This window comes from Falco peregrinus, chromosome 1 (assembly GCF_023634155.1).
Source record: "Falco peregrinus isolate bFalPer1 chromosome 1, bFalPer1.pri, whole genome shotgun sequence".
NCBI lineage: Eukaryota > Metazoa > Chordata > Aves > Falconiformes > Falconidae > Falco > Falco peregrinus.
The window spans coordinates 116,912,431-117,489,146 of NC_073721.1; the positions used below are offsets into that span (position 1 = coordinate 116,912,431).

Consider the following 576,716-nt stretch of genomic DNA (forward strand, 5'->3'; position numbering starts at 1 on the left):
TGGTAAAATAGAGAATATAGAGAAATGTAAATCAGCATGTACACCACTGGCCCATGCTTCCCAAAACGACCTGACCTCTCCCTCCACCTCTTTTTAAGAATTAATCTACTTCCTGTGAAAAAAAGACTTGTTATATAAGATGAAAACTTTGGCAAAGTATTTAAGCACATTTTTCACTTTTAGCATATGAAACATCCTTCTTGTTTCAGCAGGGTGATTGTCATCCTTTGCATTAGGCATTTGCTTACCTACCTTACCAAAGTAAAGTTTCATAGTTTGTAGACTAAGCTAAAGGGGTTGGTTATGATGACGGATGGCAGCTTTACTACAGCATCATTAAGCAGCATGATGACCAGGAAATTACCAAAGAGTTACAAAGAAATAAGAAGATCCCCATTGATGTGATAGGAACTTTAGAGAGGGTTGGAAGGGCTTTTAGAGCAAACATATGCGGGGTCAGGATTTTCCACAAAATGGTTCACCCATCTCTAGAGTTACTGTTAAATATCTGTGACATACGTGAGTTGATTCAATGGTGAAAGGCTTAAAGATCAGGCTGGGTTGACATTTTTCTTGTAAGGCTCAATATCATGAAAACATTTGAAGTGTAAAGAGCTGTAGAACTGGCTAGTTTCACATGTCATACTGATGCTGTGTGGCTTTGTAAAAGAACTGATACACTTTGACGCTCTAGGCCTGAAGCAAATACAAAGCATAGGACTTCTGAGCATGGTAAGAGACCGTGAAGCAGCAGCATAGAGCACCAGGTAAGATCAAATTCCTGGCTGTCTTCCATTTCCCTGTCACACTGCGTATGCTTAATAAACTGTCTTTACAATAGTGATAGGATATGACTGCCACCTGCATGCTATGTAATGTGTATACTCTACAGTAAGAACATTTAGCAGCTGCAAGATATAACTAGTTTAAGCCTAGAATGCCTGGATGTTCTTAGGTGAGCTCACTACTTTCTAAGCTGTAAAAATGCTTAATCCCTGTGTCACTTGATATTATTTTGTAGTTAATATTGTCAGTGGGTTGACAAAGGCACATAACCAGTGGCAGAATCTGGCCTATCATATTTAGTAGGATATGATTCCTCAACTAGAGACACTACAACCTCATAAGGGCATATTCTGCTTTGTTTTCACATCTGAAATGTGAGACAGTAGATCTTGTCTTGCAAACCTTTAACTGCCAGCTCTGCAACAAACGTATGTGAGCTCAGTGTTGATACATGATAACTCACAGATGCTAAGATCACGTTTTGGTTTAAGAACTTTAAACAAATAACTGACTGACAGCTTAGCAATATATTCTTGTCTGACGCTTTTGACTGTCATTTAGATGGAAAGTTCTTTGGAGCAGGTAATCATCTTTTTATTTGATAATTATACAAGGCCCTGTTCCTAACTAAAGTTCTACTGAAAAATTATTATTATATTGTTTAATGATTTTTTTAAACTTAGAATAGTGCAAACACCATAAGTAGCATATAGTAAGTTCTGAGACTTACTAACACTTGTGTTAAAGTAGCTTTCTCCTGTTTACTTCTCGTCTGCTTTCACATTTTGGATTTGCAGTCACTTTTCTTTAAGTTTCAGTTCTATTACCTCACTAACTTTGTCTTGTTCTGCAGAAGCAGTATATTCTGCTCTGCTCAAAGGAAAATCTTTATGCTGTAGTTAGCAGGGGACTGTTTGTATGTAGGTCTTCACTTCCTGCTCATTGTGTCTTTTGGTACTTCTCACAATAAACTTGGCAAAGCTGAGGCTTTTTATATATCTACTATATTTTTATCTTTTGCACTTCTCCATTGCTCAATAAGAAAGCCAAGCTTCTTTCACAAATAGAGGAAGCATCTTGCTGCTTTCCAATAGGTAACTACAGATATTTCATACGTAACCATTGATTTTCTATCCAGGGATATGTAGGAAATCTTACAAAGAGCATGAGTAAGGACGCATCTAATAACATGTCAGACTTTTCCTGTTTCCACACTTGAATGCTCAGTCCAGAATACTGATCCCCGCACCAGAGAACAACCACAGTTTACAAAGTCAATATATACTGCATGAAGTAGCTGTATAGTTATGATAGTTACCACAGGGAATGAAACCTAAAATTTTTAGATGCAAGCAGAGGGCATAGGCAGGATCTGACTTTTCTCTGAAGTAGGCTCAGCTAGAGGAAAAATATTGATTTTCACCACAGCCATCCTTCCTTCAAAAGTTATTTCATGTTTGAAAGGAATGCATGAAGCTATAGAGAAAAAGAAAAAGGGTGATATTTTATCTTAATTTATAATTTTATTTTATTTACAGGATTCAGTTATTTTATGTTTGTTCTTCCATAAAAAAAAGAAAACAAAACAGAAGGTTTTCTTTAACTGCAATGTCTGACGCATACTGCATTGGAAGTTTTTAATTAGCATCTGTCAAATTAGTGGTCATTCATAGCAGTCATGCTTTCTTCCAAATAGGTGTTGCAAACTTTAACAAAAAAGAAATGAAAAGAAATTAAACTTGAAAGGTTCGGTTTGTTTGCGTAAAGGACCCAAATGGTAACAAATTATCTGAACCAACTGCTAAGTTCTAAATCAACAAAGTCTGAAACCAAGTTTTTTAAGACTATGTGCAAACTGCCAGCTTTAGTTCATGAGGTCTTCACAGATTGAAATCAATTGCTTGGTTTCAAATCCCTTTAGTCAATACTAGCTTTTACTAGGAGAAAGGCTGCTGGGCTTGGTGGAACACTGATCAGATGCAGAGCGAGGTTGCTATTGGCTTGGGTGGTTTTTGACAGAACACATTTATGCAGAAATGCAGATGCTGTCCTTTTAGATGGGGCAAATGAAAAGTGGAGGAGGATGTTGGGGAAGGAGTTATGCACATTACATTCTCTAAGCCCCCTGGAAAATCTAGTTTAGCCTGTGTTCCTACACTCATTTTTTTCAATGTGAACAACTGAAAGCTCGATATTCATGAGCATTATGAAAAAATGAAATAAAATCAGTTCAAAAAGAGTATGACATATAATTCTCATGTTTTGACATTTACTTGAGATAGTTACCTGTTTCAGAAATGTCGCTAGAGTCATTGTGTAATAAAAGCAGAATTGGACACCGTACCCAAATTAAAATATACCTGCATTGTAATATATTTTGTTCATAGGAATTCTAGTATTATTCCTGTACTTTTTTTTTTTAATTTAAACAGTTCCACTTGGTGTTCTTTTTGCTCATGCTTTTGAAGAATTTCTGCCTGAAGCACAGCTACAGTACACTCAAAAAACACATCAAGGTATCAGCATTCTCCAGTACTCCAACCACTCCAATCATTCCTGTGTGAACAGCTGAGAGTGCATTTTTTTAATATTTGCAACTAAAAATACTTCAGCACTTAAAAGTGCCCAGTTCTGCAAGCCTTCCTTGGCCTTCTCAAAAGTTCAGTGAAATTCTAAACTTAGTAAGATTGCAGATTCAAAATTCTAAGACTAGTAAGATTGCAAATTCAAACTCAAAATCCTGGGGATGTATCTCAGGGGGTAAAAAACCAAAGCAATACATGAACAGTGGGGAAAATATCCTTTTCTATTTAGAAAGCAAAAAACCCCATTCTTAAAAATATTGACTATCAAAACACATCTCTGTATTTCTAAAAGAGTAATTCCTTATGCAGGAAATACCTGTGTAATTAATGTTTACTAAAGCAAAAGCCTAAACCTGCATTCTTTGGCCATTCCAAACTTCTGCTGACTTCATGGAAACGTAAGTGCTCTAAGAATGTCCTACTTTCTTATAAAAATAAATGTAGATTTTATGATAGTGTAAGGAAGCATGAATCTTACTAAATATAGCACCTATATAAAATTACTGACAATCAGGTAAGCATGGATAGTATGAAATATGCAACAAAAGGTCATGGTTGTTAACAGAAATTAAAATGTGATTTCAGTGATGGACTTTGGCAGGTTCTGCCAAAGAAGGCGGGCTGCATCCCAGTGAGTCCAGCAGAGGGTATTAGATGAACTAAATGCAATGCTACTCATTCCTCGGGAAGCAAAACAGTTCTACATGAACTAATATACCAATGTTTTCAGCCACTGATACTTGAAAAACTTAATTCTTAATATTTAGAATATTAAATATTTGAATATTATTAAGTGGGTGAATAGTTTTCTGCTTGTTCAGCTGTTAATAGCAACTACTGATCCTTAGAAACAAACATGCCAAACATAAAAAAGTACAGGAATATGTAAGCTGAGCATATATATGAACATACATATACGACAGAGCACTGTCACAGCAGGAGGTACACAAGTACTGATTCAGTACCTCAAGAGTAATTTTAAGCATGGCAGTTTGTTAATCCTAAAATAAAGTAAAACAGAATGGAACAGTAAAGAGAAAACCCTGACATTTAATTATTTCAATATTTGAAATGCTTGATATTATTATTTGTTCAATATATAAACCCACCACATTTAAATTATCTGGATTTATGTGTAGTTCATCTATACTTACTATAACTACTTACCAATGCAAGAGTTTTTTTAAAAGACAATGAGAAAAAAGTCTTTCTCTTTGTTCTTAGCTAATTTTGTTTTGTGCTTACCACTAGAGTCTTGTTTGAACTGAAGGCCCTAAGTTGTAATGTATGAGATATAGAATAATATATTTTCTACATCACCCAACAGCCAATTAATGCATTAAATCAGAAAGATTTCTATTATTCTTCTCACTGTACACAGGATGAAAAATGGGTTCCAAAGGTTTAGATATTTTTTTTTTCAACTCTTGAAGCCAATTAATTTAGGCAGATGAAAAAATGACAGGGGAATGAGCCTTCAAACTGAACTCTTAATTCTTAAGAGAAATTCATCACTGGTACTATGCTGCTACATACAGTGATACAGCCTGAGTGTGTATGAGTTCTTATCTGCTTAGTTGTTTCTTACTTCCACAAATCCATCTCATGTCTCTCGCTTCAGTAGCTCCTATATTTAAGACAAGCCAAAACATGTAGATGGTCAGGGGTCTACAGTTCCCTTTTAAAACTGGTTCACAAAACACCTATGACAGCATCTCATCCATCAAATAACGAACAATGAAAATCCATGGCATGAAATTGGAATTTGTGGAGCTTCTTAATGGAGGCAAAGAACTGAAATAGGAGAGGAAAACAACAGTTTCATTATTAAAACAATAAGAGTAACTAGTCTAGTCTTAAGATACTGTTTATATTCCAAAATAAAATGTAAAAACCCCACGGTTCTAGGAGTAAATCTGTTCCAGATTCACACGGCAAGCAGCACTGTTCAGCTGTCGGGTAGGTTTCTGAGCCACAGTAATTTCAATGCCACAAGGAACATAGACTATTAAGTAAGTAGTAGAACCTGGATAATTCACATCAGTGGTTCAAAGCACCGATGTCTATTACTAAAATTTGTAAATTAGTAAGTTATCAAGGAGCATGGCCCATTTTTACTATTTTCCCATGAGCACTAATGATATTTGATGTTTTCTTAAAGTCTGCTCCTGTAGGCTAGTGAGTAGATGCAAACTTCAGCTTCCATCAAAAAACAGTTCTAGCCTTTATGTTTACAGATAAAACATGAAAACATGAGCCAACTGAACCCTAGAGTATCAAAAACCAGAAGGCAAATAAGCAGAGCCCCAAATATATTTATTTATTTTTTAAAGATCTGGCAGGCATCAAGCAAATCTTTTGATATTTGATGGACCATTTTATGCTTTTTAAACACCTGTAGTTAGCAATATTGAACTGGCACAGTATGAAACAGAAGAGCACTCCAAATATCATTGTACCAGGTCCTGATTTTGCAAGTCGATAAACACCATCCAGTGGGAGCTTACGGCACTGTGCAAGTTTGAACCTTTATTTAATAGATGCAGTTTAATATTAATTATTTATTAAAATATAGTGTAAAATATTCCTTTTTTCCTGTACAGAATTAAAGTATACCTTGTAATATGAAACCTAAGCACAGCTCTCTAATTTAGCACAGCACACAATTATAGAGTTAAGCACGTGTGAAAATGCTGATTCAGCTTTTTTTCTCTGTGTGTGCTGAGAAATGGGGAGGAATCTCCAGGTTACTTAAAGTTTTATTTCATTATTCATTTAAGAACAACACATGACAAAAATGAAAAGGACAGCGAGGTCTGGAAGTGTTGGAGGCAGAAATCTTCAAAGCCTGTGACTCATTTTATAGCATGTGAGAGACTGTCAAGCTCCTCGGAACACATCCATGAACAAATTTATGAAGTAAGTTACTGTATGTAGATTCCAATTTGTGCAAATAACAAAGTAACATTTGTAACAGATTTGGCTCTCTGAGCCTTGTAGACCTAGCAGAATATGGCTCATTTTCCTTCAGGATCATTGCAGGAATCTCAGCTAAAACCTTACGTCTGCCAGAATACAGGATTAGACAAATTGGCAGGTGGTAATAGATTCAGAAGTTAAAAGGAAACAAACTGAGCAGCAGGATAAAATCAGGGCAAGGTAATTAACATTCTGTTTATATTTTCAAAGAAGAAACAACAGGAAAAGAACAGATGCCGGTTCAGATTTGTGGACACTCCCAGGAATTTTTTGCTTTAGGTAAAACAGTAAGAACTGCCTAGAAGCTGTGGGACTCAACTGGCCACTCTGGTGAAAGAGGTCAGATTGCACTGAGAAGCAAGAGGCATAGAAGGGTGTCATTTAATTCACATGGTTGCTTCCTGCAAAAAGCTGTTTCTCAGCTCCAGATGCGCTTGTGGAAAAAAAAAAATAATCAGGGAGCAACTAGAATTTAGAAATTATAATATAAATTAAAAGTGATATCAGAGCTATTGGGAGTTTGTTTAAGGCAGATTTTAGTCTGGCATCATACCTTAACCCGAAGATATATAGTCAGTCAAGAGCTACAGGGAAAAGCAGAACAATCATGCAGCAATCAGTCATTTTTTAAAATATCACATGGGGCATATGGCAGAGAACTGAAATTATTCTGCCTATGGTGCATACTGCCAATACAGTGTTCTTTTAGGGGCTGATTAAGAAGTGAGCTTGATGGAGAGGGGATTGGGTTGATACCAAAATATGTAAGATTTTGGGGACCTTACCATAGGAAAAAGACACCAGGTATGAAATGCTGGCCCCAGTAAAGGCTATTTATTGCAGAATTCCCAACTGTCCATGATGGACCGGATCATTAGTGATTAAGTTCCCCTGCAGCTTTGCAGAAGTCAAATAAGCTTCAGTTTCACCCTGTTGACCACAGCCTTGATCTAGTGACTGCTGAAATCTTTGTAAGTTTTTTGTCAGTAATCTCTGTGAGCTTTAAAACATACCCCCATTCAGGATCTGTAGCCTTTCACCTGTAGTGAGCACAAGAACTACCTGTACATCTGATTTTTACTTCTATACAATTCATATTTAAAAAAATTTACTGGTTAGTTTAAATTTTATCAGTGGTTTTATTTAGGCCTGTAAATATATAGCAATCATATCTGAATAACTAAGTAGAGGCGATTTCATGCAGAGAGAAAGAGAAATTCTCATTGCTTTTCTCTGATTTATACTAAAGTAGGATTGTCTTCAGTTCTAGGGAAAAGTAAAAAACAAAGTTTAGATGTCAGTGAAAGGAAATGTTGAGACAAAATGCCTTCCAGAATTCTCCCCAAAGGTGAGAATTTAACCTGTAATTTCACATGTATTTAGAGTAAAGATCTGGACAAGAAAGCACAGCAACACACACTTTTCAGTGAGTGAGGTGTGGTCTGAATACCAGGTAGGGGGTAAGGTGTTTATCTGGCTAAGGCATAACTATGGAACCTGAGAGAAGATGTTCAGTACCCATTTTTGATATCACTTTCTATGCCAAACCCCTCAACCAATCTGTATGTTAGTTCTTCCACTGGTAAATAAAGATCATATTCCCCAATTGCATGATGAGTTAAATATCACATCATTCTTAACATTTATAAATGCTTTGCAGTCATTCACTGTGAGATTATATAGAATTGCAAGGTAAAGCATGATCCAAGTACAAGGTAATAAAAGTCGAAGCCTTTCATGCTGTGCTAGGAATACCCAATGCAACTCATTTGGAATAAAATTTTCATTCCAGCCCGTTTCAATCACACATGCAATGCTACTGTTGTGCCATCTTGAGTTTCTTATGACAGTATTAATCTCCTTGCAATGGATTGTAGCATGGTGCTGCAAGGTCTTCTTGTCTGAAAAGGGAACCTGTTGATTTTTGTGTAGATTAATCTGGTGTAGCATTCATGGCAAGGGTTTATTTTACATGAACAGATTTGGTTATTAAGGCAGCAGCATTTGTTTGCTGTTGTCTTTCTATGCTGTTGTCTTATGTTAGGTGGTAAAATATGTAAAATAATTCTCAACTTTTAGCTATGTATTTTGAAGTTTTACTGAGAAACTTTCATAGTAAGCATTTATATGATTTTTCTCTGAGATGTGATGTTTACATTTCAACTTTGCATTTTGATTTTTTAAAAAATAAGGAATATAAAGGGAGATTAAAGGCAAATTTAGTTTGTACAGTTGATTTATAATTTATTGTTTCTGTGTGGTGCCCTTGCAGACAGCCTTGATATATACATTTTGCATATTATGTCTTTCCAGAATTACCAGTGTGTGGGCACATAGGGAGAAGAAGTGGTGCATAGAGGGTGGATTTACATTCCCCCCCCTCTTTATTTTGTTAAGAATTTTATCAACTTGTTTTTAGCTGAAGTGTGCATAAGTCTATGTTGCATAACATCAGAAACATTTTGTTGAAATCAAGTTTTGCTATTTGTCTACTATACTAAATTAAAAAGGCAGTAATCTTTCTTTTACTAACTCAGTTCTTTCTAACCCAGTGATCCAGATCCCAGTGAGTTTCCCTAAGCTCAGAAATACTATTTCACAGAACCATTTGTACATTTGTGGTAGTTCTACCTTTTATTTATTTTTTTCCTTATGGAAGGTGTTTTCATCTGGTCACTTACATATACTTTCTGTTTGTTTGCTTCTATCTTAAAGAAAAGCTAAGATAATAATAATAATTCCTGGTTCATCAACATGCCTTAGTTGGCTTGTCATCCTCCTTTTACTAAATTTTTCAAAGGAATTTAAAAATAAAATGTTATTGAAAAATGAAATTTCAGGGCATCATCCTACAGCATAAGAAGCAGAATTAAAGGACATTTACCCAACTTAAATAAGCAGTGTAATGACAGACAGAAGATATTCAATTTTGTAAATTGGAAGGAAATCAGTGGAAGCTAATTGATTTATAAAATAATCTATTACAATTATTATAAATAAATTATGAGCAGGTATACTGGAGCTTATAAATAAACCCCATATCCCTCTAGATAATTCCAACAGACTAATCTTGGGAATATATGTATCAGTCAACAGGACCAAGGATGCTGCAACATATGGATAGAGATCACCTGATATTCTTGGCATTTACCAAATGTTATTTAATTTATGGAAACTAAATTTCAGCACAGACAGGACTGCACTTCGTGTAGTGACAAAATGCCCAATGTGCCATTCCAAAAAAGATGCATTTTTAGACATCCAGAAAAACTGCAGTTAGCCTCCATCTCGCTGGAGGTCAGGAAATCTAAAGCTCAGGAAGTAGTTTTTTATTGAATCAACCTTTCAAGAAAAGTTGAAACAGTAGGTGGTATCAGGGAGGTTTGAATAGCCCCCTTTAAATCAGACCCTACTGTATTCTTTTGCTGAACAAATTTTACCAGTTTATCTGGAATTCTATGTATTGATTTAAGTCATGCTTCAGTAAATATTCAACATGACTTCAATGGATGAGTGAGTTTACATTTATGGTTGCTCAGTTTAGTAGCAGGCAGTACTTCTAATCCCTGTGGAGCTGCTATTAGCCATTGGTTGACCTGAAATTCACATGAGTTGGCTTTAATTCAGAGCTTGGTCTGCTCTGCATGGTTTGCTGGTTTGGGGTGATTTTTGTTTAAGTTTTGTCCAGTGGCTTAAGCCAGTTTTTCTTGAGGTTTTCTTCTTATTCTTGAGAATATATTATTTTAAAAACAGAACAGATTATAATGACTGACAGATTGTAGACATAATATTAAAAGAAGCTTTCTGAAGTACATAGAACGCACACTTAGGCCTTCAGACTTACATGGTCTTATTAGAACTAACCTTGTGTGACTTCTGTTTTGAAAATGCTAACAATTGTCAAGAAAAAAAGCTGAGAAGAAAGGAACAGGCAAACAAGAATGATCATATATTTGAATAAAAATAACAGGAGCTACTCATATATCAGATGGAGACCATGATGTTCAACGCCAGTGCTAGCTTTCTTATTTATGTTTTTGTCATTGGACTCTAGGAGAAAAGGCCAACACAGCCCTTTAGAAAAACACCTTTCTACACCCCTGAGCTATATTGACTGTATCTCACCTTTGAATTTTCTCCTCTGTGAAGACATATATCATTTCTCCTTAAGTGATCAACATAGCTAAAAGTTTGCTAAACAGGAATCCGGGGTAATCCAAAAGTAACAATGATTTAAAAAAAAAATAAATCAAAATGAAAAGAATTATTTTCTTAACTTATATAGAATTCACTTCTTGTGAGGCCTTCTTAGCTTAATTACAGGCATATCTTACATCTTTTGAAATCCTCTTTTTTTCCTAACCCTTGTAGTCAGCCTATCTCTATTGCAGGGATATCTGGATAGCAACCCTTTTTCTGGCCTGCAGGCATCTTACTACCCCTTGTGGCTTGGTGGGGCCACATGTACAGGTTCATCTCCTCCAGTGGTTTTCAGTAGCTTTACGCAAATTATCAAACCCTTTGTAATAAGGGAATGTTATGATTTGCCATTCTGTCTGCAGGACTGATCACCAATGATCTACAAAGCCTTGAAAAATGATTAATAAGTGTCTTTTAAAAAACATAACTATATAGCTGAGATATAACTTGTTGCAGACCATGACTTGTCATCTTTGTCTCAGGCCTCTTCAAGCCATGTTTACTTACTAACCATTTTTCCATTTCAAAAGAAAATTGAATTATGCACCAGCTCTAGAGCCTGTGTTCACAATCAAGTAACAAACCCGTAATGACTGACAAATATGCTGCTGCACTGTTAACCTTACACGAAGCTCTCTCCAGCCAAATGAGAACAACAGCAGAGATGGGAGCTCACTGCAGTGGCGTGACCTTTGAAATTCAATTGAGACCATTTGAATGAGTGGTGTGGAACCTGTGGCCTAGCTTGCAGAACATCTTAGTTCTTGCATACACCAAGCTGGTGTGTGCAGGAGCTAAGAAAGGCCATTCTTTGTTCTTCCCTGCCTCCTGCCTGCCAGACTTCCCTCCCTGTCTTTACCATATCCCCAGGGCCCAGCTTGCAGTTCTCTTTTTTCTGCTTGTTGCTAGCTATGACACGTTTGATATTGCTTACCCGTTTATAACAGTCTTTTCCAGCACTCCTTGGATGATCATGCTATTTCTTGTGCTTATTGTCTTTAGGGTTTGGCCAGAGTGGTAGGGAGGGCCAGGGACAAGAGGATGGGCAGAGACAGAAGCAAGAGAGTGCTTTCTGTATGGCCTCTAACATCAACATGTTTTTTTCCTTGCCTATGAGGAATACTCTGAGTGTCCAGACAGCATAATTAACTTCCAAAGTTATTGAAAGGAACATTCCACGTGTTTTTAATAATGACCCTTAGAAACTTAATGTGACCTTTTTTGATATCATTTGGGGCCTGGAAGTCTAACTTTTGATTATGCTGCAGAAGGGTTGCATTTTATGTTAGAAAAAATGATGTCCGTATATGGCTTGCAGAAAAGTACCTGAAAGCTGTGTACAATCTTCAGTAAAGAAAAGGTTTCTTTTTAAAATGCTGTGTTGAACAAGAAAATAAATTTCCTTCACTTATCTAACAAGGGGAATATTACTGTTGAGTTAAAAGTCTGAGATATTTTCTGGAATAATGAGTATTTCGCTATGCTTTTATTGCAGATTTCTTTGTATTTATCTTATTGGAAACCACTAGGTGAGGGACAAAACTGCAATTTGCAAGATCTTTTTGCTCTAGAAGATCCTAGTCTGTATTCCCCATGTGTGAAAATCTCACTAGCTGGCACTACAAGGGCAGAATCTTAATGCACTTCTTCAGGTTTCTTCTGTAGAGCATTGGTTTGATGTGGCCTCTGCCTTTTTACTAGCTAATCAAGGTCCACAGGGACTGAAGATGGGTAAGTAGCTATTCCACTTATCTTGTGCATGTCCATATACAAAGACACATGGTTACTTACCACGGAGATGGGCAGGAAATAACAGTGAAGGGGAAGATCTTTACCTCATTAGTAACATCACATTTCCTATAGTGCATATTTTTCATATATTAAAAGTTAATAAGACGGTGTTAGCTTACAAGATTTAAAAAGAGATGGGACCATAGTAAATGTGTCTAGAGGTTCAGAAAATATTACCAAGATATTTTAAAGCATATCCAGAACTCTTTCCTTCATACTCTTTATATGTCAAACAACAGTATTTTTTTGTTCCTTGTTTAAAGTCTTGAGGGCTACAGCTACTATATGAAAATTAATGTTTCATATTATACTGGATATTACCAATATAATTTTTATATTTATTATTGGTTAATATACACTTTGAGGCCTCAGTCTTGATTGTGGCTTTGGGATAGTAGGTGTGGTGCAACACACTTAGCAGGATAGCTCCTCTCAAAAGATAGTGAAATGTGTCTGGACAAGACTCACAGAAGGCCTAATGCATCCCTTTTATAGATAGGGAATTGATAGATTAAGTCATGTGCTAAGTTAGTAACTAAGATATAACAGAAATGAATAAAATCTTCATTGGGGAAGGCTTTGTTTATCATTCCTATAGGTATTGTGTATGTTTTGCAGTGGGCACACCGTCAACCAAAGCTAAGTTTAACATGCACATAAAAGGTACTTTGTTGGCATCTTTTCCTTGCCATTATATCAAAATTACTGTAGCTCAGCTGCTATGGCTTCAGATTGCTTCTTCCATATATGAACAAAGTGTTGTTTGTAAGAACAGATAAGAACCAAGAATATATTTGGCACTATATAAATAATACTTAATATTTTCATCCTTTTATAAATACCTCTTTTGCATTCTTCTCTCAAGTTTACACACATACCTGGATGGGGCTCTGTTTAACATATATATTTTCTCCATTGTTTAGAGAAAATACCTAAAGAGGAGAACTTTTCAATTAATTGCACATACTCCAAGAGTTGTAAAAGTTAGTCACTTCTCAGGAAACTTTAGAACTCCTGTAAAATGCTTCAGATATACATAAAAGCTATTTATGTATATCTGAAAATAAGAAGCAAAAAATAGAATAACAATGGTGTTGAGAAAGAGGATCCCTCAGAGGGTAAAAATGTAAGGAAAAACCCAAGAATGAAAGTAACAGGCATTGTCTGAAGTCTAGCCCTGTGTGGTAGACTCACAGCCTTAAGTAAGACATCAATTGCACTGCAGACTTCCTCTGTGGCAAAGGTATTTTTTTGGGAAGTTTTTGACGAAAATCCAGCAAGGTGCAATGGCCTTTGTATTATAGTCAGAGTCTGGTCAGCAGATGCTGTTTATTTTTGTTAGCTCTTAGTGTTAAACACACTTCTTGAAACTAGCTGGACTATGCTCCTTGCATGGCATCTAACTGTCCAGGTAAGTAGCAGTAAGTGATGTGAGGGTGGAGAAGATGACAATAGTCTCCTAACTGTCTCTCTTGTGTAAAACATTGAGTAGAGACTAGATTATATTTCTAGTTACCTGGGTGATTCTAGGTAGTTGGGCATAGAGGCAAAAAAAGCCAATTTCTGCAGAACTTCAGCAGACAGATTAAGTCCTCTGATCAGATTTCTGGTGAGATTTAAGATACTTATTGTAGCCTGTAGAGATGCTACCTTCACTGTTTTGCGATAGATCTAGAACCTTTTGATTTTACTGCAACGTTTTTAATATTGAACAGGCAATATCACAAAACCGATTTACTGAAAAAGGCTTTGTAATGCAGTAGCCATCAAGTATACAAGGACTGTAATTTAATCTTTTCTTCTTAGTGTTGACATTGTATCTTTCCTTATTTTTACACAGTTCAGTGGAAGTTATGCTTACAGCAGAATGCAGACTCTTTCTGTGTGTCAGTTTTGAAACATTTTCACTCGGCTAAGTAGTATGAGTCCTGAGAATAGGAGATACAGGCTCACTACCAGAGTAGTTTTACACAAACACTTCATTCAGTTACTTTCCTTTTTTTAAAAAAACTTTATTTATGGTGACTCGATTTGGTCTGCATAAAAGTGCAGAGGTAGTTGGAATGTTTACTTTATCACCAAGTTTGTATGATAACATTTGCTATAAACCACTTTTTTTCTAAGGTTCCAAGAGAGTACAGTTGATTAGATGCATATTTTCTGCCTTATACAACAGAACACGCCCAGCTGCACAGCTTTTCTCAGGTAAGCAAACTATTATATATTCCTCTTTCTCTTCCCTTCCCTATCTCCCTTAATTAATAAGGAAAACCAGACATCTATCTGTATGAGGTTGTTTTAAAGTCAGTGCATAGGCCCATGGAAAATACATATCTAGTTACTAGGATTTATCCATGGGACCAGACAGCATAGATAGCTCTGATAATTAATTTGAAATAGGATTTTCTTACTACACTGAAAAAAAAATAGATTCCTCAAACTCAAAGATAAAGGAAAGTGGCACCCTGGTGGACCAGACAGCCTGTTTGTTGGCAGCCCAGTCACATGAGAGCCTCAGAGGTTACTACCCCCAGTATCAGCGGAGATATTTGTGGAGCTCACTGTGGAGTTTCACATCATGGCTAAATCAGAATACTTAATGATCTGGCACCCAAATTTCACATGTTTCCAGTCTCAGTCCTTACGTAAGCCTTCCTTTCACTGCTTTGGAAGCTACCCCTTTGAGTCGTAAAACATGGAGACACATTCTTATGTTTTGACAACTCAAAAAAAATTAATTTAGAACCAACATTAAGGGACTGTTCTAACTGTGTTGATGTACAGGTAGGTGAATTTTATTGCAAAAAAAGTATGCTTTCCTCACAGCAGATACTCTGAAATGAGGAGGAAAGATTAACCACAGTGAAATCTTTATTAGTTATGTGTTCTTTCTTCCATCTTTGCTACAACTAGAGCCATTACAGGATTTTCCTCAAAAGCAAAATTTTTAGATCATTAACTGTTTTTGTGTAAAGTATCTGCTTTGCATGAATTAGATTCTTTTTTTAGGCTGCTTTGATTTCTTGTGGGGGAATGGAAATGTAGGTCAGACATTTGAACCCATTCCCATACACATTCCCTTTTCTACGCATCCATATATTTGGATTTTGAAAAGTCACAAGAAATCTGAAATTTCTGCATTTGTGTCTCACATCCCTGTTCTAACGTAAAAAGAGTCTCCCCAGCAGTTCATATCTCCTAGAAGTCTCTGAAGCCAAAAAGGCCAGAGTGATGGCCTGTCCTCACTGCTAAAGTAGACTGCAGTGCATTGCAGGAGGTGTAGTTCGACAAGAATTTTCAATCTATGCAGGAGATCAGGAGCCAAGAAATACCTGAATACAGCTCCCATGGCTAAGTAGGGCTCTAAGCACCTCACTTAATCTACAGTGTGACCACTCCCCACCTGTAAATTGCCATATACTTCCTTGTTTCACAAAGGCTTCAAGAGGATAAAAATCTGTGAAAGTTATGAGATTCTCAGATACTGTGATAAGTCCCAGGATAAACAAATATTGAATGCAAAACAGCAGCTTACATGGTACATATGCAAGGGCATGTGGAATGAATTAGAAAGATGAAGAGAGGGAGCAGAAGAATGAGAATGGGAAGAAGCAGAAGGGAAGAAGGATAGACAGTAACAGTGCAAGTCAGGCAGCATGACTGGAAGGTATGGGAGAGTTATGCAGACTCCTAGGACGCTTTTGAGTTAATGTTGCAAACAATCTTCTAAGTTTATCTAAAGCAAACTGAGCTGATGGCTTACTAAACTGAGTTTTTTGCAAAACTATAATGTTGACATTTTTGTGAAGTGGCCAAGAGTAACTTCCAAAGAAGGGACCTTACTGTGTGCATTTAGAGCATGAATGAATATATTAATCCTAGCTTTTATTTAATATCTCACAATCATCTTTTTTTGGAGGGAGAGCAATGTAAGCAGGTTTTTTTGGTTGTTTTTTTTTTTTTTTTTTTCTATACTGTGCCTTATTTTCTCTGCCAGTAGTGTGAGGGAAAAGAGTAAGTCTAGATATATACACATGCATATGTGTAAATAAACAGGGAATAAGGCCATACATCCTTGCTTAGCTGCCCTTTCCCATCCTTTATTTGTGTGAGAGTACATATTATGAATCTGTGTACTGCATACTGGGGACAGATTAATGAATTATTTTTCTGACAATGGAATACAAAAGATTAAACACGTATTAAAAAACGAATCCCTTTTTAGAACTGCAAGTTAAGCAATGTGGATAGATTAGATTAGATTAGATTAGATTAGATTAGATTAGATTAGATTAGATTAGATTAGATTAGATTAGATTAGATAGAGAAACTGCTGCTGTTTTTCAAAGAACTAGAAAGCTTGGTCAGTAAGGAAAAGGAAAAGCTATATGGCATTGAAAGAAAGAGGTGACAAAATTCAGAGGAGAAAATGTAGGATGCATGCATAGAAAGCTCTTAAGACAGTGATGTCAGGTAGATGGTTTTATCTTCCTACTGGAATGGAAAGCCCGCTATTGGAATGAACAGTATATGTCCTTTTTGTTCCAGAACATACTGGGTATGACCCATTCCTGTGCAAAAGGACATAACTCCCAGCTAAACTTTCTGAAAAGGCTTAAGTGATGCACAGTAATTTACATGGGCTTTCTGCACTAGAAGTTGTCAAAATTGCTCCTGGTCATGCCAATGACAAGCCTCCACTCAACTGCAGTGAAACAACAGTGACTGCAAATTAGGTACACTGATGTTGCAAAACATCTTTCAGCAGCAAGGAATGAAATGGCTTAATGTTAAATGGAAGAACCTGACACAAATAATTTCTCATGATTTGCTGAGGAATGTCTCAGTTTAGAGTCACTCTAAGGTATCTAGTGCTCATCCCGTTTAAAGTGGGGTGCCTTAGAAGCAGGTGAATAGTTTCGTATTTTTTGCTCTTTGCAGTGATATACTTCCTACTGAAAACAATGCATATTAAGAAATTAACTGGCTTAGGTACTTCTCTGTGTCCACTTTGCATATACATGTACTGTAGGCATCTTCCCACAAAATCCCACTTCTCATTGATATTTATAATCTTCAGAAGCAAATTTTAAAATGATATTTAGATGCTTTTGATATTCTATTAGGCATCTTATCTGCATTTGTGTGCCCAGATGCCATTTAAAATCTGACACTAGAAACCTATGTGACAGTTAAATAGAACTCAAATAATGTTGTCAGTTTTATAGTCTGATCTTCATGAAAAGTATCATATTTTAAAGTTCCATAGGAAGAATCATTAAGAAAAAACCCAAACCACAATTGAAAATAGTGACAAAAGGGAAATGTTAGACTTTATGTTATACTTTGGAAATTCTCTCTGCCAGTCAGTCAGCAAGCAAGGTAGATTTTGGGAGCCAAGGTTCTAAGTCCACTAGAATTAATAGAGGTACTGTCTTTGATTTCAGTGGGCTTCACACCACACCCTTCACTAAAGTATACTCTGTCAGCCTTAAACACTCTGTTTACTGCATTTTATTTGAATGAACGTGAACTAATGCAGATGTCAAGAGAAAAACAGCTAAAAATTAAACACATGATACAGATCTGCTGAATAACTGATGAAGGAGGTAGCTAAGTACCTGAAGGGATTTGGGAGGGTAAATGCAGATATCATTTGAATAATCATGTTTAAAATAATGAAATGTATTAAAGGTACACACAAGATGTCCTGAATGCCAGTGCAGGGTTTTGATCATAGATAATCTGGAATTTGTCATCAAAATCCTTCGATACAGAAATGTATAGGTTCTAAATGGCATGATGTATTTTCTCATTACGTGAAGGGTTATACCTTCCTATATTCTTTAAGTAGGTTTTATTTTAAAAAGAAGATTGGTATATAGAATTACATTAACCTCATGACTTATTTTCCCCACATATGTTTTACATAGTGGGTTTAATTTTAGGATTTCCCCCACCACCCCCACTCCCCCCTTTCTCCTGAAGCAGGCAGTGGAAGATCACTGCCATCTACAGATTGGAGATAGTATCACTAATATTAGAGTAAATTGTTGGAACAGTTTCATGTTCGAGCATTTTTTCCCTCTTTGCCTTGAGCACTTGTCTTTGCAATCCCTCCTCCCCCTTAAAAAAACCCACAAAGTCACCCAACACACACTATTGTCTCTGTGGCACCCTGATCGTAATCACCTTCATTAAAGGGAAGAATAGTACTTTAAACATCTTAGAAGCCCTGTAACTTTTAAGTCAAAGTTGAAGGTGGGGGAAAAAAAAACAGGTGGGATTCACCCACCAATGTGCTTTCCATTACCTAGAATATATGTCAAAATTTAGTATACATGTCAAAGTTATAAATGGCTTCTTACAGATTTCTTAGAGAACAGCTGAGAAAAATAACAAACTCTGGACATTTATATAGATGGATTGAGTAAGTGGGTACCCGCTTTCCCTGTATCAGTGCCTGGGTTGTATTTGCAAGATGACCTATCAGGAAAAACAAGCAAATATGGTGCTGTGGGAAGAGCAGAGCTATAGTTTAAGCTCAATTTACTCCCCATATTTTGTTTTCTTTCTCCAAAAAAGGGAGTAAAAAAATATCTGATAATGTTTCAGGCAATTTTTATTTATTGCAGAAGAACCACACATTTGCAGCTTATCAAGCCCTGTTACATTTAACATAGCTTTTAACATACACAGGAAAAATAATAAAATTAATCATTTCCCTTCTGTATCTTCCATATTCAGATAGAAAGTTTTTAATTGTAAGGAAAACTTTCACCAAACAAGTATACGATGGCTGTCACTATTTTTTAATCTCTTCCAATGTACACTGTTTCACTGAATCTTTGAAATTAGTGCATAGCTGACAACATAAAAAATATTAGAATCACAGATTAGGCAAATTAAAAATGGTCCAGTGTCTACACTGGGGTTAAGTGATTTGTCAGCTTGCATACAATTTGTACCATGTTATATCTGACACAATAAATAAATTGATAGGCCGAATCAAAAAGAACCTACAAAGAGATGACTGATTTCCCACTGATATATCTAAATGTAGGATTGGACTCACTGAAATTATTTTTAACTATGGCTTGAGAATTTAAGTCTGTGAGAGATCATGCAGCTGGAATAGCTAGGCAAAAAAAAAAAATTTTAAAAAAATGGATAAGTGAAATTCAGTAGTAGAGATAAAGCAATCTGTAACTGCAGGGGATTTCAGCTACTGTCTGCCCAAATATTCTTCATGCACTGGAGAAATGCTTATTTGCTTCCCCAGGTGAGAGAAATTCTCTGGCTTGTTTCCCCTGCTGTCTGTATATCATCCTAGCAGCCAGACTAGAATTTTGCTTTGATTTGGGAGTCCATTACACCATGATAATATGATTGCTTTAAGGAACATGTTCTGGTACATATGACATGCTTTTACCTGTGCTAGCAACACCAAACAACTGTAAGTCTCTGTTGCTGGAGAAGTTCAAGCAATAAAAGCAACAGATAATCTGGTCTGATCATAGGGAAGGAGAGGTCTCCGACTCCAAAAACCTTTACCATCATTGTTTTGCAGAACGAATTTCCTCTTTAAAATCCTGTGCCCACTGAAACGCAGAATATATGCTTGGCTTCCTTAAAAACTTTTGAGAATTCACCCCCCAAAAAAAATTCACAAGAGCAGCTTTCAAACAATACAGTCTGAAAGTCTGGGCCCCACTGAAGTAAGTGGCAAAAGTCCTGTCAGCTTCAGTAAGGTCAGAATTTCATTCATGATATTTATTCAGCTGCCACCTTTAAATACAACAAGTTTTCAGGTTGTTTCTTCAGAAAGTCAATGTCAGGTATGTTTATTATTTCACACTACACAATTTCTTTAGGAAAATAAGTAGCTGAGTACCTTTACATTTCAACAAGGAAGCTAGGAAGTCTGACAGGAGGCATGTCTGTATTTCACGCATTTTTAACATGAATTTAATTGAAATGGTTATCTGTTAACTGTGGAATGAAAGCTGTGCTTTTTCCCGTCGCTCTCAAAGGGCGTTTCTGTACACAGCCAGAAGGTGGCATTCATGGTTAACAGTTAAAGGAATCAATCTATGCTATTTCTTCTCGGCATATGATGGAGGGGAGAAAAAGGTTTCTTAGTATAGCGGCAGTTACTTAATTAGCCATGATGCTTAAACTAATGCAATAAATTTGATTTACGCATTCTTTGTTTTACAAGGAGTGGCAGAGTTATCCAGTAGTAGACATCAATCTTCATGACGAGACAGCAGGGACCTGGCAAGCTGTATTCATCTTCCTGTAAGGTATTTGATAGTAAAAGTCCTTGTCTTCAGCTACGTCGTTTTGTTCCTCCAAATAATCCAGTTTCCAATAATTCTTTGACCAATATAATACCCACTGTTATCAGAACAGTTAGGAAGTTCAAGACCAACAACAACAAAAAATACTGAATTTTATCCAGTCAATGAATCTTAATCAGATTTTTCAAAGTCTGATCATTCCCATTTGTGATCCAGTTGGTCTATGGAGTATTGCCATATTTAACATCTGTGTCACATCATGCCTTTCCTGTTGCCTCATTGATCAACAGACAACATGTGATGATTCCCAGATGTTCAAACATGGCAGTTCCCAAAAGACCTATTAAATTACACTGAAAGCAAAACAACATCCATGCTGTAAAGGTTTTGTTAAAGTCAGGTATGTCTGAATATTCACAAACGTGCTACAAGATATGTTCTGATATTCAAATTGCTTTTAAACATCAGTCAAATTCTTTGAAACGTCCACATTGTGTATTATATAAGGACAGTGTGTCACAGAGTTTATATGACTTTCTGTCCTGTAATATGAAGCAAGTTAAAATAGAATTAGGTGTATATTTATATATGAAGAAGATAAACCACTGGATTTTTTGCTTTATTTTTTACCATTTGTCTCCTTTTGTTACATACAGTCTGTGGTCTTTCAGATTTTTACTCAGATTTCTTGCTGATTATGTTTTTTCCCTGATAAAGCTGAATAAATTACCATAAAAGAAGCTTGTGCATTGCATTATCTAAGCAACAAAACTGCACATGTTGTTCTTCTGCATGTCCTTTTTCCACTGAAAAGGATCATTATAAAGACCAAGACTTATTAAGATTATACTTAAAGCTTTCATCTGTAACTGAAGAGCAGTAACATGATATTCTAGATTGGATTTCAAACAATAAATGTGATCCATTTTATGCCAGAGTGCTACAACATTCTGCTTTGAAACAGTCCTCACCATGTATGATACAGTAGTTTAATGTGAAGATGAATATCCTTTACACCTTCCTGCAGCTAGTGTTACTCTTCCAGCAACATTTGACTTTCAAGTTTTGTGCTGGCATTGTCAACAATGAGAATGTCATCATTTTCTGATGAACACAGGCAGCTGCGTGCATAAAATTAGTAGCTCTATTTTGTCACCTGTGAAATAGCAGGACAAAACTCAGGTGCAACTTTTTGAAATCAGAGCAACATTTCTGCACATTGCTACATTGACTCATTTCACGTTACAGTTTATTTTGCATTCAGGGAGATGTAGTCCCTTGAGGGAATACAGCCCAGAAGAGAGGCTTAAGTGGGCAAACAAGGTCTTTGGCTTGTGTGAAGTAATGCTGTATTGAAAGTGATGAGGTTTGAAGTTTAAATGAAGTCTGTTATGATTTGGTCAGAAAACTGAAATATTTCCATTTAGGACAAATAGACCTACCCAAAGGAAAACATCCTACAGTTTTTTTTCCATGGTTTATCAAGTTAGAAATCTCAACCATGGAGGAAATAAAAATGCTGTGGGTATCCAAGAACAGCACTAACTAATACTCTGTTACTTCTAGATTTTTCTCCATTGTAGAGTGATTTTGGATATTCACATCTTTGTTCTGATTTACACGTGTAGCTCATTTTTGTTGAACAGCCTAGAGTTGTCTGCGAGCAGTAAGTGCCTAGGTATATGTCAAGAATAAAACCTAATTTTTTTTACTGCTACCAGAAAAAACATAGGCACGTAAAAGTTACAAGATCCCCAAGTAGGAGCTGTTCAGTAGTCCATCCACATAGTATAATTTGCAAAAATTTTTACAAGCTGCAGTGTGACAGAGCTGCATACACAAAAAAGTAAGTTGTTGAATTTTCAAAATTAAGCTACCTACTTATAGTATACACATATGCAACTTCAAAAAAAATCTATATCTAGATTTTGAGTTAATCTAAAATGTTTGTATGTCTTTTAAAAAGAAACAGGTAATTAGAACCGTATTTATTAATTAATGGTGTAAGACCTAACAAACTTTTGTTTTGTTTTTGACACTTGCAGAACAACAGCGAGAGATTTAGGAAAGTGAGGACAGAAGGTATCTGCAGGATCATGGAGAAGCATGTGGAATACAAACACAGGAGACAAGAAGCAAAGATCTGGATAACGGTAAAGCAACACATATGGAAAGTCAGCTTGAGAAGAACAATCATGTATGCCAAAAATAATTCGCTGTCTACATTTAATTAGGAGATCTGGGGAGCAAACATAAGCATCCTAAACAAATGAAGTAGGTTAGCCAGAGTGTCTACCGGCCCCAGGGTCACATATTCCCGCTCTAACTGCCAGCAGCAGCCGTGTGGAACAGGGAGCTTTCCAAGTTCTGGCCACTGCTGGCTGCGTAGAGAAGACTGACTGTTCTCTTCCCTTTCTTATGAAATGCATACTGCTATGCAAAGCCATGGCAGAAATGCCTGAGCTAGTTTATCTTCACGGAAAGTGCTGTGATATGCAGAATTGCTTGCTTACGTTATAGAAGCAAAACCATAGCGTTAGCCTGCTCCTGTATACATGAACATATTTTCATATCACCAACTTTTTTTTGTGTTGTAAAAAAAAAATTAAACTACTTAAAATTAAACAAAAAACCCCCTTTTTTGTTTAATTTTAAGTAATTGTTTCATTTAAGTATATAGAAAGGGTGCTAAAACAGGTTCATGAGATGTCCTTACTGTTTTGGGCATTTTTTGCAGAAGGATTAACTTCTGACTTTGTTAATGGGGTAGTTTGCTGTTGGCATTGTTTTCCTAGTGTCAGCTCCCAGGCTGTCCTGCAACATCAAACCTGGGAGCTGAAACCAGGAAAATAATTAAATGGATGATATTTAGGAGCAATTTTATCCAGTGTTGTAGTCCTCTGGATTTCACTCTGGAACACTGTTATACATTACTTCATTTACTTGGGTCAATACTTAAGCATCAGTGTCAATTCAGTTTATTATTCCCCACTTTTTTCTAGAATTGTCAAACCAAATGAACTCCCACCTTTTTAGAAGAGCACACAAACTTATATGTGAGCCTGCTTTATTCTTAAACCTTTCTACAAGTTTGCTCTGGTAGAGCAGAGTATTGGCCAACTGTTCTTTCAAACTGTATAATTTTCTGAGAGGATCACCTTTTCAGAATGCTTATTTTCTAAGCACTAGTTTTTAAATTTATTCTTTTCCTATGACCAAGAAAGCTACAGCTTATGACCAGAGTTTTGACAACTAACATATGAAAAAATAACCAGGTAATCTGCACTGTCATTGAATACATACAGTCCTTATGGACCAATAGCGGCTATCACATCTGTGCCTGAGAGTATTGCTCACTTTTATTTGTCTAACTCTTCACCCCTTCCATCCTATTCAACAATCCTGTGGATGTACCATTTCTGATGTAGCAATTATTTTTTTTCAAGCTGAAAGCCAGAAAAACCTGTAGAAATGTAAGCATTTGGTTTTGTGGTTTTTGGTTTTGGTTGGTTGGTTGGTTTGGGTTTTTTTTTGCTCTTGCTCTTCTGCATAGCCAGTATTCTGAAGGTGAAGTCTGGGAAATCAGACTTCCCCAATATGCAGAGAATTCATGTGTAGTTCTCATTTATTTTTCTATTATGAATCCAGAATTTGGGGTTGCTAATCTCTAATTCAACTACAGATGAAAACCTCCTTTATGTGTCTCTCATAGATTTCTCTCAATGCCCTTTGGCCTTAGTAAGCAATAACTTGATTACTCAGTAGGCTGGTTTCCCCTGTAGTTATTCATGTCCTGGATCATGTGGATACATCCAAAGTCTCCTTCTGATGCCACGTATAGAATTAGCCTGGTTTCCCATGTAGTTATTCTTGTCCTGAATCAGGTGAGTACATCAAGTCTCCTTCTAATGCCACGTACAGAATTTTATTGCAAGGTAAGCTGATGCACAGTAACTTGTTCTGAATATTTAAGCCTTAAGGAATAAATAAATGCTTTATTTAGGTAGTCAGCATGGCCCAGAATCAACTTAATAGAATTTCATCACAAACTCATCTTTCCTCCCCGTTTCTGATGTTTTCTTTTGTGGCAATAACTACCAAAGATCAAGATCACATTTTGCCAACAGATTTCTCATTATTTTGAAGAGACATTCATGCAAACATGGATGTAGTTGTCTTAAAATTCCAAGTAATTTCAACTGCTAAGAAGCCTCTTGATCATTTTTGAAATATTTCTAGTTTTCTTTCTGCTGAAAACCTAATACTTCATATGGCTATTATTGCAATTTCAGCTCTTCTTAAATGTAAGGTAATTTGTTCATTGAAAACCAAATGCCTGTAAGGTTGTTTGCCACATCTTCAGACTGAGTTTCTGCTTGTGTTTTTTACATAGTATTAGCCACACTGAAATCCAAGTGAATTATGGATTTATCTATTTATCCAAGTATCTATCTTGTTTGAATTTCACAGGACCAATTTTAAAGCCCAGTTCTCCCATACAAGTAGCCAGTGAGTATTTTCTAGTCACTGCCTTGATTTGAGCCCAGTTAGTTCTCAGTTTGTACAAATTTCACTGTCCTTTTTAGCACATCTGACTCAGTAACAGTAACATGTTGGAGCCATCATCTGTTGTTCTCATCCACTTTGAGATTTTTTGAGTAGTGGGACTGTGATTGGTTAAATATGCAGCTATCTAGAACTTTGGCCCTGAAACCCCCATCTTCCCCAGACTCTGTGAAGCTTTTCTCACTATGCCCATGTAGTAGTATGCCCTGGCCTGTCTTCTGCTTATAACAGTTCTTTTTAATAGAACCTTTTTTTTTCCATCATGTCAGCATTTATCTTAACTACTTCCCATAATCTTTGTACTATTTCTGATTTTCCTTATTTTACAGACTGAATTAGTAGCTTTTCATAAAAACTTAAGAAATATCATCCAGCAAATCACAATCCCTTTTTTCCACGAGATACAACTATGTCTGTGATTATAAAGCTCTTAGATATTGCTTAGCCGGCATATATTACTGACTACAAGTTAAAACTTTTGCTTATATCTGAACTGAATATGAGTCTCTTTTTTCAGGGTGTCTCTACCATATCGTTAACACCTGGACTGTTCAAGTTGACTCACTAACCAGGTTTTCACCTTGTCTGTATCATTAAGCAATTAGGCTATGAAGTTGAATTTCCACAGGGCATTTCTCACTTGCAAATTCTTGTATCACTTCAGCAGAGGCAACATAGCTGCTACCCTTGGGTTACAAGCAGGATAAAAAAATAAAAGGAAGTTGTAGACATCTAGCCTTACTCTAGTTCTTTATCTAATCAAATTTTACAGCTAACAGCTACAGTGACTCCATTATCCGTTGATTCCCCTCTGCAGTGACTTATTTCAAACTCCTTCCTTCTTTGCTTCTGGTCCTCCTTTTCTTAAAGCCAAAGATTAGACAAAGCCACCTTCTCTCCTTAAGTCCATGGTACACTAAAAGGTTGCTTTAACACCTTTTATGGAACTCTGTTTTCTTGGTTTAGGCCTTATTTTCTCAGCTGAGATCTCTACAAATGCATCACTAAATGAAGCCATACTGTTTGGCCTGGACAGGTAACGTCTTGCTGCCTGTTTTTAGTTAGGAGGAGAAATTGGTGCTGAAATCAGCACCAGGCACCATGCCTGGGGTGTAATCATGTACTTGTAAAGAGGCTGCCTCAGCACAGGTGGCACCAGGTAGCACGGTGATTGCAGACCTCTTTCAAACATTATTCTGTGCAAAAACCTGGCAGGACTTCACCTTACAGTTTGTCTTCCAGAGCAAATGTTCACTGGTGATATCCTCTTTGCTTTCTCTTGTCTCTTCTGCATCTCCTGTACAGGCAGTCCTTTGTCAAGTAAATAGCCAGTAAAAGTTCCAGAACTTCTGAATACGTCTGTCTTTACACTTCATTTCATAGTGGTATGTAATTGTTTCTAACAGGTGGGACAGTGATTCATTTCTCCCATATTATATCATGACAATTAGTCTGAAACTTCTTTTGTTTTTTGCCATTGTCCTCTTTGTGATTTTAAAGAAGTAACTCAACATAGTCTGGAAATGCCATTCTCTCCCACCCTCCCAAAAATGCAGTAAGCACGACAGTGAGTAACACTGAGAGCCCTGCTGCAGCCAGCAAAGGTTCTCTCTAAGCTGCTTCCCAGGTCCATGCGTGAGCTCCAACTGAATCATAACTCCCAAGTGACCTTAACAGCCAGGATGGAACAGCCTGTCACAGCACGCCTTCCCCAGAATCTCGGTGTAGCCTGCAAGGGCTTTACCAGCAGGGGCATAACCACATCCCATACCTGCATCGCACACTGCTGACGTTTAAGCATAACGACGAATCCATCCTGTAACAACCGAGCAGTGTAGCTCTCCCCAGTATGTTTACTCCTCCAAGAGGGAGGTGTCTGGTGGGAGACTGTGCCTTTCTGAACCTTGAGGAGCATAAATGCAGCATTGGAGTCAAACTACCGAGTGGATTTTGTTCTGATGCACAGCACCAACGAGACACGCTCTGGACCACTGCAAGAGCATTCATGTCTTAAAAGCTACAGTTGAATTACGATGTATTATAATAGATCCGAGATCAATGATCTCCACTAGAGGTGCTACATGGAAACACAAGAAACGAGATCAGAAAAGGAGAAATTTGAGCCTTATTAGAAATAATGCCAGCCAGCCGAAAGGGGAGAGCTAGCAGGCCTCGCGGAGCCTCGCGGCGGGCAGGACGCCCACGCTGCAGCGGCGGGTCCCCGCGGCGCGGCACGACCCTCCCCGCCGGGCGCAGCGCCCCCCGCGCAGGCCGCCCGCCCGCCTTCCGCTGCGCCGCGGTCTCCATGTAACAGCGCAGCGTGGGCGCCTGCCAGCTCTCTCATTTGCATAGCCCCCGCGAGTGGCCAATGGGCAGGCGATTCCAGTGCTGTCATTTGCATGGGCCCCGGCGGCGGCCAATGGGGCGGCAGCCGCTGAGCCCGCTTGGAAGGTGATGTTTCCATCTGCGCGGGGCGCCGGGGCTGTGGGCGCGGGTGACACAGCGAGAGGCCCGGCCGGCCGCGGGAGCCGCGGGAACCTGCCGGCCGCTCGGCCCGGCCAGCGCCGCCGCCTCGGGGGGCCGCGGCGGAAAGATGTCGGTGGCGGGGCTCAAGAAGCAGTTTCACAAAGCCAGCCAGGTAAGGGGAGCGGGTCCCGGGGCCGGAGCGGAGGCAGAGCCCTAGAGGGGGCTTCGCTGTTGATGGGCGGCTCGCCCGGGCCCGGCTGCGCGCCCGCCGCAAGGCGCAGCGGGTGCCCCGACCTGCTGCTGGGGGCGGCATCGCTGTCCGCACCCCGGGGCGGTACCGCCGGGCCCGCCCGCGCGTCGGTGCCTCCGGTGTTGCTCCTTACCGGGGAGGTTGCCTGTTCCCTTCTTCCCTTGGGGGCTTTCAGGTCTTTCTTTTAGTTATTAGTGTTTGTTATTTGATGGTGTGTGTGTGTTTGTACTCCGATGCCTTAGTCAAACGTACAGGCTGTAGGGTACTAGCTTTCCCCTAAAGAGCTCTTGGTGGGGTTCTCCTACAAACTGCTGGTTTGTTATCCTACATGGTATACCATGTATTTATCCTACAGAGGGTATCATGTGTTTCTAGAGTTTTCCCTCCTTTTCTAGATGCTGTACTCTTGCCTTTTCCTGGGTGAACCTTCATCTCCTGCCCTCTTCCTCTCCTCCCCTCTTCCTCTCCTCCTTTCTCTTTTATAACATGCTTCTCTTTAATACTTTTGCTGATTTCTTTTAAGAGAGAAACCTCTTTCTGTCAGGCAGGTGGACTGATGGCACTACGTAGCGTGGTAGTGCTGCCCCAGAGCCCCACACTGGTGCAGCAGCCTCAGGAAGCGGCAGCAGTGGGGTTCTCACTGAAGGTGTTTGGAACTCTCAGCTGCTTTGCTTGCTTGTTCCAAGCCTCAAAGAGCTGTATTTCTCTTGGCTCTCGGTAATGGTAGTGCTGAAGCTACTGTCTCTAACCTATTCAGCCAGGTTGGACAACTGCTCTTGTCTTGGGGAGGGTGGAGAAAATAAAGGTTTGTGAAGTGCTCAGCTGTCATCTTTCTAGGTCCTCCCTCAGATTTGGCTCGTCAGCAGCCCAAATGCAGAGTGCAGACTTTGGGCACAGAGATGCTAAATATCTGTATCTAATGTTTATTTTCAGTAGTGTTCTTTCTTTCTTGTTATGTACTGATCTTGAAAAATGGCATGAATTTGTATCTTTTAGTTAACTTTCCCTGTTTCTTTGCGAAAATGTGGGACATCTACGGTAAACAAATCCAAGGAGAATTTATAAAAGGTTTTGGCTTGTTTTGCACCTAGCGTATGCTGGTAAGTGATGCAGCCTTTGCTATGGTGAGTTTGTAACTCAAGAAGCAGAAGATATTTAACTGAGGAAGTTAGAGAGGTAACCACAACAAGTGCTGTTTCGTCTAGCAACTGGTTGCAGTGCAAGTTGCTTAATCCTGCGCAGATGTAAGGTAAAGATTAAAAATAAAAAGGGGGGCGGGTGGGGATGGGATCTCATAAAGGCAGTAATAATGGCAAAAAAGAACAACAGAATATATTGAAGTTGGCTGTACATCTATTGAAATATTGTGGTATGACCTCCAGTATTCATTACCATATGGAACTGCAGTGCATAAATCAGATAATATTCTTCTCAGGGTAGGTCAAAGGTGATGTTTCCACTTATTTTCAAATGCAGGACTGAGTGAGGAATTTAAAGTAAGTTGATTGAAAAAGTCTTCAGGAAAAGAAATTCTGTTTAGTAGGAAATTAACGTGCAGGAAAAGGTACTGGAATTGGATATTTTTTTCGTTGCCTGAGGAAACACAAGACACTTCTTAAGAACTCATTCTGGAAGAATTCAGATAAGATGTTGGGCAAAGTAGTAGTGGAAAAATAACAGAAGAAATAGCATATAGATCATCGATCAAAACATCCAGATCCGAATAGCTGATCTGTTTCTCTGACACACAGAGGCACAGTATGCCCATAAGTATAAACGTACACACTAAACCGTTGTTGAAACTAACAAAAGTGAAGTGGAATGTGGAAAATGGAAATATTGTCACTCCATCTTTCAGCTAAATTATTTTACAAAATGCTAAAACAAGCAAATGCAAAGCACGAAAGAGGTATTTCGCAACAGAATGTTTATTAAATCTCTGATACTGTAGGATCACTTAAGGAGACATGTGCCTTTGTGTATTGAATGGATGAGAGATGCCAAGGGTAACTGTTAACGGCAGAGACAGGCATTGCTTGGGGAAAGAATGAAATTAATTCCTTTAGTGTTCCCAAAGGAGAATGGGGGCAGATGACAAAAACTGGCAAATTTCCCAGAGGACATTGAGGAATACTGAAGGGAAGGAGACTTGTGCCAGGACATGTGATTAAGGAATAAGAATAATATTTGAAGGCTGACAGAACCTAAAGACAAAAAATCTGAAAGGTGAAGCCAGTGGATTAAGACAGTCTGTATTTAACAGTTCATTCAGAAATGTGAATAAATATGGAAGAAGTGACAAGATCCATATATTTTCAAAAGATACTATTTCCATGCTAAAATGGACTTCTGTTCAACTGAAATAAACCACAGTTCCAACTGAAGTATAGAATAATATAGATACATAGTTACAGAAAGATTAAGTGAAATACAATAAATTGAGGTATTCTATAACTCTGTGTACTCTTAGGCAGTACTTACAACTGCCTAACTGTTGCAGAACTGTTTTTTGCAAAAGAAATGCATTTCAGTTTGTAAAAAGCCTGCCTCTTCTGTGTGTCTTTACCTGCAGCTCTTGTGTTAACTAGCAGTGATCGGCTTTGTGTGTAGGCTTAAATTCCAAGGTTAGAGAGCCCCAGAAAAAAACCAAACAATACTTACAATTTTATACATGCAGTTGTGGTTTCTGGCATGTTTGTCTGGTGCGTATCAGCTTTGTTTATCTAAAATTACAGTTAAGTAAATAAGTGTTTGCTTTATAAAAGGTCAGCAGCTAACTTTGTAATCACTGAAGCCCTCACCAAAATCAGGCATGACATGCTGTTGCAGACTTGGTGGGTGTAGTAAAAAGTCACCATGTTTCTGTTTGTAATAGATTAATTCACAGTAAGTGTTCCTGATGGTTTTCTCCTAGAATTTTTTACCCAATTGTATTTTCTTTTCCCCACTGAAAATAGCATGCGAGTATAGGTTTTCACCTAAGTAGTGAGATTCAGAAGACAGCTTTTGAGTTATGAGCATCTGTTGGAATCACTGCAGTAAAGTCTGCACCCGGGAGTTAGTAACGTTTTAACTATTTTTCTATGCATTCCAATATATAAAGCTGCAATTCTGCTCCATTATCTGTACCCTAATAATTGCTTCCCCTGGTGTCATGGAACTGATAGACCCAAAGCTTACATATAACCCAAAGGTTATATATCTGTTATGTAATTGATAACAGCTTTTAGGTACACTAGAATTTTCTTTACTATGCTTCTTATTTAGGTTATAAGTTTACATTGAAACACTCAAGTGGACTGGGATGAGGATTGCTTCCATTCTGTCCATTTCATATCAGCGATGATCCCTTGAGTGTAACTCATTTGACTAATGAAATACCAAGCAGAACCCATGTGGCATCTTACCACCTCTCACTGGCTGGTGAGGGCAGGCTGTATCTCAGAGCTGATTAACTCATGTGCAAGCCTCATGGAATTCAGCTTTTTTTTTTTTTTAATGTATTTTCAACTAGAATTTTTAAAATTAATCCTCAGGGAGTTCTGTTCGTGATGAAAGTTTGTCTCCTGTCACTTTCAGCCTGTGACACATCTGTTTTCCTGTTTTCAGTTTGAAACCTTTGATGTAGGTGGGTGTACCTCTGCCTACTGTTTTTGTAGGCCTTGTTCTCATGGTGGTTGTGCATGTGGGATAACCCAGATGGTGGGAGGACTGCGTCTTCTGATGTATACTGAGAGTATTTTTAGAGTAGTGTTTCTGTTTAGAAAAGCAGTAAGCACAGAGAGTAAGAAAGCCGTAATAGGTGGCAGATGCTATTACAATTTCTGCTGTGCTCTTAAACTGCAGCCTGCCTAGTCTCTTGGTGTAAAGATAAATGATTTTTTTTTCAAAGTAGTTGGATGCTTGTGAGCTGAGAACCACCCTCCCTCAGGGTGTTTTGAAAGCTCAGCCATGATGCTGGCCTAGGAAATCTGCTGTTGACTTTGAATTAATGTTTTGTGTTTTTCTGCTTGTTTGGTATTTTTAAATTAATTGTGGGTGAAGTTTCATTATCAACTTATTCATAGTATATTTCTTAGGCTTAGCTTCTCAGTGGTAGTAGAAATTAATACTTTTTTGAGGAAATATATGGCTGCCAATTACTGTGAATATCTTACTTGTAATGAAGGCATCAACAGTTATTGTTAGCCTATGTAGACTGGTTTCTTAAATGTTCTCCTATTGTCAGTGAAGAAAGAGAGGCTCCAAGAGAGAGTGAAGCAGGAGCTGGCTCTATTGTCTATAGATAGAGCCTAAGGATAAGCAGATTTTCGGACCAAAACAACCAAAATCTGTTCCAAATTTTTTTGCCTTCTGAAAGTGATTTAACCTAGTGTAATAAAGTAGATGCCCAGTGCTTTCGTCTCTTGCATATCTTGAATGACATTTGTCTTTAAAGTACCACATCTTTTTTTAGCCATGTTTTTAAAGGCTTTTTTCTATTTTTCTATTTTTTTTTTAATATTTTTGGCTATCATCAGCAATTGCAGGGATGCTTGTTATTCTCTTCCATATTTCTGCTTTTACTCCGTTGATTTGTGTGGCATTTTGATCCAATCTGTTGGAACAAGGACCAGATCAGAATCAAGACCTCCTTGTTCCCCAGACAGAATAAGCATTCTGATCGGGTTTTGGTGTGGATTTTTTTTTGTTCTCTTGACTATTATTTTTTTTCTGTTATGTTGTAGATGAATGATACTAGCGTGGACATAATACTTAAGCCTTCTTTGAAGTCCATGTTGGCATTGAGTTAATATGCAAAAACTTTATTTACACGAGTGCGTGCTAGCAAAGGAAGTACTTTGGTAAACTGAGGAAGAGACAAACTTAATACAAAGAGAACCTAAATTTGCCAGTGAGACATGAAAAGAAACTATCGACTATGTGCAGATATATTTCTTTCCTGGGACTATAAGCTGTTACCATACAATCTGTTAGAGATAGTGCCCTTTCACATCCCACCTGAATGGGGCATGATTCAGAGCTTAGTAGAGAGTGCACTTCTGTCCTGTTTCTAGTTTTGATTAGATAATGGAGTGTACTCTTTTGCAAATTTTACAGAATTGTGGAGGTAGGACAGTGGTGAAAAGGACACCAGAATTTAATTTATTCTCTGAGATTTTTTGAAATGGGTAATTATACTTCTTATGTATGTTAGAGAAAGGAGAGTAAACCTTCAGCCATTGGTAAGGACAAAAAATAACATTCACCTATGTATATGTAGTTATCTAATTAGACAGTATTGTTTGCCTTTACTTGTGTCATGGTTGGAGACTGTTGTTATGCAATGTAGTAATTATAAAACTATAACGTTTATATACTGTTCATCTGAAATTCCTATGATGTGAGGAGAAGCTGAGGGTTTGTGTAAGTCTTTGAAGACTTGTTAGTTCATGGAGTATTTATTGGGGTTTTTTTTGGTGGAAATCTTAGTGCTTGCAAAAGGAGAAGTCCTCATTTTGCACTTTCTTTCAAAGCAAAACTATTAATAAAAGGGAGGGAAACATGGTCCTGTAGCAAAGATCAGCATGGATTGGGGTGGGGGGTAGAGGCAGAGTGCAGTGAGGGGACCATAATCTGTGCTTCACCCCTCTTCCTTTGGCATTAGTGAAGCTGACTCACTTTTGCATTACATGCGTGACTTCTGGTTGTGCAGCCCATCCTGCTTACACTGAAGCTTGCTTCCTGGGATCAAAGTTTTGGGCTAATAAGTAGGAAATAGGAAGACAGTTCTTTGTGGCATGATGGTGATTTTCAATATTAAAAACACATGGGATTGAGCTGGGAGGAGGGGGAAACTAGCTCTCAAGATTTGGGTTCACAGTTATATTTGCGATTGTTATTTATCACCTGCTCAGAACCTTGCCAATAAGGCATTACTGCAGGAAAAAGAAACTTTGAGTGCTTCAGTCGGCATACAAAGTAGCAGAAGATAGCAATCATATGCCTCTGCAACCTCCAACAGTGCAGCTCTTGAAGCTTGCAATAGGTGGATTGTAATGCTGTAAATTGGGAATGTAGCAGAGATGCAGCTACAATTTGGAAGGAGGTTAGTTATATTTTACACATAAAATATTTTTTATATAAAAGTTTGAATGGCATCGCAATATGAAACAGTGCAGTGGAATGGAAAGGAAGCTGAACTTTCTCCTTGAACGCGTCTCCTTTTATAGATTCTTGGCTTTGCTGAATAGTTTTGCACAGGCACACTGAAAGTTCGAGTGAGAGCTGGCACTCCATCCTTAACTCATGCTGTTGCCTGAGTCATTGCGGCACATGCTGGGTAATATATTGCAGTGCAGTCTCTTGAGAATCCTGCAATGCTGAAAAACAAATAGGCAAGTGAAGCACAGCAACAGCATTGCATTAAGATTTTTTTTTTTTTTTTCAACACGGGTAGCAAGGGGAATAAACAAGAGGAGTCAGAGATGTGCATGCGTACGGTCGATCTTAATGGCATCGCTGAGAAGTGGTGGGATAGCTCCTATGACTGGAGTGCTGGAGTGGAAGGTTACTGGCTCTTTAGGAATGACAGGCAGGGGAGACAAGGAAGGAGTGTCACCATCTGTCAGCGACCAGCTGGAGTGCAGGGAGCTCTGGGGTGGATGAGGAGCCGACCCAGAGTTTATATGTCAGGATTAAAGGGAGGGCAGGGACAGGTGACATTGCAGTGGGGGTCTGCTACAGGCTACCTGACTAGGAAGACTGAGCAGAGGAGGCCTTTTATAGACAGATAGGAGCAGACTCACATTCAAAAGTCTTGGTCTTGTGAGGGACTTCAGTCACCCCAATATGCCCTGCTGTGCTGTCACTCCAACAGATAAGCAGTCCAGGAGGTTCCTGGGGTGTGTTGATGATAACTTCCTTCTCCAGGTGATAGAGGAGCCAACAAGGAGAGGTGCTATGCTGGACTTTGTTCTCACCAACAGGGAGGGGCTGGTGGGGAACGTGAAGCTCAAGGGCAGTCTTGGCTGCAGTGACCATGAAATAGTGAAGTTCAAGATCCTTAGGGCAACAAGGAGGGCATGCAGCAAGCTCACTGCCCTGGACTTCAGGAGAGCTGACTTTGGCCTCTTCAGGGATCTGCTTGGTAGAATACCGTGGGACAAAGCCCTGGAGGGAAGAGGGCCCCAAGAAAGCTGGTTAATATTCAAGGATCACCTCCAAGCTCAGGAGCGATGCATCCTAACAAAGAGGAAGTTGAGCAAGAATGCCAGGAGGCCTGCAGGGTTGAACAAGAAACTCGTGGACAAACTTGAATGGAAGCCTACAGAGGGTGCAAGCAAGGACAGGTAGCCTGGGAGGAATACAGAGAAATTGTCCGAGCAGCCAGGGATCAGGTCAGAAAAGCTAAAGCCCTGATGGAACTAAATCTGGCCAGGGTTATCAAGGGCAACAAGAAAAGCTTCTGTAGGTATGCAGGTGATGAAGGAAAGACTAGGGAAAGTGTAGGCCCTCTCCAGAAGGAAACAGGAGACCTGGTTACCCAGGACATGGAGAAAAAAGGGAAAAAAGGAACACCCAGGGAACTATAGGCCAGTCAGTCTCACCTCTGTGCCCAGCAAGATCGTGGAGCAGATCCTCCTTGAAACTATACTAAGGTACATGGAAAATCAGGAGGTGATTAGTGACAACCAACATGGCTTCACTGAAGGCAAGTCATGCCTGACAAATCTGGTGGCCTTCCATGACAGGGTTACAGTGCTGGTGGATGAGGGAAGAGCAACTGATGTCATCTACCTGGACCTGTGCAAAGCATTGCCCTGTCCTGCACAACATCCTTCTCTCTAAACTAGAGAGCCATGGATTTGACAGATGGACCATTAGTGGATAAGGAATTGCCTGGGTGGTTGCACTCACAGAGCTGCGGTCAAGGGCTCTATGTCCAAGTGGAGACAAGTGATGAGTGGCTCCTCAGGGGTTGGCATTGGGACTGGCGCTGTTTAGCATCTTCATTGGTGACATGGGCAGTGGGATCGAGTGCACCCTCGGCAAGTTTGCCAGTGACACCAAGCTGTGTGGTGCAGTCGACACGCTGGAGGGCAGGGATGCCGTCCAGAGAGACCCTGGCAGGCTGGAGAGGTGGGCCTGTGCCAACCTCATGAAGTTCAGCAAGGCCAAGCGCGAGGTCCTGCATGTGGGTCAGGGCAATCCCAAGCACGAATACAGGCTGGGCAGAGGATGGACTGAGGAGAAGGACTTGAGGGTGTTGCTTCCTATTAAGATAAGAACGTTGTGTATATTCAGTGGCGCCATATAGCTGCAGTCCGTTCCAGCACAAACTGTTCCTGAGGAACAGAAGCATTTTTAATATAATGTTTTATCTGTTGTGCTATCCAGGCACCAATGCTTTCTGTATGCACACATGTAATTCAAGTTACAAAATAACTTCATACTTTCTGTAAGAACCCTATAAACCCCAGACTTTGTCTTAGAACAGTATTGTTAACAGCAAACTGCTTCTGTTTATATTAATGCCACTTTCACCCCAGTATATTGCGATAGTCTAATTCTGTACTGAGCTGTGTTCTCACTGTTAGTCGCTTTCCTGTCCATGGAAAGGAAGCCACTGCTGGAGTTCATGACTAGTTGAGAGTTGAAGATGCAGGCTTTAACAATGCTTTTAATAAGTCCAAGGGCTAATCACATGTCACATTACACCTTCAATTCTATTTTCTTGAGCACTAGTGTCCTATCACTGTGTACAGATCTCTGTTATTAAAGTTACTGAGTTAAAAACATTGATCGGAGAATATACCAGTTAATTTTCTGCAACATCTCAAATATCAGCAGCTGTCTATGTGAAACACAAAAATAACTTGGCCTTACATGCTTTCTCTTCAAAGGACAATGCTAAGCCTCTGATGAGAATTAATTCTGTTTCTGTACTACCCTAATTAAAGTACATTATTGATACTCTACCTGTGTTTAATGAACTGCAACGACTACAGTGAAATTAGCCTGGCTAGGAACTGAATGTGATTTTAAGAACCCAGGACTCAAAGGAGATTAATGGGTTCTAAAATTCTGTTTTCTATGATTGGCAGTGTTTCTGTTCTTGTGCAGTCAGGTTATAGATCTAAGGTGAAAAAGCGGGGGAAGTAGGTTATGTGTTTCCAGACTATACGTCCAATGTCCAGTCATCAGAAATTCTGCTTTCAAACTCTGTTGGTGTTTGGAAAGGTGTGTAGAAGAACAGTGTCACGTTTTGTATTGGTTTTGTTTGTGTTTTTTTTTTTTTTTAATTCTCTTTTATTTTGCATAAGGTGTATGGATAAGCATGAAACGTAGAGATGAGTTTGGATGAAACCTTCTATATAAATGTGCTGTAATTCCACTGACTCCAGGTTCAGCAGGGCTGAACATGGTATTTTCACTTAACTTTACTATTTTTGATACCCCTCTGGAACAGACAAGCAATGTTTTAGAAACTAGGATTTTCACATAATGATACCTCTCCAGCAGAGAGAGAATAAGCATGTGTGTGGGCAAATTTACTTAGTGCCATAAATATGGTGGGATTGGAGGTCAGAAGGTCACTGTTTTGATTCAAAAATTATGAAATTTTTCTTTCATTGTCCTGTTGAGAGAGCTAGAAAGTGAAATGTTGTGCCTGTGCCATCTGCATGGTCAGATAATGCCACAAACATGGGAGTGCTTTTCCCTTTCCTACAGAGAATGTAGCACCTGCCAGCTTGGCATCTGGGTCACTCTGGATGTGTGCATGGTGGGAGGGGAAGAAACCCTGTTAAAGTAAATTATTAATCAAAGACTATAACTTTTCGTCAATTCAGAACCAGCAGTTCCAGTCTGCTGTCTAGAAATCCCTTCCAAAGAAAACAGTAAGATTTTTAAAGATGTGAGGATGAATTCAGCTGTTGATGTAGGCTGCTTGGAGGTACTGGGGCATAGCAACTGTTAACTTACCTTTAAGAACAGCTGTTTATAGTTTTATGGCTTTAGCATCTCAATATTCCCTACCTGTTTTTTTTTCTCTGTAAGTTGTAGTAACCACTGAAAATGACTTTATTGGTGTAAGAGGTGGAGCTTTTTTGTTGTTGTTGTTGTTGGTTGGTTGGTTGCTTTTGCTGGGGGTGGCTAGAGAAAGCAAAACAACTTCACTTCTCTGGTCTGTCCTACAGCTCTCCATGTGCTCAAAGACCACTGACATGGTTCCTCAGTGGGACTTTCCCTTCCTTGTACTGTGTGATGTAAGTTTGTGCTGGTGTCTCTCACAGTATTTTAGTTCAATGGGAAGAAAGTCTTCTGTGGTAAATAGTAGGAAAGGGACATGCATGAGCACAAGTGTATGGTAAGCTCAGGCAGGAAGATAATTGGTTACAGAAATACCTTTGGTGAGGAAATATGTTGCAAAAGAGACTCCAAGATAAATACATCTTTAGTGGATACATATTATCGGTAGTTATGCTCTACAGGTTTTTCTCAAACTGTATGTTTGGTTACTGCTTTCACTTATTCTGAGTCGGCCAGGTGCAGGAGCGCTACTCACAAAGGTGCTGAAGGCATGGATAAACCCAAAAGTGGATCAATGCCAGACTTGTAAATGGTTGATGCTGGAACATGGTGGGTGGTTGCCCCTGTGGGTACATGTAGTACTGGCAGTTAAGGTGAAGGAGGTACTCATCCTTTGGACACCTGTAAGAAGCAAGAGAAAACTCACTTTGGCCGCTCGTGTTTGCGTCAGGAGCTTCTTTCTGTACCTCATTCTTCAAGAAATCAGGTGTGCAGTTCGCAAACCTGTTCTGTGACACAGATTGGGGAGAATGTTTACTTGTGTGAGGAAAACTGTCAGAAAATAGTGACAGATTGGCTTTGGCTACCTGTATGAATATGCTGTGAAGAAAGTTGACTCTTACTTTTCATTGATTTGTGTGAGCTTTGTTTTGTTTTGTTCCAGTCTCTGACCGTTTGTTTTCTCTGTTCCATTTGCTATTGCACACATAACTTCTAAAGAGAAGTTAGTTGTCCCAACTTCATGCTGCCATTCAATATGCTGTCTTGGAAAGATTCCTTTGTTTCCCTTCCATTATGTAAAACTGTTTTAATTACACGAGAGCTCAGACTGTATTTTCAATTGAATGTCTTTTTCTGTGATTCTCTCATACACTTAGAGGGAGTGTAGCCTTTTATATCAGCAAAGTGGATCTTGCGTAATTTCTGCAATTTATTTTCTTTTTTCTTTTTTTTTCTTTTCCTTTTAATACATTAGTAAATTGAGTGTTTAGTCACTGGGATATTTTATATGGTGATAAACTTCAGATTTTCTCCATTTAGATATTCTTGGTTTATTACGATGCACTTTCATTGAGATAATAAAAACCTATATTCTGGATCTATTTAGGTGGTGAGGAAAAAAACCCAGACAGTTTCCATTTGAAGTCTTATGATTCCTGTGATTCACCAAAAATGTATTTGGGACATGAGAAAGCTTTTGACTAAAGGCTTAGTTCAGTCCTGTCACTGAAATCAGTTGAAGGAGGCAGTGAACACTAGATTTTGAGGTGAGTTGAGAACATTATAGTCTGCTCTTGTCAGGTTGCTTTGATGTCTTCACTGAGCCCCCCAAATAATCTGTAAAACAAGGATGTAAATAAGGTAGCACAAATAGAAAGGGAAACAGAAGCATCTCCAATTGAAAACTTGGCCCAGCCTAAAATGTCTGTGTTAGCGCAAAGCAATCTTAATTTCCCAAAGACAATGTGTTCTCATTTATTAGTGTGATGAAACATATAATCTGTGTTCAGAAGTCAGGATCTCATGGATTTATCTGCTGTAGAGTCATGAAATTACCCATGGAAATGTCTGCCAGAGAGTTGGGAAGTCACAGCTGTGTCCGTCTGGGCTAGGAGCTGTGGTCTGCACAGGTCACATGAAGCAGGTGTTTGCAATGTGCTGCTGTCATTTGTGGTTGAGTGCAAGGTTGTTAGGCTTCAGCAGGTTCTTTGGATGTAACTAGTTTGTGGTAGAAGAATGTTTTTCTTATTTCTAGCTTCTTTCTAAAGGTGAAAAAAAGGACTTTTTTCAAAGCGGTTTTAGTTTTATGCAAAATCTGCACAACAGTTTGAAGTATGTATATATTTTTTCCAGTTATTATAATACCAGTAAAATCTTGAAATGAATTGAAATTTAAAAATCCCGAAAACGTATAGTTGTGAACTCTCTTACCTTTCTCTGCCTCTGAAAGTTTTGGGCCCCAGTTTTACTGTGGGTAAATTGAAATTGATAATAGTACTTACATTATTATGTATAAATATAGTGAACAGATATATAACCTGTGTTTCCTCCCCCACCATCTTTAAGTCTTTGGACAGGAAAAACTCCTCATAGATGGCCTCTGCCCAAAATATATTTGCAAGACATTCTTAGAAAGCAAAACCTCCCCTTCAGTTTCCAGACTTAACATGTTTGAGCAAACGCTGCTATTAGAACTAAGAATTCGCTGTGTGGAATGACACTTGCCCTGGGCAGCGCTGCCCTGGCTTGCTGACTCTGTCAGAGGTCTAGGCTGAATTACACAGTTTCTTTATCAGATTTATTTGTTGCTTCTTCGGTTGCTTTTTTGACATTATCTTTATGGAAACACTCTTCAGAGCTTTGTCATTAGTTTTTGTCATACTCCTGAGTTCTTTGCAGTTTAGTGTGGGATTGCAGAAATTAGGCTTTTCTGTGTGGGGTTGCACCCTGCTGCAAAGAAGAATGAACAAGTTCAGACCAAGAAGTCTTGTGCTATTGATAGCTTGCAGAACAGATCTGTAACGTTGCACTTAGCACCTCTTTGTCTATCAGCACATTTGGGAAGCAGCCAGAACACTTGTATAGTTCACTCTTATCTGTTGAACAAAAAGTTCATTTATACAAGGGGAAAAGATGCAGTAAATATAGCTACTCTTGCACAAAAGTAGTAATGCTTCTGGGAATTGCCTTTTTTTTTTTTTTTTGATTGTATCAAAATTATATTTGTTAAGAAAATGAAAATATTTTGTAAAAAAAAAAAAAAAAAAAAGTGAAACTTTATGAACTCATGTTGTCACTTTCTGTGATACTTTAGTCAAAATTGTCCAAATGTGAAAAATTATAGTTTTTGAAAAGCCTAGTTTCATGTGGAAGAAGTTTGCTTATGAAGATTGTATGTATTCTTTTAGGACATTACTTATTTTGTGATCTAAAATAGTAACTGCTTGCCTTTTTGATTACTTCTCATGGTGTATCATCTAAGTGGTCCCTACAGCAGATGTTTAGTTGTTGCCAATATATGTAAGACTGAGTAAATTTTATGTTTTGTTCATCACTTGGAACATGTAAAATACACCAAATGAACTGTCTTTGCTTCAGTGCTCCGGCATATATGAAGTTTGACACTAATTCTAGTAATGCATATTATTATTCAGGTGCAGGTGACTGAAATAAATACATGGTCTGGCCAAAATTACTGTTCTAGATTGGTGCAAAAGAAAAGTCAGGTTTTTGTTAGTTTGCTGGTTATTTTCTAAATTCAAGTGACTTGCATATACAAAAATTGCTTTCACAAGAATTGTTCAAAAGTTATAAAAAAATATATTTAGTTCCTTTATTTCCATAATTCAAAAAATAACTGTATAATGAATTAGGTACTGCAGACATTGTTGGAACTCCTGTCAGTTAGGGCTTTAATTTAGGCATATCATTCTGCATGGCACATCTTAAAGGGGTACCAATCTTACATTTTTTGCACTTTTTCAAGCAGCAATTCCAAATTTTGGAAAATTCTGTGATTCTGTATACTATGCAGTTTAGAGTTGTTTATAATGAAGAATACATTTCTATATGCATACTCTTTAATTACCATATACGTTTGATCAAGATTTAAAGAACCATATCTACTGCTTTGTTTTGTATGAAGAATGCAAGAATCATGACATTTTCATTGCAAGTGAGTTTTCTGGTGGTTGAAATTTGCCCTTCAGTGATCTCTTCAGCTGTAGTTAAAGGATCCTGTTTCATGGGACTTGACTTGTTTTGCTGCTGATGGATTTACTGCCTTTTTTTAGGAGTTTCTTGCTACAAAGCCGTGCGCCTGTACAGAGGAGGACAGTGCCTTTTGACCTCATTTGCACTAGTGTTTCAGAGCTCATTGGGAATTTCTGCAGAGGTCTGTGTTCTGCATGTAAATTATGCTTGGAAATTTTTTGCAGTTTTCTCTGTCATTTGTTTAGAGATGGAATTTGATAAAGTTTGGTAACAATGAAATACAGATGATTCTGTGTGCATGTCAAGGGAGGTTCTTTTCTGTCCCTATGGATGAAGTCAGCAGTGCATTTCTGCAGTGCTGTTATTACCCCTAGAAAGAATTGTGCCTCGTGGAGATTCAGGACACTGTGTGTGTCTGTCTTAAAAAGTGTGGCTGGGAAGCCCTATTATGCCCAACTGCATTTTAGTTTGTGGTATTGCATGAAACGTGTTGCTGCCTAAAACCACCGCTATGTTTTGGAGTTATGAAATAAGGCAAAATTGTACAGTGACTTCCTCTCCAGACTAGTCACAGTGAACACAGTGATGAAAATAATCCTATTTTTTTCTTTTCCACTTTTCACTGTGATACTTGGAGTTTTTAATTTTCTATTAAGTGAATGAAAGGAGCATGGATTATTTAAAACTTTCAGATACACAAGAGCATTTGAGACTTGTTTGTTCCATTTAGGTTTTGTAACTCAGGATGAGCACAGGTTGTATTAGCAAAGGGGGTAAGATATCTTAAGTCCTTTTGTTTTTCATGTGTGTATTGTTGCTTTGGCCCTCACATGGATCCCAGTGAAGTCACCAGTGCTGCAGAGCTGCTGGGGGCACATTGTTGGATTTTTCAAAATGTTTGAGTAGTGACAGTGTAACACCATTAAAAGCTCAGTTGCATGCATAGCGGATGCAGGAACAGGAAGCACATTACTTCACAGTGCTCTAATGCTGCATGTGAACTTAAAAGCTTATGAAAACTGTCAACTAAAATGGCTTTTAAAAAAAAACCAAAGAAACAAACAAGAAACCTCTAAAGCAGAGGAGACAAAAAAATCTTGCTGATTTGGAGGGAAAGTGTAATGCATGTACAGCAGGAACAGGTGGATTGCCTTGAGTAGCAAGTAAAAGGGACTGACTGTGTGGCAGAATAACGTGGGTGTTTAACAATATAGTAAAAACAGTGGAAAGTACAGGACTGACAGCTCAAAAAAGTAGGAGTGATGCCACATATCAAAATAATGTGCAGTAAAAAGTAAGGGTAAGAGGAGGAGTTGTCAATCCATTTTATAGTGACTGAAAATCCACAAGAGTAGTGTAAGTGCTAAAATATGTAAGCGGTAGTTAAATAACATTGAAGGACAAATCTCTAACTTGATTATGTGGGAATGGAATTCCATAAGAATTACTGCCTGATGGAAAGTAGTTTCTGAAAGAGCAATAAACATACATTATTTGTCCCTTTGTGCAGACAAGGTAGACTTGCTGCTAAACTTTATGCTGAATTGGCAATGAGCAATAGAATGTTCATGTCGGGAGAAGATAATTCTAAACCAAATCAATCAAAAGTTATGATTTTGACCGTCAGTTTATCTGGCTATATACAACTTGCTGTTCTGCTTCCTCTGTACAGCTCACTTGGGGCTCTGTAGTGGATGATCTTGACCTCATTTTTTACTGATAATGGATTCACTAAAACTGTCTCTTCAAACTGTGGCACTGTCAAGGAAGTTTTCACTTTAGGTGAATACATAGTTGTATAGTAACTTAAAAACTAAAAATGGTACTCCTAACTCTTAGCACCATATCTTTTAGTGTTACCAACTCTTGAGTTTAGACAGATTTAAGAATATACAACCCAAATACTTAAGCTTTGAGCTTAAAGCTGTAAATCACTATTCAAAGTGCCCACATCTTGTCTAGTTGTTTTTCCTGTGGTTGGTCTGTATTGGTGCTTAAAAGTATTTGCCCAATAATTTCTAAGACTCAGATTTGCTGCTTGTGGTGTTGAATATATAGTGAGCTGGGTCTGACTTCAGTGAAGATGATGTAAGTACATTCTGACTTTATAGAAATCAGAATTAGGTTAGCCCTAAAACTGCGTAAACAAAACCTGATCTTTTTCCTAGCCCTTACTTTGACAGGGCTCTCGAGGTCTATCAGTTGTGAATAAGTGATCTTTTCAGTCTTGCCTGTGGGCATCGAGGACGTACTTAAGGCATAAAGTCAGGAGGAGGTGGTAGGTGCTTGGTGTCCTGATGAGGAGGCCCAATGTACTCAGCCTTTCAAAACCAAAAACCCAAAAAACAACTTACAGTTTTAGACCACAGCTGGTTTTTATTTCATTGGGTTTTCAATAAAGCCTGTAATCAGCAGAAATCTCTGGTCATGCAAAATGCAGGAGGACAACTGGATAGTCATGAACCATGCAGTAGTTAAATGTTTTCAAGAAGAAAAAAATACTTAAGTGTTTCAAGGATTTTAGTTGCTTACTCTGCACATGCAGCTATGATTTACGTGTTGCTCGGTCTCTCTTACTAGAAGAGCTAGGATTTATTTTTTTCGTTCAAATGATGTAAGAGAAATAACAAAACTAGCGTATGTTACTTTAACTGAAAAAATGTAGTGATTGGCTGTGCTATAACAAGTCTAACCAAGTCAGACTTCATATGGGACCCAGCTACAGGGTGATACACTGGGCTTTGGTTCCATGAAGCCTTGAAGTATTTGCACGGCTTTACATCCATAGATAGCTCTGTGACTGTTCAGCTGCTGAAAGCTGGCTAGACCCTCCTGAGTTCAGGCCTGTGCTATCATCAGTGATGTATTCAATGTTCGCTTTTGCAGGCACCAGTGGAAGCAGTCTTTCCTGAATAACCCAGGGTAGTTTGACCTGAGAAAAGAGTGAAGGGATCCGTTTTCTGGGGCTGATTCCAGGGTGTTGTGCTGAAACTGGTCAGATAATGTTCTGGGAAAGTGAAGTGCAATAGATTCCTCTTAGAAGCTATGAATCAGAGGAGTGTACTCTTCTAGAATATGACTGACAATATGCCAACGTTTTCTAGAATAAGGCAAAGCATAGATTTTCACTAGACCGAGTGAGAATTCCTAGGTGCCATGTGAAGAGGACAGAAACGAAGAGGTATTGAACGGACAAGGTAATGTAAAGCTTTCTTAATTTAGGACAGAGAGGTTAGTAAAGAAGTCAGACTATCTTGGTGGATGGTTAGATTGTTTTTTTGTATGCATAACTTTCCACTGCCTATGCAATTAAAATGTTTACAGAATTGGCTTTAACAGCTGGATGCCATCAGACTGAGGATGCAGTTGCATGGCAACTTGCATCACCCTAAATCTAGGCCATCATAGCCTTGTTCTACCCACAGAGCAGTACCTTCCTGCCCACTCCCTTGAGGCAGGTCTGAGCGCTTGTGTGATCACACACTAAGCTGATAGAGGCAGCTTACCCATCTGAAAATTAACCCAGCTCAAATGTGTGATTAGCTTTCAGGTGGATTAATTCACTTAAGCAGCTCACAGCATAGTCCCACAAGAGCTAGTACCAGTGCAATGGAAGTATTGAGAATGTCTCGACAGGGATGAAAAGGATTTAGAGAAGGCTAAGCAGCTGTGGAAAAAAACCTTAATGAATATTAGAATGTTTTGTTCACATTCGGAGTAGAATAAACTATGCTTTGTAAGAGGTTTGTATCTCATTGACATTCTGCATTATTAGCCAACAAGAGAACTCTGCCACCAGTTCCCCCTGGGTTTAGTGGTGACTATCGTGATTATGATAATAGTCATGTGAGGGCAAACAAATAAGACAAAAAGGTCTATCCATATTCCAGCAAGCCTGTGGTGCATACAGGGAAAATGGGTGGTTTGTGTAAAATGGTGGTCAACCTGCATGTAAGTAAAAGGAGCGCTCCTGGTGAAAGCACCACCTCAGACCACGTAACCTACAAATCCTTTGAGTGATAGGGCTTAAACAGTAAGATCTGAGAGCCTTCAGTCCGACTTCAGCGGAAGACTGAGAATGCTGTTGAAGGAGGTGGGGAAAACACATTTTCTGAGTGCAGGAAGGAGCTGTGAGGAATATCGGGAGAAGGAAGTTCTGCTGTATTAGAGTAAGGACTAGTGTGACAAATGGTGTAGAACAGGGATACAAGGATGTTTGAGGTAGCAAGAGGCAAGCTAACCAGTAAAAAATAAATGTGGTATAACTTTTCATGTTCTCCCCATACTCTTCAGGTAAAACAGAATATTGTAAGGGACCACTTTGACAATTATTTGTTAGCATCCGTAAAAGCAATCTTTAAATTCAGTCATGAGATGTCTAATGTAGAAATATCTTAAATCACACGGGAGTTGGAGTATGAAAGAAGATAATATAAAAAGCCTTCATATTACTTGGAAAGAAAGTGTGTAAAGGGCATTATTTAAATTGCTAATATTAAGGGTTTTGTTTTATAGCATAATCACGGTGCTCATCTTTGCAGTGGGCATATATGAGTATGTCAAGAGGAAGCCATGCCTTCCTTACAAGCACAGAGAGGAACTTTAGAAAGAGGGATTATTTTAAGGCCAAATCAGGATTGTATTGCTGCCAGTGAATTTTTGCACTGGGAGCTTGTGAAGGGAGGAAGAAGTGTTAATGTGATAACAGCCAGCGGAACTCACTCTGTGTGGAACTTGTCATTCACAGCTTTAGCTCCTCTCCATGCAGAGGAAAGGGGACAAAATATTTGCTGGTTGCTACACCTAAAACAAGATGCTGAAACAGAGGCAGGAAATGGTTGGGGCAGGGTACGTACCCAGCACTGAGTCTTGCTGCTCATCCTTTGTCACCCTGCAGAAGGGCTGCCTCTGTGTGCGTGCCTGCTGCAACCGCTTGTCTGCAGTGCTCATGCACCTGCTTTCTCGGTGGACTCTGGCTGGATAAGCAAGTGGCAAACAGATTATAGTTTGGAATAAAAATCCCCGCATTTTTGAAGACATTTAGAATGTTTTCTTTAACAAAAGTTTGGAACTGAGTGAGGTGAGGAGTTGGTGAAATTGGAAAAGGGAGGAAAGCTATTAAGATTTTTTTTTTTAATAGCCTTTTGATGGCTTTACAGTTCTGGTTTTAGGATATGCTCACTTCCACAAACAACAAGGTTTTAAACAGATTAGGGAACAGTATTTTAGATCTGCAAAATCAAATACTGAAGTAAAAGAGTGATTCTGTCTGTGGAGCTTTATGGTTTCAGGTATATCATTGTTCTTGGCTACATGAAATCTCACTTCAATTAATTTGATTTTTTTTTTTTTTTATCTTGGTCTTCATCGTAATCAGGTTTTCTCATTAAAAGCACTTGTATCTTCTGAAAAGTGGACAGTTGTGTCTCATGCTTATTACATAGTCTTAAGTAAGCTTGCAAAGAATGTGTCTGTATCTAAAAATTTAGGTAGGTTAGTTTTTATTACATTTGAATTCTTATGAAGATGTTTGCCCTTTGGGATGTGTACAGTAATGATTACTTTCAATTTACTAATTCATAAATCCATGTGTAGGCATCAGTGTTGAGTTCTTTGGGAAACAGTGGAGGTTTGTCAGGAAAGTGTTCAAGGTTTTGCAATACAAAGTAGTTTTTGTTGTACAATGCATGTGCTAAAGAATAGCTTTAGCAGACAAGTTTGACTAAAATGCTCAGTAATACTGTGACGTGTCACTGCCTGGTGCGAAATGAGTCACACTCTATAGAAATGCAAAATCACATTATAGAATCCAGAGTCTTGTACCTTATTCATACATGGACAAGAATGTCCTTTGTCCATGATACTCTTTTTATTCAATATCTGTATGCATTTAATTTAAATTCATGTTGGTGTATAAACCATCTCATGCTAATGTTCTGTTTGATTTGTATAACTTGCCTGCATTTTCTATGGCTTCAGTATCTTATTGTCCTTTTTCACTGCTCTGTTAGATGTGATTGAAGACGAGGCATGGTTGTCAAACTGGAATGACTGTTTTGTAATATGTAGAAACACTGGCCTCAGAGCTCTATTTATTTGGGCTTGTCTGGAATGATTTCTTATGTTCTGTCTGAACAGTTGCAATGAGTAGGAAAGGTAATTTAGTGCTATTTGGAAGATAGGTAGAAGTCACAAAGGGCACTCTGAAACCTTTCTGTGCAGAGGTCTGAACAAGTTTGGAGAAAGTGTGAGTGATAGTTACTGGAGCTCTGTGATTTATACATGACATGGAGCTAAAGCACTGTGGTTTAGAAATGCCTATGTGAAACCTGCATTGTGTGCTTTTGTTATCTCACTGGCATGGGCAAACAGTTAAAGTAAAAATCGCAGTGTTAGTAGGGTGCACTGGGAAAGCCTGTCTAGGTACCTGGGAAGGATGTTGTCTGATAAGGATTTTAAGTTTAAAGTATTTGAGATGGTGGATCGCCATGTCCAAAGGAAAGACTTCAAATCTCAACGTGTCTCAGAATTGTAGTGCTAGAAGCAGAGACTATGTCCAAGTTCAGCTGGTTTAAGAGCCTATAGGACCCAAAGGTAAAAGTCCATCTTCAGGATAATAGTATTATTACAGCAGATTGTCTGGGTAAGTTACTAACAAGCTCTATTGATTGTTGGGTGGTCCAGCTTATTTGTGAGAGACTGTGGGGGAGCAGTGGTGGAAGAATTGTGTTTGAATTGTTCTTTATTGGAGTTCAACTTCTTCGGCCAGGATGGCTTTGAATAGCAAATGCCAGGCCTCTCTGCAGTTCACCTCTCTGTCGCTGGCATCAAGCTTCTGCTTTGTGACAGCTGCTCTTTTTTCCTTTAAATGTACAACACACATTTTTCATGTTACTTAGTAGCTAGCATTTATGCTCTGTGCTAGTGGTTAAAAAGAATGAAGAACGTGTGTAAATAGGAAGCTGAGAAAGCTGCTATATGTTAAGGGAAAGAAATGAAAGACTGCACTTTTACAACTACAGTTGAGGGTCTTGCCAGAATTATCTGCATATGGTGACCCATTGCTTGATATTTTCTGTCAAAGAAGCTTAGTAAAGAAAATTATCTCAAACAAGCATTGTCTGCGTTATAAGAGAACGGACTTAGCCTTTTAGGTTTAGAAGTGGTGCAATACATTCCTTTAAACATTTCCCGCTAGAATAACATTAAATATTCTGTGTGCTTCTAGCTCATGTATTTGTCTAGTAATCTTACCTCATAGAGCTGTAGGTTCTCACCTGGAACTTCAATAAAAAAGTGTTTTGCAGCTGACAGATCTGAAGGCAGGAGGGGAGTCAAGTCCCATTTAAAAATTAAAAAGTTTGATACATGCTGATGACATTTTGTCTAAGTGACAGACTTCTAACCAGAGACCTTTACTCTTGCAGATGATTTAGAACTCACAGTGTATTGCATTTTCTGAACACGGCGTTGCAGTACTTTATAAGCCTTTCGGCAAGTAGCTGTTCACAGTTAATATAACTGGTGACGCTTACCTGTTGTGTTCTTAAGTTCAAGTGTCCATGAGTCTGTGGGAAAGTGCCTTTGCAATTTAAAGGCAGGTCAAATTCAATGAAACAGAGAGTCAAAACCAGTGCATATCATTGTGATAGAAGGCAAGGCTGATAGAAAGTTGCTTTTCAAGCAAAGGTTTATTGTAACTCTCCTTGAAGGTAAAGGCAGTTGCATCTCTTTCTAGCTCGTTCTCCCCCCCTGCTTTCATTATTATCTGTTTCTCAAAATAATAGCAAGTACATGATCATCCCTAGGATGTTTGCTGCAGTATTTCTGTCCTAGAACTCTTCATTCTTTCAACCTTGAGTTAGAGAATATATAAATTAACAGGATAAACCCATCTTGTACTTTGAAAGAACATGAGAGTGTTCCTGAGCAGAGTACTGAAAAGAACAAAAGTAATTGCAGCTCTTGCTGGGAACAGAAAACAGAGACTATAGGGGGGAAAAAAAGGGGGGTGGGGAGTGGCTGGTGAGAGACAACGTTTAGGACAGACGGCTGGATGAATTATGATGATGCACAAAGTAACTGGTCATTCTAAAATATTTCAATTCCTGCATAAGTATAAATTCTCTGAGCAATTTAACAAGCCACTGCTTGTAGCTGTGGGAATATATGTGGTTTTTTTCTTGACAATTATGCAGCAAAATGGAACCATAGTTGGACAGCCCTTTGATCCTCCAAGTTGGGCTTAACCTTGGAACTAACATCATGATTACACCTTTTTCTGGTAAATTTTATCTTTAAGTGATTTAGTTATGAATTGTTTCATAGGACCAATATATACTGATGATGGGGCCAGCGGAGACACAAATGCATCTGGAGCAACTCCATGAGGCCCCCATTCGTCAAAGTATCTAGAAATGGCAATGGTCCTGTCAGTAGGCTTTCCTTTTGTGAGCAATCAGTTGGTCTTTAAATGGTAAAGGAACTGTGTTCCGCAGTGCAAAGCACAAGCTCTCACTGTATTCACTGTAAGTGTTAAGATATGAAACTAGTGACTTAAGTAAATACACAATTTATAAACTGTCAAATGGATCTCTAAAGCTGACCTGTCTAATGGACATGGCATTACGTCAATGGGTGCCCTTATTTCAGTCTGATGTAGATTTATATAGCCTAGTCAAATTCCAAGGTGGGAGAGAGCTTAGAGATAAAAGCAAAATTACATTGTCTTCTCTGCTATTTGAACTTGACTTGCCCAACTCAAACAGGCTGAACTCACGTTAAAAACAGACTTAAATGGAATAGAGTATGAAATATACTGTAAATGAGTTCAAATGTCAGTATAAATACAAAAAAAGCTATTGAAATATCTATATATTTAGAGATCCCATGGGTTCTTTTGATTTATGTACATTCTTTGTAATTTTAAAAAGAAAACAAACCATAAACTCTCTGTTTGTATTTGGGTTAGCAATGGAACATTTGTGTCATGCTAGTGGGAAAACAATTGGACTACTTGAAGGTACTGTCAAATGCAGAAAACAAACACACTGAAGAAGAAAAGACTTATTTTCCTGTCTACTCCCTATTGGACTTTTAAATCTTTTCAGGGGATCATTCGCTAATCATAGGAAAAAAACGTAAAATCATTTAAACAATGACATTTCTTTTAGCTGTTACTTTTCTTTTAAATAGAATCAACCCCTCCCCTCCAGGCTGGTCGAGATAGCAGTTAAATTACTGTTTTCACCAGCTGGTAAACAAATAGCCTATCCAGGACTTCTCTTTCATTCCCATGTGTATGCATGTGCAGATGCAAACTGATATCCATATGGCCTGTAGTAATAGGTTCATCTCTAGTTACAGTATGTTAAGGAAATTTTACTAAGAGCAATATTTTCTGTGGCAAAGATGCTGCTGTAGAATGTGCAGAATTTCAATTTACAAAGGCATTTGTCTGACTGAACTTGAACATATCTCTGAGGAGGGAATGACAACAGGTAATCTGCTGTCCCAAACAAGATACAATAGGAAATATGAGGAACTATATAATAGCAACAGTATAGTAATAACAAGGCACATCCTTACCTTCCTGCGTTTCCTGTATTGCCTTCATTAGTGTTTCTGACTGTGGCCCCTGTGCAGCCACACGAAATGGTATTGCTGGATTTGCAGTGGCAATACACTGTGTAGGAAGAAGATAGGAAAAAGGGAACTTTAGAAGTAGTTTAGAAATAGTAATTGACCTGTTTTGCTTATAGACTCCCATAGCTAGCTGAGCAATACCTGGTTTGGTTTTGGTTCATGGTAAATGCATGTGCATCCCAAAACAAAATGGAACCAGTTAGAAAAAAACAAGCATATCTCACTGCACTGGCTTAATCTCTAGTTGGTTTTGGGTGGTTAATGTAAAATACAGACCATACAAAACCATAAGCCCTATGCAGAGGCAGCGAGTAGGCTTTCCTCATTCGTCTATGAGGGGAAAATTTATTCATTTAGGCTTGGTTTGAGTTTTGGTCTGAAGCTGCAGTGAAGTACTTTACCTCACATCCAGACTTGCACACTGGAGAACTGCTTTTATGTGACATCTGAAGCCTCAAGTCTTGTAGCAGGGCGTATAGCTTGAGTGCCATGATGGGTAGTTGGGCCTTAGCTATGCTAAGTGTAAGATGGAGATTATAAATGTATGGTAATAAGACCAAATGCCTTGCTGTGATCAAAGCCAGCATTTGTATTTTACACCACTGCCTCTTTATTCCATCTCTGTCCTACTGACTTTAGTAGAAAAGCCTTTTTTCTTTTGAAATTTCCGTGGTTCAGCAGTGTCAATATTTTGCATGTGAGGGGTGCTTTAGCATCAATGGAAAATAGACTCTAGATGGTTTTAAATCTAAAACCACAATATCCTGGAATCTGTTTCATGAAACCACCTATTGGAAGAGGTATTCGCTGAAGAAAATTAATAGGGAAGTTTGGTGGAAGAAATTGCCCCTCTTTTCCCCTGAGGAGCTCTCAACTACTTGCTGGCAGCTGCTGGAGACTGGCAGCTGCTGGAGACTGCCAGCTCAAACGCTGCTGCTCTTCCCCCCCCCCCTTCTCTTTTTTCTTTTTTCCCTTCCCCTTCCCCCCTCCCCCCCCCCCCCCCCCCGCCGGGTGTGATTTGCACAGGTTTTGAGCAGGGTTTTACATACAGCATAGATGGAGAGACATGTGTGTCAGAAGAAAATAAAGGAAATAAAAAGAAACATAAGGCAAAGAGAGAAGAACGATAAGGAGGCATGAGGCAACTGAGGGAAAAAACAACTAAATGGAAGCGGTGGTAGTGAAAAGAGACTAAATTGAACTGACTGAATGGAAAAGAAGTGCAGAGGTACCAGTGATTAGTCATGAGGATAAAATGTGTCTCAGGATGCATGGCTGTCGTCTTAATGTTTCTGTGAGAGAGAAAATCTACAAAGCTTTCTAGAAATACTTGAGGTGGGAGAAAGTGACAGCTCTGCACTTCTCTACTGTAATGTGAGGTAAGTATGCAAACCGGACTGCCAGGAAAACCTGACGCAGGAGTTTAGTGCCTTAATAGAGCTGACTGCCCCTGGCACAGAACTGCATGCAATGCAATAGCTGTCAGTGGTAAACTGATTTTCTTGCTCTCCCCATTCCCTGCTTCTTGTTTCAGATTTTGAGCTTTAAGCCAAACTCTTACGTTTCTCAATTTCTTGAAGGTGGCCATACTCAAAGGCGAGGCTTTGTCCCTGATATTTGAACTTGTGGCATTGATTTAACCTTGATGGTACAGAGGAGCGTTAATTTTGCTGTCCTTCCCAGGGAGGCAAGTAGTGTTTATGCTTCAGCCTTGCACTGACAGCTTCAGCAAGCTTTTAATTGTCACTAGGGCTCTGGGAACTCAGCTCGCAGTGGCTGGCTAGGGAATACACTGAACTGCCACATCCCTTCTTAACAGGGACACATTTCATCCCTGCGCCTCTCTGCCAGTATCAGAGCTGCGCTGGCTGTCAGAGGATGATTGGTACAGCTATGGACCACCTCTCGCCAAAGGCTGTGATACTGGGATCCTCAGGCTGAAAGGAGAAATTGCAGGAAACCTCTGGTGAAAGTAGAGCTAAATTCTCACATGTTCACAAATGAAATACATAAATTTAATGTGCTTATGTTTTAAACAGGATTTCAAATTATTATGAAGCATTAGATGTGCTACCCTTTCAGAAGTAATAATTTCTGTCATGGTTTCCTTTAAAACTTTATTTTTGCGAACTCTAACACTAGTGATATAGGTGAGGGAATTGCCAACTTGAGCTAATTTTACTAGCACAAAGGACTGGGATTTGAGATGTTACAAAAGGAAGGGGGGTAAGGGACTCCCGGAAGAAATTACTGAATCCATTGCAGAAGAAGAATGCTGTAGAACACAGGATTTCTGTTTATAAATTAATATTATTGCATGTGCTGTTTGGGTTGGTAGGATTGCGATTAGTTTACAAATAATTGTAACGGTGTTTCTTTGCCTAAGTGTGTCTGTTTATTTGCAGTGGCAAAGTGCTTCCAAGCCAGGAGCCATTGATCGGAGCTTTGTTGTGCAAGTCTGTCTTCTTTCTAGAGCATTCAATTTCTTGTGTAATTTTTAAACATCTAGCTTATTTTTGTGGAAAAGTATTTGCTGATTGTCAGAATTCTTAATGCCATTTGAAATGTTTTAGGCCACAGTGCTATGCATCTTTATATATACATGGTAGTTTGCAAGGAAGTGGGGGGTCCAGGCAGGCACAGGTAACTCTGTAGTCAAGCAATGGTTTAAATGCTGTTAATTTCTGAAGTGTTTCCTTTGTGATAATTGTAGACCATCCGCAGAAGATGTCCTAAACTGTATGTATGCCCTAAGGCATACTAATGGTTCTACATGGTGGATGCATAGATTATTTAAGAAAATACCCACAACATATCCAGCCATTATTTATGAATGTAAATAAGAGAAACCGTCACTATGCTGTGCTAGAAGAAATGCAAGGACAAACTATTTCCTGAAAAGAAGGCATCAAGTAATAATAATGTAGTAATAGTTAGTTTAGCTGCTGTCAGCTGTTTATGACTAGAATGTGAAATTAAACAGAGCTCATATTTTTGCAGTGTTGAGTTCTGTGTGCTTCTCAGGCTAGACTCTTAAGAAGTATTTACATGCTTAGAGATTTAGATAAGCACTTGGCAGGTTTTCAAAACCATCCAGATCTCTAATACCTCTTGGGTTTCTTGAGGGGTATGGGGGGGCAGGGTATGTGCGTGCATGTGCATGTGTGTGCATATAAAAGCTGTTGGTTAATCCTGTTCTTTTGAAGCAAAAGCTTATTCAATTTAGTAGGAAATAAAATTCCATCCCAGTCTGCTGAGCCACTGAGTTATTTCACAAATACTGTTTTTCTTGTATCTTCCTTTCCTGTCATTTTTTGTTTTATTCTTGTTTTCCTTCAATTGCTTTTATTTGTGAGGCAAAGAGGAAACTTGTTATTCCCTGCACCTTCTGACTTGCATGGAAATGGACAAGGACACGTATCAGCAGATTTAATGGCATGATGCTGTTATGTGTCGTATTTATTCCCAGGATCAATTTTGCAGATTCCAGTTTAGCATGGTTTTGGTGCCGAGCTGTGGTAGATTTATGTTTAGGAAAGGTGGGGAGGGGGGAAGCTAGAAGTGACTAGGGAAAAAAGTGTAGGAGTGACTGAACTAGGGAATACTTTCTAAAATATTGTTCTTATGTTTCTACTAATTGCTCTCTCGAGCAGATTAGGAGATTAATGGATGAGTCTTTTATATTTACTTGCATAATCACTATTTAACATGTTGGTTACTGGTGTATTTTGAAATGTTGCCTCGCTGTAACTGCATGGGATGTGATTTATGATCCTTACAAAGGTTCTCAACTTTGTTGGTAATACTTCCATGGAAAGTACTGCTGCTGCATTGGGACTGCAACTGGATGTTGTAGTACCTTGTTGTTTTCTTTAAATTTAGTTTTAGCAGGATTTATGCAGTTAGCCCAGGATCTATCATTTTAAAACCCCCGATAATTGAATCCTGTAACTGCAGAGTCAGTTAAGCTTATGTTAGTGTAAGACCAGAAATGAACTGTTCCTTGCTTTGTGTGCAATTTCAGGTAGCTTTGATACAATGTTTTCTGAAGTTTGGCTTTGAGACAAAGGTGCTCAGCTGGACAGCACAGTTTATTCGATTTCTAATTGGGGTCAGAAGTGACTCATTTTGAGCAAACTGTTGAACTTTCTGCTAAGCAAATGATTGCATATTTAGACCATGTGCGTATTTTTTGTTAGTATTTTCTCTTTTGTAAAGTTGCAGTTATTTAGGAACTAGAACAGTGCATGATTGCATAATCAGCAGGAAACCAGCATCAATTTGCATATTTTAAAAGTACTATCACTCAAAATTTGAAAATGTGAAACATATATCAGTTTGAACATGGAAAACTGATATAAATACTTTTCATTTCACTTTTCTAAAAAACTGTCTACAATAAAAATATTTCTTGCACAATTGTACACTCATTTTTTATTTTGCTTGCTGACAAAATCTGGAATTGTGTTCCTACAATAAAGTTTAATGATTGTGCAGTAGTTGACAACTCACAATTTGGATCTCATAAACATAACTTTCACTCACTTTGCCTGTTCAGAAGTACATACAGAATATTTTATGTAAGACAGCATTCTTCATGGCAAAGAGTGGAGATCTCGGACTCTTGTCATTCTATTTTCAGAGTTAACACTTGTTTACTGTGTGGCCAAGGACAAGTCAGTTTAACGCAAATTCACCCAAGTATTAGGCTTCCAGTTCCACCTTCTAAATTACTGGCATATTAGGAGCTTGGATATGTGGTTCATTCTGTACTGATTTGTTCCTCTTTTTTTTTTTTTTTTTCCCTATAGCATCAAAACCTATCGCAGAGGCTAATAAGCAGCTCTTGCTGAGAGCAGAAGGTCTGGAATCCAGACCTGTGAACAAGCAATATCAGCAGTACAAGTAGCATGTAGGTTTTGTTTTTATGAGAGACTCGAGACCTTTGGAGCGTCACAGAAGGAATCAAACTGTCCATTACAAAGTGAAGATAAAATATTCTGAAGTATGTTAAGAACTTTAAAAGAGTGTGCTTTCTTAGAGGAAAGGACAGCACCCTTCTCAATGTGCAGACTTCTTTATAAGTCTAGATTACACAGTCTATATTTACACATACTTTGGCAGGATTTTGTTAATAAGGTTAATTTGAAAGGCTGCATGATTGTGTGCTGTCTGGATCAGCTGGGTACAGGATTTTGAGTGTTGACCAAGTAACAGTGAGTGCCCAGCATTCCTGACCCCACTTTGGATTTGTTTTCTGGCACAAACTTCTTGCAGAACAACTTTAAGGAGTATCAGAGCTATAATGTAATGTCTGATGTTACCATTAATAAAAAACATAACCAAACTCTAAATTCTGGCAAAAAATACGTATAAGAAATATATTAGAAAGAGCATAGGAATCATATGGGGTAAGTTCAGAGTATTGCTGCCAAAGAACAGAGATATTTTTTTTCCCCTGCAGGTATAGCGAATAACAAATTGAGTCATAAATAATATTTCATTAGATGTTATTGTTAAATTTCATAAACTGCAGGACCATGACTGGTACATTGTCCTGTTCTTATGGATGACTTAAGTGTTTAATGCCAGACTCTTCATCTTACTTTATCAGTTGTAGATCTTTTCTTAGAGCATGAGGCATTAACCGAATCATTTGCTGCCTGCTTTAGAGATGGTGAGTTTCTAGAGCACATACACAGAATCTTACAGGTCTGTCAAGACCTTGGATAATCTTGTGTCTGTTTTTGCCCCTTTTTCTTGAAAGAACAGGAATCAAAAGATATTTCATGCATCTCAGAATTACGTCAGCAGAAAGAATTGCAAGGATGCTAGGAACTTACAGAAACGGACAAACACCCACATCATATACATCTTTATGTAAATCACTCATTAGCTTTGTCAAAATGGCATGCCTTTCTCTTTTGAAAAAATTCTGTTGTGATAATACTCCTAAGTGGCAGAATCTTTTGTTAAGACTACACAAAATCATACAGGTTATCCAGTTAATCACACTCTTAACGTTTTTGGTTTTTTTTTTAAATCTTCCATTGTTTTTTGATTGTGTAAGTCCTTTCTGAAGGAAAGGCAGCACTCATCAACCAGTAACCTCGTTTGTCATGTTCTTGGGTTCTATGCCTTTTCTGTTTTTCTTCGATGTGATGTCCCAAGCAAAGGCTGTTAGATTGATTAAATACATTTTGACATACACCTAGGTGTCTTCAGCCCTTATTCATATAAATTGATTTGTTAGAAGAGGTCACACAAAGTGGTACAGAAGAGCTGTACTTAAAAGAATTTAAATCAAGGAAATTCTTGTCTGAATAGTTGTGAGTTTCTAGCGCCATTAGTTTGAAAGCAGAACCTTTGGTTGATCAGTTGGTGAGGTTTTTTGCTGAAAGATAGATGTCTTGGATTGTCTCTGTGAGGTGTGTCTCGATTGCCTGCTGAAATGACTACATCAGCAGGGAATTCTGTCACTGCTGAAATGTGCCTGTGTGTACCAGTGCTTGTAAGGGCTTCCTTGATCCCAGAATACATGGCTTGCACTATTTGAGCTTCCTTTCTAAATAAAACTAAGCTGCCAATTCTGAATCTTTGCCAGAACTGTGCTGTTGCCGCTCAACAGCTGCAGCTGTTCATTGATTCAGTGTGGTAGCTGTGGACCTTACGTTCCGTGATGCGAATGGGTATTTTTTTTCTTTATGAGCATATGGGGAGTTTTGATGGACTGGGTCCATTCTTGTTGATACTGACAGCTGTAGAATTGACTGTAGTGGTCTCGGCTGGTTGCCTGGCTGAACTTCTCTACATTTTGGGTCATGCTCCGCTATGAAATGTTTGCTCTATGTTAGAAGGTGGGCTTAATAACAATGCTTTATGTAGATCTGCATGTGACCCACTAACAGTGACATGCTTGAAGCTGAGTTAATGTTACACCAGCAGCTTACAGAACATCACCTTGTCGGAAGTACACATACGGAGACACCCTCAGATCCCTTACTTCCCAGGCAAGTCACATTGCAAAAGTATTTCTCTTCTATTCATCTTTATCTGGTGTATCCTTTTATAACTCAGGTCATCTGTCTTCCTAAAAATAATCTACTGTGATCTTGTTGCTCCTGTTTGCCTGAGAAGTTACAAGTAATGAAATAAAGGGTTCATAAATATTAGTGTGATAGGAATGTTCTTCGTGAGTATAAACACTGTGTTATTCAGAGATCTCTTGGTAGAAAAAGTATGTTTTGCTTCTTGGGAAATAGGCCCTTGAGATTCCTGGTGTCCCTTAGATAGCCTGGGATTTTTTTTATTATGCGAATAGAATTTCCTACCTAAATCTGTGCTCTGAAAATAAAATGGAGCCCAGTTTTTATTTTGTGTGTTTATAAATTGTATGAATTTTTTAAAATGAGGAAATATTTAAGAAATATTTTAATGATATTTATCTTAGTGTGTCCTTAAATGTAACACATTTCTACATATATTTAAAATCCTTCATATTTTTAAACAATACACGTTTCTCTAGTATTTTGATTTTGTTGGCTGCATGGACAAGACTTACTGTTGGGCACATGAAAAATCTCTTGAAGGAAGTTCCAATGTAGGGCATGCCCTTTCTTTACGCCAGACAGTGTGAGCATAGTCGTGAGCTGTCCTTGAAGTATAGGCACATCCTACAGTTCACACTTTATTTTTCTACTTTAAATATCTGGGAATAGAGAACTTCAGTGAAACACTAGCATGTGAATTTGTGCGGCGGTGGCTGTGGTGTTCTGGAGTCCTGGTTCAGCTGTTTGGGATGGGTAATGAATTACAAGAGAATCATCCAATTGGATGCAATCCTTCTGTGTCTCTCTCCATTTATATAAAAATGTAATCTGCCATCGGTACTGCTAGAATGCTGTTTTAATTTTTGTATCCGCAATAGGATTACAATTTTTAATCAGTCTTAATGACTTATATAAATTCCAAAGTATTGTATTACATTTTACAATTATGCATAAACTGTTAGCAAAAGAGAAAGCTTCACTTTCTTAAATACACATGTACCAGTGTTGTTGAACTCAAAGATATTTTATACCACTCAGGTAGCCATGAGAGCAATAATGAGTATTTGATATTTAGGGCACAGCTTCTTGCACTCCATAATTTTGATTAAATAGCAGTAGGACCCAGTTCAGCTGCTTGATGAATTTTTTCAAAAAAAAGAAGGAGTTCTCTCTGTTGCTGTCAGATATCTTTTTTTTACTGTTTCCCCAAATTTCTCTTTGGAGAAATCTGTGTTACTGCTAGCTGGAAGTTTAGTAGAAGAAGTTATAAAATGCTCCACGTAAAGGTGATGACCCTTTGAGCTTGATACTGTGAGGTGCTGAGCAGTCCAGTCTTGATCCAGCAAAGCACTTAAGCACCTACTGAAGTATGAACTTAAATGATTTGCTGGAGGTCAGCCAGGGTGTTCCGTATTTGCATGACTGAAAACACAGGCACTTTGTAGTAGACCCCTTATTTATTCTGGGGGGCAGAGTAAATCTTTTTTCTTTCAAGTACATCAGAGCAAGAATATTTTTATTTTCTTTGAAAACACAATGTACTGAGGTAATCAAAGAGCTCTTGCCATTGTTCAGTGCTTAATCTCTAAAATAAGAGGTTTGGACTTTCTCCAAAGCATTAGGATAGTATGAGCTGTGTCAATATAATTAAAAGAACAGCTTCAAGTACTGGTACGCTTTTATAACTTGGAGGTTTTTTTCTGTCCTTGTTGCATTGTTTTAAGGAGCCTGAGAAAAATCACTTTTTAGGTATGTATTACCCATTTTCACTTGCTGATGATTTTCTGCTTTAGTGGCTCTGACATCCTTGTCTTTGCATGGCTCCAGGTCCTTAGGACATTCTGGGTGCAGCAGGAGAGACCTGAAGAGGCTTCCATTCTCATACCTGCTTGGTTTCAGCATCCTCTGCAGCTCTGCCACAGGCCAAGTGCTGAGTTTCTTTAGTCTTTTGTTTAGATCTGTGTTTGAAAATGTGCATCTTAGTTTAGTTTCTTAGTGTTGGATACTTTCTTCTGGGCACTCAGACCTTCAGTAGATCTCTAGAAGTCAATCACAGGGGTGTCTATAAGCTGCCCCTTCATTCTGGATACTCACCTAGTCAATAAAGCAGAATATTTTATTCTTTATCTTGAAGGTTATTTTTCTATCACAGTGGCAAACTTCGTACAGATGGCTCTGCCAGTGTGTACTCCTTTATTTTAGATGTGGTAAGATGCAAGACATTAAGTAAGCTGTGCTGTAGATTCAAGTTCTTAGTCGTGTGCGCTGCATGAACTGGTAGTAACCTTCTTTTTGAGTATGGGAATTAGCAAGCTACATATAATATAGCAATCAGGGAAGAGGAAAACCAAGTTATACATATAGCGTTCTAGTAGAACTTAGAAGCACAAAACAGGGACTTACAGATATTTGAAGTTAAACTACTTTTTGATCTAAAAGACAGGCAAGCACCTTGGTTCTCTAATCTGATGGACCATTCTGGAAAAGGACAGAAAAAGAAAATCTCTCCCCTTAGGATGCTGAGCACTGCAAGGACATTCTATTTCAGCCAGAAGACATCTTGCCAGCCACCTTATTCTTCCCATTGTTTATGACAGACTTTAATGAGATTCTTCAGAAAGCTGTTAGTATTGTCGCATTGCATTAAATCCTCTATACATGATAATCTTAACGCCAAATGAAACAGTTACATGGCTGCAGGGCCACAACCGGAAGTTTTAATGATTTAGCATAACAATTATGCATTAAACATACTGGAATGTAGTATTTTGTATGAAGTACTGTGTTTAAAGATATATTGTAATGTATTTCTGCAGTTTGGCCCAGTTACATGCTTCTGCGGGAAATGTAGCCATATAGTTACATTATTTCCTGACTCCCCATGTCTTAACTTGGGATGAATCTCTAAGTTTTCCCAGTTGATTGCTGGCTTCCTTTTTAGAGAGAGGGAAATAAATTTAAAGTATTTTCATAGCTTTGGCTTTTTTGTTAAAAGATTTTTCCTAAAATCTAGGTTTTGCCTCATGGGTTTGACAGTGCATATTTATGACAACTGTAGGAATTTTCCATCCCGTTAAAGTTTCAACAGATAATTTCAGCAGATATTGCTTTAGAGCAAAATAAGCACTGTTACTTGGTGAAGAGTCATTAAAAGCTCTTAAAGTCTTTAATAGACTATAGAATCATAGAATGATTTAGGTTGGAGAAGACCTTTGATGTCATAAAGTCAAACTGTTAACTCAGGACTACCAAGCCCACCACTAAACCATGTCCTTGAGCACCACATCTACACATTTTTTAAGCACTTCAAGGGATGGTGACTCCACCACCGCCCTGGGCAGCCTGTGCCAGTGCCTGACCACCCTTCCAGCGAAGACATTTTTCCTAATCTCCAATCTAAGCCTCCCCTGGTGCAACTTGAGGCCGGTTCCTCTTGTCCTGTCACTTGTGACCTGGGGGAAGAGACCGACCCCCCTCACTGCAGCCCCTTGCAGCAGCTGTGGGGAGCGATGAGGTCCCCCCTGAGCCCCCTCCTCTCCAGGCTGAACCCCCCCAGCCCCCCCAGCCGCTCCCCATGGTTCTTGTGCCCCAGCCCCTTCCCCAGCCCCTGCCCAGCTCTGGACACGCTGCAGCCCCTCAGTGTCCCCCCTGCAGTGAGGGCCCAGCGCTGACCCCAGGATTCGAGGGGCGGCCGCACCAGTGCCCAGCGCAGGGGGACGGTCACTGCCCCGGCCCCGCTGGCCACGCTGTGTCTGACACAAGCCGGGCGCTGCTGGCCTCCTTGGCCACCCGGGCACACGGGGGGCTCATGCCCAGCCGGCCCAGGCAGCCCCCCAGGCCCTTTTGTACCCTGGATGTGACCCCCCCGCCGCTCCCTGGGCCCGGCGGCGTTTTACCCCGGGCAGAGCCCCCGGCCCGGCCAGGAGCAGCCGGGCTCTCCGGGAGAGGCTGTGGGAGACGCTGCCGGAGGCTTTGCCGAGGCCCAGGCAGACGCCACTCACAGCCTTTCCCTCAGCCCCCAGCGGGTCACCCTGTCACAGAGGAGATCAGGACCTGGGCCCGATCCCCAGCTGTCCCGCACGTGCTGGGTGATGGCGCTCGGGGTGACCTGCTCCACGGCCTCCCCCAGCACCAGGTCAGGCTGGCAGTTCCCTGGATCTTCCTTCTGTCCCTCCTTATGGATGGGCGTCACATCTGGTAACTCTGCTGAGACCTCCCCAGGCGGCCAGGGCTGCTGGTCAGTGATGGAGAGTGGCTCGGGGAGCGCTTCGCCCAGATCCCTCAGCACCCTGGGGTGGATCCCGTCTGGCCCCATAGACCTGTGTGTGTCTGAGCGGAGCAGCAGGCACTGGCTGTTTCCTCCTCGGCTGTGGGGGGCTTCATTCTGCTCCTTGCCCCTGTCTTCCAGCTCACAGGGCTGCGTACCCTGAGGGTAACTGGTCTTTGCTCCTAAAGACTGAGGCACAGAAGCATTAAGTCGCTCAGCCTTTTCCTTCCTTTCATTCAGTCATTAGACAGTGTCTGATGATTTTTTGGCCCATTATGTACAAGAGAGTGTTGCTGGCCAATTAAGGACGACTTCAGCTCCACTTGTTTCAACAGTAGCTGAATAACCACAGAAAACCGTGGTGGTTCATTCCCAGTTAATGACTGTTGCAAGAGAAAGGCAAAGCAAGTGAAACAGAAGGTCAGAGCGTGTGTGCAAGTATTGGCTGGCAAGAATCCTATTGACTTGTATTACAAAATACCCAGTGGATATATAAAAAAAATAGGGTAATTGTTTTGAGAGTTTTATCAGCTCTCTGTTGATCTGGGATATTTTTGGCAGTTTCTCGTGTTCAGTAACCTTCCTTAGTGAAATATGAAAAAGTACTGCAATTTAGTGGATATGATGTATGAAACATTAGTAAAAGACAGCGTTTTTCTGAAGCTTATTTTTATAATCCATATGAGAATGGAGAAATGTACTGTTCCTGTGCAATAAGAAGGATAAATCTTGACATAGTTAAAATAAAAGTACTAAAAATTACATGAAAGCTTAAGGCTTTTTTTACTTTAGGGTTTTGGTGGGCCATAGATTTCAGTGTAAACTGTAGACAGTTTGTGTGCTGTGTTCATGCTTTATTACAACAGAACAAATCAAAATAAAATTACATTATCTCAAAGAAATTAGAGTAACCAAGAAGCAGTGTGAGAACAAAATCTCAAAATGAGGTTTATAGAAAAAAACATTTTCTCAGAGAATTTCTTGGAATATAAATTCCCTAGCAGATAAATATTTAGTCTTAAAAGACTGTGTAACAAAATTGCAATTTTCATTTTGAACAATAGCTGGATATACAGAACTTAAATAGCAATCACGATATCTGGAGGGGTTTCTTTCAAAACCTGTCTGTTTTTTTTCCAGATTTGTCGTCCTAGAAGATTCCACATAAGCCCACCAGAGACTTTTAGATTGTTTATAAGACATCATGATACTTAACTTTTCCATATTAAATAGAACAGTAGCATCTAGAAAGAAGTTACAAGTAAGTTTGTCTACAAACTGCAGTATTTCTTTAGGCAAAAAGGCTATCTCCTGTTAGAGCATGCAAGTTTTACAGTAAAAGGTAGTTTGGTATAGCACGTAACTACAAATGAGAGGTGGTAACACAGTGGCTGAGTTTTTTCTCCCCACGAACTCTAATACATCAAGTGTGATGGAGGGGGTTGCACAGACACATGAGAGGAAGAAATTGTTCTCATTTTACAGGTTTTCTGGGTGTAAATTTTGATCCAGATGAAATCTAATCAGCTCCACCAGAAATATGACTAGTGGATGTCTTTAGCGTCTGACCTGGCAGTGGAATAGTAAGGTAGTGGTGGCCCCCATGGTGGGAACTGGTTTTTTTCACAGCTCCAAATTCTAGCTCTGGCCCTGTCTAGCAAAAAGGTGCTGAATCCGTGGCACCCAGCTTCCAAATTTGGAGATGAAAGATTCTTCCTGTACAAGTAATTCCAAGCTCCCTCAGAGTTACACGCCTTGTTTGATGGTAGCAGTTTTGCCTTTGATTAGCTGACTCGTAAAAAACTGATAGATACTGCCACATAATTACACAGCCCCACAGTTGGGCATGCTTCTATTTAAGTTCAAAGCATTTTGCAGCTTGATATAATGCATGTAAATGATGCTCAGCAAATAGTCAGAGAACTAAAACTCAGCAGCTGTCTCCTTTGTGCATCCGTTTTCAATAATTAATTGGATATCCTGTGACTTTTAATTGGGAGAGTGGTGATGCTAGTTTTACAACTCCTAAATTCAGTATGATCAGAACAAAAGCTTTTGTGTTCCTAAATGCAAGAACAGTAAAGCCAATCCTGATTATATAAAGATGAATGAAATAAGCTGTAGTGGTGTAAAATTTAATGATAACCATCAGAACTTGATACCAATTTTTACTGTCAGGAGTGCAGACAGCTTATAGACTTTAAGGAATCATTCTTTGTGGCATCTCTCTGAGCACTGAGGTAGTCTCCTTTTTCAAAGGAAATTAAAGCTCAGAGTAAATATCATTGAAGAAGTGTTTTCTTGCGTTAAAAATAGAAGTATTATAAGTGTAGAACCAGGAAAGTGTTCTTTTTCATACGGTCATTGCTTTTGCTCCGAGACGTAGGTGTGTGTTAGGTTATTCTTAGTGTCTGCATGAAACAGTGTCAGCAGATCCCGTGGCTGGCTCTGTGGAGTTGCGTTCACATGTTGCTGTAAATACCTGACTCCCATTCTAATTCCGTAGGTCAGAAGGGCCCTCCAGCGAGCATCTACTTCAGCCTCTCCCTTGAAGCAGGGCCTTGTCTAGGCAAGGCTTGAATGTCGTCGTGTGTGGGAGGTCCACAACTTCTGACAACTCTAGTGTTTAACCATCCTCTTGGTGTTTTTTCTTCTTTTTTCTTTCCTTTTTAACAGGTCTGAATTTCTTGTTTTCCAGCTTGTGACCGTTGCTTACTGTCTTTGTGCATGATTCAGGCTCCAAGTTTTCATACTCCCCCTATATAGATACCCACTTAACCTCTTCAAAATGCTGAACAAACAAACTCAGTGCTCTGTTTGTATGCCATGTGCTCCAGTCCCCAGCTCATATCAGTGGTCCGCCACCAGACTCACCCAGGACGTCGGTGTCTTGTACTGGGGAGGCCAAACTGGATGCGTACTGCAGATCTGGTCTCACAGGTGCTAAATAGAGGGAAATTACCACTTCCCTGGACCTGCTGTCTGTGATGTTGCTAATAAAGCCCAGTGTGGGGTTGGCTTTCTTTACCTCAAGGGCATGCTTCTGACTTAAGTTCCAGATAAGCTGGGGTTTTTTTCCAACCACCTTACAACAGGTGCTACTCTGCAGAGCTGTTTCACAGCCTGTTGTCCTCCAGCCTGTACTGTTGCATGGGGACATTCCATTGCAAGCGTAGGGCAGCTGCATTTGAGCTTCATGAAGTTCTGGTCAGCCCATTTTTTTCCAGCCTGTGAAGGCTTTTATGAGAGCAGCCTCACCATCCTGTGTATCAATTACTCCCTCCCACGCTGGTCTCTTCTAGACTCTGAGAGGTATTCTATCCCATCATCCAAGTCGTTAATTAAATTACTCCATTCTCCTCTGCAAATTGTAGATGCAGAATATCTCTATCTTTCTGAAAGCTGGTGCAGTCTCAGTCGTTCTGTGACTTTTGGGATCTAACTTAGCAGGGAGTAAGGAAAGCATGTACTTCAGCAAGTCCAGTGATCCCCATGCAAGGAGTGACTCGGTGTTGCCACAGATATTTTCTCCTTCTGTGAGTGGCATCAGATTTTATCCATTCAAAACACAGTGATGAGTTTTGCAACGTTTCAGAAGAGAAACCAAAACTAAACATGGGTGGCAGCATTTGAGCAGATGTGCAAAGAGGGCGAGCAGGCTGCAGCCCGGCGCTGCGGCGCGTGCCTGTCTGCACTGGGAGCACAGATGCACCAGCCAAGCACAAACCCTTGGATCGGCAGCTGCAATCCTGGCAAACACAGCCACGACACAGGAAGCCAAAGTTTGAGACTATTATTCAAGGAAAGTGTGTGTGACCATGTACGGTCATCAGTAAGCCAGGGATAAATAGCATATGCCCAAAGACATTTACTGAAAACATACCAACTTCCAGTGCAGCTGATGAGAAATCGCATTTTTTCAGACTATCTTTGTTGGCTTTCCAGTGAGCCAGTGGACTTGTTTGTTTGGGGTTTCTTTCTGTCTGGCATTACTGTTAGTGTCCGTAGTTTCTGCTCATCCACTTTTGCTTCTTGTTATAACATTCAGATCTGTTCTCTCCAAGTGCAGGGCGTTTCATTATTTTAGTCATTTGGTGCAGTAATTATTAATTATGCTTTCACAGTTGAGCAGTCATGTTATTTCAGTGCATTTATTCTTTGCCAACATACAAATGGATTATTTGTAATGAGACAGCTATGGATTGCTACTGAATGTGGTTTTTGCAGCTTCAGCCTGGGAAGGATAATTCCCCCACTGCACTCAGCCTTTGAAAAGGGATCACCATGAGAGGTTTCAGGAAACCACAGATCTGTTCATTGCCTGCTGGAGAAAGAAAACATGTGTAAGGCACTGGAAAATGGCACTGATTATTTTAGGAATTAACATTGCACAGAAAGGAGATAGAAACAGCCAGCACAAAGAAGCTGCACAATTTCTGACAGGCTGCTTTTCGTGCAGCCTTTTCATGCACCTTTCTCCCTGCAGAGACCTGGGCACTGTCCCGCTTCGTGTGTGGCCTCAGGTTGCTTCTCTGCTGTGATGTCTTACAGCAGCAAGATGATGACCTGCAGGAACTCACTGGTACTTGGGCTTCTTCATCTCTGTTTTATCTGCTTTTGTGCTTGTTCTGCCAGTGCTTTGGAAGAGAGAGAATCTTGACAAGTTTGTGGTCTGCTTGGCATATATTAAGCATAAAGAATGTAAATCCTACTGTAGAGCCAATAGAAATAATAAGCAGTACAGCTCTCTTTGAACTCACATTTTCCCCTAAGCAGGTCTGTTCTTTTGGCTGTGTGGTAGTAGTGATATTGATGCAAGGTCAGCTGCCACTGAGCTCCCAGCTCTGCTTCATCAGCTCATCGCTGGTTTTTGGCAAGGCAGCGTGCCCCCTCCACACCTGTGCAGGGCAGGCTGTGACGGGGAAGAGGGAGCCATTGCACTACAAAGAGACGTGACCCGTTTTCAGATTATGCAGGTCCCCAAGGCTTTTTTAATTCAGTGAGATGAATTCCCTTTTGAAGGTACTGAGGACGAACAACACGCTTTATTGGGGGCAGGTTTGGGGAACGCCAGCAGTGAGTGAGCTAGGCCTGGATTTTACATTACACTGTTACAGATTCATTGGTAAAAGTCAATTAAAACAGAGAAATGTGTAGTTATTTTTACAGGAGTTATCCTAGGAATTAATGTTTGTTGAATATGTGTTAAACCACATCTGTCATAGTGGAGTGATGCTTTCAAGGCTGTTTCACACCAGGTGAGGATCTGGCTTGCTTTTCACACACTGCAAGAAGCAGATAGCTGAGTTCTGCTTGAGTGCTTATCCCTAGCCAAGTTTACTCAGTGAGGACCAAACTCCTGTCTGACATCCTGGAGTTTTTACACAGGAGTTGGATAATATTTCAGCCGTCTTAAAAAGGTTCACTAAAATTCTCTATTTAAAACGGGTGCTTTGAGTTTTTGAAGAATGCATGGCATTTTTGTTTTCAGCATCATAAAGATGCTCAGTCACACAGGTGGGTCACAGTGCAGCATTTTTCATGAGTCTGTTCCTTCCATAGAACTGCACACAACCCCCAGCAGCAGGAATGGGAGCTGTGTCCCTGAACCTAATGGTACACACGACCAGAACGTACGCAGAAGTACAGAGCTGGAGAGAGATACTTGAAAATGTTACTCTAGGCTTACCTGCAGTCAGATTCTTGTCCCTATGCCTGAAATCTGCAGCGTAGGTGATTTTTTTGTTTGCCTGTTATAAATTCATATCGGGTATCTTTGTCTCTTGAAATCAGTGCTTCATTTCCAAGACTAAGGTCACTCTTCTCTTGTACAGTTGCCTCAAACAGTCGCTGCATATTTTCTAATCTGGACTGAATCTGCGTAACTCTGAGATATATATTTTGTAATTGAATATTTTTTTTTTTGTTTATCTTTTTACAGTTGTTCAGTGAAAAAATAAGTGGAGCAGAAGGAACAAAGTTAGATGAAGAATTTCAAGAGATGGAAAGGGTAAGGAAAGTTAACGCGTTTTTCAATATTAAGCTATTGCAGAATCAAAAATGTTTCATATTCCAAGTGTTAGGATGGTATTGTAGATTTACCTGGGGGGAAACCCCACCATGTGCTTCCAAACAGAAATGTGTAAGTGCAGATTTGTCCTTGAGCCTTGTCAGCTCAGCCAGGGGGGGAGGGACATCTGCAGAGGCTGTGTAAGCAGAGGAAGCAGGTTCGACTGACACCTTTTGAGAGTGAAGAGAATCTCCTCCAAGAATGGTGCAGAGCACCAGGAGGGACCTTTCTTCTCTGTCTGTGTGGGAGATTAAAGAGGGAAGTCTCCAGTGTTTAGTGAGCCTTTGTAAATATCACGAAGCCTTCACATCCGATATTATTCATGATAAAAATCTTAATTACTAGGGTCAAATTTTCTCTTGATAGAGGATTATATTTCTTGGTTTAAATCCATGCTCAGAAATGTACGTGAATTGTTGGGGAAATTGAGATGTTTGCCATCCACTTGTTAGTTGTGTTACAAATTAAGCAACGTTACTGTCAGTTTCTCTTTTTCAGCTTTTATGTGCTTTTTTTTTATTGCCCATGTCTCTGTGTGTTTTTTAATGTTCATAGTAGACCTAGGTCACAGCTTTTATTGTTGGCAGACAGAGGAAAAAATTCTTGTAGGAGTTGTTTTTTTCCAACACGTACTTCTGAATTTATGCTCTAAACAGGTTTCTACGTTTCAGTTTCTTTGGCTACAGATAATTATTTCCTTTCTCTGCATTATAAGGGGGAAAATAATGTGCAGACCCTAAGGGAGGAGAGGGGAAACAAATCAGAAATGTGACTTTTATAGCATTTTGGAAACTATTAAATGGGAAGACAGTGCAAACTGCTATTCTAAATGGCCCTGACCCCAAGATTGTGCGGCATATGTTCAGTCTTTTTCACCTGTGGAGAAAAGCAGTCTTGGTGACAACAGTTGGGCTGGCAAGAAGATTGTAGTCTAGAGTGTATTAGTTGTAGTCAGAGAGTGATAGGCTGGAAAGGCAAGCCCACATTTTGATACATACCTTCACTCCTTCCCAGTACTACCTGCCAATTAATATGCTTTTGGTAAAATCCTGTCATGACTATGACATGGGTATTTATTTTAAGCTACAATATTTGCTTTATTTTAAATAAAATTTCATCATCATCTAGAATAGTATGTTCTGTCTATAATTAAATTATAAACTTTCTAGTAATAGATTTGCTTTTTGGTAACTGTGTTGCCTTTCTTTTTCAGAAAATTGATGTTACTAATAAAGCTGTAACGGAGCTTCTGTCCAAATCCACAGAGTATCTTCAGCCAAATCCAGGTAGGATAGGAGCAATAGGTGTTGGATTTTGCTGAACATTGTTTTTTTACTTGGAAATTCATCTTGGGTAAAGAAAAGCTAATTAGGTCATCATTGTGAGGCTTCCGGGTGTTCTAGAGAACTTTACCTTTATGTGCAACGAACAGCTGTGAAGTTTATGTGCAGTGTGATCTGAGATGCATTCAACTTGCAGCGGAGTGCACCTGGGCGTGTGTAGATTGTGCATGCATGTCTTGGACAGCTTGGGCCTGTGGTGCTGGATTTCCTGAAATGGGATGTGAAGTGAAGAGAATGCCAACATGTATTGGTTTTTTAGCAGAGATATAAAAAGCCACTGAATTTAACTCACAGGCTGCTGCCGTCGGAGGTACTGGTGGTTGTATACCCCATGGGTACACTTGTGTTGTTGTGTACCCCATGGCTGTTACTTGCTTACCCGGTATTTGAATGAAGTTTCGTATATTCTGGACAGCGCTAGGTCTCAGTGGATTTTTGGATCATCCGTTAATAGAGGTTTTTCAAATGTTGTTTTAAGAAACAGGAAAGGAGACACGTTTACATTTGTAGTCAATCACAAAATGTATCTGTTACGACCTTGCTTCACTGTCCAACCAGCTGTTGGAAGAACCTTCATTTTTTGAGAACTGTCTGACTGAATTCCTGTTTAGTCGGCTACACCAGTGACTTCAGTTAGCAGTCTCTTGTGAGTACCGTATGAGATGCACGTCCCTGAAGAAGTTTAATGGGTTATATCTACATAAGGATAGTAGGATTCGGTGCTTTGCCAAGGCCCAGCCAGCATGTTCAAGATGAATCTAGTAACCATGGTCCACATTCCTCAGGAATGCCCTGCCCACGGCTGCTACTGTGTTGAAGAAGCTGTTGAGTGATAATAGTAAGGAGTAGATCGGAAAAACGCTGAGAAAAAATGCATGTTTTTGTTATGATACATGCAAGATAACAGTAGGTTAATTTGTATGTACCAGGCCGTTCTGCAGAATACATGTCTACTGTCTTGATACTGGAATGAAAAGAAAAAGAGGGGAGCAGGGATAGGTTATGCAAAGTTCTCAAAAGCATGAGAGGGAGGGAGAGCATGAAACTGGCTTTGGCTGTGCTTGTATCTATTCCACGTTTGCTTTCTGCTAGTACTTCTAATCAAGGAGTTCACACGCAGAAATAGGAAAAGGAATGTGAGCGTCGGTGAATATACACAGAAGATGACAAGCCCTCCCATGGCCGCTATGTATCTGTCTGGAGAAGTGATGCTTATTCAGTTGGGAATAAAAACCAGTTTCATATGACCCATATTGTTGAATGGAATCTTACTTCAGCTTCTGACTAGGAAGTACTGACAAAAAACTTACGGATCTAACAGACCAGCTTAGTGACTTACTTTGTGACATTCCTTGTTAAATGATTTATTGCTTTAAATATATTAGTTTTAAAAGTGCTTTTACAACTTTTTTTCTTCTTTTTTTTATGTCTTCCTTAGCATACAGAGCCAAACTGGGAATGCTGAACACTATGTCAAAGATCAGAGGACAAGTTAAAACCACAGGCTATCCCCAGACAGAGGGACTTCTAGGAGACTGCATGATACGGTATGGCAGAGAGCTTGGCGATGATTCTATGTTTGGTGAGTTTGTGTATCTCTTCTGTGAATATTTCAGCATAGTTCTTTGCAGAATATTACTCAGTGAGGTAACTGATGTAAATAGCTACTGCAGGTAAGATGGGAAGTTAGGTACAGTGATCAGGGGTGATTGAGATAATTAATGAAACATGATACTTCTGCATATTTGTCCACCTCTATTGCAGGTGGATTTGATAACACTGTTACTGGTGCTGTCTGATGATTCATATTTAGTTTCTAAGTTGCCAAACCTAAATAATTTAGGGTTATTCTTAGATGCAATGTATTTCTTTTAACCTTTACATAAAAATGTTTACCCTATATTTGAGAAGTAAACCAAGAGAAAATTTTCTCATAGAAAAAAATAAACAGTAACTTTCTTTGGGTGATTTTTTTTTTTTTTTTTAAATAACATTCTGGTATTTCTGTGCTTTAGAGCAGTGCATGTTAAATATGCATTTTCTTGTTTTCATGAAAATTAACGTTAGCTCGGCCATGCTACAATTCTTTGGTAAATAAAATCTTACCTATTTCCTCTCAATATATGCTGGTACTTCACAGCCAAAATCTTGATAGAGTCCTTGCTTTCTAAGGATGCATACTCTGTGGGCTTGACTGGAATGAATCTGAAGTGTTGTCACAGAGCTACTCAGTGGGTGCTTTTTGAGATGGCTGGGGTTAAAAGAGAACCTGGGACAAATACATAAGAAAAGGAGAATCCTGGACTGGGGAAAGAGAGGCAAATAGGGCTAGGAGAGAGTTGTGTGGGCTGGGACTGTGCAGAAGCCAATACAGACTTGGCTGGCTTTGTTATGTACTGTTTGTAGTATCTGCGTTTTTACACAGTGGTTGTCTTGAAATAGTAACAGCTGTGTAGGTGTAGGGACCTCACACTCAAGTCCATGTAGGTGCTGCATAGGAAGGATGCTGCTGATAACCAGAGACTCTTGTATTTTCCTCACAAAAGGTGAAGTGGCACAACTTTTCTGTGAGCTGCATGTTTTTGTGTTTTTGCAAAAGCAACAGGGATGCTAAATAAAACTAGGAAAGGGGAAAGAATATTTCAAACACTGTGCTGCCTGCTGATACTTACATGCTTAATAAAATATAGAACTATGTTAAATAGGTGGTTTTAAAAAGGTAGCAAAAATTTTCACCAAAATGAGGTCTGGGGAAAAAAGCATGTAGTATATGAGAAAGCTGTAAAACACAATTTTGTGATTAAAAAGTTACTCACTTTTTGTGTATTTCCTAATATCACTAACGTACAAATTAACCAGCTTGGTTTGCAGTTCTCAAAATGGAGGAGGTTTGTAACCTAGGCAAATTAAGTAGGGAAAAGAGTATTATTTTTTTTCCCTGATGCCCTTCAGGAAAAAAAAAGTATACTTTGGAACAAGAATTTTCCATTTCTAATTTTCTGTAGGGACAAGCAAGTACATAGGTTGCATTATTTTTTTTTACTCTTTGAGGGCCTGCAACAGATAAATAGATACCTATTTGAAATAGCTGTCTCATAGGACAATTTTTCTGGTTTTACATGTATTGAGATATAAGTAGCCTGTTCTTTACCATAGGCCTTGCACTACTGGATGCTGGTGAGAGCATGAAGCAAATGGCAGAGGTGAAGGACTCTCTTGATATTAATGTCAAACAAAATTTTATTGATCCTCTACAGTTATTGCAGGACAAAGATTTAAAAGAGATTGGGGTAAGTTTTCCAGGGTAAAGCTTCACTTATCAATAATCTGAGTCAGTCAAACTCTACTTCCCTGAGTTATTTTTCTTGAAAATAATAAAGTAAATACATTCCACTGCGTTTAAGTTTGTGTCTCTAGCAAAACGGTGATGAAATCTGCTTAAACTCAATACCTGGCTATTTCTCACTTGTACAAATTACTAAGCTTGCTGTATTGCTTGTACATTCAGTACAAGAAGGATAGTGAAAAAAATTATATTCTTTATTTTTCTGCTATTATATTTTAACTGACATTTTTATTAATTCTTGTGAACATGCGAGTGGGCTGTGAGTTACTGCAACTGATTATCCTATCTTGCCCTTTCTGTCAGCCTAAAGCTGTTTGTACTGGAGGATGAATATAACTGTTGAAAAAAGCTATTCAGGGCAATCACAGAATGATTTGAAAAGTGCCATAAAATGTTGAAGTGCCATATACTGCTGTAGGAAAAATACAGGAAGTGGAGGAACACGTTTTTAACCTTTTAGAATTGAGTTTTTCAGTGCTTTTGTTTACAATGTGACAGCTCAAAGAAAGCCAGGCAGTCTTTGTTTGAGTCTGTTAATTCCAATAGACGTGGGTAATAAGCAAGTTAAAACCCCGATGAAATGCAGAAATGAAAGTTATTTTATTTGTTTACACATAAATGGATGTGGAAAGCATAGAAAAAGATGGTAATAATGTCTTGATGTCTGTAGCTGTCTCCTATATAGATAACTGGGTTTTGTTATAGTTCTTCTGAACTGATGAAAAGAAAGTGTTTGACGTTAGCTTTAGTGAGCATTTTGTATTGTCACTTTGAGTCCATTCTTTAAGTCTGTCAGTCCCGTGATTTTTGGCAACAGAAAAGCTTGTGTAGTTGTATCAGATAGAAGTGTCAAGTTGACAACTAAGAAAGCAAGCAAGAATACAAGATTTGTTAGACCACTGCTTATGTAATCAGAAGGGAAAATAACTCTTTGACTTTTAGCTGTCATGCTGCGAATAATTCAAGAGGTAAATCTGAATTAAACATTGAATAAGGAGACTCACATATACTTATATCGGATCTTTCTCCTCATATAGGGAATCACAGGTATCATACATTTAGTGAAGTCCATGAGTGAGATGCCCAAGTTTAGCAAATCAAGATAACGGATTGCCCAAGTGTTAGCAAATGGCTGCTTATTTAAAATTTCATTCATGTATACAGTTCTAGCCTGACCTAATGCTGACCTAGATCAAAGGGATGACCTGGATAATTTCTCAGCCTTGTATTTCTTTGATGCTGCATATGTTTGCATCCATAACTGAAATTTCCTTAAATCACACTGTGTGCGTTTGGGCATGTCCCATTTGGACCTTCTCATAAATGTTCTGTCTTGTTTAGCATCATCTGAAGAAACTAGAAGGACGCCGTTTGGATTATGATTATAAAAAGAAACGTTTTGGAAAGATACCAGATGAAGAAGTTAAACAAGCAGTAGAAAAATTTGAAGAGTCAAAGGAACTGGCTGAAAGAAGCATGTTCAATTTCTTAGAAAATGATGTAAGTCTGTCCTGCGTTTTTGTTTGCTGCAGTACACCCAGGAGGGCAGTGTTTGTGGGACTGGATAAAGCTTGTCCCATCCTTCATAGGAGGTAAGGTCTGAAAGCCCAAAGTGTGCCTCTTCCCTCTTTTCATCTCCTGTCAGAGAAGGACGTAATGCACAGCAGTAAGTGGGAGAACTCAAGAATCCAGGAATTTCTTCTGCAGATACGGTGGCTCAGATGAGATTGTCACAGAGGTCTTAAGTAGTTTTTTTGATCTATGAGCAATGAACTATCTGAGAGTAGAATGCAGCCTGATCCGTGGGAGGTGAAGGTTGGGAGACTGACATAGTCATAGACCTGCTGCTGAAGCTATGAGCAAGGGTATGTACCCTGCGCTTTCTGAATTGTAGTTCGCTTATCGCCAAAACTTTGCTGCTGATTTGAAATCTCTGAATGATTTTACCTCTGAAAATCATTATTATTAGTATTTGACTTTGAAAATTATTCCGTAGAGTTTATTTGTGGCTTGGGCTCAGGTACCTGGACTTTGGCTCAGAGTCCAAGTCCATTGTGAAATTACATTTAAATAAGGAGCAGCTGTGGTCATTCAGGATAATAGTCTCTTCTGCCTCCGCACAGAGGAACAGCAGGGCGTGCTTTCTGCCATGTAAACATGGAGCTGTAGACAAGGGAACTGGACCTGTTTGGCCTATTCCAAAGCCTTCTCTTATGTAGATACAGCATCACAGAAAACACTCGGAAAGTAAGAAGTCTGCTGTCTTCTGTGAGCAAACTGCAACAAAGAGGAGCTGTTAAGTGGGAATATTCAATTGCGAACAACTTCTTCCTCTATGCACACCCACGCAATGGCCAGTTATAAACTAGCCTGTAGCTCCTAAACTGTTTGTGAGTGGAACACATTTGTTACAGCAGTGTGTAAGTCAGTAAGCCTCTTGCTGTTTTACCAGTGCAAGTTATTTGAGGGCAACCAAAAATGTAAAATACCCCATCAACAATTTCAGCACACTGTTCCATTGTAGGCTCTGCCAGTTGTCTGGTTGTAGTGCGTGGTTTATAATGTGGCCTTGCCTAAGCAGCTGAGAAATGTTTCAAATGGTGTTTATTGTTAGTCAGAGCATCAAACTGAGGATAAAACAGTTCATGCGTTAAAATGGTTTAGCTGAGCCGCTAGGGAACTGATGAGTTATACTGTCTAACGTAACTAATTCTTCTTTGGGAAGGGAAGGATGTCCCTTTGAGGTTTTTTCCCTACCCACTTTCTGTTCTTTCTGTGTAAAGAAAACTGTGTGCTTCTTCCCTCCCATTTTCCATGCTGACCTAGTCTGTCCTCCCCAACCTTCTCATTACAGCCTTGTTGTCTAACCCCAGGCTGTCTCACTGGGCTTGCAGAGATCTTAACTGCAATCGCTTCCTTCCGATCCTCTCCAGTTCCCCATACGGCTCCCTTTCTTGGTCTCCTTGCCCTTCAGTCTCTGTTCTCTGAGCCATCTTGCCAGGTGCCTTTCCCAGGCTCAGTCCCGATCCACATTTCTTTCTCAGGATTTTGCGTAGCTAGTTCCAGACCTCCCACATAGACACGGCTGCATGCGCTACTTATCAGATCCATCTTCCTGCCTTTCCCACTCAGCCAGGCTCAGGCTCCTCTTGCTCAGTGGCTTTTAGTCCCTCAGGTTTCCCAGTCTCTGTCGCTCTTCTCCAAATCCACAACTCTGTATCTGTCCTGGCTTTCAGTCATCTTGTTTGGATAGTCCTTGTCTATCCGCTTTCTCTGACCACCCCATCCAAACCCCAGGCACTTTGTGTGTTGCCCTCAGCTGGTTTACGTTACTCTCTTCTGACTGTGATGGAATTGTATCAGCTGTTGATTTGGTTCTGTGCATTTCATTTCTGAATGCTGTGTGACAATGCTGGGCTCTCTTGGAGTCCCAGCAGAATTTCCAATAATCTTTTTAACCGAGTAAAAGCAGACAAAGTATAGCACAACGTTACCATGGGTCCATAAAACATTTGCAGAAAGTTCACTCCGATATCTTCTTGTGATCCAATGTCTGAAGACATTGTGATGGAATGGAAACATGTCGGACTTCTTGCAGTCTGTCTTCTTAATGTTGTCTTAAAGGACAAGGACAAATAAATATCTGTTACTGCTCCATCCCCAGTACAGCTTGAACTTTTCAGTTTGTGTTTGGGGAATGAGATTATTTGTTACCTCATGAATAAAAGTATTTTTGTTTTCCTTTCTCCTTCACATTCTCCCTTTCCTCAGCGTTCGTATTTTTGAATGATTGGCTGATACTTTTTAAATTCAAGCAGATAAATCATGTTTCATTTCTTGGTTTATAAATGCTGCCATCTACTGAGGTAAGTCCAGATAATTTCAGAACTGTAGTTTGTAAACATTGCTAATAAACACCAATGGGTCTGAGTCATAAGAGCTGTCACAGTGTAATTTCTTCCAACACTGCTGATCAGAAAAGCCCCACTTTCACCTGCTAATGGGTCATGTCCTTTTAAATGTTTTGGGCTGGGGTGTTGACAGACAGCTGGCTTGGAAGTTGAAAGCAGAAGGGATTTGCACATTGTGAAAGGAAATGACTCAAGGACCCAGCCCTGAGTTAGTGAACTAGAAGTTACACCTCAGTTTTGTTCAGTTTCCAACTGGCAATTTCTTCGATAGGATCACGTAATGCTCTTTTTCAATAGCCTCCATGAGGTATCGTGGTCTTTTGAGATACCATGATTTAAATGATCTGTTTGTTCATCCTTCAGCTGAATGTACTGCAGGTTCCTTACAGCTATTTTCCTCTTCTGTATTTCAGGTAGAACAAGTTAGCCAGTTGGCTGTGTTTGTAGAAGCAGCACTAGATTACCATAAACAATCCACAGAAATCTTGGAGGATCTGCAGAGCAAGCTGCAAAACCGGTAAGACTGAACCTGTCAGAAAATTTTGAACCTCTTTTGCAGCTAAGGTTCATGGATGTGAAAAGTCATGGAGGCAACAGATCTTGTAGCACCATCTCACGGATGCACATTTGCTGCGCTCCGTGCCTTACTGGACTTCATGGATTTAAACCGTTGCCACCTGGCAACTTCTTGCTGTGCTTTGAGCCTTTTAATGTCATGCAGGACATGCCCAGAAAGCTTGTGAGTGTGTGCAGAATCTCTCATTCACATCTGTGGAGGTTCATCAGGATAGCCTCCATTTGTTTGCAGGTTTATTTAAACGTGCATACTTTGAGTTGTGTTTGGAGGCTTTGCTGAGAAGGTGGCTTTTTTTTTTTTTTTTTTTTGAGGTTAAGGGGTATAACAAAATTCTGCGGCAGAGCAGGGAAATGGCTAGCTGCTTAGGGACACAGCTGTGGTGTAATGCACTTATGAAAGGCCCAGGTACTTTGTGCTATCCTAATAGAAGAAAAAAAATGCTGCCGTGATTAATTTGTTATACGTCACTCAGAGAACCAGCAGAGAACAGGAGACTTAAATAAATGACTTGAGTGTCACCGTAGCATAGTCTAACATGACAGTCATGGAGTCGAGAGAACTGTTTGAGGCTTTCCTGAGGTCAGGGTGGACGTGGTGGCTGTATTAGCACAGGGGTAGCTGTGTCTGTAGGCACCCTGCACCATCCCAGCTGGAGGGACCAGTGAGACAAGGAGGTCTCAGCTGGGCCACATGCACATACAGGAAGAGGTACTGAGACAGTTGTGCTGACCAAACGGTTGTTTCCCATTTTCTCTAGTAAAAAGGCAACGTGTGAGTTGCAGTCCCTGGACCTCTGTCCTGGCTGGGTTTCTGCATATGTCATTTGCAGTTGAGCTTTCCAGAGAGCTCGTTACTGGAACTTGTGCTGAACTCAGTGGCAGCTGTGGATGCTCAGCACTTCTCAAACTCAGGCTGTTAAGCTTTATGCCTCTGTCAGCGGGACCAAAGCATTAAATAAAATAGGGACTTGCTGAAATTCAAGTACCGCACAGGAATTGAGCAGCATTTAGTGAATAAACCTGCCCTGCCTGCCTCCCCCCAAAAGCCTAAAAACAAAACCAGCAGAAGGTGGGGATTTTTTCCCTCCACCTTTCAAACACCAAAGCACTGAACCTGAGTGTAAGCTCTGTAAGTATTTCTTCCTTCAAGGTCAACTTTTTGCCACTCTTCTGTGTGTTCCAGAATAAATGTAGCATCTAGTCGGCCTAAACGTGAATTTAAGCCAAAGCCTGTAATAACTACAACTCTGGAAACTGGTGATAATCAGCAGCACAATGGGATTGCCTATAGTTCTTCCATAAAATCATCAGGTAAGTCTACGGCCACAGAATTAAGGCATCTATGGATGTTTTGCCGGATTGTTCCTTGATGTCTTCCTTGTACCGTGAGAACAATGGATCCATGAGGCATCAGTATCTGTGCATCTGACTCCAGTTTGTTTCCTAGATTTGGGAATGGAATGTGAAGCAGGGTTCCTCTCAACAGTCTCTCGCCCATCTGAAATTTAGGTGTGGCATTCTGCTTGGCCTTTTAGGTTCTCTGTGCTGCCACTGAGGGTGGGAGGAGAGAGAGGGAGAGGCATTTGCAGAAAACAGTTGATTTCTTGCAAAGACAGATGCCTAAGGTGGGTGTGTTTGATCACTGTCTGGAATATCTCCAGATGGTGATTTCTCTTCACAGTCTGAGACCATAAATGACAAGCAGAGGATCTGAAGTATTAGCCATGTAAAGTTTCTGCGTTTAACATATTTTACTTTACTGTCCCCTAAAGTATGCACCAAAGTGGGTGCATTTATGAACTGAAGTACTTAAGTACCTATTGGTGTGGGAGTAGGATCCCTTCCTTTGATTTGGCCCTGATTCCACAAAAAAAGTCAACCGTTGAAAGCCCTTGAAAGTTATGTGAATGGTAATAATTAGTCAGGTTACAATGTTAATTGAAATGGCTTTTCCTCATCTCGATAAAATTATTTTGCCCTGTTTCCTTAATGGCTACAGTGCACGATGAGAGGAGACCAATAAAAAAATCCCCAAAACACCAGCCTATGCAAAGAAAAGAGAATGAAAAAGCCAAATTTTTCCATAAACATTATTTGTAAGGAAAATACAGGGGAAGAATTGAGCCAAAGGTTCCCTTCTGTACTTGGCATGGTGTCTAGGATCTTTTTCTGAAGCTGCTTCCCCCTGTCCCCCTCTCCAATTTCCTCTTCCCTCCAGTCTCATTCCTATTTAAAGATTGCTGGGAGAGAAATGAGAGAACTAAAGGTGAAAGAAGAAAGCCTGGAGCTGTAACTTCACGCTCCTTCTAACGTCTCTTTAATTTTCTTGCACTCTGCTACAAGATGAATCTATTATACAATCCATACTGAAAGGGATTTGCAGCAGTTTGGCAGCAAAAAATCCACCCGGCAAGATCCTGTTCCTTGATTTGTTTCTTTTGTGCTTCAAGATACTTGGGGGTGTGTTAGGGAAGCTCCCCGTGCTGCCCGAATGCTGAGAGCAGTTTTTGTGTTGCTGTCAAATGTGGGATTGAGGGAGACAATCCCCTCTTTGCACACTCTCAGTTCAGACCACTGGTTCCTAAGACACGTGATACAAGGACACATTTCATTCAAAGCACTGGGGATGTTTGCAGTAATCAGTAGCTTCCTAGTTATTTTCACAGCACATCTGGATGAAAGTAGCAAAACCGTAGCAACCTTTATTAAAGATTTAGCGTCAGATTTCTAGGCCCCTGTCAATTACCTGTCAAGTTATACAGGCTTTCATTTTTCTGCTTTGTATGTGCAGTGGAGAAAGGAGATTCAGGTTGAGTATTTGTGTATAAACTAGTGTGTCAATCCAGAGTTTCAAACCATGTTACAGTGGTTCACCATTGCCATGAATGATCCAAGATGTCCTTTAAGGGTAATCAGTCCTGTCTTTGGGACAAAGACAGGCTACTAGATGACTTCTCAAGGTTACCTCCAGCCCACTTATTTAAAGAAAAATCCCAGTTTGAATGAGCTGAAATTCAATGAATGAACAGAAATATAAACGACCAGTGGTCACCAAGATGAACAGAAGTGGCTCATTCCTTCCTTATTGATTCCATTCATGGACTGTTGCATCAACTGTTTGCCTATCGCTAAATCATGGGGTTTCACTTACTGTTTCGCTTGCTCAGTGCTGTCAGAATGGAAAAGAAATAAAACAACCTGAAAGAGAAGAAAAAGAAAAATGGGATATATGTAATAATCTTTGCTATGCTTAGTGTTGCTAGTGATATCAAAAAGACCACGTATTACGTTGTTTTCCTCCTGGAGAAGCTGTGGATGCTGTGCTTACCTCCCCAGCAGGTACAATCATCAGTGAAGTCATTGTTCCTTCTCTCTTCTCTCTTCATACTCAAAAGTTATCCACGTGGATTTCTGTGGAGCTGCAGTGGGGTCAATATGCCCTGGTTGTATGTTGGGAAACCTTTCTGTTCCTGTTTAAATCAGGATCATGAAACAGGTTGGGTTTATGGTCTGTGATTTAGAAATGTGAACCAGGTGGCTCTAAGCAGAACTGCTAAATGTTTTGAGGTCTCCGTGTGATAGGGGGCATAGTACGTGATCACTCTTTTTTCAGTTTAGAAAACTGACCTCTTCATTCTGCACAAACAAGCACTTTCATGCCTAAATTCTCCTGTTTACACATTGACCCTATCAAAACGTAAACCTCTGATTTCTCACATACTGTCACTCAAGGTAAGTGGTATCTCAGTATTCAGCGAACCCATGGAAATCAACAGGACAGTTCAAAGCAAGCTGTGGTACATCCAGCACAACTACCACAGCTCGGTTCTGAGTGTTGGAATGGCTTTTCCTGTGTTTCAGCATAGCTTTTCAAGCTAAGTATCAGCTTCTTGGAGCAGAAATAGTCTTTTCCTTTGTACAGTCCCTAACACGTGGGGATTATTTACTACTAATGACTTGCACACGTTTGCAGGGTTAGATTCACAGAAACCTAATTTTAATATTGTGAAAGATTTAGCTGCTTTGATTAAGCACCGATAAAAATCTGTACTTTTGTTCTAATTCATTGTTATCCTCATTTATCAGCTGTGGCTACGAGCATCATCTGCCTCATTTCAGAACTATTTAAAAGCTGTATTACATCATGCCTTTCATTCTTTTTGTCAGCTTTGACTATGACACGGAATAAATGGATCTGGTTGCCATGTGCTGGAATTGAACATAAGCATCTAAGTGTTTACTCACCTCAGCTGTGAGGGAGATTTGGGTTAATTATCTTAGCAAGCTTCCAGTGTGTGATTATGAAAGTATAATGTTGCTACCATACGTATACAACATGTATAGAAGGCAGAGTAGATGCAGGTACATCTGTTGGGGGAAACAGACAAAAACCAAACCAACACTGAATGGCATTCTGGTTTCTTCCTGTAACACTCCAGAAAGCACAGCCAGCTTCCTGCTTCACCTGGTTCTGTGCTGTCCAGGTTGGAGTGGTCCAGAGATTAATGACAAATCATCTTTGAATGTGACAGTGAAGTGTGGCAGTTTAACTCCGCAACTGGCGAAATTCAGAGGGTGTGCATGGTGTTGCAAATTAACATAAGCCCTGTTTGCAGAAAGAGTGCAATTTCTTTAGCTTGAATACCTGCAACGGGACAAGATGTGGAAGTATTGAATAGAGAGGGAAAGGCTGGAATCATGTCACCGATTCGTGACGTTAGGCAGTGTGTGTTGCAGCCTGTCAGGCGGCCCTGCCCCATTGCCTTTGTCAGGGAAGCTTTGTCTCATTGGATTACACAGTAGCAGCAGCTGCCTGACTCTAATGAAGACTTTGACTGATCCTACAGCCTGGAGTGAAACCGGTTGTACTGGCAGGGATCATTATTTAAAAATCTTTCTAGGCTGCCAGACATGTCTTTTCAGTTCTTCGGAGCTTGAAACGAACCAAATGTGATCCATCTCATATCAGGTACCTTACTGTCAGAGGCGAGCTGCCTTGCAATAATAAATTAGCCCCACTGGAGCAGCTGGTGACAGCAAGGAACTTTGTCAGTTATTCAGAGCGCCGCCTTCTGCTGTTGACAGTTCCAGTGAGCTGGTACCAGTTCTACCTTGGCAAAGACTGAAAATAACTCGGCTATTCTTGAACACAATCAGTCCATTTTTGCTGGGAAACTGTGGCTTGCCATCTTTTTTTTTTTTTTTTTTTTTTTCTGCTTGGACTGTTTCAGCAAAAATATGTCCAGAACCAAGCTTTCACCTGTACCATTGTATGAGACTAGCTGTAATTTAGCTTGTAAAACTTGTGCCACTACCCTGCACCTTCCAGAGGCTGAGGACTAGTGCAGCACTGTTAGAGCAGTGCGGGAAGGTTTGCTGAGGGGGATCTCTCTGCTGACAGCTCTCTTCTCTCGTTATAAACAAAAGCTCCCTTCCATCCTTATGAAAGGATAAAACATACAAAATAGAAAAGTAATTCCTGCTTCCCAGTTTTAACACCAGATATTTCCCCCGCTTGCGTTATTGGCAATTAAAAAGATGCTTTCACCTGTGCTCGTTTACCGGTCGCCAGAACAGTTGTCAGCTGGTTTCCTTAGAGACTCCTTGGAGTTACTTTTACTAGACGGTGCCTAACAGTTACTTTCCAATCATTTCCTGCACATTACCATGATTAGCAGATTCAAATGCATTTTCGCATGTGTTTTTAACATCTTAGCCACTGTATCTGTATTGCGTTATGAATTGTGTGCAGATTTACCCAGACAAAAACTATTCTTCAAGGCGATTGCATGTGACAGCTGCGAGAGAGGGTCAAGAATAGAATATTTCAGAATTGTTGCAATGTTCTAGATAAGACAACCTGAATAACTTGGTATTTAAGAGGTTTAACTGCTTTAAATACTAGGGTGGTTTAGAGTTGTCATGCTATAATGCGGTTTACTACTGTTTACGTGGCAGCAGCATGAAATCTTTTCTCCTATTCTTCCTTTATAAATAAATATATTTCAAATTACCAGACTTTTACTTGGATATGCTGTATATGTTTTTAAAAATCTGTTATGGCTGAACTTCAGTTGAACTTCTGGCTAGTCCTTGGCCACAGAGCTAAGCTTTACAATTTGAACATTAGATTTAATTTATTAGAGCAAGTTATTATTCATAAATATGAATGTTACGTATGTATCGGTCCCACAAATCCAAGTCAATTAACACCCCTTCATGAGAATACCTTTAAAAAAGGTGACTGCATTTACATGGTTAACTTCTATTGCTCATGGTGATTTTGCACTTCAGTTTATATTTACTTGTTTTCCTGTAAATATATCTACTTACTATTACATTTGCATATGGTGCCATTAATATTTTAAGAGAGTAATTTGGCTTGAAGATCTTTATAGCAGGGCAAACGGCGTAAGTCACAAGAACAGCCAGATACTGTATTGGAAGACTGGTTGAATGTGGAAAATAATTTGACAGGTGGCATCATTCCTTGCATAACCTTCGCTTTAGTTCAGATGAAGGATGTGTACAACAAAGGATTTGTGCACGTGAACGTGGGGAGCTCTAACCCAGCAATGCCTGTCACTGCTCAAGTGAGGCGAGGGTGGAGGCCTTGCTCCTGCAAACACACCCGTAGCCTGAGAACCCCGGCGTGAGTCCTGCAGGCTGCGAGCGGGGGGGCTGCCCGGGAGCCCTGCCCCGGGTAGGTATTCACGCAGGAGCAGCGTGCTGCAGCACGATTACTTGTGGCTTGTATTGACTCTTCCACTGCCTCAGGTCCTACCCTTCCAGTTCCTCTAGCTGCCGCTCTGGTTTTGGCAACTGGGATTACTCAAACTGTTGGTTTGAGACAGACATCCTTTTGAAGGGAAGGCAGCTAGGAAGGAAAACGGAGCAGCTCCTGAACCTAAGGCAGAAACAGAATTACGCCTTAAAGTAATTATCACTCAAATTACTTTTTTATATGTAGAAGGACCGGGTGTTAGTGGGTGAAAGCCACGGAGAGACTGCTGGGGAGCTCGTGGTGGCAGGGCTGCAGCGTGTGACCCGTGTGATGCTTAGTGGCCGGGGGGGCGCTGTGAAGCTCTATTAATACGGGTTTTTTCTGTCGCTGGGGGCAGGTTCTTCAGTGCACATGGACCAGCCTTGCTGCCAAGCTCTCTATGACTTTGAGCCAGAAAATGAAGGCGAGCTTGGGTTTAAGGAAGGGGACATCATAACTTTGACCAATCAGATTGACGAGAATTGGTATGAGGGGATGTTAAATGGAGAGTCTGGCTTCTTCCCCATTAATTATGTTGAAGTGATGGTTCCCTTGCCTCAGTGATTTGTGTCATTCAAGCTGTGAACGTGATTTCATGACTGAAATGGATTCACAAATGTTCTGTCAGTGTGGCATTCTGTGAAAGCCTTGCTATTTGACTGACTTACTGACTTTTGTATGCGTCTTTTTAAAATGTATTTATTTTATATTCAGAAAAATTTCACCTTCCCTGACTCGTCAACCTGCAAAAAAACCCATCCCCAGTTTTTTTGCTTTGTGCCTTGAAGATCACTGTATGAAGTGTTTACTGGTAGCTCACTGTTGCTCAAAAAATGGATTTCCTTGCTATTATTGTATGTGGATTTTTTTTTTTTTTAATCTTTGGCTGCAATGATTTTACTATTGAAAACCATTTTTAAAAATAGTGTAAGTGAAGCTAACTGTAACCAGTTCCTTAAGTTACTGATGCCATTGAGCCCTTTTCATCTACCACGCTGTAATTTATTGTGAGCAAGTTAATCCGTTTCACATTGTACGTTGACAAAAGGCAAAGTGGTTGTTGTCAATCTTCTGATGTTGTTGTACTAAGTACAAGTTCTCAGCATTGAAAATTCCTATAATTTACTGACCAAACTGAATAAATATTTCTGTGGGATAAGAACAGTGGTTGCTGCTTCTATTCCTATAGTTCTGGCATTTGTTTTTGAGCTGGAGGTCACTTCTGCTAAGTAGACCAGCTTGCAGTGAAGAAAACAATGCTACGTTAAAAATGCAGGAGTAAAGCCCAAGTATTTGTTTTATGACACCTCAGCCCCTGGAATTTTAATAATCTTACTTTCTCCCTACTGATTGTGTGGATTTGTAACAGCTGTTAAAATTTTCATCTAGCAGGAGGGTAGAAGAAAAATTCCTTCGAACCAAGTACAGACTGCTCCCAGCTCCACAGGGTTCATGTAGAACTCTCTGGAAATAGGTGTGTATCGCTGGTGACTACTCCATACACTTCTAGTTTTTAGGCTTATTTGGAAAGGATGGAGAAGGGAGAGAAAGAAAAGACTAGGGACAGAGGGAAAGGCATGCTATAACTAAAATATATATATAAAAAAATATAAAAAAGCTTCATAATGAAGGACAGTACTTTAAATCCTGAACCTGTCTTATCAAAATGAAGACAGAATTAATTTGTTTTGCTGTTAGCCTTCTCATGCTTTGCTTAGTAAATGCAGATGTAGCGATGACCAAAACATTCAGCAGCCTCAGAAGAACATGTAAACTTTTACCAGTTGCTCTCTGTACAAGAGCGACGAGGAAGGAGCTGAACTCTTCTAGGTGAACTGGCTTGAATCCAGCTTGGAGTTCCACGCTCTGCTTGGTGCCGTAGTCCATTTGAAACAGCGTTCCCCAGAGAGGAAGGAATTTCACGTGTATCGCAGGTGCAGGAACTTTTCCATCTAAGATGCAGAAACAGCCCTTACCAGGCTGTTAAACCCGGGGCTTGCCGGCTTCTCTCGTCAGGTTCTGGCCTGGGCTCGTACAATGCTCACAAGAGTAGAGGGTCGTTACTTGCAGCGTTGGCTGCAGCCAGCTCGTTAGGGCACATCAGCTCAGCATTTGGCCTTGCTCGTGTTAAGAGGAAATTTCAGATGGAAAGTAACTTGTCCTGACCTGGTTCTTGCATGAAGGCTATGACGTTCTCAACACAGAACGTATAGGACAGCTTTCAAAAGTTTAAGTATTCAGGATCCACAGCTGCTTTTTGCTTTTCCCCACCTTTATCAGAGAGGCCTCACCAGCCATACCTTTCCATAGCAGCCAGGAAATGTCTCTTTTTTTTTCCCCTCACCAGGATTCCCCAGAGGAATTAATTACATATGCACGCATATGTATAAAGGTTTGAGTTCTTAATACATGTTGCAGTAGGCAGCTTGCCTCTTAGTACAGAGCTTTTGTCAGCTGCAACAGATGTCTCATCTAAGAGAAGTAGCTACTGCGTAAGTAGTAAGCTAGAAGCAAGTCAAGAGAGCTGTACCTTACTGACTAGGATTGAAGTCTAGAGAGAGGTCACAGGAAACCAACCGACCATCTTTCAGGTTTGCTACCAGGAGGACAACTTGCACACCAGAGAATTGATTCTTTAATACGTGCCTTTTTGAGATTACATGCTAAAGAACAAGTTTCAAAAACTCTACGATGTAGCTTGTGTAGTCAAGTAAATTAAGTAGTCCTTGTTTCCTGAACCACTGCTGGCATTACCAAACAACATCCTGTACCACTGCCGTTTCCTATCAAAACTTGCACCCTAGGTCAGATCTTTCACGGTTATTGCTTAGCACTGTCCTTCCCTTGTGCTATGAAAAGGTGCGATTCGAAATGCTGAAGATTCATCTCAGATAGAGTTCATAGCAGTTCAGCTTTACGTGAAGAACCGCGTGACAAATATGAACAGGGCAGCACAGTGTATTTCTGCAGGTTTCTTCAGTGTGCAGGGAATCGTCCCTAAACTCACCAATTTTATGGCATTGAAGTCTTTTGAGCCACTCCAATAAGATTAATGAATAAACAGAGCTATTATTTAATCTGCAAATATAAAAGTCCAAGACTTCTTTTATATACATAAAAAATATCTTTATTGGTTAAAAAAGTTTTAAGTAATCAAGATAAACATAGCAAGGTTAGAGCAGCAGCTATTGCTATGTGGACCATAAGGTACAGCTCAAATGCAAGTATTAACCAGCATCTACTCTTGATGTCTCAAAACTAGACGTTTAAAATAACTCAACAGTTCAAGTTAGGATAAGGAAAGCCTCAGCTTAGCAACTGCATCCTAGCACAGAACAGGTCTTCCACTCAGAACCAAACGCTTTGACAAAGTAAAAGGCAGTCAAGAAAACTATTCCAGCATTTGGTGAAACGTGCAATCTCAGCTGCTCCCCTCCCCTCATGCTCCTAGAGATGTACTTTATGTGGCTCAGCAAGGCCTTGCTCCACTGCGGAGCCAGCAGGTAAGCGTTTCGGTAATAAGAGGCTAAAGAGAACTGAACGCAGTGGCCCCAGAAGCTGACTGCCTGGTTCCGGAGGGCGATGGGTCAGGCTTACTACACTGCTATTAAAGTTACAGCACATCGCACGCTGGCCAACAGCCAGGATTCTCCCCACTGCCCTGGTAGGCATTCCCAAAGCAGTGCTGCAGGCTGCACGGACTTAGTACACAAGGACTCTAAGAACAGGTATTTTTGATACACCTTTTACTACAGCTAGTGCTCTCCAGTTTTCTTTCTTTGTTTCAGCAAGTGGGTTTTTTTTCCTAGCCCCTTAGAAAGCTGCCTTGTTGGGACCAAACAGTGCTAGTATTGCTAGTTACAGTACCTTCTCTGTTGGAATGAGATGCTTTTTCACATTTACAGGATACATCTGTCCAAGTTGACGCAGCTATGCTGTGATATACTTTATCTAGGAATATACAATATTGAAACTGGTAAACTTCCAGGTGCTAGAATACAGAAACAGTACATGTAATAACAGACAAGAATATTTTTACAACTTGCTTTTAATTGTAAAGTGTTTCACTCTAGAAGTTCTTTATTAAGGGATCTAGAGCAGTTTCATCTATTTCAGCATCAGGATCTGAGCAGGAAACATTCCAGACACTCAGCACTCTTCAGGGTAGCATTTTACTTCAGGCAAGTTCAGTCTTACTCAAGGTGCAAGCTAGGGTGTGATCTGGCCCCTGTAGTTCCCTACTCAGGCTTGAAACAGAAGTTCCCTTTGGAGAAACACCATAGCACAATGTTGTCAGGGAGCACGAGGCTGCCGCCACTTTCTCAAGTATTTAGCATCCTTGTGGTGCATCTGTTTAGCAGCTTTGTAAACTGTGTGCCCTCATCTGTTTCAGCAGGGCATGGAAACCAGATCCTTGTGTTAAAGTAACTTCACATAGAGCTTGTATTCTACTGCTCTTTATATCAGTGAATCCAAGGACAGGGTCCGGTATCAGAAGGTAGGAAATTTCATCACGTTATGACAAGGTTTCTTATCAAGAGGTCAGATGGGAGATGTGAAGTCAAAGTTTCAGATATTGCAGAAGATACCAAAACACATAGTCTATGTCACCTGGGATCGAGATGCATTTTCAGATGATCATCTCTTTGTCCACATTACATGACAGAACAGCTAGGATCTTCTTTTTGCTGCAGAAATAAAACATGTTAATTAGCCTGATGTCTTAATGCAAAACCTTAGTATTTATTCCTGGCTACCTGCCTGATCCTTATATAGGCACATGGGCGTTTTAGTGTTTCGTAGATTTACTTAGTAAAGCAAAGCAGGTTTTCAAGAGAGGTAGTACCTTAACTATACGGGATAGTTTGGGGGTAGGGGAAAAAGAATACCACATTTTAAGAATTTGAGTCCATGCAATACATGAGCCTGTGCCTTCCTTAATGAAAGGCTATCAAGCTCTCAGTACCTCAGTTCTGGCGCGTCAGAACTTAACCGGCATGCAGATTTGTGCTACCCTAGCTAGGATAGTGAAAGCAGAAGCAAAAGCCAGGGAAACCCTGTCTTCCTTTAAAGCACAGCATGCTTCCTTTGCATTGTGTTACTGCATGCAAGAAGTTAACTGCTTCTCACTAAGCTGCCATTATTTCAGTGCTATCAAAGCAGCAGAAGCATATAGGTACTAACGACACAAGTTTGACAGGAGCCCAACAGGACAGCAGGCAGGAATGACGTTAACATTTGAGTGGGAGTATGAGAATTGATTCTTACCATAAATGGCATAGAACAGTATTGTAAAGTTGCTGATAAAACAGATTAGAGGTAGAAGGAAAAAAAAAAGTTACTTTTGCTTTCCATCGTTGACGGCCAAATAAGCCATATTATTACTCAATTCAAATGAAGAACCTTTAAAATAACAAGTTGAGGAGAGGCCCTGCTCTGAACATGAAAAGCAGCTTGTATCAGTAAGTCCTGCATAAGCCTAAAGCTTCCACGGGTGTTACTTCAGCTGTTTTTGTGTATGCTGCGCATTAAGAGCCCACCGGCCAGAACAGCCTTACAGCCAGCACCTTTCTCAATAGCCTGTTTAACGGGGTCTCACCCTCCTTCAGCAGAAGACTGAAAATATTACAAGAATGTGCATGTCTGTCAGGAGACTTTGATAAACATCCTTTAAGCCAGCTGGCATTACAGTCATAGATATTTACCCAGATGTTCTGTTTGAAAGGACAAGGAAAAGAACCAAGCAGTAGGCAGTAACTGCCTGCTCTTAGGTACATTTTCTTCAGTAGGACATTACTAAGGTATTTTAAATTTAGCTTTCAGACAGGTATATTATGAAAATATGCAGGAAATGGTGGTGCCTTTAAGCCCTGGTGCAGTAAGATGCAAGTCCTCCTTGTAACAGATTGGTTTTAGGAAGAGCTGCGTCAGCAGTGGGGAGAGAGTGAAGCACAAGGCAATGCTTAGGGCCTTGGAGTTGGTACTATAGCGCAGCAGGGACTCGGTGCTATTTCAAGTCAAGAACAGTCCGGAGGGTTGAGCACAGCCCACAGCTGTTCAGTTATGACCAATTCAAAGCCTTTGTTTAGACTACTTCAGCACCTGAGGAAACGCAATTAACTAGTGTATCAAAGTATACCAAGAGCATCCAATATGCAAAAGCTCAGACTTGCAATATGGTCAGTCAAAAACCATTTGGAGGGGCTAGAGAGTCTTTCACAGGGCCTCAGAACATGCAAGTTGTAGCCAAAGGGTTATAAGTATATTGAATGCAAAACATGCTCATTCTGTTTAACGTTAATTCCATTAGCATGACCTGCGTCTGTGCTGAAATTCCACTTGGAAAGTATTGATTGGAGTATTTATGACTGAAGCAAGGCCGAGATACTTCTTTTGCACAGAAGAAAAAGAAAAACTAGTTCCTGGAATTAAGCTGTAACAGAAGGCTTCAAACTCATGCTTGAATTCAGGGGGGACTTAAGCAGTCAGTACACTGAAAACTTTGATTTCAGCTTTTTAATACTTTTGAATGGAAACTAACTTAAATTTGCACTGAAGAAAGCTATCTTAAGAGCAAGTCAGGGACACCGGAGTGACAGGTAAGTCACTTCATCCCACAGAAACAATTTATTTCTTGTTAGTGTTTGCATTCTGTTCGTGGAGTAACAGCTTTTAAGGTTATTCATAGTCAGATGTTTAAATGGAACTGACATTAAAGCTAGCATTTTTCAGTGTGTCAGTAGTAAGAGACCAAACAGTAATGCTACTGTTTGATCATATTCAACCAGAGAATAAGCAAAACATCAATTCCACTTCTGATGCAAAGCCATGCAAGCTACATCTTACATGGGACAAGACTGCAGCACTATTAATGAAGCAAGTTTTCTATGAGATAGAAGCATGATTCTCATCATCTCACCTGCTTAAGGATGCTCACAGGAACCACTATCATGAAACCAAACAACATTTCTTTTTTCTTCTTCTTTTGGTCTGACATCAAGAAAAACGTTAGAGTTGTAGAATATGGATAGTACTTTGAGAAGATTTTTGTACCATAATGAAAAGAAACAACCATTGAATGGCTCTGTTGATAGCATGTAACTTCAGGCAGCTTACCCGAGATGGAGACTCCATTTCACTTCCAGTTATTTCTTCATAATCATCATCTTGCTCACTGCTTTCTTCTTTGGGTACATACATGATTGTCCTCTCTGCAAGTTCCTAAAATATAATTGAATTGCCACAAGCACCCTCAAGAATTAAGTACATCAAAGAAGTTTAGTATTAGGACAGTAGACGCTATTTACTCTCACTTACCTCACCATCATCTGTGATGAGTGTGACACTAATACTGTCCCCAGTTCCCCAAGACTTCTGGGAATTCCAGACCAGATCACTAGAATCTGGGCTCACACCAGCAGCTGCACCCCAGATCTGCAACAGATTTAGAATGAGCTTCTGAAGAATCTTATTTGTAGTTAGCTTAGGATTCAGTCTAACCTATATAACTATTAAGTCCTCCAGTACCAGAGATGTGCAGTAACAAACTGAACTACTGTGATCCCTGGCAGGTTAGTTCTTTTCAAGACTACAAGAATGGTGGTAATGTTGGAGTTTTTTCTTTTGTAACTGAGGACTGTAAAACAGTTAGTGCAGAAAATGCGGTTAACGGCTTCTACCTGATGCAGAGGTAGCCTTGCTTGGACATGCATAACCATTTGAGTCACAGAGCCAAACCGTAGTTACAGACATACTCAGGGCAGCAATTTGTGTATACAAGATAGCCTCTGGCCTGGGTCACTCGCAGATCTCTTGAGCAAGCTCATACAGAGTGTAGCGTTACACTCTTCTCTTTGGTTGCTATCTAAGTGTACTTAAGAGTATGATTTTTAGAGCCAACATTTAGCTTAATATTATAAACTGTGAGCTCAGCATTGCTGAACTGTAGTTGACTAAAGCTTTTAGCAACAGCGTAAGTCTCTGCAAAACATTCATGAAATCACAGGAGTATGTGGAGCCCTAAGAATAATCTAGGGTATATTGATTCTGTTCACAATAACAGCACATCCCCATTTGGAACGATCCAAGTTCAATCCAAGACCTAGCTTCACAGAAAATTTAATTGGCATTTCAGATCAAATTGCTGCAAGGAGTTTCCCCCCCCCCCCAGCCCCACCCCCCCGCCCCCCATCTCCCTCTCCATGTAAAATAAGGATTTTTGTTCTTCAGGCACTTGCAGTATTAATTTGTCATTCCTTATTACCTGAATCTCTATTGCCATCTAACATAACAAGAACAGAGCTTCAAGTAAGTTTTACAAAACCACTACCTACTGTAACTACTTGGCCCGCCTGAAGAGTGAACCGTGAGGGAAAACTGTATGCAACATCTGACACACTTCCAAGATGTCGTCTTAACAGCCATCCATGCAGTGGCTGATCCTGTAGGACGAGAAATTCCTCTCAGCATTACAGACCAACGCCGAATCACTGAAGTGCAAGGTTATTTCCAGCCTAAAGGGTCAGTTTTAATCCTACTCCTGTAGCACACAGGAATCTGATCAATTTCAGGGAAGCCTTCAAGATTCCATTCAAGCCTCCCTATACTCCTTAGGATTAATCTTACTCCCACAGTTTCAGGCACACCTCTTCCTGCCTTCTGTTGAAGGGGGATCATGATGGTCTCTACAGGGGGAATTCTAATAAATGAAGCTTGCCACACCCATCTACCAACTTGGGCCATATATATAACACAAACGTAGCAGCCTGTGAAGGCTTAAGGCATCTCAGGCTGAAACAGCTAAGCTACCAGCCACAAGTTTTGAAGCTCCGAAGATTATTTCAAATAATTCTGGATTTTCAGACTAAATGACTCAAAGAATTATTTAATTGGTCAGATAAACCCTCTGCACAGATTAGATTCTGTCAACTCTACTCAACCTTTTAGCTGTTTTAAGCGTTTTTTAGTAATAAGAAGCTGTCATTATCCAATTTACTAAGTACCTTATTTAGTTCATCAAAGATAAATAGTACTTCTGATAGTGCCAGCCTGAATCTGGTGAGAAACAACTGTGATTTTAAGGTGTTAAGATTTCTGCATCATAGAACCCAGTGCACCTCTCCCCAAAAGCACCTCCCAGCCCACCGTGTGGACAAGACACCTGGCACTACCAGTAATAGAATAGTCTTCTATTGTATTCTATGTTGTATTCTATAGCATTCTATTCTCTAGTCTTCTCTTGACAGCAGCCAGGTTAGCTGGGAAGTCCCTGCTTTGTATTCTTTTGGCAGTACTCTTCCTTCATCTCAATCCTTCCCTACTGTCATCTCTCACTAAGCTACAGGTTGGTTGACAAGCAGTCATACTTGGCAGTGAAGGCCATGCAGACTTGAATGAACACAGGTACCTTGTCAGAGTTGTTTTTAAGCCTGACAAATTTCCCATCTGCATCGATTTCTTCAATAGATATGTTTCCGGAAGATGAAGCATGCTGAACAGTCTTAAATCCAGCACTATGCCCTCTCTTTTTGGCTTCTTTCATTTTCCTTTTCTTCCCATGCAGGAACCGTCGCCCTTGACTTGTTGCTTGAGCTGCAGCGCTGTGTGAAGATGGACTGGGCGACAGCTTGAGCCTAGAAGGGGGGCAGATAACATTCACTTGAATATCTGATGTGCTTGTTTCTTCTCACTTATATCCTCCCTCTACAGCCAAGCCTAACAGCTTCTTATATCCAAGCTTTCCACAAAGTCTTGAATATAAATTTTATTTTTACTGGCGAGAGTAGCCAAGTAGCTTGTTAAGTTTGGAAGACAGCCCCAGCCCTAGAGCTCAGTGCAAGCTTATGTCGATAAGACAAGATCCCCAACTGCAGTAAGCATTCCTTTAAAGTCTCAACAGACACTTTAGTGGAAGAAGTTTTAAGTTTTTGATGCTTCTTAGCATGTATTGAGAGTTCATGTTGTTCTCACCAGGCAGTGTCTAGACAGGAGCTGATAACTGCTCAGTTTCCTTCACGAATGTTAAGCACTGTCTTTGATATCTCTCTAGAATGTAGCACAAAGCTTTGAGAAAGTTGGAGGATGTTTAATGGACCTCTGAACTTTCATCAGCTGGGTTTATCAAGTTACTTCTCTCACTACACCATGTGGTGGATGTGAGATATAAATACCATCTACAGAAGACTATAGTTCAAGAACTAAATTATGGCAGCAACGACATACTAAGTATTTAACTCTTGCCTCCTCCACATTCTGAAGAATATACAGTTAGTCAGCGTAGAGATCTTGGATGAGGCAAGCTCTCATATGAAGATCTTGTCATAGCCTACCTCTGTTCCTCTCCTTCCAGCATTTTTCTGTAAGCATTTATTTCCAGATCTAGAGCCAGTTTCACATCCAGGAGATGCTCATATTCTTCCAGCTGTGCTCGTGCCTTCTGCTGGGCTTCTGTCATTTCTTTCTCCTTTTCAGCCATACACCTTCGATGGAAATCACGGTCATAATCCAGCTTCTCCTGTAGGTCCCTTATTTTGCTCTCCAAAGCAGCATTCTAAAATTAAGGGAATGGAAAAATCAATTAAACCTTAACTGAAGATTAGAGAGGAGAGGCCAATATTTTGAACTGGGTATCTAAAATAATTCTAAGGTTATACAAATAAGGATAGTACCTGGCTTTGATATTGATTAACTTGAGATGTCAGAGTGTCAGCTCTCAGCTTTGTTTCCATCAGCTCCTCCTGAAGAACTTTGGCAAGCTCATTCTTTTTTGATACAGATAGCTCAATATTCCCCATCTATGGATAAAGTCACTGTTAGTAATGAATTGCTTATGACTATGTATTTTAAATAAGGAAGGAAAACCAAGTGATTTCCAGCTCTTACATCTGGAAATATTTATGTTTTACTGAAGTGTGCAGATACCAATAAAGTCCAGATCAGAAAGTTTTTCATTGCTTTTCAGGGAGGTTTACACAAGTTTGACATTCATATCCAAGAGTCAGCAATAATCAGGTAGTGAAAATTGCTGGATTAGGATATTTCAGTTACAGATGCATGAAGACTTTGTATAGGTATTAAGTGAATTGATTCTCCAGAACAACAATGGAGAATATGTTTAGAAGCTGCTTGTCACAGCGTGGGGCTACAGGATATTGGGCGTGCTTACCAAACTATTGCTCTTCCCCCAAAGTTCTATTACTAAATAGTTCCTTCATCACTATAAACAGCACTGAACTATTTCTAGAGCAACTCAATCGTGAGATGTTCCAAGAAAGGGTAGAACAGAGCCATGCTCCTACAACAGGCACTCACAGAATTTCCAGTGGAAATATGGACAGAAGCGTCCAAAGGAATTCACTGACTTGGCATATAAGCTGAAGTATAGAGAAAGCCAAAAGAACCAGGAAGAAATGAACACAAGTACTTGTTGAGCGAAGTAGCAGATCATGTGATCAGCTATGTGTATGGAAGAAGGTTTAAGTTACCAATACTGCATGCTGTAGCCAACCCAGAAACCCCTGGGATCTTACCTATCGAGAGTATAAGCCTGAAGTATTACTTTTTCTGTGCCTGTGGCTAATGCTGGGGGAAAAAGGTTACAGACCAGTTCTGGAAGACAAATGATCAAGCTGCTTCCACAGCTACCCTCTTCCCCCTTATCCAGTACTAGCAACTGGGAAGGGGGATTTGCACTCATGCATTTAAAAGTGCTCTTGTGGAACTGTAAGAATACCTTATTTCATGCATTTTGATCTACTTATTATAGTTTTATTCAAGAATCCTGAAATTGCTTAATATAAACTTAGCACACCTTTATCCTGAATTTGTCAGACAAGCTCTCAGATTTGTTAGAAGTCTGAATTACAATCAACTTTATTACATTAGCCATGCCAAAGGGATAGTACTTATGCTTGTACCAGTTTTGTTTGGGACTGAGTGTTCATAGAAGTTCTGTTGTCAAATCTGACATGGCTTCGAACTTCTGTAATAGACCTGCGCCAAGAAGCTCTGCACCAAATGCAAGGGCTCCATCCGTCAGCTGTCTATGCTAGCGTGACTTTAATCATATTGAGGTACAGAAGACTTAAGCTTTGTTTTATTGGCATCTTTTACAGACTCACTTTTGCACTGAATATTTGTGCCAGCTCCTCTTTGTATAGTTTCATTTCTTCTTCCTGTTGTTTTCTGAGCTGCTGCAGAACATCCAAGAGCTTACTCTCAAATTCTCTCCGATGGCAAGATTCTATTTCTGCTATCCTGCTCTCATGGGCTCTTTTGGTCTCCTTGAGCTCCTAGGAGAAGAAATTTCTCAGAGAATAAGCAAACAATACAGTTTGATTTGAGACTGGACTTACTGTACCAGCTTAACAAGTCATTCAATATTGAAGCAGATTTATCATTGAGCACGCGACAATTCATCTATTAGGTCAGGTAATTCCACTTTGCTAGCTGTGCCGGGTTGTTTTGCTACCTCACTGCCAACATTGCTTAAACTAAATATTTAAATACTAACTACTGCATTTATTAATACTAACTCTTTGCACTAGATTGATTTCTCTGCTTTTCTTTACTTACAGCACACGCATATACACTTCAGTTTCTTTAAGCACTGTTACTTCACCTGTTCTTGGTTTATTCAAAAAGTAAAGACAGTTGGTTAGAGAAACTGGAATTCTCTATCGCTTAAACCACACATTTGAGATTCCTTCCAGTCAGAAGGAAATTGGTTTACATTCACATGTTTTTTAGGTGTGTGTACTGACTTCTCACACAAAGGTTACCAGACACCTTTGATAAGTGTTAAGGAAGTAGGGAACATAAGTTGCTTATTAAAGGAGATTAACTTCTTCAATTATTTTAGGCTTCTAGCAAACATCTGGAATCATTTAACTTTAACTGTTATATATGCATTTTCAGTTACACAAAGTAGTACGTTGGGATTGTAGTTACCTTCAGAAGTGCAGCCTGAAAAAACTCTCATATTCCTGATAGCTATCGATACTATGCCAGTTAACATGAGGTTGTGTACTTTCTTGAAGTCTTCCTAGTTAGGTGGATTTTATTGGCTGGTGGACTGTCATAGGCTGACTCAGCTAGTTACCTTTCTAAGGATAAAGCACATCTTATCATTGCTTTTAAGTGCATCCAGGGATCATGGACACCTGGAAAAAACCAACACCCTAGTAATAGGCTAAAACATACATCTTCATGAAGGTTCTTCTGGAACATCATTTCTTCTTGCAAAGTTTTTGTATGATTTTCCACATCCACCCTTCTCAATATTTCACTGTGGAGATGCTTTTTGGTATCTTCCAGCGACACTGTCAGCTAGAAAAGACAGACATCAGGGTAATAAAAATTAAGAGGACATTTTTCCCAAACTAAAACAGTCAATTTACTAAAGGTCACTCAACTTCACTCCCACAGCAATCAAAACACACTGCTTAAGTGAAGTTGGTTACTCTGTGTAAGTTCTTATTTCAGTGGGATACAGCATATTAGTAACAGAAAGACTCCTATTTTTAGGTAGACCAGATTTCCCACAAGGCAAATATAAACCAGCCCTTAACTGCACAACTTAAGTTTGACTCCTCAAAGGAGACTTCTGACGAATCATCAGATGTACCATCTATATATATTCTTCCCCTTCACAAACATAAGTATTCCAAACTTCTCCCTAACTTCCAGTATCATTTGTTTGACAAGTGAAATCCTCCAGATATAACTTATGCTGACAAACTATTATACACTTCCAGTGTTAGAATATGCTGCCTTAATGATACAAGGCTGTTGGGTTTAAGTTTTCTTTCTAAAAATTTGAAATTAGTTTATTCAATGATCACATTAAAGCATGAACATGCAAAAACTATGCTCTTAGAAATGCACTGAGAGAGTAGCAACTCAAGCAGAGTTCATTTTAGTAGTACAAGAACCTACAAAAAAAAAAGTAGTCCAAGCTTATTCTACCCAGATTTAAGCATAGTGAAGCAGTCCGGCAAATGCTCCCTTTGCTGACACGTCAGAGTGCTACAGGAGTTACAGTGGTACCACACATTTCTTGTTCCAAGGATAAAGCAAGTTGAAACACTACCTACTGCAGTCATAGAATAAAATTAAAGGTACCTACAACAGGTGGAAGTTTTAACAGCCCAACTATCAGTCACATTTGCTTTCGGCAAGGTCACAGAAATCTGCTTGTCCACCTGTCATCGCCACAGATAAGAGTCTTTCCCTGCTTTTAGATCTCAATAACTAGTTGGGTAAAAACAAGCAAAAACTTCAGGAAGAAAAGCCACGTTGAAATACCAGGAACAAGCCTTACAGTGACTACTTCATCTTTTAATTCACGAAGGTCCTTCTCCAGAGTTCGGCTGTTACTCAAAGCCGTTGCTAATTCAGCTTCCTTCGCGTTCAGCTGAGCATCGAGGTCCCTCAGACGAGACTGTGCCAGGTCTAAGTCAGCTTCTTTTTTTGAATTCCTACAAGTGAAAGTTTCACACTGGTAAGTTGCAGTTGATGAGGGAGAAAGTTTGGTTTGAAGGTGTTTCCCCTCAGAGGGTCCTGCAGCAGCGCTGAGGCAAAGAGGTGCAGTAGCGCTCGCGGTGCGAGCACAGGGTGGGCTGTAAAACAAACCCTCAGACAAGCATCATTTGTTTAACCAGAAAGATTTCTGACCCAGTTTCCAGCTGGTTTTGTGCTAATCCTACACGGAAGCCAGCTATTTTCCACAGCGTTCCCAACCGCTGAGGGAAGGGGCGGCGCGGGGCCACAGGCAAGCACTAGTCGCGCTCCAAGCCAAAGTTCACCGGACCACAGCGACCTGCCACCACCGCACACGCTGCTCACACAGACATCGCCTTGCAGCCGCAAAGGCCACCGCCACCGCCGCCCCCCCCCCCCCCCCCCTCCCCGGCACAGCGCCTGCGGCCGCGCAATGGCGGCGCGGCCCCGGCCCCGCACGGCTCCCGGTGGGCGGCGGCAGCAGCAGCAGGGGCACCCGCCAAGCCCGCGCCCGCCAGGCCCCGCAGCGCCCCCAGGCGGGCGGGCGGCGCGCAGCGCGAGCCCGGCCTCTCTCCCGCGCTGAGGCGGGGCAGGCGGCACAGCACCCCCCTGCCCGCGGCGCGGCTCTGGCTGCCGGCGTGCCAACCCTCCGCCCCGGCAACGTGCCTGCCCACAGCACAGGAGTTTTGTCCCTAGGAGATCGCCGGCCCAGCCCCGGGATCTGGCCTTGTCCAACCCACAGCCCCGGCTGGGGCTTTGCCCCCTACAGCCCCTCAGCTCCTGCCGCTGGGCAGGAACTGCCCACAGCAGCCACCCTTCCCTCACAGCACCCTGCGCGGGACTCTTCTCCCTCGGGAAGGGTCACTCCTCCCTCCCTCACACCATGGCAGTTACAGGGTAAGCAGCTTCTCCCTCAGAAGAGGGCTCCTTGCACAGGTACCCGGGTACAGAGCCCTCGGCTACCACCTGGATGGCCAAAGCAGTTTAAACTGCCTGTTTTACTTGGCACCACAGCAGCGAAGTGCTAGGCCCACAGTGCATTCCTGTCAGAGAAAGGGGTGATCATTTCCCAGACTGCTCTAACTTCTAAAGTCAGTTGCCTGACCACTACCCAGACTTTCTGCTCAGAACTCAGATTTGAGATTGCAAAGAGTGAAGGGTTCACTCCATTTTAGCAAAATCCCTTCTGCCAAGTTACTAAGTTGTGATAGTTCATACAATGAGTTTTCCAGTTGATAACTGAGCAGACCAGTTGGAGAGAGTCCAAAGTCATTCTTGCAGGAGCAATCAGCTCTAGAAAGCTTGGACTGCAAGGAAAGATTGGAAAAACTAAGGGTTGTTTAGTCTAGAAGAGAAAAGCGACAGGAGATGTAACAGTCTTTACATACATGAAACAGCATAGAGGAAGGGAATCTGTTTTCCATGTCTGCTGTGGACAGGAAGTTGCAGGCTTAAACTGCAGGGAGAAATATTTGGGTTAGATGTTAAGGAAACTAACAGTAGTTCAACACTGAAGCACATTGCCTGGGGGGGATATTCTGGAACCTCCATCATCTGGAACTTAAAAAAGGGTTACACAAACATCTGTTGGAAGGGATACAGGTATGGTTGGTTCCAACACAGGCCTGGGGCATGGCTACATCAGCTTCTTGCTCAAGGCCTTTTCTAGCCCTGCTGTTCAGAGGCATTTGTAGATTGTGGCCTCAAACTTCATGCCCATGACAAAAATAAATGTTTTACTAGCAGAGGTCAATTATTCTTTACTCAGACACTAGGAACAAGTAACTACTGGGTAACAATGAAAACCAAGGTAATGCACTGTAGGGTATTTTTTTAGTATTTATAGGTTTCTTTCTTTTCTAGGTATTGATTGGTCACCTTCCTTTTGGTATCTCTGCTACTACTACCACTTCTCGTGAGTATTAGTTACAATATTAACAAGTACATCAATAACACTACTTAATGATAATGTTAACTGTTCCATCCTACAATAATGTAAATTCCATTCTGCAGTCAAAGGGTGTGCAAGACTGAAATTCTATTAGTGTCTGTGTTTTAACTCCATGGTTTGACCATCCACTTTCCTGATGCAGGGCTCTGACAGTCAGGTCCCGATTTCCTGTTTTCTTTCCTGACAAAGATTTTCAGAGAACCCTGAAGTAAATAATTTAATCTTTAACAGCAATTTAACAAGTCTGGCTTTGACAAGAGCATTTACTACCCTTTTAAACCAAATTTGGAGTGCAGAACACCACTCTACATTATTATGCAGCAAGCAGTGACAGTTACAATACTCAAGCACATTCCATATACAAACCATTCCAGAACTAAACATGGGTTATTGACAAAGCAATAGCTTTGACGCACCCCCAGGCACATTCCTTGTAAATCAGGGTGTCACATATGCTTGACCTGAAGAATTTAAATAGTTTTACCAAAAGAGCTCCTGTACATTTGAGACACTCCTGTTTGTCAAGACTACACAACATAACAGCACTTGCAGAATTCATTCTTACAGCTTCAGCTTGCTACCACATATGTCAGGTTCAATAGCAAAATGCACATCTATACTCACTGGTGCAAAAAGAAACGCGTCTTGTCTTTCTCTGCTGTGCTACTGTAGTTGCTTTGACCTTCCTCAGGCTCTGAATGCAACCAACCAGCATGCTTATCTACAACTCCTCCTCCCCAAACATCTTTGGCCTACTTCCAATTACCACTGCTTACATAGTAAGAATGCTGAAATGCAAGCACACTTCATTGTTGCAGAAGCTTTAAGTCTCTTTACCAGTGATTACCAAGAGCTAATGGTTAATGCTGCTGGGAAATTATCTGGTGACATTCCATCCTATGAGTTCCAGGTTATTTAAAGGGTGTATATATAAATATAAAGGGCACGATACCCTCAAAGCAGTTTGTTCCAAGTCAGAGATACTTGCAGTCAGGCAGCCCAGATACAACACTTATTAATATTAGGACTTTGGTCTAGTGCTTTCAGAAAGCAGTATGTACTATGTTAACCACTTCTAAGACCTAGTTAAAGAAAAAAATAAAAAAGAGTAAGTCCAGAGGATTGCATACCTGCCAAACCTAAAGCTTTATAAACAAAGCCACAGTTATACAAACACAAAGAGCAGCTGAGAAGTTTTACAACTGGCATTACCCCTCCTCACTGTCCACTCAAGTGGCTGGTTAGATTTATGAAATAGACCTACGAGCCAAAACCCAGCGTGAATGAGACAAGCCCAAGAACTTCTAAGCAGCTGAAAACAGAAGCTTAAAGAAAAAAATCTTTTATTCCCAAGTAGAACAGCTACTTAAGTCCTGCTGAGCCTATGAGACAGTAGTATTTGCTCCACACAAGTGTTAAAAGAAAGAGTTGGTACCTAAAGTTGCTATGATACAAGTTCATAACAAGGTTTAAGGGGCCTGTGGACACCCAAATTATTGGAAGTCTGTAATTGATTTGGCAGAACAATGGGGCATTAAAGCAACTAGCAATGCTAGCACTCTATATATCCATAAAGGAAGCTTGTTTGGGATTGGACACTTGTTCCCTCCCCTTTGCTACCCACCTTCTTCCCCCCTTCAAGAAGGGATTTGGTCACACCTACATCTGGCCACCCCTTTGAGCCAGGCTTAGCAAGACTAGGCAAGCTAGTTCCAGGCTCAGGATACACAGCTTGCAAGAAAGTCAAGCCTGAAGGAGCAGGCAGCTCATCCCATTGGTATGTAAATCAAGACCTAAAAAGCCACTAGGACAATTTCTGTGCAGTACCAGGTTGGGCCGGTCGAGCTATACCGCTTACAGGACTACTTTCTCTGTTTACTCCCCTCTAGGCAATGCCTGAGCTAAGAAGCCCCCAAAAGATGTGAGCTGCCTCCCCACAGAAATTGAGTCCCCTGCCCCTATAACTTTCTAGATGCTTTCCAGCACAGCAGCTTCCTGGGTATGTGTGAGTACAGGTGTGGTGCCAAACCGGGTCAGCCATGCATTCATGCAAGACTGTCCCCAGAGGGCCACCAAGCACCCCAAGTTCGGGGCAGCTCCATGCCCACCCCAGGGAGGTGCTGAGGCGGCCCAGCAGCACCACAGCAGGAGGCACACACAGCAGCGTCTGCACTGTACGGCTTCAGAGCAGGCACTGGGGTTTCTCCTAAGGCAAGACACTCCAGCCCCACAGGGCCGCACCTTTGGGGCATCACCACTGCCATGGCCCCGGCAGCCCGCAGCACCGAGCGCTCCCCTCACCCAGCACACAGCTGCTGGCAAGCACCACCACCACCCCTCACGGCCCCCCGAGGCGGCGGCCCCGGCAGGGCGGCCTGCTCGGCCCGGCAGGTGCGGCGGGAGGGCCGGGGCACCGACCTGCTGTGCAGCTGCCGGTGCTCCTCGCCGAGCTTGCCCACCTCTATCTGCAGCGTGGCCCGCTCCATGGCGACTTCATCCAGCGCCCGGCGGGCGTCGGCCAGCTCCGTCTCGTAGCGCAGCCGCAGGCTGCTGTGCTCCCGGTCGCTCCTCGCCTGCAGCTCGGCCAGCCGCTGCTCCAGCGCCGACTTGTCGGCCTCCAGCGCCCGTACCCGCTCGATATAGGCAACCAGGCGGTCGTTGAGCTGCTGCAGCTCCTCCTTCTCCTGCAGCCGGCTCAGCCGCGTCGGGCTCGGCGAGACGGCGGCGGGGACCAAGCGGCTACCGCTCACCGGCGTGGAGGTGAAAGCCATGGCAGCCGCCAGCCCGGGCCCAGGCGCCGCCGCCGCCGCCACCGGGACCGCCCCGCGCAAGACAGACACCGGGTGCCTGCCGCCGCCCGCGTATAAATAGCCGCCAGCTGCCACCGCGGCCTGCCGGCGAGGGTGGGCAGCTTAAAGAGCTAGGGCTGTTCCCCCACTGCCGCTCTAGCAGAGTAGAAAAGATACTTTTTTCTTTTTCTTTTTTTTTCCCTTGGTTTTTCACATGCGCCTTGCCGCATCTCATCAGTACAATGGTGCTGGGCGGAGAGGGCGGGGAGGGAGCTGTCGGTAAAAGCTGACAGCAGCCCAGCGGTTATACAAACCGGGGCGAGCGGTTGGGGTGAAAAAATAATCCCAGATTTAGGAAGACACATGACAGCTGCAGTGATGTTCACAGTCCAGCACGCTACCTTGTCAGTGCTCTGCCTGTTCTGTTTTTTTGCAATTTGTTCAGCTGAGGAAAATAAGCTAGTCCCTGCTGGTTTTTGTTTTGCTGTTTGTGGGCGGTTTTAGCTTTTAGGTTAGGCTGTGGTGGCTGTCAGCCATCCCAGTGTTTTGGTTGAAAGGTGATGTTGTGCGAGCAGAAGGAGAGGAAAAGGGAGCCTGCATCAAAACAAACCTGTGCAGCAGTCTGCAAAGCCTTACACTAATTACATTTTATAAAAAACATTGTTCAATGAGAAGGCTGCTTCAGCACTTTTGTAGTGACGTATACTGTGACAGTTGTCAGTTTTCTCCAGTAGTTAATTAATTTACCCTTTTCTTTTTCATTTATATGTCGGAAAGCAGATGCTGTACAGATCTTTTTCAGTATGAGCATAGAAATCTCTGAACATTAATGTAACTGTTAATTATGGTGTTTGTTGCAGTATTTACAAGAAAGTTCACTTTAGAGCTTAACTTAGGTCAACATTATTTCCTACATGGAAAAACAGCCTTAACATTCTTTTAGAGTTCTTTAAAGATAGGTTTTATGAAGGTTGTAGGTGCTAATTCAATTTTCACTTCACAAGTCGGCAGGCAGGTAACATAGGAGAACATAGTTGACCACAACATTGTAGCTGAGGATTTTAGAATTAAGTTATATATACCCCTGAATACAAAGTTACAAAGTAGTAACTTTGGACCTAGAAGGAGGTATGAAAGGAGGGGTTTGGGGTTTTTTTGGAACTTCTTGACACACTTGTATAAAAAACAACACCACAGTTTCAAAACCCTAAGACTACATGCAGCATGGTAATAATATATAGCCAGACTGAGCTCCTCCGATGCTAGTCCTAGCAAAAGCACCAGGAAATACTTTTCTGCAGAGAAGTTCCAGGTTTTTATTTTGGTATAATGAGTACTTGTTTGTTCTTCATTGCCAATAGAAAGCTCAATTCAAGAAAAATAAAAAATATGATTTAAATCTGAAATATGTACCTCTAAGACCAAGATGTGTATATCTGAGGCTTTGTTTCAGCTTTGAAACCTCAGTCCTCTACAAAGAACACTGTGATCGTATGTCATTGCCATGTTTGATGGCTGCATGTTACTGGCCAGCTGTTCAAATACAATTGTATGGCTTTGGAACAGATGCAGAACAAAACAAGAAATCTGCTATTCTAAGAATATTTTCCTTGTCTGCCAAGGCTTTGTAATAGTGCAAACAAAAACAGCTGAAAGAAATAGTTCAAAAATAGCCTGAGCTAGTTTTGTCTCTTGTATTCTTTACCTACTCTCACTACGTGACAACAGAAGCTAGCAACTTAAGAAGAGCTTAATGGAAGTCTGTTACTGATTCTTTTCTTTCTGACATTTTTTCTGGCTTTTCCTTTGATTAAGACTGCAGTCCATACTGCTTAGACCACAAGCATAGCTGAGGAATTTCTGCAGAGATAAGCCTGGACCATCTTTTCCTACTGTTTCAATTATGAAGATATGAGGAATGCTTCAGGGTTAAGAGATACAGAGGGTATGGGGGAAAATTGTGGCAAAAGGTACATATTCCAGGCTAAAAAATAGTAAAACTTTTTCTACAAATAGTCCTTTGGCAGGAAAATGTAGATATGGGAGATTTAGACAGTATTAGCAGATTCCACAACATTAGGGGAAAAAAAAAAAAAAGTAAAATAACTGTGATTTTTTTTTCAGGTGTGTTAATCATACCTTGATCTTGAGCTGGTGAGATTAAATAAAAAAAGCAGAACAATGTAGCAGTGCAATGAAAATCAGGAAAAAATCAACTGAATTTTTCACTATCTCTTTCCTTAGGTATCTGCTGATTCTAGCCATGTGCAAGCCATCTGTTAGTATTGGTTTCCAAACATCGTCAGGGCTCTGAGTGCACCAATATGCCTTGACAACCTTGACCAGCCTCAGCTAGGGCTTCCATCCACGCCTCTGCCCACAGGTGCAGGAACACCATTTAAGCTCTTTTGTCTCTGAGTTGTGGTTGTGCTTGGTTCTAAGTGCTGTTAGTCTATGGACTGATTTTTTTTTTTATTTTTTTTTTATTTTTTTTTATTTTTTTTAATTTTTTTTTTCCCCCTCTCTCTCCTCTAGCTTGACTTTATGTTTGTATGGTTACTGTAATTTTGCCTGGGCTCTGTGCACCCTGGCTGTTCTCTTCAGCCTCTTGCACGTTTCATCTAGAAGTAGTGGGACAGGTGGCTCCTGCCTTGCTAGCCTGGCTACCTGACTTGGCTCTCTGTCCGTTAGGAAACAGTGGGACCTTACCACTCCTTGGCTGACAGGTTGTTAGAGAAATGATGACTAAATAATTACGTAAGGCCAAATTTGTTGATATTTTAAACTTTTTTTTTGTGTGTCCTCATTCAAGAAGTTTGAATTCATAGCTATTTTTCAAGTCTAAAATACATTTGAGGCTATACATAGTAAGTGGACAGGCTTGACCAGTGTGAAAATATTGTGCTGGCAAATGTAAGCACAGATAACAGAAACATTAATGGTCTTTTAGTGGTTTTCTTTAATAGTTATTCTGCCCTTTAACTCATAAGGGTCTCTTCCTAAATATTAATTGGAAACAAAATAAGGTAACACGGGACAGCCTTTATTTATATAGTTAAAGAAATCTGTACATGTAGTAATAATTTGTTTCAAATGGTATTATTCTAATGTATTAGAATATATTAATAAATACTTTGCTAAGCAGTCTATTTACAGGCAGCCGTGAGTGCTCACACATGTCTAGAGCTATCGAAGACTGATTGAGTTCTACTGGTCTGATAATGGTTGCCATAGTACAGGAGTAGGTATGGAGGCTCCATGGGAAAATGAGAGACTACCCACCAGAAAGATTAAAAGGCAGTTTCTGTGTCATCGGTGGTAGTGTACATAAATGGGAAAGTCCTTTCCAGAACCCATAACTGTACAAGTTGCTCCCCTGTGTAGTACTTCAGTATATGCCTCTACTTGTCTACTTAAGCAGGACAAGTCAGTTGGCTTGCAGTGGTTTTTGCCTGTGTTGGAACAACAGCCTTCTGTAACTTGGCGGTTAGTAAAGAAATGAAATTATCTGTGGCATTACAAGATGGAAGCGTAAACAATAGATTTTGTTTAGTAAAACATGAAATAGAGAAAGTATACAGCATAACAACATTTTGTAGGTGACACCTGACAAGATTCTGTCTCAGGCTGTCCTAGTTTCCAGTTCCCATTGATCAAATGCTACTGTCATGTACTCGTACTGTTTACGCTGGTAGTGCTATGACTAGAATCTGGCTCACTGTCTGAAGATGTATTCTCTCTTCCAGTTTCACATAGAATACACCTTAGTTTCTGAAAGAAATCTGTATGGAATGAGGAGGAAAAGAATTCTCAGGTACTGCATGGATCTGCAAAACCATAATTTTGTTCTATAGACTTTATTCATACCAGTATCAGGCTTTGAAGAAACATCACAGATTATGAGGGGTTCTCATAGCATACGACAACAGAGTGTGCAAAGAAGAAAATATAAAGGAAAGTAGAAAATAAGTTGGGTTTTTCTTTTTTTTAGTGGTAGCTCCCAACTCTGAATCTGGAGCTTTACAAATGTTCTTTCCCTCCATCCACCAAATCTTGCTAACCGTTTATCCTCATTCATTGTTAAATAGATTGTATTTGATTACGTCATCACTGCTTGTTAATAAGAATAACAAATGCATTTGCTGGCTCCCACAGGAGCCAGAAACAACCTCTGATTGACCAGAGAGAAGTCAAATCTGAGTCCCTTGTGAAAATGAAGTCACTTCCATCTCTTTTAGTAGAACATAATAACAAAAATGTCTTCATTTACATCCAGGCAACATTGCTGAACTGAGTTGAATCCATTTCATAAAGACCAAATAGTTTATCCCACTATTATTGTATTTGACTTAATACCTCACTCAACTCAATATGGAGCACTTGAGCTGCAGCCAGGCTGTGGTGAGAAGAATGGATGCTTTTCCTTGATAATGATTCACAATATACTCTTAATGAAGACTGTAAAACTGCAACTCAAGAAACAGGAGTATTTGCCAACACAGCAAAAGAAGTTGGCAAATGGAAGTAGAACAGAAGAATCAAAAATTAATTCCAAACTTGCTCTCTGTCCTCACATTTACTTTCAAAAAGTATAGATGGAGCTGAGGGTTCTACTTTCTGTAAGTACACGGTTCAGTTCTTGGTTTTGGGCTTCACATTTTATCTGCTGCTTTGTTCCCACCACACAAGCTTATATAACATTTCATGTTATGAGTTTTGTTGTAGGTTTTTCTGTAATGGTACTGAAATGCAGACTGTATGTGAGAAGTAGAAATTTTTTTCCTCTTAGTTCCAAAATTTGATGCACAATGTCACTTTTCTGGGGCTGTTTTCTGGTGACCTAATTTTTTTGGGGGGGAATTTGATTTTTTTTTAATCTAATTCAACTGTTACCCACGTTTATTCTTTCCACTGGTTTTGCTGTATTTCCCTGCATTAATCACTCATCTTCTGCTTTCATAACCGCATTGCCTTTGTCACTAGTATTCCTCCCAATGATGTATTATGTTTCTTCCAACCTTGTCCTTTGTTGTAAAAGGACAACCTTGTCCTTTTTATTCTTTCTCACTGCTTCTTGCATATGTTCTCTTCTGTTTCCATGTTAGTAAGCATCTTTAGATACTCATGCAGTGCCATGCACAAGTCATCTTGTGAGACACAGGTCACCTACTTTACTACTCTTGCTTTTCTGCAGTGAACCATTATGATGAGGGCAGTAATTGTCTAGACAAAGCAAGCTTTGTCTGTTCCTCATGACTTGCAATGCAACTGATTTCCTCAGAGCTCCTGTTTATTCACCAAATGTTGTCTTTTTCACATAGCACTCAATAACATTTTAACAAACACAGAGGTAAGGGCCATCACAGACTGAGGAAAACAGATTGTTGTCACTGTTGCATGAGAAGAAAATGGCAGACAAGTTCAGGAATTTAAAGCTGGCATATCCACAGTCCTCAGTGGGGTTGCATATTTTTTTTTGCGAACTAAGAAAAAACTCTGTTAAAGAACAGAGTTATGTGTAAATAAACTAAAGCCATTTTACTTCTGCAATGATTTTTTTCATTTTGCCTTATCTGCATTCAATCTTAACCTATACCAGTTCATATTGTATAATTATGCCCACAATAAGCACTTCTGAAAAAATATCCTATAAAACCACAAAATGATCTCGTAAGTGCATTATAAATTTATCTCAAAACGTGAGTTCTTACATTTTAGTTAGGGCTATGGACACTGAACTACAACAAAAAGTAAGTATGTGCCATCTGAATAAAGACATGTTTGTTCTGGAGAGTCATGAAATTTGATGCAACTGCTACTACTGTACAGGATCATAAATATGCAAATGAGCCAAAAGTTGTTTTGCTTGAGGATAAAAAGGATTTTGAGAGACAAGAAAGGACAAATATTTATTCAAATACTTGAAATAGTGACCATTTGTGTATACTGTATTGGTTAATATTAGATTCATTTAAACACAAACTGAGAGGAAGACACTAGTTTTCTTCTATAATGTTTAGGTCTATACATAAGTAGTTTTTCTTTCTCTAAGCCAGAATTTTTTTTTCTATTTACTATACTGATGGATGCTTTTCCAAAGCCCATGGTGAGGATCAATGTGGAATGCAATGGGTTCCATAACACCAAGAAATCCAAGACAGTGCTGTAGCTGAACTTTGTACCTTTATACTAACAGAGGCTTTACTCTTTATAACATCTTTGTGAAGTGTGACGGCGCACTATTGCTTTCTACCCTAGAGAGCTTGCTATTTCAGGGTAAACAAGCACCCTGTACAAAACCAATGCAGGGCCAAAGAACTGATTATACCATGTCAGGGTTCTCATGGCTCTAGTTACAGGAAACTGAACATTTTCCTTATATTAGTCAATCAGGTGCAGCTCAATCACTGATAACTTTGAGGCCTCATTCCAAAATTCAGTTTCTGCATGGAGTCTCTGCATGATACTTCCAGGTTTGGTGTTCAGTAGACATAATCCTGATTTATGAACTAAATGTTGTTCTGCACTGTTTCAATGGATTGAAGATTTGTAGTTTAGCCAAACATATTTTTTCCTAAGTAGTACGGACTTCTATTAAGATGAAAGAATGGCCTTCATTATCATCAGATTTGCTTAGCTGAACTGAAATTGAGAGAATATTTATATAAAAGTGGAGTCTGCTGAATAAGTTTGTATACCTGCATTTCAGGACAAAGTTAAATAGAAAAACATGGTTTTTCTTGTTTAGATGTGAAGATTTTCCATTAATGTTCACCAAGAGAGTGAAATCTGGTGGTTATCATGTGATTGAACAGAGGTTTTTGTTTACCAGACCAGAGATGTAATTTTCTTCAGTTTTGCCTTTAGATATACCTTGCAGGATCCATCTTCTACACCTTATCTGCGGGCACTGTTAAGTGTAAGCTGAAATTTTGTGTTACAATTGAATGTAAATCAACAAATGACAAAATATGTCATGGTTGTGTTCAATAGTGAAGACACATGGTCTTAAGTCAGTATAAAGCAAAGGATAAGACCATCATATTTTGAACCAAGTTCCTCATGAGAGACCATGCCAGCTGTACAGGTGGACAAGATTATGATTGTGTTCAATGAAAGAAGTACAAGTGCCCATATTTCACAATTTTATGAACAGTAAGGGCTTTACAGCTGTCATATTTAACATCATCTAAATGATGCATAGTTTAGAGAGCAGCAAAAGAAAAGCATATATGTAATAAAAAAGCACTGCTAGTAACAAGAGACAAATACAGGAATTATGCAAGAGAACTCTGAGTGTTAAGAGCATTGCTATAGCTTCCTATTCAAAAAAACCTTGTACCAACTCTGCCAAGCTCATGTGGCACGAGTGGGAATTAGAAGACTCTGTGGTAAAAATTGCTAATAAGGTAATACCTAAAGGATTTGACACTGAACCAGGGGTTGTACAAACATAATGTAATAGACAACAACAGCTCCTGCCTTGAAGTGTTCATAATCCATACAGGCAAGACAAAGTGAACAGAAGAGCAGGTAAATGTTTACTTAGGAAAAAGTGATTTCTTTTAAACTTGGATGGCCAATTAGTTTTTGCAGAATTGCTGACAGATTTCTCCAGGGATGAAAACTGCATCCAGAAACTGGAAGTTTGTGGCCTTTAATTTTAGGGTGTGTATTGAAGGAGTCTGCCATGGAGCTGCAGGTGTTGTGAATTTTGAAGTGGTTGTTAATAAACAGGTCTTGCCTGGACAGCTGAGTTTCATTCAGTGTTTGCTTGGCTCAGCAGAAGGGGTTATGGAGATCTCCAACAGGAGTCAAAATCTCAAAGCTTCCAGGCTCACTGGAAGTCTAGAGAGAAAACAGTGAAGTGACAGGAGTGTGGAGAAATAAACTGAATAAAGGAGACAACAAACCAGCATTCAATGAGAATGAGCTTCACAGAGGAAAACGCCCTGTTAAAAACTGCCCAGACCCATGTATAGTTTCCAGTAGTAGGGTATGCTCCAAATACTGTTATTTCCTGGGTGCTCATCTTCCTCATAAAAAGGTACTTCAAAGTAATAAAAAAACCCCAGACCATGGGTGATGGGAGGGAATGGGATTAACGCTGTCATTTCAGTAGCTGGGGCAAGACATATTGCCAGTTGCTATTTTACTAGGTAGGAACCAGAAGGTACTTGCATTATTTATTACAATACTGTTTTCTGATGTCTCCCTGGGGGTAATGCTTGCAGGTGCTTGCCTCCATTTTCTTACATGCTGTATAAATTCAGATATAGAACTGACAGCCTGGGACTGAGTTCACACAAGGAATTAAGTTGTATGTAAGCAGCAGCCTAACTTAAGTCGATGAACCTGACACGAGCTAACCTTGGCAACTTCCTATTGCACAACTACTTTTCTACTCTCCAATTTATTGCAGGAGATGAGGAAATGTTTCTCAGGCTTGTGTACATGATGTTTAATTATCCTTTATGGTTAGGGATGCACAGGGCCAACTGATCTGAAGCAAATGACCTGGATAACATTGAAGGAAGGTAATAGAGTAAGCTGGAAGGAGAAAGTAAAGCGCACAGATAAGTAGCACTGAAAAAAGGAAAAAAAAAAAACCCCACAGAAATGCTGAGCAGCATTCAAATTTGGAAAATGCTGTTAGAATCCCAGTGTTGTCTGACAAGTGGAGTTTGCTACCCAGTGTGCAAAGAGCCAATTTCACACACAGAGCTGAGGTATCATTTATTGCACATCTGCACAGAGATGGGTGCCAGGTAGAATCCACAAAGCTAGCACACCTCTTAACACACAGTGAAACGTTGTATACGCTTTGAACAATTATTTACAATTATGTTTAGCCACACTTAATTCTCATTGGTTCTTACCGGTTGCCTCAAGTGCAGTGTTCTTTTCACTGGGCCTGTTCTGCGGGGAGGGGGGTTTGTTAGCAGGAGGCTCTCTTTCCTCCAGGAAGGATCTTGTAGTATGTTAATTAGGATAATTCAAGTAATTTTCTGTTTGGTTTCATTAACCATTGGTTCTCCTTGAGCTTATCTTGTTATGCCCTAGCTTGGCGTATTTAAAGTGTCTATTCCTTTTCCCAAGGCCATGTTTTGCCACTTGTAAGGTCCTCCGTTTTTCAAACTTTGTTTGTCATGATAGATATTTACATATTTTGTCTAAATTTCAAATTAAATTACGGAATGACCTTGTTTTAATCACATATATGCAAGCTGGTCGACTACACCAGGGCCAAACCTTTCAATGTAATCTATAGGTAACACCAGTGCTAGGAACATAGAGCTGTTTTGTCCGGCAAACAAACACATAGCCCACTGCAGCTTTTACTTCAGGGCCCTAGGGGGGACTGCTTCACTACTGAGGGGTAAACAATTGTAAGAGAGGTGATAATCTGAGCAGGGATGGTGCAAACTGTACATTCCTAACTAGTCTTGAGGGTCAGCTTCATCCTCTATTTATGAATATCTCTTGTTGTTGTAGTACTACCAGCCATAGTTCTGGGACAGGAAAATTAATTTTCTGCATCCATTGATCTAATGGCTAAATTCTGACATTAAAATTGCTTGTGATAGTTTGATGTATATGCTGACTGCACTGGCATGTCTTTTTTGAAGATAAGTTGCAGGGGTGTAGCTGAAGTTATCATTCAAGGACTAAGTGGCTGTTGAAGTACTGTATCAACTGAAACGGGTGAAAAGCGAAGCTGCCCAGAAGGCCGATATACTTTCAGCTGACCAGTATTAGAAAAAGCCAAGGTCGGGTCCTTAGCAGTATCCTGGGCTGTGACAGGGCCTGTCACGATGCTGATGTGCGGACTGTGAAGCGCAGCTTGCCCCCGCGGGCAGGGTGAGCCTGCGGGAGCAGCCCGCGGGGCAGGGGCAGGGGGCGGCGGCCCGGCCGGCGCAGGTGTGCGTGCGGCGGCGCTGCTGTCCCGCAGAGCCCGCGGGCTGCGGCCGGGCGGCTGCGCGGCTCCCCGGGCCGGTGCCGTCCCGCTGCCGGGCTGCCCGGGGCCGCGGCTCCTCTGCCGGGCTAGTTTCGGCAGAGGGCACTCTGCTCCTAACCATGGCGGAGGCGCTTTCCCGTGCTGGTGAGAAACCTACACGGATTGGAAAAGCTTCCAGCGCAACATATTTGAACAAACTCTTCATCGGTTATGTTTAGTCCACTGGATCGTATTTTTAACTTCGGTGGCAGGGATAATAGGCCTTTTTCTACGTGCTGCTTTTAGAGGAAAGCTTGGGACGTCGGTGGAAGCCGTAGCACGAAGGTAGAGGATTTTGGTGTTCCTGTTTAGCAGCCCAAACCTCAGAGGCAAAGCGAGAGCAAAGCTGTCGTAGGAGACGTACTCGCCAGATTTACAGTAGGAAACCTAAAAATATCGTAGAGGGCAGCATGATTAAAGACCTCCTCGGTGCGTGAGCAGATTTGCAGCTGTATTGTGAGAGTTACTTGGGGATGAGACACAGGATGGTTGTGGTTTTAGAAGCTGCTTTGCATCAGATGTGGGGGCTGACTTCACGGTAGCTTTTGCCCCTCGAGGGAAGACGAACTGCTTGGTCCCGGCCTGCGGGGGTCTCGGCCGCCGACACCGGAGCGCCGCCAGCGCCTCCGCAGCCGGGGGGGGCCCTTGGCCGGCCGCCCGCCCGGGCTGGCCGCGGTGGCAGGGGCTGCGCGGCGGGTGCGGAGCCGCGGCGGCGGAGCGGGCGCCGGGCCGGGCCGCGGCCCCGCGCCGCAGGTGGAGGCGCCTCTCGCTGGGGCCGGGCTGCGGCGGGCGGGCGGGGGCGGCCCGCTGCCAGCAGCCTGTAGGACCTTGGCTAACGTGCGGCGGTGGGCTGGAGCCTGGCGTGAGGGAGGGGCCGCCGCTCGTGATGCAGGATGCTGTATCCCCGGTGCCGTGACAGGCAAGGCGCTACCCTGCCCTGCGAGCGGGAAGGAGGCGCCGGCGGAGCCGGACCCGGACCCGCTCCCCGCCTCTCTCCCGGCCCCAGCCCCGCTGCGCGCTCCCCGCCGAGCCGGGCCCCGCACCAGGTGGGTGAGCTCGGTGGCCGCGCCGGGGTCGGGGGAGAGCTGCGGCAGCCCGGGTTGGCCCTCGGGCAGTGGCAGCCTCCCGACCCGCTTCCCCGAGCGGCTTCCCGGGAGGCGGGCGGGCGGGTGGCTCCCCCGGGCGGGCCAGCCGGGGCCAGCGGCCGCGGTGCCGGGCGAGGGTCGTCCTAGAGGAGCCTTCGAGAAGGCAGCGGGGTGCTTGGGGAGCCCCGGGGGGGGGGGGGGGCGGGCGGGCACCCGGCAGTTGTGAAGTGCTGGAGTCGTGGGTGTTTTGCCAGTTGTGGCTCTCGGCAGTGCCTGGTGAGGGGAAGAAAATAAAGATAATCTGCCTTCTCTTACTGCTATAGCTGATGGAAACTTCCGAATCACAAAAGCGTCCAGGAGTGCTAAAGGTTTTGGGAGGGAGGGAGGGGAACTCTAATTTTTTTTTGGGGGGGAGGGAGGGAATAAACACTTATTTCTGTAAGGATTCTTAATTGTGTTTAGTTGACAGGTGCAAGAACGGTTTGGATAGACGGTTTTCCTTTGGGATAGCTGACCTTTTAGAAAGGAATACTGTTTTTGGAGGAGAGATTTGCGTTCACTGTGGGGCTTTGCAAAATCGTGGGGTGGTGGCTGGGTGGAGAGGAGGGAGGGCTGTTTGTGTGGCTGCGTGTGTATGAGGGGTGAGCGGAATCTGTGCTATTTTGAGATCACTGTGGTAATGAATTGTCTGAGGCAAAAAGATGCATTGACACTAGGAATTATCAGAATTAGCAGCATTATTACACATTTTTCTTGTTGGCAATTTTAAATCGACGTTTTTAGTAAAAGTGACTGAAGGTTTTGTGCTGGCCTTGTAATAGCAGTGATCACTAAATTGATGGATTTTTTTTTTCTCCTCTGTGTTGATCACTTATTATCTGAGCTGTTATGATCAGAGCTTTCAAAGGCAGTGCAAATGACTGCTGAAGTCCCAGGGCTGGGCTTTCAGCTTTGAGTGGGTGAAAGTGCTGGTGCAGTACATCAGAAATCCTGTGCTCCTCGGATTTTACCTTCGGAAGACCAAGATAGGAGGGGTTCCCAATGTGATAAATTCTCCCACATTCAGGAGATCCTCAAACTTGCCCAGTATTGCCAGTTTTCGCAAACCTTTAATTTCCCTCCCTTTATGTTCCATAACTGGAACTACCTCACCCTGCAGGCTGTGCTCATGGCATGCACTGTGCGGCTGCTCCTCTGGCCAGCACAAAACTCCCGTGTTTGCATTGCATTTCTTCCAAAGGCCGGTTCCATGCCTTTGCCCAGTTTGCTTTAGTCATTGAAATTCTGGCGGAGCCCTCTTGATTTTGTTTGTAACCTGAAACAATTTCTCTCAGCAGAGCCCTAAGGCATGAGGATGGCCAGCCCTAAAGCCACAGGGCTCTCCTGGGAGATCATTTGGCTGGCTATTGCTGTCTGTGCTCACCTACAGGTAGGTAATGAATTTACTGCTGTTGTCATGCCTGGTCCTTTATCAGGTGATCTTGCTACACGCTTTGAATTATTGTTTTTTAAACAGAAAACTGCTGTAAATAAAAGGCTCCCGATGAGCTTTTCCTTTCACTGAATTGTTCAAAGACATCCATGTGGGAAATTAATATTCTCTTCCTAGTAATATTGTACCTGACTTTACCAAATGGGAGCCAAAGGGAGATCTTGCCAGATGTGTAATGCCATGGGTCTTTCTAGGCAACACAGCTGCTTTTTTGCCCCCAGAAGGTTTAGCACCTGATAAATGTTAAGATACTCTAAATGTCAAGGGTTATATAAATACATGGGTACAAACTTCTAAAGCACTTGAGGGCAGTGTCAGGGGTATCTTTGTTTAAATTGTCCAAAGTGTCCAAAAAGGTCTTTGCTTCAAGTGTTCAATGAATACAGGAACCATGGAGGAAAACCATAGCTGCCAACTGATCTATTGCCTGACACATGAGCCTAATCAGTTCCAAGAAATGAGTATTTCAAGAAATATGGTGTGCTGGCATGTAGCAAAGATGTTGTTATAGTATGTCATTCTCTATACTGATAGTTCCCACAGCACAGAACATTTCAAGGATTCTGTAGTCTTAAATATACCCAAATCCAGAAATCCTTTGAAAAGGATAGCTAAACAAACCAAAGAATTTTTTTTAAATAAATAACATCATTTTTTGAAGTACGTAGTAGTTTTTGACAACAAACTAAAATCTTGGTTTTAAATGAAATCAGTGATGCTATTTACTGTAATATTTTTGTGTACTGTTTGTACTATTGCAATGCTGAGAAGTGGTGGTTTCACCATGGAGCCTGGTGTGCTGGGCATCCTTAAGAATTTTGAATTGAAGGATAACAGAGCAGGCAAGGGTAAATTCAAAGAGTATGAAGAACTGAGGAGGCTGTACGAGACAGCTGAGTAAGCAATGATTGATTTATGGTGGACTTTGAGATGTAATGTAGTGAGAATGGGTCTCCAACCCATCCTCAGTAGCACTGCTGATGGCACTGTGTGCCGTGAGTCATTTGGCAGCTACCCGTTGGTGAACACCTCCTGTATCTGTATTATGATTGCAGTTAGTCATGAAAGTACATGGGTTAGCAAAGGACTCACCATTAAAGTAAAAATTAGTAGATTTGTATTAATTGTGTAGTAAACTGTAGTGCATTCAGTGCATGTCCAAGCAGCGAGGCAACAGTGGGATGATCTACTTTTTGCTTGTGTATTTCTTGTGCAGTAACAAAAATGTTACTGAGTTGCTGTGCTTGTTCAGCTTGTATTTTTGTGTGCAAGCAGTTGAGTGATGCTGTCAGAAGTGGCCCTGTAAAACACTCAGAAAGTAGTTTATAGTTCACTTAATAGTCCTGTTCAAGGTGAAAATAGAACTTCAGAGAAGAGAAATGTCAACTTTGTGTCTGGGCCTTTTGGTTATGAAGAGACTGTTGGCGGGTTTTTTTCTTTTACAATATTTTTCTTGTATTTTTTTCTTTCATATTTTTCTTATTGTAGAACTGGAACCGGCAGTGGCATAGTTTCCTCTTTTCCACGAATGGTTTGGCATAGCTTCACTTGTCTCTTTATAATAAAAACAACCCAAACACATTGTAGTAATCAATAGGCTATTGTGAGTAGCTTTATGAACATTTCAAGCCAGGTCAAATTTTTTGATCTTGATTGTCCTTTAAAATATTCTTATCTATTTGGCATATTTGAGTCATTAGCACTTAACCCCAGTCTTGTAGGAGGCCCTTCTCCTCCCAAGTTTTAGGTGTTTTATCACAATTTTAGGCACATTAAAGATATTTTATATTATTTAACATAACGTTTTTGGTATCCAATAACCATTAATTCTTTGATTGGTTGCTTGGGGCCATACTATATGGACCACACACAGTCATTCTACCCTAATACTGTACCGTAGCTTTCACTTGTGTTGTTTTTGGCTATTAAAGTGTTTATGTCTGGAGCTAATCAATTAGAAACAATTGGATGCTGGGCAAGGTCACAAGTCTATGTCATGTCACTTATGTGCAATTGATTAATTTCATCCTGCTTGAGGGCAGGTACAGAATAAAATAATGACCATTTAAAAAGCATGTGGTATGAATGTAATGCAAAGAAAACTTTAACATGAGAAGTTGTGAAAAAGAGGTAGCTGTTACTGAGAAGAAATGAGTTAACTTTGGTTATAGCAGCCCCTTCTGATTCTTCATAATAGAGTAACAAGCACAGCATGGTGTTTAGCTGTGCTCCAGACTGAACTCTGCCCTTATGCAGTGTCTCAAGTTTGAGAAAATTTTGTCAAGGGCAGATTTGTTGCTATACTGGTAGATAAGTAAGATTTCATAGGATAACCCAGTGAATAGTTTACCATTGAGCATTGCTGAGCTGCTTGTTCATTAAATCTGCTCTATGACAGAAAGCGGCTTACAGGCTAGCCTTGGCTGTGTACTTTTGCAGGTCTAGAGCCTCCTTTTTCTGATATGAGACAATAAAAATGAAATTAATGGAACTGCATTAGTCTGAAGCCAATGGTAATCAGAACAAATGTACGTTTTTCTTAAAAACCAAAGAACACTCCCCCCCCCCCCCCGCCAATGGTAGCAGCAACATAGAATAATTTGTTGTCTCTAAAGGTTTAAATGATATATCTGTCCAAAGTAGTTACTGTATTCCATAGACTATATGTATTTGTGAACATTAACTATTCATGTGTATTTATTGCTAAACGCTCTGTAAAAGGCTCTGCATTTTTTTTCTCACACAGTAGCAACTGAGGTATCAATAGTACAGATTGTAGGAGATCAGCTAGCAAATAAAATTGAAGCATGCAAGCCCAGTTTTGCTGGTTTTAAGTGATCTCTTGAGTACATATTGGTAATTGAAAAGGCAGGATGCTCAGCCTGGTAACCAACTTTTTCTTAACCTTGTGATAACATTTTATTATACCATTCAGCTAGATGATGTTATATTATGAAATATATGTAAGACTGTATATTTGTATATTCTTACTAATGGATTAATGGCAGCAAGAAATGATGGCTAGCAGATCTATGTAGACATATATCATCAAGAATTTTACACATGGATTCATTTTAGATTTATTCTCTGGTATGCTGGTTTCAAATTGGGAACATGTAGATATCTTCCTGGAGACCTGCAGTCCAAATTAAACCCTCCTCAAGTCAGTCTGTTTCACCTCCAAAGACCATAGGGTTCCTAATGGCCAAGGAGGGAATAACAGCAAAGATACAATGTCTGGTTATTTAAGAAGCATTAGCTCTGGGATTCTATGGAAGGGAAAGTTTCATAGGTCACATATTCATTGAATAAACTGTTGGTTGCTCCCATGATGTATGTTTCTGCAATCCCTGCCTGCATTATGGTTGTTTCTAACTATCTGTGAAATTTTGGATATAAAGGATATACATGCTGAAAACATTATCTTATTCAAAATGATTCTGCCATAACTAATCTGCCAAAAGCTACCAACATAGTAAATGTCTTTAAGGTTGAGCTTTGCAAGGCCAAAAATCTGATGTCCATTATATGACATAGTGGACTTGGAGACCATCTTTGTGGAAAACCTTTGGAATATCGTTTTACAGTCACTGAATGTATTGCACACTGATGTTCAGAAAGCAGATTATGATCTACATGCCGTACAACAGTAAGGATTCTTAAATCTCCAGTAACTTTAATCAAAAATATCAGGATGAGATTCGCAAGTCCAGACTTAAATCTGAAGCAGCTTCCCTTTTTTGTAGACAGGTTGCAATTCTGCACCCATCTGGACTTTTGCCATCAGCCTCTATAGCCCTGTGGTTTTAATCTCGGTTTGAAGATTGAAATGCCTCCACTATAGACGAATAACACTTTTGAGACTCTAGAAATGCTCTGACTTAAAATATTCATTGTTATTGACAAAGTTGTAACTCAGTGACAGCATTACCAGAAAACTTATGTAAGTTTCTGAACTTGCTTTGAATTTATGACTAATAATGATTGCTCAGCGATTGCTCATAGGATCTGAACTGCTGTTACCCTCAATTTACAATCCAAAAGAGTTGAATTGCCAGAAAAATCGTGATGAATCTGCCTTGTGACTTGAGACACAAACTATGTATGAATACTTATTTTTTAAAATGTACTCAAAAAATTTAAGTCAGCTAGGGGAGATTATCAAAAGTACAGATGATATCAGTGAAGGCATCCCTTTACTATCTTATTTATTTATTTTTATTTTCTCAGTAAATGTTTTTATCATAGTGATTAGGAATATGTTTGTGGTGATACAACTCAGAAAATCAGCCTTTGGTTATTCAGCTAAACCATGGTCCAAACCCATTCGTTCCAATGCAGCAAAGGTGGTTCAGTCTCAATATCCAGCTAGACTTTGAATTCTGTATCTATGTTTTCAAACATGGGTATCAGTGCTCACTGTGACGATAATTTCTGATAAGGTTACACTAAAAATTGGGGAATGATTCTCAAATAACTTGTGTGTAGAGCTGCAAACTTCTGGTTCCAAAACTACATATCCAAGAGTTGAACGCTTTTAGAGAAGCCTCCAGTGTACGAATGATCTCTCATAACAGCCAGTGGCTTCTAATTTCTCTTGAGAAAGTAGTGGAGAAGTGAAGGAATAGCTCTAGGATAATCTTTGGTTTTAGCAGATACTTGAACACTTAGTCATTGATAATTACTCATTCGGGTCTGCTTGGTGCAGCTGGATCCTTCATATTCCTTACCAAATTGGGGCATAAGCAGCACTGAGGTGGCAGTTTTGCATGATGCACCAAAATCCTGCCTTTGTACACTTTCTGTGATGCATGATTGATTGTGCTGATATTAAAACCCTTTTACTGTTTGTTCAGAAATCGTGATCTGGTCATCCAAAATAATGAGTTTCACTTCAAAAAAACATGTATTTTAAAAAATCTGAGTCCTTTTAATTTGCTTTTACTTTTAGAACCCGTAGCATTCACATATATGTCTCTATCTGCAATTTTGGGGCTTGAAGCTTTTCTTAACACAGTTCTCCATGCTCGCCTGAGCTGGGGTTTAAGTAAATACCAAATATAATGTGGCTTGCAATGAAGTAGTAAAATATATTAATTTCAGTGATAGTAGGAGCAGATTTACTATTGTGCCTCTGTACTTGGTTGTGTTGTAAGGCTATGCAAGAAATCTTCAGGCACAAGTTATATCATACTGTCCAAATGTTGTACTTTACAGTTAAGTCAGTGTGTTGTTAACATTTTATATTGTTGATAATATTGATGATAAGGTCTTGTGGCTGCATGCAGTCCAAGATAATCTTACTTGAACAACTCCAGCGCAATTCTTATTATGCAAGATCTCTGTAAAACAGAGAGTTTGTGCATGGTGAAAGAACGTGTTTGGTTTTGAAGTACACTTTGCTAATGAGCACAACATTCCAGAAAGGACATTGGGTATAGCCATGGTAACTCTGGAGAGACAACTAAGACCCACATAGGAACTGTATAGCCTGGCAGTTCTGATTTGCCCTCTGCATTCACTTTGTTGTCACTGATAGGTAAATAATTCCTTTAGGTTATGAAAGCATGCATATAACTTTCCCATAAGTGGAGAGCTTTTCTTGATGTTAGCTTAAGTCTGTAGACTGTGTCAAACACCCTTGAATTTAATGGTCAAATTTTCAACATGGCCTCACTCCAGCTTCTAGGAGGAAGTACGGATCTACGAACTCACCTTTTGATGACTGTCAGCTTCACAAGGATGCTAAACTTAATGCAGATACAGCGGAATTTTCAGAAGGGTGTGTGTCATGTGAAGCCTTTGTTTTGATGATTTTTGGTAAGACTTGAGATAGGTTAAACACGAATACTGTTAAGTACTTAACTGTATTGGTAGGTCTTTAGCTGGATTTTTTGAAACAAGTAACAAAGTAAATTTCAATTAATCCAATGGAAACCAGGCATTAGGTGTCTTAGGCACTTCCTGAAGTCTGGCTAAGCATTTGTCATCATATTTAGCTGATTAAAACAAAACTTTCACCCTTAAAACTCTTTTGAGAGAATAGGTTTCTGTCATGTAAATTCTAGTACCTGGGTGTGTAGATATTTGATAATACTTGAGAAGTGCAAGTACAAGCATCACATGTTTTTAAAGGGAGGGCAGTTTTTGAAAACTTGGCCTAATATATCCCTTCCAGACAGCATATTACATAAATTGTTTAGGAACAATGTTATTTCTGTTTCTAATTTTATATTTATTAGATTTTATATCATTATATAGAGAAAATGAAAACAGCATTCTCAATCTGTTTTGAGAAATGTGGTTTCCAAGAATTGTCAAGTTTGTCATGCTTCTGGATGCACTAGAAACACAGTGAATACAAGTCAGCTAGACTAAATTGCGAAACAATATTAAAAATGCATTTATGATTGCAATTACTAAATTGTTGCTGTATGCTAACTGTTGCAGTTTGTGTCATGGTGGGAGGTCCCGACTGGTTAATGATGCTGTTTTGTAGCATTAAATAAGTGGAGCATTTGCTTATATGTGGAAACATGTATTTCTGTATTTATGTAATGTTTTTTCTGTCATCAGGTGCTTTGCCAAAAATCGAAGCTGCTTAAAATTTATAGGATACAGTCTCTTGTCAATGCATGCAAACAGAATAGGGTATTGTTTATAGTGTGTATATGTGAAAGGACCAATAGAGGCTTACTTTGTAGTAAAGGCAGACATAAAGAAGAATTTTAGCTGCCTGATATTGCCTTTCAGTATCGTAGACATAAGATGACATGGGCACAGCAGCACTGGCACAGAATGCAAAGAGTAGGGGATTGTGTTCTGTCAAGCTCTGTTTGGCATTAAGTGTTTCCTGGCCTGCACCTTGCAGAAGCTCCAAGAAGACTGCAGAAACTGGCTTTATTCCAGCTGGCTGATTCAGCAAGAAATTAACTAGCTCCAAAAAAATCTCCCCCCCCCCCCCCCCCCCCCCATTTTGTTTCAATTTCCTTCCTTGTATATGTGGCTGCTCCAGGCCATGTAGTGGGATGAAGAAATGTGAAAGGACAATGCAAGTACTGGTGCTGATACATTCAGATTTGCCTCTTCTGATGGGAGTTTTCCTTGCTTTCCCAGCTACTGCAGCCTCTTGCTGGTGTAGCAGTGGTGCGGAAGCAGGCAGCTAAGCAAGATCAGTGCTCTCTGTGGAAGTGTAACAAATGAAATATGCTGAAACATGATTTAGCTTCCTCTCTTGAGTCTCCTCTTATTAGATGTTTTCAAGGTCTCATTACTCATTTGATGTTTTGTTTTCTTGAATCTCCAAATAGTTTTAAACTGTTCCCTGGTTGACTAACATGGATGTTGGCTGCAAAAACCAATAGCATAGTAGTGTCTTGAGTATTGCCTGCTTGGTACATAATATTCTGGTTGGAAACTGCCAGGTTCATCCAACATATTACTGATTCTTTCAGCTGATATTATCAACACTTTTGTTAGAAAGCAGAAGAGGGAATTAATCTATCACTGGAGAGATGTTGTGTATGCTCTGTACTGTGTAAGGATTTTACTAATTCCACTAACTGATAAGGCTGCTTGAACAGGTTCATTTTTTTAGTCTGATTTTATACCTTTATTTATATGAATATAAGGTGCTTTATGTGACTAACCATTATGCTTTTCCTCTAGATCAGTGATTCTTGGGAAAGTCTTTTTGTGGTACAGCCACCTCAGAGCTTGGCAGCAGTTAACAGTGCAAACTAAATGGTAGGAAATACTGTGAGGGGAAGGTGTAAAAAAAGTGAAGACCATCATCCTTTCACTGTATGAATTCCTGGTTTGCCCATACTTGAGTACTGCAGACAGTCCTGATTCCTTTATGAATGAGGTGGAAAGACTCGATAGGAATCAGCTGGTAACTTGTTTCTTCCAACATAAGGACAGAGTGCCATTAAAGAAAACTACCCAGGGGACAGATTCAAAACAATGAAAGGTGGTGGTTCTCCATGTATGACCTTTGGCACCATAGGGTTTGGTGGTTTTTTTGAGTAGTTACATGGGTTTCAGGGGAGACAGGATGAGTACTGGGAAGATCCATTAAGTACTACTATATAGGCAAACCACAGCAGGCTAAGAAAAGTAGGTGAGATCAGGAAAGTATTCCAGGGAAGTATTGCGCATACGTTCTCTGGACGTGCTCTTTGAGTGTCCAGTTATGGCTACTGTTGGAAGCTGATGGGCTAGTTGGATCCTTGGTCTGAACCAGTTCAGCTGTTCTTATGCCATTTTGATGTTCCTTGGGGCTACACTTGAGGATCGCTGAACTAGAAGTTAGAACCGATCCTAGACCTGCAGTCGCTTATGACCAATTTATAAACTAACAAAGAAATACATTCTGCAGACTCCAGGTGTATCTGGAGGTATGTCCTGGATGCATAAGAATTTGCTCAAAACCAATGTAGGGGCCTACATTTTGGACTTCTTTGTGTCTGCTGGGAATATTTTGCATTTTTACATTGTTTTTATTTTTTTCTTTACAAACATTTTTATTATGTTTCTGGTGCATTTTCAAATTTTAAAGTTTTGGAATGATTTTTTAATTATGCAAGGAAATTGGGGTAATCTTAATTGCTGGAGTAGTTTTCTTGTTTTTAAATGAACACTAGTATTTCCTTAAGCAAGGTAAATAGAGAAATGGCTTCTGATATTTTACTAAATAAGGCTTGGCTTAAATTCCACTTTCATTATGTGATCAGTCCTTCTGTAAGACACAAGTATTCCATACATGTACCCTGCATGAGTGAGAACTTGCCTTCACCCCAGTGTGAAACTGCATACTCAGATGCTTTTCCCATTTCCTCTTCCTACCTCTTTCAGTTAAATTTAGAACACAATAGGTTGGTCAAAACTGTAAGAAAACCTCTAGAATGCCATCTTAATGTATGAGTTTTTACTATGCAGCTGTTTATCTTCTGCTAAGAGGAAGCTATAAATGTATTTTTAATGCCAGGAGCTGGGCTTAAAATGCCATCGCTTTTCCAGTGGGAATAGATTTGAAAATTAGTAAGCAATTAGAGCAGTAGGCAAATACATTTTACTTAATGTTGCGAGTCTCATGGGCCTTTCAAATATCCTCTTAGCATCACCTGTTCCTAACTTGCAACCTTTTAAATCTTTACCTAGTCTTAAACAGCAGTGTTACTTGGAAAGGGAAATTTTTTTGGATATTTTTGATTTTTATTTATGAGCTGAATTTTAATTTATTTTTTAAAAAATGCATGGTTTCTCCAAGAGCAACAGAGATGTACTGGGAACACTAAGCTTTTCTTGGAGAAAATTTCTTCCTGTAGATAACCATCTTGAGAAGGGCCTAAGCTGGGATAACAGAACATGTGGGTCTTGTTCTGATCTTTTGAACTTGCTTGAATTATGTCCTTAGCAAACATCAATGATGTATTTGTTTATAATTGCTTATTTTTCTTGCTGAATTTAGACCTCTGTGAGCCATCTGTCATATGTCACATAGAAGCCACTATTTAGAAACGGGGAGATACAGGAATTGTAGACTTTCTTTTTATTATTTAAGGACAGTCCTTGAGAACGCTGAAGAAAATAACTGGTCCTGTTCACCTGGTGCTATAGGAGTGTCCCATCATCCCTTGGCTGCCAAAAGATCACACTGAATCAGTGGTAGTATGACGACTCAGCCTAGGCAGTATAAAACCTCAGTCCTGAAAAAGATCCAGGCTGGGGAGCCCTGTGGACTTCCTTAGGTTACTGTGCCACAAGTGAGACCTTATTTTGTAAAATTCAAGCTTTCTACTTAACAGTACAACATTCTGCACTCGAGTAACAGTGCCAGTGAAGTCTGCAGGCACTTTGCCTGAGACATCAGTGGGAGTTTTTCTTGAGCAGGACCTGCCCATAGGAAGCAAGCTGAGGCTGAATTTCATTAGTGCTAACTAGCTGGTTGTCGTATTTCCTGGTGTGTGGTGTGAATCATTTCATCTCTTCTTCATGTAACTGCTAAGGACAGATGGCATTTAAAGCTGTGTCTGCAGCTGTTAGTTTTCTTAAAAATTGCCTGCATTTATCCCTCTGGAAAAAAAAAAAAAAAAAACCAAAAACGGCAATAATAAAGATAATTTGTCTGTTGCTTATAAACCTTGAAAAATTTGAAGTGATTTCCATTTTTTTTACATGTCACTTTTTTATTGTGTGTCATTGAAGACCATTTTATCAGGTGTTTCAGACCATCCCTGTTGGCAGGAATTTCTCTGAACTTCTGCAGAGGGAAACATCAAAACCAGTCCTTAGAGCATGTATGCTATTTTTCAGGAGAACTGAAGCAGAACATGGAAATTCACTTTTTAAGAAGATGTGACTTTTTGCCAGATTTACTATATTCAGAAGATTCCTTTGAACCTTTTAAGGGGTTGCACTCTCCACTGCATGGTGCAGTTCTGCTAATGAAAATAGAGGGAAATACAAGCACACCATAAATAAGGAAGATACAGAGAGTTGATTTCTACGTGTAGCATTTTGTCTGTGCATATGAAAATTGACATCATGGTGTTGGAATGTTGACAGTGTTTTGCATTTTGCTAGCTGTTCTTACTGGAAAGCATGTGTTTCAAAGGGAGTTTTCAATTTTTATAAGTCTTTGCTTCCATAATAGCCCAGTATTATTTTGAATGTAGACTTCAGCTATGAATAAAATTTAACTCATGAAGTAAGAGATTCCTCTGGCACAAAATGTGAATGAATTATGCAGCCAACAACCAGTAATGTGCATGCCTGGATCATAATAGTCAAAGCCCACCTTAAGATTCCACTGTTACCTCTCAACACTGTCTTACTCTGTTCAAGAATGCCTTACTCTGAGAGTAAGGATACTGAGTTCAGAGGAACTCTTTCAAGAAAAGCTGCAGTAAGTGTGGGGAAAGCATAGCTGGCTGCACAAAACCAACCCTTTGTGGGAATTTTTTGCTAATGTGCTTTCTTAGCTCCAGATGGGTCTGGGTCTGTGAAAAGAGGGAGCTGAGAAGTGAAGAAAACAGACTAACAGCAATGAAAAAGTGGCACTAGCCCTTCATCTTCAGAGGGTAGCCATCCAGATAAAACTGGCAAAATTCAATTATATTCTCTTTCAGTAATGGGCTGGCCTTTCTCTTCGACCTTCATAATCCACCTCATTTTCCCAGAGTTTCAGGGTTATATACTCTGCAGAAAGTTGGCAACCCGAGTTTCCCATGTCATCAACTCTGTCTGGTCTCCTGAGAGAACAGTTTTCTGGTACAACATCCTTGCACCTGCTAGTTCTTCCCCAGCTCTTCTGAAAATCAGACCACTCTGAACCCCTTCATGAAATTATTCCATACTACTTAGGCAGTTTCTTAATTTTTATAATAATCTGATTCCTGAAGTGATACAAGGCAAGTCCAGTTCCATTAACCTGTCCTTTTGATGAAGAACCCAAATTCTTGGTGACGTTTTCAGTGTCTAAGATTGATGAGTTTGAAAAAGTTAGATATCTATATTATTCTAAGAAATTACACCTGTATCTTTAAGTTAAAGCAAAAGTATGTAATGTACCTGTTAAAGTGTATATGCCTTTGCAGAGAAGTTCTTTTTAAAGGAGCGTTTAACATCCCTAAATATATATATATGTATCATTGCCCATTTTAGGTGGCAGTGTGCAATGCTGAAAGCCTCAATTCACCGCTAAAACTTTAGAACTTCAATTCCCATATGTATCCTATATGGTTACATGGGCATGTATAGTGTATGTAATTGCACTAACAAAGTCTCAGGAGATTGTCTTTAGTTGAGTTTTAGATAACTGCAGGTTCCTGATGGGCTCTTCTTTGCATATAAGTTACAGGGCTGCTGTATAAACCAATATACACTGATTTAGCCTGGTGTTATATTTAGTTGAGAAAATAGGCACAATGAGATGTTTTTGCATATCTAAATGAGAACATGAGTCAAGAAAAATGAGGACTGATGTTTCATGTTGAAGGATGCTGCAGCTTGCTAGGCTGAATATCTGCTTGAGCTGGGGCTTGCAGTGGCATGATTGGTCTCATAAAATGGGGGCCTGCTTGCCTGATCTATCTTTTGTGTTAGAAGTGGCTCTTTAATAAGGTAGCTTAGAAGAAAATCCTGTTCAGAGCTGCATAATTCACATCAGATAGGTCAGATGTAATATATGGAATGCTTGAATTGACATAAAATTTAGATTGGGACATGCTTGATTCCAATGGATTTTGCTTTCGGAAACTGTTACTGCTCTTTGCGGAGGCATTGCGCTGATGCCTGTTAAATTCTGTTCATTGACAGTTGTTAAGTTCTGTTCAGCTTTGCAAATGCTGGTGTAGCTCATCTACATCCGTTCCTCTTTCTGGAGGGCTGCTGTAGCAGCCTATGCTTTTTTTTTTTTTTTTTTTTTTTAATGGGCTGTTAGTACCAGAGGCTCTCTACTGCAGTAGCAATTTTTCTCCTGCTGTGGATTTGCATGAGGGTTGGTGCTGTACTCGGCTGTTCTGTAAGGTGTTGGAGTTGCAAAGGCCTCTCAGTGGGATCAGTCAATTCACAGCTGCCATGGAGTGCACGTAAGAGCTCACATTTTTGAGAGACATGTAAACTGACTCACAGGGCTCTCACCTACGTGTTATTTTCCTGTATCTTGTTAATGTTTACATTATTTTTATTTACCAATTGAAAAGATATTCAGAATTGTTCTTAATATTTCATCAGAACTTTTTAATGTAAACAGCTAACTTTACATCTCAAATGTTCAGTTATTAATTGTCATGATAGTTACCTATGACTTTTATTGGTTATTTCTAGAATCCTATTTCAAGTATAGCAGGATTTGTGCAAGCTTTATTGTTAGGACTGAAATTTAAACTTTATTAGGATTAAGTGTTTAATAGTATAATTTGCTGCATATGTTGCAAATACAAGCTGCTATGAATAGATCCTCTGTAAAAAAAAAAAAGCATTTGATATGTTATGTATGGACTTAAATCCAATATGTTGTTATCTTTAACTAAAGGAAATTATAAGAAGTGATTTACAGAGAAGGGTTTATTCTATTAACTTTAATTTATTTAAAACATTTCTCAACTGAAGCTGAATTTGGTTTTTGTATTTTGACTTTGTTTCAAATGTGCTGTACATTAACTTCCTTTGTTCCTGGAATAGTATTCTGAAAATAGTACAAATTGGCTGTTTTTCATATATATGAGAGGAGAAAAAAAATGAGTAGTAGTAGGTGGAATATTGAAGTGGGGTGCCCTGTTTTTGCATTTGCCCACTCACAGTAGACTTGAGAGTTTAAGTGCAACGTTTCCTGTTATATTACTGGCATTTTAAAATATGATTTTTATAGCTTGTAAAGACCTGGGAGAATGGTGCTCTTTTTCCTACATGTTTTCACCCCCCAGTCTCCCAGGAAGCAGTAGTATGGAACACATTGATTTAGAATAGGTATTGGGTTTTTGCTCGATGCTGAAGGAGCAAAACCAGGAGGGCAGCGTAGCCCTGTGTTTTCCTGGTCTGCATGAGACATTTGATTAATCTGTGAAATGCTTGTGACTGATTTGGATTCTTATGGTTTTTATGCAATTTGGAATGATTCTGTGTTTGTAAATGGCAGGAATAGATAGTTTTGGCTTATTTTGAGATACAGAGACCATACTAAATCTTGTTGGTATAGGCATTTTGACTTGGAAGTTTTATTATTGTTCCATATTTCCTTTTAAAGTGCGTAGTTGCTTCTTTGAAGATTTTAAGTAGGCAATCAGGCTTTTTTGAGAAATTTGTTGCATTTTTTTACAGAAAAAATTGCAGTCAGACTCCTCCTCTGTTACTAAAGCTGGAGTAATGCAAAATGAGCAAAATCACTGCATGCATCATCCTAACCCTAAGAAAGGAAAAGCACATAGAGAAGGGACAAATCTCATTCAGTCATTTTTCGATGGTTTTCTGCAAGAGGGCAACAACTTTCAGACCTTGTGTGGATGTGTAGGATTCACTTCAGCCTTTTACCAGGAACTATAAAAAGCTTGTATAAAGGCACAGAATAATTACAGCCTGAGTCAGACCAGCAAGTTGGCTTTTTTTCCCACTATAATGAGGATAAAAGAACCATATCTCTTGGCAAAAAGGACTGGGCTCTGAAATGGAGATGTTCTGGACTTGTAATTCCAAGTACGGCCAAGCTTGCAGAGAAATACACAGGCTAAGATTTATATTCGAGTCTTGATATTTAAAATGGATGCTGTTTAGGCTTCATATAATAACATTTTACTCTGTATGAAGCGCAGAGGAGCCAGGCCTGTAAAAAGTGCAAATGAAAATAGGATTACTGCCACAGTCAGCACAGCTTGATTGTGAGAGTGAGACCGTCAATTTGTGCGGTTTGTTTACAATTTGTAAAGCAGTGGAGAATGTGAAGAGATGTGTAATTATGCAGGATAAGAATAGATTGACTGAATCAGGAAGAGCGCAGTATTTTACACCACTGCAAATTTAATAGATTGTGTAGGTTCTACCTGTAGCAGTTTCTAGTGTCAGGGTTGCTTTAGTCTGAGAAGTTATAGATACCTAGGGCAAAAGGAATTCTCTGCAATTAAATAAAAGGGCGGATGAATTTATTTCCCTGCCTTTGCACAGTCCATTGTTCTTGGATTCTGTCTGTATTTTGAATAGTCTTAGAATGCTAAAGACAAACATATGAGAATCTGGAACCATGCTAAACCTTTAGCTATTGAACTGTTAGGGTTGGCCTGCTATCTCACATTAGCTTGTACTGGCAAACTAAGAGCTGACTGCGGATAAGAAAATTCAGGGGAGGTTATTGCACAGATCCATCCAAAAGTGCTCAGGAATAGTTGAAAAATATTCTGTAGGAATAGTGCCCTTCTGTAAATCTTTAAAATTAAACTATGCTGTCAAGAATCCTGTTTAACCTTATGTGCAAATGGCAGCGGTAAAAGAGAAGCTGCTAGATATGCAAGAATAGGTGATTTTGCACTGCTGGTTAGAAATCAGGCAAGTATTGGAAATGCTGTGTTTTCCCTTGCCCTTGCTGTTTTTGAAAGTAGTGAGCGGAGTATCCCTTGTCCTACAAGAGACATGACAGCTTTTCAAAAGACAAGGTCAAGTGGACAAACCAAGATTATGTGTACTCTTTTAGAATCCAGTATATAAAAGCTGCTTTTGAAAGGATTCCTTAGTAGTTGTCCTACTTCTGTGAAAAATAGTGGTGTTTTCCACTTTGTTGAAGGAGGGGAGGCTGAATGACTTGCCTTCTGAAAGATGTCTATGTCACATTTTGCATGCAAGACAAATGCGTTAAAAGATTTGATTGTACCAGAAGCAACAATAAGAGTCAGTCCCTCCACGGCCTTTCCTGTATTGGTCAAGGTAGGAGGGCTTTTCAGGAGCTTAGCTACAGCCTCTATTTGCTGTACAGTTGTGTGTCTAATTTTTAGTTGCCAGAAGATTCAGTGAAGTTCCAGTAACTAGGTACGTGCTGAAACAGTTATCACCCCCTACAATTAGGTTCTTCAAACAGCTAGAAAAGAGAAGGAAACAAGATAATTCATCTTACTAGCCATCTGCTATGCCATCATAAACTCCAATCCAGTATTCTGAAGGAGTAAAATTATTTTGTTAAATTTCCTGTAGAAAGATAATCATTATTGGAAAGCCATGCATGACTTATGACATGTCTCAATTCATCTGTCCTGGGAGCTATCCACTGTACGTACACATCTGCTTCTGTACACCCACACAGGATGGGAAGATATTCCTCCACAGGAAGGTCTTCCGTTCCCTCAGTATGCAGGTGGTATGTATTGGCAAATCACATATTGTGGATATGGTAGCCAAGTTCCCAGAGCTGTGCACACATAGCGAAGCAATTCACTCCACTTCAGCTGTTTGAGTGTGAATACAAGATGAGTGACTAGGAATGTAATCACATGGCCTCTCTTTTAATGTTCCTTCTGTGATACCTGTGTTAATCACTTATACTCGCTACTGGTTGCATTTGGAATATAGACCATTAGAGGGTTAAAAATGTTATGTTGATGAGATCAGTCACAGTGAAGACACTTGCTGCTTAAAATATTTAAAAAAGAAAATGCAGAGCATTTAAGAAAGCATCATACTTTTTTAAATTCCAAAACGTTAGACAATGTTGTGCCTTTGAATTACAAATGTAATGTCAATTTTTCATCCTTTTTCTGTTGTCATGTTCATTGAATGTCATTCTGTAATCACCTGGAACATTTTAAAACTGCTTAATGAAATTTTTTGCTGGTCATGGAAGATGGGTAATAAAATTTTAGCGTTGAAACTATCTTGATTAGAGCAGGCATCCTGTTCTGAATTAGCAGTTTCTATTTTCATTCTATGTCTGACTTGCTTGGCTGTGTCTTTTAACATTTCAGCAATTCTGGTTTGTTCAGAGGATTTATTTCATTCTTTCCAGCAGCAGATCCTGTGTTTATCTTTTCTCACCTCAGTAAGAGCCCTTTCCCCTTCAGCATATCAGTCCTGCAGTGTTGCTGTACACATTATGTAGACGAACAAAACCGAGAGTCATTAAACTAATGACCATTAGTCTTAACAGTTGTCAGTGAAGAGATGCCTGCAGGGCCTGTCATGTGACCTTTTAATTGCTGTATTTTTTACTGCTAAAGCATAGTTATCTAGGTAGTGGCTTATTGTAAGTGTACATGTGAAATACTGTCAGTTAATGCTAGTAGGTAAATTGTGACCAGGAAGGGGACAATCTTCAGATTAACAGTAGGTCCTCTTTAATACTTGGTCTTTTCCGATTTGAAGACTTTGCCTTTTTTTGGGGTGCTTCGCTTCTTTTGTTATATTTGGGTTTTGTCCACTTATTGACCTTTTTCTAGTCAGCCTTTGCTTTGTTAGTGCTGGACAGTGTGTTCAGCTCAATACAACACACAGTTAAAACCTTGCCCTGCTTGAGATGCTTTTACTGGTAAGAGACAAAGGCAAAGTACCCTTGGAGAAAAACCATCCTCTCTCTCCCCAAAAGTTTTAACAGGGAGTTAGCAAATGGGTGGATCAAAGATACCAGAGCTGGCATCACTGGACTGAGGGAATAGTTTGGCTGACATTTAAATGAGGCTAAGTTAAATACATATGGATGGATGCATGCTGGAGAGGTGAGTTGAGATGTTTGAACAGTGGGCCTGGGTCAGGGAAAGCATTTTGGCAGCAGAAGATCAGGTGGGAATGATCACGACACTGGAAGTCAGTGACAATCTCAAAGTGGTAGATGAGATGTGCTAATAAGACCAAAATAATTTCTTAGGGAAAAACGGTTTACTAGGAAGTAGGATGCTTTACCTGGTGGTTGGTGTAATGGTATTCCTGACATCAGTAAAGCACAAAAAGGTTAAAAGCTCTAAAGTATTTGCAGAAACTTATTTGAGACTTAGAGACTGCGTGCTGTGAACAGTTTCTTTTGGGAATTTTTTTAAAATCATGCTGAAACAGGTGTGCACACGTGGAGGGCGCTTGGCTGAAAGGCATTCACCTCATGTGCCTTATTAATAGCCTTAAATCAACATTCCTGCAGCAGAGCCATGACCATTTAACTGCTTCCTTATTGTGAAAATGTGCCTGACCGAGTCAATGTGCTAGGCTGATCAGTCCATAAACCCTGCAGAGGGACTTACTGCAATGGAGAAAGAAGAGTAGGTGAAGAACTGGGTTAACATCACTAAAATTATCAGAAGTGGTGGAAAACTAACAGTGGAAAAAATCACGTTTCCCTCGCCATGTGTTAGACACATTCATGTGGTGAGCTGTTGTAAATCATAAGTTAGCCTGAGAGTGAACATCTGGCTGTGGCATTCTCTACAGTCTAATTTCTTTCAGGTGAGAAAGGATTCATCAGCTAGAGGTAACAGGGAGGAGAACCATTTCGATTACTTACACTTTTACTCAGGGTGGTCTGTCTTTGTAACTAGAATTTTGGGATACCTCTTCACCCCAGGCCCCTTTTTGAAGTTGTGTTGACAAGATGGTAGCAGGTGCTCTCAGTGCTCTGCTGAGAAAGGTGGATGAAGAACAGCGTTAGCCCAAACTCTCCTGTTCCATGGGATAGCAGTACTAGGAGTATGTTTCTAAGTATTTTGGTCATGTGGGTGCTGTTAGGCTACCACACATCACCTTTCCAAACTTTTTTAAGGAAAAGGAAGAAAATTACTTCTGATAATACAGGAAGTGTAATATAGCGCACACTACCCCCACCTCCCAGGCCCATCCAAAGGCCAAAATCAGAAGCTAGGCAAGTTCAGAGCAAAAATACGCAGAATTTTTGTGATGGAGGTAATTAAGTGAGGAAATAATGTATATCCCCTTTTCCTTGGTGCACTCTAAACTGACTGAACCTTTTAGAAAATGTTTCCTATGTTAAAAAGAAGTGATGAACTTGCAGAAATTTCCTCACCTAGTTCTGTGGCCTGTTTCGTGCAGGTCATGTTAGTACCTTTGGAACAAGAGAAGTTCTGGCACCACTGAGTTCAGTTCTCCACTTACCTGAGCAATTTTGCTCTGTTGATCTGTGGATGTGCAAGCCTTTACACAACCTTATATATGTATTTATTCATTGCGGAAGTCACTGAAGTAGGTCAGCAAACACCACTGATTGATAAAGGTTGTTCTTGTGTTAATTCGGTATTAGTTATTTAAGTATAGCTGGGTGACCTTTGTGTGTATGACATAAGTATATTCTTTTTTAGGGGGATATTTATGTATCCTACAGTAATTCGATTTGACTCTTCTCTGAAGAGGAATCTTGCCACCTTATTCTCCGTATTACTGGATTATACCTGTTTATATGGTGTTTACAGGACTCTTTGAGGGTGTCTTTCATTGAGGAGCTTTGTGATGGTAATGTTTGTCAAACTTTCTGTCTTCCTGATCTGTCAGAGTTGCATAGTTGCATGGTCTTTCTGTTCTCCACCTTGAGTTTTGGGCTATTTGATCTTCAAAATAGTTGCACCAAAGATGTATTTTCTTATTGAGAAATTATTCCAGTTCTTGGTGGCTGAGAGTTTGCTTGTTTCCAGGTCTGTTTCTGTTACGAGAATGTGTAGCAATTTACAGTAGCAGAGCAATTTCGTACATTTCATCTACCTGTTCAGTTCATGATAAACACCATGCTGTTGCTGATGACAACACTGCATAAACAGTATGCAATGATGAAAAATTGTTTGTGCTAGGCCAGGCTTTTTGGGGGCTGAATACTTGCCAGTTTTCCTTTGCCACCTGAATCGCAAGCAGATGTACTGAGATTGAGGAACAGGGAGAAGACTCTATAATTAGCAGTGAAAGGCATGGTAGTGCCCTGCAATATATGATAGAGTCACTGTTCAGCCTTACCCACATTGCAGAAGTCTCTGCTTATAATTACAATTGTGAACATCTTTAATGTTAAGATCTTCAGTATTTAGCTCTGAAGTATACAGTGGTTTAGGATTCTTCGCCCCTCCACCCCCAGGTTCAGTGGTTTTAATATCATTCCATTGCCCCACACGTTTCCCTTCTTTGTGTTTTCATTATGCCACAGGAATTCTCTTAAAAATCTGGATCCGCCACTAGTTCTAGCAGGTGTTTGGCTTCTGAGTGCCAGTTTTTTTTCCTTACACAGCTTATGGATGAGAATTTCACTGCCCTTAGGCACAATTTCAACTGAAGTATATGAAAAGCATGTTACTATGTCAGTTCAAATTATATCACTATTAAAGAAAAAACTCAAAAGGAAATTAAATATAAATAATCACGCTAACATAACATAACATTCATAACATTAAGGTTATAATTTAAATTAAAAAGAATTGGGAAAATCTGAGTCAGGAGTCCCGATGTCATTCTTAGCCAGACTCTCCTGAGAGCAGCCATTGTAAAATGAGGATAATGACAACTTTGAGTCATGAGATCTCTTGATGAATAGTACTATAATACTATAGTATATAAGAGCTAAGTGTGTTTTCTAACTCTGTAATGTACTTTATAGGAACTAAGTATTGCGTAAAGTCTTGTCTCCTACATTCTCTCATTATTAGCCTATTTATCTGATGGTGGCTAATAAATTTTTTTTTGCAGTACCCAGCAATGTGCTAGATCCCATTTTGCTCACATATTTATATGCAGATTTCCAGCCACCTGTATCATCTTCCTCGGTGTGTTTAAACTTCTGTGTGGAAAGGTTGGTCATATCTATGCATAATCCTGCAGTCACATCAGTGTGGGCATGTCACTGTGTCCAAATGAAAACAAAGGAGCATTTTGCAAGTGCTGTGCAGGATTACTTACAAAATGGTGCTGTGAAGTTTCACCTGCCCAAAATTCTTGCTTGATGTTAGCTTGTAGGAGGCTTCCTGTTTAGATGCAATTGCTGGTTATCTGTGATCATACATACCTTTCTTGTACAATTTCTTTAGCATTAGAGCAATTGTCCAGCCTGAATATTGGGGAAGAGGGTGAGAAGGAAGTGATTTATTAGAAAACGGTGATGTTGCCCTTGCAAGCCTATTGGGAGCTATTTATCTCATTAGTAAAGAATTAGGCATCTGCAGCCCATAGCCTGCTACAGCCTCTCTTTTGTATCGTGTGGCCCACAATTGTAATTTTTTTTTTTTGCTGTTATTGAATAATCCTGAGGTCTATGTTAATGTATGGCCTGCCAAAGGTACTAAAGCGTCTTGCCCCTCCATGATAAAGGCTCCTATTGATCAATGAAGGAATCACACTGTATGTTTGCTCATTTTATTTAGTTTGTTCTTCTACTCCTTCAGCAATGTGAATCTTCATTCAGTGCATGTGCTGATTTTTCTTTTTACTTTATAATTCCACTGCCTCTGACAGTGATCCTATGTAGCCTTAAACTATGCTCCTTTTTTGCCTTTTGTAAATAAATCTGCTGCTCCTCAAAGATTATGCTTCCAGTCTCCTCTAGTGTGTTAACTGGAGCTGCAATCATGTCCATAGGTAGACAAGCAAGTTTGTTTCCTGCAAATGAGTCTATTTGTTAGAAGTTTGTCAGTTTAGCAAAATAATTCTTTCACCACATGGCGTTCATGGTAAAGGTCACTTCAACAAAATGGTCCTGGTTTTGTCTGGGACAGAGTTAATTTTCTTACTAATAGCTGGTACAGTGCTATGTTTTGAATTTAGGATGAGAATAATGTTAACACACTGATGTTTTCTTTGTTGCTGAGCAGTGCTTATATTCAGTCAAGGACTCTTCAGCTTCTCGCATGCCCTGCTAGTGAGGAGGCTGGGGTGCAAGAAACTGAGAGGCAACACAGCCGGGACAGCTGACCCCAGCTGACCAACGGGATATTCCAGACCATACGAGGTCATGCTGAACAATAAAACTGGGGGGAGCTGGCTGGGAGCTGCTGATTGCTGCTTGGGGACTGGCTGGACTCAGTCAGTAGGTGGTGAGCAATTATATTGGACATCACTTGTTTTATATATTCTTTTGTAATTATTATTAATTTCCCTTCCTTTTCTATCCTATTAAACTGTCTTTATTTGAACCCACGAGTTTTACCTTTTTTTCTGATTCTCTCCACCATCCCGCAGAGAGGGGGGAGAGGGTGAATGGCTGTGTGGTGTTTAGCTACCTGCTGGGTTAAATCACAACACAACTTAAAAACAACAACCCAAAAAACTACAGATTATCCTGGTTTCTTTACTAAGGATGCTGGAAGCACTTTTGTAGCATATTTTTTGCTATGGAGATCATAAGAACCCTTAGAAACCTTCAATGAATAAGAGATAAATAGAGTTCCATGAGAACATGCTCCAATAATGCTGAAAGGTCTTGATTTATGATAAGAATTTTACCACTTATTAGGTTACTAAATAAAGAACAAAAGGAGGGTTTTGTTTGGAAGAGTGGAACATATGCTGAAAGAAGAGATAAACCCCCCCAACTTTTTAAAGACTTCAGTCATCTACGTCTGTCTTGCTTGCAAGACTTTAGAAAGAGGTTTTAGTGAAATGGTATTTTGTCTCATTTTCAGTTGTGTGTGTTTTTTTTTTAACAAGGTATTCCTTCCCTTTCACTGTCTAGGCACAGAGGAGTGTTCATCTTAGTAAAACTTTCATCTTAAAAAAAAAAAGTGAAAACATCCCTCAACCAATCCCCCTGCCCCCAAAGCATCAAGCCTCTGAGAAGGTGCAGGTATAATCTTCCTTCATTATTCAGAGCAGTTAGAATTTCACATTATCATAAGGCAGTGTTTTATATAAGAAATTGTTGAACAAGACCTTTATATAAAACACATAAACAAGAAGTAGAAAAATGCAAATAATCAAGCAGTGTATACAGGAGATATGAGTTCAAGAATGAATTTCTTTCCCTCCATACAGCAGGTACAGTCCCTTCTCACCATACTGCCAGCTCCTCTCAGCCTTTCAACACTGATGCCATTGGTATACTTAATGCAGCTTCTCAGCATCTGTAAGGAGACCAAGTAGACATCCCACTATGCTGGCAATATAAGTAGTATCACTGCTGTGAAACAAAATCAGAGGGCAGGGATTAAAATTACTGGGGTTTTTTGTTATCTAATTTCTTCTTTTCCTACTGGTAAATCCATATCTTTGCAACCCTTTTTTCTTGTTCTTGAGAACGGGCTTGTACACTTTGTATGTGAAACTTTACTCTCCGTGGTAATAGTAATACCCAGATTTTATAGTATATGTTTTGTCTATATGCTATAAAATTGCTTTTAATATTGGCTTTAAATATTGTTGTGCCCATTCCCCCAAGGCTAGACTAAAGACTTAAAGAAATAATTGGGCATTGCATATTTTGACAACAGAATCTGAGCCACAGTCTCTAACATTCTGATAATAATTGGAAATTAACTGCTCTAGGGTCATCTCTTCTGCGTGCTGTATTTTTCACCTTGGCTCTTATTTATGTAAAGCTAAAAATCATTGAATATATCTAGAGTAATTCACAGCCCTAATAGTAAGTGTTATACTGCAAGGGATGTTGTCTTGCTGCAGAGGTATTTGGGCCCTGACTCTGTAAGGATGGGGGTGGGAACTTTGCCACTGATAGCACTGGGCGCAACCTCAGTCTGCTAGTGCAGCTCATTTAAAAGCAAGTATTAGGCACATCAAATCAATCCTTTGGAAAGAAGGCAGAGTCTGCCTGACACAGAGTTTAGAAGCAGCTTCATTGGAAGAAGGAAAACTCCAGGCTTCATATTTCTTTTGGAAATATGAAACATTTGATATTTACGCTGGGTTTTGAAACTAAATGAGATTTTGGCTAAATACTACTGTAGCCTTTCAGTGAAAAGTTTAAGCTTTTAGCCAGACCATAGCAAGAGAAAACATAAGTAGATGTTGATAAATATCCAAAAGCTTAATCACTAGTATAAATTTTAGAAGGTACAGAAAAAGATTTTCCAAATATGTTGATTGCGGGCTGCTGCCCAAGCTATGCCAAAGAAAATGTATTTACATTTAATCTAGAAAAAAATTAGTAGAAATATCCTTTTGAAAAGATGGAAAGATAGTATCTTAATTTAAAACCAAAATTATTTCCATTATCCTTGTCGTGTTCAGTGTTGGCTTTAAGTTGTACGAACCTACAGCATGAAAAAAGGTTTGGACTGAGCACTGTTGTTTTCATGATGTCATCTTAAGCACGTTCAACTCAGTGGAATAACTCCTCATACTTGAATAGGTGCAGAATGGGCTTGGTTTAAGCAGCTGAGATGATGCAGGCAGTGGCTTTCTTGGTTATGAATGTGACTGTAGTTATAGCTTAAGTTCAGTTTTCAATAGTAGATGCTATTCAAATAATAGCTGGATTTTCAGTTTCTAAGTTGCTTGCTGAAAGCATTTTACTATATCATAAATAGGTGGCTTATGCAAAATACTTATGAATTGCTTTTGCTTATCTTTGTATGTATCTCCAACTTACAGGCACATTTTCCCAAGCTTGCTTTATTTCTACAGGTTCTAAATAGGTCTAGAATGAGAGATGAGAGAATGAGAGATGAGAGGAAAAATCATTAGATTTGGGCTTAAATCAGGTCAGAACTTTGCCTTTAATACAGAGCACACACCACGGAAAAACAATCACGCACTTGAGGTCTGTCCCTGGAAGGACTTTTGCTTCAGTCTTTCAGGCTGTCTCATAATTTCACTTGTGACTTCCCTGATGAAATTTGACAGTCATGCTGAGTGTTTCAGGGTTCTTTTATGAAGAAGTGCTTGGCTTTCATCTGTTCAGCTGAGTCCTTTTTCTTTTTTTAGAAGAAATGATGTTTATAGTTTAATTATGGTTTAAAATGCTGGCCTCTTAGTTTAATAATTAAATAATTGACTTGGTCTCCAGAAATGCTGAGCTGCTGGCAGCTTCTCTGGAAACTCAGTTGAAGTGAACTGAGGGTCTTTAAATGTTTCAGAGTGTCTAGCATTAGGAAGTTGTTTTTGTGAATCTTTGCCATAACAAAAGCTAATCTGAGTCTTACTAGATATTTATTCATCAGGATTGCTTGCTCTGGAGATATCTGAAGTTTTGAACTGCTAATGTGGCTTTGTTTATCTACTAACACACTTCATGTTGTGGTGAAGCTGGAGTGCTATGCTCAATCTAACATTTTTGTACTGGAGTCCTTGAAAATCCATTAAAACGAACTGCTACTTAGCTGGTATATTACTTCCCTGGGGTGTAAATCATATGCTACAGCAGCTTCCTAGACAGGTATTTAACTTGAATTAAATCAAAAGGCACACATTTTGGTATATGATTGGACTTGCCATGCATATTAATCTGACAAACGTGTATTTACGAGTCATTAAGAATGGAGATAGTTTTCTCGCTTTATCTGCTTTTCCCATCTTTCCCCCTAAAACAGTGATTCTGGAAACTGACACTCTCAAGACCCTGTCCAATTCCCCCCTTCCAACAAGAACTAATAAAAGACCCACAAAACTATGGGAAGCAAACTGCCTTCACTGTGCTGGTCTCTTTTTTTAAATTTATTTTATTTTATTTTATTTTAAATAGAATTTACTTTGGGCAAGATAGTGCAGTTGCGCATAACTATAAAGCTCTAAGTGACTGGACCTTTATCTTTTATCTGTTCCTCTTTTTAAAAACAAGTTGTTGAGGCAGTTTCAGGAGGAGTATGGTATTTTGTCATCTTTGGCATTTAAAATAGATAATTTTGAAGTTTTAACCTTCTTTACACAAACCCGTTTGTTGTCATTATACTCCCAATTTCAGCAAGCATGCAGGGTTAGTTAGGGGATGATTGATTTAAACTGAGGTAATGCTGATTTGCATTAAGAAGTGTACATAAGAGCACAGTTTTTCCTTTTTTTTTTTTGAAATGTGCTTCTTGGTGCCAAGAAATGCTAAAATTTAAAATTCCTCTGTACCTGAAACAATAGTATTTTATTTCTAATTATGTTCAAGCAATTCCTTTGAGGCGTTCTGTCTCTGCTTTCTCATCTTTTGACCTTCACAACACAGACTTTGCAGAAAGCTCACTTCTGCTGTTTATATATAAATACGGAACATATTTATATATACTTTCTGATCTCCTTGTGGCTATGATTAAGTAGTATAGTGGCATATTATCATGACGTTCAGATGAACTTTGTCATAACCTTTGTATGAAATGATCCCTGAGAACTGTAGACTAAAGTACATTTTTTTAATTTATCTGAAATTACAGTAACGGTTTAAATCCTTGGATGACATTAATCTGTACCTTGGAAGGGATGACCGATGATTAATATTTGTAATTCTTATTCATAGGAAACTCTACATTTCAGTGATTACTCTGATAATTACAAGTGAGTTGGATGGCAATAGTTAATATGAATCCTGGGTGTCAAGGAAAAAGACCAGTTAAAGTAGTTTGTGTTGTATAGTGGTTTCGGAGAGTGCTAATGGGATTCCTTTTGGGTCAAACTGAACTAGAAGATGTGTCCCAGCAGCCCACCTCCTGTGCTTCTGTCACTAAGAGATACTCAGTCCATTAGATTGACTACAGCTGCTTAAAAATAAGCCCCTCTCCTTCAAATACTGTTCATGTGGGTGTTCAGTAATGCACGCTATTTATCAGCAGATTCAGTCCTTCTCAGCCATGCTGCTTGCTAATGTCAGCATTGGCTGGGAAGTACTCAATAATAATCCCTCTTTCTTTCACTAATAACATAAAATATAAAATCCCTGAAATCGGCAACTTCAACTCAAGCAGATGCTTCCAGTCAGAGTAGTATACAAAGCAATGAAATTGGGCAGCAGTAAAAATGGTAACATGCAAATCTCTGTGGAGGGAGATATAAAAACTGCCAGCTTGGATATAAGCTGTTCATTTTTTCTTCTGCAATTGAAAGTGGAAGAGTAATTTAGTCTTTAAGCACTCAGGTGGGGGCTGATGAGTGAGGAAGCAATCACAGCCTGAGATCAAAGCTGTGCTCAGTGCATAAGACGTCGATTAAGAACAGTGCCATTTTATGCTTCTTAGAACTTACATACATCATCTATTTATCAGGATAGTTCTCCTTGATAACATAGATAGAATGATGTAGAATGGAAGACCTTATTTTTTTCAGTTTCTGACTAATAAGTTACATGTCCCGATTAACTGATACCCAGAAAGATTTTGAAATGCCAATCTGTTTCAGACTTTTAAATTTTCTTCTTTGTCAGTAGAGTAGTACACGCTTCCTAGCTACCTGATGTATTAAATTCAATGAATTTTATGTAGTGATTATTATTATATCTGGTTTGGCTACATTATCACCTTCTACTGTCTTCATGTGCTTAATAAAATCATAAAAGCTGCTTTAAAATGCCTGTTCTAAATCTTAAGTGTACTTGTAATTTGACACATTTAACTTAAAGCTAATAACATTAAACTGGCTGTCAAATAAGACTTAAAACGCTAGCGTGAAATGTAATTGTTTTCTGAAAATTGCACTTGCAGTCTCTAGTTTAAAACATGTACTTATACTGGATTAGCCAAGTCATTCAGAGATGATCCCAAATATACTATAAGCCCACAGACTCAAATTTTGTTTAAGCAGCAGTGCCCATAGAAATATAAAAGCTTCACAAGGAATATTGGTAGATTCCTTAGTGGGGAATAAAATGTACTAAGTGGAAACAGTATATTTTGTGCTCAGAACAATGTATGAATGAAAGTGTATTGAACACATGCAGATTATTTGAAGGTACCTATATCTAGAAGGGAAAAACTTTCTGCAACTTTGAGTTGATACAAGAGTTATTTGAGCATTTGAAGCTTTGATTTATTTTTTTTTTAAATGAACTTCTTGATTTGTATTGTTTATCAGCTGTAATTACTTGGCTTCAACATTGGTTTGCATGACAACTCATAGTGTGTTCCTAGATTTTTATTTTCAATTAAATGCTTTGCTGCACTCCTCCTTTGGTTATAGTAGGTAGGTAGCAGATCAGTTTCCATTGTAACCTCCTGTGTAACCTAATAAAACATTCATCTTTTACACTGAATTTTTCCATGCTTGGAAGCCAGATTTTGCTTGCCTTATTAATCTATCAAGCATTCTTCTGCTTCTCTAGTGGCTAGCTGCTCATTTTTTAATACAAAAACTGAATGTGTTTGAGAAGCCCTTAGTTTCTCATGTCATATTTATTAAATTTTTATTTTAGCTTCAAATGTTGGCATCTTTTATATTCAAAGCATAATACTGATGAATGTTGAAAGACATTTCTATTTTAATTTTTAGCTTATAAAGATGAGAAACACAAGCAAGTTAATTGCTAAATATCCTACTGACAATTTTTTTTATAGGAAACTAGGGAAAAAGTGTGATACATACATTTATCGAAGAAGTGTGGTGGGGTAATTTGGATTATCTTCTGCCCATAAATTAGGCAGATCTTTCAAAAATACTGTTATAAATTGCTAGTACTTAACACTATTCTTTTCCAAAGTATTTTACAAATATAAACTGAATTTTACAATATATCATTAATATAGGTCAGTTGGTGTTGTAATTGTATTTTACATCTGGGGAAACTGAGGTAGAAATGTTAAGTACTTTAAGCCAGGCCACTTGAGACTTAGAATGCATATCTCTTATCCATTAGTCCTGTGCTGAAATCATAGGATTACATCACTGCCATATTCCCTCACACAGGATCTATCGATAGCCCATTGAAACCAGTGGGGAAAAATGCCAGATTATGTCAGCCAGTTTCACGTCTGGGTTATACTCAACATGACAAGGTCTGTGTCAGCTACAGCCAGCTTGGATTCAGCATGGAGCATAACTGTGCATATCTCTTCGTTGCTTTATGGAGAAACTATTGTTATCAAATGTAGATTTATTCTCCGTATTTTACGATTGAATTCTGCATAAATAAAGTCAGATGGCTAAAGCGTACAAGGTAGACTACTGTTATAACAGGCTTTATAGAAATGGCATGATAACATGATGTGAACATGAATTACTCTTATGCAGGCCTGATGAAAAAATCCTCTTTAAAATCTTGTTCAGTCTTGCGTGCTAAAATATGACCTTTACCCTAGTCTAGACATGTCCTTTGCAAACTATTTCTAGTTTATATGACGATTGCTTGATTTAAAACAAGTATGTTAATCTAATGCTGTCATGAATGATGGGGTTTACAGTCTGAGAAGCTGACAGCTTCTTCTTTGCAGAAGAGTAAGCAAAAGCAATGTAAGCTTCTCCAGACCCATACTGCAAATGACATCTCATCTGCTTTTTATGATATGTCGTGAGCTTGGTGCAGGAGAGAAACTGCAGAAGGTCTTGCAAAGCCTGCCTTTTCCACCACAAACTGGTTAAATTACGTGGATTACTTTTGAAATCTCTAGTTATCTGGCACTGAAATTACACACCTATATTTGATACAGTTCTAGCCAACAGTCTGGAAACTGGTCAATGGCAAGTGCTAGCTTTCATGTAAAATTACTATGTATATGTCAAAATATAACAAACAGTTTAATTAAACCCCATTTATTAAGTTGACTCGTTGGGAAATGTCCAGCAGTAACTCGTACGTTTCAGGGCTTGTTTTCTTCCCTGAAAGGTTTCAACCTTTTGGAAGGTGATTTTCAACTCCTTGCCCCTTTCCACTCTCTCCCTACCACAGCTGGACTCAATATTCTGCATTCAAAAGATGATTGCTTATTTTCTCTAGTATGCAAGCCAATTAGCTTCTCAGGATAAAGTTACAATGTAGTAGGAATAAGGATTTAGAAGTCTGTGCAGTACATTTGCTACATATCTGGGAAGCTTTAGACCTACTATGTAACGACAGCGTATGTGCGTTCAGCATGTCTAGCACGTTTCAGGTGTGTTCCAATTACTGAACATGCACAGATCAGTTAAGCAAAAGCCATTTGTCTAATAGGGGCCCAGGTGGCAGACAGCCCAGCTGGAGGTACTGACTGATTCTGACAGAATTAGCTCCTCTGTAGCTTGAAACAGGCCTTTCTTCCTCTCCCAGTCTGTTCTTAAATGCTGTTCACAAATTGTGAATAGCGTACAGAACTAATATGTACCGCCTGGTGTTCACTCCAGTCATTCCCCGCTCCCTTCAGATTTCTTCTTTGCAGTAATAGCTTCCTGCAGGATGGGAAAGTAATTCACCACGTCATGGTTTCATAGGTTACCCTACTTTGAGAAGGCTGGACTAGATGAGCTCTCAAGATATTTTCCAAGCTGAGTTATTCTATGATTCTATGTATTTGTATCTTCCTGTAAGAATTGATATACTGCGTTTAACCAAAAGCCCATGACCTGCAGCAGCCAGTAACAGTCTAGTGAAGTGTATAAGGGAAAAGAATGTGTAGCCAAATGTTGCTTTTCTAGCGGGTTTTCACAGTGTCTTTCAGCAGTGATGGTTGATAAGCCAGAGATGGTATCTTTTTGTTTATTAGATGATCCTGCTATTTGAGGCATTGTGTTGGGTTTTGGACCTCTGTAAGCATTTGGCATATCCTTGTCACAGAGCTCTGCAGCAAAGTATCCACCCAGAAATCCTTGTCTGAAAACACATAACTTCTTTTTTTCCCCCAGAAGTTCATATCTAGTCTTTGTAATTATACACATAGAGTTTTTTAAAATTTGTGTTTTTAGTAGCTGTAATGTGACCTTTCTGAATCTCTTACAGACAAGAGCAGAGCAATCCCAAGGTGCATACTTCTTGCCTGAGTTTGCACTTTCTCCACAGGGGAGTTTTCTTGAGGATACCACGGGGGAACAATTCCTCACTTACCGTTATGATGACCAGGTCAGTATGCCACATGTGAAAATGACAGAGATTGTCACGTTCTTGTAACTCTGAGATACAAAGTGTGTGTTACCTTTTGAAGGCACATCAAATTTATAGCAAATTGATAACACACTATATGAAATGAACATTAAGGCATTTAATTGTAGAAATAATGAACCAAAACCACGTAAGGGTTTAATAGAATGTAGTAGAGGCAAAAGCAACTGATTTAGATGTGTTAAAAGATGTTTATAGTTAGTTATGTAATATGTGCAGAATTAGAGGTGGTTGTCCTTTCTGTGCATTGTTTAAGCTACCCTAAATTGTTTTATTTCATGGATAAATCAGTATAAGGCAGATCTTGCATTTCCAAGCTTGTGAAAAGTCAGCACATTTTATTGGTTCATGAAGTTTTCAGAAGGGAAGGTTGAGTGAATTATAAAGAAACAAATGCAAAGTGTAATAATGGATGAAGCAGAGTGTTTAGAAAGCAACAAATTATGAATTTTAAAGTTAAAGATCTTTAATGCTTTCTCCAGACCCACAGAAACATTATGTTAAACATGGAATATAGATATAAATGTAAAGAAAGCAACATGAAAGAAATGCTGTTAATCTTGGCAAAAGATCTAAAGTAAACCTAGGAAATGTGTGGCATGCTGTGGAAATTTACTCATAACACAATATGTTCCAGAAATCAGTCGAGCTTCACATCAAAACTGTCTGAATTACATTCATAGACACTTACAGTACATTTCTTAATGTAAGAGGAGGGAATTTGTTAGGAAACACTCCCTCTGAAAGTCAGAGAACAGCCAAACTTGCCTGGTAGTCACAAGGTATGGTTCTGTCAAGTGATTGGCAGCTCTATTTTGAAAAAATAGTCTCCTTGCAGGAGCTACTTTGAGAAAAATAGCTTGCTCATCACTACTCTAAACAGAACTGAGATGAGTCTGTTAAAGCTTTAGACTGAGTATCTTTTTAGGAAGACAAAAGGAAGCAGAAAAGATGGAATAGAAAGCATGCTGAGCTACTGTAAATATTTTGAATTTAGTTTAAATATGTTTACAATAATTCATACTTTTGCTGTACTAGAGGGTCTTGATTATCAACAGAAAAGGTGCTTAAATGAGATGTCCCCTGGACCAAACACCTGGGAAAGCAAAAACTTACAGGTTGGTAAAATGCAGCTGCAAATCAGGCTGCATTTAATGACAGTAGTTGAAAATCACTGTAAAGGTTATATGCTTTGATCAAAATAGCTTCTGTTAAATGGAGGACATTTTAGAGAAGATGATAAATCAGATATAACTGAGAGATAGTCTGAGTCTTTGAACAGACTGTTTGGACTATGTGAATAACATAGCCAATTAAAAAAACAAGCAAAATGAATTCCCCCTGCAAAAAACCTCAGATACCAGCATAGCTCTATACAGGAGTGAGTTCCAAGCTCAGTTCCATCTGGTGATGGAAAGTTTTCCATTAATTCCATTGGGATCTGAATTGGACCTGGGATATGGTTAGCTTTTGTCCTTCCATGAATGTGATTGGGCTTTGAAGCCTGCTCTTTGTGGCCACTTAGTATGAAATTAAGTTTTAATTCTTGGAACTGAAAATGGTGCTAAAACATCAGAATGTTGAAAATAAAAGCAACTGTATTAGTTGTAATTTCTTCTGAAAGGGAATTCAGTCATAAAGAATTATTTATTAACAAAAATAAATATATTGAATGCAGATGGGAACTGATCTATATCTCTAGTTTACCTTCCTGAATTACAAGAATTCTTCAATAAATAGAAAAATTATTCTCCTTAACTTTCTAGGATGTTAATAACAGGTTTGTCATAATGTAGAGTTATAACTTACTTATGCTTTTGCTGAAATGTTCATACAAAACTCAATTTTATCATGTGGTCAAACTGAGCCAGAAAACTTAATTTTTTTTCTTGTTTTCTATGCTTCGTTCTACTCTTTCATTTAAACTACGAATGGAAGGAAGTCTTAAACCAGAGGGTGAAAATCATTCAGTCTTCATCAAGATAGTTGATTTTTTTGTAAGCTGTTAGGCATAGGCTTGGTATGTAGTAGTTGTGGTACAGATATGCAGGTGAATAGAGAGAGGAATGTATGTACATTGAAAGGCCATTTTTAGTTGCCTAATGTATCCAACATGGAAGTGGAATTGGTACAGGAAGGTTGACATGTAATTTAAAAAAAATTCAGTAGCATCTTCTCCCATTCCTTAATTCAATTTTAGCAATTCACTTTGTATCTTGCCCCACTGTGAAGGCATGCTGGCCTGTGGGAAATGCATTCCTTCTTTTTGCCTGAACACCAGAATTGTCCTATGGGCATCCCTACAGAGTCCTGGTGTTCTTGTACATACTAAGCTAACATCATTTTAGTTGAAAATTGGAAAAGTGCAAACCTTGTGCACTTGACCCTAGCAAAACAAGAGATCAATCTTATCCAATCTACTGTGAAGATCGTACCTCCATCTGTGTTCATGGAAGGGAGTAGAATAGATAAGAGGGATGAGAGGATCCTGAGACTGTGGCATGAGGATCGGAGAAGAAGGTGGGCCAAAACTGCTGTTCTTTGGCTAGCCAACGAGACCCTTGCAGGAAAAGTCATCCTTCCATATCTTCCCAAGTTGCCCTTCCCCCACCTTGCACTGCTCCTCATATCCAGGCCAATAAAATTTCCAGTTTGTTGGGATAGATGGATATTATTTTTATATAGCATCATCATCGTCATGATACAAGATTAGTTTCCTTACATCCTCCAAACACAGGAATGTTTCAAAGGGGTTTTCTTTGGCTGTTGTGTGTGATATTTTTCAAGCAGGGAGCCAGTTTAATCAGGATCATTCATTCCTTTGTTAGTAAGTAATCTTAGTAAAATAGAACTAGCTGTTACTTAAATATTCAAAAGTATTTGCTATCTGAAAGGACGAGCCTACAGTTTGAAATGGAAGATGAGTAAATATTAACAGGAACACACTGTACTCTGTTCTAGCCCAGCAAAATTACGCATGGATTCATGTTGTACATGCAAGACAGTACATTTTGTTCTGGTTTAATCTGGCAGGACTGTGCTCTCATTTTTGTACAGGATTGCACTAACCCCTTTGCATATTCAGTTGCTATGTGTGTACTTAAGAATTACATGCAGATGAAATTCTTTGGCCACATATTTTCAAAATTCAGTTGTTATATCTTTTTTACCACCTATATGAATGTAGAAGAAAATATCTTATATGACCCGATGAGATACTGCCACCTTTATTCACTGAGGTGACATCTGGACAGAATGGTACATTATACTTTTGACACATTTACTGCTTTATCTTCAGGGAAAAAGGAGAAACGGTGATTCAAAGCAAATACTTTTGAGTGCTCCTGAAGAAGTGTAGAAATGTTTACATTGAGCATTTTCTTACAGCTCCTGCATTGTTCAGCAAGCTATGTCTTGCATCAGTGCATTGCGTACTACATTTCTAAAATTCTACTGAGTCAATGTAATTTAAGTCTTAGTACCAAATAGATTGATGCATAGCCAAAGACTTCATTTGCCATTAGAAATCTGAGACAGAAAAAAATGTCCCCCCCATCATTCTTGAATGAGTTTTAAAATAAATATATAATAGCCCTTCCCCCAACGTTGAGATATAAGTTGAACTGTGCCATGAGGAATAGTTTCCTACTTTTCTTTGATTTCTTTTGGCTTTTCACCTTTTAATCTACTACAAGGAATTTTTTTCTTTTCCAGAATACTAGTAGTACTGGAAAGCTTTCTTGCAGAAATAAAATGTTCTTGTTTTCTGACACTTAAGGTATTGCTTCCAAGTATTAAAACCATTCCATATGACGGACCACCAACAAGGACAGCAGTGAAAACTTGGTTGGGCTGAATATGTTTGAAGTACCTTTCTACTTTGATAGGCTGGCTGAAAGAGACAGCTCTTGGGGGGGAAGGTGTGTGGGGAAAAGAAAAAGGCGTTATCTTTTTTTCAGTGAGAAAATGTTTGCTTGACCAGTTAGCTTTCTAGTTGACCTTGCTCCTTCTAAATTTTATGATGTTTACTGGTATAAACTCATAACAAGGACACCCTGAATCTGGAATTAGACATATGGTACTAAGTAGTTCAATCCTGGCAAAGGAATAGAGTGTTTCTAAACACATCTTTTTTAAAATAAATGCAGTCAAGAAGAGTGGTGAATATGGGCATCTTGAAACCACCCAGCAAGCAATTAAAATAATGAAAATCTTTAGACTTGTGAGTGTTTAGCTGTGAGAGGTAAGGTAGAAACCAGTGAATTTGTTTTCAACTAGGTGTGCAAGCTGTAATACACAGGGTGAGGCTGTTACAGTTCTTTTAATAACTACCCTTTCTTTGAATTTGCTAGAAAAGTCTGCTATAAATTGAATGCCAAAATTGGGAGGGTAAATATTCTGATATATGCCTTGTCCTCCAGAAAGAGAAATATCTGGCTTGGTTTCTGCTTTTTCAGGGATGAAAGAAGCATGGTATTTAAAGTGTTAATAAAAAAAAAGGCAGTGGAAACCAGGATCTCAAAGACTTGAAAAATTAATGTAGAAATAAACTGATGGAACCTATTATCCCACCCTTTTATAATAGCAATAAATGTTCATGTTTGTTGTGTGTTTCATATCATATAAAGTAAACTATTAAGTGGACAGAAGTTGTCTTATGGATCCAGCTGGGCTGACAGCCATTTTCCCCACATTTCTCTCACCTGCTTCCCCCGGTGATGATTGCCATCCTCCTTGGTCTGTCTCTGGAACTGTATGTGAGTCACAGCCTGGTTTTGAGTATCAGCTGCTTGCTCTCGGTTTGAGCCTTTTTATTCCATTGCCAGCTAGTTTGCATGTAAATCACCAGGGAAATGAAGCCAGAAATTTTTGGGCTTGGAGATGAGTCATGCAAGGGACAAACTTATTTCAAATTAACACATCAGTGAAGACAAGCTTTAATCCCGAGGAGTAAGTTTTGTAGTTAGTGACGCACTTTCTATCCAAGTGCATAAAGCCCCAGCACTGTCCGTTTGAGAAGGAGCCAGAAACTTGTGTTATACTGTGACATGACATTTTTGTTGATGCTGAAGAAGCATTCAGAACTATTAAAAAGACTTAAATTCGTGAAGTTCAACGTCTAGCTCTTCATCTAAAGATTCTTCACCAGCAAACACTCCTGATGGTTTAATTTGTGTTTTCTGAGAGTGAGCTGACAAATTTAATTTTATCTAAGCATCAGAGGTGCAACTGCTAATACTTGGCTACCTGAATTTCAGCATTATGTTAGAAATATTCCTGTTCAGTTGGGTAAAGGAACAGTCGTGCAGTCCTTACTCAGCCAGTGTACCGATACTAGAATAAGGCAAATTCCACTGACTTGAGTACTGCAAGCAGTTCCATTCTCTTAGCTGGGACATCTTGTGTAAGTAACAAATTACGAGGTCAGGTTTGTCTTACTCCATACTAATCCTACAGATGTTAATAAGGGTTTTTAAGTCATGTTCAAGGAGTTTAGAGCAGTGTGTTTGTAAGGCTGTGTGAAGATAAAATGCATCATTTGGTGTTTTTGTGGAAATTTGACTGAAGGTGATGTTAGGTGCTCTCTAATATTTTCAATTCTTTTGGTTGTTTTTTTTAGTACCTTTCTTTTTTGTTTGCAGGTTTAATTTGGACCTCTGTTTTTAAGTGGATTTGTGTGTGTGTGGTTTTTTGTTTTGGGTTGGTGTGTTTTGTTTTTTTTTTTTTTTTTTTTTCTCTTTTTTAATATTACTTGGATAAGGAAATTAGCTCCATAATCAAGTGAAATGTGTTTCTGATTTGGAGTGGGGGGCGCAGGGAAAGGAGGCAGGGATTAAGAGCAAATGAAAACCACTTACAATTTCAGGCAAAACTAGCCTTACAGAGACTGGTACTGCCTAAGTCAGGCATGATCCTATTCAAACAATACTTTTGTTTAGGCTGTTTGTTTGCTGGAAAAGTGTGACTAGCATATGCATGAGTAATTATATCATTAGTGATATATTCTTGTGCATGATAGATTGCTTAGTGAACTGAAAACTTTTAACATGCTTTTGTTTATTGCCAAATTGAATGGGGGAACTGGCACTTTTCAAAGCACCAGCTAACATTTTAAGCTTGGGGTTTTGTTGTTGAGAGAAAATAGTGGAAGTGCTGTGTGCAGTACATTTTTCTGCACGCTAAGAATTACAGTCTTTCTTGTTTTGCATTACTGCATTAGTCCCAACCCTGCCAAAGGTCTCTGCATATAAATCATACTTACAGAAGCCAGCAGGTCTTCACTTTGTGCAGGATAAGTGCCTTCACATGGAATCTGTAATAATACAATTTCTGCAGAAAACACATTCTATATCATTTCAATTTGAATAAAATACCTACTATAAGGCTGTAATCCTATTCCACTGAACTCTATGGTAGAACTCATTGGCCTGGATCCTTAGTCCTTCTGGGGCTGTGATAGTACTAGCCTCAGCAGCTGGCAGAGTATTCTCAGGTAGCAGAAACAGCCCCTCATTTGCTAGCTGCTCTATCAAAATGAATTCTCAAGCTAAAAAGGAGAATGGACAAAAACTTTCACGTGTTTCTGTTATTTCTGCTCCCCTGGGTGATGGACAGATATCGAGGCTGCTCTAACAGGTGATAAAAGGCTATACAGGGGTGCAGAAAGCTTTGCTACACCCCCCTGCTTTGAGCGGTGTTGAGAGCAGCTTGGACACAGTACGTGACTGAGACCACCGACCTGGGTAGAAAGAAGGTTCAGGTTAGAGGAAATAGCTGTTTGTAGGGACTGATAATGATCAGGAGTATCTTTTCTACTAATGCAAAATCGAACTTAATTGTAAAAACATTACTTTCTGATATACTTATTTTCTTCCTTTTTCTTGGACATATCTTTGGGGCCACAATTGCGTGCTTCTTCAGTGTGAGGTTGGTCTATATCAAAAGAAAATCTTGGTCTGTACCAAAGTGCCTTGTTTGTATAGTGTCTCTGCCATGCACATTTTTCATAAAGGACTAAATTTTTTAAATTCATGTTCAGTGTTTCATGTTCTGAGGTTTTCAGTTTAGAGTTTTCCCAGCTACAGTTCTTGGTTCCTAGCAATAGATTTAAGGTCTTCCTCCTCCCCTGGAGCTGACAGAAGCATGAGTACTTAGGCAAATATTCTACTGTAAAATCTTTAACTCAATTCTGCTACATTGAACTAGTAACAAGACACCTGATGAAATGAATTAACAATATACAGACTAGACATTCATTTGACATTCTTTACTGGAGACCAATGATTAAATCCTGAGAGGCTGATACAGTGTAATGTGAATTTACCACTGACCTTCTCATGCCCCCAGTGCACCCCCAGCAGTTGGCACATGTACTTATCCAAGAATTTTGACATTGATAAAGGCTTAGCTTCAGACTTCTAAATTAAGACTGAAAGGTCTGGAGGTAGCAGAAATGACCCCATGCTTACAGAGCTCTGACGCACCACTGCTATCATCTATCAATAAGAGTTCATTGAGATATAGCAGAGAAGTGCTTCTAAATCAAAAAGATGTGTTTCAAGTACTATAAGAAACACAACGCTTGGAACTGGAAAGCCATTCTTCAGATGTACATGGAAGAGAGGATGTTTTAGGCTGATAAAACTCAATGGTGAATTAATCAATTTGTTCACACAACGCAAATATATTTTTAAATAGAAAAGACATTTTATGTCTCTTCACTGGTCTCAGTCAAGACCAGAACACATTGTATTTTGTTTTTCAATAATACAGGTAAATTTGTTGAACTTGACAAAATATCTAAACAGCTTGAGAAGTTTCGCACAAATGAGAAGATAAAATTGCTATATTGCAAAATTTTTCATGAGGGATGAATGTGATTAATTGGATTTTTTTTTTCTTCTGTGCTGTGTCTGCCACAGATAACATTAAAACACCCATGAGAGTTTATAGCAGCTTCTCTCTCCTAGCATGGAAAGCCCTCATGCAAAAATAAAAGAAACTTCAGTTTATACTGGCTCTGAAATAATGCTGAGTAAAATGCTTGCTTGATAAAATTAATCATTCTAGGTGAGGTGTTCCTGATAGCATTCTATTGTTTTGCAAGGCAGTGGGTAATTTAAATGGAATTTACATTGTAGAGCATGTGAGTAACATCCCTCACATCCTTGACAGTCATTCTTTCAGGTCTGTCCAGCATGGAAAACAGATTTATAGTACGGGTTGGATGTCACAATGACCTTTTTTAGTGGAGGTAGGCTTGACCATGAATTGCTTTCAGTTTGTATGCCACTAATGTGGAAGATGCAGTGAAAAGCTTTCTTTTGAAAATCTGCATATCTTGGCCTTGTTTCTAGAAACAGTTAAAATGGTGCCTGATATCATTAGCACTTGCGTAATCAACCAGCCTTGGGACAGCTAAAGAGCAATCTCTTTACCACTTCAAACAGTTATTTCACTTTGCACTATTTCAAAATAACTGTCAGCATTGCCAGTAAACCTGATTTATTTCTACTGACTATTAGACTTCAAAAGCTATTTGCTCACAAGGAAGAAAATGACATACGTTAATTACCAACTTTGGCAGTAACAGTAAAAATGGTAAATGTAGGTTCTTGAGAGGATCACCGCTGACAACTATATTTATTATTTTCAGAGCTTAGAAAGTGTTACAGGTTGTGATACTGTAAGATCTGAAGCATTTTAATGCTCCTAATGTGAAACAAACTGTACCAGGCTTCACAACACACATTAATAATGTGCTGCTGATATAATGACAAAATAAGGAGATTGTCTCTTCTATTTCCCAGCTTTCAGCAACTCTTTTCTGGTATCTAATTCAATAAAAGTGTGTTTATGTGATGTAGACAAGTGATCTGGCTGCAGCATGGCCAGAAAGGGCAGGAGCCCTTCTCCTTTAGAGATTGGATGCTAAATCTTTATGCTACTTTATAAACAACTGTCTCAGTTTGCAAAGGGGAGTTATGCCCTTGTTATTTGGTTGTTTATGTAATGATTGATGAGAAGGAAGAAGGTCAAACATTTCTGAACAGAAAAAAATGCTATTATTCACTTTTTTTTGTTACAGAAAGCAGAACTGATTTGCGGGGCAGGTTATACGATGGGCAAGAATGATTGAGATTCAGGATCAGAACAAATAATATAGAAGAAATAATGTAAGAAATTATATCTTCAGAATCAGTTTGGCTTTAAAAGAAAAAGAGTACATGCAGATTGCAGAGAGATGGAAGTAGCTGTAATCCCTGATTAAGCATCCTTGTGTGTTTCAAAGGTCAGGTTGCTGTGTAACTTCAGCACTGTTGCTGAGCCTAGGCTTGGAGGCTTATCAGCATTGGTTTAAGGGTACAGAGGATGACCATGGTTTTTAGTAACAGAACTGGGAGTTTGTTTTGTACCATATAAAAAAAATAAATATATATGGAATTTGTTAGTCATTCTTTCATGTTGTGAAAGTTCAGTGACTTTTTTTCTCCCTGTGTTTTATGTGTGGAAGTTACTTGCTTTTCTTTTGGCCCATTGCTTAAAAGGTATTGTTTATTTTCTAATCCCTTTAAACCATTACCCCCAGGAAACAACTGAAGCTTTGGGTGGATCTTCCAGCACACAGGATGTCCCATGAATGTCAACAGATCTTTTTGCATGTCTGAAACTATTTACAGAATTAAATGCTTGCATGTGATTTGAGGCCATGGTTGAAGGTGCTCAATGCTTTGGTTGAGTGTTTAGCATGGTCTTTGGTAAAGAGTAATGCTATACTTGAACGTCATCCCTCGGTACTTTAATGTACTTGACAGAAATTGTAGGTCCCACGTTTTGTGGATGATTGGCAAATCAAACATTGCTTTTTGCTGTTGTTGTGGCCCGTGTCGTCCCCCCGCCTTCCTATAGACTGGCAACTGCTAAGATGATTCTTGGTTTAGGAGTGGTAGTCACACCTCAGAGAACTGGAAAGAACCTGGACATTTTTTAATACTCTGACACTATAAAATGAGCTCTTGCCACTTGAGGCTGTGTAATCTAGCTCTATAAAAACACCTTATTCCTAGTAAAATTATTTTTTTTGTTTGTGTTATCATGCTATAAGATAAAGCATTTTAGTGCTGTGATGGTATAAGCCTTTCTTCAGTTAGAATTTTATGTTGTATAAGAGAAGGACTTTAAAAAAGGCACCAAACCTTTAGCTGATTTGCAGGTTCATGAAGCAAACTATAGTATCTGCATATGGGTGCGACAAATTTGTAGTAATATGCTTCTGTATGATAGAGGATGTTGTAGCTTTTAAAATAACTCTTAGGAGATGGTTGCAATTGTAAATACAAGATGATACGTTCTCCTTTACCTGATCATTTAGGCTTTGGTCCAAAAATCATAGTAATTTCAGTAGACTTTGGATCAGGCCTTAATTTTTAATGCAAAAAGACATTTGCCATTGGTTTCAGGCAGATTTGGTTCAGATACCCCAGAAGAAATACTGTAGAGAATGCTGTAGAGTGTTAGACTATGGCAATACTGGAAAATGGGATAGACGCTACAAAGCATGAACATCATTGTATTCAGCAGAGAGAAGTTTGAAATTTTTTTTTGCCAAATTTGGTGTCAAAAAGATGTGTGAAAACTTGCTGTGTAGTAAACTTTGATAATTTGAACCAACTGCTAGCAGATTTGGTGAGGATCACAGAATTATCTGTGATTTATACAAACGAACCTATTCACACAACATAAATGCTGGTATGAATTCTGTTTTTAAAGTATTTGATCTGTTTCATTAATTGTTGTACTCATGTCACAAAATACTGAGCAAATGTGGTTTACTACTCCACTCTTATGCCACATCTTTCCTAAAAATATGCACGTTTCCTTAAAAATGTAGCATATAGGTCAATGATCTTTTGTGGAAATGTTATGGTTTTATATGTTATAAATCTGAAGAAATAAGCTGTGCTTTTTCAGACAGCTCATATAATGCCCCATAACATCAATACAACATATGGCAAAATACCACTTTTTGTTATACCATTAAAAAAAAAAAGACTTACAATGCATCAGTTTTACTTACATGAAATGCAGTACATTGGCTTGAATGTTTTTTTGATGTTACTAATAGCTGATATAAAGTATGTTCAAATATCAGGCTATAAACCATTACATTTTACCACCTTTGAATGTTGGCTTCAGTGGTAACTACTTGCATTAGGGTAATATTGCATTCTAATGTATGAATCAGAATTATGTCCTAAATATCATATTTAAGTACTGGGGCTAAGTTTTAAACTTGCCCTGCTCTTTTTATTCCATTTGAAAAAGATTTTGTCTTTTTGCAGATATTTTTATACTTCACAATGAACTTGCCAGTTAATGTTCATTCTTCTCCTGCTCCTTCAATATTGAGGCTATAAGATAGTCTGTTTTTCTCATATTTTCAGCTCTGCATTCTAATGAATGTGAGGCAAAGAAAAGGAGGGTGAAAATATTTCTTTTGAATAGTCCATTTTCTGTGCAGTTAAGTGACTTCCTTTTAATGAAGACTATTGCCTATTTTAAAAAGGTTGTCTTTAGTATGTCAAAAGATTATCATACTTCTAAGATAAAGTTGTGATTGAAATGATCTCCTGTACTTTGCTGTGTGAGTGACCAAGGTGCTGCATACTGCAGGCGGTTTTGCTGGCAGCCCTGTGAAGTCTTTCTGAGAATTGGTTCTACGTATGTTTGCTAATATTTTGGTCAGTACAGGCAGAGGATTTGGAACACTGTCTAGAGCAGATAGGATAGATGACCTCTCTTGCACAGACCTTACAGTCTAGGATCCAAACACTTAAGCACATGCATAACTTAATTCTTGCGAGGACTCCCATCTACGTCAGTGAACTACCCACATAAGTAAAGATGCACATGTGCAAATGTGTTGGCAGGATCAGGACCTCGTTTCCAGCCCTGTTCTTTGAAATTCCATGCTTAAACTTCTATAAGACCCCAAAGAAAGAGCACCTCTTGGGAAGATCTGAACATCTCCTGTTCATATTGCAGTGAGTGGAAGTTGAAATAATTTGTGTAATATGATGGGGCTAACAGGTCTTTCTCTTTCATAGCTCAGATGTGTACCGACTTAATAACTCCCATTACTCCGACGTTGTCATAAAGCTTACCATGAATTGCAATCAGTCTAGTTTACATTTTAAACATTACTTTTTCTTAAATGAGGGACTTGAAACCATTTTTGCAGATTGATGACATCAGACGATTTTCCAACTTAATGAAAAAATCCAAATGACCGTGTAGTATTTTCAAAGAACAGACTGATGGGGGCTGGCCTGTTGTCAGAAAAAGAGTGTATGAATTAACTTTGCTACGTTATGATTTAATTTAAAATTAACTTACGGTTTGTTGACAACGTTCATATTTCATAGAATAGGTGTAGGGTGCAAGTTTTCTGTATTTCCTACCATGAAGAAAAAACCCCATTAACTCTGACATCTGTTTTTAGCACTTTCCTTCATATTTTTGGATGAATGCCTGGCAAAAGCTGGAAAGCGACTAAGAGATCAACCAAAGATGGCCTAAGGGCCTGTTCCCAGCTGGTACGACATCTGGAATGTTATATATAGTGGATAAATTCAGAGTTGTAGTTTAATAAGATTGGTATTCAAGCATTCGGCCTACAGCAAAGGAAAGGACAGTGAAGCTGACAGCATGCGTGGTGCATAATATGTCAAGGTGTCTGAAATACAATTTGCTGGGTTTTCACTTTCATTTTGGCAGATCCCTTATGCTTATATATAAACTTTCATCTAGTATTGTTTTGAAGCCTTACAAAATAAAGAGTGAAGTCATATTGGTATTACATCCAGGATCTTATCTTTTCACAAAGCTTAGAGTATGTCTGGGTTTCTTTCTTTTTTCTTAGGGAAAAAAAAGTGCTAAAGACAGATTTTTATGAGCTGACTAGAAATAACTTAAGCTGCTACCTTTGCAAATTTTAAGTATATGCAGTCTTTTACAGTGAAGATTTAAAAGAATCATAAACTATTCAGGAATCTGGACTTGTGCTGTATGGAACCATACTTGCAAGATTTATGTCTCATAAAGCCTGTTTTTTTCTGTTTAGGGTTTAGTTAATCTTCTGAGTGTCTAATCCCCAAACTGTGATTAAATGTGTTGCTAGACAAGCCCAGGAAAATTGCAGGCAGGGATCGGTGGAGAGCCACCTGCTCCCAACAGCTCCTAACATGGTAATGTAAGGTCAAAAAAATGAACTGAAGCGGTTTTCTTTTTGCAATTTTGCAGCTACACCAGTCAAACAGTATGCTTGCAAGTCCGTCTACCTTTGCATTGCCTTTTTGTATCCCAATATAAGGTGACTATTGCGTATGATTTGCATTGCAGCTCAGAAAAGGATCTAGGCTGTGTGTCTCATCCTGCAATGGCAAATCAGTTCATGGCACTGGGGCCAGATGGTGGCACAAGGCTGCAGCTGGGAGAGAGTTTGCTGAAGCACCTCTGGGAAGGGGCTGTGCTGTTCTGCACATGATCCCTTAATGTTTCCCAGCACTATGATCTTTTCTCTCTGATCTGCGTCTTTCCTGTAGGTTGCTGGAGCAGGGGGGAGTCTGTCAAACTGCACTTCTTACATGCAAATCACAGGGTTGTGGCAAGGGAGTGTGAAGTGGAGGAGGGTGTGAAATGTGACAGGGCTGTAAGTTATGGAGCGGGGTGTAATGTAAGGTCTTATTCCTCTGTTTTTTTAGAAAAGACTTGCTTGATAATTCCTCAGCACGTTGTGGTTATTTCTATATTATTTATTACTATGCAAGATCTTGTAGGTGAAGACAAGGTACCTGAATATGATTTGGCAGGAGACCAGCAGAATCTAGGAGGAGATGGGCCTAGAGTGGGAGGCTAGATGACTTTTGCAGCTGCTCTTTGGTAGCGGTTTAGATTTGGAGGTGGGAAAGCCAGATTTGAAATGAGTGCAGCTGACAATGAAGAAGCTGGTTTGTCTGCAGGGTGGTGTCACTAGTTGCTGTTTAGCTGGTGGGGATGTCAACAAAATCTTACAACTTCTGTGTGTGGTGTAGTTATGTGTGCATGTAGCGCAACTGAAACTTAAGAGGCTGAGATCATGCAGAACAAAACCAGTATAGGCTGTTCATTCCATGACAATACTAACAAGATAGAAATGTTTAGTTGTTATATGTAGGAAAACAGAAAAAAGGAGTGATTACCATTGCAAATCTTGTGACTGTCTCCTCCTTACCCTTTCTTGTGCTCAGCCAAACTTGCTCTGTCTTTGGGATTTTGGGGATAGCCAGTGAAATCCCTATTAATATCTACTGCTTTATTCTGGTATGCAAAATAATGGTATCACAGTCTAATTCTAGGTGGTGCTTACAAAGTAACATACTTTGAAAGTACAGATATTCTTGTGAGAGGAATTCAGCGCTTTCTATCACAGAATGTGAAATGATTGCTTTGGCTTTTTTCTTTTCCTTTTGGTATGATCCCACTTCTGTATTATCTGTCATTACAATATTTTCTATCTAGTAGTGCTTTGCAGAGATCCAGACTCCCTATGGAATGTTAGCCAACATGCTCACTTTTCACTTCTCTGTGTATAGATTTGTTATAGAATATTTACAGTTGTCTGAAAATTACTCGGACTGAGTATCTTGAATGTTACTTTGCCTTTGGAGTTGCCACCATCGTCTGTTTTGGTCTTAGCCCTTCCCTGATTCTTCTGCTCTTCTATCCACGCTTTCACAGGCAAGTCTCCAAGCACTCAAGCAGCCTAATAGGTCTCCCCAATCTCAGACAGCTGTTTTTCTATTAAGATAACTTTCACTTTTCCCAAACTATAAATAATGCATATTTGGAACAACAAAACAGCCACCTAAACCAAACATTACGTTAAGACATTACATGATGTTAACACCACAGTCTTGTGTGACTTTACAGTAACATATTGCCCAGTCTCACATAGTTATCTGTTAATTTAAAACTGATATAATCTGATGGAAACAAACAAAAAAATAGTGGGATAGGAAATGGGAGGGGAGGCTCTGACAACAATTCTAAGACTGCTAGCTGTTTTCATAAGCGTTTATATGTTTGGGGTCTGATCCTGTGCTTGTAATGGAGACCAAACCTACTATGTCCCTGTTATCTGTGCAGCAAGATATTATGTGAATTAAGTTAAACCATATGGAGGAGATATTACTTTACATAAATAGAGTACGTTTAGTTGGAGGAGTACTTCCAGACTGAAAAAGAAGGATGTGCTTGGTTCTTGGTTGGAATTTAATAATGTTAAAACAGCTGTACACTTTCTAGAAGAAACCTGTGGTTGTTGTCAACTTTATCTATTAAAGACCATTTTGTATAAGATTTTATAACATATTATACTTCGGGTATGAAATATTAGTGCCAGGAACAGAAGGGTTTACTCTTCCATACAACAACTCCCTATGTAGCTTGTATAGTAAATGCAATATGAATATAATGGTTTTATAGATCTACGTGGTTTGTCCCTACAATGACAGAAAGTGTTTATGTATGCCCCTTTGTATTCATCGCACACTCATGTAGATGGTATTATTTTGAAATGAAAACACTATCTTGTTTATTAAGGAATATGTGTTTATTTTTAAATTAAACAATGCTGCTAGCAATCATGTAAACTACTCTGTAAAGGGAATGTTACCTGTTTATGATATATACTCTTCAGGAGCTGATAATTATTTATTATAATTCAAGAAGGCGGTGAAACTTAGAGCCTCAATACAGTTACGTCAGGAGGGATCTGATAAAAATTTCGTATAGGACTTCGAAAGAACTGCACGTGAAATCATGCTCTGATAGCAGAAATTCTTAGCAAGTCTGTCAAAACAAGGGTGGTACCAAGTGGCTAGGGAATAGCTAATGTAGTACTGAAATATATAGTAGGGAAGGAGCCAGGAAACTGTGAGCGTGTCTGTCTGATCTTAAGTGTATAAGGCTTTGGAATACATTTTGAGGAAGGAATAATTAATAACATAAAGGTAAATGGAAAACTGAAGAAAACGGATTTATCTGGGAGATCAAACCTATCCTAACTCGTTTTATACATTTCTTTGATCATTTTTTTTTCCTTAAATGAGGGGAATACAGAGACCTCATTTATCTGGACTTTGGTAAAGCTATTTGATGTAATGCCATACTGGAAATTAACTTAGAGGAGATGTAGTCTGGTGTGTGAAGTGGGAAATGAATAAGGAATGGGAGAGGAAGATAACTGATGGTGCCGAAAGAGGAATGCTGGTCTGGAGAAAGGTTACACAAAGAGTAGTCACTCCTGGGACTAGAGCTGCTTAATGTTTCATTAATTACCAGGACAAAAAAAAGATTAAGATTTGGATCATTACACTTTATGATAAGATAAAATTGGGAGGAACTGTCAACACAGAGGAGTATGAGAACAATACAGTAATAAATGGATGACCTTGAAGATGGGAGTAAGAAAATAAAGTGCATTGTCATGCACGTAGGGGCGACCAGCAAAAACTTCTTGGAGCTCATAGATGGAAACAAGGCAATGTAAAACTTGTTTCTAACTTACTAGTACTGCTGAGGTCTAATACAGAAAATAACATTCAGAAAAACCCAGAAAGTTTTATCAGTGTGGTTAGGGAATAGACAGTTTATTTTATAACAAGTTTCTTTTATACTGGCTGAAGAAAGATGATGATGACGACATGGAAAAGGCGAAGTAGTAGTATTCTAGGATGTGAGCACACCAGTAAGTGTATTGGCCTGCAGTTAATCTTACTATGGAAGTTAGAGGGAGGGTTCTAGCCATCTTGTGAGTAAGGTCCTGAAGTAGCTGCCCAACAGGAGTATTGAGTGGGGGAACAAACCGATGTGATTCATTACGATACACAGTCATGTATAGAAATGTGATGCTGCTGCAAGTCTGTATTTGGAGCCTCGGGAGCTTCATTTCAGAACTGCATTTTATGGAGTGCCAGTTGTGGGAAAATACATGCCATGCTGGTCGTATATGCATTTTGAGTTGTTCAACATATTGGCAGTCAGAAGTGGTATCTCTTCAATGTTAAACTAGTTTATGCATATGATATTTTATGTGCTTTGATAAATATTTAGTAACTAGTATATGAAATTAACAGTAGATTCAGGGACATTTTCTAGCCTGTATTACTTGAACTATTTGTGCATTGGTCGTTCAGATTTTTTTCCTTGTTACAATACTTCTTCATAGCAACATTTATAGTTATTAACCTTTGTTTAAAATAAAATTCCTTCCATTAACCCAATGTTTCATAGATGACGTGCAGAGATGAAGAAAATTTCCAGCCGGTTTTTGTCAATGAGCAGTAATGTATATGCATCCATGTACTATTCAAGTTGGTTTGGCAATAGCCCTGTAACTTTATAGGTTTATATGCTTACACCAGGATGGTTCCTGCTGTTTTAAGTATTGTCCAGAGGATATATTTTCTTAAATGAAAATATCTTGAAACCATTCATTTTTTGTGTGACAAGTGAAGGTATCAATTACTTTCTCTTATAGCCTGGATGGAATAGGAAATATTAATGAAACTCAACTTCTGAACCTCCTGATTGGTAAATTCTTGGCCACCATGTTGAAAGATCATTGTTGCAGATCAAGCAAATGTTCTGTTTTACTCTTTAAAGGTCACACACGAGATGCAAAAATAGGTGAGCAATAAAAAGGGGAAGGTTTTTGAGAATGTGTATAATGTATTAAAATTTAATCCCAGTTGTCAGCAAGCATGGTATTATGGCAGATCTACCCGCTTCGTCCTTTTGTCCACCTCTGTTCTTTTGTCTGGCGTTCTGTTTTCTGCTTAAAGATCTGGTCCAAAACTATTGGAAGCAAAAACATTGGGATTTCACTGTGGGAATTCTTCTACTGAGTTCAATGAGTCTCATTTGAAATCATGAAATAGTTCTCTTTTTCTTTACGTAAAGATGTGATATTTTATAGCTCATGTTGCAGGCTGTTGCACTGGGACTTTAATGTGCATAGTGATTACAGGATTGTGCCCTTAGGATTCTAGAAAAGCAGGAGATTGTAGATCCATTTTAACTCTGTTCTGCCTCTGAGACTGGATTCATGTTGAAGAACTGTGGGGCACTGCTGATTTCCAGTGCAATTAAACTCCTTATTTTACATGTTATACTTTTTGAAGGATCTGGGTGTGGTAGCATGAAAGGTCTATATCAGTTATAAGCTGTGTACTTTTAAATCTTCTGCCCTCATGTATTGTATGTTTGAATTTCATATTTCCCTTAAGCCTAGGGTTTTTATCCAGAGAGTGTGCAGACCTGGTTTTGTCTCTCTAATGTGCAGTTAAGCAGCAGGCTTCAGGTGGGAGGGTGACACTAACAGCTGGGAGGCATTAAAGCTTAACTGTTTGTCAGCTGGACCTGAAATTTTGTGGAAAGTGATAGTAACTGCTCAAATGCTTTTACTGAGACAAACTCACTGGAGCATGGACAATGGCTTTGTCTCATAGCAAAAGGCTGTCTGTTCTTTCTTTGGTGACAAATATTGAACTGGTTTTCTGAGGTGGAAGGGGTCCTTCATAACACTGCGCAGGACAATAGTGATAGGCATTCATACAGAATTACCAGACAGGTACGTCCTGTGCCTGAGTCATTATTTCTACTTTACCCAGCGGTATTTTGGCCTAAAATCGTAGATAAGATAAAAGGTGAAACAAAAGCATGGAAGCAAAAAGCCCTCTGTTTATTTTAGAGATATTGCCAGTCAGTTGCCCTCATACAACTCTAACTAGTTATGGGAAGTGATTTTTAGTATTCCAATTTTCTGCCAAGCAGAGAATCCTATGAAAATAAACAATATTTATGACTCTTAATGCCTTAATATATCCTTATAGTTGTTAAAATAACATTTGTAATTTTTTGTTGGAAATACTTATTTGTTATTGTTTTTTAACTGATTCAGAAACTTACTGGCATGCAGAACTTTCACCTTTCCAGATGAAAAAGGGATGATCCACTTTACACAAGTAGCAGAGCTCCTCTGCACAGCCTTAGAAATCTTCACTTTGTAGATAAGGTCATTTAAGGACATTCTGTGATTGCTCACATTTGAGCAGAAATCAGTATTAAGACTGAATTGAGATAAGAGTTTGCCAGTCATAAAATGGACGGCTTAAAAACTGGCCAGCTATTATGACTACTTTTTATCTGCGGCCTGAACAAGGAGTGTGTTTAACATGCCCTGTGTGTGCATTTTCAGATAATGCCCAGGACTCCCAGAGATGGTGGCTCTGAATGGACAGGGTAATTACTGGGTTACCTCTTGCTATTTGCGTTTGGGTGACTTCTCTGACTTTTTGGGTCTAACTGCTTAGCTCCTTTTTTCAGTCTGGTCTCTTAGTAAGACTTAGTGAAGAAGGTATGTACGTGCTTGTGTCTCAGTTGTCACCTAATAATTTATTTTTTTGCTGATTTCATCCGTATTTGACAGAGGTGTGACAGACCTCACAATGCTAAGATACTTTATGGTTTGTACAAATAGGCGTTTATATGGAATGGAGAAGTGCTACAAATGGCCTTGTGTGAAAGGCTGCAGCATGAGTTGAGCCTGTATTAGGCATCAGAGAAACCATGTGGGATCTCAGCCTTACTATACAAATCCATAGGGAACCTGACTTACTTGGTTCGGAGACCTGTGTAAAGTATTTGTGAATGTGTACTGGCTTATATGAGGCAGTATAATGGATGAAATGCAAATGCTTCCCCTGAAACTGGTTATGAATGCAGTGCCATGCAGACTGTGAATCACAGTATTTCTCATTTCTCTTGTTACTTTTAGTGTGAAAATATATGTTGCTGGGGTCAATGCAAAGCTCGATAGCAAAGTTAGATCTGCACAGGTGTGAGTAATTTGCCAGTAAACTGCATGAGAAGAAAGCACAAGTGCAGTATCTCACCTGTACGCCTTACCTCACAGCATCAAAAGCCAAGATTTTGATAAATTATTAAAGCCAAATATATATAGTATCTATCTATAGCTCTTATATATTGGGGTGTGTGTGTATATATTCACTGTGCATTCATTATACTTCTTTCAGGAAAGTATTCTTGTGGCTAAAGCACAGAAGTAGCCATCAGTTTTGGATACATTTTCATGCCTCTGATTTTGTCCAAGGTTTCCTGCAGACCTGTCAGGCTCAGGTGTTGAATTTGCAACTGGCTGTTCCTTGTGCTCCCGTGCAGCTGGAGCTTGTTCACTGCTACTGCAGGGCTGTGGCCTTCTGTCAGAGACTCCAGACACAGCTGCTCTGGCAGCTCCTTTCGTTTGCATTTGGCACTGGGACACCTGAGCAGGGGAAGGGCCACAGCAATGTATTCTGCTGCTTTTGGTTTGTTTCTGAGTGAGGAGTTGCTAAAAGACGTTTCCGTCTATAGCCTGGTGCTGTGGCCTTGGCATACCTGGTGGGCCAAGACAGCTTTCCTCATGTCATGTTGCCTGATGTGCCCAAAGTTTCTCCTCATGTGTTCAGTGTGACCCATCTCGTGCATTGATGCAGAAGAACTAATTGGATCCTATGTCACGTGCGAAGTGCTAAGCTTTCCAAATGTAAACCCAGGCAACTGTGAACTCTACTTGGCATGCTTTGGCCTTGCGGGAGTTTGGGGTAGGGGAGGATCTGTTAATCTGTATCTCCTCTGTGGCATTAGACAGTGCTTTTGTGAAGTGCTGTGAGATCCTGGGTAGGGTGGTGCTACACAAAGTTAATAGACCTCTTACGTTATTACCAAACGTTTAAACCTTTCTCGGAACACCACCCAGTGAAGAGTTCTAGAGATGTATGCCCCACTAAACAAAAAATGTAGTCACTGGAAGTGGTTTCAGTGTATTTTCTATTTTTGCATTATTTTAAGTTTTTCTATGGGCTATATCATGAGAGCTTGAACTTCAAGGTGTATTGCTGCTTATAAAACTGGAAATGCTGTGGTTTCTAAATGGCAGAGTACTGAACTTGGGAGGTCTTTAACTTTTCTGATACTGATATTTTAAAACTTCATATGTATTTTGGTTGGAATTTCTAATGAAACTATATCAGATTGGTACTAGGCGTCAGTTAGAAACAGATGTGGCATTTAACACACTCCCTCCAGCCAAGGTATGGTCTGATAACTGAAGAGTACAGGTATCCTTGAAAGGAGTTGATATCAATCTCCTTGGATATCAAGTTAATTTCAGGCTTGTGTTAGAAGTCCTTGATGGAAGACCGGAGGCAGTATGTATGTGTGTGCATGTGAATGTAGTTTTAGGGATTTGCAGTGGTTTCAATGCCAAATGTTTTTGTACTTCTTTTTTGAAAGAACTTTTTTCAAGGCACATCCAGAATGCAATCTGTGCAACCCACTGACTAATCTATAGGTAGCTTTTTAGAGGGTCCTTCCTTTCTTGCAAGGTTACCAGCTCATGATAAACCTAAATGGGGCTGTCTTTTCTTGCTACTGTATTTTCACAGTAGCAAGCCTGTAATGTGTACATGGGATTATTAGGCAAGCCTTTGGGCTTGTTTTTAATCCAATGTTACAAGAGGAGTGTATATAATTGCTTTTTTCATTTTAAAATGAAATATTTCTCTTATCTCTGTAATATTTTTGGGGAAAAAAACCCCAAACAAAACAAAACCAAAAAAATACCAACCCAAACCACCTTATCAGTTGGATATATTCTGGCTTCATTTGAAAATGAGAATTAATAGACTTCAAAGCAATAGTTGTTAGTGTATTTGTTCAAATCCACCCACTAATGGGCTTCAGTTTGATTTATAAAACAGTTCTCTCTTATCATACAAACGTGAATAGTTAACTTTTGTTCATGGAGAGCTGAGGGAGTAAAGTCAGTTTTCACTGAGACAACACTACTAAAATAACAGAATGAACAAGCTATGGCTTTAAAGAGCATTAAACATAAATGTTGTGGTTGTGCCAGGGCTAATGTTTAAATTTATGAAAGAATTTAGATAAGCAATATGATGCAATGCTTTCAGAATTTAGAAGAAAATAATTTTCTTCTTTGAAGCAAAGGAATCAGAATCATGGGTTTGAATATGTGAACAGGAACATACCAAGTTTACGGATGAAAGATCAGTAGAACCCAATGTGGCCATTTAAAATGTACAGGTGGGGAAACATTCCGTCTGCATAGGCTCAGTATAGTTTTCATTTGTAGACCTGTCCTCTAAAAGCTGCTCAGCTTGACTTTTGTTCAGTAGAATGGATCCTGAAGACTAAATGGAAACACTAGTTAATGCAGAGTGCATCTACCAGGTCACCCATGTTGCAGTGTCCTGTGCATGAAAGGTTGCACAGGCTGACATTTTGCTTCCTGGCATTTGATTCTTTTCTCAAGTACACGTTCACAGTACAGGTTTGTAGAGGGTGGTTGCGGTAGCCATCAACTCTAATCCAGCAGTTGAGATCACCTGCAGCACTGCTGTGGGCCATAGTTCATTTTGTATGTTGAAAGACCTGGAGGTTTCAGTGGAGGGTTCACAACTGCTTTTTTTGCTTTTAAAGGTGGCTTGAAATTTATGCGTAATCTTTATGTTAAGTGGCTTGAGTAGTTTTCACTGGGTGATGCTATCGGTTTGAGTAGATGCATATAATTTGCATATGTACATGGAGTATGTAGGAGGCATAGCACTGGTAAAGGTATCAAAACCACACAAGTAACTTGGAAGCTGCTGTTTTTCTGACTTCATAGGGAAGAACTTAATGCTGAAGTCCATGGTAAATAATCTTTGGAAAACATGCCTATGATTGATTGTAAAATTACTTTAAATAGTTAAATTATATAGACAAAAAAATAGACACACTAATAATATTGTTGTGGTCATAAAATTGGTCCTTGTGTTTCCAGAGATGGCAACATATGACTGCAAATATGTAATTCAATCTTAATTCCTCCGTGTAGCACAGGATGTTACCGAAGAGTTTGGAGTGAAAGGAAGGAGGCATGGATCGTTCAGTGCAGACTGGGGACTCTCCAAATAATTCAGATTGTATGCAGTTACCCCCCTTGGTCTGAGAAGAGGTCGAGTTCTTGCTCCTTGAAAATGGAATGCTTTTATCTACATTTCTGTTTAAGTAGGTGCTGAAATAAAGATTAACACAAGAAGAGTGGAAATGTACTGTATATGGTACCTCTTCCCCTAGGTCAGAAATAGTGCTATGGCAATATAGGTAGGTAGCTAATACTGGAGTTCTCAGAATATAGGCCGGATGTTGCTGCTCTTGAGAGAGTGAAAAAGCCCATTGAAATCAGTGGGAGCTCGTATTAAAGATCGAAGGATACAAACCCGTGTTTTCTGAGTCAGCAGGGTGGACAGGGTTTCCTGCAATACAGTATGAGAAGAAAGGCAAAACTGTTTCTCTTCTGAAGTCCATTGACTACAGAGTTTGGAGAACTGTGATGCTAGTACCCCTATAAAAGTACATTGCAGAGAAAGTAATTAAGATGTATTCTTTAAAAAATGAGTAGGATTTGTGGTACCTTTCAAAGGGACAATAGAACACAATGACAGGAGAAAAATCCAAACCATGTATTGCACCTAATTGCTGAAAAATGTTGTGGGTTTTTGTTGGTGGGTTGTTGTTTTTTTGTTTTGCTTTGTTTTTATAGTGTATGAGATGACTCATACAGTGATACAGTGATAGGGATTAGAGGCTTTTATTCCAGTCATTGGTTCAATGTTAATAGAGGTTATTGTAATTTTCTGAAAGAACTGGAAGAGAATGAGATAGTGATTTCTATCACCTTAGATGCTAAAACGAAGAATCAAGACTACATGCTTTATGTCATCTGACAGTTTGTAGAGTCCCAAGTTAAAAGAAATACACATATAAAAATATTCTACTTGAAATTTGAATTTTGCCAAGACTCTTTAGGACCCTTTGCTCTTTTTATGTTTGCCTTGTTTATGGTGGAGGGTGGGGTAACATAATTGACTTCAGTTTATGGCATTAAAATTTTCTCGTATCTTTCCCTTTGGAGAAGAGTTTATAGTTAGTCTGTGTCTTAGACTCACAGATGTGTAAAAATGTAGTAACACTTTCGGTTCACTTCACAGAGCATGTACACTAATAGGCACACCCTCACTCTGACAGATACCTGTAACAGATTCCCACTCTGGCTGCTGATTCCCACTAGACACGGGTATAATAGACCAGTACACCCATAATATGTATGAGTAACAACAGAACAGAAAGAAGGCAAAAGATCTTCTCTCATCAGGTGATTTCATGCATAGTGTGGAAAATTCTTGTGTATCTTTACTGCATGGAGAAAGGGAAGTTCACCGGTTTTCTGTCGTGGCTAATTGTAGTATCTCTGTTAGAAGCCTGGCACTAGGCAGGGCTAGACAAAATGCACCCATGTTTCACTCCTCCTTTATTTTTATATATAACACGTGGCCTCATAGGAGAAAACAAAGCAGGAACCATCAATGAAAATGAAATTTTTTTTATACTTCATCCATGATGTAATTACTTATTGAAGAAAAAATATTAAAAATTAAAAATAAAACTACCCTAACATGCCTTTTCTGATGTGTGAGCAGTGATGTCATGAGAGTATAGGGTTTTCTAAGTAATTTATCTTGTAGCAATTGTCATCATTCCCATGCTACATTTTTCTCTATAAGATTAGGAAGCAATGGCATTCTTTATGCTTAATGGCACAAACAATTATAGCACTGACTTGGCACTGTTTTGCTGCATTGGCTGGCTCTGATGCTGCTGGCTTTTAAATTGGCTGCAAAACAGCCTGTGGGACCGATGTGTAATCGGTTGTCTGTTGGCGCGTGGTTCTGGATAACGTTTTTCCTTTGACTCATCTCTGATTGCAGGGAATTTGCTATTGGCTGTAGCATATCTGAGAATATGGCTGTATGCAAGTTTCTTACGAGCTATACGCAAAGTCCCTTTTATGGTAAAAACAAATTCTTTCACATATAACATAAAACTATGCACCATCCCTATTTATTGTTTCATTGCTCCTGGGGCTTTCTTTCTGAATTTAATATTAGAAACTTTTCCTAAAATGTTCCAAGTCCAAAACCTGTGTGACTGAGTTTTGCCAAATAGTGCTTGTACTATGTTTAGATATTATGCTGCAGAAATTAAGGTTGAACCAAACTGAACATCCTTGTAGTACTCTTTTTGTGGCTGAAATGACATCAGCCTCTGTGTTTCCTGAGGAACCTAGTAAGAGTTGAAGCAAGGAAATAGGAGGAGACAGGCCAGATCATTAATATTGTAGTGCCTTTCTTTGTAGTGTATTTATAGTTCCCTTTAGGCAGAGACCTTTGGGGGACGGACAGTCAGTCAGTTCTGGTGATCACATGTTGACTTGACAATGGAGATAGTTGCTGATGAAGTTATAGAGCAGCTCAGTGTGCCTTTTCGACTGTCTTAGAATGTAAGAGCTGCTCCTGATGCAGTGATGGCTTTGTAAACTTCTGCTAGACCAACATTCATAACCTTGAACTATCTTGTGTGCGATTACGAGCCACATCATGTTCATTCTTACTTGTCAGACCATGCAAAGCGTAGTGTAAATATTAGTAAGTGTAGTACCACTTAAAGCATAGTGAAAATACTGCTTATTTCTGTGCAGGGCTTACCTCCAAGATACAGGGCTGCAGTCTGGGGATGTGCACCCTCAAGGTCAGCATTGATGTTATGTATTTTCTGAGGGAAAACTCCAGAATTTTACCCAGACTTGGAAAAAAATCAAAGGCCAGATGCTAGTAGAGACATAACATTAGCCTGTGTACAGTCAGTAGTTGTATTATCTTTTTGGTTGTAATTTTGTTACTGTGCACTTTGACTTCTCTGCTTTGATACCTTCTGTCGGTGAACATTGGTAAAACTGTCTGGCTGACATCAGCTGAGAAGCATAGCCTGTGCACACCTATTGATGTACAAGGGAAAAAAACCCCTCTTGTTTCTGTGAGGGTCAACTTCACAGAATTTTTAAAACCTTTTAAGAGCTGTTAATATGGTGGAAAAGATGGCTTTTTAGTTCTAGTCACTACCTTATCAGCTTCTCCAAATATATGCCTGTTTTTCCCTTCCTGAATTTTTGTTTGACTTTGATAATGGTGTTCTGGATTGAAGCTGAGCTTACCAAGGAGACTGGTCCAGGGGCTTGTGTTCTTCCTCTGTTGGTTGTTGTCTGTCTTCCACTGTATTTAAAAATAATTTTCACCAGTTTTAGGCGTGGATTTCTGACAGTTTAATTTCCAACATATTGTGTAATTTCTTTGAAACTTGTACAGCTTTTTTTAGTGAATGCTTACTTTGGATACAATTAAAACCTAACAAACTAAACCCTTTCAAACTTGAAGGATTATATACTATTCATTGTATTTTGAGTTAATAACACTAATGTATTATTTTATGTTATTTGGAAAAGCCTGGTTGGTATTAAAGAGTGAAAGTGGTTGAATTAATGATATATTGCAGTGTGTTTAGGCAACCACATAATGGCTGAAGAAGAACTGAGAGATCTGCTGTATCTCAAACTGTTCAGGCTCTTTGCACAGAGGTGGCTATATTGAGCCATAATGATTCCAAAGAAGCACTTACTGCAAAATGGAAAGATAGCCTTTTAAGATTATTTCAGTATGGGCCTGGCATTGATGCAGACTGCAGTGTTACTACAGCCTGAAAATGTTAACACCCACCAGCGTTTAAACCATCCTGTATATTAGCCACATGATTGTATCCGTTTTCTCCCAGGTGCAGGAGGAGCAAAGTAAACTTTCATTACAGAAGTGATCCAACTAACTGAAGCTGGTGGAGGAAGGAACTACTGTGAAGTAATACTTTGGCTTTGGTCTGCTTTACAAGTAGTACCTCCTAGAATGACTGACTGTCAGGTTGTGCAGGAGCTAGAGCTGCTAATGGGCACATGATAAGTACTTCATTATAACTGAGTGGCTATGACAAAAGAATCAGTGTTTCTAAGGCACACTTATTATTTTAACTCTCAAAGTGCCTTCCAGCATATGTACTGTTTCTGGCGCTGTCACGCTTCCCATTAAAGCATTGCCTGTTGAATGATCTGAACAGAAATCATTCTGCCACCTTGGTGCCAGAGGAGACCCTGTTCGACATGGCTGTCTTCACCTCTCTCTGATGTGGTGGGACAATACTTAATCTCAATCAGGGATGTTTAAGATTTGAATAAGAGCAGGAAATTCTTAAAAAGGAAATACAGGAACTCTTATTTTTGCTTTTGAGTCCAGAGATCAGATTTCAGGTTTCTCTTCTAAAATTAACATGTCTGAAAACATGTTGTAGTAGTTACTTTCATGTTAGTAAATGATGGTATTTTCAGAAGACCACAAAATACTGAGTATACTGGAGGGGGGGAAGCCCTAGCTCACATAAGATTTATTCCCAGTTAGAGTGCCTCTTCCGGCTCAGCTGCCTCTAGCTTTGTCCCTGGGCCAGGCTGCAAGCTGCACCTTTAGCAGGAGAGCTGTGCATCTCATCTTTGGTGCAAACACCTCCCATAAGCTGCTGGTAGCTGCTGAAATAGCTGGAGTAAAAGCTGCATTATTGCTGTGCTTAGGAAACCCTTGTTCCATTAGTGACTCCCGTATTGCTCTTACTGTAGAATTGAGCCTGTATTTCTGGTTGTCCTTTCATCTGCATTGTTTTCATCTTCTGTTGATGAAATGGTCTATAGTTGAAACTGTATTTCTGTCTGGAATGCTGTTTAATTAGAATGAATGATCTTGTGTGTATGTAAGATTATTTTTCTTTAATAAATCTTTTCTCCATGTGTATATTCTATGACAAAACCAATTAGGAATGACAAACATGTAATTCAATAGCTTCGAGAGAAACATTTTGTAGTACTTCTTGTACTGCTTTTCGTACCCAGATTGTGGACACTGTGGATTCTTTGTTTGCTCTGTCACCTTGAAGTTGAGCTTACCAAATTTAGCTCAGCATTCTTATGTTTTTGTAATTTGTGCTATTGGCCATCCTAGGGTTCTTATTTCAATTACATTTTTATCACACCGATTCTTTTTTTATTAAGTTACCCTCCTTATAAAAGTTCATTTTAATTAACTCTAGTAATAAAGAAGTTATGAAAACTGTAACTGAGAAATGGTAATGTAAATTTTCACCAAAAGGAGCATTTAAAAGAAGAATGGAAAGTTTATTTCTCTGGCTATTTAATTAAAAGTTAAGAATCAGATATGCAAGCTGAGGAAAAAAAAATAACATGCTTAATAGTGTTGAAATGAAACTGTTCATCCTTCCCCCCACAAGTTAGGTAACTTTCCCCATCAGGTTTCTCATTCTTGTCTGTCTGAAGTGATGCAGCACACCTGCTTCTGAAATCCAGGGTCAGCTGTTTCTACTTTTTTTCCTTTTAAGAAACAAATTTTGCTGTCATTGGAGTCAGTCACAAAACTTTTAGGGACTTTCTGTTATAGGTTCAGGCTTTTGGTAGTCTTAAACCAGTGACACCATCATATTCCAGGGCCCTTTGTTATTTCTGCAAGCTTTATCACTCATGCCTTGCTGTGATGTACTTTGACCCACTTCTGTAGACACTAAAGTGCTGTTCTTGTTTAATTTTTTTCAACATCTATGTTCTTCTCCATCTCCTCACCACTCACATTGGAAGATAGTTCAGCTTTTTATATAATACTACTGATTTTCTTCTCTGTTCCTACATATAGTTAATGATGAGAATGACATTGGAGTTGTTCCTGCTGACCCATTTTTTCTAGCAGAATGATCCTGTGTAGTGGTGGATGAGCGGGAAGAGCCCAGTGCTGTAAAAGTGTTCTCTTTTGACCTAATGCTAGTTTCAGAGCAGAGTTCCTGTGTCCTTCTGCCAGGACTGTTATTTTTTCCTCCCCTTGAGTTTCTTCAAACCTTTCTTGTCTCTGCCAAGAGCACCTTTCTACATTCATCTCAAAGTACAGTTCATATGATGTGACCAAGATACCTTTCGTGTTTGTTTCTAAGTTGGGTCTACCTTAAGATTTCATGCAGGTAGTAAATCAATTCAGCCACTCCAGTAAAAGTCTCTGGGGAGAAGACAAGGGAAGGAATCAACATGGTTTATAAACTTTCAAAATAGGTAGTAAGAACTTTTTCCCTTTACTTGGTGATTTACTTCTATTCGTTGTTAGTAAGTTAATATAGAGAAACATTGGTTTTGGTGCCAAAAATCATCAGGAACATAACCCAGAGCAATTTTTAAGGGCACAGCCTTTAAACAAGCTTCTGGAAGAAGCATTATTTGACAGCACACAAGTGAAATAACCCAGTTTGTTATTTTAATCTCATATCTCCACTTCTGGTGTTCTGTCTTGTGGATGATTTGCATTCATCTGAGGCTTTGGCTGATGGGTTACCATAAATGGCTCAAAACCAGATTGGGCCCACTTACATGCAGCAATTTTTGTACATAATTAGAATAAAGCTAGGCAACTTTCTGAAATATACCTTTTCAGCTGATTAAACTTGGAGCCATTGTTCTTGATACAAAGCAGTTGGCTTTTTAGAAGTCCATGATTCTTTCTCCCTGCCCCCCACCCCCCCAGGAAAGATAGGAGGCACTGTTCTTAGAAATAAAATATTCTTACTCAAGAAATGCCTATTTAGAATTCAAGGAAACTCTAATACGTGAAAATGTGAATTTAAGTATTTTTTGTATGTATGTTTTAAAAATATGCAGTCCCAAAATATGCTTTGAAGAGTAGTGATATTCTCTGTAAAACAAAAAAAAGATTGGGTTTTGCTCCGTGCTTATTTTAATTATGGAGAGACTTCACAGGCAGTTGTACAACTGATTTTTCGTTGGAAATTGTATATTGTAGTTGTCCAATTTATCCTGTGAATGAAGAAAGCTTAGTAGCAACTTTGGAAATTGTCTCAGAAGCTCAAATGAAGTTTGGGAAAAAGGGGAAATTGTTAGAAGGGGAAATAATTGACATTTAAAATATAAACTCAGAAAAGTTTATTTTCAAATTTGTGGGGGTATGCTGCTTATAAAACAGCAATAGGTTGTTTCCTGGCCTTTGCAAGATAGCATTTGGTTTGCCTTTTTTCTGATTGTGTGCAAATATGTAGAACATTGGAGAATACGTGAGGTGACTTTAAAGACTTGTCTACAGTTAAGAGGCATGTTGAATTTTAATTGTAACTTGTACCAGAGAAAGAAGAACAAATATTTGTAACCGTACCTAACCCTGAGATCCCAAAGATGTATCCATCTTGATATCAAACATGTCTAGAAATACACATTTGTTTCTTCCAAACTTTTTACTTGTTTTGCAAGAGTAGTGTAGCTACAGTGTGTGTGCCTTTGGTATTTTCTGGACAATGAGATGCTAAAATTCTGAATTAAAGAAAACAAGAAACGAAGCTGAATGTTTTCTGCATTAGTTTGAAATACAACCATGTGTACAACCATTTTTTGTGTGCTACAGTTTACAGCCAAGCTTAATGAAGTCTGGTCTGACATTGACCTTCCTTGGTATTTCCCCATGTAAGTCTTCCAGTTTTTATCTGTGTAAGTGGAATCAGACTGGTTTTACTGTATCTCAGTGTCTTGAATTTCTGATTTTTTTTCCCATTGTACCAAATATGAATTCTTCCACTGAATTCAGAGAGCAAGAATGGGCACTAAAATGTTGTTCTGGACTAAATCTACCTTCCATTATGTAAAAGGAAAGATGGTAATATTTTTATTGAATCAGGAAAGAGTCTGTCTGTGCTGGTATGTGACATTTCCCAATAGTCCAGCCTCTTGAGGGTCTACACAGTCTTCCCAATCAATGTCTGTGCGGCAGCCTTCTGTTTCTGTCAAGAATTCTAGAATAATTCAGATACAGGAAAGTAAGGAAACAAAGGCAAGACCTTTGGTGCCAGCAAAGAATATCTGAGAGGAAAAATCATCAAGTAATAGTTAATTCTGGAGTGCTGCTTTAACTTACCCACTAATACGCCTGTTTTGAACTGCATTCGTGCTGCTCTTGACATTGTCTTTATTTCTTGATTAGAGACTAAGATAATATATTCCAGACATATGCAGAGTAAGGAAGCAAATACCTTTTTGGACTGGTTTACCCTTGTCAAATGAAAGGAATACGCGGTAGCAGTACCTATCTGTATACTACATATACATATTGTATTCTACATATATATTGTCACTATATATTGTCACATATATATTGTATACTACAATGTAGTACCTATCTGTAGCTCACAGCACAAACACAGGAAGGATTGGTAAAGGCTTTTTTTACTGAGCCTTTCCCAGGCAAAGCATCACTAGTGTATTACAGCCCCTACCTCACACATAGAGAACACAGTTGTTTTCTCCATCTTGCAAGACCGTCAGGGTACTTTATTCCTTACCAGTTTGCCCAAAAATGTGTTGTTTGCCAAAGACCTACAAATGGTTTAAGTGGTATGGTCTAAGAGGCTGCAAATCTCTCTCACCTCATTATTATTGCAGAGTAAGATGTGGATGACAGAGAGCAGACATAGCTATCCTTTGAGTATGTTGTTTGAGAAATCTCCTTTTTTGGGCTAGGATTGGGTCTTCCCCTGACCCAGCAGCATGAGTAAAGTGAAAACTGAAAAATAGAGCAGCCAGGACTTTTCTGTGTAAAAGCTTTTCTCCTATCTGCTTGTTTTCCTACTATTCTGGTGAGGCCTCATAACAGAGTTGGTGACAACTGCTTGTGTACCTACCCTCATTTAAGGATAAACTGGTTTTGTTCCACTATATAAAATCTGAGCAGTGTGTCTTCACAGCCCAGCAGCTCTGCTCCAGGGTTGCTCATGGTGAACACAGGGTAGCAGTCCATGATTGGAGTGCTGAAAAATGAATGTCAGAATAATTCATTTTATGAAAATGCAGATTAATCCAAAGTGAATCAGGTTCATGGAACCAAAATCTAGGTAGCAGATAAACTGGTAGAAATTTCCAGTGGGGTTCCAGTCTCTGTGGGAGGTTGCTCTACATTATAGGAATATACATGCTTTTTTTTTCTCCACAAAAGCACATTAAAAAAGGTTGAAAACAGTTTAAAGAAAATAAGAAACATCTGTCTTCCTCCTCAGCTTTTTTTGTGTAGGCTATTAGGCACTTCCCTTCTTAAACATATTGCCATATTTAAACCAGGACACTGTTTGTGTAGGGTTAATATGGAAAAGCACTGCCCAACTGCAAGCTGTTCTTGCATTTTGATTATTTTTTTGGGAGGTGTGTGGCAGCAGCTTTTGGAGATAGATAATGAAGACAGGAAGATTGCTTTTTAAAGTTTATAACCAAGCTCTTGATCTCCAACTAGGTTACTTATCTCATAAAACTTTCTTCAGATTTCTTCTCCAGCTATATGGTTATTGACCATTTGACCTGGAGTTACATTTTTCCCTTTAGTTGATGGTCAGCTTGGAACAGGCAGAGGATGTTACTGTGATGTGTCTGAAGGCAAAAGAGAAAAGCCCAATCTACCCTGGGCAGCTCTCCAAAGGAAGCATTACATGCTTCGCTTTCGTGCCCTGATGTGCAAGACCTTGTGATTTGACTATTGGAAATGGTAAAACTCAAAGTATAATATAAAATAGAATAGGGTTTGCATTCTGTAGTGTGGACTATCCATGTTAGCAGTGAAAAGTATATTGTAGTGATGTTATTTGGTGTCTAAATAGCATCTTGCTCTCAAATGTAATTAGCCTATCTCCAGCTGTCCTGTTTACTTAAGCAAATGTTACATTCACTCATAACTTTTGAAAAACAAGCCTGCTTTATGTGTTGTCAAGATTAGTTGTGCATAATGCCACTTGTTGGTTGGGAAACTGAGTCAGAAAGTTATTTATCCAAATGCTTGTAGTTGTTCCTCATCAGACATGGACTAGGTGTCTGGATCCCAGGTCTTGTGTTCTAGCCAGTAGCCCATGGTGTATGTATGTTAACACCTATAGGCAGCTTCTATTCACCAGAATATTTGAGCTTTACTATGCTTCGGTGCCCTCTACTGCTCCGTTAAAATAATGCTGTCTCCTCGCTGTTGCAGAAGCACGGTTAATTTTGTTCTGTTTTCTTCTATGGGCTAATTGGCCCAATAATTCCCCTGGTGAGCTGTAGCTAGTAATGGTGATTAGAGTAATGGACATACACTATACTGAGAATTAATTTTTTCTCTTCTAAAAGTCTGAGATGAATTCAGACTTAGATCATGGCGTTTTCTTGTTTTATGGCAAGGGCAGACTTTATATGTATGCGTGTATACGTGCACAAGCAGTTTTCATTACTATGTGCTTGAGTTTCTGAACATACAACATGTAGGATCCAATATTTGGAAGTACAGAGCCATTTCAGCTTCCACTGAAATAGTTACAAATTTTGATTTGGGAGCTTCTCTGTGTCAGAGCTTCTCTGTGTCAGCTAGAATTAAGTTGTAGATTATCATTACTTTCCTGTGGTTTTGTAGGGTTTGGTTTTGGGTTTTTTTTTGTTTGGTTTTTTTTTTTTTTTTTTTCTGTGTCCTGTTTTCCTCTAAAATGTTTTGCTCTTTACCACGTACATTGGTACATTCATCCTCTGATTACTTCTGTTCTCTAGAAACAAGCCTGGGGGTCTGTAAATCATTGACCAACACTTTTACTGTACTGGAGGCTTGTTATTACCATATGGTTCAAACTGCACTGGTCCTTGTGGAATGGAGCGTAGGCAGCATTGCATGTTCTCACCCTTGGGAAGTAATTCAGGCAGCTATGTCATCTCCTTTCAGAGTTTTAGTCTGAAAATTTAGTTGAATTTAGTCTGAATTTAGTTGAAAATTTAATCTGTTATCGAAACTGTTGTCCCATAATGACAGAAATGTTAGTCCTGTGTGCCACCTCTTCTGTATAATTAGATGCAAACCAGACAAGGTATTTAACTTCATTCAGTTTTATAAATGTATAATTCACTATTAGATCCCCTGACATTAGACCACATAGGTTGTCACTTGATTTTTTTCATTATTCACTAATGCAATGGTAACTTGAATTTTCAGCCCATTTCCAGCTTGCAATGCTATGTTTTCTTACCAGTGTTAATGACTGATAATGCATTTGAGGAGTGGTTGCCCATTCATGGTGCAGTGCAGTGTGGGACCTTTTTTGCATGTTTTGGGAATGTGTACAGTGTGTTTTAATATAATCCATAAACAGATTTTTAGATCATTCATAACCCATATTTGTGTTGCAGGCCTCCCTATGGAATGAGATTCCTAGCTGCAGTTTTTATTTCTTCAGTGGTTCTTTCTAGCTCTCAGGAATACCCATAGTATGATGCTCCAGTGGACTTGGTTTTCCCTGTTCTTAAGATGTTAACAGAAGTTGAAAGACAGAGGATTAAAAATAATGTTTGTGACCCTATGTATATCCAATTCATCAAGTTTACTTTCTATCAAGCCAAGCCAAGCTTTGCATGAAAAATATGTGCCTAGTGTCTCATTTGAATTTGTCCAATTTCAGCTTCCAAGGATTGATTCCAGGTATACCCTTCTAAAATTAATAGATATAAATGGGCTTCCAGTAGGTGCTTTTTACTCTTGGGGGAAGTTATTCAGAATGCTATAATCTGATGTTTTCTCTGTTTGTGAAGCTCCATAGGTAAGACATTGTCTCAGCCCTTAGGCCATTTTTATTACTACTTTTCAGCTTTTCAACAAATTTTTAAAAAAATTGGCCACTAGAGTTGCGGAGGGTATTTTAAAATCAGTTTCATCATCGGTAAGTGCAGTTGTAATTATTTTCTTAGTCTTACTGGCTACTTAGTGCTCGCCTTACCAGTTTTCATTTATTAATTAGTAATTACACCTACTTCCTAATTCCCTTTGATTCCTTGGCAAGGGTTACTAGAAATGTGCCAGTAATTTATATTCATTTAGCATACATTTTATTGATTTTATAAATCTTGATTTCAAAATTGTTGTACCAAAATGCCTTGCAAATGCTGAAATGTTCTATAACTATGATTAACCCTCCCAGCCACACCTGTTATCAAAGTGTGGCAGGCATTAGGTTTATTTGACAGACTCTTTCTGTTGGTGTGCATAGCAAAGTTTTCCTTGGTTTTCTGCTTATGCTTTTCTGTTTGTGGGAAACGCATGATTTCCCTTATCTGTATGGAACCATTACCTTGGCACAGAAAGCGAATGCAATTTATAATTCAGTTTTTAAGATAGGCTGTCAGCAAATCCTGTCCTGACCACTCTTGAGAGTATCGTATACAAAAAATAGTTGTTACTAGATTTGTGATTGATGTAGCAGAACTGATAAAAGTTACATTGTTTAGAAGTGTTTATAAATCACCCTGTCCATACGTTCATTTCCTGTAATCTGTCATTATGATTTCAAATGTAATTGTGAGAGACACAAAACTGGCTTCGTAACACTCTGGAATGAGTTTTGCTTCCATTTGGTATACGTTGAAAGGTGGCTCAAAGCAAAAATTATAATCCTGGAATACCATGTACATTACAACAGGATATCTTTGCTTTGTGGTTTTGAATTACTGGAGGGCGTAGTCTGTCTTCTGCATTTTTCCCCTAGCATTGCTGGGATTTATGCAGAGTAACTGGGTCACTTATAGGGATTGCTTGGCACAGAGGATCGAGTGGTGGTTGTTTGGGGTTGTTGTTGTTGTTGTTTTTTTTAAATACATATCTTGCTCTCACTTGGGAGATTAATGTTATGATAGACCTGGTTTACAGTCAGTATTGAGCTGGGGTTTTGGCTCTGTCCAACACAGATGGGCTACTAGAGTGCTGTGTGGTATGGTTGCAGATGTAGAGCGCTCTGCTCCATTCCTGAAGATACTTCCCAGTTTCTCAGCTAGGCCTAGAAGTTGGGTGAGGGAGCAGTTATTGTAGCAAGAGTGAAATCCAAAACACTGTCTTCATGCACAGTTTTCCGCATTGCAAGGGATGGAAAAATAGTTTTGGAGAAGCAACTTAAGTTTTATTACCTTTTAGTTCTTTGTCAAAATCAGCCAGGAGCATGATGGAGGCAGAGGTTTACTTTCTGTTGCAAAGCGCCTGTACTCTAGCAGCTTGCTCAAAGAGGAGAATCAGTATAGCACGAACATATTCTTCCAAACTCATGGTACCCAACCATGGCTGTCAGTGAGGTCACTAGCCTTCAAACAGTACAAGTTCTCTTCCAATCTTAAAGATTATTCCTTTAAAGAAGAAAGATAAAGCACACAATATTGTCCTCTGAAGGGGCCACACTTTCTTCCAGCAGAAAGCACGAACTGCCTACGCATTCTATTCAATTTTCCTTACTCAGGAGTCTTGTTAAGGCAACCGTCCTTTGCCCAGCTCTATCAAACCATATGAGCCTCCTGTTCTGCAGAGTGGGCAAGGACATTTGAATTAAGTACTGCAAAAACAGGGAAGTAATTTTTGTTCTTTCTGCCTTTTTTATTTGGTACTTCTCTTCTCTGGGTTAACTGCCAGCGCTTTCACTTTGTGTAAAGGGTTTGCAATGACAGACCAAAATCTTTCACTGACATCTGCGTCAGTTAAGTAAAATGCTTCATTATTGCAAACTTGTTTTAAGGAGCAGATTTGAATGAGCTCACAACTGTAAACGCAAAAATTGTGGCATTTAAGAGGCAGATGTAAAGTATCTGTACTGGGAGATTTGATTTTAGTCAAGAAGTACTGAACAGCTTTGTTTTTGAATTAGGGTTTTGGGGTATAATAAAAAATGTTAGCTGTGCAATTTAAAAGTATCCCTTATGTCCAACTCAGGCTGCGGTTATTTTTCTCCATCTGAAAAATTGGGAAGAACTAACATATTTGAATTCTGTTGCTCAGTAGAGCAGTAAGAGTAAATTCTATTGCTGTTTTTATAAGAGGTCAAAGCAGATGATCAGGCTAGATGCCCATCCTCCTTTTCAAATCAGCAAATCAATGCTTTATTCCTGTTTCCCAGGAGAGAATTTATTAGCTGCTTCAGGTGCTATGTTCATGCATTGTATCAAACTGTGGTTGGTGTGGTTGTACATTTCAATGCTCTTTTATTTGTCAATCCCTTTATTAGACTTTCATAGTTAAAAATTTAGAAGAGATTTCTTTTAACAACATGGTCAGTTGTACTATTAATTTAGGAATGTTCTCTTACTTGAGGAAACTGTTCGTAGTGTCTAAACAGTTATCTACCAACAAAGCTGTGTTTTCCTTTAATGGACCTTTGGCTTAGATTTGTATTCATTTTGCGTTTGTGCAGACACACCTGATATTTGCTTAGAATTTACAAATCAGAAGTGCAAACACGAACACACAGCCTTTTTTAGCATATCTGTCACCTTTCAAAAACTGTCAAAGAATCATATTTTTAGAAGCTGTACTTGTGTAGACACAAGTAATGCAATAGCTGTGTCAGTCTTTGAGATTATGAACACGCTTACGATGAGAATATTCTTGGCGTAAGTTAGGAGTATTATATAATAAGGAAACAATGTCTTTTTATACTTTTCTTACAAAACATTCCCTAGTGAGAACTAGACTAAAAAAACCCCATAGGATTGCCTATGAATAGATCTTCGTGCAGCATGATAACTTTAGCCAAATTACACAAAGTGGATTTAAAATCCTTGTCATGTTTTCATAGTTATATTTTTAAAACCCTTTACTGGCATCTAATATGAAATCTGATTGTACAACTGTAAGTCCCAGCCCAGCAACGTATAGATGTACAAAACTGTCCCTCTAGCAGTAAGGATGTCTAAAAGGCAGGAGTCTCGGTGATCAAAAGCAATAAACCACTTGAATGAAATAAATAAAAGCAGTGGGACTAATCCTGCTTTGCCTGGTGCCCCAGAACATACAAAGAGCAGCGTGGAAGGGTGAGGAAAATGTCTTTGGCTCAGTAGTGGTATAGGTCTATGACTTTACAACACAAATATAAAGCCTAGCATATGGTCAGGAGATCCTCCGCTGCAGTGCAACCTCCAGACCTGCTGTAATAAGACGTGTCAAAGAGGAAGGGGATTGGCCCCTACAGTTCAAATTTAGAAAATATACAAGTGGTAGGTGTTTACCCCCTTTACTCCTTTTTCTTCCCCTGTGACTCATGTAGCTTTCAAGTGCAACACAGAATACAGCCCAACGCATTCTATGTGGCCATGTACCAATGCTGAAAACTGAAGTGGAGCAAAAGGAAGATGAATTCAGATATAGCAGCTGTCTTCTGTGTTAATGATGTTTCCTAGTGTTTTATGAGTAGTTTCTACAGAAAGCTGTTAATCCATGGTGACCAAGAGTATGAGAAAATACATGCATACGATAGGTGGTATTTGTGGTGTGAATAAAAATTTGGGAGTGTAAGTTAATGATCCATGATAGGTAATATTTGTAGTGTGAATAAGGATTTGGGAGCGTAGGTTAACCTTCCAAACTGGGCGGGAACAGTTCATCAGCAAGCTTAAAAGCCCCAAAGGATAAGTAGTTTCTGTGTGTGCAATGTATGTTTCCAGAGAAACCACCTGGGAGTAGGTGTATGTATAGCTAGGCTCCAGAAGGCGATGGAATTGTCTTGAGTTATCCAAGCTACTTTTACATTAAACAAGAAACAAAGCGGGTTTGAGATAAAAGGCTAGAGCAAAACAGTAGTTAGATGATTTGAAGGATGCTGCCTAAAGTAGGAAATATGTTGTGAAATAGTGTTGTGGAAGAGAGTTCCCTCTGGCAGGCATAAACCAGGACACACATCTGGGAAAGAACAGATAGCTGAGAGAGACACCTTTTCTCCAAGCAAAATATGAGGCATTGCAAGGCATTGCATGACATTGATTGAAACAGTGATCGACCTTTTCTTCCTTACTTTTGTTTTTAGAATCCTGATTGCTTCTTCAGCATAGCTAAATCATAGCCCTTCTCCCCTCCCTTAATGTCTGCTATAGATCAAACAGAAAATGGCTCTGGAAGAAACCCTGGTCTGTTCCTTTGCTCCAAGGCAGGATCAACTCCAAGTAAACTTTTCCTGATAGACATTTGTCTGGCTTGTTCTTAAATGTATTTGGTGATCAGGATTGCACAACCTTCCAAAAACCAGCATTTGCTTATCATTGTAGTTAATTTCCTTTATTTTTCCTTTATTCTTATCTAGCTGCTGCTGTGGCTTTGAGCACACAAAAGGGAAAGGAGAATGAGATCACAAGCCAAATTTATACTTTTACCATTAGCTATTTTTCATCTCTACAAAGACTGAGGAACTTGTTCTTTATTTTTGTACCAGTGAGATGCTACACAGACCATTTTTAGAGTTGAATGATATGCATAGAAAACCCATGGAAGTTAGATGCAGTGCATCAGTGAGGGAAAAAAATTGGGTGCTGATCTCCCTTTGTGCTCAGCAACATAAATGTGGTAAACTGATTATATTGTGTTCTTGGAATTGACTGATAAATGGTGAGGAAGGCGCTTTTTTTTTTTTTTTTTTTAGGGGAAAACAAGCCTCCCTTTATTGTGAGGATATATTTTTGGAAGAGAAATAAGTAATGCCTTACAATGTGGAACATTCAAAAGTGTTTGGAATCTGACAGTGGGTGAGCTACTATAAAATCTGTTAGCTGTGTATGATGGGCTGCATAGCTCATTGGTCCCCTAGCTCTCTGGAAAGCTTCACTTAAATAATTTAGCTTTATGTATTTCAGAGGAAAAAAGTGTGCAAAGAAGAAGGAGGTTGTTTCAGGCTTTCAAAATAAATTTGTATAAGAATATGTGAAAAGTCATAAAAGATACGTATTCTTTTCATGTCAAAAAAGAGCTTCTCTTTACTAAAGATGTTGAAATAATACCATTTGGTTAAAATGTAGGTGTGGGGAATTGTTTGAAGTTTCTTATTGTTCTCAAGACTCTCATTTAGTATTAGTGCAAATATTTTCATAATCAACCTGGAGAGTGAGATGAGATGATGATAAAAGGGAGACTTTTGACAACTAAAATGTGACTAAAAACTCTTTGCAACAAGGGTAAAAACCATCATAATTTGTCTAACAAATGCAACTTTTTTCTGAGGGTTCGGAGGAAGCCATGACATCTGAGGCACAACTTGGCTTCAATAGATAAAAAAGAGCCGATGTCTTTTTTTTGTGGTCAAAAAAAAGATGGTGTTCTTAAGTGTATCTTTTTTGTGGGTATTTGAAGAAGAATAATTTCTACCAAATACCTACTTTATAGCTGTAACACTGATAAATGGAGGCTGGTAGAAGAAATAAATTTGAGAAAAGTATGTAGGAGTTTTCCCCCCTCTTCTTTGATCTTTATCTGCCCATATGTGTAAGAAATCACATGCACGTCTCTGGTTTGGCTGTATCTGACATGGAATTCAGGTGGTTCTTGTAGGTCCTATACAAAGTCCAATAAAGCCAGTGAGATACTTTCCATTGATTTCAGTGTCTTTTAGCTTAGTCACTAATTGCCTGACAGTAATATTTTGGTTATATTTAATTTACAGAGTATAAGGCAGAATTAAAAGAAAACATAATAAAGTAGCTTTGCTGGTTAATTTATTTACAAAAAAATCTTCCTTAAGTCCAAATGCTAATGTCCTTTTTAATGAAAAAATCCAAAAACCTCCTCCCTTCTCTAAACCCTTCAAATACAAGCAACCAGGGAATTATATAAATAGATATTCTTACCTTTACTACAAAAAATTCATGCGGAAGTCCTATCTTGGAATAAGCTATTCATTAGTTGGCTTGGCAGAAGGAACACAATCCAAATGAATGAGCTGCCAAGAGTATTTTTAGTGGTTTTATATGTTGCCCATTCAAATCTTGGAAAATTTCTTTAGAAAATTGGACAAACTGACCACTCATTTTACAGGCTTTCACAAGATCTAAAAGTGAAAAACAACGATTGTATTTAGCATCTGTTAATGGAGGTTTCAGGCTACAGAACTTGAGAAAGTACTGCTGGGAAGCTAATACAATAACCATAAAATATTGGACTGATAATAGGAAACACTGGCACTGAACAGATATGGAAAGAGTCATTCCACATCCAGGCCTCTTGCCCTGTGCTGAATGCTAAAGATACTGTAGCTAAAGATACGCAGTAGTAGAGATCTGGAATGAAGTCAGTCAAACTCAAGATAGATGAAATTGTCTTTTTCTCCTATGAGTACTCTTGGTTGGATAATTCTATCTTTGGAGAATTAAAACTCAGGAACTTGGACATAGAACAGAAAGCAAGTTGTGCTAACATTTTTCCAAATGGGGAAATGCATGCTATTACCCCACATATGTAATTAAGCCCTCCTCTTCCTTTATTTGAAGTCAGTGGCTTTTTTTTTTTTCTTTTTTTTCTTTTGTTTCTTTGGGAATTGGATCTAGACTTGTGCTGCCATTGTAACTGTTCCCTTGACAGTTTTTTTTTCTCCCTGGGCTGGAAGCTAGAAAATCAATAAAAGGGAAACTATTCACCAGATATCAAATGTATTTCAGTGAATTATATTTTATTTGACTCAAAGTGGAAAGGAATGACAAGAGAATATTACATTTTTAATCCCACATAAAAACCTTTCTGGGAAACTATTCTCTGCACATGGAGCTGAAAATTTTTTTCTCAGCAATGCAGGTTTTTTTAACATGTACAAAGGTGATACCCAAAGTCGGCCCTCAAAAGATGTTTTGGCTTGCAACATCTCCATATTGGGATCCTCTGCAAGATGAGATATATGGAGGATATTTTAATATTTTTTTCAGTTATCTGAAAAAAACTTCTAGAAGAACTTAAGTGTATTTCCCTGTATGTGAAAGAACACAGCTGGAGGAAGCTTAAGATGACAGAATTGGTACAAGCTTTTGGCTGTAAATAACCATGATCAAACAAAAGTTGAATTTATGACAGAACAGCAGCAGAAGCAGCTTAAGGATACATTTTACCAGTGCAGGTGCCCACCATAGAAGGCTCACAACATCTCAGAGTAAGGCTAGCCTTGCGTAAAACGAGTTGTTCACAATGGTGAATGAAACTGTTCTCCAAGTGCAGGAAATCAGCTGGAGCCAGAGAAGCAGAGCAAACTTATATGTTAAATTTGTCACAAGGTTAAGCATGAGTAATAAAAAGAAACACTACAATTATATTTTGATTTTGGATCAGTTATGCCATTGCTTAATACCACTCAGAGATCAGCTCGTTGTTAAAAGGGGCAAGAATTGTTTTCTCTGAGAAGAAAACTCATCTTGTTAAATTTGATTTATACCACAGTAAAAAGGCACCATGATCAGCCTGACAAGTTTTAGATTTACTTTGGGCAGAATCAGCTTCAGTCAGACTGCCTCTTAGTTATGGGCTTAATAAGTCTTCTCCTTCAATACGTTAATTTCAAATGGCTCTACACAAAGTGGTATATACTTTAAAAATCGGGGGTTAGAAATAAATCAATAATGCATTTAAAGTTCCAAATTGATAAACTTAATTGTTCTTTACTTAGAGAAAGGAAAATTAGGATTCTTATAATTGCTGTCAGCTAACAATGTGGCTTTAATATTTTTCCATTTGACATTTGTTCTGTTGCCAGGTGTATCTGCTTATGTTCTGTGATCTGCTTTGCATTACTTTTATAGAAACATTACCCTTAAAAGTGCTACATGTAGTATTAAATAGCAGGGTGAGTCGGGAGATATGGGCCGAATCTCTAGCTCACAAATGAGAAGTTTGGATGCCTCATCTGACTGATAAGGTATAAATACCTATAACCAAATCATCAGTCTGGCGCTACTGATAATCTTGTCATGCAATTGACGCAGGCAGGAGTGCAATATCCCAATATCCAGGGTTCTGAATGTTGCAAATCATGGATAAACAGAACACACAGGAAAGACTTTTCTATACAGGCTGCTCTTGCTACAGTTTATTCTTCTGTCAGTATTTCCCCTATAAACTCCTTTTATTCACAGGTTTGGAAGTCAGCCATAAAATTTTGCTTCTAGCAGGAACTTGGCAGACAGTGTCTCAAGTCAGGAAAATTATTTTAAACAAATTTTTTAAATATATGGTATGCATTGGGGCTCTTTTAGAAGTTAGAGGTGCAGTCATTTCTTTCTGAGAAAAAAGATTGGTTTCAGTGGATGATTTCATTGCGAGTCCTTTAAACAAATTTTTTAAAAAGGAAAAAAAGGCGGTTGTAACTAATTAAAGAGAAAATGTGAATTTTCTTTCAAAAGCATGTGTATAGAGATACTGTATGTAAATGTCAAGCACTTGTGTGTTTTGAAGTGATTGCTTTTAGGGTATTGATTTAAATTAAATACATAATTTATCATTGTGATGGGATAAAGTTTGTTTATGATGGTGTAAACTGTAAGGTAAATAGTATGTAACATAAGTAATTCTTAAATGCCCGTATTCCCTCTTTATTTACTTTTCTATAACCTGTCTGTAAGTCTTGTGCATGAGAGTCTTGGCAAGTCAACCCTTTAACAGGGTAATACAGTAATTGATAAGGTTGTGGGAAGAAGTAGATACCATTATGTGAATCTGTTGTACGTCTGGGATCCAGTCATACTCGGATTGCATGTGCATGTCACGTAAGCAGAACAGCCTTTCTTATACTTCAGGGTTTGCAGCGTTAATTTGGGCAAATACCACCAGGAGCACCACAAACCAGCAAGAGTGAAATTTGATGGTGATGGTGGTAACAGCTCCTGGCTTTGTGTTAGGGTCTGTTCTTCTCCATGTTCTCACAGCTTACCTGTGGGCTGGAAAACAAGAAGTTCCACCCTGTGTTCTCCCCTGTTGCTTTTCTCCTGCTTGTAACCTGTAAGTTTAGTACTTTGTTTAATTTTAATCTAGAGCTTCAGTAATTCGTAGCACTCCTGCCATAGTTCCCCTTACCCTGGAATGGTTTCCTCAACTACTGTCAAGTTGGTCTCCATGAAATGAACAGATCAGGAAGGAAATGAGGAGGTCCTAAGCTGGCACAGGTATCCACCAAGAGGAGATGAACCTGGGATAGGTACCTGACCATTAAGAGAAATATTTAGGAGTGTTTTGTTTTGTACTGTTTTTTTTTACATGGAAAGCATGATTTAAAAGCATTCAAAAATATGTAATCACTGAGGTATGATTGCAATTTTATATGGAATCGGAATATAGAAAAAAATGCTGAAAAATAAGCCTCGACAGGGAAGATTTTGCAAATTTGATCTTTGGAAGCTAATGGAAATCCTCTGCTTTGTCACAGGCATAACGCTCATCTTTTTATCAGTGTTAATCTTTCCACTGTATGTGCTGAAGTGATGCAGTTTTTAACTTTGGAGACCAGTTTTAAAAATTGCGTGGAAGAGTATTTAAAAGCACCTTTATTTGGGTGTTTGCAAATATATTTAATAAGGTAATTAAAAAAGAATAATGCCAGATATATTTCCCAGAAATTGGAGTCTCTCTTTCTATTATGCACCTGAGGAATTCTGCACATTAGACTCTGGCTGACCCATCACACTGTTTATGCTGGATGAGGAACATGTGGTGTGCAGTGTGAAGGTGGAAAAATCCAGTGTATCCAGGTGCAAATTTTGAATCAGCATTCTAGTAAAGCTTGCATGAATTCTTACTACATGGAACTTACTACGTGGACTCCAGGAAATATATGGAATGTTGTTAATGCAGATTTAAAGTAGGCCCATACAAGATGTCCTGAAGATCATGTTTTCCCTTTCATACTTTGTACGAACTGTAGACATGCATAGTAGAAAGGACAATGTTTATGGTTGCAAAATAGGAGGTGGAAGAGCTCTATAAGGGGCACTAAAATCCAACTTTGGACACAGAGATGTAATTCTCAGCTGTGCTACTCACATAATGCACCTTCTCCTCCTCCTTCCTGAGGTCAGGTTCTTCTCCACGAAATCGACATAACAATACATAGCCTTAAAAGCTGTATTCAAAAAGTATTTAAGACTGTGTATTGTATTTGTCATGTGAAAATGAGAATGTTTTCATTACATCTGTGATGACTTCTTTGCACAACAAAATGCAAGGACTGTGTATTTAATAATACCATAGTGTGGAGAATATTGTGTAATTAATTATAATTTAAAAATATTTTTATACTTATTAGGACAATTTTAAGTTCTTCATTGGGAATGTTAATATAATTGATGATATTTTCAAAAGGAATATCACGTTTCTTATAAACTATAAAACACCCCATTCCTTCTTTTTTGCTTTTTTTTTAAAAAATCTGTCTTTACATCTCTTCCCAGCCCTGGCAAGTGTTTGCCTCAGGCTGGCTACTGAGAAAGTGGGCAGAGTCCTAAAATTTATATTGCTTTCTTGGTTATATTCCCTTTCAGAACCTCTGTGCGTTTCCCAAGGTCTGTGGCTTTTGGGTTGTTTGCCAGCTACACGTGCAAATCTTTGTTATAATTTTCCAGACCACTTAGAAATGGAGGGAATTGGAGTGATGCTAAACATTTCTCTGTATAGTTTCCATTTTGGATGGGGCAGATTCAGAGGAATGGATGTGTTTTGAAAGTTCAAATTTATATATTTCCAGCTATGTATTCACATGTGCTTTTAAATCTTGGAAGACAACGAAATACTGGAAGCTTGGGAAGCATTTTTTCATATTCTTGATCCTGATCAGCTGTCCTGGATGACTGGACCTAAAAGCATTAGAGCAGCATGGACTTCTTGTCTGACTGTTTTGTGTCACCAAAGCTGGTTATTAGCCTTCCTCCCTGTTCTCAGGACCTAAGATCTTCTCCATGCTCTCCATGCTCTAATAGGGGTGAAATGTGAAATAATATTTACCATTGTAGATAAGGCAGATAAAGGGCTCATGCCTCTAGTTGGGCAAGCGTGAACGAAAACCTGGGCAAATAAGTTTGGATTTTTAGGCGTGTTGCCAGTGATGTGTATTTGTGGGACATGCTTATCAGGGTTTGAAAAAGGATTTTTCTCTTTGCTAGACATTTATCTGTCAAAATAGCAATTTATGGAATATCACCCAAGAAGATGAAACAGATTGTCCAGAGGAGAGGACAGAGGCAAGTGCCTCTGTAATAAAAATGTACCCTGGGACTTCCGTGTAGGTCATCAAGAAGTGTCAGTAGTGAGTAAAACTAGAATTTCATATGGGTTTTTCTGAACTCATCTGAACAATATAGTTAACTCAGAAATTGAAAAATAGCAACTTAATTATGCTTTAATTACATCAGTGTTGATTCTTTTCAGCAGGAACATGTAGGTGCTGTCTTTAGCTGTTGTTAGATGCAGAACTAACTGCAGGAGTTGGGTGTACTAATGCAGTTGCTTTCTGCTTGGAGTTGTCAGGGTGGGAACCACGATTTCTTCTCCATGCCCACAAATTCCATGTTCCCTCTGTTACTGCTCACAAAGAAGGAAGGAGGTGATACAGACTCTTTTCAATGCCAAAAGCCTTAGCTAGCTCATAGGTGCCAAACAGCCAAGCAACATTTCATCCCTTCCTGGATGCCAAAAGCCTCAAATATCCCTGCTCCACCTGCCAAAACCTCCAACTTTGTCCTGACAACTCCTGCAGTGCAGGCCTGTGTTGTCAATATGAAATTTTGCAACGCACTGACAATAGAAAATCTGGATGCCGTATAATACTGGAAAACATGCTGGGATTCGCCTTCAGTTCAGTATCAAAATGAATTACACTGTAAATATTTCCTGTGTGTGACTCTTTTGCATGTTTTATTTTCCAAAACTTGAATTTGAATTTATTCAAAACTGCTGTAGAATAAAAATATATTGTAGAATTCTACTCTGAGAGCTCTAAAGTATATCTGAGCCCCCAGATGTATTCTTTCATGTAGCTGAATAAGTCCATCATTTGCCTTTTGGCTCATTTCTTGCTGTTGATTCTTCTGTCAGTGAGCTTTACCAGCTTGTGTTTCTGAAATGGTCTTTTGTTACCAGGCACAGATTCCGTTTTGCAGTCAGTTCGTAGTGCATGGATACCCTTACACGGTGGCGCAAGGGATAGTTAATGTAACTGAAATAATGTTAACAGTATTAAAACTAATTGTTTCTTAACCACTGCTTAAAATAGCTGCATTTACTCACAAGTGTTTTTATCAGTCTAAAATAATGAATCACTGTTTTTTCTCCAGGATTTTATAATTCCAGATATGTCTTTTTTAACATACAGAATAATATATAATTTATTTAGGTACATAATAAGTAAAAGATTTATTTAACTTAATGACATATACAGTGCACAATTAGGTAATATATAATGCACCCAGCAATAGCAGAAATATATCAGGAAATGTCTTGAAATCTGTCATAATGAAACAAGTCAAAGTTTTTCTGCTAAAATCAGGTAATGCAAGATCTTATTAATAATCCTTATTTGTCTGGAAATAAGGTTTGACTGTTCTTCTATTTAGTTGCCCCCACAACTGAAATCGTTTTTCCTAAATCTTTAATCTAATCTGCATTCTACACCTTACTTAAATTGTACCAAATAGAGGTGTAAATCATTTTTGTATGTGACCTTAGCAAGGAAGGAGACTTCTAGTCTATTTTGTCGCAACGCCATAGACATAACAGCCAGAGTTAAAAGTGAGGGGATACAGTTTGGGGCTGTATAGCATATCCAGTGATTATCTGCAGGTAAATACTTGTTCCTTCAGTTATGCGCTCTGCTCAGGGACACAGTCAGCAGTGCAATTTGATACCTTTTCCACCAAGTGTAGTGTCTGGAAAGAAGAATCTGGGAAATGCATCACAAAGCTACTCAGGCAGGATAATTTCCCTTCAGTGCCATAATTCCTTGTGTTACCTCTGTTTGGAGCACTTGTAGGTATGAGGAGAAGAAAACTGCATAGTGCAGTGCTGTGCATGGAGATTAGTGAACACCGACATAACCTTGTGCTTTGGAAGACTGTGAAAGTCAGGATAGTGTTAATAGTATTTATGGGTTGTGAGAGTGGGAAGAAGCAATAAAAAGGAAATGCTTCATCTCTCTTCAAAATACCATCAAGGATGAAATTCACTCCTGGGAGAAGGGCCAGTACTGAGCTTTGGGTATTGCTTAATTTAGGCCTTCAGTGGGACTGAAGTGGTGTTTATACCCTTCAATAGGTTCTTTCACTTGGATGAATTTAATCTGAAGAATCTAAATTCTGTATGGAGAAATTTAGTTATAAGCAATGTGTTATTAAATAGCAATATGGTAGAGCTGTGCCAATGTAATTCCTTACGGGGATTCTCTTTTGGAGTTTGGCATGTCTTTTCAAATTAATAACAAACTATTTTGATAAGAAGCCATGAGAAAAACCAATGAGCACTCACCCAGAGAGCTGCATTAATGCTAGCATCGTAGCAGTTACATTGGTAAATATTCCTGCATAACCCAAGTCCTTACTTGGGTTATGACAATGTCTTATTTTGAGAGCCACATCACTGAGTAGAGCATTTTAAATACCTGTCCAGCCCTGCACATGGTCTGTGTCGGTAGATGCTGCCCAGAGGTTGCACTGAATCTCTTCTAGAACCTGGCAGAGCTGGGCACCCTGCTCTGGGGAAGTGCTCAGGGGCACATCTCAGGGCAGAGTCCGGGGCAGTTTGTGTTGTGATACGTACATGGCAGGACTACCACCTGGGGACTCGTGCAGATGGATGGAGTGTTGCATCTCTACATTTCTTTCTTTACACTTCTGTTACAATGTGGTTTGTGTTTGTATTTAAAGCGAGAATGTGTGCTAAAAACTCTGGAAAACAAACATTCAAGGTATCAGAGCATTTCTGTTGAGAAGCTGAATCTGTTACGCTGAATGCTAAACATTTACATATCCAAGCCTTATGTAATGGATGTCTGAATAATAATAAAATTGCATAAACTGACCTTCATTCTCTGGCACTGCATCTCCTTTGAAGTCTGCATGACCAAATTCAAGACAATTATGTCATCCTTCATAACAGCCAAACAAAAGTTTGGCCAAATAATCATTTTTCTCTGTATAACAGCACTGTGTTTGATTTTTGTAACGTGTGTCAATGTAGCTGTTGTTATTTACTGGGTGTTACGAGTGACAGTAAAAATCCCCTTCTTTTAGATTAATGATCAGCCCTGGTAACATCTGGATTTCATTTATTTTACCTCAGTGCCCACTTCTACTATACTTGGAGTAGTACATGGCAAGGCAAGTATGGCCTGAAACACACACACACACACACAAATAATTTGCAGAACGTGGTGTTACAGTATGTGCCCATATGTGACAGAAGCGAAACAGAACCCTGGACAGAAGGGAAACTGGCACTAACATTTCCTCCCCTGTCCAAATCTACCAATGCCACACTTTCAGTAAAATTCTCCATGTAAAAGGCTGTCTCTGTCAGTTAGGGGTTGTCAGCAGAGACTCAGGTTGCACGTTACTGGGCCTCAGACCTTGAGGAAACCTTGGCATACTGTCATCTCACTCTTTGAGACTCTGCCTATATCACCAAGTGCTTCAAAACTTGTAATTTATTTTCCTCCATCCCCTGATTCAAGTGATCCTTGCCCAGGCCCATGTACTGTGTCACGACTGACTTTTTTTTTTTTATTTTTTTTACTTTCAAAATACATCCAATAGATCGGGATGAAATAATTTGGAACTACCTTTATCATATAAACAGGATTAATTTCTGCAGAGAACATTGTATATGTTCTCAGATATTGCTTGCATCTAACCCTGCATTCATATGGGATGCTTTTAGAATGTATACAACTCCTGCTAGCGTTGCTGGATCCAGTGGAAATGTGACGCCTTTTGCCATCTAGTTCTACGTAAGGAGCAGCAAATCATCTAGGTTTATAGCTGGTTTAAGTTATTTTATCTGGATTCACTACAGCACTTGTGGCTTTACTTGATCACGTTACATCATGGGTGTGCATGCACACATTTATGTATGTGTAGGCACATACGTACTTTCACAGTGAATATGCTTAATGTATGTGTTGCACTTCACATGTTGCAAAATTAAACCACTAAAGGAAAACCACTTCCATTCTAATATGGTTCAGCAAAACTTCATTGCTGAACCTTGTTAGAATTATGACTGAAGACAATAAAATCATGAAAAATTGAAGTCAAGAAGCAAACCACGAATGCAATCCTGAGGTACAATAATACCCTTTTGTGCCCAATTGCAATTAGCTCTTGATTTAATTCTTAAATGAGCTTCCAAGGTTTTGTTGGTTTAAATTATAATGTTGATAATCTTTTCTTTATTTTACTTCAATTTGGTACCATGGTGTAGACAAATGAAATATGTAGAGTTTATGAAACCAGACAGCTAGTAAATCAATATTATTTTACTAGTAAATTGCTAAGCCAGTGCAAGCTGCTTTTAATTCTTTCCCATGGGACAAATAGTTTGAACTAGCTAGAGTTTAAATCAACACTGTGGGCACTGAATTAGTCAATGATTCTGAAGAAGGCTTTGTTGGCATAAACTTCTGCTTTGATCACCCTAGTATTTACAGCTTTTTAATTAGATACAGTTCAGAACAATGGCTTTTATCAAAGCAGTTTGGTAAGTGAACAACTGGACATTGTTTAGGGCTTTAGAGGACATTCTGTCTGTTAATATCATGTGGCTGGTTTTAATACAATAATGAAGTTAGGATTATTTTAGGCATTGTCACTGCTTTGTCAAAAGAAACTAGCTATTCTGGAAAAAGAGAGTGGCATGTATTGCTTTTTTTAATATCATAAGTTTAATCATTTCTCAACGTATTAAAAAACAATCATTTGCCTTGGGATTACAGAGGACAAACTTTAATTTTGCACTCATAAATTTGAAATAAGTGACTTTTGTTCATCTTGACTCATTTTCATGTGCTGAGTGATTTGTTGGGAAGTGCTGAGCTCTTTTTATTCAAGATTAAAGGCAGTTGGTTCCATTTTCAGTGTCAGGCTTTTCAGAATTGGCTTCTGATATAAAGTATACCCAACGCCAGTGTGAAAATTCCTCGGGGATCTTGGCAGAGCTGGGCTCCATCGTTTCTGGAACGGTAGATTGGCCTAAGTATGCTTTTAAAGCTTTATAGTAAGTGTTTGTAAAATTTGTAAAGTTGTGGGAGCAAGAAAGTTAAGGAGCCACTGATGTGTTTAGACCAACTTCTGTAGTCTAGCGTTCAAACGGAGATAGCATATTCTCTAATTCACAAGTAGTTTTTTTTATAAGCTCAAGTTTTTTTTGAGGAAGGGGATGGAAAAATTTGGAAATTGCCAACGTTTCTGTTAGCTGTTTAACTATGGGGAGTAGTGCTATTATACTAAATCTGCCTACTCTTAATGCCTTTAAAATGTGTTTGAGTAGTCCTTAGTTCTGCTTAAGTGTAGCTAAGATTAACTGTTTGCCCTTTGGGTTCCTAAAATGATGCTTGTTCAATAGTTATACTTAAAACCGCGGTGTGAATGCATCCTAAGTGTAACAGCTCATTCACAGAAATGGGCCAGTTTGCTCAAGTTCTGGGTCATTTTAATTAATAAATTAATTTTTTACTATGATATTTAGGAGGAAATTCCTTGGCCTACACAGCCCAATATTGAGGTGTATTCCTTGTATGGTGCTGTTTTGAAAATAGCTTTGGTTTTATTGTTTGCCATTTTTACTTCAAGCTTGGTAGGTTTTTATCTGAGTCAACTTTCTTCATGGCTGAAGATTTGCTGACTTTATCTGTAGCACTGAATTTAAGGGGAGTTATGTATGTATTCCCCCCTTTGTACCATAAGATTTGAATTAGACATCCCTCACTTTCAAATCACTTTTGTAAGGCATTTTGGAAGAAAATGGGATTGAGTCTTGTTCTCATGAGTTTACTTACTTACAGAAAATATGGATTAAAGTGTTTTCATCTGGTTTAGTATTGGGACATAGTCTAATCTCTTGCACTTCTCTGGATCTAGTCGGTCAGGAAAATCTTTTTAGCGTTTTAAGCACTTATGAAGACTTGAATGTTTACTTGGGTGCAGTTTATTTATTCATGTTTTTATCTCTTTGCCTTATGTTTGCTGACAGATAGCCCTTTGGTTGGTGTTTCTGTGCACTTGTTTTCTGGGAGGGGGAGTAAAGATTCTGAAACACGATTTGATTAAATTGTGTCTTCCTACGCTGTCAAAAAATATAGTGATGTGAGTATAACGCCTTTGCTTGGAAGCCCACTGAAGTTCATGGGAATAGAACTCTGGCTGTATAAATAGTTGTTTCATTAAAGCTTGGGTGAGCTCTTCATGTTCTCCCATTTGTGATTGTGTTGGGGCAGAGTAAGTATCAGTCAGTGTTCTCTGTCACCTGAGATAAATGACTTGCCGCCTCATTTTTATCTACAATATGAATTTCATAATGATGTTATTAGCTGTTACGTTATGTTTGCAGTAGTCTTATGTGCAAACTATCGCCACGGTGATTAGAGAAATGGTGTTTACATCTCAGTCTGGGTGTAATTTAAGATTCTAAAAATCTTAATTTTTTAATGATAACAGGCCCATCATAAGTCTGACAACTCTTAGGGGATCACTGTTTTGTTATAAAAATCTGTGCATGATTTTTCAAAAGAGAAATTTTAAAGTTTGGAGGGACAGACGAATGAAAGTAGGATGTAAATGAAACAGCTGCTCAAGAATTGCAGCAAAGTGAGAGAAATGCTTGGGGTAATTCTGAATCTGATTTTTCCTATGCTTTCTTCATGAAGATCATAAACCAAGAAGTACTCTCTTAAAGCAGGACATTATTGAATAATTTGATTCATATTACATTCTAATATTGAACTATTGTGTTAAGATACCATGTTCTAAAATGTCCTGAGAATTTTCACTGGGAAATGTCAGTTGTCTTAAACAGGATATAACGCAAGTGAAAAATGACATTTTAAAGACATCAAGCAGAATTTTGGGTTTTGTCACAAATCATTCATTTTTATGTTTGTGATGTCTGGTAATGTTTTTGAAGCCTGTGTGAGTGAGTTTAAGCTTAAATCAGTGTTTGATTGCTGTACCCTAAAAATCACTCTTTTAGCCTTTTCCCCCAGTCTCTTTCAAATTAATAGCACTTTTTGTAATTAAGTTGTATTCTTGTTTTGCTTCCCTGATTGCAGTTCCGTGTGTGCACTTTATGAAAGATTTGAGGTGCTTAATTTCTGTACTAAACTTGAGGAGGTAAAAAGAGACTTCAGTCCTCTTGTTAGTCCTGGATATGAAACTCCTTTGATCAGGATTTCAGAAAGCCCAGCAGCCCGCTCAGAACACGATGCCTTGTCTGGCTGCTTGAGATCAGTTGTGTAGTTCCTACGCAGTGTGTCGGACGTAACGTATGTTGGGAATGACAGCGTATTTGGACATAGCGGTCCTTTGGCAGAAGGCAACGCATCAAACATACTGTATCTTCAAAGACTCTGCTTCCTTTCCCATGTTACTATTCTATATTAAAATAGTACATGAATTTGAGATACTGTAAATAAGCAGCAAAGTAACGTACTTGAGCCTATTAATGCCAAGCAGTTAAACATGTACCAAACACATCCATTTTTTTTCTCCCCCATGCGCCCCCCTCCTTTTCTGTTTTTGTAGACCTCCAGAATTACCCGCTCTGATGAAGATAAGGAAGGCTCCTGGGATGCCTGGGGGGCCTGGAGTGATTGCTCACGGACCTGTGGCGGGGGAGCCTCCTACTCGCTGAGGAGATGTTTAAATGGCAGGTAAGCAATGAGCTCGTGTATTTATTCTTCTGCAGCTCTTCCATAATTCCCTGTCCTCTTCTGGTGTCTACAGAGATGCGTTGCTGCTTCTTTATCTGGAACCAAGCGCTGTGGACAGATCAAGTTTTATGAAATCCGGCTTTTAATATATTTCTGTTATGTTAGATAAATATCTTAGCCTTCAATTCTGACAGAACTTCAGCATGCTATTAAATATGTTTGTGAAATAACAACAATGATTTATCTGGTACAGTCAAGTATTGAGAGGAGTCCCTGTCACTGGAATATAAAGTGAACGGTGAGTTAACCTGCATACAAATTAGCCTTCCGTGTGGCTCTTCCATGTCTTCCCTGTAGTAAAAAACAAGTGACTTACTCCACACATAAGTGTATCAAATTCTGCTTTCTGTTAGGAAGCTTTTTCTCTGCCAGTTCTCTCAGTGCACTAGTCCTGGTGGCCATATGTTTTTGTGGATAAGCCTTAGTGTAGCTTAAAGAGAACAGTGTATGTGGTGAAAACAATTTACCTCAGCACAAAGCTGGACTAATGTAGGACTTGTTGCTACAATCCTAAAAGTAGGAGTAATGCAATAGGCCTGTAGTCAGGCGAGAAGAGATCCCAACCAGCTTTGAAGCATCTGTGCTGGCATCCATACTTGCTGGCTTTACTTGAATTATTCTTGAACATTTTAAAAATTGCTGATTATACTTAAATTTCTGGTTTGTTGAGATTTTTTAAGTTAAATGTGTTGTCACCCAGGAAGTAATTTTTTCTTAAAAATGGCTTGTAGAGTGATACGCTAGGTAAGTGCAAACTGTATGAAATACATGGCTAAAGATGATTGTTTAAAACATTTCCTGTTTCTTTTAGTGCAAAATGCACAAAGATCTTTAAGAAAAGTAATAGTTCCAGAAAGAAGCCGTGATATTCTACCAGTGTGTTAGGGACTGTGAAATGAGCTCAATAAATTGTAGCAATATAAATTCCACTGTGGTTTTATTAATATTTTTAATGTGTTCCCCTTCTGAAAAACATGTGTTTTCCATACCTTGACAAATATGTAGCTTAAAAGTTTTTTTTTCTGTGTTTTATTGTTGTTGTAATGTCCAGGAAATGCGCAATTGTGAAACAAAGTTTTCACATTTGTATGTATCATAAACATTTTTAACTTGCACATTGTGATGCAATCGTTTGTAGCAAAAGATTGGAAATTTGAGACATGTAATACCTTGAGCTTGGAGAGTTGTACCTTCTGCTGAGCTGCTTGAACTCTTGCTCCAGGCATCTTGCTTTTTCCTTTTCAAATGGTATTTTTCAATCCCTCACATATATTAAAGAATTTTTTAATATTTGCAATCAATTTTCTTGCAAAAAGTGGGAAATTTAGTCCAAGAGCTGTAAATTACCAGCTATACATTTGTGCATTCTTTAATGTAAGGCAGGTCTTTTTGGTATGAAAGGATTATTCGAAAACACTATTTCTGATTTTAGAGACACCACTAATTGTAATTTCCTGTCAACTTGTTTGAAATATGTTTTCAGTTCCTTCAAGGGCTTGATTTAGCCATTCTTACAGAGAGTATCTTACACGGTGCAGAAGTGCTGGCCAGTTATTGAGAAGTTTGGCAAACTGGGTCCCTGAGAAAAAAAAAAAAAAAAATCCACACACACCCATATTTATGAGACCATAGTAAATAATCATGACTTTACATGCCCGTTATTTTAGCTACTAACAACAGACTTTGCTGAGGATCTGAATTGCCTGGATTTCAGCATTCATATGCATTGCGCACCTTAGAAATGCATGCAGTCATGAGAAATAGATTTCATATAAAGTTATGAATTCTGCTCATGTGGTGGTGGGTCAGTAAAATTACATGCTGTTTTTCAAAAGGGTTACATTGTTTTTGGGGGAGAAAGGAAAGATTTGAGGCTGTGTTTTCTTTCCTAGGAGAAAGGGAAATCAATACTCATTAGCCCTGTGCTTGATTAAAGGATTGCTTAGGTATTCCAATCCTCTTTTCCTCTGGGTTACATCTCCCAGATTAGAAATAGCTTTGCTGCAGTCAGAATAGATCAAGTTTAGGGATGCCTTGTGAAATCTTTTTCACAAAATAAATGTGTTTTTCGTAAGGTTTGCAGTAAATTGGGCTTACAGGGAAAGCCACACGTTCTTTGCTGAAGAGAGACAGCAGTGTAACCTGTCGAGTCCCCAAATCCCCTTTGTATTTAAACCTTGTGTTTTGAGTCCAAATTATGGTAGAGCAGTAGCAATAAAAGTCTAATTTCCAAGAGAGTAACTAGCTGTAAAACAGGCAGGGTTGTGTTTTGCTGTTATGCAGTGTAACCGTTTTTACCCTGTTTTTCAGGAACTGTGAAGGTCGGAATATTCGATACAAAACCTGCAGTAGTAATGTGAGTCTGGCCTTTAATCCCATTTTGCTTATTCAAACAATGTGTTAAAGTTTAAGAAATGCTGCTTCTTGTTTAAAACCTTATGGTGCATAATTTTCTTTCCATCATTATTACAGTTTTTAAAGATTTCAGTCTGCATGACACCATGAGGTCTCAAATTTAGGCTTCCCAAATGGACTTTTCTTTTGAAATTATAGTGCCAATTGTGATTCAGAATGTTTTATATCATTTATTAGGAAAGTTACACATTTTGGAGGATTAACGAATCAGTTCTCATCTTAAACTAGCAAGTGCTTTTCCTGGGGGTGCTGCCTTTCAGACATTAAAAGTGAGCTCCTGATCCTTTGTGATCATTAATGATACAGTGGCACTCTTCACATGAGCAAAGAGGTTAACCGCCTGTGTCCCTTTCAGATCTTAAATGGGATAATTACTCCTTATATTCCCTGTTTGCCTAAGCCCAGATTTTTATATGTCCATATGCAAAAGCATGTGTATTTAGGTACACTGGCATAGATGATTTCCATGACTGAATGTAAAGCTGGAGTTTTGACTATACAGTTGCTGTTACTGTGATGCAATCACATTTTATTTTTACAGACACGTTTTATGAAAACCAGTCACATACAACATACTTCATGACTTGTGCTCAACTGATTTGTAGCGATGCTTTGTGCTGTTTAAACAGCTGCTGCCTTTCACCCCAGATGTTGTAGTCCCTTCAAGGTGTGCAGCTCCTGCAGGACTTTGCGATACCAGTGATCAACAGAGCATGTGTACAAGCACAATAATTCAGGATGGTTTATGGTCAGCAGTCACCGCCTTGCACAGGTTCCCTTTCTGTACGATGTAACATTCGTATAATCCTATTCCAGAAGAGAGAGATGGTAGATAAATAATTAAAGCAAAAAATTTTTTTTTTTTTTTAACTGTAGTGCATTTGATTAATCTGCTTCTGGCTCTGGGAGAAAGGCAGCAATTTTCACACAAATAACCCTTAAAAGGTGAGGCCCGCAGTTCCCTTGGGTTGAATTATACCCAGGCAACAGCAGGTGATACTCATGTCATTGCCAACCCTGTGATTTCTGCCAGCAGCAGGCAGCTGTGAAGTATGACAAGTTCTCCTTAGGAGGCCTGACACTGGAAGTTGCCCAGTAAATATGTTGAATCAGTGGATCTCCTGGGAGAACTGGCCATTCCCACTCTCCAGTTTGCCACACCTACAATTTCATGTGTGCCAGTTGGCTTCTGCTCTCCTCAAGAACAAGGCTTGCTAGCACCTTGAATTGCTCTAACACTCCACTCCTCAGTGTTGGATGGATTTTCCACCACAGCGGCTCACAGCCGAAGTTTCTTCTGGCAGAGCTAGTGGAAGTGATTAATGAATCAGGCCCAGTGCATGCAAAACTCAGATTCTGGAGACAAGCCCTGTCACTTGCCCTTTCAGAAGAAAAGGCCTAGCAGCTCTGACCACAATGTCCTTAGCTCATAAATAAAAATGCCACATGCAAAAAATACCTTAATCTTGTAAAGCTGTCTGATAAGCTAAACTGCAGCCAGCCAGTATATAAGCAATAAATAAACTGCCACTGTAAAATCTATTTGTGACATTCCTTATCTAGTTATCTAGCTGTATGCGCTGTATACAGCCATATCTCTGACTGCTTGATCCCATGCACTACAGCTTCCTGTGCGATGGCAGAGACAAGCCGAGGTAGTGTACCGTGTTATCCCAGCCAAAGGACTAGAAAACTACCCAGTGGGCAGAAAAAGGAGAAAGATGAGATCGGTTTGGACATATTTTCTGTAAGCAGAGGTCTACGTGCTTTTAGGATATGTAAGAGCAACTGTGGATACTGTTCATTGTAAGGGCTATTCAGTAAAAATCTGATGGCAATGAAGGCACTTTCTGCTTCAGCATAGAGAAAATTATTAAAGATGATTACCATATCCTTTCTCAACTCCCAGAGAGTTTTTCTGAAGTCACTGGGGCCTGTTTTTTAACTTTAGGACTTATTTTAAAGCGATAAGTGGCAAGCATCTTGTATGTGAATCTGTTTGAATTTATGATGATTCAAATGTTAATTTCCAGACAGGAAGCTGCCTTTACAGTTCTGCTTTTGGGGCATGTCTGAAAGGGATCAGGTTTCCATTTCAGTTTAGATACAGCCAGAATCTCTCAGGAATGGTTTTTCCTAGATTATGGATCAGATAATAGAGAACTCCTGAGAGAAATGTATTTCATGAGAATTCCACCATTAATAAAGTTGATCTTTGAATTTGGTGTCATTGAATTCAAACCCAGTATTAGACCTGACTTAACCTTGAAATGGGAGCTTGCACCTAATGTAAACCTGGGGCTACTAGGCCAGTTTTGTTTCAAATGATATTATTTTCCCCAAAGCATTATTTCTAATGAAAGCTTCTTGCTTTAGGAGTAAAATTTTAGTTTGAAAATTAAGAGTTTATACTAGTTTCTTTCCATATTAGTAGGTATTATTGTTAACCACATGAGACATTCATTATATATATACTGTGTAAAGCTGTCTGCAAATGTAATTTTGCTACATGATACATTACACCACTAACATCTATATTGGGGAGTACAAATGAAGCACAACTTAATATGTGTGTCATTCTAATGAAAAGAACAAGAATCATTTTACCAGAAAATTGGTTTCATCTGGATTTGTAATAGAATAGTAGTAAGTTCATTGAACTCAAGCATAGTTCCAGAATAATATTAGTGATATTTCAATCAAAAAATTAATTCAAAGTCTTAGCAACAATATAATTGCTGCGATTAAGGCATATGTATAGCGTGCTTATCTTTCTGTCATAAGTGAGATGCCAGGTGCATGATTTCCTAAAACTGTGTGTATGCTTTCAGCTTTCCTTACAGAAACTTTAGAGAAATAAACTATATAAACTATTCATTATACGCTGTTCAATGAGATTTTCAGTCTTTCTTAACCCCCCTTTTTTATATTTCCATTTTTGTATATACTGTTACATTCTAATGCTATGATGTGCACTATATGGAAGTGTTTAAGATAATCCTTTAGGGTCCTATTCATAGAACAAGTTATTTGGGCCATTTCCCCATAAATTTCACATTCTTACGTGCCAAAACATCCCATTTGCCAGCGTGACTCTTCTACAGTAAGAAAAAACACTATATTGTAACAGATTTCCCTATGTTTAATTAAATTATGAACTTCTGTTATATGCAGATAATGCTCACACTTGTTCAACGTATTCATCAGATTATTGTCCCAACATGCTCATTTAGCCTATTCAGAAAATCTTGGCTGAACTGTGTCTGCTTTACTTCTGTAATATTTCACCCTGAATTGCATAGTTTCTCTCTAATCTGTTCATTTATTTATTTATTATATATTTATAATATCGATGCACCACATGGCTCTCGTGGGTAGGGTGGTTTCTAGCTCAGGTATCTTGATTTTTACTAAGAAATGGCCTAAAAATTGCATAGGAAAAACATAGAACCTGAAGCTAATTCTAAAAAGAAAACAAAACAATGACTTCATCGGTTTTGGCTAGGTTTCAACAAAATGAGATTCAAAGAATAAAACTAGACAAAGGGCTAGACTTTCTTTGGTGTCATCATTTTTACTGGGAATTTTCTTGCCTTCTCTTTTGTGCTTTTTTCAGTGGAGTAATTGTTGGCAGAACTCACAGGGTCTGATGCAACCTTCATATTTTGTACATGAATGTTGCCTACAAAGACACAGATTTCCCAGGTTAGCTTTGTTTTCAAGGCCTGAGTGCTCACTGCCAAAATTCAAATAATACATTTCATAAGAAGCTAGCCCTTGAATGCAGTAGTTTTTAATCATCTGTCACAAAAAGAATTGGAATATATGTATCTCCGTGTGTGTATTTTTAACCTGCATGGTAGTTGTGTTTGAAGCATCTTTTTCAGATCTGTCTGTCTAATAATAAGTTCATAAGTCACGTCATAAATACACTTCATTCCACTACAAGATCTGGATGTGGTTATTTTGCCAACATTTCCATGTATTAGACCTCATAGATAAGTTTTCAGCTCCCTGTGTAGTGTATGAACCTACAAACAGCCTTGCTTCAGTTCAGTGGATTTGAGTGTTAAGACAAAAGCTATTGCTGAAATTAGGAAATATGAAAAATCCTGAAATTAGTAGCAAAAATATTTAACAAACAAGAAAACGTGGACTATTGAGAGGGAAGAGGGAATGATGGGATGAATTGATATCTGAAACAGGTTAAAACCAAAAAGATGTACAAGCAGGATGAGGATTGGGGCCCACGTATCGTTGTCTGACAGCATGGCCTTGCCCACTTCCCATATGTGTTTCACCCTTGCTTACTTCTCTCGCATCTTGCCCTCCTTTTTCCTTTCTGTTTTTTAAACTCTCTCTCACTTTTCTGATGCACTCTAATGGAATTAACCTGAAGTTTAGAAGTCCCCGTGTTGTCTTGATTATATTCCTTTCTGTGCTCAGCTGTCTTTCTGCTTAGATTATAAACTCCTTTCTTTAAACAAATATTTATTGTTCCCAGGAAAACAGGGATCTGAACTTGGTTGCCATCCAGATTCTGATATCATACAAATGTTAATAATTTCAGCCCTTTGATATCCCTTTGTGATGCTCTTTTTTGGCTCCTGCTTTTGAACACAACTCGAACGTATAGCAGGTGGAGCTGGCATATGAATTGAGCTGCCAGGATCGCTTTGTGTTCTTTGAAGATGCCAAAACAGAGTAGGGAGATGAGAATTCACTTGCTTTCAAGCAGCCAGGAAGCAAGTGGAAGGAAGGGGCTGAATTGTGTTGAATCAATGAGAAACATACAGTAACCATGGATTGACATCTTGACATTGTGGTGTTTGTGTCTTGGCATTGAATCAACACCGAGTGATAATGAATTGTAACAACAGCCTGTCAAAACTCAGCCTAAGGCCGCCACTCCGCCTCTTTTACAGATAGCTCTTTTATTCTTTGTGATGAAAATGTAGCTGTGCATGGCTGAATAACACTACTCCGAAATATTGCTTCTAACTTTACCTGAATCTAACTTCCACTTATTATTTTTATCCTTAGCTACTCCTCTATTTGCAACGGTGGAAGGGAACCATATGGTATCCATATGAACTCTGAAGTCCTCTCTGCTTTTTAGACTTGCTATTGTGGAAAATGAGAGGTGACAGATAAGTCAGAGCCAAATTCTGCTCTCATTTACACCAGTGCAAGCTTGGTGAATTTCTTGGGAGTGACACTGCAGTAAATAAGGGTGGTTTCTAACAGTATTTGTTTAATATTTTTAGCTCTCACCTGTGGGATTTTGCAGAGGTAAAACTCTCAAAGAATTACAGTATCTGTAACTTCTTGTCTTATTCCAACATTTTATAGTTTAAAAAAATATGGCGCAAAGTAGAATTATCCCAGAATAAAGACAACACAAAATATGTTAGCATCATTCTGACTTACTCTCACTGTAAGGTGTGGCACTGGACAGAGTTGCAAAGTGTTGCTGTGAATGCTCAGTGAATTGCTCAGTGCTCAGCTGTGAACCCCCCCCCCACCCCCCATGCTGACCTGTAGAGACAACTTTGATTTTAGATTGTTTTATGCAGGCTGCAAATAAAATGGAGGCATTTCTAGATTACTGTTACCTCTGATGAAAAAATCTAAGGCATTGGCAAAGTATTATGCTAGTGCAGTGCCAACTCATCCAGATTCATATGAGCAAGGTGGTGTCAGGACAACATCGTTGAGGGCATGAGACTGGAATTCGAACCTTTCTCATGTACGTTTTAATCCCCAGTACTGTGTAGTGCACTTAATTTTTCATTACCTTTTTTCAGGAAGGGTTCAGTTCACTGATAAGGTTGAAGATGTGTTCAGGATTAGTATTGCTAACTACTACTTAGTAATAAGTTCCATGAGTTCAACTGACACATCACAATCTTTCGGTCTTATATCCAATGAAAACAAAACTTTGTTAAAATCAGCCTCACAATCTGGCTTATATGTGCGGTTGGAATTCTTGGAAGAATATCATTTCAGTCTGGCGTATGGACTGTTTGACACTGGACATAGTTTCAAATGAAGTCTTTAGTGAGAATTTGACACACGAAGTCCTTTGCCAGTGCTTTACCAAAGTTATTTTCAAATAAATCAGTATTCATCTCCATTCCTGTCACCGTAGTTTATATTAACATCGTTTGGGTGCACTGCTTTATGTAGAAAAGTATTTTAGAATATTTTATTTCAAACAGTTCTCATATTTGGTCTTTCAGCTGTATATGCTGAGGTTCTGTATAAGAGGAGGTACGGAACTGTCTCATTAGAACTGGAACTATCTAATCAATAGTTACCAATTTTAAGTACATTTTATTTCAATAAAGTAAGCCTTACTGATTCCATGAAGTAAAGGTCTTTTGTAATTAGACTAAAGAGCTAAGCACTGAAAGTTCTGGTTTCTCCTCCTAATGATTTTGTCCCTGTTCTGAGCAATACTGAACAATTAATTAGACAATTTCGTATTTCCTTATATAGAAGTAGAAATAATGCCTCTTTCATTACTCTGACAATATGTATGAATTGATGTATGAGCGTAGAGCACTCAGAAATCCTTTAAGTGGAAAAAGCTATTGAAAAGAGAAATATTAAATGTCAGACGTCTCATTATAGTCACTTAAAATATATAGATTCCTTTAGAAGCTAAGTCTTATTACAGACTTTAAACATATTACATAGTGTCATAAAAAGTAGCATTTTTAATTATCCTCTCATATCACTTATGTTGTTATTACTGGAATATATGTGCTATTCTGTTACTTGCATTGCAAGCAATAGCTTAAACAACATAAATTGTTTTAATACCGACAGTAAAACTTTGCAATAGGGTATATTTGTCATAGCAGATCAGTTCTTGAACCATGCCTCCCTGAATAGATCCTGTGTAATTCATCAGATAACTTTATTGCAATTGCAAAATATTCCCTTCTTAAAAAAAACACTTCCTTTGGTTTGTTTTTAGGACTGCCCTTCAGATGTTGGTGACTTCAGAGCACAACAGTGTTCAGCCTACAATGACGTCAAATACCAGGGACATTTTTATGAGTGGATCCCTGTGTATAATGATCCTACTGCACCATGTGCCTTGAAATGTCAAGCTCTGGGAAAGAACTTGATTGTGGAGCTTGCCCCAAAAGTACTAGATGGTACTCGTTGCAATATTGAATCCTTGGATATGTGTATCAGTGGAATATGCCAGGTATGTTCATGGTGTAGATCTAAATATGACCTTTGTTGTGAGGCACTTTGCTCGTAAGTGGCCGCTTGTTTACAATTTTTTTTACAGGTACTGCCAAATGGATTGTAGGAAACTTACCTTTTCTTGCACACAGAAGTTCCTGACTGCCTTAGCCATTGATACTTTTATATATAAATAAAAGATCAATAACATTCACTCTATTGTTCACTCATTCTTCTATTTATAAATGTAAAAATTAATGCAAATAATTATAGCTTTCCAACCTTTAGTATGTCTGTCAGGGTGTGATGAAATTACATAGCTTTCCATTTAATTTTACTCCCCTGAGTCTTCTATCTCATGAACTCTATTAAGGAGAAAATTTGACATTTTATGGGATCCAGCCCAGAATTGCAGGTGTGAGTGTATGTGTCTTTCGTCTTGCATGGGTGAATGAGTATATGTTGTGATTGGATGAATTGATTGTTAGTATCTTTTTAACTGAGAGTCTGCATTTCTAGACATATTTATTACAATTATTTTTGTTTGAGTTATACTATCAACTTTATATGGTGTAAAAACAGTTACAATATTTGAGGCTTGCCAGTTTTGCCCATGTCTCATTAGCAAAGCAATATTGCCATCTTAAGTTTTATGAACAGAACAATTTTATGTAAAATGGGTATGTTATTGCAATTAGTTTTCTTTCTCTGCAAGTGGTTGTTGCTCAGTTAAATGCCTAAAATGTGTGTGACTCAAAAATGCAGGATATGGCCCAGTGAGCAAAATAGCTCTATTATAGGGGAAAATTTGACATATTTGGCAGAAGACTGGTGCACGGATTACAGCAACATTAATATATAGTCTGGACCTTGCTGTGGGTTTTATGCAACTTCTATGTATACTGCAGTTCCAAAACCAGTCATGCCAACACACAATGCATCTGCTGCCCCTGAAACAGAAGAATCCTTTACGTTTTCCCCTTTCAAGAGACTGCATTTGTCAATAGTACTTCACAGTGGTTTCCAATGGTGTTCACTGCCCTGTTCATTTAAAATAGGATATACCTCTATAAACTCTGGAAGCACTTGCCAAATATGTTTCTTTTGCAATATTCTTAGCGCTGTCTCCTCTTCTCATACAAGCTTTCACCTGGGAAGATGTCAAAGCATTTTTTAGATGGTACACCTGCAACAGCCTTTGCTGTTTGTGTCCGTTGCAGCACATAAGTGTCATGCTGAATCTAATGGAACTCCGGGTTTTTCAAAGGCTTGTGAGACTCTTGCTCAGAGTGCTGTGAGGTTTCTAGTGTCTTTCACAGTGGCCTCAAACATCTACCATCTTTCTTACATAGCATAAAATCCACTTTGTCTAGAGTGGATCCAATTTTGTGAAGAACAGTTGAAAGGTATATTTAAAAGGGCTGCCTTCAATGTCTCTTGTTATTATTTTGTGGTATTCATGTGTGTATCTGATATCAAACGCTTGGAATTTTAAATTAACTGGTTTTAGAATAAGCCAAGTAGTGGTGGAAGAAATTAATCATTCCAGAAGCAGGCACTGGAACTCTTTTACACTGCTGATGAGAATCAGTTTCTTTTCTCAGTCTCTCCTATTTTTTCTTTTTTTCATTGTTTCTTCTAATTCCACAAAAATATTTTTCAGTATGAGAGAACATCTTCGGGGGAAAAAAACAAACAAGCAAACCATGTTTAGGATGTGTCCTGTGCTGTGACTTATGCAATTCAATTAATTTATAACTTAACCTCATAATCAGTTAGGTGTTTTCACTTTATTACCTTTACATCACTGGCTCCTGTTGAGTTATTTTTTGCACAAGTAGGAAATATCACATTTTTAAAGTATACATTTGATAATTTAGCATTGGATTATTTTACTGAGGTAAAAATCTGAATTTAAATTCAATGAATTTAAATTAAAGGTCATTTAAATAACATTTTTCTCTTTGCAGACCGTTTTGAGGGCAGAGTCGAAAGGTTGGTTGCTTGCGAAAGGGACTGTGGGAGGTGGGAGACTTCCTCGGAAACCAACACCGAGCTTTGTTGCTTCTCCTGTCTAAGCAGGAAAAGAAAACAAATTGACATCTAATCTTTCCTGGAAAAATATGGTTATTTAGTCAACTGCTGTTAAAAGAGAGACAGCAAAATTGTGATTCTCTATGATTGTTGCTATAAGATCAGTCTGTTGGGTCCTGACATATACTTGGCACAGCCTGCAAATAACTTGGCAAGTGTTTTTACAGTTAACTCATCTAAATAAACATGTCATACTGCTGATGTGGATATCTTCGCTTTTATGCCTGGGAGCACCAAAGAGTTAGTATAACGAGACTGGCTTGCCTGAGTCCCCTTCCAACTGTTGCTGGTTTAGCTCATTTGTATTCTCAGAGTTGGCAGGTTTTAGAAGATCTTAGCTTCCTCTCCTGCCTCCAACATGATTTTACTTTCATCTGTTTTCTTATTCTTGGTAAGGTAGGGCTGCATCACTACTTCTGCCTCTTAGATTCTTGTTCAAACTCTCTCCTTGGCAGCCCATGAATTTACAAGGATGGTGAGTTCCTGTTGTCCAGCTTCAGCTGATATTTTGCTCTTCCCTTAACAAGCAGAATCAAACTAAACAATGCTCTGTCAAAGCAAAGCCTGAGATGACGAAACCGCTCTCTGGATAGGAGGATGGAGGCTTCAGGGGAAGCAAAATCTAAAGGCAGTAGAGCAGGCAAAAGTTTATTGGGAAAGTTAATGAAGTATTTTGGGGTTGCTTGAGGCTTACCTCAGCCAAACCATTTAATCATGTTTTAGTCTGCTACTGCCATGCTTCTGTTACCAAAGCAAATATCTGGGGCTGTTGTGTTAAATGGGGACAGGTCAAAACTTCATTACCGGGAGGATTTTCACACTTTGGATATTTTTTCTAGTCTCTGCACAACTCCCAACACATTTTTTCATATAATATATTCCTGCTGTGCCCATCTGGATGTGGGTGGAGACATTTAAAAACATCTGCACATCAGACACGTGTGGGCAACATTTACCCGGTTACTCCGCCTGCTTTGGGGCCCTGCCTCTCCTAGATTTTTGTCTTTGAATCATGCAGACCTGCTTTTTTTTTCTACCAGAATGCAGAATGGGTAATACTTGTGTCAGTACCTGAAACGTTTCCAGTGATAATTTTCCTAATATGGAGTAATGTGTTTGGACAATAAATACACACATCACCCAAAAAATCTGCAGTCCTAAGGAGCAGCCTGAGTAGTTCTGTTCTAGGTTGTCACAATTGGGTCAAAGATGATGTAAATCCTGTGGTGAACTTTCCATTTAGTGTCAGCAAGTTGTTTGTGTTCCAAAAAAGGCAGACTCTACGCTATGCTTTGTAGCATATGGCATAAATTTAGCTGACTTCGGAACACATCCCATATGTCAAGTGGAGTGCCATCAACTTCTGCCATGCTAGCTGTCTTCTGTCACATGTCATGTTATAGCAAGTAGGTATCTCTGTCACTTGCTACCAAAGCAGTCAGGCTTGATGTAAATATCTGTTGGAGTTTTCATTGAAAACAGTTTCTGTAAGCTTTTGGAAGATTATTATACTATTTTTTTAATGAGCTTTGCTCATGCTTAAAATTTAAAATCATAGCAGATTATTAATCTTTTCTGAATCTGACTCCTTTTATTCTGAGAGTTGCTTCCTCAAAGCACTTGTTTAATGTGTTTTGTGTACTTTCCCTTTCAGTTCCTGTAGATACATCTTTTTGCCTGTAAATGCATTAAAGGACTGCCCGAGATGCACAGGTTTGGTGTTCAGATACTTGGAAAAGAATGTTTCCTTTCCATCCAGTGTTACTGCAGATACAAAGCTGTGTTTCTTACATGTTAGAGTAGTTAACTCTTGAATAGCAGTTAAAAAAGCACCTTTTCCCCCCCCCCAAATGAACATTTACAATCATTTTTAAATATTAAAAATAAGAAAAAAAGTCCACATTACCTTTTCTTCTTTTTTAGCCTTCAAATCTCAAGTAATTTATTCATAGAAATAATTGATATTGAAGTAGCTCTGTGAAGTCAGCCTTTATACTGAACCTGTTGTTCTTCTCTGGGCAGTGTTAATGAGTGAATGCATGGAGTAAAGTAGATTTTGGAGCATGGAAGAATCCTTGTGTAGAGACCTGTACTCTGTCTATGTATTACCTACTGCAGGCACCAGAGCTGGCAGGCTGGACCTTATCCAGGCAGACTGTGGGAGTCACTCATGTAGAACCAACAAAACTTTCTGGGTCTCAAAGCTACATATCAAAATCTTCATGTGACTGCATACATGTGATTTATGTCATAAAACTGAGCAGAGCAGGGAGCTCCAGCTGCAATTCAGCTGGGAAATGTTGGGGGCTCTCCAGATGTCCCACTGAAGGATGGGGCCATGCTGAGCATGGGCTACCACATCCTACGTACCTGTCAGCATCACCCTCTGTAGCCTCAGTGGGTTGGCTTCCTCGCCTGACAGAGGCTCTCAGCACTGCCCGAACCAGCAGGTCGTGTAGCCACTTTTCAAGGGCTGCACTTGCACCAGTTTTAATGTCACAGTCCACCCCAGTATAGTGGTTCCCTTGTGATGACATTGTTGGCAGCTCAGAGGCATGCTTTTACTGCAAGTAATAATAGGATACCCTCAGATACTGAAAAGGTCTTTTGGAATCACTTGTTCTTATTTTGCAGCTGCTGCTAGACGCTGATGTTTCTCTTCAGATCTTGTCTTACTCTCCCTCCTACTGTTTCTTATGGAGAAATATTCCCTAGAGAGATTTCTTACAGTCTAAGTTTATACTTTCTTGTCAGATAAGTAGTGGATTTTTGTCTGATCTCCAGTTTCTTATCTATATTGCTTTTTTCCTAAGTGATTGTCTCTGCCAAGTTTTGTTTTGTTTTAGTGAGCTTTATACAAATGTGATTTTACTTCCCAGCCTAGCAAGGTCCTGAAGCGCGTGAGCAGTGATAGAAAAATTCACCATTTGAGTGTCTCCTTGAACTAGAGCTTTAGTAACCTTCAAATCCTCCAGTGCTATAACTTCACCTTCTTATAGCAGGACAGACGCGGCTGGACCCAACCAGAAAAGCAGCAAAGTAATCTGATTCCATATATTGATTTCTTTTTTGAAGGCATTCTCACAAACAAGAACCCTGATGGGAGTGTTTGTCCCATCCTCTGAGTATGTATATTTTTTTAAAGTGGAGACAATGTGAGAAAGGGTACTTGCTCCCCTACTAGGTGGTCCTATAATCTCTTAGCTGCTCTAGCATGTGATAGATCATGCAGTAAGAGTTACATGTTTTGGAAACACGTTGTTTTATTTGATGGAAGTGGATTTACAGAATTGTGAACACGCTTTAGCCTCTTGCCTTCAGATATAAAATGTTTGCAGAAATATGTGGAAAGTCTTTTTAGGAGCCCTTTATTATGCAATGAATGTTATGCACTGTATTTTTTATCTTCTGGTTCTTTTATTGCTTTACATTCTTTCCTCTGTATAGATGGCTGGGGAATTTTGAATATTGTGGTGTGTCTCCTCATGCCCATCATTCTGACTTTATGTCTCTGTTCTGAGGTCTGCATTTTGACACACTTTGCCTTTACTCCCTGCTTTCTCATCTAAGAACAACTGAAAATCCTTGACCAGAGGAAAATTTCTTACTCCCATTGCCACTAATACCCATTCAGCTTGGCAGCTGGGATCACTGCTTCATTTGCTGTGAAATGATCGGCTGGGACATTTGCTGTTAATCAGAGAACATACTCAAGGTCCCTGAAGGGGCTGTATTCTGTTTATTAACATATGCTGAAGCCCATGTCAGCTTGTCTGGGCTGCTACTGACCTGCACTGGCTCAGTTGCGGAGACGTGAGAACGTGTGCCACAATCAGGCCTTTGTTAGGCTGAGCTTAGACATCACCGAAGAGTTATGAGACAGGACAATGTGAGGACAAAATCACGTCTCAGACCAAGTTAAACCTTTGATGAGTATTAACCAAAGTGGGAATGTGGTGCTAATATTCCATACTACTTTTAAAAGAAGTAATTAAAAAAAAACAACGTTACTTTCTTAATTGGAGGGATATTCTGGTATCATTCCCTCCGCTTGTCAGAATCAATTACTTGTAGATGATGAGCATGGGAAAGAGGCAGTGGGAGGGTTTTTTTATACTCTCTCCAGGGACATATTGTATCTGTGTAGAAATGAAATGCAAGCTGAAGTTATCACAAAGCAAAGGATGTGAGCAGAGATTGCAAAGTAAATGAATAGATTGGCTTTGAATGACAGCAGGGTTTTACAGCAGGGTTTTACAGCAGGGCAAAGATACATGGAAAATATTGACTAAGAGCAGGATTTTCACATGACAGGTTTTATGGTCATGTTTTTATTACCATAAATTCCCATAGCCATATTTAAAATTAATTATTTGTTGTGTGGATGCAGACATTCCTAACATCTGCCTGTACTGTGGTTCTGTGCTAAGTAGAGCAGGAGAAAACGCAGCAAATAGCTGACACTGATGCAGTAAGATCCGTGTACTGTGACAGCACATGTGACTGTGCAGTATAATTTCTCTGAGTTTTGGATTTTGTGGTGTGTCTGTGTTTGTAGAAATAGAAATCCTTTTTCTCTGACCTAGACCCTGAGGATTTTAATTTTCCCTGTTGAGAGTGATTCTAATAAACTACAGTAGAGACTGGTCTTTCTGAGCATGTAAGAATTTTTTACTGTTTTCTTCTTTTACTAGTAAATGTTGAAAAAATACATGTGTCCTTTCCTACTCAAGTCACAAGACTTGGAGAAGATACCTTGCCAGAAATAATTCAGAGGTTATCTTGTACTTTGTGCAATGCTGAATAACCCTTAAAACTGTGTAGATGTTTTTGTTCTGTTTTTAGCTTAGTTCTGATGTCTTGTAAGGATGAAATAAATAATTTGGTTATAATAACCCAAGTACTACTACCCTAGTGGCAAGACAGTCACACCACTTCTTTGGATCTCTTTGCTGTAGTAGTCTACTTCCATTCTGTATTTTCTCACATCCTGACAAATGGTATAGGTGGTGAAAGCCCAGTTGCCCCTAGTTTGCAAATTCTTTGCCCCTCAGCAGCAGATCAGTGGTCCAACTGATACAGGATTCACTTACTGAAATACTGCTATAACAGATCTGTTGCCAGCCCATTTTAAAACAAAAACTGCTGGGCAACATTTACTGGGATAATTACAGACTGTTCAGCCCTCGAGGAAAAGGATCTCCTGTATAATAATTCTATCACATTCTTGTGAAGAAAGTATAATTATCAACTCCATGTGTGCATTCTGCAGTGCAGTTTCTTGCTCAGAAAACGTGTAGTAATTCTTTTATATTTTAAGCACATTGGGCACTTCCCCATGAATTATTTTCTGGTTTTCTGCTTTGGCTGGAATTCACTAAATGCCATCTGTATATTTGTGTTAAATTCCCATTAACAGTCTATTTCATGAGTACATATTGTTGTGCATCCTTTGAAATAGCCAGGTCAACGAAAGCACACAAATGTGAATGTACTCGGAGTAGCCTTCATCTGGATTGCCCCAAACATTTTGGGGTTTTCCCAGCAACTCTGGAAGGATGGTAATTATGTCATATTGAGAAGTTGTTGCACCGATTTTCTATTTTTATTTTATTAAAGCAATTCACATTAATAAAGGGTATCACTCCCTGACACTGAGCTGCCAGTCCTTTGAGCAAACATAGAACACTGGTAACATAAGTTATCTTTTTAATGGAATTACTGATACATGGGAGTCTATATCAATCAAAAATTTATTAGTCAAAGTAGAAAACAATATAGTATTTAACATACACATTGCTGAATGTGTCTGTCTGCCAAATAGCTGAGTTTAAGACACAGTAGGTAGAGAAAGAATGGCACTAGTGCAACTTCAGTCTTAATATTTCATAGAATTTATGTATCTGTCACAGATAAAACCAGCAGTGATTTATTCTTTTATGGCCACTTCTATTAGGAGAACTCAGTCTGTTTGTTTTTTCTGGCTGTATCTGGATCTCTGGCTCCAGAGGAACATGGCAGGGGGTGGGGGTGCGGGGGAGGCCCTTTCTAAAGATAAATATTGTATATAATTATATATATTGCTGTATATAATGCCATGGTTTTGATTGTAACAATGACAACGCTTAAATGGGGCTTGTTATGCACAGATTTCTGGGTTTACTAATGTTTCAGGTAGGTATTCCTCTTTTGTAGAGCATAGGTATATCTTCAGGTCCTTTACATGAAATATATCATCTTGAGTCGTTAGCATCCCAGAAACATTTTTTTATAATTTACATATGACATTTTTATAATTGACCACACATCTCTGTGGCGTGTGTTCTACAAAAAATGGTGGTGTGCCTATGGTGAAAGAGAGTGCCTGCAGCTGGAGGTGAGTGATCAGCTGAGGGAATAATTGCAGTTAAGGAGGTCTAAAGCAATGGTCTAACCAGCAAGAGCTGAAATTTCAAAACCTGATCCTGCATTGGGCTTTGCATTGGCAATTCTAGTCCTTGTTTATATTTATGTTTATTAAAAGAAGACTCTGAAGAGGGTTTGAGATTTGCCAGGTTTTTTACTCCAGTGGTCTTTGCTGTGTTGGAACCTTAGTTGAAAATCTGTCACATTGCAGTCCTGTCTGTTTTCTCATCATAGTTAGTTGTAAATGTCTCCTTAAGAAAGGAATATCCTTGAATGTAACAGATTATACTTTGACCTTCACAAATCGAGATGAACATGCTGTATTAATTTCTTTGTTTAAATCTAATTCCTCAGCTGAAACCCTACTAAGTGAGTAAGAGCTAAAGAAACAGCTGTGGGAGCTTCTGACTGATTTTTGGATTCATATTTGCAAAAATACTTGTAACGTTCCAGTCACCTCTAACATATCAGCAGCAATTTCATTTTTCTCTTTCATCTCTATTACTATATTTTATACCCTGGCCTTTTGCTCTTCCTTTGCCTTTCTGAACTTACATGAACTATTCTAAGCACGCTACAAAATATTTAACACCCTGCAGTATTGTCTTTCACAATAGCACTGGTATACCAACATCTAGTTTAGAAGTTTGTTGAGGCAAATGAGCATTTCTGTTCACTGCTTAATCAGATGGTTTCTGTTGTAGCTGCTTGTAACAAAACAGTAGTATTCTTTTTCATATTTCTGTTATTTTCTGTGAAAGAACACAGACAAATAGTGTATTCAGGTTCTGTCCAGAAATAGTTATGGATCAGATGCCTGTTTGTGAAAATAATACTGCCATATCTGAATTCATTTGAACAATTAAACATCGTGGACAAAGTACCCGTTTCCTCAATACCTTTTTTTTTATATTACATTTCTAGTCATTGTTCATGATGGCAACATATTGGCCAATATTCTCCCTGAGGAACAAACTTATACCTAGTCATTTCGATACTTGTATCATTTTTCTGAATGACTGTATTTATGATTGCAGATTTCTTACATTGAAGGAGTCCCAATCCTTCCATTACACAGTTTGCATTATCATTTGTTTCATTTATGCAGTCTGTGTTAAAATCACCTAATACAATTATTTCTGATATTCCGTAAAAGCCTGCAGATGTTTTCCCAATCTGCCTGTAATATTTATAGCCGATCTCTTTGCTCTGTAAACAGCAAGTAATGTGGGGTAAATTAACCCTAACAAACACCTGAATTGTGAAAATCATCAGACCTCTTTGGCTTGCTGAGGTGGTGTGGGAGCTGAGGAAGGCTGTCATATATAAGTTTCTTGTCCTTGTTACAGCTTTGCTTGCAAATACACATGGGCTCTTTTCAACATATTTCATCAAAAACGAAGTATTTTTGTAATACTTATTGGCTAGAATATGAATACCTTAATTGCATTATGTTTGGTGCCAAAATATGGTATGTGTTCGATCCTGATTTCCAAAGCTATACCTTGCAGCTTCCTGTTGTTTTGGTGAGATCCATGGCTGTCCAGCTTCTCTGAGAAATACTGCTTCTGAGCAGGGTTTTACAAACAGATTAAAAAGGCAAACTCCAGACACTCAGGTTTGAAAGACACCTCACCCTACTGTTAACTCACAAAGATCCCAGGGTAGCAACATTTGCTGAAATAACTCTAGATTTGAGGCCTGTCACATTAAAATCTGCAAGATTTTTTGGTGGTTCACATTAAACAAAATTTGAAATTCTGTACTCGTTTTAGGCCTCATTTGTGATACTAATGTGAGTTATTTTCTGAATTGTTTTGGGGGATATCATTGCTTGATATTTAAAACAGTTCATAACAGTTGAGATAAACATAATCTTGGAAAGAAGTCCACAGAGGGTGAATGATCTAGCTGAACACAGCACCTTCACTGGCAGGGGAGCCATAAAGTGTTTCCCACATCCAAGTCCCTTGCAGCTAACACTCCTGTTTTATTTCTCTGGCATTTGTATATTAATAAAAAATAAGCAATAATACTATATGAAACAGTCCTCTAAAGTATGCTGCTGTGCTGATTATCTTTTTTCTTACATTCCATGCTGGACACAATAGTGCCTTGTGTTTGCACAGTTGTATAATTTTTGTTATATGCAATGAGAGTTTGTTTTCATAGTGGCTGTGTGTAATAGCTCAGTATGTGTGTTTATTATTATCATGTTGGGCTTTAATGGGCTGGTCTTGCAAGTACTGTGCTTGCTCGATACCCTCCTCCCAGCAAAAGCTTGCAGGATCCGTAGCTTGCAAATGTACAACAGCTTAAACTAATAAAAATAGCAATTTCTCACACAGAGTATCACAATACGCAGCTTAATTTTTCCTTTGAGAATTAATTGATGAGTGAATAAACAGATTCTTAACATTTAGAAAATGAGATTACGCTATGAAATGGCAATGTGTTTGTGAGATCTGGGGAGAGATTACATTCATAGTAGTTCTAACAATTTACCTCCGTGTGCTAGTGGTATCTTTATGTGAATAAGAGCAGGAGAAGCAGTGGAGACCAATAAATACTTTAAAAGTCTACCCGAGAAAAATATAGACTCTCAACTACTGGTATGGTCACCACCGTTGCACCATCTGAATGTTTCAGAATCTTTAGGAGATTTATTCTTGTAACTTCCCCGTGAGGTGGGGAATTGCAGTTATATCCCTTTCACAGGCTGGAATCAAAAAGCGCAGGAAGTTTTCAAAGGTCAAAAAGAAAGCCTGTTGTGGAGATGGGAACTGAGAATGAGTTGTCAAGTCTAAGGCCGATGTATCAAGCACTGTATTATCATATACCTTGAAATTCTATCTGCTTTCTGATTCACACAGTGGCCCAGTCAGTTTTTGTTTCTGAGATGGTGGTGTCTTCATTCATTTCTCACTGCTAATTGGTGATAAAATCAGAAGATAAGCTTGTTTAGAGTAATTTTTTTTACAATCTTTTTTTAATTTGGATGTCAGCGATGAACCCAGAGTTAATGTTAAAAAAAAACCTTAAGTGAAAACGTCTTAGTATTTAATGCAATCCTAAGTTATAGTATAGTGTTCCTGCATGGCGCTTATAAAGTAAATAAGCACCTGTTCTGAGATGGTCTGATTTCACACATGTGTTGTTTCATTTTTACAACTAAGTTTTTGTTAAGATTTAACATTAACATTAAATCATTTCAGTTAAGCAGCTTATTTATTTTTTAAATGATTTCTGTGCTGGGCTACATAGGATGATGATCTTCAGTTGCAGGAATAAAGTAATTTCCTGTTGCTACTGTAGAATTCTATGGTAAATCTGAACCCTTTAGTAGGGAGATGCCATTCAGTGCAGCACGTCTCTCAGCTGAAGTATCATAAACTGTCCTCCTCTTAAGAGAATACAGGATGTAGGGAAGTGGGAAAATAAGGGAAAGGGGCAGGAATGAAAGGTGGGGCTGCTTTGTTGTCTTTTTTTATAGACAGATGAAATTTTGAGATTACATTTCTCCACGTTTGGCAGTGGATGTGCATGATTTGTGCAGGGCGTGTGTGTCTCTGTGTGTGTGTGTTAACTCAGATTGGAAGACCCAACCCTGCCTCTTACGTGCGGGCTCGATCCTCACCTCTCCAAGGGGATCATGTGTCAATTTTGGCCTAGCACAGATGCAGTGGATCTTGGCAGCTAAGACTACCCCTTCCAAGCATTTTTATATAGGAAGAGGAGTGTGCTGGCCAATTTCAGAATTCTAGCACTGTTTTTAACTGTGAATTTTCAGAGTCCTTTCTACCTGTTTGTTAGTTTGGAGTTTGGTTAAATACATATGTCCGTGACGAATTAGCTGTGCTTCTCAGGTATGTGTGGCTATGAGGGGTATATAGGCTGACTTGAGAAAACTTGAAGCTGCAGACTAGCTTTTTACCATATTGCTCAGCATTTGGTGCTCCCTGCAAATTTCTTCTATGTAATAGTGAAGGTTAAGATAAGTGAGACCAAATGTTTGTCTCCCTTTCAGCAGGAAGGTGCTTTTCAGTCAATGTGTATTCTTCTTTATCTTCCCATTCTCACTCCCATGCTTCTTGTAGGATGACTGATATGAAGAAAAAGGAAAACCTGGAAAAAGTTTTCATTATGTTTTGGAGAGTTTTCAGTTGACAGTTTTTCAAAAACTTTGCTTTTGGAATGTTTGGCAGTGTTTAAGTTTGTGTGTTTCTATAATAATTGTTGGAAAGTTTTATAGATTTGGTCTCATATTCAGAAACAAAAAAAATCAAAGGGTAAGAACTGAAACATCCAAGTTTTTAAAAACCTTGTTAGTAAATGTATGTGATTGACATTAATGTAAATGGCAAATAGATCTTCACGAATGCCAGTTAAATTTTGAATGACAAAGATACTGGATTATGAGCACTGCCCACAGCTGCTTGTCTGTGAAGCTGAAGGCAGAGTGCCCTTTAAATATTTAATTTGGGTTATTTCATTGCATTAATCCTTTCTCTGACATAATTAAACAGGTGATGAAAACCAAATTTTAAATAGCATAGTTGTCCCTTGTGTTGGGAAGAATAATGCTCAATGGTATTCATTCACATAAGTAGTGGGAAACAGATTCATGTATTTCCTATGCTTGAATAGCATAATATATCAGTTGTTGTGGTTCATCATTAAAATTATGGAAATGACAGTGTGCTTTTTAAATCCTAAATAGCAAGATATGCTTTGAGAGAATGAAGCCAGCTCATAAAATCAAAAGGATAACATAATAAATAAAATTCCAGAAACTTGAGCATGTCTACTACAGCTTTGCCCTCCTTCTGACTGTGATGTTGATGTTGGCAGGCAGTAGGCTGTGATCGACAACTTGGGAGCAATGCCAAGGAAGACAACTGTGGAATCTGTGCAGGAGATGGTTCAACATGCAGGCTTGTGAGGGGACAAGCTAAGGCACATGTCTCACCAGAAAAAAGTAAGTTGCTAATTGATTCTACGATGATTTATCCTTGACAATGTTTTCTGCTTGTGTATTAACACACATATTGCAGAGTGACCTTTTAACTATATACTTGTTTGCAGTTTTCCAAAGCTACTTATTATAAAGTCTGTGCTAGATTAGTCTATTGAAATTCCATGAGGGATACCACACATTAGGGTATAGCTAGGAAAAAATTTGAGATATGCAATTTTTTTTATAGAGCTATTCAATTCATTCTATCAGGAATAACCATCAAGATACACATCTTATTTTAGAGGGTATCCTCATGTTGCAATATACGTGATGCTGCAGCAGTGTTTTTCAATCATGGAAACATCTTACAGATAGTTTTATGGAAATTGTGGCCCCTGATTGAAAGTGCCTGATTTTCAATATAACTTTGCCTTTTTATTATTTTTTTTATAGTGTCTAAAGACAGTTGAACTTGAGGCAAGTTAAGTACTTCTGTGATACAAAAAGCAAAACTGATTGGCTCAAATTTTGCCATTCTTTGTCAAAATAATTAGCATCTTATTCTGAGTAAGTCTTTAGGTCTTAGCGGTATTAAAAATCTAAGAGAGGAGGGAGATCAGAATTAGACACTTTACTGGAGTCTTAAGAGTCTGGCTATTTTGATATCCAGGCAAGGTTTGTCACAGAGGCTCACCTCTGACACTTGTGCTTTCCGTCCTCACAGAGGATGCTCCCTGTAATCTCACAGCATATATCCCATGTATTTATAATGTGTGTTAGTTGCCTTTCATCTATTTTTTCTGTTTCTGAACTCACAGTGCACATTTGTCACATGGAGATGGAGCCTCTGAGGTTTGTTACCTGCTTGCAGAGCCACAAGATCCAAGGGTGATGATCTGGTGCTCTTAAAGTCTAAATGCAAGCAGTTGTGTTGTGGGTTTTTTTGTTGTTGGGTTTTTTTTTTAATTTTATTTTTAATGGATGAAGCACCTGCCTTTGACAGCTGCTGTTTATTTCAGTGCTGTTCTAGTTCAGCCTGCAAAGATTTCACTTACGTCCTCATTTTGAAAGAGCTGTTATATATTGAATCGTGCTTAATTCTTACTGCAGTACATGTAAATATTTCCATGGGTTTTTTTAGTGCCATTGCTTGCAGTATGCTTGCTTCAATGTGGATGTAACTTGAAGTGCAGTGTATGTTACCTTAATGCTTCTTACCTTGCAGTGTGATTACTTGTGTTGATCTACAAGGTGTAATGTTAGGTTATCTTAGGCTGGGCAGGTGCATGATTTCTGTAATTCAATATAGATGTATAACAAAGGTAATCCAAATTAAAAAATGAATATTTTAGTGGCAGCATCTTTTAAAGTCACAGAATAATTTTGCACAATTCAAAGCTTTTTTTTTTTTATGCACCGGGTGGGCTATCAGTGTCAGCCTTTGCCTTGCCTTTACTAGAGGCCTTTTTTCTGGATGGGAGAATTTAGTTCAGTGATTTATAAAGTTTTTCATCCTGCAACACTGAGCAAATGTCTTGAATGTTTACAATGAGCTGAAAAAGAGTTTTCATAGAGGACCACTTTTTATTCACTTTGTCGTATCAAACACTCAGAGCTTCTGGTCAGCACAGAGCAAGCACTTGTGAAGCAGTAAAGGTTGGAAAATATTTCTGTAGTATTACCAAGCTATATTTATTTTCTCTCTCTCTCCCCTGCCTCCCCCCCACAAGATATATCTTCCCCTTTTGGGTATGGAACAGATATGGTTTGGCAAGCCTGGTTAGATAGTATGATCAGTGAAATAAAAAGATTCACATTTTTAATTACTGCTTAGTATGTAAGTACAGTAAAGACAAAGTGATAAAAGGGATCTAGGTTTGAAACTTTAATTTTGTGAGAAGAAACACTAGTTTCACTTGGGGGTATTTTGGCACAGGTAAGACCTGATGACAACTGACATCACTTGGTGGAGGGTCTCCCATTGTCTTGACCATGTTATGAAGAATGCCCACGGGTCATTGTTTGCCATAATTCAGTGGCTTTTGAAGAGTTATTTAAAATTAAAGATGAAGAAGGACTGTTGTGGGGAAAGATGTCAGTTATGTCAAGTTTTGGTCTTCTCTTGCACTGCTGTAGGCTAGATTACATGAATGAACTACCGTTCACATAAGCAAAACAGTATGCATCTACTAAAATCAGAATTTTAATGATTTTCTTGGTGTTGTAATACTGCCAAATTTTTTTTTTAGGGTCAAGCTGTTCAACACTATGGAAGCAGTTCTGTAAAATCATTCTCTGTGTGAAGAAAATATGGAAATAAAGCCATGCTTTCTTTGTGCTAATGTATTGGTGAAGGGAGACACAATATCTTCCAAACAGTAATTTGGAAGCTTTCAGAACTAGTATTGAGAAGTAAAATATCAACACATTACAGACACGTATTTGAGAGGGAGCTTGTAAGGTTGTAAGCAGGATGTAAATTTTATTGTGCAATGAGGCAAATTAAAGAAATGAAAGGAAAGCAAGAGCCAAAGATTTTATTAAAAAAAAAAAGGAGACAAAGGAAAATTAAAATGCCTAGTTATCTTGGTCCTTATTTTTAAAAAAGAAATTCAGAAATTGATAGCAAACGATTTCTCATAAAGGACTCCCTTTGCTTTATTGTCTTTTTTATATCTTTTTACATAAAATGAATGCCTGCCTTTGATTGGAAAGCTAAACAGCACTGAAAGAAAGCTTACTGTTTTGCAAATATGAAATGAACTGTCATTTCAAAAGTTCTTTATTTTTTCCACTAGCACTTAATTGCCTTTGAAAGACAAAGTACGTTAGACTTATGCCAGCAAGCCAGATTCTAACATTCTGGTAAAATGATTAAAGGTTTGACTAATGATATTCAAACAAAAAGTGTAATAGGTTGTAAAATGTACCGTCCCATTGGGAAATGAGAGATCATGGGCCTGATGTTTCTACTACTATATGCATGGAACTCCCATTAACTCCACTGAACTTTGTGCACATGGAAAAATTGTGGGATTGGGCCCTGATGTCTGCTTTCTGCACCATTATTGGCAAGAAATGGTAGGAAAGTGTTCTGGTTCCGATACTAAGGAGGGAGAAAAGATGCTGGTTCTGAAATTAACAGAGTGAAGTTGAAGGCACAGACTTGTCCTAATCTGTTTTTACTTGATTCTCTAATTGTTTGATAATTGCAATGTTTACATTTCTTAACATTTTGCTAAAAGCTTCGTACAAAGTGTTTTAATGTCAACAGCTTTGTAACTGTTTGAATTACTTCTTGCCGTATGTTTTATTTCCTATGGCACTTGTGTAATTTACCATTGGTCACTTATTGTCATATGTTTCTGTATCATCATCCCCAAGCACACAACCAAGAAACTAATTTCACTTTCATCGTTTATCTAAACAGAGGCCTTCTTCAAGGCTCCCTGTTCAGTATCATCAGTTGTCTCAGTTTTGTGACAGCTTGCTACCTTGCATCTTTTTCCCTCTTTGAAGGCAATATACGTGGAGCTAGTAACCCCCATTGTCAAGATTGCCTGATACTTCGTTTTAGACGAATGATTTTTTGCAAAATTTAACAGTTGGGTCAGAAACTTTCCATGCCAGCTGCTGCATATTTTGGAGAAAATTGAGACGAAACAACTCAGCATATTCCAAGGACACAGCAGAGAAAAACATGTTGTTTCCCACTGTCAAAACATTCCTGAAACCTTTTCATTAATATGTTTTAGCATCCCCCATTGTTGGACTTGATCACGGATCAGGGATTTGAAATTTGGCAGGCAATGGTCTTCTGGTCATGGACAAGTCTTTTGCAATATCTGTGAACATCAACACATATTTTACTACAACCCTTCCAAAAAAAAAAATTACAACCCTTTTCCTTCAGGCTCTGTAGAGGCTTCTTGGTTATTAACAGCTGACATTTCAGAAAATTTGTCCTTTTGAGTGTTCTCTAGCTTGTTACATGTCCTAACTGCAAACAGATCGTATCTGTGCGATTTCCTTAGGAAAAATTAACATGTTGCGCTTCCAGAGCTAAACTGGAAAAGTGTCCTTGAGGTTGCTCTTGCTTTCTATTTGGCTGCAGTGTAGAATGGGTACCCTGAGGCGAACTCCATAATGCCTCCTGCTTCACATTCAGGCTTTACGGAAGAAGTTTTGTGGACAGCTTCTGACTCTCCCAAGCTTCAGACTTAGGACTGGGGCTGATGAAATCACATGAGGAGAGGGGAAGACAAGATGAGACTTGCTGAGCAGAAAAATTGGACATTAGTTCATACAGTGACAGAAAGACAGATATGAGAAGGTGGGAGGAGGACTAGGACTGGCTGTACAGATACATTGGGTCAAGGAAAAAGAGGAAGAGCAGAAGACTGAGATTAGATAAGAAATCTGGGGTGAGAGATGCAGTCAGAAACTCTCAGAGAGGAGGAAGGAGAAAACACAACTGTATGTAGAGCCAGGAGAGGGAACTGGGACTGGTTTGGCAGGAAAACTGTGCGTGGGGAGGGACAGAATGCCAATACATTAGCATTTCAGTTCAGATAAAGAGTATGTCTTCTGAATCAAATTTCGTCATTGTCCTAACATACTGCTCATCAGCTCACATCATGGAGTGGTCTTGGAGAGCATAAACTGATTTTTTGTTTGATGAAGCTAACCTGGAAGATGTGCCCCAGAAAAGCACCTAATGTTGTCCAACAGCTACTGAATATGCAGTCCATGGGATCAAGCTAGAAGTTAAGAACCTCCCGTGTGTATAGTGTGGATGCTGGGTCTTCAGCACCAACAATTTCAGTCCACAGATCTGTGTGGTTTGGTTGGTTGACTTTGGGCTGTTATATTTAGTATGAAGCCTCCTTCTTTACTTTCCTGATCTCTCTTGTCTCACTTGGAGAAGTTCCTGTGTAAGAATATTGCCTGTTTATTTACTTTGCACTACATTTCCTTGAGATAATTTTCTTCATGGGCTTTTCTGTATCTTTGAACATTTTCTCCAGTGCATACAAAGTTTAGAAGAGGTGTCCAGGGGTAGAAAAGAAATATATATCTAAAAGGGGTTGAGGCCACACTGTTTGTCTTAGAAGCAGGTTACCATGCCTTAGAAATACTTAACAATGCAAAGATGTGTCACACACAGATGAAGGCGAAGCCTTGAGCCACAAACCCAGTGGACGGAGTGCTGGAGGTACAGAGGAGTGTGAGAGTGTGAGACTGGAGATGGGAGGGCTTATGGATGGGAAGGATGTGCCCATACAGATTTTACAATGTGACTTTTAGGGTCAAGATATATAACTGCTGCTTTCAGTAGCACATACCTATCCAGCTCAGGTGTCTCTTAAAGACTATGTTCTTGGCTTTGCACAGATACTTGTCATTAGGCAGATTGGCGCATACCCCAGCACCAATGTCTTCTGAAATTATGCCCAGTGTCAGAGCAAGTGAGGGAAGCCACTGCAATAAGACTCCAGACATGCTGAGCTCTTTAGTTCCCTTGTGCTGGTAGTTGTTCCTGGACTGTTCTGTGTATTTTGAGAGCATGTAGGCCTTTGATCAGAACTGGAGGACCAACAGGTAAGCGCTGAGCAAATACATGGAAAAAACTGGGCTGTATAGGCCTGAAATAAACCCTCTGCCCTGCTGTAAGAGGAGAGGGGGAAAATCCCAACTGGCCCGTATGTGAAACAGTAAATGGGTCCACCATGGCCCACGTGGAAAAAATAAATAAAATCTGCTGAATTGGATTGAGCTCAGGAATGTGGCTCCTTTATTTTGATCCTGGGGATTAGCTCCCAGTCTTACCGTAGCAGGGAGCCTGATCTTGCTCTCACTGAAATCCAAAAACTAAATCCACATTAACACCATAGAAACAGGATCAAACCTTGCCATCTAAAGTAAAAGCAATCTGGGAGCTTAATCCGCAAGTACTGTGTGTAGTGTGTGCACACGTTTGCTGAGCGAGTCCCCAGGCAAGAGCAGAAAGCCCATTTCAAGCAGGTGCTGGAGGAGGATGACCCACATGCCCTCAGGGGTCCCTCCAGTGGAAGCAGTGTTAGAATAGAGGGGCAGTATTCACTTTTTAAGGCGAGCTTTATGACTCTAAAATCAGATTTTCACAGTCTAGTGTTTCTGCCTGTTTCAGGTCATTTTGGGCTTATTTGTTTTCAGCTTTAGGCAGTAGCCAGCAATTAGCTTTCAAAGATACATTGATAGTATAAGGGTGGAGAAAAGATAACTGGAAATTCTAGCTATAGAATTTAGAGTAGCAATTTCCCCCTGTGGCTTCATAAGAGTTCACTAATTTTAGCAGTGTGGATCCTACTGATACGATGGGAGATGTACAGCATAAACATTTTTAAATGGGTTTACAGGGCCTTATGTGTCTTTAAGAATATGAATTACACGTTTCAACTGAGAACTGGAGACCTTTGGAACACATAGTTTTGGAGCCAGACCTGGACAATGCTAACTACTGTCTCATAGGAAGTTAAAGCTGTCCTCAGGAGAAGGTGGAGTCCCTTAGGTCAGTTCTGTCCTGTTTTCTTCCAATTCCTCATCTTGGTTCAGAATTCCAAAAATCTCACGTTTATTTTTTTCCTATAATTTATTTCATTTCATGGAATGACTGCCCTAGGTCATAATTATCTCAGTCAGGTTACGAAAATCTCCTGCTGTCAGGCTTCTTGACAGGTCTGTGGGGCTGCAGAGGTTGAACATTGCTGTTGTGGTGAACTTAGTCATCTCCTCTAATGCAAATAAAATACTTTCTGGTAATAGTGCCTCCGCCGCAGAGAAACACCAAATTTAGCACCCCCATGAGACTTTTGGACCATATCAGAGAGTGCTTCGGTGAGGGTGGAATGTCTGTAGTACTGTTAAAGGAATGTGAAGCATCCTGAAAAGGGATCAACCAGGCCTGCTGAGGCTAGGGAAGCTTGCTGTAAGGAGGTGGAGGAAGCACAGTAGAATGACCCTGGTTGTTCTCCAGAGGAGCAGTCCTACACATCTCTGCACATCTGCAGATCTGGACCTCGTTCGTTCAGCGCAGAGTGCCCTTGCTTCCACTTCAAAACAGCAGTTGCATGTATTCAGAACTGGTCATAATCAGACTCTTATTTGAGGTTTTGTGCTGTAACTGCTGGTTGGTTGTCAAGGCGGGATACAATTCCTGACCAAGCAGGGACAGCTGGGCCCCTCAAACCTGTTTTCTTTCAAGTACTGTGGAGCACATATGAATTCAGTAGTTATTTCCTTACTTTAAAGATATACACATCCACAACCTTCTGGCTATCTTTAGCAATTCGTCTGATGAAAAACCAAGATGCAAAAAGATATTAAGTGGTTCAGTAGTTAATGTTTTTTCCAGGGCTCCTTAGCTGTATTATTGTTCTTACTGTAGTATTTTTCACTCTGGTGGAATACCCAAGTATGAAATTAATAAAGATCATATTTTATTACATCCAAAATAAATTGTTATATTTAAATGACCTTCCTAGAAATTGGCGATATAAAAACTGTAACACAAGAAGGTGTTTATTTCAGAAAAAATAATTGCAGTATTTGCCTGAAGTATCCTGAACATTTGGCAGGTTTTCATACTCATGCTAAGGAGATGTAAACCAGAAGCTGATAATTTAGCATCTACTATAAAAGAGTCTGGTTTAAAGTGGAAAGAAACATTCTTCAACTATTTTTTAGTTAAAACTAAACTCAAATATTCTTCCTTTAAGTATTGTATGAGTAATTCTGGAGCCAATGTATAGTCACTGACCTTTAACTCACTTTGCTTTTTGAATTTGCAAAAATGAACTTCCTCTGTGTCAGCCGCTGGATATATGTTAATGCCATCGCCGAACCGAGCACCCTCTGTGGGGTGTACCTGCACGGGGCCCATGTTTTCAGGTGCTGCCTCAAAGAAGATTTGCAGCTGGGCCATGACGGAAATGGGAGACGGCGCATTGGTAGTTTGTTGCTTGGACACTTCTCTTGTCCTTGGGTGGACAGCCCTGTCAGGCATCCTGCATACCCTTTTCTGACAGTACTGCGCTTGTTGGCGTGAAAGACTCTGGTGTACTGATTTGACTGTTAACTCAGTTTGCCTGGGCAAATCACAGATTTCCTATATTTGAAATGAAAAGTAGTAACTTTCTGCCTTTGTAAAATGCACTGAAGTAGTAAGTGTACATTTATATATGAAGAGGCTGCTCAGGCAGCCAAAAGCTGTTTTGTATTGACATGTCCTATTCAGGGCTGGTTTGGTTTATAGTTAATTTTAAATTGAGGCTCTTACTGGAAGGAATGATCTTATATGGTAAGTTAGATGCAGACACTCATAACATATACATTATAGCTAATATATATTTGCTCTTAACTGGTCTGTAATTGGTTAAGGGCTAGTGTTAAGTAGATGATTTATTTCCTGCAAGTCCTGCCACTTATTAAAGTTGTGACCTGTAGCAGGAAATGAGGTGTGGGCAAAATGAGACTGAACAGCTGCAGATTTTTGTAAGGGGGAAGTACTACTTAGCAGATTCCTTATGTCAGTTCAGTGATTAGGAAATAAAACCGGGACAACAGAGTGTAAATATGTTCCTAATACATTACTGACATTTCAGTTGCTTTTGTTAATAGCAAATAATTTTCTAATAGCAAGAAAGATTTACAAGTCCATAGGTCTTAATAGTTGGATAGCATAGCAAACAGACTCACTATACTGTACTTAATAAAATAACATATGATTATTTTTAATAGAAAAATTGTGAAACCTGTTAAATATTTTCTTAGACACATTTGACAGTTTTCAGTCTAGTTATGTGATAGGCAAATTCCCTGATGCAAAATAACTTCTAAAACAGTTCTTTAATTTTCCTAGGGGAAGAAACCGTGATTGCTGTACCACATGGGAGTCGCAGTGTGAGAATTACCCTAAAAGGACCAGCACACCTTGGTATGACTGAGCTGTTTTATGTATTTATTCATAGGCAGAAGGTAAAAACAGAACCTTACATCTGAACTCATCCAAACTTTGGGAGTATGGGTGAGATCATGACCTTATTCCTCTTCCCATCTTGAATATCCAGCCTGGAGGTAGCTCTACAGAACACTGGAAGTCCACTTAGTATAAAGACATAGTGTACATACTGGTGGTTTCTAAATTTATTTAAACCAAGTAATTCTTATCTAAAATATGGTACACGCTTAAACTATGTACAAACGATTACATCAGAATTACTTTCAAAAGATTACGTGTGGAATCGATAGCACTTGAGTAACCCAGCACCAGATTTCTGTTGAAGGATCTGAGATAATGTAAATAGTCCGGCTGAAGTCACACTTGGTCAGTGAGCAGTGTTCAAGGAAAAGTAATCTAGGTAAAAATACATGAAATAAACTACACAAGTCCTGTTTCCTTGTAATAATTTTGGTCGTTACATACCATCTATGCAAAACAGTTTGCTGTTCTGTTAGATCTTTATTTCCTAATATTTTCTGTAAGTCTGATGGTAGTATCTATGGTAATTTTTTTACCTATTGGCCTACTCTACATAAAAACCTAATCATTTCAATGATAAGTGGTGCTGCCCTACCAACCAATGAAGTAAACCATTCATTTAACATTTTGAGCAATTTTTTATTAGTAAAAGTGGAAGACTTAGTTTGAATCATAGAAATAAAAAGAACCTCTGCTGCTCTGAGATATGTAAATAGAAGACAGAAAGGTTTTTTTTTTTTAAATTGCTCATCTGTTTGTTTGCTTTGAGTAATATATTGTCATTTTCTTTCAAAGAAAAAATTGAGGAAGACTTCCATTTTAGAGCGGCTCCAGGGTGACAAGAACTAGATATAACACTGATACCAACAATGTACAAAGCTGAACTTATCTTGAAATAAATACTATGCATGTAAAACTGTTGCAAACGATATGCAAAGGAGTGATCCTGACCAGTTCAGGTCAAGGACTCTTGGATGTTCTTAAGTAGTTCTGCAGAAGGGAGTTGTTGTTTCAGCTTCGTATGAGGAAAAAGTACTAGATTCAGTGGCTCCTGGGGGATTTCTGGAAAGCTCACGAGGAATGCAGCAGCAGCTCCGTAACTAAGTACAGAGTGCTCCTGGCTTCCTACCCAGGGTGGTTCTGTAAAGAAGATGTGGCTTGGCACTGCCTTTGTTAGCTAGTTCTCTAGCTGGATGAGAATTGTGAAATGTTCATTTAACCACTTCCCCCAGCACATCTGTTTGCAAATCTGTGAGGATTTAGACATTTGTTACCTAAAATTAAAATGGCAGAGGTGAAAAACAAATGAGAGCTGTTGTGGGGAGGGAGGTGGAAATTACTTCTAGCTTCTTAGCCAGATCTTCAAGAACCTATGTTCTAGGGGATGTGCTTTGGAACAATTCATTTGTCTGCCTTTCTGACTGATGTATGTTTGTGGGTGGTTGTTCACTTAACAGAAAATATCAAGTGATCTTTGGTCTGCAACTTCAGTGACCTCTGTGTGGGTGTGCTGGTATGATTAAAGGCAGAATTTAAAAAATAATCACCTATAATTACAGGATCCATTTGTCAGAGATGTTCTTCCTGGCTTGTAAGGAGTTGAATTTAACAGGTGGAGCCGAAACTACTTATTGTAGAATTTTATGCTGCCTCCTGTTGCCAGTATATATTTGCTCTTCAAATAAAGTCAGCAGCACTAGCAAATGCTCGAAGAGCACTATGGAGTGTCTGGCAGTTTTCCCCTTATCTTGTGTTCTTTTGTGTTTCATCCTGGGCTTTATGGTCTGCTCTTGCTCCAGGGAAACACAGCTGCTGTATTAATCAAAAATGGAAATGTGGCTGGAGATGTAGCGCATAACAGATTTGAAACAAATAAGTGCTCTGAACATCGTTTTACAATCAGCAGCTTAGTTTTTTGGGAAAGACTGTATCTTACCAGCATGTAGCTGGTAAGAATAAGTATTTTGTTTGTGTGTATGGACACTTTAAGACAGGCAACAGATTCATCAGAGAGCAAAGGCATTATTTTGATTTTTTTTTCACAAGTAAGTCTCTCTTGTACTTCTGTCTGCTTGGGTTTTGTGAATGATTCAGTGGAAAATAACCAAATAATTAGTATAAAAATGGTTATGAATAAAATGTTTCATTGTGCTGGTTTTGGTTTTGATTTGGACTATTTTACGGCTTTTCTAGCAGTTGTTTTAAAAGCATTAGAATCAAAAGAAGACTGAAAGTTCCCTGAAATTAATCCTCCAGCAGAAGAAACAGGAAAACCAGAAGCTAATATTTTTACAAGTGGCTAATGCTAGATAACAGAGTTCATGAACTTAGGGAGGTTAAACTTCACTAAAAGGAACTGAAACTTTTTTTTCCTTTTTTTTTCAATTTCTTCTCGCTTGCAGTGCTTTGCATTACTTGACAGTATTTAGCTGCATGCCCATGCACTGCTTTGTCTTTTGGCCGATGCTAAGAGGAAGACAATGCTGCTTGCATTTTGAAAAGAGCACATTTCATTTTGGGGCCTTAAATTGGGCTATCTACAAACAAATTGCATGGAAAAGAAAGAACTTTTGGGTAGCAACATGGTTTGTTCCTTCTTGCACTGGGAGCAGGAGCTATTTCCCTGGGAATTGTTCCATGCATCTCTCTACAGAGTGAGCTATCTGCAGTAGGTCCCCCATGCGACACTACCCCATCCTGCCTGTCACTAAGAGCATGGGAGGCTTTTGTGGTGGCTCTTCCATCCACAGCTGGTGCCCATTGGGAAAATGTTCTGTTTATCAAGGTGAGGGAAGTAACACGAAGACAGTTACAGGCCTTTGGCACCAGTGATTGTCTTCTTAGGCACAGAGACAGGTGAGCACTTGAGAATTACCTGTCCTTATGACTCTGCACATCTGGAGTCTTAAGGACCCCTCAGGGAAATGTTTCCCTAGCTTAGGGTGGGGAAGCTTACTCCTGAAGTCAAACTTCCCACCTCTCGGGGATTACAGAACCCTGCAGAACAAGTAACTGGTTGGTGAATTCTTTTCTAAACCTTGCCTATAAAACACTTGGTGACACCTTTGTTCCCAGCTATTGCTCTGAAATCAATAAAGTAGTTTTTTGGGGCAAAACTGTTCCCTAATAAGAATTATGATGTTACATATGTATTACATATGCTAGATGCTTGCCTTCACTCTGTTTTAGAACCCTGTGATCAAAACCGCTGGATACTACTGAGCAGGAATATGTTGCATCAGATATTATCTGTTGTGCTGTGGAATAGCTCTTCATCTCCCTGTGTGACACAGTTCTGGGAAAATCTGAGCAGCTGTGCTAAGCTTCGCTGACATGACCTCCCGAGATGCAGGCCATCACTCTATAGCTGGACCTTGCAACTAAACACGTGCTTTGGATTAAAATCTAGTGTAGCTCTAACATTAAATGTATGTCAGCTCAGTGAGTTATGTTGTTGGTTGCTGAACAATATTCTTGGTTTAGAAAAACATAAGAATTATTTTTTTTTGCTAAGAAGACTATCATAAAGACTGTAAAGCAATGCAGCTTAGTTCACCAAATTAACATCTTTAACATCTTTTTGCAACAGCCAGATGTCTTGCTTTGCAACCTTAAATGTTAGTTTCAAGGGGTCCTGTACTCCGGAGGATCCTGCTGACTTTAAGTGGAGTTGGAAGTGCTTGAGACTGGCTGCTTTGACTCTTATTCAACAAAATGACAGAAAAGCAGGCACCATGCATTAGTACTTACTGTCAAGCAGTGTAAGTTTGGGGTCAAGGCTTGCAGAAGCTTAATCGAAGAATGCTGAGTTCCAGATATTTGAAAGGTTGTTTTGTAATGCAATCAGGAAAGAAAACTTCCATAAAAGTGACAAAAATATGTAATAATCATCTAAATACTTGTTCGTTTTTCTGTGATTTGTTCATATCTATTTGTTCCTAATGGAAATGTGTCGGATAATGGGGCACTTAGATTCCCAGAGATTTATTTTATCTCTTTGATAAAGTAAATTTGATTCACTGCTAGATTCCTACCCTATGAGCAACATAAAGTCATTTCCTAGAAACATATCCTTCCTTAAACTTCTTTCCAGCAATGCATGTGATCTTTGTTATACCTACGAGCACAGAGGAACCTAATGCTTAGAAACTTGGTAATGTTTGGTACCCTGTCAAGGAAGTTAATTTTTTCTAGAATTTCTTCACTCTCTTTGTTGGAGATGCTCCAGAAAACATTTGTATTTTGAAAGATCTTAAGGAAGAAAACAGTAATGACGGACTACAGCATTCAAAGTGTATTTTCAGTGCAGGTAAAACCAGATGCTCTTGACCTAAATTATCTATTCTGAACTAGGTAACTCTGTTTAAAGTACCAAAAAAGGTAAAGTAGTTGGAGAAAAAGGGTATTTATAGCTCATCAAAAGGTTCTTTTTAGCTAGCCTTGAGCTCATCTGAGATTCATGCCTGGTGGAGTGCTCTGATAAATTGTAACCAGACCAGTGTATTTCAAGTCATGCATCTTGCTGTGCCTATACACTGTATTAAGCAGAGCCCAAAATTCTACCTGCATTACGAGTATCTTCCTTTAGCTTTGTCCACTTACAGTTCAGCCAGTTTTCTGGAAGTGACTCAATCCTTAAATGCTTCATCTGTCTTCTGGAGGTTGTGGGCTGTTACTTTAATCTGTTTCCAAGGAGTGCAGAACAGCTCAAAAGGTATTTTCCTCACCACCTGTTCTGAAAAAGGGGCATCCCTCTGGCAGTGCTGCAGCTACCCACCTCCTGGCCGTGCTTTTGGCTCACCTGGGAAGTATGCAAATGTGAGCTAATCACCTCTGGAATGGGTAGAGTGGTACAGGTATTGAGGTGAGTATTCCGTGAGTTTGATACCATTCAGGCTTCTCTGGAGACTTATTGCTGAAATTGCTAGGCGTTTGAGTTGCGTGGAAGTCTTGCGTTATTTTTCTGTGTATCGATTTTATCTGTTTTAAGTTTCATTCAGCTTGTCCTGCCGAATCTATTGATTTAGAACTATACAGAGTTCTTGGTGTAGGAAAAACTGTCTCAGAAATGCTTCTGGTATGAAAGAATAGTGTGTTCAGGCAGATACTCCTGTGCTGACATGTCAAGCAATTATATATCAGCCTATAATCTGAAGCAGCCAATATTCTCACAGCTATTCTGTGTGGGTTTTTAACGCACATATATGGCAGTTACTTGCAAGGCAGAGTTGTAAACATTACTTTCTGACTTCCTTGAAAGTAAAAAATATCCTGTTTAAATTTACTAAGTGCATGTTTCTTCTTTAGTTATAGAGTCAAAAACTCTACAAGGAGACAAGGGAGAGCACAGTTTCAATGCTGCTGGAACATTTGTCATAGAAAATACAACTGTTGAATTCCAGAAGAGTACAGACAGGGAAATCATAAAGATCCAGGGACCTCTTGGAGCAGATTTCATTATCAAGGTGGGATGTGTATGTACAAATCTACAAAGATATTGCAAGTATGTGCAACAGAGTCGGTGGCTGTCCATCAGGTTGTAGCAATACAAAATCTTTTAGCTAGCAAATAAGGAATCCTAATTACAGTCCAGAGATAATTTACACTAAGAATACCCAACAAATTAAAATGTTATGAGGTTGATGTCTTTGCTATGGTGGAAAGTACCACAGGATCTTTAACATTAAAAATGGCCAGGACTTTTGATTTAAATATTACTGAAATAACAACAGCATGATCTGGTGCAGTGGATTGGTGTTAATCCAATTGAAGACTGCCACCTACTGAATCTGAGCATTGCTTCCAGCAGTGCCCTGGAATCTCCCTCAGACATTGCTAATCCAGCTACTCACCATTCCTAATCCTTTTAAGTTTCTCTTCTACCCAGATCACATACATGCAGATATTTATATATAGAAACATATCAACATTTGGCTGCCAAAGGAAGATAGTCATACAGATTGGAAATTGCAGGTGTTTCAATATTATCATGCCACTTGTTTTTATCTGTCACGTTGTAGAAATAGACTTCCAGTAGGTTTTTTTTTTTGCATCTCCAATATTATATGTCCAGTTAGACTTGCCTAAATATGAACCAGTGTGTTTATTTTAATTATAGACTTACCTCTCCAGCAAATTTTAAAAATTTTGCTAACAAAGAGATAAAGGAGTAGAATGTGGTTAGGAACTTTGCCAATCAAGGATAGATAATCGAGTAGTCACATTAGTACCTTGAATAATTTGAAAAACAATGCAATGTACAAGCATCTGACTATTGGAAACTTAAACATAGTTGTCACTCTAGACTTTCTAGAGGTTTTAGGTCTGTTATCATATCACTCTCTGTACTGCTATTATATATGAATTATGTTTTTAAATTATATGAACAGTGGAGTACAGTGTACACATGTGTTGTAAAGGAAATTTCTTCAGACCAGGTACTCTGGATCAAAAGAGAGTGTGGTTCAGTTCTTTTTCTATCAACCCATCAGTCATCAGTGGAGACAAACAGAGTTCTTCCCCTGCACAGTGACATGTGGAGGAGGTAAGTAATGGCAATTCTTCAGGAGTGTTTACAACTGAAGAATAAAGGTGGCTGATTTACAGCCTTCATTCTGCATTTTAATTGATTAAATGTTTGTGTTTCTTTGCACTGGTGGTTCTTCAGAAAAATAAATGACAGAATAGCAGGTAAATTGGTTGGTTCGGTTAGTATGGGGTGGGGGGTGGGGGGGTTATGCCTTATATTACTGGAAGTCACGTTTTCCCATAAGGAATGATTGTTTGGATAAGAGCCTTGATGAAGAAATGAAGATATGACATTCAAAGTGGAAAATGACAAATCGTTAAGGATATCGTGGGAAAGGAAGCAAAGAAATACAATGAGATTTTAAAATAAGAGTAATCAAAAAATGAAGAAAGAATTTCTGGCCACAGTAGTAGACATGAGGGAGGGTCTTACGAACGCTTAGTTCAGAAATTAGTTACACAGAAAGCAGAATAAGTAAATAGAATTTCAAAACAGCTACCAGCAGTACCTTTGGCTGTCTGATCTTAGACACTTTGTCCCGATGGTTAGAGCAGCAGGTAGTGTGTTGTAGCATCTACTCCTGGTTTAAACACTACAGCTTATTGATGGTTAGACGAAGTGCAGCTCAGCTCTGCTACTGCTCATCCAGCCCAGGTCACTGCTTGTCATGTCTGGTTCCGCAGAAAGTGTGACCCCCTGGTAGGAGGAGTGTTTGACGTAGTCGGTAGCTATTTCAGTTCAGCTAGCGTTATCCAGCTCACGGTTAAACAGACAGGCTACTAGTGATACTGGTGTCGTGATTTTCTTGGAGAGTACAAATATGTAAATAATTACTTGGGGCATGAGTAAAAAGAATGAAAGATGTTTAAAGCACAAGCAGAGTCTGGGGATCTCTTGATGGGCCATCCGTTTTGGCACTTGCACCTCACTTAAATCTGAAATACAGGCCATATATGTGTGTAATATGTAGTCCCACAGGAAACTACTGTATTCTATAAGGTACTTGGCCTCATGAAGCATGATGCTGAAACTGTGAGTAGTAATAAATATCCTATGGTAATTCTATCACACTGTTCATGATTTTTTCCTTAACCTATCTGATAAGGAAAGAAGTATAAAGCATCACTGCTATTTTTGAGGATTGCATGTATTGAGGATTGCATGCACACACTGGATAACTCAAAGGACATATTTACTTTCAGAGTTATTGGCTCAAATCCAGCCTTAATCAAACTGGTGTTATGCTTTGAATATTACAGCTACATATCAATCTCTTTGAAATTAGCCAGGGTTTTCAAAGCCCTACTTCATAGCTGCATGGCTATAATATGAAACTGGTACCTTTATCAACAGGGCTGGACACTTTTGATAGCTGTCCTGAGAGAGGCCAGTAACTGAAGAGGCACTGAAACTAAGCTACTGCTTATCCATGAAAGTAGTAGCGTTAAGAATGGCATATTACTGAGGCGTGCTTGCAGCTGCCTGGCTTTAACCTGTTATCATAAAGTGAATTTAGTATCCAGATTGTCTGTTTGACGTCTTTTACTGGCAGTAAAAGAAAAAATTCCTCACAACAGAGACTTGGAATCAGTGCACCACCATTCCTCACTTGGATGCTGCTTCTACATTTAATTCTGTAATCTTCATGTGTGGAAAGGGGGAGTGTGATGGGCATCTCAGCAAAGTTGAGCAGGAATGAGCAAGAATGTTTAAAAATTGTGTTTATCTTGTTTGCAAGTGACATATCTTTTGGGTCCTTGCCGTACTTATAAGAACTGGAACATGCACGCTTTGAGCACTGGAACTGCTTAGTTCTTCATGGTTATCACTCTCATGCATGATGACACTTTGAATCAGCCAAAAGACACACAACTGAAGCCATTGATACATGATACTTAGCATTTTCAGTAGACACTGGGACTTGTGCTGTTAGTTTATTGACTCTATTTGATTTTACTTCTTGTGGTTTCAAACTTTTTTTTCTTTGCACATACCAGAACATCCTCCTCCTCTCCTCAGTTTAACTCCAAGTCAGCTCTTTTGAATGAGTCTTTTTTTCTTAACCAAAAAAGCAACCTCGTGGTTTATTAAACTCAGAACACTTCTTGTAACCAGTCTCCACATAGATTTTTTTTTTTTTCCACCAAGTAGTTACTTCAAGTTTTCTTTTGTTGGCTTTTCAGTGAGGAATGTTCTTGAAACTATTTCTTGGTTTTCTACGGTTTAACTTAGCAATGTTTTTGGATCCCATCTTCAATTCCTCTGGCTTTCTGTTTTAAGTATTTATTTTTTTTAGCATGCGTGACTGTGTAATACAGCTTTCTAATATACATGGTAACTCCTCCTTGGGGGAGGCAGTTATAAATTGTGGAACATGTAGTAGAACCATATGACTTTGCAGGATTGCCTCTGTGACAGGTGAGCTCCTCCCAGTACATGTATTCCTGCATCACATAAAAAATATGCTTGCTCTTTTTTACTCTTACACTCAGAATATAATTAAAATAATGTGCCAGAGTCTCATCTAGTGTTACGATAGGTTAATATAATTGTCATGCTGAATTACCTTCGATGGAGATCTGGTCCTGCATGGGTTTGTGCAGTGTTTGCTTGGTTAGAAGCAAACGAGAGTAACACGGGAAATCAGTTCAATGGGCAGCGCATTACTGGGGGGGACGGATGGGGCAGGCGGGAATAAGGCTGCTTTAATTTGTCTCCATTACCAAAATTTAACATTGCTTCTGCATTAGGTTATCAGCTTAATTCAGCTGAATGCGTGGATATTCGTCTGAAGCGTGTTGTTCCTGACCACTATTGTCATTACTATCCAGAAAATAAGAAACCAAAGCCCAAGCTGAAAGAATGCAACATGGATCCCTGCCCTTCTAGGTTTGTATGTCAGATAAATTTCAGTGGGCAGTATACTCAGCTACTAAGGAACAAGCAATCGTATTTACTTAATTTCAGTTCTTTTCATCTTTAAATTAACTACTTTAGAAACGTACTAAGGCTACTAGATCTTGGTTGGTTATTGCACATGTTAAAGGCTGATGTCTGGCACCACTGCCAGTAGGTTTGTAGCATTTCTTCAGTGTTGCAGAATAGGAGATTTTTGCTTTAGACAAAGATACTGCGAATATCAATTTGCCTGTTCAAGGGCTAATTCTACTCTTTTTTTGCTGAGTGGTACAGCAATAGTACAAGTATTTTATGAGAGTGTGTGAGGAGCACCGATTGTTTGCCTGCTTTTGGATTTATTGATGTTGCCATTCAGGATTTCTCATTAGATAGACAGTAGCTCCAGTTCTCAGTCAGCGTACAAGTTTTGCACATGGTTTAACTTGGTTTATTTGTCTGTCTGCTGTAACAGATGCATTCCTCATTTGTACTGTGGAGTTTGGGGAGGTTGTTTTGGCTTTTTACACTAAGAATTAAAAAAATATAAATAAATCAAACTAAATGTACTTGTGGTGCAAACACCACAGAATATTGTCACCAAACTGTAAAGGCTATAGTATACATAAATTGTATTGAATTGCACTACAGTATTTCAAACTAACTTTTGGATTGTCTGGTAAGGTTTCCTGGCTGTGCTAAAGAATCTTAAAATAACATCACAGTATCAAGTCCCAGAACCTCACATTAATATGCCAGCTGGCCGAGCTAGAGTTATATGCAAGAAGAAAAGGAAACACTCTCAATGGATTTAATTTCCTATAGCTAAACTGTCCATTTCCTTTCATTCCTGTTGAACATAATCGTTGATAGTGACCTCTAACAGTTATGGATGTGCAGACTTTCAAGTTTTTTTCCTGGAGAGTTGATCACTATATGGAGTGGTAAGACTTCAGTAATGCTTAATGGCAATGGATGCCAAATGTTGCAAAGCTGAAACAGGAAAATTAGGGAAAGAAAGGACATAATTATCTCTTTTTCCTTGCAATTTTAGCTTATACAGACAGAAAAAGGGAAGTACTACTCGTTATAGTATATATTTCTGGGTATTGGAAGTAAAGCTTTATGCCTACTTTATGCTGTGCAATTCAAATAAACAGCTCTAGAAGGGTCCTAAGCACCACTCAGGACCTATATAGGATTAATCCTGTGATGCATTTTCACTGCCACTCATGTTCCTCAGTGGTCTTTGTTACAGATACAAATATGTAACTGATTTCTTGTTAATGAAGTAGCACAGACCTAAAGGATCACTTGATAATAAATTTCTCTGCCTATGGATTGCTCATTTAATATTTATTTCATGGTATGAAGTGGAGAAGCTGTATGGTGAATAGATCTGTACCTGTGCAGGAAATGTAAGATTATACGAGTCATTGTTTGCCACAAGTGTAATGTGTAATGAAAGTAAGATTCCCTCATTTCACATTGGGAATTGCTTACTTTAAGCATGATCATGTAAAAGCATGTACTTGATGTACATGAGAAATTATGTACATGATGTACATGAGAAATTATGTGTATGAGAAATTATGATGCAATATTTGTTTTCTTGACAGTGATGGATTTAAAGAAATCATGCCCTATGATCACTTCCAGCCACTTCCTCGGTATGTATAATCAGGATAGCATATGTGTCAGCATTACCGCAATTTTCACTGCAAATACACTGTTTGAGTACTAAGAACATGGAACATCTTCTGATTTTTCTGTTGTAGGGGAGAGCAAGTTTATAACAAACCTGTACACGTTTTTGAGGCTTGTGTCTTATTTCAGTGTGCTCTAGATTATTAGCTTGACAGTAAGAGGATAATATGCTCTTCTTGGAAATACCAGTGTGGAAGGCTTCAGAATAAAGCATTGTCCCCCTAAGCCTTCCCCTGCTGAAGTGCTAAGAAGGGCATCTGCTTGAAAATGCATGTATGAATTCTTGTTTTGAAATGATTTTATTTTGAAGATTTATACAATTAATATATTCTTTTATAGAAGAGGTCTTCCTATGTTACAGGACTCTAGAAATTCTTTTTCCCTTGAGAGGTCTCATTCTTCTCATCTTTAGACCTGCACTCTATTTATTGACATTAAGACTGACATGTCACTTTAAAGATAGTGAGTTGTCTGAATATCTATTGCCTAAAATTAAGTCACCAGAGCACAGTTTGTTGCCTTTTTTTATTTTTTTTTCTTTTACGTGAATCAATCACAAGAATATAAAATATCTCTGGAAGGCTTATATGTTTTGTAAAGAATGTTAGCACTAAAAAGCATTGAGACAGTATTACTGTTAGTGTAACAAATTATGGTTGATGGCATCAGATACATATTTATCTGACTTGAACCTCTGCTTTATTATGTCGTGAAATGAATGATGTGTATTTTTCTAAAGAAGTAAAGATATGAAGTAATATGAATGAAATCATAGACTTGCACAGCTCAGTGGAGCTACTGATTACAGCTGATATAAATGTCATAGTTTATTTCTGTAGCAATTTACACTTCTTGTGGATCTGCTGTCCTGTGATGTACTTTGGCTTTCATACATAGAGATATTTTTTTTTCCCCTCCACAGCTTTATCCTGTAAAGTTCCATAATTATATTCTGTGTCTCTCCCCTTTCATTTCTTCTGCCAATTCCTTTGTACTTCAGATCTCCTCTGGAACTCAGCACAATTTATTTACATGAGTATTTCATCTTCTGAACTGCTCAGGGCTTGAAGACCAGTTGGAAGAGAAATTTAATCCCCCTTTCTGTGCTTTACTGTGCTCAGCACGTTTGCATGACACTGCGGTGAGATAGATTATGTCTGCGATAAAACTGTGGGCAGGTTCTCTTATTTCAGACACTGAGATCTACAGTCAAAGGCCCACCTCATTTTGACACCTCAGTGTGTCCTGTCAGAAGGTGTCACAGTCTTCCCGGGTGATGCTCGGGAGTCAGAACTGTAAAACAGCAGATGGCCACGCAGGGCTTAGAGCTGGTGCGAGCAGGAAGGACAGAGGGGAAGTGGGCTGTGTTCCACTGGGAAGGTGCATAAAGAAACATAGCGAAGGTGTAAAAGCACCTTTTCTTGCTGGAATTTCTGAAAGAAAACAGCAGCTGAAACAGCCAGTTTGTGTACCTGCATTGTGCGGTGAATCTGGTCCAGCATGGAAGCAAGTGTTGCTTCAGCGTAGCAAGATGCATTTTCTCTGTGCCGTTGCCTGTCAAGTAACTGCAATGCATTAGTCTGTGCCAGTTCTGCTGGGGCTTCTTCCACCTTTTCTTTTTGCTTTTTCTTTCCTTACCTGTTTCTTAACATGCTAACCCAAGTGTTCTTGCAAAGCAGGCAGAAACCCAAAGAACTGTAGACATGCTTGAGCAAAGCTGTACAGACTCCTTCACCTTGATCAGCAGTCATACATCACACCTCCTACATAACACGAGGGCCATGTGGAGGGCTGCCTTGCAGTCCTACGGCATTTACCACCACTTTCCCATTCACACAAGGAAGTTGTGGGAAAGTCATGGTGCGCACCGCAAGATCTTGAAAGAGTTCTCCTGTGGCTAGAGTTGTAAATGCCCCACTGAAATATTTTTACAGATGGAGAATTCTTTTGAAATAAATAGAAAAATTTCCCAGGATGAAAATTTTCTTTTAAAGCTTTTGGAAAGCCTCCATTTATTTCAGACTTGTTGGACTGTTGAGGATCCCTTGACAGCTGTGGGTTCTGGAAAGTATCTCCTTGACTGCTTGCCCAAGACCCCCCTTTTCCCCAGTAGCCATGGACCTCACTCCATCTTGAAAATACTTATGGGAGTATGGGATCTGGAGTGTGTTCGAAACTGATGAGATAAAGAAAAACAACTATAAAACTTCATGCTATAAACACTTGCGGGGCTAGTATTACATATAGCACAGTGAGCCTTATATATATAAATCCATGAGCTGCTAATTCATTGAACAGTTAATTGCTCTTTAGTTCCTGACCATTTTTAAAGAAAATGAGTTAACGCTGGCCATTTATTTAAGTCAAAGAAAGGTGTAACTGTTGCTCTTCAAATGTATTTTGTACTTGTGTGTCTGATACAGATTTGTTCTGAATGCTTTTGAGTATGCACTCTCTAGTTAATGTTCCATGGCTTGCTGTATGTTTCATACTCATTCTTCTGTCGAGCTTAAGCAGGATTAATAGGTTTTTGTAGGCAGTTTACAATCGGAATTGCCCTTGATTTAACTGCTTTATCACAGAAAGTGCGTCATAATTACTTAAATTTACCATTGATTTATAAGCCTTTGCTTCATCTACTCTTAGATTATTACTTCCTTTATGATAGCTAAGTTACTCTTGATGAATTTATTTTGGTGGGATATTGTTGTACTTGCTGTGTCCATTGTTCATAATGGATGTAATTTTTTTCATGATCCTTTCAAAGTGCCTGCAGGTGTAACAGGAATAAGTTTTAAACTAACAAATGTTGATGAACCACAAGATGTGCTGCAGGATTGAATCACTTCCCAAGTCTTAGCTTTTGATTTGGGTAGATGGTGGAAAGAAAGTGAGAGATAAGATGTGAAGGGTGAGGAAAAATTGCGTGGAGGTCAGTGGAACCTATAGACAAATGCTGTGATAGAAGCTTGTTATGTCTAAACATGACAGGAGCGGGACATTTTTGAAGTTAGTTTTTGTTGAGAAGTGATTGCTTAAATGCACATTCATGCTAAGATCAAGATATAAATGAAACAAAGTTTGTAATCTAAAAACCTCCATGTAATTCTTACTTCAGGTGGTGCAGCAATTTCCATCTTTATTGTAGATAGGCCAGGGATCATGGGTATATATCCATTTTGAAGATATTCCCTCCCAGCAGGTGGTTGGTCATCCCTCTGTTGGAGGCTGCTGCCCCACAGTTCTGCTGGTTGACAGGGCTGTGTGAGTTTTCCTTAACCTGTGCGTTGCCTGACTTCAGGAGAAATCAGCTGGGTTAGCTGGAGCAGCTGAAACGGATGACCCTTTTGCTTGAAGCAAGTTGGAAAGTGTGAACACAAAGTCATTCAACAGCATTTCAGTGAGGGTGGAAAACTCTTACAGAACTGCAGTGATGACCAGCCAAATGATATCTGTCACAATTTAATTTGTTCACAGTCCTTATGGATGAAGACAGTTTGAAATGAAATGGCCGGGTTTACTCAAAGCAAGTATTAGAGTTCCCATAAAAATTATTTCATTAACAGATTTTTTTAAGAGTAGTCTGCATGATGTGGGTAGTGATGAGCAGCCGTGGGTAATATCATCCTCAGTCAGCACAGCCAGCTCTGTCTTTGTCTTTGGACTTCATATAATCTCAAGTACATGTGTTTCTCGGTCTCCGACAATGATAATAAGGGTATATGTGACCAAGTAAATTAACTGTGAAAAATAATCTATTTAAATGATTTAGACTATTTGCAAATAAAATCATTCCAGTAATTGAACCTAGTATATTTAGGGTCTTTAACTCATGTATGAGAATAAGATTTTCAGTTATTTTGGGAAATGTACTTAAATCTGTAGTTCTATTTTTCTTCTCATTTTGCACATGAATTTAAGCTGGAATAAAGCAAGGTAGCTCTGTAATTCCATGTATTTATATTCAGTGTGTGGTCAGGATCCAGCAACTAAACTATCAGTGAGTTTTAATGACACTAAGGTTGGACTGAGGATTTTGCACTTTTAATAGAAGTTAGTTGAATAATAATAAAAAAGAAGCCTTATTTTTAATGTGTGCGACTTCTTTTTCTAGGTGGGAACATAATCCTTGGACTGCATGTTCTGTTTCCTGTGGAGGTGGTATTCAGAGGAGAAGTTTTGTCTGTGTAGAGGAGACCATTCATGGAGAGATACTGCAAGTTGAAGAATGGAAATGCATGTATGCCCCTAAGCCCAAAGTCATTCAAACCTGCAATCTGTTTGATTGTCCTAAATGGGTGGCAATGGAATGGTCTCAAGTAAGTTGAAAAGTAATTGGGACCTTTATTCTAGTTTTCTAAAGGAAGCCTCTAGTCTTGCATTACTATGTACTTGTGAGCACGAGGCTATTGGAAAAATGTAGCCCTGCAAGCATAATTTTTAGTACTATATAGGAGAAGTTTGTGCTAAGTAATTTGGCTTGATAATCGAAATCTTACCATGCCTGTGTGGAGAAAAATTCATATTGAATTATTTATGCAAGTTGAATTCCTGCTTTACACAAAGGAGAGGTTAGAGCCAGAGGTCAGGCCCCTTTGCAATCAGGTCATTTGTCTCTCAGTTCTTGATAAATGTAGTATTTCACGGCAAGTAATAGCTAAAGGCATATCTGTCTAGGGGCTGACATGTCTGCAGGGGTGATTTTCCAGCATTCTTACCTTTCATTATAGTAACAAGAACATAAAGCCAACTTATTTTGGCTGTAGTTATCTGATACAGCCAGATAGCTCAACACTTCTATAATTCCTTAGTTCATCCAAATGACATCACTGACATAAAGAAACTGTTCTTGCAGCACGTCTGACCCAGCTTTAACTGAAAATGACCACTGTAAGAGAGCATTTTCTCAGTACATAGCCACCTCTGTTTCAGACTGTTGCCAATCAGATAAGCTTTACAGAACCCCATGAAATCATTTGCATTCCCCAAACTTAGACGTTTTTTCCATCATCAACCTTTTCTTTATTCACCTAGCAATGCAGGCACAAATTCATATGTCTCCGATGCCTGATTGATTGTGGAAAAACCTTAGTGAACACATCATCAGTGCTTCTAACTTGTTTTTTAACGGTATTTGTAAATATAATAAAAAAGAAACTGTCAGATGGTTGCATTGTCTCCTGTAGTGCACAGTGACCTGTGGCCGAGGCTTGCGTTACCGAGTAGTGCTGTGTATTGACCACCGTGGGCAGCATGTTGGTGGCTGCAATCCACAACTTAAACTACACATAAAAGAAGAGTGCATTGTGCCAATACCATGTTACAAGCCAAAAGGTAACTGGAATTTTGTCTGGGTCTGTTATTGTTTCACATTTTTGTTAAGAGAATTAAAAGCCCCTGGTAACCTTTTTTTTTCAGAAATGCCAGAAGCTGGAATTTACTAGGACTTATTTCAGTTTTGGCAGAAACAAGCATTTTAATTATTGGTGCTAGGAAAAGTGCCCTGCTGATATTTTTTGCTGATGTGGCCAGACTGTCATGAAGTGAACATGCTAACTAAGTCTATACAGCCTGGTCAAATTGGGAAAACCAGAATTAATGAGATCAACATGGGGAGGAGCAGCTGTTCAATAATACTTGAAATTGGAATGGTACTCCATAGGTAGCACTTGGGGTCTTGTTCATTTATATCTCATTAAATGTGTCAACATTCCCAGTGGGCCTCATCAGTTTGTTGTTATAATTAAGCTGATTTCCTTTTCTCTTCCCCATTTCTGTGTATTTAAAAGGTCTGTAACAATGATGTAAATTGACAAATATTCTCTAAGAGAGTTGGTAAGGCATGAAACAGTAGGTCAGAAGTGAAAAGAAAAAGCAAAGATGAGGGGTGGTGGAAACCAGTATGTCTTGTCCCTTGCTCATTTCTGTCCCTCTGGGCCCAGGAAACTTTAGAGGGTGCTACTCCCATTCTTTCAGGTTTTATTGAAAGGCTTTTATTTCAGCCATCCACAACTCACCATAAAGGTTTACACAGAGAAAGTGAAAGCTATCTGTAGACAACCCTATGTTTCTCTTTAGGATGTTTTCAGACTTTAGAGAATTCTTCAGGCAGAAAACTATTCAGGGTTAAACCATGAAGTAGAAACTAGCACTGAAGTTTTACGAACCTTCTGGGATTTTACTTAAGTTTGGAGGCACAGATCCTCAACTGGCTTACAGTACTCCTAAAAAAAAGGATCACAGAAGTGTAGGACATATAGACAGATAAAAAAGTTGGTGTTTTTTAAATTAATTTCCAATTTTGGGAAAGTTGGCTAACTCTGCAAAAAACCCCAGTATTTTCTGTGAAAATTTTCTAGTGAAGCCAGTCTATCTGGAGAGCAATGTACATTTGCTATGCTCTGGCTTCTTTTTCAGCTATAAACTTAAGTTATGATGATAATCCATTACGCTGAGATATAAGCTACAACCTACTAGAGACTGCCTGCATTTGGGGAATATGTGGGAAGGAAGTAGAAGATTAAATAGGAATGGAAATTGGATTACTAGGACCCTCTCAGTAAAAAGGGGTGTCAGAATGGAGCTCAAACATAATGAAGACATTTTCTAGTAAATTGTTTATTATCCAGTATATCTTTATTCAAAAGCATTAGATCAATAGACAATGTAAAGTGTTAAGTGGTAAGGTGAACAGTGCTAACATCTACATATTGCTTTGATTTTGGAGGAATTACTGAATGTTTTGGTTTGTTTGGGTTTTTTTTTTTTGTAACAGAAAAAAACCCTGTGGAAGCAAAATTGCCGTGGTTTAAACAGGCACATGAAATGGAAGAGACCAGAACAGTCTCGGAAGAGCCAACGTAAGTACATTGTGTGTTACAGTGACGAAACTTTTCCAACATGTTTTGCAGATCATCTGGAATGACAGTTGCTGTGCAGTTTTCTTTGACAGTTGGCCTTCCTTGGGAGATGAGTTGTGTTATGAGCTGTTCCTAATTTTACATCTCAATAGCTTTGCTTCTGGAGCTCCTGTTCTGGATGACACAGAGCTACTGTGTTAGTAGTGACCCTGTATCATTCAAGCAATGCAAAGGGATCTTCATTTAGCCTAATTAAACCCCAATTAATGATGTGGAAGCATTTCAGCAGATGTAAATTAAATAAATTCAGTTTTATCCCAGTCATTGCTGTTACCTCAAGGATGTAGTGGTTGTATTAAAAATTAAGAGGTACTTTGTAGGGTTGCCAGGGTTTCCTTGGGGAGTGAGACCAATGCGTAAATAAAGTGAGAAAAACCTGCTGATCTCTGAGCTTAGCTAAATCTATGCGGGTAAGTTGTGATATTTTACATGTGTATATGTGTGAAATAACATCTGGATTTTGTGAGTCCCTTTAAGAGCTGACAGGGGTAAGCCTTGCAACATTTAAGTCTTGGGCATGAAAGCATGACTTAAATCCAGCTACACTTACTCCTGTCCCTTGTATGTTAGGGCATCCACACAAGTGCTTATATCCCCTGTGTTAATGTTTCATGTATATTTGTATCTAATATATTCAATATCGAGTATACAACTTTCTAGAAAATAGAAATGTTCTATAAGGTTTTCATGAGAGATTTTGAACAGCATTTTGTTGTGCTGTGCCAAATTCTGCACTCATTTGTAGTAATGTTAGTTTAAAATAATTTAGATGAGCTTGCTGAAGTTACTTTGGATTTATATTGCTCTGAGAGCAAAGCGTGCCCTATAACTTCTTATTTTTCTTCCTCCATCTAGCTATTCCTGATTTTTTGGCACACATGCACCAGCAGGTGTGATCATGAGTAATAAAATCTTTACACCTGCACTGACTCACAGAAGAAACCTCTTGCCAAACAGGTGTTTGCATAGTTATGGTGACTGTACTTTAAACTTTTCACTGCTCTAGCCTTTCAAGTCAAGTGTCAACCTACTGTGAGTGGTTATTTCACTCTCCAAATTGGTGGCCCTGAATTAAGGCAGGGTAGTAGCAAAGGTATAAAAATGAAGTGTGATTGTCGAAGGGGGTGATGCAATCAAATGTGCCTGTTGAATGTCAGCATATCAGAATGAAGGTATATAAGGCCACCTCTAAAGAGGATTCAGCATGAAGCTGTAAAGAAAGTGATCTCTAGCATTATGAGATCGTGCTGTGGCATCCATGAGCTAATGTAGCCTCTAGGTTTTTAAGATCATTCAGCAGCAGTCTGACAGAACAGGCAGGGAGGACCGGCAGGGGCACAGCGTGCTGGTTCAGAGTATATTTAGAATATAATAGAGCTGAGCCGGAAGGTTTGTAATGGGTTCCCTTGTACCTTGCCCTCACAAAGAAAGCCGTTATTCGTGCCTTCCTAGGCATGACCGAGGTATTCCACTGTGGCCTCACAGCGTGAATGCAGCCGTGTTCGAGTTCTCACTGCACGTCCTGTCACAGCTGTGCAGTTTTGCAGTTCCTTGGATCTTTACTCTTTTGTTTACTCTGGAGACCTAGATTTTCATGATCATTTTTTTAAAATTCGTGATCCTCATTCTGTCCTGAGACTCTTTCCTTCACGTTTTCCAGAAGCATCTCCCCAAGTCTAAAAGGTTTCTCCAGCCACTTCTTGCTGATGCCTCTTCTCTGCCATCCTTCTCTGATCCTGAGGTGTTGCTGGGGTGCTGTGCTTCCCTAGCCTGGGGAGTCTGGGCTCTCCTAGGGCCCAGCTCTAATGCTGCAGCCATATTCCTTATTAATTTCTTTTTACTTGTCTTCTGGTGCTGCCTGCTCTTACTTTATTCTAAGGAAGCTGGCAGGTAAGGAGAAATGAGAAATAACTACTCCCTGACTTCATTCCCTTTTGCAGATTGCCTGTTGGTCCTGTGGACAATGGTTTGCAACCAGAGCAGTTTCTCAATAGATGCTTTAAATCTCATGCCCTAACTGTTCCCGTCTTTTCCAGCTGGAGTGCTGCTTTTTGGGGGTCAGCCTTTAGGGTTTAAAATAAACTGTAACAATAGGTTGTTACTTCTCCCAGAGTAAATTATAACAAGATTTCCCTCTGGTTTGGATCTGTTTAACTTTATTTTCTGTAATTTACACAAGGCACAGTGATAACTCATAGCCCACCTCTGCCTAGCAGGAGGCTTATGATTTCCTTGGTAAAATGCCATCACTTTTAATTTTAGTTATTCTGTTGTCATCCAGACTTAAACCACAATACGAAGTCTCAACTTCTAGTCCATCCTTTTATTACAACTGTCTTTCTAGGCTTTTGTGTAATATTTTAGTTGATAATGAATACAAGAATAAATGCAGCTGTGTTTTAGAACCCACAAATGATGAATATGCCAAAAGTAGCTTGTGGAAGATGAATAGTTCTGCTGCTGTGGTCTGCCATGGCTGCTGTCCTGAATTTACATAGAGGGGGAACATTCAAAAGCTGCTTTTTTATTATTATTAGCAAAATAAAAAATGACTGCCCTTAAAGTGAGGCCAAGAAAAATTTAGTTCTGACCTTTTTAGTTTTGAGTTGTGGAATGTGATGACAGTTGATACCAATAATTATTTTAAACATTCTTCCCTCGAGCCTTCTTAGTTACAGGGGGATTCGCAGAGAAGATCCAGAAAGGTTTTTGCATCCTTTTTATTAATCATAAGTTAAAGGAATAGACACCTCAGCTGCCTTTCCCTGTCATGGCTTAGGACAAAACTAAAATGCTTTCAAAAGCTGATATATTTTTTCAGCAACCTGAACTAAAAAGTCATCACTAGTTTGTGTAGTCGCGGTGGCTGCATGTGAAATGCAGTGTCTCTCAAAGGTTCTTGCTCATTGCGTTTGAGTCATTTTCACAGAAACGTCCCCATCATGCCTTTAGTGATAAAGAATTACCTGTTTTTCACAGCTGCCTCTCTGAAAATGGGTGGGTAATTTTGTCCAACACATTACACTCAAGTCTGATAAAACCTGGCAGTGCAACTCTGCTTAGAGCAGGCAAGGGTGGTGCTTCAGGGGAGGGGTAGGGTGCCAGCACCATGGAAGTTCTGACCCAGTAAGCAGCCAACATTTTAGATGCTTCTGCAAGCTTTTATCCAGGCCCCTTGGCGCAGTAGGGTTGGATTGGAAATATCACAAAAGCAGTCCTTTTTTCAGGATTTAGGCATTTCCTGTCTTAACTGAAAGCAAGAACTGCAGGCTTGAGGAAAATAATAATGAAAAAAATAATACTGAGACACACCATGTTTTCCAAGTCTTTAGAAAGTTGCAGAAGGCTGTGTTGATTTAAGTTTTCAGTTCAGATTTGATTTGGTTGGCCTGGGCTGTTCTGTCCCAGTTATATCATCAGTAGTTTAGGTCACCGCTTCACTTCGCAGGTCATCCTACACTTGCTTTTTTAGTGTGTGCCAGGGGAATGCACATTTCCATTAGTGTTAGACTGGTAACGCCACAGCACGGACATCCTCTCCGCTGCATCTGTAGTGTGTACATCATTTATACTTGTGCAGATGACTACAGGAGCATTTGATTTCTACATTGAACTGGGAAGAATAACTGTACAAAAAGGCCAATTGTGGAAAGTTGTGCCTGCTTAGATTTGCATTTTTCCATTCTTTTCCTTTTTTTAATCAGGAGTCTCATCTGCAGACTTAGTTAGAGGTCTCAGAAAATTTTCAGAGTTGCCACCATCCTATCCATTCCATTATAAATTCCTGATGATCTGCAAGGCATCATAATACAACTGCTCTGATGCTTCTTAATCCTGACCTGAGATGACTCTGAAGTGTCTCCATCAAAGGCAGAGTGAATTTGATGATGGGAAGTATTGAATCAAAAGTATTGCCATGTGTGTGCTCTGAATGCCGCTGAGTAAAAAATATATCACTTCTGAAGCTGATGGAGTTTGCTTTAATGGTCTCTCACAGGCTTTGTTTGTGCATATGCTAAATAAAAAATAAAAATAAAAAAATAATCTGTCTGAACTCAAAATTCAGATACAATGCCAACCTCCGGAGTTCTCTCACTGTCCAATCAGTTCCTTGCTCAAATTTTGTATTAGCAGTCTCCATTGGCTGCTGTTGAAGGCACTTAAAGTGTGACTATAACATGATCATGCTTTGAAAAGTTATAGAATTTAGGATTTTAATAGCTAAATAGTCAAGTGACTAGTGTAGCAAATTCCATGTTAGAATAAAATAATTTGGGTGTTGGTTTTTTTTATCTTGCACTTTTCTGAAAAATACCATACACTAATCAACAGGAAAACATCAATTATAATATAGGCTTGGTATAAGTCGAAGAAAAAATGCTTAGAATTTTCTGAATTTCTTTATAAATCAATCAGTTGATTGAATGAAAGGATTGCTGTGGTTCAGAATTTCCTTTCATTTATACAGGAGTTCAAAAGAATGCATCATACGTTATTTTCGGAATGTTTTAATGCACTCAGCTAACAGTACACAAAACTAACACTGATGGCTGGTATGCTGCTGTCATGCTTTTAGCAAAAAAAGTTACTTGCTTTCAGACTGTAAACTGTTAGGTGTGGTCACAACACCAACCAACTCGTTTCAACTATATATGTCCACCAGTTTTATTTTTCTAATTAGGTACATAACCTCAAATGAACTTACACTTATTTTTTTACACAGAAGGAGAAGAAAGCCATAATTTTTTTAATCCTACGCACAATGACCTTGATTGAATAAAGCACTTAAGCACAAGTTTAATTCTGAGCACATTATAGTCCTGTTGACTTCAAAGGACAGCTGATACGCTATAAGTTAGGCACATGCTTAAGCATTTTGTTGGATGAGGGTGATTTTGCCATGGCCACCCTATGTAGTTTGCATGGCTGTCTTTGAAAAGACTCTGAGATCTGATGGTTCAGGATTAAGCTGATTTTATCTATTGGGTAAGAGAACCCTTCCTGTGCAGCTTTTTCCCATAGGTGTTCAGTTAGAATTTGTTATCAAGAGCACCTGGACATTGACCCCTACCAGCTGTGCCGTTGGACTTGGTGGACTGTTAGGTTGCACCAGTAGGGCATTTACTCAGATTTTATCGCTGTAGGACACAGCTATCCACCATTTTGATAATACTCTTCCAATAAAAATCAATACTCTGCCCTTTCCTGAGTCTGTCAGGGACCAGCAAGCTCTAACTAACACTCTGAGGCTCTGTTCAAGGAAACTTTGAAGTAACAGGCATTGACATCTTTATCTTCATAGCAGAGTTGTGAAGATACTTCATTAACATCTCTTTAAAGAATAACCAGTTGCCTTGTAACCTTTATTGGAAATGAGAATAGTCTTTTCCATGGCAGACAGTCCGTCTTGAGGTCTATCCCAAGCACAGCTTGGGTGACGACCCCAAGGACTGTTAGAGTATCCTTATGGGTTACCCACTCATCTGTTCTCCTTTCTTCTGTTTGATTCTTCCTCTGTATATACTGGCAAGGAGTTGTTGGCTCAAGATGATAAACTGTCCACAGAATCAGCCACATTTTGTTGACATTTTTCTGTGCTTACTGTGTATGCAGAGTGTAAACACTGATTTTTGTCTTACATGACTGTTCTTATTTTCTTAAGGACAGCTTTCCTGCAGTGAAGAGAAAGATAATTCTTAATTAAAGATAAGGAGAAAATCTTTGAATCCTAATTTGACTTTTTCCTTCCAAATACATTTTTAGCATTGGTCAAATATATCCTTCTGTATCTCCCATTTGTGTTTTGACCATCAGCTACATTTGGACATATAATAAAGAGCAAGTGCAACCTTTTGAAAAAACATCCTATGAAACTCTGATTTCTTATAAATTGTACCCCAGAGCCACTTGGGATGACTTTATTAATGAAATTCAGCCCCTTGGGTCTAAGGCCATTTTGAAAATTACTATCAGATATTGATGTGACCCTCGAAGTCAAAGAATATTATAGATTAAAACCTCCTTTTATTCAGTAAATTCATGATCTGTAAAATAAGATCTTACTATAGTTCATCAGGAGCATAAATGCTTTCTAATAAAAATGAGGGATTTGTGACTGAGCCAGTTAGACCTCTTTATTGCAGATAAGAGGCTTCTTACAAGATTAAATCTGAGCAGCAGCCTGCGGTGGTATGCACTGGAGATAGCTAGATTTAAAAAGTGTTTTTATGCTGTCTGGTTGCTGATTATTGGTATGACAGAAGTTGATGGCCTTTCTCAGATTTAAGCAGACTGCAAATATACTTTTGGCATATGCCTAAGTCCGTGTACCTGGGGAGCTATTTTATATTGTAGAGATGTGTCTTCATGGAGTTTCTCCTTATTTTCCACTGAAGGAGTTTGAGGAAAGATTTAGGGAATGTCCTTTCCCCCCCAGAAAAAAAGATACAGCCTTCCCTGTTCTTTTGATTCTTTCTCCTCTTTTGCTACATCTTTTTTTTTTGTGAATTCTGAGAAATGGTCTGGGGTGGGAGGCAAGTGAAAGACTTAAGACACTTGATTATGCATTCCATTTGAGCATCAAATAGTATTATGTATTGTCTGCTGTGCGTATAAACATACATTTATGTATTTTAGCTATGTTTTAGCTCTGCACACACATACATAAATATATGGAACAAAATGACAGCGTTTCTACTGCCCTGTGATTATTTGCAGGTTTATTCCTGAGCCCTGGTCTCCATGCAGTGCCACGTGTGGCAATGGTGTACAGGTGCGAGACGTGAAGTGCCGAATTCTTCTGGCATTTACTCAGACTGAGGTTGAACTGCCTGAAGAGGAATGTGAAGATGTGAAGCCACCAACAGAACGCGTCTGTCACCAGGCATCCTGTGACAGTGATCCTGTCCCCTACACACCAGAATTTTCACATGCTGAAGATGGCAGCGTGACTTACGACTGGGAATACATTGGGTTTACTCCTTGTTCAGCTACGTGCCTCAGAGGTACCTTTATTTATGTATTTATTTATCCCAAGTAGCAGGAATTTGGCATTGCTTGATGTTGTTGGGTCTTCTCTTCATGTTGCCCTATGCAGCTATGTTGATCTGTAGAAAAACATGCACCTTCAAGTTTTAACTGATTTCTAGGTTATTCATAGAGTATTTGAAACTACTTGGTTTCATTTATGTCCTGTGTTCAAACGTTGACTTTATCTGGTTAAGGTGCAAGAAGTTATTGATACAGCAAGTTGCTTTAGTCTTGCTGCGGGAGTCTCAGCTGTCAGGTAGTTGGTGGTATCAGTATGTTTAGTGCATCGTTGATGGGCATGTTTAGACAACCTTTCTTTCTAGGAACTGAAAGTGTATAGTTTCAAAGTTAAAATTCCCATGTTAGTTATTTTGTATATTCCCAAATGCTGTCATTTTCTGCAGTACAGTAGGGATACAAAGCTGTAATTAGGGAGGCTTTGTTTCAGTCTGACCGGTGTGAACATCAAACGGGAGTTCGTTTAGGTCTTGGTACAGTACATGACTCTACAGGAGCTCTGTGCCATACATCTGTCTGCAAGTAGTTAGGCACATTCCTTTTTGGATGTAATCGAATCTCCCTGTTGTCCTAAGTACATGCTACCAGACAAGGTTGCTGGTGTTGCTGCTACATGCTGTACGCTGGGACCGAACACAAGTGAGTTATGAAGTGTTAAGTGGAAGCAGGGGAATTGTGAACACACCTATATATGACAGGACTGATGACATCAGTGGGAAGTGAAGACAGTTGTACCCATAGAAGAAATAAAAAATGTAGAAAAGGGGAGAACAGAAACAATTGGAAGCAGAGAGCCAGTCTAGAGCTCACAGAAAGCAGCCTCCTTTGTACTATTCACCAGTTCAAACCTGGAAGACAGAAGCTGGGAGGGATGCCCCAGAATGCTGTCAGCAGGATGGTAAGTGGCTGATTAGTGCCTCCTTTATCATTTACTACTGCTGTTTACTGATGGGGTTGATCCATAGGAACAGCAGCAGCACATATGGTCACAAAAGTTGATGCATCCCATTCCCTCAGCCACCTTCAGTGGGCATTTTGACTGGCAAAGTAGAAGAGGCTGTAGTCCGAGTATATCTGTATAAATGTGTGATGGTAATGACAGCTATTGTGACTAAGTGTCTGTCTTCATTTTGAGGCAGTTGTCTTTAGAAATAATAATTGTACCCTAAAGGAGGAATGAAGTTTTCATTACTACTAAATTGGTAGTTCTCTTTTTCATATCTCAACTGATTTTTGTAATGTGCAATCATTTCGTTGCCATCTTAAGTCCACTTTACTACTGCTATTTAGCCAGTATCTTCACCAAAGGTGTTCTGAAACTCGAAAGTTTTTGAACTTAGAGGGCATCAATAGACATTTAGGCTGAAATAATCTGTAGTCTTTGCCTGCTATTGCACATGTGCCTGTTTGCATTGCCTGCATCTCCACATGTGAGTTTGTCCATGCAAAAATGTTCATGTAAGAAGTTGTACTTGGAGTGCAAGCTGACAGAAATTTGAGGAGCCTGTACTCCTCAGTACAGTAGTTTTGTTTGCCAGTGCAAAGGAACTTTGGAATGACTGATGAGGAGAATCCCATGATCAGTTTAATTGTATTCCTAAGGGAGCCGAGTGTGAATTCTGTTGCTGACTTCTGACCTTTCATGAATTTGTGAGATGTCTGACGCAGAATTGTCCTAGAGGTGTTCATAGTAATCTGACCATTTGTCTGATATGCAGTAGAAATTATCCATTTGAAGAAGTTTCAAAGAAATTATCTGCTTTCTCTTGAGACTTCTGTGGTATCACTGGTACCATGTCTAGACATTTTTCTTATGTGATGCTCAAGGGAAATATGGGAAGTTGTCAGGATATTTTATCAAGGAACAGCTTCAGAAGTCCCTGTACTGTTATGTTAGTTAGGTAGCAGTGATTTTTTCCTTCTATCAGTTCTGGTCTTCTTGCTGCCTTGGCAAAGGCTTTCAAACAGACCAAAAATTACCTGCCGATAAATAGTTTAAAGGGAACCAGACATGTCTTCTGTTTCCAACTTATTGCAATGTACTAACTAATGATCTCACTGTCTACTATTTTTCCATTGTGTAGTTCAAAGAGGCTGATCCATTTCGGCTAAGTTTTATGTTCAAATCTCATTTCAATTAGATGAACTCTCTCATTACAAGAAATGAATGTTGTCTGAGTTTGGAATATCCCAGTGTAATGTAAATTATATTAGGTGCTTTTTCTCTAGTATGTATGTATCTAGCAGTGGCTATTAAAATAAATTCCTGTGGATTTCTGTATCCTCAGAACTCCCTACCCCCATTTCTTACTGCTTGACTCTCCAAACAAGGGAAAAGCCTGCAGGGTCTAAACAGGGTGGAAGCTTTACAGCCACTGTGTGAGCAAAGACTGAATCTGTTTCAGTGCTTGTCACTAGCAGCTTTTTTAAAAATCCTTGTGCGACTAGACTTTTAATTCGAATTCTCCTCTGATCCCTCTCCAAAGCAGATGAAAAAGGCAGATGGCAACGTTGTTTTCTGAGGTATTAGAATTACAGAGATAAAGTGATCTGCAAGGCAGTATCAAACATCTTCACTTTCCAGTTCGTCATATTCCTTGGTCATTTTGTGTGCTTTCTGCAGCAAATCTGTGTGGCTTGTCACCTAGTATATTGAGTGCCATAAAACTTGCTGCTTTTGAGGCCTGGTACAGTCTGTTATGCCTCTTAGCATAACTGATACTTCTTTCATCAGTCTTTCCACGAGTGCAAATAGAAGTTGTCCAGGCCAGTCTGTCATGGTGCAGATGTCACATTTAACGTCCATAGGAAACTCTGTAAGCATCCTGAAAGCTAAAGATCTGTTTTGTCTTCAGTGCCTGAAGAAATCCCAAGCTGAAAATAAACCAACAGTGTACTTGGGTATCTCAAGATTTGCCTTTATTTTCCCAAAATGTGGGGGTTTGGTTTGGGGTTTTTTTCACCCAATCTGAAGAACTTTGGCCCTGATGTGAGAGGCCCCAACACCAGTATAAGCTGAATTTTCATAATGTTGTCAGTGAGACTTGTTAGTCATTATCAGAATAAAGAGTACGCCTAAGGAGAAGAAATGTTTTTCTTGTAATCTGTAGTGTTTCTTCAGTGTTGTCAATCATTTAACTACTCTACAATATTTTAAAGGGATGTTTTCAATTTTAAAAAATAACTGAACGTTTTCTGGTTCCCTGTTTAAAAATACCTTTAATTGCAAGAGGCAGATTTTGGTGGTTCTATATAATTATTATTACTACTTATATTCCATATGCTTCAAAATTTATGATTCTGATCCTCTAAAGTCATTACAGTGGCTTAAAAGTAATGAGATTAAACAATAAATACATATGCACTTCCTTTTGTTTCCTCTATAGTCTGTGACTTCGGAAGCTTTAGGGTACAGTCAAGTTGTGTCTTCAGGCTTTTGCCCGAACCGTAATGGCTAAAAGTTTACCATTTTATTTATAAGAAACCTGAGATTCTTAGAAAATTAATGGATTCTAGCCAAATTTAAGGGCTCTTAAGAAAAACAATGAGTGTTCTGAGACTCTCCTATAAAGTTGAGAGCATTTGCAATGGTGTGTTGTAGGTAACTGATAACTGGTTACTCCTATCACTAGTTTCTTTAACTGCAGACACTGTTTACTCTTTCTCAGAATAAGTATAAATAACATTGCTAGTTTCAATAGATTCATAGAGAGGCTCAAGCATATGTAGGGCTTGGCATTTCTTCTGAGTTTTTTTCAGCTGATAGTACATATTTTAAAGTAATCCCCAAACTGAGACTATCTCATAGAAATAAATGACTGTCCTTCCTCTTCCAGGTATAGAGAGTAGCTCAATCCACTTACCATTTGCACAGCAACTTTCCACCCCCATTTTCTTTGTACTCTAAAAAAGGCAGAAACAAAATCTGGGCTTTTTTCAAGCATTCTGATCTTTTAACACATGCTTCATGCACTGTGTATTTCACGGCACAGAAAAGCTTGTAAAAGAATGTAAATGTATGTGGTTTGAATGCTGGGTTAAAATAGAAAATATTCTATTTCACTGAATAGTAGGATAATTACTACAATAGTGCATCAGATTACTGTAAAAATACTTAATGCTCCCTGCTGCATACATAATGTTTTAGTTAAATTATCTACTATGTTTATATTATAAGCCAAGAAAGTCATACACATAAAACTTTGCTTGTTTGAATAATAGATTTTTCCGTTTTCCAACTGACATAAAATAAGAAGTTTATCAGTGATTGAAGTTCCCAACTAATGGAAAATTACAGTTTGAGGTGAGAAATCTGATTAATTGTCAAGACATTTTGACAGCTAAATTCAAGCAAATGCTGCATCAGTTAACTGTAGTTATTTATTGAGTAGAGTTCCTGAACTGAGAACCACGGAAAAGGAGGGAGGGAGTGGTATGTTTTTAATAGCTCTTTAATAATCCGTTTTATGCTTACGGCATCAAAACAGGTTGCTATTTTTCTTTCAATAAGGCCCCTGTCGCAAAGAATCACTACTGCAGTTTGTGCCCTGTAGTTAAGTCAAATGAAAGATACAGCACATATTGACATTTTCTGCACATAACACAATCATAGCTAGCTGGTCATGCTGCAAGGCAGGAGTGGTTTAATGACTCTAGGTGGCAAGTTGCAGTCAAAACCCATCACCTGGTATGACATTGTTCATTTGGCTGGCCTATTTAGTTTTTGTAACACTGAGATAAAAAGTTTCCATGGGATTATTGCCAGTTTAGATGGTCTGAAAGGAATCTCATTTCATTCCCTTCCTTTTTGTGAGATATTAAGATATTACTTATCACAACCTGTTCCAGAGTAGCATCACCTCTGAGCGTGGTTTTCCCACAGGAACACGGTGAGGTCAGCAAAACAGAAGGTTGGTAGAAGAGAGTAGATTGATAGCAGGTAGCACAGATAGACCTGAAATAGAAATAGATACCTGCTTGATTGCTTGTCTAGTAATGTCATTCTGTTGCTGCCAGAACACAATTTCTAAACCTTTATTTCTCTCTTGTAGACAGTCAGATGTGCATCTCCTATGTAAGGGGACAGGGAAGCTGCTCCTGTTAAACAAACACGTGGGGATCAATCGGACAGAAAATGTTTGATTCCCTTGTTTGTCACTCTGCAGTGAAATAGTAGAGCTCTAGAAAAAATGTTTATTTGTTGGCTTGTCATCGTTGGGCATTTTCATGTCTGCATTATAGTAATGTTATTTGTTGTGAAAGGTTTATCCTCAGCCTTGCTAGTAAAATACTTTTTACTCAATGTGTGTGTTCTGTGTTAATGTAGTTATCAATACTTTGATAGAAGAGAACTGAATAGGTTGTCAATCATACATAAGGTCAGGTCTTCTGTTCTATAAAAATTCATCACTTTGTAGTTATAGTCAAAATATTTATATAACAAGGTCTTTCTGAACTGAAAATTAGTCCCAGAGGGGATCTAGAGGTGTACCACAGAGCCTGAAAGAAATTGGAATCTATGTTATTGTGAAAATCACCGCTGGCCCACTCCTGCTGAACTGTCTGAAATAGCTGGACTGGTTCAAGTGTTGCAAAGAGGGATTGTCGCCTGGGCTGGCTGTTACACTGGACTACATCAGAATTGTTTATAGGTGGAAGGAACAGTTTTGACTTATGAAAAGAACGACAGTGCTCATGGATGTGTTTTAAAGGAGAGAAAATGGACCATTGACATGGAGACAGAACTCTCAGTGTAGTATATTCCTTGACCCCACTGAAATCAGAATGTCTAAAGTCCAACAGTGCCAAGAAACCAGTCGTCATGCACAGTTGACAGAAGCAAGAATAGTTGTAGTAGACTTTGTGTAACAATAGTGGGAATGTTTTTAGGTAATGTCATAGGTGATACCATAAAGCAGTTAGTGAAGGTTTCTAGCTAAAAATGCAACTCCCTCTGATGGTTCTAAGAAAAGCAGTATAACCTGCTGCTGAAAGCAAGTTTGTATCCCTACAAAATTACTGGAGATAAGTGAAAAATAGGAAGGAAATGGATTTAAATACTTCAAACTGTGACTCTTCAAAAGCAGTTTTTACATGGAAGCAACCAAACAGGTGTTTTATTATTTCAGTGCTTTTTTTTTTTTTTTTTTTTTTCCCCTACAAGATTATGATCATTAGCATTGCTTATATAGAACATCCCAGATGCACGGGATTCCCCAAGTACATCACAAACCGTCTTGTCTTTCATGTGCATGTGAGTGAGCTTTGAAATTGAGTAAGGGTTTCATACTAAAAAATATGATATATAAGATTGGATAATTACATAGGTTTAAAATAAAAGTGGTTCACAACATGTGTATTCACCAAGCTGACTTGTTCTAAAGCAAACTTATATTACGTTTCATTTTGACTCATAGAAATTTGAGTATTAGTAATCTTTCATGCTTCAGTAATAAGATCTAGGTAGCGAAAGCTGCAGATCAGAAGGGTGCCAAGAATGGTCACGAGTGAGGAAAGCTCTAGGCTGGGTCAGATTTGCTGTCTTCAGCAAAACTGTTGCAGCTCTTAGTCTCTATGAGTAAGGTTCTATGTTTAGTCAGCCATTCTCCTGACTGTAGTTTTGCAAGTGATCTGCATTTTTTTGTCACATATTTTGCAGATCTTTAGCTTCTTAAAGTCAAGGTAAATGAGAAGGAATCACTTTTACTCTGACTTTGGCAACGAAACCAGTAGTTGGTTTGGGGACCATTACAGAACCAGGTTGATGTAGCATTTGATTGTGAACAGACAGAAAAGCCTATTTTGTGTTGGTTTTCAGAGAGGCAGAATGTCAAATCAAGCTTTTTAACTATCACAGAAATAAAGTGCTAGATATAATTCACAAATATCTTTTGCGCATTAAATACATAAACTGTGTTCCTTTTGACTTGAGATGTTACTTTAAAGACTGGTATCAAATTCAGTGTCCAGAGCTTTTTTACTGAGTTAATACACACAGCCTTGAATAATTACAAGAGCAAAGTTTGCAGCAATCTCTTCATCTTCAGTGTTTCATGACTGTCTTTTCCTTTTTAATTCAGGAACACAAGAAGCCATTGCAATGTGTCTGCATGTAGAGACAAAACAAGCTGTCAATGAAACCCTCTGTGACAATTCCAAGAAACCACCACCAATGACTCGTACTTGCAATATGAAGCTTTGCCCTCCGAGGTACACTGGAATAATGAAATTGTCTTGTGGCAAAGAAATGGTTAATAGGACTTAAATAAACATTGGCTTTCTCAAAAAAGGGCTCGGATTGCAGGACTGTGGTCTTGCTTTGGGATGAAATTTCCCTGCTTCTGTCTTTAACAAGGTTTGGGGGTTGGGTTTTTTGGGGTTTTTTGGTCTTGTTCACTCCTTTTCCACTCTTCACATCTCACTAATAAAATAGGGAACATTTTCTGAAATAAATCTCTTCCATGTAGATATTTGCCAGAGTTGGAAAAACAGCCTTAACTCTTTTAGTGGTACAAGGAAAATTTTAAGGTAATTTCACAAAAAAAACCCCCAAGAGAATATTTACTTTCTGTTGTTACTGAATGAAAAAAAGTTAAATAAAGATTTCAAATTATTTTAATTTCGTGCTTCTTTAGTAGCTCCACATAGTTCTTATGGCTTCTTATGTTTGGAGATTCTGGGAAAAGAAAGATCCCAGCCCAAATGCAAGAAGGCCTAGCTGATTTGGTCACTTAAAAGTGCCATATGTGAAATTTTGACATGCCCTGCCTTATTCACCCACTTTTGATCTCTGACATCCCTGATCCTTTGCATATTGTTTCTATGTGTTTGCAGAAACCTCCTCTCACAAAATGTAGGGAAGAAGTTAACAGGAACAGGATGTTTTATAGAAAACATACACACTTTTAAAGGATGTTTTGTAAATGTAAGAAAGGTCTATTTACATATTTACATTTACAAACGTAAACGTCAGCAGGTTGCCAACAGGGTTATGAGGAGCATTCTGAAAGCAAATGCTGGAGTTGAATTTGTCTGGAAATTACTTTGTTTCTTTATTGTTAATACCTTCTGCATTTCATTGTTACCTCTAAGTTCAGAATCCTAGTTTATAATTTTGCATCACAGCCAAACTCAAGGGATGTTTTAGCCATCGATCAATATAATTTATAATAATCAGTTATTTTTTGCTAAAGCCTGTTTGGATGTGATTGCTCCTTCCCCAGGCTGAGGTGAGTTGCTAAACCATGAGCTTTTGGCTTTGTTGGAATAGGTGGCAAAGTGGCCCCTGGAGACGCTGCTCGGCTACGTGTGGGGTTGGGATACAGACAAGAGACGTGTACTGCCAGCAGCCTGGAGGATCTGCTGTCGTGGCTGAAGAGTGCAAGGACAAAAAGCCTCATTCTTTACAAGCTTGTAACCAGATTGATTGTCCCCCTGTGTGGCATGTTGAGGAATGGCAACAGGTATGGCTGGGTTACAGAAAGAGTTTAAATGTGTTCCTCTGGCTAGGTACTGGAAATTCTGGAATAACATGGAAGGTAGCTCCTAAAACTTGGTATGTAGGTGTTTCAACTGATTTCATTAGAACGAACTCACCCAAGGTCAAAAATACTGCTTTTGACTGCTGTGCCAGTGGTTAGTTACCAGATGAGGTGGAAAGTCCTTCTTAAGATTTCAGAAGGCTGGATACCAGTTACTCCAGACATCACCTCTCTCCCTATGCTCTGCAAACACAGTAACCTGCATTTGGAGACAGTGCTTCATTATCAATTTTTTCTGTGTCATTGAAAATGTTTCCAAAACTCTCACCAGGTATATTAACTGATGAGGGATATGGGCAGATCCGTGTGTAAGAGGCGTGTGTTTCTTTAAGATTTCTGCTACTGAATTGCAGTCAGGTGGTGTGAATTTTAACTTAAGTTCTCATAATTTCTAATATGTTAAACATTTTAACAGAATTTTCTACACACTGCTTACTTTTTACGTGAAAGTAGGTATCATTTTTCAAGATAGCATAACTGGGGGGGACTTACAATGTTTGTGCACAATAACAGTATGATGCGTGAGAGCAGGTGTACATGCTATGTTCTTTTCTTCTCCTTAGTGTTCACGTACTTGTGGAGGAGGGATTCAGACCCGCAAAGTGTACTGTAAGCAGCTGTTGACGGATGGAAGTTTCCTGAAACACTCTGATGACACCTGTCAAGAACCTAAATTGCCAACTAGTAAACCATGTGCAAAAGTTGATTGTCCTCCACAGCTGGTCTTTGGAGAATGGTCCAAGGTGAGCAGCCCTCAACAACAGTGAACCGAAACCTTCTGTTGTAGCATGAGCTCTAAAGATTTTTGCTTGGGTAAATAAACTGTAGCAATAAATTCACAGGATAGCTGAAGGTTTCACAAGGCATTTACCTGGACTAAACTGTGCATACAGTTGCTGTGCCTTCTTGCCCACAATCAGACTGATTGCAGCCCCCTTCCTGAGTTGTATTTCAGTTGCTGAAGGATGGGCTATAATACATTGCATGCATCCTACCAGACATATTTAGTTATCAATTAATTGATGCTACAGTTTCCAAAATAAAATCTTTGCGTTATTCTGGAATATGTCCTCTTCCTTTCCCATTTAATGCAAGCTTGCTACCGCTCCCTGTTCAAAAAGATTTATAAAAGTTAATTGCAGCTTCTAAATTCAAGGTTCATGCAATACAAACTAGATGAGAGGGTTGAGATACTTGACACAGACTGTTTAGAATGTGCCAAATTTTTTCTCGTAGTTACCAGATCTCATTGCTTTGTTCTGCCCATGCTTGGACATAATGAAATACTGTCATGTTATTTTAATTGTTCCTGAGTTGCTTGCTGGAACAAATTATCTCTTATGTTCTTATTTTTCTGGAAAAGTGGAGAGAGTTTAATGTCTGGGTAACACAATTATTCATATGAAGTAGAGCATGTGCACTCTCTCTCAGAAGGAAAAAAACCCAACCTAGCTTAAAATTAGCATGTGTGGCGTGGGACACCAAGTTTAGCTTGACTGCATCCTTCCTTTCACAGTGCTCAGTAAGCTGTGGTGTTGGAATCCAGAGAAGAAAACTTGCCTGCCAAAACCTAACAGCAAAGGGCCAATATGTCACATTAAATGGATCAATGTGTAGTGGTCTGTCTCCTTCAATGCTTATAAGGTCTTGTCAGATGAATGCCTGCAACAGTAAGTATGTTACTTTGCGTATTTTTTTGATAATTTGGAATGATCTATTTATAAAGACAAATCTGTATACATGTTAAGCTACTCATCTCCCTATACTTTCACAACATCACTAATCTGGCATAAACTGAGTGTCATAATTACTAGACCAGTAATAACAGGACTCGTTTTAATTTTTTTCTGCCAGTCAAAAATAAAGGTTATGATCTCCAGAAGCAGTTTTGAATACACTGTAATGGTCCGTACCTCTCACCCTCATACTTACCTACATTTGATCTGAATTTTCCTTTGTCCTTTACACTACTCCAATCGAAAAACAAAAACCAAACCCAAACCATCGATTGACTATAAACTACAAAGGACATCAGAAAAGATACTAATCCAGTTCTGGCTTGTCTTCTCACTGTACATTTGTATTACACTGGACATTTTGCTTAGCATGGTGGAATTCAAAACCTGAAGCTCTGTGCCAGTGATAACTTTAGGTATAATTTCTATCTTTCCTTGTAGAAATGAGAATCCCAATCTCATGAGCTTTGCAGGAAGTGATGACAGTGCAGACACTCTTCAAAAAAATCCAGTATTTTCTTCCTGTCTATAAAAAAAACTTTTCAGAAAGATTATCTATAGGAATTATACAATTCAGGCACAATCAGGTTTTGATACTGATGGTAGTTGCACTAATTACATATGTATAACACTGACGGAAATACTGTACTGATACAGACTATGTTTAATCACCTACAATATAATTTCAAATAGGCAATTCTAAATGCAGATTCCTTATGTCTGAACCTGTGCTCCCTTTCCTTTACAAAGGAGAGTATTGGGTTGTAGGTTTGGGGAGCAGGGCACTGATAAAAGAAAAAAGGAGAGTTTCTAGTTTTGAGGTGGGGGAAAACTGAAAACCTTCATGAATGGCCTGGTTCTCGTCACAGACCACAGATAGACATGTTTTGATCCAAATCATAGTGCTGTCAAGAAATAGCTACTTTATACATATAGAAGCTTTGCTTTAAAAATTATTCACAAAACAAAATAAGAAATAGAATAATTACTGATTCATACATAATATGAAACTTCTTTTCCTGGCCTGTGTTTCAGATTAACATGCCAAAATCCTGAGGTTCAAAACTCCACTTAAATAAAGCCCTGTGGACTTTCAGGAATGTCCTTGGCATAAGGTTTAATAAAATATTTTGAGCTGCATATCTATCTGAATTTAATTAATTGTGGATAGTTGAATGGCAGTATAGCTGGTTTGCAAATTGCTTAGCACAGACTGATATTAAAGTTACATTGTCAGCTTCCACCACAGTGCCAAGAAAGCAGGATGGTAGACTGCAGAGGGAGTGCAGTTGTACTGAATGGGTGCAGATCAAAGTCATCAAAGAGAATCACTGTCCTCTTCCTTCACCTCCACAACCATTTGGAACCAGGGAGCCCTTGCAGCTCGCATCCGCCTGGCAATTCCCAGGCTGTGCAACAGAGGGCAGGGGAAGGTGTAAGACGTGTCCGTACCCATAGTTCTAGCTTGGGTTTGGCCCGAGGAGCCAAGGCAGCGGCAGCAGCAGGCTTTGGATTCACAGGAACATGACGGAGGCATCTCCTCCTCCTGCAGCCATGCGTTCCGGCCGCCTGCAAGGGGCAGTGAATTGAAGGCAGGAATGTAGCATGGCCCGAGGAGGGGCAGACAGCTTGGAGCAGAGGCGGTGAAGAGTGGTGTGGTGCATGGCCCATGTGCCGTTAGGGGTTCTTGCCTGTGAGAGCAACATTTCTGGATGTGCCTCGTCAAAGATCATGCTTCTGCAGCTCAGATGAGCCCCTTCTTTTTTACTGTCTCATGACAGTGCTGAGGCTTTTTAGACTTAATCTTTCACCCTGGGACTAGTAAGCGTAGCTGTTTTTCTCCTCAATAAGCCCAGTTAAGTCAGAAACATTCCTGACTGGGCTCTGAGAAATAGGAAATAACACCAATCTAGCCCTGAGGTCACCAGGACCTGAGGCCCAGCTAAAGCTGTAGAGGACCATTAGAGGTCATAGACACATATGGATTTGTACCAGGTGATAATGAGGTCCAGTGGCTCCAGTACAATCTAATCCTTAAGCAAGACTATCCTTGTAGAAAAAACCCTTTCCAAACAGTCTGTTACCTCAGCAGCTGAAGGATTGGATGATACTAAGGATCTAGAAAATGCATACTTATGTGGCCTCATATATTCACATGACCTTATATATTTATATGGCCTGCCATCCACAACTCTGAACTTTGTTTCACTCCTAGCCTTGCTCACCAGTCACCAGTAAAAATATACACACCCTTTAGTGTTGAACTGCTAATGAGCGTTAGTGGTCTTTCTTTTTTTAAAAAATGAAATGGATGAGACTTGTTAACATATTTATAAGTATGCACTGGGTTTAATTCCATGTTGGAATAACTAGTGTAAACAGACCACAGCCTGAAGTATTTTAATTTGTGTGTTTAAAGTTACACTTACTGTGTCTGTAAGTTGGATTTTTGGAAATGGAAGATTTAATGCTGGAACACTTCCCTAAAAATAAATATTTGGGGCCCAATAACTTACTAAAAACAGGACGCTACTTTAATAATTTTAGTAAACTGAGTGCCTAAAGAAATTTATTTGTTGTACCACGCGAAATGGTTGAGGGAACCATGTATCTGGATAACGAATACCGATTTAAAAGCTGAGCAATTATGAAACCATGATATCCCCACAGGTCTGAACTCATTACCCAAAACACTGAAAATAACCATTTTGTTTTATAAGCGTAAGAATGCACTCTAGGGTGTAGTTCATACAGTGTACACACTTATTGAATGCTTGAAGCATTTAGCTTTTCACCTATTTCTTCGCAGCATATTTGAAGCATATGTATATAAGAAGCATGCAGTTTTTCAAACATCATTTGTGTGCCATCGGTGCAGTTGTCATTTCATTTTTGCACCTACCAAGTGCAGTATTAGTAATGATTTCAGATTCAGGCATGCTGAGAAGCATTTTGCTTTCCGTGTCCATTTCCTGGCTCATCAACCCATTCTGCAGGCTCCGAGTTTTTTCTCTGTCACACACCAAAAGGCTGGGTCACCAACCACAATTGGATTGCTTTCTAGCACCGATGCCAAGTGTTTCCCAGCTCTTCTCAGTTGGCCGATTTCATCTTGCATGGAACGAACTCGGGGGTACATGCCCTTGCTCCGCACCTCCCGCAGCACTTTGTTTCTCACCTAGCTAGCGTTTTCTCAGTAAGATCAGGTCTGCTGGTTAAAGCGGGGCACTGTAGTTGCCAGCAGCAAGTCAACACAGTGGTATCTGAAACATTGCAGTCATTCTCTGTGGTGTGCCCAGTGTGCCTGTCCAGCCACTGCTGGGAAAGGCTGCCTGCGGTGGTATTCATTCAGGCAGCTCCCTAGAAACCTTTCAGCATCCAAGTGCCTGCAGTACAATGCAGGAGGCGCTTCGTAATACCCAGTGTCTCTGTACCCAGTCTGCAGGAAGCTTTATGCTGCTATTGCCTGCTTTTGTCAATTCATCTGATTACTACGTTCAACCTCTCAAAATTTTTACTTATTTCTCTCTTTTCTCCTTTCCCTCCCTACTTTCTTGGCACGACACTGTGAGCAACTCATCTTTCAGTCGATCCAAGCAATTGCCCTAAGCTGGTGATTACAGGGTGGTTTTGCTTGTTGCATGTGCTGTGTCTTCACTGACTGTTTCTTTCACCTCCTCTGTTGCTATTTGTTTGGCATGACTCGATCAGAGAACCAGCATGGGCAGCCAACAATTTAAATAACAGTCAAGGGGAGCCTTACTTTTTGGATAGGTTTTGTTTTATTTAGGTCATTCTGCACTTGACAGTGCTCAAATGTGGGGAAAATGATAACGTGTTCAATTTTTTTTTGATTCACTTTTTCCATTCCCATCATACCTAGCCTTTCTGAGGCAGCAATAAGAAATATATAGAAAATATAACCTTTTTATGATCATATCTATCGCATAAATCAATATACTATATAACATGTGTACATTTATGTATGTGTGCACCACCTATGTCCTTCATATAGGTATATGTTGCCTGTATCTTTCTATGGTTAGGAGATTTGGGGAAGAAGCCATTGAATTCTTGGCTGGAGCAGAGGAATGTTATGGTTTCATGTTGTTCATATTTTTGCATTTTTGTGACTCAGATAAAAGCTCAGCATGTTGCAATCTGACTTGAACAAAGTCAGGAAAAGCTCTGTCAAGCATTCTGTGAAGAGGAGATTTTGTAAGCCTGAGTGCCAATGATTAGATACTTTTCAACACTTTGTTTTCTTTCAGAGATTAAACCAAGGCTTCCAGAAAAGTATTCTGCTCATGGACCTCAGATTGTCGGTATTCATCGAGTCTATATTCAGACAAGACAAGAGAAGCGCATTAATTTTACCATAGGAAGCCGAGCCTACTTACTTCCAAAAACATCTGTTGTAATTAAGTGCCCTGTACGAAGGTTCCAGAAATCACTTATCCGGTGGGAGAAAGATGGACAGCACTTACAAAACTCTAAAAGACTTGGCATCACAAAGTCAGGCTCGCTGAAAATACATAGCCTTGAAGCTACTGATATCGGTGTGTACCGGTGTATTGCAGGCTCTGTGCATGAAACATTTGTACTCAAACTCATTGGTACTGACAACAGATTGATAGAACCACCAAATCTTAGAAAACAAGCCAGTGGGACCAGTAACACAGATCACAATGAAGCTAACAGCTTTGGGGCCAAATGGCATAAAATGAGTAAAATGTGGCAAATGTGGAGTAAGAAGAATGAGCTCTACCTGGGTGACAGGCAAGTAAACGATCAGCCATTTCTGCGAAATCTCGAAGCCTTTGGGAGTAATTCAGCAGAAGACTTCAGCTCTCGTGAGTTCAAGAACAAACGACTGGAGGCAGCAGTTCTCCAAGGCGCCTACAGCATGGACACGGTGCAGTTTGAAGAACTGATACGGAACATGAGTCAGCTCATTGAGACTGGAGAAGTCGATGATGACTTGGCATCCCAGGTCATTTATCAATTAGTTGTTGAATTATCTAGGCCTCCACAACCAACTACTGAAAAATGGAAGGGGGCCCAGGATGAGAAACTTGCCTCAAAACTCACAGGCAAATCACCAAATGAATCTGAACGTTTCAGCACAAAAACTGTAGATAAGTTAATGTTTGACCAGAAGGTTCCAGTTATTATGAGGCAAAAGGAATTTCCTCGAGTTTCCTTCAACAAAACAGTCACTGTACGAATTGGAAATACAGTTTTTCTGACCAAGAATACTCATGCTGTCAATCTTCTGTGTGAAACAGCTGGTATTAGTGAAGTGAAATATACTTGGACAAAAGATGGCGAGGCATTAAAAGCCTCTGAGAAGTAAGTAAATATCTTCTCTTATATTTTTGAATGATTTATTATGTTGCTATCAACTGTAAAAATCCACCCTGCTGGGCAATATTAAAACATACGGTTGTAAAAACGAGATAAGCATGAACACTGTGCCTTCCATCTTTTTATTTAAGTAATTTACTTTTTTTTTTTTTCCTTCAAGTGTCTGTCACGTCGTTTGGCTTTACTAACATCCCACTGTATTATGTCCATTTCCACGATATTATGTGGGAGGACTGACATTTTTAACTAGATGAGGTGTTTTGGATGTCCTAACTGAATTTTGTAATCCGCCTCAACCATTTCAGCTGCATCAGAAAATGAACAAATACTTAAATTAAGAAGCCTGTTGGATTCTATCAGATACCAAATATAGTGGGAACACATTAAAAACTTCCATCACAGTATAGAAGAAAATGGGTCTTAGTTCTTACTCATTTTAAGGAGGGAAAATACAACTGGTACCCTCACCGTCCTTCAACACAATATATCTTTAGATATAACTTCAATTTAGAAAGAATGAGCTTTTATGGATTATTTCTTTACAATACTTTAGAATTTACAAATATTTCTGTTGAGGACAGTGGAATACAAAATAATAAAAGCCTTGTATTACCGTCACTCCTGAGAACTGTACCTGAAGAACAAGTACAGCAAGTGTATGTAATACTCAGATATTTGCTCAAGACTGAGCAAATACTTTTACTTCATTGCTGATAAATTAGAAGCTCACCTGATAATATTAACAACAGCTTCGTGTGTGAAGCTCTTAGAATTGTAGCTAGCTCTTGAGCAATGAAAAAAATGATTCTGAAATGATAAAGGTGTTTTATGGATATTTCTCAACATACTTAACTGATTAACCACACTGCCAAGAAAAATATACTTCTACAGGGCTTTCAATTAAAGCAAAGACACCAGAAGTAAGCCATTTTAGAAAGTGCAGATGTTTTTGGAGCCATGGAGCTCCCACCAGTTACGTCGCATTTTTTGGACATGATGGTGCTTTGTTTATTCACAAGCGTCTGTTTGAGTCCTAATGTCTGCTTTCACAAATTGCCTTTGTTTTAGCCCAGACTAATATTCTTGCACTTAAGGGATATATTGGCAAAGTTGGTTCTTTCCTATTTTTTTCACAGTAAGGTTTTTTATACACAAATCCATATATATGTGTGCGTACTCAAAAGCCAGTGACATTAATACCATTGCATCTGAGAAAGAATGTGAGGCGGTAAATGGGCTGCTGATCTGCTGGGTTTGTAGGAGAAGGCTGTACTTGAGCCACGCATGAGCATGTCCTCACGTGGCAGGCAAGGGGTTCAGGACACCTGCGGACTTTTGGTGGAAGACTTTAGCTTTAACGATGATAATATTAAAAAAGCAATACAAAACAAAAGACCCTGCAGTAATTTGGAAGTCGGATGAGACCATACATTTGTGAATTCCCCAATCCTGCTGAAAACCAGACTTGCTCTGGAGAGATGCATTTCATGTTAAGCCTAATACTTCCCATTGTGCTAGTCTGATTTATTCGTGCTGCCGTTCCTGAGGGATTCTGGTTTGCAGTAGCAAACTCGCTGTCCTCCAAAGGGCTGCAACTAGGACACAGCTTTGTAGAAGAAGGATATCTGAAGAATCTTCCATGCACGTATCCCTTAGCACTCACTTTTTGTTACCGCAGAGGAGGCAGAACTGTTCCTACATGCACTGGTCTAGTTTTTGCTGCTGTACCTGTAACTCTTGCAAGAAGATTCAGCTGGGTGTATGCCCCAGGGTCATAACCCTTATCTTTCCTTGAACATTCTGCAGGGTGAACCTGGACACCATTGGAAAAGTGCAGATTCAGAATCCTACTCAAAAAGAGCTTGGTACATATGGATGCCTGGTTGTTAATGACTTTGGTTTTGATATGGAAACATCATTGCTATTGCGTGCAGGTAAGACTGTAGAATCAGGCATGTATTTTGGTTTTTGTGTTGTTGGTTTGTTGTTTGGTTGTGGGTTTTTTTAATATATAAGCACCCAGACCCACTCCAATGTGAAATAGTATATTTTGTCACAATCCATGAAACTCTGCCTGATTTAATAGGTAGCAATAAGATGGTCTTGTTGCTCTAAAACCACAGCAGGTGTGAACCCAGTCTGCTGGTATCTACCCCACTTGTATTTTCTGGCTGATGCCGTACAAACTGAATTCTGTTCAAAACATGATGATTTTAAATACAGGATCTATATTTAAAAGTCAAATAAAGCTTTTAAAACTGATTATCCCTTTAATTTCAAAGAGATTCCTGTCATCTTGTCCTCTGTGTTAAATGTTACAAATCTGGAAGCCAGCAGTCTCGCAGCAGTTGTTGGAGGTACAATCGTGGCAAGAATTGGAGCAAATATTATGGTTGAATGCCCAGTGAAAGGTAAGCAAGAGCTGTACTGAGGTTCCTTGTAATGTTGGAATCAAAATTTTACCCGACATCTTGAAAGAAATGACCAGTGAAGGCAGAAAATAATTGATTAGTAACTTTTTATTAGGCAGGTCACCCACACCAGTCCTATTTCTTTTCTGTCTGTCACTTTAATTTGCACACACACGTATATGTTCAAATAGACTTTCCTTTAAAAGTACTTTTCTTTCCATGAAGTGGTCTGAGGCTCCGCTACAGACCCTAAAGCCGACCAGAGTGAATGACTATCTTGCTGCAATAGCAAGCATGGCCAGCTGAGTTGCTCATCAGAGAACTTTCCTTATCCCTATTTGAGATGCACATATGTCTAGACTATTGTTAAAACCGAAAATGAAATCTCCAGCCATAGCTTAATAGAACTTTAAACCTGACAGTGAAGTAAACTTACCTTTTAGAGCCATCAGTCTGCAGCTGCAGTAAGGAAACAAAGAAAAGTGCCGAGCCGTGAGAGCATATATATATTTTCTAGCTCAACATCTGTGGAGCAGCGTTAATGTTAATCAGAAGCTACGTGCATTAAGCAGTTCACTGCTTCATTTTGTTCTCTAGTCCTTTGTTGGAAAGGTAGAGCCTTTCTTTTTAATCAGCATCTCCGTCTGCTAAGTTTAAATTGTAAGATTTAACTCACAGCGGCAATATTCTGTCAAATATTTAATAAGCTACCGTAAGCCTTTTGTGCCTTGTTGAAGAAGATGTATGAAAGTGCTAATAGTAGTGAACATTGCAAGTGAGAGCAGAGAGAGACTTCAGAGGAGTCAGTGTGCCATTCATGTTGCTGGGGATGTGCGTATCAGGAGTGTTGATACTGAACCAGAGTAGTGATAGAAATATATATATGCAAATAGTTCTGCATACAATAGTGGCGCCAGGCTGACATATATTAGGACATGTGGCTCTGCTATTCACTGTTGTACCAAGGCTAATTCTTTGATGAAGTAATATTTTCCAGCTATAGTTTGGCAACTCTGTGTATAACTGACCTACATCTCAAATTCAGCAGAGAGTTAATGTCACACTGTTAATATTAATATTGTTAGGATGGGTAAGCAGTTAGCAATTTAAATATAAATTAATATTTTCACAGGGGACTGTAGATTTCCAAATGCTTTAGAATTGTGTATAGCTATGAGCCAAACTTTAGTTATGCTAAGGCACCAATGTTGACTTAAAAAATGATTTATCTAATTGCTTGATTTCCTGTGATTGCCAAGGAAGTAAGTATTACTGTTTGTGAATAAAATAGAGCTTGTAAGTCTTAAAATGTCACTAAGCCTAGAAGCAGAACAACTTCTGCAGTGATGTAAGCAGAGTTTTTCTGTTCTGCTTTCCTTAATGAAAAGTAATAAACCACTAACTTCAGAAGATTGAATGTAATAGCACTTTATGCTAACATTTGTCTAATAGATGGGACCAAAAATATGTCCATTTGTAGTGTAGTAGTATGCAAACTTTGTTGAGAATGCTGATAAAACATCATGTGAATTATCAGACAAGCAAGAGTTTGAATAAAAAAAAAAAAACAACAACCTAAAAGTATTTGTAACTTTTAATACTCTAAATCTGTTCCTACAAACAGGCCATGTGAGTCTGCAAAAGTCCTTTTCTCCTCATCAGGCATGTTGATTTAGAGAATAATCTCTTGCCTTCTTGGAGTAATAGCCCACCGCAAATCCTTACAACTAATATCTAGTCAAAATGCCCATGGATAGTGACCAAATGTGACTGTCTATTAGCTGAGGATCTCTTAGAATGAACTGTAAAAGTAATTTTGAGAGAGCCCTTCTTTTAGTGTCAGGTCTGGAGTACCTTTTTCTCAGCGCCCTTCCTCCTGCATGCTCGTAAAGAAGGGTGTTTCCATTGGGCCTGTCCTAAGTGGAGTATCACTAGATAAGATTCTGTGTGTTCTTCATGTTCTGCTACATACTTAGCATCCAGGATCCTTCTACACAGAGGTTACTCATGCAGATTTCTCAGTGGCATCAAGCAGATACATCTGATCTATTGGACTCCCGGTAGCCCACAAAATAGTCCTCCATAAGAAGAACCATCTGATAAATAAGGTGTCTGTGTATGTGAAAAACATTAGTGCCATGCCACTAAGAGAAATTTTAAATTTCTTGGCTGCAATGACTTCTGTGGTTTTTTTCTGTAAGCTGAATAATCTATAATACTTTTTTATAGTTGTTCAAACTGTAATTTTCTCTGTGAGTAAATCTGTAAATTTATTGTTTCTATCTGTAGAGAATAGGTATATTGAGTTCTCCCTTTTGTGTTAAGCAGTGCAAAGGTCTATTCAGGAGTTTTCTGAAATACATACAAAAAGTGTGCACCTATGCAAAATAGTAAATTAACGATTCGTTTAGGGGAGAATATCATGCCATAGAGCAGAACTTCAGCTGGAAGTTGGAGCAACCTACCCAACAGTCTGACAAAGACAGTTGTGAAGGGTAGAGAGGAGGTGATGTTGTAAAGAGATACTTTCCAGCTTCCTCTGCTGGCTGGCTAATGGCTGTACAATACACCTCTTCATTATCCAAGGCCTAAAGAAAACCAAATATATTCTAGTTAAGGGGCCCTGGGTTCATTAGGGCACGTTACACAGGACAGCTTGTTTGATGGTTTTAACGGAAAGGACTTGAAGTTTAATATAACATGCAGTATTAGCCAGGTGACTACAGGTTTTTTTCATTTTTGGGGTTTTTTTTGTTTGGTTTGTTTTTTGTTTTATTTTTTGGGGGGGGGGGAAGTTGTTGTTACTGATTTGGTTCTTTTTGTGCTTTTGAAAGTCTTCCTTGCACACTCCAAAAATTACATTTGGATTGAAAAAAACCTTTAAAATGCTAAAGAGCATTCTATAAATAGAAGCTCAAAGAACAGTTTGTTAGCTAAACTGCTGAAGCTAATAGCATTGAGTTCCTTTCTCTTTTTAATTTTATAACAAAACTATTTTTTCCACTAATTATAATAAACTCACTTTTATAGCTCCCACATGAGCATATGCTAGAAGATATTCATAACATTCTGGATAGATTCATATTCCATTCTTACAGCCAAGAGCTTTTCAATCAACACACATGGTATAAATATCAATACTGATTGCTCCAAATTGCTCTTGGATAACATTTATTGTATTGCAGAAAAGATTGTCTTGTGATTATTACTAAAATAAACTAAAACTGTCAGACTCCATTTATTGTGAAAACTTGAAAGTTCTAAGTTGAAGGGGGGGGGGGGGGGGGGGGAAGAAATTACATCTAAAATGTGCATTGTCTGCCACCTCCTGGTAACAGAGTAGAAGGGAAATAGACTGCACTGAGATTGGGTATATTATATATACATTATATTGCATCTCCGAGTATTTTGGCACAGAGGCTTTTTAAAAGTAGAAACCCTGTCTTCATCCACATTCTTAATTCCTGTTCATATATTTGGCTCTCTAAAAATAAAATATTGATAAGACACTCGTGAGAAATACGCAGCGCCTGTTGAAGGGTCATCTTTTTGCACGTACGCTTCACAGAGATGGACCAGCTACTTGCTGTCAGTATTGGAACTTGAAACGGGTCCAGACAAATCAAGAACTTTATTTTCCATCTGTTCCTTCATTTACGTGCCCTACTCCAAATGTAACTTTGATGCTCTTCTTTGTCTTCTATGCTAAACCCCTCAGAAAACATCTCAGTGAAGGAAATTAGCAATTTAATACATAGGATTCTGGCTTTTAATTTCTTTTAGGGTTTTTTTTGTGTGTTCTTCTAAAAGGTATTAATAATGGATTTCAAAGATATTAAGGGGTAAGTACAGACTTATTTTACGAGGAAGGAATGACACTATAATTAGTATAATAAACGGAAAATCTTTTGATCTTACACTTCTTTTTACTTTAAGTGCATCTACATTAGAGTTTTTGTTTGGATCGGTCATAAGCGGGGAGGACTGAAAGATGTACTTGAAAAGCTTAATTGTGCTTTGCTTTGTGTCTTGCAACAGTCTGGGAACCTGAAAAATTAATCCCTTTGGATGTAACTAAGCTGAAAGGTGTGCCTGGGGACTATACCCATTACTTTCCAAACGCTAATGGGCAGTAAGTCCAAGGGTCCAGGCAAGATTCACCAAGTATCCAAAGCGACCCTCATCCAAGCACACATCTCGTGTGTGTTGGGATCTTGGTACCTACTCTGCCTCTTTAAAAGCACATTCCTGATGCCCTGTGCTACTTGCTAATGTAAATATAGCTTACAGAGTTCCTTTGGGGAAAACCCCATAAACCAGAATGGTTTACACTATTGCTTTTTTGGGTGTTTCTCCTTTTCTCTCCCAGCTTTCCTTATTGAAGCAGGGGTTTCCTTCAAATTCAGGAAGGGTAAGATGGATTGTGTTAAAGGAAGGTAAAATCTAAAAAACTCCGTTGATAGTTCTTCAAATGGTCAGCAGACGGGTGGGTATTCCCTTGATACTTCCTACTTCAATTTGCAAAAAGCTGTCAGGAACTTCCCCAGGTAAACTTTAACAAATTCTCATAGTATAACAGAAGAGGTTAGCACACTGGGGCTAGTACCTGATCAAATGATCAGAAAGAACAAGTGTTCAAATTTTAGTGGAGAGAGGTTACCAGCAGAGTTCCCCAAGACTCTGTTCTGTGATTTGTGATGTTCAACATTTCCATAGAAGTTCTGAAAAAGAATGTGAACAGTTAGTTGACTAAAGGTATAAAGAATCAGGATTTATAAAGGCTAATCAGGTCTAAAAGTCTCTGCAAAGAGTTGCATCAGGATCATACAAATAATGTTTAATAGCTAAATGAGGGCAAAGGATGGTCAGAATTTATATTTGCAGAATAAATGTCCACATAAAACAAATAACCTTAAGTATAGGCATGTGCACATGGCTGTACCTGAATGACTGCTGCTCAGAGAAAGATTTGTGGAGGCGTGCTGGTTAGTTCTGTGGGAACACCAGCACACGTACTGGGTGGTGTCTGTAGAAGCACATCAAAACTTACGGCAGAGGAATGGACAGCACAAGAGAAAATACAAATTGGCCGTTGCTTAAAGCTGTGGTGAATCCTGTTTGGAACTTGCTAATCTCATCTCAAAAAGGATACAGTAGTGATAGGAAAGGTGGAGAGGAGAGCAATATTAGAGGAAACAAGCATGACGGCCGAAGTGCTGCTTCTGCTTCTGGAAGCTAGGAAAGTATACTGAGGAAGGGTGATTCAATCGATGCCGTGATTTTAGTGGTCTCCCTACACCTCCCACGTGCCCAACATTGGACACAAAGTGCTGAGTTAAACGGACTTCAGGTCTGACTAAGAATGGTGACTCCGATGTAGTTCTTTGATTTCTGATAAAACTAGATTTTCCAAGTCCCTGCGTATGTGTATCTACTTTATGATCCTAAATGTCTGGGTCCTTGGTGATATGGCACGGCTGTTCAGTACAGTGGAAGTATAATTACTAACCAGTTGGGCAAACCAGTCTCCGGTAACAGTGCTGAACTGTAGAATTGCCCTAATGCACCCCAACCAAGTCTCTGTTGGGGGCTGACTACAGAATTCAGTCTAACAGTCATTTCTGAGTTCATACTTAACTCAGAGCCTCTCATTGACTTGCCTACACATAGCTGCCTGATTTTACATGCCTGATTTTGAAAAATATTAGCCGTAAACTTCTGCAGCTGGAAAAAAGATCGTGTTCTCTTTGAGCTGACAGCCAGAGAACTAAACAGGACCCAATAGAGCTGTAGCAAGAGTGGGATGGGAAGGGGTCTTGCTTCAGGAACCCCTCTAAGGAGGCCAGCAGATGTCAGTAAGTATGTCTGAATCCTGCCAGATGTTGCTACCACCTAGGAAGAGGGGCTGTCGCATGACTGGTAGGAAAAGGCAGAGGTAATGGCTTTGAAAGCTTGCAAGAGAATGAGGCAGTGTCAGAGGGCAGGCTGGAGGATCATACCAAGTGCCAAAATGTCTCATGCTGGCTCTCTGTCCAAGGCTATTATGCCTGGTAAAGTTGGCAAGATCCATGCAGGTAACCTCAGTAGCAGCGTGGCTTAGGGTTTTTTAGGGTTTGCTAGAAGTTAAGCATAATTTGGGTGAACGTAAAGGCAGTTTGCGACTTCTGCTGGAGAAGATATGAAGATGTATCAATCAAAGAAATTGCACTGTTATGCTAAATCCACTGTAGGTGTTAGTGAGTCTAGAATAAATAATAATCAGATTGCATTCATTGTGTATATTACTGACCCAGAATCATTTCCTCTGAAAGATGACATAGAATTTAGCCTCTAAAGTTAGGTAAACTTTTAGTGAAGTGCAGCAAAATGTGATTTGTGCCAGCACAGTCCTGCCTTGCTCTTGAATGGGAAATACAGAATACTTTATGAGATTCTACATAGCTGGGGGAAAAAATTTCTGAAGACATATCCAATGTTTTAGAGCAACTAGTTAGTAGGCCAAGATTTTTTATGGTGTGTAATATTTCATAGGGCTTTCAAGGTTGGAGGAAATTTGTTTTTGAACACTGAATATTTTAAGGGCACCCTATAGTGCAGATTCCTTTTTTTTTCCTTTTTTTTTTTTTTTCTGTTTTTTAAACACATGTTTCACAGTCCCATCCGGAGCTGGAGGTTTTTTTCCATAACATTTGCTGTCCCAGGGCCATTCATGGTGGAAAATGACTTTTTTTCATGGAACATTGAGTATTTTAGAGCTGCTCCAGTGCTAGTGGAAAATAACCTGTGTTTGAGGTCAGAAAAATAGATTAAACTGATTTTAAGTTTTATAGCCACTTCAGTCTATAGTAGAAATTTTTAACATCAGAGGATTTAGATCCATTGCAAGAGTAAGACTCTGATTTTTAAGGTTTTTCTAAGACTAAGAAGGCTTGAGGTTTTGTTCATGAAGGACAGTTACAGCTATCCTTAATTTTAAGCATGTGTTTAATCGCATTCGCTAATAGAGATGGATTTAATCCTGTGCATAAGCGCTTTCCTGACTTGGAGCCATAGGATAAGATTGACTGATTCTGCTGGTAGCTGATGTCAGTGATGGATCTCCCATTTGAATCACGGGGATCTAAATTGCACTCGGGGATTCTGAACCTTTGGCAGTTTGGGTGAGTTGATACCTTTGGGCTCATCCTCAGCTGCATCTGCAAGGAGGTGGGGTATCGAGGAAACAAAGGTGGCTGCAGGCCATTCTCTCACCTCTTCCCCTTTTTGTACTGGCTGTGGATCAAACCAGGAATTCTTCAGCTTGAAAGTAATATTTTCTTGGGTGTAGATAGGGAACGACTTCCTTCCAGGATTACAAACTGGAAGATTTACTTCTTTTCCTGAAGAGAAAGTCTAGGAAATGATTCCCAGAATGATTTGTTGTCTTCTGATGGGTACAGAAAGGCAGCCATTCTGTAGAAGCAGCTTATGTAGATGTGTTAAATTTGGACAGTAAGCTGAAAGGAAAGACACATCTTAAAACCGTCTGGGAAAGAACAAATGACAACAGTAGAGATTTCTTTGAGTCAGAACAGAGGGCAGAGAATTATAGTGGCAAGGAGGAAATATTTTTAAAATTCAATGTAATTAGCTTTTAAACATCTCTGTAATAGTCTTGCTTCAATTCTATAATGGAAAAGACTCTTGAAGACTGCGAATGTTATTGTGTCCATGTAAAGTCCCTAAGTAAATCAACCTTTATGTAAAGGAGAGTCAAGCATCTGCAGTTAAAATTCAACCTTGTGCACAGGATGAACCCTTCCATGAAGTCATAGAGAGATGTCCTAAAGCTTAAGTATAATTTCAGCTCCTTTAAGGAGAAAAAAAAAAAGGAAGACGAAAACAACAACACCTTGTGTTTGGCTTATTTTTGCTTAGTTTATTTTCTCCTTGGATAAGAAAACAGTACTTAAAACTTTTACAGTTTTGTTTACATGAATACTAAGAGGTGAAGTGCAGGTTTTAGGCCTTAACTATTTGCCTAGGGGGGGGAAAAAAAAAAAAAGCAGCTTTTCTTGCATTTTGATGGTATGCTTGAACTCTGTCCTGCAGACAGTGCTACTGTAAGTCTTGTCAAGAGAGGAGCGTGGGAATTGTATACTTTGCCTGCTTTCTCACAAGAACTGATAGATGAGACTTGGTGTGCAGTGCTGCAGACCAGTAGGGAAGAAAAATCTTATCTCAACAGCAGTAAATATAATCTAATTTCTAAAGGAGAAGCATAAAAAAATCAGCATGATGGAAGCTTTATCACCTGCAGTGTGCAAATGGTGACTGCACGCTGGGGTTATGTGCTATGTTATGCGAAGAAGTTTTATGCAAAGCACTGTTAAGCACAGACACTATTAAAAAGGTAAATACACACCTAAAAATAGGGATTTTTAGCCTCCTCCAACAGTGTAAGAGTTTCTCCTGATAGGAATTCCAGAAATGACAGTATACGAAAGAACTCAGTGTCTCTCATAGGAGTTATGGCAGAAAAGAATTTTTCACTGGCAATATGAATATACAGATAAACTGAAGCTCTCCAGAAGAGTTTGAAATGTACACGCTGCTTTGCCGAAGAACGCAGAGGAGCTGGACTAAAAGAGATGTCTTTTTCTCCTGCTTAATTTCTTGTATCCATTTATAGGGTGTCTATCAGCAGATGTGGTAGTACCACACAAAAAAAAACAGTTTCTGGCCAGATTCTCTGCTGCACCTCTCTGAACGTACAACTCTTTATAGCGGATTTGTGCTCGCCAGTTTTCCCCTGAAAGGCAGGGCTAGACGCACTGATTCCTAGCGTACAGCTGTGTCCTGACAGCAGATTGTGCAGACACCCAACTGCCTCTTCTCCCCCGCCCCCCCCCTCCTCCCTTCATGCGATATTCCAGCCTGTAACAGGTTCTTGAACTCTGCTCTGAAAGGTATCTTCCTTTTGCCCTTCGCTCAGGGCTCAAGCTGAGGATTTGCCTTAATACTCCTGATGGCGACCTAATACTCCTGATGGCGACCTAACCAAAAGCCCAGGCAAAAGGTCATGGAGGGAACTTGCTTTCAAATACCAGTTGTTCTTAAGCAGATGGTCCAATATCTACCAGGCTCACTTGGATAGTGAATTGGTTTCCACATAGCACAAAGTCTGGGGAAAGAAAAGGAACGTGCATGAAATGCAAAAAGCTGAAGGGTCCTCAAAACGTTTGTGAAGAGGCCAGCTCAGAGGGACTCAGCATACAGTTCACATAAAAATCATTTACTTTTAGAAAAAAAAATCTTACTTCATAGTAGTTTTTGGGTAAAATACAATGAAGGAATGTTGTGATTATCTCCACTACTATTTTCAACTCAAACAGGTCACGTTTATGGATGCGCTCTGAAGGTATCTAGATAACATTGTTTTAAAATGATAGTGTGCGATAATCACGTATAATAGTGTTGTTTTTTCCATGATGTATTTAACTGATGGTTTTTCATGGATTTCTGCCCCCCTCCCCTTATCTGTAAGTGACAGCACCTCTAAGATTGCTTGGATAGATTCATTGGCATTTCAGTTGGAGTGGCTGCTGGACTGCCATGCAGGGCTCTGTCCACACTTCTGCTCCTTAGACCTGGAATTTATGTTTGTGTATTCACGCCATTCTCTTGAGAAATGGTCTGATTTACTTGTGCGTGTGGTATTGCTTGTTTCTGCTAAAGAGAAATGTATACAGCTCTTTGGAGAAAGAAAGAGGAATCATTTGCTGTAACTTAAATTTGAGTTTAAGGTGTGTGACAGATACCCAATTTTGAACTTAAAATGAGAGGCAAAGCTGTTCTGCAGATTTCTTCTGCAAACTGAGCTCCAGGCCAGGTTTTAAAAGGCTCTGCATGTCTCTGAATGAGACATGGGTAGAAGAGTACAGACATGGCAATTTTTCCGGGATAAACTCTAGGATACAAACCAACTTTGGAAGAAAGAAATACTTAAGTTAAATCCCAGGGATGAGGTACATTTCTGAATGACATGGTGAGAGCAGAGGGAGGACTGTATCGTGAGACGATACTGGGCTGAAGTTTGATAGAGGCTCAGGTTAAAAGCTTAAATTTAAACCTTTCCAAACATTTTTGTGTTTTGTGGAATTTTACATAAAATCTTTTGACTTCGGTCCCATCTCAACCGTGCTGCTTCTGGCTTATTTTTGGCTCTGATCAGTCTGCTGGATTTTGGTGCCAGTGAGGGTAGTCTGGCTGCAAACCTCTAGGCCTCAGATTAAACCAGCTCAGCATCCTCACAGCACCTCCTCAGCCCATCTGTATAGTAAGCATATACGCCTGAATGGCCATGGAAAGTACACTCTAAAGGAAAAATATGTCTGAGAATGATACACTTTAGCCAGAAAGCTGGGGTAAAATGGAAAAAAGACCCTTAAAGCAAGACTTCATCCTAATTCCAAAAGGATTTTTCAAAGTGGCATAAAGATTCCTCTGGAAACTTGAAAAACAGCAGGGTTTTTTTGACCTTTGTGCACTCTGCAGATCTGTACTTTGTTTTACGCAGTTTTGTTCAGTAAAACACAATTTCATGAGTTTAAAAGCACTGAACAGCTGCTAAATTGTCTAGAATAAAATCTGTGATTATGCCGAAGAGTGTTTCTCTCCACTGTCTTTCTAGACAAAATGGTTGGGGGAACTTTTTCCTTTAGTGAAATAGCAAGTTCCAAAAAATATGTCTGGTTCCTATTACAGTAAAGGAAAAATTTGAGGTGTGCATTGGAAGTGCTAAGCCAGTGATTGAAATGTTAAAGTTGTTCCTAAAGGCTATTCCACATCATGAAGACATCATCTGTAAAGTAATACTGCACAATGATCTGTGAAGAGAGGAGACTGAATTAGCATTCAATATGGCTGAAACTTCCAAGTGTCCCACATTCAGGTCAGCTTCTCTAGCAGAACCTCTTTTGGTAGTCCTCAGTGAGCACTGATCAGTATGTTTAGCAAAAAAAAGAGTTCAGGTGAAAGACAGTTTAACCGCTCTGACTTGTCTAGTGCCCTGCACCTTTGTGCTCCTCCGTGGCTCCTCACCGTGCCGTGTACGTTAGGCTTACCCAGTGATTTATCTAGGATTTTGGAGCTCTGAAAGAGCGCTTCTGCTGCTGCAGCTCAAGCAGAGCACAAGCAATGAAGTGTCTGATTTGCCAGCTTGCAAAATCTCTTCTTAAAGGCCAATGGTTGAAGAAAATGGAACAGTAGAAGTCCTCCCACAGAGGTGTACTGTGACAGCAGAAAAATCATCTAATTAAAAATAAATGTCCAAAGTCATTCAATGATTAAAATTTAGAATGACAAGTTATCTGCAAATGCTGAGATTCTCAGAGTTCAAGCGTTACAGTAGGAATGATGATAGACCCTTGGGTCTCTATAACATGATAAATGAGATTGCTTAACAACTGAGCTCCTTGTTTAGTTGTTAATAACTGTGTTCTTTTTCCTTCACACCACGTTGTTACAAGCTGTATATATGACATCTGCAACTTGGAGAAGTTTACAGAAGTTTTTTTGGCAGAAATTGGCCACATGGATTTTCTAATCTAATTGATACATAGATCCTTTTTTTTTTTTTTTCCATGAAAAATATTTTGCCTCCATTTCTTTTTTTTTTTCTTTTTTCCGCATTTTAATCAGAAATTGAATATTTTTTCCTTACTTCATATATTCTGGGATGCAGGTTGAATGAAAAGATGCTGTGCAGATCTTTACATCAACTGGTCTTGATCGGGATTAATGGTCTCGCATCTTTCAGTAGCAAGACACATGAGCACGTTGCTTCTGTAGGACTGGTGGCAGTTTCTAAAGCTGTTCTGAGAGCTTGCCTTACAGTGCTTAACCTTTAACCTAGGTGGGATGCTTAATTTTTGATAGGGCTTACAACTAACAAGTTTTGTTGTGAGTGGAGAAACTACTTATTTTGCTGCAATGTTGTTTGGTTTATGCTACCTGTGACATGACAAAGGAACTTACAATTCTTGGATGTTATAGTAGCAGTTAACAGTATAAACCCCTATGGTTTATCTCTCACAATGAATGATTTAATTATTTGCATTTTAAAGGTGTTCCCCAACCAAATGTAACATGGTTCAAGATGAAGGATATTCCACAAAGCAATTCTTTCCTGGTTTTGAATGGCTCTTTATTTCTGAGGAATGTTTCCTATGAAGATGCAGGAACATACACTTGCAGAGCAAATAACGCTCTCGGAAAAGCTGAAGCTGCATCTCTTCTCCACTTAACTGGTAAGTGCTAAATGAGAATTCCTGACTGATAACAACAGTGAGCTACTTTGATTATGAAGTTTAACCAATAAAATAGTTGGAGGGATATTTAACGCTATATTACGAACTTGGAATTTTCAATTGTATCTGACTCCCTGGGATGTGTTCTCTATTTTGTGTTTCCTGTAATACTGTATCTAGGTACAGATGGTTTGACTTGTGACTTCTTCAAAAGTTGTTCCATCTTCTTGCTTCCAGGCAACAAATATCTGCCCTTAGAGGCAGGAGACACATTAGAAGACTAAATCCACTGTAATATTGCATTGTTCCTAGTGCTTTTATCTAGGGAAATGCAGCAGGCTTGAGTTATTCAGAAAATCTGCAGGGAAATGCAGGGAAATGAAAGCAAAGGCTGGTTTTGGCTTTGTTGTGGGTTGTTTGGGTTTTTTTTTATTATTATAGAGGCCAACAAAACTTAGGGACATGGAAAACAAAAAATTCTGAATATGAACTGCTAAGTCTCAGAGTAGAAAATGTAAAGAAAAACTCCATTGAAATGGCTCTATTGTAAGTAGATTTATAATGTTATACTGTATAATACAATCATGCCTGGCAAATAGCTCCAATAAATGGATCATTCAGCTCTCGAGGTTAACTTTCTCACCACTTTGCTGTATGAAGTACAACGCAGTTACACATGGCCAATCCCGTTACAAAGGCTTCTTTCTTTGGCACACACGTGTAAGGCAGCTTAGAGTTGTTTGGATCTGTTGGCCAAGGAAGACGTACCAAAGACATAATAGGAGTCTCTGTGTCAGGATGAGTGTAGACTGGAGCTCCCTTCTTGGTTTCAGTTTTCATGGAGAACATCAAAACTTCACATGTTCCAGAGAGGAATATTATTATAATGATGTGACTGGGAGGACTGCTCACAAGAGTCTGAACTTCGTTTCTATTCCTCGTCATATGACGTTAGTTTAATTAAATCTTGAGTGGAGAGGAGAGGGCCAAATGCTGCAATTTTTTGGCTGTGCCGAAACTGCAATGAAATGGGATGACTCCTGGTGTCAGAACTTGCTGATTGCCCTGACTCAATGTTGTCTGAAGCAACATCACGTCAGCCTTTTGGACTTCACTACAGCAATTACTGCCTGACCTGGGGCAGTCAAGCAGCAGAGCAAAATCTGTGCAGCCTTTCTAATAAAGGTTCCTAAGGACTGACAGGGCAACCAGCCTTCTGCCTGTGTGGCACTGGCCTCACAGGTTCTGCGGAACCTCTTTTGTCCCAGTGTTTACAGAGACAAGCAGGAGGCTTTGCACAGGCGTTCCATACTGAGGAAAAACGTTGAACATAAAATGACCCACAGAATTTAGAATATAGCAAAAGATTTAAACCGTTCTGGAAGAATCATAGGTATTATGCACATTCATTAAAGCAGAAATGTTGACTAAGTGGCAAGAACTGTGTGTTATTGACAGATTGCCCACAGTTTTGGCAGTTATTCTGTCTGGCATATGATAAAAAGGAGGCGTTGCTATAGTGACAGGCATATGATTCTGCATACATTATGCTATCTTTATGCATAATGAGATTTTAAAAGATTTTCTTCTTTTTTCTGCTGTAGCACTCTGTCATAATTCCACATAATGGACCAGAGGAATTGGCCTGATTCTTCTGAGAGAATTATTTTTCTTAAAATTTCTGTACGTGAATAACTGGTAATGAAATAATAAATAACATTGTCACAAGAAACAAGAAATACATCATACATCCTGTAAATCTTGTTTTTACACTAAGTGTTACAGGCTTATTTTTCTAATAAATAATATTCAATAAATTTGAATAAATTAGAAACTTGCATAAACATCATAAATAATTTCTGCATTTCCCTGTTTACAGATCTGAAGTATATTTGTTAGACAAACAATTTGACTACATAAATCCAGTTAATCCTAACAAATTCCAAAGCGCCAATACCTTTCTGATTCATAACTAGCATGTGGGATAATTTCATACAAATTTTTTATTAACATCATGATTTAAATTGTGCTAAGAAGATATCTTATCTGTGTTACAGAACAAAGACTTACAGGGAATAATACTCTATTATCAAAGGGAAGCAGAAGAAAGCGTGTCCTAATGGCATCAGGAATTGGTACAAATGTCAGTGTGGTGCCTGGAGATCCACTAAGAATAGGTATGTTGTATTTTCTGGTTTGTCATTTAAATTGTATTATTTATTCATTTCATTAAAATGGAGGGAGCCCCATGGAGAAAAATGAGTGTTATTCTGAAGAGTCTTGGTTTGGTGACATTCTGGATTTCCTAACCATATCTCAGCTTTCTGCTATCATGGAGGGACCCTCAGAGTAAGAAACACAATTATTTTTTGATTCAGTTTTTCAAAAAATGTTTTTAAATGGTGACCCTTTAGGAATCATCTAGGTGACTCACCATGAGACTAAAGCTGCGTAATTTCTCTTTGAGCTTTGGTTGAAAATGATGGGAGGGGATTCAGCTGGGCTCTAGAACAGTTTATTTTTCTGTCTAAAATGAATACCTCTGTTTCCATCCCTACTTGTTTGTGTTTGTGTTTGACACCTTTCCAAAACAGATAGAAACACTTTCATTAAAAACCTGTTTGCATGTTGCAGAGTGTGGGATGAAATCTTCATTCCTTTGAAATGATTATTCCCCCCACCCATTTTGTTCATATAGAAGTTAAGTTTGTAAGAACTTATTGAAAGGGAAAATATAAAGAGCTGTGGTAAGTATACATCAGCTTACACAGCTGATACCCCTCAAGGGGCAGTCAGGATTTTGGGCTGTAGCTTGGACTTCAGTGAATATATGCTATGCATGTTCTTGTTTTTATTTAGACTGGCAAGGTCTTTTACGTGGAATCATGCAGTCATACATGCTTTGTACAAACATTTCAATGTGTTTAGAAAAACCTGCTTACGTGCTGCCGATTTTTAGGTTGCCCAGTGCTGCCCAGCCACAGAAACACAGTTCACTGGCTTTTTGGAGATAGTCCAGTTGAAGAAGTTAAGACCTTGGAATACCGAACCCTGGTTGGGGGTCGTATCCTAGAGGTGAACACCAGCTCTGGTCAATTTGCTGGACAATTCCAATGTTGGACTTCAGCTAGTGCAAAACCAATGTCAGTTTGGGTAAATGTCAAGAAGGAAGGTTTGTTGAAAATTATATGACAAATTCTTAAATTTTAAAATATTTTCTTTCACTCTGTAAAGACTTTCTTGCAACCTAACGTGCTTTTATACATAGAAAGTAATTCATAAATACATGTTTAACTTCACATACGTGACTAGTCCCATTTAAATCAATAGGCAGAGTTGGAAATCGGTATCCTCAGAGTTGGAAATGAGAGTTAATGTGCATTCAAATGTCATGTGGGGGTTCTCATTTCTTACCTGTGTAGCTGGGAAGCTGCAAGAATGTTGCCTGATTCAGTGTCTTGCTCCTTAGAGTTTTAAATCAGGCAGGTTTTTTCAACTTCCCCCTCAACGTACCATACAAACTGCTGCCATGACAGCCCGCCAAACTGAAACAAAACTGACTTTGAGGTCATCTTTGGAAATACATTAATTCTAATCATCATAATTTTAACACAATTGTCATATTCCAGTGTCGTTATGATGACATGGTAGCCACCCTTAAACACATCAATGTATTAGGGCACACTGCACACTCATCTATTTCAATGTTAAGTTTTCAAGAACGCTTTGCAGTGTTCTCCAATGTAATGTGCTTGGACAAAACTGCATTTCTATTAGTAGGTTATAAAACGTGCAGCTGAGGATTATAGATGAATTCAACAAGGATCCTACATACGGACCAGTAGGGCAATAGGCTGTATCTGCGAACATTTTATAAAGTTTTAAAATTTTGAACTGCTTTAGAAATTAATTACATTATAATTGGATTTTAAAAAAGAGAGTTAGGAACTTAGATCCTGCTAAGAGTGGCAGCAAAGCACCAAACTCCATTTGGTAGTTTAAGAAAAAAGTAAAAATCTCTAACCAGTCAATACCCGGGGAATGCAAATCAGGTTTAAAAACAAGTATCTGTTGAAAATGAAAGTTTTTGTGTTTTATCTATTAACCTTTTAATATGATTTGGCTTACCGGTTATGTGCAAAGGGCTCAAGCAGTAGGATCAGATCTTGCAAATCCCCTACACTGTGTAAAAGTGTATTCTTAGTGACTGACAGTGGATTACTTTTACGAGTGAGAATAGTTCTGGGATGCATGGGGTTGCGGGGTCAGTCACATTTACAAAGTAATTTTTCTGAAACATATATATGGTCAGAATATTAATGAACTGAGTCAGAAAATATCCTAATAGCTTACCAAAAGAATACATCCAGGCCTTGGTCCTAACATAGAACTCATTAAAGCTAGAATTTCTGAACAGGTCTAGCCAGATATCGAACTATCCCTCTGTAGTCTTTCGCCGGACTGCCTTTTGGTTGCCCAATACCCTTTCCAATCAGGCTGCTCGGTATTTTGGGGAGATTCCATTTTCTAGTTGTGAGCTTTTATTCTGGTTGATGCTTCTTTAAATGTTTCATCACTGAAATACCCATGCATTTGTATGACTGCAAAATCTCCTTTGGTGGTTTTTGCACAGTAGGCATATTGAGGGCACTTCTGAGCAGTATCATCCTAGTTAAACAAACAATACAGTCTCTCCATCATAGTTGCAGTTGGTAAATTTAACTATTTCTACTTTGAAAAAGGCCCTTTTGTATTATTTTAAGAAACCCAGAAGTAATAAGGAAACATTGAAAAACAATAAGTTAAAGAATTCATTATGTGCTGGAAGAGTGAGCCTGTGGACACAGCTGGTAGCTATCAATTATTCTTGGTTATTACAGAAAAATCTGACTCCTTCTGTGATCACATAAAAATCTGTCAACATTGCATAGTACTTCATCTTTTACCAAGTGTCAAAAAAAAAAAGTTGTGGGGGAAGGGGTAACTGGAATTGCGACTAAATATAAAGGTAGTAATTGTTAGAGGTGATCGGTTTTTAATATAAAACGCTCTTTTAAACAAATTCTTTTTTCATCTTACCAGATGCCTCAGTGGCAAATTATTTATGCATTAAATACTTTTCTATAGTTTAGTACAGGACTCTCTTAAATCCTGAAATTATGTGAAGTGTCTGGAGTAAGACGAGTTTTCTTCAGAATAAATTTACTGTAGAACAGCAGGAAACCTAGAGAGCCTGATTTACAGTTTCCTCTTTTTAATGCTCATTGTATAAAAATGTTATGAAAGTTTTAAAAGAAGTTCATCAGTTCCTACTGTGAGCCAGGTCCTGCCCTTCATGTGCACATATGCTGATCCCATTTGCCTTCTAGAGAACTTCACGCTCACATGTAAGAGCTGAACTTGCAGGGAAGCCGAGTAGGACTGAATCCTACTTTGGCTTATGGTCCCTTTTCACAACGCTGAAATACTCGCTTTTCTACAGAGGATGCAGTATCTCTCTAGCTTACAGAATATCCTGCCAAATCAATTAAAATGTGACACAGTTACAATGTATAGCGCCTCGCTCACACTACTTGCCATTTCTTTTCTTAGATTATAAATGGGAATATGCTGAGTGGAGTGCTTGCTCTGCTAGCTGTGGGAATTCAGGAACCCGCTCCAGAAGGCTACAGTGCATGAATGCAGAGAAACAGAAAGTAAATGCATCACTATGCAGAGAGCTGCAAAAGCCACTGATCGTTTACCAGGCATGCAACACAGAGGACTGCCCTGCCAGGTAAACTCCCTTCTGCTCTGTTTTCATGTGCTCTCTGTGTATTAAAATGCACTCACAAACCTCCTGACATTGTGTTTATTACTCGAGTCTAAAACGTAGGTTGTATTTCATCATGAACCCTAAAGTGTGAGAGATGTGAAAATGGATCACAAGCAAGTAGGGGAGCGCTTGATTCAGCTGAATAAATGAGATCTGTGCAAGCGTCCATGCTGCTGCCACACGAACACCTTAAAAGCTAAGCTGGAGGTCTCTCCGAGGCATTGCGATGCGCTAGTTTTGCAGAATCTGTGCCAACACACAGAGAGAAAACTCATCATGTTACAAGCAGCCAGGATACTCTGTGCTCACCTCCTCTCCGCCCGAGCCAGCAGAGCTCTGAGTAGGATGTTTACTGTGGAATGTAACGCCCCTCGCCACGGAGTCACACTCCTTGCATGCCCTTCCCTGCCAATTTTGTCACTGGATCAGCCGGGTACCTTGTGATCTAGGGGCAGAAAATCTTTATATCACAGGGAAATATACCACAACATCTGACTCTAAAAGCCAACCCCCTGCCTCCAGGCTCCTTGAGTTGCACTGAGCATTCCAGTTCAATAAGGCGTTGCTCTAGGTTTTTAGCAGGGAATCCCCACAGGAGTCCTCAAAACAAGTGCTTTCCGCTGCTTAAAGGAATTGGCCATCACTGTCAGCAACGTAAAAATCCATGAGGAATGAAAAGTCATGCATGCGTTCTGGAGTTGTCCCTCACTGGAAAATGTTTGGAGAGAAGTGTTAAGACCTTAACTGACATTGTGGGAGTGCATCTTGCCAGTACGTTCTAAACTCTGTTCTAAGTACAGAAAACATAGCAACAGATAAATATCAGGAGAAATTTGTTTATATTTCATTATTAGCAGCCAAAACCCCAGATCATCTTAAATTGTGAGTCTGAACCCCAGCCAGCCCATAAGAAGCAAACTTTTTGCCAGTGGAAAAATACTGAAATAGAACGAATAGTTTGAAACATACAGACTCAGTTGCAGGTTTCCTTCTTAAAATCCAGCCATTCAGAGCAGATGACAGTTAGGAGGATACCGGAGGGCCCAGGGCTCCCCCGGCACGGTCATGCCTTTTCGGTTGACTGCAGTGCATGACTTCACCATCTGATTATCACTGTACCCAGAGTATTCACCACAAAAAACCATCAGTTGTTTCATACGGCCAAACAGACTGGCACATAAATTCTCTCTTATTAAAATGCTTAGATTTATTTTGCTTTTAATTTGGCTTTATATATTTACCAGTCGAAGGGGATTATGTGTACACTAACATCATTAACTCTATGTTGAATTACACATGTATGCCAACATACAAATTGTTTTTCTGTTATGAAGTATTCCGTGCTTCCTATGTAGGAAGAGCATAGAGGAAGTTGCCTGGAAAACAGCCCTGGGTCTGGTTTCTAGTGCCTCTAATCTCCCCCTTCCCTGTGATTACTGACCTGGGAGGGAAGTGCAAAATATTTAGACTTCCCCTTCCATCACCCCACTTACCTATTTCTCGATCTTCTCATCCCAAGGCCACTCTTCAGAAAGTATCCATCAAATCATAAAGGCTTTAGATGTACGGGCAGTGGCACGGGCCCTTATTACTCAAAGTGTTTTGCAGGTGTTTAATCACTTCTCTCCAGCACAGCACAGAAGTACAGTTAAGCAAGTGTAAGGGTTTAAGAATGTACTTCACTTGTGCTTTAAGTGTTTGCCAAATTTGGCCTGACTGACTTGCTGTGCATGTGCTGCGCCAAATGTTTGCAAAAATCCTTGAGCTTTAAAAGGGAGAAAAAGGCAAGATCCAGGCTGTAAAAGATTAATCTTCCTTGAATGGATATAAGCTGTTTGACCGCAAGAAAATTAAATAATTGCTAAAGAGAATAGAATATTTTTCCCGTTATCACAGTTGTGCTACACATAAAGTCCCATTCTGTATTTTTAACCTAGATTTATTAAAAGATCGAGTCAAATAAATGGTATTACCACCTGCTGCTTCCCCAGTATTGTTCGTAGCTGCCAAGACAGACTAAATCTTTGCAACTTGCAATCAATAAATAACACGTTCTGCTTGAGCCATTATCTAGCAAGATCTTGATGTGGTAAGTTTGGATGAGTTATGATGCCTGTTGCCTTAATAGTAACTAAATCGATATCATTCATTTTATGAGTTATGGGAAAGTAGGCTGACCTTCTTTCAGAAATGTTAAGTCCAGCAGGGTCTGTAGGGTTTACCTAGTATAACCTTTTTGGGTAACAGGCAGTATAACTTCTGTTAGCATACACTGAGCCACAGTTATCTTAGAAGTCATCAGTGAACCGAATTTATAAGATCTTGCTTAACTGAAAAAGCTGATCCTACCTTTTCTCACCTCTAAAACTTGCAATAACAGGTTCTTTTGATTTTTATTTGCAGTCACTGCAAACTACCAGCAAGTTTGCAGTGCTTTCATAGTTGCTATAAAATTGTCTCTGCTGTCTGTAGGTGGGTAACTAGCCCGTGGTCTGAGTGCTCTGCATCTTGTGGCAATGGATTTCGCTATCGACAAGTAACTTGTCAACAAGTAAAAGCCAACGGCAGCGTGCTGACACTGCTACCAGATGCCTGTATACACAGAGACCGCCCTGCGGGAAGGAAACCCTGTCTGGGTCATTTGTGTACAGTGGGGACAATACAGACAAAAGGCCAGGCAAGTTACAGTGTTCTTCTGGAAACTCCTTATCAAAGTGTATCAGTGTCCCCATACCGCTGGCTGAACATCTGTTCTCTTGCACAAAGGAAGAGCTGTGTGGCACTAGTTGTAATTACCTTTCAGACCAGTGAACTACAGATCCTGGTGGGGTTTTTTCATTTGTGATGTCTGATCTACTTTTATATGTTGAAACGTGAACCCAAACCTGAGTATTAGTTTCAGTGTATTCTATAAGCTAATCCATTACTATGTATTCCATTTTAAACTAGTATATCACTTTTTTTGCATTCTGAGAACACGTTTGCATAGCTGTACTTCTGAAGATACATGACTGTCCTTCAAAAGCAGTTGCCACAATATTTAATACACAGAACTCTGCTTTCTTATATTTTGTTTCTTCATTTGTGCAGTAAACTTGTGTACATATTGATATGATGTTATAATTATTGATACAATATTTACTACTCAACGAGCAAAGTAATGAATTAAGAGAATTGCCACACTCCTGATACAGGTATTAGTAAGGCAAGGTTGCGATTGTCAGAGCTACAGAAAGAATGTTCTAGCTCTAGAGGTGTGAAATGATGAAAGCATCGACAATGGATTTAGCTTAATGAATAGGTAAGGAAGTCAGTATCTTGGCAAAATGGGGGACAGAGAATCCAAAACACCTAGTCCTTCCCAGAACTGAGCTGTGATAGGGTTGAAAAAGGAAAAATACAGATCAAAAGTTATGCCCGGGTTGTGTAACTGGGTAACTGCCTAGAAGGGCAATTCTGCTGTTACTAACTTGGTGGTTTCTTTTTCTTTCCCCTGACCCTTTTCTCTCACTTTTTAGTGTTCTGGTCGCTGTGTAGGCCGCCCTGTAGGTTTACAGCATCGTCACTTGATATGTCAACTTCATAATGGATCTTTGGTGCCCAGCTCTTCTTGTGATGAAAGAAAGAGGTATGCAGTTTGCAGTAGTTGCAAGTTAGACTCTTTGGAGGAACAAATTAAAGATTTGTTCCTGTATTGTCAATGCAGGATAAATATGCAAATTCTTATGTACACAAGGAAAGGAGGTAGTGACAGTCATCCCTGTGTATACGCTGGATGAATTCAGGAACCCAAGGAGGGTAATGGATTTGACCAGTGTCCCCCACTGTGCTAACGACAAAGCTAGAAATAGAGTGAGAGAGTCTTGATTCCCAAAAAGAAAGTAGAAATTGGAGTCACTTGTCATAACTTTTTTTACTACTACTAAACTAGATCTCTTCTGGTATTACTTTTTATTCTGGTCTACTGCTGCCCAATTTTTATAAAATGAGTTTTCCTGGGCCTTATTTTGTGGACCATGTAAATTGGTTTACTATTTTATGATTACTGAAATAAGGTGTACTTCTCTGCATATATAGATCTCATTCTGCCTCTTAGTATGTACTTACGAGGTATGTAAAAAACCTCAACGATTGAGAAGATGTGACTTTTTACTTCAAGGTACACATTCTTTCTAAAAACTCTGTTATTTTGTTTTACGCTCTTTAAACAACTCCTTTAAATATGGAAAGTATGGGCTTTACACCCTCCCAGAATCTTAATCAGTGGATTTGCTGGGGGTTATGCTATAGCACATGGATGGATGGCAGTCTCTATAAAACACCGAAATCTCAAAGGGACTGAATTAAAGGCAAATTAAAAGTGAACATGGAGGTCTGGGGGCACAAAACTTTGTTGCAGACCGAATGTGTAGGCAGGACAATGAAGAGCAGGGAATAAATGGGTAACAAGTACATACATGGGAATTGTTACTATATTTCTAGATTACTGAACCCAGCTGCTCATGTTTCTTGCTATAGAAGAGCTTCTGAATTGTGAGCATTTTAAAGCATTTTTGCTGCACACACAATGAAAGAAATCCTGGCTCCACTCAAGTACATGGTGAAAATTCCATTTACTACTAAGAGCCAGGATTTCACTTTGGCAGCTTCAAATATTCAAGGAGGTTCACTGTCAGCATAGAAATACTGTGTTCAGGAGAGAGGTTGTGCGTGAAGAACTTGCAGCATCCAGAATGAAACATTTCAGGGTCTGTTAAGTTTTCCTTATGTAAAAGGTAAAACATTTTTTCTATCCCAGGGTTAAAGGGTTGGTTTAAAGAGACAGGGCCTTGTCTTTTGTTTCCTCATGAGTGAGGCATGAGAAATGGGCACAAAATGAAATACAGGAAATTTAACTTAAATATGGGAAAAAACTTTTTCTTACTGTGCAGGTTCTTAAACACTGGAACGAGTCACCCAGAAAGGTTGTGGAGTCTCCGTCCTTGGAGATGTTCAGAACACAGGCAGAGATGGTCTCGAGCGCCCTGGTCTAGTTACACAGTGCTATGAGCAGGGGGTGTGGACTAGTCAGTCTGCAACAGTCCCTTCCAGCGCCAGGTCTGTCCTCTGTGAATAATGGGTTAGCACAAAGGTCCACAGTTACCTGCCATCTGTTTTCCTCCACAGGTCTCCTGTCAGAAGAAACTGCTCTTCGGAGGCATGTGATGTCTACTGGCGGACAGGCCCTTGGAGGCCTTGCAGTGTGGACTGTGGGAGTGGATTTCAGTCAAGACGAGTGTATTGCGTACACAGAAAGAATAACAAACCTGTGGCTGATCAGTATTGCGGCTGGAGGAAGAGACCACTGACCTGGCAACACTGCAATGTCACATCCTGTGGCAGTATGTAAATCTTTATTTATATATGAGCGTAGCAATAGTCTGTAGCAGTTATATTAGAAAGTGACTCACGGTTGTACACTAATGATTCTGCAAGCATTTGATTGTACATCAAAGGTAAAACTATCCTCTCCAAGGAGCACTTCATAATCCTGGTGTTATTTTTCTCTGAGTAGGCCAGTTTGATACTAAAGCCTCAAAAGCACTTTTAGAAACAGGATATTTAGGAAGCCGTTTTATGCAAAGTTCCCCACATGACTGTGCCAGTTGTGACTCATAAGTCTCTGAGCAAGCTGTTAATTCCTGAAAGATGGGGTAGTTTGCTGAAGCAGACAATAGGTAAATGAATGCAGTGAGATCACACCTCTTATTTGTGACCTAGTTTAGCTTCGAATCCGCTGTTGCCAGAAATGCAAAGTAATCACTGAGCTCCCAGAAATTCATCAGTTGTTTACAATTATGATAAATTCTACTGTTTATCTTTTGTCCATTATAAAGCCTTTTAACGTTTAAATATATTTTTCAGAAGGTGAATGCAAGGATACAACTCACTACTGTACATTTGTAAAGCAACTAAAGTTATGCTTGATAGACACCTACAAACAAAGATGTTGTCAATCATGCCAAGAAATGTAACTCTTCTGTGGGAAGTTCATGATGCTGCAGTGAAGAGAGGAGAAGAGAGGTTCATTAAACTAGCCTGCCTAAAGTATATACTTGTAAATAAGACATTAGTCATAACAGTTAAATGGAAACATGGGGCTAATGAAAAAACAGTACTGCAGATTGATATGCTGGACAGGGTATTTTTTCTGGGAACTTTTATTATCCACTCTTTGCAATGGAACTTTTAATGCTTTAAACATTTTCATGTCTGGATTAGGAAGATAATATCATGGCGTGTCATCTGTAAAATTTTACAGGCCATCACGTTATAATTTCATCAGGGGAAAAAGCATTATCTAAAAGCACCAGATAGCGTTTACTGTCCTCAACTTATGAGAAAAACAAAGTCACAAAACCCTTTGAAGAATTTTGGAATGGAGCAGTTATTGACCCCTAGGTTTTGGTTTTATTGTTTTATCAGTTTTAACACAATTTTTAAATTTATAGAAGCTGTGGCTTGTAGCCGTAAAATTTTTGGCAGTGACTTAATTTTCATAAACAGCTTGAGCTTAAGGGTTGATCTCACAGGATGTGTTTTACTGATACTAGCTGTCAGATGGATACACAAAAGTACATTCAGTTTTTCGTGCTTGTATTTATGTGTATGCAGTAAAAGACACTGTAGATGCTAGAACAATTTTCAAAACAGCAGTAGATCTGTTTTGAATAAATGAGGTGTCATTTTCCATTGTTTCTGTTCTTCTGCTCCAGTCACTGAAGTACAATTGAAGTTCTGGCATGATTAGACTTTTCTACTGATTTTAAATTAGATACAAGGCTTCCTTGTCAGAGCTGTGAATGAAATGTTTGTGAGCACTGTTCTCTTCCACATCAAGTCAAATGGGGAGCCGATAACTGGCCGAGCACGGCTGTCAGATTTTCTGTCCTGAATAAATTTATTCCTCCCTGGTTAATGGGGGAAAAATCTCCAAAGAATATTATTAATTATGAAGATAGACAAGTGCAAGAAATTTATTCTGAGCAGTTTTCCATCAAGATGACTTTTCATCATGGCCATTAACCGTTTGAGTGTTTTGCAAGTTGGTAAATTCTGATTATGCTATTCCCGGGTAAATTATTTTCCATGTTGCAGGTGGTTTCATTAGGGCTGTAAGCAGGGAGAACCCCATAGGAGGCAGCAGATAGATGCGTTCTTTTCTTTTGTAGTTTCCAACTACTGCACATATTGGAGGCCTGAATGCTTGTATTGACTTGGATCTTGTGTTACATTACTGAACTATATTACACGCTAATTAGTGGGTATGCTGGAAGAACAGTTTTAGTAACAGCATTCCTGCACAATGGGTTTGCGTCACTGAAAATTAGATTAGCACTACTGTATAGAAAATGTTTAATGTGGACTATTGTGTCCAAAGCTGACTGCAAGGAGAGGATATTCCTGATCATTACCTTTTTAATCAGCAATGGGTCTTGATTGTTTAAGCAGTTTTTTAAATTAAAAGAAAACCTTTGTAAGATACTTTTGTAGATATTTATTGTCTGATTTAAAAGTGCAATATTTTGTTTTGTACAGTGTTTAATAAAGATTTTTGGACATATATTTTTTCTTATTACCAAAATTTCTTATTCATGTTTTTCCTTTATATTTAAAGTTTTCAAATGTTAACACATAGCATTTTTTTGTTGCTTTAATTTTGTCTTTGGTTAAGTATGCATGCTATACAGAAGCAGTGCTGTAAATGTTTGTTACTGCAACTGGCATGACATTCCTCTGTAGATTATTTTATTGCTTTTCCAGTAACTGAAGATTTTAGCTTTCTTGAATGTAGTTTTGATATTCCTGAAATAAAGTCTAGTTTGATTATTCAACACTGTGATTACCTAGAGATTGTTTATTACCATGATTTTCATGGTAGCTATGCTTTCATTCCAAATGTTATTTTATCAGCCTACTATGTCCATAATTCTGGGGTTTCTTCCAAGCTAAGATTAGTTCTTATTTTTGACAGTTTATCAAACAGCTTCTCAGCTTCACTGACAGTCTGCTTTGCGCAGCTATCAAGAGGCAACATAGATATAACCTGACTAAGCGGGGAAGAGAATTTGCCAGAATCCAAACAAGTCAGCTCTGACTCACTGGAATCTAGAATCAGACCTTCATGTACTGCACCAAGCAGAGGTCATTTAGATCCAACAGAACAATTCTATGCTTCATATTTCGTGGCTGATGGGAATAGCTACGTGAAAAAAACTTGTTTCAGAATATCCAATGTGTAATATCTTTAGGAAGAAGACTCTCATAAACAATATGAACAAGGAAAGCCGTAAAAATTTTATTAAATTGAAAATAAATGTCTAGCAATGAAACGGTGTTTCAGAGTCCTTCTAGATGGTAACATAGGCAAAGGTGCCCTTAAAAAAATAAGTTAACAGAAAAAAAGTCTACTTAATTTTCCTTTTGTGTCACCAATGCATTCTTTCTGTGCAATCTTTAAAGAAAAAAAAATGCAGTACAGCAGTTCTGTGGAGCATGCTGTATAGCATAGTGTGTGCCAAGCACTTACAGCAACTGAATCCATTGGTAACTTTTTCACTTTTACATCTTGGTTTAGCATGACATCATAAAATGCTTTTTTAACAGCTGTTATTTTGAGAAATACTAGTTTTCCAGCCTGCTGTTCATTTTGCTTGCATTTCAGTAATATGTTGCTTATGAAAATGCTGACCTCAAGCACTGAATACTGTCTGAAGGCTTAGAAGATCATTTCATGCTTTTCCTGGAAGCACAATCAGTAGGTTGTAGCTCTTTGGACTGTAATGTAATAAAGGCTTCTCTAGCTTAGGGGAAAACATTAAGGGCAAAATGAAAGGGAATATGCCCCCTCCACCCTAACAAAGTCTTCAAACACATATGCACAGAAACTGTTAAACTGAATGTGCCCTCCACTCCCTCTCAAAAGTTTTTGTACTGTGCTGGTAGGTGGCAGCAAATGACTTTCCATAACTCAAGGGGGGAAGTGACTTAAGAGCTGAAAAAACAGCTGTGAAAATTACAAAAAGCATCTGGGCTTACTCACAGACCCAGAGGAGGAGCCATTTCAGCAGAACACGCAGGCACACGTAACTCCATGAATTCAGATTGCATTTTCTTGCTCCCTAGAAAAGAGAGCTGGAGGATATTAAGAGCTTCTGTAAACTTCTCATGAGGTACCGAGACTGTGTATAGGTTATGGACTTGGGTAGCTGTAACCGTGCAAAATTTTTACTTTTGTTTCCTCAGTTGTGGCCAGACAGAGAATGACTCAAGTTTCGTAAAGAAAAGGGCATTGGTAGTTTGTTTTCTTCTGTGGTACAGAAGGATGACAAGGAATTGGTCTTTCTCCTGTCCTGCTTTCATAATGTTACAGATTTACATTGCCCTTGTTCATTCCCAATCCAAAACATGTCTTTACCAGCTGGGGACATGAATAATTGTCAGAGAATAAAGTTTAATCGAATTGTTGTTTCAATAATAGAGTAAGTCATATTACAAAAACACAGTACAAAGACAGAAATTACCTAAAAGTAACTGATGCTCTGATAATGTCTGGAGCTCGCTTGCAGTGCTTTTCGGCACAGCTAATACACTCAGTTCTGCTTTCTTCCTTGCATATGATGCAGTTCCTGCTTTTGATGTTTCCGTCATTGATCATAGTCCTTTTATTGGTGATTTGGCTTATGACGTACAAGCACGTATGTCTTCACAACCCAAGTGTCTGCCCTATACCAATGTGTACATGATATGCAATACTGAAAAATAAATCATACTGAAGTACTGTGATAGAACATGATAACAGAACTATTTATTGGGACTTGCTTAAATCATGAACATAATAGGAATTAAATCGGTTCATCTAGATTTCCCAAAATCAGGTAAAGATACATAGAGAAAAAGCTAAATACCTCATACAGAAGCACAGTCATTGCATGTAAAATTTCTATAAAATATTTGTTTTCCGTGTATTTGTAACAAATAATTCTTTGAAGAGTAAACAGGCTGAAGCAAGGCTGTCTAGAGATTTCTGCACCTCAGCTGGTACTTCTTTTTTTAGCTGAGTTTACACTGTTTTCTGTTTATCTCTACATATACCTTTATAGTTTTCTGCGATTTTCCCCTTCAGACTGCCTCTGCAGTGAACTTTGGCGGTAACTACAGGCTGCTCAGCTTTAAAAATCAGCAGGATTGGAACTGTGGTGGATGGATGTTAAGTTTTTGAGCCTGATTCTCTCTCTGCTTCCTCACCGTGTACCTTAGAAACTTGGAAAACAATCATCTGTTAAATCTCTTTGTGAAATTTGATTTAATTTGCACACTGGGTTGAAGAATCACCGGGCTGGGGAGGACACACACTTAGTGTGTCAGTGTGTCCAAAGCTTTGCATCAGCTTTGTTTCCTTTGGAAGCAAGGCTGATAAAGCGTTATCGGGGAGGTTAGGAAACAGTCCAATGACCTGCTTTTTATGTCTGAGTGATTTCAAGTATGTGTACAGAAAAAGAACAGGGTTACTTCTTGTTAATTGCTATCAGAAATTACAGTGTGACCTTTGTATCCTCCTCAGAACTGACTGAAGGAAAAGTAATGATGACTAAAGCTAAAACCAGGCTTTTAGAAATGCCTCGGTGTCATGGGATGCTATCTTATGATAACAAAATATAAAGAAAAAATTCTTATCAGATTACTCTGATTTCCAAGTATTGATGAGATGAAAAACTGGACTGATGAGATAATGAGGTAATTATAGTATTATTTGCTTACTATGAAAAAGAAGTTATTATCAAAAGACACTTGCTATTTTGCAATGACAGTAATTTGATTTGCAGAAAATCTGAGAGGATTTAATGTATAATATATATGCTTGAGATGGAGCATAATGAAATCTAGGAAGCCAAGGAAACTAGAATGCACAATCAAAAAAAGAATAAATGCCATGTAAGATGCATTATTCCTGTAATAATTGGCAAATCTTTATTAGTCTTGTAGTAAAGTTCTGGTTTTGCTTTCATTGTCTTCAACCTAGTAGTTTAAATGCTTTTCAAAGCAGAATTTGCATCATTTAATTTTCTTTCAGCATTGTTTAAAGAAAAAATGAACAAGTATGATTCTAATTATTTCACCCAGGCGCTTGAAATTTTGCATTTAAGTCTTATGACACAACAGCTACTTCCTTTGAAATAGGATTACTATTTGAGTCGGAAAATTCTGGAGTAAACGGGCGGAAGAACTTGTGGCCATGATAATCTGTGTTTACATAGACATAACCTGGAGGAGATGGATAATTTGCTGGGCAGATCTCTTGTTTCTTTGGAGTATATTCTGTGTGATACGTGGTTTCATCTTGAAAAGGAGCTGAATTAGGCACTATAGCATGTACAGGTTTGAAACTTTGAGCTGGAACGATCTGATGTGGTATGTAATGAGATTTGAATGTAGTTAAATCACAAAATTTTCCTGTGGGTTTTGGAATTTCCTGTTGTTTCTTAGTAATCTCTTGCCGACAGCTGCCCCAAGCTTTAAAGTCTTCTTTCGTTGTAGTACACCCTTGAAAAGGGGCATCGGTGGTTCTGCCATTAGAAACTGGTCTTATGGGGACAGCAGGAGAAATCTCATGCTTAATGTAATCAAGATGGCTCGTGGAGGTAAAATCCATTTTGCCTGGGGGTGGAACATACGCTTCTGTTTTGTGGACCTCAGGCAAGGAGACCAACCATTTCTGAAAACGATCCTGGAATTCAGTGACTCCATTAAAACGAGCACTGGATCCAACTTTTGCATTTTCAGGCTTGCAGGTTTTTGCAAGTTGCCCAGGTAGTCCTTTAAAATCATTCCTGTGGGTTGTGAGATCTTCAAAGGGTTGGTTGCTTGGCTTGTACTCTTCTTTTGATCTTACAAATTTTGGTTCCAGTTGATGTGCAATATAAGAAGTGCGATGGCTGGTAGTGCTATCAAAAGGCGTATCTGAAAGCTTGGCTACACAAGGAGGTTTAAAAGCTTTTCTGGGATTCAGTTCCCTGGGAATAAAGTCATCTTGAAACGTAGTAGAATTTCCAAACTTCTGTGTAGGTCGATGGTATATATGCTCCATCTTATTAGGTTGCCTTCTTTGAACTTCCCATGATCTATAGTCATCTTTAAGGCAAAACCAAAACTTCACCATAAAAGCGTTACTACTTAAGACAATTCCTTTTAAATTAAGCCAAATTCTTCTGGTATTAAATCTTGCAAAACAAGGAAGATGGATGTCAGTGAGAACGATAATGTTATCTGCATGTCTGTGATATGACAAAACTGTCCTCTCTTATTGGTGTGATAAACCCAGACAAACGTACATGATGCCCTATTTTGATTGTTTCCTCAAGGAAAAAGAAAATGTTGCATGTACATATTTAGTGTGTGTTCTGTACAGAAAATAGCCATATACAGGTTTTATATACAATATCTTACAATTTACTTAGAGGTTTATGTAAATATGCAAGACTGAAAGGAACCTTATAGGTCACTGGGTCATGTTCACTACTGATGGGGAGGATTCTCTCACTTTCAGTATCAACATTACATCATCTTAGAGCTTGTTGGGATTGTTTTTTTCTTGCGTCTGAGTTTTTTACTACCAGACTGTTCTGCTATGGTTACAAAACGTATTGTCCCGTCTAGACTTCTTCATAGGCAGTTGAAATCAATCTGTTGTCTTACAATCACTGCACTTGAGCTTCGGTGTTTTTAACTCCTTACTCCCTATTGAACTGCTAACATACATTTTAAATGAAACAGTTGCATACTGTCTTAGTTGTATGCTGAGACTACGCTACATTATTCATTATTTGCTAACCTACTACTCACATGGTAGACTAAAAAGAAATATTAGATTTCCTTATAAATTATTTACAAATAATAAATAGAATGTATTTGTATAAATGCATTTCTATCTAACATAGGCCTAAGCTTAAAGCTAGTGAAATATAACTGGGGTTTTTTTAAGAGTCTCTTTCCCACATTTTATCCTTCCAACTCTTTCTGTCACTGCACTTTCTCCTCTGCTCATTTTGCACCAGGCATTCTAACTTTCTGTTTTAGCAGCCGTATCTGATTCTCATTATTTCAACTATCTTTTCGATACAACTGGCCCTCATCATCAGGACTAGCTTGATTTTCATCACTCTAGTAGATCATATTTCAGCATTTATTTCTACTTAAATTGGGCCTACAATTCATTACATGTAACAAACTCGGTAACTCATTTTATGTGTAAAATTTTCTACTGGTATAAAGTATATCAAGGTCACTTGGCAGAATGACTTGAAAGATTTAGTACCCTTGTGCTGACCATTGTAATAGAATAATTTGTGTCAAACCAGATCATTACTAGGATGATATACAAGCTATACAGTACACAAGACAGAAATCTAAAATCAACTTTCAACCAACTCTGTGGAAAAACATATATTACATAAGGTAAAACTATCCGAAAGATACATCTGCAGTTTAATTACTACCCACTCTTGCCTGAGATAGCCAACCAGGTGTATGTTAGAATTTCTTTATTCCTAGCCAAGAAAACTTTAGGAAGGAAAGGAAAGGAAAAATCTAGTTTCTAATATAGATAATTCAGAATACCATCTTAATTTTGGTTATTTCTCTTTCTAAAGGTGACATATATTATTACCTTGATAGGTTGGTATGGTATCCAATTTTCTTCCTGTAGTGTGTTTTCTCTCTAGAGGTCTTAGTAATGTCACTGGTTGTATTTTATGAGCATTATAATCTTTCTGGTATGTGGTTCCCAGTTCTATCTCTCCCTTCTTCGGTTTATGTTCCTCTTGTACCCGAAAAGGTCGCTTCACAATATCGTATGGTAAATAATCAGATCTGAATTGGGGGAAAAGGAAACACTGGTTAAAAGAAACTTCTTTTTTTCCGATGGACTCACTTTTGTTGTCATTTTTCCATTATATAGAGAAAGAATGACTTATAATGTTTACTCTGAAAAATCAATCTGATGCCATATGTTAGAGGGATAGCAAGGAGGAAAGAAAACCATAGTACCTAGAACTAGGGTCTCTGATGCATGGTATAACCTTTATTCAGAGGTAGATGGTGAAGCAACTTTTTCAGTGCTCTGGGTCTCACTCAGTTTAAAAATATTCTTTAAAATACCTGAAAGAAGACTTGAAAAAGTTGCTGTAATTTTCCAAAGAAATGATCCAGAAACCAGAAGCAGAGCAAAGATAAAACTACAAGTGGCAGCATTTACCAATTGTATGAGGAGAACAGAATATAATAAGAAACAACATTTCACTGTTTTATATGGGCATATTACGTTAAAAGAACACATATTACATACGTAAGTGTTTAAACAGTATATGCAGTACATGGCCAATCTTGCAGAATGGCATTAGGCCTTTATATACATGTCTCTTGTTTTTTTTTTAATAAAGTTGTGCCCTTGTAGATTAAAAGACAAACAATGGAAAAAGTAAAGGTTTATGCTCCTGTCACGTTATTAGTAATGAATGTCTTTTTCTATCTCTTCAAAGATTTCTAACTCCTGAAGACTCTCTGAAGAAGATTCTTTGAAAGATGCTTCTTAATTTCGTAAGCTTAACATCAGAGTCTGTGCACTGACAGGAGAGACCTACTGAACACTTTACAGTTGGCTTTCTTCATACTTCTAATAATTTAGAACTGTCTAAATAAAAAAATCCCTGTTCCTTTTTCTTAAGGTTTCATTTTTCCACCATCTCAGATTCCACACGTGTGCTACAGAAAGTTCCCCAGCTTGCCAGTTTTTTTTAGGCTTGATGAGACCTAGATTTCCAAAACAGGCTGCAAACAAAGACAAATTTTTCAGGTTATCTTTCGAGGTTAAATGATGCTGTAAAGAATACAAATCTTTTGTATGCGTGCTTTGCTATTTTTTATGACCTGTTTTGTGGTAAAAGTATTTCTACACTCAAAATTTATACTTTTAAATATGCTAAAAGTGTAAAGGATGCAATGATTGCATTTTGAAAATGATTGCAGCACAATGTTCAGTCCCCCCTTAAGAGAAAGTATGAGAAACTTTATAGAGTAACTGTAAAACACACTGCTTCAAAATGTTTACTTGAATGTTGTAATTCCTTCCATTTTCCCACAAGGCACTTGGTACTCTTGCTTCGGCTTACAGCTCCAGGGAGGAGAGATGTTGCTATACTTGGGATATTTTTCCACATACTCTGTTGTGAGGCACGGCTGTTGTCCATTATCATAAATCCTTGTGGGTTTATGAGGGCAGCGATGGCGCCTGGGTAAAAACACATCAGATGAGATCACTTTGAATAGTTTCGTTTAAGGGGAAACCCCGTACCCCATCTACTGGGAGTGAATAACAAATGGGGAAGATTGAACAGTGTCAGTAGCCTGTGTTTAAACTGTTTTCTGAGTGATAAAACACAAAATATTGTGCTGATGACATAGGTCCCAGAGCACAATATACTAAGACAGTAATAAACAGTATCAATGTGTGAGTTAGTGCTTCGTATAGAATGCACAGGATGGATAGAGTTGATCTCAGTCCTGCATCACCACCAAGATGCACTTTCTTTTTTTTAATCTTTAATGATACTACTAGTCTTACTTGTAAAAATAACTATGTTTCATGCCTCTTCTCATATTGTCTCTTCTCTACTGTTTTCCCTGATTACTTGTCTTTTTATGTCTTTGCATCTGCTCACCTACTTTCACAACTCTTGATTAAAACTTTTGATTAAAATTCTAGTGCTCTGTAGGCCATTTCTGACTTTTCAACCCTTTTTTTTCAAGCACTGATTCAATCCTCTATTCAAAAACTATGTTTGTTTAGAAGTAATGACATCTAATAGGTTTTATTTCAATTATACCTGCCTGTCATCGATATCTATTTTTATGATGCCATTGTGTTAAAAGGTATTGAGGTATATCATGACTTAATTTATTACCTATACCTTGTTGTTTTGCATATATTGTGCATGAAATTCAAATGTACATGTTATTTTCAGTATTGCTTTGAAAATCTTGTTATATTCATTCTAATTTGTGAAATTCACTGGTATTTCTCTGGTAGTTTGTTTCAAGCGTAGTTTTAAAATTTTATGTGGCTGATGTGATTATTATTTAATCTCTCCTTAAAGGTAATGTATAATGAAAGATTTTGTTCCTACTTGTGGCTGACAACTTGCAATACTGGTTCAGATATAAGCAAAGGGAAGTAACAAGAAATATTTTTTTTCAATAAATGTGTCCTGTGAAATCCTGTACGTGAAAAGCAAAAATAACTAAAGAACAAGAAGAGTAAAAGTGTACAGCTCTTACTGGGTACAAATAAATTCAAGTTTCAGGAAGCTAGATACCCAAGGAATAGTTTGAAGGTCTGCAGAGCAATTTAGCTAGTACTAAACACCAAAAAGGAAAAAAAATAAATTAAACCAAGGTAAAATAAAATACACAAACAGACATGAAGAACTCCTGCTGGGAAACATAAAATGAAAAAAAACCCAAACAACAAAACTAAAAGAAGTTATCTGGAACTGGAGATCCCTAAAGCTGGCATTCCTTTGGGCTGCCTGACTTTGCCAGCTCCATAGTTCAATAAATGAGAAATGAAGTAGCCCTCTCTAAGAAGCCAGATCCTTTTAAAGTCTCAGGTGCTTACTCCTTTTCAATCAAGTGAACAGATAGTCAAGTAAAATTGAGACCTATTCAGAACATAGCAAGGAAAGGAAAAAGAAGGAAAGAACAGGAAAGGCAGGAAAACGAGGAGGTGAGTGTATGCTATTTCTCAGCATGGTGCTTGCCTGCCACTATGTTCTTCATGAAATTCAGTTACCACCTTAGTAATACTTTTCCAGTAAGTATAAACAGCATACGCTGTATCAGGTAGCATCTAAAAGTTAACAGCTAAAGCAGAGACTAAAGCCATTGAATGTGTGTTTTGAAAGCTAGTTGAAATATAGGGTATCGAATTATAATGTTCTTCACATATTTTTTAGGCATAAAATTCAAAGGAGTTTGAAACAATATTGATCTACAAAAACTTCATTTTTACAGTCTTCAGTTTGCCATAAGCTGGTCTAGAAGACCAATCACCAAACAAAATACATTCTCTTTTCTGGTATCACCAGTCTTTAAAGACTTAACTCTCTCACTATTTTCTAAGTAATATTGCCATTATATCCCCTGTATTGCTGAATGGTCATGCTACAAACAGGAATAGATACTAGAAAAATAATGACTTGCAGAGTAAGTGTGTAGTTCTTGGCAGATTCAACACAGAGGTGAAAATCTAATGTATCTCTCCAAGGAAAGAGGGTTTTGTAATTGCATTAGAATTAATTTCTGAATCAAAAATGTCCTTGATCCCAGTCATTTCTAGCATATGAAATAATTCTGCCTCTAACTATGCACAAAATTACTTGAAATCAGATGGGACTGTTCAGGAAGATCCTATATCCGGCTCTGTGCTGTGAAAGAACTTTCAGTGGGCTTAAAAGGCAACATAAAATTACTTTAATATCAATTTAATTTTACGTGGAGAATAGGCATTTTTGGTTAACTGATAAATCTACTTCTGGATGTTGTCCAACTGGTAAACAAATAATTTTGTTTAGATAATAATGTTATAAAACTGATTGCATAAGGCATCACAGCTCTCTAGCGACGATGCTAAGAATCGTCAGAGAAGACAGATTACAGCTCTGATAAATATGTTTCTTAAAATTTGGCCAGAACTCCTTGAGTCACTGATCATTTTAAACTTGTTACTTATAGTTATCTTAAATTCAACCCCAGAGTTACTGATAATTCAAATTAATTTGGTGAGAATTTGCCTTCCCCCATGACTGACTGATGCCTGCTTTGATGGATTATTATTCTTTCCCTTCTTTGAGGGAGACTAACTATCTTGTGGCTTGCATAAGATCTTAACAGTATCTCAGCTAAATAGACAGTATATGGGGTCTCCAGTGCCAAATGCTGTTGCTCTGATTGTTTTAATAGAATGATGCTACATTTCACTTATTTAGGATCTGGCACACATACAGTTATCTTTTATACAATGCTAGCAAGACCCTTGAAACTTTCCCACAAAGTATTTTCCTCCTAGAGAACTAGACTAATAATGAGAAAAATTTAGTGGTTATCATCATAAAAAACTTACTAAAAAAACCCCAGCACAACAAAGTTTTTATTTTTTAGCTGCCAGTGTACACGCTGTGGCCTGAAAGACAGAAATTACATATGGACATTGTGTTTTTGAGTCATCTACTTTCCTAGTATTGAAACTAGGAGACCTGGTAGTTTTACTGGGTTTGTGTTTATTTACATGCAGTCAGTATGAGGACTTAAATATTTCATATTTTACAGAAATCTTCCTCTTTCCTTTTAATTTAATGTTATTCAGGAATCTAGATTTTTATAATGATAACAAAAATGCAAGAAATGGAGAAAGGCTGACATTGAGAAGAAGATAAAACAGTAGTTTATATCTCAAAACTAAAATTCTAGGGTTTTGTATTATCTTTTATCATAGACAAATAGTATTCTTGAGTGTAGAGAGGTCATCAACCTCAGAGGCTTTGTTCTTCCTTTAAAAGCCAGATTTAACATCCGATATTTCCTGTTCAACATTGCTATTGAGCTAGCGATCTGAAGCCTGACTGTACTTGCTAGCAAGGGGTAGATTTCCACATTTGGAACCTACGGGAAATAATCATGGGTCCAGTCCCAAGTAAGACGAACTCATACCTTCTCCACATCAAAATATACCACTTCTAAAATAAGAAATGGATCTGGAATATCTTTGGAAACAATACAGAATCCAGCCATTACTCTACTTAATGCACTTTTGAGAACATTTTTGTGGTTTATTAAAAAAACCCAAACAAATCCAACCAAATGTACATCTCTCCTGTAGCAGCTTGAAAACAATAATCATACTGCCTTGACAGTGTCTTATGTTACTGCAAAAGTCATAGAATCATAGAATTGTTTCGGTTGGAAAAGACCTTTAAGATCCTTGAGTCCAGCTGTTAACCCAGCACTGCCAAGCCCACCACTAAACCATGTCACTGAGCACCGCATCTACACCTCTTTTAAACACCTCCAGGGATGGTGACAACCATTTCCCTGGGCAGCCTGTTCCAATGCTTGACAACCCTTTCAATGAAGAATTTTTTCCTAGTATCAAATCTAAACCTGCCCTGGTGCAACTTGAGGCTATTTGCTCTTGTCCTAAAGCCTTAAGAAGCTAGAAATTATGTCAGTTATTAAAAATGGAGAAGTCCCTAGCATTGGACCTATTTTGCAAATTGATCTTTGAGCATGCTCAGCACTGGGTACACTTCCAGTGGTTTATCTGTTGACTTTGAAAAAGATCACCTAATAGGCACAAAAAGTGATTCAGTCTCATAAGAATGAATCTATTCAAGATATTCCTAAAAACCTTGTAACAATTATTTAAGAGCCCAAGACTGCAACCCCTAAGTATGAACACTAGTATTCAGGTGTAAGCCTTTAATAAGTGGATTGTGTAAGTTACAGTGCAAAAAAGGTCCTTGTGGAATTCTGGAGAATCTTCTTATTTCCGTGTAAAGAGAAAGCAGAATAAAGTTCTGTCTTACTGCCTTTCCTCCCCTGTATTTGTAAAATTTTTCTGATTTTTTTTTCCTTCTGCAAACAGCTAGGAATGATAATTTTCTTCTATTTTATTATTTATAATTTAACACTAATTGTATCTCCACAAAATGTCCTGCAAATAGCGAAATGATAACTTCTACAAACTATCAGAACTTTTTCTTCACTTTGAAGTCTCTTCTAAGGTGTGTGTGCATTGCAATATCCAGGTAACACTGCCAAGCGACCAATCTTCCCCTAAAAACAGAAACACTGTAACTACCCTGAAGCAAACACAATGTGCTGCCTAAACCAATAATGGCTTAAGATTTTGACTAAAAATTTCAGTGATCTTAACCACGTTTTTTTGTGCATGCTTTATTCAGTTATTCATATTGTTAAACCAGGTTTTTGAATTGCGAATTTTCAATTAAGTTGAACCTCATTTTGTGCTGTCAGACTGTGTTATCTCACCATCCTTATACTTGAGCATAAGCCAGATTTGCTATCTTGTCATGAAAACCATGTGTTCCAACTCTTTATTAAAATAGGACTTTTGAAACAAAATTTTGGGGCAAACTACACCTGCAGTCTTGGCCAAAAAGAACATGAGAAGCTTTACATGCTGCCTGTCTCTCATCTCTGTCTAAAAAAAAAAAAGTGGCTGATGAACAGGTAAGGAAAACTTCCCAAACAGACAGCTAAGAGTGCATCTGCTATACAAACGTCGAAATGAAACAAACCTGTAGTTTGTGGTGCACTACGCAGCTATAGGGGTGGCCCTGTGCTTCCAAAAGATAGTGATCACAGTCTTGTGATCTTGTAACTCTCCTTGCATGTAGTTAAGACTTTTTTTTTTTTTTTTACTATTAAGGACTGGATCTTTGACTCCTAGGATGATTATTTTTCTGGCTTTTTTTTAAAGTAGATGGAGAAGAAATTGAAAACATTAACAGTACTGTCTCCAAACCTATAAACATTTATCTGAATTTTGCAAGGTTTAAATCCCTTAATATTTTGGGAAACCCGACTTGTGAATTTTTTTGCCTATGGCATTGATAATATTGCTTATAGAGCTGTAATGGTAATTTTAAACAAAAAATCACCTGCTGTACCCTTTTATGCCAGCTTCCCTGGGCCAAAGAGGTTCTATTACAGTGATGAGATGTGTGTCTCTGTACAGGGTCATTGAATGCAAAGAAATAGCAGAGCTTCTCCTCAGAGTGGAGAGTATTATTGGATGCGGTGTTAGAAAGGCAGGTGTATTAAATCTATTTTAAAGGCTGCAAGGTTTGCACAGGTTTCTATCAAGGCTGATGTAGCCAGAACTTTCCTGAGGGTGGCTTTGGCTGCTCAGCTTTAGGGAAAAGCCTGATCCTGAGGTTTAGTCTTTGAAAGACTGTCTCCACTCTTTTCTATTTTAATCTATCTAAGATCTGCTTTTTCCCCTGCCTGATTTAAACATACCACTTCATGTTTACTGAGCGGATCCCTTTCAGAAAAGAAGGAAAGCCTCAAACTGTTGGAACAGCAGTGTTACCCTGCTCCTGCCTTCCCACCGCTGAGGAGCAGCAAGGGGCAGGCCCGGGCGCCGGGGCACGGTGAGGAGGGGGCCAGGGTGGGGGTGCCCCTGTGGGGGAGGCCTGGGGCGCTGAGGGGGAGCCGCCGCCATCTTCCTGAGGGGACACCCCCGGGGACCCGAAGCGTCGCCCCGCTCCCCGCAGCCCGCGGCGACCCGCGGGGCCGCTTACCCGCAGGTGCAGATCTGGCACAGACACCGCGGCTGCCTCATGCTCCCCTGGCCGCTCCGCCGGGGCCGCCAGCGAACCGGCCCGTCGCCTGGCAACGGCGGCGTCCCCGCGGCGAGCGGCCGCCGCCGGCCCCGGTCTGGCGTCACGAGGGGCGGGGCGGGGCGGGGCGGGCGCGCGCTTCCGGGAGCGGGCTCGGCGGCGCCGGGCGGGCGCGCAGGTGGGCCCTTCCCCTCCCCCCCTCCCCCCCACTCCCCTCCCCTCCCCCCCCCCTCCCCTCTCCTCTCCTCCCCGCCCCTGAGGGCGCCCCGCACCGCCAGCGGCCGGCCCCGGCGCGGGGTGTCGGGGTGAGGTCTGCGGCCCCCTCCCGGGACACCGGAGGGGTGGGAGCAGCCCCGAGGGGGCGCGGCGGGGGCTGCGGCTGCCGGCGGTGCCCCGGGAGCGGCGGGCGGGGGGCGGCCCGGCCCAACGCCTGGGGCTGGGCCTCTGCGGGGCGGGGGTGGCCCGGCCCGGGGGCCCCGCGAAACGGAGAGCCGGAACCCCCCCGGCTCTTGGTGCTCGTTGAAACGCGGCCTGTGCGCTGTGCGTTTGGTGTCCCGGGGGCTGTACACATGGTGGCGGGGAACGTGACGCGCCCCACGTGTCAGAGGAGGTTTCCCTGATGAGTAGCTCTCGTCACAATTTCCGTAATTAAAAACCAAACAAACCCACAAAAGCTGTTTCTTAAGTTGCTTCCGAAATAAAATGCTCTCCTGCGTTCACAGAGTTAGCCAACCATGGCCCTCACAAGTGTGGGAAAGATGGTTGGCCTCCAGAAGAAGACTTCTGGAATCAGGAATATCTGTATATTAGCCCACGTGGATCATGGTAAGGCAGGTGTTTGTGAGGGAAAACTGTGTGTGTGTGTGTGTGCCTGTGTTGGTTTGAATGATGGAGAGATCTTGTTTTAAAGCAGTACGTTTTCATGGGCTTAGCTTTAAACTGTTTTAATCCTGGTTCTGAGAAATAACTTCGCTTTATGCACATTTCTTATGTCCTGATGCAACTTAACTTGTAGAACTTCAGAGAACATTACGCTATAATAGTTTGGAGTAGTTGAAACTGAGTGTTTTCTACTTCTATGATCCTGAATTAAATATATGCATGTGTGAGGTAGGCTGTTGTATTTCTATGTTTACTTAACGGAAGAAGTTTGTTATGTAAGTGGAAATAATAAATGATCATTTTAGGACACAAATCTTTTCTGTAATTGCATGATATATTGAGACAGAAACAGTCTCTAATGCACTGTTTGTTATTTCAACTGCTTTCCTGGTCATGACAGGAAGGGTTACATCCACCTTTCAAAAATATGTTTGTGTACATCTAACAGGTGAAGTCGAATGATCAGATTTTTTTTTTTTAAGTTAGTTTGTACTTTTATGGCATTTTAGAGTCTGTATTAATGTTGATACTTTAGAACAGTAGAGGTTGTCAGCATTTGTAATATTGTTGCATCTTTTTCCATTGTCTGTATTAAATTAAACTAAATAATTTCTTTTTCTTTTCAGGCAAAACTACTCTAGCTGATTGTCTAATATCTAGCAATGGAATAATCTCTAGCCGCTTGGCAGGAAAGGTAGAGTTATGCTGTCGTTTTTAATAAAATTCTGGTGTGTACATGCTGGGATTGTAAATCAGTGATGATTAAGGAAATTCTATTCCTAGTCTTGCTAAACCTCATTTTCTCGAAGTCATACTCTTTGACAGTTGATAAGTAACAAGTGAAGGAGAATCTACAGATTTATCACCTCTTCTTTTGTTTTTGTACTCAGCTGCGATACCTAGACAGTAGAGAAGATGAACAGATTCGAGGAATAACGATGAAATCTAGTGCAATTGCATTGCACTTTGTGAAAGGTAAGTTGTTGGTGCTGGCAAGTATAAACTTTAATATATGTATTTTTGTTAATTTTCCCTGTCTCTTCATTGTTTTTCTTCAGATACTTTTATATGCAACTTTTACTTTTATAATTATTACTGTTAGGCCGTGATTCTGCAAAGAATTAGGCATGTGTTCAACCGTTAGCCAAGATAATCAAGTTCCATCTCAGGGTTAGGGAATACACTTCAGTCATATCTAAGTGGAGACAATAAGAATAGTTGCCTTTTTATTTTAGATCTAAATTTTTATATTTTGATCTTAAGTCTTGAAATAATATCACTTAAAGGCAAAACCTTCTTTCAGACAGCATCACATTTTAAATGATTTTGTACAGTTATATCTTTACTATACTTCTACGTTAAGGTGCTTGTTACACTCTAAATAGTTCAGAGGGCTTTTTATAGTGTCGTTACAGTGTCATCTTTGTTATGACTCCATGTTCCTCACCATCTTATGCTCAGCTAAGCAAATGAAAGCATGGAATACATTACTACCAGGCTTGTGCAGAAAAAAAGAATAACTAACAGAAGAATTGCATGAACAGAAAAGCCACCATTAGTCATTCTATTTCAGCAACAGCTGATTGTAAATAATAGTTGAAATCAATGGTCTTCCAGCTAAGTGTTGTAAACTGTGGCTGTTTTATTGTTGGCTCTGAAATGACCTTACTTTTCATGGTTGGAACCTTTTACGTCTGTTGTTCTTCTGTTGTATTGAAATTTAGACTCTAATACAACTTCTTAAACAAGAAAGTTGTTTGATCTTATGATGATAAATGCAGTGAGTCCATCGAAAGTTGACTGAGTCAACTCAGTCAAAAAAAAATGAGTCTCCACTAAGCAGAATTTTTGGGGGGAGTAGAGTAGAAAATTTTGAAAACTCCTGAATTGGTATATTGAAGATACTTTACTAATACAGTCAAAAGCATGTTCTAAAAGAATCACAAGGCTGAAAGGAGGCATTTTGAATAGAATGCAGGGTTTTTTTTATGACATTCTGTTCAAAATGCAGACTGTAACATAGCTGATTTATGTTTTACCTAGTCATGGTTAGGGGTTTGCTTTTTGTTTGGTTAGCTGGTGTGGTTTTGGTTTTAGTTTTCCAAAGGTAGTTGGGCATTGAAAGATGAAGATTAGCATTGAGTGAAATTAAAATATATTAGGCACGAGCCACTAGATGTTATGCTGCTGACAGTCTTCCTGTCTTACAGGGGTTTTTCTTAAGCATGATGATGTGCTGGTTTGGTCCTTAGAAATTAATGATAGCTTAAGCAGTATAATTGAGTGGCTGAAAGAAATATTTTTGACAGCTGTTCTGAAATAATAATTTATTATTTGATTCTAGGTGATGAAGAGTATCTGATTAATTTAATAGACTCCCCAGGGCACGTGGATTTTTCTTCAGAAGTGTCTACAGCAGTTCGACTCTGTGATGGTTGCATCATAGTGGTGGATGCTGTTGAAGGTGTCTGTCCACAGGTGAAGTAAAGTATATTAAGTAGAGAAAGAGGGGAGAGAAGACAGAGTAAGGAAGTCTTAAGTATATAGTGTAGAAATAAAAGATGAGCTGGTTTAAGAAGTTTTGTAAAACTTAATGAATGACAGTGTACTTGAGGTATGAAAGAGGGTTGTTAGTTTCATAGTTGTGCAGAAGAGTGAGCAATGCTGATGTAGTCATGTATGGTTGCCACAGTGAGTATGTAGTTTTTCAGGTAATGGAATGTATAGAGAAGAAATGTGTTAAGGGAAGTAATATCTTTACATGTGCTTTTAGGGTATTTATTCAAGGTGAAAAAATAGGCAAAATAAGATTGAAATTGATTTTTTTCATTGCTTAGTTTTATAAGGAGGGTTGGGTTTTTTTTGCTGTTGTGGGTGTTTTTGCTATGAGATTTTGCCATTCTGCAGAATTCTGTAATAACTAACACTGTGTACTATGGGAGTCAGATTTCTGGTTTGAATGTCAGACCTGTCCTTTATTATATGTTTAATGAAATTTTAGAATTATATTGTAATTTTCTTTAGCATTCCATCTGTCTCTTTTGTGGTATCAAGTTTTCTGTAATGGATTTTTTTAAACTGTTTCCCTAATAGACTCAAGCAGTTCTACGGCAAGCATGGCTAGAAAATATACGTCCAGTATTGGTGATTAATAAAATCGATCGCTTGATTGTGGAGCTCAAGCTCACCCCTCAGGAGGCATACTTGCACCTTAAGAATATCTTAGAACAGGTATTCATGCTATAATGTTATGTTCACGCAGCAGGTTTTGTTGAAGTATTTTTCTTTCTCCTTTTCTCAGCTCTTGAATTGAGAGAGGCTGTAGTTTTCAGTGCCTTATAGCTGGAATAAATTTAGGACAGCAGAGCCAGTTTTTTCTTACTTTGCAGGATCAAGCATTATAACATCTAGTCTAACTTTACATTGAGATACATTTTATTTCTAGTTGGTTTTGAAGTTCATTCAGAATCCCTGTGATGGAGGAAAGAGTTTTAAATGCCTCTTGACAGGTCATCAGGAAGAGTCTTCATTTTTGGAAACAATATGCTGGATGTTTTATTCTTCCTGTTAAATTGCTTAAACTTCTTTGGAGATAGACAAATATCTTCAGAGTGCTGCTGTTATTGATGTATTTATGCATCTTTTTATCTTTTAAGTTGTTTTGAAGTTACGTTGCCTTTATTTTATTATTTTTTTTCCCCAGAGCTTGCTTTTAAGTACTTATCTACCTGGTTTCCCTTTGCCCTCCTCTTTGTTTGTTGGCAGTAACAATTTCCTATTTCACCATTCCATGTTCTGAGAGACAAAGTATTACACATACTCTATCTGGTTCAGTCCTGATGCAGCTAACTTACACTTGGAAAGAGCAAGGTGTTTGAGTTAAAATGTTAGTCTCATCAAACTCTTGTCTCCAAATGGGCAAGATTCGATACACGAGGTTTGTGTTTTAAATTGCAAAATGAATCGCAGGCGTTCCGTCTTGTTAAAAAACTTCCCCTCTCATATTTTGGAGGGTGGGGGGGAATTGCATTTTAATTGCAAGGGTTGTGAAAGAGTGAAGGGATCTTACTTAGGGTGTTTTTATGTATCCTTCTGCAGATCAATGCAGTCACTGGAGCACTTTTTACCTCTAAAGTCTTAGAAGAAAGAGCTGAGAAAGAAACAGAAAGTGAAAGTATTTCAGACACTGCACCAGGAGATCAAGTTTATGACTGGAGTGCTGGATTGGAAGATACTGATGATTCACATCTCTATTTTTCACCAGACCATGGAAATGTGGTGTTTGCCAGTGCAGTTGATGGCTGGGGCTTTGGGTAAGTCTGGGATTGAGTTACTGAGTTGTTTGTTGGTTTATTGTTTTTTTTTTTTTAAATTGATTACTGCAGTTAATTTTAAAGTATTTTCAATTGCTTCATTTTTATATTTTTATGTGATACGCAACTGTATACAATCAGTTCTAAGGTGTTATTAGTGCTGGACAGCTGAAAATAATACCAGCTTTGTCATCTATGTGACAGGGACCCCTCTTTTACTTACACAGTAGCTGCTGAGCCCACTGTAGTGTCCAGCCTGGCCTGGTGAACTTAGTATTTTATTAATTGCTGACATTTGATAGGCTGCAGTAGGCTAGGCCAAAACCTGTGGTGGTACAGGAGCTGTTTCACAAGTAAATTGGACCTTCCAGCTACAGGAACAGTGATGTTCATAACAAGCATAAAGCTGGTAGCTGGCATCAGGACAGCAGTTTTCAGTTGTCAGATTCAGTCCAGTACAATTCTGGGTCACAGCATTACTGTGATCTGTTTTTTTCTGTACCGGACTTTGACTTGTCCTTGAAATTATGCATTTGTCCTCAAGTGTTTGTGTATCAGGCTTTTTTTAATCTAGCTTTTTTCTGTTCTTCATTCAGGTGCATTTCTTATCTCTTGTTACCTAGCATATTTCTATTTCGGCAGTTGCTAAAGAACATTGCAGAGTTGTTTAAGTAAATGTAAGAATTTGGGGACAGAACAATTTCAGAAAAATTTCTGGATTACTTTATTTAAGTTTGTGATCAGTTCTGTTTTTCAGTCCCGTTCTTAGCAGTTAGTTTCAAAGGGCAGCAGGCTAGTGTAAAGTTTACGCGTGTTCTGATGGCTAGCCACAAGGTGGAGTCGTCGTCTTCATCATGAAAACACAATTAAGAAGATGCGCTCAGTAATAGTGTATGTCACTAATACTGCAGATCCTTAAAAAAAAACAGAACCCAGCTCCGGGATTTTTAAGTCACAGTCAAGCTCTTAAATAAGGTTCCATTCGTAGTTTGTAGTCTTCACACAAATGTTTCTTATCACTGCAGAGAAAAGGGAAAATAAAATGGGATATTCTTGTTGAGTTATCTGTCATGAATAATAATAATTTATAAAAAGAAAAATCAGAATATAAGTGTATAAGGAAATGGAAAACAGATCTTCAAATTCTGACATGTTCTTTAGTCGGAAAGAGATCTCTTTGTAGAAGATGTGTGTGAGGGGAGGCCTTTTCATTTCTGAAGGTTAGAGAAGGTTTTCTGATGTCTTTGGTGATCTGCATGTTAACACACATCTTGCCTGAACTCCTCCATTCCTATATGATGCCCACAGTCATTCTTCTGTTTTATGCTACACAGGGAAACAGTATTTTGATCTTTATAGGCTTTAGCTTTCCCGACTTGTAACTTTTTGTTGAAATTCCATAGAAAAAATGGATTGTGGTAGTGAACTGTTGTTATACAGGGTATTTGGGATGCAACTGTTACAAACTTGTTCAAGTTTGGAGTCAGATTATGAACACTTTCTTCAGCAGATGTTGAAATGATTTAGAGGTATCTGCTTGTTTAGTCCTGTAGGGATAAAGATTGGGCAATTTGCAGCTTTTGTTTTGGATACTGACAAAGCCTGTGGAAGCCAATAAATGAAAACAAAAAGCTAAGTTTTTGTTTTGGGAGGTTCAAAGATGGCTTTGGTTTAGCATTAGTATTCTAAGTACACTGCCAGGGAATGCTAAACATTAAGAAAAATGTTTTGTAAAGAGAATGATACAATGGAGAACTTTGTTACAATAAGTAGAATAACAAGCTCAAAAGCAATTTAGAAGCTGTTTCTTTAGATCAAGCTACTTGATATTTGCAAGTAAATGATCAACTATTAAGATTTTATAGGTTACACAACTACATTCTGATATAAGCATGTGGTCATAAACACCCTATGATCACCCTTGTAATTAGCAAGCAAGCATGTTGTTCTTAAAGGGTAGGTGGATAAAAGTGAGACTTCAGATAGTTATCTTCCTTAGATGATTTCTTTTCTTCTGATGATTTCACTGCAGGTAGAATTAAATTTCATGCAAATGTGGCAGAAAATTTATTTGTTTCTCCAGCTCAGAGGTTTAGCAAAAAATACTTCAATTTGAATTGTTTGACACAGGAGTTTACTCTCTGATGCGTTCCAGGTTCTGCATCTCATTTGTAGTAACATTGGGGTATATACTGAGAGGTAGAAAAGAAAATTTCTCTAAAACAGTGCTTAGGGCTTGAGAGTCTCTAATTTGTTATTTTCTTAGATAAATACCTTGTATTAATTTTCTTAATTATTTTTCCCCAAAACTTTTAGCACTTGGTGTATGTTGGTAACAGATATTTCTGCAGCGTGGAATGCGTGATAGATTATTAATGATGTATGCTAGGGTAGTCTGAAGCGGAATGATAACTGGTCAAGCTTTAGCTGTTTTTTTGTATCTGCTAAGTCTCTGCCACTTGAAGTGTTTGTCAAGTGGCTTGAACCTTACTTGCAGAGCTTCTGAAATCTAAATATTGGTTGTAATTTAGCTTCAAATGGGGGCAAGAAATGAGCTGGATATGACCTGGCCTTTCTTTTGTGACTGGTTTATTGGTATACTAGAGAGGACTGATAGGCTTTCTGTTTATTCTTTGCCAAGATGAACTTAAAAGGTGTAGAATGCTTTTCATTGAATATGAGACTAAAACCCATGTTTGCTAAGATTCCCCAAATTTTAATCCCCTTCTGCTTTACGTATTGAAACTTCTTAAAGATTATAGTAATTGAACTATCCATGTACAAGACTGTATCTGAGCCCAAAACATTTATGCATCTAACTTAGGCTAGGGGTGATAGTATTATACTGCTGGATCTGGATCAGACTATTTATACATTAAAACACATTGTCTATTGTATAATCTATTCTTTGTCCCACAAAATGTGCCTACAGCTTGGACAAATAACAGGACTCCTATCTGCTCATTTTCTTATTTGCACTTGTCCTAATTCTGCGTTTTCCCCTCACATTGGGAAGATGTTTTAATGTATTTGTTGAAGCTGAATGAAGATTGTTGGCTTTCTGATACAACTTTGTTTGTTATGGTGAACTGGCATGGTTCTTATCAATCATATAATGGGGGGAAAAAGGAATATTTTCCTGAACTAGTTTCAAGAGGTACTTCTGGATTGCCAGCCAGTACGAGGTGGTGAAATGCACATCAGCGGAGCATCTTCTTAGTCGGGGCAAGCCTTGACTGCTCTTACCTGGATGTGGGTTCTGTTCCTAAAGGCATTACGACTTGTCATGGCAGAAAAAAATTCAGCTATTAGGCAGTGCCAGCCTCATCCAGTGCAATCAGTACATATGTTTTTCTCATTATCCTCAAGTGTTGAAAAATACCATAAATACATATGCAAGAGCTATTAGCACAAGATTCTTGAACGTTCTCCCCCTGTTCAGAGTTTGGTGTAGTTTCGGGGCGGGGGGGGGGGGAGGGGGGGAAGAATTATCCTTTTTGCTCTTAGTTCAGAACTCAGGTTACTGACATGGGCAGGTCTTTTTTTAGGTGTGTAGAAATTTAAGAATTCTGGATTTCAAAGAACAGGTTATCAAGAATCATTTTTCTTTAAATAGGATTGTTATGATGGTATATGTACGTTATTGTTTCTGTGTACACAGGGAGCAAATACATAGAAATTTTTTCTATTACTGCTCACTGAACATTGTCAGCAAGGAAACCATAGAATATTCAGGGCTCCCTGTTTAGGTTGTTAGCAGCCTGCTTTTATTAACTCGTGGGGACCACTGAATGACACAGTTGGCTTTATAACACAATTATGGCATTACATTTTTTTATATTGTTTTTCTGGGCTTTACTCATTATTAAAGCAATGATTCAAACAAAAAGAAGTGCCCTAAGTAGTTAATTTGGAAAAGAATTACCAGTATCTGATGGCTCAAGTGTGGCTCACAGGAATACTTGATTTTTAACTTGTACCGTTCTGGTCCCAGACCATAGTTAAGTGTGTTGTGGGGTATCTTTCATAGAATAAATTTGAGAGTCATCACATAAGTATTTAGAACTTTTGTATTATGCTTTTCAGTATTTACTGGCAGGGTAATGCACAAATATTTATTTCAAATAAACAAGTTCAACCTTGAAGCTGACTTGAAACAAACCGAGAACATACAAATACTGCTGACATTTTTGAGCTGTTGTGACTAAACATTTTTGCAGGTGTAAATGTTAAACAGTGTGGGCTAAAGTGATGAAGACAATTGGAAAAATGGGAGTAAAACAAAGATTTGAGATGTGTGTGATTTTCACATAAGCTTTCCATTGCTTAGGTTGATAAGCACATACAAATAGCATTATACTTGTATCAAAATGTGCTTTGTTTCCTTTCAGAATTGAGCATTTTGCCAAACTGTACAGCCAAAAGATTGGAATCAAGCCTGCAGTACTTCTGAAGACTTTATGGGGAGATTATTATCTAAATACAAAAACAAAGAAGATAATGAAAGGTGATCAGGTAGGGAGGTTGTCATAAATATTACCTGGCTTTTATTTTGTTTTGTATTTTTTAATTCTGTTCCTCATAGCGTATTCTGAAAATTGACCTCAGTACCTTTTCACTCAACATCAGTGGAGATAATAAAGTCACTAGGATAGCCTTGCATCAGCCCCTGGAGAAGAGAACATTCCAAAATTGACCATTCAATAGCTACATGGAGGAAATACCATCAAACCGTGCTCACAGTTGCTCTTAAATATCTGTTCACACCATGAGACATGTTCCAGCTTCAAGAATTCAGCACAGAGCAGCAAAACACATGAGTGGAAGACTTAATAGTGTAGAAACAAGAGTAGTGAGTGGGTCTCTGTCTTAGTTGAAGAGTCCTTGAGCAGCTTAGGATATTCACGTTTAGGATTTAGAAAGTCTTTTTTGCCTTAGTGAAATCCCATTGAGTGCTATACTGAAACCCTGGCCTGAAAACTACACTTCTCTTGCATTAAGTGTTTCCACCACTAAAAGTTAGGAGAGGAGAAGGTAGTTTTCCTGTTTGCATTCAATGATGATTTCTTTGTGTTTTCATAGGTAAGGATTAATAGTTATAAAAAGGGTGCAAACCAGGCTTGAGGTAGACATGTTCTGTATTTATCAGGCTTTTTTTGTGAAATTGAAAACCATGTCCTTTACTTGTAAATGTCATGTTTATTTTGTGCCTTGTACTGCTCTGCTAAGACAGACTGATGAAGTAGTGATCTTGTGTAGAAACAGATAATTGCTTTGATTTTGAATAAAGGTTTTACACACTCGTTATGAAAATGGCCAGTTGAAAGTGCAATCTTAAGCCTATTGTAACACTGAGGGATTGCTGGTAATTACCTGTATGTTTGTTCTACCAGTCAAAAGGAAAGAAGCCTTTGTTTGTGCAATTGGTGCTGGACAACATATGGAGTTTGTATGAAGCTGTTATGAAAAGGTGAGAAGATCTATAAAGTTTTCATGGAATCTCTTTCTATGGGCTATGGTGATTTTTTTAAAATTCTCAAACAAGAAATGTTGTAGATGCTTGTTATGTGTTGCTGCTGTTGTGTTTTGTTTTTTTTTTTTTTAATCAATCTTATTTATTTGCCTTACAGAGACAAAGAAAAAATTGAAAAAATAGTCACCTCTTTGGGACTGAAAATAGGTGCACGGGAGTCACGGCATGCAGACCCTAAAGTTCATCTTCATGCCATTTGTAGCCAGTGGCTACCAATATCTGATGCAGTCCTGTGTATCCTTAAGGAAGATATGCTTTTTGTTCTATTGCAGTTCCCAGACTTCAGAGTGCTCACATATTTCAATGTGTGATTTGTTCTCTCTCTCTTTTTTTTTTTTTTTTTTTTTTTTTTTTTTTTTTTTTTTGTAATCTGTGCCTATGTTAGCTGGAGCTATTTTCTCACATGTAAAGTTAAGTTACATACCTAAAGAAATTAGGCATACATTTCTACCAGCTTTGTGCTTTTGCACGCATCCTTTTTTTAGGAAAGTAAGTTATGAAACAAGGTAGTTTAACAATATTCTTTAATTATGTAGTTTCATATACAAATTGTCATGGTTTTCTTGAAGGATAAGCTAATCTTCTTTTCATAATAGTATCTTAGGTCTTCCATCCACGAGCTTCTTTAAGTATCTGGTGTTATGTTTTAGGCATACATATTCTTAATCCAAGATCGGCTGTTGCTGTTTGTCTGCTGCGTAGATGGTCTTCTCATCGTTTATGATATAATACATATTATATTACAATAGGCATGCACAAATTTTTTGTGTGTGAATGCTAATTAGTTCCGTAAATCTTGCCCCAACTGTACCTTTCTTAGTTTCCCAGTTGCACATAGGAGGGTGAGCTACCCCTACTTAACTATCCATTCTGCCCTTATATAAATGCCAGGAATTGTTGCTGACTTGAGAGGGAGCTCTATGCACTGTAACACACAGGGCTGGATTTTAGCTCTCTCTTGTTGCTGGCAGTTAGTGCAAGAGGTTGATTTAAAGAAAGAAACATTGAAAGCATTTGTCTTTTATTTGCATTCAGTAAGGAAATATGAATATATAAATATATATCCTTAGCAATGTGTTTTAGCCATGGTGTGTAATAAACTTCCCAGCCCTCTTGACATCACTGCAGAGAGAGTGGAAAAGCTGATGTGTGTTGGAGCTAGAACATTTGATTCTTTGCCACCAGAAACTCAGGAACTGAAAAGTGGTGAGTAGGTGTTCTCTCATTAACATGAAGATTGGTTGCTTCTGTCTTGTGTTTGTCTTTGGATCATAAGATGTGTAGTAATCTGTATTTAGATTTATAATTATTTTACTTTTAGTAGCTTTGTTGATGTTTGTTAGTGACCTGTCATAGTATTATGTCTTATTTTTATGGCCATACATTTATCTTCAATCTCATATATTCATGGGTTTTAGACAGCTCAGGCTGCAGGTGATGTAAAGTCTAAGACTGAAATCGGGAATTTTGGAGGGATATGAGATTAATACTTGTTTTTAGTTCCAAACAGAAATTATCATGTAGTTGAGAATTGACTATTTTTCCAAGTTCTATATTAAAATCATTGTTTTTTATCTAGCAGGGGTTTGAATTTGGATTTCATTTTTACAGTATGTTGATTAAATAGGCCCAGCTTTTTGGTGATCTAAAATGAAAAACATTTTTTGTTGAATTTATTATAAGTAGTTTGTGTACTGAGAAGTTAGTAAGGTGTAGCTTAGCTGTTACTACAAACATTGTCATTAAGAATTTCATCAACATCCATAGATGACAGTGTATAACTTGATTTCTTAGTTTTTTCATAATATTCCAGAATGATAAAAGATTAGCAAATAAAAACAAGAGCCAGAAGACTTCCAGGGCAACAAATATATTTTGTTATCCAGAGTGTTAAATGAAGACATGAAATCCTGGTATTTTGAAGTTGAATGTTTTGTCATCAGCTTCATTGAGATCATGATTTCATGTCCAGTTCTGGCAGAGTTTCCACCTTCAATTAAGCATTCCTCCTTGAGAAGGGTTTGATGCTATATTCAGATGCTGTTGTGTTGAACATTGGGATGTCTGTATGCAAAAGTAAGAGGAAGTTTGTTAATCACCCAAGTCCTGTGTTATAAAATTGTATTAGGGGCTGGAAAGATTATGTTCAATGATTTAACTTTGTTGTAGGCATTAAAAGAACTGTATATAGGCAGTAATGAAAATAATCTTGGTGTACAGCATGCAGGAGAGCTAGTAAGATCCTCATTTTCCTTTTTCTAACTTCAAATTATTTGTAAACATAAACTCTGTGTTCATGTGTATCCTTCATAAAAATTGTGATGCCTTGGAAAAGGGAACTGCTGCTGAGTTCTTTTCCTGAAAGACAGATGAGAACTGCTGAAGCTGAATTAAATATTGAGAGAAATTGAAAATCAAAGTTGATAACATGGATAAAATGCTCAGTGGTGAGCAAAGCTTGTATTTCTACATGTATATGTGGTGATCTCCTCTGTTGGCTTGGAAGTTTTGTATCAAATCAAGTGATGTTTTTCACCCAGGTTTGGTAGTCTGAAAAAGAATGCTCCCAAATGATCTTTTCACTTAGGTTTGTAGGGGACAAATAGGCTTTATATATGTGGTTTTGTTGTTCCACAAACTTTCTTTCTAACTCAACAGAATGTAATAGAATCCCATTTTGTTTTAAGGTAGTAAATGTTCTCTGCTATTTAAGAGGTAGTTTAGTAAAAATTACAAGAAGATACCATGCTTAAGCTAGTAATAATTAAAAACAGTTCTTAACTTTGTACGTGTGGTGAAAGGTGTTTAGTGTGGTGTTTTGAAGAGTGCTTCAAGACACCTAAGGAGATGAGATATGAAATGTAACATAAGATGAGATGTGAACATCAAATTGACAGACTGTTAGGAGTTGTTTCCGGGGGCTGAGGCAACTGATATTTTCATCCTTTACTGAACATTTGCAAATACTGTATTCTCCAAACAGTATTCCATACTGTATTAGTATAAGTTAATGAGACGAAATTTACATCTGTAAACTCGGATCTTACTGCTGTTGGTTATAAAAAAATAGCATTCTTTACATTTAGTGAATATCTTGCTAATTTTTAGTAGTAGTCTTGTGCTTTGTTTGCCTAAGCACCTTAAAACGTAGTCTTCCCCTACGTCAGATAAAAGGGAGAAGTGTAGAAGACAACGATTTATTTTCTGTGTTGTTAGAATAGTTTATGGGATTTCTGAAGTATTGAATGAGTTTTGCGTGGATCCTTCATCCTTTGAAGAATATGCATTTTTGCTGTTAAGTTGTTACTGTTTTGTGAAGGCATGAGCATCTGGACTTTTGCAGGATTTCCTCTTTCAGTGTGAAAGGAGGGAGAATTCTTTGAGGTATTGAATAAGTAGCTTGGTCTTAATGCTAAGCTGCTCTCTGATTTTCATTCTAATCTAAACCAGCCTATGAATTCAACTTTAAATATCAAATCAGTATGTTTAGTTGGAATGTATCTAGTTTGTTATGAAGAGTTCCATTTTTACAATATTGCTCATTTTATTTTATTGTGGAACAGACTTGAAGATATAGGCAGGGTTAACAAATAATTAAGTTGGAGTAATTTTCTACTTTTCCCTATTAATTTGTCTTTAGCATATTTTCCATTGAAATAGGAAATAAACAGTAATTCCTATAAAATTGATGGAAAGCCATAGTTTTGTCCATACTGTTGGGAAAAAGTTGTGCAAATAACTTCCCTTTATGTTTCTTCAGCTTTTATGAAATGCAGTAGTGAAGAAACAGCCCCGGTTATTGTCTTTGTTTCTAAAATGTTTGCTGTTGATGCAAAGACATTACCACACAATAAACCAAGGTAAGAAAATGTAACATTTAACTTTCTGATCTACATTAGATACTTCTGGGGAAAAAAGTTATGTTGTAAGCCTGGATAAATTGTTTTAGACCTGAGAAAATAATTCACAAAATCTTGAGAGGCAATACAATCTTTTCAGCAAGTAGAGTTTTTCTGAACAAGTTCTAGAAATGATTTGTTTAGTTTTAGAAGATCTAGTAAATTTGTTAAGGAGTAGAAAACATTTGTTGGAGAATAGTACTTTTGTCCAGATATGTCCTAACGCATACATTGTAGGCTGTTGCAGGATGTTTGGTTGAAGATATGATTGACTTTCAGTAAGGTTGTGCTGACATGATCATAACAGTTTGTGTTTGTAGCAAGGAACACCATCAAATTTGGTGTAATAGTGAAGTGATCATCCAGCCTATTGCAAGTGCAAAATAAAATGAGTTAATTAAAATAGTCTCAATCTTGATAACTTTTTTGGAGTGAACTGAGAGGCATTAATGCACTTGAAAAGATTTTCTTCTGGGAGGTTTGGAATATTTTTTTGTTACAGCTTTTTATTGTTGAATCAGCATCTTATTTTCTTTGAGCGGTACATCCTTCTTGATTCCATTGCCCTGACATACTTACCTGCACTACTTTTAGCTGAAGCCATCTGCTTTTTTACAGAAGAAATGTGCTTTTTTACGAGTTCATAAGAATGGAGTTCATCTTAACCTTCTATTCCACTGAGCCTCTGAGGCATTTTCAGTAGTCACTTTTTTTTTTTTTTTAGCTGGGCATTTTATGTTTTTCTGGTATTATCATTGAACGGTGAAGTAGTACATAAAATATTAACCTTTCTAGGAAATTAGACTGTTAAATCTTTGTGCAAGCAATGGTACTGCTGCTGTGGTAATATTGGAAAGGTTCACTACTATCTTAGGTTTTTCACACACTTCCTAGATTTATTTCAATTTTTTTTCCCATGCTTATCTACAAATCTTCCACCAAAAGCCTTTCTTGAGCTGTTTGAGTTGTGGGAAAAGATGCATCGCGCTTATGGATTGACCAGGCACTAGATGGTGCAGTCTTGCTTTGAGTTCTGTCTTTAAATGCATCTGAAACAGGAGTTCTTGCTGGGGTACTGGTGTAGCCCAGCAGTGCTGTTCCTGCTTTGCCTGCTTTCCTGTAATTTTTTGGTAATCAGAGAAGACTATGTTGAGGCCATCACTTTCTGGCTCTTCTATCAGTGATAATGACCTGTTCTTTTATTTTTTGGGAAGATTGAGATTCTTCTATGTGATGAGGATGTCACACAGAGGCAAAGGGGGCTTTTACATGCACCAGGCACAGAAAATCTTGGACGTATTTTCAAAATTAAAAGAATACCTAATAAAACAAAAGGTAGCTACTGCAAGACCTGGGTTGGGTTTTTTCATTCTATGTCACCTGCTTATGAGCACTCTGCCTCATGGATAAACTTCTTCCATGTCTCCAATATTCATCTTTCTTGGTGGTTGTTTTTTTGTTCTTCTTAGTCATCTCCCTTCAGGAAGGGAGCTGTTTTACATGTGTTATATGCTATTTGTTACACTGTAATTCTTTTAAAAGAGAGAAGTTCCTTAAATGGAGAGAAGAATATTTTGAAGAAATTTACCATGTGTTGTGGTTCATAGTATGTGTGTGTGTGACCAGCTCCCTTTTTTTTTTTTTTTGGTGAATGATGCATTCAATATGGAAGCCCAACCATTGTTACTTGTTGGGTGTATTTTCTCCTTAGGTAAAAAATGTGCTGCACTCTATTCTAGTGGTTTTCAGAATGCAAATACGATTCCATTTTTGCACTCTGATAAATATTGTGTAACAAATTTGTAATTCTGATCATCAGTTGGGTTTGATAAAACCTGAAGACGTTTACTGAGTTGAGTGGAGGATTGCAGTTGACTGATAGTCCAAGTAAGGCCAAGCTGGCCTAAAAGTCCAAACAAAATTCAGATAAATTAGGCTTTCTGAGATAATATTGCAGGAGAGTGAGGACTGTCCTGGAATTCGTTGTGGGAGTCTTGAGGCATGTTAGTGATGACTAGACAATATGTCCTTTCTCCCTGCTTATCCAGTAAATTGAAAATTGTGGTGTCTTGCTCCATAGGTTGTGTGAAAAATATTTCTTGCTGGCCTTAATATTACATCATTCAACTAGGTACTAATTGGTTAGTATTAAAATGAAATCACATGACTGTTTTACTTTGAGATACCCAGTCATCAGCACCATGCGATTTTGCTATTGTTTTTGTTTGGAAGTGACAGCTGAATTCCATTTTTTGAAAAACGGTAATATAGCTAAATGTGTATTTCCTGGTATTTTTAATTAAGATTCTACAGGTAAGCAGTTCTTGAAGAAATCGGAAAAGGAGGTTAGTTTTAAAGAGGAAGGAAAGCTATCTGCATAAAATAAAACAAGTGTTTTAAAAGCATGGGATTGTATAAATATTGTTCCTAAGCACGTTTTGTATTATATTGGCCACTGTGTGCTATTTACAGGTACACAGTGAAGACTGTGCTTAACAGAACTGAGTGAAGGTTGTGTGGAGTGTGTGAGATCAAGTACTTAAACTGGCATTCCATAAGGATGCTCCATAATAATGCCTGAACGTAGGGAGGAACAAAGAATACATATGCTAGGTTGATTAACTGTTTTCATATTTACCTTTTTAAGAACTTCAGTACATGTGTTAATTTTGAGGAAAAATAACTGTGCTCTTGTATGTTTAGATGTTTGACTGCTGGACCTATCTGCTAGGTTATTTCTATCCTTTGGGGGCCAGGGGAAGTATTTTTAAACATATTGAAGCATGTAAAAAAAATCTGGGATTTTTTTTTTTTTTTTTGCAAGACTTACATTTTTTCCCCCGTGGAAGTAGACTACTGTAGATCCATGCTACTGTCTTTTTCTTTCCTTCTGTAAGGTAGTATTGGATAAGGTTACCTTTTTGTGAATTTCTCAGAAACTGCAAATTGACTTTGCAGTTTTTATAGTTTGTCTTATTTCTGCCATCTGCTTGTAATACTTTCTAAGCATAGGTTCGGAAAAGCAAAAAGCTCTTTTAAGTTCAGGGTGTACAGTAAATGATAATGAAGGTTGGATTTTTAATTAAAACAACCTCCTTTAAGACTGATATTGGCAACTAATATCTCCTAGAAGGTGACTTTAAAAATTGATAGATTCTATACTAAAATTGCTATGTTTTTGCTTTTACTGTTTAAATAACAAAGTTTGCCAGCTGCTACAACACTGGAATGCATAGGAAAATAAATTGTGGTTGGGTTACAACAGGTTGGCGGTTTATATTTATCCTTCTCTGGAAAGATCTGAAGCTTGATTTTATGTAGTACCAGCAAGTCCCTGAGTTTTTTATCAGGTTTTTCTGAAGAAATTAGAATTGTGCAAATATGTTTTGTCTTCCTATTTCTTCTGTCTGAACTTGTGAGATTATTTGCTAATTCCAACCAAATCAGACAAAGCTGTAAATCTTCTGAAAATCGGGCAGAGTAGACAAACAAATTAGGAACCCTAATAAGAGACTGTAGTATGAGCTCTTTCAGTTTAGATAATAAAATATCTAAAACCAAAAGCAGTAGGAAATAAGACTGTATTGGCTCCTTTTGGAGCTACTTGCTTTATGTAATGAGTCCATGGTTATTTGATGAAGCCTGTGATTATTATTCTTAAGTACTGCTGTATGCAGAATTAGGTGTTCGTTCAGCATATGCTGTTTCTTTCTCTCCTTTCTGCTAGTTTTTTGTTTTGAACTGCAGTCTAAAACAGAATGGTTGAGTGTAGGTGTCTAAATAAAAGCAGAGCTTGGCATTTAGGTACAGAGTATAAATGTTCTAGTTTGTTCTTCCCGAGGTTCACAATCCTGTCTTTATCTACCCCAGTGTAAAAAAGAAATGTTTAGTAATTACTTACAATTGCTTTCAAGTAGTTTTAGCTGTTGCTATGTATATTTAGTATAAAATACTGAGAAAATGTAAATTGGACATCAGATGTTCATTATGATGGAATCCTCTACTAACTTCGTAGAGCTTTATGTACGAATGTCAAAGTGATGTGATGCAGTGTCAACAATAGGAGGCAAACCTTTAGTGTTACTTCAAGTCCATTGTTCTTACGGTGCTGCTGAATAATGTAAATTGAGTACACTAAAGAAATTCTAGTTCTGCTTTTCAGTAGTAATAAAGTCTGTTGACCAAATAATCTGATGTACTAAAATCATATTTCATGACTACAGTAGGGGATATAAAACCTGTAATACCCCTGCTGTTTTCTTCTAGATAATACGAAAGGTACTTCTTTCTTCTCAGTCAGCTTGGAAGCAAGATTATCTTTTTTCTTAGGTGTCACCATGAAATGGGCCCTTTCCCATACAATTCTGCATGAAATTATGATGGTAACTGTTTCTTTGTTCTGTAGTACAGCTTGTTTGCATGTCTTAAACCAACAGGTTTTACTATACTTCATCTATTTCCTTTCTAATGTTTCCTAAAAATTACATGGGTAAAAATCTAAAACCTGTGATTTTTGCCCAACCTTCAGCTACGAAGACATTACATTGTCTTGATCAAAAGAAGGGAACATTTATAAAGTTCCGAGCTCTGAAGTAAATTTATTATGTTCAAAGGCAATATAACTTGCAGTGACTTCCGTGTGATCTGAACCCGTCATCTTCTTTTGCATTGAGTTTGTTCTATATTGTAGTTAGTGCATTAGAAATGAATATGGCATGAGTCATCTGAACAGCCTGTTGGATTTACAGGTTAACATCTGAAGATGGCACCCAGTTATATAATTAATAGGGTAATAAATGCTTTTCAAAAATTTAAAACCCTACTTGTGTTTTTTGTGAAATAAATTTCATTGGAACTGATCTAAGAGAGGGATATGTAGCATCGGATGAAGCTTGAATCTCTGGACATTATTTTGTGTAATTGCAAGCTTAACAGAGAAAAGCTTGTAACTTTCTGGAAGAGTTTTGCTTCAAGTTTCTTCTCTATTGCACTTTTAGTATGTTAGATAAATCAAAGGTCACTGTATCAGTCAAGAGTTTTTCAAGGCAGTGTATGACACCTTGTTATTAATAACTTAATTTCATTATGTATCTCAGAATGAATGGTAATTGCTATTTAATATAATGTGAAACACTTACTGAGTATTCCCCTTTGCAGGAGCCCTGTAAGATTGTTGTGTGAAATTTTACGTAATTCTGATTTGGATAATTTTCAGTTGTATGTTTTCTGTATACACATTTATTTCTACAGTGAATTACCTAGTGCATTCAGTTGCGATAGAAAAGATAGGAAATAATTTTGGTAGGTGTACATTAGTTTGTGAATGGAAATAGTTCCATAGACATAGGGCAGTTTAATCCAGATATTAATGAACTTCAGAAGGATTAGAAAGACCACTGGACATAATCTGTGCTGAACTGTAGCAAATAAGCTGCACTTGAGAGAGCTGTCTTTAGGGATTCTGTTGTCAGAAGTCTTTGAGTGCCAGATGGTGAGCAGAACAGCAGCCAATGACTTGACTCTGCTCTTCAGAATTAGGTTTAGTTATGAAGAGTAATCCAATGGATTCTTTATAAATTACTTGGATTTAAAGCTGGTAACAGAAATTACCCCCTTAGTTTCATGAAGTCAAGCATATGTCCACAAGCTCATGGAATTTAAACTGGTAAAAACTGTATGGAGAGAAAGTATTCTCAGCTAATTCAAAACCATTGTTCATGATATAGGAGATGCATCACAGATACTTATTGACTTTAGTATCAGTCTTTCAGAAATCAGTTGATGTTCTGACTGTGGTCTTTTCTTTTTAAAACTGAAGGGTAAAAGGTTAAAAAATAAACAACACTTTAATAATCAGAGGCCAATTTCTGTTTGTTTTGTTTTTTTTTTCTTTACTATGAATTTTTGCAATGTTTTTGAATGAAGTTTCTTTTTGGTAACATGGAAGGGTAGAAAAGCTGTCATATCCAGAGGTTTGATTGCATGAAGAATTTTAGTTGTCATTCAGTTTGAACTAAGTGAGTTATCCCCTGGGAATGTGGGAATAAAGTAATTGGCAGTAGCTTGCTTATATTACCTGGAATCTGATGCATTTAATCAACAATGTAGTGAATGTTAATTATATGTATAGTATACTATTTACTGTACAATTATTTCCATGGCGTTTGTTTACCACATGGTTGAGGTTAAGATGGGTTAGTAATAATGCGGTTACCCATCCGTGTCAGCTCTCTATTACTTGTGCCATGTGTATGATGTCTGGATGCTGTAGCATCTGTGTGGAGGTAGGGAATATCTTTTTCTTTCTGCTCCAGAATTTTCATTTACTGCTTTTTGTGTGATTGCATGGTCCTGTTTTGTTTCTGCCAGTATTATGAGGCTGAAGATCTTTTCTTGTGGAGTCAAAAAAGAGGAGGGAAAAAATATAGTAGGGAAGAAGCGAAGAGAGTCTTTTTGGTTTGGGCAGCATTTGTTCAAAATTGATTTGCCTTCTGATTGGCTTTGCCAACTGGTGAAATTGAATAAATCATGGTATAATTTAAAACTGGTTTTGTTGCAGATCCAGTACCTTACACACATTAATCTTGTTCTGTATTCTGCTTGAGTGTGTTACAATTCTATATAAGGATTTATTTGACAACATTATCTTTTTGTGGTTTCTAATGATACTACTGGGAGTGACTAATTTTATAAAAGTTGACACTGACAGAAACCAGGATGGAAGTCTAGGTTGTACCTACTAGCTAAAGTCCCACCCACACTCAATCTGCTTCTTATCAAATTGAGAATATAATTAACTATACTTACATGTATTGCAACTTACAGCAGTGCATTCAGAATTTTAAGGTACCTTTAACATTTGTGATTAGAGCTGACACCTAAATATACTGAAACTTTAAAAAATATTATGTAAAGGGGAAAAAAGCAAACCACCTGTTCTTCTTTTACTCTCAGGATTATTTACACAAATGAAAAGTATTTTTGGACAATAAAATGTGTTAGAATGCATGCGTATGTCCTCATGTGTATACTATGCTATCATATAAAGACTGCATTTATGATACCCTTGGCTGTCTCATCTGTACTTTCCCTATCAACCTCTGTCCTCTGGGAATTTTTTCAGACATTCCAAACCCTTAAATAGCTTTGAACAGCTGCCTTCAGGAAAAAAAAAGTCATCATAAAAAAGTTTTCTTCTCCACCATCTGTTTTGCATTTTGTATTGTTAAGCCTCACTCTCTTTTGCAATAAAATAAATAAACCAAACAGAAATACCACACTATCCCAAATCTCAGCGATACATATTCTTAATTCTGTCACAGTGATTGTTTAAGAGATGATTCTTTCAAAGGAAAATATAAAAAAAAGAGAAAAGAAAGAAAAAGAAGAAAAGTTCCTGAGAAGTGTGGCAAATTTGTCTTGCTTTTGCCTTTTCAATGACATGTAATGTGTCTGTCCCTGGTTCTGAGTTCTGAAAGTCTGCGCCTCAAATTCTGACATTTTGTCCTGGGGGCCTGTGTTAGGTAATTTATAGAGGAATTTTTAATTTAAGTGTCATTTTCTTACTCCTGAGTTGAATGTTTGGATTCAAGGTAAGAATGATAACTGTGTTCCAAGTTATTTCCTCAAGTTCTAAGAAGAATTTTGATAAAATGAATGGTCTCATTAAGCATTTTTAAAAATTAAGTCTCTTGCAGATTGTGTTGGATGCAGAAAAGCATCCGTATTATGATATTAAAAAAAAAAAAAAAAAAAAAAAGTCTTAACTGGCAGTGAGTTGGTCTCAGCCACATATCAGGGCTTTCTGCCCCTAATTAATCCAGTTAAGGGCAGAATCAGCATCCAGTAAGTGTGTCTACTGGCTACACTTGAAAACTTTGACCCTTAAGTAATGGGTTGTTTCCCTCTTGTGTGGAATAGTTGATATGGGCATGTGATTCAATCTTCTTTTTTTTTTTTTTTTGGTAGAGATAATATTTATATGCCTGTTCTGTAAAGAAGAATAAACACTACTGCTGTAGTGCTTCCCGCTGTTTTCTTCCACTTACCGCTCATTACTACCACTGCTAGGAAATCTTGAACTGTTTTTAAGTGTGGAAATTAAAGAGAGGAAGTGACTTATCCAAGGCTAGTGAACAAACTGAAACTACTAATAGAGCACTTTATGGTTTTTTTTGAGTGTGAGCACTTGATAGAATTAACTGAACGAATCCTCAGCCTAACACTACGAACTGTTGTCCTTGCCTCTGTCAATGAGCAAATGCAGGTGTTAGGACACATCATGTTGACAGGGTTTTAAGTCAACATCTGAGACTTTGCGATTGTTTGGTTGTGTTGTAGAAATGCATGTTTAGGATTCTTCTGTTCCTTCTCTGGATTTTTAAATCCATTAAGAATATTCATATAATACAAAATACACTTTGAGTATTATTTTGGAAATAAATTATTTATTAGTGCTGGAAAGCAATATATGTTATACATATATGTTTCCCAATTAAAAAAAAACAACAAAAAAACTAACAACAAAAAACCAAAAAAAATCCCAAACCCAAACTGAAAGCATTCTAGTTCCATAAAAAAAAAAAAAATAATCTGCATAGCAATTATTTTTTCCTGTTTTTAAGCTGTGTTGATAATTTTTTTTAAGGTAGGCACCTGACAGCACGTTACATGAGATACTGTTGATAGAGAAATTATTAAACAGAATAGATTATTTTTAAGAGTACCTGTAATGATTGTAGCAAGTTCACAGGTTCAGCGCTTTTCTGTGGGAAATTAATAGAAACAGAGAGGGAATTTGGTAGAGAAGATAACTAGTATCTGAAATTAATTTCCTTGTTTGGACTTTATTAAATTATAATATAACCTCATTACAGATTTTTAAGTAGGGCCAGACTTAGAAATTTCAGGCAGTGCTGTTAGATTTCATATATGTGTAACTCACTTTGCTGTTTAAAATGCTTGAAATATTTCCTTATGTAAGAATGATAATGTCATTCCTTAATTTTTATTATTTATTACTTTAAATCTTATGTTAAAGCACTTTGTTTTAAGGGAGATAGAAATTGCATTGGAATATTAGAATTATGTTTTGTTGGTTTTGTCTCTCTTTTTTTTTTTTTTTTTTTTTTTAGTCTTTTATGAAGTTTTATTCACTTTATGGAAAGGTAACTGTAGCAAGCAAAGATTTTCCGTGCATTTGAACACTTGCTGTGAAGACTAGCTTAAAATGATAAAGACACCACAAGTAATTTAAAATGACAGTATTTGATCCCTATGTATTTGGAAGAAAAGTCTGGTAGTTTTTTCTTAGCTATCTTGGTATAAATAAGCTTAGATTAATACACTGTATTCTTAGTCTTAGCTGTCATTCTAATTTAGGATAATGTGCTGGATGTAGTATAAAGAGCAATTTTGAAAATTGTCTTGGATCTTTTCTGAAAAAGTGAATATTCACATGTCAGTGGGAGAAACGACGTATTTTGAGAAAATAAATGGAAGTTTAATAGTGGCCTGTTGCTAAACATGGTAGAGGACAACTTTGATAATTTTAGCTGACTTAAAATTCATAGTATCATCAGGACAAAAGGCATTCTGCATAAGTTTTTACTTATGCCAAATACAGTATTCTGATTATTGTGATTTAGTTTATTTTGAAATAAATGATGCTTCCAAATACTAACATTTTAAAATACAATATAGGCCTTTAACTCAAGAAGAAATAGCTCATCGTCGTGAACTTGCAAAACAAAGGCTTGCGGAAAAATTGGCAGCAAATCGAGGAAAGGAGCTATCAGAAAAGGTCCAAAGTGAAAATTCATCTGAAGTAACTGAGAATACTGGTGATACAAAAGGTATGTGATGCTCTGCTATCTATTTTTCTGACAGGACATTTTAATAGTGTCTAGTTGTTGTCATGGGGCTGTGTACCTTAAAAAAAAATCATCCACATGCCAGTCCAAACAGTTCAATAGATGGGACTGAGTGAAGAGTGAGGAGGCATTTGTAAGAAAGCAGATAGTTCATAAATGCTGTAATACTGTCATGGATACCTGTTCCTATAGCCTAAGAATGTGCTTGTCTCGGTACTTTGAATCAGTGAAGATAGATGGTGCTTGAAGAAGATGGTCTGCTGTAAAATTAAATAGTTTTCACTCGAAGTAGAAAGGTGTGGTGATTGACCTTTTGCCCTTGTGTATGGGATGAAAAGACCCAGGTTTGCTTAGCTTACTGCTGGGACCTTCTTATATACTTGTTACTAGCATATTTTATGCCAATATAACTTTAATTCCTTTTATGAGAGTAACTTTCATTTAAAAAAACCCTAACAACAACCAAACAGCCTAATAATAAATTGGTACAAAAGCAGTGTATGAGCAACCGGACTGGATTATGAGTTATGATGGTGGGTCTTGGTCTCTTCTCCCAAGTAACAAGGAATAGGACAAGAGGAGACAGCCTCAAGTTGCACCGAGGGAGGTTTAGGTTGGATATTAGGAAAAATTTCTTCACTGAAAGGGTTGTCAAGCATTGGAACAGGCTGCCTAGGGCCGTGGTTGGGTCACCATCTTGGAGGTATATAAAAGAGGTGTAGATCTGGTGCTCTGGAACATGGTTTAGTAGTAGACTTGGCAGTGCTGGGTTAATGGTCAGACTTGGTGATCTTAAAGGTCCTTTCATCCTAAATGAATCTGATTCTTGCCATCTTTTAATGCATCATCAGATGTGATAGGATAATATGTAATTTTTTTTTTTTCTTCAGATGATGAAGCAGAAACTGCTTTTATACTTCATCTATTTTTCTTTCATTGATTAGGTGAAGAGCAACAGCTCACCGGTCAAGTAGAGATCACGACCTCAAACGCAATGAAACAGGAAGCAGAGAACAAGGAGTCTTTCATTGCTTTTGCTAGAGTGTTCAGTGGAGTGGTGCGGAGAGGGCAAAAGATCTTTGTTTTAGGACCAAAATATGATCCTGCTGAGTCTTTGCATAAGGTAAGAGATGACAGTGAACTGTTAGCATGACTTGGTATTTTGAAACACTGGTAACTTAACCTTTTGCACATTGCTCACTCAAATTTTTAAAAAAATGTTCAAGTCAAAAATTCCAAAAAGTATCAAAATATTTTAGGTAATTGTGGTAATACCTAATTGTTTCCATAAACTTACTATAAACCTTAACATTTCCAAACAGTTTAAGTGTTGTATTAGCTAACAACAAATGCAGTATTTGCATGCTTTATTTCAAAGAAAACTTGCAAGGGAAAAACCAAAGATTTTTGGGAACAGAAAGGTTCATAATAGTATGAAAAAAATGTTATTACATGTTTTGAGATTGCGATCATAGATGCTCATTGCTTATAAATTTACTTTAAAACATCTGTTTTATCAATGACAATAAGTGAGCTAGTGGTACTGCACACCTAAAAATTACCAAAGAAAGCATTATTTTTTATTTTCTTGGTAACATTTGCTTGTGTGCTACAAGACTAGACTTTTGGAATGGTACAAAAATATTTTCAAGTTTATGTTGTTTTTTAATATCTAACTTTTGAAATGAAAATGCTTTGACATGTTTCTTAGCTTTGGAGTGCAAGGAGGTTTTAAGGAAGAAGTTTTTATCAATATTAAGTGATAAATATCTGACACTGGTTGTTTTACTTTGTATAGCTGTCATCCCAGTGTTCGGCTACAAATGATCTGCCATTAGTACCTCATATGACTAGCTGTACCTTGGAGAATCTCTACTTGCTTATGGGAAGAGAACTTGAAGATCTTGAAGAAGTACCTGCAGGAAATGTTTTGGGTAAGATGTAACTAGTATTTAATCTCCTAGAGCTTGAAGGCTTATATCATCCAAAATACAGTGAGTTTTTTGTGTGTAATTGATAATAAGAAAACTTAAAATAAATCAATGAATATTTTTAAGTCAGTTGTGTGTGCAAAAAATGAAGGCAGTCTAATTAAACTGTGATTTCTGGGAACTTCGAATTGTGAGAAGGGGAAAGATGCACAAATAGGAGAAAACTAGGGATTACATTAGCTTATTGTCTTCAGGCTGGAGTATTGCCAGGTAAGCATTGCTGCCAGGAATTGCCAACGGCAGTGGTAAGGTCTCATATTTTATAAATTGCAAGGACTATTTGTAATATTTTTTCCAACAGTGGAAATGCTGTAATATGACTTCTCTAGTGATGTGGATAACTAGTTTTATTTATGGGTCTGCTTGAAGTATGGTGCTAAAAATTATTTCTTTTATGGCTGTGGCAAATTTTGCAGTTTCTCCATGGACAAGGTTCTAAGTGATAAGTCGTCCTAATCACTGAGTTATGCTCTTTTGTGCCAGATTCTGAGCTGCTTTACTGTAAATTATGAATAGCATTCTTTCCTGGTTTTGTCCTTAATTTGTCTTTTTTTATTATCAAAAGCAGTGTTTAGAATTTAGAAAGTGTATTATTTTAACTTTAAAAAATTATTTTAATTTATTAAATTATTTGGTTCTTTATTTCTTTCATTTTGTGAATGAAAATGTACAAACTACAGTAAAATCAAAGGGTGCGGTTTTTTTCCTGTCAGGGTTGGATTTGTTAATCTGGGGAGTTAACCATGCTCGTTCCTTTTATCACGGGCCACTGCATAAACAGCTGGTGAATTCGTTTTATTTGGAAGCTTAATATTTTAAAATCCTGAGTTATGCCTTACTTTAGTCTGATGCCCAAGTTGACTGTTTTCAGTGTCAAAATGGATTACGTATATGGTCTATTTACTTCAAAGAAGAATTGAGTTTGGAAAAAAACCCCAGCCAACCCACCCCAAAACACACTGCGTTAAAAGTGAAAGGTTATTGTCTTCTTGCTTGCCAAATAATAAATACTCCTGGAGCTGCTTTTGCAGAGAAAAGAAAAACAAGTTGTGAGAATTATATTATGTCTTTAATGGACTAAATCTCAAGAAATGTTTTTGAAGCCAATTAAATCTACCAAAAAGTTGTGAGTAGGCTCTACTGCTAAAAGCTACTCTGCAGTGGGGTCTAGCTTTTCCATAAAGGAAAGTAATTGGAGTAATAGGAAGGTTCTAAATGGTGACACAAAAATTGTCGTATTTAGAATTCATTAGAATTTTAATATCAGAATTGACAGTTGGAGCTCTTAGTCAGGTTATGTTTGGTATTTCATCTCTTTATACCAGTTCATTGTCTAGTCTCTTTACATATTGACAAAATAGAATTATTTTTTTTCCTAGAAGATACAAGCTCAAGTATATAGGTTTGTTGGTGGGCTTTTTAATTCATTGTAGTTTTAAAGAATTTTTAAAACTAAAAGCCCTAAATACCTTCTTCCTTTTTTTTCTCCCACTTCCCTGTAAAGCTGCATTGTTAATTTACATAAATGCAATAGACACCTTTACTGATTTGGTGATGATTTACCACACTCAGCAGAAAATGCAGTACCTTTATATGAAAGGAACGTGTAAACAATGGTGATGCAAGACTTTTATTATTCCGGTTAATAACAATGATTTCTGTTTTAAAGGCCATTTGTCTTCCAGCTTTAAAGCATACAGCAGTGATTTCTCTCCAGCCATATAAGGAAATTGCTTTTGTATTATCTAGTGAATTAAGGAAGCTTTTCTGAAAGCTCTGTAGTTTTACTCTGTACAGTTAAATTATTGCCATAAGGAATACACAGTTAATCATGACTGCATATTTCCACTTTAAAACTAGTGGTATAGGGTTTTTTCAGATCTTTTTTATTCAGGGTTTGGGGGTTTATTGCTATAGATTGTTTCTGACAAGGAAGAATTGGCTTGGTCCTAGTGAGCAGCCTTTTTATTCTTTTTACTGGTTTAATGATCAAAGACATGGCTTGATACAGGTTGTTTTACTGAAGATGAAAAGCTTTCATCTCTTATTCCTTGTATTCAATTACTATTTCCTTAAAATACTAATGTCCTTTTAATTGCTAAAAATATGAGAAACTTGTAACAAAGTATTTTAAGAGGAAAAGATAATGAAGCATACTCTATTTGAACTATAAAGCTGTCACACAAGCAGAATTCAAGAACATCCAGCTGAAAAGCCATACTATGCCCCTATCTAATATGCATAGCCATTCTGGCAAGCTTTGGAAAGTTATTTTCTGCTATTATTCTGAGTTCCTGGAAGTTAGAAGAGACAAACTGCTTTGCATTAGTTAATTTGTATTGCAAGTTTGCAGCTCACATGCTTTGTCAAAAGTATTTGTAAAAAAGGTTTAAGCACTATGTCATTTTCAAATAATGGGGCAAACGCAAAATACTGCCTCCTTCCATATAGCTGTTTGTAATTCACAATTTTTCTTCTTTACAATCTCTGCAACTGCTATACATTTTTTTGCAGTCCTTGAGTGGGAGGTGCGGTGTGATTTAAAACAAATGAAAAAGTTCCAGAGGACCAAGGATAAAAAAAGTCTTTGTAATAAATCTTCTTTTAAAATTTATTTGTTGGAATATTCTATGAAAAGAGTAAAATTTTTGTCTCTGACAAAACCACCTGGTTTGTAGAATTTGTAATTTGGAAGCACTATTGATTTCTCCACTCTGAGAACTGAAAAGGAGTATGTGAGCAAAACGCCCTCTGAAGAGAGAGTACCGTCTTATTTTTCACTTCCCACCCCCACTGCTCTTCTGTAGAGGTCCTGTGCCAGCAGACAGGAAATTATACTTGTTAACTGGTACTACTGGGTTCTACTTTGTACTGCTTTCAATGAACAGAGACCTTGCAGGAGGAGAATTTAGTTACTGGAGCAAAGATAAGGTTATACGAGACTAGATACGTGCCCTCAGTTCCAAATGGCAGTTGTGTTTAGTTGACACTGCTGAATGAAAAACATGAGTCATTGGAATGGGCCATGAAAAGTATCTTGAGGTTTAATTTGGAAAAATGTCAAGTACTGATCAAAAAATAAAACATGTGTCTCTATGCTTCTTTTCAAGAATAGCTTATTTTTCTGTATCATGGCACAGGCCTTTTGCATGGTATGCAATTACTGAATTTGAACCTGCCTGTGGTCATCAAGGCTGAGAGTCCTGGGAGTGGGAGCCTTACCTTGCACATGGCCCACCTACTTGTCCTTATTGCAGTACTAGCCTTCTCTGTATTACTTTGTCCTGTCTTAAGGTCCATATGAACTGCACCAGCTTCGCTTGTCTTGCAGTTCGGCAGATGCCTTATTATCTTAACAGAACCAGTGTTACCTGCTTTGTAAATTCTAACTAGGTACATTGAAATCATACTCAAATTCCAAATATAAGAGTACTTTGTGCTTGCAAACATTAAGTGTGACAATTACCTATGTCACCTAAATCTGTATCTCAGGATCACTTGATGTATTTTGATTCCAAGACGTCTGGGGCATGTTTTTGAAAACCACCTGAATATCCATTGAAAAGAAAACCTTGTATCATAGACCTTTGACACGTGTCTGTGTGCTGTTTTGAAAATACTGTCCTTCTCTGTGTCTTTAAGGAGAGAAGCAGTAGTTGACTATTAAATGTCAAAGACTGTTTGACTGATATATCATTGTGTGTTCTTAGTGACACTTCAATTAATACTGACCTGTGTTTGCATAATTTAGTGCTATGCAAATAGCAAGGTATTGTAATTGCCCCACTCTCTTCAAAGGTTTGTCTTTTTTGTTATGCCAAAAATGTGTCAGAGAGAGGAGCTTGATACAGATAATCATGTGGCTATCCAGGTGTGTTTAGCTTCTTCAAGTTTGAGTATTATATAGAAGTTCAGGTTCTTGCTGGGACACTCCCCCTTCTGGTACAGGGAACATCTATGGTACTAGAGGTTCCTGCTGCCATGCAAGCATCTTCTCCAGGTGCGTTGGATTTGACAGGAGGTGAAGCCCTGGCTATAGCATGAAATCCGTTGTTCTCTCATTTGGTTATCATAGCTCTTCCTACTAGTGCTTAGTTTGTCTTATGAAAAGGAAGACTATGTACAGTCACAAAATGTTAATTGATTTGATTTGGATGTTCTATGTCAGTTCTTCTGTTTGCCATGTAGTGTTAGGTATCGTTTAACAAACTGTAGAGACTGTTAATGCAGGTACACAAAAAATTTAACACTAACACAAACAATTTCTCTTTTCAATTTTTTTTTTTTTTTTTTGTAATGAAGGGTTGGGGAAACAGTGTTTATTATGTCATTGCATGAATAAAAAAAATTCCTGCTTTACCAAGAGGGAAAACAATAACTTATATTGAAACAGTGTTAAAAGTTCCAGAAAGGAGTTTATTTCAGGCAAGTTTTAAGTTATTTCAGTTATGTTTCTATGTTAAGACTATTTTGTCTAAGTCAAGACTACCTCTATCACACCAGTGTTTTGAAGCATTAATAAGTCTGTGTTCTGGGGAATGCAAATGGAAGTGGGGATGGTTGATTTGCTTGTTCCCACGCAAGAATATCTCTCTCTTTATATATATATAAAAATATCATTTTTTTCCCTTAGGTATTTATTAATTTACTTAAACCAGGCGAAAGAAAAGTGCAAATACAGGGAAAGTGTCATTCTGTAACACTTGTTCTGATATTTTTTGTGGTTGAAGATGATAAAAAGACCTTGGTGGGTGATCCCCAAAGTGACAAAGGAAAAATTACAAGGCACTATGTGAGGAAAAAGTAATTTGGGCTCATAAGTAGAGATTAAGCAAGTGCATGCCCTCCAGATGCACGTAATAGCTTTCTCCCTCTGCCCCTTTTGTTGGTTTTCTTGTTCTATGCAAAAAAAGAGGGGGTTTGGTAATGAAAACAGTTGCTGGAGGTAGTGTAAAATTGTCAAAAAGGAGGAGTGTTTTTTGCTGATGATATCATGCACAGATGAAAGGCCCTGGATTCCCATACTGGGTATTGATTCTTATTTCCATGTAATTTAAGCAAACACTGGTGTAAAACCCAAGGAACATGTTCCTGAAAACACTGGTTTAGGTACTTGTGTAAGTAGAAGCATGTTCAGGTACTTGTATAAGTGAATAATGTTGTGGGGTTTTTTTAAACTTGGCTCAGTGTCATGTTTTTCTGAGTAAATAATTGAAGTATCGTCAGGTGGTATGTTTTTGTTAATTGGAATGGAATTGATCTCAAAGCATGTTGCGCATGCACACTCAGAATAACATGCATCTTCTAATTGACATACATACTGCTTTTTATCCACAAGTACCACAACAATAGTCTTGTGTTTGCTAGATACAAACCCCAGATTTTTTAGAGCTGCCTGTATGACTATTTAAATGCCTTTTGTGTTTTGCTGAATACTGTTAAAAGCAAAGCCTTTCCCTTACCACTGGATTTGTAGTGCTTTAGTGTAATTCTCATAGGAGGCTAGATTTCCTGATGTTTCAAATGCAGTTAGCTATGTGAATATCAAGTGTTCTACCAAATTAAGAGCATTTGTTTCTTTAACTCACCAAATGATTATTAAAAGCAAGAATCTAGAAGTCACTCCTGTTGCCAGCTCACCATGAACTGATTTCCTACATGACAGACTGCAGTGTACCTTGGTTTTTCCATTTCTAAAATGCTTGTTTTCCCATTCAATGTTCTTTCATGTTTTAATTATTTGTAAAGCACTTACAGGATTCTTGACATGTAAACAATATGACATGGGAAATGTAGGTGATTACGGATTTGTGGTTCTGGATTATTTTTTACCTTTCTGAAGAGAGGCGCTATATAGCAGCGGTTAGTGCGAGATGCTGGTATGAAGCAGTATAGCTAACCTCATTACAAGGTGTCTAACAAGCATTTTATTCCTTTAGGACTTCATTGAACAATTTAGAAGCTTTTAATAAGCAGCCTCTGTTAAGAGCAAAGAGCAGCTGCAAGCAGCGATGCCATTTTAAAGGCCCAGAATGCCTTTCTAGGACTGATGCCAACTAGCAAGCATTACCACCTTCTGTGAGAGCCCTAGGAACAGTCCTGCTGTTGCACCAGCCTTTCATTTCTGTGCAAACATTTGGTGGGCTAATTTCACTCTCTGAATCAGTAATGTGATTTTTTTTAAAAAATAAAAATTAAATAGCCAGCTTGAAGTGATTCCAGCTGCATGGGCCGTCTTCTCTCAGCATACTATGATTAGTGAACACAGGAGGGCAGTCTTTCTCAAGAATGTTACTGAGATTAGGTGAAAATAGTGAATGAAACAAAGAAAAACCTTTGTCTTCAGTTTTGGAATACTTACAGTTTTTATCGCTAAATGCCATCTTATAACTCCAATAAAATAACCTTGCATTTTTAACTAGTTTATAGCAATCCAGCGTTATTTAGGAAAACTTATATAATTGATTGGATTTTGTTATTGAATGACATTTTATTTCTGTGAAATGTTGAGTTTACCTGACGTCATTGTATTGATATTAATTTCCTACCCAGTTAATATTTTATGAATAGTTAAATTGTTGAAAAATACTAAATATGTTCAAGTTTCTTTTAGCTGAAGACAGAATAGTGAATCTGTTTGGCCTCTCTCAGTGCTGGAAACTTGAAACCATTTTCTTAACTCTATTTTTGCTGTAGTAGACTTAATCCCTTTGCAGTTATTGCTCTTTGCTGTGCATTGTTCCAACAAGTGGGCTGAGTAATTAGTGTTGCTTATTGGGCAATGTCACATAGCATGATGCGCAGCTGGTGAACTAGCATCAAATGGAATAGAAGTGTATTTTGCTGATCATCTGATAAGTTCCTTTACCCTGTTTGCCTTACCATTTCTGCTGTTTGCTTTGTGTTTCCATTTCAGGGGATTTGACTTGACAAACTTTATTGTAAAAGAAATAAGTGATTCATTACCTTGTTTTCAAATCAATTTCAGCCTTATCACTGGAGAGGAAAGAATATGATGTCTTAGGTCAGAGGTATAGCACTGACACGTGTCTTTATTGACCCAGCTAAGGGTTTTTTGGGGAGACTGCTTTGAATGGTTAGTACTTTCCTTATGAAGCCTTTTATAGGTTGGGTGTTATTTTCTAAAATTTATATTGAAGAATTTAAATTGCTTTTTGAGTAGCTATAATTTTTTTCTATTTTTCTGACTGTAGCTTCTTAAGACAATAAAAGGAACTCATAAGTGTAGTAATTCTTTCTGAGTAAAAACACTTCTAAATTATCTAGTGCTTCTGGAATATTCTCTGCTCTAATATTTAGGAGTTATATTTATTATGAGATCTTAAAAATGTGTTTAGTCCTGCCACTGGAATACAAGGGGTTTTTAAAATGTATTTTAAAATTGAACTGTCTAAAACTATTTAAGCTAAACTCATAATACATTTATCTAGCCAAAAATACCTTTAGGTTTGCTCTTGACCACTGTTGGATTATAATGTCAAAAAAAATCAAATAGTTATGTTTTTTGAGGAAAGGAGGGAATGCAATGAAACGTTCTGTATCAGTTTTAAACAAACTTGTAATTATTATAAACTGTAAAATATGAGCTTTCACATAATTGAAAATTAGATTTCTAAATAATCTTCCAAATGCGAGGCAAGCACTCCTTGGTTTTTTGGGGGTTGTATGCAGTCAGATACTTGCTGATGCTTGATGTTTCCCAAATAGTACCAGAAGGAAAACTGCCCAGACTTGTTGGTGTTCATTGTTGCTACTTACGTGCCTGCAGGCAGCAGTGGGACTAACAAGAATCAAGACAATTTCCTACCATTGCTGCTTGAAGAAACTCACAACACAGCAGCAGGCACATACTTTGCAGTTACTTAATAGAAAAGATCTAGAAATAGACTGGAAAGCGTTTTTGAGGTACAGGCAATTGTCTGTTTATCACCTCTGTGTTTGCTTCAGAAAAAAAGTGGGTTTTGGCCTTACGACTTCAAATTTATTAGATGCTTGTTATTACATTGATATATATCGATCAGAATTCAGGGCCAGTGTTAAGGAGAATCCTTTTCCTTGAGTAAGGGTGGAGAATTGACTTACATAGTTACTGCCCCTGGGCAGATGTTACTCAGAGTTTCAATAGCTAACTGCTTGTGGATTTAGGTCCCAGATACTAGCTGGCTTTTCTGCAGTATTTCCAGATCTTTTGTGTGAGTACTTGGGTGTGATAAGTCTCTTTAAAATAAGAAAACAGGTATTTCCCCCAGTATTTCAGAGTTACTTCTTTAGTTGGCATCAATGTGTTATTTTTAGTCTCCCTCTACAAAACTGAGTATGTCGATGTGTAAATAAAGGGAGGACAGTTATCTGCAGAAATAGCCATATTTATTGCTTGGCTAATTAACCTCTTTTTTTCCAATACTGTAAGAGAAGAGTGTTAAAGTAGTTAGCGTCACTGATGTAAAGTGGTAATAGAAGTCTTAAGGTGAAGTTTTGAGATGATGGGCTGAGCTCACATCCGTAATAGTGCGTTTGGGATTTTTTCCAGCATACTGATATACATCACTGATGATTTGGGGAAATTACCTCACGTTTTCATTTGAAGAGCCTGAAAACTATACCCTCTCTCAATCTACTTATAAAAATTACTTGGAGCATGCTTTTGTCTTTGGTGTTTTATAGTTTTTTCAAACCAGTATCCTCTTTAAAACTAGAATGTCAGTATAGTTCAGTAGGTGGCAATTTATAGTATAGCCACATGCTCTCTCCTTTCTTACTGTGTGGTTCTGATGGGAACCATCTGACCTGCCTTGATTGGTTGAAGATCTCTGAAGAGATTTTGGTATCCACCACTAAATGAAGTTCTATGGTAGATGAACCACCATGACTTCAATTTTGTACTCTTAAGTTGTTAGAATTCAGTTTCTAAGAGTATCCTGCCCATTAGTGCCACTGTGTGAAAGTAGCAAGTACGAAATACTTCTTGTATGAAGAAGTTGGAAACATCAGTTCAGGGATGAACTTGAACACTAGGGCACTAAAGTAAATGGCTGAGAGATTCAGCAAGCGTGCTTAATTTGTGTAGTTATTGTGTAAGGTTCAGTTTTCAACAGAGGTGTAAATTACCTGATTAACAAGAATCTGTATTTAGACAATATAATTGAACCTTTTATCCCTCTGTACAAAATGCTCTTAGGCTTGTTTTCCTAGTTCTGATTTAAACATGCTGGAGAATTCCCTTTGCAGAAGTACTTTGCTGTAGAACTCAAAACTTTCAGAAAACTGTTTTAAAGGAACATTTCCTTTGTTTAATGTGGCTATGGGTTTTCCAAAATTTAAACTGAGAACACGCAGTGTCATTTCAGGAATAGGTACAAAATAATCACTTTAAGCACAAATGAGGTTGAAAATATATGCCTTATTACATGTAAATTTATGTATAGCAATTCAGATGTAAAAAAGACAGTATAAATCAAATCTGTTTAGGAATGTGTGCAATTACCAAAGCAGAAAAGAAGTTTTATTCTTAAAGGATTTCAAGTTTTGCAGTGTTATTTATAGAAAATATATCTCAAGCTACATACAAATGTTGTATTTGAATCAGATAGTGACATTTTTTTAAAAGAAGCGTGTACTTTTAAGCAGCTGGTTATTCCGTTGCTGTTCTGGTCAGTTAAACTTCAATTTCTATCAGATGAATTAATCTTTTTGGCTTAATTGCAAAGGTAGTCAATTAATGTACTAAAGGTAGTTGTAAAATGTAGATATTTGTCATATTATGAAGTCATAGTATACTGTGGGACAAATAACTAAATAAAAAGCTAGAATGCAGCCTCACAGGTATTATTTAGGCTAGACTTAAGTGTAGAATTGCATAGACATTGAACGGTGTAAAAACTTACATTAAATCATTAAATTGCCTGTTTGGATAATCTTTGTTTCCTGTATCTTGGAGGTATATTTTACATGTGTGCACCTCCGTTCCTAATGCAGCTTCCAGTTGCCAGGCTTTGTATACAGTGCTGCTTCTTTATCCTTTTGCAGACTCAATCAGGGCAATGTACTTTTCCTGATACATCCTTAAATAATACAAACTACCTGCCTAGATAATCGTATTAATGATACAAAATATATCTTCTTTTTTTTATGTTTCACAGTGCTGAAACATACTACGTGCAACTTCAGTGTGCAGAAGAAACTTAGGACTAGCAGTTACAGCTTAGTTGTCTCAAAATGTCATCCTCTCTGAGCCCTGTAGGAGGCAGCGAATGAGTGGTGTATAAAAGTTTTCTGTAGGCAGAGTAGGTTTTGTTGGTTAAACGTAGTTTGTCACTATTTTTGCATAGTTCTTGACTTCTGAGTAATTTCTCTTAAATCTTACTTTCTTCAGATTTAGTGCACCAGGAAGTTGTTCTCTGTATAGGTGGGTTGTGGTAATGGAAAATTTACAATTCTCTTGAATTTGTTACGTGTTCTTTTCCAAGGTATATACAAACTTCAAACTCCTTTACATGTCTTTGACTGAGTAAGTCTTTTTCCCATTTTTATACTTCAAAAATCTTGTGAACAAAACAGTTTTAAGGAAAACATTGGTGGTTTCAGTTTCTCATGACATATGCACTGTCTGATTAAGATTGTGCTTGAACTTGAATGTAAAATGATCTCAATATTCAGAGCATCTGAATGACGATGATGATAATGATGATTCCTTGACAAATTAGGTTAGTTAGAGAATTGTCATGTAATTTTCCCATATGTTATTTTACAAGAAATGGAAATAGGAACCAGGTAACTTGTTTTATCGTTTAAAATGTTTTCTTATTCCTATTTAAACTGAAGCCAAAGGGCAGTTTTTGTCATACAATATAAAAATATGTAGCTATTTCAGTTTTGGGTGAAGGTCTCGCATGGATTCACAGCACTGTCAGTGTAGTGAAAACTTTGTATTATGGTTTTTAATGTGCATTTCTTCATGTAGAAAATCTACAAATGTTTTGACTCTAAATTAAATTAATCTCATGGAGTATTCTGAAAGCCAAAAATCTGCAATCAGCGTGGTGCCTACTTCTTAGCTTAACTTGAAAATAATGTACTGGTTTCAGAGGCAGCGTAGTGTTAAGTAAAGCCACTGTCATGAAAACATCTTGTTTAGCTTTTTTTTTCCTCTCTGATACTTTCTTTGTCCTGAGAAATGCTTTTGTTTCTATGAAAAAGAGATGGGAAAATTCTCCTTTCTGAATTTTTCTTCAGCTTTCATAGCTACACTAATTGCACAGAGTAATAGCCAGGCTGTAGAAATTAGGCTGGAACTTCCTCTGCTGTCTTTGGAGTGTTAACATGGCTCTGAAATCTACCCTTTTTCCCCTGAGCTCCCTATCCCAAGTCATGGTATTAACCTCCTGTTTTGTCTTTGGATTCCACCTTTGTCTCAGCCTTTCCATCTGTTTCTCTACCTCCGCTTTTTATTTTGATTATGTTAATGATCTCATGTCAATAAAGTAAGACTATATGAGAATATTTTAGTGAACCACAACCTAAGCAAATGCAAAAGCTCTTCTAACGGTCGTTGTTTATGCAATATAAACCACTAATCCATGTGGGCAATTTATTTGAATGTGTTTTAAATTCCTGCTGGAGCACTTCCTAATCTTAGTCAGGCCTCCTGTGTAACAGAGAGAGGAGCAGGATACACACTTTCGCACCCACATGTGAAGAAGTGTTTGTCTTATTGTGTAGTAGACCTAGTGCCTGTAATACACAGCGTTCTTGCAATAACTACCATCTGGGGTTGTGAAATGCCTTGACTTCTACATTCAAACTAGCCACAAAAGCCTTTTATTACTTTGTATGTTTCTCTTTTGCTTCCATTGTCTTGTTGTTACCAAAATTTCTTCAAGGAGTTCAGAAGAAGCAGGGAGGGGGTTGCTGTGAGGGCATGGGAGTCTGAGCAAGGAAGACCCGTTTGGAATCAATCAGCACACAACCCCAGCGAACATGAACATGGCTGTGGAGAATCAAAATCCTCTGTAACAAATGGACAGGTTACAAAGTCAAGAGGTTGTTAATAAAGGCGATGTTTTAGTGAGTTATTTTCTAAATATTTTCCCGAAATGTGGATGTCGTTTCATGCTTCGCCTTAAATTGCAGAAGCGTTGTGAGGGTTGTGTAGCCTGTATCAGGGTGTGAGTCATTAAGTTGGCTTTGGCTGGCTGGTGAGCTGGGGGGGCGGGGGGGGGGGGAGTTGAGGCAGGGCTATATTTAGGAGTATCAACTGATGTCAAACTGTGTAGCGCTGCTAAACAACAGTGTTAAAGGGGCAGCACTGGAGAGTGTAGGCTCAGAGTTTAAACTGTGTAGTGGTTTATCTTTTAGCAAATAATTGGAAAAGCTGATATTTACTAGAAATTGTGCTGATATTTACTAAAAATACTCTTGTGGAGAGGTTGCAAGCCAAGCAGTCCCAGTTTCAACTCCCTTTGTACTTATCTAGTAATAGTTATTCTAATGTACTTGTCAAAACAGTATGAATTGAAAATAGCAGGCATAGATAAAACTTCGAGTTTCATCTTACGTTTCAGAATACGAATTCATAAGAATGTATTTATAAAGTATTGTTAAATTCCAGTTATAGGTAGGTAAGGGTGATGTTTGAGGGGCTGGTACCATTGAGTTTTTGTCTTAAGATGCAGAACAGATGCTGGTGTCACTTGATTGTAATAACTGGAACCAAATTTAGGTGCCTTTTTGCATCTAATTAAGACTAAAAGAACTATGGCTCTTCTCTAACCTTTCCTGCTCCCTACTACCTAATTCTCTCCAGTGAGGTCTCTTATGTACTTGGGCAAAATTCAAGCCAGGGATTTTAAAAAAATGAGAGGCTCCATTTTCCGAGGCTGCTTCTCTGTCATGACTGTCATAGACTCCAGCTAATGTTTTTTGTGGGGTTTTGCGTTTGGTAACCTTCCTTTGTGCTGGCATGTTTTACTAGATAGTTCACCTAATTTGGTAGTGAGTGTTTCATATTGTCGTCTTTGTTTCTGGCCCTGTCTGTGTGGAGACAGTGAGGTTGCAGTAGGAAAATTGCAATGAATTTAAGGACCCCAGCTGAGATGTGAGTCAAAGCTTTTCCTTACAGAATGAAGATTATTTCTGTCATCCTAATGAATTTGAAGCAGGCAGGTTTTGCACAGGCACTTAGTGTTGGTTTAAGCACACTATTATTGACTTGAATGTAGGAAGACCTGAGCCAAGACAATGTACTGGTGTGGAAATGGAAAAACCACACTTGGAATGTATGAATTATACAGTTGTTTAAGTTAATGTATGGGAGATTAGTCAGTTTATCTATTACTGTCATTTTAAACTTCAGTGGCTAAAGTATCATCGTTGCCAACTTCGACAGAAGTCTGTTTCGGTGACTGATTGGATTTCTGAAACGTAATATTGAGCATCAATTACTCATTTAAATACTTGGTGGTTTCCAGGTGTCTTATGCTAAGATTCGTACAAATCATGCTTTATGCACTATCAAAGTATTGGGTCAGCAACTGCGAGTTGCATGACTGTGAGCCCGTTAATCTAAATGAAAATGTGAACCTGCTGGTAGTTCTTGTTACATCAGTTATTGCATTTACACGTCAGCAAAGATATTCAACCCAATCCCCCCCCCCCTCCCCCCCCCCGCGTTTAGTCTGCTGGAGCTGTTGAGGACAAGGAAGTTGAAAGCACACGTGATGAATTCTAAAGACAGCCTACGTGGTTCATTGACGCAAAGAGCTGTGTGTTGAGAAGCTTTCCAAAGGGGACCTAAAATCTTTGGAATCCTGGTGGTTACATTTTTCAGAGCTTTTCCACAAAAGACTAATTGTTTTGTGATGTTCAAAAAGCAAGTTCTCTGAGCGGTGGTGCTAACAAAGCCTGGATTCCTGTGGACTGGTGTCCTTAAAATCTCTCAGCTTCCCTCTAAGCTACGCCTATCCCGCCGTGGTGCGTGTCCCCAGTTGGCCAGCCAGGATGCGCATGCTGGTTGCTGGGCAGCTGCTTCCAAGCAGGACATGTAATGATTGTGTTTGCCTGTCCATTTTTCAGGGAGCTCACCAATTTTGGTCTCCCTTCAGTACGTAGCCATTGATTTTACATAACTTGTGGAAACTTAATTGTATTTGAACCCTCTCCTCTCTCTCACTGGTAAACTTAGGGGAAGCTGACAACATGTTTAAAAGTTGTTGAGGGGAGACTGTGTAATTACAAGAGTTGTGTTTACTTTGGAAAGGAGACTAAAAACATAGTCAGTTTCTAACAGATCCTTTTGTGTACGTAATCCCATCAGGAAGTATGACATACTGTGTTGGAAGCGTTGCTTCTTGAACAACAAAAAAAGTCATTTAAGTAATCTGCGACTTTTAGCAGAAATGCTTTTCGTTTTTAGGAGGAAAGTTTCATCTACCCAGAACTCTGTCGCTCCACAGCTGATACCTAGCAGTGGCAAATGGCCATGTTTCTTTTGTTCAGAAAAGCAGCTGACATTGTGTGTTCTGAGGTTTTGCTTTGTCTTGAACAGCGGCCGAGCCACTGCTGTTGCTTGCGGGTGATACAGGCTCCTGCATCTGCAGCCTCTTCTGCTTAGTCAGCAGAACGTTACCCAGACTCGTCTAGTTTCTGAGGGGGTAGCAGTAGGGCATGGAGGCAAACCAGATTGTTTCAGGACCAGGAGGCGTTAGCTGCCCTTTTTACATGGATGGGAGGGAAGAACAGTCTCTACACTAGTTTTATAAGATGCTGGTTGTTAAACCTGTACTTCTGGTTGGCTTCATCACGCCATAGTAGTTTCACTATGATTAATGTGTTGATTTGCCTTTTCTCGGACAACACGTCAGGAGCAGTGACTCTTAGAAATTTATTAATGCTATGTTAGCTGAGGGAGTGAAAATTGGGCGAGAGGGAAATTTGCGTTTTTATTTGATGAGTTTTACTCTTAGTTTGTGTAGTATCCTGAATTGGCTCTCCCGGAGTCTGACAAATACTGGTGTGGGAAAGCCAGGAGTGGGGGCAAACTTGCTCTTTTTGATGGCAGCTGGCTGCTAGACCATCCTAGTTGTGTTTGAGATGGTGTTCTTGGACTACCTCTCGGGGTGGGATCTCTTTTATCCTCTAATGCAAATGAAGCACTCAGTGACTGGTGTTACTACTGTTGAAAGGAAATTGAACTCTAAGGGTTTTCCAGATGTGGACATGTTAGAGCTGCAGGCTCCCTCCCTGGTATCTTTTGTCAGCCTGAGGCCCGTGCCTGATTATAAGGAATGAAGAGATCAATGGGATGTAAATAGAATTAAATATTATTAATCAAGATTAGTTCTAATTTATTAATTTTCTTCATTTTGAAATAGAGGAACATTTTAAAGCCCAATTCAGTTGTGTGGTCTTCTGCACTAGTTTTAAGAATTCTCATGTCTTAGGAGTGATCTGTATGTTTTCCCCCATTTTCCTCTTAACCCTAGAGCTAATAGAAGTCAATATGTTGCAGTATTTTAGGAAGTCAAAGCTGTATGGACGATGAATTATAGCAATAACTCTCAGTGATATATTAACTGAAGTAATCAGAAATTAGGGGGCAAATGGCAGTCTTTTTTCCATTGTTTTGTGGGGATAAGGAGTAGCAGTCTTAATTTTTAGGTATTATTTTTATGTTTTAAGTAGACATGATTGTGGTATGCTTAGTTTACACAGATACAGACTGCCAGAAATATTTAATATGAAGCTGACTTGTAAAATTCATGATTTAAATGTAAGTTCAATCTTGTGGAAAAATAAGAAATTTTTTTTTATCGCTGTGACAAAAACTTATTTAAACTAGAATAATGAAGGGCTAGCAGAACATCTCCAGAACTTTATTATTTTGTATTTTTTAGGTACTTTTGTCAATGATTAGTGTGAGTGTTTTGAGATAACTTTCTGGAAATTCTGTCTGTTCACTAAAAATTTGTCACTATTCTAGCTAAATTTTGTTTGATGTATTTGGAGCATATCTTCACCTTTCAATGAGATCAGTATTAATAGCCCAATCATAGGTTTTCCAGTGGCAGTAACATCTTTTTTTGTTGTTTGTTTGTTTTTAATTTGAATGCATTTTCTGTTTATTTTGGAATTTATCTTGCTGTTAAACTGGATCTTATGATAAATAACTCATTATCAGTAACTTCCTAGACTGCTGATATAGCAAGTGTGTTTAAGGCATCCCTTGTTCCCTCTCATGCCATCTGTTTGTACATCCCTTATGTCAGATAATCCTAATCTGAGGCATTGGAAAGATGCTTTCTTTTGTTAGAATCATTCTTCTGATTATTTATCCCCCAAAATATTATTGCTTGTAACTACAAATGAGCTCTTTATAGAGTTCTTTTAGCTTGAAGTCAAATTTCGTATTATTCTTTATCCTTCTTGAAAATTATTGTATTTAAAATAAACATTAACTTTTGCGTAATGTAGACCAAAGTGATCCATTATTTATGGTACTTTGGAACACCTCAAGCTGTTATTTCCCAAGGCAACAAAATAAACAAGCAGAAATCACTTATAGGCAGATGTAACGGGGGGCTGGGGGTGTGTGTGCCTTTAAAGGAGAGCATTAGGCACTGCGTCAGGTCTTAGAAACTGAATTCTAATTAGTAACTTGTATGTCTTGCAAGTTAACAGGATAAATGGTCGATGACTCAGTAGGGTATTTCCCACAGGATATTGTACACATTTGGTAATTGGTATACTGCTTCTACTGTGGTGTCTGAACTAGCCTAGTAACTGATTAGTCTGTCTTTGCGTTTACCTGATGTATTGAATGATAAAGGCCTCATATTCTTTTTTTTTTTTAACTGATTAAATGTAAATCAAGTATCTTGGGATTCTACAGTTAAACAAATTCTAAAATCAAAATCGGCACAAGGATGGACAAAATTCAGTGAGCTTTTAAACTAACTACCATTGTCTTTTGTAATTGGCACTTCTAGTAGTAGATTCTAAATTCCCCACATACATAGGGTGTGTAATGCAGAACTTGTAGCAGTATGTTCTTGTAGCTTTTTCTAGGCAAAGACAACAAAACCTCCAAGACTTCTACAGATTAAAATTAATTCCTTGCAAGATCAGTGCCTGAAGGCCTCATTAATTTTAACGCCACTTATAATTGATTCTGGGAAGTAACAGATGTTAGTTATATTTTATAATCTTCAATTTAAGAAAACAGTATATACACGAGGTCTGCCCATTTTCAGGACACATTACTAAAACTGAATAAAACCTAAAACGGCATTTTCTCTTAACGGTTGGTTGGTTGTTAAGACTATTCTACAACTAGTTTTATTTATGAAGAAATTGTTTGATGTTATTGATCTATTAGCTGAGATTTGTTGTTTTGCTTTTTTGTGGGAAGCATTTGGTCAAAAAATTAGAAGAATTCAGTTTGCTTTTGTGCTCAAAACCCTAGTGAACTTTTGAACTTCACTCACGTGGGTCTTGCCTCAAGTATTCTCATAAAAAAATCAAAATATTCTATTGGATTTTATGTCTTCCCAGTGTCTACTTAAAAATAAATATTGAACTTTACTACATTTTTAAATAGAAAGGTCTTGCCTCCATCTCCTTTCCTGTAATGTTAAAGACTTTTCACGCTCCATCTACTAGAGCACAATTGATTCAATGCTTCCCTTCCCAGCCTCGGGCTGCTGCTTCCCCCTTCCTGTCTTTTTGAAGTTTTAGATACATTTCAGTGTGGGTGAATTATTTTTAAAACATTTCAATAAAGTGAGAAGTGATTGTTTTGATTAATACTTCCAATATATAATCTATTCATGTTACAGACCTAAGAAAATAGGATTCTATTTTAATAGATTTCCAGAACTGAGTATGTGTGCATAGCTCATGTTACTCATGGTGATCCTGCAAAACAGTAGAGTTCCCATTTCTCTACTTCTTTCTAACATAACTGCTATGATATATTCAGTGAGCCAGAGAGGTTTATTTTAAAATATTTTCTCCTCTTTAATGTCCAAAATATAAGCAACATAAACTGTCTTTGTTAGAGAAACATAGAGAATTTGCCATGTTCTGCTGCTTTGAGGGTGAAGAATCATAGAATTGTTTAGATATGAAAAGACCGTTAAGATCATTGAGTCCAACCGTTACCTTAGGTCTTTTCATATATGTTCCTTTTGCAAAATTAATTATGTGTAAATATCAAACCTAACTAAAGTATTCTACCAAACACTTCAATGTCTTCTTGGATTTTGTTGAAATGTTTTTGTGGATAAGATCTATTATCAGTTTATAATTATGTGCAAAACAGCTTTACGAAGGGTCAGTAGCCCCATCTTTTTTCTGTTTTCTATAATAAGGCAGATATCAACATTATAGCTGAAGTCTTGGAAAGTTTCAGTATAGGAATTAGAAACAAAAGAACTTTTTTCTCTTTTGTTAAGTGTTTTTCTTATTGAACCAGTACAAAATCATCTGTAGATGACTAGCATGTGTTTATCTGTGGGACAAAGTAAGAGGGAGGCTTCCTAAAAATATCCAGAGCTACACCTGTGAGACATTTCTTAACTCAAGAAAACCCCAACCAACCCCCCCCAAACCTCTCTTTTTAGAAAGTGTGGTTAATTCTGTTGTCTAGAAGGCTTTCTTTTTGCTTAGAGCATTGCTGGGCAAAATTTTTCCTTGCATAGGATGTTCCATGTGAATTCAGCTGATCTCTTTTCCAGTACAGGATGCAATGTCATGAATTTATTTACAGAAGCAATTTACTATTACTATTTAAAAACCCCAACAAATCAGTATTTCAAAGGACTTTTAGATTATCAAAGTAAATATGTTGAAACAACCATTCCTAAATGCCATTTGTTTGGGATAACAACCATGATGAACAGCCTCTAAAGTTCTGGTAGTAATTTTTTTTTTAAAAAGTAAATTCAGATGTGTTGCTGTCAGATCAAATTAAAATCATTTATTCAAAGTAATTGTAAATCTAAAATTTGGTTTGTGTTTCAGAAACCCTTGAAGAGTTTTGTATGGTGCTAAATGCTTTCCACATGCAGTAATGGAAGTATTAATTTGATGTACAGGCTAACTGAGTTGAGTTCCAGTGCCAATGTGGTCACATGGTACACAGATCTGTCCACGTTTTTGCTGTCGTTCAGTATCGCTGCTTTCAAGTGATGTCATGTTGAGCTGATGTGTGGAAAGGAATTATGTTGTGCGGAGTTGGGCAAAATATATTACATGAATACTGCTGAGTAGAACTGCTAATATTTTTATGAAACTGTGAAAGGTACCATTTAGTGCCTTTATCAAGAATGCTTTACAGTTAAAAGGTAAAAGTAAACTTAAATTGGAGTAGTGGGGGGTTTCTTAATTATTTTTTTTTTGTGAAGCTTCAAGTGCATTGATTTTATAATATGTAAAAGGAATGAGGGCAGGTTACAGATGTAAGCATTAACTTTCTAAGTTTCTGTGCTAAAATTAAGTTTAACCATAAATATTTAAAAAACAGGATCATTTACTTCAGGTTTTGAGCTCCAAAAATCCGTATGGCGTGATAAAGGAAATAATTTTGTAGCATAATAATTTAGATAAATATTCAGATAATTTCTTATCTGAATAATTATCTGAAATACTGTTATCTTCTATATTTATTTGGCTCATGAAGCAGCTTAAGGAAATCAGTATTTTATTTTGACTATACGTATTAGTAAACCCAGAAGTCAGATTTGGAATGTTAACTGATTTTGGTTTAGTTCTGTTTACTTTAAGGTAAATTTGTATTTTAACAAGCAAATCCATGACTCAGCTTTGGTGTCTGCTTTTTCATAAAGACTGAGTGCAGGTAGATCTCTAGCCATTGGTTTTATCATTTTAGAGATGTTACTGTTTAATGTAAAAGGGTTTTTTTTACAGTTTCCTTGAAATTGATTTTAGTCTAGTCTGAGAAAAGTATAGGAAAGTTTGTAATTACAGTTGTCAAGTCAGTCAACAGTTAGGAAACATATGTTATCATGCAATCTAAGTACTTAATCAAATACATGGTGTTTTTTCCTAAAGAGTCTCAGCAGGAGATAAAGGATGCTTGTTTACTCATTATATATGTTTCCAATCCTCTTTGGAACTATAATCTACAATATATAAAACTATAGGAGATGTTAGTGGAACATGCTGTTAGATCACATTCTTGCTTTCCTTGCAGTTCTTCTAAAAGCAGACAGCTTTGTTCTTTGAACCACTAAGTCTTTTTCTTAAAAGCCCTCAGCGGGTGCCCTAGCACCTTCTCATCTTTTACTACTCAGTGATTCAGTGGTAAAGCATTGAGGTGCTTCTTGTGTCAACAGTCGCTTGTTGCATTCAATGTCTGATCGTATGATTGTGTCCCCTGGGGAGAGGGAATTTTGTCACAACATTATTACAAATATTGGTGAGTTTACTCTCATCTAATCAGAAAGTTATGCTCAGTTTGCCCTCAAACTGCTATGAGCCTAAAAGTAAAGTTTTACAGTCAAAGTATAACTTAACACCTTTGTACTGAGGAACTGAATTAATGTTTCTGGTTGTTAATCTCTAGCAGATACTTAGGTAGAACTTCATTCTTAAAACTCATGAAGAAACTGGGACAAGAGCTTCTACAGTCAATTGGATACTGGTGATTTTTAGAGATGCAGCTCAAAAAAAAAAAACCACCCACATTTGGAAAGAGAAAATGAATACAAAAGAAAATGTTGAATTAACTTTTTTCTGTGAAATGATTGGAAAGTACTGGGAACAGCTGAAATTATGCACATACTTTACAGAATTCTGTTTTCCATACGAACAATTTCACTTGCATCAGAAGCAAGTAAGAACAATTGAGGGGGGGAAGTGCACAATTACAGATGAGAAGAGGAGGCTCACCGGCAATCTCTGCTAACATGTGGTGTGTATTATGGAAAAAAGTTGATGAAATCTCAACTAGAATGTGGTCTGTGTCTTGATTTACACTCCCTTCCCTTCCAGAAACAGTTTCTAATATAGAAAGGTCAAGTTCTGCCCTCAGATGTCTCTGTGCAGTGCCCATGAGACTCAAGAGAAACATGCTTAAAATCTGAGGTGATAAATGTATAATACAGAGTGTTCTAAAGCCATAGTAGCTACTTGTCCAAAGTCCCTACAGTTACCATCATTTAATCACAGTAATTTGTAAAACATTTTAAGATTCCTCAACTGTAAAAGGCATACTGTTGTAACTGAGTTTAATCCTACCAAAAGCCAGTTTCCCTCGTGGAAAATCCCACTTTTTTCCTTTTTTTTTTTTTCTTTTTTTTCTCCATTTCATTGGGTTTTTGTTTGCTTTATTAGGGATAGTAATGGAAGCATGGAGGCTTTTGATTTAAGTGTACATGGAAGCAGCGAACCAGTATTAGTCAACCTACTAGGTAACAGTGTGCTAATGGTATAATCTTTTCTAGGCTTATGCTAGATGTTGGGAAAAGGAGAATTCTGTGGATAGATTTGAAGATACAGATCTTCAAATTAGATAGATACAGAGTTACTTTCATTAGTTTTTTGGATTATTTTAATATTATTTGGCAAATACCTTTGCCTTTCTGGTTGTTTTTCTTGGCTTTTAACCTATTTATTTTAAAGGAGAAACTGGAAACATCTAAGAGCCAATCATGTTTTTAAGGTGGATTTGTGAATTTATTTTCTCATACGTGTTTTCTGAAGCACCTTTTAAAAATACTTACTTTCAGATGGCTCTCACTAGGGAGGAAAAAAAATACTATTTGTATTACTGCCCAAAGAAAATTGTAGGCATCTTAGTCTGTTTGTATGCTCCCTTTGAAACAAAAGGCACATGCTCATTTTAAGATTTCAGTTTGTGTAGAGTTATAAAAGTTTGCATCACACCTCCTTTTACGTGAGTTATGAATGCACTTGCATGGTCTCTCTTCACTGATACATAGTGCAGTGCGTGGAGCATTTAAACCAGGAGGCTTTGCATATTGTGAAGTCTTAATCTTTCTAAACAGACAACGTTGATAAGAAATGATGTATTTCAGTGGAGACAGAGTCTTGCTGGGAAGATTAACACTAGCTTTTTGCTTTATTTAGTTCTTTACAATGTTAGTCCAAAACTTGACATATCTCCATTCCAAAGCAGCCAAGGATTCTTAAGTGGTGATATCATCAGTGAGAGAAGATAAAGATCCACTGAACTAATGTGCTGAGGCTAGTAACAAGTGGCAGAAGTTAAAATTTAAACAGCTTTCATTCTTCTTTGTTTGGTTTTTTACACGGCAAACTAAATTATTTCCTTATCTGATTGAAAAAGTTATGCGTGGTGGTGGCGTCTGCTTCATTTTTTTGCATCTTGAAAGGACTGTAAATGCTAAATCTTTCTACATCAAGGGAAACTAATTATATATATCTTAAAATTGATCTATTATGTGTTCAAATCTTTATAGCTGAATTCAGCTGGAAAAGTGTACTTTATCTTTAAAGGCAGCAAAAGTATTGTCTAAGGTATAGTGGTGGAAGACATAGAAGCAAAAGGTAAAATGGACACTTGTCTTAAATCTACTGCTTTTGGAAATTTCAGTTACTATATTCTTACCTGTTTTTACCATTTAGTTTCTATCATGTGGTAAAACCACTGGTGATACAAGTAGGAATATACTTGATCTAGTATTCTTATCTTCTAGGGCACATAATAGAAAGGACTCGAGAAAAGAAGGACTGTTGTAAATCTCACATTTTGCCGTCTTTGTAATAATTCATCCTGATGTACACCATAATGTGGTCTACTTTTAAATTGCAACCAACCAAACTTGAAAGGCCTTTCTTAGCATTATCTCACAGGCTTTTAATGAGTTCCTTGTCTGTTAAGAGGAAGTCTTATTTTCAACCTATATATTGACAATTGCTGTTGAAATAATAATTTTAATACTTTGAAATATGTTTATTGTTGATCACTGTGAATGATTTGTCAGAGTAATCTGAACTTAGTCTATATAAAAAGTAAGAAACTGGTTAAATTTCTATAAATGTGGACAATACTCAATATATGCTAGCAAAAATCAGTTTGATAAACAACTGTGTAGAATTGGCTTCTTTGGGACAAGAGAGATAATTTGTAATCTTTTAAAAATGATGTCTCTACATAATATTTGAAGTCTTGCCTGTTTCTTTTAAAGGTAGCATAGAACTAATGCTCTTCTGGGTGTTCCCATCTCAGTGTTAAGCTTTTTAAAATTACCTTTTAATCTCACAGGACTACGCACAAGAAAAAAACCTATAGGAGTAACTGTTTATAGAGATAAAGCTCTTTGCTTTACATTATAAAATCTATAGAGGTGATTTGAGGCCTGACTGGGAAGAAAAGGCTGTGCTACCAAGTATGTTAGAAGCAGTGTTACACAATATATAGCAAAGCATGTAATATTTCTAATAAGGAGTTTTTAATAAATTCTAGTGTCTCTGAAGTTTATACACTCCCCCAAAGAGTCAGAATTCAGCATTTTTCTGTTGTGTAGAAATTGGGTGATGCACCGCAGGCAGACTTAATAAAAAGAAGCAGTTTCCTGGTCAAGTTAGTATGTTTGAAAATTCCTACAGACATTTCGAACTCCACCTCTTAAAAATAAATAAATAAATAAATTAAAGCGGTATACAACAAGCTGCTTAGTACTGTGCGTGGTTATTTGTGTAACAGACTGTGTAGTTTGTAGACCAGGTTATTCTTTGAGAGATGACTGTTCAAAAATACTTGCAATGCTTTTTAGTATTTCATTCTTTAAGGTAACCTGAAACAAAAGAGCAGTAGTTTGTCTCACCTTTCTTGCTTAAGCAGTTTTTTCTTACTTTTTTTTTCCCTTTCTTTTTGATAATTATTGCACTACAAAAAGAAATGTGAAGTGTGTGTGGGTGTTATAATGGTGTCTTTCTTAAAGGGATGAACAGGACAAAACCAGTCTTAAAATAGGAGGCATATTTATAAGCTTAATTTTGGAGTGGCTTTTCTAAGTCTATCCAAGTTATTAATATATTAATACACATTTGAGATTTGTGATCTCCAGTAGTATGTATAAATTTCAGCGATATGAACAATAAGTAAGTTTAAGATTTATATATCTGCATAATTTGTAGAATTCTTCCATTGACATGTCATGTGGTGCTTTGGAATTTGTTATGTTACATCTTCCTCTAATATTATTCAGAAAATACATTAGCAGTTAGTCGTAATCATATTATGCAAAAAAGTGTCTAAGAACCTTTAATCTTTATGGATTTTTTTGCCAACATTTGTTACTAAGAATTTGCAAATTAAATGGATTCATCAGGGCTGGACACTGCTCTATGCTAGCTCACACAGTTAAGCAATTAAAAATTGGGTTGTAAGCCAAACAGATTTTCCATGAAAACTGACAGATTATTATTTTTTTTTTTTAGTGTATTACTGTTGCTAGACACTAGTATAATTCATATCTTTTTACCTTCAAACATGAAACAAAAGGGCAGAGAGCTTTAAGTTTTCTTCATGGTCGTAAGAGGTATGGTGATGTGTGTTAAGATAAGAGTGAGTCTATCTGAAGTAGGATTTGGTAACTTGATTTCTCTGGTTCACATCACACTGTGAAAAGAAGCTGTTCACCTCCCACTCTAAATCATTTTCCTTTTACCAGCTGGAGAAGATCAGAATAAAAAGGGCCCATCCCTTTTCTCAGTCCCTGGTGGTGGTGATGATCCAGCATTTGTTTTTCATTCAAACCACATGTTGAATAAGTGAAAAAGAGGAAATACATGCTGGTCATAGGTCAGGTGCAACACAGAGTTTATACAGATTTATTTTCTTTGTAGCATCTGCTATCCTGCATTTAAAGCCATTGAATGCTGTTCTGCTTCCAGTTATTTTGAAGCAGGTTTACTTAAATAGTGACATTTTAGGTTTTGGCATATCCTAACTGGCCAGACATTCAGCCTTCGGAGCTATAGAAACAGCCTGATTCTACAGTTGATAACTCTGCAGCAGACTGGCTCTTCAGAATTTAAACTCCCTCATGATCTCATAGGGTGAAGCTGACCCTCTTTGTTTCTGGCCTCAAATAAAGAAGACTAAGCCAAAAAAGAACCTGGAAAAGTATTAGGGTGATAATGGGGAGCTGGGGTTAAGAACTCTTCTTGTCACTACTTGGGCATATGGGAGAGAATAAGGAGGAAGGAGCACAAATATTCTTCAATCTACAAATGTGAATTTATTTTTTAAACAGGTATAGATTATGAGCTGAAGGTTTCAGTTTTCTTGTAAGAAGTTACATGCATATTTAGTTTATACTCCATTAGTACTGCGGTGCTCGTTGCTTACGATTGAAGGAGAATCAGGAAAAGTGAGTGTATATATCAATATCATCTTTATTTGTTGTCTTTATTACTCAAACACTTCTGCTAGTGTTTTTATAGCTCTGACTGAATTATGAATGATGTCCTGTTGGTTAGGACTTTGAAGACGATAATTTCAAATAGTCTTAAATGTGCTAGCCAGCCAGCCAAGACTAAATATGCATTTACAGCAACTATTTTGCAAATTTATAGCTAATAATTTTTCTATTTTTTTTCTTACCACTACAATTTAAGCTTAATTTTTTCCAACTTGCCAGCATTATAAAGCGTTAGGATTAGAATTAGTAGCTTGCTACGTGATAAATCAAATTTTACAAGATTCAAATCGCAGAAAAGGGGAATCCCAAATAGGCATAAGAGTGTGGGATAGGGTGGGAAATAAAAACCCAAACATTCTTCACAGTAAAAGTAATTAAGCACTGGAGGCACTTGCCCACAGAGGCTGTGCAGTCTCCATTATTGAAGGTTTTTAAAAGTTGACTGGACAAGGCCCTGGACAACCTGATACAACTTTGAAGTTAGGCCTGTTTTGGGCTGAAGGCTGGACTAGGTGGCCATTGGAGGGCTTTTGCAGTCTAAATTTTTCTGAATTTAAACCATGAAAAATAAGTCTGAGCTGTACAAAGGACTGGATGTATTCTAAGAGCAGAAAGGACAAGGACTTTTCCCCCTTCTTTTATAAACATGCCTTTTTAAAAAACAGAAGGGGAATGCAATGGAAATTGTGAGTTTAAATACCAAATGTCACACCAGAGACTTGAGTACCCAGATTATGCACAAATATTTTAACAGATACATTATATGAGGAGTTTTTTAATCTGATTTTTGTAATTAGAATAATTTCTGCTTTTTTTAGCTTGATGATCATACCTTTAGTCTCATTTAATATGTCTATGGGTGATTTTTTGTTTTTTTCTTTTTCCACTCTGTTAGGAATAGGAGGCCTGCAAGATGTTGTGCTAAAGTCTGCAACACTGTCAACATCGCCAGCTTGTCCACCATTTACACCTCTCAACTTTGAAGCTACACCGATTGTGCGGGTAGCTGTTGAACCAAAGCATCCAAGTAAGTTTAAAGGAGAAGGGGATGGTAATGCAAATTCAGTGTGGTAGCAATGCAGCTTCCCACCCTTAGCGATCTGGCTAGTTTATGATCTATCCACCGAATTAGTGACTGACCCAGTATAAAATGAATATATATGTTTGCTAGAGGACCATACTTTATTGTCCTCGTGAATTCTTCTAGCTGGCTAGGTCATGTTTCAGCAGGTGAGCTGATACAAAAGACCTTGTTGTGCGCTTTGTGGTCAGACTTCGCTGTTCCCCAAGTAAGACACCACGTGATGCTTGAAGGTTCAGTATTCCTTTACTGTCAAAGGAGGTATATCTTTGGGTTCTTCACTTCCACTGACATTCTTTTGTGCTATATCATGAAACTTGTGGTACAGACTTGCAGTACTGCTTCTAACTGATTATTCGCACCCCCTCCCTCCTTCAACCAGAGACTAGTATATCTCTGGCTATATTTTAATTTCAGCCCAATTTCCATTTGTTGTTGTTGTAGGGTTAGTGGAACCAAAATAACTGGCTTTCTGTTTAGCCACAAAATACAGTAACACTAAGATTACATGTTTTTCAGAAAGTGATTGGGCAGCTTAGCAGCTATTTATCCCGCATGTTTGAATAACAGATAATCTTGTATCATTCATGGTGTATTTGTTAAAGCCGTTTTGAAAGTATTGGAAATTAATGGTTCTGCTGAGTGTAGTATTAAGTTGAAAATGTTTAAGGGATGTAATTCTAGACTGATTTTTGGGGTCATTTTTTTTTCCTCAAGAAAATGAATCCCTATCATTCTTACACCATTACTTAATTACTCCTCCCTGGTAACTTCTGAATCTGTGGTTTGAACTAAATTTCTTAGAGCAACAGAAACCTCAAAGGTACACTTGCAAAGGTTTCCTGAAATTCAACTGCAGCTTGTAGTAATAGGAAGACAAACATAATATCACTATTGCAGTTTGAAAGCAATCAGTTGTCCAGTGAGCTGCATATAGTCTTGAGGTGGCCCTAGCAAATTGTCACATATGGGTGCCTTGGATTTCTACAGCAAACCTACTTCAAAAGAACATCTGCTTATTTGGAAAATGACTCAAATAAATGCAAATTATTTCCCTATGTATATTTTACAAAATTACTGCATGTCTTCACATTCATGTCAAAATTTTCCTGTATGGTTACCGTAAGTTCTAAAAGAAAAAAATTAAATCTGTGCATCCCTTTCGGTGGGCTTAAATGTAGAAGATAAGGTTGAAAGTATTTGTTCAACTTTGTTGGCTATGTGAACTAACACTGTGTGTTTTCCACTGTTTATTTTTATGTCTAGTTTTCAAGGATATGTTTCTATTATACCCTCACAAGCTTAGCATTAAATATACAATATCATATTTCTTTTAATAGTTTCCAAGTGAATGACAAGTTTAATGTCACTTTTCTTTCTGAATATGAATATGCATTCCTAGAAAGCCTATGGGTATTCTTCACCCCATATGTAAAGTAAGAAAAAGGAATCATAATCAGTTTTTTTAAATTGTATTAATTATGAAAGGCTGCTGACATGATGTGTTTATGCATAGCTTTGATGTAATCTAGCGAAATTTGACTCAGCTGGTGTTGTTCTTTCTCCATTAACTTTAAGGCAACTCTTTTTAAACACCTTCATTTTGGGAACAGCTGTGTTTTGTTTCACTGAAAAGCTCTCACATTCCCCGTTTTTCCCCTTTTCAGGTTGTAATAACATTAAAGCTTTTCAGTGGCTTCCAGCTAGTTTAAATCCTTCCTGTGATTCATTCGCTTTTATGCCTTCGAAGTAATCCATACGGAATAATTTTTCTTTTATTTTAGTAAACTTAACATGTTATTATTTGTGTCTTTGGAGCATTTTAAACACTAGCAATTTACAGGTTGCTACACTTAACCATGAAAGATTGCAAAGAAATGTTATTTACTGAATGACGACTTTAAACAGTTGTAGTAAATAAGAAACATTCTATCTCTTGATAATTTGTGCAAATGAGGAGTGAAGTTCTGAAATTCTTGAGCACTTCATATTGATAACTTTTTTTTTTTTTAATTGGTTGTGAGCCGTTTCTGGAGTTAATTGTATGTAGGAAGTAGGATAATATAGTCACAGTTTGCTAGTTTGGTATACTAAACCTATTGTGTTTAAAAAAAAAAAAAAAAAAAAATTAAAAAAATCTATGTAAACCAAAAGTGGGTAATCCATTTAAATGTGTACCATGGTTATGATTGTATAATATGAATTTTATAATCGGTGCATAAATTCTTGGTAGATAAATTATGAATATAGTTTCTGTCTTCAGTTGCTGCTCTTAAACCATACCATTCTTTGTGACTCATAACCAGAAATGTGTCCACAGAAAGACCTCAGAATTTAGCTGAAAGTTTTTGAGTATTCCCAAAATGTGGTTTTGTGTTTAGACTTCTATAAAAATGAGTGTTACCATTTCTCACTTTAAGTATATCCTACTTTAAGTATTCCTTCTTCAGTATTACTTTGTTAATAATACCTTATTTTGCCAGGTGATATGCCTCAGCTGGTCAGAGGAATGAAGCTTTTAAACCAAGCTGATCCGTGTGTCCAAGTTTTAATCCAGGAGACAGGAGAGCATGTGCTAGTGACAGCAGGAGAAGTTCATCTTCAACGTTGCTTGGATGACCTGAAAGAAAGGTTAGAGGGGCAAGGAGGTAGAAATATTTTTAGTTCAGTAGGTGTCTGTTGTATTTCTCTGTCAGATGCATATCTTTGATCTGTGTTCTGGTAAAATGGAAGCTTCATCCACTAACCTTTTTTACTACTGGATCATAAATGCACCATTTTGTAGCTATAAAATTACCTGAAGTTGGGCAGAAGGTACTATCTCATCACTTCTGTACATCTTACACACCTTTTGGGCACTTTCTGGAAATGATAAATTGCAATAGGTTCAGGAGTCCTGTTAAGAATGTAATGTACCATTTATACAAAATAAAACCTGTGAGGGGAATCATGTCTGAATGCACTCTCAAAAATTAGAAAGCTCAAGACCAAAATTGTATGTGCACACTCTATCCTACTCTTCACATTAATATTTTTTTTAATGTTAATCTGTTCCCCTATTAATGAGCAGGATTTTTTGCAAGCATAAATGCATATATTTGGTATCTTCTAATATTTCTTGGTAGAAGAACAGTTGTCTTGAAACAGTCCTTTCCTGTAACTGCATTTACTAAAAAAATTCTGGTACTTCTGTCCACATACCTTTACTGTCATTTTCTTTCTAAACCTAAAAGAAAACCTGATGATGGATAGTTGAATGTCTGTCTTACTGTACTCATATTTGTTCTAGTTGGTGTCAGACAACAGTCATATCTGGAAGTTAGACTGGATCAGTTTTAAAATTGGATATATGTTTTAATGGTTATCCTCATTCCAACTTAGTGCAACACTTTTTACCACTTTCAAAACCAGTATTATTTATTGATACGCCTCGCTTGAATGAAATGTGCTAAATATAGCAAAACTGGTTGTGCCTGTCTTTAGCTGCAGTTTGCATAGCAAGGTGTAGAAATGCCTTTATTAATGGCAGTGGTCAAAATCTGGAAAATACTAATAAGATAATAGTTGTGTGATGGGGAAACAGGATTGTAGTGAGCAGCTGGTAGCAGTCCCTATATTTACATCTCTAACTTCTTCTTTTGTGAACATAATTTTGGGTTATTTCTGAGTAGTTTTCTAATTTGGCTTTTGTTAAGAGAATTATAAACTGCCAGGAATGACCGTTTTGTGTCCCTTGCTTGTATTCCACAAGACTATGTTGTCAATGTTCCAAACTACCAAAGCACATAAACACTCTGTGCTTTTGGCATTGTAAGCCGAAACGAGAAACACCTGAGGGCACAGACTAGCAGGGCTCCCACTATGACCCACTTGGATTTGACATTTGGTTCATGCTGCCATTTTCTCTCACTTGTGGACCAGCTCCCAAAATTAGTTGGGAGCAACTGTATTTACTAGCTTGTGCTCCTTCTAGCCATCTCTAAGGACTTAGCTGCCAGCCCTCACATACTAGCTTGTGGGACAAGAATTGTCCCTTCCTTCTCTCCCCATTTTGTAGGAGGACAAGTGAAGGGTTCCCTGCCTTGCACAGGGATTCCATGTGAGTTCTGACAGCGGTAAACTTTGCATCAGTTAACTATTTAAACTATTAACTATTAAAGTGTGAAGACGAAAAGTTGTGGTCTGAAATGTTAGTTATATTAGCTCTGTGTGTTTCTCTACAAATATTTAACTTCTAAACGCACGTAGTTTGGAATAGCAACTTGTGAACTAGGGGTTGAGACAGAGTATAATGCGCTTAAACTGTTACCCACAAATTTTTTCCCCAAAATATTGGGAATGGTTATTCAAAATGCTTAAGTGCTACTTGATGTAGCAGGGCAGGATTCTGGTCTCAGCATCTATCATAATAGCATCAACTGTTTTTTGAAGAGTTGACATTTTTTGAGTAATTACAGAAACTGAGGAGGTTCTGCTGAGTTGAAACTACACTGAATTGTCTTTGTTGGGACTTCAATCAAACTTTTTCAAAGGCACATATTTAATTTTAGCTTTCCCAGTATGTATTTAGAAAATTATGCTCAAGTGATACTGTCAAAGATGTGAAGAGACATGGAAACAAGTAAAAGATCAGTGTCATCCATGTTTATCTAAATGATTAAATATGGATGTTCTGCCTAATATACCTACACTTATTTTTCTTTTTTCTTCCTAATTAGCGCTTTTTGAATAGAGTAATAAATTAGACCTTTTAACTTCGAGCATTTTATTTTCTGCATTTTACAACAGAAAGTTTTAGAACTTTCTGTCCAAAGAGCATTGCAAATACTAAGCACGAGGGGATTAAATTACCCTGTTCAGAATGAGAAACAAAGGGAATGAAGGTGGTGGTGTGGAGCCTTTTTCTTTTTGTTTTTGTTTTTTGTTTTTAAGTATAATACAAGTGCATGGGAAAACTGCAAAAAGGACAGATCTGTTTTTTGAATCCCATGTAAATAAAGCTCATGATTACATTTGCTTTTCCTCTGCAACTTTTTTATGATTGCCAAAATTTACTAGAACTTAGGAAATTTTGGTTAGTCCTTTTGTTGTCATTTAATGGACCTGATCAGACCTCATGAGTGGTTAAGGGGGATACACAACTCTGAATTTTGGGTCTGTCAGGTAAACATAATAAATCATTATTCCTTTTTTGCTTGCCATTACTCACAACATTTGATATACCTAAAATGTTTCAGCTGACTTTAAAGCATCCCTTTATATTATGAAACTGTTATAATACTGGTTATCAGACCAAAGGACAAAATTATTTCTCTTAATGTAATGCTGGTTGCCTGAGTAAAGCAGTGCTTCATTTCCATTCTCTGTGGAATAACCCTTGGCAGTTTCTGTTCATGCTTAGTTGCAATAAAAATCCAGATGCTATCCTAGCTTGATAGAAAACTATCCTAGTTTTTTTCCTCGAGTTGCACTTTCTTGGAGTCTAGACTAACGGCTTCTAAAATAATCTGGTGTGGAACACTTTTTGATAAAATGAATTGTAGCTCTCATGAAGGCTTAGTGCGAGCTTTAATAAAAGGGGATTTATAAAGACCAAGATTGCCAGTCACAGAAACAGTGATGTTAATCATCACTCTTCCCAGACTTGTTAAGTATTTGGAGTGAGTTGCTTTATTGCTCCTGGGACCATGTAGTCCATGGTGTAAAGGACAGAGCCTTTGGTGGTTTCTCAAGGTTCAAATCATACAGATTAAAACTAACGAGTTACTTTGAGCTGCGTTTGCTTGGCTATCAGTACCTGTGATTTCAGGTAGTGGTAGTTGTGGTGGTTTTATTTGCAGGCAGCTATTGAGCTACTAGCTTTCAGCTGTAGGTGTTACTAATAGAACTGAGGCTTGATGCAGAGAAGTGGCTATTCTAAAACTGATTACAGCAAAATATTTCAGCTTTAGAGTGATAGAGCTGAAGTATTGAGTATTCCTGAATGCATTGTATTAACCTCACAGATGGCCATGCAATCATGTAGGTAATTCATCCTTTAAGTTATGCATACTGCAACGTAATTTTCGTTAATTTTGGTTTTGAATGTAGACTATAGCAGCATGAAAATCTAACTGCACCTCCTTTACAGGGATCAGTGACTTATTCTTATCAAAAAACTAACTTTCCCTTTGTGTAATAAAGTAGTTCTATTAGTTCATTAGTTTATAGAGTAGTTCTATCTCTAGTTCATTAGTGGGATAAATGAAAGTAAATAGTATCTGGGCCTTAGAAACAGGTCATTCCAATTATGGTCTTGTTTTCGCCATGTGTTTTTAAAACTGAGCCTAATTCAGCTGGCAGAATCAAACATTATTTTTATACCTTCATTGCTCAAATAAATAGACCAAACCCCATTGTACATTGATCTGGTGCTAGCTTGCTATACCACAGGTTGTAACAGTGAGATAATAATCAGTAGAATATAATTTTTAGGTTATGTAGCTAGAAAAAGCTGTTACAAATCTTTGAAGACACAGGATTACCATTTTACCAGTGGTAGGAACATTTCATTTCCAAACAAGTTGTTTCCTCTTGAGATTTTTCTATGAGACTATTGTTTTTCCCCTTTAGATGAGGTGAAAAATATAGGCTGTTTTCCAGATTTGATGGGAAGCTTTCAACATTCCACTGTCTTCAGCGGCATTAAATCCTGAATGTATTTGAACAAGATGCTGATTATGTGCACTTAATAAACATCCATTTCATAGTTACGGAAAACCCAGGGGTTTGCCATGGTGCCATTGGCAATTTTCAGCCTCTGTGATTACAGTACAGAGATAAAATACCATGCAGGATGTTCTGGTCATGAAGTTGCACCTGAAGATAAAAAAGGTGATCCTTTATGAATAAATATAGAGATGTTTATTAAATATATGAAAGCTAACAAATCTGGCACTTCCTGGCTGGGTGGTAAAATAACATGGTGGCATACTCAAAGATGTGAAGATTTTATTTCTAGAGCATTTTAATTGCTAGTATTTTATTTTCTTATCTTGTGGAATACTTTTTTTAAAGTGTAGTGAAAGTTTTCATGCAAAGTACTCACTTAAAGACAAATAATAAATACAAACTAATCTGAAAAACATTGCTGTTGGTTAATAGCATTGTTGTGGAAAATATATCAGTTCCTTAATAATCACACTTCATCACTGTTATAAATGCCAATACTACAATATTGTTGAAACTTCTGTCATTCTCTCTTATTGTGGTCTACTGTACTTGGTATTTCCTAAATGTTTTTATTTCCAAATCAGAGTTTTTTTCACTGTGTAGACTATCTTCCCAATTTAGTTCAAAAGAAAAAAGAAAGTTTTTTAGGTTGTATCTTTCAACTCTTGACCTGAAACAATTCCTTTAAAAATTGGTACATTTCTTGCAAAGCAGAATATGAATTATAGTTTAACAGGCTGAACTGCACTGGTAACATTTTTTTCTTTTCTTTTGGCATGGAAAAAGACCAAAATCTTTACCTACAGTCTCATACCCCATTTTATTTTGTGCTTTCCGTGGTTCCTTAAAGGCAAAGATCAAATTTACTTTTTCTTAATTAGCCCACAAATAAGATTCACCACAGCATTAAAAATTTGTTTATTTTCTTCCATTAGGAAATATTATTATCTTTGAGAATCTTCCAATATAAACTCTTCTAACAAACTGAAAAGCATTTAATGACCTGAAATAATAGGGTTTTCTGGTGTAGAATTGATAGTTTAATTTTTGTCTGTAGTTAATGGTCAATTTATTTTAATTATCTCCCATAGCTGCTTTTTTATGTTTTAGTTTTGTATAAGCTGTACTCACATAAGTAACTTAATTAAAAAAAAAAAAAATAGCTTGATTTTTATTGAAGTGACTGTACAGTATAAAGCTACTTGGGATGTATGAGAGAGAGGGATTGTGTTTTGCTTTATAGCAGAGAAAGGGCTGCTACTAATGACAGGTCTACACACGAAATAATTACCTGGCATAATTCGGTAACAAATGTGTCCCTATCTGCTGGTACAACCCAATGCAGGCAGTCATTGACTGCCACCTTCAGAACAGTGCCTTGTGTATTTACGTTTGTTACAAGGTCATAATTATGAATGATCCTTTACGTTTGTGAGGAGAATAGTGGTTAAGGCTTTGGCTAGCTAATCGCACTATGAATTTGCCAAAAGCTTTTTTTCCTACATTAATGCTCCTGCTTCTGTGCTGCAGTGCTGGTTTCACAGACAAGGGCAGCACAGTATTATGCACAGATTTGAATCTGCTGTGCCAGGAGTGTGGAGAAGATGGGAGTATCAGCGTGCCAAACGCTCTTCACTGCAGAGAGGGTACTTGAGCTAAACCTACAAGGTTGTACAGCTGCGGCTCCACACTTCTTTACAAAAGCCTGTTCAGCTTACCCAGTGCTTCATCTTTTCAGAGTGTCTTGCTGTATGAACAGCTGTAGTGGTTCAGATCAAGTATCCATCTTGCTCAGTGCTGTCTGCAGCAGCGTGGCCTGGAGCAGATGTCTGGGAAAGAGTAAAAACAGAGTAACCGTAATGTTTTCCTGGGCCGTAACCATTTTCTGGTCCCGGCCTGTTGTGGTTTCCTTGTCAGTTAATCCTGATCAGCCTTCCCCATGCCCTCATGATTTTGTAGACCTCTGTTGCAGGCTGAAGGCTGCTTGTACTCTCATACCTTTCATCATCCTTAGCCTCACGTTTTTCTAGTTAAGTTGTATCTGGTTTGAGGGGAGAGAACAGCAGCACATAGTTGCCAAGATGTGGGTGAACTGGTAACTTACATGGAGGCACAGCAATGCTTTTTCTTTCATTTTCTTCAGTTCCTTTCCAATTCTACCTGAAGACGTAAGAGGCAATACTTCTCTTTTGAGTTACATGACAAAGTTTTTAAGAGTTTGAAATGCATTACCTAGTAATCTGTGTTGCAGTCAGATTTATTCATGAACATCTGTTCCATGTTAAGGCTATTGCCCTACCTCCCACACCCAAGTTTAAAAGTCCTTTTTTAAATTTTAAACTAATTTTTAAACTTTTATTTTACAGGTTTGCAAAGGTACAGATTAGTGTATCAGCACCTATTATACCATTCCGAGAGACAATAACAAGACCTCCAAAAGTCGATATGGTGAATGAAGAAATAGGAAAACAGCAGAAAGTTGCTGTCATACACCAAACAAAAGAGGACCCAAATAAAATTCCTGAAGGAGTTCAAGTTGATTCAGATGGGCTTATTACAATATCTACTCCAAATAAACAAGCTACTCTCAGCGTAAGAGCAGTGCCACTTCCTGAGGAGGTAACTCGACTTCTTGAAGAAAACAGCGACTTAATTCGAACTATGGAGCAACTCAACACATCTCTGAATGAAGAGAAAAAAACCCATGAGATAAATCAGAAGACTCTGGATAGGATCAAGGAATTCAAACAAAAGTTGGAGCAAAATCTGCAGGGAAGAAAGTGGAGAAATGCTGTTGATCAGATCTGGTCATTTGGACCACGGAAGTGTGGGCCTAATATTTTGTTATATAATTTTGAGGGCTATAAAAGATCTGTGTGGCAGTGCCTTGGGAACCCTGTGAAAGAAGCAAGTAAATACAGAGACTTTGACAACAGCATAGTAAGTGGATTTCAGCTGGCTACGCTTTCAGGTCCCATGTGTGAAGAACCCCTCATGGGTGTTTGTTTTACAGTGGAAAAATGGGAAATAAATAAAGTTGGAGAGATGCTGTCGACTAGCAGTCAGGATTCAGGGAACTGTGATGCCGTAGAACATAAACAAAATGAAGATGCTGCTCTAACGAGCAGTTGTGCTGATGAAGTTTGCAGTGCGAATGAACACCAGGACAGCAGTCAAAGTGTTACAAAATCAACTGAGAAAATTAGTAAACACAAGGGAGAAGTTTTACTTGCAGATTGTTATGGTCCCTTCTCTGGACAACTGATTGCCACCATGAAGGAAGCTTGTCGTTATGCTTTGCAAGCAAAACCACAGAGGCTTATGGCAGCAATGTACACATGTGAAATTATGGCTACTGCAGAAGTTTTAGGTAAGACAGACAAAATAAACCTTTGTCAAGAATTTTCTTTCTGAGTTCTAAGGTAAGGTTTTATAAATTAGGCTGTATCAGGAAGTATAACTTGATTAAAAGTTTTATCAGAAGCCTTTTACATAGTTCTCCAGTAGATTACAATGACTCTGTGATGCCTGTAGTCTTTATAATATTCTGAATGAAAATTCAGCATTCATTGTGCTTATCTGAAGCATATGCATAAATAGCAATGCTATACTAAGTGCAAGGTACCAAATGTTGCCTTTTTATGAAGTTTTTATAATATCAACCTGAGTAAACATGAATATCAATATTGTGCCTCATAATTAAGCATTAGTTTCATGAAGACATGAGGAAACCTATCCTGTTTTAAAAATGAGTGCAGAATCTTAGTAAATGCTATTTCAAGATGTTCAGGAAAAAAAGAAAGTTGAGTAGTTTTTTGATTATGGGGTGTTTTTTTTTCAGTAGCATCTGTATCCTTCTGGTATGCAAGTTACTGACTGCAAACCCAGTGCATACCAAATTCATGTCAGTTACATTACCTTACCACTTACACCTACTTAAACTTGGTTTTATGACCTACTTGCAACACCACTTAGTTAACATAACATCTTGGAGTTTTCCGTGGGAGTTGCTTGCACGCTGAGTCTGATCCAGTGCACCAAGATTTTTGTTAAAACTAACTTCCATTGCATTTAAGCTATCAGTAAATTGACTATACTAATCATGACAGAAATTATAGTATATTTCACATCCAATAATTAAAGATTTGTTAATTGTTGTAAAAATATCATCTGTTTTGCATACAAGCATAATGATAGCAGTATACAAACCAGATTGGTCTGAGGAGAAGAATTTACAACTGCATGTAGTGAAAAGAAGTGCCTTTGAATGAGCAATTTTTTTGTACAGATGCGCGGTCCTGTTCCTTTCTGGAGGTACCCTCTAGCAGGCCTGGTTAAAGGTGTCCTGCTGTAAGCTTATTAGCGCATTACCTTAAACTACAACTTCCTATGACGTAGAACTTCTGCATTTCAAACTGTCTTTAATTATTTTTTAACATGTAAGAATGCCTGTCCAATTAGACTTTGTAGCATTACTCATTACTGGTCCAGGAGCACAATACGTCTGAATTGCTACCTCAAACTACAGGGAAATTATCAAATTTCAAATTACAAAAACACTGTGTGAATTGCTGGTTTTGAAAATGCCCACTGCTGGAAAAGCATGATTGTTTATAGTGATTAACATGCATCAGCTGATAAGTTGTGCCATAAAACCAAATGGAAACATGGCTTTCTAATGTGCACATATACATATATATATAAAAAAAAATTATAAAAATATATAATTATTTATCTTAATGAGTGTAATTTAGGATTCAGGCATGCAAGAAAATTAGTCCAGGCTAATGAGTGTGAGTTGTGTGGTAATAACCATGGACATGCACTTAGTTCATTACAAATTAATAGGTTTAATTTTTATTAGGGAAGTTTTAAGCTAATAAATTGCATCCTCGTTAGGGGAAGTGAAGAGCACACATGCTAACAAGTAAGACTTGGCAGTTGACATGTGATAAACCACTGACTTTTGTAACTTTATTCTTTTGTTTGATCTTCCGTATGTTGATACCCAGTTGAGTTTAATCTATCTTCACATTAATCTGCTTGTTTCTAAGCTGTTAGCTTCTGAGAAAGCTAGTTCTTTTATAAAGTTCCTTATTTCGGTATATAAAGGTTTTTCCATCAGACTTTTCTGACAATGAAAATAAACTGAACTGGAGCTGAGGAGGGGAGCAAGGGAGGAAGCACGCAGTAATGGCTTGCAAGCTTATACATGTCCAGTGTAACAGGCCTTGGGTTTAGACTTGGGTCCCGCATACATCTGATGTTTCCCAGCAGGTATTACTTGGAGCATCTCATTCCTACAATTAGTTCACTAGAAAAATTCATTTTTACACAATCCTGCTTTATGGAACTTCTATGTAAACTCCCCAAAGCTGAAGAATATTCTGAACTAGTATCATGTGTTTAATTATTATTAGCTTTTGCCTGTTGATATTCCTACCTTTTGAGCTCTTCTTCCTTAGTCTAGGTGTTCCGGAGACTGAAAGCTGGACTGTCTTTTCATTTTGCTGATGTCATTGAAACTTAGTTGGGAAGATGCTTTACCAGACTCAGTTTGTAGCTTTTGGGCTTGGATTTTCATAGCAATTCTTATGTCTTTATTTTTTTAAAAATAAAAATATTAAAATTTTGGATCACAGCATTTTAGGGGACAGTGCAAATCAATTTGTAATATTACCTCTGGCTCAGTTGTATGAGTGAAAACCTGCAGCTTCCAAAACAGAAGAGCAGCTCATCCTTCCCTGTTTACTGAATTTGTGATGGCCCCATGGCTCTTGCAAATGCTGATCCTGTTGTCCTTCCACAGTATTGCTTTCCAGTATGAAGCTTAATTATTTTATTTTTTTTGCGTGGAGGGAGTACGGAAATGAGTTTAGTGTTTCCACTTAATGCACTGAAATATCCTTCAGTAAAGTGGTGAACAGGACTGAAGGAGCTGGTCTTAATATGTATTTAAAGTGAGTCTTATGCACAGGTTTGTTCTCTGTGTTACAGCACCTTGAAGCTGTTCTTGAAGTAGTATCATGTTTTCAAAATAACTGCTTTAACTGCTTCAAACAGGAAGATCTTAACAGTATTTCGTGGTGATTGATGCTGCTAAATCCATTCAACTAATTAGTGTAGCGGTAGAACCAGTATTTCTTCAGTATACTGCTGTCTGCCCATAGTGGTAAAACGGAAGACCTTATATAGCTTCTTTGTGATAGCATTAATTAAGGCAATACTCCAGACTGCTTGAATGAAATACATGCAGCTAGAAACCATTTAGTAAGCTATAAATTGTCTTCTGGCTTATATGTTTTCAAAGAATAATCTTCAGTGGGTTATGGCCAAAAAATGTGCATCTAAAGTGCTTTTTCATAAATGTTACCTTACCTCATTAATATGTGTGCAAAGTTTTCTATGTCTTACTTAACTTAAAATATTTATTTTAATAATTATAATGTTAATAACCTATAAAGTGGTTTTGAACTTACTTGCTTTAACAAATAGCTTTAATATATACTGTGTAGTACATACACAGTATGTACAGTGACCATGATGTGGTGCTCTTTTGCAGCGTGTATGTTTAAACTTGCATTTTAAAGCAGTTAGTGACTTGTGAGCTGTGCTGAGATAAGACCCTTTCATATCTGAGAATTTTCTGGACTCACTGAAATTTCCATGGAATTGAAATTGCTAGTTATGTTAACAAAGGCTGTACATCCCTGGCAAGCTCAGTGACTTATCTTCAGAATGCCTTAATCTTTTTTATGATTTTAAGTATAGAATTTTAAGTATTTCCTCCATTTCCTTGTGAGCCATAAGAAGACTATTGTTCATCGTAAAGGTGAAGTTCAGTCAGTGGAACAGCGAGGAGGTCCTGGTAAGGGCAGGAGCAGAGAAAATTATCAGTTATGACAGACAAAACACTTCAACCCCCATTTTATTAGAGAACTATAAACTCTTGAAATGATTGGTGCTGAACTGATGCTTCATTACCTGCATCTGACAGGAAGATGTAACAGTACTAGCTGTGTGCTTGTGTGGAGTGCCTTGAACAAGGATCAGATTCTGTATTTAAAAAATAAAGGCACATGAACCCACTGCAATATTTTCTCTGGTATCCTGCAGAAGGCTTACAGTATATATGCAAATCAATATCTGTGGCTATAATATGTAACGAAATCTTTGTCAAGTGAGAAAAGGTGGCAAGTATTATGAAGTAATGCATATTTCTATTTATTTCCAGTAAGAGTCAGTTTTGCCCAGCTGTTTAAAAGGTAGCAATATGCATTTGTGTTTTTTAAGTGCAATATAATAGAAAATATTTGAACCTCTTAGAAATTGATATAAACTTGTTCTTCATGGCAAGGTACTTTTAAAATTAATTTTTGCATCCAATACTTACTATCTATTTGTAAATGAAAGCATTCCTAAAGCACTTTCTTCAGTACATAGGTTGTATTGTGTTTTTATTACCTTGATCAACACAAATGTGTTTGTTAGTATTTATCTGTAGAATGCTTAACCCATAAATTTGCAAAAACATTTTCCAAAATTAACCTAAAGCCTACCATAAAGTCAAACATGGCCATTTTCACATCTCCTACTTTCATGGTATAGACACTGTATTTCAATGGATTGAATATTAATTTGTTAAAGAAAAATAAAAATTAGACATGACTAAAGACTGAATTAATTAAAAAACTAATTGAACATATTAAGCACGATAAATATGTAGTATTTCAGATAAACCAGCTTTCTGTGATTAGAATAGCACTGCAGTATCTGGGACAAGTACCATACAGGTACATGGGGATCCAAACAAACTTCTGAAGGTAGCTAAGATATGATTCCTGAAGCACAGTGATATGTCTTGGAATCATAGAATCATTTCGGTTGGAAAAGACCTTTAAAATCATTGAGTCCAACTGTTAACCTGGCACTCTATCTCCACCAATAAACCACATTCCTAAGCGCCACATCTACACATCTTTTGAATACCTCCGGGGATGGTGATTCAACCACTTTCCTGAGCAGCCTGTTCCAGTGCTTGATAACTGAGTAATGTTTCTCAAATACTTGGTTATAAGAAGTAAAGCAAGTCAGGTACATAACCTGGCAAAGTGCCTTTAAGAAAATAGTCATATGATTGTATAAAATGCACCTAGTACAAGCATTGTCTAAATCCGTACAGCTGTAATGATGTGTTAAATGTTACTCATATGGTTCTGCACATTGTACTGGGAAAACATGTTGTTTGCTTGAATTTAATGGGTCCACTTAATTAATCCGCTTCCAAGAAAGAATTTTAGCCAAAGAAATGATGAATTTTACTCAATGATGAATTTTCCCAAGCAAATATTTATGTATTTATCTTCATGATGCAGAAAATAAATACATTGGTAAGCTCATAAAAATTATGTCTTTGCAGGTCGTGTGTATGCTGTCTTGTCCAGAAGAGAAGGCAGAGTGTTACAAGAGGAGATGAAAGAGGGGACGGATGTGTTTATTATTAAGGCAGTCCTGCCAGTAGCAGAAAGCTTTGGTTTTGCTGATGAAATCAGGAAGAGAACTAGTGGCCTGGCCAGTCCGCAGCTGGTGTTCAGCCACTGGGAGGTAAAAATATCTATTCATTCCATCTGTTTTGGTGATTATTTCCTGTAGATGTGGCAGACTGGAATAATAAGCGGAAAAGGTTAAGTTTTGGTCAAGACATTTGATTAATTCCTTTCCGAAATGAAGAGGGGGGAAAAAAGTTGCTTTGTATTTGTCTTGTTTCCTTTTATAGATATGCTGTTCAGAAATTAATTTATGTTTTGTTTAGATGGCATGCTTCGCTATTTCAATAGAAAGTGAGTCCTTCACAAATGAAAGTGATTCTTCATAAATGTGTTTTCCTCAATTTTATGTGCCTTTTTAAATGAGTTCTCTGGTAAACTTGTTTGGGGAGTGAAAAAAACACCACTCAACCAACCCAAAACACAAACCAACCCCAGCCTACTGCTAATAGAAAATGTAACAATAAATCTAATGCATATGAAAGTTAACCTTCTAGGGGTTAACAGACACCTAGGGTTTTGGGGTTTTTTGGTCCTTACATCCAAGTCAACATATATTTTTATTCCTAAAGGCAAAGAGGATAGATTTCATTATTTCAGAATTAAGTCTGGTGATAGTAAGCGGTGGTATCCTCAAAATCATTCCCTTTGGTCATCTTTGTCACTTAAACGGAGAGGTGAAAGTGAAGGTGTAAAGAAAATGTGCAAGTGGGAAAACTGATAGTGTCAACAGCTGATAGTGCACTGTATTTTAGTCCTATGATGTGGATAGTAGATCTTCAAGGAGTAATATAAAAAGCTGTAAATCAGAGTTCCTTGTTCAAGGCAGACACACCTGCATTGTAGAGCTCCTCTGAGGACTCCACTGAAGGAATTAAAAATGAATTCAAGGGCAAGAGTAAGAGGGTATAAGCTTTTCACATTAGATTTTTAAAATATCTGAAGTCTAGGTTTTTCTGGTTTTGGTTGTGGGTGTTTTTTTTTTAAATCAGATGTTCTTTTATTTGGTGTTAGGACCATAGAAACTTTTGTAAATGGATTATAAAGTCTTTTTTTGTTTGGTTGGTTTTATTTCATCTTCTGATTTATTTTGTGATGTCAAATATGAAGTCTTTGAGACTACAGATTTTTGAGGTCAGTGGGACTAGTATTCCGTGCAGTTGCCAGCTATGGTGTGTTTACCATTGTTTCTCTCCAAAGTATGTGCTTTTTTTTCACGTGGTATGGATTCTTCCTCATTTCTAGTAGCCAAACTGCCCTACTAGGTAGTATCTGTTAAGTACTTCACTACCAGTATTTCTTTGTTAGTAATTGTAACTGCATCAGCAATTTTATGTGGATGCTAATGGAAAAGGAGGATCTCTGTAGACCAGCCAAGTGCTATCAAAGGAGTTGGGAATCCTGGAAAGAGTACATTTCAGAAAGTACATTATGTCTTCATTGGCAGTGGTACCTTACTGGCATTAGAAATTGCAGTGGACCAGGGACTTACCTGTCCTCCAGTACAGATTCATTTAACCTTCTTGTAGCTAAGTCTGACTTCATGGAGAACCATAGAAGGGAAAAACAGAGATACACCGAAAGAAAGAGGAAAAAAAAAAACCAAAACCAAAACCAAGAGAAACCCGATAACTGTCCTCCATAGATGGTGTATGCACAAAAAAAAATACATAAACCTGCAGCTTTTTGGGTATAGGGATCTACGTGTAAGCCAGTAACAGATTAGGTACCTCAAACCAGTGAGGACTGGCAATATTGCGTACAGTTGTCCTCTCAGTCTTGGTTGTTCTCATTTGAGGTGCTGGTGAGGTTTTGTGGATTAACTAGTCTTTTGTCTGAACAGCCTCAGGTATCAGTGCCCTAAAGGAACATCAGTTAGAAGGATGTTAATTCCAGCTAATCATTGTTTTGTGCCAGTTTCTTTAGGATTTGTAGCTACTGTGCTCCGATACTAAGCAAAAACATAAACCCCTTGCCTCTCTGACTTCCACTTCTATCCCCAGACCTTGGCATGTATGTTCATTCTGTCAGGTGTTAGGAATTTCACATAAGAAAATGTTCACATGTAATTATAGATATGCATAGGAGAGGGAGATTTGAACAACTGGCAACATTTTCTAAAATTGACCCTCAGGAATGATTAGAATTGCAGCTAGTGTGCTAAAATGTACTGGTAGTAGGAAAAATGCTTGCGTAAACCAGTCACCTTTCCACCTGGCAAATCTCAGTGGGGCAGGTGGTTTTTTGGGGATTTTTTGTCATGTTGAAAGTCATGCTCTCACATTTTTGTAACAAAATAAGGCTTTTGCTAAGCTACTAGCCATGTTGGTTTTGTTTTGCATTTCCTATGTTAGCAAGTGTATGGTTGCTGCTTTAATTGCATATTATTCAAACCTTCCATGACATTCTGAATGAATTCTGCATTAGTGGTATTTTCTCAGTGTGCTCAGCTCATTAGCTGAGTACCTGGGACATATATCTACACAGGTTCCTTTTAATGTGTTGTTACCCCCATTTTACAGCTAGTGAACTAGATGCTTTTTGGTATTTTTAAACACTTAATCTCATGGAAATCATATGCGTAAAGTATGTTTAAAGAAATGAAGGTTTAATTTATTTTTTATTATTCATTTCATTAATGCGATTTGTAGACTATAAACACAGGAAGGTCAATAATAGAGCCTACATTTAAGTGAATCCATTTTGGTCTCTGTGGAAATCAAATTACCATTTTTTTTTCTTCAGTTAATGAATGTATTTTCTGTAGTTCAGATTGCTGCAGCCCCGGGGGATGGAGCAATACACGTATCAAGGTCTGTCTTGTGAGATACTCCTTTTTTATTCATTTCTTCTGTCATACTTATACAATTTATTCCTGCCTGTAGAGGATGGCACCAAATAATCATTAGTGAAAGCTTTCAGTTTGGTCCAAGTTTAAACAGATAAATTTCAAGTTAGTCAAGTATTTTCCTTTATGATATTACTAGGCAATATTAAGTGTACTGGGTTTATGTGGCTATATTCTCTTAGATTTCAATATAAACTTTTTCAGAATTCTTAGTTTAAAATATATAACTTTGGGATAATTATGAACTCCTTGTATTTTTTTTTAATCTTTGAATTAATAATGCACCTTCAGTTAGTTTATGTTTTTGCCTGAGCCTGTTCCCTTTGTTCTGTCTTCATTCTTTGCAGTGACTTTTTTTTACTCAGTCATGTCATTTTATCTTAATCGTAAGGTTCTTTGAACAAGAAGATACTTGTGATTACACAATGCTTAGAATAATGGAACTCTAATCCCATTTGGGAAATCTGTGTTATAGTAAAAAAATAACGCACATGGCTCTTTCAGATGCTGATTGAATTCTCAGCAAGTGCAGAACTTGTCAGACATCTACTAGTTGTAAAGTTCTGAAATGTGTAGTATTCCTGTTAACTCACATCTTTTAAATAATGGTTCGTTCTTAGATACGCTTTTTCTTGGGGGAGGCATGGGTGAACTGTAAACACGTTTAATTTGAATTCTTTTTTGGTATCCCTTCTAAGTAGAAGATTTAGGGCTCTGAAGATAGGTAAGAGAAGGACTGCATGTAATAAGTGGTAAGAATATCAGGCATTCTGAATCTGCAAGTTTTATATTCTGAATTTTAATTCATTCCTTTTGAATTGTAAGTCATTTTACGACTCAGAGGATGAAGGCTTAATATAGAAGTTGCTGGATGAGATTGTCAAGCATGCATTACACAGGAAGCAGACTAAGGTAATAAGAGAGACTCCAAGAATCTGTGAATCTACACCAGGTTTGAATTGTAGCTTTACAGGCATCATTGTGCCAGTGACAGTTTAGACATGTAAATGGATTCTAAGAGTAACCTGGAACCTTTCAAATATGAAAAGCTCATTGTATTGGTCAGAACATCTGAAGCTAATTAAAAGAGTAAATAGAAGTGCTAGTGGTGTGGCTTTAATTTTCCCTCTTGATACGTTTTTCTTAAGTAATAGGAAAGAATGCAACAGTAGAGCCACACGTCTCCTTTTTTCGTTCCAGTTCCCGAATTCCTGTTTGTAGCTACTGACCGAAGTCAAGGCTAAAGCTCAGCAGTCAGTGATTGAGACACAAAGAAAGATGATGGTCTTGAGCCAAAGTTAACTTGTATGAGGGGTTTTTTTATAACTACATGTGTAAATGTTCATTATTACAATATTTATTGGAAGAGGAGTTCTCATATCTGACTTCAGGCATTTTAAGGCCTTGGCAGTCCCCTTTATATATTGTGGATGGGATCTCTGAATTACAAAATACTTTTGGATGCTTGTTTTACTTGTAGGGAATCTATACTGATAATACATGTCTGTAGGGTAAGTGTTTGAAGTTTGACCACAAGTTATTCTGTCTCCCCTTAAACCTTCTATCTTTGAAAGAAAACAAGAAGTTATTAATCTGATACTTATTGTATTTTTGTAGCTTTTGCAAGATGGCTATGGATATGAAATAAGTTAACTTTTCTATTGGGTTTATAACATCCATCTTGATGGCTGTCTGTTTTTTGGGGTCTTTTTTAAATTGTATTTTTGCCAGACCTTGTAATTTGCAATTAAGAGCTGTTGAGAGAAAATACTCCTGAGGAGTACAGACAGAAATAAAATTGGGAGTTTTTTTCCATGCAAGTTATGAAGAAAGCAATCTGTTTTCATGCTTTCTTTTAAATGCTTGTGTAAAAGTAGATATAATCTTGAGAAGAAGATACATTGCCTTTATTTGTTTGATAGATAAGTTGATCTGTAGTGATGCAAATGGCAGCATTCTGTGAAGCCAAGATTTGACTACAGGGCAGTCAAACAATTGGTAAATAGGGAGGCTGAAAATTGTTGGATTTTTTCTTCTTTCAGGATGTGGTATAGAGATCAGCTATTTATAAAATAAGCAAGCTGGTACACAAAGTGTTTGGTACAATGTGAAAGTTTGTGTTTTAACAGAATAACTGTGACTTGTTTTTATTTTGAGAACATTTTATGTGTAGGTGCTTCTGTAAAATTCTTTAGCATATTGCAGATATTTCTCTTCCCACCCTCTACTGCTTAATCCTCATCCCCAGCATGATGTTTTGTGGGAGTGTTTCAGGTGCTCAGCACTTCCCTCAGTCGCTTGGTACTCCTAAGCAGGAAAGGAGGTGATACCTGCTTTCCACTACGATGGAATGGATGCAGCAGAATGGAGAAGCTGAATCTGCAGCGAGAATATTCTCTTCCTTTCTGAATAGGAAGCATTTGGGGCCTGTAAGGGCTTACAGAGGAATAAGATACCTGTTATGAAAGGGTTTTTCACTGAATAAAACCAGTAAGACACCGTAGTTGGTTAAACAACAATCAAGAAAAGACACAAACTTGTAGAATCTTTCCCTGATTTTTTAAGTTGTGGTTTCTTTCAAGGACAGGCTGAGATCCTGACTGCTTTGAAAGCAGTTTTTACCTGTTCTTCAATTGTATATTGCTGAAGGAAAGTATTTCAACACAGTAGTACAGAAATCACTTTAAAAATGGTATTCAGACTGCTCTACGTTACAGGTTATGGCAGCTTCTAGTCATACATGCTTTTCTAGTCATCATGCCTTTTTACGTGGGGTTGATGGAAAGCAACTGTTGATGCGGAGATTGCTTTTGAAGTTGCCTAATGTCATCTTGTAACGCCATTCTAGGATCTGTATTTTCTTTCATATGGAAGTAAGGAATGACTTGGTAAACTACCTGTCCATACAGGCACTGGCATGGTTATGTGTGAGGTGGTAGTGTGCTGCCACGCTGCCAGCACTGCTTTCCTGACTGCAGCTGCTTGGGTTAAATACAGGAATTAGCCAGTCACTTGGGTACCTCTGCATTACGCTGTGTGTGATACTCGAGGGAGGGCTTACATATGGAGGTGATGGGTCTTTCTGGATCTGAGGTCACAGGAAGAGTATAGTCAAGAAATTAGCCTCTCTTTACTTTTGAGATTCATCTCTTCCCTGCCCCTGCTCCACATCCCAAAATGTACAAGACACTAGAGCCCACCTCAGTCCGCCTGACCTCAGGCTTACTGCGGTACCCTGCCTGGTGTTCTGTGTTCTGGTAGCACAGTGCCAGTATCCGAATGGCCTTGCACCCTTTGGTTATGCTCAATGCAGTAGCGCTTCTACGGAGTTACCCTGTATATTACCAAAAACCCAGCAGTTTTCCAAGGTCACATAACTTCTGCAAAGTTCTGCCATTTTACCAGGAAGGTAGATGTAGTTTCTGTTTCACAGTGCTGCTTCAGACATCTAAGACAAGCGTATCAACTGTACCCTTATAGATGTATGGTCTGTGTCAGTACTAAGTGATGGACACCATTTGAACTGTGAATGTTCTTGAAATATCTTTATAGCATCAATTTTTCTAAGGTAGAAAGGATTCTGGTACACTGAAGCCTGTATCATCTTTGAAATTGTGTATAATAGTTCTTTTGAATATTTTTCTTTTCTGAAAAACAGCTGCTGGCATAATATTTTTCCTGGCATGCTAAGGGCTGCTTGTGGTAGTGCCCAATCACACTGAATTTAGTGGTTCTTGAGATTTCTTATTAAGCAGTTCACAAAGGCCATAATGTTGCTTGCTGGGCTTAAAATCTTCATTGGACAGTGTAAGACTGCTCTTTCTATTCATGGGCCAACTACAGCATTTTCCACACTGATATTTGGCTCAAAAGAAATTTTCTGTCCTCATCAGGCAGTAAGGACCAGTAAGGGAAATGCTACTAGGAACATGGCTGTGTTCCCAGATCTGCCTGACCTTTTGGATGAACTAGGCAGATCCCTTCTGTTTGCTTTTGATGCTTCTCTCAACCTTGTTTTGCATAATTAGGCTGCCTTAGGCAGAGACTGTTTCATACCATCATTTTGTGAAATACACTAGACAATGGGACCCAGATCAGTATTGGAGCCATCTGGGTGCCACTGAAATGCAAGTAATAAATCATCCTCAAATTAAGGCTTAAAATTTCAAGTCCTCTTGAATTGGAAGCGATCTGTTCTAGCTCAAATCTTACTGAAAAGTTTGATTAGCTTACATAATCATTTGCAGAATTTAGTACACACTGTATTGTCCTTCAGTATTAGCATAGTATACTCATAGTATTTGTATTTTTACGGATTGTTACAGGTATTCACATTATTTCTTTGATAAAGATACAGGCATTTATTGTTTGAATAATTAATGTGTAGGTTGTTAGGCTAAAAGAAAATGACAGCTGTTTTGCCTATTCTACTCTGCATGCTGTTACTAAACAAGTCTTATGAGACTTCATTATTTGGGTGTGTTGGTTTGAATAGTTGTGATATTTAATGAAACATCTCGCTTTAGATAATTTTCCTTTTCTAAAGAACACCCTTGCACTACAGTATTTGAAGTAATTATTCACTTCTTTTGAGATACCCAATTCCAGCTGACTTCATTATAAAAGGTGTTTTATTTATACCTAGGGTGGTCTTGTAGTTCTGCAGTGACCTATGGAACATATTCTTCAGCCCGTATTTGACTGGGTTTTTTGTATAACGGAATTTCAGTGAGTTGCTTTTACTTTCAACATATCATATCAGCCAAGACTTTTAGAAAGTAGATCACTGAAGATATTGTTAAACAATACTATCAAGGAAAATTTCCATCACTTAAGAATTGCATTTGCAATAACAAATTTAAGAGTTGGATTGGCTGCTGTGCACCAATTCATTTTACTGTATTGCATTGTATATGGCTTTTAGAGAAGACACTTGTTCTCTAACAGAGTAAACACTAGTCCAGTCATCCACAATGTAAACCTTGATTTAGAATTCACTTCTTAAAAGAAATTGTTTTCAGAAGAGCCTTGTGGATGTAGTATAGAAGTATTTCGTTGTGTAAATGAGGAAGCAGTAGCTGTCTTGCTGGCTTTGTCATTTACACTTTGGAGGAGTAATCATGTGTTTGTTCTGGGCTGTTTGCAGTTAAGGCTGCTGTTGTCCCCACCAGATCACTGTGGTGTTGAATAATAAATAGGCATAGGCCAGTGGCTGGTTTATGCCTTTACAAAGGAAAATTCCCAAGTCCTAGCAAAATTTCCTGATGAAAAGATACACTGTTTTCTAATTGTCAAATTATACACAGTATGGTGGTATTTAAAAATATACTTTGCCATAATGCTAACAATACCATTATGTCATTGGTTTTATGGTGTATCTTCTAATTTTGGTTGCTCCTGATATCTTTTGTCTGTTATACTTGGTATAACCAGTTTGGCTGTTTTCTTGTCACCCCTGCTCAGTGGTTCCCAGACATGCAAGGCACCCAAGCAGAATTACAGAAAGGCAGACTAAAGACCTTTGATAGAAGGTGAAATGAATTGCTTGAGTCACTTAACATGCCTTTCACAGCTGAAAAATCTTTATTTTTAATTTCCAGTTCTGTCTTGATTGAAGTTTTTGTTTAGGAGTGTGACTTTTTGAAAAAGCACTGTTAAGATGCTATCACATTGCTGTTTTAAAAATTAATCTTAGGCTATATGTTTTAGGTTTGTACTGAAAAACTAGTATGTGGAATCATGTAAATAATTTTAAATTAGAAGTGACACGCAACGTAGAAAAAATAACATTTGTGGGCATTTTCATGCTTTGATCTTTCGGATCTTCCAGGATCCACAGTAAATGCCCTCTGTTAAATGGCTACATCATATTCCAGAAGGATTGCTCTGTTTAGAATCCAATTAATCATTTAGGACTTTATCCAGACAAAACCTCAAATTTCTGTCACAGATTCCAGAGTCATCCCTGTGCAGTTCCCATGAATACAAACAATAGCTCAGGGGATAAAAAGCTTCTCAGCTCTGATTCCAGGAAACCCAGATCCACCATTCTGACAGCTACTATTGTAAGCAAATTGATGACAATGCTTTTGGAGCATTATATGGAAACATTTTTTTTTTCCTTTTGCTTGCTTGTGCTGTATTAACAGAGTATGGGGAATGATGGATGCCACCTGCTATATGCATTTGCTGTCATTCATTAATATGACATAAATAGAAGAGGGACAGTATAGACTATGCTCTCACCTTCACTTACAGAATCAGAACTTTTAAAGAAGAAAATTACTTTTTTTGTTTTGCTGTCAGTAACGCCTCTGTGTAGTGATATTAGGGTTATGTTAACATGGCTATTTGCTGACTTCTTAAAGGAGAGGCACAACTCATGCCCCAGGTTCCAGCTGACTCAGTAGATCTGGCTTCCTCTTTCTCATTACTTAACCTTGGTGTGGTAACACAAATAGCGTATTCTAATTTAACCTTGTCTTTTGCCGTGTGGACACACCATTCAGATAGACATGATCCTGTAACAGAAATTTTCAGATGCAACCATAACTTGCCCTAGAAACAGTATGTCGTACCTGAATTATTTGGACAGGTTGAGAAGCAAAGCTAGCTCCTGAGGTGGCTTTTGAGACTTATTTATGTCTCTTTACAGTGCTGCTCTGCATCATGTAGCAGTGCAAGGTTTGCTCAGGATTCTGTAGCCCCGTGCTGCACTAAGTTTGCAGGTTTACCCTTGCTGGCTACCAAGTACTAAGTAGTACATACAACTGAGCCTCCTGTTATGTTGGCTTTCCTGAGCGCTAGATACCTGTTAAAGCATAATGGATTATTATCGGTGGAAGAAGTATCCAGTGCAAAACTTCTGTTAACATCAGTAGAACAAGTCTTTCATAAATCATTGAAAGAGCCGGTCTGTCAAGCCTGGGGATTTTCTTAAGCATCCATCACTAAATATCTAAATATTTCCAGGTAGATGAGATCTGTAAGCTCAATTTTGTATACTTTTGGACTCCTCTGTTGTAGTCATTCTTCAAGAATCACTGTTTCGCTGACTCTCTCTGAGCCTAACTTCTGGGTGTTAGATTTCTTGCTAATGTGAAAAAAGTCCAACTTCATCAAAGGGGGTAGTAGCAGCCTTTTAAGTTATCGTAGTTTGTAGCTGTATAATCTCCCTCGGCAGTACAGTCCGGAGCAAACCCACTGAGCATGGATCACCTTCTCTTATTCACGTGTTCTTGGACTTTGAAATTGTTGTTTGTTCAGCTTTTTGGGTAGATCATGAATGGGGAAATCCCTGTTGTTTTTCCATCATTAAGATGTTCAATATGAACATCAGTACAACTTCAAGTCAACATGCAGTTTCTGCCCAAAAGTTGGAAAAACCCAGTAGTCTTCACTGCTCCTTTTCTTTATTTCTGGTGCATAAAATAATGGTAAAACTTTCAAGAGTGGGTTCCATTCTTTTTTTTATTAATTGAGGTAAGCTGTCAAGGAATCACCTTTAAGTTTCTAGGCATTAGTTATAGGGCCCTATACAAGACATCAGAATGAGTATGACTCGGGCAGATTCTTTTATGGTTAGACAGTCCTTTTATGTTAAAAATAAATGTAGAAACATTTGGAAAGCTAAGTTTCATACTGTTTATTTCTGAGCTCTGCTTACTTTTGGTTTTCAGCCAGACAACCCTATGCGTAGTCATTTCCCACCTAAATAATTGAGATTGGATGTCACTTCCAGCATAAGTAACATTCCACTTAACTATACATAGTTCTGGTAAATTAACTGGAAGTAGAATTATTTTTGTTGGTTATGGGGCTTAACATACTATTTTGCAGGGCTGAACCTACAATATTACCTAACACAAAATAGCCATCTTCTGCCACAGTCATTTTCTTAACTCCCCCAAAAGTATAATTTGTTGGATTGTGTTAGGTGTTATTTAAGATGACGTATTAAATTCGGACTTTACAGTTGATATTTCTAGGGAAAATTGTCCATCTTAAGCCATCATTCTAGTTCTTGCTAGTTTGTGTAACTTAAATAAGCTTTAAGAAATCTTTCTTAATTTGAAGTACCGTGTGATAATTACAAGAATTTGTGAGAAGATGTTTATAACACTAGAAAAGGTTTACAATGCTAAGCTAAAATTGGTAGTTTAGGGAAATTTGTTCCCTCCTTGTCATTTGCTAGTGTTAGTGCTAATGTTACATATTTTGGAGATGATTATAGTGATGTCCTCAACTATTGTCATAACTATCCTAATTCTTACAGTAACTAACCATTGTTTGCACTCCTTTTTCCATGAGGATTTTGTTTAGGAAATGGATAAGGTATTATCTTTAGGGCTTTTTTAGTAAAGATACAATACCTGTCACTACATCTTTTGGAGGAAATCTACAGTCATTTAAGTGAAATAAGTATTTTTGAAATTTGCAACAGAACCCGAGTAACGTAATCTGGTCAATTTTATCCCTTCCCAATGCTCATGGTTAGCATTCTTGGAAGGTGATCTTCCTATGTTTAAATAAGTTCCTTAATGCTCATTAACTACAGTATTTTTTACTCTGTTTTATGGTCAATTGTCCACTAATGGGAAAGGAAGTTGAATCTCAGAACTATAACCCTGTCCAATTTTGGTTGGTCACCCAGACATCAGTTCACTAGGGAGCACTTCCCAGATTTGATTACACATACAAATTACAAGACCTTAAGACTTGATGATCACTCTTAATGACTTAGGAGTAATTTCTAGTGCCTGCAAGGGTTTAATATATGAATAGAAATTAGGTGGATTCTTAGGAGCTTAGAACTGGGGGGTGGGGGGTGTCCTCCTTTTTCTTTAGGTCTTAAAACATTTACTTGAACAACTAAAACTTCTTAAAGTAATGAGAGTCACTAACAGTAACGGAATAAATTGTTATCTTGGGCTAGCTAGGTAAGCATTAAGCCTAGAATTTGTGTGAAATCTATGTAGTCCAAAGGCAGAGAGTAAATATCTCTTCAGACTGTCTTGGGGTATTAAAAATGTTGTAGCTTTCCTGTGCAAGATGAAATCAGGAAAGGTTTTAAAGAATTTATAAGATCATTACACCTTTGAAATACTTGCTGTGGTAGTCTGAGAAGTGTGGGGTATATAGGATGAACTGGGGATAAAGACGTGTCCAGTTATTCTCTGATCATCTCTCTTCTTGAGGACAGCCCCTGAGATGTTAAGCTGCAAGAGCAGCTCTACTTAATATGTTACCACCAGAAGCAATAATTTTTAAAGCATCTGTCCATGCATAGGGATTGAAGAACATGGCGCACAGAAATGAGCAGAAACCTTCAGTTCTTATAAACTCTAATAAATTCATACTGAGATAATACTCAAATAAGGAATTCCTTTTTGAAAACCGAGAATTTTCTGAATGTTATTTGGCATTGTTTGCTGACTGGCAATTAAATTTGCTTTAAAAAAAAAAATAATTCATGCAGATCAACGCAACTGGATTTGAAAAGCTGTTGTGGTCTTTTGATGGCAAGTGCCACATAGTGTACCGTAATTCTTGTTTTCTGCTTAAAAAGCTAATTGCAGGCTTTCCAGAAAACTCTTGTCTGCTCTACTTTCATACTTCTCTGTATCAGAGATTGATTACCTGAAATGTGCTAATAAACCGTTGTACTGTTTTACCTTTTTTTTCTTTTTTTTTTTCTTTTTTTTTTTTTTTTTCTTTCTATAGATCATTTCAAGTGACCCATTCTGGGTACCAACCACTGAGGAGGAATATTTGCACTTTGGGGAAAAGGCAGACTCAGAGAACCAGGCCCGCAAGTACATGAATGCAGTAAGAAAGCGAAAGGGACTTTATGTAGAAGAAAAAATTGTGGAGCATGCTGAAAAGCAAAGAACTCTCAGTAGAAATAAGTAGATGTGTCTGCTTCCTTTCTCTCCTGACTCAGCTAAGTGCGGGTGGATTATTTTCTATGCAGCAGATTCAAAATTTCATGGGGACTTTGTTCTTTGACACCACTTTTCTTACACACTGTAATGTCTGTGGCTTACGTTTTAATAAACTTAAGCCTTTCCAACTTACCCAGAGAAAATAGTTTGTTTATTTAAATAAAATATAGGCATATTTGTTGCAATTGGTCTCAATTTTTAAAACTTACTGCCCTGTTGAACTTTGTCACAGGATTAGGAACTCCCAATTTAATTTGTTTCTGATTTATCAGATTTAGAGCTGGTTAGCTAGTTTGTTGCAAATAAACTATGCACTTAATTTAGCTCCTTAATGTGTTTGACTCTGTTTTTAAAATTTATTTTAATTTCTGTGATGTATTTGTTAACTCAGCAGTACTTTCCATAGTTGCCTCTGTGCGAATAGATGTAAGCCTGTTAAGAGTTTCTAAACTATTTGTTTTACTTTATTCCTCATGCAAGCAGTCATCTAAAGCAACAATGTCTCTTCTTTAAATCAAAAGGCAAAGATAGCACATGTGGAAGACTAAGCACTGCAAACCAAGCACCATTTGTCTTTTTTCCCTCCTTAAAACACATCTTACTAAAAAGTTCATATGGTTATCCTAAGCTGGGAGCTCAGGAGGCTCTGAACTAGGCACACACTACCTTTGCAAATCCTGTGTGTTTACAGACTCCTGTAGAGAAACTTCTACCCATTCAACCTATTGTCTTGAATTCAGTGAATTTGCAAAAATATACAAAAAGTCTCGCTGTTTGCAGGTATCTAGGATGCAGAAGGCTCCAAAATGATTCGGACCAAGACTATCCAGAAAAAAAGCCCTCACAGGGCTTAGGTTTTAGTTAAGAAAAAGGGAAACCTTGGATAGACAAGAAGCATGATGCATGAATTATCTTGTCATTTGCCGCTTAGATTTGTAAAAGGAAAGGACAAGAATTCTAGAAGGTAAAGGCTGAATAGATGGGTGTCCTTGAAGAGTTTCTGATAATTAGTTAAATGAAAGGAAAATAAGTCCTCAAATCTTGTGCCAACTGACTTTCTGCTACCTCTTGTCTTTGCTAATTGCAAAGAGTTCTGTTTCCAGATAACCATGCAAATATGTTGTTCTTTTCTTTCCAGAATATAATATTTTTTTAATTTGTGATTGCCTTGTACTCCTTTAGCACCTACTTGGTCTTTCTAAATAAATATTATCTGTGTGTCAATTAATGCAGCAGGCAGAATTTGCTCATATCCTTTTTGCTTCTTACGGGAAAGAAAACTGTTTCTTGTTTCACAAGCAGAATGGTTTTGAATGCCTAACTTTTATTTTAAATAGCAGCCTTTTCTTTTCTAGCTTGTTTGCTTTCATTATGGAAATGTTTCCTTTTAAGATTGTATTTATGAATTATTCAGGCAAATGAAATATTTGCCTTTCTTAGAAGGTTGTTCCATAAATTGCTGTTGTTTTGCAAGGGGTGTCTGCAGAGCAGCCCTATTAGAGCTTGAACAAACATCGTTAGGCAGGTTGGGCACTGCCAGCTGGTATAGGCATGGAAGGCATGGTAACTTCATGCAGCCTGCAAAGAACAATCCAGACATAAATGTTTGTCATGAGATCTTGGTTAATACAACTGCCCTACTAGCTGAATCGGAGATAGTTGAGGATGTCTGGCCTGCAGTTACAAAGGTGCTTGAATAGGTGATGTAGAGATGGACAGTTTGGTCGTTGTTAGACTACATAGTTGTTAACCATGATCTACTAGAGTAAGCAGAAAGTGCATTAACATAGATTTTAAAAATTTAACAATAGCTTTCATGTTTTATTATGGTGTATTTTTGGATTGCATCTCAAACAGCATAAAGATGATAAATCAGGATGTTGCAACACTATTATTTCTAAAGAGCAAAACCTGCTAATTAGCAGAAGAAAATCAAACCAACCTGCAAGAAGTGCTAGCAGCGATGTTTGAAATCTGTTTTCTTTAGTAACAGCTACTATTGGGAAGAGAATCTAATTGCTTACGTGCCATGAATTGGTAACTGTTTTTCTCTGGATTGTTCAAAAGTAACTTGATGTCGCTGCTTTTCTCCAGCTTTGTTACACATACATAACAATATGACATAATTTTGGGAAAATCTCTGCAAAGCGGGATAAATAACTTGCTGATGAAGCAAGCCGTGGAAAGATTTAATTGAGTATTAGCCATTATATACTTTAATTTTCCATTAACAGCTTTATTGCTAAATATAATACATATTTAAAATAAGCATACACTGCTTTTGAAAAATTTTAGATGTGTTAAGGTTCAGTATACTTTTAACTCTCCAAGAACTGCGCACTCAATTGATGTGATTTGGCTCTACTGGCTTTAGTAGAGTCACGGCTCCTTATAACTGATTATGTATAAAAACAACAGTCAGCTTCTATGTGGTAATATTTATTAGAGAATGGTAACTGTTCCCTGGCAAGCCATATGATAATGCAAATAATTCCACTTTGTAGAAAGAAAAAACAAAAATGGCGTTAGATTTCCCCAGAGAAGAATAAAGACCAAGCAGGGGCTAGCAAGTCCCTTTCTCTTGTCTCCAGCCACAGTTCTTTTATCTTCTTGCTTTAAAAATCCTTTGTTTTCTCAAGCACTAGTCATCTTAGGTGAGTCACCTTTTTTTTTTTTCTCCACATCTTTCTTTCTTTCTTTCTTTCAACAAACTTCACATACGTTTTAAAGCAGGAGTCCTAAAAAGAAATCAAATTATAACTGGAGTCTGTACTGTGTTTTCTTTCCTTATCCCTCTTCCCATGTTAGTTTAGAACTTCAGCTGCAGCCTCAGCATTACAATTGATGAGGGGACAGAAACACTAGAGAAGCACAATGTTTCGGTACCAAACCACATGGTTCCCAAATTAGGTCTGAATAGTCTCTTGACTCCCTGCTAACCTTAGGAATTAACTCTTCTTGTTTGAGACACTAATGTTTGGACACTTAATCTGAGAGAAATAGAGCGTGTCACTCCTTCATCAAGTCGGCTGCTGTGCTAACAGGAGAGAAGCATGTGACATTTGAACTGCACACTGTACTTCTGATAAACTCAGAGCATGCAAGAGCAGCTTTGCCTGTAAGTGATTTTGGAATGCTTTAGTAGATTGAATACTTACTCCGATAGCAGAGGGGTCCTGGAAGGATTCTTGGACTCCAAATGGCCATTGTTTTGAGTTGAAACTGTCTTTAGCAATTTGAGGTTGGTTAGGCAGTCACAATTAGAAATGTCCTTCACATTTCTCACAGTGCATGGTAGACTCCTGCTTTTGTGTGTGTGGTGTGAGTTATAAATATATCAAGCCATAAAAAGTCTACAGGAAGGTTGTGAGCAGCACAGTTCAAGTACTTGCAGTCTTCTTGTGTACTCTTCCCATAGTGTAAGAGGGGAGAGGTAAGTCAAGTCAGACTTTACAGTGGGTGACAAATAAGCAACAAGATTCCTCTCTTGAAAAGTTGTGGGCAGGAAGATTCTTTAATGCTACTTGAGGAATTTTTAGTTGATTTTTCAGACTGCCAGATTAAAAGGGAACCTTAAACTAACAAGTTTGGTACAGCCAGGCCTGGCATGTTGCCATGCCTGAGAAAAATTACATTACGGGGAGTTACCTTGTAGTTTGTGCAACTGGCTGGGACCCACAAGAGTGAAAGAACTTTGGCTTTTGCTAAGTGTTTGCTTGTTCTTTGTTTCCAACAGATTGGGTGAGGCAAATAAATGTCTCAAATATCGATGAGAAACTGGACATCAGTTTCCTTCTCTTACTTTACACAGGAGCCAACTACACTGTACTGGGCAATTCTGAGAGTAAACCAGCACTGTTGATTAGAGAGGTCTTCCTCAAATACATCTGTCTGAATCTTTTTTTCATTTATAAACCTAGTGCCAGACAGATGAGACAACTTGAAGAATAGAAGCCTGCAGGTCTACTTAAAACCTTCCCCAGAGTGCCTTGGCAATAGAACTTGAACTGGGAGTTCAGGTGACTTTTTTTTCCTGGCCCTGATCATAGCAGCCTAAATTCTTTGGGCAGGGTATCTATAACTATTTTTCTGCTTCTGTTAGGGTTTCTCCTTTATAACTTTAGTTTGGTGTACAATGCTGTGTAGACTTTTCTGTGCTTCTTCCTGGCTTCCTTTGGAAGCAGAAATAGCAGTAGAAGAGCATGTGCAGGAAAGGATGTGAATGAGCTGGATCATTTTGTCAGCACCAGTTTTTTTTTAATGCTTGGTTTGAATTCTCACATAGCTTCTGATTCATTTTGATTCTTGTTCATACCAGACTGCCTGTGAAAACTCAGGAGTTGAAACTAGGCAAGGGAGTAGAGTTTTCTTTGTTGCATCACATACAGGATAAGGACAGTCAAGAAAAGAGTGCTAAGTTTTTTTTTGTAGTTCCTGTTGTAACGTTGACACACAGTCCTTTGGTATTCATGAAATGTTTTGAAATCCTTCCTTGAAGGGTGTTAAATGTACTCGTTCTTCTTACTGCATACTACTAGATCCCCACTTAACAGGATGCTTATAAGAAGTTTCCATCAACTGATATTACTTCTGATATATAAAATCCATAGAAATGAAACTAAATCTAAAGCATGATTTTTTTTTTAAAATGAAATATTTACATAAAATTTCCAGTTAGTAAACGTTCTCTTAACACTGTAATTTGAGGGGGTTTACATTGTTAATAATGTTCTTATTTTGACTATAGCTAAGCTTTTCTATGGATCTGAAAGCTTTTTCATTAAATTTGTCTATAATATGTTACCATTGACAGAAGTGACCTGAAAACAAATGTTCTAAGCTAAGAAGTATTGTGAAAAGCATGGATACACCAAAGTTGGTTTGGTTTTTTTTGAACTTCAAGCTTACAGTTGAGTTCTTCAGATTCACCTACAACATCTCAGCTGAGACTGCGTGGTGTAAGACACAGGATCCATGTTAGTAGTGTTGTGAGGCACAATGTGTTTGGAGGGGGGAAATCCAAAAGGCTGATGCCATTTCCACAGTCATAACTCAAGCGTCTTGGGAATTTCTACTGAGTGGGATCCAATGAAGTTGGGGAAAGGCTGGCAGAATGTGAAGCAGAATCTCTTTAAACCATGCATAGATATGTCTGTAAAGTGATAAAAAGTGCATACCTTTTTTATTGTGCTGTTCTTTACCGGTTTGCACTCCTCAAATTTGCAGTGTCTCTGATTTGCTTCTTCGATACAGCCCTTGCAAGGAGAATAGTGACAATGTTAACGTGAGAGGCCTGGTTGATTTTACTGGTGCTTAGACAAATAGTTTACGTGCAAGCTAAAACATTTACGTGTAAATACAGTTTTGATTTAGCGGTATTTCTGAATTTTGGTGTCTTATCTACTTGATGTGGCTTAGTCATATCCTCTATTGTCAGTGTGTGCTTTTTGATTTGTTTTGTGCTAGTTTGGATCTACTGAAAGTAGATAAGATAAAAGTTATTACTGATTTTTATAGTTTCTGTTAATAAACTGAACGGAAAAGTTTGGGGGGCATTGGTCTTTTACAGCTATATCATTCCATGATTATAAAACTCCTGCAAACCATGACTAACACAAGGAAAAAATAGATACCATGAAGTAGTGTGGTTTGGGCTCTTTGGCAGAGACTTCTGTTTCAACAGATGCTGTTTTCCTACAGCAGCTTTATTTATTTATTTATTGTTAATTTATCCTTCCTCCCCCTCTACTCATCCCTCCTCTTTCATTTCCTATTTTACCAAGGATCCAACTCCATAACCCCCTACTGATTCTTTAGAGGAACATTTTTATTATCAATTTATGTACTACTTTTTACTGAAGCTGCTTCTCTTTGTAAAGATTTGCTGATCCTGGAATTTAAATGAAAAAAAAAAAAAAAAAAGAAAAAAGAGAGGAGCAAAATTCAGTAGTGTTCCTGTTAGCATTTTTGATGGCCATATTAAAAGGCTTGTTCACCCTAACAGAAGTGGCTTGTCTCAGTATTCTCCAGTGAGATATCTAGATGTATTCCGCCCCCCCGCCCCCAGAACAGCTGTTGGTGTAAAAGGCTAACAATAAATAATAATCTGCACAGGTAGCAGAACCAAAACTTTTGTTAAAAGAATCTGTAGCCTTTTTAAACCCTGCATTCTCTCCATGCTTGCAGACACTTTGCAGTCCCCCGAGAGGGAGGGGATTTCCGTAACGTTACGCTACTTTTTTGTGGAGTGGACACAAAGCACAGCTAAAATATGCATTTTCTTAAGTGGAATTACAAATGGAATTACAAATTACAAATCATCATCACCAATTCAGTGCTGCCTTTTTCCCATCTGTGGAGATCCCTTTCCAGAATTTTTTGTATGGTTCCTTTACACTGTAATAAATTGTCAGGTAATGAATAAATCACTCTTGGTTCATTGCTTTCTGCATGATTTATGCCAGTGTAAACTGCTACCTTGGAATGTGTTGTCATTTGTTTTCCTGTAGCAAAGGGCTCAGGCTTAGAGACAAGTCTTAAGAAATGTTTGGACTTTAGTGATGACTTCATGACAGCTATGTGTATGATTGTCCCCTCTGCCATATTCTCCAGAAAAGAATAATTTTGGATTATAACTTGATTAAAAAAAGAAGAAAACCCCCACAATCTTAATGTAAAAAGGCAGCTGTAGAGTAAGCAACAAGCTTATAGAGGGGGTTAGTACAAAATGATCCTTCGCCATCTAACTTAGTGTGCCCTACAAAAGCAGTTCTTTGCTGTAGTGATAATTTTACAGCATTTGAAAAAGGGAACATTCAGCTGTCTTGTAATTGTAGGATTCAAGAAAATAGTTTGGAGTGACCACCATGCAATGGAGGCCTAAATGCTGTCTTTAGTGGGGCTGTTAAGAAGGTTAATCGTGATGAAGAGGCAGATTTAATCATGATTAAAGAGGACTTCACAAAGGCCATGGCAGCTTCAGGAGACCCGCTCCTTTGCTGCGTCTGAAGGCAGTGTAACCTTTTGGCTAGACTTACTGCCTGAGTACTCTGAGATTTTACTCCTACTTTGTTCAGAGGGATGGATGCAAAGTCAAGGTCGGGCATGTAGGAGTAGGGACTATGATGGCAAAAAATACCTCAAAAATTTTCATGGCAGGAGTGATACAACCATTAAGCAGTGGTTTCTGATTGCCTCTAATATATGTGTTTGACTGTTAAGTCCTTTTATTTCTTTTTCTAGTGCTCCTTTAAAGGATAATTTCATAACAACCTAATTCCAAAGGCTGATTTATTTGCTCAGTGATACAGACATATCCAGAGCCAACTGGTGCTGAAATATAGCAGCAAGCATGCTAGGGAGTATACTTGCAGCCAATTGTTTTCTGTCTTTCATCACTTGTCATGGTAGCATTTACCTTTAGGAGGTCAAGAGAATGTCTCTTAAGAAGAAAAAACTGGCATTTCTTCATGGAGTGACTGACAGAAGGAGCTGTGTAATCAGCAGCTGAAGCTGCACTTCCCCTAGAGACGAGGCACAGTGTATGTTCATGACAAGTGCTGCTATCACTGGTCTGGGGATTGAAAGCTGATCCTATTTATGAATCCGTGTCTTCTCCCTGTAATATTGCTGTCATGCGGTATGAACAGCTTAGGAAGGTTATTTAAAATTAACCTTCCTGTGTTAAAACAATATCTAGTCTGTTCCCATCACATCCAACATTGTAAGCATCAAGGCCAGTGAGTAATTAGACTGCAGCTGGTGTGAAAGGGAAAGGCTGGAGAAGAAATGTAAAAATGCTGTGGAAAAAATTAGCATCATGCTTGTATGCGTGCCTTTATAGTAACTGTTTTAATTACATAATGAAATTGCTTTGTGGCTCTGGAAGTGTTCAGTAATAGATTGTGTGCAGTGTGCAAGTGTGCTATATGGAAGGTACGCTGCCTTGACAGGCAGAATGTAATTACCAGGCAGAGCATGCCTTTTGTACAGCCTTCCTCTGCAAAGGAAAGCACGAAGAGGCAAGCCTCTGTAGCGTGTTTCTCTGTCTCCCGTGCTGTCCTGCAGATTTCAATAGAAACCTCTTGACTGTGGCAGGCGCATCGTTTCAGGGAGCGTGTGGAATGGAGCTGTGCGTTCCCACCAGCAGCAGTTCCCTGGGTTGCAGTTTACTGACTGTATAGGAAGCAGCTCTAAATAATCTTTTTAATCCCTTTCCACCAGGACGCAGCAGTGAATTGTGGCTTCTCTTGAATCTTGCTTCTGGGACAGGTGGAGCCTGAAGAACTGCATGCAAGCATATTTTGAAGAGATGTTGTTCAGAGATCCACAGGCTGTACAAAGGTGGGAGGCCCACGGTCATGAAATGACAGAGCTTGCTCTCCTCTCATGTAAGACAATGCTATAAGGGAAACTCCTTAATTATTTTTTGCTCTTGTGGTTCTCTCTCAGTTGAGCACCTTAGAGCACATGAGGAAGCCTCTGCCAACCTGGAGTGGAAGAGCTTGGGCTATAGGAAAGGGAAGTACAGTAACTGTCCTACTTCCTGATGGCTGTCACTTGTGCTTGAGCTCATCGACATCATTTCTTCCAAGCCAAAGAGAAGGTGCTAAAACAGTGATTGACACCTAAGTGTGTAGACAAGAGCTGGTGGCTGACAAGCTGAGCTCTGCTTTTGCTCTAGAGCTTGCAGGTAACGTACTGCCAACAGCTGCATCTTCTAAATGTGTCTGAGAGGTAAAGTAACCTTAAGGTTCCCTTGCTTTTGTTGTGTAAACAGATTCTGTATTGATATCAGTAGTTTGGACTTGAGCAATGTCATTGTCATATTATGTGTGATTCAGACTTAGACAAACAATCAAAAGAGACAAGTTCCCCAGCCCATGCTGCTGGCCGTGTTAACCCGGGGAATGTATCTCCCGTGAGCAGGCAGCCAAAGGAAAACAGAGGCCAGAGAGCTGAAGCTGGAGATTAGCTTTAACCTCTGGTTGGAAGAAGCACAGGAGCTGTTCAGTGAAGGAAGTCACTGAATAGTTGAAAGAATCACTGAACAGCATGAAAATCATACATACTTCATCACACAGCCTTCAGTGCAGCCATGTGACTGGCATGGCATTTGCATCCATGTGGCAAATTAACTCCCTCGTGTTGCATCCCTGGAGGATATGCGCTGCTTTTGCAGCTGATTACATGGAAGTGCGGTATGTAGTACAGCCTAGCCTTCGGTTTTTAGGACATATAAATTTAGATTTAGGACCAGAATCTCATTTTGTATGATTTGTTGTGGTTTATGTGACCAGTTGAGTCCTGTTTGATTTCTGCCAGATGAGGATCTGGGGTTTTGTGCCACTTCCATTTTGTTCTTGACTTACAGAGTGACAGGTATCGGTGATAACGGTAGCTGAGCCTTTTTTTTTCCATAGATTTATTACTGGAGAGCAGAAATATGTCGGCAGACTTGTGAGCACTCCTATAAATAGCAAGCTACTGTGCATAAGGCGACTGTTACTGTTGCCAACTCCATGTTTTTATGACAAATCTTGTGATATTTTGTTTTTCTGAAAAACCTCAGGTCTTGTATTTCCTCAGAATCTCTGTTTTCATTAAAAAAAAAAAGCTTGCAGTTTGATGTTGGCATCGAATTAGAGAAAAACATGAAAATGTTTGCAGCTTCATCATGATGGCAGAAAAACCCAAATGCATACAAGAACCCCCAAATATAGTATTTTACTTTAAAAGCAACAAACAAAAAATCCCAAACCACTGAGTAAATGAAAGACTCGTGGTTTTGAAGGACAGACTCTTAATGTCTGTGTTGTGGTCTTTTACTGTAACTGTAAAAGTGACTTTTGTAATACTTTTTTAAAGTGGTGTTTTGTTTTTTTATCATTGCAGATAAGCTTCTTGCAAAATCCATATTTAAAAAGAAAAGATGTTGAATCCTTTGGAAACATTGGTCACTTTATAAAACAAAGAGCTTCTAATAGTCCCTGAACAGATGCCTTTTTCTCTAGATTTAATTTTTGATGTGAGTCTGCATGAGACAAAGCAGAAGGGCTGGAGGCTGACAGTGAATCTGCTAAAATACTGAGCTGCTGTGGGGGGAAATGCTAATCTAGATTCTTCCCTCCTTGCTCGGTGTATGCGGAGTTACCTACCCCTGCTTTTTATCAGGGTAAATGTTTAAAGAGTAGTTAATTCTATTTTAACTTTTAGACCTTGGATTTCATTTTATAAAGATTTTCTCAAAATACAACCCTCCTTTAGCCCCTAGCTTGGCTGAGAGCTAATAAGTCTGTTTGTACTGTGCTTTTACTGGAGAGTCTCAGGTCATAACTTACGTGAATTGAAGTGCTGAGGCTAAATCTTTGGGGGACAGGGCAAGTGATCACAAATGAGGCTGCAAACTGAACTAGAGGTTTCCTTCTTTCACTAGTCCTCATGAACTGGCCTTTCTCCTTTGCTCAGTGAGAGAGAAAAAGACTTAAACATTAAGTCTTGCAGGACGTTATTATCCAACACTTCAACAAAAGGGAGAGAAAAAAGAAGCTGATGTGTTTGATATTTCAGATGTAAAAATCGATTTGAAATTATTTCCGATCACCTTTAATCATCCTGAATAGGTAACAAAAGGGAAAAAAGACACAGTGTAAGCTTTTCACTCAGCTTTTGTTGACAATAAATGCTGTTGTAGATGAAGCAGTCATGAGGGCCAGAAGAAAGAAAGATGATTACTGGATAAGTAGGCAAACTTCACTTTTGAAAGTTGTGCAACCAGAGGTAACATTATGGAAGAGAAAAGTAGAATTTGGTAGGTTCAAAGGTGGTTTTGCTACAATAAATATTATTTTGGAAAAGTTGATGGAGCTGTTACAGAGATTTGCAGAAATGATGATTTCCTGCTACTTAAGAGATTGAAATACTGCAACTTCTGTTAATTTCCCAATCAAAGGATATTTTCCATGCCACTGAGCTATGTTGGTTTTCTGTTGTTAACCTCTAAAAAGCTTTTTTTTGAATTACAGCAAGTCAGGGGAGTTTGTTTATTTTGCAGCCCTTTTACTCTGTGGATTTAAACAAATCGTTTGAATCATAGGTGTATTTTCAGTGTTTCAAGGCAAAGATGGGGATTTCCCCTATTACGCTGTATTTCCTTTCCTGACGCTGCTGTATCAAACCTCTTGGTGATGATATTCATCACTGATTTACAACGATGCTTCCAAAGAGCATGCTGCTTTTATTTTGGATATAAAAATAGGGGAAAACATCCCAGGAACTCATCGAGTTATCAAAAAATGTGTTTTCTCTTTTCCTTCAGCTCTGGCAAATGTCATTTCGAATGCTATATCATTTGCTGTAAAATGTTTTTTAAAAACCTAAACGCATACTTGTGGGAAGTAAAATGAATGATTTGTGGATTTTTAGCAGAGGAGGAACTGGTGGCAAAATCTGGGGTGTGTTTTTTCTGTGCTGATTGCTCAGGGATGTATTTTAATACCTAATCAGAAGTCATTACCGGTTTGTGCAGCATTAATTCATACAGCCTTCCATACATACACACTCTTGGGTCCCTCAGGGCAGGATGGTTCTTTAATGGACCACATTCCTGAGATCAACTGATAAGGCTGCATCATTCACCTTCACCCACACTGGTGATCTGCGAAGTAAGCAAACATTTAACTGCCTCATGAAAGAAGGCTGAAACTGAGTTTCCACTCCCAGCACTTCCTGCTAAAGAAACAGCCTTAGGTTTTGTTTGCTTGTTGTGTGTTGTGTGTTTTAAAAAAAAAAAATAAAAAAAATTATCCTAGCCTTCTAGAAGGAATACCCAGAGGGAACATATTTCATAGAGCGGTCTCTTTCCCCATGATGGGTCTTCCAGCACACCAATACTGATCAGTAATGGAAAGACCTGATTTTAGTAACTTGGTAGGCGGTGCTGGGATATTGTGATAGCATCAGGTGGGAATATCTGTGAAGCATGTCTACCACCTGGAGGAGCATTCACTGTAAACTCAGAATGTGCCAGAAATGTGTGTCAGGCAAAGGTACTGGAGTTCTGGTACAGTGCAAATGGAAGGAGGATGAGGGTTGCTGCGAAGAGAATATGGGTGTTCGGAGGTGGGTCTAATTTTATCGCTATGTATAAAAAGAAAGTAGTAAGTTAGTAATTCCTTTTCTTAAGAAGGATGTTTTGATTACTGAGAAAATCCTTCTCCACAGCTGTACGATGCATTTAAATCACCCAGCGGAAGCAACAATCTATATTAATGTAAATGTGTTTTGATGTTCTTAGAAGTTTAAATGAAACACCCACATCCAGGAAGCTAGTTAGCTCATGCGGGAGCACAACTGCAATTCTTCATTAAACATACTATGTAGGACTTCTTTTTCACTTCAGAAGCACTGAACTTTGGCAATTTATATTTATTTGAGATGAAAGAGGCAAGCTAACAATTCAATGCTTATCCCTTCTAAGTAAGAGGAGACCTTGTGTTACAAATCAATTTATCATTTTTAAAAACTCTTAATTTTTGATGTATTGCTCATTCCTATTGCAGATGATTAGCATCACTGCCTGTTCTGTAGAGACAGCTTCTCTTTTTACCACAGCACATATCCACCCTCCATATCCATAGGAAAATGTTGCAGGAGGTAATGGAAATACAACCGGTAGGATTCTGTAGAAATTACTCAACGAGTGTCAAAAATGTGGATATTTTCTCAGATATTATAAACTTGTGTAATTTGGTTGTCTTGGTAGCTAACATTACTTAGCTAGTGTTGTAGCTCTTCTGTATCAAAGAAGGAAAACTGATTTATTCTGCTTGAGAATCTATGGGGGATTTTATTCTTTATGCAGATTTGGATCTTAACCAGCCTGTGGAATTACAGTGCAGGGAAAAGCTGTATATTAAACCTTACTTGGATGTTCTAAGGCAAACTCTCCTTTTTTTGATGAGCCCCATTATTTAGTTCCATGTAGGTGTTGGTGCTTCTATTTGAAATGGAACCAGATCTTCTATTCAAGCTTACATATGCTTATAACGTTTTCTTTGTAATGTTTTAGCAATAATAAATGGGACTGGGACCAGTGCAGAGTAAGATTTTTCATGAGTGAAGCCCAGAGCAAAACCTGCGGCACTCTACTGTATTATGTTGGAGAAAGTACTGCCTCTGTAGCTTGTCTCTAATGTTCAGCATGGGCTTTACATGTAAGTCTGTTTAATTATTGCCCCTTGGAGCAGATAAGTATATAGAATGATCTCACTCTATTGTTAAGATAATTTGTCTTTGGGGATTCTGACCTTCACATTTCAATGACATCATCCTTCTTACAGACTGTAAATCACTAATGTTGACTCCTGGCCTTACTAATAAAACCTGCAGAAATATGTATGGAATAACAGCGTGCTTCTATTAATATTGTTAGATGTTTTGTAACTTTTAGCTGCGCAAAACTATTATTTAAAGGTAGTAAATTTGCATACTCGTAGCCTCATTTCATGTTCCGAACCAATGTATTATATGCCAGCCCATATAGTGTGCACATCTAGCTGAGCTGTAACTTAGGTGTTTTCTTTTAATTATGATCTAAATAGCTTTATTCATTATCCTGAAACACAACAGCAAAGAGAAAGTCTTCTCACAATGACCAATTTTTAAATTGCAGAAACATTGCAAAAAAATTATAATGTACCTGTTTACCTACAGCCGATGGCCTTCGTTTATAGAAAAGGCCAATTTTGCATGAACCCACAAAGACAAATCTGTCTTTAACACACGTTTTCAGCAAAGCTTCTTGCAAATGGTTCTTTCAAAATACCTCTGGATGTTGCCTATCAGTTTCTTCAGTAAATACCTTCATGTTGTCATCCAGGGTATGGCAAGGAGTGATGAGCTGCAATTTTGTGATTTTTTTTCTGGGTCTGAAGAACTTGATATTCTTGCCACAGCCTGTTATGGGGCTGAAGCAAAGGAAGCCTCTTCCCTTTGTTGGTCCTTCCATGCGTTGGCTTGTGTGCATTTTACCTTTTGGGCGGTATGGGTCTTCTAGTATTAATTTCTAATGCTTAATTAATGCCTCATATAACGGCATTAAGATCATCCAAATCAAACCAGTGTTTTGAGATCTTGTGGGTCTGGAAGCTACTTGTGTACAGTCACTTTCACTCTTTCTCCTGCATATTCACTTTCCTGTTAATGTTTGTATATCTTTTTCACATGCAAGAGGAAGAGAAAACTGTACCTAAGAAGATAAGATTGCAAGGTATGCACACTGGACAGTTTGGGAACGTGGGAGACTGTAGGAATTCTTTTTTACTATTTGTGATTCATTATATTTCAGGCTGGCATGTGTGCTTTTTGACCTATTAATGTGATTTGTGTCCTATCCTAAAGTAAGGGGAAAATGGACAAAAATTGAAGCTGCTTGGCAGTAGCTACCAGTGTGTACAGTGATGTGCAGATACAATTTCTGTGAAGCTCCTGTCTCTGGGATTTGTTTGCACATGAAAAGCATAATTTCTTGCTAATCACAGTTTTAACAACCACATCTCCACTTTGTCATGTTTCAGTTCCAGGACCCCAGTGATACTGTAAATGTTTCAAAAATCTTGGCTGGACAGTAGAGAAATCCAAGTGTGAAAAAGATCAACTTTGTCCCCTTCTACTTCCCTTCCTTCCAGCTTGCTGCTTTTTCTCTTTGCCCATTTTCCTTTACCCCTTGTTTTCAGGGGAAGCTTCACAGCTGTAGAATATAAGTCTAAACACCAGCAAGGCTGGATGTTCTTTGCAGGCAGCCAGTGTGCCCTGTATTGATCATTAGTTTATTTTGCAGTACTCCCCCCCAAGCTAAAACTAACCTGAAATCATCATTCTACCCTTTTGATTTTAATGTCACTCTTTTAAGTTTCTTGTTTGAAGTATTGTTTTCTCCCTAGGAGTCCATAGGAGGTCTTTGTCATTTTAAACTTTTTTTAGTGTTTTTAAGGAAATGTTGATAACAGCCTATCTTTTCCTAAAAAAGACTGAAAAGGAAAAACAGTGATCCCCGCTTCCCGCCCCCCCCTGCATTGGTCCAGACATTTCCATTCAGAATTACATTCTATCTTATAGGTGTGTTTAACTTGATCTGTGCAGTTTGTGTTTGTTTTCTCAGTGTTCACAATTACACGCTGTAGACAGTGACTTCTGGGCCTTTTAGAGCTGCCGATCAGAAGGCAAATGGGAGATAAGTATTCTGAAAAAAAAGAACCAGACTGTAGGCTGTGTTGTGCTCTTTATGTATTTTCCAGCTGGTTTTGCTTCTAACCTTCAGCATTCCTCATGGGACACTGATGCAAATCTGCATTCGCTTTTTTTGCTCTTTGTGTATAACACACAAGACCTAAAGGAAAGCAGTAATTTGCAACATTAGGAAATGTGGCTCAGTGTCCCGGGCCCCAGTGTGAACATGCACATTTGAATATAAATGAAAGTGGGCCAGAACCCCCTTGAAGCGTGGAGCTGATGCAGACTGCCTGCCCTTTCCGCTTTAAGTACTGTATTTTTTTATTATTTTTTTTCCCCTCCTTTGCCGATCAACAGCTACCATATGGGCTGAGCTTCAGCCAGTCAACTACTAAATTACAAACGCTCTTTTGACTGTAAATTGAATGGAAAAGGATGTCAGTTACCGCTTTCCTCCTGTGGCCCCACCACAAGAGCACCTGCAGTAAAGAGGTGGCATTCACGCTCTGCGAGACACCCCACGCTGCTGCTGTTAGCCCAGCAGCTCGAGCCTTGGCTTTGCCTACCCCACTGCTGTCACAGCGAAAAGATGGCAAAGATAAGAGCCTCACTTTTGAAGATCAGCTCACTTAGAGGCATGTCTCGGCACTTATCCACAGTATTTTGTTTCCACTAAAGGAAGTAAAAATCTGCTGGGGAAGATGGCTATCGGTGGTGTCCTTCAAAGAGGAGCCTTTGACTTAGGCATATGTTTACCGTATTTATTCTGACATTTGTTATGAAATTATAACTGCTTTCTCAGAGAACCTCGCACAGTGACAGGTTCAGCTCCCTTACAGGGTTAGCTGGTTTCCAGCCTGAATGCTGGAACAAAACGATGCTGTTTCTTGCCTGTGCAAAGGTGGTCTGGAATGTGACCGTTCCTCTGTCCCCCAGAGTGTGCGAAGAGGATTTGGGCAGGGAGAAGCTGCTGATGTCTGGAAGCGGTGAGCTGGGCAATCCGTGAAGGGAGACAGCTGTTAGGCCAAGAGAGGTGCCTTGTATCCCGATACGTAACATGGCAGCTGAGCTGGGGGGCAGGCCGGGAGCGAGCCTGCAGCTGCTGCTGGCAAGGGCCTGCCAGCCCTGGGGTTCTAGGAAGGCTGGTGGAACTCTCCGTCATCTGCTGTGCTCATTAACTCTTCCTTTCCTACTTAGATACAGATGCATGTGTGTCATTATTGAACTAGCCAGAATGTTGACTCGGCCTGTGATTTAAAATAATTGGGAAGAAGGGGCAGTTTAACAATGAGGATATTTTCTTTTACCTTCTGAAGCCTAAAGCTACATGGCTGGCTAAAGTATTATTTTTGTGGAGTTCCCCAGTGCATTGCTGGATGCATTACATATCTGCCTTATGGCTTTTGTCCCGAAACTCCTTAAAGTTCAGTGCCTACAAGCATAAACTCCACTCGTGAATCACTGGAGGGTAGTCGTTAGGTCAAGGCTCAGCACGCTGAAAAAAGTATTACAGTGCTAAGGACTTTATGGGGTGACCAAGTAACATTCAGTATGTTAATTTACAATTACTGCTTATGACTTACAATTGTACCGATCGGAGGCCTTGAGCATTTCTGCCGGTGTCAAACCCCACAAAACGCAGTCGAATATTCTAACATTAAGCTGGCTGTGCAATTCTGGTAATTATCCGGCAGCGTGTAACATTTAAGAGGTCGTGTATTTTTATGTATCATACTGTGTAGTTGTCCTTCTCCCCGGAACTGAGCAGATGATAGGAGCTACTGCTGTTTGAATAATCTCAAAGCAAGATGCTGATGTTCGAAAGTTGTTTTTAGAAAATTTCCTGTATCTTTAGAGGGCTTTAATGTCCTTTCTTCTGAGATGGTAGATGACACCTTACATAATGAGTACTGTCAGATGGGTTCATCCTTGGTTCCTCTCCCGGCCCTGGGCCACCTTTTAGCATTCATGCATATTATGACTACTTTAACTAACGTGCCTATAAAGTATTTCCACATGTTTATTGAGCTTAGAGTCAGAAAATTAAATTGTGTTTTATGGTGAGTTTTTTGGATATCCATTTGTGCCCTTGTTTCCTACCAGCTGTGCAGTGCTGAAAATTAATAGCTCAGGTTTCCATTACCTGTACCTTTTATGGATGTTTAGCCTTCGTTCTGCTTTTGTTTCTTATTCTAAACATTTTGTAGCTAAAGCAGGCATGTGTACAATATTTGTTGCTTTTTAATAAAACCTGTAGGGTTCTTTTTATTATTTGTACTATTTAAAACAGGTTTGGAGAGATGCCGTGGCACAGCTGGCATCTAGAAATCTTGTAGCTGCTTCACACCATGAAAGCATGGTAAGCTTGTTTTTCACATCTTTTCTAGATTCTTAAAAGATAATTTAAATATGGGACATCTTCTAGGAAGGCAAGTCCAAGTTTGGGAGCGGTAAGCGAAAGTCTGTTTTAAGCAGCACTATTGCTGGCTTTTTAGTCTGCTTCCTGGCAGTTTCCTAGTGGTATCTCCAAAATGTCTTGACTGACAAGATCCTAACAGGTTTTTGTCTTTGGTTGCTGTGTCTGAGTAGAAACTGGTGGTGAATTGTTGCAAAGTTATCTGTCAGGGTTCACCTACAGGATAATACTGTAGAGAGGAGAGGGAATGAAGTGGCTGCTCATCAGAGCAGGGGAAACTGAGGAAAAGAGGTATGGGATTGTGGAGAGGGAAAAGAGGACAGGAGAGCATGAATAATTTTCAGTGTGGATAAAATGTATGTCTCCATTTCTGGTTCTTTCAATCGCCTACAGCCCTGGGCTTGTACCCAGAGAATCACAGGATGGTCAGGGTTGGGAGGGACCTCTGGAGATCACCTTGTCCAATCCCCCTGCTCAAGCAGGGCCACCTAGAGCAGGTTGCCCAGGATTATGTGCAGTCAGGTTTTGAATACCTTCAAGGTTATCTCCAAGACAGGTCCTTGCATTCACACGTACGCCCTTGCTAGACATGCCAAAGTCTTTCAGAAGGGAGATTTCACTAGAGAGGCCTTCTAAAACCTGCTGGACCATAGAAGGTCTTAGATGCCAATCTTATGGGGGGGGGGGGGGGGGGGGGGGTGTGCAGAATTCCTAAATAAACAGAAAAACATGCACATAAGTAGGAAAGTATGTGTAAATGTGAACTTCTAGGTCTGATCACACCTACACCTACAAAGAAATTTCTCCTGTTACAAGAATTCTCGAACCTTAGAAAGTCTCTGAAACTTGCAGGTGGATTCAGAAATTTGTATTTCTGCTGGAGTTGGAGATTGAAAGTGTGATATTGGTTTCTTAAACATGCTCTTTAAACAATATTAGGAGACACAAATCCTATTTCTACCCAGTGTCTTTTGATAAGCTCAGTGTGAGCTTGCGTTAATATACACTCATTCTGAATTTACTTTTGCTCAGAAGTATTTTGGAGTTACCAGAATTTATTTTTTAATGCATCATGTGTTGCCGTCACTTATCTTAAGTCAAGCAGCTGCTTTTATATCCTGTTTTTCTGTCTCTTGCTAGCTTTGTGCCTGATACGGGACATCTTGCTGCAGTCGTTCTGCTTTGGACATGTCAGTCATGTACACAGCGTGGGGATAGGTGTTGCTTCCTTTGGACTGTGTGAAAGTGGTGCTGGCAGCATAGAAAGAGTTGGGCTGAAGTAACTTTCTTCCATTAGAAGAAAAAAAATCTGAAAAAAATAAGGTCTGAATTGTATCTAGAGGTAAGGTGACTTTCATTCAAAATCTAAAATACGGATCTTTGCTTCTTCCCTCCCCCGAATTCCAGAAAATATGATTTGTCTTTGATTATGGATGGGTTGAGGATTTTTTTTTTAAGCAGATGTTTTTAAATTGCTGGTTTCTTTGGTATGCTGAAAGAAAATAAATACATTCAAAAGGGCTGAGAATTTAACCATGGGGAAAAGCTAAAGAAAAGCGAGACAAATTCTTGTACTGACTCCATGAACCCTTTGGGTGACAGGTTCAGCACCGTTTCCCCATTTGCTTTAGTGACACACAGACTCGCCACAAAATTCCTTAAGCTGTTGTCCTGGCTGGTCTGTGAAGAAGGCTTACACAAATGGAGAAGTGCTGTGACAGCAGCTGAAAGTCAGCATGATACTGATGCAGGCTGGGCTGCCATGGGAGGAGGGGAAAAAACCCAAACCTCTAGCACAGTACACCCATGCTGGCAGCTCCTGCAAGGATTTGCTTTTACTTCTGCTCGCTCTCGGGGAGGCTTTTCCTGCCTTTCAGTCATCAACCACTGAACACTTTTCCTCTCTGGCCTCTCCAAAACACCCTCAGCTACCTCAGGGGATTCTAACAAATGGAGTGATAGCCCACAAGGGCCCCTCGCCTAACAAACCCTCCAGAATCTTCCGGCATTTTAACCAGATATTACCTATATCACCCAATTCACGATGATAAATGTTTCTCCAGTTTATTTTTTTCAAGGTGTAAAGTACGGAACTGGAAGAAACACTAAACAGTTAATTAAACAATTTGTACTTAGTGTCTGCTTGGTACTGTGCAACCCAGGGGCTGCCCTTGACTTAAGGCTTTAATAAAAAAGCTCGTGTAGCTTCTGTTACAAAACAGACCTGGCCCTGGAAAGAGAAAAGAGATGTTTTGAAAAACAGGGTGGTATGGGAGGCTCTGCCCCTCCATGTTACCTAATGGGGTGTTAGTAACCTACCAATGACACTATCGCTTCCTCAAGTCTCTTCCCTTTGTGTTTACAACATTTCTTCTGACAGCTGAGAAGGAGCAAGTTTCCAAGGGCTCAAGGTTTTTTTCAGCAGCACCCAGAAGTCTGGCACCTTACCCTGACCTTGTAAGTCTGCAAAACTGGCCTGGAAATTAAATGGAAACAGACTCTCTCTTGAGAGTCCAGCTCCCTCCTACTCCTGGTTGGGCCAGAAACACTGTGAGAACAGACAGATTTCCTAGCAGTATCCTGGCACTTTCTTATCCATTGCCGGCCAAAACCAGAAAGTGTTAAAAAAAAAAAAAAAAAAGAGAGAAAGAAAGAAAAGAAAAAAGAAAATTCTATAGGAAGTGGGAGGAGAGGAAAGCACTGTATATTTTTAAAACAGAAATCTTATCTGAGTTTTGGGTCGGTTGCTTTGTCTGACTGGTTCATCTACCCCCTCTCCTAATCCCTGTGTTTACTGCAGAGCTTTGTGGTTTCCTTCCTCCGGTCCCCTTGGTTATCTGGGCTGGCACGGAGCCTGGGTTCTGCTTCCCTTCCCCCTTGCGCACCTTTGTATCCCCCGCCACTGGATCCTGCAAAGGCAAGTCTTAATTCTTCACACACACTTTTTTTTTTTTTTTGTCATTTGCAGCTACTCAGGGGCACCTTTTGCAGGCTGTTGTGCTCAACCCTCATTGCTTTGCCTTCAGCTTGGCCTGTGGTTTTTGGCTTCCTTTTTTTTTTTTTTTTTTTTTAATTTTATTTTATTTCTGGTTGCCCTGAAGTGCGCACAGAGTTGCTGACAGGCCATGGAAAACTCAGCAAAACATTCCGCGCAGAGCACTTGCTTGCCTTCACCATCCTTTCCTGTGCCACGCTCATTTTTATTAGAGGTAACTGAGAAAACAGGACCTTTGGGCTTTGGCTGATCTGCTGCTGCTGCTTTCAGACACAACATGCAGGTCTGGAGCACCATCTTCCCTGCTTCCAGCCCAGCCTTCTAGCCCTATGGCTACTTCTGTTGGTTCCTCGTCAGGAACTTGCTCTGCCATCAGCTGTACAAGCCAACTGCTTCCAGCTTTCCCTGGTTCTCTTTCTCTCCCCAAGTTACCCAGACAACTAATCTTTCTCTCTTAAGTTCACCTCCTTCATTTTTATGGTTCCCACTAGCTACTTGTTCCCTTTCTCCCTTGTTTTGAGAGGTCTGGCAGCAAAGCCTCAGACATTTCAGTACTTGCATGTTTCAGGATTTTTATTTTCCCGGTAAAGTAGTAATGTTTTTTTAGGGAGTTAAGGAGGCATCCTCTAACATGGTCATGACCTGGTACTTTCCCAGCTTGTCAGTTCGATCTGTGCTGTACTAGCTCCCCGGCAGTGTTAAGCAGCTCATTGTAAGCCAGGACAAAAGACATTCAGCAGCTTAGAGAAAGGTGATATGACAAGCTGAGCCCACCCTGTCTCAGGCTGCCTTATGTGGCAAGCCTGGAGAGAAGGCTTCTTACCTAGTTAAGGAATTTCAGAAACTCACTGTCCCATCTTTACTTAGGAAGGAGTGTTTGATAAGATTTCTTTAGATGCAGCTGTCACAAGTAGATCAGCATGGCCGCAGGCAAAAAGAGCATGGGAATACCACAGCCCACCCCTTTTCCAGTACTACCAGACATCCTTTGAGGCAGTTTTCAAGATCTTGCTCAGCATCTGCATAGATCTCACATTAAAGAGTGGAAATTTTGATGTTGAGTAGGATGAGGACAGCAATCTCACACAGTTTTGAAAATCTTGTCCCCAGTTTCTTGGAACCACGCAGGCTGCAGCTACATGTGGATGCTTGCCCGTGCCACCCAGCTGTGCATCCCTTAAGTACCTTGCTTTAAGGTACAGAGCTGTCCCTTTATGTCACTCCTGCGTTAACACAAATGTAGCCTGAAGCAAGAGAAGCCAGTCTAAAGGTACACTGGCGATGCTTGCAGAAGTAATTTTCAAAATGAGGAGCACTTGGTTTGAAAGCCAGTTGGGTGCTTTAGATACCAAGCTCAGAACCTGGTGGCCTTGTCTATATGTTTTCCTGCTTCCCAGTGTCGTCTTCATGCACTGGAACTAGTCTTTGCTCTCCAGATTTCTTTACTGCAGTGGTGGAGCCTCCTTTTGCCATCATTAACAACTATGTTGGATTTTATTTTGAAAATGTTTTCTCTGTGTGCTCCCATCTCTCAGATTTATTCCAGCCCAGTTTTAAGGATTGCAACCCCTGCAGGAGTCCCTACAAATCTTATGACTGGATCTCATGACAACAGCCTCTTCAATGTTGTTGATTAATCTTTATTCTCTTGGAAGTTAAGAAGTTTGCACAAATAAGAAAGCCCTCTCTATTACTCAATAACCAGCCCAACTTACATCCTAAGAGTACAGTGGAAAATTTGACTGTTGTGGGCCAAAAGAATCTAACCGTGTTACCAAAGGCGTTATGCAAGACTAAATGAAGTTACATTTTCTTCAGACTATTCAACTCTCTGCATAATTTACTTAGTATTTTAATCATCTTTTTTGAACAGTCCTTACTTTCTGAAAGGTCGGAAGTAGCCTAACAATAGTTACTATCATATGATAACAGCTTTGCTGGATATAAGACTAGATTCCCAACAGACAGCATTTTCACAACACAGAACTGTAGTTATCCTGGCAGTAACTGGCATCCTTGCGGATGGTCTGATACAGAAATGCAAAGCTTGACTGTGTGCTCTTTGCTTTTAGAAAGTGCTATTTATATGGTAAGCTCCTTGGGGCAGGGACTGTCTCATATTATGAATGCTTCATACAACTGAATCTTGAATTGGTTGAGGCCTGAAGGCACAAATCTAATTCCAGGAATAGTATGATTGAATGGACGTGGAGACTAAGGAACTTTCTCAGTCCTAGACATGATGTCAGTACAAGATTGAGGTGGAAGTGGGAGAACTTGTACTGCGCAGGCTATGTGTTGTTTGGATGGAAACAGGACTTCATTCTCTAGGTTTATCAATGGGTCACTGTTAGTGAGTACTTCTAGTTCACTTACACTTTCAGATCTTTCTGAGGACAGGAATCGTCTATTTCCTTTTTTTAAATACCAGCGAGGGAAAAGTTTTACTTACTTGGATTCTGCAGCGAATGCTGTGGTTGCTGCTGGTTATTAGTAGCGAGGATACATGCAATAACAGGTGCCAAGCGTTAAGATCACTGTAAGCTTAGGATTAAGGTATGAGAAGACACTAAGTGAGCCAGATCTGTTCACAGGAAATGAACTTTTTTCTATACTTGTTTTGACTAAAAGAATAAAATCCAATCTTATATAATTCTTTGTTGCTTGATCAGGACATGTAGGAGAATTGAAGATAGACCTGGCAGGCAACCTTATAAACATTAATCTTAAAGAGTCAAATACCCAGATGCTAACTGGATCCAGAAAAGTGATAAATATCTTTTTGCTTTAAAACTGAAGCATGGGTATTTCTGTTAGCCAAGATCTTACTGTTCACCCATTGCTAATTAGAATAGAGAATTAGTAATGAGGAGCTAAGGTGGCCCACAGACTAGCAAGGTTCTGTTGGACTCCCACTACCACCCCACTCAGTCTTCTGCACAACTGCACTTTGAGATCTTACTCTTTGAAGACCTTTGCTAATGTCTTCACACGCTGGAAGTTGTAATAACGTTTCTGATAATTATTACCTAATCCCATTCTTCTAAAGCTGCCGTTTCTTTGCCTTCCTCTTTGCACTCGGCTTCAAGGATGGTAGAAGGAAATCAGGAAACCCACCTAACGTGTTTGTAATCCTGACCAGATGGGAAAATTCATGCCTGGCTCCAGAAGCTAACCTGTTTGATTCAGAAACCTGGTCTGACTACCACCATGCTGCTACCACCCAGTGGGCAAGGCAGCTTTCGGCAGGGAGAGCACCTGCACCTGCAGGCAACGTGGGGAGGAAGGCAGGGACTGAGGATGCTCAGGGCTGACTGCTCCCTAGTCCCTGCTGCTCCACCAGCACAGCTGCACTGCTCCGCATGGACCAGCGTCTTGTTTCTTGTGGAGGCCAGCATTTTTTTTATTTTTATACATTAGATTTATACATTAAATTTCTATAATATATTGCTATATAATATATATTATTTATATATATATATATGTATATATCTAAGCTTCTGGAGTCAGGCAGAATTTTCCCATCTGCCCAGGATTATAGAGATATATATATATAAATATGTATTTATACAAAAATAGAATCAGTCTCATAGGTCTTGTGCCTCCTTGGTATCATCTGGGCAGAAGGAGGAAAGCGAGATGATCTAGTCTCATCCCAGTCCAAATACTAAGTGAGGATGTACAACCAGAATGAGATTTTAGACATAGATGAGTTGTGTATGCACTTTGGGTTGTTGCTGTTCAGGAATTAATGCGGAATAGCTGGGGGAGCTGCTAGTGCTGGTAGTCACATAGCTCTAACAGAGACATTGCCAGCCAGCAGGAGTAGCTATAGGAAGATAATTTGAGCATATAGGGACAGATACTTGCTCCTGAGAAAGTGTCTCTAGCACAGTGTGTGCATCCCTGGAATAGAAATTAATGAGTTTGTGTCTGGGGTTGGAAAAATAACGTGTGTGTATGGCAGGAAGCAGAGCCTGTGGTGTTTGGTCTGGCTTCATCTCCGGCTCACCTACACATACAGCCCCTCGTACCTGTGACAGCACTGTACAGTGTCCCTTACGGCTGTCACAGGCGTTACAAACACAGTGCAGACAGGTGGTCTAACCTGACCTGCTAAAATGGGTCATTTCAAACTGCATTGGTACCTGTGGGTTAGTGAGCCTCCTTGCTCCTTTCCAGCCAGGTTCTGCTGTGAAAGTCATGCTTTGTAGCACTTCGAGGAATACCTGCCTAGACCTGTGCCTTGGCTCCCCTTCATTCCCCAGGGTGGATCGCAATACTTTTAACCGAGCTGAAATGTCAGTACATTGGGCGTAACACTGTGTTTAACGCTCTGTCTGCTTCCGTGTTTGGATGCGACCTCTTCTAGTCTGGGTGAGACCACAGGGAGAATGGAGTTTAGTAATGAAGTGGAATCACAGAAATATAGAGATGCCACTATAGGTAATTTTGTGCTACGCTTTCATCCAGGCAGCACTGAATATAACTGATTTCTATTCCTGACAGGCTGTTTGACATTCCTGTCTTCTGCAGCAGCTAGGCTCCGGTTTGTACTCACATGCTGATGCAATAGCTTCTGCTGGGTTTGAAAGGAAAGGAAAGAACAGATCGGAATCCTTGATATGCATCTAGGCAACAACTTCCTCTTACAACCAAACCTCACTGGCAGAGGTCACTACACTGGCGCTCAGAGCTGAGTCTTGTAGATGAGCAGCACGTAAAAATTTACACAGCTTTTAATATGCCCTGGGCCAGCCAGTTTTCAATTACATTCATGCCTGCACTTCCCTTTGGTGTGCAGTGGTTAACCCTTCTGATACGCTCTCACGGTGCTACCTCTGCCAGTGGTGCTGTGTGCTTGCCAGGAACAGGTAAGCACATACCAACACATTTCCCAGGGCAGTGAGTCAGCCATGCAATCAGCTGTTTCTTTTTTTGTTGTTACTGTTTTAAACGCCATTAGTGAGGCATGAAAGTATGTATTTTTTTTCAAGGTGTTTTTTTCTTTTCCACAGGATTTGCCATGGTCTAGAGCACAGCACGGTAGTTTTTTCCTTTGCTCTAGGACCATGTGTGAGTGAGTGGTACTTGGGCATGTACCCTTCCCCCAGGAACCATCCAACTGTGGGGAACTATGAGCTTCTCTCTGTGTATGGCATAGTTACCTTCATTTGATGGCCCTTTCACCCTGCCTGGCCTGTGGTTTCTGCTGTATTTTATTTTTCCTTGTTAAAAAGAGCCATTCCGTATTATTCTAGGGTCTGCTGTTGCTATTATGTGGCAGTATAAATAGTTAGAAGGGTCTGCAGAGGCTGTCAGATGGTTTAAGCTAATGATCCCTTAGTTATGATCCCTAGCAATCTTAACTGGATTTGGCAGTGGAAGCAATTTAAGGAGTGAACTGCTTATTAAAATGACCTCTGCTGCATGTGTCTGTACTCAGTAATTGATACAGATTAGTCAGGAGTTCGCATAGCTTTTGATAATGGATTAATCCTGGAAAACTGAACTTTTTTTTTTTTCTTGGGAGCAGCTCAGAACAAGTCTGTGGTTTCTGTAGGCTTCTGTGTTCTCTGTCCTCTGCAACATCCCCTTACTCCAGCTCCTTAATGGATCAGTGCATACAAAACGTCCTCTGAGACACGAACGGTGCAATTACAATGGTACCTTTTAGCAGAAAAAGTTCTTAAAACAGAGGCATAAAACCAACCTGACGGTTTTAAGGACAAAACAGCTGTGAGGTTTAGAACAAATGGGGGTCTTAATTTCAATTTCTGCTATATTGCACATGGAAGCATGCCCAGACAAGCATGCACACACTGTCCGAGGAGTGTGCAACAGCAGCTCTGTGCGTAAGACTTCAGTTTGGGAGTATCGATGTTCTTGGGAATGCATGCATGTACCAGCAGAGGGCACGCAGACTTCATTAAATGGGGACATGCGCTAATTAACAAATCGCAGAAGTAGGTAGGAGGCTACCTGCATCCATCTCGTTCCCAGACAAAGCGCTCATTCAGTTGTGCCCATCCCAACAGATGTGCGTTCGCTGAAATAGGCAGGAAGCAAGAGGGCATGAAGCATATGTTTGGAATTACATAATCCATAGTCAAACCATGATCATGTTTCGTGTTCATGCTTAGTCAGGCTGTGGCAGTGATTAGGGTTGACTAAATAGTTACTGTATCTCCCATTTTTTTTCCATTGTGTGGCATCTGCCAGCTCTGTTCATCATTACAGCCTCAATCTAGGCAAGTGACACGTAGTGTGGATCAGCCCCATAATGAACCAGAGGAAATCAGGGACAGAGTCAGCAGTTTTTATAATATATTAGAACAGGATTATTGGGAAATGTGAACTTAAAAGGAAGGCTGTCTGCATTTTAGAAACTAAATCAAAGATAAACTGTACAGTAGACTCCTGTTTTATCCTGCTCAGTGCACTTGCAGTACATTCATAATCTTCATAAAGGAGAAAATGAATTGGTGAAATAGGCTGTTTTATGATAATATCCCATATGTTATCAGATTCATGCAGGCAGAATCACACTAATGAAGAGAAATTGCAGTTTATGTAGGGCTTGCAGGCCTCGCTTAGGCAGATTAACAGTAGCGAGGGTAAGAGGCAGCACACTGCCTTGGCAGGCTGCCCAAGAACTAATCAATGCAGATGGAGTCGAAGGGACTGCGAGTCTGATTCCCAACAGTCATCTCGGAACTGGAATGACTGCATCCATCAGTGCTCCTTGATAAGGCATCCTTTAAGCTTGTGGTAAGAATGAACCCATTTGGGGAGGCAGAGGCTGAGCAATACTAAAAGCGATGACTCCACATGTGGTGCAGGGGAGAAGTGGGTGTTTAATTTTAGCTGCTGACCTGATTTCATGCTGAATGACAAGTATCTATAGGAATCCTCAAGGGCCAATCAGTTGCTATGCTAGTGAGGCTTTTGGAGAAATGCATTTAATTTTATTCAAGTGATGCCTTTAAGGAAGCAATTATGATTTTAAGCTCTCAGAAGTTCTGACTCCTCCAGGTTGATTTCAGCTAGGGCTAAGCTGAATGTCTTTCATGTTTCATGTTGCTGAAACTGAAGTCTAACTCCATTGTGTATTTAACATGGCACACACTAATGTTCTGAAATACCCTGATTTTCCTCTGTGCTGTTCAGTTTTTTTCCCTAATAGGAAAGCAGATTTGGTGCAGAATCAAAACACCTCAAGTCCTTTTGCCGTTTGCACACACATCCTGAAGGGAAGTTGACAAAATGAAGCAACTGCAGAGCCTCATCACTGAGGATCTCCTTTGCAGGGGTTCTCACTTGCAGCTTTGCGCTTGAGGAAAGTGTACTTGTGACCCAGGAGAGAGCTTTCATTTTTCAAGAGGAAGGCTGGCAAAGATCTCGGTCCACCTATCAAGTCCCTTTTCATAGAAGACACTCATGAAAAAAATATGAGAGTTGGGCCTACGCATGGGGCAGATACTTCACTTTTCACTGGTGATAGAGTTCTGGCCACTACAAACATTAGTCACTTGGAGTTCTTCCCTTGGCATCGTGTGTTTCTCATCAAAAATGAAGGCAGTTTTCAGCCAGGAGCGAAGCATCAAATTACCCAGTGTTATTGAATGCTGAAATATAAAGTAGTAGGGCTTTTACTACTGCAAATAACGTGGTAGCATGCTCAGTTACTGTGTTCATACCCCATTCCGCTGCTGTTGCTGGCTTATGTAGGTAGAGTTTGAATGCAGGTTTGGTTCATGCCCATCTTTCTATAGTCATATTGATTGATTTGAAAGTTTATATTTGAAAATCACTTTGCATTATCTCCCCCCTGATTTTGACTTCAGTGAAAAATGGCTGGACCCAAATTGCCATGCTTTGTGGATGGGATTTGTTTGTTTTCTGTGGCTAGTTGCTGACTGGAACCTCATCTGCACGTTTGTATTGGCTTTTTATTTTCAGTTGTCTCTGAATCTGTCCAGTGATTAGTTTGTTGACAGATGGCTTTTCCCTTGAATAAGATACAGTGACTAGATGTTCTGAATGTCCCAGAAGGGCTCTGGCATTTGTCCTCAGGACAATGAAAAACACCCTGGCATTTTCTGCCTTCTCTGAATTTGCCTTTCATTTGTGTATTGTATGGATTCCTCTAAGGATATAGAAAGAAAAATGTTAAAATATGGTTATACCAAGAAAACTGGCAGTTAAAAAAAAGCCTTTTACTCAGCAAACCTGCAGTTGCTGTGTATTGCAGCTCACACTTCCTTGCCTCAGTAAATGGCTATGTTTTCTACCACTGTTTGAAGCTACCACAGCAAAAAAAAAAAAAAAAGAGAAGGATTGATTTGATTCCACTTGCTTTATTTTGACTGAGTTCCCATCCCTTGCACCCCTGCAAATGGTTTGTGGCTCTGAGGTTGCACAAACAATGCAGGCAGCACAATAGCAAGACAACAGGGTTTTCACATGGGAATAGTGGGAGCTGTGGGACTCTGCCTCAGTGGTGATGTGCAAGAAGAAAAGAACTTAATCTGACTCTGTCTCCAGTTTGAGTCTGCAGGGTTGGCACCTATGGGAGAGGAGGATCCATCTCTGTATTTTTGATATGTTAACCAGCCTTGAAGTGGATCTGCTGAAATGCAATCACTGAAACACGCTGAACCCAGGCATCCTGTGATGCTAAGACTGGTTCCTTTTCTGAAGGGGAAAGAACATCAAAATTATTATACTTTCTATAATCTCTTAATCACAGCTCTCATGAAACAAAAGCTTTCTAAGAGCATCCTTTCTTCAACAGTTACAGACAAAAAAGCCTCATTTAAGTAATGCGCTTGCTGAACCCACTGTGCTGCTGCAGCTGGTACTGGGGACAAGCTCACCCTCTTCCCCACTGACAGTGATGTGCACAAATCCACTCTGCTTTTTTTTTTTTTTTTTTTTTTCTTTTCACCACACCAAATTCTTCAGTTTTGCACATGTGAGTCAACTTGTAAAAATGACTCACAAGCTCATTCCAGCCCTTCTGAATTGGGAGCCCAATTAAAATACTACTTGTAATGCACATATTGAAGAGAACGAAAACTGTCTGTTCCTGAGTGTCAGGCATTAGCACAGCATATCTGAAGGCCTGGCCTGAGCTACTCTGATACTTGCCAGCAGAAAACCTTGTGTTTAATTAAGATACAAGTAACAGAAAAAATATTTTGAAAATCGAGTCAGGTAGGAAAAAAAAAAAATATAATTAAACTATAAAATTGGTTCATTATCAATGCATCAACGTTTATTTCATTTAATTATTTGTTTTAAAATATTTATGTGTATATATATATATACACATACAATGTTGCTGGATGGAATGTTTTATTTATAAGACACTGCAAAGGTGGTTTTTCTGCGGGGCTACAATACCTGGCAATCGGCTGCTTCTGTTGCTGGTTTGCTTTTTGAATAGACATTGTCTTAGGTTTCATGTGTCTTCTGGGCAGGTGCCCCTATAGAACTGGTAATGTCCTGTAATGGTAATTCCTCACAATCTCAGTCTTTGGCCTTCAGTGAGCCTTTACGTCAGGACCAGCCAATCTTTTCGACATTGCCACCCACGTACCAAAATTCCCTCTGGAAGGTGATCCTGGGGATCTCGGCAGTAGCTGTACTGCAGCACCAGGACACAGTTGACATAGTCTGAGCATCAACTTGTATTTTGACCGGTATAAGTCACATATCGTCCAAAACTAGGCCTCGTCTGCGCCAGCACCACATCAGCAATCTGATTTTTGCCAGCAGGCGAAGGTCTACAGAGGGAACGTGCTGGCTGGACAACATGTCATCCCAGCTCAGCAAGGATGATGTCTGTGATATTGACACATGGCCCTTCAACTGACATTACTCTCTGGCATATTCATCATAAGCACTTTTATCTCCAAGATGTTTCTGTGGCATCACAGCCAACCTTAGGGCAAGAAGGTGGGAGCTGCAGCAAAAGGCAAGGAATCATTCAAGGGAAAGATATTTCAGAGTGCAATTGCTTCCTGGTGTTATCTGCTCTATCCAGCCATGGCCTTCCTTTTCACAGGCTTCTGTGACTGCCGCAGAATAGAGGTCATACCCAGGAGCAGCGCTTGCCCAAATTCTCCTACCTGGTCCCATACCACCATTGTAACTTACAGCCAGTTTCCAGAGCAGTGGGTATAAAGCAGCAAGGTCTGTAAGCCTGGTGGTACCACGTAACCCGCCTTCTACAGCTGAGCGAAAAAAAACCCCAGTCTTACATTAAAGGGATTCACTGACAAAAGCAACAACCTTAAAAGAGAACTATTTAAATAAACAGCTTTTCTGGTTTAAGTTCTAATTGAAAAGAAGAAAATGAACTGATCAGACATTGTGGGAACAACACATGCGGGAATGTATTTTTCTTCAAATACAAGTCTAGTAAATGTAAAGATGAAACCTGATCTTTGTCCTAGCAAAGTTCAAACATGCACATATTGTTACCACTTACCAGTATGTAAATAACATATATGAATCATTGCCAGTAGGTGGTAGTGTGTGTTTTTCAGATACGTTTGTTAGTACTGCAAGTGTTTCATGTTTGAGGTGATTTTTTGTCATCTTTAATGTATGATCTCAAACCATCATTGCTTTGAATTCAGGCCCTGGTTTCACTGATTTAATAGTTCTGCTTCACAAACATCAGCCCATCGCAGAGAGGCATATTTTGATTTTCAAGCTTATGGACAAACCTAACTGGAAACATTTTGAAAAGTGCCAATTAGTATGAGCCCTGAGAATTCAAATGCCTGTATTCATTGGAATGATTGGATTGCTCTCTAGTGTTTCATTTTAGGAGGAGAGCTTTTGATAAATAAATGCATTATTTTAATGATTTATAAACTTAGAACTGCTCTGTCATAGAGGCTTTTTTCGAATCCCTGAAAGAGCTCACTGGAAAAGGAGCAATACAGTTACTGGACATCCAGTTCCTGTCAGTGTCTCACTGAGCTGTGTAAGGAAAGGCAGTGCCCAGCTGGAAGAGACTAGGAGTTTTGGTGGAAACCATCCCTTCCTTGGCCCCTGTGGTTTTTCTTGCTGAGAACAATCTACACAAAATCAGTGCTGTTCCCCCAACTCACCACACAGGAAGAGATGCCCACTTCCCCCCGTGAGAGTAGTTACTATGTCTCCTGTGAGTACGTCGCTGGCTGCCCGGGGGGACATTCATCCTTCCCCAGGTAATGACCAAGCTGCCCTCGCAGCCTGGCTGGTGCTCTCCGACTGCCTTTGTTGTGCTTTTGGGAAGGGACTGAATTTTTGTTTGGCGGAAGAAGGGGATGCCAGTGGTAAAGATTCCTTCTGTGGTGTTGCCTGCCAGGAAGCGAGGCAGAGGTTGGGAAAGGCTCTATAAATATTTCTGCAATAACTCAAAGGCAGTGAGCATTTGGGTTGATTTGTTTTTCCTGGGGTACATGAGACTGCTCTCCTCTGTGCAGGTGTCTGATTCATGTGGGGCTTCCTTTTTCTTTCTTTTCCTACTTGTTTCCTGCCTCTGCAATTGTTGCTTGCACTTGTAGCACTTTTACTCAGCCCGGCAGTCCCACTGAATGCAATCAGGTTATTTGTGCAAACACTTTTCATCATGAATATGGTCTGCAGAGTCAGACCTTTTGCTTCTTCCTTCTGCTTCTAACCTGTCCCTCCCAAGTTTCCTTTCTCATTGTTTTTCCTTTCACTTATGTCTGCCTGCTGTTAGAGCAAGCTAGCAGAGAAGGAAGTGGGGGAGGGCTGTTTCTGCAGGGGTTTCAGTGCAAATAGTTGCATGGCTTATAATTTCTTGAGCAGGTCAGGCTCTTCTTGGCCTGCACTCAGGCTGAGAGAGGATCACTCGTTGCCAGGTGAGGTTAATGTTTGTGCCACCAGTGTCCACAGGCTATGCTGGCAGGAACAGTCAGGGAGTGAGCAGTAATGGGCCCTGCCCAGAAGCAGAATTAGTGTAGCCCAGAGGAGCTGTGCAGGAGACCTGTGTCTGACTCAGGATGAACAGATTCCCATGGAGCTCGAGGAGTTGTAGCCCTCCGGCACATGGAGGAAGGCTTAGGCATATGGATGAGCCAAACTACCAAAACAGAAACCTTCCGTCTTCGGTGGTGAATGAGTCCTGGTTTCACTTGACTGCAGTTTTTTGTCTCCATTAATGACAGAAAATGCCATGTGATATAGGTAGGTGTTGGAGGTGATCATGCAAGCTTGCAGCCTGTTTCCAGTCCCATGCAGCCATGTCCAAGCACTCTAGGATGGAGGTGAAATATAAGTTAACCTGCCCTGTTTGCCTTCCTGGATTATCCATTGTTCTTAACCTGTTCCCTTGGAACCTAATTTGACCATGCAGTAGAAGGTGGGATGGAACGTGATTTTGTGAAGAACTTCCTGCCTGGAAATGATACCAAGTTAGCCATCTAAAGTTGGGAGTCCATTTGGAAGGTGCCGACCTTAATATTTCTGTTCTGCTTTCTGTGTTTCAAATGGTAACTGCTAGAGGCAAACTCAAGCAAGAGACATCTATGCTGCCCTGGTGTGCGTCCTCCCCAATATATAAATGTAGCTGTTAGTATATTGATAACAGAAAACAGATTAGTAAGAGTTGGGTTTGAGCTTGGACATTGAGTTTTGTGGGTAATGTAGATTATGGAAGGGAGGAATCTCAAGGTCAGAAGCTGATTGTATCATGTGGAAGGCAAGAAACCACAAACTCAGTAGTAGAGAAGTGTTGTGTTGCAGAAGTGAGAACAGAGATGTTAATTTAGCAATTGAAATCAACCATGCTGGAGACTTTTAAATTGTGTTTTATTTGTATAGAAACAGTCAGTCCATCCTGGAACAACAGTATCTCCGCTGGTTGTTTCTCTGTCATCTTATTCGGTGCACTAGTGACGACATCGTGATGCGTGGTGATAGGTCTCAAAATTCAACTTTGAGTTTTCTATTCAGAATTAAGGAGAGGAGTAGGAGGTAGCTTTATCTAAGTGTACACTACCTAATCTGTGAATGAATACAAAATGTGAGCGAGGTGGGACATTGTTCCTGTAACAGGACCAACTCATCAGCGCTACAGCACTCTTAAAAAAAAAAAAAACAAACAAAAAAATGTTCCTTCTAAAATTATATATAACACGAGGCTGCGCGATCCCGAAGCTTTTCCTCTGGATTTAATTCTCCCTCTTGAGTTAACATCATCTGAAATACAAAATCTAAGAACATAATAACTGTTACTTCCATCTTCCTTTCAACATTTTCTTTCTGCTAGGAGGCAGGAAAAGCATGAGGGTGACACTTTAGTTCATACTCTCACCCCTAGCTGCCAGAGATGTAGAAGCCAGCAGGCTCTGACAAGGCACTTTTGGTGAAGCTGAGCTGGGGCTTCTTCCATTACATCTTCCCAGTGCAGCTGTGAGGGAAGTCCTGACTGGGAGCCTTTAGCACCGAGTGTGGTGCATAAGCCAGTAGACTGATCTGCAACTTACTGGCTGGAAGTAGGACAAATGGTTCTAGAAACCCCATCAACTTTCACCCAACACCTTTGCTTCCTGTTGTAGACCGTGCAAGCTAAAAGCACAATTGAAGGTTTGGGTTCTTTATCTGAAGTACAATTTTGACTGGGAGTTACTAAAAGGCAGTAAAAGTGGAAGCATATTTTGCTGCTTTTTTTTTTTTTTTTTCTCTCTCCAGAGTCCCTTCTCATTGATTGCCATTTGCGGAATGAGGATGTCGAATTTGCCACGTTGCACAAAGTTGTGGCAGCTGTTCCATATTGCTAAATTGGAAATTAAAATGGAGATCTATTCAAATTGTCTGACACTTCCAGCAAGCTTGAAAGCAATGCTTTAAAATATAACAGAACTCTAATTTGGGTCCTGAGGGATAGTCAGTAACATTGAAAGCACACGTCTTTTTCCAAATGGTCTTTAACTGCTTTGTGTCTTTTCCTTTTCCTTGCTAAATTCTGCTTTCTGTGGCAGCCATGTGATCCAGCCGAAGTCAACAGGTTTGCTGAGAACGTCAAAGACCAAATCCTAGGCGAGAACATTTCAGCAGGTCTAGTCTGTTATGACAATAAATATTTTCAGGAATGTTTAAGCTATGCTAACCTTTAAAAAGGAATGGATCACATTTCTATTTTCTTTCTTGATAAATGTGTGGTGCCTGAATCTTCTTAACAGTTTCTTCATCTAAAGATAAGACTGGATTTATCTGTATCTGTAGAGGGTAATGCAATCTCTTGGTTCAGGAATTTGTGGAGGTCAGCCTTTTGCCTGTCAACACACAATCAAAGCTAACTTTTGATCCTAGTGCTGCTGCTTTAGTAACACTAATTTTATAAAGGCTAGAAAAACTCATAACCGAGGAAATTAAGTTCTTTGAAACACGTGTCATTCCAGACCTGGGCTTCAGAACTCAGAGTTTAGCCACCTTGATTTGTGGCTGCCATAAAATTTTGTTTAAAAGCATTAATGTGTTATCTGGTAATTCTTATTCCACAGAAAGAATGCGCTGTTGACATCTCAGCATTTTTGTTGTTGTTGTTTTTGTCCTGAATATGCCAGTTCATCACTCATACGGAGCATTAATCGCTACAGTAAATGTAGCAGTGATGTGTTCAGGAAATATTTGACAAGGCTTTATAAAGGCACTCCATAAAAAACCGTGACAAAGTAGTCTGTGGTGTTCCCTGTGGGTGAAATTCACCTGCCCAAAGCTCAGATAAATACGTGACAGACTCTTCTGCTAACACAGCTCCAGTGCCACGGCTATCTGTTCTGTTTTGCTTCCCACACATCCTGTAATGACGAAGACGACTCTTTTCTAAAATACCATTTGCTTTTTCAGGGTGGCACTGGCAACTACGAAGGGCTCAGTGGGCCCTGGAAAGAGCAATGTGCTATTGATCCAGCTGTCCTCTGAAGGAACCCTGGTAAAGAGCTGTATTTCTACAATTCTCGATGAAAGAATCTGTATACAAATAATGGCAGGAGGAGTTCTCTCTGGAATGATATGACTGCATAAATAAGCAGTTCTTCAGTGCAGCATGTGGTTTTCTAATTTCCAGTAAAATGGAATGAGTCACACATGACAACACCATTGCCACTAACCAGTGTGGCATGGCATCTGAAAAAGCTAGCACTGGAAGGGTGTGAACTGCAGAGCAGATGATGGGGCTTGAAACATCTTGTTTGCTTTGGCAGAGCAACCAAAATCTTGATGCTTTCCCACAATCTGCTCCAAGGATATAGGTTTTGCTATGCTGCATCAGATTATTACTCTGGGAATTCGTGCGTCCTGCCTTTGCCAATGGACAGCGCGTGATGCTTCAGATAAAGATAAATGCCCAGACTCCCCACAGGGGAATTCCAAAGCTAGATGGTGTTTCTTCGAGTCGGGTTTACGTTACTGCAGAAGTACCAGGGGAGGTTTTCTCTCTCCGGTACCAAATCATAAAAGATATGTCTACTCAGTCAAGCAAACAGAGGCCCAGGACAGCTCACAAGTCCAGGCTCACATACCATAAATATTATTTATATGTAAGTACATGCTCTGGTATGGGCCTTAGGCCAAGTTCACTCCAGAGGGGAAGTCTAGCCGTAGTCATGTCTTATCACAAGCCCAAGTTTTTCTTCCTCATGTTTGGAAAGATGCTGCTTGGCAGCCCAGCTGCACGGGAGCAAAACTTCCAGTGACTGCCGCTGCTGTTAAACCTTGAATCTGCGAGGAGAGATTCAGAGGCTCAAAAGATGAAGGCCTAAATTAAAGGGATTAAAACCAAAACGTTTCCCTTTATTTCTGCTTTCAGGCCTCTAGAACTGGGAATCAAATCTTCAGTGTTAATGAACTGCAAACTGAAACTTTCCATGCAAAATGCCTCCAGCAGAACTAGAGGCATCTGCTCCAAAGCAAGCTGAAAATGACCTAGCACACACACTTGGTCCCTGGAGCAGGGCCTTAAGGTTCTTCTCAACTTGGTAGTCACGAATGACTTGTACTTTCTTGGATCCGTACGTGAAAGTGGCATCAGACGCTTGTTCCTTCAAACGTTTCTCAGAACGAATGCTTGTTAAAAGTGGGGTGGGAGGGGGCACAAGTAATTCTCCGGACACATCCCCAACACACAGCACTGCTGAGCACCGTATTTAGGCAGAGTTAATGGTGATGTCCTAGGTGGCCAGCATTATATTTCCATTGGTTTATGTTGCTTTGTCCCTGTCAGTACTGTCCACATGGAGGGCTCAGGAAGAACGGTAGTTTAAGCTGCAATTTAATTCCCTGTAGATGGAGATTTGCTGTGACAGAAATGCCTGTCATCCCAGCAGTCTCTCACATCTGCTGGAGGCAGAAGAGTATGTGAAACAATAACTCTGCCAGCAGATGTGGTTCTGTAGGGACAGTAGTGTCTGTGGTACGAAAATTCTCTCCCAAAATACAGATCTGTGGGGACAGTAAGCGTCTGTGTTAAGTGACAACTTTGCAGCATCTGCTGGGACAGTAATGTCTGTGATACATAAATGCATCTCTGCATCTGCTGGATTGTTCAGAGAGAGATGTATTGTATATATCCAGTTTTAGATGTGAAAATCTCCTTCACTTTAATTTGGGGGATCTGTTTCATTCTTCCCACAGAGTTCTTATTAAGAACCGTCTTATGTAAGAAGAGCTGAAGGTGTTCGTGAGTCTTTTGCACATAGGGCAGACATTGCCACATTTCAGCCGCCGAGAAATACTGCTATGTTTTCTCCTACCATGGTATTAATCATTAATGGCTTTGTTCTCAATGAACAGCCCAAGTATCTTCAATGATGCTCTTGTGAGTGCTAATGCTTTGTGGTCGCAGTAAGAGCATCTCATGAGAAATGTGTTTGTTCAGAGCAGAGATGCACCACAAACAGAGTGTTCTGATCCAGACCAGATTTCAGACATTCCTAAGTACAGATGTGTGCAGATAAGGATTTTTAAATTTGGCCTCATCTCTACGCTAGGCACCGGACCCGAGTCAGGGAGGACTGCGCTGGAGACAGCCAATTTTCCAGCAGCGCAACTCCATTCAGATGTCAGGGTATTTTGCTACAACAAAGGCTGATGTTGACATTTTTTCTTGGATAGAGACAGATGCAAGAGCTTCTGCCTCAAGGTTATCCATTATACAGTATATTAAGTAGATGTTTTAACATCGTGCTTCCTGCAGAGACAGAAATGAATGATAATTAATACTTATCAATTAAAATCCAATCTTTTCCCATGTGTATTTATATGCTGATCTTCAACCTACAAGGCAATCCTGTGACAAGAATTAGATACTCTTTTATTGGGGAGCATTGGGATTATGGTCAGGGAGGTATTATTCACTCATTTATTGAGTACTGCATTTGTGCCTAGATTTTGCTGAGGCGTTGTATATAAACATAGTCTGTATAAAGGAGTTTATAAGCAATTAGCATTACAGGGACAATTATTTTCTCCTTTTTGTAGCAGCACTGAGTAGGGGGGGAGGGATGGAAGAGAGAGGAAGCAAAGGTTGTACATGTTTTATGACCATAATTATAATTGTTTCACAGATTAAAATTTAATTAAAATTTAATTATAATTTACTGTTTCACAGATTAAAACTGATGAAAAAAGACTCAAGGTTAGGACTGTCTCACAGATCTATGAGCTATCTAGCTCAGCTTCAATATACAAATATAAATTATTATTTTATTTTAATCTAGCCGCTGTCTAATAGAGAGTGCCCACAAGTGTGATAGGTGCTTTACAGACTCGAGCCGCCAGTGCTGCATCGCAATCTGAATACTGGCCCAAGGGCCCTGGTAACAAAGAGCTCCAATCCCGCAGCCGTGCACAGAGGAGCACTCCACTGCGAGGGCTGCACGCAGGAGCAGCCTGGAAGGCTGGACTCTAAACATGGAATGTGAGAGCAAGGGAAAGGCAGAAGTGATTTTCATTTTTGAGCTCTGGTCGGCATGGTTGTTAAACGCCACTTGATTCAGATATACTGTGTGATAACCCTCGTTTGTAAGCGAGAGGCAGAATGGAACAATAAATGAAGGAGGCCACTCACAGTCCAGGTGGAGAGTTTTAAAGTGGGCAGGTGATCTGGCTGGTTGGTTTTGATTTATTATAAAGGCATCTTTATGCTTTTTGAATTGCCTTCCATCAGTCATGTTAAAACTGCATTCTTGTAAGGTAGTTCATCCCCTACACACATGCACACACTACTCACTCATGTCAAACTAATAGCAAACGCTTATGAAGAAAGTATGGTATGTGGTGCCTGTTACAAAAATCTTTTTTTCATTGATATACTGGAAACAAGCATATACCAGTTTAGCAACTGGTATAAATTTATAGTATGGTATCAACATTTTCAGAGACTGCTTCAGACTGTTAAAGGTGTGAGACTTTTTCTGGTTTGTGGCAAAATTGCTTTTCACAACTTGTCGCAGAAGATCTTTGTTTTTTAAAAAAAAACCACATTTTGCAAATGAATTCTGTAACAGGGAGAGGTGTAGAATTATGGGGGTGAAAGCGCACGTGGGGAAAATCATCATCTCCCCGTTTCTATTTTTTGATGTGACATTCCTTATCATGAGGAAGAGAGGCACTTCTGCAGCTTCCCTGCCCCTGAGCCTCCTCCCATCTCGGGAAGGTATCACAAAGCCACACGCTACTCCAGCTCCATTTTATTCCTTGTCTTTTATTAACACAGCCACAGTGTTTTGAGAGCTCTGCTCATCCCTTAGTATAAAGCATCCAAAGTGGTTGGAACAACTGATGGCAAAATAATAAACATTTTCAGCTGCAGTTGTTCAGATTCTGGATGAGTTGTTTGTAAACATCTTGTTTAGAACTGTCAAGAGGTGGAGCTAACATCACTGAGAGAGGATAAATTCTGACACGGTGCTCTGAGATTTCGCTGCCACTGAATGTAGGTTAATATGGGATTCAATAGGAAATCTGGCTTGTATATTGCTACATATTACAGGAAACGAAGGAACTTGTCATTTGTCTGCAGATTGCTAATTGCAGTTTATTCCACATGCAAAAGGTTAATTTGGGTGTGTTATCACAGTAATCGCATGTGCTGTCTCAGAATAAACTACACTCCTGCTCTTATTGATGATCTGGCCTGTGGGATTGGGCATGTTATTTTGTAAGATTATGGCAAATAAGAATTTTACAGGGAATGCTGTTAACAGTAGGCAGCAGTGTCCTTAAGTGTAAAACAACTGGGATAGAGTAGAGTTGCAAGTCTCTAGTATGAAATACTTCTTTCCTTGACCCTTAATCTAGTTATTCCCTGAGATGCATGTAATTTATTCTTTGTGATGATACGTTGAAAACAGGGGTCTCATCTATTCTAAATGAAAATTATATTCTACTCTTATTATTGCTAATCCTTTGTATTTAGAGTAGTATTTAAAGGCCTCAGATTAATTCAGGATCTCTTCGTGCTAGGTGCTGTCTTGTATACACACAGTAAGATCACTGCCCCAAAGACTTTACACTTTAATTAAATAAAGGTTGGAGGAAGGAAGTTTTATTACCTCTGTCACAAATGGGAAATGATAACAGAGAGAAACTAAAAGGACTGAGAATTACACTCCTCCTGCAATGAGCCCTGTATTGCCTGTAATATATCCTCCCTTCCTGCTTTTGTTAAGTTGCTATAAATTGGTAGGTAGATGGTTGCTCTCTCCCCCAGAGATGGGGTTTACTGTAATTCTGCATATGTTTCAAGGTTTTATGGAATGAAAGGCATTATGTAGATAGATAACACTTTAATTTATATCTGATTAAGTTATTCTGAAGAAATATTTCTGTGGAGTAAGTAGATTCATATGAATCTTGTGTGCATTCCTTGTTGCCATATGAGCACACTATTGCACAGACTCTGCGTTCCCTGGGGGGCTGTGCAGTTGGTGCATGCGTGTTTTAAGGTACATCAGTATAACTTTTTTATTGTTATTATTCCCTATAGTTTGCTCTTAAATGTTTTCTAAAATAGTAAAAAAGCAATAGCCCTCAAGATGTTGAACTATTCCACAGGATTCATGGGAGGCTTGAAACACCAGTGCACACTTAGTATCCCAGAAATGCATCTCCTTCTCCCCCTGCCCCTGGAAAGTATCATGCTTATTCTGAAATGCATTTTACACATTTTTAATTAGAGCTTCTAGCTTGACATTGAAAAATAAAGCTAGAACTGCATGGAGTCTTCATAGGAAATATTGTCTCAAATCGAGGAACAAAACCCTGAAGATAACTTGTTTTCCTTTTTCTCCATAGCCAGTATATGGATGTTCAGTAACAGTACAGTGATCTTGGGCAGAAACACAATCCGAGTTTAAGCAGGTGGGATGGGAAGGGGGGAAGGAGGAAAAAAAGGGGATAATGTAAGTCCAGAGAATAAACAAAACAAAGAACAGGTAAAATCCAAGCACAACCCGACTGCTCTCCTCATATCTTTGCATTTCAGTATTTATGACCCTCACGGTCAGACTTCAACAACAGTAATCCTCTACACTGGCATGTCTTTCCCTCATCTTTGTCCTGTCCTGCCCCTGTCTGGTAAGTGGGTACTGTTACTTTCTCACAGATTTTAGAGTCCTTGAGTTAAAAAGACTGCAAAGCAGCTGATTTTTCATTTATTTATTTTATTTTTTAGTTAATAATGAAGAGCAGCATTTTTAGTGTTGTCAAAGGTTCTGTCCATCTGTTTTTTCTCTGTGTAAAAAATTATGCTTAATGCTGGAAATAGTCACCAGCCTTCTGGATCCTTGAGCACTTACAAGTCATCTCTCATTTATCCCCTCACGGAAACCATCACTGCTGCCTATGGAAGTAAAGTGTAAATTTGTGAAATAAGTGATCTTGTAAATATGAAACTACAGCATTTCCTTAGTTGATGGGACAAGCCAAGCACTTGGGAAAGCACACCATCGGTGTATACCCTTGCTAGAAAACAATCCACTGGAGCTTTGTTATAAAACATGCAAACATCCTGAGGAAGTGACAGTAATTTGCAATAAACACTGCGTGTAAACAATTACCTGTGACTTGTTACACTTGTTTGTACAGGCAGCTGGCTAAACAGATCTGTGTGCACTTGTAAACGTCTGTCCCTGTCAACTTGATACTGGAAAACAATTACTTGGTATTTGATTTCTCTGAAGTAAGAAAAAGTCAGACTTTTGTACCTGACAGCTGGCAAGGACTAAGTAAATGTGGGTGCTTTTAGAGAGGTGGGGAAAAGCTGGAGAAATAAAATGTGATGGTGTTCTCATTAGAATGGCAAGGACAGTTTCATGTCTTGGTCACCAGATTGAAGGCAGGGTTTTGTGTCAGGGTACTTGCTGGAAAAGCTGTTTGTACAGCATGCTTGGAGGGTCCTGTGGTGGCAGAGAGGCGAAGTGACTTGGTCATGTGGCCCGAAGAAGAGGCAGGGGTGATTTGAGAGTGTTTTAGCAAAATGGGTGTAAAATGTTGGTGAGGTTATGCTAGAGCAGATGGGTGCGCTGCGTTCTTCCCCTCCCGACTCTTCATGAAACAGAAGAGCTGAGGCTGCGAGGCGAGGGAGCGGGGTCCGCCAGCCCGCCGCGGCCTGCAGCTGACAGGCTCACCCCGCTGGGTGCCCGGCGGGCCAGCCCCGGGCGGGTGGCAGCGGGCACAGGCCGGGCTCCGCGGCCCGCACAGCCAAGCAGCGCGGCAGCACTCGGGTTAACTGCCGCCACCTCTGCAGACCCGGGCCGCGGCCGTCCCTCCCGCTCCCGGCGTGCCCGGGGAGGCGGCTCGGCCCCCGGGCCCGCAGGCGCTGCCTCCCCGCTCCTCAGGAGACCAGGGCTGGCGGCAGCCCCGGGCCCACACGGCTCCCGGCGCCCCGCCGAGGGAGGCGGCTCCGTCGTGCCGCGGGGCACCGCCGGGGCGGGGCGCGGCAGAGGCCCCAGGGGCGCCGAGCGCCCGCGGGGGGAGCCGGGCCGGGCCCTGTCAGGCGCGGGCGCTGTCGGGCGCGGTGCGCGGGGCGGGGGCAGGGCGCGCAGGCGCAGGGCGGGCGGGGCGGCTCCGCGCGCGGGCGCTGCCGGGGGGGGGCAGCCGGTCGCTGAGGGGCGGCTGCCCCGCGGCGCGGAGCCCGGCGGGCCGGGCCCGTTTCACCGCCGCTCGCCGCCCGCTGCAGGGCTGCACGGTGGCGGGGAGCGGCAGCGAGGCGGTACACAAAGGGCGGCGGAGGCCGCCCATCTCGGCACACGCCCCCCGCCAGAGAAAGGAAGGGGGGGGGGGGGGGGAAAAAAAAAGACCCGAAAAAGCCCAGCCCCCCCTCAGCTCTCCGCCGGGGCCGGCAGCCGGGAGCGGGGCTGCTGGCGGCGGGGGGGCGGGCAGCGCGGGGCCGGCGCGGAGCCGGGACAATGGGCACACGGCGGGCCCGGCCCGGTATTGTTCCCCAGCCGACAACAAAGAGCGGAGCCGGGCCGGGCCGGGGGGGGCAGCGCCGGCCCCTCCGCGCCGCCCTCGGCCAATGGGCGCGCGCAGCGATGGCGGCGGCGGCGCGGGGCTGTCAGCGATCGGCGCTTACGCTGCGGCTCCCGGCGCGGCCCCCCCTCCGCCCGCCTCTCCAGAGCCGTCTGGCTGCAGCAGCGCCTCAGACAGAGGAGGGGAGAGGAGGGAAAAAAAAAAAAAAAAAACCGCTGAGTGAGTGGAGTGGAGCCTGGGAGGGGCTCCTTAAAGAAACGCTGCCGTCGCTTGGCATTGTGGCCGGCGAGGAACTCGAGGGGGGGAAGCCATCGGAGCTCCTCTCGCTATCCTCTTCCCACCCCCCCACCCCACCCCCAGCCGAGCAAAAAAAAAAAAAAAAAAAAAAAAGAAAAAAAAACCAACCCAAAAAACCTCGCGGGGGGGAGTCGTGGGGGGGGGTTCCTGAGAACATCTTATAAACCGGATTGCACTGAGAGGAGGAAAAAAAAAAAGGCAAAAAAGATACAAAATATACAAGCAAAAGGCAACAACTCCCCGGTCTCCAGCAGTCGCCCACCCTCCCTTTCCTTCTCTCCTGCTGGCCATCTGCCTTGGGTTTTCCTTTGTGTCTGATCTTTTACTACTGAGCCGAGTGCAGGAGGAGGGTGCAACACACACAGGGACTATGCCCAGCTCGCTTTTTGCAGACATGGAGAGGAACGGGAGCGGCGGCGGCGGCGGCGGCGGTGGTGGTGGTGGAGGGGGAGAGACCCTGGATGACCAAAGAGCCCTGCAGATCGCCCTGGATCAGCTCTCCCTGCTGGGGCTGGACAACGACGAGACGGGCTCCATTTACGACAGCGAGCCTCGGAAAAAGAGCGTGAACATGACTGAATGCGTCCCGGTGCCCAGCTCGGAGCATGTCGCTGAGATAGTGGGGAGACAAGGTGGGTGCCTGCATGCCAGGGGGTGTGGGTGCGCGGGTCGCCCCGCCGCGCTGCCGGCCGTGCGCCTGGGATGCGACACTGGCCATTCCCAGGAAAACTGCAGCCGCACCGTGGTGCCCGGTGCCGGCTTCCCCCAGACAAAGAAAGTGCAGCAGACGTGATGTTCCCGAGGAGCGTTATGCATCAGTTTCGAGATGCACTTTCAGCTGCCGGGAGAGGAGCGGCGGCGGAGGGGGGGGGGGTTGTGGGGGGTGATGATCACGAAAATAATAAAAACCGCTCCTTTTCCTGCGGCTGCAAAAGTTAAGATTTGCAAGAGGAAACGGGAGGAAAATGGGAGCCTCGGTGCTTCGACACCCCCCCCACCCCCCCAAGTTAGAAATCGTGGATTATTTTTAAGGAAGAGAAATGGAGTGGGGAAGTGGAACAATGGGATTGGAATAAAGCATCCGCAGTGGGGAATGTGGCTCATTTGGTACAGCCGCTGCTTCTCACCTTCTTAAGAACGGATTTTATTTTTCCGAAAGGAAAGTGCTGAGCAGGAATGTGGACTGGCGGGTGTGTTTATGTGTTAGGGCTGCTTGCATTTTATTATTGTATTTTATTTTTTCCGGTCGCGCAGTATTTCCACACGCTCCTTTTTTTTTTGGTTGTTGCCGTTCCTGTGAACCGCACGTTGGTAGTTGGTAGTTTCGGGGCAGTTCGCATGGCAGATGTGTCGGTGGCCACTTACGATGCCTTTGGGCGTGTGCCAGGGCTGTGGGCTGACATTACTTTACGCCGTGACTGGGGCGCCTGGATGAGATGCCAGCCATCACCTGGGCCAGGGGGACAGCGTGTTTCGGGGGTGTGGGGGATGTGTGCGTGTTCCCTTCCCTAGCAGCACCCAAATACTGGGTTGTAACCGGTTCTCCCCCCCCCCCCCCCGACCTCCCCTTCCTCTTCCTCCCCTCCCCTTCGCCCTCCATCTCCCACATCTCGTTCCCAGGTTGTAAAATCAAAGCTCTGCGGGCAAAGACCAACACCTACATCAAGACCCCGGTTCGCGGGGAGGAGCCGCTCTTTGTTGTGACGGGCAGAAAGGAAGATGTGGCCATGGCCCGCAGGGAGATCATCTCGGCGGCCGAGCACTTCTCGATGATCCGAGCCTCACGGAACAAGAACACAGCCCTGAACGGCACTGTCCCCGGCCCCCCGAACCTGCCCGGCCAAACCACCATCCAGGTGCGGGTGCCTTATCGTGTGGTGGGCTTGGTCGTGGGGCCCAAGGGGGCCACCATCAAGCGCATCCAGCAGCAGACGCACACCTACATCGTGACCCCGAGCCGTGACAAGGAGCCCGTCTTCGAGGTGACGGGCATGCCTGAGAACGTGGACCGGGCCCGGGAGGAGATCGAGGCGCACATCGCCATGCGCACCGGTGGCATCATCGAGCTGACGGACGAGAATGACTTCCACGCCAACGGCACGGACGTGGGCTTCGAGCTGAACGGCACGGGCAGCCTCTGGAGCAAGCCCACGCCGCCCAGCATCACGCCCACCCCGGGCCGCAAACCCTTCTGCAACTACCGCAACGACAGCTCCAGCTCGCTGGGCAGCGCCTCCACCGACTCCTACTTCGGGGGCGGCACGGGGGGGGGCGGCGCCCGCCTGGCCGACTACAGCCCCCCGAGCCCGGCGCTCAGCTTCACCCACAACGGCAACAACAACAACAACAGCGCCAACGGCTACGTGTACGGCGGGGGCGGCGGCGGCGACGTCCTCTCCTCCCCGGACTGCTGCTCCGAGCTGCCCTTCGACTCGCCGCCCGGCTTCGACCTGGCCCCCGCCCCGCCGCCGGGGGCCGCCCTCATCTGGCCGCAGTTCGAGCGCGGCCCCGCCGCGCCCCCCTCGCCCGCGCCCTCGCCCGCCGCCGCCGCCGCCGCCTTCCCGGGCGCCGCGCCCGCCAATGCCAACCTGGCGCTGCTGGTGAGCGGCCCCCGGCGGGGCGGCGGCGCTCCGCCCCCGGCGCGGCTCTCCCCGCCCCTGCACGGCAGCGCGGCGGGGCCCGAGCACCCGCTGGCGCGGCGGGTGCGCAGCGACCCCGGGGGGCGGCTGCTGGCCGCCTCCTACCCGCTGTACGCCAACGGGCTGGGCTCCCACCTGCCGGGGCTGCCCTCCGACTCGTCGGCCTCCTCCTCCTCCTCCTCCAGCTCCTCGTCCAGCTCCTCCTGCTCCTCGTCGGGCGTGCGGCGGAAGGGCAGCCGCGACTGCTCCGTCTGCTTCGAGAGCGAGGTGATCGCCGCGCTGGTGCCCTGCGGCCACAACCTCTTCTGCATGGAGTGCGCCAACCGCATCTGCGAGAAGACGGAGCCGCAGTGCCCGGTGTGCCACAGCGCCGTCACCCAGGCCATCCGCATCTTCTCCTGAGAGCCCCGCCGCGGGCGGGCCGGGGGGCGGCGGCCGGGGCCCGCCGGGGCCGGGGGCTGCGGGCGGCGGGCCGGGGGAGGGCGGGGGGTGGTGGTGGTGACCGCGGGTGCATGCTATACATAATAACGGGCGACTCCATTCTAGTGCTAGGCTAGTTTTTACACTGTACTTTAATACGAAGCTTCCAAAACTCTCTCTCTCTCCCCCCCCCCTTTTTTTTATAAACGAACAAAAAAAAAAACCCCACAAAAAACCCCCAACCGAACAACAAAAAAAAAAAACGAACAGAAAAAAAAACCCGGAAAAAAATATTGAAAGTAGAAGATGCTTATGATGATGACAATGGTGTGTGGACTGTTAGTAAAACGTGCTGGTAGTTCCTAGGATGCTCATTACAAAATAATTAAATCTATGGGTGGATACTTTTCTGAATGTTCTTGAAAGGGCAAAAGTTCCTGTGAAAAACCATGATACTGCAGCTTTATCAAAGTTTAAAAAAGAAAAAAAAAAAAAACCAACCCTGTAACATATCTCTTATATATATTAAAAACGTTTAAAGGTTTTAAAGATAAATTGCATTAATACAGATTGAAGTATTTTATTCTTTTTTGACTTGAAAAATTATATTTCATATTGCAAAGATGTTTACAAGTATTTTAATTTAAGTTCAGTGAACTTTTTGTAGCTGGGTTAAATCTTTTTTATTTTAGTATGGCCTTATGGCAAAGAACACTGTATTATTTTAATATCACACAATTGTGAACGGAATTACAAACCATAAAATGTGTAATGCTTTGAACAGTATTCTGTTGGGATGGAGATTTTATAGGTTCAGAAAAAAATCTTTTAAATCTGCTTCACCCAGCATATTTTCTATTCAGTGATATAAAGCATATTTTATTCTATATTATTACAAAAATGCAAATGTATAAACATATGTCAAAAGGAACTGTTGAAGCTTTCTAACATTTGTATAAATAGAATTCAGTGGAAATTACAAAAATTCTGTTGCACCACTATAGTTTTAGTATTTCTATTTTAATACATTTGTTTACCACTTGTTTATGTATATGTAGGTGATGTTACTTGAGCTTAAATGTACTTTACTGAGCAAAGTTTAAAAACAAAGTATATTTTATTTTATGATAAAGGGCCTTTAACCTCATGGTCAAATACTAATATTATATTTGCTGAGACAAGATTTGAAATTGTATCAAGAGTTTTATTTTTCTGACATTTAAAGTTCTACATAATAAAAGTAAAACTTAAGTAATGGTGCTACTTCATGTTTTTTTAAGTATTTCTATATAAATAAAATAAAATATTACAGAAAAAAAAAAGTGCTCCGTGTGGTGATTTGATCTGATGTGCTTGAGAGTCTCTTCAGGAATTTTTGTTCCTGGCTTGTAGCACTGAAATATGAAATGGGATTTTAAACTGTGTCTTGTTAATGCTGCTGCTGGAACACTTTAGCCTGTGAAAGATTCCAGAATAATCCTGCCAGCAATTGTACCTTATAACACGTTTTTAAGGGGGGGGAATCAGTCGTTCTTTTAATATGTGGCGTATTGCTGGGGTCATTCCACATGTAAAAATACTGGGTTTTTTTCAGAATCTCTAGAAAGTACTTGGCTTTGTATGAATTGTTACTCTGGGCAAATAAAGCACGTGTAAGAAACGGAGCTGACAGCTTTCTTAGCTTTGGGGTCTAAAAGCAGGTGGCAGGGGAGGCTCCTTTGGTGTGTTGGTGGCGTGCTCAGTCCTGCAGGTCCTGGCTCTGCCGTGTGCGGGGACCTCGGAACCGCGTGCCCAGCTCGGTGTTTGCTGGTGTGGAAGAAGGGCTTTAGCATCCTTCCTGAGTTCTTGAAAGTGCTTCTTGGTATTTGGCAGTTGTGGTTCGGGTAATTGGTGTTGACAAGCTTATTTGAATAAAAAATTTATTGCCGTGTTAAGTTTGTTTACTTTTGATGATGCCTGGAGTGGTATTGGGGCGAAGGAAGTGCAGATGCTTTCTGACTAACGAGCCTACGAACCCACCAGGCAAACCCTGCAATGTTTTTGTCGCTGATTTGTAGTCAATGTGTTTGAATGAACTTGCTGGGTGAAGCATGTTGGAGCAGATTTCGGAAGGTAGCTGCAGATCACTTGCAGTGTTTAGTTTTGAGTGTGCCAGTGTGCTTTCCAGCGGGCGAGCGAAAACGACAAACCAAAACCAAACTGTGTAGCGCGTTTTGTATGGTTTACTTTGTGCTTAGCAATGTATGCCAGAGCTGCTCCGCTCGGATCTCCTTCATGGACTCCAAAGCTGCTGGTTGGGTGGGAAGGGGGAGGAGGGAGAATGCGGCAGGGGATGATGGGATCTCTTTGTTTGATTTGATTTGATTTTTGCTTCTTTTCATTGAACTGTGATTGTGGTATCTTCTGATTTATAGAGTTAAAATCCCTCACCGAGTGTTGCATTTGTCTCAGGAAGCTGCTTGTTTTGAATGGTGGGGAAAAAATAAAACTCTAGTGCTGTGGAAAAGAATCCAGAGAGTGGCAGGGAAGATGTGCTTAAATACAGCAGTGGTACAGGCATTGAAAAAAACCCTTGGCAAAATGGGCTACTCTGGAGGGATCAGGAAGTGTAAGTCCACGTGTGTATTTTCTTAATGATGGGTGTTTAGGAAACGTACTCAAAATGCGTCAATCAATTTCTCGTTCCAGTGTAAACATCCTGTGCCGTTGTCTGGGAAAAGTTGTGAAAATGCCTATAAATAAAAAAAGTGAATTTGATCACTTTGCTTAATTTTCCAAGCTTAGTGAAACGGAGAGGTAAATAGGACGAACAAAAAGTGAAAATTAAACGTGGCTCCTTTTTTTGTTTCCCCTCCCTTAATGTACACTACTGTGTGTCTCGGTGGTGCTAACAGTGGTGGCGTGGAAGAGTGTGAGCAGCCGATGTCCCTCCTGAGAACAGCACTCGCACTGCGGCTCGACAGGTGCCCTGCTCAGCGCGGCCACCGAGCCCCTTGCTTGATGGAACCGGCCTCATCGTCCGTGTTCGCCTTGCAGGACTTAACTTGCTATTTTGTTTACCAAACTGTGGCTGAAACAAAGGCAATCCCCTCTCCGTCCGTGGCCCTGGCTGTGTTTTCAGCCTCTGTGTGCTGGTTCAGCTCCTCTGCGAGCTCCTCGTGCGTGTTGTTTCAAGAGGGAAGATGGGCTGTAGTGCCTTAAAGACTGATTGCGTTCATTCCTCTTTGGGGATTATCTCGCCCGCAGAGGGACCAGTCTGGATTACTCTTGCTTTGGTGTTTGACGATGCAGTGAGTGCCTTTTGCCCCGTCTTCCAAACGTGCGTGCGTGTTGGTGATGGCACACTGCTGCCCAGCATGCCAGTGGGGCCAGCAGCATTGCCTGGGCCACCTCCGCTGCTCCAGGGCCAGCAGCATCACTTGGGCCACCTCCACTGCCTTGGGGCCAGCAGCATCGCCTGGGCCACCTCCGCTGCCCCGGGGCCAGCAGCATCACCTGGGCCACCTCCATGGTGGCTGGTGCCTTCCCCTGTACCGGCACACATGGTCCCTGGTGTGTTACCTCTTGTTGCTTGCTGCGCTGCCCTGACGCACCCAGGACCCCATATGTGCTCGCGGTGCCGGGATGCGAAATCCTGCGCCCTTGGCCGGTGGAGGCGAGGGCACGTGGGCAGAGGCAGCACGGGGAGGAGCGGGCAGGCTGCCCGTGCCCCAGATTTATGCCGTAGGTCAGTCCCTCGGACTGCAGAGGCCATAAATCAGCACAGAATTTGTCCCGGGGTCTGGGGCCATATGGCGTGCGAGAGCGGGAGAGCGCGAGGGCTGCCCGCGCCGGTGGGGGATAAAGGCCAGTGTTTGGTGCGGGAATATTTCAAAGCCTGAGAAAGGGGCAAAGTTCAGTTTCTAATTGAGTGCTTTGAAAGATACAGATGTATATGGTCAATGTTTATCTTCCAGAACAAAGATCACTTTGTTTTTCAAATGTTTGTGTATTGGTGCTGAAAACTGTACACGGGGGTCCCCACAGCGCGGCTGCCTGGGGGCGCCCGGAGGTGCCTGGGGGTGCCTGGGGGTGCCCGGGGGTCCGTGAAGACCTGCACGTTTTTTTGGGGGGGAGGTTCTTGTCTTTGCTAATGCTCGTGTGTGGTTCCCAGTGCATATACACATAATTATCTCAAAAAAGGATACATTTACATTTTTAAGAATTATTATATACAAAGTCCTGAGCTTAATTATTCCTCTGTCCATATCTTGTACTCCATGGAATTTGCATAACAATCAGACATCAAAGCCAAAGCCCTTTACTGGAAGAAAGGTCTTTCCACTTTATTATTTTAATTGAATAAATTATAATGATCAATTTAATCGAAATTTACTCTTTAGATTTATTTTTTTCTGCAAATCAATTGAAATGAGACTTAAAAGCAAAATTTAAATTTAGTAGTAAAAATCTAGTACAGTAAGGTATTTAAATTAAATTGCTTTTTGTTTGATGTTTCTCACTCCTCTCTGCCAGCCCCCTCACCCATCTTTTTTTTTTCTCCATTCTCGTTGTTTTGCCATTTTGGAAATTGAAATGATGCTTTGCTGTCACTGAAGTGAATGGGAATTCTGCTGCTGGAAGAGCGTGCTGGTGAGTATTGCGTTTAATTAATCTAGAAATAGCAAAAAAGTAATTATTCACCCTGCCTCTGCTTATTTGTGTTTCCTGTACCTGTTGTCTCTCTAGTAGAGATGATTTAGTTATAGAACAAAGACTATTTAAAATCTAGGATAGTTAAGGGATGCTTCAGTCTGTATAAACATTTGAATTTCTGAATCATTTGAATTTCTGATTTACCTTTTCATGATTCCCCTGGCAAATGCCAAAGGGCCCGAGTTTGCAGGTGAACAAGCATTCTGTCCAACGGCGAGTGATGTGGGAAGACCCTCAGAACTACTGCATTCTCTTGCTTTCTTCTCAGAAAATATCTATCTATAGATAGACCGATAGATAGATGTGACCGTATATTCAGTATATACTTGTGTACATGGGTGACTGCTTAAAATCCTCCAGAAAATCACAGATGAGAAAGTCTTTCCTTTTTCAGTGCATTAATGTTGACAGAAGCTCCCTGAAATGCTAGAAAAAAAGATTTATTGTATTTTTATTACTTAATATTAAGGATTTTAATGAAGCTTTCACAGTTGGATATGTAAAATAATTACATCTCATCTAATTTCTAACTTTGATTAAAAAGTAAAAAGCTTATTCTGTCTTGTGAATTAGGTTGTATCGTGATGTGCTTGTATAGCGGTGAAGCTGTATCAAAAACATGTCAGCATTTGGTATATGGATTATTCTTTAATATTATCCGTACACTCTGTAAGTGTAACTCTGTGCAGCACTGACTGTGCTCTAGATATACACATGCGTATATGTACAATATTGTAAGTACCATATAGCCGGAGTCTTGTAAGATTTGAGCAGTCTTGGTAAATAGCCTCCATCGCGTGAGGTTGAATTTGTGGCCTTAAGGATTATCAGGTGGGGCTGTGGCTACAGAACCACCTGTGTCCATCCTAGGCTGCCTGCTTCGGAGCGTTTGGCTCCATGAAACCAACAGCAGCAGCTGATCAGGATTGAATTCTCCCCATAAATTAAACTCCAGTAAATAAGGCTTGTTTGCCTATAAACTACTACCCAAGGCACACAGATACTTCTCCCCAGCGTGGGTTTGTTGGGCTTTTTGGTGGGTAAGTTCTTGCTGTATCTTTTGTGACATCTTACAGCTCTCTGCTGGTGAGAAGATTATTGGTTAAGAAAATCAGTGGGTTAAATACGTTCGCACTAAACACGTCTTATGCCTCTACCACTACAAATGTGATTGATTAGCTGCCTCGAGAAATTTATAGCCTTTGATAAGATTGCACCAAGAGAAATCCCTTGTTAGTTTTAAATGGAGAACAAAAAGAGATTTTCGATGTCCCTCATTACTGGTGTTCCACTTGCGATGGAGATAAAATACAGTAAAGTGCTTTTTCCTCTTATGTATAAGGGCTCTTCTGCCTTTTGTACCTGGCAGAGTTGTGTGGCCCACTTCACGTTAGCATGAATGGCAATTGCCTTGTAAGCGTGACTGCCGCGAGTGGGCGAGTAGTCTGTCATCTCCTGTTTTGTCCTTAGTCTTTACGTTTTATTCACTTTTACCCTCTGCAAAAGAGCCTTAATGTAAACCTGAGAAAACAGTAGCAATACTCCAGTTCATTATAGATCTACTCGCAGGTTTTATTTGGTTTTGATGTTCTTTGTGTTTTGATGGGTGGGCTAAGCAGAAGAAGCTATTTTAATCAAAGGAAAATTTCAGCGAGTGCATGACCTATAAATAGCAGTTTTGATAGAGTCACAGAAGTTTCTGTTACATATTTGGAAATTATTTCCACGATTTAACTGCAAAGGGCAGGTAAATCATGCCCTTTTAGGAGTCAGAAAAAAGGAGTCTTTTTCAGGATCTTTAGTTCTGCTACTGAGTCATCCTATCATCTCAGCTAATTAATTTCACCTTTTACATGCTTCAGGATTTCCATCTGTGAATGAACTAATGACACCTACTTACAGGCAGTATTGTGAAGATCAATTAATTGACATTATTGAAGTAACCTGAGGTGGAAGTCCCGATGTAAGTACAAAATATTATTACTGATGCTTCCTGATTAATGAGTTCCCAGTAGCCAGCAAGTGGAAATCGTATTGGTCTGGATCAAACAGAGCAGCATTATATTTGAAATCTGTGAAGTGGTTTTTTTTTTCAGATTTCTGGTTTGACAGGTTATTTGAACCATCTTACACAGTGAGTGTCAGAATCCCCCTCCCGTGGTGCTCGCAGGCGTGGTGGGCTTGGCTTAGGAGAAATGGGTGATCCCAGTGCTGTGTGTACAGCCCAGGTAGGCTCTGCTGGGGATACAGAAAGGCAACTTTGGCTAGCAATTTTCTTGCCTCCTCTGGTGTAACATGACTAACACCTTAAAATGCGATGCCCTCTTGTAATGGAGATGAATACGCTGGCGTTATACAGAAGCATAGAGCACCGATCTAGTAATCCCAGTGCATGTGGCTGGATATTACTGAGCGGAGCTTTTCCTGCATGGGGGAGGATGGGGGGAGTGATGTCCTGCATCATGAAGCATCGGAAGGCAATTGATGTTGTGAAATTATTCGTAATTTATATGCATAATAAGATCTATTCTTACTACTGGTGGCTGGGATGCTGTTTGCATAATGATATGTCTACAGCTGTGCAGGTCTTAGTCCACATGTTATAAAATGGCAAGATGAGCTGGAAACAGTGGAATTTGTCAGAGCTTTGCTGTAATTAAATATGATGAAACATGTACCTAATTTTTCATAATGTTGAATACGCAGTTGACAGTGAGGTGAATGTAGTTGTTATGCTTTCCAGAGACCGATCACATTCCTAAACGACTCAACACGCTTTTTGTTGTTGGAAATGTAAGTCACAAGATATTTTTTGGAATTATTTGCAAGTGTTGCACAAGTGCAGGCGAGAGGTTTAAAGCATCACAAACATTCCTATTTCTTTCTCCTTGTGTCACATCTTTAAAAAAACCAAAAAGTCAGTCGCATGCAATTGTGAAACCGCTTCGTGTTTGACACAGTTGAAGATGTTTTCGGGCCACAAAAATGTAACTTTCTATGACTAATTTAAATCAAAAACCCACTCCGGCAGAAAATATCCTCAGTCTTTGGAATCACATGGTTCTTGGAAAGTTCTCCCCTGGCTGTGCAGGAGGTCAGTCTTTTAAGGAGCCAGTCTGCGCACAAACGTGCAGCGCTGCTAATGAGAGGAATTTCACACTTCTCCCCCTGACACAGGCTCTGCGTTCATCCTGCCGACTGCCGCCTCTAAAGCCTTTCGGTGTTAGATGTTATAATGAATGCCGGGCCGTTACTGAGCCGGTGTAGCAAAATGCTGCAGCTCTAGCTAAAGAGACAGCTTCCAGAAAGTAGGGTCACCCACTCTGCAAAAACAAAAAGGAATTAAAAGCAGGATCTCCTGTTTGTCTCTGAGTGAATCTCTGCTATATGGCTGCCCGTCCTTTCCCCAATGGTGATTTTCAAGCCAAATGGCCCTTTCATCATCACTCTGGCTTAGCAGCAAAGTTGTCTGTCGATAACAGCAGGCTTCACTTCTTCCCCAGCTAACTGGTAGTCAGACAGCCGAAGAATGGCCTATCCAAAATTAGGATATGCTCAATGCACTATCTGCTGGTGTTGTTCCCATCAGCCTAATTATATGACTTTTTGGTCAGACAATGTCTCATTGTGTGGCCCTTGGCAGCTATGGGACGCCTAATGCTGCATGAATGTCTAATGTGGAGTTTGATGGCTATGACCTAGGCTGCAGTTCCACGCTGGAATTGAAAACATCCGTGTAGTTTCCATAGAAAACCAGGTCAATGGTGCTTCCATAAAGCATTAGCCCCAGGGAAAGCTATTGGTTGCACAGTGCCTGTACAAATCCATGCAGGGTGAACAGTTTACAGTGCATTTCTCTTTCAGGTAAATGACAATTAAGGAGTCGGATTGATTTAGTCCTTAGTGACCTATTTCAGAATCCTAATTTATTGCAAGCACCATCCCTCATCCATTTATCTCTGTCTTTTCTTCTGTTGTGTGCATTTAAGAACACTTGTGAGGTATCTTAAGAACGTTGCAAGCACAATGAATATGGTTTTGTATCAGGAGGTTAAAAAAAATCACTTTATGTTTTCTTTTACTGTAAAATTTTAGGTGGAACTATCCTATCTTTACAACACTTCCTGTAAAAACCCACCTTTTTTACAGGCAAAAGCAAGGTATGAGTGTAAAAGACAATTCATTGCAGATGAAGGCTGTAATATGCTTGTTCATTTCAAAGGAGAATATATAACTAATTATGTTTTAATTGAATCTCTAACGTCAACAGCTGCTTTTAAGAGATCTTTTTAAGCTACATTTATTTTTAGTATTGCTTAAGATCATCTTTCTTTGCATGCATCTCCCGTCATGCGTTATTGTCTTAAAAAGTTTTCCCTCTTTTAAAGTATCAACTAACGCCGGCATATATTAAAGGCTAAGCGCTGGTGAAAATTTGTTTTTTAAGATGCTGGGTGTGACTTTTCTAAGTAGAGGGCAAAGAGACACGACAGCACCAAAACACCCTTTGTTCTCTTTTTCTCCCAGAAGTAAAAAGTTCTACTCCCAAACCCCAAATTGCTGAGGTCACTTGTCAGCTGATGGTGTTTTATGTTGGCTGGGTGTTATCAGTTCCTCTACAATGCAGCTGCTAATTACAGTAATACCACAACCATCTTTTAATCCCTCCCCACCCCCACCCCGTGCCCCCCCAAATCTACAGCATCATCAGTGAGTATCCTTTAACCTGGGGGGGAATTTTCACATGAAGAAGCTTAGCCCACCTTAGGGTTTCATGCAGATCCATGGGGATTTTGCTGGAACTAGTGTCAGCCTGCAAAGCTTCAGGTGTCATTGCGGCTTCTTAGTGTTCTTGGTTTGTCATTTCCAGCCTGGATCATCCAGAAGCAGAGAGGAAGGAAAAAGGAGTCTTTCCTCAGCCTGGAGAAGCTTGGAAACTCTTTCTGGGAATCGCCGGAGCCTGCTGTCTGCCAGCCGCTGCAGGACCTCGAGGTGCGCTCCATGGTGGGCGTTAGGTCAGAGCCACACCGGTCATCTCCATCCCTGGCCTGGCGAGACCCAGCTCTGTCACTCCCCATCCCTGCTGGAAGGGACACAGATCCACCCTGCAGCTCCTTCCAGCTGCGCACAGCTGGCAGCCCTTCCCCAGTGCCGGGGAGGAAGGAGCAGACTGCTCCCCACGGAGCAGCTCCCACGGTTAGGCTTGGCACCGGTGGGCTATGGCTGCCGTACTGCTGTGCCTGGCCCATCCCTGGTAAAATCATTCAGGGGGCATCTCTGAGCCCTGTGGCGGAGTTCAAACGCGCGCCCTGTCTCTCTGCTCCGATCAGAGGGGCCGATTCACCTCGGGGGGACGTGCAGGTAGCCTGTGCCTGGCTGACCATCGCTAGCTGCTACTTTCCTGCAGCCGCTGGGCTTCCTATAGTTACGGGATCAACCCATCCTCTGTAATCCCCTCTGCTCCCCGTATCACCTCTCCTCTTGCTGAACTGAATGTTTTTGCATCGTACAGTCTTAAGCATTCGGGAGGTGGAGGGAATTATTGGAGAGATGGTTGTCGTATTGCTGTGCCGGAATATGTAGCTACTGTCAGTTTACCGTCTAAACTCTAATTTTCCTCAAACATCAAAACCCAGCAATCGTGAGAGCCCTGGGCTGGTTTTGAAGGTAGTTTTATTATAGATTGGAATGCCAGTGTATTTGCTAAAAATTGCATAAACGATAAATAAGGATTTATTATCTCTTTCGGGAAACTGGCCAATAGGCTCAGAAAGACTTCACCTCTGAGGCTAAGATAATGGATGCAGTGGCAATAAAATAATGGCAAATCAGAAAAACTGGTGAATCTTCTTGTTAACACCTGCAAATGCATAGTGATTATGCTTTTCACGGATAAATGGAGATTTGTGAGACCCGTGATTTGCAAGAGCAGAGCTGACCCTTTGTATTTTACTGTTGAATTTCTCTTCTTTTCTTATAAGGAGTGCATCTAATTTTGATTGCAGGCAAGTATAAATCACAGTTAACACTGGTGACATCATTGTAATTGCATGTATCTGAAGTGAGTGTGTTTGAGAGAAAAGCAGACCTGTTCGGTCAGATTCCTCAGAGAGGGAGTCTCTGAAAGCAGAGCAAATTCACGCGAGTGATATGAATTATCCACAGCCTGACAGTGCTGTAAATGAAAGCTGAATCTGACCAGCTCAGTGCCGTGGCTTGAATAGGATTTTTGATGAAGCACGCCACAGCTCACTCTACAGCAAAAATGTCTTTTATTTCAGCAGTGTAAAGCAATCAGAAATACTAAGATGTGTGGTGTTTCTTCAGCATGGTGAAGGATGCTCCTATGGCCACTTCTGATGGATGGGTCAGGTGTTCTTGGAGCAGCAGGCAGCTCAAACTGTGTAAATGAATTGATGGGGTAACTGAAACGAAAAACCATCCTTGGGGTGCTTGCAAGCATTTCCAAGAATATCATACCAAGCAAAAACACTTGTTAGGGTCTTGTGGGACGTACAGGACAAAGTTAAGAGCTGGTCTTGCAGCTGTGCTCTCTGATGTAAATAAATCCCTGAATTTCTCCTATCAGTTTAGCTATTTAACAGGGAAATGGTCTTGGGTTTCTGTATTAGGGCGCTGTGAAGATAACTTCCATGAAAACATGCTTAGAATTCTGGATTGGAGAGCATAATAGAAACGTGAAGCATCTTGTGATGTTAGATGCTGCAGAATTAGCAAGGGTGGTTAATCCCTAGTGTTTAACAATAATTTCTCTGTACTGGGACAGAAACCCAGGGCCACTAAGAAATGTGGCACAGCTAGGCTGAAGGTGCCTGCAGTGAAACAACATTTTGATTTGTTGGTCTCTCAGAACTTTGCTTAATGTGTTACTATTTCTTCTTGTTAGAGCTGATTGAATCACATAAAACTGAATTCCAGGAGCTGAATAGCTACATGGCATTGTATTAGGAGACATACCAATCACTCCAGGATTGCTTTCCTGATGTCAACAGCGCATACTGCATACCAACATCCGCGCTGTACCAGAGATGCTCTTCTACATGGCTGAAAAACTGCATGACAATTCGTGCAAGACGAGCATATCTTACGTGCTGGGTTATTGAAAAGTTGAGTAAAATGATTAGTGTCATTTTCAATAATATTTACCAGCAGACTTCATATATTGACTTTTAGACCTACTGTCGTGTTGGATTACCATTACTATCAGATAGTAATTGCAAAATTCTTTGTGTGTGTGTGTGTGTTTTTGCAGGTAAGACTTATTTAACAGAGAGTGTGTAGAAAGCTCCTGTATGTGTTTTGTCCAAGCTCTCTCCTTTCGCCTCGCGGGACGTGGTGGTGTACAGACAAGCTGCTGCGGAGAGGCGGTGAGGATTTGCCCTGATGCATTCAAGTGTTCGGAGTATCAGAAGTCCCGGTGAATCCTAAGCTACCTACGGCAGTGGGCACTTTCTGCCCTCAGTGGAACCAGGATTTTCCTGCCATGTACATTTGCTGCCCGGACAGCATGTAAACCTTTCTCTGCCTGTGTGATCACACATGTCAGGCTTCACGGAGCAGGTATGTTCTGTGTGGATGATAACTCGGGGAATGCATGTTGTCTCCGTCAGAAACATGCTTTTCCTGTTGTAAAGGCTATTCAAGTGGTCTGTGTGTAATATCATGAACTGGAAGAGAAAGGGGATTTGTGCCCTTTGAAGAAGCTCCTCCAGATACTTTTCTGTCTCTCCTCAGTGTGATACACCACATTTACATTATTTTTTATCTCCCCCCCCCCCGCCCCCCCCCTTGCTTCTTTCTTTCAGGCAGTTAGAGCCTGGCTTTGGTCTTGCTGGTGGATGCAAGTTTTGGTTTCAGTGTGTTACTGGATTTTTTTTGGTGTGGTGCAAAAGCCAGGCTGGAGTGCAGCAGCTCCTATTTGCGTTAGATCCTGTCAGGTCTCTCCTGCACTGATGCACTTATTAAAAGCTTAGTTATTTATTCATTTCCTCTTCACTATCTTTAGGTCTACACCTGGAATTGGAAATGATCAGTCATGTTTTTTTCATGTTGCCTTGCTCTTTTTGTTCTCTTGTGTCAGTGTGGAAGACTGTGGTGGTGGTACAGGGCTTGCCCCTGGAAACCAATGTTTCCAACCCATTTATCTGTACAAATTGTTTTTCTGGATTACCTTTTCTGAATAAAAACTGTTAACATTGAAGACTCCAGGCCATTTCTTTTTTGTCTTACTGACTCACCAAAATATAGCAAAACTTTTCCATTTACAGACCTGATTAACTTGATTTTTTTCTATTGCTATGGAAATGTTTACAAAAAATTGTCCATTTTCAGTTGCTGCTGGTATTGCTTGTATTATTGTATATATATTATTTACGTACCTACCTTATTTTTTCTTATACTGCTTATGACCCTCTTAAAAAATGAAAACATTTTTGAAAGAAATAAACCCAACATGTTATCGTAGGGGCTGTTGGCCCCATAGGGCTGGAGTGGCCTGGCTGCTCTGTTCCCCAGCTCCCGTAACTGGGAGTGCCCTGTGAAATGGAAGAGGCACACCGTGGGAGGAGGGTGCCCAGGAGTCCAGGAATGACCCCTCCAGCGCTTCCCTAAAGCTCTGGCTGGTGCTGCAGGATCTGCAGGGACCTTTGTTTTCCCCACCACTTCAGCTGTGTTCTGGCAGGAGGGTGATGCGTGGGCTGTCTCTGCCCTGGGTCCAGGAGGGACCATGTGCCTGCAGACCTCTCCTAGGGAGGGAGAGCAAGCACAGCTTGGGCTGCATACCGGGAAGGGGCTTGGGGAAAAGCTACCTCTCAGTAGGGATGCCCAGGGGTAAAAGGATGATCTGATGTGACAATTTTGCTTCAGACTGTGGGTTTCTGCAAGGTTTTGATGCTAACCTTGACTGAGCAAGATGGAGATGACTTAAAGAGTTGGCTCTGAGCTGCAGCCCACTACACATCCTTTTAAAACATCCTGCTTGAGGAATGGGGATGTAAACAGCCTATCGGTACAACCCTCAGAGACCAGACTGATGGGAAGAGGGCTGGAGGGATTTCTTCCCCTTTGCTGTGTCACATCAACAGCTGAAAGCAAGCTAGAAATTAGAGATTTGATTGGGAAACAGCAAATAACACCAGAGAGAATAGGCCAAGGCACAGATAAGCAGAGACTTAAGACAAGCAGCTACCTGAGTGTGCACCTGCATGCACAAAGGGAGAAGCAAAAGACAGGGAAGGCAATTAGGTGGAATACAAGTTTTGAGTCCAGCCATTCCAGTCACACAGTGAGATGTGGTTTCTTTTAGGGAAATGAGCATTTGCAATCACCTGGATCATCTGCTGGTACCTATCTAGACAGGTGCTGCTAAACCTTCTAAATTCAAAGGGTTTAATACTGAGGGGAAACCTACTAGTACAAACCAGTCTGGAGATACTCTTCTGCATGCAAGTGGGAAAGGGGGAGGCTTGCTTCAGAAGCACAAATGTAACAGATGTGGCAAAATGGAGGAAAATGAAGGTATGATGAGAAAGCAGCATCAAGGGAGAAGCCAAGTGTCAGGTAGAGGTAGAGAAAGGGCTTTTCTTGGAAAAGTCACAGCAATGTAGCATCCGCACTGAGAACCACTAGCACTGCCCTCTAAAAGCTGCTTGACTATGGGAAATTAAGGGGGAATTCGCTAGCTGATCAATCAGTGGTTTAGATGGCACAAAAATAAGCAATTTCCATGCTGTGAGTTTAATTTGCTTTTATTATTATTTTTTTTTTTTTTTTAGCATAACTTTTGATTAGACTCCAGGCAATTCCTTAGCTTTTGAAGAGAATGGATGCAAGACAACACTGAGGCATGGTATGTTTTCACAGGTGTCGTGATCATTAATAAGGGGCTGTTCATGATGCAGGTTATCACCCGGTAATATAAATTTGATCTGAATCAAGAGGCACAGTGCAATCACACTTCTGTCAAATTAGCTGGGATGAATAATGCAAAGTTTTTGCAGCTTTATGTTTTCAGATTAGTTTTATGCTTGCTGTGGGAGAGCGGCTGACAGTGAGCCAGACGAGGTTAGCAGCTGATCTGGCATGAAGTCTTCTGGTGCAGAGTTACCCCATTAAAAATTTTAAAAGAAGTTTGTATAGCCAAGGTGAATTTTCATTGCCCCGGTGCTTTTCATCCAGTGGTCACAACATTGCCTAATACCATAAAAGCAGATTCAGCTTCTCCTCAGGTGGCTGGCACAGCTCCCTGGGGTTCAGGTTTGCAAGTCCTGAGCCCCTGGTGACCCTGGCTTGAGCAGGGCAGGAGCTCAGCACATGGTGGGCAGCCTGGCAGGCACTGTGATGCACGTGAGGGGTGTGGACCGGTTGTGGCTGTGTGTGGAGAGCCTCAAATTGCACTTGGAACTTAATTGTGGGGAAGCAATTGGTTTGGGTTTGTTGGGTTTTTTTATGTAACTGTATACAAGTTTTAATTCTGAAAAAATAACTGCAGATGTTTCCAGTACAAGCTAGAGAAGAATGAGCTCACCTGAAATGGTAGGTTAATATCTGAGTTTGTGTTAAAGCTGATTGCATTCCCTGGAGCCAACTTGAAATTTCTGCTGGTTTCCAAATGGGCATTAAAGGCTTCCTCCAGCCAGCTCTGCCTCCCCTCTGTGCCTCCTTCCAGAAACCTCTGGCTCTTCTCTACACCTGATACGTTTGTGTTGTCCTTTTCTCCACCCTGCTCCTGTGCGCTTCGGCTGCATTTGCCCCACTAGTAATTAATCTGGCAGCATATGCATAGTAACAGGACAACCAAATGTCCCACATAAATGGGAAAGCGATGGTCACACAAACATTTTTGGACAGGGCCACGGTGGGAAGAGACTGGCATACTTTTTATAGGGCCATATATATGTATATGCTATTTTTTATATATATATATGTCACTTTTTATATATATAGATATTATAGTGTGACTCTTCATTGGTCTCATTAATGTAATTTCCTTTCACTTGAACAATGCCTTTCCAGGGCCTGGTCCATGAAAGGTACTTGTCTGATGGCAGCTGGTCACTCACTTCAAGACTGGCACCAGTACCAGGCATACGTAGGTGAAGATGGTCAAGGAAATCTCCAGTTATTTGCTAAAAGAGCATCATTACCAGCCTGCGTTAGAATCATAGAATATCTCGAGTTGGAAGGGACTCATAAGGATCATTGAGCCCAACTGTTGTACCTGTTCTGCATCCCGGCTGTGAGGGGCAGGGGGGTGGGGGTAGCATCCTGGGGACTGGCTGGGAAGAGCTGGGGAAGACTTGAATTTATGGACTTACTACTCTTTAGGGCCTAGCATTAGAGAGGCTGCCTTATAATTTTAATCTCTGCTGGGATCGAAGGGGTTTCCCAAAATCAAGAAGCCTCTAGTAGTTTGTGCTAGAGGTGCTTTTGCTCTCCTCTGAGCTGGCGATGTTTTCTGCCAGTACAGCTACACCGATGGCTGTAATCAGGTCCCACGTTGGCTTATGTCTTACCATCATTTAGTTTTACCTTAACACTGACTGGGTTCAGTTCTACTAGCAGAAACTGTAAAAAAAAAATAAATAATCATATTAAAGGTGTGTTTCTCATGGTATCAGTTTAACTTAGTACAATATAATTTCTGCCTTTAACAAAATGGATTGCTGAAAGATGTATGAGAACAAGTGAACGTTTTCTGCCTGAACAGCTATACTGGGGACTATACATTTTGCATAGGTCTGCTGTGTCTGCAACTCAGACAGCTGAAAAGGAGCATGGTGGGCACTATAATAACTTGGTAGTGTATGGGAACTCCCTTTGAGCAGAGTATTTCTTTGGCTGGATGTGAACCAAACTTTTGCTCTGGACACTCACAGGGAGTAGAGAGAAAGGGCTTTTCCCTGGCATGACAGGGAGCTGGTGCTTTCCCTCTGCCCGGGCTCCTCAGGGTGCCTGGGTACCAATTCCTGATCATTTGAATTGTGTCTAAACTGGGCGCTCTGGGGTGCCCGGAGCCGAGGGGATGGGTATCCTGGACAGCAGTGCGGAGCCGAGGGGATGGGTATCCTCCGCAGGAACGCTGATCCCAGCATGTTATTCTTCACTCTCTCAAAACTGGAAAGTCATTAAAAGTAAAGGTGATGGATAAGCGGTGTTTAATCAAGAACTGTCTTTAAGTGGGTTCAGTTGTGAAGTAGCAAAAGGGTAGTAGAGAGGCTAATTTCCGTATAATAAATGGGCCCACTTAAATTGGGTCATCAGAAAAGGGTAATGTGTGTTTTGTGGAATAAGGAGACATCACTGCTAAAAAAATAGAGCATTAATTTTTATTGAAAAAAAGTAGCCCGTTAATTTTCATTGGTTTTCCCCATTTTTACTATTTGTGTCAGGAGAGGTAGGTCTCCTTTCTGCATAAAAGACAGTTTGGAACAAAAAGAGAAGATGGAAATATCGGTACAGGATTTTAAACCCCTCTGAGTGTGGCCCCGGTGCCATGTCCCTCTGTGGTTTCTCCCTTCAGTGCCCGGTCAGTCGGGATCTGGAGGAACTGGTATCTGCTGCTGTGTGATGGGCTGGGAGCATCCGGGGGGAAAGCTGCTGTCCTAGGCTTGCTCCTAAGGCGCTTCCCACATTGTTCTGTAGGAGTAACTGAACAGGTGGCTTCATGATCTTCTGTTGCTACAGCTTTGGTCAAACTGTTCCATATGTAGTTTCATTAAAAGATATTTAACACAAAGATTGGGTTCCCCCCCCAAAAAAAAAAAAAACAACCAAACAAACAAAAAACAAACCCAACAAAAAAAAGAGTGACTGCAAGAGATGCAAGATAAATTTCTCCTTACAGTTCCTCCTAGGGAGGGTTGCCCAGGTGTGTGTGTGTTGCACGGCTGCTCTTGTTCAAATCTGTAGACGAAAAGGGGTAATTGTGGCAAAGGTGGCAACTGCTTGGAGGTGTCTGTCTTTTTTTCTTGGTGAGCTGAGGGTTGGGGAGGGCTTCTGGTGACTGCTCTCTCTTGATTTAGTCTTCTTCATGCCACAAGAAACAACTGCAGGCAAGGAATTGGTAGAGCAGGTCTCAGCCATGTGTTTTCATGGTACAGGGTGGTATTGGCTTCCAGATGGTCTTTTTCTCCACGGACATTGGTGACAGTAACAGTTGTATAGAAGACAGCTTCTTCCACCTGTCTGCTGAGTAGTGCCCCACTCCAGTGAGCTGTTCTGCCCGATTCTGGGCGGCTGCTGGACATCAGTGACGTTTGCAGCCATACTGGATGAAAATGAAATCCGTAAGGATAATGAAGGCTTGCTTATTTATAGATGAGCTTTTAAACTGAGGTTTAAACCTCATTATCTGCCCTATTTGAAGGGAGAGGAAGTCACCCAAGTCAGAGATCAGAATCCATTCAGTTGCGTTTTCAGTTTCTTTGTGAGAAATACGACTTTTCCTTTCCCCCTCTGGAGAATGCGTGTCCCTCCTCCCATGGGAGCGGCTCAGCACTGGTGCTTGCGCAAACCTTGCTTGGGATTCACCACTGGGAATTTTCTGACCTTGCTGCCCACACTGGCTCCCTAGAAACCACCCTTCCTTCAAAATCCCTCAATTAACTGTGAATGGTGCTGGGAAGGAGCCTGACACCGTTGTACCTTCTCCAAGCCAAGCCTGGGTGCTGGCGGAGAGACCCTCAATATGGTTCAGTTTTTACCATTTCTCTCTGTTTTTCCCAGGTGAGCCAATGACCTGGGAGTCTCGCTTGGCTACAGCACAATTTAAGCTGTACATAATCACATGAGAAAAACAAAAGCAAAAATCCAGTAAAAGCGTGGCTTCTGGACCAGGCACTTAACTGGGCTGCGGCAGATCTGCTTTCAGGTCCCAGATCTGCTCCAACCATCATCTCTGATTTGATACAGATCACTGAACGCCCCTGTGTCTCCCTCTCTGGTTTGGTGGAGGGAGCAGTGCTGCTCTGCTGCTTTGTCCGACGGCTGTGCTTTCTGCCGTCCATCCTTTGGAGCAGAGCTTCTCTGTGTTTACGAGTTACCCAGCGTGACGGCGATGTGATCTTGCTTGAGGTCTGTGCAGTCTCCAGTAATTGCAATGCAGACCGTCAGTTAACCGAAACAGAAACAAGTATTCAAACAATATGCCTGTGAGGTTTCTCTCTTCATTGGATTTTATTATGCTGTATTCTTTGTTTGATTTACTTTATACCTCTAGGAATATTTATTTAGCTTATTTATGACATTATGGTTTTCATAGAAATCAGGACATGTTTCTGAGTGGTCCAATGGAGAATGCCCTTATTCTGGTTGCTTCTCATGTAATAATCCATAGACTTTGCAAATACCTACTTCGGGCATTGAATGTGTTAAAATTCTTGCATAGCTTTTTCTCTCTTAGGTATGGGGAAATACCTACCCCCGGCAGGCTGGATTTGGAGCCTCTGCTCAGGCTGTGACGGCCACGTTACTCCATGCTCAGTGCCACCGTGACTGCCAGACTGTCGGCGTGAGTAAGAGAATCTAGTTAACAGCAGTAGTATGCACTTCGGTTTTCCCTGTCAGAGGTTATATCTGGTGACTGGAACAATGAGACTAACCTCGGTTTTACAGTAACAAAGCAGCTCTGACTTTTCTGGGTAAAGTCTATTTTGACTGACACACAAGTAGCTGTAGCTTTGCCGCACAATGGAGAAAATGACTTCATTTAACAGCTTTCTGTGCCAAGAAAGAAATAAAACAGTTCTGAGAATGTTGAAGATTTTTTTTTTCTGTTTTAATTTTAAACCTGAAAGAAAAAAGCAGTTGCCATATAAGTCCAAGTCAATGGAATATATAAATCTTTAAAAAGGTTTCATAAAGTAATAATGACTTTAGTGTATGTACCAAATGAGATTAAAGAGCTACATTTGGTTCTAATACAGAGTTTCACATTCAAAAGGACCATCGGTTTCCTGTTTAAAATCTACTTATATTGAACTGAATGGAGTTCAAACATAATGCCATTGTATTTTAGACATTTATCTTAATTTAAAACAGCTGAAAACATTAATAACAGAGCAAGGAGATGTGGAGGTATAGGCATTTCTCCCTTTCCTCTCCACTTTTTCAAACGGTGAACTCAGATATAACATAGTCCTGCTTACGCTGCTCTGCCAGTCTTGCAAGAGATAAGGTGCACGGTGTGAGCCCCATTGAAACCGTGAGAATAACAGCCTTTCTGAAGGGCCGAAGAACATGAAACTTGCTTCACCAAGTGTCTGTTTCTGAACAGAGGGGGTTAAACGATTTATTGGGGCAGGTTTTACCCAAGAGCATCTTCATGAAGCATTTGCAATACAGACATACTAAGCTGAAACTCACTGGCATGAACACTTTCCCACTTTTTGGCTTTTGTCCCAGTCTTCTCTTTCTTTTCAGTGAAAATTCTTCCTCTGCCATGACTGCCTTTAAACATACCATGCTGCAAATCATACCATCCTGCATTTTACATGTCCTTCATATGGATTTCACCTTCTCTATTGTAGTTTCACAGAGGGATTGTCGCCTCTGTGCGAGCTTTCAGAATTGTTCAACTTCTTGAAGCTCTGAATTATTGTCAATAAAAATCAAAGCTGATTTTCCTAATAGTGTTGTCTTTCCGGAGGAGATGGTGAGTGAAGAAAATGCATGACAAGGGCATGAGAGGTCAGTTTTAGCATAAATACCTGAAATATGCGAATTGGGGCTGGGGCACCATTGTGTTAGGTGCTGTACAAACACAGAGGAGAGGTAAGTCCTGCCTCTGAAGGTCTGTAACATAAGTAAGCTTTGTAATAATTTTCCAGTGAGTTTTCACACTAGAATAAATTACCTTGAAACCCCTTCAGAATGATAAAGGAATCTTCTAGTTTGATGCTCCACTTATGTGGGAACACCTTTTCCCCAAGGACACCAGCTATCCCACCAATCAACGTATCTGTCTAGTGGAATAATGTGAGAATGTAGGTTTTATTATCAGGATCTTCCCAGGGAGCCTAAGGTACTTTGTAGTGTTATATTCCTTGCAGTTCTCAGAATCATGTGCATTAAAGGTTGCTTAACAGCTGGTGAGTCACACAGCTTGTTCTTTGAGCTCGAATGCTCCATTAGGACGCATCCACTAGAGGTATTTTAACCTTTGAAAAAATCAATACAAGTGGCTTAGGCATTCTAGGTTTTAAGAAAAAAAACCTGCACAAAACAACAGAAAACCCTCAATAAGAACAAACTGCCTGCATGATGTTTAATAAATTAATCTCTCTTCTAGTGAGTACATCTTAGGGGTGCAACGTTTGCTAGAGAGTAGCACGGTTCTGGTCTAAAAAGTCACTGTCCTTGGGCACCAAGTGAGGCAGAGGCTGGAGGAAGTAAAATGTCTTCTGAGTAAAAAAAAAATATCTCTAGTTAATCTTGTTCAACGTTGCATGTGGGGACAGGAATGGCACTTGGAAGAAAAGTCCTCCCTAATTTCACTGGGGAGTCGGTCTTTTCCTTAAACCATGAACTGTATTTACTGCATATGGCTTACATGTAGCAAGCCACAGTGCTTGACTAAGTAGCCAGGATGAGAGAGGAATTCCGTGGGCAGTATGTGTTTCCCTCTAGTTTATATGTACCCGATGTGAAATGAGTTGAACTAGCCCTGTTCTAGCCAAGCTTCTTGAGGAAATGAAGTATATGCTCCCGCTTTGCGGTCAGTGCCAGTGCTTCTCCTCTGTGATATAACATGGTGGAGAAAGGCTGATTTGAATCAAATTTGACTGTGAGATGAAGGGCTGAAGGATATTGCAGTCCTCCAGATTTCATAAGCAGACACAGTCCAGCAGAGGGAAAACAAATCAGTGTTCCCTTTAGGGAAAATGCTGCAGTATTAGTTCAGTTGCATTAGCAGACACCCGAGATTCCGGCCCTTTGCTATGCACACACAGGACATAACTGAAGAAAACCAGATTTCCAAAATTCTGCCTGTGGAATGACTTGTTTGCATAAAAAAGCAAAATGGTTTAATTTTTTTCTTATGGTATAACCTCGGTGATTTTGTTTCTCATTAAGTCTCCTCGGGATAAATAACCTAGCTGTATGAAATCACCAGCCACATATGGAACTCCTGGATTTCCTCTGCTTTGGTCCCTTTGGCATCAGTTTTATCCTGAGTACAAGGTGGAGAGATCTCACGATGCCGCCCATCCTCTGAGCCACCTGGGTTGGGATGTGGCCACAGCTCTTCCCCTTGCATGTGGCCAAGGGATGTGTTGGTGGCAGGGCTGGCTGTGGGCAGGTTTGCGTCACCACCTGATGCCATGGGAAGCGTGTAAGCTGGTGGTGAAACCCTGGCCGGACTGAGGTGGGCTCAGGACCTCTGACCGGCGAGCAGAGGGCAGTGCCCAGGATGCGGCGGCGACAAGCTGCGCCCTGTTGGGATGTGGTCCAAGGCTGCCAGGCAGTCTCAGCATCCCAGGCTTCAGGTGTGGTGCCAGGCTGCTGTCTCTCTGCTGGGAGCGGAGCCTGGATGTGCTGGAAGAGCGAGCCGTGCCGCTGTGCCGGGGAACGGGCTGTGCTGACCTCCCTGCCGATGGTGCGTACCGCTTGCCACATGCTGTTCAAATTTGTGAGGACTGCTGTGAGGCAGAGCACGCTATTCAGTACCAGGAGAATTTTCTGGTACTTAATGCCACCAGAATGTCAGAAGAGTTAATGGCAGATGTGGTTGTGAAAATGTTCTGTATTTTTAGACAACCTTTAATTAAGACACTTTGTATGTAGCAGCGACCAAATAATATGCTGCCAGTTGAAAGCTGTCAGAAGGGAAAAAGTGTACAAAGCTTCTAGATGCAGCCCTCTTTATTTTTATCTGAAAGTGAATTAGGAAACCTTTCCAGTAACAATAACTGTCCTTTCACATGAAATGATTTATTTAATGCACACTGTAAATACTTTGGGCAGCTATATGGATTTATACTTAACCCCTTTCACTTCACGTTGTTTAATCTAGCCTCATATTAAAAAGATTACATCTGAAAGCTGAATGGGTTTTGTGATCCCAGCCTTTTCTTCTGAGACTAATGTTTTATATAATTATTTTGATACCACAGATATATTTTTTTTTATCCTTTCGTAAACCTTTGTAAGGGGTGAATAGGCCTTTCAGGGTTTTCATTTGGATTAAATTAAGAGAAAACAAATGTATGGAGTATAATTCCATTTTGAATTTGAAGATGCCTTTATTAATAGATCATTTGTTTGCCTATAGGGTTAGAAAGATGCTAACGTGATAGAGGATTCTCTAACATTGCGTCAGCTCAGGTTTGGATTGAAAGCAACGAGGTTGCAGTAAATCAAGATACAAAAAATCTCAAAGAACTGGATAAGCATCATTTTGATGTTCCTAGAATTTTGATACTCATCACTGTTAGGATAAACACACAGTAAGCAGCAATTAGATTATTAGGTATCCAAGATATTACGCACATTTACAGAATGAAGTTGCTTAATGTATTTAAACTGCTCCCAGCCCGTGTTCACATGCTGCCATCCGAGGTGAGCAGCAGGCTCTGAGGCTGCCACGTCCCTGGCTGCTCGCCTGGCAGCGTGCGGCATGCTGAGCGGTGCCCACCCGCACTGGGGGGGCGAGACACGGTCTTTGGGAGCGACAACAGCCATACATCTTCTGTGGGCAGGTGGATATTCAGTTACGAGCTCACTCGGTCACCCGTGGAATTACAAAGCATGTCTAAGGCAGAATCAGGCCCAAACCATCCCAGCACAGTTTTGCCTTCTGCGGGGCTGTTTATGTTTAGCTGAAAGTACACACGAAGGGAAATGATAGCAGGTGTGTTTATTTTCAGGTTTCTCAAATCAGTTTCGGCGTGTCTCCTTCATTGTTCGTGTTTTGTTATTTTTTTTGTTGGTATATGCTTTGATATGCTAATCTGCAGGGAGAACTTGCCAGCAGTTGCACAGGGGCAGAGGATCCCTAAGCCTCGAAGGCTGGTCACGATGTTCCTACAAGTCCACATCATTGTGCATCATCACAGCTACCAGGTGCCACCCTGCTTTCTGTTGTGTACCTGTCACCAGCTCACTGATACCTTTGGCAACAACCTGCTGCTTACTGAAATTATTTAAACCGTCTATATAATGCTATTAATATGTATTCTGTACCAATACAAGGGAAAAAAAAAACCCCAAACAATATCTGCAGTCAGTGGTAACGCTCAGAGAAATTTAGCTTGGGTTTTCAGGATCTAGCTCTTCTAAGCTGAGGTGCAAAATCTCACTGAAATGCTCTCGGTGTGTGGTCAGGATAGCAAGAAAAGAGCCAGAAGCCTCCAGGTTTTCAAAAACAGATAGGCTGCCGTATGTACAGGTCGATGGGCCCTTGTGCGTATGGGTATGGATTATTTTCAGTAGTGTCCTACCAGTGAAGAACACACAAAAAAGCAGCAGCAGAACGTGTCCTATTGCTAAAAGCAGCAAATTACTATTATTTTTGAGTTCAAAACCCCCTTGTAGTTCAGTAAGCTTTTTGTACTTCTCAAACCCATGTTTTTTGGCAGGCAAAGGACAAGTTACCTGACTACCCTGTTTCCACGGGTGCTTTCTAACACATCACTACTTTGTAGCGGATTGGAAACCAGAAAAGGAAGAAAAGGGAGGATCCATTTCTCATGTTGTTTTTCAGAGAACCTCTTCTAATGCCTCTGGGGATGGTGCCACATATCTTGAATATCAGCATCTGAACCAAATCTGAGTTCTTTGCTTGCACTGAAAAGCACTCTATTCTGCTAGTAGACCTACAAAAATGCTACTTCCCAAAATAATACTTTAGGCAGTGACACCTGAGACCCAGAAATCAATGGCATTAATAGTAGTGCAGGTGATAATGGTTGTCACCAGACACATGAGAATTTGTCCCTGAAAGGCTCTTTTTGAGCGCCCTGTGTTGGTGGTTAACAGCGTTTGAGTGAATATTATTTCAGAAAGACAAATTTTGCACGGAAGGAAACGTCTTCTGTTGGAGTGGCTCGTACGGTGAAAATCCATGGTCACAGCTGTAGGCACACAAGCGCTTCTTCAGGGCTGATACTTGAACCCTAGGCAAAGAGAATCAATTTATAAAGAACAGTACTTTTATTTCAATGGCAGAACAGCCAAGCTGTTCTTAGCAGTGTTGGTGTGCCTGGACTCAAAGGCACACCAGATCCCCGGGCCACCCGGGCTTGATCGAAATCTGTCCTGTAAGAGTGACTGGTGTGTGGAAAGGGGAGGGAAAGTACAGATACATCAAAAACTGGAACAAAGAGACACTGTCCCTGCCAGGTTTGGTCAAAATAAAACAACAGAGCTGCCACTGTCCTGGGTTGCTAATGAACTGTGATGGATTGAGATACCTTCATCAGCTCTCTGTGGAGGTGAGTAGTGGAGACCAGCTCCTGATGTGTTATTTTGGTGTAACCAAGGGGTGTGTCTGGGCTTGGGTGACAGCCTCAGGCACATATTCATGAGCTTTAATAGGGATATTTTGACAATGTGTTCACTCCAGCTGTAAAATCCACTCCAGAACCTGGTTAAAACCTTTGGTAATTAACTTGTGTTGTTGCCATCACTTTCAGGGCTGGTTTAAAACTAGCCTTGATAACATCTATGGGAGCTGCAGTGTGCAGATGTATGCCTAGTTTAAGTTGTTACTAGTTATGCATGAATCTACATAACATTATAAAGGCAGGTATTCTTACTGCTGTCACCTGAGCTGTGAGAGCAGAGCTAAGGGGAAGAGGAGTTAGTTGGACACGTGTTGAATTTTGGCTTCTCTAGCCAGCAGACAGTCAAATAGCTTCTTAGAAGGTAGCATCTGCTTCAACAGACTCAATTACCTAGTTAAAAATGACTTGCAAGCTAGCAGGGAAGTTTAGCCTGGTGGTACTGAATAAAAAAGCTATTTATGCTATTTTTCAGTATTCGTTCAATATCACAGAGTGCTCAGGCTTGACTCTAATTGCTTTTCTATGCAGCTGAATATCAAGGGGCTGTGTGGCAATGAAGTTGATCACTAGAAGCCCTATGGCTTGGTGTGCTTCAGCTGGGAAGCTGATAATAAGCCTATAAAGGGATTAGGTCCCCCTAGTGCTTGGTGGGTGGATGGGATAGTTGTAGAGTGGGGGGGTGTTGGTTGGTTTTTTGGTTGGTTTTTTTGTTTGGTTTTTTTTGGGGGAGGGGGTGTATTATTTATTTATTATTTATTTTCCTTCTTTTCTTTCCTTTCCTTCTCTTCCCCACCTCCACCCCCCTTCCTTTTCTTCTCCCTTCCTCTCAGGACTGGATGGCTCAGCTGGGTTTAAAAGTGATTTGACATGATCTTTATCCAGGCTGCAGTATACCTCCAAGGATATGCTTTTTAGTTGCTCTTTATTCTTATCTCCAGGATTTTTTTCCTCAAAGAGACACTGTAGTGATTTTTCTGGCAGGCTGTTGCTATTGTAGAAGCTGAGAGCTGTGGGTCCTCACCAGGAAATGTCAGCCCCTTGCCACGAGGCAGCATGTCTGCATCTGCAGTGCTTCTGATGTGTGGTGTCATGACTTAGCGAAGAAACTTTGACAGGTGACAGCGCTTTGGAGGGTAAGTTAAAAGCAATATGCACTTGCTTCACTAAACTGGAAACACACTTTTACTTACAGTACCTGCTAACAAGGAATTGCAGTGACTAATCTTCATTTAGAGGCTTTAGTCTTTCATATGGCTTGTCATTTGAAATACTTCCAAAGAGACTGGCTGTGGGCTCAGTGAGCCCCTGCACGATGCCAGCCTGGCGCTCAGAGATGCAGTGCCTGCGTGGTTCAGAGAGGAGCCCCCGCCCCACACGCCGTGGGATGGACCCGAGGAGTGGGCATCCGACTGCGCTGCGCAGTACGTGTGTGGCGCGTTGCTGAGCCCCGCTGTGCTGCGTTGCTTTTCATTAGAGGCTGCTGGGCTGGGTTTAGGACCAGTCCTCTCTGAGCAGAGCTTTGGTGTCTGGCTGCTCTTGGGCTGGCGAGCCAAGGTAAAGGTTGGGACTTTGGCAGGTACCAGTGATGTACTTCTATTGATTATTCCCAGTGTTACTGTCTCCTCTTCCGCACTAAGCTTTTGAAATTCCCTCTAATAAATACTTCTTGTTGGATCCCCTCCCAGAGCCTCTTCCAGTAAAGCTGAGATGCCTTGGAAGCCAGTTTGGTCAGGCTCTTTCTCACCCACATGGATAGGAGCAGACCTTATTTCCACATGGAAACAAGCAGAGCTTTGCTGCGTCAAACAGGAGGCACCTTTCTGTTGGGAAGCAGCTACTGGGAGACACATCGAGAGCTGCATGTACCCTCAGCACCGCTGGCCCTTCTCTATTTTTAGTCAAGGTGAAGTTGCCCATGTTGGCCCGAGGCATGGCGGCACGTATGTGGTGAACAGGGGACAGTCAGTGTTGCCTGTTCTTTACTGTCTTTGCCCTTGAACTTCCTTCTTGCCTGTATCTGGGCAGCAATGTCTTCTCTCCCCTTATCATCCCTTCAGCAATCTCTTTCATTCATGCTGCTTTTTTTAACTTCTGGGCTTTCTGGTGTCTTCCACTCCCTTTGCCTACATGGGACTAGTAGTTAGGAGTACTTTGCATGATGCTGTACTGAACTTGCTGCTTCCAGAAAAGTCCCCTACCACCCTCCAAAGTACTGTGGCTATCAAACACTGTCATTCTCTTCTCGCTGTTGCACAATGAGAAGGTACAGAGTACCTCTGTGTTGCGAGCTCTCTGAGGTAGAGGAATTTCGGGTCACTACTTAGCTGTCTGCTGTGAGCTGATGTTTGCACCAGCATGCTGTAACGATACTGCTCCTAGCCGGAGTCACAAAATGAGACGTGCCATACTTGACACAGGAACACATGCTCTCCCATTAGCATTCATTATTTGTGGTCGCAGCCAGACAGATAAAGATTGACATTGATAACTGCCTGAGGAGAGAAGCTGTGCACCAGCCTGCGCTCCGCTTGCTGCTTTGATAACACAGAGATGAGAAGGGAACAGCCGCGCAAGTGGTGGCTCCCTCCTTGCGTTGGCTGGCAGGTGTTTGGCTGTCATCTTCCATTTCTCTCTTTGGAAGGCAACGCTGGAAAGGAATTCCCATTAACAATTCATATTTATTCAATTAAATCACAGTTAGCTGGTAGGTAGCAGGGTAGATCACTGAGGCCACCGCTCCAAACAAATGAAACCAGATTTACGGGTGTGTTTTCCTTTTTGCTACCTCTTCCTCATTTGGCATGTATTTACTTTTGAAAAAAAAAAATCTGCTTGTTTAATTTTACCCATTTTTTGGCAGTGCACAAGCACCCCACACATGGACCAGTGTTCCACTATGTTATAAAGACAGGCAGCAAGGCAGCTCAGAAGGGCTTGTGAGATCAAACGATACCTGCCACATCTTTCCTAATGTGGGCTGAGAGCTTGCTGGGGCTGGGGCTCCTCTGCTCCCTTTGTTTACAGGGTGCTGGCTGCAGTGGGTGTCTCAAGCTCATGTTTTAGAGGAGCTACTGGGTGTACATCACGGTGCTGGTTTCTTTCATGGGTCTCTCGATATATGAATTGCTGATCAAGACTTTTTTAATGGTTTGAAAGAGCTCTTAGTGCTGCAGTATCCTTTTAGGTGACCTTTCTGCCTGCAGGCAAGATACCTATTATCTGCTTTTAAAAAAATAACAATTACACAGCTAAGATTTTTAAAGAAAATGAATTTCCTGGCTGCAAAGTTCTCCCTTAAGGAGAGTCAGGAAATGGGTATCTAATCAGACTGCTTTGGAAATGCCAGCATTATATGGCGCTTAGCCACCAAATGGGTTCTGTAGAAACCGTATGTATAGAATAGGCAGACTGTGTCTTGTGAGCCCAGGAATCCAGCAAGCGTGTTTGTAATGGGATTGTTTCTGGGAGGTCTCTGTCATCTTTGAGAGGTGACCATTGATGTAAGTAATTAGAAATTGTGTTGCATGGGGATGCTAAATGAAAACGGGTTATTAAACAGGTTTTACTGGAAACTATTTATGAATAATTATCTCCAGAATAATCAGAAACATTAAAATAAAAGGAATAGATATGTCATTAAAAAAAAAAAAAAAGACAGAGAGAGATGGGATCAAAAGGGATCTGGAATTAGCATTCCTCATTATTTTAATGCCAGAACATGCTTCTGTACTATTAATAGAAGTTAAAGCTGCTGCAGATTTTTCTGACTGCATTTCTACAGCTTGAAGAATCCTAATCATCCTAGGGCTGAATATCCCTTTCTTAACAATAGCACCTGTTTTACCTTCCTTAGTTTGTCTCCCAGAACAATAAAGGTCCTGTAAGGTCATCTTTAGCCCTATCTAGAATCGGGGTATTTTTCTTTAGTTTACTCATCATAGACCAGGCAGACAAGCTCTGAAATCTTTTGAAAACTGAATAGTCAGATTATTTTTTTTTCCTCTTATAAGCATTTTACAGTACAGCATTTTTTTTCTTACCTCTTTGAATGGTATTTCCTTCCAAATACATTTTTCTCCCTATGTAAAATGTCATTAAACTACAGAGCATTTCAGTCTGGATTTTCCCCAAGCATTATGGGCTGTTCACAGCCAGCTCTGTGAAGTCAGCTATTATTCCTCATAGCAGGGTTTAAAAATAATTGCCCAGCTCCACTTAGGAAAAAAAACCAAACCAACAAAAAAACCCCCAAAAAACAACCAAAAAAGGCAGTTAGATAATGATTTAGTCTATAAGGTATATTTATCTGTTACAGAGCTCGGTAATGATAAAGAACTATTTGCATATCAGGCCAAAATTGTGAGACTGATTATTTCTGTGTGCGTGGAGGGGCCGGCAGTGCGCCCAGGGGTGCCACTCTGGGGATGCTCGGTGGGAGCACCCATGGGTGCACAACCCCACCCCTGCTCCGGGCGGTTGACACAGGTGAGCTCTTGCCTGGGATGCATCAAGCTCTGGGGGCTTGGGCTGGTGCCCACGCCGAGACATCTGCTTGAGTGGCAGGGCTGGAGCGTGGGCATAGGTGTGCACCAGCATGTCTGAGCTGTCACTTCTTGTAGAGCGGTTTTGGGAAAGGGGACTTCCCAGAGAGGCACCCCTGAAAAACTTGTAAAAGGATGATGAAAAGGTTGGGGAAAGCAGCCCTCATCTGTGTGAATGCTGTTGGGGTGGTTCTTGGGTTCCAGATTAACAGCTCTATTTTATTTAAAATAAATGACTGCAGTTTGGATTGGATGGAAAGTCCATTGAAGATGATGGAAAGGCTGCTGTTGCTTAGTGAGCTTTGGTAATGGTTATTTCGGAAGACTTCCCCCCACCCCCCCTTGCAGTTTATTAATTAATTCTCTTGGTTTTCTTTTTAATTGGTGAGACAGAAATTCAATGGGCTGAGTGGCACTAAATCATTCAGAAGATATTTGAAAACTGTGGTTTCAGGGGGAGGTGAGGGATATTGTCTTTTCCTAGTGCGCTGAATTAAACCTAGGAAAAATAACAAAAAAATAATGTAATAGGAGGATATAACCAGGCAGTCACAGTTGAGAACAGGTTATTTTACTTACTTGCCCTGTGATTCTGTGGTAGAAATATGGGGTCAGGTAATAAAACCAGAACACACTCCCACTTAAATGAATGGAGCCATTCATTTCAAGGACAGCTTCAGGGTTTTTTAGTCTAGCAATGTAACTAACTGAATTCCCTACAGGCAGATGAGCCAGTGAAGGAAATACATTCAGAATAAGGATTCCAGGTTATATGCTTTAGAGTGTTTGGTGCTGTTTTTTTCTTTTCTTTCTCCTTAAATATTGAGGCTAATTACTCCAGTGGGGGTGGGGAGGTGATGGAGAGGGGAAAGCTGGGTTTGGTAGAGAGGATCTTTGTAAATGCTTCCTCCAGGCTGCAGAAGCAATTGAACCACTAGAGCTCTGCAATTCTGAAATTCAGCTGGAATCAGTAAAACATGGGCTGCCCTTTTCATTGGATTGTTCCAAACACCTAGAGAGAAACTGGTCTGAGGGAGACCAAAGTTCTTGTGATCTAAACAATGAAACAATATTGTTATGTTTTAATGTAATAATGTTTTAAGATAAGAATAATGAGCTTATTTCTCTGCTAGAGGCAGGTCATAAAGATAAGCACTTCTGGAGCACTTCACTCCTTCCAAGTGCTGCTCTGTTAACAATAGCATCTGTGATGCTGAAAGCAGATATAGAGGGCTCTTAACTCCTGTTTATTTCAGCAGAAGCCTGATCTTGACTGTGGGAAGACTCCTACTAAAGACTAGAAGATGCTTCAGATGAGCCTCTTCCCCACTCAGGATAATGGTGTCTATCTCAACAGATTTTCAAAGGAGGGGAGAAGGAACATATCCTGTCCTCAAAATAGAGCGCTGCAGGAAAATAAAGGTATTGGAGATAAGCACATCTTACGGGAGTGACCCTCCTGCTGGAAAGTCGGTAGCAATGCAGAAACATGGCATTAATCCTTTGGGAGCCCAAAATGCAAACAGTGCATCGTTATCCACGCTCTGTAGGGCCTTACTTAAATTGCACTCATTTGTGATGGTGAGGAGCAGTGGGTAAGTGGGTACTGCTTTACATTTTTGTCTCTGAGTCACTTGGTCTGTCCCCTTCCAGCAATGGGGTACAGAGGGAGTTGGCAGGGGTTTTTTTGGATCATTCAGAATGTGAATCAGGGAGAAGGCATCACTGTTCTTTTCCTAGAGTAAAGGAAAAGATCATCTTGTGCAGTAGAAGCAAAGAACAGGAGCTAGCAGATGGGCGCTCTCCTGCTGTTAGATATCGCTGCCGCTTCACACGACAAGGAAGACACTTGGAGGCTCCTCAGTATTTCTCTCCTGCTCCCCCATCATAAACTGAGGGCTCCCAGCTCTGGTTGTCTTAAGTGCTCACGTTGTCCTCGGTGAAGAGGTGGAAAGGGTTCCAACACAAATGGAAGGGGTTGCGTTGGACATCAGCCCTACCTAGTGTGTCATGGATCTCTTTCAGGGAATTAGCAAAGGCTTCCCTCTGGGCTGGCACTGCTGTCATCTGCTGTTTCTTCTTCCTCTCTGGCCCTTTGGAGAGCCGTCTCTCTGTGCTCCTGGGATGCAGGATCTAAGGTTTGACTTGTGGCATCTTTAGTGCTTCCCGGGAAATTCAACTCAGACTTTAGCAACTGCTTGGCTTTTTACATGACATCGAGAAGACTGGGTTCCTTTTCCCCTTTTGGGTGTGTTTCGTTGTGTATATGATCCCTCTTTACTGGTGTCTCGAGAGAGCTGGATGTCTAGGGAAGTATAGGCACAAAAATGAGTGAGGACATGGGGAAAGAGGTGGTTTCACTTCTGACTGTATTTCTGAGCAAGTTTAAACGTGCTCATTTTGCACCTACAGCCACCATAGCAGAGCAGTTACCCCAGCCCAAACCCATGGTGACACTCCTGGGACAAGAAGGATGGGATAGCAATTGCAAGGGCAGGGAGCTCAGCCTCTGGCTCTGGGTGGAATCACTTATGTCTAGGCCATTCCTAATAAATTTTCCATGTGGTTTTGAGGCCGTCCAATGTTGGTGTCTCTCCAGCTTTCTCAGCAGCCTGTCCCTGGGTTTCCCTGTTCTTACCTTCATAAAACTTTTTTTCTGTAATATCCAATGTTTTTCCTGCAGTACGAACGAGTTACTCTTTGTTTTATCTGCTGCACATGTGGTAGAAAGATGCTCCCTTTCCTCCTGGAAATGTAAAAATTGTATGTATTTATTCATATCTCAATTTCTTCTCATTAACCATCCTGTTCCTGGTTTCCATGTTGCCCGTTCATCTCCTCAGCCTTTTTTATGTCCCTCCCTTCACTTTCCTTTGTCTCTTGAAAATAAAATCATCTTTTCACCAAAGAGGGAAAAAAACCCCAAAACCCAAACAACAACAAAAAAAACCACGGTTGGAGGAAAGAAAACCCCAAATGTAAGATGAGTTTTGCAAATGCTCACCCAGCATCTCAGCCCTTTGTCTGTCTCCTCTGTTTAGACAGCAAGCTCTTCAGAGGAGGGGCTGCTTTCCTGTGTTTGTACAAGTGCTTAGCAGACTGAGGCCCTGATGTAGCTGAGTTCCTTAGGGGCTATCGTAATGCACAATAATAATGAACCATATGTCGGTTTAGCCAGGAAAATACTAAAGCAGCAGGCCAGTAGGCAGATTTTCCCTTAATGGACCAGGTATTGCTTAGACAATGCACACCATTTCCCCTTCTATCCCACGAATAATACACTTTACTTCTAGAGGAAGCCGTCCTAGGGATGATGATGTATTTTAGACTTTGTGGGATTTGTTGTTAGTCTAATTATATTGTAGACGTTTAGAAGGATGTTTCTGGAGCATTTTGCAAAGCGGGCATTTGTGAGTTCTAGGCACCCTAATGCTCGTAGGGCAGCGGTTGTGGTGTCAGTGCGAGGCCAACCCGGACCTCATACGTGGCCCACATGGCAAAGTACCTTGGCTTGGGCTCAGCATCTCGCTTTATTGTTCTTTGGGTTACTTTTGGTTTGGCTCGCTAAGAGAAAAAGTTTGGGTCAACCTGCAAGGTGTTACAGAGCATTGCACAGGTGTACCCTTAATAACCAGACACAGTTATCAGCCCATTTCAGGTAGGGACCATCCTTGAAGTTATCAGCCTGTTTGTTTGGTAGTGGGATCTGGTAGGTGTCAGCAGCACTGGTTAATTTCGCAGCTAGATGGGGATTCTGATTTTGATTTTTATTTTTTTATATATTTTATCTTTCCACCCTTTCTTTCAGACTCCAGAGAGATGTTATCAACATGTTCTATTTCACTCTTACCATTTTTGTCTTACCACCAAAACAGTTTAAGTAAAGTTTTAGTTGTGTAACACTTAGAAATGTTGACACTAAGTTGAAGCATTTTGACTTCTTATGAGAAGAAATAACTTGAAATTTTCATTTCGTAAATGTGTTTTGAAGTGTCCCAAAGTAAAGCAAAAGGGATAAAAGGCCATGTTTAAAAATATTAGAAAGGCTACCAAGATACCCCAGCTTTCAGCCAGAGGTTTTGTGGGACCCTTGGAAGTCCTCGCTAGCTCTGGGTGATCAATGCTGATGTGGTCACTGTGGCTGCCCTGTGCTGGTCTGGCTCTGCTGGGAGGTGGGGGTAAATCTGCTGGAGCTGTCTAAGCTTCACCTCTCTGTTGTCAGAGCTCGGTTCAGCAGGAATCACTGGGAACAGGGCGAGGGAAATCGAGAATTTGCTGCTTGGTAAATCCTCCCACTTCCCTCCTCCCAGTGGAGACATTTGTGATAATCATGGAGAATGCTACCACTTCAGCCTGCAATAATAACCACGGAGCAGCTCTTGCGCTCGTAATTGCTTTACTGCCCAGGGGAGAGAGAGGGCTGTTTTCCTTTTATCATTGTCTTCGGTGTTGGATTTGGTTTTTTCCTTCTTCTGTCAGTTAAATATTCCTACATATCATCATCTTGATTTCCCTTGCCAAGGAACACAAGGGGCTATGTTTTAGGCGGTAGAAGGGATGTGCAGGGCACCATGAGTCCTGAGATGTTGTATTTATGTATTTGAGTAAATTCAAACTTAGTATGATCAGCATGGTCCTATGGAGTGCAGATCTGTTCAAATCGAGAGAAGTATTTTAGTGGATTTATTGTTGCCTTTGATATGATTTTTATGTGTTCTTGTCAGAAGTGGAATAAAAAAAAAAAAGTGCTGCAGTTCAGTGTTAGCCTGTAAAAAACATAAAAATCTGGCATAGAAAGACTTGTCATCATAACTTTCATCATGTTACAGATCCTTACTTTGCCACATCTGCTCATTACGTGAGACAGGCAAGAATTCAGAGCATCTGAGCTTTAAGAAATTCTGTTGCAGGAGGTAACAACTGACTGAAAGGTCAGGAGATAGTTTAAAAAATTTTCCTATGGTCTTTTTTGTTCATGAATTTCATGAGTGGGATGCTGGTAGACTGCGTTGCTGCATATGTTTAGATACAGATTAGGCTGGGGAATGAATTACAGTGAGGTGTAAAATAAGTGAAATGTAAGCTGTGCAGCAAGTGTACTTTTTAAAATGGTTGGCATTTTTGTGCAATAAAAGGAAAAAAAAAATATACTGTGGTCATTTTGGGAGCGCAGTGGGCGAGATCAAGCATGGAGTGGTAAAGTTAACGGTGCCGTGGTGATTCATCTTAGCCGATGATCTTGCCTATGGGCTCTTACTCTGCAACTTGGTCAATAAATGTGATTGTAGTTATTATGTTTAAGAGTAGCTATGGATTTTCAGTCAGAATGATCGTTGCTTTTGTTTTTACCCTTATTCTCTTTCCACCTGAAATATAGCCTTCCTGTGAGAGTGCTGCTTGGCTGCCTCTCCTCCCTGCTGTAAGCTGCCTCTGAAGGCAGAGCGGCAGCTCCGGGGGCGGTGGGCGGGTTGGTCCCCCCTGTGCGGGATGCTGCTCCCGGGGGACGCAGGGTGAGCAAGCAGCTGCTTCCCTCCTACCGCTCTACCTGAGCGGCCGTCGCTGCTACTGAAGGCTTAGCAATTCTCTGCAACAATTCTGAGATTAAAAGAATAATTCTAGTTTGATGCCTAATTTTTGCTTTCTGGGAGATTTTAAGCAAAAGAAAAAAAATTAAAGTACTAAGATAATGCAAGGATTCCAGAAGCTGTAGATTAAAAAAAAAAAAAAAAGTCTCAAACTTTGTGCTACTGGATAGTTATCATGACACAGAATGGAAAACAGGGTGCTAGTTACATTTTCATCTGATCAGATGATTTCTGAGGCTTCATACCTTGTGCATAGAGGGAAAAGGCTTTCTCCAGGGCAGTTTCCTAGCTGGATTTTCAGGTCTTTGGCCTGAGTCACCTGGTGGAGTAACTTCATAGCTGGATGGTGTCAAGGCCACTTAGAGCCATCCCGTAGCTCTCGGGTTTTAAATGGTTGTGTACAGCGTCCTGTGTTGCAGTCACAATATCCTCTAATAGATAACATTTTAAAATACAGAGATACATTTGGTATAAATATAGCTCACAGCATGAGGCACTGAATAAAACATTTCTCTTCACTCATCGGGGAGGATCATGCATAACTTACTCTTGGATCTGCTTCATCATTCAGGCGTTGGAGAGTCACCCCTAATTTGTGAAAACATATGGCTTATTCTACCCTTCCACACTGAGAATTCGTTCGAGACATGCTTGCCTGCAGTCTTGTGTTCACCATCTGGATGAACCTTCTGCAAGTCGAGGTAATCGGGAGTTACAGTAAGGGGGAGCAGGGAAGTGCGTTCCTCCTCCTCTGCTAAAATTGGAGGACATCTGACTCTTGGCTTTGTTACAGCCTGGTGGACTGAATCGCAGGGAAAAAAAAATTGTACACCAGGCAAATAGCCAGGTTACTGAAAACACATTTTAGCCAATACTTATGAACTATAGAATCATTTAACTTTTTTAGACTCCATCTTGATTAACTACCTAGCAACACTGAGTTAGGGAAAATTTGCTGTGGATCCAGTAAGAAAATATTTGGTATATCACAGACCTATTGTCCATTCCGAACCATAGATCATAGCTTCCATCTGCCCAGAGGTTCGAGCTGCCATTATTCATGCTCAAATTTGATGGAATAGGCAAATCTTAGGTTATATACACCATGTTTTGGAAGGAGTCTTCCGCAGGCCGTGCATTACTGAAGCAGGGATGAAATACATACATATTTTCACCAGTTCCTCAATTTCAGTTGCTCAACAAAAGACAATTGATTATCTACATGGAACATCATTTGAGTTCTTATTATTTGCAGTGGCTGCTCAGTCAAGTCAATGATGAATTAATAACCCTGTTTACTTGTTCTGGTTTGCTGTTTTGATTGTTGTGATTAAGTAAGGACTTTTTATTCTCTTTTGGCTCAGGAAAGCAGTGTGTGGCTTGTTCAGGTTTTCCCACTTGCTCTGGTGCTGGCTGCACAGTACTCTGCCCTGCTCCCCTGGAGAGAGGGAGGCTCAGCATGTGGTCAGAGCCCCCCGGTGTGCGGGGTGGGCAGGCTGCACTCCCCAGCGTGTGCCCCAAGCTGGGCAACCCACAGAGACCTACGATAGGCATCAGTATTGCAAACCACCAAGGTGGTGGCTGTGCCTCACTTTTTCTGCAAGTCCTTCAGCTACCCTTTCTTGATTTTTGTACAAAGAAGGCAAACCAGTAGCTCGTTCTGGGTTTGAACGCAGTCTGGTGTGTTTGTGAGGTCCTCTGATACGCCAGTGGTACTTTACAGTGGTATTGTGGATGTGATTGTAACCTTCTGGTATATTCCCAAGCAGAAAAGTTGATACTGGTTTAAGGCATCCTTATGCTATTGAAACTGGTTGCATACTGGGGTTAGTAGCAATGGTAACAGTCTAAACATTTTTTCAGAGAACAAATTGCAGCTGTATCCTACGCTGTCATACTGGTACAGAGCCCCTGTGAAGCAGTCTCAGTTTCTTTTGATAACTATAACTAGATCCTGTTTCTGAAACAAGACTTCCTTGAAGTTAGTCCTGGTACGTAGGTGCAGGGCTGTGTATCCATCTAAACAGAAAACTGCAAAGCTTTCTTATGATGCTGTGAGCCCCTAACAGCCTGTTTGCTGGCTGTGCGTGGAGCACGGAGTCTGCAGTTAAAGCTGGTTTCCTTGCCTGGCTTCTCCTATGTGTATGCTTTTATCTTGAATTACAAGGAGATCTTTTCATCTACTGCTCAGGTAGCAGAACAGTGTTCATCCAAACTCTCTGCATGTGACTTAAACTGCCCGTTGCCCGTGAATCCAGCCAGCACAGGTATTTAAGCAGGTAATGGGGCATGCAGGGCTAAACTGCGGCCGGGGTTTGCATGTGATTCCTTCCAGATGGGTGAATTCCTATTTTGTATGTTGGAAAAGGTTCCCTGTGGCCCCGTGCATGTCAAATGATTTGTCGAGATCTATCAAAGTGGCCACCTTAACCCCACTGGTCCCTCTGGGATGGTCCCTCTGGTTCGCCCTTTGCCACAGCTAAAGGAGACCATGTCTGTGTGAAGGCCAGCCTGTCCCTCCTGTCCTGGAGGCTGCTGCTGTGTGCTTTCTTTAAAGACATCCTCGTGTGTCTTCTGGGCACATCTTCCATTGCTGCTAGCTTGTGCTTGAGTCAGGTTTCCCTCTTTCAGGGCTGGCTTTCAGGTCCTCCTGGTTTTGGGAACATTGAACATACATGAAGTAATATATTTTTTGTTTCAAAGTAGAGAAGGATATAAAAATATTCTGCACTGGCGATGCTTCCGAATAGCTTTCACAATTCCCTCTCGCCACCGCTCCCGTGGATACTTTCTCTCCTGCCCGTTTCTGCAGTAATTCTGCGCGGAGCTTTGCAGTGGCTGCAGACAGCTGTGTCCTCCAGCACCCAGCTACTCCTTCACACGGTCGTGTATCCTGGGGAATCACCCACCAGAGTCTGAGCTACAGGGTGGGAGAGAGAGGTGATTCGCAAGAGCTTTCTTACTGCTCTGGGGATACGTGACAGCCTGTGAGCATGACTTCAGCCTGGAATCCCAGACTCAGTTTAGTTAAGTGTATATACAGAAAGATCGTGCCTGTCCTGATCTACCCTCTTTGTTTCTTTCTGTCTTAATCATAGCATTCAAAATTATTAGAACAGATTAAAATGCACACCAGCACCATAATCAAACAGAATGTAATAGCTGGTTTTCATTAAATAACGTGAAAATAAAAGACAAACAATTTACAACTAAGTCCCTCACCAGCTTTGGTGGACATAAACCGATGCTAACAAGCTGCTACCCAAACCTCAGGAATTTGTGTAGCCAGACTACCAGAGTCTGGCTCTCCTCTCCCAGCCCTGAACATGTCTCGGATTGCAACATACTCCATATGAATTCTTAGACAATCTTATCTTATAGCCTATAATTTTTATGCATGTAGTTTCAAATTTTACAATGACTGTGTTTATATGCATCTAAAGACTTATAGGTGTGTACAGAAAATATTCAGTATTTTACAAATGTGATTTTTTTTATTAATGAACCCTCAGAAGCCACCTTATGCCTTGGTTATCCCACCCTTGGTTTACAGAGAGATACATCAGGGGGCAACGAGGAACGAAAGCTCGTGCAAAGTATGAAGGCGAACTCTGGCGTGGCTACAACCCAAGTTACCAAAATAGCAGATACTGGATTTTTGGTATTTCTGAAAGGTGTTGGCACCAGCATTTTCAGCACTTACAGAATACCCCCGAGACAGGCAGGTCATAGCAATTTAAAGTTCTTGGATTATTTATTTATTTATTTTAAGTTTAATTGAGCTATAAATAAGCATCTGTACCTCCAACATAAAAATAAGACTGAATACTTTTGATGAGCATAATGAATATTATCTCTAAAATGGGATTGGAGTATGTGCATAGATGTAAATTTGATGGGCTGAATAGCCCAAGAATACTTCAGGAATGCTTGAGGAGCTTCTTTCTGTTCAGATTACCAGTTTTTTTGCCATATGGATGGGTGTAAATGGAGATTGATGGGAGGAGCTGTTATTGTAATGTACCCATTAAGATGGTTCCTTTGTTTCAATATGTAGATTGCATTTTCAAGAAGATGTGAAGCTACTTTAAACAAAATGAGATGTATAGAAGCTTTATGTTCTCCTTTCTCTTCAGCTCCTGCTCAGACCCATATAATTTTCAGGAAAAGGTTAGTAGTTTGTAGGGATTATAGCATATTGGTGCAGAGCAAAATTTCGGTCTTCACCATGTTTTGAATGGAAATGGCAACATCTGATGAAAATACATTTTAATGAGAAGGGTGAGATCATAATTTGATCAGCATACACTCATTCATTTTAGAATAATTCTAGAGCTAAAACATGCTCTTGGTTTGCATGCAAAGAATTCAATTCACTTCATACTGTGCAGAATCAAATATTTATCAACTTCAGTTTTAAAACTTTTATTTGCATTTACCTATTAACCAGTATGTGATGCTGTTCTGGGACATGCGTGGAAAGCCCACACAGATGTGTCCAGTTTCAGGGTTGCTTTAGCGATGCTCTGCAAGGTTTGACTGCAGCGCTGCTCTTCCCCACCCCAGCGACCTTCCTCGGCCGGCTGTAGGGAGAGGGTACTCACTTGCTTAAACGCATACGGTGATGGAAGGTTTTATGAATTGGCTGAGGCAGTCTATCAGATTCAGTTTTACTCTTATGGGTGGTGTTTTCTTGTACAAAACAATGCTCTGGACATTCAGTTAAAATGGGGGAAGTTAGATTTTTTTGATTCCCCCCCCCCCCCCCCCCCCCCACTGGACATCTTATTTGCTTCAATTAGCACACTATTTATATTTTTAAAGTTTAGGTTTTGTGATCTGTTTACTTTTTCACTCCTGCTCATTTGCAAGCTGACACAGGATGTCACATTCTAAGTTTGGAAACCATTTGATTTTGATACAAGAAGTAGATGGATTGTAATTCCCCAAATGAGAGCATGGTTACTAATTCTATTGGATATCATAGAGCAATTTCTTGCCAGTGAAAGGACTGTATCCATTCTGCCATGGTGAATTCCATACATTTTAATGTCTACATTGCTGATTTTTTTTTTTAAGCTTTATTTTTTAAATTATACCTTTTCTAAATTGTTTTGAAGATGCTGATTGTCTGTGTTGGAGTGCACCAGCCAGGGCTAGATTTCCTGGCAGCAAGATGTGATTCATGCTATGAATATAAGCTCCACTTAAAAAGTTTGCGGGTAGCTGGGAAAGACAAGACAGGTATTTGTCTTGTGAAAGAAGCTTCCCATGTGATTTCAGCTGAGAGCTGGGTTTTGGAGCCAACTTAGCTTTTAAAGGCCAGGCACATTTTTTTCAAAAAATCTAATTACTATTTAGAATAAATGGTACCATTAATTGCAGTCAATTCTCTATAAAAGGAATAAACTATCACTTAATTGCATTTAAATTCATAATACCAAAATGTATCTTGATTAGAGAAAGAAATAGACCAGGTTAATTCTTTTCTTTGGTAATGAGCGAAATTTATACAGAAAAATCGCATTATCCGGTGGAGCCGTCGTTGGCTTCTTTCTGTAGCTGGTTCTCAATCTTCAAATAGATATTCAAACACCCGACTGTCATTTAAGCTTTCAATATTTTTCCTTCTCGGACAATAATTCTCTGCAAAAAGTTGAAAGCTTTCCAGCTTTATGTTATCTCTGTTCTGTGGGGGTGCAGGTAGGAAGCGACTGTATAAGTTGGCATGTATATTTCTTCGCAGTATAACTTGCAATCAAGTGGAAATGAAACTATTTCAGTTTGGGTTTGTTTTTATTTTTCTTTTTCTGACTGATTCAAACCCTTGCTTAAAAAATTCCAAGTGTTAATCCAGGAGGGGGCAGGAAAGAAAGGACATGTGCTAGGGAATGAAAGGTGCTGAACAGAATTATTTTCTGAAAGATTGAAACCTGGTGTGTTGTGTGAAGTCTAATTTTAGACCACATTATGCTGCAATATGGTATCAGATTCAAAGAGCAGCAGGTGTCAGAGAATCTGCTAGCTGACACTCCATGTTACAGCAGAAAAGCTTTATTAAATTCATTTTCTAAGCTGCAAATGGGACTCTGACATGGTGTGAAATTCAGCTAAACTGAACTTCTTCAGCTCCTGCTCTAGCATGTCATGGATTTTCTGTAATCGCCCACTGTGATCTGGCTAGCCCAAGTTTGGAAATGCTGGCTATTAGCCTTAGCAGGAAAATTCTTTGCTTTCAAGCACTGTGTGCTTCCCACCTGCAAGCTAATGAATCCTCAAGGGGGTCTGAAATGAGACAAAACCCAATCCTGAACTGAAGGAGAACAGGAAAATCTATTTCATGCCTTTCCTACGGGAGATGGATCTAATTCACAGAAATATTTTGTGATGGGGCTGGGGTTATCTGGATGAAAAAGCTATTTTTATTTTGAGTATTTGAAATATGGCTACACCCTAAATTTCTCCCTATGAGATGTTTTCCTGAAAATCTGAAAGGCTTATCAGGGTAGAGATATAAATTGTGCAGACACAACTTATAATGGCAAGGCTGTTTTAATGCCTGCTTTCTATATCAGTCCTGTGAACAAGCAAAGCCGCCACGGCACGGGGAAGGGCTCTGCTCTGTGATGGGCTTTGTGCTGCCGCCTCTCCTGACCCACACAGGTGACGTGCGGGCTGGGTTTGTGCCTCACACCCCTCTGCACCCGGAGCGCCGTCTCGCATGGTTGCAGCACGTGCCCTCCAGCCCTCTGCTTCTGGTCCAGCAGGCTGCAAAGTGTTGGCATAGCAGTACATGGGCTAACACAAAGTCTTCTGGGGATGGACAGATAAGAAGGAGGAAATATTTGCAATGCTGCTAATTTTGCCTGTGTAGTGCCCTGATTTTACCTGTAGTTGTTGCGTAAGGGGAATTTGGTAGCCATAGCAATAGGGACAGTGCTATGGGAAGAGTTGCCGTTCACTTTAGGCTGCTCTGACTGAGTTTAAACATCCCTGAAAGTGTTGGGAAGCAGCAGAGAAGATAAAAAAAGAATTGTCAAGACTCTGAGAAGCCTGTGGAATAAATTTAGAGAGCTCCCCTTGGACAAAACAGTGTCAGGTAAAGATGGTGTTTTATACAGATCAGATGTGATCAGCTGGGCATTGCTGGCAAGTCCCAGGGAGCAGCAGAACACACACAAAAAGGAAATGTTCAGGCTGTGAGTTAAAGGGTTGTCTGTCTTTCTTTTATTTTTTTTTTCTTTTTGGGGGGAGAATTCTTCCCTGCCTCTTTTTTTTTGGAGATGGTTCCACATCTGATCTTGTAGCAAGTAAAGATATAGAATGCACAGGAATAGTTGCAAGGCATGCTTATAATTGATAGGTTTCTTTTTGGAGTCTGAACTGCCTTTAGCCAGTCAGGCTACTCTGCTCAGAAATGTCCTTAGCAAAGGAACATGGATAAACATAAAAATCTTCAGGGAAGGACTGGAAGATTTGGGGTTTGCGTACAGAGTCCTTCACAGCCTGGCTTTCTGATTGCTCATCTAAGTTGTGAAAGATGGCATTCTTGGGCCTCTGAGTTGTGAAAGATGGCATTTTTTGCTCAATGCAAGGTACTGCTTTTTATCTCCTTCAAATTGTCACCCAATAGCCTGACAATGCAAGTTGTTTGCTCACTGACTTTGGTTGGCAAAACAGCAAAACCACCATGATTTTGGTCATGTTTTCAAATACAGTTGTTGTATTTGATATAGGAATGATTGTCATAATACATATAAAGTGCAGCTAAGCAATGATCTGGCCTGGAAGGCTGGTTGGTGGGCAGGCAGATGCACTGGGACACCTAGAAGGTGGCTTTGGCTCTGTAAGCAGTACAGGGAAGGGATTTGAGCCATGTGGAGTCTGAATGGTTTGGAGTTCATTCAAAATGCAAAAGCAGGGCAAAGTGGCCTTGTCAGTTTGTGGGCAAATGTAAATAAGTTTGTAACAGTCAGTGCAAACCCTTCATTCAGCAAGATTTTTGAAGCTAGATTCAGTGTAACTGTGGTGTTCCATGTGAATCCATATTGAATTTCTTTCTTCAAATGAACCTGTCATTCTAACCTAATCCTCAACTGAGGCTTTGAATATAAAGTTAAGAACAATATTGTTGGATTCTGGGTGAGCCCTTCAAATTGCTTTAGGTATCTCCAGTGGGTTCCCGCTACACAAAATGCATTGGGGTACTTACAAGAAGTAGTAGCCAAAAATGCCAAGTGCCTATGCTGTGCAGGGATGCTGCAGTACCACTTGACATGCCTTGTCAGAAAGGGTCTCTGCAGGAGTAATAGCAATAGCCGTATTTTATTCTAAGAGGTAAAACTGCTTGTATTTGGGATAGTAGTCTTTATTCTGTTCATAATTTTTTATAAGGAAACAAGCTTCAGCCTGGGCACTTCATCAGTATTTTGGAGAAGGCAGGAGAGCTCTAATTCAATTTCTGGCACTGCTGTTTTTGTGCAGAAACCATCACAATATCATCATAATGTGTTTTCAGACCATATTATGTGGAGGAAATCTGTGACTTCATCTCAAAGGTGACCTGCAAAGGAAACTTTAAAATTGGCTTCTACTGCTCCTTTTTGTTTTGTTTTTTCCCTTTGGGTTTTAAAAATGTTGTACAAAGGTCTGGGAAGCTTTGAATATTCCCAGCTTTCTGCTTTTGGTGTGGTGTGTTTTGTTTTTTTTTTTTTTTTTTTTTTTTATTATATTTAAAAATAACAAGAATGCAAAGCCTGCTTTTGCTGGTCTCCCTCCTCCTCCTCCTCTCACTGGACTTGGGGGGTTTCTCCTTGGGGATTTCAAGGACAGGAAAGTGAAACATGACTCAGAGAGTCAGAAGCGTTTATTTTTTAGAAGAGCTTTCTCCTAAGTGCTTGGGCTCAACAGGTGTTATTGTAACAAGCAGGTTATAGCACCTGAACCAGCCTGTCTTGACATTTCTTCCCTCTCTGTAGTGCAACTTTCTTTTTTCTTTTGCAGTCATAATCACATTAGTTTTCATGTGGACTTTTTTAGGATAGACAAAGTATTAACTTTTTAATGTCAAAATATTTTCCCACCTTTTTTTTTTTTTTTTTGCTATCTTCTCAAGTCATTTGATACATTACAGATAAGAGAAAAAACAAATTTATTTTTAAAAAATAATTATTAAGAGAAGACTCCAGAAGCTGTAGGTTGGGAGCAAAAGTGAAGTGAGCAGAAACTCCATAACCTGTAGTTCAAAACCAGAAATACACGGCTTCACAAGCTACGGTCTCAGTGCTCCGCAGGATTCACTAGCTGGGCAGCCATGCTAAAAAGGAAACCATTACTCTGTGGCTGGTCTAGCCAAGGGAAGTTGGATATTTACGTGCAGCAGGAATTTTACATTTGAAATCAGATCTGAGTGCTGGTTTAGCATGCAAATGTGTACAGAAGAGAGCGGAAACCATTTGTTCTGCCAGTGGTACCCGAAGTCGCACCAGCGAGGGGATGGGGTGAGCTGTAGGTGTGTGGGGAGCAGTCGATCGGACTCGCTGCTCAATTTCGGGTGAGCTGAAAGGGGTGTGTGCAGGAGGCTCTTGCTGGTCTCAATCTCCTGTTGCTTTTGAGGTGCCTCCTGAAAAGGTGTTGACTGGGAGACGTCTGAGAACAAAATTGCTCATCTGGCTCAGAGCCTGCTTTCTACTTATGCCTTGGGGGACTTATGGGGAAAATGATGTCTGGGAGCAGACTGACATGCAAAGCCCATGGGTCATACCTTGCATTCCCTCTGTGTTATTTTGTCTGCTTGGTTGGGATGCCAGCATAATGAATTTTAATTGAAGAAGAAAAATCTTTTGGTGGAAGCATATTCTCAGATGGGGGAAGTATAAATTACAGAATAATTCATGGACTATTTACAGCTCTTGAGAATTCAGCTGGTCTAAATAATGTATGTTTATACATACAAATTGTGTGTGTGTCCCTGCATATTTTAAATGTTTGATTGTTTCACGTTAAGAAATGAGTGAACAAGTGCCGACTGTAGAATACTGGAGCACTTGCCCCTTTAGTTTTAATTTTTCGCTATTATGAGTCTCACACAGATTTTTCTTGGTATGTTTTTCATACCTGCAACTTATTGATGGCGTAAAACTATATAGGCATGGCAGACAGACAGCATCTATTTAAAGCTGAAGAGTGTCAGTAGAGGCAGGGCAGCCATCATCCCACAGCTAATTAGGGATAAGGAGCGGCGGAGGATCCAGTGCTGCCTCCTCTGCCTGTCTGCCTGGTGGGCTTGCTTCACTGCATGGATAGAGCTGCTTGGTACCTCACAGAATAAAACTGCATGATAGATTTGCGTGCCTGGCGCTCTGGATGCGCTGACAGTGCGGTCCCAGCGCGCTGGCAGAGCCAGAGCACAAAGAGGCTGCAGGGCTGCGGCTGCCTGGCAGCAGGGGGGCACTTCTCTGGCTCGTGCAGACCTTGGCCTCCAAAATCTGCCTTTTTGTAAGTAAAGAAAGAGTTCCTCAGCTGGAAGAACAGAAAATAAAAAGTTGCGGATTTCAGTCTGTTTGCACGTGCGTGGTGCAAATGTCATCAAAAAAATCACTCTCTTCTTTACACTGAGGGTGGGGAAGAGTTAAACAGATGACGGCAAGTGTTTGGACATGTAACTGAGCTCCTGGGTGGTGGTAATCCAGTCACTCAGATGCCCAAGCTGCTAGTAGTTTGCTTCTGTGGGTTTCTTTAGACCCCTGAAGATGCAAGAGGATTTCGGCGTACAGCTGTGTCAGAGGCTGCCGCAGGACGTGCAGAGCCTTCAGCCTTGTCTTCCAGTGCTACCTGGTGTGCGCATCACTCTCCTGGTAAGGGAGGACAGCACATTCTTCTGTAACTATACCTACATTGTGTCAATCTGACTGCATATCCAAGTAGTGATGTGATGAAGTGAAGAAAAAACACTAATTAATTGGAAGACCTGAAACAGGGATGAAATGAGAGGATCTGCAGTTCCTGATGAATACCTGCAGGTTACGTGTGCTCTCTGAGAAGGCCTGAATGAAGCAATGATAAGCAGCTGGAAGGGATGTCCCTCATGTAGGTAACTTGCACACCTGGCTGCCACTGTGTTGCCGAACATAAACCAGGAAAATTTGCACCACTGACCGAGTGTGGAGGCCAGAGCTGAAATAAAAAAGCACATCTGGGGGTGTTGAGGCTGCTTTTGAAAGATTGGGAAAGAGCCTTGCTACAGCGGTTTGGCTTGGCTAGTGTTATATAAACCCAAAAGTTGCTGCACAGGTTGAAAACAAAATGCACTTAGAGTGCAAAACACTGTGGCAAGATGTGGGAGCAAGGAGAAGGCTTTCTGAGGAAATTCAGGTTCAGTATTTTGTAACAGTTTTACTGAGGAAGGGGTCATGGTCCAAAATTACATTAATTTGCTTCCATGTCAGGATAGCATCTGGTCCCAACTGGAAGGACTGTATGAAAATGGGTCCTGGAGAGCCCCAATTGGCAGGGCATTGGCAGGTGAAGGTTGTGTTGGTGTCAGAGAGATGCCATGGCAGTTCTGCCCAGCCTGGGTGCACCACGGGCAAAGTACAGTAGACGACGAATGAAATGAACTGACTTTTTTTTGGGGGGGGGGGGGGGGGGCAGGGAGGGAGGAATTTGGTCTTGTTTCTTTGTGATGAAGCACTAGTTTCATGTCATTTCAGACTCAGGCGCATGGGGTGAAGGCTAACAAGCATGTCCTGGGCACTGGGGTGGTGTTTTAAGGACACTGTGGAGATGGGCAGTGGCAAGGCATGCAAACCACAGCAAGACTGTACCTGTGAGTCTGATGCATGCAGGTCACTGAGCATCCTTGCAGAGTGACTGGTTTTGGCCATTACTGATTGGAGCTGGATTCAAAGCAACAGACTAGAGGCAAAAGCTATGGGTTTTGTAGGGCATGATGGCTTACTTAAATGAAAAGTTCTGGCAATAATGCCTTCACCTTAGGGCAGTAAACTAGCAATAGCTGCCCATCAAATAACCTTGTATTTTAAACAAGATATTGCTAGTAACCAGCATTTGCTATTAAATGTAAACAAGTCCCAGAAGCGTTGCCAGCTCTGTGGGCTTTCTCTAATCTGCATAGCTATTAAAGCTCCTTTTTTTGCAATCCTGGCTAGCTGTATTTTAGAGTTATATTTCTGTCACCGCTTCTGCTCCTCGCAGGTGCAAAGAGTCACTTCCCAGCAAGACTGGTTTACCGCAGCACTTTTTGTATTGGCTTACCTGATACCAGCTCTGCCAAGGCCCCATGAGGTCCCAGTTTGAGTGTTGGCTGTGGCTGCGTGCAGATTGCACGCAGAGTTCAACTACCAGATGGGGGACACTAAATATGCTTTGTCTAGCCAAGAGCTGGCAGACAGAGCACCACTGCTGCTGTCAGCCAGAGAAATACTGAAAATTGCTCAATCAACATAATTCATGAAGGTTTGTGGCAGGTCTGCAGCTCCACAGGCCAGTGTGAAAGTGCCAGGTCGGATGCGGAGCTGTGCAAACCCATGGCCGTGCTCATTTACTTGGAGGATGCGCACAGCTGCCTGCTGCTGCCCAGCGCGATGGCTCTGGCAGAGATACTTTCAAGAGGAAAATATTGTGAACGACACTTTGCCAGTAATTGCTGCTTTGTTTGCAGAGAGGTCACGGCTAAGAGCTCTGTCCCTGATCCCTTTTATGATGTTGCCTTAAAGCACTCTGAGGACCATCGAGTTACTTGGGTGCCTCCATCCTACCTACCATCCCTGCTTGTCATAAACTACAGACTCAAGGTGAGGAGAAAATAGCAAACAAGTTTAAATCTTTATGGGCAGAGCTGGGCAAATACTCCAGCAAGCCTTCTCAATCATTCTTTCAAAGAGAAAAAGGTCTAATCTGTGGGATGGTATTTCCAGCCCTTATTTGCTTTTCACATTCTGGGGCAGTGGGGTTTCCAGTGAGCTCACCTTGAGCAAATGGAATTTTCAAAGGTTCTGGCAAAAGGGAGAAGAGCTGTGAGTTGTGGAAACATGCTGCCTCATGGTGCTAGGCAAAGCGTGTGCTTATACGGTGTGATTGAGTGTCCAGCTGAAACGTTCTCTTTGTCTGGTAAAAAAAGTGGAAGGAGGGGCTGGCTATGAAGAGCAAGCAAATGGTGTGCAGCGGGGAAAAGCTCGTTAGTGTTGTGATCAGAGAGCGAGTGGTCCTGCAGTGGTAACACAGTCAAACAGATGCAGGCCAAACATTGAATAAATATAAAAATAATAAAGAAAATGTGTTTTTCCATAAGCAAATAATAATATAGTATAATTTTCCATATCTCCCTAGTATTTTTTATGTCTTAGGCTGTATATTGTCTAACCTGGTACCTCTTCTTCTAGGTGTGAGTCCTGCTGGAGATGTCTATCCAGCATGTACGTGTAGGGGCATGAATATTTGTAAACATGCAAGTAAATCTGCATTTATGTGTTGGTCTCGCCCTGCTTATGTCTAGTAGAACTGTTTTCTGATATACTGTATGGAATACATCTTGCAAATGCTCTTAAAGAATCAATTACAGAGTTAATTCAATAGCTATTAGTAATGAAACGTAAATGCAACTTTACAATTCTGCCAGCTGGCTAAGGTAACATGCTTTCATCGTCTACAGAAGCAAAGCATTTTTCAAATCTCTGGCTGAATATTAAAATCAAAATTAAATTATAATTACCAGAGGGTTTCATGGCAGTCTGTAGGCAGACGAAAGAGGACTCTTCCCTCTTGTGTGTCCTGCAGGAGCTCCGCTCCAAAGCCAAGATCCTCAGCCCACCACATCTGCTCAGGTTGGGCAGACAACTGTCAAGAAATCTGTGTTTTTCCAGTACCAGCAGGAAACTGGTCAGGAGATTTCATCAGTTGGTTGATTTATATGAAAGAATGTAGATTTCTGTGCTTTAGATCATAGCAATAGTTTTCAATTTCTTTTGACATGGTAACAATTACTTTTGGTGACCACAGTTGTATTTCCAGACTTTGTGGAGATACAATATTTTTGGCTGGTCCTGTGTAAGTTCCCGTCCCCACACACAGTGCGGTTTCATACCTTTCTATCACCTGCAGCCATACCTATGTTTTCCATAATGTAGCACATCCTCAGTAATCCTTGTACTTGACGCTGTAACGGAGGCACACAGTGATATTTTGTAGGGAGCAATCCAGAGAACAACAGACTACTGAGATGTTAATAGAATATTTCAGTAAATAGAAGGGTAGTACAGTGTGCTTTCAGGAGGTGATTTGTTTCTGTTAGTGGCCACTGGGTGGAGGAAAAACTGAAAAAGCCGACAGTAGGAGCTTAGAAGAAAGCGGCCTGATTGCCAGGACATTCAGGGCGCCTGCAAGTCCGCTTGTCTTGCTGACAATACTCAGCAGCTCCTGGAAATCAGATCATTTGTTTAGGTGCCTGATTTTGAAATGTGGCGGGCAGAGACTGGGCTTGTGATAATTCCAAGGCGCAGTTTTAGCAAAAAGGCTAAGAAAAGAAGTAAGCAATGGCTGAGCGAGCGAAGCTTGGGTAGTGTAAGGTGGCACACTGAGCCAGCACCAGTGGGAACAGGGCTTGGAAGGGAGGTTTTCAGGAGGAGCCTGCTAGGAGAGGGCAATACTTATGTTTACTTTTTCTTTATAATTTTCCTCCCTATTAATTTAAGATCTGGGGACCAGAGGATTTGCAAAAATCAATGGAATGTGACTTGGCCATACAACTACTTTTTCTGATTGCATGATGTATTGCATACGGAAATTAACTGTGGGTGCGAAGATTTAAAACTCTGCTCTTTTTGATCCCCCTGTTGTATGTTAATCTGAGGTTATATGCAAGAAATTACTGTTTATTACCTAGTTTCTTCGCTTTCCTGCAGGCTGGGGATGAGACTAGCCCCTTAAGTTGTTGCTAACATTTCTGCAGCATGGGCTTATAATGAAAATGAAGCAGTTGCTTGGAAACCCTCCTCCTCTTTGTGCTACCTCTTTTACTTTTTCAAGATGCCTTTTTTCCAGACTATTAATTGTAAGTGGCAAAAATATTGCAGGCGGAACTGCTGGTGTCTCTTACTGTGAAGATTGTGTAACAGTGTCTCTTGCAAGCCTCTGTTTTGATTGGTGTATGCTTTGCCAGACCTCAACAGTTTTGAACAAAATTTGGAGGGAATTTTCTGTGCTGGGTGTCTCCCTGAACTCTTTAGGAAAATTTCAGCCAAAATGATTCCTGAGAATAGAGCTAGAGAACAATACACTGGCAAAACCCCAAATGTGGTGAACTTTGAAAACATAAAATATCTCAATGCTTTGAAACAAGGACCTGAAATTCAGTGGGGGAAGGATTGTCTGGCTCTTTACCTAGGGATATATGTTTTGCCGTTTCTGATCTATGAATGTTTGACTAAATTGTAGGGATTTCCATAGCTTACAATTGGCATGTGTCCCATAGGGAGAGCTTTGTTATATTTAGCAGCTAAAAGTAGAAGCAATTTCAGCCCCACTGGCTACTCTGGACCAAACTGAAGTCACCCTCCAGGGGTTATGTCTTATTGAAGGGATATGCAGAAAGCAGATAAATTATGTGCCACGAAATCCTAATTCTGACATCTCTGGAATTCTGAGTACTTCACTTTGCAACCTTAATGTTCTTATGGGATAGTTTTCTTGTGCAAAGTATGTATTTTTAAATTGGGAGATTTAAGCATCAACTGCATAGATCTTAGAATTTCTGCAGCACTTTTGGTACAGAAAACTAATTTTTTTCCATACAATGTTGTTTCTGTCAATCCATTGGGAGTTCCAATGGGCGTGGGATGCCATACCTTTGATAATGGAGATGTTAGGGTAAAAGGCTATTTGTAAAATTTAAAGTGTATGGATGCATAAAATGCTTCAGGGTTACCCCTATTATCTGGAGGAAACAGTCCTACAGGGAATACACTGGGACTGGATAATACTGAGAAGGCAAGCTTTCCTGACACCGAATCAATGATTTATTTTATTTTGGAAGCTTCTTCTGAGGAGTGGGGTGGGGGCAAGATAATTCTAAAGAGGATTTAGCAGCATGAGATCTCTTGTGCAACTGAGCAAATAGCTGGGCAGTCTGGTTACACAGAGTTTCAAAGTGCACTAATCATGCAAATATTTTTTGAGTAAAATAGTAAAATGCTGTTTCAGTGGCATGTAGAATATGATACATACTTTAAAAATTTTATGTGGAAAAAATATTGGTGGGAAGCCCTGGCTTGTAGGAGCGAGACAGGAATTATTTGCCACTGTGTTTTCGCATGTTAGTACAAACAATAATTCCCCACCCCCCCCCCCACCCCCCCATTTGCTAATGTCAGCACTATGTAACTGGGTGTTTGGAGGCACAGAAAAACTATTTTGTGTTCAGCAGACTCTCATGTCTTTCTGGGTCTTGCATCTGCTAAACAAGGGCAGGATGATGGGTATGTGCAGGCTAATGAGGCCACAAGGCATCATTTAGATAGAATTGGAAGGGATGTGTTGTAGGGAAGCGATGAGACACATTTTTTTGACTTTGAAAACTGGTTTAAAACAGATCTATTGCTTCATAGTCAACAAAGGACTACCACCTACCTGAGCTACCTGGACCTTCTTTTCCAGCTGAAAATTTTATTGGAAATTTGAGGACTTTGGTGACTTTTGAATATTTTAAATATCTGGAAATCCTGGAGATTCAGTACTTTGCATAGATGGTGTGCCCAGGCAGCTTGATATGACCCAGATGCCCATCTTGCTGGGCCTGCTCTGCTTGGAGCCCTGGTTAGAAAAGCCACAGCCCAGGCCTACCAACCTGAATTCACACGGATGCTAAGTCTCAAATTTCCGTATCCCAGAAATCTGGCAGAAACCACCTATCAGCAGTGCTAAAATATGGCTGAAAGCTGCGTGCATCTACTGGGAGCTGTGTGCTAGCATTCCCTCCCTCAGCAGGGGTGTGATGAGTTTTTCATTAATATTAGCTCTCTGGAAGGAGCAGATGGTGCCAAGATCTTGCACCTCAGAGCCAGAATTACAGTTTGGGGCCAGCTGCATAATTTTCATTAGCTCTAGAGTTTCAGAGACCCTTTCTACCCTTAATTTACCTTTGTAAGTGGGATGAGAGTGCCAGCTCAATGAACTGATGTGTTAAACATGAATAACATGTTGAATGATTATTCTGAGCGTCAGTGCTGACTGATAAGGGAGTGCCACATTTTCAGCCTTGATCTTGCTGATGGCATATGTTGCTTTCACCGATAAAATCTGTAGACTCTAGAAAACTGGCTGTCAAGTTGCCTGGAGAAGGCCATAAGGCAGCAGCAGCAGGAATGTTCAAGGGCTGGATGCAGGAAAACCTCTGGCAGTTCTACATAGCTGCTGCCTGGATGGCGAGACTCTTAAGAAGAGGTACCAGAGGGGCAGCCTGGGAAGAATGGATTAGATCAATATTTTGTACTTGTATTTTTGTGTATCGGACTGGTGAATGTCGCATCAATGCAGGCAAGTTTCACAATACCAAGATGATAGAACAGAAACATTTTTACTGCTATAAAGGACAATGATAAGATAAGGAAATCTAAATGATGATAAAGATACTGTGGTGGACCAGTAAGATGTACACCTTACAGATAGTGCAGAGATGCAGGGGAGAAATCAAGGATCTTGATGCAAATTACTCAAAGGCTTCTAGAACAGAAATAGCAGCTTCAGGTTGCGGTGGTGTGGTGGGTTTCTGTAGGCTGATTCAATTAACTATACTGTGCTTAAGCTCACTAGGAATGTGTTCAGACACATGACTGAGGATACAGTGTGTGTATCTTGTACCAATAGCAAGTGGAATTTTGAACATTTGGCTTAAGAAATGCAACATGTCACTCGCTTCCCAATGCACTCTAATCTGCTTTAAATCACAGATGGGTCATCTCAATACCATAGAGTTACAGACTTGAAATGTCCTGTTCATGGCAAGGTAATTTAACTCTAAGAGAAAGAATATGTCCATCTCAGTGTTTACAGCCATTTCTCTAACCATTCTGACGCTGGCATACAACCTCTCTTTTTCCAGGATCTGATCTGCATACAGAAGTCAATGGGAACATTGCTTTCAGCTTGGCAGGGACTGTAACCAGTACTGACAGATTATTGCTCTTGCTACACTGTAAATTTGGACAAGCTAGCTAAACAATCCAGTCTTTTAAGTGGATGGTTGTGAAAGCTTTTTAAATCTTGTCTTTTGTCCCTTAATGGCTTTTCCCTGTTTGTTTTTTCTTGTTGATGCAGTTGGTTTGATGCAAATGCAGTGAAACCATCCAGGAATACTACTTTCAGAACACTTTAAAAGGACTCTTTAAGACCTCAGCTAGGTATAAAGAGGTCTCATGGTAGCATTTATTTTTTAAAAAAGAACTTGTTCATTATTACTGTGCCTGGATTTAATGGAGTATAATTTATTCCTTTCCCTAACAACTGGCAATTAAACACAAAAGGTGAAATACATCCCACTGAAGGGAAGGGCAAAACTCCCACTGTCTTTGGTGGGACCAGGAATTCACCCAAAGTGTACGTGGAGAAATACTTTGAGCACGATGTTATAAGCTATCTTTGTGGTAGTAAAGAGCTTTTATTAAGCTCACAGCTCTAGCTATTCACATGATGCATTTGAGCGGTCTTTGCTGCACTGCTGTTTTTCTGATTACGTAAGGGCGTGTATAACTAATTGTAAAAGGGGAATTGGTGGCTGTGTGTTGTGGTTTAACCCCAGCGGGCAGCCAAGCACCACACAGCTGCTCACACACCTGTCCCTGGTGAGATGGAGGAGAGAACCAGAAGAGTAAAAGTGAGAAAACTCGTGGACTCAGGTCAAGATGGTTTAATAGGTAAAGCAAAAGCCACGCACACAGGGAAAGCAAGACAAAGAATTCATTCACAGCTTCCCATCGGCAGGCAGGCATTAGCCATCCCCCGGAAAGCCCGGCTCCATCACATGTAACAGTTACTTGGGAAGACAAACACCATCGCTCTGAATGTCCCTCCTTCCCCTAGCTTATATACTGAGTGTGACATCATATGGTGTGGAATATCCCTTTGGCCAGTTTGGGTCAGCTATCCCAGCTGCATCCCATCCCCATTTCTTGTGCTCCTCCAGCCTTCTCACCGGCAGGGCAGGAGAAGCTAAAAAGCCCTTGACTTAGTATAAACACTACTTAGAGACAACTAAAACCATCAGTGTGTTATCAACATTATTCTCATCCTAAATCCAAAGCACAGCACTGCAGCAGCTATTAAGAAGAAAATTAACTCTCTCTGGGCCGAGACCAGGACAGTGTGCATTTTTCTTTCAGGCAATAGATACAAACAGGGCCTCTGGGTACCGTCCTTGTCTGTAAGGTGGAGGAGGTACACCTCTTGTAAGAGACAGAAGTCTCCTCCCAGCCTTTATTTCTTTTTCCTGGGCCAAAGGAAGGCGTAGAGTCAGCTCCACCAGGCTTCTGCTCCAGCCTTGGTCATCAGGATTAACTGACACTGTGACTTCTTTAACCAGGTTGGTTAACAAGTCCCTGTTTCTTGACTGGCTGGTACCTGCTCGCCCCATGCAGAGTTACACACCTTGCAGTAAGGCAGTTACTATATTGGCTTTTTTAAAAAAACAAAACAAACAAAAAAACCAAAACAACAATCACAAAAGTGCTGTCCAGCCACGTTACTTCTCGTCTGCCTCTGCCTGCTTGCCAAGGCTTCATTAAGAAGTACTGACCTCATTAGTAAATAAAAAAAAAACTTGTGCTGGGAACATATGAAATATAATTTATGGGGTGAGAGGGAGGAGGAGGGTACCTGAGGCTGGGATTGATAATTATTTTGGCCCAAACTGCTCTCACAGCAAAGAGATTCTTGTTTAATTCCGATGCCTTTACTGCTGTGGGGGCTGCCAGGGGCTCATCTGCCCCCTTGAGTCCCAGCCTGTTTTCTGCTTGCAGCTCACCATCAAGGTCTCAGGAGGAGGGAGGGCAAGAGAATTCACCAGCGAAGAATGAAACTTGGCTGAGTGGGAGCTGCTGCTCCCAGAGCCTGGAAGCTCTTGTGGGTTTTTTGGCTGGTCACTTGTAGGGATATTGCTTGTTGCAGGAGTGGGGTGGCCAGTAAAGAGAAAAAGAAATGTTTAACAGCAACAAAGCTGAACGCACCAATTTCACCGCAGAAGTGTGCTGTCATCTCCTTCTCAAGATAGCCTCAGGTACAAGAACAGTGGGATGAATGTACAACATGCCTGTGCAGATCCCCTTCGGAAGGCATTCCCTATGCACTTCACATGGAGGTTATTTACATGTTTAAGGAGCCATCGTTGTCCATTGCGCTTTAGTTCTGACAGATGAAACTCCCACAAAAACAGTTTCTGTTGAATCTCACCAGATAAGTCAGATAGTTTTGTGCTTGGCTGATGTGCTGGTGAAAGCAACATTTATCGGTGTGCTTTGCGCAAACAAAGGAGGGTCCAAAATGGGAGAAGCTTTAGCTTTCTGTTGATGCTTTTTCGAAGGGTATTTTTCCTTCTCAGGTTTGAATGTCAATAACTTGGAAGTCCTTTGGTAATACAACTTTGCTCACTTCAACAGAGTGAAATGAAACTCTGCACTGGTGTAAATGACTCTGTGTGGCTGTTCCTGGACACTAAATGCCCGACATTGTTCTTGCTTGCAGGGAAGTGATGTTGGTCCTACTGTGGTCGTGGGACAGAATGATGGATTCCCTTCTGCCCCTGGTATAAGTTGTGTGCGTCATTGATTTTTTTTTAAAAGAAATTCAGGTTTAATATGCATTTATGCTACAGCTGCATGTGGGCTCCCATGATATGAGAAATAAGGGTTTGTGGCTTTGGTCGTCTTTTCCATGTAATTGGACATGAAGATTGACTTGAAGAGATTCTTCTGGCAGAAGTAGGGGGATCACTGAACACACACTGGAGCTTTTCTTGTTTAAAGATTGATTTGCTTCATGAAACCCACATAAAGAAGTCACTATTTGGAGAGGAATATTAAAAAATGATGGTTTTTGTTCCCCAGTCATAGTCTTTAGTAAACACTGGGGCCGTTCAAGAAATGTCCTGTGTACAAAGGGGAGGATACACGTGGGCTGACCCTGCCTGGGTGCCAGGTGCCCACCAAAGCCGCTCTATCTCCCCTCCTCAGCTAGGCAGGCGGGAGAAAAAGTAATGAAAGGCTTGTGGGTCGAGATAAGGGCAGTCACTGGGAGAGGTGCCAGGCAAAACGTGGACTGAACAATGTTGGAGATCAGAATGATTGTGGGTAGTTTCTGTTGTTCAAGTTGTGGTGAAGGGACAATGGGTGGGTTGTCATTAAATGGCCTTCTTTGGCTCGGTGTTGTGATGATGTTTTGATTTTGGTGTGGAGAATTCTTTTTTGTTGATGTGAGTGAAGATTGTGTGATGAGTGTGGATTTTAATGATAATTCTTCATATGTGATTGACAGAGGTGAATGTATTGGGGTTTTGTGGCAAGATTTTGGGGGGAGGGGCTACACAGGTGGCTTCTGTGAGAAGCTGCTAGAAGCTTTCCCTATGTCTGATAGACCCGACACCAGCTGGCTCCAAGATGGACCCACAGCTGGCCAAGGCTGAGCCCATCAGCAATGGTGGCAACGCCTCTGGAATAACATATTTAAGAAGGGGGGGGGGCGGGGGGGAAAGCCCTGTACAATTGCGGCGGGAGAGAGGAGTGAGCACAGCGAGAGGAACAGCCCTGCAGGCCCCTGGGTCAGGGCAGGAGGCGCAGGAACAGCTCTAGGCCTGGAGCAGAGGGTCCCGGGCAGCCCACGGGGAAGGCCATGGCGGGGCAGGCTGTGCCCCCAGCCCATGGAGCCCAGGGGGGAGCAGACCCCCACCCGCAGCCCGGGGAGGGCCTCGGGCAGGACAGGGCAGGGTGTGTGAGGCAGGAGGGCAGGGACAGCGTGTGACGGGCTGGCTGCAGCCCTGTCCCCAGAAATGGGGTGTGAATCCAGGCCAGGAAGAAGGGAGGGGTGGGGGTAAGGTGTGTTCAAGTTTTGATATTTATTTCTCATTATCCTACTCTGATCTGGATTGTAATTGCACTGATTTCCCCACGCTGAGCCTGTTTTGCCGGTGACGGTAACTGCCGAGCGATCTCCCTGTCCCCACCTCGGCCAGGAGCCCCTCGTCATGTTTTCTCTCCCCTGCCCGGTTGACGAGGGGAGATCGAGCGGCTCCGGTGGGCACTGGGCGTCCAGCCAGGGTCACCCCACCACAATGCAGTAACAATTTTTTCAATTGGTATACTATTAAAAATATGCAGTATGGTTGTACAGAGCTGAAAAACAGTGGTGTTGTGATATAGTCAAGGGAGTAAAACAGTAAAACCCCACATTTTCATCTAGCAAGATTTGACATATGCATCCACTTCAGGTTTTGTTAATAATGTTCTTAATTTGCAGCGTGTCATAGGAGGACAGCATTAGTTATTGTAATGCTGTATTTATGATGTTATCAGTAGCAGAGCTGCAGTATAGTTTTCACCACAGAGCAGAACTCAGATTACTGGGGATTTAACAAGAAAGTTCAATAACAATAATTTAATATGTACTATGCACAGTTAGAATGATAGGGTTTTTTTCTCTCTCAGCAGGAAATAAATGTGTTGGATCATTAAGCCTTGCTACTCTGTTCCCCATTCAGAAAATATACATATAGGTCCATATTGTTGCATGGTTTCATTCTATGTAGTTACATTGACTGTAGTGGTGGGACATTGATTTACATCAGGAAAGCATCCGGCCCAGTTGTCAAAGATAGTACCTTTATATGGCCATAAAAGTCATGGAAGAAATCATATCAGGATATCAAAAGTATTGACTGTATTTCAATATACTTTGGATAAAAAGAAACTGGGGGATTGAGGGAAAAGTGTGTTTTCTCCTCAGTCTTTGACTTCTAACTTCTGGTTCAGAGCAAGCTGTCAAGGACCAGAAAACCACTGATTTCTTAAATTTTTTCCAAGTTACTTTATCACTGAAGCCTTTTAATTTGGGTGGATTTCAGGATTCCCACACAGCCCCTGATTGTGTCCATTTTTGGGAAGGGACTCTCTCTGTTTGTCCCTCGTGCAGTTGCAGACATGCTGTTGATGCTCAATAAATAATCATAAATAACAATAAAGTCAGAGTAACATGATCTACGCAGCTGTTCTGGATGGGACGTGGAAGATGAAACCCACCTTGTGCTGGGTCCCAACGCTGCTGCACCTCTCCCGGCTGCTGCTCCCATCCATGCTGCCCGTGGGCTGCAGGAGCAGCTGCTGGCCTCTGCCGGGCTCTGTAGGGGCTTTACAGGATTCTCCAGCCTGCTCTCTTTCTCTTTTTCTTTGACAGATTTAGGAATCCCCATCTTAAAGGAAGGGATTGATTTCTGCCTGCTGCTAAAAGCAATTTTTAATTGTTCCTTCTGGGGCCAGGCTCCTCATTCTGCACCTGAAGCTGAATGTGTTTTGAGCCAAAAGTGTTGTATGGTTCTCACCGGTGTGAGGAGCAGAGCGGCTTTCAGAATGGAGGGAAGAGTGATGTAGTGCAAGCATTGATCCTTCAGCAGCACTGCCACCATGGGTAGTTGTCCATGACATGAATTAAGAAAGAAGGAATCGGAAGGTTATGTAGAAAATTTCTCAAGCTTAGTATCACGTAACAAATTGAAGCTGATACGAGTTGCAAAAGTTTCCTATCTAGCTTCCCCTCAGACTTAAACATCAGCTCTGGTCTTGCTCAGTTAGTGAGCCAGGCTAAGAACATCAGGGAATACTCTGCTCCTGTAAAGTGTCAGCCCAAATGTTGATTCCTGGTGTCACCACAGGAGGAAAGGCTGGTAGCACCTTGCAGGGAGCACATGCAACTTGCAGGACTGGTCTGCAAGACCTTTCCCCATCCAGCAAATCCACTGGGTGCAGTCAGTGAGTGGAGCAACAGGCTTAAGGTGCCCTATACGGGGATATATGTTGGCATTTGGACCTAGTTGTGTGACTTTGCCACTAAGAATGGTCTTGAGCAGGTCACTTATACTTGGAAACATGAATTTGACAAAAATGACCAATATAGGATAAGAATAATGTATACTAAAATCAGGACGTGGGAGAAACGTGAAAAAGCTGAGCCAGGTTTTTGCCCTTTGAAGACAGGGGAATTTCTGTGTAATAAGCCACCCTTTATACCAGACTAAAAAGAAATCATTCTTTCTTATTGTTGTCAAATTGGCCTGAAGTATCGCTGAGAACACATCTAACTGTTTCCAGCTGCCTTTAACTGAGCTTGATATTGAGTATTTGACTTCTTTATAAACACAAGATGAAATTATCATTTTCTAGAAGGCTTTCAATGCAGTATAAACAACTCAGCTAAAGAAAGTATTTATTAATAATCTCTGAAACACTGTAAAGGTTATTTCCTTGTCTGTAGCTAGAAAATGCCACAGTCCCTGCCTCTGCCTCCACAGGAACAATCCATTGCTGGCTCACAGGCACTTCCTATGGGAAGGCAAAGAGCTGTTCCTTACAGCATTCGGTATCCAGCATCTGCTGGTTATGGGGACAGTGATTTCTGGTAGTTGTTGGTATCTGGCTATTTATCAATGGCCAGAAAACCAGGCATTAAACTTTCAAGTCCATTAGCAGAACTTGGGCTTGTGTGCTGAACTGATTGATGCTGCTGTATTATCAGAGTTGGCATCCTTCAGATAAAATAAGGGAGAGTTGTGGGTTTTTTTGTTCACTTCAGTTACAGCTCCACCTGCGAAGGAATGCCTTGTTTCTCTTTTATTAATGAAATTTTGGATATTTTGTTCTCATTTTTTGCCCTCTGTTCCCCCAGCCTCCACCCATTGCCCTGCCAGCTCAGCATACTTTTGATTAACAGTAAAAGATTGTATCTGTCTCTAATGTTAACCCTGTCTGTCTCTCTGCCCTTGTGGGAATGAAAAAATCCAAAGGCATTACAAAAGGAACCATAAGGACTCCTAATGTCATCCTGTTCAGCATTCCCCTTCTTAGTAAAACAAGCTTTAATATTCAGGACATTGAATAAGCTGTAGTGAGTGCCAATTTCTTGCTTGTATACTTGTTGCATTGCCAAAGTCTCTTTGGCTCTCCAACGGGGATGCACAATAGTAGAAATGAGTAAAGCGAAATACCAGATCCAGCTCTGATCAAACTCTGGAGGAGGTTTTATTTAGATTTGAACTTTCTCACACCCATTTCTATGCAAGAGTTGCTGGCGCTTGGTGGCTTGCCACAGCATAAATATCATATACTGGAATGTGTTTAGCTTTAGAGGATTACCTGGGAAAAGAAAAAGCCTCTCCAGTTGTAATGCTTTAAAATGCTTTCAACTCTGACTTCCCTCATTCCTCCTTTCTTGCCTTTTAACACCTGCATGTGAATATAATAAAGTGCAGATTGAAGCTGGTCATTTACAGAGAAGGAAGAGCACTGGCATTGTAAGTGAGATGTTACTGCCTGCCTCTATGGCACATATTAGCTGAATAAAACATGCAGTCAATAAAGTGAAACAAAACAATAAAACTAAGCTCTTTGGTGCTCTGTTATAGGGTGTTATGCAACATAGAAACCTGCAGTCATAAAACTGAGAATGAGGGAAACCTTACACTTTCAAGAACAAAGGCATCCAAGCATTAAGTTAGAAACAGCACTAAACTTCCATTCTCTTTGCACCTGGAAGCAGTTAGTTTTAAAAGCCATACCGGTTTATACTGTTCTTTTCCAATTTAAATAGGGCCTTCATGTGTTCTTGTTAGATGCTTATACAGAAACATGGTTTTAATTAAGGCATGCATTGATCCAAGTCCAAAAGATACATTTATTTCAGAAGATAAATTCATTAGCCATAGGCATAAAAAGCTGGTGTTCTTCCTGAGACAATTCCAGCCTTGGGAATGATGTTCTGTATCCTTTCTAAGTGTAGAGTATACCATACAGCTCTGTTTTCTATGGCATCAATCAAATATACTTATATCCTTAAGCCGTTTGGCATAGTTAATTTTGAGAAATAAAGACAAGCTGAAGGAAGAAAATTAAGTTGTATAAGCATGGGAGGACAGATATTTTCAGCTGTCAGATTTTACTAGCATTTATCAGTAATTTATGTGTGATAGTTATGGAAAATAAATCCTAATGAATAATTTATTGAAATATATGAATTTCAGCAAATTGCCCAAACACAGTAGCAAGTTTCATTAATGCCTTTGTACGTATTTAAGATTAAGGATATTTGTCCAATACTTCTTGGGGTGTAAATGAATAGACTTCTCAGAGACACGGTGTATTTCTCATCAGATGCACATAACTCAGTCCCTGGGCTTAGAAGGTGAAAGTTGGGTAACGTTTTTCATGGTTCTTAGTTTGTTAAATATCCTCCCATGTGTATACCTGAAGCTTCTGGGCGCACATGAAGAGCATAAAATATAAAAAATATTGCACAAATAAAAATGGCTATTTATGACCATCTTTTTACAGTGGTTAATGATTAAATGTTTATATAAAGTTGCAAAACTGTAATGTGAAAATTTAGGAAGTGTCAGGAATTTGGAAAAATTAAGTTTTCTGCCTTGCCTTCTCCCTCTTCTACTTTTAGATAAAATTTGGTACAATGTGCCGGTTTCTGAAAATTTATTGATGCGCATGCTTATAGATGCTAAGAATAGTGGACCGTTTTCTGATAAATGCTTTAGTAAAGTCTGGCCTTTTTCCATGAACTCAGGCTTGAAGTGATTTCAGGCAAACATATTCTTGACTATCTTCATTCACAAGAAAGGCCCCATCTGACTCCTGACCACTTTCATGCTTGCTGTTTTTTATGGACCTCGTTTAAAGTCAGGGCACATGACAGATGTGCCTTGACATCAATGAACTTTGAACATGGCGCTGCAGGTTCAAACACTTGCAGGCCCGGGTCATTAGCGTGCCATCTGCTTTCCATGGGGCTACGGGACAGGCCTTATTGTACCGTTTAAAGGGACTTGGACTGTGTGATCAGAAATACTCCTCAGTGACATGTTTCTCTTCTTTGATTATACTGTAGTAAGTGAAATAAAAGAGTGCTTTTCCACTTTATTACTGCTATATTGTGTGATTAGACGTCATTATTTGCACCTTTTTTTAACATGTAATTAAATAGACAACATCGCTTGTTGTTTCTTACTCTGTATAAAACTGTTGGACACTGTGCATCTCCTAGACCTGTAAAGTTTGAACAGTTTAGCACCAAGATTTCGGTCATGAAACACTGAAGAGATAAATGGACCTTAACGTATCTTTTCACTGGTATCTGTGAATCTAAGCACAAGGCTGGATAAATGCTTGAACTCAAAACGTGAAGTCATGGATGGTGCAAATATTGGTGGCCTGCTGACTTGTTCAAAGTGAATAAACTTATTGTGAATTTGTTTGTTGCAATGGTAGGACTCCTACAGAAACTTCCTAACATACTCTATACCTCTGTTTTCTACTCCACTTCAGAAAAAGCTCAGCATAAAATACACTGACAGTTTGCCAAAGCTACTAGATATGTATTGAAGAAGTCTCTGCTGTACTGTGTGTCTTTTAATACAGATTACTTAAAAGCCCATAAAAATCTGAGTTAAGGCAATCAGATTACTGCATTTACCTTCAGAATGGAATTTTATTAGAAAATCCATTTACTTCAGCTCCTCAAAATCTAAACCTGTTTTGTTTTCCTTATATAATGTAGGATTGTAATTGTTTGATTAAACTTCATTTCTTCATATGTAAATGCCAGTTTATGATTTTTCAGAGGTGGGAAGTCTAAGGAGGATGCAGTGGTTGTGGAAGTGAGTTAGCAGGCATCAAATAATGCTTTTTTTCACCTCAGCATTTGCTTGCTTCCAGTTTTATTAATTCAAAGATTTTTTACAAAGTTTTGAAGTGATCAAACAAAAAATTTCTGGTGGTGTTTTTTGCTGTTAGAATGGTGTCCAGAAATAATAGAGGCATGCACACACACAACTGCCCCCAGCCAAAATTAACAGAAAATTCATGCTTGTATCATCGCTAGGGGGAAGGTGTAGTGAAGGAAGAGGAAGAAGCGACTGTTTTTTTCTCAACAGCTTTTTGATCTAGTAATGTTGATTAAACACACAGTCTTCAATCCAATGACACTGTTTTTTTCCTGTCACTTTTCTTGCTGTCTCATTTGCTGATTTTATTTATTTTTTTTTTGTGGTGTTGCTTTGAAGGACACTGAAGAAAACTAAGATTCCGCTTAGGAGATATTTTCCATGTTGTCCCATCATTTATGTCAGAAGTCCTTTTGTTCCTTATCAGTATGGCATCTACTACAAAAGGACCTTGGTCTATGATCAGAAGTCCTACCTGTAACTCTGATTTCCAGAAAAGAAAACTGGACAAAGAGTTTGGGCCCTCCTGGACACATCTAGATCAGAAAAAGTCTCTCAGGGCAATGTCAGCTTCCATTTGATGAATCGTGGGTTGCTTTTTTTCTGTTTCAGGCAAAATGCTTACCAAAACTACTGCAAATACATGAAGTAAGTTTGTGGCCTTTTAAATGACTGTAATACAACTCAGCTCTCCAGCTCTGGCTTTCTGCCTCCAGCGTTGCTTTCGAAGCACACGAGACAGAGGCGTTCTGTTAGAGGTGAACCTTCGTGACTTCTAACACTCAGAAATCTGTTCCTTTCCTAGTCAACAGTCCTTAGAGCTTTCTCACATTCTAATGACTCTTCATGCTTTCGTCTCTCTGGAAGTTAGTCTCTCAATTAGTATAGATACAAACATGCTACATACAACATCCATTCATGCTAAAGACTGAATGCACAGCTACCCAGTGAGCAGATAAATGAAGGTTATAGAAGATGAACTAGTATATAAGATACTGTGTAAAATGTAAAATCAGAGACTTTGGATGGTTTTCCAAGATTTCTTTTTAAGAATTCAGCAACACACAATTTACTGAATATTAGAGAAGGATTTTTTAGACTAAATAATAATCGTTCGTGAGCTTAAGTGCTAGCATACAGATTTACTGCAGTGAACTACAGCATTTCTTCCTTGGAGAAAAACACAGCCTCGCTCAACATCCTCCAGTAAAACAAGCATTTTTAAAGGACTGAAGTTAGAGTATAATTTATAGTTATCATTTTAAGCACTGAATTTTCAGACCATTTCCCTCTGTTTTCTCACTGGTGTGGAATGTTCAAGGACTGTAATATCAGCATGTCTCCTATTACAAAGTTAAACTCCAGAAACATTTAACAAGGTGAAAGTTCTAAAATTAGCCTGTTTTCTCCAGCCCACACATCACACACCTGTGGGAGAATGTGGCCATGTACAGTGTACTCTACGCTCTCTTTCCTCATTACAAATCAAAACACTTTAGCCTAGCATACAGAACCCAGCATTGCCTATTTTCATTAAGTCAAGAGACCTATTGATTCCAGATGTAAACCATTCCACTTATCCTTCTCAAGGCTGGAAAGGGTATTTTCCTGTACTCACGTCTGGCTTTTAGCATATGATCTCTTTCTTCCACATTCCCTGGCCTGCCTATCGCACAGTATACGCCTGAAGGTTTGTTGCTTCAGTTGTGTGGCAGCTCTACATGTGAGGAGTTTAGCAAGTTCGAAGTTTTTAACTTTCTCCAACATACTTTCAGGATATTTGATCAATATTAGAGTGTACTACCTGACCAGTGATTGCTAAACATGGGGCTACAAACCCCTAATTGTCAGTGCCTACTTTTGAGGGTGGTGGTGTGTGTACATGACCGTAGTAACAAGCCAAAGAAATAGAAAGGTTGTTATTATATGATAATGGGGTCTTTGTTACAGCTAGAAAAAATTTAGATGTTCACAAACGGAGAAGGGTAGAGAACCACTGACTCAGATAATTTATTTAAGTAAGGATCAGCTTAATCCTGAACCATTTTTGCATGTTTGTGGTTCTATCTTATTTCTTAGAAACTGTGTGTTTTACTGATGGCTTTGCAGTTTTTCAGCTGGTCTGTTGGTAGGAGCTTCTTTGTGAACAAAGATAATGTCTCAGTTGAAACAGTCTGGGGTACAGGTGGTAAGTCTTTAGTAGTAACTAACAAAAATGACCACACCACTTCATGCACTAACAGTTTCTGTGACAATTAGTTGAAAAGATTTTTTTTAAGCATTGATGTGATGGAAGGAGCAGATCCTTCAGTCAATTAAATATGTGTGGATTTGAATAATCTGATTGACTGCCAGTTGACAGTAAATTTATCTGTGGTAAAGGGTCCATAGAAGCTGATTTTAGCTGTAGTCCTGACACAAGAGGAGGAGAGAATGCTGGTCTTGTCGTGAAATGGTCATTGGATGTGACTTGGCAGCCCTCAGGAAAAATAACTCCATTGCTACTTGGCTAAGCAACAGGACATACTATATTGCTGCCACTACGGAAATTTTGTACTTGTGTTGATTTGAAAATTGATTTTGATCCTAACATTAAAAAAGGGGAACAAAACTGGGAATATATGGATAAATTCATCAGCAGCTGCTCTTGGGTATAAATTTTACAGTAGAATTTTTAGGGGCAGCAATTGCTTCTTTGATATGTACTGGTGTCGTGACTAACACTCAGGGATAGCATCTGTATGTGGGACTTTTAAGTGCCATGGTAAGACAAATGACTGTTAAATTGCCCTCGCTGCTGCTAGCTTTGTGATATGCCTGAGTACATAAGTGTTTATAAAAATTACTTACACCGTACCTGTGTTTCCCATGTATTTCAGGATAGTACTTAACCAAGATAGAGAAGCACACTTGTGAACAACCAAGGGGAATAAAATTGTCACTGTATTGCTGGCAGACTTTGAAATGAAAGTGCCATGTAACCTTTTTTCCCTGTTTTTCTTTAAGTAAGAATAATAATAAAAAAAAAGTGTTTAAGGCATAAGTCAAGTTGAAAATGATAATTATTTTTGTTGGAAACATGATGGAAAATAGAAAATTAGAGACAGATGAGTCACATGATTCTTGGGTACAGACCCAGTGTATGAAGTTCACTGCTTGGACTGCTGCCTTTGCAGCTGAGAAATCCTTTAATTATTTTTTTTTTTAAAGTGATTCATTTGGCACACTGAAGTAAAAGAAATAGAATAAAATATATTTTTGCAAGTCTACAGTATACATAGTTTGGAGATAGTAATCTACAAATATTTCCAGTAAAAATTTTTGTTGTGTTGCTTTGGGTCTTGTAAAAAGTGAGGATTTTATAGCATTTTCCAGCTATCTGTTCTCCAGTGGACCTTGAATGCAAAGACTATATAAAAAGCCTCTCCTGAAAAATTACTTGTTGCCACTGAAACACTGTTGGTAAATTAAAACAAACATTCTTTGTATGATTTATGATTTGATTGCTTTCAAAACTGGAGTTTAGTGTTTGCAAGAGGACTTAAATTTTTATTATTTTTAGCTCGCATGGCTTGCAATGAGAAAAGGCATCATGTTAATCATATGTAAAAGGAAATACAGCTTTGTTATAAGAGACAACAGGGTAACATTTTCCACTGTGTTACTGTAATACAGTAAACTGGGAAAATCCAAGCTGTCATTCATTAGGAGCTGTTCTTGCTACAGGCTGGCTGCTGCTGTACATTCCCACCCAGTGGTGCCCATGAACGGTGTGATCAAAAATAACCAGCTAGGAAACAATAAGATGAGAAGGAGATCGATGATGATGAAGATGTCTTGGGAGCATCTGCATGGTGCCCTTAAAGAGCTACTGACTACATAGAGTGTATTAGCATGTTAAAATGCCTAGGAGAGAAGTCTTAAAGCAGGAAACTGGCTCGCTGATAGCTACATGAACTATATAAAGGTTGTGAGGGTCCAGGCGCTGTGCCCCTGCACAGCTGGTGTTGGATGCCATTGCTCAGAAATCTTCATGCTACTTTGGAGCAACAAGTGAGTCTCTATTTTGAATATGAATGAGTGAAGTCAACTGCCCCTTAATTTATACACATTGCCAGAGACTGTCCCAGGGTTTGGAATTAAATACTCCAGCACAAATCTCTTTAAACCTCTCCTAAATAAGAAATTATGCTAAAGCTCTTTAGTAAGGAGGTTCTCCCCCCCTGTTGAAATAAAAATCAATTATGTTTGCTCTGCTGTGAACAATGTCGCTCCGTAGCCTTGCTTTCTAATTGGGTAATGCCTTAATGACCTGCTGGGAGGCTATGATGCATTGCTTTGGACCCTCTCTGCAGGCTTTTAGACTACCAGTCAGATGTCAATGAAGCTTGACTCAATAGGGGTTCTTTTTCTAAAATTCCATTATTCATCAGGGTTTATGCACTAAAATGATCACAAAATAAAACCTTCACATCAAGCAGAGTTAAATAGAATTATGGATGCTTTACTTCATTGTAAAAGTCTGAGATTGTCACTGGATTAAAATTAGGTTCTTTTTTATTTGTTAAATTTGATGAAAACATTTTCTTGGTTTGGGGTTTTTTTTGTTAAAATGCATTGAAAGAAGCAACTTTAAAGGTGGTGCTGGTTGTTTTTTGCTTTTGAAGGATGTGTAGATGTATTTTATATTAGTTTTACCTATTTTACTTTAAACCATAAACCAAATGTTTAAAAAAAGTCTTACAGTCAGTGAGAGATAAGTATGACACCATGTATTTCAGTTAATAGCTTTGTTGAATCATTCTGGTTTTCTATCAGAAGGGGGCTAAATAGCATAAAAATGCTGCATCTGCTTTATATTTTCTTCCTAACGTCTAATAGCTAGTAAAGTGGAATTTAAAAAACTCTTACTAGCTTCTTTTATGAAGCTAGTGCCTGAAGAGTGGAGCTGCTAGTTCTGGAAGACTTCTCTTCCAGAGCAACAAGGACCATCATTTCCTTTGCATGGAGAAGATGCTCGCCATGAGAGCCTAAGGATATGTAACTATAAGAAAGGTAAATTTAAGCTGGAAACGCATCTTTCCTGTTTAATACACACATATACACGCAGATGCATGTATTCAATTTGAAAAGTAAAAGGAAATTACAAACGTGTGTTTTTATAACAGCCTCAAGAAAAGTTTTATAGCCATTTAAACACAAGTAAATCTGTTATGCAGTAACAAATCAGGGGTTACCAGGGCAACTGCATGTAATAATTTATTCATACTGCCTCTGGAACACATACCACCTTCTTAACTTGACTAACTGATGTGTTGTGTGAAATACCTGTATTTCCAAATTAGTAAGGAAGTCGGTCATATCAGTACAATAAAATGACACCTTTCCCTCAAGTTTATAAAGATTAAATGTACAAAAATACAATTACAACTAAATGAAAAGTATAAATAAGAGAAAAGTTTATTTGGCTTTATTCTTTTCAGGTCCATATGTTCTGGAAAAGTCTCTAATTTTTAAATTTTAAGTTTCTGGTTTTAAAATAAGACCAGAATTAGTATCTCTTAGGATCCACATCTGTGAGATACTAACTTTTAGTCAGAATCCTCTCTCTTCAGAAAGGTAAGAGTTTTTCTGCACATGCTTCACCTTCATCGCTCACACTGAACACTGCATTTTCAGCAATTCAGTCCTTTCTGTCAGAACTTCCATGTCCTTGTCTTCTGATTAATACCATCACCTTTACTTTTGGCAAATTTTAATGCTATACTTTGTATAATTGTCTAGCATATAGGTACACTTTATCCTTTGCAACCTATCATTAGTAATATATAGGATCTTTTCATCGTACTGATATCATACAGAGGAAAATGAAGTCATGCTTCCTTTCACACATGGAGGAGATTTACACAATTGTTTTCCTAAAACCTTGGAAAGCTGCATTAAAACCAGGATCCCAGTCATTCAGACAATACATCTTAGTCTAGTGTTTAGATAATTTTTTCATGTTTATGAAAGTTTCATCAACATCTGTATCTCTTCAATTGCAAACTAGGTCATGAAAGGTAGACCCTTATATCTGCTAGCAACTTCTTTAAAAGCCCATTTTCTTCTCTATTGTTCATTATTTAAGTAGTCTGCCCAAATATGCGATGTGTTAAATTGTCTCCAGGAATGAATACCCACCAGTTACAACTGACTACACAGGTTTCTCAAAACAGCGTTACCCAGCCTCCAGATCTGGTCTGCCTCTGTGCACAGTTAGAACGATAAGCGTTGAAATCTCAGAAGTTTGCTGTTTCTTAGTATAAAAAGCCCGTAATCCTTGAATAATGTATTGTACCTTGTCAAGAACAAAGCATATTTAGAATAACTGGAGACTTCATAGTTTAGTATTGATCGATTACTTAAGGTGAGACCATGAGCTGGAGATTTGGAATGCTACAGGCTCACCAAACGCTGTTTTTAGGACTTTAGAGAGGCTTGTTATGGATTCAGCCCTCATGCTTGATCTGTAAATGCTAAAAAGCTGTTCTGTTTTATAACGCCATGCCCCCACCCCTATCGTGCAAGAGCCATTCTCTGCACATCTAATTCTAATCAGTAAAGTAAATAAACTTGAACTTGGAATACTCTCAAAAGCACTTGCTCATGTTTTCATAAACACTTAGGAAAGGACCCAAGTTTCTGGTAGCTAATATTAAAGCCTTAGCTGAAATACTCATTCTGGCTGTCCCAAACTAGAATTTCTTCCAGTATGCACTTAGAGAATCATGGGACCCTGGAAGGTGACATGACACTCCACAGGAAACCATAAAATCTTCTGGCCCTGAAATACAAGACTGCAAAACTCATTAAATTTACTTTATTCATAATCCTTCTTGAGGTATCTTTTCTACTTCTCTCTTCTCCCCTTCCACCCCCCAGATACTTCTGTAGATCTATTTTGTTGTGGTTAAACAGTTGCATTTTAATATTTTATTAGGTAAGTTAGGATAAAAGCCTGGTTTCTACTTGAAACAGCACAAAGTGACTACAAAAATCAATATGCAAATTATATGATTGCCTGGTATTGAGCTACAGTTTTAATGATTATAGAAAATTAGTGGGCCACCTCACAGTGCAGACCCATTGGCTCCCCAGGGAATGAATGGTTACATTTAACTTTGATATACACAGAATTTTATGGAAGGCCACTATCTCACTAATGGGTGAATTAATGGCAGCTTTTTTTACAAAGCTGGACTTGACTCAGGGTTGGATCAAGTCTTGAGGCAGGGAGATTTTTTTCCTTCCTTCAGTGCTTCTGGGCATTGTCTTCTTAAATGTCACAAAATGTCTTTTTTAATGCTTGAGGATTTATCTTCTGAAACAGTAAGGCTCTGGGGGAGCTTACCCCAGTGTATGAGATTTTTCCAAGCTTGCTCAGTACTGAATTCCTTAAAATAGTACTTAAGTGTTATCTAGGCCTCATGCTCTTATTTTTGCAAGGAGTTGGGTCATCCTGTAGGATTAGATGCTTAACTTATCCTGCCTGAAGAAACACATTTATAATTTAGGCAGCTTTTTATCTAACTTTGGGGCAGCCCTTGTAAGTTTTCAAAGAAAAAAAACTTTAAGTTTTAATGAGAAAATCTGTTAAATTCTAACTTGATTCTAAATGTTCTCTCTACATTTCTTTCTTATAGTATGGAAAAAGAAAAATGAGAAAGTAATTGTTGGTTCAAATCCAGTCATATATGTATAAGAAAAGCATACAACAATGGCAGTGGGGTCAATACTGAAGAAGATAACTTTTGCTCACTAAGCTCCATCAACAGCTAGAATTAGTTTATTTTGCACTCACGCATCTGTGCACGTACCTGTACACACGCATTCTCTGCGAGAGTGAAACTCCTGGTTTCTTTCCTCTGAGAAAGCAAACCAGCAAATTTCTGGTATGGATATGTTCAGCTGAAATTTTGGCTGCTACACTTAAGAAAGACAAGAGACAAGGGCTACAGAAATAAAAGAACTGCTGTTGATTTTCAGCTTTAAATGGCTTCTATACCTTTGTTCCACAGTTCCACTATAGAGAAAAGTGTCTTCAAGCAGCAACTTTTTCTCTTCTGATCAGTTTTTCCATGTTGTAGAAACTGAGGTTTAAGAATTAATTTAGTAGCATAACGTTTTTAGGATTTGCATGATGAACCATAGTCAGATTCCTTGGACAGCTGAACTAAGATAGCCTTCCCTAGAGCCTGACTGCCGCACTCGCTCTGTTCCCCACTGATGTCCACGGGGTTCTGTGCACTGCCTGTGAACATCAGGATTGTATTACCGCAAGACCCACCATGGTGTGTCTCCTTGTATCTAAACTGAAAAGCTTGGATGTAGCTAAGATGCCTATTATGTCTCATCCGTTTGATCTCAGATTTATATCAAGATTTCTGCTGATAATTTTGCAGACTTCTGCAGACTTCTCTAATGTCTTAAAAACATGGTCTTCCTTTTGTGGTAGACTTGACCATGAAAGTAATGTTTTGGTTTGGAGCTGAATGACAGCTTTTTTTCATCTTTACTTTTCTTTGCTTACAGAAATGTTGACATTATTAGAATATGGCTCCAAAGGATTTTGGTAAGTTTTCAATTAGTGGATTTATAATGAATACTTTACATATGACATCACAGTTTTTTTCCAGATGAAGACACTACTATGTGAGGTCATATTAAAAATGCTAAGCTGAAATCATAGTTACTATGTTAACTTTTAGAAAAAATAATACTTTACCATTAGAGTGCTGGCATTTTCAGTCTCTCAGATACAGAATTTGATTTTGCAGCCTCTCTACTGGTAAAACTCTTGTTGGAATTACTTTGCTGCAAGGTGTTTTTTCTCTGAAAAGACTAATATCACCTAAAAGTAACTGGGATGTTTCTGTCTTTGTACTAATACAGGAGATATTAATTCAAGCCCTGACCAAGAAACCATTGTGAAGAAATTTAAGTTCAATAATTTCATGAGCTTACTGCTGTGTCCTTCCTGTTCTCTTTCAATTCATCTTGCAAATTGCTCTCTTTTATTGCTTTTAATTTCAGGAACAGTTTGTGATTTCATAGTATTTTCTAACATTCACCATGAGATGTCCTATGCTATGGCTACATTAGCAAATAAATCAGTGCAGTAGGGGCAGAGTAACTGACTAAAAAAGTTGGTGCTGAGGCTTCTGCATCCACACTACATGTTCTTCAGAGATTTTCCTTCAGAATAAATTCAGTCTGGTCTCCTGCACTAAATTTCCACATCACAAACGTGGTATGAAGCTGTCCAAAGGAGTACCTGTTGGTTCAAACCCTTATGTCCCTGTAAGCCGGTTAACACCTGAAGATGAAATTCCAGTTCAGTCCTCTTTGAAAGTGATCAGACAGACTTTCTCTGTCAATCCAACCAGCACACACTGCGTTCAGGTGGGGGCTCACTTCAGAGCTGCTCTGCTCCTGCAAACCAAAACACCCCCGTAGGCACAGGCCATCTGGCTCTGATTTCTCATAAGGAAAGTCTTCTGAATTTCTGAAAGCTAGATCTTTGTAAGCTGGCTCAAATTGAACAGTTAAAACACCAGTCACTTTGGAAAGTGTAGATCACAGTAAATAAATGATAGATGGTTTACCTATCTGAGTGCGTAGGAGTAATTTCACTAACATTAAAAGGAATACTCTGATACAGAACTAGATAAAGTTTTTCAGGTAAGGTAACTTCGCTGGGAAATGAGGTGATTATATTATATTAAAAAAAAATTGGAGAATTATTTCAGCCAAAATTTAGAAGTAGGATAACATTTTAACATATCAAAATATTTTATTTTATGGGTGGATGTTTTTCAGACTGTTTTATTGTTGGTTTGTTGTTTTTTTTTTTAATTCTGCCGAACAGCCAGAAACACTTCTGCTTCAGATAAATACTTTTTACTGACTTTTTTTTCCCCCCTAAACCACAAGATGGGAAAATCCATTTATTCACTTGCTGTTTCTTATATGTTTAATTAGCTTCAGGCATCAGATCTTAAATCTAGATCTTCTCCAGGGAAAGGCTGTGTCAAAATTTTCTGTAAAGCAGTTTTGGTAAACCAGAGTGTTATATAAATAAAAGGAATAGAGCTTAGGGCATTGCTGCTTCACTGTTCTCATTACTAGCCAAAGACCTATATTTTAAAAAAGTTCTTGTGCTCTGCTTTTGGTTCCAGCCCAAACCAAGAATTTGACAAAACATGGAGAGAAGTGAAGTGAAGGTACATGCTCTTGCTCCGTCTGAACCAGTTCACCCACTTACTGGCGGTGAGAACCTGGGACCTTGTGGTCATGCATGAGCAGACACTCAAGGGGAGAGATGAAACCCAGAGCTCTGCTGAACAAGTTGGGTGGCAGCGTGAAGAACCACCATCCTTGGCTATTTGCTTTGTGCTGTCCTTTCCTGCCCTTTGTAGCACTTCTTGTCCCTGCAGTGAAGCAGGAGAGACATGCCTGTTGTCTCCAGTTCAGCCTGGTGTCGAAGTGCAACCCACTTTCTTTGGCAGTTTAAGCTAAAATGCCATCTCTAAGCAGAAACCCATCTCACCCTGCTACATGGCTACAGGGCAGGGCAGGGTTCAGCTGCCGGCTGCCTTCTCAGGAGTCTGTCTTGCAGAGCTCTGATATAGACAGGCTTAATTCAAGCATATGAGTACATCATCTTGTGTCTGCAATATCTCTTCATGGTATGTATTTTGGAGAGGTTGTTTTGTAACGTACCATACAATGTATTGGAATGTTTAACAAGGAGCGGCTCCTATACTGATAACTTGAAATCCCTGAACTGGAAATCAAACTAAGAGCAAATTCTCCCTGGTCCTTTAATATCCTTCTACACTTCCAATAAGATCCACTGTTAGAGGATATTAAAGTGCTTTGCTGGGGGGATGCTTCCTTTCTGAGGTAGTACACAGAGATGTGGGTTTAGGAATGTTGACTAATTTGTCCAATATCACAGGTTGGTGGCAAAATTTAGCTCCCAGTCCCAGGTCCAACCAACAGTTATTGCTACTTCTCTTAGGGATTAGTTGATTTAAGTGTCATAAAGCAGCATTATTTGAATGAGCTAATAATTCTGAACTACCCTGGAGCATCTGGCAAATCTGCAGCAAACAAACAAAAAAGCATAGGAAAAATTCTTGTTGCAATTTTACATGTGAATACAGATGTGGCAAACTGCATCAAGCTAGCAAAAGGGGTAAAACAGACCTACAACACATCTTTACCAAGCAATCCTGTTTGACACAATCAGTGCTCCTGGTTTTTGTGGGAACTGTTCCTGGCTTTCCTTTGTCTATGAGGAGACAGAAATGCTCTGCCCTAGGTAGAACAATTGAGGGGAAAAAAAGTGTTTCTTAAAATCCTCAGTAAAAGCCTCTCTGCTTTATCTAGAGCTCATTAGAGAGTTTAAAGGAAACCCAATGTCGTGTTTAAATGCATTTCCCCCCTCAGTTTTATAGATAGTTAAATGGCACACAGGTTGTGGCTGTCTCAGCCATCAAAAGCTAAGAAAGGAGGTTAAAAGACCCCAGGGATCCTTCACATTAATTACTACCACTGTCACTTGGTGTGAAACCATGTTTGGGCCTTTTAGAAAGGAAGAGAGTGTAATTTGTGCTTTCAGTTTGGGCTGAAACTAATCCTGCACATACTGATGGTATATACTCATGTGTAAAAATGACTGATTTGTTTCCACTGAATTTTTGCAGTTAATCTGGAAAAAATTTATGGGAAACCCCCTCACCCTACTCTATAATTCCAAGTGAATTTTAGCAACCTGAATTGGCAGAGTCTGTAAAACTGGCTTGAATTAATTGGAAGCCTAATCCGTGGAAATTCACTAAAAAATGCATTATTCACTCCAGTGTAGCAGCAGGGAGGAGAAATGAAAGAAATAGAGAGGAAAAGCAGAAGCAGCACCTAAGGCAAAGGGCTGTCATTTGAATTTCATAATCGAGGGTGAGACAAAGACACCTCTTTGTCCAAGTAAACTATCTTCTGAAAGGGAAAATCTGAAGAAAATATAGAACTACACCATCTGAGCATTGGGGCTGGTTGGACCGTGCATCTCCCATCATTTACAGTGGTGCACAAGAACAACCAAAAAGAAATGAAATTTCTATAGCACTGCAGCACAGTGTATGGGATGCATTAACCCCACAGTCTGCCACTCAGCTTTGTCTCGTGTTGACAGCCTCCTGAGAGACACACACAAAATAAAAACTGAGATGCACCACAGCCACAGGAAGACTGTTTTGAAATCCTTTCCCACACCTGCATCATGTGAGGGCAAAGCAAAAAGAGACGTTATATGCAAGCTACTAAGCACCTGTATGTGTGCAGAGAAGCGGCAAAGGTTGAAAGGGTAGTTAGAAATTATCTGGGGTACATAGACAACAATTACCTCGACAACTGGTGATTATCTTACATCACCTAACAAATATATTTCAGGAGGCTGGAGGAAGAGAACGGGAGCTGGAAAGAAAACAGATGAAAACCTGTTTTTCATTTTTAGCTGAAAAGCCAGGGACTGTAGCATAGTCCTATCCCTTCTAGTTATGACTGTAGGTGTTATAATTAGGAGTGACAACTTCAAATTAAGTCCTCTCCTGAGTAGGAAATATCCAGAGAAATGTTTGAGGCTGTTTCATTGAATGGCCCAGGTCCTGAGTAGGGCACTGCTGCTAAAACTGACATGGCAAGATGGGAGAATGGCTGTCCCCAGGTACAGAGGGCTGGACTGGCTTTCTGGGCTGAGACAAGTGCCAGGGCTGAGCGCAGGAGGGGGACTGGACCGTGTTGCTGAGCAGAGAAGAGCAGGATTAACACTTTTGGTAGCAGTGATTTGTTAGATCAGCTCAGTCATCTTCAGAATCCTAATCTTAGTGTGCCCTGCCCCTATATTTTCACTTGGCTGCGTTATGCTTATCCTAAAGTCCTTGGTACTATTTTACACAGTACTAATCCTTTTTGAAAAGATACCATGTTAATCTACCCCACAAATGTGCATAGTTTGCCTACCAGAATTTGGCACATAGGTATGTATTTATTGCAGGAATTCAGTGGTGTTTTTTTTTTTAAAAAGAGAGCAAATAATGGAGGTCTTCTTTAGAGGTGGAGAAACTGGGAAAAGCACCTTGCTCTTGCAGAAATACAAACTCTCATTATCATGCTCCTCAGGAGCAGCACAGAAAAAAGTTAAACCATGGAGCTGGCTTATTATTTTTAATTAGTGTTGCATCCCCATTACACTATGACCTGCTTTTTGGCTTTGCCACATATGTGTTTTATGATGTGTAATCTCCCAGTGTCTGTTTCCATCATCTATAAACTGGGCTATACGCAGACACGCTGCAGGGCTGTACCAGGCATGGGGAGGAAGAGGCTGTGCTACCTCGCAGCCGCTTCCCAGCACTGCTTGTAATTCACATGTGGAACTGCTCCTCTGCTTACAAGTGCACACCTCACAGCAAGATGTGGAGGTTAATTATTTGCTGTTTGAGAACTGCTTGAAGATTTTTGGATGAAAGTGCAACTGAAAATGACTAAATTAATTTTTGGGTTGGTGTAACCCTCTTAAAAGCAAGGGAGGATCATCATGGCCCACATCTACCTTCCATGCTGGCCTTTGTAGGCACATGTGTGAAGCACTTCTTGCATTGCTCGTGGGGAAACAGATAGGGCAGAGGGCAATTTGGTTGTAGCCTAAACTATTTTCCTTCTGCTAGAGTCTTTCGGAGAAGGTATCTGCTTCAGAAAGGCTTAATATTTTAAAGACTACAGCTGAGTGATGGAAGTTATTCACCATGCCTACTACAGGTTATTTGGTGTTTGGTGATGGGATGGGCTACAGGTATATCATAGAGCAGCAATCCTCTGCAAAGAGCTAATGAAGGGCCTAATTGCTTAGGTTGAGTAGCTGACTAGAAGCAGTGGCTGCAGCTCTGACTGCCCTAGTAAATGGGGGCAGGAGGTAGGAGTACAGGCTTGCTGCAAGAGCCAGCAGAGGGAAAATGGAGAAGACAGAGCGCACTGTGAAGAAAGGCACAGAATTCTCTGCTGCTTGCCAGGTATTTGTGTGCTGAAGCTGGAATGAAGTTGGAAGCAATGGGGAGTGGGATTGGGACTGGATTAGGGTCTTTTTCCTTTATCAGCCTGGAGGAAAACTGAAGAGGCAAAGGATGAGTGAGGTTTGTAGTGGGGCATAGCCTCTGGTCTCTGGTACGTGGACTTAATCCTTTTTGCTCTGGGAAGGGTGAGCCCTTGAGCTATGTAGGTAGAAAAGTTTGTGGGTTTTCTGCCCAAAATATGGTATGAAGAGATGGTCTGTGGGTACTCTTGGGGCCCTCTTGTAATTTATAACTCATTTGCTGTGAAAACTCTGTAAGCTTTTCTGCAATCTAATATATTTGATTAGAAAAATGATGTATGGGTAATGATCTGAGAAGCTGGCTGTGTGTCTGGTGACTCTGGAAGGCAACTTCTGCTCTATTTTAAAGAGTTTTAAGAGGTAAATCTCTTGCTTCATCTTCCTGAAAGTGTACAAATTTCCCTTCTGTAACAATCTTTTTCTCTCAAAAACAAACAAAAAAGATTTTCAGAATTCAGGGGCTGAGGAAGTTAATAGATTGTGATCCTTTTCCTCCTTTTTTACCACATTAAAAATCCTGTTTCTGTAGCAGTAAGACTGTTAGGAGAGCAGAAGGAATGGCTTCATAAGCCACTTGGATGGGCTTTTTCTTATTGGCAGATACACTTGTTCCGTGTGGCGGTTCTGATCAAAAACCAAAGCAATAATGTCTAGTTAATCCAGGTTTGACTGTTACCGTCTGAGTCTCCTGCCCATTTTTTTTATGTGATAAAAGCCTCAGATATTTTTCTGGTCTCTACATCTAATTGCTAAGGCAAAATTAAAGTTTTGGGGGGTGTTTGTGTGCTTTTTTTTTTTTTTTTTTACTTAAGATGCTTGGGCAAGGGAAGGATTGGCTTATTTTCAGATGCTGTTCTGGTGGTGTGCTGTGATTGGGAAAATCCTTACTATCTCCCAGGAGCAGCCCGTTAATTACTAATATCAGAGAATGTTGCACTTGTACTCAGATTTCACAAGAAGCCATATGTTAAATTCTATACTAGTTACTTGGTTTAAACTTATTTAACTGAAATTTTGTGTAGAATTTATCATTCAAAGGGAAAATGATATCACAATAGGATTTAATGAATTGTGTGCCTACAAATGCAATATAGCTCACAAAATGCTCAGAGAACTGTGTAACTGCTTGTCCTGTAAATGTAGCAGTAGAAAGTTGCACTGCTCCTTTCCCTAGCCTGGTTAAGACCTGCAGATTAGTTTTCACAGTGACAAGGTAACTATTAGACGTGAATGGAAAACACGTGCAATTGTGTTGGGCTGTGGTTTTAGAACGCGTGGTTGTGATTCAGGATTTTGCATTGTTAGTTGGAAGACTATCGTTGACCTCTCTGGTGCAGGGTCAGACCCTAATTACTAATTTTATGTGAGTTTAGCGTGGTGCTTGGAGGTATGCTACCATCTTGTTGAGGAAGGAACCTAGTCTGCTGTTTATTTTAGTTCTGTTGGACAGTAAGTTTGGCTCTTGAGATTAAGTTAAATGGTTTGTTCATCATTTATTTACATCCGTGTTCACAGCTTGAATCAGGATTGTTAGGGCTTGTACTGCAGATGCTCTCTGGTTCCTGGAGCATTTCGAACAGCTGCATCTGACACTCGGGACTGGGGTACAAAAGCAAAGTGGTGCTCGTGTGCAGCAGCAGCACTACTCTGTGCTGTGTCTGGGCTGTAGCATCATTCTGTGAACGCTCCCTTGGTATTGTGGGGATGAGGTGGATAGTAATGGACAACGTGAACCAGGGGAAAAAAAAAAAAAACCACCTCAGAAATGGAGCCTCATTTACTGGGCGAGTAAAAGCATCAGTGATCTGAATATAAGGAAGAAACCTGAGGGGCAGCTGTACAGTAGGTGAGCTTTCAGGGCTTTCCCTGTCCCCTGGGGAAAACAGAGTTCTTCCTCTTGGGCATGGTCTGCAAAACAAACATTTCTTACTGAGAGAAGCAATCATAAAAAAGTTACAGCAATGACAAGGTACAGCTAATAAAGGAAAAAAAAAAAAAAAACAAACAGAGGAGGAAAGGTGAAGTAGTGAGACAGAAAAAGAGAGTGAAAGACAAAAGGTGAGAAGGGAGAGAAAGGTGTCAGATTTCTTCTGGCATTCGTGCACTCTGTATATAGTTTGAATATATTTTCCAGAAGAGGATTTCCCCTTGCATTTGCAATTCAAAGCTTCTAGCAAATTCCACTGTTTCCCTTGGCACTTCTTCAGCCTCTGTGGATTTTCCAGTTCTGCTTTTCGGATGCAGTGCAATTGTCAGACTGTGGGGTTTTATTTTCTCTTCCCTGAAGTAATGTGGCTTAAGGTGTATTGTGATATTCCCTATGATTTTGGTTCAAAACCTGAAAAGACGCATGGACCTTGTTGTCTTCTGGGGTTCTTGTTTAATACGTGGTCCTTAGGGCTACTTGCATATGTGACAATGTTGCCTGTCTTTCTCCATTTTATTCCCTTGAATGAGTAGAAGGATTTGGGATTATTTATGGTATGGGTAGATGATGGTACACAACTACTATGTTCAAGTAAAATACCAGCAATGGGGTTGGTGGGACATGCTCATAAAACCAAATACTATGGAGGGGGATAATATATTTGGGATGATGAGCAGAGAAATAAGAAAATTGCTACTTCACTGTCTTGGGAACAAAAAACCTTCTACCCCAGATCATAGCCGGTTCAATCTCTCCTGTATGACTAGGCAAAATGTTCTTTTTGGCTAGTCATTTTGAAATTGCATGGGTAAGATGACAGTAAACGTTGTCTAACAGTAAACAGTACAGATGGTAGTTTGCTTTATTTTTACCTCTCCTAGAGTATAAAATTAATGATTTTTAACAGAGCCTTGCTTTACATGCATGCTGTTAACAAGCTGAAAAAAATTTGTATTTGTCAAAGCCGGACTGCAAAATAAAACTGTGATCACTAAAGCCTGGATATCTGGACAGAACTTTAATGGTGGAGAGTGGAGAAGCAACTAACGTGTGGCTCTTCAAAAGCCCACATGCAGTGAAGATGAGTTAAGAAAGTGAAAATTGTTTCAGCTTGTTCTGAACTGGAGTAGGATCCTGCTAATGGATCCATTACCAACATGAAGACATGCAAAAGGTTTTTCCTAATGGCTGCTGTGATGGGCTGGTGAAAGTATTTGGGATAAGCTGCAGTAATAGCTAATTGTCTGTGGAAGCCCAGCAGCTAGACCAGGCAAAGGGTTTCAAAGGGCTGCATGGGAGAATTCGCTTCACAAGGGGCCCCTTTCAGATACTTTCCAGGTTTGGAGCTCCTTTCCTTTTAGTACACATTCTGGGAAAGCACTTTTATAATCCTCCTTTAGAGTTACTGCAAGCGAATGCAGTGATGGTTCAGTGAAAAAGCATGAAAACAGTAATGGAATTTCTTTTCTTCTTTTTCTTCTTTCTTTCCTAATAGGGTCTTTAGAAAGTCAGACCATATGTGTAGAAGCCTTATTAACTAGAGGCTAGGTTTGGAAAGAACTGTGGTAAATTACCAAAATGAACTTGAAAATAAACCTAGAAAGCATGGATTCATGTTCTAAATTGGTACTTGGGGGGAAAAAAAAATCAGACCTATAATTATTTGGTATCTTATGACAGCTCAAATAATGTTTGGTGTAATTTTTATAACACTGAAGCTTATTAGGCAGAAAGAGCATTGTTAGGAAAACTTAGAATGCTGCATATTTCACTTTGAAATAGCTTTCCTATAAGAGAACTATAATTTTTCTTTCTCTGTATCTTAATACATTTATTGCAGAAAATGATTTTGAGTAGACTATGTAAATGTTCTGAATGACCTACATATGAAAAGCATAAAAGCATTAGACTTTTATGTAGCTGAAACTTGGAGAAAGCTGAGACTGGGGGTGGGGGGAGAAGGCGTTATTTCTCCCTCAATGCACAGGGATTTCTTTAAAAATAATTCTAAAATATTTTTGGTCTACAAGTGTTTCTCTGTTCATACTTATTCCTAACCTGTTACAGTTATATGCATTGTAGGGCTGTGTGTTTGGTTTTTCTTTCCTGTTCCTTGTGCCAGCGTAAGTAGAAAGGATGAATAACTTACAGAAGTAACACGCAAATTTTAGGGAGAGCTTTATGCCCAATTCAAATAAAAGCCTCCATTCAGATATGATGTGGATTACTTGACTCTTCTGTTCAAAGATCTCTGAAAACTATCGTTTTCACCCTTTCACCCATAATAAGGATCTATCGGCTGGTGACTCTGTGGAAGGGGGAAGAGAGGAGCTGTTAATTCTCTATTTAATTCAAATGAATGGTCATATCAGAATGGTTGGTGTAAACTTGGTGTATTTAAGAATGAATGTGCATTGCATAGGTAGTGTGATTGTGTCCTTTGGAGAGAACATATTGTTTCTCTCTCCAAAATGCTGTTAGTTACAGCATGGTCTGTCTGGTTGAAGTAATACCTTTTCTCTACTTTCCACTAACAGTTTTTTCATATTTGCATGTGATCCTGCAAACTATTCTGACAGAAAACCTGCACAGCACAACTGAAGTGTATCTTTAGCTCAAAAACTTTGGAGCAATTTAAACTTCTTTGCAGCTTGCTTCTTTACTAATTTATTACTGAATTTAATGCTCTTACTACTGAAAGATCTTGGAAATCACCAAATAGACCATGTTAGCGTAAAGTAATATGAGAAGCATATAGTAGTACAGAATAATTCTGCATATTACTAAATTTCTTTTATTATAAAATGCACATTGGTCTTCTAGGTTATAAAATACTTCAATTTTACTTGCTTTTTAAAAACTGGTTTCTCATGTTACGGTTTTTAGATGGCTGCGGGAAGACGATGTTGGCTCTTCCATTTTAATTGTCTCAGTAGGTCAGTGTGGGGAAAAAAATTGTCCTGTTATGGATACTTTGCCTTTGGGCTTAAGATTTCTAAAGTTTACTGAAAAAAATGTTTGAGAATCAAGAATTTCAAATGTTGTTGCACACAGTGACTTGAAAAAAATATTGATGAGCATGTTTAAAATGGCAAGAAATAACTTCCCTTTTCTGACTAACTTTAGGTAGAGGGAGAAGAGAATGGAAAAGAAAAGCAGAGAGAACATGAGCTGCCATTTGGTTTCTTTTTAGTTGTGTTTTTTAAATCTCTAGTGCAAATGGTTGGTCAGCGAGAACAGTTTAGACCTGCTATCTTTCTACCTGGTCAGATTAGAAATAGTTGCTATCTGACTACTGAAACCTACCAACTGAAAAACTCCAGAGCAATGTGGAGTGGAAGAAAAGCTGGTAGCTTTGAAGGCTGAGACATGCTGTGTCATGAAACAGCAGCCTCATAGGAATAAAGGATTCTTCTTTAGCATCCTTACCTCAAAATACATTGATTCCCATCTCTTAAATTACTGGAAAATGACAGCCTTTTGGTGGATAAATAAATTTTAGGCATGTGTTTTAATCATAATAAAAGGCATTGTTTACTTAGAAATTTATTTGTTCCTATCTTGATAGTTTACTGGACACAGTACTGTGATTCCTTGTAGCGTCAAGCAAATTAACTATAAATTCTGCTGTGAATCAACACAAATTTGGCTAATGATGGAAGTGCAGGCAAGTCATCGTTGTGGTTTAAACCTATTTACGTTTACAACTGTTGCTTTAAATCGGATGTTTTTAAATAGGATGATTGTGAGAATTCTTTTGTGTTTCAAAAATGAAAGAAAATGAGTGAAGTGCTGGCTAGCTGTGGTGTGATTTAAGAAAATAATAATAAAACATTGCAATATAGAACCCCTACTCTAAGATTTCAGTTACGTTTGTGGAAAAAAGATTGTTCCTATTATGAGTTTTTGTAGAATTATTATTGTAAATCCCAGTAGTGCTTACTGCCTGAGATTCTGGAAAGAATAGGATGGATTGAGTTGCTTACTTGATGTGGAATATAATAAACTGGAAATAATTGAGAACACAGAGGCATATACACTATGAGTTTATCTTAAAGAGGACACCTATTACTGAGTTCCCAATTTAAAGTATTTAGTCTGAATATCTACTCTTTTACTCCTTCCGAAATATGACCGGATCCAATTGTATCAAACTTTTTTATTCAAGAGAAAGTCTGATTATAAATGTGGGCTAAAGAGCATGCTGAAATGCCTGGGCAGGTGCTGGAAACCTGGGATGCTGAAGCACCATGTGTTTTGCTAGTGGTAAGATAATGTCATGTTTAGCAAACAGCTGACAAGAGGAGGAAGTAAGGTTTAGCTCTGGCATAGATAGCAGATGATGAAATTGTATAATGCCCCGCTGTTCTGGGCATTAAGGTGTACATTAGCTCCTGCACCTGAAATTTCTCTGCAGCCTCATGAACTTGACAGAAACTCTCAGCTACGCTGGTCTTGCTTCTATTTTAGAAGAAACAGATAAACAAACAAGTGGTTAAGAAACAAAGGAACAAAAAATCCCCCAGGCTACAGCCCCCCAAAAGATTCTTCATTCTGAAGAGGGGGATTAATGGAGGGTAACTGTTTGTGTATGAAATGTATTTTTTACTTTCTAAGTAGCGTTCCAATTAAATGACAGAATTGTATCTTTTTTTTTTTTTTGGCTTACTGGGAAAGCTTTGCTATACATTGGACACTAAATCTAATTTTCCTTTTTTCAACTGTGAATTTCCATCCCTCTCTGAAGTGGAATATTAACAAAACAAGAGAGGGTTACTCACTGATCAAGTGCATCTCAGCAAGCTGTCCGTGCTTTCTATAAGCTTTGATATAGGAGTAATTAGTGCCATGTCTGAGAAGGTAGTGCCAACTTAATACCCCTTCTGTTCTTGACCCCAGCCCTCAAGTGTTCAAGGAAAGCACTCGTTGGAACTACTGTGTTTGTAATGCAGGCACATACACATTTAGAATGAGTTTCTGAGCAGCATCTATCAGCAAGTAAACAACTTACGATCTTTTCTGATTGTTGCCCATAAAGAGCTTTTAAAAGAAGAATGAACTGAGGCTTCTGAGAGACCTTGGCTGATTAGAAGCTTTGTTATTTGTGTAACAGCAATAAATACAAGATTGTCTCAGATGCTTAACTAGTCATAGTGCTGGCATTTGAAATTTTAGGACACTTTGAGGTCAGGCTTTAAAGGTGATGTATTTAGTGAATAAGTGCTGTTCAGTATTAAAAAGGCAGAAATGTAATATTGAAACAGATAGGGTATCCTAGATTTGATGGGATAAGCTACTACATATAGGTCACACCTGAATATGTTAGGGATTAAAGTCACATTTGACAGTTTGCTTTTGGAGATTTTTTTTCATGATGAAATCTGTAACATCTGCCATTCAACTTGTTTCTGCCTGGCCAAGAAATCACTAGAAATTTTGCTTTGTTAGAGCAGTTACATCACCACAGAAGAAAGATTGCTGAACTTGCAAGCTGCTTCTTTCTGCTGTGCAAGCATTCAATATTTCACATGATAACTTTAATGAATATCATGTCTATGTTTAAAAAGCAAGCCTAATGAAGAAACAGATATTTAAAAGTTATTTTTAGTTAACATTCAACATGACCAAGGCAAGTTTCAGGCAGGTTAGTGGGAGGTGAGAAGTCTGCAATGTCCTGAGGCATCCAGTTCCCCTGATCTTTCATATGTGATTAAATCGCTGTTTCTAGAGGTAAATCTTGCCAAATAGCTGAGGGCTTTTTATATAAATTACAAAAATGTAACAGTGCAGAATAAACTTGATAAGCTGTATGAAGGCAAAGAGTGAGTTGCTTATGCTCTTCTCTTGGCTAATTGCTTGTATTCAGTGGTTAGCAAGAGCGCTCTCCTGTTTCTTCAGCTGCTATGAATTGCTTCATGTGCGAGTGGCTAGAGCTGAAGGAGCTGTTTGCCTTTTTTTTTTGAAAGGGCAGATGCAGCAAAATATTTCTGCTTCCATTCTTTATACTTTTTTTAAAAATCCCACTATCCTGTTTTCTTGTTAGAGTTGAGGTACACAGGGAAAAAAAACCTGAGCAAAGAACAGACTATGTGTAACAAAGAGAGTCTGTACTTGTTAAAGTGCAAGAGCAAATTTTGTCCTGTTCCCTAATCATGGTGTTCTTTTTCTGCTAGGTAGTCTTGGCTGATGGGTGTTCCTTTTTTATTTTAAGAAACTTCTAGGATATTACCTAAAGTGATGTCTGAAAATTATTGCACTACTTTGGGGAATATTTGAGGGGGCTCATAGAACTGTAGAATGGTTTGGGTTAGAAGGGACCATAAAGACTATCTCGTTCTGAACCCCCTGGCCATGGATAGGGACATCTCCCACTAGACCAGGTTGCTCCTAGCCCCATCCATCATGCTTCACTTGTGGGACTTTGGAATAAGGAAAAGCAAGCTAGCAGGTGGCAATGTCCTCAAAATGACAAGCAGTTTAAGCAGGAGGTTCAGAAAAGCTGGAGAAGAAAATGGAGATGCTTGTGCTGCATCCTGCCATGTGGGAAATAGGGTGACACAGGAACAAGTGTACGATACACAGCCTTTCTGCAGCAGTCTTGCTAAGAGTGCTTTTACCTGTGACCTTCTCCCTGCCCCTCTTTGGAGCGGGTGCAGAAAGGGACAGCAGGGGCAGAACAGAAAGAAAATTTTATTCTCTTTGGTACGGAAGTCTGTAATTACTACCTTCCCCGTGATGATGATATGTTTTTAGGCGTAACTGCTCACCACTGGGAAACAAAATGAAATGCCCAACTTGGCCCTTTTTTGGAGGTGGTCTTGGAGTGTATCGTAGCTTTGAGGCTGCATGCTATGAAGTGAAAGTGATTTATTCATTATGTCCTGTAAACAGAGGCAGTTGCCTTGGGTGCTGTGACAGTGCCATGTGAAACTGGGTAAACGCAAACTAGCCTAGTAGGATGTAGGTTAGTATGAATAATTAAAACACAAGCAAAATGCATTCATGGCAACTTTCTAATTCTTTCACTCACCTTTTGGCCTCCATCTCGTTGCACGGCGCTCTGAGTGCCTGTGGCAGCCATTTGTCTCATAAGCTCTGTTCCTTAGGAGGAGAAAATGGCTGCCTCTTCCTCCCAGTGGCTCTCCAAAACATAATGTGGTTGAACGCTGCCAGCCCTCTTGGGAGATGGCTATGTAAGCAGCCTGTTACAGGTTTTAAGCAGTAGCTGTTGTTTTCATACCCTGAGAACTGTATATAAATTTTCCTTCCATTTTTGGGCCTAGTCAGCAGAGAGATGCCAGGCTGGAGGGCTATGGCAGCACTTGCTGTGTCTCCTGAGCAGCTGATTGGGGGCTGTAGTTAGCAGCTTTTACTTGCAGAAATTTGCATCAGAATATGGCCCTAAGCATCCCATCTAGATCAAAGTGGGAAGTGCTGCTCCACAGTATTCCTCCCTCTCTTACTACTGCTCCTCACCTGCCTGTTCTCTGGGACACTTGTGTGAGTCAGTGCCAACCAGCTTTGGAATTGCTGCTGGGAGGAACAATTTTGAAGTCATAACGGTTCTTGCTGTCTGTTTATAGTATTTTTTTTGTTGGCATTGTTGATGTCCTTTTGTTATACAACATTGGTTTTGACTAGGTTTCACAGCATTTAGGTCTAAAAAGGAATCTGAAAGTAAATCAAGTCTGTACCAGTTTGGTGAGTATGTCTTACTGCTCTGTATCCTAGCATGGTTGTCCCAGTGCTAGTTCTTATTTACCTCAGCCTTGTGCTGTCTCCACCTGGAAGAGGGCAGTAAGTCACTTCCCTCATGCTGTCACACTTTCCATTCTAATCTTCCTCCTCCCAACTGTAAATCTGATTGGAAAAAGTGATTTAACTTCACTGCTGTTATATGTAGGTGACATGGTAGCAACCTCAGGTCAAGGGGCTGTAGCCTTTAGCCCCAGCACACAGGAACGCAGGCAGGAAGGTCACCCCCAGGAGTGGTGACTGGCAGAATAAACTGCTGTTGGTGTGAGAGAAAGTGTGCAACTTTAAATGTGGCCTGAGCATGCAGGTATCTCTGCAGATCTTGAAGTTTGTATTTTCCTGCTGAAACATGTCTGGGGTATTGGAATGTTTTTCTTAATGTGAGCCTCATTTTAAAGAGTTAAGTAGGTTCAGGGAGGATGTTTTATGGGTATTTTAATCTCTGAGACAAACTCTGATGTACCTTTAAAAGAAAAAAAAAAACAAAACCAAAACCAAAAAAACCAACCACCTCCCCTGTCCTGCCTTCCTTTATCCCCAGGAAAAAATTCAGGGGGAAAATCTTCAGTTGCTATTAAGTTCTACCACAACCTTGTAAAACAAAACACTAAGGCCCTTGTGTTATCTCATTAGAGGCTTAAACGAAAGGAAATTCAGAGTTCAGGTTGTATCTGACTGAGTCTTTTCAGACTTACATACTTGGAAAAGAAAGTGCAATACTATGTGTTTAAGGTTCAAATCTTCTGAGCAATTAAATTGTTCAGTTCTTAATAATAACATATTTCAAATATAACTAAATATTGGCCCATGAGTGTAACATGTACCTATGGTGGAGATGCCGATAGCCCTATATTTATTGTCGTGCCAAATTAGTTTCTAATGCAATAGCAATAATAGAAACTCTGTAACTATTCAGCATCCATATTGAAACAATGTATGTTTAAATACAGCTGAATTCTGGTTTTCCTCAGTCTTCTGAGTATTTGTGTTTTCTAGAGGGTGGGTTTTAAGTCATTTAAAGTAGGAGTTCCTCTGGCTCCAATTTAAATTGAGCCTCCAAGTGTAGTGTGACAGACAACTAACATGGAGAATGGAAAGGTCCTCTTAATTTTAGAGAAAGAAAACCTAACTTTCATTCTGGAAAGCATTTGGAAAATGTTGCTTTGTGAAACTGCATCCTGTTGTCTACACAGCCCTTTGCAGTTTAGTTGAAGAGATGCATAATTCTAGTATGTTTGGTGATGCTTAACATCTCATGCTGTGTGTTTGCAGTTGAGGAGGTGTATGGTATGTTATATCCTGTTATGATTGCTGGTGCTAAGCAGCAGTTTGCTTGTCTTGCCCTTAAAGCTTGGGATTTAACAGGGCATGTTACTTTGTGGCTTGCAGGAAGGGAGGCTTTTGGGAGGTGGCTGCAGAAGTGAGCAAGTAGGGAGCCGGCAGCAGCAATTCAGCTCAGGAATTACTGGGTGAGAGGAGTAACCCCCAGGCAAGCTTCAGAGGTGATAGAAAGGAGGATGACTTCATGAGGACTCAGTTGTGACTGTATAATGTTTGCTGTGAAACACCAATAGTTAAACTGAAGCTAAGGACCACACCTGCAAGTATAGGTCGGGAAGATTTTTGTTTAACTCTTGCATTTTAATCCAATTTATTCAGTACACACACCTTAAAGAGTTGACACAGTCTGAAGGAGCCTGCTGTGCCTTTGGCTGTGTTTATTTTGAGGAATATGGTCATTTTGCTTGGAGTACTCTGACACAGTGACTGAGTATGGCAATTCTCAATTTTTGAAATTGAGATAATCCAAAATCAACCCGTTTGTTTCATAGCCTAACTGAGTTTCATGAGATTCCTTGACAGAAAAACTGGGATTTGCCACTATTCTGCTTTTCATTGCTTTTGGGCTGGCCTGTATTTGGGGAATTGTATGTTGATGAAAACCAGAAAGAAAACAGCCATCTCACACAATCACATCATCTCACAGACTGATCCCTCCACAGTTTCCCATTAACTTAATACATCCAAGTTCTTACCTTAAAAGCAAATAGATGCTGCTAAGCCAAGATAAAAGAACAGGAATACCAACATTTGAAGGCTGGAAGCCATGGAAATTCCTTGGCTGCACAGTGTGTTAGGGATAGTGCGCACCTACCTTTGTCCACTTGCATGTTCTTACACTTAGAGTGTTGTCTGACCCTTACAAAGTGGATGTTTGGGATTCCTCTCTGTGCCCCCACCATGTCGTGAAATGCCTGTCCCTTTGACCAGTAGGTGGGAAGGTTGCTGATGTGTATTTTTGTGCACAGTGTGGTGTCTGTGCTTCTATTTCTGACCAAGATCCTACATGGATTATCAGACTCATATTGTGTATGACAGTGCAGATTACTTTGGGTGCAAAGAGATGTGATCTATCTTAATTCAATCACAAGAAGAGATGTATTTAAAAAAAAAAAAAAGTTAAAAATTGCAGGGTCATAGTCATAAGGAAAAATGTGTGATTAAAAAAACCCCAAACAACAAACCCCACCAAACAAAACCCAATTGTTTTCCCTAAATTGATGGCAAATGTGTGAGTATAAGTAACATTTGGGTTTCTCTAACAAATTCCCGAGCAATTCAGCAGTTGCCAAGGTAACGGTGCTACTTTTAATAACAATAAAGCAAGCATATAAAACTTCCACGTTTCCCATTGTCTAAGATAATGTCCTGATGCTGCAATAACATTATTAGCATGTACTTTCTTTTGTTCATTGAGAAGCATGTCTGGTTCATAAATTAGTTGTACAGTAGCATCTAGCACAGTGGGGTCTGGGCTAATTAGGGCTCCTGGTTACCACAGTAATGTGAAGAAATAGAGTATTTTTTAGCTCCTCATCCATTTCTTAGAATGTAATTTTTGATTTTTGCTTCCTGTGGCTGTCACTTTAGTATGTGGCTGCCTTAGATTAGTTAGTTGAATATTACTGTGATCTTTTTAATGCAAAAGCGTCAGTATGTTATAAGCAAGTCCTGCAGATAGTCTTCATGACTAAGCTATACTCATAAAACATTGAGAATACTCTTTTATTATTGATGGCAAGCTGTGTATTACTAAAGAAAACTCAGTTTCTAGTGCTAAAATGTTGTTGTTCTTAAATCTTTTAGAGCTGCCCTTTTCAAGTCTAAATGGATGTCTCCTGTTGTGTCTTCCCCTACCATGTCCCCCCACCCCCCAAAAAAAACCCTAAAAGAATACACAGCCACTTGAGCTTCAATTAAACTTTGGCAGATAGCTCAGTGTGGTTACTGTGGATATAAACTCTTGGGTCTGGGTGGATTATTTGCATTCTGAATACTTCATGTTTCGTGCTGAGTTTTCCACGTTTCGATCAAGATTTTGTCACTTCACAAGTGAGAAACCAGTTTTCTTGCTTATTTCTGCAGTCAAATCTGTGATTTGAAGATCATTCTCCTTTTGGCCTCTTAGTTTCAGCAAAATTGAGTCTTTTAATTAAAAAGATCAAAATAAGCATTCAAGAGCCTTTTGCTGGAGATGTGGGCTATTTAATTTTCTTTAAAAATACAAAAACCTCTGTGCTTCAATATTTTTGTTTTGAAGAAGTTGCACGAGTAGTTATAGATACCTCTGTGCCACCAACTGGGATTCTTGATACACTGGAGATACTAAAGTTCAATCTGTGTCTCAGAATAGTCTGCGTTTAAAGTTGGTTTTTGGGTTTTTTTTGTTGTTTTAAAAAAAAAAAAACCACAAAAAAAAAACAAAAAGAAAAACTTCATGGACTGAAGATGTGAGCTGTGGAAGGAGGAATCACTTCTCCATTTATGATAATTGCCAGTACTGAGTCCCTTGGCTGGTCATCTCTCACCAGCAATCAATGACCTCAAGGGAGGTTAAAGCAGGATTTAGTTCACTGCAGGATTAATTGATAGTTTCTGAGGTGTCATCTACATATGTGTCTAATTCAAAGTAATAACATATTTTTGAATTTACAAGTTTACTATGTGTTACTGTGGATTGTGAAGTGCTCCCAGTGCACATGAATGTGTTTCCTTTCTTCTAAGAACACAATTAGTTCCAGGAGATCTGCTGCAGCTGCCCACCTAAGGCCTCTAACCCAACCCTGATGTGGACCCAAGGGTCTGAAACAGTGTTCCACACTCCGAAACTTCTCCAACATGTACTGAGCATTTGTGCACCAAAGGCATGTCCTTGAGTTGCTGAAGGACTTTTACCACACCTTTTCTCTTCTTAGGTTGCTTTAGTCTTCAGTGTTGGTCACATGGGGAATGGTTGCATGGCCTCAGTGAGAATTGACTGAGTATATGTGCTGCTCTTCTGAAGATCTTCAATAGATCATCAGGTAGGAGTGCACCTTAGAGCACACAGGGCCCAAGACTGTTATGTGGGAGATCCCAGAAGAGGGTATTGCTTTTGATACATCTCCTTAGGTGTAACAGAAGACCTTACAGAGGCAAGCACCATGTCTAGGGACACCTCTTTGGCCTACTCAATGGTACTGTCAGCATTCGAAACCTTCTGTGTTACAGATGCAAGATCGTTAATACTAACTCTATATCTACTTTGTGCCACATGTGTTGCGTCTATACTGGAAAGATATGATACGTTAGGATTAAAACTGAGCGCATTTAAACTTGTATTTTTATCTTTGTCTAATGGCTTTCATTAAATAAAAGGCTACTTTAACGTTATATAAAGGCATATTTTATCCATGACAACATCAAATATTGAATATTTATTTTTAAAAGTTAGTTAAGTTAATACAGGAAAAATTAATCCTAAGGCAGTAAGTTTGCTGAAGGCCTTTGACCCAGTGAAGTCCTCCTTTTATTTGGCCTCTATGCAGGAGACTGTTCCAACTTGATTTTGTCATTCAAATTCTTTTTTGCTTGCACTAAGATGCTTTGGGGCAGGCATTGTCTTTTCTGGTTTGTTTGCATAGCGCCTAGGACAATGTGGTCCTTGTCCCTAGTGGGGCCACCTAAGCAGTGTTGTAAAGGAGATAATAGGTTATTGCAATTGAGAAGGATAGTTCAGGAACAGCCTATTTACTTATTTTTCAAAAATGATATTTCCAGGCAGGAGATGTAAAGGAAGAGCAGAATGGTGGTGACCGTTAACAATGATATATTACAGGAACAGACAGCATAGCTGCTGTAATTTACAGCTTGAAATATAACGGTACTGATTTAAGCTCTGGACAAGATAAAGTGTTTATAATCTTTTCATCTCTATTCTGGGAATACTTGTTTTTAGGATAAGTACCTGGTAGACTGTACTTTAAGAAGCTCAGAGTGATTTTTATTTTTTTTTTCTTCACTGCAAACTTCATTCCTTAGTTAAGATTTAAGGATGTTTGTGCTTAAAAAACCCCAAGAAAACAATCTCTAAACCAGCAATATTGCTTTCTCATTCTCTGTCCAGGCACGCATGCACCAAAAGTGCAAATTTGCCATTTCCAGAGAAAACTGTTGCCTCTTAGTGGCCAAAGGCTGATGTAATAGCATACTGATGAATTCAAGATGTAATTCTTCACGTTTTTACAATTTTACTGCTTGGTTGGCATTCATCCTGCTGTTATCTGGTTTTGCTTCAGTGCAAATATTATTGAAAAAGTTCTTAATTTAAGAGAGTCAGTCCTTAGTCTTCCATTCTTCCTTTTTCCATTTCACTGCACTAATCTGTTGGGTAAGAGTTCTAACAGAACAAAGTCTGTAACTTGGTGCTGGCCCGTAGGGAAAGGGAAAGCAAGTTTTGGGTTTTGGTTCTTGGTGGTTTTTTGTGGTTTTTTTTTTCTTCCTCTTGATATTTGTTGGTAAGAAAAGAGAAGTATTTGAAAGTGTTTTGAATTGTCTGATTCTGTTTTTGTCAGTGTGCCCAATTCCTGTGCTCAGCATTTGCCTTTTGAACAACTGCCTTGTTCTCTTCAGTTCTTTGAAAACATCTGGGAGTTGATCTGCTTAGGAGGTGTCACCAGGTATTCTGTTTCCTAATGTTTATGCCCATGATCAGCACCCTGTCTGTTACGGGCAGACACTCAACATCTCATTTTGAAATGCAATGTCTGGCCCCAATCAAGTGATGCTGGAAAGAAATGTTCAAACGGTATGTTAGACAAAATGGGGTTTGAGGGCTGGAGGGAGAAATTTAAATCAGTGTCAACTAGTTCTAGTTTTACTTGCATTGATGAGCTTCTGCTGATTCATTAGTGGATCTGCCAGCAGGCCTGCCCAGCCCTGGATGGAATAGCAGGAAATAGCTCAAATCCAGTTAAGGACCGAGTTATTACAAGTTTCTGTCCTGGCCTAATTGGGAGCAGCACTGGACTTAAAAATATAAAGCTAAGGGAGTGTTTGAGCTTTTCCTGTAATACTTCATGCTCAGCAGGAAAAACTTTTGCCAATTACTATTCTTTTAAATTATAATACTTGGCCATGAAGAGAGCTGTGAATGAAGCACTGATACTGTTTAGATGTTTTATCAGAGATGAGATAGTAACATGAATTCAGAGAAGCTTAGGTGACGTTTTGCTCAAGTTTCAATCAAAGGTGATGCTGCTCAGGTCCAGAGCTGGTAAATACTATCCCTTTTTCCAATTGCAAGTGAAACTTGACTGTTACTATCATAGCTGCTATTCACTGCTTTAGTCACAAGCATGTCTTATTTTCACTGTGAACTGCTTGTTAACTATTTGCTCTTTGTGGTGGATGTGTTGTTACTTGGCTCACACAGCGTATGAGTTATTTCTGGATGGATAGCAGAGGGTTTTTTCTTTACTACTTTATTTTTCTAATGACCAGGTGTAAATAAATCATGCAAAGCACTTCAAGGTAGCTTTTTAAAAAGTGCTGCATCTTGTGCAATACTGATATTTATAGAACTTTTCTTGTTTGGAAATATTTCAAGTATCCTGTCAGCACCTTACCAATGAGCAATACAAAGCAGCAGAGCCAATGCTTGTATCGCTGAAAACAGTTGTGAACAATTTGATTCTAAATTTTTATCAGCTTGAACAAACAAAGTTTTGATAATCAATTGAAGGTAGTGGTTTTTTATTTGAAAAAGTTAAAGCAGCTGTAAGCTAACTTTAAATACTTCAGCGTAGAACATCTGTCTCATTTGTGTATGTTTGAGAAGGGGGATTCTGAGAGCAGATACCACTTTTATCTAAAAAATTTATTAGAAGAAAGGATGGGCTGCTCAAAGGGTTTAGATCTGTGCCGAGAGCAGGAAGGTAATGTGATTCAGTAGTATTTTGTGGTGTTGGAATACGGAAAGGTGCTGCTGAGAGGTGCTTAGTGTGTGTAGACACCGAATTATGTAAGGCTGCAAATTATTTGGGAGCAAAGATAGCATTTAAGAACTGTCTAGCAGGTTGAGATGTCTGAGGACCATTACTACTGTTGCTGTGTGGTCGAGTCCTGTTTTCTCAAGAATCTTTAGAAAATGTTTTCTATGGCATGACACTTACGGTTATGCCAACTGCTTTAACAAGTGCCTGAGACTGGAATATGTGAGTTGTGAATTTTGTCTGACCGTAAATCCCTTTGCTAAACATGTTGGGGAAATTACTGCCCAAGATCAAAGATCTTTAGCAACTGCATGTTGTTTCTGCCAATAGGTCTTTCTAGGAGTATTATAGTTTTTCCTTTCAAAAAGTAGAAAAGGACTTACTGACAACCATCCCAATTATGCTCAGAGCAACATTTGCTCTGTACCTTGGTAGTCATTAAAAAGCACTGTATAGATATTTAACAGAAGAATGCAATGTATGTAAGGCAATGTTTCAAAAGAATATTCCTTTTAATCACTTTAATTTGAAACTAGGTAACTGGACGGTTTGTTATGGAAAAATTCGTGGTTGGGGGTAATACTGTTCTTATTATTTATTGCTACTTAATGATTGAAAAAGCAGGTTTGAAACAGCGTTTGAACTTTCAGAGTAGTACTGATCAGGCTTTGATTGGTAACTGGGTGAAATAAAACAGCATTCCTGGTAATCTCACATGTAAACAAGCAGTTGGATGAATTCAGAAGGGTCTGGGTTTATGAACAGAGAAGAAAAGCTGGCTTAAACATTTTTTATGAATCATCCTTAGGAAATGAGAGCTACATGGCATTAGTACGTGCCATTCAAGACAGATACATTTTCTGGAAACTTAGTGCAGAAGCAACATCTGTCGTAAGACTCTTTCCTGTTCTGATATCTTCTATAACTTGCACTAGTTATGCTGTCCCTTGTGCTACCAGCATAGTATTTGTACACCAGTGCTGAACTTGAAACCAAAAAATTGCAACCCATTCAGCTGGTGGAAGGCTATCTATTCTCAGGCAGCCTCCCAGAGACCCACTGAAGCCAAAAGGTCAAGGTAGCTATTGTATTCGGATTTCAAGCTGCCCTTTCTAGCTGTGATAGACAGCTATTTTGTTTTGGCTTGGGATAGTTTCTCTAAGGAATAGATGGACAAATGCTCTGGAAGGAGGGGAGAAAAGTGATATACTGAACAAAGTCACAGGAGGGATTTGCAAACTCAGTGGTATGTGGTAGATAAGGAGTGGCAGAAGAGGCTACTTAAGAGTAACTGAGGATCTTATGGAAAGGGCAGGGAGCAAACAGCCAAGCCTCATGAGTAACAGGAAAGGTGTGTGAAGGGTGAGAGTGTACTGGGCAGAACTTGCTGCTACTCGGATTCTATTGCTTGCTTTAAAATGCAGGATAAAGCCACACAAATCTATTTTTAGTACTGTTGCTTCAGCATTCACTGTTGCTTTTTGGTGGGATTTCATGCTGATGACATGGGAAAATATTGCTTTGCTCACTCTTTCTTTGTGAGCCTTCGCGGAAATATGTGCAGACCCATGCATACCTTATATATAAAGGTGTTATCTTCTGCAAGCAGTGCTGTTAAGCCAGGTTGTTGTATTGTTAGGGAATTATTAACTGGATGATGGGTCGTATTTGTAATACATCTAGCTTAAGACTTTTGGGATCAGACTTTCCACAGGATTTGTCAGAACTGAAACATGGTCCTCTCCATTTTCCTGTTCAGTCTACAGTTATTTGTGTGCTTTGACTTATTTCTTAACACTTTTTTTGCCTAGGAAACCTCTGGGTACAAAACAGATTGCCACGGAAACACTAAGTGCATTTCTATGGCTGTCTTCAGCCTGTGATGTTTTTCCCAGGCTTGGGAGTAAGCCAGTGTCCATGCATTGTGTTTATGGTGGGGCTGTGTCTTGCTGGCATTTCACAGATCAAAAAAATCATGTCATTCATTTTGAAGTCAAGAGACATTTTTTTTTTTTTTTTCTTCAGGAGGAGAGCTGAGCTGGCCTTCATCTTACCTGAACTCTAATACGGCAATGTTTTTCCTTTGTACATCTGGTTGAATACGGCATTCAATTTTTGCCCCGATATTGTTACTTGCTATTAACAAGCTGCCACATTCCATTGGAGAGTTGCTTGCTTCTAGGCAAAAAAGATGAAATGGAATTTATACAGAAAACCAGTAAAGAGATTTGAGGTCCTTTATAATGAAGGATGTCAAAGATCTCTTATTTATTTAGACTTTAAGCCAGATTTGAACTTATACTTTCTGCTTTCTCTTTGTGACATTCGGATCAGGTGGATAGTGAGATTATATCAAGAACCTTTTTTGTGTTTGCAATTCCAATGCTTCCTAAAAGACTTGTACAGTCAAGTGTATTTGCGTAAATTGTTTTGCTTTTCTTTCACTTGAATGGAGCCCTTTGTTTCAAAGGCCAGTATGTGTATGACTTGGGTATCTCTTTGTGAGGTAGTGTTATTGTAAATGACAGTGTTTGGTTTTTTGTTTGTTTTTTTTTTTTGAGGAGATGGCATATCTTAATTTAATTTTCAGTGGATAAAAGTCAGGTGAAAGGAAGAAAAATGTGGACTTTCTGTTTAAAGAAATCTTATTTCCATAAAACTGCATACCTATAATTAACAGCTGGTGTTGTAGCTGCGCAAGCTTTTAATAACTAAAATGCTTGTGCCCTTGATTATCTGACTTACAGTGGCAGAACAGGATATTTAAGTCACTGTGATAAAATGAATTGAGCATCATGGCACTTAAACCTCTTGAATACTAATGGATTTAAAGGACAGAATTTTTGAAATGGTGCCCACTCATCTTCATGCTATGCATCCTGCTTCTCTGACTCTGTTCTCTTCTAACCACTGATAGCAGCACTCAAACATCTGGATGTTTTAAAAAAAAAGTGAAAAAAACATAAGTATTTGATTTAAATATGTGCAGTATCCTCTGGAATGAAAAGGATGCCAGAAAGATGTAGTATAGTGTTATTTGCTCTAGATACTCGGGCTGTCCTGCAAAATTAATTTAGTAGCCAGTTTTCAGGAGAAATATGTTTTGAAGGAGGACTGAGGGGTGGTGGTGTTTTTCACTTATTTGCCAGACTAAAAATCTTGAGCTGCTGATAAATGTAAGATTTTTGATCTATGTAAGCCTTAGTCTGCTGATTCTCGGCAATTAATTCTCCACTGCCACCCTACTCGTGCCTATCATTGGGAACAGCTAGCTTGCATATGAATTTTCAGAAAAATTGTATTGGTAGGATGGACAAGGCAGATGTTTAGACTCAGCAATTCTTCAGACTAAAACTTTTTGTTTGCAGGGCGTTCTCTGCAAACAATGAGAAAAATATAACTGTATACACTTTTTTTAATAACGTAAGTGAGTAGAGTTACTTGATTGCTTGAAATGATTACTGTAAATAGGACAAGGAACCAGTATTTACTTTCGCTTTTATCTTTTCCTGGTGGTTCATAGGAACTAGCAAAATTAAGCAGTAATTACGATTTTATTCCAGTGTAAGGCAACTTCTATTATTTAGCATGTGGTGTTTCTCTGGTTAGCAGAAGGCCTCTGACTTAAGAAAATGCTCACATCTTCATCCCTTGGTGAATATGGAATATTACTTCTGACTTTGGTGTGGCTGCATTTGTTAGACAGTGTGCATGAATATGTAAATACTGCTGGATATATGGCCTATAAAATGGTTTTGGGATCATAGGATAAAAGCTGCTGTATGAATGTGAATTAAGTTATCTGATGAGCTATAGCTCTAGGGCAAGGATGAGGGGTTTTGGCTAGGGCAGCTTATTACACCCCTTTTGAAGGCACTAGAATGTGTAACCAATTCTTCCTTGTTGATTAACTGACCTGGCTGATCTTAATGCTGCTGTATCCATTTATATGGCAGACATTTCTGCGGCTCCATGTCACTGTGATAGTTTAAGGATATGCATTTGGTCACACCTAATAGATTTAGATTTTTGCAAAAAAAGGATATTGTTATCTTTTTTTAAGACAGGCTAAATGATAAATACCAAGGGCTGAAATACTTAGTCTTTTTTAACCAGTGATTTCAAGTGCTTTCGTAAGGTAAGTCGGGAAGGTGCAGAGCCAGAAGCAAATATTGCTGCATGATGGAGCCACAGCACCTCCTTTCCAGGTGAAACCCTTGTTTGCTTAATCCTAGGATGCAGGGCTTCTCAAGGGGAGTAATTCCTGTACTAGTGCTTTCTTATTTTCTTTCCTATTCTTCCTAATATTACCACTGTTTTCCTTATTCTAGTCTTCCCCCAGGCACTCTACCCATTCTCCTTCAGAACTCTGATCTTTCAGTTGTTACCCTTTTCTCCCTGCTCCCCAGTCTTTTCCTCTAAATATCTTGGCTTCAACCCTCTAGTCTTCCTTTGCCCTTAAAAGCCTTCTGACGATAAGTTTAATGGAAAATCTAGATTCCAACTCTTCATCTGGGCATGTTTGGGAAAGAAGAGCTGTATTAGCAACTGGAAATTCTCTGTGCTGTGCTCTAGGGAGATGATGCATACAAAAAAACATGCCAAGAAAAGATTAGTCAAGGTCAGGGGCAATCTAGCCTGGACTTGTCTGGGTCAAAACATGCCTCTTATTCCAAGTGCAAGCAAAGTATCTATTTTTAATGCTTTTCTAAAGCAAGGAATTTTTGATTTGCATCCTTCCAAAGCCTATGTAGGCCATAGGTATAGCTAGGTTCCTCTGATCAGCCTGTTTTCCATAAAGGTGGTAGATGGGTATCTTTTGGGTGATGCAATTAAAGTCTACCTCCAGTCCCCTTGTTGTGTCCATCAGCAAGCCCTTGGCATCATAAGCAGCTGATTCTTAGGACTGTATAATGAGTAACACTTGTGAGTGATTACCTTCTGTTTTTTTTGAAGGCTGATGTGTAAAATTTGTCAGTTGCGGATCCCTTGGAGCTAGGAACATGTTTGATCACATCTGCTGGCAAGCAGACGCCAGCAGGGTATGTAAGGGGGAGTGTGGCCATGGGTTCAGGTGACTGCTTTCCCTAGCTCTTTGCTCTGGCACTGCTGGAGATGAGAAAGCAGGAAATTTCTGAAAACCTGTTTTGCTCAGTCCCAGGCTATAGGGGAAGAGCATTCCCTCCCACTTTTCCTTCCCTTTCTCTGACAGTCCTCACCTTCTCTGTTTTGCCTTGGGTCTAAAAAGGGGCTGGAAAAGACAAAACTAAGAGTACTGGGAGAGGAGCAAAGATGTATGTGGGGTTAGGCATCAATTAAAATGGGATTGTCTAGAGGGTGGGAAGGAAAGAGGAGGAGAACTGTGCTCACTGCCCCAGTCCTGGTATTTTTAACTCCACGTATACATTCCAAAGCAGGCCTGCAAATACTAGTTTTGAGCACCTGTAGTGACTCAGTGGACTACTAACTGGGACCTGTGAAGGAGGTTTGTCAGTCAAGGCTCTTGTGTATGTGTAACATCATAAACATATGTTTGAAAGACCATGTTGTTTGTAACTTTCCGTTTGAGGATGTATACCCAGCACCTTTCCTGGGTGTTTAAACACAGAGGCTGTTACAACTGCAAGAGATGTAGCACTGTAGATCAAGGGATAGCAAATCAATTTGGATGAGATTACCAACATCCAGAGAAGAATCTGCAGGAAATGATTTATTTACTGACTTAATCCCATCTTCTCATTGCTGACTGTAGATAACTTGCAATTTGTTTGATGCCAAATAAAATCTACAGAGACTTGTAGGTCTCTCTTATTTGGACAGGTATATATACACTTGGTTAGTCAGGCTGAAACTGAATATTATGGTTTCATTCTTACTGGTCATAATACTTTTTGTTTTTTCCCTAGAAGTATTTTGATCTGCTAATATTCCTGCCAATAAACTAATCTATTGGATTATTCCTGGAAGAACAGAATAGTTTATAAATTCTTTATGTGAATTATTACTTTCAATTTGAGCAGTTTTGCATTAAATGTCTTTTATTTTTCCTTTTTTTTTGGGAGGTGTGGGGGGGCACTTATTTATCAAAAAATAACTCCTTGCCAAGCTCCACCTTGACCTCTGTTTACCTTCAAGGGCAGCCAAATTCTTTTTTTTTCATCATTTTATGTATTGAAATTAATGGGTCCTGGGTGGTTCAGCAGAAAATGTCTAGTTTCTTGAAGAGCACCCTGAGAAGTTGTTTTTACAGTACGATTCATGCTTGAACAGACATGGCAAGTATCTGAAAGTCTCACTCAAGCTGTTCTCTTGAGACTTCCAGTTCTGCTTTGCAGAGAACTGAGTTTTCAGAACTGGTTTCCTACCATAAACCAAATCTCTGAACCTCTTTTGAAGCCTGCCTGTTCTTACAAGAAACCTTAGTACAGAGGAGGTTTATTTATGAAGGATACATTAGACGCCTTCATTTGCAGCCAACAAAAGCAGCGCGCTCTTTTCCTGGCTGCTCTAATTGATTTTTATTTTTTATTTATTGTTTTGAAGCAAAACAAATCATAGATTAAAACCCCTCTAACCAATGCCTCTAGGTATTTTTGTCACATAGTAAAAATACAAGTACTAGTGCAAACAAAAAGAAAACCACTGAAGCCTGGAGTCTAATGTTGCTTGCAGATGCTTTGGCCGGGCCTGTTAACTTGTTCATGATTGCATCCCTTTATGGGCTCTGCTGCCATTGCTCTGGGTTTGTGGTGTTGGAACCAGCAGTGGTAGTCTGAGTTCAGATGAAGCTGGCAGATATGTAAGAAATGCAGAACTTGTTTTGGTGCAGGTGTAAGAGTATCTGAATGAATATAATAAACAAAAATTGTTCTTAGGTGGCCTTTAAACTCTTCCTGGGGAATACTGAATAAGCAAGAAGACACTGTCATGGCTTGGAACAAACAGGTAATTCAACTTTTGACTTCAATTCCGAAACCCGGAAGACAAATGGCAATTAAAAACTTTCTTAAGAAAACAAAGCTTTGTATTCAGTCTTAAACTTCGGTACAAACTAAATCTTGTAGTGGTTTCAATCTGGTTAGACTTCAGCTAACCATCAATCTTTCTCCTTTTCCCTTCTGTTGCACTACTGTTGGCAGCTTTTAATGAATTTTTAAATATATATCATGAATAGGCCAGGTCACTTAGTACAATATGAAATGCCTTCATGTAAGAAGAAGCTTTTTCCAGTTCATGACAAAGCTGTCAGAAAAAAAATCACTTTTTGACATTTGCTTTGGGCCCAGCACTTCTACAGAACATAATTAAGTCCGAATCTGTAGCAAATAGACAGTTTGGTCTTACCCAATGTACATTCACAAGGCTTCTTTACATTTTTAGATGACAGGCAGACTATAGATCTGGTTCAGTAAAACAATTAACAGAAAGATGTTGTGCTAAAATGAGTGATTAGGTGTGGTTCCTGAACACTTGTTCAGGTTCCTGCATGCCTCGAACCAATCTGAATCCTGGTACTGGTGCTGTCTTCCCTGTAGCCTTTGTTTAAAGGTCATTACTGACCTTAAATGACCTCCTGACTGCCTTCCTCTAACATGTGCTACTTTAGATGTGAAGCTGCTGGATGTCTGCTGTGCATGGTATTCATCAAAAATACCAATGAGTCAGATTGAAAGCTAAGTGATGAGCTCTCACTGACATCAGTTAAGTCCCTGTGTATTCCTTATTTATAAAAGCAAGGTGCACTTATGAACCGGAGATGGCAGGAAACTGCAAATCTTCGTGAGACCAGAACAGAAGGCCAGCCATGAAAATGAATGGAAATGCCTTGTGTCTGCAAAAATTTCCTTCTAAACTGATAACATTTTCTTTGTTACTCTGAGCCCATAAATTTATGCATAATCCTGGCAGAGAGCAATCTTTTTTTTTTAATAATGAAACTTAACTTATTTGTAAGGAGATAACTTTTTTAATATGCCAAGAGCTTGTCTTAAGAAATGACAGTTGTCTGTGTTCTGTGTTGCTAGATAATGGGATTATATGAAATTTAAAACATACCTATCACTTTTGGCATATTACAGTGCAGTGAAATCATGGGGTATAGTACAGTTTGTCCAGTATGATGACCATTTTTATGGTATTTAACTAGCAGCCACTTATCCTGAGTATTTAAAAAAAGTGGTAGTGGGAAGAAATCATTTCACCTAGATGTTTGGTTTTCGTAACACCTAAATGCTTTAAGGAGGTCCTAACTCTCTCTGTAATATGTGAGAAGTATCTACTTACAGGAAACTGGTAAATGGTTGAAGGAATTCATAAAGGCATAAGAATTAAAAATGCTAAGAACTGTAATCTGAGTTAGTTCTACTGTAAAAGTGGGCTGATGCAGTGCTGAATCAGTCATTAGCTTTGAGGACAGAGCACTTCGAAACAGTCCATTAAGGCAAGAGATTGCCCAATTAGATATTCACATGGCAGTTAAAATTGCATCAGAATGTTAACCACTTCTAATTTTCAGTCAAATGGCCTTTTAAGACTTTGTCTGAAATGTTCTTAGTTCTTACTGCGTGGCAAGAGAGAAAAAAGTTCTTGAAATACTTGTTAAAAATAACCAAACCCCTATATTCACATTAACTTTATGCCAAGTTGCTCTTTATGTAATTTGAAATGGCTGTGATTCTGCTTGAAGTATTGAGAATTTTAAAGGGAATAGTATTATAAGGGCATATTAATATCACATTAGTGCAAATAATGTAAAGATTTCCTTTGTCAACAGAGACATTAACAAATGGTTTGAACAAACTGATCTTCAGAACTTTCAATGCATTTCAGAATTTGAGGGGTTTTTTCTTAATTGCTAAGAGAAGGGAAAGAAATAGTCAGACATTCCAGTTGAATTAACCTTATTTTAAATGGATTTAAATGCTATTTGTGCTCTCCTTGAAAGAAATTAGTGATCACTTTTTTTTTTTTTGGGGTGGGGTGGAGGGGGTTGAGCTTTTTATTGTATGGTCTACAATTGCTGTTAAATTTGGTGTCATTAACCAGTCTCTGGAGAGCGCTTGGATTTGTTTTGTGTATGTTTTGGGGTTTTTTTTCCCCCCCTTTTCTGGTTGTTTCTTTTTTAAACACTGGTTCAGTAAATAGACAGTTGAAAAGTACCTTGGGCTAATGGAGCCATGGATCCTCCAGACTGACACATCAGTAGAGTTGCAGCATTAGGTAAAGTTTATATGAATAAATTAGACATCATAATGCTAGAATTGGACATTTGCAACTGTCTAGTGAAAACAAGTCAATAAAGGTGCAGATCAAATTACCTGGAAGTCTGTATTAGTGCTCTGCACTCCCATACATGCCACAGAAATATGGTGTCCAATATATTAGAGCAATTTCTTCAGGAATGACAAGAAATGCTATAATACTGAGGCTGTGGTAAAACACTAATACTTGCTGCTTGCAGGGATGGCTATTTTAAAGATAGTGCCACAACTGTTTATTTCAGTTGATCGGCATCTGCAGATATTGTAAGGCTACTGCAGATATTGTAAGCCCTAGCACTGCTGTCAGGGCTACATTTAAGAAAGCTTGTTTTGAAATGTTTATAGGAATATTCAAATTTAGTTAATTTGAAGGGTCTGATATTTTGAAAGCTTGTTTTGTAATGGGTCAATCTAAGAACGCCTCTACCCCAGATTTGGGTTGTGGGTGGGGTTGTGTCTGGGGGTTTTTTTGACATGAAAATGGAAGGAACTCCTTTCTTCAGGCAGTCAGTGATGGTGAAGTGTTAAATAATCCACCAACATGTTCAGTTATAGACGCTTACTAGGGGAAGTCAACTCCTCAGTGACTGACATTGTGGAGTATGCGCATGTTTTGTTTGGGTTTGGTCTTTATATGTGAGAACTTAATAAGAAAAAAAAATGAATAAAGTGGTCTCTACCAACACTGCTTATTCTGGTATATGTGAATGAGGTTACTGTTCTTGCTTGAAAAGTCATAAGGAGATTCTGGTGAGAGAGAACTGGGGATGATATGTGCTGTCATTATTTCATTTCTATTGAAACAAAATGTATTTGTCCCTTTACTGATACTTTGACATAAGTGCTGTGATATAGTGTTATAGTTGTGCAAACTCTGCTCAGCAGGGCTCCTTGATATGTACAGAGCACTATTCCTTTCTATAGTACTGTGGAAAACTATGCAGTGGGTCTGTGTTGTGCTGAAACACATAGGAATGAATAGAGGAAAGGTGTTGAATAGCCTTGTTTGGCCCTTCTCTCCACACCTTTTCTCTTTCTATCTCCAGGGTAAAATGGTGTACCTTACTTTTCTATGTGCTGCTCCTAATAAAACTGAAAATGGAGACTGTGCAGTCTTTTGTTCAATCTGTTCCTTTCTCAATCTTCTCTAACACCACGTAGCTCTGTTCTTCTCTCATTTGAGCGGAGAGCTTAAAAATTAGCCTCTTGAAATTTAAATCCTCTGTGTTTTAAAACGTGGGTAATTCTTCCTTCGTCAGAAGAGTTCTAAAGAAAGTACAGCTAAGTGGAAAAATGGCAAGTGTGCTGTGGTTTTATTTTTTTTAATTTTCAGTACAAAGGACTTGGAAGGCTATTAAGCTCTTTCACATTTGTATGTGCTATATATTGTGTATTAAGTGCCAAATAGTTGGGGTGAGCACAGGGTTGATATTTCAAGTTTCATATGGCTGTGATATGGCCGCATTCATGCTTAGGCTAAAAATCATAGAAGAAAAGTAGTATGACAAGTTAGGATTCATGAAAGTAAATATTCATAAGCTCTTGTCATGTCTGACTGAAAATATTCTATTTTTTCAGCCTTATAAGCTAAACTTGTTAAGGAAAACCTGTTCTATAGCGTAACAGGAAGAAATACCTGGTATATGGTTTCAGTTTAATCACTGCTAAAACAAATTGGTAAGCAGGGGAGGCTATTAGATTGAGGGACTGAGGGGACTCCTTCGCTGTGCTACCTATGAAAGTAGAGCAACACTCTTTCATTACTCTGGATTTAGAAGCCCAAAATGTAGTGCAAGGCAGTCTAGAAACTCCTTCAGTGAGAAAGCAATGATTGAAAAATATAAGAAAATGATTCAGATTTATGATGAAAGATTTGCAGGTGCAGTAACTGTATGTTAGAAATGCAAAGATGTCTTCTAATTATCATCCAGATTAACTTCTTCCACAAAAACACTGGTATTGTTTCAACATAGTAGAGATGGTAAGTAATATGTGGCGAGCATAACTGTTATCTACCAGTATTGCATGGGGTAATGGAGATTAAAAGCTTAAAGCAGACTTTAAAACAAATGAAATAATAAAAATGTTCAGTTTAAGAGATTCTGGAGGTCTAGAATGTAACTAACATATAAAGCCTTCATTTGAAAGGGTCAAGTAACATACTGGAAAACTTTAGACTACACTGTTTGATGTTGTTCATGTGGAAAGTCTTAGAAGTTGTTTTAAAGTTTAAGTGAATTTTAATGGCCCAAATGAGAAAACACTTGGAAAAAAATGTCATGTGATTAACTGTTTACCTGCTGAAGTATAAGCTATTCCCGCTGTGAGGCTGCAAAGGAGTATGAAAAGGTGAAGAAGGGACTTTCAGAATCAGGAAAGCTCTGAGGAAATTTGCATTGATATATTATGGGAATTACACAGTGCTGGAAAGCTCTCTTGTCATCTATGTCTTGATATTCTTGATAGAAGCTGGACAACAAAAATCCTGTCTTGAATAGGCTTAAAATCTTTAAATATGTTAAGAAAATAGGGTATTAGTTTCATTTTTAAAAAATTCCCCAATATACTTGGGGGAAAAATGGCTCAGAGAGCCAAATTCAGGAAGCAAATCAAAACTATCAGTTAGCCCTTATGGGTTATGAAGGGACTGTAGTGTGAGATCTTAAGATCTGTGCTGGAATCCAGTCATTACATGTGTATGACAATTGCCTCTGACAATGCTATGTACAAAGCAAGGGTTTCAAGGCCTAGAAACTGATAAAAAGGCATAACAAATAATGAGGTCTCCCTCACTGCAATTAGGTACAGGAGATTCAGATCGTTTAAGTTTCTGCACATAAACTGTAAACAGTCAGTTAGGAAGCCATCAATAGCAGGGTGGGACTAACAGTTTAAAACATCGTATATAATGGGTGAGATTCCAGAGCATGCTGCCCAGGAAAGACACTTTCAAGTGAACATAAAAATCCTTGAAGTGTTGATCCCAATGTGCGCACAGCTGCAGTAAAGAAGGCAAACAGTGTTACTGCCAGAGGACTGCAGTGTAAATAAGAGAGCTGCCACTCGTTATCTGCAGGTTAGAGCATGGGCACAGGGTCTGCTCAGTGTATCTTTGACAGGAAATAGCTACTCTTAATGGGGTATGGGGGAGATGAATTCAACTGGCACCATAAATATTGGAGGTGTTGTTAAGCATAGGGTAATTAGGATCCCTTTTCACTACAGACAGGAGACAGTTTTATTACTTCTTTTAAAGTGTATTTTTTTCCTGAGTGATATAGGTGCCTATTTTGAAACAATTTTATTTAAATACAGCTATGAGTGAAGGAATGTAATCTCAATAGGAGAAGCACTCTGAGGTTTTGAGTAGGCTGTTTTACACAAACATGATCCATGGCAGCTATACACTAGTTTTAAATAATGCAGAGTAGGGTTTTTTCACTGTAGTGTAGTGTGCAAATTCAGGCTTCCAATACAGCTGCTCAGGCAGTGTTGCAAAATACCTGCTTGGTAGATGATAATTAAGAGCTGCAAATGATGCATTCACTCTTTCCATGCTAATCTTGGCCTCTACAGCATCTCACTTGCCAAATCCAGTGGTGATCTTTTGGATGCAGGTGGCATCTCTTGAACTAAGTGCTCCTGGGTAGGTGTGTGGCTCTGGGCATCACAGAGCAGTGGTGGAGGAGAAGGTGTGTGGGAAGACGAAGTGTGTATGCCAGCGCGCCGGAATTTGCAAACAATTGCAGAGTTAACAATTGCATTTAGCTTGGGAGAACTTGATTTTGAAACTTTTTTCCAAGTTCTAATGCAATGGCCAAAGGCAAGTTCAAAGCTGTAATCAATAAGGCAGATAGTACACTGAAAGGGCCTAGCTAGGCACCTCCTGTGCCAAGAGGTGCCTTTCCTGGGGTTGTTTTGGTGGGTTTTCTAAGCAAACTATGTCTGTGCCCATTTGATGGACAGTTCTGTTAGAATCTCTTACTGTATAAGTTGGCGCACTTCCTTTGTTTTTATAATATGCTCATCACCATGGCATCGGAGCACTTTGTTTTGCATTGGTAACTTTAGAGCTTCTGCTAATGCATAGAATCATGTTTTTCCATTACTTTTCCCAAAAGGCCATTACCTATTTTCCTGTACCAGCTGGGGACTTCACTATATATTAACACCTACTCCCCTGTCCTACAGCCCAATTGGAGGAGATGATTTATTCATATTTCCTTCTTTCAGAACTGTACAAATTCCTTAGCAAATGGGCTACACACCATACAGCTAAGCGTGGGGGGGGTTTTGTTCATATATCCAGACTACAAATATAACACTATCTGCAAATTGTTTAAATTCTTTGTGCCCTGCCTTTGAAAGTCTATTTTAGAACTATTTTATATGAAATCTGTGATATGGTTCTTAGTTTTTCCTCCACTCTCTCTGTGTTACAGCTTTGCATACAACCTAGATGTTGAACTATTACGGATATTTAGCCACATATCTATGGAAGAGAAATTTAATGTGATATGCTGAGGGTTTCTTATTGCTGTATCTGATTCCTGATCGGATTTTTCTGAGCCTAAGAATGAAGAGGATTTTTTGTAGTAAGTGGAAGAGCCTCAAATTCCCCCTAATCTGAAAGACAATGGTTTTTTATTCACATTGCTAATAGCGAGTTCGGTAATTCCATTCTGATCTCAATAGTACTACTTCTTCCTCCATTGCTTACATATTCTGATCCTTGCTGGATCATCCTCAATGTTGATACTAACAATAATGAGGAGCATCTACCCCTTTAGGCATGCTTGTAGGTTTCAGTGGGCATTGTAGGTAAGTGTTGTCAATGAGGTAGCCTGTGGAAAAAATGATGAGCACTTGTCAAGGAAGAGTAGTGTCTCGTATCTATGGGATTGCACTGTGTAAATCAGCTATTTTTGCTGAAGTTCTATGAAATGATCACAGACAACTCATTTGGCTGGTGTCTCCAGTTCTGAATCCTCACCTATTCACTGACCATGCTACAAAACTAGAGCTTTGAGTTTTTATCTAAACTTCCTCACATTTGCTTAGGGCTCTCCCCACTGAGAAAACTAGGGTTATAAAACTATTGGTTAAGCAAGGGTTTCACAAACTAGAAGTGGAGAAAATTAAGTAAGAGCAGCGATACCAAATTCCCCTATAACTTCAGGGAACCTCAGAGTGGAAAAATTCCAGGGGCAGGGGTATCTGGCTCGTGATATTTTTTTAGAAGAAATGAAAAGTTGCACTTAGGAAATGGAAGATTCAGAATACAGTAATGCAGACTTTGGGAAATGATCAAATGGAAACTTGTCTGCAACAAATTGCTTTAATGATCAGCATAAATGTGTTTTAATTTGGATTAATTACAGCCCGGGAAGACTTTACTTATAAATAAACTTCAGGAAAATGTCATCCATAATGAATATACTAAATAAACTTCAGTATAAATAAATGGGTCATGGCTCTCCTTCCCACTGAAGACTTGCTGTGTTTAGACAATGTAAACAAAGCCCTGCATATATATACTGTACCTTAAGGTATTTATGTAATGACAAAAGATCACTTTTTCATTTTTCCAACCATCACCAAGGGATTGCAAAGCAATCAAACTTTAACAGCCAATTAATCTCTCTAGATGATGTTTGTGTAGCACTTAACCAGTTTCAGTAAATTAGATCCCTGTGGGCTGGGCTGTTACATTGATAGAAATGTTACTGCTAGCTGGAGGCATTCATTTACTAGTTTGTAAGAGCAGCAGTATTGAGAAATCATGAGCATATGGAAACAAACTCTCTGCACCTTTTTAAAATAAATGCTGTTTGCAAAGAATAGGAGATTCTGGGAGTTACACAGCATGGAGCCTCACTAAACTAAATAAGTAGTTTGTCAGTTCTGTTGAACTGGAGAGATTGCTGTTAAATTCCCTGTAAGAAACAGAAGAAATTCATTGGGAGTCAGCTGTAGCTAAAGAAAGATAATTTATTGCAATAGTATCCACTTAAAACTGTTAAAGGAGCAGGTTTATTCAAAGTACTTGTCCTGTGCACCTAAGAACAATGCATTAAAAATAATTTTTAAAAAAACCACCCCAAACTCAAGAAAAGCAAAAGCTTTCAGTATATGCGAGATAAAATCGATCAGAATAGTATTATCTTGGAATGAAGTTGGAAACTTTGCTTTTCAATGTGGTGGCTTAAGGCATTTGCACTAGTTTTCAGGCTCCCTGTGTCAGTTGGAGATTTGCAGTTGTGCTTTGTGGGCTTCAAGTGGAGTGCTGCAGGACTGATGTTGGTGTATCCTGGCAATATAGCTACAACTATGAGGTGCTGAATTCTCTGCATGTGCTCCTCAAAGATCCCCATAGAACTATGATTTCTATACTAGGTTGGTGCAAGGATTCCCTTGCCCATCATGACTCTAGAGAAGGGTCCTGGGTACTCATGAATGGGTTTGGCTCTGTCTGCTCCTTGCTTTGGTCAATTCCAGCTGGGAGCAAGGCAGGACTCCTGTATCAGATGAACTGTTCCTGCTTGCAGCTGCACTGGTGTTGCATTCAAGATGCAAACAGGGAGAAGGGAGATGACTGAAAGCTTTTCAGTAACAGTTTCTGATCCATGGAAATGTCAGGAGGTCTTGAGGGAGAAATCAATCCCTGGCAGAATGAAAGGCACTTGGTAAAAGTCAGTTTAGATTGCTGCTCTTGAAGCAGGTATGTAGTTGGTGGTGTGGGGCTGGGATCACATGCCGATGGCACAGTGGATGTGAAAATTCTGTGTGTGAGGTTGGCTTTTCCTGATAAGGGTCAAGGGAGCCTGTGGAAATTCAGAATTTGCTGTCGTTACTTGGGAGATGTCAACCCAAGAGTGTCATGGCCTAAACCGTTGGTACACCAGTTGAAGAGGCAATTGGTTTATATGTATCTTTTAATGGCTATGGCTGGTGAATGTGCTCAGTGCGACTGGATGCTTGCTGTTGAAAGAACATGCTGCCCAAACCCTGCTCAAGCCTGCAATGGTACTTTGGTTCCCAGAGTTCGTTGCTACGAAGCGTGTGTGACTATCTGAAGGCTGTAAAAGCTGTTCACCATCCTGTGGGTGTCTAAGGAAAAAGTAGGGCCATGAGCACCTGCTGAGAAAGCCAGGTGGTAGCAAATAAGAGCTGACCTTTGGGCATGAGCTTCTGTTTTATGCTTTCTGATAACTTGCATTATCACGTATTGGTTCATGATATGGCTTGACCATATGGTGTTTAGCAGGAGAAGGTTTAATTGTATTGTTAGGCAGGACATATGCTCACAAGGCCAAAGAGATGATAAAGGAGCTCTGTTCCTGTATCATATTGCCATTACTGAACTTGCTGATTATGGGTCCTAGAAAATGTAGGATGGTTGAGGTTGGAAGGGACCTCCAGAGGTCATCTGGCTGAAGCCCCCTGCTGAAGCAGGGCTACCTAGAGGCAGTTGCACAGGACCATGTTCAGGTGGCTTTTGAGTGTTTCCAAGGACAGAGACCACAAAAACTCCCATGGCAACTGTGCCAGCGTTCAGTCACACTTGCAGTGGAAGAAGTATTTCCTGATGTTTAGATGGAGCTTCCTATGTTTCATTCATTTTGTGCCCATTGCCTCTGTCCTGTTACTGGGCACCACTGAAAAGTCTGGCTCTGTGCTCTTTGCAGGGCTGGGTAGAAGGGAAGCTTTTGCCACCCTCAGCCTGCTGGCAATGCTTTGTCTAGTGCAGCCCCTTAGCCTCACAATTAGCTTTCTTTGCTGCAAGGGCTTATTGCTGGCTTCTGTGAATGATCCTGTTAGCTCAGGTGCAGTTGTTCTTGGTGGCCTGTTTGGCAGGACTCGGTACCGGCTGTGATGCTGAGAACAGTTTAAGCTCTTTAAGCTTAAGTGCTGCATCTGTAGCAGTGGTCCTTTGTACTCTCTTAGTAACAAATGACCCTTACTTCTACCACCCTCTTCTAGCTGTTTTCATTCCAGTGCCTTTCAGACACTGCTCTGGACTTCGGCAATGAATATAGGGGAATGATAAGTTTAGCTACAGTTCCAGGTTGCTCCTTGGGCCACTGGAAGCATTATGGGGAAATGCTATGCATTGCTTTAACTTGGACAACGCTGCAGCTTTCTTAGAAGGAAAGAGATAACTATTAACCATGTAAGCAGAAAGTAGCGTGGGGTATGTGGATACAGTAAGAGCAAATATAGGCCCTCATGGCTCTGTCTCTCAGTATTTTAGCAGAACTTATGCTGCAAATGTGTATGTTTAGAAATTCTGCTTGAAAGCAAAAATAAGAATTTTGCCCCATGCTGTAACAATAGTAGCACTTGCAAGAGTGGACAGGAAGGTTTTTGAGTATGGATTTTTGTGGTCAAAACATAGTTTAGAACATAGGGAAGCCTGTAGCATAAATGCGCTATTCATTACAATTTTCTGACAAAGATGTGGTCTGAATGGTTGATAATGAAATGCTTTCTCAGTGCAATGATTTTACCAACTGTTTAGATGCACAATGGACAAGTTTGGATAGAGGCTGATCTTTGAGAACAGATGAACGACTTCATGTACTGAATAAAATTACAACTTCCTAAAATGACATGCTGGGAAAATAAATGTATCTAAGTGATACTTGGCACTAGGGGTGAAATGAAAGAACAAAACTACAGGACTCTCTCCAACCAAGTGAAGTTCTGACAAGGTCATATAACAAAAGCATAATATCACTCTGGGTTTCTAGTTATTATTTCAGTATGTGCTCTGACCAGTGAAAGCATTGCTAATTTTGTTTTGCACAGCTGTCTTCCATGTCATAAGTTTGTTTCTTTGTAATATTGGATCTTGCTCTCTCTTTCAGATATGCTTGTTTTCTGTATCTTCTGCAGTAATAAGTAGCTTTGAAACTGTTAAAATGATAGTCTCATAGTCTCAGCTGAAAGTGACAACAGAATAGTTTTCTGCAATTAAATAATGTGGATATAACTCTGAAAGTTTATACTGAATATCTTTACTTTGCAATGTAGGCAGGCAAATGCATCTGATAATTACACCGTAGTTTATAATCAAGCACTGTCAAAGCAGGAATGAGTGGTGTAAAGATTCAAAAGGTGATGCTTCCTTGCAGAGCATGTTAATGGGCTGGGAAGCTGCAGAAAGAAAATTATGTGACACTTCAATGCCTTTTCCTGAGATCTGTGGTTTGGGAGACTGCCAGCCAGAATGGTATAAGCTGACACGCTGATCCTGTCACCTATGTGCCCCACCCCCCAATCCCTCAAAAACCCAACTTAAAGTTATTAAATACAATGGCTTGTGGAAACCTTAATAGTCTGTTGTCATCCAAGGCAGGGCAGCTGCTGTTTCCTGGGAAAGGTCAAACGTGCAAAATCTAGATATGTGGTGCAGGATGCCCCAAGGAGAAACCAAAGTTATGGCAAAATTTGGTTCCCAGGACCAGTCCTGGAACAGTGGAGTAGAGACTTCAAGCAACCTTTAGGTTATTCTTCTATGAAAGCACTACTCAGTATTTGAGTTATCAAATAAATTTTTAACCAGAATTTGAAGCACTTCCCATTTTCTTCAGACTAATACTTTGCAAGTCTCGGAGTCTCAGAGCTGATTCTCCTGTGAACTAGATCTGTCAGGTAATAATTACCATGCTCATCTCTTTCCTCTGTGAAAGAGGAGGATCTTCAGTTCAATAGCAGTTTAGTTCTGGTGGTATGTGTGTTTCTCTCATGGACGTCTTACACTAGTTGACACTGGCTTTGGTCTCTGTAATGTTTTTCTGATAGAGGCCTCAAGAAAGGCTCTCTTCACCATGCTTGAAGACAACCATCCCAAAACGTGCTGGATTAAAATGTGGAATTTGAAATTGCACTAGAGATGTGGAGGGGAAAACACAGATACTTATATTGGGAATTTGTGGGGTGAGGAAACAAACTTTCTTATTCGGTGAAAATTGTTGAACAGTTTCTGACAATTCTAAATTTCAAAGAGTGAGTGGGTTCTCTGCTTGAAATTATGTGTATGAAAAGCATTCTAGAATGGCGCAGGACATGCTATAGGGAAATACTGATTGTGTTTCTTCTAGACTGTGTGAGTCTGGTCTCAATGAGAACTGTTTGAAGGTATGATAACACGTGGTTGTCTTGACTTGAATCCGCTGCTGAAGGCAGTGGGGAGAGTTAAATTCACTTAAAAAGAATTTTTAAGAAGGTATAGATTTTTCTCATCCTCTTTCTTCTCTCCAGAATACATTGCATCTAAAGAAGGGGAACAACACTCCTATATTTTCTGGAATAAAAATTCTGCACTAGGAAAAAACACATTCAACTTCCTATGCATATATGTGTGAACAAGCAGCAGTGCTCTATGCCCCTGGGACTGGCTTCCATCCAGAGGCTTGCTTACTTTGCAAGAGGGTGCAGGTGGCATTTTTGCACAATCTCCAGTTTCGGATTGCATGTTATCTTTTGGGCAGCTTTAGATTCTACCCAGTGCTCTGCAGGAGCCTCTTGGCACACACCATCTGGTAGAAACACTGAATCAGCCTGGTTTGGTCCTGTCCTCTGACTGAGGTGGTAGTGGTGAAAACCCTGTACAATTATTTATTTATTTTCTACTGCTGTGTGCAACTTCAAATGACCTTTTGACTGTGGACTGTGTATTGAGGCTCTGCCAATGGCAACTCGGCTCTAAATTGGGTCTTCTGAGTTGTTCTTTGAAGTGTTCTAGCACTGAGGAGAATTTTTAAATCTAGGACTCTGTTGTGATACTATATTCTCATCTAAATCATCTTTTTACCAGTCTGAAAGTATTGTAGTTCTAGTCTCTTCCAGTATTGGTGACAATTTTTGTCTATAATTACTCTTTTCTTCTAGAATTTTCTTGTCCCTGGTGCTCTCTTGGGGTCAGAAGCAGAACTGAACACAGTTTAAAAAAAGCAAAACAAAATTTGGATGCCACCGTATGTTTGCAGTGGGAGACACACAAAGGTGGCTTATATTTAATCCTCTCTTCCTTGGAGGGTTACTCCTCTTTTGATTCATTTTTTTCTTTTTTGATGAACACCAAGCTGAAACTTCCACAGGGCTGTCCACAGATTTCTTTTCAGAGTGGCAATAGCTGACCTAATCACTGTGTATTGTGGTTGGATTGATTTCCCTATCACACCTGTGGAGCATGACTTTGAAGTTACTGATGTTGAATTCCATCAGATAAGGGCTCCTGGTCTCTGCAAGAACCTTTGAGGACTGGCCAAGCAAACTTAGAAGTCACCAGTCATGGAACAGAGTTATTTTGCGTTTTGAGTTTTTGGCTTTTGCTGTATTGCTTTCATCTATTCACACCTCTGGGTTATTAAAGGTTTGTCCAAAGAGTGGGGGGCAGGCTCAGTTAAAGAGAGTGCTAGCTGTTCACTCCTTGGGGCTTATAGTTACTGCTGTATTGGTGAAAAATGATAAATTTAACTTGTAAACCCAGCAGGGGTCTGAGGATATATCTGCTCAGGCAGCGTTCCACCTTAGTGTGGCTACACAGTACAGGGGTTAGGGAAGGGCAAATGGCCATCCAACTTGGAAAGAATGTGGACCACATGCAAGTCTCGTAGTATCAATCCTCTTAGAAATGCCTGGAATACTCTACAAAAGTAAAGAAGTTTAAATCATTAAATAAGTCTAATGACCACATTAGGCCTCACTGAAAACGTAAGACAAAACAGCAAGAAGCTAAATAGTGCTGTTACTGTTAACATATATTTAAAAGTTCTTAATTTTGTTGTGCTTTCTCATTGTGCGTGATACCTAGCCAACCCAGTGCCACAGGCTAATATTTTCATTAGTATTCCTATTTATCTTCAGTGAAAATTAGTTACATCTGAAAAAGCATGTGCGCAGGATATGTATAAACTGTGTCCTGGTGTTGGCAATTCTGTTGTTCATGCTTGTTAACTTTACTATAGCCTTAGGGCTCTCATGCTGACGCTGTTAAGCGTAAAGTGCTGTAACACGGAGAACTGTTTGTGTTATGCCTTTAAAGTTATCTTTACAAATATTTCCACCAGTTTACTGTGTTCTTTACCTTGCAGCAGATCTAGGTGTTCAAACTATACAACCAACGCTTATTTGCCTGTTTCCTCCTTTTCCCACTCTTTTTCTTAAACATTAATAAACCAACGGGAAACAGTTCAAAAAGAACAGATTTTATATGTGGATATTGAGGTTTTCAATGCCCATGTAATGTGTTTCAGCACTTCTGTCTAGGAAAGGGGAGGGAAAGAACAAGTACCAGAAACAGGACAAAATGCCTTATGGTAAAAGTGCATAGCAGCTCCAGGAGAAACTGAGGTCTGCAAACAGCTTCATCCCAACAATAACTGATCTTTCATTAGCAAAAATCCAAACATAACGTTTGTTAAATGTAGTCGGATCACTTGTGTTGATTCTAAAATGGAAGTGCATCACTAAAAGCAGTTTTAATAGTATTCATTGGGATCATCTGTAAGGTGGGAGGGTTCCAGCACACTTCACATGCCTTCCATTCCAGTTCATGGGAACTGTGGACTGCAGAGCTCAGGGACTCGGCAGTAAATGTAGAAGCAGCTTGTTGTAGTAACGATAGCTGAACTACTGTAGATACATCTGACATGTTACTGCCTGGAGACGCTGCTGCTGTTGCTCAGCCATGTGCTCTGCATCACCTAAGGCAATGCTGGGATCTGCAGAGTTCAGGAAAGAGGGTAAGGCAGGCGCAGAGATGGGCAGGAGGTGAAAGACTCTGGTGGGCTGGGAGTATAGGGCTGTGTGGTATAGGATTGGAGGAGAGGGGTATGGTGTCGAAGTCCTGGTTGGGGATGGCAGAATGTGCATAGAGACCCAAAATTAAATAAAGTAGTAAAACAGAAGAGGCTTCTGCTTCTCAGTATTATTTGAGGCCTTTAATCTAAGACCGGTCCTGGATTTATATCCATGGCCCTTATCTCTACACAACGACCAAAATAAAAATCGGTGCAACAGATCTGCTTTATTTGCAACTGTTCGCATACTAATTAGAAAATCTTAGGGAGTCTTCTATTGGATATTACTATAAACCAGATTTAAAGTGGCTGGACCCTGTGTTATCCTGCAGTCTCTAGAAGCAGATGTCCGTATGTCTTGGTGAACAGAACCACATGTTACCATGTAGGTACGCAGTTTTGCTATCAGTACATGTGCCAGGATGTTCAGAAACGGCTAGTGATGTAGACACCTTCATTGCTCGAGTCTTCAATTTTGACTCGGTTAACAGTTGTGATTTGACAAATTAAGAAAGATTGTAATAATAATAATAAATCCTTGCTTTAAAAGAAATACTGCTTGGTAAACCACCTTTGGAGGGACACACAGTGGTTGTGGGGCTTGTGTCATAGGCTGCATTTCGAAAGCCCTTACTCCTAGTTTCTAATCCAACAGGATACTGAATAAGTGAAATGCCTAACAAAAAGGAAAATGTCTGTCAGAAATATTGCAGCTTCCCCCTGTAGGAGGAAGTTTTAAATGTGAAACTTCTCCTTCAAACATTCTGTGTGAAAGCTGCTTAAAAAAAGAAAACGTTGAGGTAATATTGCTGTCTATTTTGAACATATTTCAACCTTTCAGTTCTTGGTACGCTGTTGTCTGTCTCTGAGATCCTGCACTATCTCAGAGAATGATGGTAGGGGGCTGAATATATGTCCATTTATATGCATCTAAGGGTTTAGTCACAGGCAACATAGACAGTTATGTAAAATATATCCTGGGGAAAGGTATCATAGTGTAACTCTGCTCATGATGAAATTCTTCAAATAAAAAATTAAAATGTTTAGTTGAATCTTGTTGGTGATAGTGAGCTCGGCACCTCTCTCCATGAACTCCAGAATCCTTTAATCTTTTGCATTTGCTGCAATTGCACCTACTTCAAAGCCTTGCTGCAGGCCTTGGAAAGGATCCTGGCACTCGGTGGGAATAGGGTGGGGATGTGAAATTCTGTCATCACTTGGAAACTGCAGCCATTTCTGAAGTGCCAGTGTGATCTGCCTTTACAAAAGGGCAGCAGCATTATGCAATTAATTTGGGAATCTAGGGAAATGTGTCTGTATTGGCTGTAATTAAAAAAATGTTTTTTTTAAACACCCCCACCCCCCAGGTCTCTATGCTGAGGAGCGCTTGACAAATAATCTGAGAGCATAGTGTAGTAATGACAGCTGGACATCTATATGAATAAATGCTGTTCTGTCTTGTGGTTTTGAAACCAGCTGTAGGATGAACCCTGACTGCAATCCAGCCATTGCTATGTGGGGTCTGGTGGTACTGGGAGGTAGTAGAGGGTCTTGGGGAAGAGAGAGTGAAAGTGTTAATGTGAAGAAGCAAGTCTATGTTAGCTTTAATAAAAAAGATAGTCTGAATTGTAGCTGTTATCACTTGTCTGTTAACTGATCTTTTAAGAAATAAAATCTCCTGTAGGGTGTGTAAGTTTTAGGTGAGCTAACTTCGTTTGATGGAAGCTGGGGGTGGTGAGGCCTTACAAGCAGCCAGTCCTGTGCTACTGATATCGTGTCAAACCTCCTGCTGATTGCTGTAGGAATGATCAAACTTGTAATGAAAATATTTGCCCTCTTTCAAGACTGATGTATTTGTATGAATACACAAAAAGCATGTCATTCACAGATACCTTGATTTCATATTGGCTTGCTTTTGGCAAAAAAAAAGATTCAGTCATAAAAGTCTCAATCATTAATGGCATCTGCTTACAGAGTTGTGCTTCAGCATATGCAGCAGCTGCTTTGACTTGCAAAACTACAAGATACTGCTTTTCATCGAAGGAATTTAATTGTGAAAGAAGTTGTAAGGTTTTTATGGTACTTAGATTGTGTTTTATTTTAAAGGCCATAGTAAGAGCATTCACAATTAAGTTTCAAAAGAATTAGGCACTATAATGCCTTTTGAGCTGCCACTGTTGTAAAGAATTACAATTCTTGGAGTATAAACAGTGACTAAACTGCTCCTAAAAGTGAAATCCAAGTGCACTATAGTGTTTTTTTATTGTTGTTGTGCAGTGCACTTAAGTTATGAACTCGCTTGGTGCTAGGAACAGAAGACAATTTCCAAGGTGCTTCCAAGGTTGGAGAAACTTTTTTTTTTTATATATATAGTCAATGATTTTCAAATAACCTGTACCACCAGTCTCTCAGTAAAAGCTGAAAAGGCTGGAAGAATGTCTTCTGTGGACAAGATACATTTAAAAATAAATTTCAGACTAACTTTTACTGTAACAACTTTTTTAGCTCTTAATATGAGTGCTTTGTGTCCATGTTCCCAACTAACACACACCTTAATGTCAGGGCAAGAAGAGCAATTTTCAAGTTATAGCTAGGAGAAATATGAATCATAGTGTCCAGGAGCTGTTTTTTTGGGTTGTTTTTTTTTTTTTTAAAAAAAATTAGAATATTACATTATATGATTGCAGAAATAATCTATAAATATTAAAATACTTTTTCTCCAGAAATTTACCTCCAATCTTTTAATTGCTGTTGGAAAGGAAGGATCTAGACTGCACTTTGATCTGTATTTAATAAACTTAATCTTGGTTTACACTTCCTTGTGTTCTGAAAGATCAAAGGACTCTAAACATGCAAAATCCAAGAAGGTCTCAGCTTTAAATATGATGTTATTTTGTTTTCGGTGTTGGAGACGGTGCTATTTCCTCAAGGCGATAAGCTCAGAATACGTAGCTATTACTGAGCCTTCATGATAACCACTCTGTGTCAACATTACAGATACCCAATGAGAATATAAGCTGTTCATACCATATGACCTCTCATAGCCCAGTTAGTTGGCAAAGATCAAACCAACCAACCAAAAAAAAGGGACAAAAAACCAATTTATATACTGCCTGGTGCTTTATAAAAATACATAATCTTTGTCTTCAGAGATTATAAAATCCATAGACAATCTGTAGTAGTGTTGGTCAAAAATTAGTACATCTTGTACCTAAAAAAAAAAAAAAAAAAAAAATCATGACACAACATGGACAGTGCTGACATGAATTAATTTATGTATATTACGAGACATGATGTCATTCACAAGGAACATGTGTTCATTCTAATTAATTTGAATAGGACACAACCTCTTACCTGCCCAGGCAAGAGCAGACTAAGAATTATTTCACATCTGTGCAATAAAAGATTGGGCTGTCATATTCATTCAAACTTTCTAGCTTTCTGTATAGATTCATTTTACAGGTATTGTAATATTAGTGTTGAGTTTCTAATTGCATTATTAAAATGTGAGTTTTATCAGTGTACTTTATTCCACAGACATTTTGCTACATAGCTGTATGCAACATAACCATGTTTTTGTTGCATGGTTGTATGAATCATGAAATTAGGAAGTGGAGGATTCTATAGGCAACAAGAAGGATATGGGGGAAATGGTGTGTATAAAAAAATTAATTGAACTCCGAGATGATATATATGCATACTGTCCTCTAGTTTTTAACCTTACTTAATATATGCCTATCATCTATAACTACTAGACCTGCATATCCATAATTAGGACTGGCCCTAGAATTTTATGTCTTTTACAATTTTTTCCTGGATGTTTTACTTTGTCCAGCATGATATAAGGTAAAAATGAGTTGGTCCGGGATGGGTGCCATATTAGATAATTAGAAGAAAAAATTACAAATACCGTTTTACTGCCTGTTTCTCTTTTTTCTTTTTCTTTTTTTTTATTTCCAAGATCGCTGTATTTTGATAAGAATTGCTTGCTTCCGTTCCCTAAAGTGGTAAAGCCTAAACTTATCAGACTGTAAGCAGAGTATTGGAAGAATCTAGGAAATATCAGCATTCTAGATTTTGCTAGTATACACTGTCTCAACAAAACATAGTCTATAGCTGACTATTTCTGCAAGCTCAGTAATCCTAAACTAGGCTTGTGTTTGGCTGTGGGACCACCTGGGAGTCCTGGGTACTGTAGGCACAAACCAAGAGGTCAAGATCAAACTCTTGGCAAATATTAGACCACAGATGCTGAATAAACAGAAGGACTTCATTTGGTACCATCACTGCTGCTGAGTCGACAGATGGGAATAAAACCCCACAAACAGCCCTTCCTCTTTCCCCCAGTGAAAGCTTCTGTTGATCTGTGAAAGGCTGATCACACCCAGAAAGCAGCACCCTGTAGCTGCCTCTCTTTGGGCTAATGATCATGCGTTATCTGTCCGTGAAAGTAAAAAGGTTTTGAGGAAAGACAAAAAAATTCTCTTGTGTTTCTCTCATGAGACAGAAGTAGGACCGATAAGAAGAGGGAAGTGTGGACTCTGGCTGAAAAGCAAGGCTGGAACTTGGGTTTTGCCAATTGCAGCCTAATGAGTGGTTTTGAAGCAGAATTGTTCTGGGGAAGGGGTGATTAAAAAAAAGAACAACAAAAAACAAAAAACCAAAAAAACCTGGCAGACAGATTTACATAAATATAAAAATACCTTAGTAGGAACAAAAGGAAAAAGAGAAGTTATCACTGCAGGACCCCTGGGAGCCAAATTTTCTGCCTCTATGACTGTCTTAGCATTATGAATGAATACCACCTTCTGAATGCCTAGCATCCCTAATTATTGTTATAGCTAGTTTGTCCTGTATTTTTCATACTATTTTATTTTATCAGATAGAAAGTGTATTTTTTGCCTTTGAAAATACTGAGGTGTAGCTTTTCTACAATTCACTTCTTAATGGCGTTGTTTGCAGACTTATCAGGTAATTATTGCCAAGAAAAACAATTGTTTTCAACTCTTTTACTACAGCTGAGTGGTGTGTCTCCTTGATACATGGTGACCTCAGGAGTTTGGTATTTTTTTCAGTTTGTTACCCCCATGCCCTAGAAGGTCTGGAAAACAAGGATTAGATTTTGCTAAGGTCTAATCAGATTTTCATAGTTATGCCAGAAAATGAGGTTGCTTCTCTGTCTCCCTTTTTTTAACAGGTGTACACTTTTTTTTAAAGTGCATCTCTGACTTCCCTGCTCTGGGGATGACACACTAGTAGTCACAATGTTAGGTTTCCTTCTAGGAAGAGGAAAGCCACTCAGAGCAGGCTATTAAAGAGCTCAGTGAAATGATGGAGTTACTGTTCCTATTCTCCTGAATTTTTTGTAACACCTTTCCATGTCTGAATTGGAAGAGCAGGGCATATGAGCTCTTGGCAGCCACTGCTGATTTTCCTATGATGACTATGGTGATGCCCTGTAAACTTCTCTAGAGAAAACCCATGTTGTAGCAGAAAGGGAAAGCTAACAGAAGGTCTATGTAATGTTCATAGACTGACCATAGGTGGGTTTGCTGCTGTGGGAGAGTTTTCCAGATCATTATAACATACAATGTAGGTCAGCTTCTTTTGGCTCAGCACTTAAGTACTATAAGGTTTGTGCTTTTGGAGAGCTCCAACCATGAGTCCAAAGGGCAAGTCTTTCACAGCACCAGTCAGATAGTCAGGTAACTGCCAACTGCAGAACAGCAGTGTGTAAACCACTGATTTGTTGATTGCCTATTAAAATGCCTTATATCTTCCACTTTTCTTCAGTCTTTGCAACTGAGTTAACAGTAAGAAGTGTGAGGTGCTGGCTTCACTCAGGTCCATGGTACAACTCCCACCTCCTTCAGGAGAGATAATTTTGGTTCTCTCTCTTCCCAGTACTGCTCTGCTTTTCCATTTGTTTTTCTTATTTTTTTTCCTTCTACCCACATTAGAGAAGTTTTTTAGCAGAAAAAGAAAAGGAGTGGTGGTGTGTATTTTCTCTGGGTACTTACTGATTGCAACAGTGATGAATTAAATGCTTGTGGGAGCCAGATATGCGATAACTAATTTTTTTGATCATAGTTAATTACCCCTTTGACTAGCTGTTTATCTGCATGGTTTTTTAGGCGGATGGATGAAATAGGTGTGCAACAATGTGCAGGGGGTAGAATTTAAAGATAAATCTATGTCTTTAAGAAAATGAAGGATTATTCTTGCCCTGCTACTTCATGGAAAAGCAAATCAATTGAGTAATTGTAGTGGAATGAAGCTGGGTTCATTAGCATTGATAATATACAACTGTAGGTTGGTTTCAGAGGTGGTGGGTTGGCCGATGTAGATAAGGTGCAGCTGTGGCTGGTTAAGTGGTTGAGAGCCAATGAAGAGAGAGCAGCCAAGGAAGAAGCAAGAGAGATGGAACGCATGCCTTGGATGAGGTGAGATGAGGAGAAGGCAGCAGAGGGACTGGCATGAAGAGTATGCTGGTATGAGGTGGTAAAAGACCTTGATGCAGCTTGATAGTTTGGAGAGTGCTGTGACAACTAATAGTGTCACTAAGTCTACAAACCTGCTGTTAAAGACACAGTCATGAAGAAGAATAATAAAAAGATGTATCTTGTAATGCTGGGGCTAAAAATCCACTTGTATGTTGTTTGCTAGTGTTCAGTACTGAATTATACGGAGGAATGAGGGCCAAACTTTGTTTACAGATTGCACCCATTAAAAAACCAAGGTATATTAGTTTTTTCGGGGATGCATCCTCACATCTGTACACTCAGATGACAAGAGTGTCACCCAGAGGGTTGCTTGTGATAGCTGTCCTGTCCAGGAGAGCTCAGTGTGATGTACCACACCAGGCAGGCAGAACTGCAGGGCAAGGCAGAAGAGCCACTGGGACGTGGTACCCTGCGTGCTGCTAACATCTACTCTGCTCTTTCAGCTGAGTGCGTCTGTGGGAGCAGCTTTTGCTATTAACTGACCAGCATCTTAATGTTCGTTTCCATCCCCATTCTTCAAATACCGTAGAATTAAAATTATGAACAAACCAGCCTGGTAAACTTGGCAGATTTTGACTTTATTCGTGAAGGCAGATCTAATGTTCCCTGACAAATTGTTCCAGAGACACTGTCTTGTAAAATACAGTCTCTGCCAGTTTCTTACTACCAAACTGTATTCCTCTTAGGACATAGTGTTAATGATTCAGTAGAAAATACAATGCCTGGTGCAGAGTGAATCTGAAATCATTTAGCATATTTGATTGTTAACCACGCTAGCTATCCTGCAAGCGCATCGGCTGCCATCTGTCCATTTACTTGACAGCCTTATCAGGGCTGGGGGGGGGGGGGAATCTCAAGAGCTGGCACTGGTCCAGTTTGCCGCAGGTCTGCTTTCTAGTGTTTTTGTAACAGATGTTGTGCCACATGCCCTAAGCTGCTGTGTGCTCAAATTTTTAATTTTGGGGGTGCCAACTGTCTTTGACACAAGATTTGCATTTATCTTAGCAGCCCATTATGGGGTGCCTTTGTTACAATGATAATCTGATGGAGAGTCAGAGCCAAAAACCTCTAGGCCTCTGTCACAGGTTTTCTGATGACTTCACTGGATGGTGGATTGGACCCCAACTTGCCAGTTGTTAATATTTTTCTCCTTTTCCATTTAATTCTGTGTATTTTAAAGCACGGTATTTATAAAACACTTAGTATGGAATTAGGGAGTCCTAGAGTTTGCACAGTGCTTTTAAGGAAATCAGTGGTCCCTATTTAATCTGGTATGCTCTGAAAGTGTTTACATACACAGACACCCTGCCTCTTATGCATATATAAACTAGAAATTACATTGAATTTTTCCTCCTCTGCTATCTTCCATACATAACATAATTCCACCGTAAGCCAGCTGATCCTAAATTAATGTAAATCAACCAAGGTGAGATGAAGCTTTGGAAACTGCTGTTTTTCAATGCCATGATTAAAATGCCTTGCTCCTCCTGTGAAGCTTGGCTGTTGTCAGCAGAGTAGCAGGAGGGAATTATCATCTTCCTGCAGCAACCCCTGCTGCTGCTGATAGGAAAGATTTCTTCTCTCCTTCCTTGCTTTTCATTAACAAAAAGCAAAAGGAAAAAGAAAATAGGTTAATTAGGTAAAGCACAGTGCAACATCATGTATCTCTATACTTTCTAAATGACATCTGTTTCAAGAGGTTTGCTATATGAAACTGATAACGTGGTTATCTGTAGGATCTTTCTTCCATCCTAGCTTATATTTCTGCTTGAACACTTTGTAGTGGACTGCCTGTATGATTTCTTGGAGGATGAAAAATTGTTTGACTGTGTTCAGCTGTAAAAGCAACTGCCATTGATTTGCGCTGACTGTGTGTGTAAATAAAACATGGAACAAGAGGTGGCCTATTTTTGTGTTAGGCATGGGGAAACTTTCTGATCTCAGTAATTCATTTATCACCTTTCAATGGAAAACTTGAAGGCTGTTTCTTCAACATGTGGCTTAACTTGGCTTTGTACATTTGTCTTTGTACTTTGTCTGAGCTTCTTTGAGTTTAAAATATCTGGTTCAGAGTCTCTGCTTTTCAAATATTAATTGAAGGCATACAGAATAAAAATGTGATTACAAGACTGAATCTTCTTGAATTAGTCTTTATTGTTCAGTGTGGTGAATGCCATTTGCCTGTCAGGCAAATGCATCCCATGTGCAGGGAATGCAGCTGGAGAGCTGCAAAAGTGATATATTTAGAATATCCTGAATTTTGGGAAAGGCCTTTGTAATATCTCTAACTAGAATACTGACAAAACAGTTAATCATAATCTAGGATCTCAGGCAGAGTAATGCTACTAGTTCATGCTGTGTATGCAGACATCTGTTACTCAGCAACAAATGTCACTCTCTTTCCAGATGAGTTATTAGCAAATATTAAAAAGACAGGTATACAGTAAAAGTTTAATGCCTATGAAATGACCTGGAAGGCTCCAAATGCCTTAGCATATGGAATATAATTTAGAGTAATAGAGATGAGCATTCCAGAGTATTTATGATGATTTAAAAAAAAAAAAAAACCAAAACTGCTGCCATGTAAAAATGAAACAAAGAATTCAATTTACTGTTCCAACAATGCATGCTTTACAAATGTACATGCTATGGTTTATGGAGGCATTTAGCTGAACAAGGCAACAAATGTTTTCTGCTGTGAAGTAATATGAGGCGATGTATTTTTCTACAGTGGAAAATGTGTAGTCGCTTTCCTGAAGAGTGGAAGTAATCTTACTAAAGCAGAACAAGAAATTACAATATCAAGATGCCAGTAGAGAGTGGACAGAAAAAACTTCACTAAGTCAGGTGAAGTTATGGCATTTATCTCATCTGATAAAATACTCACTTTTCTTTAACTACTAGCATAAGAACAGAACAGAGGTAGAACAAGCTGTAGCCATCCCAAGCATTTTATTTTCCATATCGTATGTAGTTTAAGTTACGTAAAAGCAAGGGTCTGCAATATTTTTCTAAAACATAGACAACAAATTCTATAATAGTTGCATCAGGAGAGTTTCTTTCATTCTTACCTGTTTAATCCAGAGACAGATGTTGACAGTTCTGATGCATAACTGCTTGTGCCAGTGCTCCAGGGTGCAGCACAACTCTGCGTGCTGGATATGCATTGGTATAGATGCTGAACCAGATCTGATTAATTGTGGTACAAATAGTTTGAAAGACAAGCAATATAAACAAAGATCTTCAAAGTTCTTACAAATGAGTCTATGTAGAAACCTTATTTTTTTTTTTCAATCTCCTATCTGTTCTTCTGATCCTAAAGTCAGGCAGTCTCCCTCTCCCTTGCCTTTTCTCCATTGCTTAGCAACACTCATGGGTGAACTTACTTAAAGCAGAGCTTTGTTCCCAGATGTGATTTCAGTAATATTTGCAGGCTCAACAGTTCTGAGATGTGAAAATCAACCTCCTTCCTCCCCACCACTATTAGCCTCCTTCATTAAATAGTCTCTCTTCTCCTTTTGCACCCTGGGTGTGTTTCAGTTTTTGTCTTTACTGTTTTGATCTAACCAAGAGTGATGTGGAAGGAGGGGGGAGGTTCAAGTACAGCGTTAATTATGGAGGACACTCATACAATATATGCAGCAAAGCTGCGTGTTAGGCATAGAATTTGAGTATAAATGCAGAATGGGTCAAGAAAAGAACTGTTATTTTTCTCCACTCAATTTGATTTTTGAAGTCGAGATTGAATAAATGGCATTTTTCATGCCAACAATTACATGCTGAATTGGTATGACCAACTGCATGTTACAATATAGCCTTGAATAATCATTTTAAGCAGGGAGAAGCTACAGTAGCTAATTGCTTCCTACCTAGTTTCTCTAATTTTGGCAACACAGTGACATATCAGCACTTCCTAGAAGTCTTCAGTTTGCCAGACTAATCTGTATTCAGTCCTATTTCTGGAGGATGACCTGTTTTATCCAGTTTGTTTCCTCTTCCTTCTCCTGGCTGTTTTTCTGCAGTTCACTAAACTTTCAGTTCTAGGTGGCTTTTGTGTGTTTTCTTCTGCAAGCCAGAAGATGTTGGGGTAAGTCTCTGTGATCTTGGAGACAAGCTAGGAAGATGTGCTGTTCATGGCAAAACCTTGGAGCTTTTGCCAAGCAGAAGGATCTAATGTGAAGGCTTTCATGGATTTTGAGGTTGACAGACAGGTGAATCACCTACCTCATGAAATCAGTAATTTTGGGTGGCCTGTTGCTCAGAAGGGTTGAAGTACACACTTGTTTGCTCCCTCAGCTCTAAGACAATGAGTAAAATGAGGCACCTTAAGAAAAGGTAGAGTGTATAAAATGCAGTGGCATGTGTCTAGCATGTTTTGTAGAATAGTCACAAAGTAGATTCTGAGAAAAGGCTTCAGAATTTTTCTATGATGACTTAGAGAACTGTGATTTATTTGAATCTAAAATCTACTTGCCCCAGTTTAGATAGAAAACAAATGAAGTTCTGAGTCATTGTGCATTCTCTCACTGGGTCTTGTGTCGTGGAGCTTTGCTGTAGGATATTGTCCTTTCACCAGGAGGTTGAATTAACGAGGGCTTGTGCATCCCAAAGTTAGTTATAAAATAAGGGAATGCCTGGACGCTTTTATGACAGGAGTATTGAAGAACTTTGTGATTCCTTATTCTATCTTCCGTTTACTAGCTAACGTGTTCCTACTGCTGCAGTTAGTTTCTCCACAGAAAGTGTGCTGCTCCCTTCATAATCTTCTGTTGTAGCTGTGTAATTTCCTAAGTGTATGTTGTTGTTATGAGGAAACACCAAACAAAGAGAGGAAAAGAAAAACGGGACTGAGGTCAGTTTATTCTCTTGTCTGAGAAAAGCAAGTCAGTTCTGTATCATTGATGTCAAATTGATACAAATACTATTTTTGTAATCATACACTATTTGTTTGAATGTGTACTTAGGAGTTGTTTCTGACTGTGTGAGGTTCCTCAGGAGTGTTCTCCCGGTTACCACAGGTGGCGGATCAAACGTTTGCTAGGTGTCATATGTGCACAAGTAGTGTGCCTGGGGGTACTCCAGCACATCCAGGCTTCTTCCCCATGAATGCTTCCACCTTCAAGCTTTTCTGTTGTCAACAGAGAATATTACTTCTCTTAGAGCAATTGTCTCTGTATTGCATCCCTTATGGTAAGACAAGGTAACCCCCCACAAATTGCCACCAACTGCCCCTTCCCAGCTTGCAGAATCTATTTGCCAACGGCGTAATAATTTGCCCGAACTCTGAAGGATGTAGCAGTCCTCTAACTCTCTAACATCCTGTGGTATTCTGGTATTTCTTTTCTTATTTTTACTACAGATCATCAATTAAGTTCAAAAATAGAAGCTATAAATCATGTCTTAGTGGAAACTTTTCCTGTCTTTACTGTGCAGGTCAATGTCTTGTTGGGATATTTGATGAATGTACTGTTTTGAGTCATTTTGTTATGCTATAGAACTGAGTTATGTTTGCCTATCCTTGCTTCTGAGTATGTAGCTAGAAGTCATACGGAAGCTAAGGATTATAGTCTCTGATTAAGAAAATAAATACATGGTTTTTCTTCAATGCATTGTAATTCTGCTGCGTTTCCCTGTCACTGAAAGTGCAGTCAGACAGCAGGATGCCTGGATCTTCTTCTGCTCTCTTCTATTTAAGTGAAAGCTGCTTTCCTCAGGAGTTAACTGAAGACTGGACACACCACTTGCTGCAGTGTACTGTTACCTGAATTTGGTCTTAACAGCAATGGATAAGTAAAAGTGTTGCTCTGTGTTGTTTTTCCACTCTTCTGGTAGAAGTGTTCTTCAAAAGGAGATGTTAAACAGGCTTTGGACCACAGTGTCCTCTAATCTACCCGAATGGCTTTGAGTTACAATATTTGTTTATGTAATCTTATAAAGCCAAAGGGAGCTGTTAATTGCTTGGTTACTGTCACAGCTGCTGATGCTTTGAAAGTGAAAATCCCTATTATTGTTAGCAATTATTTTTTATTATATTTTTTTTTTAGGAACTGTTTTATTTTTTTAGTCGAATATATTAGGGAATTGTACTATTGGGCTGATCTGAATGAAGGGTGGATCTCTTCTGCAAATATCTGTCCAACAATCAATTGTCATTTACTTAAAAAGCAGATGAAGGGGGTTGTTTTGGGGGTGTTTATTTGTATAATACAGCATTTTGGCAAAGTATTCAATTGAAAAACATACCAAAGCTCAGTCTTACTGTCTTTCTAACCTCTTCAAACTACTTGAGCTACTGATCAGCGTGAAACCTGGTCATGGTTTTGCAGGCAGCCAGGCAAGGGTAGAACTGGTTCTCTACTAGTGTGTCGCCAGGAGATGCCTTATAACGTTAGGTAGGATTAGGCATAATGGTGGCGATGAGGCTGAAGATAACACGCTTATCTTGTGCTTTTCATGTTTAAAGGACTTCAAAGACAGTATCCAATTAATCTGTACCACAGCCAGCTTAAATGTTCCAAGTGGTTCTCCAGCTCAGTTGCTGTCATTATCAGCACTTTTCAGGTGATGGGGTATTCTGCCTTTGCTCTTTGAATTCCTGCTGCACTTCCTTGAAATCCTGCTGTCCTTGCCATTCTGGCAGAAATCTCGAAAACAACTGCTTTTATTTGGAACAAAATTAAATGCTTGACTTCTGAGCATGTGTACTAAAAGGTGTGGAAAACCAGGGCTGGAAAAGTAGAGAACTTGAGTCCTGTTGTCTGAGTGTCCTCAAGGACTGCACTGGAGTATCCCTTTTGTTCTTTGTACTAAGGGCCTGTATTAAGCAGATCAGTTTTCAGCCAGGATTTTGCAATTTTTTGGGTGAGGATCCCAAACACCTAGGTGTAAACTGTTTGTTATAGCAGGTGTTTCCAATATCTCTCAATCTTGGGATGCTATTGCTGTGGTTGGCATTTGAAATGTGCAGTGCCCCCTCTTCATTCATGATTTTTTTCCCTTTGCAAAACTATTATGTGAATTTGCAAATTATTGGGGGAAAAAAAAAAAAATCAAAGATGGGTTTGTTTGGCTTACTTGTTCCTCCAGAGAAGGCACTGTGCATCTGGAACTCTTTTGTTGCTGAGTTCTAGCACATGGTACTGTCATGTTAAGTTTCCAACTCTCTCACCATTGTGACTCAGTATTTTTCATATCTTTATCTCTGTTCTTGGACTTTATGGGAGCAAATGTGCAACACTTATGTGCAGCTGACAGAGGGGGGGCTTGGACTGAGCACAGACTCGAGCGTTGTTCTGATATAAATGGTGTGTAATAACTGTGCAAAGCAGATTTGCTGTTACAGACATCAGCCTTTGCTGCACACACACAAGTGTCCCATATGACATAAAAGTGAAATACCTTACCTTGTTTTTGCAGGCATTTATAGGCAAAAGGTAGGCAATGATACTGATCTTTCCTTGTTCCTGTATTTTAAAATTGAAGAACCGGTAAGTGTGACATGTGAAATACTTCAGTAAATTGCTTCTGTTGTTAACTGCGGTGCAGTACTTCGAAACTTTTTGACCCTTTTATAATGGAGCTTTTGCATGTTGCTTAAATAACCCTGCTAGGCGGTTCTGTCCTTTCCCGTTTTCATCGCCTCCCTTCTGTGCCGAGGTCTGGGTAGCCTGGAATGGCGTGCTGGGGGCAGTGGTGGCGCCCTCCAGTGGCTAGTTCGGTATGTGCACCTTCTCATGAACGGGCTAGGAAGGTAAAACGCCGGGCCAAATCTTGTTTAGGATTACACCCTATTAACGCTAGAGAAGCGTTGCAAAATCTTGATCATTTCCCAGTTAATAAGTTAGTACACTTAGTACAGTTAAATCCCGCTTCTGTGTGTGTATTCTACTTGTGCTTCTGTTTAATCTACTCTGTAGTTCGAAGGAAGGAAGGTAGAGGCAATTGACACCCACCCAACGATTCAGGCTGCAGTCCTGTGAGTTTTTAGGCACTCGCCAAACTTTATTTCCAAACAGTTGTATGTATTCTAATGTGCAAACTTGCTTTCTGTGCCTAAGAGCTTTTAAATGTTTGGGCTTGAAGGGGTGATCTTGTTCTATTGCAATAGTTAGTTTTAGCAGGCTTTAGTGGGAGCAGGAGTGAACCTTAAACAGCTTACCTGTTTTTTCTTTTCCTAACATGGCTGCTTTAAGAAGAGCATATTGCCTCATCAATTTTGAAGCTAAACTCTCTATAGAAATCCAAGAAGAGTTCTGCTGAAAAATCAATGGTACAGTATAACCCATAGTTACTGCCTGCCTTAAAAGATTGAACTGCTCTCTTTGTAATTTGGCCACTTCCCCACCTCCCCCTCTTTTTATTAAAGCAAAGCATGTGCAGGCTCTTTGGAACACGTATTTAGGCATGCCATCTGATGGCTGAAACTGCTTCATTTCCTTTGGCTGTGGAGGATAAGTTAGCTCCATGTGAAGCTTTACCTCCTGCAGACACCAGAATAGTATGTGAAATATTTACCATTTTAATTGTGTGAGGCTTCATTGAAAACCTTATTTTCCTTGCTATGTGTCGTTTAGAGAAGCAGTGCTGAACTATTGCTGAAAATGGGAGCCCTGACAGACAGGGAGTATGGCACTTCCTTAACAAAGAACAGCATGCAGGCTCTATATACCATAATGCTTAAGGCTATATAATTCCATTTTCTTCTGTAGATTTTGCTTCATTGCTTTAGTGTCTGCAACACACAGGCTTTTAGTATTCAAGGGAAAAAATTCAAAACCTGCCTAATGTCATGTGCAGAATAATTTAGATTTTGCATAATAGATGTTTAATTTTTTAACCTAAATGTGACACACATAGAGTATAGAACTCTTCTTTTTGTTTGATTGGTTTTTTTAAAATCCCACACAAAAACCCCCCACTGAAATCCCCAAAATGAAACAAACCCTTCAGTTTTCATGTTTCATATTATCACTGTTCATGTAAGAAAACATGTATGTTTTTAACTATTCCTGTTTTATTTTTATGTCTGATTCAGAGGAAAATAATTTTCCACACAAAATGTACTGTTAGTTCAATAGATTATTCTTGTCATGACACAGCGAAAAGAGTACATCCTCCAGGCAAAATCATTAATTTTTGTGTTAATCACCATATTGGAAAAATTTGACTTTTTCACATGGGTGAAAATCAGCTTTTAAAAGCAGATTTCTTTCTTGTACTTCCTCCTTGCCTGTAGTAATGAAAAAATCTGATAGGAAAAGAAGATATTTACTACTTGTGTAAATTAAATTTTTCATTGCTCCAGCTAATAGCTCGTAACAGTTCTCAAACGCATTCATCCGTATGAAAAACTATAATAGCTTAATTATCCAAAAGTGTGGATTTGGTGGGGGTTTTGCCTTGTAATTTATTTCCTTCACCTCCACTCCAACTCTGTGTCAAGTCACTCAATCTGTGACTGGATTTTCATTTTTTTGCAGGCACTACAGCATACTGCAGTGTGTCTTTTAGGTAAACAAACTCAATTATGTTGAGCATGAATTAACAAGCAGCTTCTCTATCCCAAATCAAAATGTTTCTGTAAAATTCCTTTGCTTTTTTTGTTTGGGTCTCTGTTGCAATTCCCAGCTTTAGCCATGACTACAAGCAAAAATACCAAAATCCTTAAAGAAAAATATTCCTAGTATTTCCTACCTGGATGGAAAGCCAGGAGTGGGGCTGGGAGACTCTGACATATGTTATTTCTATGTTGACCTTAGGTTTTCAGATTCATGTATTTTTGTACAAAGTTCAAATAAGACCCTTTGTGAATTGAATCTGAAGCTCTTCTGAGATTCAGCCATCATCACTAATTCTTTCTCCTACTTTGACATGCTTATAATTGGGTTTGTATCATGTATGCTTTATAAATGCAAGCCTTTTAACTCATTCTGACTAGGTAGAGATTACAGAGTAAAGGTAAACATTACCTGTGTTCCAGCAAGAATAATGATGCAGCATTTATGAATAAGAATGTCAGTCTAGATCCATCACTAACAGGAATTTTCTTCAATGGTTACCTGTCTATAACTATGCACTAAACAAAATTACATACATGATCCGTAGCTTAGGTAGAAATGTGCTGGAAAAAACTCCAAGTTCCAAAGAGCTATCGTACAGCTTTTTGGTGGTGGGTTGGGCCAACTTGCTTTGTGTGAACACTTCAAAACTACTTTTTTTCCTCCTTTCCCAGGGAAGTTGGGATTTCATTACTGCCAATGATTTTCCTTTCTA

The 576,716-nt window shown here is 39.4% G+C and overlaps 6 protein-coding genes and 2 long non-coding RNA genes across 17 annotated transcripts; 6 read left to right on the plus strand and 2 right to left on the minus strand.

Annotated features, from left to right (window-relative positions):
- The first annotated feature begins 27,651 nt into the window (after positions 1-27,651).
- On the plus strand, positions 27,652-86,065 carry SH3GL3 (SH3 domain containing GRB2 like 3, endophilin A3). The gene is made up of 9 exons (XM_055811132.1): positions 27,652-27,848; positions 68,836-68,904; positions 70,178-70,250; positions 71,746-71,889; positions 73,464-73,597; positions 74,995-75,153; positions 77,978-78,081; positions 79,324-79,451; positions 85,262-86,065. Exons 1-9 carry the CDS (start codon positions 27,804-27,806, stop codon positions 85,465-85,467), a joined length of 1,062 nt encoding a protein of 353 aa, XP_055667107.1. The 5' UTR covers positions 27,652-27,803; the 3' UTR covers positions 85,468-86,065.
- Positions 86,066-87,582: 1,517 nt separating this feature from the next.
- LOC101917244 (lamin-L(III)-like) lies at positions 87,583-105,644 on the minus strand. Of its 7 annotated transcripts, XR_008748200.1 has the most exons (13): positions 103,772-105,642; positions 99,224-99,380; positions 98,104-98,229; positions 97,023-97,193; positions 95,571-95,696; positions 95,232-95,452; positions 94,310-94,535; positions 93,237-93,344; positions 92,221-92,337; positions 92,020-92,124; positions 91,823-91,893; positions 90,172-90,203; positions 87,588-89,591 (listed from the first exon to the last, which is right to left on the minus strand). XR_008748200.1 is itself a non-coding variant. In XM_055811119.1 (12 exons), exons 1-11 carry the CDS (start codon positions 104,122-104,124, stop codon positions 91,852-91,854), a joined length of 1,752 nt encoding a protein of 583 aa, XP_055667094.1. In that variant the 5' UTR covers positions 104,125-105,642; the 3' UTR covers positions 87,588-89,591; positions 91,823-91,851. The 7 variants fall into 7 exon arrangements, 4 of the variants coding, with proteins under 4 accessions (XP_055667086.1, XP_055667092.1, XP_055667094.1 ...); XM_055811119.1 differs by lacking the exon at positions 90,172-90,203; XR_008748186.1 differs by having other exon boundaries at positions 87,584-89,591; positions 90,172-92,124; positions 103,772-105,644.
- On the plus strand, positions 99,315-302,614 carry ADAMTSL3 (ADAMTS like 3). Of its 3 annotated transcripts, XM_055811101.1 has the most exons (32): positions 99,315-99,403; positions 101,266-101,317; positions 116,562-116,653; positions 146,934-147,053; positions 200,776-200,903; positions 203,274-203,319; positions 210,364-210,600; positions 223,932-224,058; positions 232,937-233,011; positions 238,364-238,521; positions 239,489-239,600; positions 242,336-242,474; positions 244,100-244,150; positions 248,302-248,506; positions 249,374-249,521; positions 250,963-251,047; positions 257,825-258,111; positions 265,234-265,363; positions 266,424-266,616; positions 267,258-267,437; positions 268,211-268,364; positions 272,702-273,782; positions 275,604-275,731; positions 276,080-276,208; positions 288,316-288,498; positions 290,556-290,675; positions 291,458-291,670; positions 294,091-294,274; positions 296,786-296,990; positions 297,832-297,941; positions 299,480-299,694; positions 300,218-302,187. In XM_055811101.1, the coding sequence occupies exons 3-32, from the start codon at positions 116,573-116,575 to the stop codon at positions 300,325-300,327; spliced, it is 5,334 nt and encodes a 1,777-aa protein (XP_055667076.1). In that variant the 5' UTR covers positions 99,315-99,403; positions 101,266-101,317; positions 116,562-116,572; the 3' UTR covers positions 300,328-302,187. The 3 variants fall into 3 exon arrangements, with proteins under 3 accessions (XP_055667076.1, XP_055667080.1, XP_055667066.1); XM_055811105.1 differs by lacking the exons at positions 99,315-99,403; positions 101,266-101,317; positions 300,218-302,187 and adding exons at positions 114,893-115,185; positions 302,328-302,614; XM_055811091.1 differs by lacking the exons at positions 99,315-99,403; positions 101,266-101,317 and adding an exon at positions 114,893-115,185.
- Positions 302,615-303,319: 705 nt separating this feature from the next.
- On the minus strand, positions 303,320-315,891 carry SAXO2 (stabilizer of axonemal microtubules 2). Its single transcript, XM_055811167.1, has 4 exons — positions 315,733-315,891; positions 309,459-309,638; positions 308,019-308,221; positions 303,320-306,484 (listed from the first exon to the last, which is right to left on the minus strand). Exons 1-4 carry the CDS (start codon positions 315,771-315,773, stop codon positions 305,502-305,504), a joined length of 1,407 nt encoding a protein of 468 aa, XP_055667142.1. The 5' UTR covers positions 315,774-315,891; the 3' UTR covers positions 303,320-305,501.
- On the plus strand, positions 315,882-438,570 carry EFL1 (elongation factor like GTPase 1). 2 transcript variants are annotated; one of them, XM_055811148.1, is made up of 20 exons: positions 315,882-315,949; positions 316,494-316,596; positions 317,280-317,347; positions 317,544-317,628; positions 318,998-319,131; positions 319,747-319,884; positions 320,752-320,966; positions 325,358-325,481; positions 326,360-326,436; positions 326,597-326,733; positions 327,583-327,705; positions 330,260-330,359; positions 340,101-340,252; positions 341,215-341,393; positions 342,069-342,204; positions 368,608-368,739; positions 371,277-371,424; positions 377,871-378,874; positions 383,924-384,108; positions 438,000-438,570. In XM_055811148.1, the coding sequence occupies exons 2-20, from the start codon at positions 316,506-316,508 to the stop codon at positions 438,006-438,008; spliced, it is 3,237 nt and encodes a 1,078-aa protein (XP_055667123.1). In that variant the 5' UTR covers positions 315,882-315,949; positions 316,494-316,505; the 3' UTR covers positions 438,009-438,570. The 2 variants fall into 2 exon arrangements, with proteins under 2 accessions (XP_055667123.1, XP_055667115.1); XM_055811140.1 differs by lacking the exon at positions 438,000-438,570 and adding an exon at positions 396,622-396,974.
- On the plus strand, positions 411,966-431,982 carry LOC114013300 (uncharacterized). Its single transcript, XR_003556206.2, has 3 exons — positions 411,966-414,432; positions 415,630-415,831; positions 424,655-431,982. It is a non-coding gene; the product is annotated as an uncharacterized LOC114013300 (long non-coding RNA).
- Positions 438,571-439,809: 1,239 nt separating the features above from the next.
- Positions 439,810-443,541, plus strand: MEX3B (mex-3 RNA binding family member B). The gene is made up of 2 exons (XM_005241514.3): positions 439,810-440,916; positions 441,905-443,541. Exons 1-2 carry the CDS (start codon positions 440,655-440,657, stop codon positions 443,323-443,325), a joined length of 1,683 nt encoding a protein of 560 aa, XP_005241571.2. The 5' UTR covers positions 439,810-440,654; the 3' UTR covers positions 443,326-443,541.
- Positions 443,542-455,223: 11,682 nt separating this feature from the next.
- LOC129784930 (uncharacterized) lies at positions 455,224-462,852 on the plus strand. Its single transcript, XR_008748220.1, has 3 exons — positions 455,224-455,619; positions 457,833-457,906; positions 462,461-462,852. It is a non-coding gene; the product is annotated as an uncharacterized LOC129784930 (long non-coding RNA).
- The last annotated feature ends 113,864 nt before the right edge of the window (positions 462,853-576,716 follow it).

Bases quoted from the DNA above. Each gene is read 5' to 3' on its own strand.
- SH3GL3 (XM_055811132.1), top strand. From the start codon at position 27,804: ATGTCGGTGGCGGGGCTCAAGAAGCAGTTTCACAAAGCCAGCCAG. The intron at 75,154-77,977 runs GTAAGTCTGTCC...TCTGTATTTCAG, and splicing joins TCAATTTCTTAGAAAATGAT to GTAGAACAAGTTAGCCAGTT. The intron at 78,082-79,323 runs GTAAGACTGAAC...TGTGTGTTCCAG, and splicing joins CAGAGCAAGCTGCAAAACCG to AATAAATGTAGCATCTAGTC.
- LOC101917244 (XM_055811111.1), bottom strand. From the start codon at position 104,124: ATGGCTTTCACCTCCACGCCGGTGAGCGGTAGCCGCTTGGTCCCCGCC. The intron at 99,381-103,771 runs GTCGGTGCCCCG...TTTCACTTGTAG, and splicing joins CACCGGCAGCTGCACAGCAG to GAATTCAAAAAAAGAAGCTG. The intron at 92,338-93,236 runs GTAGGTAGTGGT...AATCTGTTGCAG, and splicing joins AGGCGGGCCAAGTAGTTACA to ATCTGGGGTGCAGCTGCTGG.
- ADAMTSL3 (XM_055811101.1), top strand. From the start codon at position 116,573: ATGAGGATGGCCAGCCCTAAAGCCACAGGGCTCTCCTGGGAGATCATT. The intron at 233,012-238,363 runs GTATGACTGAGC...TTTCTTCTTTAG, and splicing joins AAAAGGACCAGCACACCTTG to TTATAGAGTCAAAAACTCTA. The intron at 238,522-239,488 runs GTGGGATGTGTA...AAATTTCTTCAG, and splicing joins GAGCAGATTTCATTATCAAG to ACCAGGTACTCTGGATCAAA.
- SAXO2 (XM_055811167.1), bottom strand. From the start codon at position 315,773: ATGAGGCAGCCGCGGTGTCTGTGCCAGATCTGCACCTGCGG. The intron at 308,222-309,458 runs GTAAACATTTTG...CCCCCAATTCAG, and splicing joins GAAGGAATTACAACATTCAA to ATCTGATTATTTACCATACG. The intron at 306,485-308,018 runs GTAATAATATAT...TTTGCCTTAAAG, and splicing joins TACCATACCAACCTATCAAG to ATGACTATAGATCATGGGAA.
- EFL1 (XM_055811140.1), top strand. From the start codon at position 316,506: ATGGCCCTCACAAGTGTGGGAAAGATGGTTGGCCTCCAGAAGAAGACT. The intron at 320,967-325,357 runs GTAAGTCTGGGA...GTTTCCTTTCAG, and splicing joins GTTGATGGCTGGGGCTTTGG to AATTGAGCATTTTGCCAAAC. The intron at 330,360-340,100 runs GTAAGAAAATGT...AATACAATATAG, and splicing joins TTACCACACAATAAACCAAG to GCCTTTAACTCAAGAAGAAA.
- MEX3B (XM_005241514.3), top strand. From the start codon at position 440,655: ATGCCCAGCTCGCTTTTTGCAGACATGGAGAGGAACGGGAGCGGCGGC. The intron at 440,917-441,904 runs GTGGGTGCCTGC...TCTCGTTCCCAG, and splicing joins TGAGATAGTGGGGAGACAAG to GTTGTAAAATCAAAGCTCTG.